The 518,402-nt window shown below is 32.2% G+C and overlaps 9 protein-coding genes across 12 annotated transcripts; 2 read left to right on the top strand and 7 right to left on the bottom strand.

Moving 5' to 3' along the window:
• Positions 1-50,701: 50,701 nt before the first annotated feature.
• Positions 50,702-56,294, bottom strand: LOC128988002 (astacin-like metalloprotease toxin 5). The gene is made up of 7 exons (XM_054409167.1): positions 56,208-56,294; positions 55,274-55,364; positions 54,440-54,607; positions 53,083-53,299; positions 51,963-52,081; positions 51,166-51,317; positions 50,702-50,957 (listed from the first exon to the last, which is right to left on the bottom strand). Exons 1-7 carry the CDS (start codon positions 56,211-56,213, stop codon positions 50,811-50,813), a joined length of 900 nt encoding a protein of 299 aa, XP_054265142.1. The 5' UTR covers positions 56,214-56,294; the 3' UTR covers positions 50,702-50,810.
• Positions 56,295-62,351: 6,057 nt separating this feature from the next.
• LOC128988003 (astacin-like metalloprotease toxin 5) lies at positions 62,352-99,747 on the bottom strand. 2 transcript variants are annotated; one of them, XM_054409169.1, is made up of 7 exons: positions 99,661-99,706; positions 67,341-67,431; positions 66,537-66,704; positions 65,649-65,865; positions 64,574-64,692; positions 62,808-62,959; positions 62,352-62,594 (listed from the first exon to the last, which is right to left on the bottom strand). In XM_054409169.1, exons 1-7 carry the CDS (start codon positions 99,664-99,666, stop codon positions 62,448-62,450), a joined length of 900 nt encoding a protein of 299 aa, XP_054265144.1. In that variant the 5' UTR covers positions 99,667-99,706; the 3' UTR covers positions 62,352-62,447. The 2 variants fall into 2 exon arrangements, with proteins under 2 accessions (XP_054265144.1, XP_054265143.1); XM_054409168.1 differs by lacking the exons at positions 62,352-62,594; positions 62,808-62,959; positions 64,574-64,692; ... (1 more) ...; positions 66,537-66,704; positions 67,341-67,431 and adding exons at positions 94,057-94,308; positions 94,520-94,671; positions 95,727-95,845; ... (1 more) ...; positions 97,698-97,865; positions 98,520-98,610 and having other exon boundaries at positions 99,661-99,747.
• On the bottom strand, positions 73,824-77,702 carry LOC128988004 (astacin-like metalloprotease toxin 5). Its single transcript, XM_054409170.1, has 5 exons — positions 77,541-77,702; positions 76,647-76,863; positions 75,571-75,689; positions 74,299-74,450; positions 73,824-74,085 (listed from the first exon to the last, which is right to left on the bottom strand). Exons 1-5 carry the CDS (start codon positions 77,656-77,658, stop codon positions 73,939-73,941), a joined length of 753 nt encoding a protein of 250 aa, XP_054265145.1. The 5' UTR covers positions 77,659-77,702; the 3' UTR covers positions 73,824-73,938.
• Positions 99,748-104,275: 4,528 nt separating the features above from the next.
• On the bottom strand, positions 104,276-115,536 carry LOC128987635 (astacin-like). Its single transcript, XM_054408587.1, has 7 exons — positions 115,487-115,536; positions 114,983-115,081; positions 114,274-114,408; positions 112,910-113,123; positions 112,201-112,319; positions 106,507-106,652; positions 104,276-105,028 (listed from the first exon to the last, which is right to left on the bottom strand). Exons 2-7 carry the CDS (start codon positions 115,068-115,070, stop codon positions 104,858-104,860), a joined length of 873 nt encoding a protein of 290 aa, XP_054264562.1. The 5' UTR covers positions 115,071-115,081; positions 115,487-115,536; the 3' UTR covers positions 104,276-104,857.
• A 4,115-nt stretch (positions 115,537-119,651) lies between these two features.
• LOC128986741 (something about silencing protein 10-like) lies at positions 119,652-133,806 on the top strand. Its single transcript, XM_054407248.1, has 11 exons — positions 119,652-119,861; positions 121,763-121,913; positions 124,269-124,461; positions 125,203-125,327; positions 125,793-125,946; positions 126,982-127,099; positions 127,858-128,002; positions 130,254-130,345; positions 131,541-131,680; positions 132,470-132,609; positions 133,684-133,806. The coding sequence occupies exons 1-11, from the start codon at positions 119,845-119,847 to the stop codon at positions 133,771-133,773; spliced, it is 1,365 nt and encodes a 454-aa protein (XP_054263223.1). The 5' UTR covers positions 119,652-119,844; the 3' UTR covers positions 133,774-133,806.
• A 1,819-nt stretch (positions 133,807-135,625) lies between these two features.
• Positions 135,626-415,329, bottom strand: LOC128988175 (gamma-aminobutyric acid type B receptor subunit 2-like). 2 transcript variants are annotated; one of them, XM_054409413.1, is made up of 19 exons: positions 415,275-415,329; positions 358,563-358,623; positions 315,370-315,424; positions 248,515-248,972; positions 166,709-166,852; positions 161,926-162,096; positions 158,819-158,923; positions 156,848-156,913; positions 155,743-155,931; positions 151,773-151,967; positions 150,576-150,636; positions 149,184-149,424; positions 148,140-148,275; positions 147,200-147,316; positions 146,473-146,634; positions 145,570-145,673; positions 144,216-144,494; positions 143,364-143,535; positions 135,626-136,056 (listed from the first exon to the last, which is right to left on the bottom strand). In XM_054409413.1, the coding sequence occupies exons 4-19, from the start codon at positions 248,938-248,940 to the stop codon at positions 135,943-135,945; spliced, it is 2,682 nt and encodes an 893-aa protein (XP_054265388.1). In that variant the 5' UTR covers positions 248,941-248,972; positions 315,370-315,424; positions 358,563-358,623; positions 415,275-415,329; the 3' UTR covers positions 135,626-135,942. The 2 variants fall into 2 exon arrangements, with proteins under 2 accessions (XP_054265388.1, XP_054265389.1); XM_054409414.1 differs by lacking the exons at positions 315,370-315,424; positions 415,275-415,329 and having other exon boundaries at positions 358,563-358,619.
• Positions 188,528-191,238, bottom strand: LOC128988176 (uncharacterized). Its single transcript, XM_054409415.1, has 3 exons — positions 190,565-191,238; positions 190,063-190,136; positions 188,528-189,008 (listed from the first exon to the last, which is right to left on the bottom strand). Exons 1-3 carry the CDS (start codon positions 191,082-191,084, stop codon positions 189,003-189,005), a joined length of 600 nt encoding a protein of 199 aa, XP_054265390.1. The 5' UTR covers positions 191,085-191,238; the 3' UTR covers positions 188,528-189,002.
• Positions 415,330-443,212: 27,883 nt separating the features above from the next.
• On the bottom strand, positions 443,213-490,742 carry LOC128985637 (uncharacterized). 2 transcript variants are annotated; one of them, XM_054405367.1, is made up of 6 exons: positions 490,552-490,742; positions 487,966-488,141; positions 485,277-485,495; positions 483,944-484,101; positions 447,417-448,140; positions 443,213-443,827 (listed from the first exon to the last, which is right to left on the bottom strand). In XM_054405367.1, the coding sequence occupies exons 1-6, from the start codon at positions 490,587-490,589 to the stop codon at positions 443,727-443,729; spliced, it is 1,416 nt and encodes a 471-aa protein (XP_054261342.1). In that variant the 5' UTR covers positions 490,590-490,742; the 3' UTR covers positions 443,213-443,726. The 2 variants fall into 2 exon arrangements, with proteins under 2 accessions (XP_054261342.1, XP_054261341.1); XM_054405366.1 differs by having other exon boundaries at positions 487,960-488,141; positions 490,552-490,741.
• A 6,313-nt stretch (positions 490,743-497,055) lies between these two features.
• LOC128985276 (uncharacterized) lies at positions 497,056-504,992 on the top strand. The gene is made up of 4 exons (XM_054404666.1): positions 497,056-498,407; positions 498,878-499,090; positions 500,182-500,309; positions 503,994-504,992. The coding sequence occupies exons 1-4, from the start codon at positions 497,056-497,058 to the stop codon at positions 504,866-504,868; spliced, it is 2,568 nt and encodes an 855-aa protein (XP_054260641.1). The 3' UTR covers positions 504,869-504,992.
• Positions 504,993-518,402: the final 13,410 nt, after the last annotated feature.

The raw sequence follows: 518,402 nt of genomic DNA, 5'->3' as shown, positions 1-518,402 counted from the left end.
GAATACATTTCCAAATTGGTATACGTTCTAAAAAATATAAATAGTAAAATTCAAATTTTTCTTGAACCTTAAACTATTAAATTAATGGAGTCATGGCATAATTATTCAAATAACGAGATTCCCATTAACGTATTATTTAATCCGTTGATTTATATGATGATTCAAATTGGTTCTCGATTTAATCTAAAAAAATAACTGATTAAGACAACTGATTTTTAGTTAAAAGAATCAGTGGACTATAATGTATCAAGTTTTTAAATAAACTCGTACCTCAATGCACGCATATATTATACGGTACGGATGGAGACTCGCAGATCGGAAATGTACGATTATTTCTTCCCCCAACCAACCTTCACGGACTGATATAATATTTACCTTCACCGCTTCCAGTATATTCCGATGTATATTGAAATGAATCAAGCTTGCCTGCATTAATATTGATGTCGTTTGCAAATACAGGATCGATAAGCAACTATCTTACTTCGCTTACCTTTCACCTCCATTATTACTTAATTGATAATTTGTGGTTTATAATAACCGTGGTGCTAAAACTACTTATTTTTTCCGCTTTGACTTAAATATATACAATACTAGGACAGTACCCGTTCTTCGTACGGCGTTGGCGTATTAGTATAAATGCTTAGCATAAGTATAAGTATACAAACAAAGTAAACAACAATGCATGTTTAAAGTACTCTATTGACTAAAATGCCTAATTTTTACCCTGGTGTGAATATTACAGTAAATATGGTCTCTAATTTGATTTTGCAGTTACAATATTTCATGTGTTTAATATTGTCACAATAAGTAAGTAAACGAAAAAAATTTATGATATTTTTGATGGTTTGGTTCTAAAATGTAGTCAAATAGCTCCAAAATATAAATTAACATATTTCATACTTTAAATATATTTTAAACGTGCATACAATATGCTAATAACATTATAACAATTTAAATTCATTTATTGAAGCAAATCAAACAAGATTCCTAAGAAAGTGCAATCTTACTTCAATCTCCGTTATCCCTAGTGAGTTGGTCATGTTTTATGTACAACAAACACATACAAATGAGACCCGGGCACCCGACTGGTAAATAATAACTAGTAATCCACTTTGCTGCTCTGATTCAGACAGTTTTTGTGCAATCCAACTGCTATAGTTCATAAGAGAGTTTGTGATAAGAATATTGGTTTTTATTATTGTTGATTAGACATGCGTTGTATAATGACTACATTATTATTTAAAAGTTTGGGTTTTAAGCCTAGATCTAAAGTGTTAAACTAAGGAAAAAACGGCAACTCTTTTGAAATTAAATTGCTCCATTGTTTTTTGTAGTAAGAGTAGGTGTTATTTGTGACTGAACTTTTATTGAAATGTTAAGGTCAACAACTGCATCTTAGACCTAATAAATCGTCGATACATCTTAGAAACGGTAACCTTTTTTGATTTCTTATTTTAACAGCTTTTTTATTGAGGAAAGCTAGTTGTATTTGACAATTAGTAGCAGCACTCTTCTTGTATTTGAATGTTGGGTCCTACATTTTAGAACTTAGGTGGCCCTTAAATCTAAAATGATTAGACAAGCTAAAAAATGTAACTACAATACTTAATGTGATGTGACTATGTAAATTATCGTGAATCACAATAAGTGAATGAAATACAAAATGTAATATCCCTTTAATATAAATAATTTAAGAAACCTTATAGGGGGAAGGGGCTTTATAAAGACCCTGCATACCGTGATATGTAGCAGCTAGTAAGTTATAAAAGGGTAAGAAAAAAATACATTTTAAGGTGTGGCAACTCTTAGAATTTTATGTAATCAGGAAGGAATAGGGTAAAAGGGAATGCAAACTATTTGGATAGTGAAGTTTTCTGACAATGTTTTATCATATAATGAAAAATCTCAAAAATTACTGTCACATAACTAGTTACATTTTTCTATTGTGATCTTTTAAAATGTTTTAAATTATCACAGAAATTTACTTCTTACCCCAATGCGAGACCTAAAAAGCTTTAGTGGATGTACGTAACTTGAATAATTTATTACTTGAATTTGCATTTGCTTCATGGATTCTAGTTTAGGAATGGTTCAGCTGCACAAAACAGAGGTTTTTTTATTCCTTTATAAAAAAAATTAATATCAAAATTATTGGATACAAGTTATCACTTTTTAAGAGACTGTATGTCTGGATGTAGATTCCACCACGAGGTAGTAGCCTTAAATTTCTTTATAGAGTTTCTAGAAGTCAAACAGGTGTTTTGATAGTTTTCTAAAGAACGTAATTTTTAAATATTTTGTTAAGAGATTAGTGGCCTCTTTTAACCATGCATTTGCCCGACCACATAGACTACAGATCTGTGCGTGGAACGTATCCAGCAAACCAAGGGGTGAGCCGGTACAGTACAAAGGTGAACTGTACTGATAAAATGTTTGGGGCAATGACCAGGATCCTACGACATCGCTGCCTTGGGCTTAAAGTCCCTGACGCTACTAACTGAGCCACCGAATCACCTCTATATTATTTTAGGGACAATCAGAACACACTGGTAACCCGGCATTTATAAAATTGAGTTCTTGAATCAGCATGACCTGGGAAAAGGAGCTTTTGTTGGAAGATAAGTAGTTATACACCTATATAGTGTGTAAATTTATAAACAGTAAACTAGTATGTATCATTACTTAAATTTGTTTAAAACCTTGACAAACTCGTGTGTCTTTAAAACTCGCTTACGTTATGAAATTTTTTTAGTCAATTTGTTAGACCTTTTTGTTAGATTTTATCATTAACTCATTGCCAAATATAAAAAAAAATGTAATTTAATGGCATCTGGGTCCAAACGATCCGTGTGGAATTGAACCAACGACCTTAAGATTTGAAGGCAAGCACAATAACCACTTGGCTACCCAGACAATCTTGTCTCCCTAATGAAACAAATCGGGAAACTAGGGCTATCTACAATCATTTACAAATGGTTTGTATCCAAATAATTGTCCGTGTGATTTTCTCAAACTTATATTGCTTTAAACATGACTTTTTTGAGGGAAAGAAGTTACTTTCCTTTTTACGTATGTGGTAGTGTTTGAAGTATTTGCATAAGAGCGAGGACAAATTATAAGTATTGACGAATTTCTACGCACAGCACAACCTTAAGATATAAAAGAAAGTCACGTCTGAATATATACTCAACGACCGCAGTGCATTGGCAACGTATCAATATGTATTGTGTATTCTTCGGGTTAAACATCAATGCATGTCTTCATTATTTGACAGGATGAAATCGGAAAATCGGAAACGCAAAAACGATTTACATTATCACAGATAAAAATGGGAGTTTGGTTTTAAATTTAAATTTTTTTTATATAAGAAGGATCACAACATTGCAGACTGACCACTTGGAGCTCCTGTGTGCCACAGAATATAAAATGGGTTGGAAGTATCCTTTTTCTTTTATATTTTTTGTAAAAGGTCATTTTGTAAATAGTGTTCAGTATCATCGTTCATTTTGTATGATTTATGTCTTCTTTTGGCATTAAATTCTTTTAGTATATCCAGAAACAGAAACTGTTCTCAGGCCTTACATAGAAATATATTTGTTATAGTATTTCTCGCAATATAAACCTGACTTAACGTAGCCTACGATTTCATCCAGGACCAACCGTAATGTGGCGTCTCTTCAGCACATATCGGAACACGATGTGCTAGGGCACAATGTAATACTAGTGATCTTTATCTCACACCACTACATCGTTAAAACGTGTTAATGTTTTCTTTGCGTTCCTTTTCATCTAACTTAACATCATCCAAAGTAATAGCGTTTATTTATTCATTGGAATTTAATTTAATGTTATAGCAATTTTACAGTATGTATTAATTTATTATTTTGATCCAATGCAAAAAAGATAAAAGAGAACATTTAGTTGGCACTTGGATAGAGTATAACATTGTATAATATTTAGTTGCGTATAACTAGTTATATAGTTTATGAACCAATAGGATATCTTGTTTATTAATCACTGGAATTTATCCGTGGAAAAAACATTTTCCAAGTTATAAATGAAATGACAAATTCTTTATTTATTCAGGCAAAGTTAGGCCCACATGGGCGTTAAGTACACTTAACCTGAATGCGTGGATACTATTTTGAATATATCAAAAGTAACTTAAAAACTTAAGTAACCATCAAACCGTTTGTTTACTTGGATAAATATTTATGAACAATCTATGATCAGGACTTTTGAGGATCCCGATTTATGCTATATAACGGAAATTGTTTTAAGATATACCTGTGTGGTTATGAGTATTTCCCTAATTACTAAGTTTTTTATTAAAATATTTGTTATTATGAAAAGTATATATTTTTAGTAGGCCTAAAGCAAACAATTTAAATTTGTGTTGAAATATAATATAGATACAGTATTAGTAAACATTTATTAAGGATTCGTCCATTGTAGTTATATTTTAGATATTACACCCGTTAAAAGAGCTAGTAATGTAATAATTTTTATGAATTTAAAGCCTAATTGTGAATAACTTGACCTTATTATGTAGATAATAGCAAGCCTATATTTTCTGTTTGTGGTCAAAATCCCCTTATCTAAACCCTTGCAATCAACATAAAAGGGTGATATTTTACATAATTCACACAACAAAGCCCTGATCTATCTGATTAACAGCGCGCGGTGTTAACAGGTGATAAGGGGTGATATTTACACCATTGTCCTTCTACTACAATGGATTACTCTAGAGTCCTATGGCATGTTCACAAAATGTTGGTGGTTTGAGAAGAAGTTGCCCCACTACTATTTTGCCTCATGTTTATGTTGCATCTGATTACCGTATGGCTAACTTCAGCTGTTGTGTAATTGTGTGAAAAATATGGTAAAGGGAAGTAAATAGATTTCCACCCCTAAATCCAACTATGTTTTTTGAATGGATTATAGGATACTGCAATTTGCTACTGTGTCGTTATCTTGAAAATTTAAACGTAATTTCTATTAAAATTATTGATTGATTTTGGTATAACAATCAAACAGGTTAGGATTTCTTTAGCATTTTTGTAGTAAATTATATTAAGAAACGAAACATGTCTTCCATCTGATAAATAAGCCACATTTTTTTAAGATGGGTGGACCTATGTGATAGCAAAACCTTATGTAAGCTTTTGAAACGGAAAGAAACTTATTTTTAAGCACAAAAATGCATTTGTAATAACCTAAAAATATTCCAAATGAAAAGTAACATCTTAACTATATAATTTTAAATATAAACTTCAGTTCTCCTTCAACTCTTCATTCTCTTGGTTTTTTTTAAATATTATTAGCATTTTACTTGGTAATTTATTCTTAGAACTACATGGATATGTGGTGTATGTTTAGGCCAGAATGAAACTTAAAGTGGTCCGTAATTTTAAAAATATAATTTGTTTCTACAATTTTTCTAAATAGATAAATTTAAGTTTTTTTTACGCACCATACACATATTTTTTACCAATTGAGAACAGCTTTCTAATACTGTACGTAGTTTGACGTGAATATTTCCTGTTATAAAATTAGCTTATCATTATTAAACTTTTTATTAGATATGGCAAAGAACCGAAAGAAACGGTCAAACCTTATTTTTCTATTTTATGCAAGAAACTATTCAAATGACCAGTGTCTTCGAGGGAATTAAAGATCAACACAGCTTGGCTATTCTTGATGGGTTCATCTATATGGTAATAAGTCATTTTACTGAACCAACCTCTTCAATGTACCTCCTTTAAGTACCATTGCTAGAGTATAGAAAACCATTTTCACTATAGGATTTTAATTTAAAAATATAAAATGTTATGACAACCCGTTATTTTATGTGGAAATTAATTACTCATTAGATAATATCATTTTTTTCATTTATCTAACTATTGCACTCTGTAGTGTACGTTTCTAGAAACAAACTACACATGAGAAAATGTTACCTGTTGTGTTGCGTATGTTATTATACAGTATTTTCCGTCAACACATTAAAATGATACGGGGAAATTTTTATTGTATGGGCCTTTATGGTCATTTTGAGTTTGAAAATCTTATAAAGTTAAGAGCATATGATAGAAATCTTAAAACACCTACTTGTTTATTTGCTCAAATACACCTGTTAAATTATTACAGCAATATTAAATTATTGACTGTATTAACTACAGTTTAAAATAGTACATACTGACACAAAATAATATATAAAACTTATATGCTAAGTAAATTAATGTTTACAAATTATTTTTTTTTTTTTATGTGACTATCGAGGATTTACAAAATAAAAAACGCAGTCTTCTGTATTAGAAAAATAGTTCAGTTATTAAACTAATACTTTCCCAAACCCATGCGATTGGCTGTAATTTCCCTTCAAAAGTTGCAAGTAACATTTAGTCTTAAGGGTTTTCCACTCAACACCTCATAATTCAAACGAAACATTGTAATATCAATCAAAAGAGTCAGTTTGTAGTTAGTTCTCTTGTCTCATGTCGACCTATGTCACTGTGGCTGACATCGCATAAATGGGGCCATGTTTATTGTTTATTTGCATTAAGTTTCTTCCTGTATACAAAAATTCCAATAACCTCTTTTAAAAGTAGGTTATAACACTGTATAGCAAACAGCAAGACACAGTTTTTGTGAATTGCGTAATCCCTTGCAGAATGTTATACAGCTTAAGATTAAATGAAGATTAAATAGATTTGGTAGTTATTGTATTACGTATGTTATACATTTTTTTGATGAAATGTTTACTAAGCTGTCGCTTTCTAACGTATGATGAGCCAAAGTTGATATTTAAGTTACACTAGCCAATTACTATTACACTAGGCAGGTTTGTAAGAGGGCAATGGAACAGACCAATATGGAAGATACCATATGTACAGTACAGTTCATAATTTAAATTTAAATCATTAAGTATCAATCAATCAAGTCATAAAACTTATGGAACAGTAGCACACCAAACAAAATACCAAACAAGTATTGAGATGCTATTAACATTTTAGCACAAGTTAACATTTATTGACTAAGGTCAATATGTAAATAATATGTAAATTTCTAACAACCTAACCTAGCAGATAATTCTTTGCCACGAGATGTCTATGAGGAAAATTATTAATATTGTACATTCCAGGCATTGCAAAGTGTCTTTTTTGTTGAAAACATAAAATAAAATATATTATTATCAATACTTCTAAAAAAAATTATTTAGTTAAGAATGGCCATTAAAAGTCATTAAAAATAGCCCCATATGACTTTAACAATTAAAGAGACAGTTGGACAACACAGGAATGCAATATCCTGTTGGCTACCTTGGTCAGTAATTGACTCACTTTATTGACGTTGTTTACAAAACTCTGTAATAGTGTTAGCCCCAACAGTTGTTTACAGCGAATTCAGTGTTTAAATGTCAAGCTAAAAAATGAGGGCCTATAAAAAAAAATCAAGCGTGGCAAATTTTCAATGCGGTCTATTTCACTCAAACGTCATAAAAATTGGTTTTTTGGATATTTTAAATTTTGTACTAAACATAACTTAAGTTCTGAATTGATTCCTGTTACTTTTACTTTCCTTTTTCCAAAAGCTGAACTAACAGAGAATGAAAATATACTGGATACAGGTCGTTCAGAGGTTAATTATATAATGGTGTGATTACTCAATTATTTATACTAATTTAATCAATAAACTTCCAACAAACAAATAAAATCATGAAAGGCGATTCTTTAGTCAATCAAGGATTTATTTTATCTGTAGATTTTGGGTTGGAAATGGTTTTCGGTTACGGGATGTGCGTTGTATCAACAAAAGATCTATTATACAAAAATAAATAAATAGCATATTTGAGTGTAAAAGTATTGACAACTATGAAACCAATCAAAACTAACACAACTAACCTGTGTTACTACAAAGTGTATAGCACTAAAGTGACTCAGACGCCAACTTAGATAGTCTTGATATCAATTTGGTGCTAAAATTAACCACCAAATGCAGTGGTATACTCAAACCACTTGTTGTTACCATCTACAGGTGTGCGATGCATACTCCTTAATTTACCTCGTGTTATATACACATTATACTTTTATTATCTATGCATGACTTATCTTAGGATTCTTGGAGAAAAGATATCAAAAATGTATTTAGGTTAGGTTAGGTTAGATATTTATAAATTGATGACGTCACAAGCATTATTTAATTTTTTTTACATTTAGACGGACAGCTTGGTAATGTCAGTACTGTCCAAGTATATTCAGACAATGAATGCAATATATTTTATTACTAGTGCATTAAAAATATTACTGATGTTATTTTATTAGGTTCTTGATAAGCTTAATAATTTTATTAGTACTATATTACGATCGAAAATAATTTTTTATAGCATGTTTTCATTATAATCATGAAAAGATGCGTTACTTGGTACGATGTTTTTTTTCCTGCGATACCAAGATACATAAAAGAGTAAATAATGTAATTATCAGCAAATAATTCAATAAAAATATGATAAAATAAAGTCATATTGTCATTGCTCCAAGATGTTGATCGCCGGTTGTCTGGAGCAGTGTTATTTTGCAAAATTAAGATTTATTTAACATATTAAAAATTCATTTAATCCTAATAGCTTTTCGTAGTTCCAATTTATTTTTCTCTAGTAATTAAGGCCGAAAACATTAATAACGACATTGGATGGTATCACATTAAGTAATATTTATTTAGAAAATTTGATGTAGTTCAAAAATAGTGAAAATAGGATTAGTTCTTTATATTACATTAATTTTGGATTAAACTCAATTTTCATGTATACACGAGTAAATGAATTTAAAAACAAATTTTCCAACTACATAACTCCTAAATAGATAAGATCAAAAGTTGAGTAGGTACTAACCTTATAAAGATATGCTGGTTCATATATATATTTCAATGACACGGATCCATTGTCCATGTATATTCAAAAAAATTAGTTAACTAGTTTGTATCTAGTTCTCTCTTTTTTACTTAACCCTATCCAAAAATTAATGCAGCCTTTTTACTACAAATTGAAGTAATGTTGTGAGGCCAGGAGCCCGGAAACATTTTTGGAATAAGTAGAGGGATTGGCTAAAATAATTTACAATATCACATAGTTACCAAAATCATTAAAATCCACTCCATTTTAGAACCATGTTTACAATCATGTAAGTATTTGTTAATATTGTTTATTATTCCAACAGGAAAGTTTGTTTACGTACGTGTTAGTATAATTTATCGACCAATACATGTGTTGACGTCTAATTGTTTCAACCTCAAACACTAACTACATGCTCAAGCTCAGCTATTCAAGTCGCCACCTTAGTTAACATCCCTAACTGAGTTAGCTCTGATGAGATCTCCCTCAAGCATGAGTCTGGAGTACAATCAAGGTAGCTTACAGAGGTCATATTTTAACTTGATTTCTAAACTAAATCGTCACAGTATTAACTGTGAATATTAACAAAGTGCATGATGGCATAATTTCTACTATTGTGCATTTTGAGGGTAAATATTTTTATCAACATTACAAATTGAAGTTATTTATATTAGGTGTTACTTACGATGCAAGGAATTGATTTTTTACTTAACAATAATTTGTATGATTAAAATAAATATATATTGACAGATACATGCTGTGTAGCGAAGAGTAAAATCAAGTATTACAATGTTATTACCTTATTTTTCCAAGTAAGGTTAGAATTCAATTTAAGTAAACCACGAAAATCCATTAAGAATTAATCAGTTTCTCCATCAATGAAGTTTTGTTGGCAACTCTGCTGCAGACAGGTCGCGACCAAACATCTTGTACTTAGCGTCTGAGTTGTTTAACACATCAAATTATAAACACAACCACATACTTCCAATATAAAAATAGTCATTATACAATTTAAAGAATGTTAAACAGCTTTTGCCTTTTTTCTTTTAATAAAAAAAAGATAAATGATCACTTATAACATATTGATACGATTCAACGGTTAATATAGGAACGAATACTTTTCCACTTTATCTACGCGTTTTCCGTTAAATTTTACTGGACAATAAATAGTTATAAGCAAAAAATGTTGAAAACATGATTTGATTTCATTCAAATCAGCTTCAAACACAGTCATAAAGTCTCTAAGATATAACAAATAAATGTTTTACTATATGTAAAATATAGACTTGTCGAAAACTGTAAGCTGTCTCTTTATTAAAACATAACTGTTGAAGCCCTGGGAGCTGAGATTGAAATCGCCACTTAAAAACACATCATATTTGACTAATATAGAGGTAAAAGTTATTATTACAGTTTGTAGGATTGATATTGAATCTGTTAAATTATACTAAGGTCTTTGAAAAATAAAACTAAACTTACAATACTTAAAATTACCATTTCTTTAATCACAATCAATAATATTGCATTATAATTGGCAAGAAAATGAACCTGTTTGTTATTTTAAGTCAAGTTTAAAATATTTAATAAATTCATTTAATATAGCTTAACTTGTCATATGAAAATTATGAGCAAAATTGCATACATAATATGCAAAACCTTCGCATTTATTATTTGAAGAAGGATTAGGAAACTAGTTGTCAGTAGTTGTGACAAAGGTGCTTTACAGAAGGAATTAGCTTGAATAAAAACGGTTTACTGCTTTCAGGAATACCTCTTAAATAACAAAAACTCAAGCTCAGATTCTTGATCTGATTCACCCCATAAACCTTTTATTGCTGTTGTTTCAGTGTTAAAATACAGCCACATGGACGGGTGCTCTTACAGAATCCAAAATCAAGAATACCGAATGATGTCATATAAGTATTTAATTTTTAAGGGAAGTTGACATAATTATTTTTTTGTTTTTATTCTGACATTGACTAAATGTTTAACAACCGCACAAGTAATCTTTTATAACTTACATACAGTTTTCCATTAGGGTTTCGATGCCTATTACTAATGTTTCACATTTCGTTCGTGGGACTAAGTTACAAAGTTACAGTGTATGATTGTATTGGTATATGTTGTCTATTGGGTCAATGTTTTCTATTGATCAATCATAATTAGTGTTAATCGAACACATCTATTATTATATTTGTTTTGTTATAAAAGGGTTTTAAACATAGTACCTTTTAATTGAATATTATAATTTTAGTTCCTCAAAAATGTTCAAACGGTATCAATTGAACATGCAGTTGTTTATGATAGCTTTGCTTAGGACTTATCAGTGTTTTTTTATTATTTTGTTTAGAATAACACGAGCGCATTGCAGTGTGCTGGACTCTAGGGTAATCCATTGTAGTAGAAGGACAATGGTGTAAATATCACCCTCTTATCACCTGTTAACACCGCGCGCTGCTAATCTGATGGGTCAGGGCTTTGTTGTCGGTGAATTATGTAAAATATTGCACTTTTATGTTTATTGCGTGGCTTTAGATTGATCGGAAGATTAAGACTGTGAAATATTTCGAGTGAATGCGGTAAAGGTAACTGTTATTTATTTTATTTATCTATTGTTCTAAGGTAATTTTACCTAAGAATTGTGGGCGATTTAAATGCTAGTATACATAAATATTAGAAGTACTGGTTTGAATAGAACTTAATTAGGGCCTACATTAAATATTTTCTAAAATGCCATTTTTAGTTTAGGAAAGACGGTTTTTATTTATGTGAGATACGACATAAATATGCTCCCTCCAAACCCAAGCAAAAAAATTAATACCTTTTTCCAATGATTTTGGTTTTTCTTTTTTATATTTCTATAAAGTTGGAAAAATGTTTCAAAACTAAGAGATTGATTACGAAACTTGATTTCTGTTGGTTGTCGTCAATTTATTTATACATATGGCATAGTTTATACTATACTACAAAATTTAATAAGCATAGTTTAGATTTCAGGTCACCCATTTCGTCTTAGCCATGATAGGGATACAAATTGCTTTCGGGTTTGTTACAGATAATATTCAATATATACAGATAGTATAGAATGCCACTCTCAGTATACGCTAAATAACATTAGTACAATGGACATTAAGATATTCTCAAAAAAAGAAGAAAAGTGTTGGCAATATTTTTTATTGTATGGTTTAATTAATTTGTACTATAAATCGCAATTAGTTTAGGAGACATATTGTTATTTTTACGACGTGTAAAAACTCGTAAATGAGTGGTGCCCTATTAATATTTATGTGATTCTGTCTATTCAAATTCAACGAGAGTTTTGGACCGATTAAAGTAAATATTTTATCAGTCGGAGGGAAAGAAGAAGAAATAATCTCATAGCGGTGAGCCAGCCCACCAGCCGCGGGCGTGGTTATGTTATATGAATCTCTGAGCCAGCCAGGAATGTAAATTCAATAATTAACATAAACCAACTAAGTTTATAGAAATTTCTCTTATCAATCCTTTATTTTTAACTTGTGTCTTTACAAGTTGTTACTACCTCGTTGCTACTAGTTGTTTTATTTAAGTGTCCAAACGTTAATATTGTAATCTAAGTGCATGCGGCTATCATTCAAGTTTACCTTTTATTTGATAATATTCTAATAGAATGTCTGTTGGTTAAAACTGCATCAAGGGTGATAGTAAGCCTTAATTTAGCGAACTGAGCTATTCACTTTTCTTAAACGAAATTAAAGAAAGTTAAAATATTCACGCAAATGCATTGATGCGTTTATGCATGAATGCATTGATTTGGCATAATATATGCATTTAAAACTAGGAACTCGTCTATGAAAAGAGAGCCCAATTGAAAAAGTTGTTTAAATGTTCTAGGCATTAGAAGTTGAATTTAGTAAATGTTTTCTTATGATTTTTCTATGAAATTAGTCTCTAAAAGCTCTTAATCCACAAGTTAACGATAATACGGTTATTATGAGTGAGTCTAGAGGATATATATCCATTATATAATTTGTAATAATTCATATGCTAAACATGAAGCGAAGGTAAAATATTCACTAACTCCCAGTCAAGTACCTCTACTTAAGTAATATTGCAGCGTAACAACCCTAGACATCATACAAAACGTTTCTAGAAAATAGTGTTAGACCACCAAATATCTGTCCATTTTTAATGCATGGAAATATTCTCTTTTTATAAGCATATTTCTATACTTTTCAAAAAGTCAAGTACATATGGCAAATCTTGCCACGACCAAATCTAAAATGTTTAGCTGCTGTTGGTAAACTATTAATTCGTTTTTTTTCCTTTTCTGCTACCATTATCAACAAAACAACACGTTATGTTTGAGGCTATTAACGAGATTTTTACACGGTCTGTAAGATAACCATTCTTATTCATGAAATTTAGAATATATTTTTAATATGCTTTGTCATAGTATTCAGAATATGTTGAACTTAAAATTCAACTATTAAAAATTGTTTACATATCATACTTTGATGTTTACAGTATAATGCCTCCCCTTTACAGCTCTTTGCACGGTTTACTCTAACATATATTTGCACTATATGTCAAGATGTCTCCTAACATCGTTATAAGAATCTTTTACTTTTACTGACGAAGACAATTTACGAACTGTCAATAAATATAAAGGTGGTATCTTATGTACCCAAGGTAATGCAACGGACCTTATAATTCGTCCTGGAAGGTTGGGAAAGGTCCGAAGAAGATCTAATTATGGAGACCCGTCATGTTTGAAAAGGTGTTTAGCATTGTGGATTGTTACTGGAATTTACACTTACACAGGTATTTTTTACGACCTGTGGTCTTTACTAATATTCTTTACGCATATTTTTTTTCATTTAATAAGTTTGTTTGAATGTATGGATGTAATAATGTCAATAAATGATTTTAATTTTACTTAAACTGAAATAATAACGCAAAGCAAAGTCAACTTACGTTGATAGTTATTGTTTCCTGGCAGTTGATCATATTCTAAATAAAAAGTGAATTTAACTTGCTTTCAACCAACATACAAATTGGTATGGTCAGAATTAAATCTATAAATAAATTCAGTCCCGACTTAAATTTTTACAAAAATATTTCAATCTCTAAATCATGAGAACAAACAATACCTAATCTTGTTTCAGGGATACTTCAAGTTCATACAGTGATTGTGTTATGATATAAATATTTCATATAAAAGATTCCTCACCGGAACTTAAGGTGACTATGATGGAAGCGACAGCCAAATATATCCGGGAAAACGTTTCCTTTCTAAATCACATGGATATATGTTTAGTTACGGTGTATCGGTTTTTTACTTTACTATCGAGGCAATCAAACCACTAGATCTTAAAAATGATGTTCTTTTAAAGGTTTACATGATTTGCGTTTAAATAATACTGTGGTTATCAAATACTTCAATGGCTCAAATAAGAACATAACGCACAATGAATTTATTGCATTTTTATTTGTATTTGTATTTATTGTAATTTTTTTCTCTACATCTTAACATGCAAAGAGTTATTATCAGCCTTTTCGTCGTTTAGCAATGGGGATATGTTGAAATACCTCATTATTTACTGTAATACTGTTTGGTAAAAAAATCCTGTCCCTAAACATTTCCTATACTAAGCTTACACATAATAAATGTATTTATTTGGTTACGGAAATATCGGACAAATAAAATTCTTATAACAAATTCAAATCTACTTTATATTTGGAGTTTTGCTCTCTTCTGCCTCACACAGACATTATTAAGAATAAAATAATCATTTGTTTATCTAATCATTGTCAAATCTGTATGAGTATGACTTTAACGCAATTGTATAACTAGGTTTTGACACCATTTGCATTTAAACTTCATTATTTTAGAATTAAAAAGCACGGTTTGTTTCTGTCACATGTGCTTTTTAATCTCTAACATCTGTCAAATCATTACGCGTTGGCAAAATTTGAACTCACGTCCCATTGCAAAATTTCCGTTATAAATAATGCACTAACCGTGCCATGAGGGGTGCAGAAACGAGACGTTACTATTTAAAGACAAATATATTTGATTAATAATGTACTTTTTTGAAACCGTTGCCAGCTAAACTAGCATGTCTGGATAGTTGCTTAGTATGGTAAGAGATAAATCTTTACCACGCCCTTTAACTTTTGTAGGCTAATGTAAACACTATGTGTAATACAACTAGTTGCAGCTAATCAATTAAGTGCCAACTACCTCTAGCCTGATAACCAATGACTTGTCATCATGTAACGTCAAGTACACACAGGGCGAGGTGCTGTCGTATGTTGCCCATTGTTACAGACTAGTTCTGCTCATTGTCTTAATGGTGTCAAAGGATAGGTTAATCTTACATAATAGATTCGGTTTGAACATGATTTGCGCTATTCACAGTTATTGAGCTACTTAAAATAAAAGTTGTGAAGCCAAATGCCTCAATTGATCTTGATTAAGACTGTAATCCTTTGATTTACGTGAAAAGCACGCAGATATGTTTTTCATGAGAAACTCCATTAAATAAAAATGTATCACATAGGCTTACAATGTGACACATTTTACATGAATGTTTCATAATAAACACCTTAATAGATTTCGTCAATTAATAAGTGATCAAAAGGTGTTATCAGTAGGGGTCAACATAGCACTTTGTACCTCTACCCGTGTATATATATCATATTTCTTTGTACGGTGGGTTTTTTTATTCTCTCTACTACCACAGAAAACATACTACTATAACTATAATAGTATGTTTTCTGTGCTAATACTCGTTATCGTTCATCTGCTCCTGGATCTCAGATTTTTTTTAAAACAAACTGAACTACTAGGACCATCTGTATGATCTTCCTAGAATATACTTTACACGCATTCGCAATAACTATCGGTTTCATTTAATTTTCTACGCCCTTTTTTACCTGTCATTTAGTACTTGATTGATTCTTAGTCATTTGCAATGAGCCTATCAGTTAAATCAGGTAAGAAGAAACATTACCAAATGAAACAATGTTGATTTATTATTATATCTAAGGTACAAGAATAAAGTCCAATGATATTTTTGTTGTAGCTCATTGTTCAATTTGTAGCTGACTCACTTAGGGGAAAATGTTAGTTATTCTGTAATAACTAAAATAATTAAACATTATTGTATACGGAAATACTTAGTAGTATATGGAGATCAGAATCCTATTCAGGACTACTGTTGTTTTAAAAGAACTATTGCAACGGATACAATGACTCACGAAAATTACAACAGACAATATTTGTTACAATATGCGTGCGACCTTGATTAAAACTGAAGCATGTTTCTACCTATTTTTGTTTTTAATTTTAGGTGTTACCTGCATAAGAATCATACCAATTGTAAAACAAATAGTTATAGTGCCATAAATTAAAATGTTGGTCAACTATGGCATAGGTTGAAAATAATGGAATGGAACGAAGCCGGTGTAATTAAGTTGACTAATGAGGTACCCAGTGCCAACCACACTTTTCTCTTTTGAATTCCCTAAATGCTCTGTTTTAAACTAATAAGAACACAGTTACGACTTTCTGACTAATCGAGATATGATACGATGGATGTACATTAAAATCAACCATTTTTTATGTATTATTAATATTTACCAGTAATTAACAAGACTTAACGAAGCCATTGAGAGTTAATAGAAATATTATCTCGCACATTTTATGATCAATACAAGAATTTTTACTACAAATAAAAGGCACGATTCTTTAGGCATAAATATTGGTTTTTATACCCAATGACAGCTCATGTAAGTTTTAACATCAAACTTAGAATATATGTTTTCAAATTACCTAATTGGTGACCTAGCAAGTGTTGGGTGTAAAGGTCAATGATAGTCGACTAGTTTAGAAACTCATCTGCTTGGTTTTGTCTTTAGAATCGTATTAGGTAAATTAACATGTTGACTGGCTCCATAAATTTAAAGGGTAATACGTAAAAAAAAATTTAAACCAATAATTTGCGTTTTGATACACTTTACTGAGTTTAGTGAGAGGAGCACACTGGTCTAGTGGTATACCGTAGGGCTTCGGTGCTCATGGTAACGGGTTCAAACCCCGCTAATCACCAATGGATTTTATCCATGTGATAATGCTGCGACCCACTTGTACTAGCCTGAAGTAATGTGTAAAGCAGTTCCGGGCTAGAACTAGCGTCCTAGGATGTAAAGGTGGGACTTTAAAAAACTAAAAGTACTTTAGTGAATTAATTTCTCTGCAAACTGAGCCTCTCTATTCCCCAGAGATGCTTCAGTAACACAATCATTCAACAATCTAATAATCAGATCAAGGACTGTAACTGTAACGTTAACTGCTTTTTGAATCGTTACAGCTTTTTTTAGTATGGACACAAAATTAAGGGTCAAGTGTTTAATCCGATTAGCTGTATTTGCCTACATTAATTCTATGTTATTAACAACGTATTTTGGTGATTGTTTTTTTTTGGTTGTCAGAAAGTAATGAATTAAGTAGTGAAAATACATATTATATACTTTTGCAATACGTTATTTTTTGGAGAATTTCGAACGTAAGTCGTTATTCAGTTTTAAATTATATCTGAGGTGATGCATTTTGTCTTTGACAAAGGAGTAAATATTCAATGGTTTGTCACTGTATGGGTTTAAAAGATATTGCTACATATTTATGAATAGTAAAATTGTAAAGCTATAATTTAACCACATTCCAATTTAATAATAAACATGTTGATGAATAAGCACGCATAGTTTAGACCTTTTATATTTATTGTTTTAACTGTTGTTTGTTCACTTATTTTATACAAATTTAGACATAACAGCCCAAGTTGTAAAAAAATAAGTATTACACGACGTGAGTCTGAAACTGACAAGACTGGAAAATAGATGGAAAGATTGCTCTTTCATTCACAAAAGATACCTTGCGTCGTCCAAATAAAGATGTTCCATTGTTTAAAATGTAGCGTTTATTTACTTTCTGTCAAATGACAAATGAACAATGTTTTCTTATTTTCTACGCGCATTGCTGTAACATGAAGTACCGAGGCAGGAAATGGGTTTTGTTATTATAATTGAAAATACTAAGGAGATGAGATCGAATTATATTTGGTGATTCCATTTAATAAGTACATTTCAATGAATTATAGGTAAATATATTTTTTTAGCTTCATCTACTTTCCCAAAACAAACACTTAAAGTTGAAGTAGAATGCATTGTTGTTAAACCGTGGTTCTGTTATATATTCTACAATTACAAATGTGTGTATTAAAAATGTTTTGTAGTTTATTATTTTAATTGTTTAAGCTATTATTTTTTAACCCACTACTCCAAAAGTTTTCTTATTTTATAAATGTGCATGAAAAGTAAGGGATTATCCAATCCAGTAAATCTTTGCGTCAGCAGTGGAATAAATATTTGTAAAGCACGCATTATTAAATCACCCGGTCCCGCTTCAATATTTATATATTGTACTGTTTGTTATACTTGCAAGACGGGATCTTGTAAAATAAATACTCTTTTGTAACTGTTACATTATTACTGTCTTCTACTACTACATGAAGATTATTTCTTATGAAGATTATTTACTAGTTTAGGATTATGGAGCAAATCAGTGCGTCACATATAACAAACATGAAAAAGTAAACAATAGTATGTAGGCTACTATGTACTGAACAATGTACTATTCAAAGTAATTTTTAAACCTTATCGAAGGTATAGCGTGCATGGAAGTACAGTAGTATTATTACTGCAAAATATTAAATCAAGTGGTTTTAAACAGTAACAAAAATACTTGAGGTTTTTTCTACTTTTTACAAAAAATCCCAATGGATTTACTTAGAGTTAAAGAAATAAGGGGAACGATCTCTCTATTTATTACCGTAACTTTACCACTTTTATCCAAATAACTTTTATAGGCTTGGAAATTGTACTTTCTTACAGGTAAGTATCGTTAAATTATAAAGTAATTATTTTAGATAATCCGACGAATAAGATTATATTTTTGAAACACAGCAAAAATTGCAAAACATTGGCTACACTAATTGTTTTGCAATAAATAATAATGGTTACAATACAGTACGCTTACTCGTTTGTAGAAATATTAGCGCAAAAGGTATCTTATAATTAGTTCATTGGCGTTTTAATCTAAATACCTTATGAATTTTTACACAACTTTATTCCTCTTTGGCTTTTGAAATTATTGTTAAACATTTGTTTATAATCAGTGACCTAAAGGAAATTAACATCGCTTTATAAAACCGAATTATCACTTCAAACTTATTGATTGAAGGCTTTTAAATATTCATTTGGTTTTAATCTGTTCTGAACACCCTGGCATGCAGAATTTCTGCTAAGACGCTGCCAATCAGCTACAGATACTACCACAGCGCCACAGGCATGCAGCGGGAATTTAATCAACTGCTCAACAATGTGTTTGTTATTGTGTTATATGTGGTTAGCCTTAGCGAACTTGTGTTATTGAAAATAATTTTAAGTAAAGTATTTATATTAGATCTATTGACCAATATACTAACCATGCATTAACTTTATTTTAAAACTCAAAAGTTGTGCTGAAGAATACTACACATTACAATGAAATATGAATGCAAATACGTTAATTTCTAAGACAAGCTCTTACTATATCCACGTACCCTTATATCATTTTTGAACGGTTGAGTATTGATTTCAGCATCGTAATTAATTCGAACTAACATACAGATACAAATTAATTGCTGCTTATTATAATTTCTTCACCAGTTTCTCAAAAAGAGCACCACAAAAATTAAGTTATTCCCACAAGGTTTTTGTAAAAAAAACATATCGGCTGGCAAGATGTTGTTATTATCGGGAGAGAACTGGCATAAAGATGCATAGGAATTGCCATTTTAAACTATCTTCTCATTCTCAAATGTTTGGGATTGGGTTTCTTAAAATACATCTCCAGGAGATTGTTTCTACATTTTATATCTGCTAAAAAGTTTTATTACAACTTATTGTTGTGATACTAAAGTTTGGTTTCTTATTTTTGATGTTTGCAGAGTAGGATTTTTATATTCCCCATGTTACACTTTGAATACATGAACAGTTTTCTCAGTAATTTTGGAATGTTGAGCATAAATGGTTGTCAAATAAAATACTGTACCAAAATTATTGCAAAGTAATTGGATTGTGTTGTGCCATATTCAAATTTCCAGTCTTTATAAAGACAGTAATGGGTTTGGGACATTTTAAGGAGAAAAATGCATGAACCTTAAATACGCTCTAGAAAATTCAAGGTTAAGAACAGTAAATATATAATGAAACAAAACAGCCTAGTAACTGCAACATAGCTGTTCCTTGTGGCTTGCTAACAGAACTAACATTCCGAGGTTGTTGGAAGAATTTCGCGTGTCAGTGTTCCATGTTCTGGTAATCCATATTCATGTCATAATGAGTTTCAAGCGAGGGGAGTATCAGCATTGTCTGATTTATAAACTGCAGACAACTTGTTGCAATTATTTCAGTTTGTTGGCAACCTGGTTGAAGGAGGCTGGAAACTTCTTTATCGAGTAATTGAAAGCAACTTTTTAGCATACGTCATTTCAGTACCTGTGTCTAATTAACATCAGGAGCACTAACAATCAACAATGATTACTAAATTTGCTTTTTTGATCAATCTCTAATAATTCTGAACCAAATAAAATATAACAAAGTTTTTCAACATATTATGTTTAAGAGAACATCTTAATGTTGTAATTTTTTTAGTTTAACATTAACAAGGTTATTCTTATGATTGTTTTGCTATATTCATGCATCCAAAAAAATATGTATGATAATTTTTTGTATCTAGAGTTTCTTCTTTATTTATGATATTATTTTTTTATATGTATAAGCAAGAGCTCCATACATATACCTACTGTAGGTTAGGGGATAATGGTTTCACGGAGAGATTTTGCATATAGGTGCAAATCACAACTAGTTTGAAAAAAAAATTACAATTTACCTAATTTACTTACACTTCTTGAGTAAATAACATTCTAATAGTTTTATCATTAAAGCAGGTTTCATAAATATTTACATCAATTAATTCAAATGCAATGCATCCATAACTTTTACCATCAACTCGGTAAATAGTTTCGGTATAGTATAGATTCGGCTCCTATACCTACTTTATTAGCTTACTTTTCAGTTTATAGCTTAAATTAAAATAATTAACAATATTTAAAACGTAGTTAAATAAATACTGATACAATTTTGGAAGGATTTATTCTATGAGCAAGAATATGCATCACAAACACTTGGTCAGAATAAATTAATTCATAGTTATGTTATAATTTGATATTTTAACCCAATCCTTTCTGAGGAAGCTGATTCTCTTCACCATATTGTTCAACACATGTTGTTGTTGTATAAGGCTGATTGTGATCTACTACAGGATTAATCACCTCATTGTTGGACTGATTACCAATGTTTGTCCAGACTAGGGGTGGTCACATAACAAACAATGGGTGATCAATACACATCCTTTTGTGAAATTACAAATATATTTTTTTATTTTTCTAAAGATTAAGTTATAATTTTTTAGTTACATACTACAGAACAGTTACGTTTTTGGCAAAAGAAATGTTTAATTTTTTTGCTATAAAATATAACATTAGTATTAATGGATTTCCTTTTTATTTTTCTACTTTTTCATTATACGTATCAGCAACTGTTGATTCAACACATATTTAATTATTAAATTAATTATTTAAAATATGAATGATTACTTTTGTGTAGCTTGTAAAATGTCTGCATGGATATTAAATTTAACCCGTATTAATATATATTAGATAACAAGCCGTAGTTACAAATTCATTTCAAGTGTTTCCGCGTCTGGTTTGGCACTTGAATTACTTAATTTATTCCATAAAAGTTGCTGGTCTTACTAACCTCAGAACCATTTTGAATATCACTCCAGCTGCGAATAAATTAAGGTACATCCAATAACTCTTCAGTGGAAATTAAAATCTAACTTGAAACCGGTGTAAGTTTACGCTTGGAACATGATTAATTTTAGTATCAAATAATTCGTGTAAATGTCTCTCGGTTTAAATCAAGCAACATAAATATAAGATCTTATCTTAAATCATTAGGAGTAAATTAAAATTTAATTCGATACTGTTCATGTTTAAGTTTGACGTACGACGTTTGATCCAAACAACCTCTTATAATCTTATTTTAAATAGTCTGACGTTATATTTCTATTTTCTATTCATATCAATAGCTATTTTTGTGACAACAGTTATATTTTTGTTATGTAACTGTAATTTAACCAAATGGTATGACTAGTAAAAACAACTTGCTCATTAAATCAAGTTACAACAAATTATTGTACAATCTATAAGTTACAACAATCATCAATAAGTTTTTTTTAATCTTTATTAAGTTAATATTTATTTTTGTATACATTTTTTATATTGTTTGTTTAAAATCTCTTTCAAATTGTCTAAACTATTGGAAGGGAGTGGTCCAAACCCTAGTCTTGTTACTATCTAACGTCGACCTTTTTGTAAGATAGTATCATAAATTCAAAGCCCAATGACAAATGGCATCTACGTCTGGAAAATTCTCGAAGGTCTCGCTTGGATTCGAACCAGTGACCTTCAGATTTGAAGGCGAGTCCTATAACCACTCGGCTACCTAGTAAAATGTTTCTTCCTGTATTTTATTTTATTTCTTGTTGGTGACAAGGTAGTTTTAACCTTTTATTTGATTAAAAAGCGTATCTTCTTCACGAATTACCTATATTTTTTACTCGTGTAAAAAGGTCATCTTAGCAGATTTATTTATCTTCCTTATAAGATCGGCGTGATAATTATTCTTGAAAGGTTGTTTGAAAATTATTTTATTTACTTAAAGAACAAATTTACACCAGTGAAAGTAAAATAATGATGAGTAATAAATAAAGAGGTGTTTCAAAAGCTGAGTTATTTAAAGGCTGATGTAAAGCGATCACTTTATCAAGTTAACCGCTGAGATTTAACATACAAATTGACTCTTTATCATTCTTGCTATGTTGGCGTTGCTTTTAACATGAATAAATATATTTTAATGAAGCACAGGAGTAACTTTTTTACCTTGATCTGTTACATAGTATTTTTTTGAACGTTGTAACATAACATGTACAACTTGTTTTAGGTCTCATTGGAAAATGGTTACTAAACAGTCGCTTTATTGATTATAGGAATATAGTTAAAACGCTTTTTGTTCTTACAAAATTACAGATTTTGTAAGATATTTAGGATATTCAAGATATTGTAAGATATTCAAACATCATATCAATTTTAATAAAATAAAATTTTCAATCAATAACTCAATGATATACCATGTTTTTGTGTATTTCTTTTTCCTTTTTTTACATGCTTATTTTTTTGTATTATTTTTTTTATATTCATTGTAATCATGTATGAAACATTGTTTTACAACGTTGTTGTATCACTATTCTTTGGTCGAATTTTTATTTTATAATGTTTAAAATAATGATAAATTTTAATCGCCCTGTGTATTTAAACGGAATTATCATCTTTTTCAAAGCATTGGATGTATCTCATAATTGTTTTCCTTTGCATATTGTCAAAACGGATTAAATATAAAAAATGTAAATCTTATAGTTTTATTATGATGCTATAACAGATCTTAACGACTTTATTCTAGATCTATTTGATGGAGCGTTATACTTCAATTAGGTTATTTTTCAACTGTATATGTACTACACCATGTTTAACACAATTTTAAAATAATGACGTTCACTACTTCCAGCTATATGTCAGTATAAATGTCAGTATAATTTAGCCACCAACCCCTGCAGTACGGTCAGCCACACAACAGGTCGTTCAGATCGTTATCTCATGTTAGCTGTGGAGATATCCTGTCAATGAACTTTTCACATCGGTTTTATCACCAACTAAGCATTTTAAAATGGCAAAAAATGATTAAGGTATTCTTGTTCAAATTTAGATAACATTAAATACACCCCAAGCATTCTCAAACATGTATATATTATTCAAATAGTTTTAATATAGATCTAACAGTTTAAACTGTATATTTAAACTCTTATTATTTATGGACTTTCACAGCATCTACTGTTTCAATGTCAAATTCCTGATTTTAACAAATTTCAAGAACATATTTTCTATAATATATTTACCTACTACCGTTTTTTCAAGTAGCCTTTTCAGTTCAGTTTTTAGAATTGAAAATATTCACGAGCATTGTTGATTTACTTAACAACACGGGTATATAGTAACGAATCAATAATGTTCAAGGATTGAGAGAGAAGGAGTAAAAGTGTAATGCTTCGAACGTCAACTAATCAGCTGTTTAGACCAATTTATATGTTGAGTGGTGCAATTATTGTTTGGTACAATGTTTCGTTGCATCACTGTCAGTGGCAATGAGAGGTTATAAACGAAAACATAACCTTTCTTAGAAGTTATTCTATTTTAGGATGCTCGTACCTTAAATTTTTACTCGTGTCGTTAACACTATCTTTACGCGGTCGTTTCGTAAACTACTAGTTAAAACTTAGTTGTAATGCGAGATTTAAAATTACCTTATGTAACATACATTCTGGCCTTATCTGGAACATTTAGACTCCTAAAGACAAGTGTAAAAATGCAATAGTACTATTAGAAAATTATATAATAATAATAGGTATAAGCACATTTTTGTAAAAATAATTAAATAAAATTAATTACCAAGTATGATTTTGATTTAAAAACGCAGGAGAACCGATGGTAAATGTATGAAATACTATAATCAGTAACATGAATATATATAACATATTTTACCAAATGCAGAAAACAGTACTATAATAGCAACAATAAAAGCTGAAAAACATTTTTCATAAATTAGAAACAAAGATTATTTTTACACTAGCGCATTGCAGTGTGCTGGACTCTAGGGTAATCCATTGTAGGAGAAGGACAATGGTGTAAATATCACCCCTTATCACATGTTAACACCGCGCGCTGTTAATCTGATGGATCAGGGCTTTGTTGTCGGTAAATTATGTAAAATATTTAAATTTAACTCTAACTCTAAACCTAATGACTACAACAATTCTAGAATGGCCCTTACAAATAAAGTTGAATCTAATTTTCCAAGTAACAAAATATTAATTTTAAAATATCATTGCATGATTGAAAAACAATGTCCAAAGTTCACAGGTGGTGCAATTACGAGTTCTATGAATAACAATGGGCTCATTCATTTATAAGCATTATTTTTCATGATAGCATGACATTTAAAGTATATACAGCGTTGTATTCCATCATATGTTACGTATGTAAAGTAATATGCCAGTAACTCATACCAGCCGCTGCCCGGAAATATCACTTGCACACTAAATGGCTCTCTAATGTCTTCAGTAGGTACTACAAAAGAATTTATGACGATATACGCTACAGAATATATGGAGCAATATCTTGAAGTTATACTAATGCCAAAGATACGTTTTATAAGTTACTGTAGATTAGGACAAATACGTTATGCATATTTTATAGTGGAGAATTATAAAAAGATCACAAACTGCTACACTATAGCTAAGGGCCACTTAATTTAAAAACAGTTTATTTGACATTTAAATTAAAGATTATCACTTCTTGATTAACACATAACGTTATAACGCAAAATATTTTAGACGATAAAATACAAATTTTATCGTATACATATTTAATCTATTTGTTAGCTCTCGTAAAATTTACGAGTGGTAATCTAGGGTGGTAATCATGTACATTAGTTATGTAAAGGAACCAATGTATCTAAACTTTGCATTGCAACAGAGTGGAAAACGATTATTCGATTTCATCTGTTTACGTTTGGTAATAGTGTATTTTACCTTCATAATGAGGCTTTTACTTCCAGTGTAATTTTTCCCTGTTGTTGATCTATTTACCATCTTTAGACCAACAAAAAGATTCTAAAAGAACAATGTTTAACATTGAATCTACTACGCTTTTCAAACGTAACCACTTCATTAAAATTGTTTATATATTTATTTTCATTGTAACGCAAAAAGCAAAATCAGTTGAACTTTAATACTTTCTGTATTAAGCTTGGTCATCCTCTACTCTTAAGAGTGTCGGTAAAGAACAAAGCTTTGAGAACTATGTAAGGTATTCATTAAATAAGGATATGTATACCATTCACCTTTACCAGAATTGTGTATAAATCTGTTCCTGAAAAATAATACAATATTTCATTTATACTTCTATAGATTATAAATTTGACCTACTTGTTAGCGAATTTCCCTATAGGGAAGTAGCTATTACCGTAGGTCTCATGGTAAGACTTAGGCCCGGGACCTATTTACTTTTTCATTTTGATGTCCCCAGAGGCCAAAAACACCATTCGTTAAAATTTATATATATATATATATATAGGTATATATATAGATTTATATATATATATATGTGTCCGTGAACACGATAACTTGAGTAATTTTTATCCGATTTTGATGAAATTTGGTTTGAAGGTGTAAGGCGGGATAAACTTGAATGAGTTCGCGATCCAGCATGATAGGACTATGGGAACAGGGTTTTATGGGGGGTTTTATGGGGTAAAAATTGGTTTTTTTCATTTTTGACCCTCAAAACACAAAATTTCCCAATTTTTCTCTAAACCTTCTTAAAGAGCTTAAAAAAAACAAACAATTCAGTATGTCAAAGTGTTTTTGTACGGTTATTGGTTACGGAGAAAACTAAAAAAATGGTAAATTTAAAAGTCCCATGTTATTCTTATGGAGAATATTGTAAAATGTTGTAGTTTGCTTGTTTATGGATATATTTTGATCAAACTTGGCAAATTTTTTTATTTTATAGTAAGCTATCAATATTTTACTAAAAACACACTTTATTAGTTTCCTTGTAGCAGCAACTCGTTAAACCTAATGTTATTTAAATAAATCAATTGAAAATCAATTCAGCCAAATGGAAATTCGCTTAGACGGCAGGTTTGCTGCGGCGGGGGTATTTTTATTATTGTTGTTGTTTGGGGTATGATAATAGGCTACGAGTGGATATTTGTCATAACTTAACGAAATTTGAGATTAATACTTAATTGTAACCACCCATTCCTCTTCAGCGTCATCTGCAGGCGTCGACCATTGCTTTGCCATGATTGGTTTATTTCTTTCGATAAATTATGTATCCAGAGTTTTTTTTGTAAATTAATTGTTTTAATGTTAAAAAAGATGAAGAAATAGTATTTAAACAACTTAACATTTATTTTCAGGTTGCGCATCATTTTTGCCTAGCTAGTATATGAACGAAGCTTTTAAACAATAGTGGAAAACTTTTGATATAAGATCCATATTATTATTAAAAAACCCCTATTATAAAGTTGTACTACGAGCTCAAAGACATAATAGCTTATCTTATCACTCTTGACGCCATTTGGATTTATTACAGATTAAAGAAACGATGGCTATAAAATGACTTAAAACTCTTCTTTTCATCATTGATGACGTTAGTTAACTAAAAATACCATGGAACAAGTACTTACACTAATTAGTAATTAATGAGGCAGGCTTTCCTGTCATTCTTGTCAACAGTCTTTCAAACTAAAACCAATCAATCAACTTCATCTTGGATTCTGAAGTCTTTAGAAATATACCTCTATAATTTTGTCATGCTGGGCGTATGAATAAGTAGAATCTAGTTTAATCAGTCGAAAATCAACTGCTATACGTAAGTAAAAATTCTTCGAAACGATGAGTAACATCTTAGTTTTTGGAAACTATGAATTATTTGAAGCATATAAACCAAATTTTAAAAGACAGATGACGATTTTTTGCTAAATAATTACATTATATAAAGTACTCTCCTAATTGGAAAAAAGAGTATGTTGTCAGGAAAGGAAAAGGTGAGAGTATTTAGTCCATTAACTAAAAAGCCTGAGAGTATCTAGGCTCAGCGATACACCTGTGTGCTTCAGATCTCTCCCATAGTAACATTAAAAGCTACATGGTAAAAAGGTTTTTTCAGGAACGTTACAATAGTGTTTCAATGTAATAAACAATTTAAAATGTATTGTGTGAAAGTTAGAATTTCTGAATAAATCATTCTTATATACTAACTGGATAAGAAAATATCCATTTAATATAAATTAAATTTGTATAGAATTGTACAGTCAATTTATTTTTATAGTAAGTTATAAAATATCTTTTATACACAAAAAATATTTAGTCGTATTTGCTAAATCGTCAATCACAATTCTATTTCCTTTTGATTACATAACCGTTTTTGTATCCTTTACCTTATGCTGTTCTTCTTCTTGAATATTTTAATCTAAAAACTTATCGCCCAAAATTTGCAAAACTTTATAAAAGTTGTGCCATATACCATCTAGTATGAACAGAAAATAATAAATATCACATTTTTGTCAAATAAGTTTTGTCAGATCGTCAGGCGAAACCTCATTATGCGCTTTCCACACTCGTTATTTCCTTTAAATGTTTGAAGAGTACAAGTAAATTAACTTACTGGTATCCTAATTATTAACAAATGAAAGAAACAACTCAATAGTTCATAAAGCCAAAATTAACGAATTTATTTTTAAAGGGTTTGTCTCAAGATATATCAATTAAGATTTCTATCCAACTCGTGCCTCAATGCACGTTTATATATGCATGGCCCGGTACGTATGTTAGCTTGCAGATCGGAAATGTACGATTATTTCTCCCCCCCCCCATTTACCTTTACGGACTGATATAATATTTACCTTCACCGCTTCCAGTATATTCCGATGTATATTGAAATGAATCAAGCTTGCTTGCATTAATATTGATGTCGTTCGCAAATACAAGTAGGAAATTGTCATTGAAACGTAACTTTTTGTTGATAAGTTTTTAATTGAATCGAGTTTTTTTATATAGCCTATTGATGATTTTATAAGAATTTTAGTGATATGTTTTTATAATTAGTTAAAGTTATTTATGTGTTAAATATAATTAATCAACAATACTAACTCTTGCAATTTCTGCTTTACTTTCAGGCAAAATTAAGTTGATACAATGTCAAAAAAAAAAACAAATAAAAATTTACTCTTGGTGCAATAAGACCAGTAGTAAAAATGTGTGCAGTTAAAAAAAAAATAATATAACAAATAGATATTTAGTATCTAATGTATTTGTAAAACCTTTGGGAATCAATATACTGTTTCTTGCGTATGACAACTTTTTATATATTATTATCACCTTGCTCTTGCTGGAATATCTTGTTACATACGTTGTACAACCTGCAGCTGACGTGCTGATTGCTGATGTATTATCAGTAAGCTGATACATGTCTCTGATGCCATTGTCACTAGTGTTGTGTTTGACTATCAGAACATATGTCTAGATATGAACAATACCTTGTATACATCACAACATGAGTCACATATCTTGTTACATACGTTGTACAACCTGCAGCTGACGTGCTGATTGCTGATGTATTATCAGTAAGCTGATACATGTCTCTGATGCCATTGTCACTAGTGTTGTGTTTGACTATCAGAACATATGTCTAGATATAAACAATACCTTGTATACAACACAACATGAGTCACATATCTTGTTACATACGTTGTACAACCTGCAGCTGACGTGCTGATTGCTGATGTATTATCAGTAAGCTGATACATGTCTCTGATGCCATTGTCACTAGTGTTGTGTTTGACTATCAGAACATATGTCTAGATATAAACAATACCTTGTAAACATCACAACATGAGTCACATATCTTGTTACTTACGTTGTACAACCTGCAGCTGACTTGCTGATTGCTGAGGTATTATCAGTAAGCTGATACATGTCTCTGATGCCATTGTCACTAGTGTTGTGTTTGACTATCAGAACATATGTCTAGATATGAACAATACCTTGTATACATCACAACATGAGTCACATATCTTGTTACTTACGTTGTACAACATGCAGCTGACTTGCTGATAGCTGAGGTATTATCAGTAAGCTGATACATGTCTCTGATGCCATTGTCACTAGTGTTGTGTTTGACTATCAAATCATATGTCTAGATATAAACAATACCTTGTAAACATCACAACATGAGTCACATATCTTGTTACTTACGTTGTACAACCTACAGCTGACTTGCTGATAGCTGAGGTCTTATCAGTAAGCTGATACATGTCTCTGATGTCATTGTCACTAGTGCTGTGTTTGACTATCAGAACATATGTCTAGCTATGAACAATACCTTGCATACAACACAACATGAGTCACATATCTTGTTACTTACGTTGTACAACCTGCAGCTGACTTGCTGATAGCTGAGGTATTATCAGTAAGCTGATACATGTCTCTGATGTCATTGTCACTAGTGCTGTGTTTGACTATCAGAACATATGTCTAGATATGAACAATACCTTGTATACATCACAACATGAGTCACATATCTTGTTACTTACGTTGTACAACCTGCAGCTGACTTGCTGATAGCTGAGGTATTATCAGTAAGCTGATACATGTCTCTGATGTCATTGTCACTAGTGCTGCGGTTGACTATCAGAACATATGTCTAGATATGAACAATACCTTGTAAACATCACAACATGAGTCACATATCTTGTTACTTACGTTGTACAACCTGCAGCTGACTTGCTGATAGCTGAGGTATTATCAGTAAGCTGATACATGTCTCTGATGTCATTGTCACTAGTGCTGTGTTTGACTATCAGAACATATGTCTAGATATGAACAATACCTTGTATACATCACAACATGAGTCACATATCTTGTTACTTACGTTGTACAACCTGCAGCTGACTTGCTGATAGCTGAGGTATTATCAGTAAGCTGACGCATGTATCTGATGCCATCGTCACTAGTGCTGTCTTTGACTATTGGTACATATGTCTAGATATAAACAATACCTTGTATACATCACAACATGAGTCACATATCTTGTTACTTACGTCGTACAACCTGCAGCTGAATTGCTGATAGCTGATGTATTATCAGTAAGCTGATACATGTCTCTGATGCCATTGTCACTAGTGCTGCGGTTGACTATCAGAACATATGTCTAGATATGAACAATACCTTGTAAACATCACAACATGAGTCACATATCTTGTTACTTACGTTGTACAACCTACAGCTGACTTGCTGATAGCTGAGGTCTTATCAGTAAGCTGATACATGTCTCTGATGCCATTGTCACTAGTGTTGTGTTTGACTATCAGAACATATGTCTAGATATGAACAATACCTTGTATACATCACAACATGAGTCACATATCTTGTTACTTACGTTGTACAACCTGCAGCTGACGTGCTGATAGCTGAGGTATTATCAGTAAGCTGATACATGTCTCTGATGTCATTGTCACTAGTGCTGCGGTTGACTATCAGAACATATGTCTAGATATAAACAATACCTTGTATACATCACAACATGAGTCACATATCTTGTTACTTACGTTGTACAACCTGCAGCTGACTTGCTGATAGCTGAGGTATTATCAGTAAGCTGATACATGTCTCTGATGTCATTGTCACTAGTGCTGCGGTTGACTATCAGAACATATGTCTAGATATAAACAATACCTTGTATACATCACAACATGAGTCACATATCTTGTTACTTACGTTGTACAACCTGCAGCTGACTTGCTGATAGCTGAGGTATTATCAGTAAGCTGATACATGTCTCTGATGTCATTGTCACTAGTGCTGCGGTTGACTATCAGAACATATGTCTAGATATAAACAATACCTTGTATACATCACAACATGAGTCACATATCTTGTTACTTACGTTGTACAACCTGCAGCTGACTTGCTGATTGCTGAGGTATTATCAGTAAGCTGATACATGTCTCTGATGTCATTGTCACTAGTGCTGCGGTTGACTATCAGAACATATGTCTAGATATAAACAATACCTTGTATACATCACAACATGAGTCACATATCTTGTTACTTACGTTGTACAACCTACAGCTGACTTGCTGATAGCTGAGGTATTATCAGTAAGCTGATACATGTCTCTGATGTCATTGTCACTAGTGCTGTGTTTGACTATCAGAACATATGTCTAGATATAAACAATACCTTGTATACATCACAACATGAGTCACATATCTTGTTACTTACGTTGTACAACCTGCAGCTGACTTGCTGATAGCTGAGGTATTATCAGTAAGCTGATACATGTCTCTGATGTCATTGTCACTAGTGCTGTGTTTGACTATCAGAACATATGTCTAGATATGAACAATACCTTGTATACATCACAACATGAGTCACATATCTTGTTACTTACGTTGTACAACCTGCAGCTGACTTGCTGATAGCTGAGGTATTATCAGTAAGCTGATACATGTCTCTGATGTCATTGTCACTAGTGCTGTGTTTGACTATCGGTACATATGTCTAGATATAGTGGAATCATTTTAGTGTTGAACCCCAACAAAATTGCAACACAAGCATTTTTTTTTTAATGATAGCTAAGAGTGCCCTTAATAAGCCCTCAAAAATCGCCATGAATCGTACCTTGGCAACATGCCCTAAAATTCAAAATGGCCGCCAAGATGGCTGCCAAATTATATATTTTGGCATATATCTCGAGAACGGTTAGTTTGATCAAAAACGTTAAGTTAGCAAATATGTAGCTCTTTTCATGCCGATCAGTTTTTATATGCATTTTGTCTGTCAGACGTATGGTATGGCCGCAATTTGAAGAGCCGTACTTCATTATAATCTGCCTTTTTAAAAAAATTTAGAATTTTCATTTTTTGATGACTTAATGATAGAAAATACAAATTGTACCTCGAAATAATTTTAAAGTTGTTTGCCATGTGGTTTCCTACTTATTTTCTAGTTTTTACACAGTCGCTTTTTTTCCTTTAGTGCTACAGAGTCGCTGACAGCTTCTTATTTTACTTATCTATTGGCGTAATATTACAACAAATTACAACTTGCTATTCAGAAGTGACAAACTACTTTCAGATCATGTTTATAACATTTAAAAAATTAGATCCTCACTTGGGAAGATTTAGCTAAATCTCTATTAGCTCTGCACGCCTATACAGGGTGCGACACTACTTCAAGGATTTTTCACATCGGAAAACTATCTGTATTCAACAGAACTTTAGAAGACGAGTATTTTCAGGGTCTGCTGTCATCTTTCAGCTCACAAAATCTGAGTCCAGATCAAGTTGAAGAAATCGGTCTGAAACTAATGGTTAGTCTGTTCAATGGGAATAAGAACGAATCAATTAACATGTAGATACAAAAGTATTTTGTCAAAATTAAAAAAAAGCTAAAAGCTTTGTAAAGTTTCAGCAACTTCCTTCAACAGAGTCAGCAGTAAAGTTTCACAGTCTGCGTGCCTATTTCCAAATTCAAATATGGAAATGGGCAGAAGATAGTATGATAACTACTGGGGATGGACTTTGCAGGACAACATGTAAGTGCCCCAAACGATGGATTTGCCAGCAGCACCAGAGACATTGTTAAAAATGATTAGATGCAATTGCAAGACTCCTTGTAATTCAATGAGATGTGTGTGTAAAAAAATGGATTCAACTGCACTATTTCCTGTGGTCATTGTTTAGAAAACAATAGTGAAAACAGTCTCCAGTTTTCATTGGACGAAGAAAAAGACGATGAGATTAGTATTTTTGAAAATGTTGACTAAACTTTTAAATCATTTGGCCAAATTATGTTAACACTATGGTAAAACTACGTTTATATGTTCATGTTGTACATATTGTATATAGGGATCTTTTTATTTTGTAGTATTGAATAAAATTGTATGATTTAAATAACATATATTTTTTTATTACATATCCATATCCTGGCTTCTTACTTATCCCTTAAAATGGGAGATTATTTAAATCATGCAAAAAAAATTGTTCATAATCATAAAATCCCAAGTAAAACTGAAAATAAGTAGGAAACCACATGGCAAACAACTTTTAAATTATTTTGACGTACAATTTGTATTTTCTAACATTAAGTCATAAAAAAATGAAAATTTTTAATTTTTTTGAAAAAGGCAGATTTTAATGAAGTACGGCTCTTCAAATTGCGGCCATACCATACGTCTGACAGACAAAATGCTTATATAAAAACTGGTTGGCATTAAAAGAGCTACATATTTGCTCAAATAACGTTTTTGATAAAACTAACCGTTCTCGAGATATATGCCAAAATATATATTTTGGCATCCTTCTTGGCGGTCATTTTGAATTTTTGGGCTTGTTGCCAAGGTACGATTGATGGCGATTTTTGAGGGGTTGTTAAAGACACTCATAGCTATCATTACCAAAAAAATTGCTTGTGTTGCAATTTTGTTGGGGTTAGGTCAAATTTTCTCATAAAATGATTCCACTAATATGAACAATTCCTTGTTTACAACACAACATGAGTCACATCTTGTTACCTATCCATTTAGTGTCAATAGCGGATTGTTGAACCGTGTAACTGTCTTTGACTGTAATGTATTTGTTATGCAAATTATTTATATATATATATATATATTAGTTACACTATAGCTATCATTTTAGGTATATCTTTCCCCGCTCTTTTAAAATTTTACGTTTTTATGTCTTAGGTGACTTTAGTATTTATTTTTTATTTTTTCATTGATCCGTTTTTAACTACATTAAATATCTTGAATAATCAACTAGAAAATATGTTAAGCTCTATTTGGTCTGTTGTGAAAACAAAATAAATTCCTTTCTGAAATTTAGCCCATTTATATTACAACAAAACCAAGTGGAAACGAGTAACAACTTCCACTTGACCAATAGTTTAATTAATAAGAAAAATAAAATGTATGATTTCTCAACCTTAATATTTTAAAAATTCATTAAACTTATAATACTGTACATTTAAAATTACTGTTAGGCTAAACATTCTACACGCTTAATCTTTTGAAATCATACAGTCACAATGCTGCAAGATTATGGATTATATGTTTGTTCAATTGTAAGTATATATCCAACGCACTTTTGTAGTAAGTGCATCATTCCACTTCAATCTCCGTTATCCCTAGCGAGTTGTTGGTCATGTTTTATGTACAACAAACACATACAAATGAGACCCGGGCACCCGACTGGTAAATAATAACTAGTAATCCACTTTGCTGCTCTGATTTAGACAGTTTCCTAGGTTTTCCAAATGTTATACCTTTGAATACATAATTTTGTTGATTGCTCCATTCATTTAGTTTCATACCACAAATCTCCTCAAGAAATGTTACAATCAATTAGCCAACTAAACATAAAAACACTGATTGGTTTCTTTGTAATTCGTACAACAGAGAAAAGAAAAAAACATGTTAAAACAATAAAAATTATTGGTTTCTGATTCGATCAAAAGAAGTATCTTGATGGTTCTAAGCTGGTCCAATTAAAGTTTTGAAAACCGTGATTTATTATATTAGGATTGATACATTTTTAGTGCGTAGAAACGACAATACAATGCATTTAACTTCACTCTACACCCCATCTCGATTGGCAGCAACAATTAATTTAAAACACCAATATCATGTGAAGATAGATTGTACCTGAAATAAAATCGAATAAATAAGCTTCCGATTAGGCTACATGCCTATCACAATGAGGAAATTAGTGTATAATTTATCAAAAAGGGTATGATTTCTATAAATCAATTTGTATGGGTGTTGTAGTTATAAAACACATCAGGTCATTTATTTGTAAAAACATCATCTGCCTTCGACTTTTTATTGTATGAATATCTAAATGTTGCTAAACTTAAGTCAGTTAGAGTATGGATTTGTGAAGAAATGTTTTAATAACAGATTGTTTTATTTTATATACTATTTACACACACTTAAACATCTAAGGCAAGCCTTTGAATTTCCAAAACACTGAAGGTCATATAAAACGTGATGGTTAATTATGAGCTCTTGTAATAAATTTCTAGAGTAAAGTATTGCTTTAGGTGTTAAAATGTGTATTTTAAATACTTTTAACTCTTATTTTGCGTACCAACCCAAAGTGGCAAGCAAAGGTGGCTTTTGGTTCCTAATCTAGTAAAAGGCACTTAAAGAAATTATATTACTACTAGCTGTGTACCCGTTCTACGCACGGGGATCTTATAATATTCAGTTGAAACCTTCTTATATAACGAACAGCAGTTGGTTTGCATATTTTAAGATATGCTGGCCAAACTATTATACATAGCTTCATTTTATGTTGTTTTTTGTTGTTCCGGATCGGTATGACAATCAATAAAAGGTTAAATTACCTCTGTGTCTGCCGGTCGATCCTATAACGGTAGGCTTACTTTTATTTTTACTATCTGATCTCGTTTGCATGGCTCAATCACGTCCTGGTTGAAGTTCGTTCGCTACGCTCACTCACCTGTATGTTGGAGCTCGTTCGCTGCGCTCACTTTCCTTCAGGTTAGCTCGTTCGCTACGCTCACTTGCCTTCAGGTTAGCTCGTTCGCTACGCTCACTCGCCTCCAGGTTGCAAATTGGCTGTTGTCATAAATGTAAAAGAAATAATAGTGCTAGTGCTGCACCCTGTTGGTAATCCTTGTAACTTTAATGCTATTGAACATCACAGAACAGAACCAACTTGTTTAATTGAAACAGCTGTTAAGATTCAATAATTTCATTTCTCATAAGGTTAACATGGGCTTCCAGAAATTCCACGTCAAAAATCGACAAAAACTTGATTTTCAAGGGTTTACTGTTAAATATCTAACTGTCTCATATTCGATGAAATACGTCTAAAACCATCTCATATATGTATAGTATTTGGAAAATAAGTTTCAGGCGGGACAGTGCTATAGTTATTGAGGAGTAGTTGTAATAAAGTGCGTATTTTAGCGTTACCAAGAGTTAAAATTCATTTCCATTCTAGCTCCTGAGCTGTTGTATTCAATATAATAAATAGGTTACATACCTTATAAATCCGACAAACAGCTCATTTAAATTGAAGGTCGTTTACATGTTTCGGCTTGTATCGGCCATTGTCAAAACATCGCAGTTGGATGGTGAAATCCTTGTCATTGTTTTCTACTAAAAGTACATACACAAACACATACACACGGACGGGACGAACACATTACGAAAAACGAATAATACTTTAAATAGGCCTATTGAATACACGGGCAGGACGCACGCACACCGTTGTCAAGGTCAGGATGCAGACTGGACTAGTTGTGTCGGTGTTGTCTTATCAGCTGATGTGGACTGCTGACCAATGGGCGTCGAACTCTGCCTTTGTTTTAATATGCTATTGAAAATGTGATGGGATTTGAATTTAAGTTTTTCGTTCAGAATTACGCTCTCAAAATTGTTGTTCTCATTAACCTGTGCCTTATAAATTTCGACATTTCTTATAAATTTTTTTAAACAATTCAACCAGATGTGGTGATAAATTTGACAAATGTGGGGTATATAAATTAACTTGTGCCAGTTGTCCTAGCACGTATACTGGGCAGACAGGTAGAGATTTCAATACTAGATACAAGGAGCATAGACCAGATCCTCGTAATACAAAACAAAAATCATCGTTTGCTCAGCATTTGGTCGATAAAAACCATGATATGAAGGATATTAGTAAAGGCCTTGAAATCCTACATGTTTGCCAAAAGGGAAGCAGACTTAACACTCTCGAAGAATTCGAAATTTATAAGGCACAGGTTAATGAGAACAACAATTTTGAGAGCGTAATTCTGAACGAAAAACTTAAATTCAAATCCCATCACATTTTCAATAGCATATTAAAACAAAGGCAGAGTTCGACGCCCATTGGTCAGCAGTCCACATCAGCTGATAAGACAACACCGACACAACTAGTCCAGTCTGCATCCTGACCTTGACAACGGTGTGCGTGCGTCCTGCCCGTGTATTCAATAGGCCTATTTAAAGTATTATTCGTTTTTCGTAATGTGTTCGTCCCGTCCGTGTGTATGTGTTTGTGTATGTACTTTTAGTAGAAAACAATGACAAGGATTTCACCATCCAACTGCGATGTTTTGACAATGGCCGATACAAGCCGAAACATGTAAACGACCTTCAATTTAAATGAGCTGTTTGTCGGATTTATAAGGTATGTAACCTATTTATTATATTGTTACCAAGAGAATGACAGATAGACAGACAGACAGACAGACAGACAGACAGACAGAAATTGAGATAAGGTTTGATTCGGTTTCTCTGACCTATGAAATGTAAAAATAACCAAAAAGTTCATTATTCTAAGCAATGTACAGACAAAACTCTAATTTTATTTATATAGATTTGAGTCATGACTAAGCTCTTTTGATACCAAAAAGTAATTTTTTATGTACCTGGTATACAAATTTGAAAAGGAAAAATACAAAATGTTCTATCAATCTTTTTCCTTATAGAGTATGAAGCTCAGAGGAAATCGAAGATCAACAAGGCACAATGAGCTACTGATCAAGCCATCTATATGTTAATAAGACATTTTACTGCACTGATGACTTCGCCTTATAATAACACCCTTAAATTAAATCATTGTGTATGGTTTGAATTCCAATTAAATCAAAACCACCTTTTTATACTTAAATCAATGCGATTTCATGATGCTGTCGTGATAACTTTACCTTTAGTGAATACTTTACCTTAGCTTCATAATTTACGAGTATTACTGTATGCATTCAATTACTAAACTAAATATTGCGGCCATTCAAGGTATTCACTAAATCCAGAAAAGAAAAGTAAATACAACTCCCTTATGAATACCCTTGATCTATTTTCTGATCTATCTTTTGATCACTTTTGTAGGTCTGATTTTCGAAAGATTGATGCCCAATCACTAACGAGAGAGTGTGTAATAGCAGCTAAATATAGGAGTGAAACTGAAGAAACTGAAATTTAACGGTCTTAGCTATAAAAATAAAAATCTGTAACACTTTTGACATACATTTTAAAAGTTATTGACAATTTTACTTTGACTTCATTATCAATTATATAGATTCTGTACACTTTATAATACAAACGTTACTATTTTGTATTCACTCTTAAAAACCTACTTAACGAACAATGAAATATACACAAAAAAAAAAAATATACAATGAAAATATAAAACAAAATAAACAATATAAAATGAAATATACAAAGCCGTAGTGTTCAGAAAAGTCTTAATAGATGAATGTCACTTGAATAATTTATTTCCCGAATTTGTATACACTCGGTCTTAAAAATCTGTCGAACAAAAATTCTAATTTGGATAATGTTTAAATCTGTTGAAGTAAATTGAATCTTATTTTCAAGTTTCCTTACATCCCGACAAAAATTGAGATTTTGGTAAAAAAAAATTAAAATAATACGCTCTATGTTAAGTTGTCTAACAACACAAAATAAGATGGTTCCAAAACAAATCCTAACATATAATCAGAAATCATCAACCATTATAAAAAATAAATATTTTGAATAACACTATTATAATACATATTCTATAGTATATAATATCTTATACATCTGTAAATAGCAACTAAAATAAACATTATATTATAATAATTAACATTTTACAGTTCATGTAAATGTTGTGTTCCTGTAAACATAACAAAAATATTTAACCTTGCATTTTAAAATGTACATTTTTTTACTTAAGTGCAAAGGCAAGATCGTGACCTCATCTCTCGTCGGAAATAACGTTCGTGTACAATCTTTACTTGGCATTTAAACATATTTAAGACACTGTCATTTACTGGGAAGATGTTAAAAACGGGTTATGGCAGTAATAACATTTTGTAGCAGAGTAGCCAATAGCAAAGCTTAAGATGGTTTCCTGGATTTTAAATTAGACTACAGTGATATTTTAAGGACACGTACTCACTATAAGGTGTTTTTTTTTCAAGAATCGATTTATTTTAAAATGAATAATATGTCAGCTTTAACACAATTGTTGGACAGCTTGTAACATATGCTGGTTCTTTAAACAGGATGATTTATGAACGCCTAATTATCAATGACAGCTGTGTCCAGTGTTAAATCATCGATCAGATTTAGACTTTCCTCAGGAACGAACTAGTGACCCTCTGATGACTAGACGAACAGTTTATCCACTCATATACCCAGCTATACCCGTAGGCTGTGGGGTGAGGGGGTTGACCGGCAACCCCGTAAAGAGTAAATAGTTCAAACAATTAGCCTTAGAAGAATAGCATTTCATACTCCTGTTGTCGGGTCTATAAAAAAGGTGCAGAAGCCAATTTTAAAGTAATTTTGGCGTTCCTAATCAACGGCTAAATTTTCATTTGGATTTGTTTTCATTGGATTATGGGCTATTATTAACTTTTTCATCAGATTAATTTCACATCACAATAAGTAGTTGTTACGTTGAATTCCTACTTTAAGAGCCTTCAAAATTAAAATATAAATACGGAAGTCACGTACGAATTTATATTTTATATCAGGGCCCGTATCGGCGTAAAAATTTGTATTTATTGCACTGATATGCCAGATATTAAATCAATCTGCACCGTGCAGCTTTATTTATCGCATTATAAAGTACATTCATAAAGCCTCAAAGAAGTGAACCCAAGCAGTTAAAGGTTTTAATCGTTTATTCACTGTAATTAAAGTTTCATAATACATTTTAAGGCAGAAAACTCCTACGAACGGTTACAATCAGTAAGAGTACTGATCTAACGTCAATCCTAGTGTATTTTTCTCAAGTAAACAAAGAAGAAAGATAAACAACATGTTTGCCCGACAAACACCACCAAGTAAATAAAACGGAGAGACACAACCTCAATACGGTACTGTGCTGCGATACTTACAGTTTTGTGCTGAATTTGTTTGGTTGTCTTATAAGATTTTTGTCTTTCATTGAACTTTTTTTCCTGCACGGATTTTAGATAAATAGATGTGTTAACAAAGTTCTTTTTCGTCTTAACTGATTATCAAAATGAATCCAATCCGGAGCCTAATGTCCTAGGATATAAGAAGTACAATCAAATTATCCATTTACAATAGTTATCTATTTCAGTCCATAAAAAGTAAAAAGATGTCTAAAATAAAGAGCATGTTTTGTGCTTGATTAATGTTCTAGTATATTGAGCCAAATTTTTTATATTACAGGTATTGTTGTTAAATTGTTTTCATTGGTGTGCTTTGAAAATACTACTGAATGATATCTGGGCTAAGCAAGCAGGTTTGAAAAATGATTGTCGGATTACACAAAACGTTCTGGCCTAACTTTATTGCTTTAGCTGCAAGTAAATAATTGAGTTAGTGCCTTGTGTCCCAAGGTCTTCAAATTCATTTTTCATTTTAAACACAAGTCCAAAACAAAAAATATCGTTTTATTCAAACATGGATACACAAAGTAATTAATTTTATCATAACTTATATTAATGAAAGGTTACAATCTTACAATAGGGATATACAAAGATAAGATTTTAAAACTCCTTATAAATTATTTCCTCATAAAATGAACAACAATACGTTGTTTTGCTACCTGTCTAATGCAATGCTTGTTGCAAACTTTTCTGTCGAAGAAGAAAGTCATTTTTATGGTTTTCATGATTAACCTTCATCAGATTTTAATTAAGCCATAACTTTGTAACTATTTTATTTTTCACTCGTGTTATGTTCGGTGTATTCTTATTCCGTGGAACTCATTTAAACCTTGAAGAAGTACTCAATAATATTAATACTGTAGTTTGAATTTAGTTTGAGCTTAGTCACATAGCATCTTGTAACTTTTTAGTACTTTCTTGTAACAATAAATTGTAAATGACTAAAAAGTTCAGTAGCAAGCTACAATGGTAGAAATCTAGTTCTCCGCCATAGAAAATAGCGTAATTTAATAGTCAACATTTTCTACCTCATCCAGTACGTTTCAATCTAAATATATAAAAGGCAAAGCCCTCACTGACTGACTCACTCACTCACTCACTCACTCATCACTAATTTTCCCACTTCCCATTTACCTAGGAGGCTGAAATTTGGTACACTGATTCTTTGGGCATTAAATAGGAAAACTAAGTAGTTTTTATTCTGATCGGGCTTTGGGGCTCCGCCCAAGTGGACCTAGAGTTTCCCATGTTAACCTTATGATTTCTCATATTTAAAAGGAATTAATGAATCTTAACAGCTGTTTAACAAGTTGGTTCTGTTCTATGATGTTCAATAGCATTAAGTTACAAGGATTACCAACAGGGTGCAGCACTATTTTTTTTAATTTATGAAAACATCTAATTTGCAACCTGAAGGCAAGTAAGCGCAGCGAACGAGCTCCGACCTAAAGGTGAGTGAGCGTAGCGAACGAACTTCAACCAGGACGTGATTGAGCCATGCGAATACTTATGAAGTTAAACGGGGCAAAGCCCGCGGGTACAGCTAGTACCATATAAACGTCATTGTCCAACTTATCAAGACAGTGCATAAGGAGAACTTACGCCAGACTCCATTCAAGCCCATGTTTTCTATTAACACCAAAGATGTAAATTTTGAAATATGTAAAAACCTATTCCATCCAATAGTATAAGTTTTAATTAAGAGGTTGTTTTTTAAATCCCAGTTTGAATGTTCATTTAGTTTCACTATTATTCAGAATTTCTGAAACTGCACAATTAACATGTATTTTTATCCAGTTAACTGTAATATTGTTGCATATCTCTGGCCCAAATCAGTACATGATGCACTAGAGAGCCATTGTCGTTGTAACACAACAAGCTGTGATCTTCATCTACCCTATATATGAAGTAATGCTGTTTTAGAACGTTTCATAGAGTAAAGGTCTGATCTTGATATTTCATGAGTATAGCGTATTTTGTAAGTTATGGAGACCATTTAATTTGAGAATTATTTTGAAATCCCACCCTTCTATTTATATTGTTGGTTTTGCATTTGAGTAAGAAAACTGTATTAGGCTACCAATCTAATATATAAAATTCTCGTGTCACAGTGTTTGTCTGCAAACTCCTCCGGAACGACTTCACCGATCGTTATGAAATTTGGTGTGTAAATTCTGTAGGTATGCGAATCGGACGTAAACTATTTCCCGTTTCGAAATTCTTAAAAGGGCTCCGCCCCAATGGCTCTGGAGTTTCCCATGTTAACCTTATGAGAAATGGAATTAATGAATCTTAACAGCTGTTTCAATTAAACAAATTGGTTCTGTTCTATGATGTTCAATAGCATTAAAGTTACAAGGATTACCAACAGGGTGCAGCACTATTATTTCTTTTACATTTATGACAACAGCTAATTTGCAACCAAAAGGTGAGTGAGCGTAGCGAACGAACTTCAACCTGGAGGCGAGTGAGCGTAGCGAACGAGCTAACCTGGAGGCGAGTTAGCGTAGCGAACGAGCTCCAACCTAAAGGCAAGTGAGCGCAGCGAACGAGCTCCAACCCAAAGGTGAGTGAGCGTAGCGAACGAACTTCAACCAGGACGTGATTGAGCGATGCGAACGAGATCATCTTGAAAATTAATCGTAACGGTACTTTCTTTCCATCGGTCTGTCTTAGGGGAAACCTATAACTTAGGCGATACGAAGTTCGCCGGGTCAGCTAGTATATATATAAAAAAAATATATGCTGCTTCATCCTGAAAAATATAGATAATCTGTTTCGCACAGGAAATAGAGTGTTTAGCATTTACCATTTGCAATTAGCTTGGTAGCAGGTCTGTATTTTAATTTAATTTATCCTCCTAAACATTCCAAAGACTTGAGCCAAAACATTGATTAAGAAAGGGTAGAATACTAATGAGTATCGCATATATTTGATACATTTTAAATCTGGTCGCTACATAATAAATAAACCTAAAACTGCATACAATAACTCAATAGATCGTTAATATAACTATAACAATATATCATCAATGTATTAACAGGTACTAACGGGCCACAAACAATTTGCACAAACCTCAACACAAACGCGTCTAGGCTAGTCGAACATCTCCATCAGGGTTGCTTCAGTTATTCCTTATTAAAGTGATAAAAAAACTTTGTATTTACAACAGTATTGTGTATATTTAAACTTTTATAACTTTGTCTATACCAACACACTACATGTGTTTGTATCTTGATTGGTACGGCTACAAACACTAACTACATGTTCTAGCTTACTTATTCAAGTCACCACCTTAGTTAACATCCCTAACTGAGTTAACTCTGATGAGATCTCCCTCCAGATGTCTTGTATTGTGTGGCTCATGTATAATTTACCTCTTTTATCCGTCGTTTATTGATTGACCATTTTTTTGCCAATTATACAAGGTGTATTAAGATAAATTTACAATAAAATTTTTAATTAGTAATAGACGGTAAAAGATGGTATTAGTGGTACATTCAAAATGTATTTTTTTGTTAAGGCAAAAATACGCTGCATAATCCTTCTGGGAAAGTTTGGGTTTAGCATTTTCAGAATAACACAGATTAAATATTGTATAATTAAACCCTAATTCTAAACAGAGATATACTTACACTGCAAAAAACTGTTCGATGGATCTCAAATAAAAAAGTAAACTTACAAAGTTGTATCCACTACTCTACAGACCATTTTATTAAATAAAATGTATCTGAGAATAAATTGTATAATTAAAAATAAAATAAATTAATAAATAAATAAAATAAATTGTAAAATAAATTGTATCTGAGAACTCGCCAATTTAATTGTATGTATGAACTTGTACACAATCATAATTCCTAAATAACTGTTAACCCAAACAACATAACAGTAACATAATAAATTCGAATTTCCAATCATTTTTTTAATGACTATGAAAGGAAAATGGACCAGTGTTTGCCAGGGTTTAACACTAGCGCATTGCAGTGTGCTGGACTCTAGGGTAATCCATTGTAGGAGAAGGACAATGGTGTAAATATCACCCCCTTATCACCTGTTAACACCACGCGCTGTTAATCGCTGTTAATCTGATGGATCAGGGCTTTGTTGTCGATAACCTGTTTAACTATCACAATTTTATTTACAGCATTTGGTAGCCCTAATTCCTACCGTATCTGACGCTCCTTTTTTGTAGAAAATTTACCTGAATTCAAACAATATTTCTGAATCGAGTAGGTATTGCATCCATGCTAAATGAGTGTACAGTTAAATAAATATATGTTTTCGAAATTGTAGACAAAATATATAAAAAAATGGAGGAGAAATTGCAAATTTTGGGATTAATTATATAAATCAGTAATGTTTTCAGTATTATTGAAAACAAACAACTATTTCGATTGCTTAAATGGAATATTTATTTTTGAACTTTGGTTGCTATATTGCATTATTCTCGGACTCGCAAAGACTTTTCAGTGTTTAGAGCATAAACTATTAAGTCCCAATAATATTTTTACTATGCTTGGTTACAAATAAGTCAAATATTTTAAGATTGGCCAACGGAGTACGAACAACTCAGATTCAAAAGCAAATCTCTACATTTTACTTCACTTAACGTATAAAGTTCACAAAAAATCCAGGATCGGATGTTTTCCGTACCGTTGTTATAATGCAACAACGTCTTATACGTAGCTACTGTCACTGAAAATGTACTTCTTGAAGCTGGTTAATATTTTTCTTTTAATGCCTTATGTTCTATAAGGAGTCAGAACGAAATCTTTAATGAGAGCATAGGTCGAATAGTAAATTAACGTAACAGTTATACCCGATTAGAAAAGGTTTCTCTTAGTGAAAAGGTTGGGGTTAAATCTTCAAACTTGAGCATTAGACTTCTCTCGTGAAATATATATGTACTCCCCGTTTTCTTCTTATTTATAGACGACCAATTATATAAAACCTGCTCATTAGGGTCAAACAACCCCCCTATTCTCAATAGTTTCTAGAACCTAAGTTTTGAATCAACTCATTAGCCTGCTTAAACTAAACTCAATCAAAACCACTGATGACAAAACTTTGTTTAGCAACGAATCGATTAGCAATTGATTTCACGTTATATTAACTAATTTTAACTTCTGAGATTTTAAATTCTTATCAATACCTTTAAAACAAGAATATTATAAACAGTACTATAGATTTGTTGAGTTGTATGATCAATAACACATTACGATAAAGAATATCCTAAGTGCTAATTTATATCTTAATGAAGTTTGAGATTAACAGGTAGTTGTAACCGCCCCTTCAATGTTAGTGTCGTCTGCAGACTATGGCGTGTGCTGAGCCAAAATTGGTTTATTACTTTAGATTTGTAAAATACGAGGATTCTTTTAAAACTATTACGCAGTTTTCTTTAATCCAAAGAAAGACTTAAACTAAAAGACTAATAAGACTTAATAAAATTGTATGGAAACATAATAAATGTAGAAGAATTTTTTTTTTTTGACATCTAGGTTTAAAATCTTTTTCAAATTGCATAGTAAGCTACATTCGTGATAAAGAAAAACGTGTTTAAAATTAAAAATGAATGTAACAACTATTTGCTAGGTTTTGTAAAAGAAAACGTATTTTATTTAATCTAGGGCATTAGTTTCCTTGCATGACAATAGTTTTGAAGGTTTGTGTTCTTTTCGTTATATAAAATAAGTCGACCTCATACACACAAGAAATAAGGATAAGCAATTTGCAGACAATTGTTTAGCCAATTGATATGATATTCCCCTTTTCTTGGTGGGTATAATTCATATTGATAGTCGTAAGGATTCAATTGTAAGATTTTGCAAGGGTACTTCTCTATGAGTTATTCAATAAATTACCTTTAATAAATATTGATGGACACAAAAAGAAACTAGAACTTATAAGTCTTAAGCTTAAGATAAATCATAGCTTAACTTGTTAAGGCAAATCAGGCTAGAAGTAAATAGGGATCAAATTGTGATCCAGAATGGTTATGCTAAAAATAAACATATAAAACATAACATAGAACATTAGTAAGGTATATTTTGACGAACGTAGATGCGATTAAAAAGTAGTTGATTATATCTTATATTTATATAAATACTATAAATAATTCTGCTAAAACTCAATATAACTATGATTTAAATAACTATAATTTCAGACTTTAGACAAACCCAAGTATCTATACTACCAGGTAGTGCATTATCATTCTCATACACTTGTTTTCTTTGCATATCTCACACAGATGTTGTTTACCGGAAGTCAGGATATTCCCTCGACATGCAACCAATCAGAGGCACTTCCGCTCTCCCTCCCTGCAGTAAAATATTCAGCCAATACAAATTTTATAGGATTTGCACGACAAAAATAACTACGTGAGCTTTAAGAAAATCCTAGGATATCAAAGTCTTTTAGAACATTAAATTTCAAATCAAAATAACTAGATTACAGACGAATTTACATATAGCCTTAGAAGAATATTTTAAGATCTGCTTTACTGGCTAAACTAAACAATATAAGTTAGTTTTTTACTACGAATGAAAAATCTATTAATAGAAATAGCAATAGTGATGTGGAACGAACGTTTAAAACTGTTGCACCTATGGAATTATGTTTCTTCGTTTAAATGCTGGCAAAATGTGTTTGTCCTTCGACTACACGGAAATGATCACATTGCCATATTTGTAAACATAACGCAAACAAGTTCATTGCAGCTCTAGATCCCGCTTGCTAATCAGCTAATATCACAGAGTTGTTGCCTCTACGCCAATCACAGTTGCGGGTGTGGAACCTCGATAAGAAGACCTTCGATAACAAGTCATCCTTGATAACAAGTGTCATTTTCAAATACCCTTGAATTTATTTTACCCTAAATCACATGTTATTGCAAACCTCAATAAGAAGTCAACCTTGGTAACAAGTCTCGTTTAATAATCCTCATGAGAGTCTTGTTACCAAGGATGACTTGTTATCGAAGGTCTTTTTATCGAGGTTCCAAATCTTATAGACTGCTTTTAAAACACCTTAATTTAGTAAACATTTTATTAGTGTTTAAAGATTGTTATTATATTATTTCTCACAACATAATTAAAAATTCATTTGTAACCACATTCAATATGTTTCAGTATTTTCTCCCAAGTTTGCACTTAGACATTCTGTCACTAAACAACTGATAATCAAAATGCCACTTTGCGCGAGACTCAATTTCCTGGATTTCGCAACTTCCGCTGTAGAAACTTTGTTTCCTGATAAAGCTTTCATTCTTGTTCTTTCACTTTTAGGAAAAGGGTTGGAAAAATGTAATGGGTATTTATACCATTACTATATTGTATCAGCTGGAACGATGTTCGTAGGAGGTGTTTTACCCTTTATTAAGTCTGGAATAATTAATTGCATGGTTTTATAAAGAAGTGGATACAAATGACGTCAAAAACTTATAAATTAACAAAATATGTAAACAATTCAAGAAAATGTTGTAACAAAAATTTTATCATTCAGTTATTTTTTAAGGCTACCTCTAAAACCGAAGTGATTTTTCTGTAAACACTCTATTTAAAGATAGTATTGATTCAATTGTCAACCTCTAGGAACAAAATATATAGAATGTTACATTGTTTATAACAAATAGAGGAATACCTTATTTTAGCTTACCAAGTTAATCATGGCAAACTAGGTTCCTCAATAGTAAAAAAATACATATGAATAAAAAAAATTATTTTGCTTATGTTTGTATAATAAAAAAAAAACATTGTTCCGGAACGTTAACGTTGAACAGTATATTGATTTGAACGCCGTGAATATTAAAGCTATTTAACTTTAACAGTCACAAGAATTGTTTGGTGTTTAATTACATGTGAATTAAAACGTTAGGCTTTAATTTAATGTATATTAACAATGACACAGTAATGTTCTCTGACACGGCAAGCATAGTAACAAGACTAGTTACAAAGAAAACTGGCTGAATCAGAGCAGCAAAGTGGATTACTAGTTACTATTTACCAGTCGGATTCCCGGGTCTCATTTGTATGTGTTTGTTGTACATAAAACATGACCAACAACTCACTAGGGATAACGGAGATTGAAGTGGAACGATGCATTATCTGTTGCGTTATTTCTTGCTATATTTATTGTAAATAAAATATTTCAATAATCTAAGAAAAATGTACGACTAAATAAAAGTTACATGGAGGTGTTATTTTTCTGGATCACTGTATATATGATAGATAAATTTTGTAACATCTTCCTAGTCGTGTGAGTCTTTTGTTGTAAAAAATATATGGCTTCCTGAATACATTCCTTTGCTTTTTTAATAGGGCATGAAAGACGAGGAGCAGATGACAAGCCAAATGGCATGACTAAAGGTTTTGACAAAAAGATTCAAAAATAGTAAATTCCTCAATAGAGGAGTAGTATACATATATGATTGTGCATATAGGTGTGTGGGTGTGTCCATGAAAACGATAACTCGGGTATCAGTTTTGGCCCGATATCGATGTTTTGTATGAAGGGGCAGGGCGATATATAGGCTTGAAGGAGTTTAACAAACAGAAAGATCGGGTCATTGAAAAGGGTGTTATGGGGTTTGCAGTTTTTAATATTTGTTATTTTCAAATGTTTACCCTTAAAAAGTCCAACCCGATTTTCATTACAGCCAAAATCTGACGTTTTCGTGTAGGGCTCTGAAAAATTATAATTGTACCAATTAAATCTATGCTTTTACAGTTGGACTAAAGATTACGGGGAAAATTCCCAAACTGTAGGCAAACATTTTAAAATCTCATTTTATTTTTATGGGAAACAATAAACTATCGTAGTTTGTGTTTTTATCAAATTTGACAAATTTATTAATTTTATACTATACTATTACGTGTCGTAAAAACACTCCCTTCCTTCCCAGCAGCAAACATTAGTACTTAAATGTTATATTACTCATGTTTTATTTAATTGGAAAATAAATATGACAAGTAAGGAACATTTTTAGTAAAATACAATCAAACAAAAATAATCTTTCTTAGGCTGTAAGTTTTCTGCAGTTTTATTTATTTATAACCAATTGAAAACTATTACTTTACCTATTATTTCAGAACTGATAAAGGTGTTTTCTCAATATATGGTTTAAGCAAATGATGCTTATCGTAGTTTTTATTCGATACTCCCCAGAGAATTGAATTTCAACAATCTTCAGCCAAGTCTTGAACACCTAATCTAAATGCTAATAACTATTTTTACTGTCACCTTAAGTCATTAATCTCGTCTGAAATGACTTGGGTTTAAAGAAAACATAATATATTAAACCCTTTTTAAAGACTTTATTTTAAGTATAAACTTGCTTTTTAGTATCACAAATAATGTAATATTATTATTAACATTGCTTTTTCAGAAACATAATTTATTGTTAAAATAAGTTTCCTACCAAATTCAAATGTTATTTAGTATAAGTGGATGAACATATTCTACAATAACCAATAAAACACTATAGGTTATGTTTTAATCAGGAATATTTTTGGTATAATTCACAAACTAGCCTCCATTCACGTAAAAAAATCGTACAAAAATTTCTTTATTTTTCATAAAGGTTATATATTTAAAGCATGGGTTCCATTTCTGTTTAAACTTTAATTTTGAATTGGAATTTTTAATTTTTTCTTTCTTGTGTCCACGCCATTTTTCAATGAAGTAAATTGAAACACATTTAGGAAGGCTAAGCCTATTACAGTTTCTTTGCGTGTGCCCAAATCAAACCTAGGAAGATTTATAAACGGGAAAGTAGTAATCTTATGGAATCGAACCCGTCCCTCCTGCACCGCAACACAAAACCACGTCAAACCCACGAGCACATCAAAATAAAAGGTGAATTCGCCCGTAACGTAGTAAATTTGTTGCCAACACGATTGGACTGTTGAATTTTTGTTAAAAGCAATTTGTATGAAAACAATACAATATACTGTATTTACTTAATCATATGACGATTAGTATACTATGAATCATCTTCAAATAGTTCAGGGATTGGATAAACAAAATTACCTTCATAAAGTTCCGTAGTTTTTAATTTTCAACAAACTTGATGTAAAATTCCAATAATTAATTACATACAACTGAGTCTCCGAATGGTGCCTGTCCATCTAACGTGTTTTAATGTCATTGTAAGGCATACAGTCTGCTAAAACTACCATCTGCATTTACCGCTGTTGCTGATTTGCAATACATAAGCTCCACCTTAAGCTTGTCAATTCTACTTAGACTTCCTCTAATAATATCGTATCCTGGGAGTTCTTTATGTTGATTCTGAAACGAAAACTCATTTTTACTATTACTAGCAGCATCACTTCTTGACTTAAAAGTACGTGATATATTTGAATAAACATTTTCTATTGCAACTCATATTAAAACACAAAATCTAACGTAAGTCATTTTCTTCTCTACATTTTAAAGAAATGACATTAGAATATTTTACTTGAAGTCATTCGAACAATTATAAACTAGATAAACTCACCTTAGACACCATTGTTGGACCAACAGGGAATCCATTCTCGTTTTGTTTTGCAAACGCAATCGAAGAATAGTGCATAATGCTGTCATAGTCATATCCAAGGCCAAAGTCTGTGTGATCCACGAACCTTTTCTTCTCAAAGTTATGAGTTTGGTCTGAAAAATTCGTGTTTATGGATTATCCCTGGTTATGCACAAATGCTTAAAATAATGTTTAATAATCAAATTAACTTAGCGAAAGTCAAACATAGCTTTAAAGAAACTGGTAATGTTAACAACTAACTTATTTGCTATGTGAGGTTGCTATAAAACATTTTTCCTACCACTGCATGGAAATGATTACGTTGCCAGACCTGGAAACAATACGCAAAATATCTCATTCTCGTTAAATCAGCTGAGTTCACCTTTAGATTTTCTATAAAATACTAACATCCGGTAAGCAAGTAACATATCCTTGAAAACAAAATATAGCCTGAAAGACATTAAAAAAAAAACTTAGAAGTTAATCTATGTTATCAGTAAATAGTGTGTAGGACAAATGCTGTGTGTATTTCGAGCACTGTCATTGCCGCTCTTGAAATGTATAGCCGCACTTAGCTAAAAAAACATCGTGCCTTTACAGTTCTCTAGCAATGACGTACTTTGCACTCTTAATACACAAATTGATATTCAAACTTCGAGGAGTTTGCTTTTGGGGTGAGCGCTAATGCCACTTGCACCGGACCACTGATTTTTTTACTAAAAGCAAATTGCAAATGTAGGTGACAAACGAATCATATATTGGCATTTTTAAATACCAACTTGGAATGATGTTAGACCACACAATCTCCACATAGTTGTCCCTGTTGTGGGCTGCATGTTGATGAGCCATACCCAATGTGTGACCAAGTTCGTGAAGGATAGTTCCCATGTACAAGCAGCTAGAAACAAACCACATAAGTTGGGGAGTGAAAATAGTTTTCTTATTATGACCAAAGAATATTCCCACCACGAGCAAAGCTTGGTCCCCAGGTACTGTAACTATTAAACATGCATAACGCAGTCTTTCATCTCCTGCATTGCCTTTGTGGTGAATAGTTCGACCGAGGATTTCTAAATCCAAAATCTATAAAAAGAGTTAAAAATACTCTTATTAATTAAAATTGTTCTTTCAAAGACTTTTTTTTATTAAAGCAATAAAGAAGCATTTTCATTTCATTTCATTTCATTTCAATATAGACCCGTTGTTCGTTATGTTCGTTGAGGAATAGTCTAATTCTTTGTGAAATTTTCGTTAAATAAATATAAATCAAAACTAATTCAAATTTACTTCGTCTGCAATCCACAAATTAAAGCTAAGACGTGACGGTTTGGTACAATATTAACTGTTTCTTGAACTTACAAAACGATCTAGGATTTTAAAAATATATTTTCCATCGTACTGCAAGCTTTTCACTTGTTGAACCAAACTATAATCGCAAACGATAGTACATCATTCTAAAACATAATGCCAATTCATTTTCCAGAGCCATTTATTATACTAAGTAAGTTTAATAAATTTGCAGATATTTCTACTCATTCATACATAAATATTTGATCTAAGCATATTTAAATCGATTTCAAACATAAACACTTAGTAAAATCATAAACATATTTTAGTGGAAATGTAAGAGGTAAGTTTAAGGCTGGCAACACACTGCAGCTGTCGAGGCGAGGCGAGACATTTTGACTAGGTGTCTTGATCGACAGTGAATGGCCACTTTCGGACCACCATAGCCTACACTGCGAAAGACAAGACAAGAAGGTATTATGACTAGAACGTGATTGGACTGTGAAACCGCACCAAAATCTTGATACCTTGACTTGCCTCACCTTCTGCTGTGTGTTGCCGCCGCCCGGCCTGAGGATTTTAATTTCACAAAATATTTATAGCAATTCTTACTTCTGCCCCAAACTGAGGCGTTGTTCTCCACCAGCGGGTCCAATGTGAGACCAGCATTCATTATCGGGACCCTTGAATATATACACGTAATCGCTGAACTGTCCTTCATTTATAGGCACAAACTTTATCTGGCAAGATCCATCGTTGATATGGCGTGGAGACAGAATTCCTTCCCATGTCGCCATGGCATTTAAAATCAATACGTGCTCTAGTTCAGCTGAGGAAAAATTAAGGACAATTTTATTTAATCCTGGATATGTAATAGCTATTTACCTTACAAGTGTAGTAAGAGCGTTTTTACATCACACAGGTGAATGTTGTGCAACGAGCGGAAGCGAGTTGCATAATTTACCTAAGTGATGTAAACACGCTCTTGCGTAACGTGTAACGCACAAGATTTTACCTCACCCGACAATATACAGGAGGTTACGAACAATATTTTTCATTATCCATTTCACTCATCTTCTAACAGTAACGTTCACTTACAAACAAAAGCTAGGTAAGGAAAATTCTTCAAAACATAACAATAAAATTCAAGCGCACAGCTGATTTCTAGCGTTGAACGTTGTTGGCTCCATAGAGGTATATTTTTTCTGTTAAGCACTCAATGTTATTTAAATGGGTTTCATTACCTCACCGAGTGAGTTTTTTTCAACTTTACATCACTCGAGAAGTAAAGAAGTTGTGTACATCACGCTTGGGATAGGGAAGTTTAACATGGCGGGTTAGGTAAATATTTTTATTAGTTATGACAATGGCAAACAATTTGGTGTTATTCTAAACAAAAATGTACAGTGAATGTGGAGAGAGATTAATCAGATGGTTTTGTTACAGAATAAGTTCACCTGTTTATTTTTTTTATTTATTTCAATGATCAAGGACAGATGGGTAAAATATTTAAAAATCGAAACGCTACTGATTTTTTTCTTAACGATTAAAACTATACTAGGCAAACACTACGACCAAGCCACTGAGTTTGAGTTGAAATTGGCTTAATCTGCAATATCATGTAAAATAATTTATAGTGATTCTAAATTTCATAGTAATTAAAATATGATTCTACGATATGATTCATGAAACAATGACAAATTACGAAATACCGTTCTTACTTATATTGCCAATACAGCCTAAAAGTAGTAAATCCTACATAAAACTGGTGTATAAAATGAGCGGTTACTAAAAAACGAAGTTTACTACATTACAAATTAAAATCTGTCCAATCAGCTGATATACATATCTCTTAACCATGGTGGCAAAACTTCATCAGCGTAGAAATATTTTATTTCAAATTAGCTTTCAGTGTAATTATTTGAAATACTATCGAAGAAGCCTACTTCAAAATTATTAGAATACTTACTAAATCCTTCTTCTATAAAGTAAGGAATTATTCCATTTGGCCATAGTCCATCCCTTAAAACGTTACGACCTTTGATTCCTTCGCTTAGCTTTATGTCCCCTTGGTACTGTCCACTCATTTCCCAAGGATTTCCAAGGTTTCTTGTAATTGTTCTCCCTGCATTATAAACTATAACAAAAATGATTATACAATAATCAGGAGTTTAATCGATGGACTTGTTATTACTATGCTATGTTGTTATTTTAGGGCACATACAAAGTATTGAACAATCTCAGATAGATTGTTTCAAAGTTATTATTTCTCGTGTACACTATTTTGAGCTCTGGTGTCTACTATTATTTGTCAATAAATTACTCTGTGGAGGTGGTTTTGAGGTTCAGTAGAGCCACTAAATTGCATTGATATTGTTGATTTTTTAACAAACTACCAACAATTACCACTCTGCCTTTTGTAATGGTAAACACTCACGCTTAGACACATATGGACGAAAATCTCCAACTACAGCTATTTTAGAGTAAAAATATAAGAAATCTAACATGTTTATAGGAAGGAACCAGAAAAATATTTTACACAGCATTGACGTATAACCACAGAATTGAATCCATGTACCTGAATATTTCTCATCTTATGTAATTTAAAAGAGAGTTTCATTATTTTTTTATAATCAATTTCTTTAATTTATCCCCCTATGTATTGATTTGTGCTTTGCTAACCACTATTGAAATTCAACACAAGTGGTTTTTTTTTTCTTTTTTTTTACTATAAACTTAATTTTGTCCCATAATAGTTCACGGAAGCCAAGTGTTTGGATTTTTTACTTATTTCTATACTCACGATCAGATGAATGGTCCGTTAGTTCGGTTGGTTTGCTGACTACTCCAACTATAAATAAATTGAGGTGGAGCAGAAGAATCGACTTGACCAGCTAAAATCATTGGATAAAGATATCACCGTATATAATGTTATCACACTATTCTTATATTTTTATTGTTTAGCTATATGTTCGGGTTTTAAAAGTTTTGAACTTAAAATAAACTAACTTAGTTTTTTAAGATCCAATTATAATTTCCATCCGATTTCCATGGGCACCTAAAACTGTCATTTAGTGTCTAATCAACTAATAAAAGAAAATACAGCACAGGTAAAAATCAGCAATGTTAACAAAATACAAAAATAATACAACTTTATAAGACACATTCAGCGTCCTAAATGAATAAGTATAGCAAGGGTTTGAAATAGAGATCACACTCGGTATAAGGCTAAAGAGAAAAATACCTTTAAACAATCAACAATTTGTATTTAAAATATGGTAAAACATTTGAAAACAATGAGAATCGTTTATAACTGTGTACACTATAAAAAAAATTAAATGAATATACAATACTGTAACAACTAAGGAAAATGACACAGGATATTTTTGATTTATTAGGAAAATGCCAGAAACACAAAAAAAAGAATTAATAAATTTAAAGCAACAAATCAAACTTGATCAAATAAACATATAGGAAAAACGTCAATCAAGGCAGATTTTATTATTTATATTTTTTTGTACATCTTTATGTGTAAGATTTTTAAAAACGATACAAACTGAGGAATAATTGTATATAATGTTGTGTACAATGTTTTTTTTTAATTTCTTAGTTTTTAAGCAATAGTTCAATTTTTTCCATTATTAATGAACATATCAAGGCTATTTCATTATAAAAACCAGAATATTAATGAGAATTGAAATTAAACCGCAACTAAATTAAAATAAGATATTACTTACTTCCATGTTGTGAAATTAGTAGTGTAAATATTAAGCCTAAAATTGTCTAAGATGTAAAATTAAGTACTCTACAGTTTAAATGATTCGTTTCATATATCTACGCACCATTAAGAGTAAAAGAACCAATGCAATGGAAGCTTTGAAGAACACAAAAACTTATATCTTCATTGTTAATAGACTGTAAACAAACATAATGCTTCTACACCCAGTAGCTTTACAATAAAACTTAATGATAAATAACGTATCAAACGATTTCCATCTTAAAAAACAGTCTTAGTTTTATTTTCAAAGTTTATTCCCTATTAATTATTATTATGAGCAGTGTTGTTGGTTTTATTTAATAGTATTCAATTATGGCTTTAAAAAATAACATAATGCTTTCTTATAAGCATTAAAACACAATTATTAATATTCATAGCTAGATTTAAGGTGTAAGCCTAAAATATTTAACAAGCAAAGAAAATGCATTAGGTATTTATTATTTTAAGAGGCAAATGAGGAAAATTAATAATGCTTGGATATTTTTCCAAACTTACGTTATAGGTGTCGATAAAAATAAAATGATTTCGGGCATTAAATTTATGATACTATAGGTTTTGACACCTGTTATTAGATACAATACAAGCTATGGTATTTTACACTTATTAATAATATAGATACCGGTATTTGTTAATATTAATTTCAATATTAATTTAAAACAAACATATTAAAAAATTGTTTTGTGTGTTAGCTTGGTACTTGTCTTTCATGCCAGTTTTAGGTAAATTATTTAATTATTCATTTTTGAGCCTCTTATAAATAAAAAAAATCATTCACATGAATGATAAAATAATATTTGTATTTAAAAAAATTTCCATTCTAAATAACAGGAATCTTGAAGCAATCCTTTGTGGGATGGATCTGAATCCTGCTTAAATTTATATCCATCGAAGATGTACCTTGGCTTAAATCCGTGTACTCTGTATATTATTGATAAGGAAGCAATTTTCAGTATTTCTCTGGCTGTCGCTTCCATCATAGTCACTTCCAGTTCCGGAGAGAAATCTTCTCCATGAAATATTCATTCTAACGCGATCACTGTATGGATCTCGAAGTATCTCTGCTACAAGCAAATATGTAAACCAAAGTAATGGAAAATTGTTCCACGTTTGTTTAAACAACGTACATAATTTATTATTACAATAATTCTTTTGTTAACTTATCAACTTTTTAAAAGTTAACAATATTTAATAGCCACTCAATATGGGAACTTATGATAAACAACAAAACTAATATAGTTGATGGCCAAGAAAATCTCTCTTTTCACAATGGCTGTAAAAAATGAGTTACGACGAATAAATGAACAGTTTATAACCAAGACGGTAATCTTTAATTACGTTTCGAACAAAAATTTCCAGTATTGTAATATGCAAATAATTTCAACTACAGCGAAGAATACGTCAATAGTTATTTGTGTAACTAGTGGTGAAAGTGGCACTTTGCTGCACACGAGAGCAATGTTTACGCACGAGCCGCAGGCGAGTGCGGAATGATCTCGAGTGCAGCAAAGGCCTTTTTCACTCGTGTTACACATTATATTTTTCCTACAGTCACTATAAAGCATATAAATAATTAGTCTTTCAAACACTATACGACACGTTTTAAGGTTCAGCTGGCAACACAAATGGTGCCTTAGAGAAAGTAGTACCCGCGGTCCGTATCACTCCGCTAGTTTTCCTCGGCAAGAAATGTGCTCCGCGTTTTGAGAATATAGTTCCGTATGTTTTTGTAATTTGAAGTGGTTTCCGCGCCTAAAAAAATGCTTTAAAGGTATTTTCTTGTTTATTAAGATCGTAGGAATGTTTTAAAAACGTTTAAAAGAAAAGTCCAGAAAGTTCAGAAATACCGAAACTATAGGCCTAAACACGAAATGACAGGGTAAATCGTAGTTATAATAGTCAATCAGCTGCTCATAGTATTATTATCTTTAAGTGTTGCCAACCTATTTCCAAGCGTACACGGATTACGTGCATAATAGAACCACGCTGTTTTGTGTTGTTTCGTTGGAATCCTGATGAGCGGCAAAGTATAAACCGTACGGCAAAGTATAAATATGCAGCAATTAGCAGCTTTCTGTACTATAAACAGTACAAGGAAGCCAACTTTGTCGGGTGACTGTAGGAAAAATGCATTTCATTCACAATATTATGCATTACATAAAGACAGTAGGTACTCGAGTCGACCGACGATATTTCCCTAGAACGTTTTGTATGATTTACAAGGTTGTTATGCTGCAATATTACTGAAGTAGGGGTACTTGACTGGGAGTCAGTGAATACTTTACCTTAGCTTCATCCGTGGAAGATTTATGTGGGCTTCATCACACAAAGTAAACGTAATTTTAAGACAATATATTTAATAACTTACGTAGCTGAATAACTGAACTAGTAAGTAAAGCATTCACCAGTTAAATCCCAACTTTCTTATGTATATTTTGTATTTATTATATTTCTATGCATACCATTAGCAAGTGAGTGCTTCATAAGTTTCATACGTTTATAAGGCCCTAGTGTAGTTAGTTCTAGGACCGCATTACAGACTGCAGCACTTGTCTACAACGGTTTTCAGCATAAACAGTTGTAAGTGAGTATTCCATATTTTCACTTTGTATAGTAACAAAACAAAGTATTTACATTTGCTAGCACTATAATCTGATTATATACTGAAATCACAACATTATTTCTCGTAAAAGGCTAGTTAAATTACAAATCTACATCATACTCCTATACCGTAAGGTTCATATACTGTAATAGAGTAAACCCAACGAATTATCGCTTCTGCATGAATATAAATATAATGTTTATAAGCAAATTTGAAGCTTTCAATACCAAATTATATTTTAAACAAAATACTGTGTAAGCAAATCTAACAAAATTTTGATGGCTATACTGTTACGTAATAATCCATATTATGGAAACTAATTTGTTGGATTTTTTTATTCAGAAAATCGACTCTTAAATATGGATTTTTATAGGCATAAATGGGTATTATTTTTTTTATCTTATCCTGTAAGTGTGCCTTTTGCGTTGTTTTGGATCATATATCATGAAAAATCTTCATCCTACAGGCTTTTAACATTTCAGAGATTGTGCTGAATTCTGTTGTCAATAATCTGAACTTTTAAAGTTTACATTTGTTTACATAAAAATATATGGCCATGATACAATTTTGTTTACATCCATACGAAAATGGGAATATTGTTACAGTTAGTGATGTTTTATTGAATTCAAGTAAAATATTGTAATGTCATTTGTTTAAAATGTAATGGAGAAAATTACTTCTGTTAGTTTTGTGTTTTCATAGTATGTGTTATTAGTATTTGTAATTTGTTTACGATGCCTTGAAGATATCGCACACGCAATGAAAATAATAGGGATATGATGAGAAATAATCTATTTCGCCCGTACCAACTGCCCTTAGTCATGGACAATTAAGCAAAAGCCCCTCTGTTTGAGCTTGAACTAATGAATGAGGTATGCAGTGTTTGTGATTCTCTATATTTTATACGTCTTCACTTGTTTATGCATGGTTTAATATGTATTGCAAAAATTAATTACGTAATTATTAATTGAGCTATGTTCAGAGTTTGCTTAGAACAATTACAATTCGGTTATCATGTAAAAAATGGTTTATTATCAACTTAACTCAGAGTAAAAGAAAATGGTAAAATAATTCAAATATATCACAGATGGTCACGCTGGTTGCTAGTAGATTTATAAGTCTATCATTGCGATTTCAAAAAGACGTTCTCGAATTTCCCTCACTTAAACATGCATTACCTATTCCATTACCACTTCATATTCAGTAATAGCGATGCTCGTTTAGATTCAATCGTCACTTAAATGCATTTAAAACAGTTTAAAATGTGTCAATATTTATAATTTTAAGTTGGTGAGATTTCTTTTAATGTGTTATAATTTAATTCAACTTTATTAGGTACTAGCTGTAACCCGCGGGCTTTGCCCCGTTTAACTTCTTAATTTTCAAGATGATCTCGTTCGCTACGCTCACTCACCTTTAGGTTGGAGCTCGTTCGCTGCGCTCACTTGCCTTCAGGTTAGCTCGTTCGCTACGCTCACTTGCCTTCAGGTTAGCTCGTTCACTACGCTAACTCACCTCCAGGTTGAAGTTCGTTCCCTATGCTCACTCACCTTTTGGTTGCAAATTAGCTGTTGTCATAAATGTAAAAGAAATAATAGTGCTGCACCCTGTTGGTAATCCTTGTAACTTTAATGCTATTGAACATCATAAAACAGAACCAACTTGTTTAATTGAAACAGCTGTTAAGATTTATTAATTCTCATACACTTGTTTTCTTTGCATATCTCACACAGATGCTGTTTACCGGAAGTCAGGATATTCCCTCGACATGCAACCAATCACAGGCACTTCCGCTCTCCCTCCCTGCAGTAAAATATTCAGCCAAATACAAATTTTATAGGATTTGAACGACAAAAATAACTACATAAGCTTAAAGAACATCCTAGGATATCAAAGTATTTTTGGGTATTAAATAACAAATCAAAATGACTATGATTACAGATGAGTTTACATATAGCCTAAGAAGAGTATTTTAGATCTGCTGATAAAGGTGTTTTCTCAATATAGGGTTTAGACAAATTATGCTATCGTAGTTTTTATTCGACACTCAACAATCTTCAGCCAAGTCTTGAACACCTAATCTAAATGCTAATAACTATTTTTACTGTCACCTTAAGTCATTAATCTCATCTGAAATGACTTGCGTTTAAAGAAAACATAATATATTAAACCTTTCTTAACTTTAAGTATAAACTCGCTTGTTAGTATCACACATGTAATATTAATATTGCTTTTTCAGAAACATTATTCATTGTTAAAATAAGTTTCCTACCAAATTTAAATGTTTTTTAGTATAAGTGGGTAATCATATACAATAACCAATAAAACACTATAGTTAATGCTTTAATCAGGAATATTTTCGGTATAATTCACAACCTTATATCCTCCATTTACAATAGGCATAATAATAACTCGGACATTTTCTTTATTTTTCGTAAAAGTTATATACAGGGTTAGTAAAAAGTGTGGAGACCCCCTGTTATTTTTTTAACGGCCCATACTAGAAAAACTAAACTCGGCACACCTTTATGGCATGTTATGAAGTAATTTTTAAGCATAACCATGGTGTACATACCCAAAATGGGGGATTTTGGGGGAAACTCAAAAGTTTCAAATAGAAAGACCCATCGAGTGACCCCTCATTTTGAAGATCCTGGTAAAAGAAAACCAACAACGCAAACTAGAGGTCTCTATCTTAATCCAGTAAAACATGGCAGCCAATTGAAATTCTCAGAAGTTAAATTTAACTTACAGCTTTCCAAGTCTGAAAGCTGATTGAAATCTCAAGAAATCAGAAATAGCTTGCAATTTTATATTCAATTGGCTGCCATATTTTACTGTGTTAAGGTAGAGACCTTTAGTTTTCGATGTTAGTTTTCTTATACCAGGACCTTCAAAATGAGGGGTCACACGACGGGTCTTATCATTTAAAATCTTTGAGTTTTTCCCAAAATCCCCCACTTTAGGTTTGGAAACCAAGTGGCTATCAGGCTTAAAAATTACTTCATAACATGCCAAAAAGGTGGGCCGAGTTTAGTTTTTCTGGTATGAGCTGTTAAAACAATAACAGGGGGTCTCCACACTTTTAACCAACCCTGTATAAAGCATGGGTTCCATTTCTAATTGAAATTGGATTTTATATTTTTTTGCTTGTGTCTAAGCCATTTTTCAATGAAGTAAATTGAAACACATTTTAGGAAGGAGGTCCAAGCCTATTACAGTTTCTCTGCGTGTGTCCAAATCAAACCTAGGAAGATTATAATCGGGAAAGTAGTAATCTTATGGAATCAAACCCGTTCCTCCTACATAGTAAATACATAGTCCCTTAACGTAGTAAATTTGTTACCTACGCGATTGGACTGAAATTTTGTTAAAAGCAATTTGTATAAAAACTCTAATAATATACTATCTTTACTTAATTATATTACGATAAGTATATAAATAATCTTCAAATAGATCAGGGATTAGATAAAGAAATTCCTTCATAGGGTTTCGTAGTTTTTTTTTTTAATTTTCAACAAGCTCGATGTATAATGTCTATAATTAATTACATAAAACTGAGTTTCTGAATGTTTATAGTCCATCTCACATGTTTGAATTTCATTGTAACGCATACCGCCTACTAAAACTGCCATCTGCATTTACCCTTGTTGCTGCTTTGCAATACATAAGCTCCGCTTTAAGCTTGTCAATTCTACTTAGACTTCCTCTATTTCTATCGTATTCTGGAAGTTCTTTTTGTTGATCCTGAAACGAAAAATCATATTTACTATTACTAGCAGCTAGCGGCACTTCGTCACGTCCGTGATATATTTGAATTAAATAACAATTTTCTATTGGAACTCCTATTAAAAGACAAAATCTAACGTAACTAATTTTCTTCTTTACATTTTATAGAAATAACATTAGAGTATTTTACTTGAAGTCACTCAAAGAATTTTATTAGCTAGATGAACTCACCTTAGACACCATTGTTGGACCAACAGGGAATCCATTCTCGTTACGTTTTGCAAAGGCAACCGAAGAATAGTGCATAATGCTGTCATAGTCATATCCAAGGCCAAAGTCTGTGTGATCCACGAACCTTTTCTTCTCAAAGTTATGAGTTAGGTCTGAAACATTCTTATTTATGGATTGTCCCTGGTTATGCACAAAACACTCAAAATAATTTTTAATAATCAAATAAACGAAAGTCAAAAATATCCTTAAAGAAACTCGTAAGGTTATTAACTAACTTATGTTCTATGTGAGGTTATTGTAAAACATTTTTCACCACACTATGATGTTTTTGGCTGTATTACATACGTTATTTGGTGGCTGAAAGTTACGTTTTGCTGGCCATGCCAGCTGTCATCGTGATTTGGGGACCGAGCAGGTTTTTACAGGCCGGGGCCGCAAAATCAGCTGTCCGCTTACTTACTTAAAACATAATGCATTTTAAATACACAATCAAAATCCATAGCATTGCAATATAATTGTGTTATTGTCACCGTTGCCTAGCAACTATTTATTTTTATTTTTGCTGATTCCTCAAATTATTTCTTCACATAACCTTAAAGTTGTAGTTGTGATGACTATCAGTGTGCATTATTATAGTGGTGAATAGTGGTAATAGTGTAAAGTGTGGTGAAAAATAGCGTTCGTACCACGGACCGAAATGGTTTTGCAGCCCTCGATCGATTTAAGTTCTCGACTTCGTCTCGAACTTAAAAACTATCTCGAGCCGGCAAAACCTCATTTTCGGCCCTAGGTACGAAATATACTATTCCACTACACTAGGGTGTTTTTAGCTGTATTACATACGTTAATTGGTGGCTGAATGTTACGTTTTGCTGGCCATGCCAGCTGTTATTGTCATTTGGGGACCAAGCAGGTTTTTACATCGGCCGCAAAATCAGATGACCGTTTACTTTCTTAAAACATGAATGCATATTAAATACACAATCAGTACCCATAGCATTGCAATAGAATTGTTCTATTGTCACCGCTGTCTAGCAACTATTTATTATTATTTTTGCTGATTCCTCAAATTATTTCTCCACATAACCTTAAAATTGTAGTTGTTTTGACTATCAGTGCGCATTATTATGGTGGTGAATAGTGGTAATAGGGTACAGTGTGGTGAAAAATAGCGTTCGTACCAACAACCTATCCCGACTTCGTCTCGAACTTAAAAACTATCTTGAGCCGGCAAAACCTTATTTTCGGCCCTAGGTACGGAATATAATATTTCCAACCACTGCATGTAAATAATTGCGTTGCTACACCTGAAAACAACACGCAAAATATCTCATATTCCTTCTCACTAAATCAGCTGATTTCACCTTTGGTTTTTCTATAAAAAAACTACCATCTGGTAATCAAGTAGCATACCCTCGAAAACAAACATAGCCTGAAATACATTTTGAATGGAACTTAAAAGTTCTATGTGTTAAGATAAGTTAATTGTGTGTAGGAAAAATGTTGTTTGTATTTCGAGCATTGTCATTGCCAATGTTGAAAGTGGCCGCACTTAGCTAAAGCGTCTCGCCTTTACAGTTCTCCAGCAGCAATGACGTACTTTTCGCTCTTAGTACGCAAAATTGCTATTTCCTTTTGGAATGAGCACTTATAAGAGCCATAGACCACTTAAACCGGATCACTGATTATTTTACTAAAACCATAAAAAATGTGCATGAAGACAAATGAATCATGAATTATGAATATTGGAATTTTTAAATACCAACTTGGAATGACGTTAGACCACACAATCTCCACATAGTCGTCCCTGTTGTGGGCTGCATGTTGATGAGCCATGCCCAATGTGTGACCAAGTTCGTGAAGGATAGTTCTCATGTACAAGCAGCTAGAAACAAACCACATTAGTTGGGGAATGAAAATATATTTATTATTATGACCAAAGACGAGCACGCACGCCGAGCAAAGCTCGGTCCCAGGTACTGTAACTACATGCATAACGCAGTTCTATATCTTCTGCATTACATTTGTAGTGAATAATTTGACTGAGGATTTCTAAATCCAAAATATCTAGAAAAAGAGTTGAAAAGACTCGTGTAAGTAAAAAGTGCTTTTTCAAAGACTTTTTGTTTATTAAAGCGGAATCTATGAGTACACAACATAGACCCATTGTTTGGTATTGGTACAATATTAACTGTTTATTGAACTTACAAAACGATCTAGGGTTTTAAAAATATATTTCTCATCGTACTGCAAGCTTTTCACTTGTTAAACCAAACATATTGAATCGCGAACGATAATACATCATCGCAAAACATAATGTCAATTCATTTCCCAGAGCCATTTATTATACTAAGCAATTTTAATAAATTTGCAGATATTTCGTCTCATTCAAAAACAAATATTTAATTTAAGCATATTTAAATCGTTTTTCAAACATGAAAACTTAATAAAACCATAAAAATACTTTAGGGGAATGTAAGAGGTAAGTTTAAGTCCGGCCACACACTGCAGCAGTCGAGGCGAGGCGAGAAATTTTTACTAAAGGTGTCTTGAGCGACAGTATAAACACATGGGCACAGACAATATAATACTTTAATGAGTTAATGGTTAATGTTTTATGGTTTAATTTTTAATGGTTTATTCCATTGTCTGTGCACATGGGTGCTTACGGAGCACCATAGCTTTCACTGCGAAAGACGAGGCAAGGCATTATGACTAAAGAACCTGACTGGACTGATCACCCGCACCAAAATCTTGGTACCTTGCCTCGCCTTCTGCTGTGTGTTGCCGCCGCCCGGCCTGAGGATTTTAATTTCACAAAATATTTATAGCTATTCTTACTTCTGCCCCAAACTGAGGCGTTGTTCTCCACCAGCGGGTCCAATGTAAGACCAGCATTCATCATCGGGACCCTTGAATATATACACGTAATCGCTGAACTGTCCTTCATTTATAGGCACAAACTTTATCTGGCAAGATCCATCGTTGATATGGCGTGGTGACAGAATTCCTTCCCATGTCGCCATGGCATTTAAAATCAATACGCGCTCTTGTTCAGCTGAGGAAAAATTAAGGACATTTTTATTTTATCCTAGATAGTTAGATATTTTGATTAGTCCCTTATGGCAATGGTAAATAATTTGGTGTTATTCTAAACAAAAATGTACAGTGAATGTGGAGAGAGATTAATCAGATGGTTTTGTTACAAAATAAGTTCACCTGTTTATTCTTTTTATTTATTTCAATGATCAAGGACAGATGGGTAAAATATTTAAAAATCGAAACGCTACTGATTTTTTTCTTAACGATTAAAACTATACTAGGAAAACACTACGACCAAGCCACTGAGTTTGAGTCGAAATTGGCTTAATCTGCAATATGATTTAAAATAATTTATAGTGATTCTAAATTTCATAGTAATTAAAATATGATTCTACGATATGATTCACGAAACAATGACAAATTACGAAATACCGTTCTTACTTATGTTGCCAATACAGCCTAAAAGTAGTAAATCCTACATAAAACTGGTGTATAAAATGAGCGGTTACTAAAAAACGAAGTTTACTACATTACAAATTAATATCTGTCCAATCAGCTGATATACATATCTCTTAACCATGGTGGCAAAACTTCATCAGAGTAGAAATATTTTATTTCAAATTAGCTTTAATTGTAATTATTCTAAATACTATCGGAGATATGTTTCAAAGTTATTATAATACTTACTAAATCCTTCTTCAATATAGTAAGGGATTATTCCATTTGGCCATAGTCCATCCCTTAAAACGTTACGACCTTTGATTCCTTCGCTTAGCTTTATGTCCCCTTGGTACTGTCCACTCATTTCCCAAGGATTTCCAAGGTTTCTTGTAATTGTTCTCCCTGCATTGTAAACTACAACAAAAATGATTAAACAATAATCAGGAGTTTTGTTATTTTAGAGCACATACAAAGTATTGAACAATCTCAGATAGATAGTTTCAAAGGTTATTATTTCTCATGTATACTATTTTGAGCTTTGCTGTATTGGTCTACTATTATTTGTCAATGTACTCTGTGGAGGTGGTTTTGAGGTTCAGTAGAGCCACTAAATTGCATTGATATTGTTGATTTTTTAACAAACTACCAACAATTACCACTCTGCCTTTTGTAATGGTAAACATTCACGCTTAGACACATATGGACGAAAATCTCCAACTACAGCTATTTTAGAGTAAAAATATAAGAAATCTAACATGTTTGTAGGAAGAAACCAGAAAAATATTTTACACAGCATTGACGTATAACCACAGAATTTAATCCATGTACCTGAATATTTCTCATCTTATGCAATTTAAAAGAGAGTTTCATTATTTTTTTATAATCAATTTCTTTAATTTATCCCCCTATGTATTGATTTGTGCTTTGCTAACCACTATTGAAATGCAACAAACACAAGTGTTGTTTTTTTTTTTACTATCAACTTAATTTTGTCCCATAATAGTTCACGGAAGCCAAGTGTTTGGATTTTTTTGTTATTTGTATACTCACGATCAGATGGATGGTCCGTTAGTTCGGTTGGTTTGCTGACTACTTCAACTATAAATAAACTGAGGTGGAGCAGAAGAATCGACTTGACCAGCTAAAATCATCGGATGAATATATTACTGTATATCATGCTATCACACGTTCTTGTATTTTTGTTGTTTAGCTGTATGTTCGGGTTTTAAAAGTTTTGAGCTTAAAATAAACTAACTTAAGTTTTTTAAGATCCAATTATAATTTCCATCCAATTTTCACGGATACCTAATAACTGTCATATGGTGACTAATTAACTAATGCAAAAGTAAATAGAGGTAAAAATCAGCCATGTTAACAAAATAAAAAATAAGATAACTTTAAAAGACACATTCAGTGTCCCAAATGAATAAGTATAACAAAGGTTTGGAATATAGATCACACTTGGTATAAGCTTTAAGGGTAAAGAGAAAAATACCTTTAAACAATCAACAATTTGTATTTAAAATATGGTAAAACATTTGAAAACAATGAGAATCGTTTATAACTGTGTACACTATTAAAAAATTTAAATGAATATACAATACTGTAACAACTAAGGAAAATGACACAGGATATTTTTGATTTATTAGGAAAATGCCAGAAACACAAAAAAAAGAATTAATAAATTTAAAGCAACAAATCAAACTTGATAAAATAAACATATAGGAAAAACGTCAATCAAGGCAGATTTTATTATTTATATTTTTTTGTACATCTTTATGTGTAAGATTTTTAAAAACGATACAAACTGAGGAATAATTGTATATAATGTTGTGTATAATGTTTTTTTTGTAATTTCTTAGTTTTTAAGCAATAGTTCAATTTTTTCCATTATTAATGAACATATCAAGGCTATTTCATTATAAAAACCAGAATATTAATGAGAATTGAAATTAAACCGCAACTAAATTAAAATAATATATTACTTACTTCCATGTTGTGAAATTAGTAGTGTAAATATTAAGCCTAAAATTGTCTAAGATGTAAAATTAAGTACTCTACAGTTTAAATGATTCGTTTCATATATCCACGCACCATTAAGAGTAAAAGAACCAATGCAATAGAAGCTTTGAAGAACACAAAAACTTATATCTTCATTGTTAATAGACTGTAAACAAACATAATGCTTCTACACCCAGTAGCTTTACAATAAAACTTAATGATAAAAACATTTAAAAGAATTTCCATCCTAATAAGCGTCTTCATTTTATATTCCAAGTCCCTTCACTAATAAAACATGTTAATTTGTAGCATAAGCAGTGATGTTTGTTTTATTCAATAGTATTCAATTATGGCTTTAAAAAATAACACAATGCTTTCTTATAAGCACCAAAACACAATTATTAATATTCATAGCTAGATTTAAGGTGTAAGCCTAAAAGATTTAATAGGCAAAGAAAATGCATTAGGTATTTATTATTTTAAGAAGCAAATGAAGAAAATTATTAAGCTTGGATATTTTTTTCCATCTTACGTTATAGGTGTCGATAAAATGAAAATTATTTTGGGCATTAAATTTATTATACTCTAGTCCGTTTTGACACCTGTTATTAGATACAATATAAGCTATGGTTTTTTATCTCTTCTTAATAATATATATATACAGTTTTTTTTATTATTTCAAAATTAGTCTAAATCATCTATATTTTGAAATAACTGTTCCCTGTGTTTGCTCAGTAAATGTTTTTTTATGGCAGCTTTATGTAAAAAAATGTACTATTCATTTTTAAGCCTCATCATATTAATAAATACCTTTACACACAACACTGGAAATATGAGTACCTCAGAGGTGATGATATGCATGTAATTAAGACATTTCCAATTCTAAACAACAGGAATCTTGAAGCAATCCTTTGTAGGATAAATCTGAATCCTGCTTGAATTTATATCCATCGAAGATGTACCTTGGCTTAAATCCGTGTACTCTGTATATTATTGATAAGGAAGCAATTTTCCGTATTTCTCTGGCTGTCGCTTCCATCATAGTCACTTCCAGTTCCGGAGAGAAATCTTCTAGATGAAATATTCATTCTAACGCGATCACTGTATGGATCTCGAAGTATCTCTGCTACAAGCAAATATGTAAACCAATGTAAATGGAAAATTGTTCCACGTTTGTTTAAACAACGAACATAATTTATTATTACAATAATAAATTTTTTTTTACTTTTCACCTTTTTTAAAAGTTAACAATATTTAATAGCTACTCAATATGGGAACTTATGATAAACAACAAAACTACATATAGTTGACGGCCAAGAAAATCTCTCTTTTCATAATGGCTGTAAAAATGAGTTACGACGAATAAATCAACAGTTTATAACCAAGACGGTAATCTTTAATTACGCTTCGAACAAAAAGTTCCAGTATTGTAATATTGTAGTGTTGTAAATTAATTTGCAAATAATTTAAACTACAGCCAAGAATATGTCGAAATGCATTTAGTTCGTAATATTTTACATTACATAAAGACAGTAGGTACTTGAGTCGACCGACGATATTTCCCAGGAACGTTTTGTATGATTTACTGGGTTGTTATGCTGCAATATTACTGAAGTAGAGGTACTTGACTGGGAGTTAGTGAATACTTTACCTTAGCTTCATCCGCGGAGGATTTATATGGGTTTCATCAAACAAAGTAAACGTCATTTTAAGACAATCATTCATTTAGTTACGTAGGTGAATAACTGAACTAGTAAATAAGGCATCCACCAGTCAAATCCCAACTTTTTATGTATATTTTGTATTAATTATATTTTAAGCGTGTCATTAGTAGGTGAGAGCCTCATAAGTTTCATACGTTTATAAGGCTCTAGTGTAGTTAGTTCTAGGACCGCATCACAGACTGCAGCACTTGTCTACAACGGTTTTCAGCATAAACAGTTGTAAGTGATTAACTTGTTATTTTCACTTTGTTTAGTAATAAAATAAAGTATTTACATTTGCTAGCACTATAATCTGATTATATACTGGAATCACAACATTATTTCTCGTAAAAGGGTAGTTAAATTTCAAATCTACTTCATACTCATAGGATCATACATCATACCATAAGTGGATCATACCGTAAGAGTCATTTACTGTAATAGAGTAAACTCAACGAGTCATTGCTTCTGCATGAATACAAGTATAATTTTATAAGCTGTTTATAAACAAATTTGAAGCTTACAATACAAAATTATATTTTAAATAAAATAATGTGTATGCAAATCTAAACTGCTACGAATAATCTATATTCTAGAAAATATTTTTTGGATTTTCTTATTCAGAAAATTGAACCCTGAATATTGATTTTTATAGGCATAAATGGGTACAGTATTATTTTTGATATCTTATCCTGTAATTGTGCCTTTTGCGTTGGTTTGGATCATATACCATGAAAGAACTTCATCCTACAGGCTTTTAAGATTTCAGAGATTGTGCTGAATTATGTTGTCAATAATCCGAACTTTTTCAAGTTTACATTTTGTTTACATAAAAATAGATGGCCATGATACAGCTTTGCTTACATCCATACGAAAATGGGATTATTGTTACAGTTAGTGATTTATTTTTTTTACTGAATTCAAGTAAAATATTGTAATGTTATTTATTTAAAATGTAATGGAGAAAATTACTTACGTTAGTTTTGTGTTTTCATAGTATGTGTTATTAGTATTTGTAATTTGTTTAAGATGCCTTGAAGATATCGCACACGCAATGAAAATAATAGGGATATGATGAGAAATAATCTATTTCGCCCTTACCAACTGCCCTTAGTCATGCACAATTAAGCAAAAGCCCCTCTGTTTGAGCTTGAACTAATGAATGAGGTATGCAGTGTTTGTGATTATCTATATTTTATACGTCTTCACTTGTTTATGCATGGTTTAATATGTATTGCAAAAATTAATTACGTAATTATTAATTGAGCTATGTTCAGGGTTTGCTTAGAACAATTACAATTCGGTTATCATGTAAAAAATGGTTTATTATCAACTTAACTCAGAGTAAAAGAAAATGGTAAAATAATTCAAATATATCACAGATGGTCACGCTGGTTGCTAGTAGATTTAAAAGTCTATCATTGCGATTTCAAAAAGACGTTCTCGAATTTCCTTCACTTAAACATGCATTACCTATTCCATTACCACTTCATATTCAGTAATAGCGATGCTCGTTTGGATTCAATCGTCACTTAAATGCATTTAAAACAGTTTAAAATGTGTCAATATTTATAATTTTAAGTTGGTGAGATTTCTTTTAATGTGTTATAATTTAATTCAACTTTATTAGGTACTAGCTGTAACCCGCGGGCTTTGCCCCGTTTAACTTCTTAATTTTCAAGATGATCTCGTTCGCTACGCTCACTCACATTTAGGTTGGAGCTCGTTCGCTGCGCTCACTTGCCTTCAGGTTAGCTCGTTCGCTGCGCTCACTTGCCTTCAGGTTAGCTCGTTCGCTACGCTCACTTGCCTTCAGGTTAGCTCGTTCACTACGCTAACTCACCTCCAGGTTGAAGTTCGTTCCCTATGCTCACTCACCTTTTGGTTGCAAATTAGCTGTTGTCATAAATGTAAAAGAAATAATAGTGCTGCACCCTGTTGGTAATCCTTGTAACTTTAATGCTATTGAACATCATAAAACAGAACCAACTTGTTTAATTGAAACAGCTGTTAAGATTTATTAATTCTCATACACTTCTTTTCTTTGCATATCTCACACAGATGCTGTTTACCGGAAGTCAGGATATTCCCTCGACATGCAACCAATCACAGACACTTCCGCTCTCCCTCCCTGCAGTAAAATATTCAGCCAATACAAATTTTATAGGATTTGAACGACAAAAATAACTACATAAGCTTAAAGAACATCCTAGGATATCAAAGTATTTTAGGGTATTAAATAACAAATCAAAATAACTATGATTACAGATGAGTTTACATATAGCCTAAGAAGAGTATTTTAGATCTGCTGATAAAGGTGTTTTCTCAATTTAGGGTTTAAGCAAATGATGCTATCGTAGTTTTTATTCGACACTCACTAGGGAATTGAATATCAACAATCTTCAGCCAAGTCTTGAACACCTAATCTAAATGCTAATAACTATTTTTACTGTCACCTTAAGTCATTAATCTCATCTGAAATGACTTGCGTTTAAAGAAAACATAATATATTAAACCTTTCTTAACTTTAAGTATAAACTCGCTTGTTAGTATCACACATGTAATATTAATATTGCTTTTTCAGAAACATTATTCATTGTTAAAATAAGTTTCCTACCAAATTTAAATGTTTTTAGTATAAGTGGGTAATCATATACAATAACCAATAAAACACTATAGTTAATGTTTTAATCAGGAATATTTTCGGTATAATTCACAACCTTATATCCTCCATTTACAATAGGCATAATAATAACTCGGACATTTTCTTTATTTTTCGTAAAAGTTATATACAGGGTTAGTAAAAAGTGTGGAGACCCCCTGTTATTTTTTTAACGGCCCATACTAGAAAAACTAAACTCGGCACACCTTTATGGCATGTTATGAAGTAATTTTTAAGCATAACCATGGTGTACATACCCAAAATGGGGGATTTTGGGGGAAACTCAAAAGTTTCAAATAGAAAGACCCATCGAGTGACCCCTCATTTTGAAGATCCTGGTAAAAGAAAACCAACAACGCAAACTAGAGGTCTCTATCTTAATCCAGTAAAACATGGCAGCCAATTGAAATTCTCAGAAGTTAAATTTAACTTACAGCTTTCCAAGTCTGAAAGCTGATTGAAATCTCAAGAAATCAGAAATAGCTTGCAATTTTATATTCAATTGGCTGCCATATTTTACTGTGTTAAGGTAGAGACCTTTAGTTTTCGATGTTAGTTTTCTTATACCAGGACCTTCAAAATGAGGGGTCACACGATGGGTCTTATCATTTAAAATCTTTGAGTTTTTCCCAAAATCCCCCACTTTGGGTTTGGAAACCAAGTGGCTATCAGGCTTAAAAATTACTTCATAACATGCCAAAAAGGTGGGCCGAGTTTAGTTTTTCTGGTATGAGCTGTTAAAACAATAACAGGGGGTCTCCACACTTTTAACCAACCCTGTATAAAGCATGGGTTCCATTTCTAATTGAAATTGGATTTTATATTTTTTTGCTTGTGTCTAAGCCATTTTTCAATGAAGTAAATTGAAACACATTTTAGGAAGGAGGTCCAAGCCTATTACAGTTTCTCTGCGTGTGTCCAAATCAAACCTAGGAAGATTATAATCGGGAAAGTAGTAATCTTATGGAATCAAACCCGTTCCTCCTAAATAGTAAATACATAGTCCCTTAACGTAGTAAATTTGTTACCTACACGATTGGACTGAAATTTTGTTAAAAGCAATTTGTATAAAAACTCTAATAATATACTATCTTTACTTAATTATATTACGATAAGTATATAAATAATCTTCAAATAGATCAGGGATTAGATAAAGAAATTCCTTCATAGGGTTTCGTAGTGTTTTTTTTTTATTTTCAACAAGCTCGATGTATAATGTCTATAATCAATTACATACAACTTAGTTTCTGAATGTTTACTGTCCATCTCACGTGTTTGAATTTCATTGTAACGCATACCGCCGACTAAAACTGCCATCTGCATTTACCCTTGTTGCTGCTTTGCAATACATAAGCTCCGCCTTAAGCTTGTCAATTCTACTTAGACTTCCTCTATTTCTAACGTATTCTGGAAGTTCTTTTTGTTGATCCTGAAACGAAAAATCATATTTACTATTACTAGCAGCTAGCGGCACTTCGTCACGTCCGTGATATATTTGAATTAAATAACAATTTTCTATTGGAACTCCTATTAAATCACAAAATCTAACGTAACTAATTTTCTTCTTTACATTTTATAGATATAACATTAGAATATTTTACTTGAAGTCACTCATAGAATTTTATTAGCTAGATGAACTCACCTTAGACACCATTGTTGGACCAACAGGGAATCCATTCTCGTTACGTTTTGCAAAGGCAACCGAAGAATAGTGCATAATGCTGTCATAGTCATATCCAAGGCCAAAGTCTGTGTGATCCACGAACCTTTTCTTCTCAAAGTTATGTGTTAGGTCTGAAAAATTCGATTTTATGGATTGTCCCTGGTTGTGCACAAATGCTTAAAATAATGTTTAATAATCAAATTAACCTAACGAAAGTCAAACATATCTTTAAAGAAACTCGTAAGGTTATTAACTAACTTATGTTCTATGTGAGGTTATTGTAAAACATTTTCCACTACACTATGGTGTTTTTAGCTGTATTACATACGTTAATTGGTGGCTGAATGTTACGTTTTGCTGGCCATGCCAGCTGTTATTGTCATTTGGGGACCAAGCAGGTTTTTACATCGGCCGCAAAATCAGATGACCGTTTAATTTCTTAAAACATGAATGCATATTAAATACACAATCAGTATCCATAGCATTGCAATAGAATTGTTCTATTGTCACCGCTGTCTAGCAACTATTTATTATTATTTTTGCTGATTCCTCAAATTATTTCTCCACATAACCTTAAAGTTGTAGTTGTTTTGACTATCAGTGCGCATTATTATGGTGGTGAATAGTGGTAATAGGGTACAGTGTGGTGAAAAATAGCGTTCGTACCAACAACCTATCCCGACTTCGTCTCGAACTTAAAAACTATCTCGAGCCGGCAAAACCTTATTTTCGGCCCTAGGTACGAAATATAATATTTCCAACCACTGCATGTAAATAATTGCGTTGCTACACCTGAAAACAACACGCAAAATATCTCATATTCCTTCTCACTAAATCAGCTGATTTCACCTTTGGTTTTTCTATAAAAAAACTACCATCTGGTAATCAAGTAACATACCCTCGAAAACAAACATAGCCTGAAATACATTTTGAATGGAACTTAAGAGTTCTATGTGTTAAGATAAGTTAATTGTGTGTAGGAAAAATGTTGTTTGTATTTCGAGCATTGTTATTGCCAATGTTGAAAGTGGCCGCACTTAGCTAAAGCGTCTCGCCTTTACAGTTCTCCAGCAGCAATGACGTACTTTTCGCTCTTAGTACGCAAAATTGCTATTTCCTTTTGGAATGAGCACTTATAAGAGCCATAGACCACTTAAACCGGATCACTGATTATTTTACTAAAACCATAAAAAATGTGCATGAAGACAAATGAATCATGAATTATGAATATTGGAATTTTTAAATACCAACTTGGAATGACGTTAGACCACACAATCTCCACATAGTCGTCCCTGTTGTGGGCTGCATGTTGATGAGCCATGCCCAATGTGTGACCAAGTTCGTGAAGGATAGTTCTCATGTACAAGCAGCTAGAAACAAACCACATTAGTTGGGGAATGAAAATATATTTATTATTATGACCAAAGACGAGCACGCACGCCGAGCAAAGCTCGGTCCCAGGTACTGTAACTACATGCATAACGCAGTTCTATATCTTCTGCATTACATTTGTAGTGAATAATTTGACTGAGGATTTCTAAATCCAAAATATCTAGAAAAAGAGTTGAAAAGACTCGTGTAAGTAAAAAGTGCTTTTTCAAAGACTTTTTGTTTATTAAAGCGGAATCTATGAGTACACAACATAGTCCCATTGTTTGTTACTGGTACAATATTAACTGTTTATTGAACTTACAAAACGATCTAGGGTTTTAAAAATATATTTCTCATCGTACTGCAAGCTTTTCACTTGTTAAACCAAACATATCGAATCGCGAACGATAATACATCATCGTAAAACATAATGTCAATTCATTTCCCAGAGCCATTTATTATACTAAGCAATTTTAATAAATTTGCAGATATTTCGTCTCATTCAAAAACAAATATTTAATTTAAGCATATTTAAATCGTTTTTCAAACATGAAAACTTAATAAAACCATAAAAATACTTTAGGGGAAATGTAAGAGGTAAGTTTAAGTCCGGCCACACACTGCAGCAGTCGAGGCGAGGCGAGAAATTTTTACTAAAGGTGTCTTGAGCGACAGTATAAACACATGGGCACAGACAATATAATACTTTAATGAGTTAATGGTTAATGTTTTATGGTTTAATTTTTAATGGTTTATTCCATTGTCTGTGCACATGGGTGCTTACGGAGCACCATAGCCTACACTGCGAAAGACGAGGCAAGGCATTATGACTAAAGAACCTGACTGGACTGATCACCCGCACCAAAATCTTGGTACCTTGCCTCGCCTTCTGCTGTGTGTTGCCGCCGCCCGGCCTGAGGATTTTAATTTCACAAAATATTTATAGCTATTCTTACTTCTGCCCCAAACTGAGGCGTTGTTCTCCCCCACTGGGTCCAATGTAAGACCAGCATTCATCATCGGGACCCTTGAAAATATACACGTAATCGCTGAACTGTCCTTCATTTATAGGCACAAACTTTATCTGGCAAGATCCATCGTTGATATGGCGTGGTGACAGAATTCCTTCCCATGTCGCCATGGCATTTAAAATCAATGCGTGCTCTAGTTCAGCTGAGAAAAGATTAAGGACATTTTTATTTTATCCTAGATAGTTAGATATTTTGATTAGTCTCTTATGACAATGGCAAATAATGTTGTCTTATCCTAAACAAAAATGTACGGTGAATGTGGAGAGAGATTAATCAGATGGTTTTGTTACAGAATAAGTTCACCTGTTTTACCAAGATATATTTTTTTATTTCAATGATCAAGGATAGATGGGTAAAATTTTAAAACATCGAAACGCTACTGATTGTTTTCTTAACGATTAAAATTATACTAGGCAAACCCTATGACCAAGCCACTGAGTTTGAGTCGAAATTGGCTTAATCTGCAATATGATTTAAAATAATTTATAGTGATTCTAAATTTCATAGTAATTAAAATATGATTCTACGATATGATTCATGAAACAATGACAAATTACGAAATACCGTTCTTACTTATATTGCCAATACAGCCTAAAAGTAGTAAATCCTACATAAAACTGGTGTATAAAATGAGCGGTTACTAAAAAACGAAGTTTACTACATTACAAATTAATATCTGTCCAGTCAGCTGATAGACATATCACTTAACCATGGTGACAAAACTTCATCAGGGTAGAAATATTTTATTTCAAATTAGCTTTAATTGTAATTATTCTAAATACTATCGGAGATATGTTTCAAAGTTATTATAATACTTACTAAATCCTTCTTCAATATAGTAAGGGATTATTCCATTTGGCCATAGTCCATCCCTTAAAACGTTACGACCTTTGATTCCTTCGCTTAGCTTTATGTCCCCTTGGTACTGTCCACTCATTTCCCAAGGATTTCCAAGGTTTCTTGTAATTGTTCTCCCTGCATTATAAACTACAACGAAAATTATTAAACAATAATCAGGAGTTTTGTTATTTTAGAGCACATACAAAGTATTGAACAATCTCAGATAGATACCCTAGTAGCACAAATATATATTAAATACATATGAATAAATATATTAAAAATTTATTTTATATATCTCAAGTGTGTATTAATGTCAATTTTATATAATATTTAAAATATATTAAATATATAAAAAATATGTTTTTGAATCTATTAAATATTAAAAAAATATGTTCTAATAATATATTTTAGTGAATAATATTTCAATAAAAAATGTATTTAATATCACTTTCAAACATCCCATGGGGCCTAAACATAAAAACCCATAATAATTAAGATTTAGTATGAAAAGCACGATTATCAGTTGTGTAAATTGATTAAATAGTTCAAAAAAACAAATTTTGAAAAAAACATTGGATAAAATTTTTTCAGCTCGGACGGGTCTTGAACCGGGGTCCTTCTCCTTATGAGCCTCTTACCTTACCTCTGAGCTATTTGTGACTGTTGATAACAATAGTTTTCAAATTATGAAAGAGTGGCCGTCAGTTGCAATGGTTACAATACTTGAAATATTTTTGATACCGGTACTACAGTATAATATGATTCTATTAATCTGTTTTGGCATCAAGTAGTTGAGTTAAATAGTGCTGTAGTGAATAGTGAGTAGTCTCCATGAATACAAATACAGTAAACTACAAAAACTAATTTAAATACTATGACAAATATTATGTAATTTATGGCATATGTAAATCTAATAATCTTTTTTAGAACGTAATATGCAACCATAATTAGTTTCTTAAAAGGTCGCCAGTCACTAGCACCCTTTTCTAGCCAATTATTCGAGATTTCTATGATCACATTCATTGTCACATATTGCAATTAAAAAAATAAAACCCATCAACGCTTTTTTCGTTTGACCCACATTTAGCTGTCGAACATGTATACCTCCTCTTAAATATATGCGTAATCTTTTCTTTACGTGCATGATAGAGTGACAACAAAAATGATTAAACAATAATCAGGAGTTTTGTTATTTTAGAGCACATACAAAGTATTGAACAATCTCAGATAGATAGTTTCAAAGGTTATTATTTCTCATGTATACTATTTTGAGCTTTGCTGTATTGGTCTACTATTATTTGTCAATGTACTCTGTGGAGGTGGTTTTGAGGTTCAGTAGAGCCACTAAATTGCATTGATATTGTTGATTTTTTAACAAACTACCAACAATTACCACTCTGCCTTTTGTAATGGTAAACATTCACGCTTAGACACATATGGACGAAAATCTCCAACTACAGCTATTTTAGAGTAAAAATATAAGAAATCTAACATGTTTGTAGGAAGAAACCAGAAAATATGTTACACAGCATTGAAGTATAACCACAGAATTTAATCCATGTACCTTCATATTTCTCGTCTAATGCAATTGAAAAAAAGAGAGTTTCATTATTTTTTTATAATCAATTTAATTAATTATCCCCCTATGTATCGATATTTTTGTGCTTTGCTAACCACTATTGAAATTCAACACAAGTGTTTTTTTTCTCTTTTTTTTACTATAAACTTAATTTTGTCCCATAATAGTTTACGGAAGCCAAGTGTTTGGATTTTTTACTTATTTCTATACTCACAATCAGATGAATGGTCCGTTAGTTCGGTTGGTTTGCTGACTACTCCAACTATAAATAAATTGAGGTGGAGCAGAAGAATCGACTTGACCAGCTAAAATCATTGGATAAAGATATCACCGTATATAATGTTATCACACTATTCTTATATTTTTATTGTTTAGCTATATGTTCGGGTTTTAAAAGTTTTGAACTTAAAATAAACTAACTTAGTTTTTTAAGATCCAATTATAATTTCCATCCGATTTCCATGGGCACCTAAAAACTGTCATTTAGTGTCTAATCAACTAATAAAAGAAAATACAGCACAGGTAAAAATCAGCAATGTTAACAAAATACAAAAATAATACAACTTTATAAGACACATTCAGCGTCCTAAATGAATAAGTATAGCAAGGGTTTGAAATAGAGATCACACTCGGTATAAGGCTAAAGAGAAAAATACCTTTAAACAATCAATGATTTGAATTTAAAATATTATAGAACATTTGAAAACAATGAGAATAAACTATAATAACTGTGTACACTAATAAAAAATTAAAATCTATTACTGTAACAACTAAGGAAAATGACACGGGATATTTTTTATTTATTAGGAAAGAGCCAGAAACACAGAAAAAGAATTACAAAAGTTAAAGCAACAAATCAAAGTTGATAAAATAGGAAAACCGTCAATTAAGGTTATTGAGCAGATTTTATTAATAATATTTTTTTTATATCTTTATTTGTAAGATTTAAAAAAACAATACAAACTTAGGAATAGTTGTATATTATAATCTTGTGTATCGTGTTATTTTTTTATTTTGTAGTATTTTATTCATTTCTAAACATTAGTTTTAAGTTTTTTTCCATTATTAATGAACATATCAAGGCTATTTCATTATAAAAACCAGAATCCTAATGAGAATTTAAATTAAACCGCAACTAAATTAAAATTAGATATTACTTACTTCCATGTTGTGAAATTAGTAGTATAAATATTAGGCTTAAAATTGTCTACCATGTAAAATTAGGTACTCTACAGTTTAAATGATTCGTTTTATATATCTACGCACCATTAAGAGTAAAAGAACCAATGCAATGTAAGCCTTGAAGAACACAAAAACTTATATCTTCATTGTTAATAGACTGTAAACAAACATAATGCTACTTCACCCAGTAGCTTTACAATAAAACGTAATGATAAAAGACGTTTCAAACAATTTCCATCTTAAAAAAACAGTCTTCGTTTAATTTTGAAAGTTCATTCCCGAATAAAACATTTTAATTATATTATGAGCAGTGTTGTTTGTTTTATTTAATAGTTTTCAATTATAGCGTTAAAAATTACATAAGGCTTTCTTATAAGCATCAAAACACAATTTAATATTCGTAGCTAGATTCAAGTTGTAAGCCAGTGTGTAGATTTAATAGGCAAAGAAAATGCATTACATATTTATTATTTTAATTGAGGCAAATGAAGAAAATTTTAAGCTTGGATATTTTTTCCAAACTTACGTTATAGGTGTCGATAAAATGAAAATTATTTCGGGCATTAAATTTATGATACTCTAGTAGGTTTTGACCCCTGTTATTAGATACAATACAAGTTATAGTTTTTTTTTTATCTCTTCTTCATAATATATATATATATATATATATATATATATATATATACTGTTTTTTAAATATTAATTTTAAAATTAGTCTAAATCATCTATATTTTGAAATAACTGTTCCCTGTGTTTGCTTAGTAAATGTTTTTTTATGGCAGCTTTATGTAAAAAAGTTTTACTATTCATTTTTAAGCCTCGTCATGTTAATAAATACCTTTACACACAGCACTGGAAATATGGGTACCTCAGAGGGTATGATATGTATGTATTTAAGACATTTCCGATTCTAAACAACAGGAATCTTGAAGCAATCCTTTGTGGGATGAATCTGAACCCTGCTTAAATTTATATCCATCGAAGATGTGTTGCCACCTTATTTTCAAACACGTAACACGTAAACACGTAATACGTGCCTAATAAAAGTAAACTGTTTTGTGTTGTTTGGTTGGAAAACTGGAATGCGGCAAAGAAAAGAGTGCGGTAAAAATAAAAAGAGTGCGGCAAAAGTAAGTAAATGCAAGCAAGTAAATTAGCAACTTTCTGTGCTATAATCAGTGCAAGGAAACCCACTTTTTTAGATGACTGTAGGAAAAGTTAATTTTCTCTTATTTTTTTACTGAAATCATAAAACAAACCATAGTACTAGTACTAAGTTTCAAGTTCCAAAGGTTTCATATGTTTTGATAAGTAGTATTAAACTGTTAAAATGACGAGCTGCTGTACCAGTGTACTATCGGTACACTGTATTTTTCAATGGAAAGTATCGGGGAATATCACTGCTCTAAGTAATTTTATATAGTACTAGCTGTGTACCCGTTCTACGCACGGGGATCTTATAGTAATCAGTTGAAACCTTCTTATTATAAAGAACAGCAGTTGGTTTGCATATTTTCAGATATGCTGGCCAAACTATTTATTATACATAACTTCATTTTATATTGTTTGTTGTTCCGGATCGGTATGACAATCAATAAAAGGCTAAATTACCTGTGTCCGCTGGTCGATCCGCTGTGCCGAGTCTCGACTGAAAACGCTCATTTAAAAAATGTAAGTTTCCCAGCAATATACAACACTGATTCAAGGTTTATTTCCCGGTTATCAAAACTCAAGAACAATTTTATACACAAAGAATCTCTATTTTCATTTACTGTTATTGCACTTGCGATTAATTAAATCCGTTATGTAAGGAAAAACGTTTTTAATCTTAATTGGTTTGGATTTGCTTTCAAAACGTGGTCGGAAATGGTTGCGGTATTTGTAAACAACATTCAATGTAAACATATCAGTGACAGCTAGAAGAAATAATCTTGATTTGAACAGCTGTTCGTTATTTCATAGAAGAATATGTATTAAACATTGGGAGAAGACTTTGCAAAAATCGCACAAAATTGGGTTTTTAAACGTCCGTCATTTTATTTACAAAGTGGTGACGCCATATTTTAATGGCTAAAGACAATCTCGCCAATCCAGTGAATACATTAAAATGATTTGGAACTTGATAGGTACTCTCGTTTTTCAGGAGTAGGCCGCGTAAAATGGCTCTTGGGTCGTAACAGACAGGTAGACAGACAGAAATTTAGATGAGACTTGTTTCGGTTTCTCTAATGTATAAAACGTAAAAATAACCTAAAAGTTTATGATTCTGAGCAATGTACAGACAAAACTCTAATTTTATTTATATAGAAGTAGTTCAAATCATTCGGTATACCTGAAAAAATACTTTATTAAAGTTTTAAAATAATTTTTCAGCTGTTCCTATGAATTTCTCTAATATTTAAATTAATTGATATTTAATCACAGCTGGTCCTTCTTTTTATTTTGATTTGTTTTGATTTTAATCCCATGTTATTTAAATGGGCCAAAATTGCACTTTGAGGGCTTGCCAAGGGTTTATTGGTCAACGCACCGACTTGAGACCCTCAAAAGGCACATCTACACGCTAAGGGCTTTCAAACAACATAAAAAACATTAAAATTGAGCCAGTGGTTTGGGCTGTAGGTCCGTCAACGTTCAAGGAGAAGAAGGAGACCACGGAAAATTTATGAATTTTCAAACTAGTTTTTCTTGGCTCAAACACAACCGTTTTTTAATTTTTTTTTTATTTTGTTAAGAATGATTGCCCCTATCTAGTAGATGAACAATTATTTTAATAGCTTTTGTTTCTTCAGAGCTATAGACAAGTAAAAAAGCCACTTTGTCACGTCATGTATATATACACTGCAGCAGCTGTGTACCGTTGGGGGACTTGGCGGGGCGGAACACTGCCGCGTTCCTTAATAATAATAGGTTAAATACCTTATTTACGTCTTCAATCCAAAGTAGTCTCATATGATTACTATAGTTTCGGGGCTAACAGCTCCATTGTCAAATCTTCTTGTATTGTTAAATTACTGTGAATAGCATTGGTCATAGTTGAAGATCACATGTAGACATACACTCACACACGAAACATTAATACAAGTAACATTAAAAATTAGTATTTTGGTCGGCCTAAACAAAAATTATTAGCGTAGTAGTTGTACGGACCGGTACACTCGTTGAATAGCGTAGAGTGTACCGGTCCGTACAACCACTAATCGTTACGCTAAAATCTACGCTAAAAGTTACAAAACCATTTGTTATTGTTTCTTCATAATATTGCCAAACGGCTTAATCATTTTCAAAATAAACTTATCACACACTTTTATAGAAATTTCTATATTTCGGCATTAGCCTTCTTCAGGAAAAAACAGAAAAAAACATTTGTTATTTATTTCAACAAAAAATCTTGTTTAAATACCAAAAATTGAACTAAAAAACCATGTTTTACTTCATGGAATGTACTTATGTTTTCGACATTATGATATGATGACAGGTCGACGTGGTACACGGTTTAATTAGTATAATTATTATCTCGTTTTGTTACTGAAACTTTACAAGTAGAGTAGAGTTGATAAAAAGTTAAGTTAATCATATCTAAAATTTCATATAAACACACTTTTATTTGTTTAAGTCTATAGTAATGTGTACACAAATTAATTTTGGCTGAAATTTCATTCGTGCGGCACGGGTGGCCACGTCAGAGCAAAAGTGTTTTAAATCAATAGATTACAACTAATTACTACATAATTCCATTACTAATCAAGTTCGGGTTCACTAGTTTGCAATAAAATATTACCAGTTTCAATAACTACCCTATACTCTTATGTATGCAATGTTCGCTTGTATGTATGCACCAGCTGTAGCCCGTCGGCTTCGCGCGGCACACTGTTAGGTATGCTTAATACTTTATAATTTTAATATAATTATTCATTTTTTAGGTCTAATACAATAAACCAGCTGAAGTCGAGACTTCGCTACAGAACTTCTCACTCTCACAGGAACAACTTACATAATGTATTTACCAAAAATACTCTACCCGTTCTATATCCTTTCACTTTATAATAATACCCTTGAACCAAGTTTGGCAATGGTACAGTTGGTTTTCTTATAACTTTATTTAATTGTATTGGAAAAAAATCATCAGCCCTTATGATCTGCTGGTAGTTTGGATAAGTACGCAGGCTTGCTTACATATCCATGTATTAGCTTTTATTGAAAGCTATCACCATTTTACCCTGTTATTACAACAAAAGACGTGTGTTTATAACAAACCATCCACAGTATACTAGTAAATTACAATACAGTATACAGTACGAAGGGAAAACATCGGTTATTATGGAGCAAAGATTATACTGAAGATTACTTGGCCCTTTTTACAGTTTGGATGATTATTTTGCAGAACACAATTGTAATGGTAAAATTGTTATCTAGTTCTTACTTAGTCCCTAGTCAACTGTTACCTAGTCTTTCAAACACTTTGTTTAAGTACCTCACTTTTGTTTCTGAATATAGTTCTGTGTTTTTCAAATGATTTTAGCTTTTATTTTCTTGTTGTCTTTGTTATATTTAAGTTTAGTGAAGATAGTTTGGAAAATAAAGCTTTGATTTGATTTGATTTGATTCCATGTTATAGACCATGTTATACTATCTAGAATCTATGGCTCTTCTTGGCACCTTTTTTTTGTTAACGAGGTCTATTGTAACATCTGTTATTTAATGACCAATAAAGATTTAAGATTTAAGATTTAAGATATCGGGGAAAATAGTTCCAATCAAATACTGATTATTTTACTTGGATCTCTTCTACCAAAACGTAATTCCTGAAGTACTGAGGCAATTGTTAGCAAACTTTGGTTTAGCAGAGAAATAAATATTTAATAGTGCTATTTTTTATGTAATTCAGAATTCAAACAAACATGTTTAATTAGTTGTTTTAATTTAAAACTCTCAAACTGTCAAAATATTTTCGGCATTTTCAACGAACCAACATTGTCTCCTCCGCATAGTGGCCCCTTTGCAAAGCGCGGCCACAATTGGTGTCATTTTAAAGGTAGTATTTTAGTGAAAATTCGTCCAGGTAAATGGAAATTCGCTATGTCTGAAGATTTGCTGCAAGGGTTTAATGAGTTTTGATACTAGTTCAGTCAATCACCGCTAATGTAGCTACCGTTGAGGCTCGTGATAGTTCACCTAGTCTCCGCTAGATGTCTCTTAAACCGAAAATACTCAATCAACGGTAACTTATATAATACTAATGTTTTTTTAATTGTTTAAACTGTGTAAAAAATAGAAACAAAATTAGTTTAAGAAAATATTTAATAAACTATACGTTTAAAATAGTCTTATTTTCAATCTAAAGCTGTACTATATGACAATAATACATTTTTTACCGGTTGACACTCGCAGTGATTTGTTAGTATCTCTTACAAGACTACCCTTACCTGAATACACATCGCTAATTTTGTAAAGTTTTAGTCTAATTTGATTCTTTTAAAAGCCGAGAGTTGTGTCTCTTACCTGAGACCGACGATTGGCTTATAACGTAAATAGCTTGTACTAGAGATGGGAATTATCGTTCACTTGGTGGAGTCGTTCACTCCGGAGTTATTGAGTTGTAATTGGTGTCATTTTAAAGGTAGTATTTTAGTGAAAATTCGTCCAGGTAAATGGAAATTCGCTATGTCTGAAGATTTGCTGCAAGGGTTTAATGAGTTTTGATACTAGTTCAGTCAATCACCGCTAATGTAGCTACCGTTGAGGCTCGTGATAGTTCACCTAGTCTCCGCTAGATGTCTCTTAAACCGAAAATACTCAATCAACGGTAACTTATATAATACTAATGTTTTTTTAATTGTTTACACTGTGTAAAAAATAGAAACAAAATTAGTTTAAGAAAATATTTAATAAACTATACGTTTAAAATAGTCTTATTTTCAATCTAAAGCTGTACTATATGACAATAATACATTTTTTACCGGTTGACACTCGCAGTGATTTGTTAGTATCTCTTACAAGACTACCCTTACCTGAATACACATCGCTAATTTTGTAAAGTTTTAGTCTAATTTGATTCTTTTAAAAGCCGAGAGTTGTGTCTCTTACCTGAGACCGACGATTGGCTTATAACGTAAATAGCTTGTACTAGAGATGGGAATTATCGTTCACTTGGTGGAGTCGTTCACTCCGGAGTTATTGAGTTGTCGGAACTAGTTCCGCGGAGGAGTTCCAACTCCGTTTAGAAGAGCGCTGAACACCGGACTTTCGGAGTGAGGAGCGCTTCCATTCCGACTCACTCACCCATCACTCACCAACCATTTTGGTTCAGAGCTCATAGTTCCAGTCCATCGTTCCTCTTCGCATCACCTCTGGATGATAGTTCCATTGAACAAGCGGAACGAATAATGATTAAGCTAGGTTAGGATAGGACCATAGTTAGTGGAGTGAGGAATGACAAAACAGTAGGGCAGTGAGTGAGTCGTTCCAGTCGTATTCTTGTGATGTTTGGTGTTCCGCTGCTCCCCTCTCATTAGTCGATTACTGTTCATTATAGCCTACATTCATTTTAAACAGATTTTCAAAAATTTTAAATATTTACTATCAGAGTACCCGTCCTTCGTACGGGGTTGGCATATAAGTATCAAATGCTTATAGCAGTTATGAGTGAGGAGATGGTTTAAGAAATTTCGGTTCTTTTTGAAGTTCGTTCGCTACGCTCACTCACCTTTAGGTTGGAGCTCGTTCGCTGCGCTCACTTTCCTTCAGGTTAGCTCGTTCGCTACGCTCACTTGCCTTCAGGTTAGCTCGTTCGCTACGCTCACTCGCCTCCAGGTTGAAGTTCGTTCGCTACGCTCACTCACCTTTTGCTGTTGTCATAAATGTAAAAGAAATAATAGTGCTAGTGCTGCACCCTGTTGGTAATCCTTGTAACTTTTAATGCTATTGAACATCATAGAACATAACCAACTTGTTTAATTGAAACAGCTGTTAAGATTCATTAATTCCATTTCTCATAAGGTTAACATGGGAAACTCCAGAGCCACTGGGGCGGAGCCCCGAAGGATTTTTTGGGATAAAAATATGCCTATATGTTAATCGGGAATGTGAGCTATCATCATGCCAAATTTCAGCCCGATCCGACCAGTAGTTTTTGAGATTAGCTCATACAAACACACACACAGACACCACCTCTTCTTTATAATAGTATAGAAGACTAGCAGAGTACCCGTCCTTCGTACGGGGTTGGCATATAAGTATCAAATGCTTATAGCAGTTATGAGTGAGGACATGGTTTAAGAAATTTCGGTTCTTTTTGAAGTTCGTTCGCTACGCTCACTCACCTTTAGGTTGGAGCTCGTTCGCTGCGCTCACTTTCCTTCAGGTTAGCTCGTTCGCTACGCTCACTTGCCTTCAGGTTAGCTCGTTCGCTACGCTCACTCGCCTCCAGGTTGAAGTTCGTTCGCTACGCTCACTCACCTTTTGCTGTTGTCATAAATGTAAAAGAAATAATAGTGCTAGTGCTGCACCCTGTTGGTAATCCTTGTAACTTTTAATGCTATTGAACATCATAGAACATAACCAACTTGTTTAATTGAAACAGCTGTTAAGATTCATTAATTCCATTTCTCATAAGGTTAACATGGGAAACTCCAGAGCCACTGGGGCGGAGCCCCGAAGGATTTTTGGGATAAAAATATGCCTATATGTTAATCGGGAATGTGAGCTATCATCATGCCAAATTTCAGCCCGATCCGACCAGTAGTTTTTGAGATTAGCTCATACAAACACACACACAGACACCACCTCTTCTTTATAATAGTATAGAATAGATAGATAGATAGATAGATTTACTACAACAACCTCTAATTTATTACATAATGTATCTTAACCAATGACGGTCTCTTGACTATCTTTAGTTCCGAGAGGAACTAACTCCGATCCAAGAGCCGGAGTTGGACTTGTCGTTCCGGAGTCGGAGTAGTTCTTTCGGAGTAGTTCGTTCCGGAGTTACTCACCTCTAGCTTGTACCCGTCTGCAGACTATGGCGTGTGCTGAGCCAAAATTGGTTTATTACTTTAGGAGTTGTGAAATGCAAGAATTCTTTTAAAACCATTTATTAGTTTCGTTTAATCCAAAGCAAGACTTAAAAAAAATCAGTAAAGTTACATTATATGAATATATAATAAACGTCAAAGAATAGTGTAAAACTTGTTGTGCTTGATATCTGAGTTTAAAATCTTACACAAAATGCATTGCAAGTTATATTTCTGAAAAAAAAAACGCGTTTAAAATTAAAAATGAATATAACAACAATTTGCTAGGCTTTGTGAAATGAAACTATATTTTATTTAATCCATGCCATTAGCTTCCTTCCATGATAATAGTTTTTAAGGTTTATGTTCTTTTCGTTATATAAAATAAGTCAAACTCATACCCACAAGATATAAGGATATGCAATTGCAGACAATTGTTTTGCCAATCGATATGATGTTTCCCTTTTGTTGGCAGGTTTAATTATTATTATTAATCAGGTTTTAATTTTAACATTTTGCAAGGGTAACTTGTCTATGAGTCAGTCAATAACTTACTTTTGATGTATTGATGGACACAAAAAGAAACTAGAACTTATAAGTCTTAAGATAAATCATAACTTAATTTGTTAAGGTAAATCAGGCTAGAAGTAAATAGAAATCAAATTGTGATTTCACGTTAAAGACAAATAAAGAGTGCGGTTGTGAATTAAAAATACAATTAGGCTATTATAATATAAAAATCCAGAATGGTTATGCTAAAAATAAACATATAAAAACATAAAACATAGAACATTAGTAAGGTATATTTTGACGAACGTAGGTGTGATTAAAAAGTAGTTGATTATATCTTATATTTATATCAATACTATAAATAATTCTGCTAAAACTCAATATAAATATAACTCAAATAACCATAACTAGACTTTAGACTTTAGACAAACCCAAGTTTCTATACTACCAGGTAGTGCATTATCATTCTCATACACTTGTTTTCTTTGCATATCTCACACAGATGTTGTTTACCGGAAGTCAGGATATTCCCTCGACATGCAACCAATCACAGGCACTTCCGCTCTCCCTCCCTGCAGTAAAATATTCAGCCAATACAAATTTTATAGGATTTGAACGACAAAAATAACTACATAAGCTTAAAGAACATCCTAGGATATCAAAGTATTTTAGGGTATTAAATAACAAATCAAAATAACTATGATTACAGATGAGTTTACATATAGCCTAAGAAGAGTATTTTAAGATCTGCTTCACTAGCTAAATTAAACAATATTAGTTTATCTTAGTCTGTAGGTTTTCTGCAGTTGGTGTACTTTTTATTTATTTATAACCAATTAAAAACTATTACTTTACCTATTTTTCAGAACTGATAAAGGTGTTTTCTCAATATACGGTTTAAGCAAATGATGCTATCGTAGTTCTTATTCGACACTCACTAGGGAATTGAATATCAACAATCTTCAGCCAAGTCTTGAACACCTAATCTAAATGCTAATAACTATTTTTACTGTCACCTTAAGTCATTAATCTCATCTGAAACGACTTGCGTTTAAAGAAAACATAATATATTAAACCTTTCTTAACTTTAAGTATAAACTCGCTTGTTATTATCACACATGTAATATTAATATTGCTTTTTCAGAAATATTATTCATTGTTAAAATAAGTTTCCTACCAAATTTAAATGTTTTTTAGTATAAGTGGGTAATCATATACAATAACCAATAAAACACTATAGTTAATGTTTTAATCAGGAATATTTTCATTATAATTCACAACCTTATATCCTCCATTTACAATAGGCATAATAATAACTCGGACATCAATTTTCTTTATTTTTCGTAAAAGTTATATACAGGGTTAGTAAAAAGTGTGGAGACCCCCTGTTATTTTTTTAACGGCCCATACTAGAAAAACTAAACTCGGCACACCTTTATGGCATGTTATGAAGTAATTTTTAAGCATAACCGCCACTTGGTGTACATACCCAAAATGGGGGATTTTGGGGGAAACTCAAAAGTTTCAAATAGAAAGACCCATCGAGTGACCCCTCATTTTGAAGATCCTGGTAAAAGAAAACCAACAACGCAAACTAGAGGTCTCTATCTTAATCCAGTAAAAAATGGCAGCCAATTGAAATTCTCAGAAGTTAAATTTAACTTATAGCTTTCCAAGTCTGAAAGCTGATTGAAATCTCAAGAAATCAGAAATAGCTTGCAATTTTATATTCAATTGGCTGCCATATTTTACTGTGTTAAGGTAGAGACCTTTAGTTTTCGATGTTAGTTTTCTTATAGCAGGACCTTCAAAATGAGGGGTCACACGATGGGTCTTATCATTTAAAATCTTTGAGTTTCTCCCAAAATCCCCCATTTTGGGTTTGGAAACCAAGTGGCTATCAGGCTTAAAAATTACTTGATAACATGCCAAAAAGGTGGGCCGAGTTTAGTTTTTCTGGTATGAGCTGTTAAAACAATAACAGGGGGTCTCCACACTTTTTACCAACCCTGTATAAAGCATGGGTTCCATTTCTGTTTAAAATTGGAATTGGATTTTATATTTTTTCGCTTGTGTCTAAGCCATTTTTCAATGAAGTAAATTGAAACACATTTTAGGAACGAGGTCTAAGCCTATTACAGTTTCTGTGCGTGTGCCCAAATCAAACCTAGGAAGATTATAATCGGGAAAGTAGTAATCTTATGGAATCAAACCCGTTCCTCCTACATAGTAAATACATAGTCCCTTAACGTAGTAAATTTGTTACCTACACGATTGGACTGAAATTTTGTTAAAAGCAATTTGTATAAAAACTCTAATAATATTTTCATTTTATCAAAATGAAGTTGTCAGCCAGCCAGGCAAAAGTTGTTTACAAATATAAGAACTTGAAATTGAAAGTTTTGAAGACCGTACAAAACATAAAGTTTAACACTAAATGTGTACAAAACAACGTTATACCTAAGTACATCTCTGTGAAAATCAAAAACAACTCATTTGCAGCAAAAAAGGCAAAATCAATAGCAGAACAGTCTTGGTTAAAACATAAAATAAAACAGCAACACTGCAAAAAGTCTATGTTAAACAAACTGCTGCTTAAATCTCACGTTGAGATGCTTAACATTATCCATCCCGCACAACTCAATAATGTTTTGTTTACAATAGAATCACAAATTGGCAGAGATATCCTAAGCAAAAAGAAAGTTTTGAACAATAAACTAGAAACCCTTTTAAATAAAAAACATGACTTTGATCTTAATAAGGTTAGCCATAAGTTTTACCCAAGGACAATGAACCTTACTGACATAGTTTTTGATCTTGATGAGATGAATTTGCTAAACAAAGGCCTCAAGTATAATTTGCCTCAAAAATGCATGAAAGGACTATTTTCAGAAATTATCAATGCCGACGCAGCAATTCAAAGTCTCAGTGATGTAAACGATCAGAATACAGTCAGAGTAATGGTAAATAACAAACTGAAAAAAGAAGTAAAAAATCCTAAGAAACTCAAATATAGTTACTTATATAAAAAAGAGAGCCTAATCCTAAAAAATATCCAAACGAAGATAGCAGATAACAACCTTATCATTACAAAAGCAGACAAAGGTAATACTCTAGTGATAATGAACCAAGCAGAATACAATAACAAAGTTTTGAATTTTATTGATAGCAATCTAATCAACCAACTACCACAGGACCCGACAGCTAAATACACCAAAGAGTTAAATAAGGCATTATCCAACAGTAAGCTTTTGTTAACTGACAGGGAGATCAGAGAGTTTAAACCAATAAATCCCCAAGCTCCCCGCCTAAAAAGCCTACCAAAGCTACACAAAGAAGGCAACCCAATTAGACCCCTGGTTAATTACATGCCCGCTCCAGCTTACAAATTAGCCAAAAAACTAGAATGCATCGTCAAAACACATGTAGTTCTAGAAAACAGCCACAGCCTGAAAAATAGTTTAGATCTAATCAATAAAATAAGAACCATCAAATTGAACCCAAGATATACGTTAGCTTCATTAGATATAAGTAGCCTATACACCAACGTTCCTGTCAGTGAAACACTAGAAATCCTACAAGACAATTTAAAAAATAAATCCAATTTAAACATAGAAGAAATCAATGAACTAATGTTATTACTAAGAACCGTATTAAACCAAAATTATTTCCAGTTTGACAATAGATATTACTCTCAAAATGAAGGACTTGCGATGGGGTCACCCCTATCAAGCATCCTTGCAGAAATTTTTCTAAACCACATTGAAAATAAACATTTGTGGAAAAATGACAAAAATAAGTACAAAAGCAAAATAATTTTTTACTACAGATATGTGGATGACATTGTGACCTTGTACGATGGCAATAACAGGCAATTTCAACTTTTCAGCAACTACATGAACAGCTTTCATCCTAAACTAGGTTTCACCACTGAATTAGAAGCTAACAACAAACTTAATTTTTTAGATTTTTTTATTAATGAAAAACGAAGAAAATATTTCATTCAACATATACAGGAAGCCTACAGAAAACAGACACAACCATCCATGAAACCTCCCACCACCCCCTAGCACATAAATTAGCAGCTTACAATAGTTTGGTACATAGATTACTATCAGTACCACTTAGTACCGCAAACTTCGAGAATGAGAGAAATGTCATCAAATATATAGCTGTCAATAATGGATTTAATCCTAACATCATCGACACATTAATCAGCAGGCATAGAAAGAAAATTAGTAAAGAGACTACAGATCCAAGGCCTCAATTAAAAACAGAATTCGTCTCAGTTGAATACGGAGAAAAAATCACCCAAACTTTGAAAAATGAATTTAAAAAACACGGAAAAACTGTAGCGTTTAGAACATCTAATAAAGTCCAAAATCTCCTCAAACCTAGAGCCCAACAAAATTTTAAAAACCTGAGTGATAAATCCGGAGTATACAAAATAACATGCAGTGACTGTAATAAATTCTATATTGGACAGACTGGCAGACCATTTATTAAGAGGTTTAAAGAACACCTTCCCAAAAATAGTTTAACACAACAATCCAATTTTGCCGAACACCTAATTGACAGCAATCACAGTTATTCCAGCCTGAATGAAAATTTAAAACCTTTACACATTTGTAGAAAAAGTCGAGTAATGACATCACTAGAGCAATATGAAATTTATAGAGCATCTAAAACAACCCCCCACAACCTCCTGAATGATAAAAGTACACTACAATACAAAATATTATTCGAAGCATTGTTAAAGTTGAATGAAACGCCACCTGTAGCTACAAAGGACAGAGACAGGACAAAGGTCAACTCTGCAAGTAACGTCTGACCCCAGTCGAGACTCGACACACGACCGACGCGCGTCTACATGTCCGTAATAGCTCAATAAAAGTAGGCCTACCGTGTTTTATGTTTTATTCGTAATGTATCTAAGTGTAATATCGTTCGTGTACGTGTTTCAAAACTTCAAGACGCACCCAATGGGGAAGAACAAGGACTTATATTAGGACTGATGATGGCAGTTTATTCTGCCGAAATGCATATCCTGTAATAGGACACAGCACAAGGATCGACTGGCGGACACAGGTAATTTAACCTTTTATTGTATCTAATAATATACTATCTTTACTTAATTATATTACGATAAGTATATAAATAATCTTCAAATAGATCAGGGATTAGATAAAGAAATTCCTTCATAGGGTTTCGTAGTTTTTTTTTTATTTTCAACAAGCTCGATGTATAATGTCTATAATCAATTACATACAACTTAGTTTCTGAATGTTTACTGTCCATCTCACGTGTTTGAATTTCATTGTAACGCATACCGCCTACTAAAACTGCCATCTGCATTTACCCTTGTTGCTGCTTTGCAATACATAAGCTCCGCCTTAAGCTTGTCAATTCTACTTAGACTTCCTCTATTTATATCGTATTCTGGAAGTTCTTTTTGTTGATCCTGAAACGAAAAATCATATTTACTATTACTAGCAGCTAGCGGCACTTCGTCACGTCCGTGATATATTTGAATTAAATAACAATTTTCTATTGGAACTCCTATTAAATCACAAAATCTAACGTAAGTCATTTTCTTCTTTACATTTTATAGAAATAACATTAGAGTATTTTACTTGAAGTCATTCGAACAATTATTGACTAGATAAACTCACCTTAGACACCATTGTTGGACCAACAGGGAATCCATTCTCGTTACGTTTTGCAAAGGCAACCGAAGAATAGTGCATAATGCTGTCATAGTCATATCCAAGGCCAAAGTCTGTGTGATCCACGAACCTTTTCTTCTCAAAGTTATGTGTTAGGTCTGAAAAATTCGTTTTTATGGATTGTCCCTGGTTGTGCACAAATGCTTAAAATAATGTTTAATAATCAAATTAACCTAACGAAAGTCAAACATATCTTTAAAGAAACTCGTAAGGTTATTAACTAACTTATGTTCTATGTGAGGTTATTGTAAAACATTTTCCACTACACTATGGTGTTTTTAGCTGTATTACATACGTTAATTGGTGGCTGAATGTTACGTTTTGCTGGCCATGCCAGCTGTTATTGTCATTTGGGGACCAAGCAGGTTTTTACATCGGCCGCAAAATCAGATGACCGTTTAATTTCTTAAAACATGAATGCATATTAAATACACAATCAGTATCCATAGCATTGCAATAGAATTGTTCTATTGTCACCGCTGTCTAGCAACTATTTATTATTATTTTTGCTGATTCCTCAAATTATTTCTCCACATAACCTTAAAGTTGTAGTTGTTTTGACTATCAGTGCGCATTATTATGGTGGTGAATAGTGGTAATAGGGTACAGTGTGGTGAAAAATAGCGTTCCAACCACTGCATTAATAATATTTAATATTTCCAACCACTGCATGTAAATAATTGCGTTGCTACACCTGAAAACAACACGCAAAATATCTCATATTCCTTCTCACTAAATCAGCTGATTTCACCTTTGGTTTTTCTATAAAAAAACTACCATCTGGTAATCAAGTAACATACCCTCGAAAACAAACATAGCCTGAAATACATTTTGAATGGAACTTAAAAGTTCTATGTGTTAAGATAAGTTAATTGTGTGAAGGAAAAATGTTGTTTGTATTTCGAGCATTGTCATTGCCAATGTTGAAAGTGGCCTCACTTAGCTAAAGCGTCTCGCCCTTACAGTTCTCCAGCAGCAATGACGTACTTTTCGCTCTTAGTACGCAAAATTGCTATTTCCTTTTGGAATGAGCACTTATAAGAGCCATAGACCACTTAAACCGGATCACTGATTATTTTACTAAAACCATAAACAATGTTCATGAAGACAAATGAATCATGAATTATGAATATTGGAATTTTAAAATACCAACTTGGATTGATGTTAGACCACACAATCTCCACATAGTCGTCCCTGTTGTGGGCTGCATGTTGATGAGCCATACCCAATGTGTGACCAAGTTCGTGAAGGATAGTTCTCATGTACAAGCAACTAGAAACAAACCACATTAGTTGGGGAATGAAAATATATTTATTATTATGACCAAAGACGAGCACGCACGCCGAGCAAAGCTCGGTCCCAGGTGCTGTAACTATGTAACATGCATAACGCAGTTCTATATCTTCTGCATTACATTTGTAGTGAATAATTTTACTGAGGATTTCTAAATCCAAAATATCTAGAAAAAGAGTTGAAAAGACTAGTGTTAGTAAAAACTGCTTTTTGAAAGACCTTTTGTTTATTAAAGCGGAATCTATGAGTACACAACATAGACCCATTGTTTGGTATTGGTACAATATTAACTGTTTATTGAACTTACAAAACGATCTAGGGTTTTAAAAATATATTTCTCATCGTACTGCAAGCTTTTCACTTGTTAAACCAAACATATTGAATCGCGAACGATAATACATCATCGTAAAACATAATGTCAATTCATTTCCCAGAGCCATTTATTATACTAAGCAATTTTAATAAATTTGCAGATATTTCGTCTCATTCAAAAACAAATATTTAATTTAAGCATATTTAAATCGTTTTCAAAAATAGATCTTAGTAAAATCATAAAAATACTTTAGTGGAGATGTAAGTGGTAAGTTTAAGGCCGGTTACACATTACATCAGTCGAGGTGAGGCGAGGCATTTTGACTAAAGTTGTCTTGAGCGACAGTATAAACAAATGGGCACAGACAATATAATACTTTAATGAGTTAATGGTTAATGTTTTATGGTTTAATGTTTAATGGTTTATTCCATTGTCTTGCACATGGGTGCTTACGTAGCACCATAGCCTTCACTGCGAAAGACGAGGCAAGGCATCATGACTAAAGAACCTGACTAGACTGAGCACCCGTACCAAAATCTTGGTACCTTGACTTGCCTCACCTTCTGCTGTGTGTGGCCGGCCTGAGGATTTTAATTTCACAAAATATTTATAGCTATTCTTACTTCTGCCCCAAACTGAGGCGTTGTTCTCCACCACTGTGTCCAATGTAAGACCAGCATTCATCATCGGGACCCTTGAATATATACACGTAATCGCTGACCTGTCCTTCATTTACATGCACAAACTTTATCTGGCAAGATCCATCGTTGATATGGCGTGGTGACAGAATTCCTTCCCATGTCGCCATGGCATTTAAAATCAATACGCGCTCTTGTTCAGCTGAGGAAAAATGAAGGACATTTTTATTTTATCCTAGATAGTTAGATATTTTGATTAGTCTCTTATGACAATGGCAAATAATTTGGTGTTATTCTAAACAAAAATCTACAGTGAATGTGGAGAGAGATTAATCAGATGGTTTTGTTAAAGAATAAGTTCACCTGTTTTACCAAGATATATTTTTTTATTTCAATGATCAAGGACAGATGGGTAAAATTTTAAAACATCGAAACGCTACTGATTGTTTTCTTAACGATTAATATTATACCAGGCAAACCCTATGACCAAGACACTGAGTTTGAGTCGAAATTGGCTTAATCTGCAATATGATTTAAAATAATATATAGTGATACTAAATTTCATGGTTATTTTCAAAATATGATTTTACGATATGATTCACGAAAAAATGACAAATTACGAAATACCGTTCTTACTTATGTTGCCAATACAGCCTCAATGTAGTAAATCCTACCTAAAACTGGTGTATAAACTGAACAGTTACTAAAGAACGAAGTTTACAGCATTACAAATTAATCTGTACAATCAGTTGATAGACATATCTCTTAACCATGGTGGCAAAACTTCATCAGGGTAGAAATATTTTATTTCAAATTAGCTTTAATTGTAATTATTCTAAATACTATCGGAGATATGTTTCAAAGTTATTATAATACTTACTAAATCCTTCTTCAATATAGTAAGGGATTATTCCATTTGGCCATAGTCCATCCCTTAAAACGTTACGACCTTTGATTCCTTCGCTTAGCTTTATGTCCCCTTGGTACTGTCCACTCATTTCCCAAGGATTTCCAAGGTTTCTTGTAATTGTTCTCCCTGCATTATAAACTATAACAAAAATTATTAAACAATAATCAGGAGTTTTGTTATTTTAGAGCACATACAAAGTATTGAACAATCTCAGATAGATAGTTTCAAAGGTTATTATTTCTCATGTATACTATTTTGAGCTTTGCTGTATTGGTCTACTATTATTTTTCAATTATCTGTGGTGGTGGTTTTGAGGCTCAGTAGAGCCACTAAATTGCATTGATATTGTTGATTTTTTAACAAACTACAAAAAATTACCGCACTGCCTTTTGTAATGGTAAACACTCACGCTTAGACAAATATGAACGAAAATCTCCAACTACAGCTATTTAATAAAATAAAAATAAGAATAAAAATTTAAAATTTGAAATTTAACATATTATAAGATAGAAACCAAGAGATAGATGTGACACAGCATTGAAGTATATTTACAGAACCCAATGTATCTCACTTAAAGTTTCTCGTATTTTCTTAATTAAAACGACAATTTCCTTGTTTTTTTCATGATCAATTTAATTAAGTTATTCGCCCTCTGTCACTTTATCTCAAAATATGTTTGCTTTGTCAATTACTATTGAAAATCAACCCACGTGTCCTTAGACCAGACTCATTTTTCTTTCATAACAATTCATGGAAGCCGAGAGTAGATTTTTTACTTTTTTCTATACTCACGATCAGATGGATGGTCTGTTAGTTTGGTTGGTTTGCTGACTACTCCAACTATAAATAAGCTGAGGTGGAGCAGAAGAATCGACTTGACCAGCTAAAATCATTGGATAAAGATATCACCGTAATGTTATCACACTATTCTTACATTTTTATTGTTTAGCTATTTGTTCGGGTTTTAAAAGTTTTGAGCTTAAAATAAACTAACTTAAGTTTTTTATGATCCAATTATAATTTCCATCCGATTTCCATGGGCACCGAATAACCGTCATTTAGTGTCTAATAACCAATGCAAAAGTAAATACAGGTAAAAATCAGCCATGTTAACAAAATACAAAAAAATACAACTTTAAGAGACACATTGAGGGTCCCAAATGAATTAGTAGGCCTATAGTAAAGGGTAAAATAGAGATCACACTTCGTATAAGCTTTAAGGGTAAAGAGAATAATACCTTTAAACAATCCACAATTTGTATTTAACATATGGTAAAACGTTTGAAAACAATGAGAATAAATAACAATAACTGTGTACACTAATAAAAAATGAAAATGGATTACTGTAACAACTATGGAAAATGACACAAGATATTTTTGATTTATTAGGAAAGAGCCAGAAACACAGAAAAATAAATAAAAAGTTTAAAGCAATAAATCAAAGTTGATAAAATGAACGGTTATATCAAAACCGTCAACCAAGGTTAATAAGAAGATTTTATTAATAATATTTTTTTTATATCTTTATTTGTAAGATAAAAAAAAAACAATACAAACTTAGGAATAGTTATATATTAAAATCTTGTGTATAATTTAAGTATAATTTTAAGTATAATTTTTAAGTGTTTAATTTTAAGTTAAGTTTTAATTTTAAATATTTTATATATGGATCTGTAATTTTGACAATGCACCTATTCTAAATGTAATGACATGTATGGAATGTTTTGTGCAAATAAAGTATGTCTATGTCTATGTCTATGTCTATAATGTTATTTTTTTATTTTGTAGTATTTTATTCGTTTCTAAACATTAGTTTTAAGTTTTTTTTTTTTCATTATTAATGAACATATCAAGGCTATTTCATTATAAAAACCAGAATATTAATGAGAATTGAAATTGAATCGAGACTAAATTAAAATAAGATATTACTTACTTCCATGTTGTGAAATTAGAAGTATAAATGTTAAGCATAAATTGTCTACGATGTAAAATTAGGTACTCTACAGTTTAAATGATTCGTTTTATATATCTACGCACCATTAAGAGTAAAGGAACCAATGCAATGTAAGCCTTGAAGAACACAAAAACTTATATCTTCATTGTTAATAGACTGTAAACAAACATAATGCTCTTCACTCAGTAGCTTTACAATAAAACTTAACGATAAAAACGTTTCAAACAATTTCCATCTTAAAAAACAGTCTTCGTTTTATTTTCAAAGTTTATTCCCTAATAAAACATTTGAATTATTATTATGAGCAGTGTTGTTTGTTTTATTTAATAGTATTCAATTATGGCTTTAAAAAATAACATAAGGCTTTCTTATAAGCATCAAAACACAATTATTAATATTCTTAGCGATTCAAGGTGTAAGCCTACAAGATTCAATAGACAAAAAAATGCATTTGGTATTCATTATTATGTTAAGGGGCAAATGAAGAAAATTATTAAGCTTGGATATTTTTTCCAAACGTTATAGGTGTCAATAAAATTAAAATGATTTCGAACAATCAATTTATAATACTCTAGTAGGTTTTGACACCTGTTATTAGATACAATACAAGCTATGGTTTTTTATCTCTTCTAATGATATATATATACCGTTTTTTTTAAATATTAATTTCAAAATTAGTCTAAATCATCTATATTTTGAAATAACTGTTCCCTGTATTTGCTTAGTAAATGTTTTTTTATGGGAGCTTTATTTAAAAAATTAATAAGAACATTTACACACAAAATATGGATACCTCAGAGGTGATGATATGCATGTAATTAAGACATTTCCAAATCTAAACAACAGGAATCTTGAAGCAATCCTTTGTGGGATGAATCTGAACGCTGCTTAAATTCACATCCATCGAAGATGTACCTTGGCTTAAATCCGTGTACTCTGTATATTATTGATAAGGAAGCAATTTTCAGTATTTCTCTGGCTGTCGCTTCCATCATAGTCACTTCCAGTTCCGGAGAGAAATCTTCTCCATGAAATATTCATTCTAACGCGATCACTGTATGGATCTCGAAGTATCTCTGCTACGAGCAAATATGTAAACCAATGTAAATGGAAAATTGGTAAGAATTTTCCACGTTCGTTTAACAACGTACATAATTTATTATTACAATAATAATTCTTTTTTTACTTTTCGCCTTTTTAAGAGTAAATATTTATTTATTAGCCACTCAATATGAGAACTTATGATAAACAACAAAACTACATTAAGTTGACAGCCAAGAAAATCTCTCTTTTCATAATGGCTGTAAAAAATAAGTTACGACGAATAAATCAACAGTTTATAACCAAGACGGTAATCTTTAATTACGCTACGAACAAAAAGTCCCAGTATTGTAATATGCAAATAATTTCAACTACAGCCAAGAATACGTCAAAATTCGTTTCATTCACAATATTATGCATTACATAAAGACAGTAGGTACTTGAGTCGACCGACGATATTTCCCTAGAACGTTTTGTATGATTTACAGGGTTGTTATGCTGCAATATTACTGAAGTAGAGGTACTTGACCGGGAGTTAGTGAATACTTTACCTTCGCTTCATCCGCGGAAGATTTATATGGGTTTCATCACACAAAGTAAACGTAATTTTAAGACAATATATTTAATAACTTACGTAGCTGAATAACTGAACTAGTAAGTAAACCATCCAGCAGTGAAATCCCAACTTTTTTATGTATATTTAGTATTTAATATATTTTAAGGGTGCGATTAGTAGGTGAGTGCCTCATAAGTTTCATACGTTCATAAGACCCTATCGTAGTAGTTCTAGGACCACAACTCAGACTGCAGCACTAGTCTACAACGGTTTTCAGCATAAACAGTTGTAAGTGAGTATCTTGTTATTTTCACTCTGTTTAGTAATAAAATAAAGTATTTATAGTTGCTAGCAATATAATCTGATTACAATCACTGATTACTGGAATCACAACATTATTTCTCGTCAAGGGTACATCATACTCCTATTCCGTAAGGATCATATACAGTAATAGAGTAAATCCAATGAATTATCGCTTCTGCATGAATATAAATATAATGTTTATAAGCAAATTTGAAGCTTACAGTACCAAATTATATTTTAAACAAAATACTGTGTAAGCAAATCTAACAAAGTGTTGATGGCTATACTGTTACGTAAGAATCTATGTTATAGAAAAGAATTTGTTGGATTTTTTGTATTCAGAAAATTGACCCCTAAATATTAATTATTTTAGGCATATTGGGTAGTATTTTTAAGCTCTTATCCTGTGTGCTTTTTGCGGGTTTGGATGATATATCATTAATCCTTTCGTCCTACAGGCTTTTAAAATTTCAGAGATTTTGCGGAATTCTGTTGTCAATCTGAACTTTTTCAAGTTTACATTTGTTTACATAAAAATAGATGGCCATGATAAAATTTTGTTTACATCCATACTAAAATAAGGGTTTTTGTCACGGTGATGATTTAGTGAATTCAAGTAAAATATTGTAATGTTATTTGTTTAAAATGTAAGGAAGAAAATTAATTACTTATGTTAGTTTTCGTGTTTTCATAGTATGTGTTATTAGTATTTGTAATTTTTTAAGATGCCTATAAGAAATCGCCCACGCAATGAAAATAATGGGGATATGATGATAAATAATCTATTTCGTCCTTATCACCTGTCCTTAGTCCTGTACAAAGCAAAAGCCCCTCTTTTTTAGCTTGGACTAATAAATAAAGTATGTAGTGTTTGTGATTCTCTATATTTTACACGTGTTCACTTTGTTATGCATGGTTTCATATATGAAACCGTGCATAGAGCCATAAGCCACAGAGCCACAGAGCCATAACTCTGAACATAACTTAATTAGTAATTACTTAAATAGTTTTTTTTCAATAGTATACTATTGAAAAACACTAATTAAGTAATTACTAATCAAGTTATGTTCAGAGTTTACTTAGTACAATTACAAGTCGATTATCACGTAAAAAATAGTTTATTGTCAACTTAACTAAGAGCAAAAATATATTGTAAAATAATTCAAATATATCACAGATTTTGAAGTCACGAAGTCACGGTGGTTGCTAGATTGAAAAGTCTATCGTTGCGATTTCAAAAAGACGTTCTCAAATTTCCTTCACTTAAACATGCATTACCCATTCCATTACCACTTCATATTCAGTAATAGCGATGCTCATTTTGATTTAATCGTCACTTGAATTCATTTAAAACAGCTTAAAATGTGTCAATATTCCTAGTTGGTGATATTTCCTTTAGCGTGTTTTAATTTAATTCAACTTTATTAGGTAAAAGAACCAGTGGTTTTGACCAATTAACTAATATCAATTAACAACCAATTAAAGTTAAACATCTAAATTAATGTAAATACAAATACACTTAAAATATATGAAAATATATCCGTTTTGTTATCAGTAATGCGTTATTCATTATTAACCAATAGTTAACTGACACTTTTTGTATTTGGTTTGCACTACCTTTTTGCAATATATTTTTACTCTGAGTAAAAGATTATGTTTATTTGTTATTAAAAAATATGGTTTATGGTTGGTTTTACCTGAAAATGCACGTTGTTTAGTGCAACTTTGAGAAGGAACTAAATTCTCGCAGGTGCACCTTCGGGCTAAGCTACTCTCCTTAGTTTTCGTTAATGGACTAAATACTCTCACTTTTTACCTGAAGACACAGTTAATATCAACTGCGATAGCACTTACGGGAACGTAATTATTTGATAAACAATAATAATTACTTTTACTGCCGTGGATGTGTTTTAACCCTTCGTAATTTATTTGTAGCTTATTTTTTCTCCTTCATGTTTTATGAATTTGTTAAAAATATACAGTTTTAAAAGGTTTAGTGTCAAACAATAATAAGTCGAAAGTACATTGAAACGTATGTTTGGTCAAATTTCATCAATATATTTCATCGTTTGAATAATTTGCTGCTAACAGGGTTACTTTGCTAATAGGATTTGTATATGGTCAATGTTTTAATTACTTTTTTACTTATTTGTGTAAAATGTAATACACTAGCGAAGCAAAAAAGGGGTAGTAGTATTCCCTACTCTAAAAAGATTCTTTATTAACCTAATTCTGCTCTTGTAATCGGCAGATTAAAAATAAAGCTACTTAAAATGTTAACGTTTAGGAGTTGGCTAGTGTAATTAATTATTTGATTATACCTTATACTCAAAAATATAGTCACGTTCTTTATATCAGATAATTTAATCGTAAAATATTTCCTCGTATCATATGCATGTGGACTATTTAGTGTGGCTAACAAGTACTGTAGTTGTAATTGGTTTATGTTAGAGGTAATTAAAAAGCGATTCTCTTAATAGGTAAAATGTGTTTTTATTACTAAGTTCATTGCTCACATTGCTACGGTAGTCGGTCGCAGACATGATTTTTCTCAACAGTATCACAGAAAACGTACAGTAGTACGTTTTCTGTGACAGTATCTACGTGATCATGACAATTGTCGAAAACTTTGTTGTAGTTACAAATATTTAGAGCTGGGGTAAAATAAAAGGAAAATAAACCACTAAATGGAGTATATATTTATCTTACCCTTTTAGAGACAAGCCACAACAATAAGGAAATTGCATCATCAGGTATGAATATTTCACAAAACCAAACACTGATTCCCTTCCGCTTTTATTATTTTTCCTACAGTTACCTAACAATGTACACGTTCTCTCACTGATTTGAGAAAGCAAAGTGGCCAATTCGCTCATCAGTGAGACAATGTTAACATTGTCTCACTCTGATTACTTTGTCTCATTTCAGATTTGCAACGTGAAGGCATGAAATAGTGAGAGCGTAATATGCAGACAAGTTATTAGGCTATGCGCGCGAAATACGTTGGCTGCACTGGCTGTAAATCAGCTGATCAGCTGTTGTACTGTTGTATTATTAAATTTCATATTAAAAGTTAATTTCTGAGTAAAAATATGTTACGTTTCTTTACCAATTTATTAGTTTTATGGTATCTGTAGGAAAAATATAATGTGCAACTCGAGTGCAAAGTGCAATTTCCTCACTCGAGAAACCATTCCTCACTCGAGTGACTCAACAGATCACTTTTCTCACTAGTTGCACAAATAACTATTCTCGTGTTATCGCAATACACACCTATTATGCATAAATCATATTAGTTTCCTTCGGTTTTCTAAGCTTTACGCCGTTGTATCTAAGAATGTATCCAGGATAGACTACTTGCGTGTGTGTCGGGCAATACATTAGTTCCAGTTTGATTTTGTCTCGGTAGCTCAGCTTCTCGTTTCTGACAAGTGTAATGGAAGGGTCCTGAAAAACAACAGAATTTAAATAACCATTTAAAATTACTGTATTAGGATAGCGTAAGGAGTGCGCAAAGTGGCACAATTGCACAATGACCTCGAGTAGATCACAAATAATCACATATAAATGATACATATAAAAATGATTACTGTATGATTAAAAATTATTAAGGTTTATGTGTTATTTGTGGGTTTACTCTACCCACAAAATAATACATTGCAATTGTCTCACAACTACCAATAATGTATAGCGAACACCTTCTGGTAGGTTTTAGCTTTCTTAGTTGCTCAATAGGATAATAGTTCATGTTTTTAAAAAAATGAAGGGTGCCTAATCAAACTTATATATTTTCAGAATATTAATTTTTACAGCAAAAATATTATATTTCATAACTAAAGTCTTAAGTGACTCTTTTCAACCCGAGCTCAAGTTTTACGATTGAGTCGAAGGCGAGGTTAGAAAATGAGCGAGGGTTGAAAGACACTTTTTGCCCGTGTGATGAACTATATTTCGTTAAAACATTTATATTACTGTACCTCTCTTTCTTGTCCAGTACAAATTTTGCAATCATTTTAAAAATAACTTTCCAATGAGCTAGAGACTTGAAACTTAAAAAATAGGTCACAAATGGATGACAATGCAATATTATATCATTTTATTTTTATATTGCCCTTGGGCTTCCAAAATTTTCATGTCTACATTTCGGAAAAAAATTAAATATATTAATTGAAGTCAGCTGTAAATACTAATTTGAAAGTTGGTTCAAAGAGCAGAGGTTAAGCGGTACATGTTCTGCTCCTGAGACTTTCTAAAGTTTTAATGATTATGAGAATAGCAACAACATGTGATTACAGTAAAAAAAGTTTTGGTTATATATTTACAAGCCATATAAAATAGATTCAATATAATTACACGTTAAAAAACTAAATAGCAGTAAATAGTTTTTAATAAAAAAAACTGTTTAAAATACCACGTTTATAAACAAACTAAAAAGTAGAAAATAATTTATAAATATGTGGAGACTAAATACTTGTAAGATTTAAAACGAAAAATGTGGGGCGTCTTTCAAACACTGTACACCACGTTTTTAGGTTAGGCTAAATCCAAACATTGAACGAAATGGTAAACGCTGCACCAGCTGGTCGTAGTCGTAGTATCGTTAAAAGTTTCCAAAATATATTTTCAAGTTTACACGTATTACGTGACGCTGTTTTGTGTTGTTTGGTTGGATTACTAACTGGAGTGCGGCAAAAGTAAATAAGTTTAAAGCAGAGTATGCGCCTGAAAAATAATTAGTTGTTTTAAAATATTAAATTGAAAAATGCCGTAAACAATCTTAATGATTTTGTAAATTTTAATAATACCAGCAAAGAAATTAGTTAAGTATAGATTAAAAATTCCCAGTTAGAGCGAAGTATGGTTTATGGTTTGTGGTCCAAAAACAGAACCAACTATTTCGCTCTGTTTTCAATAACCATACTTACACGTGCAGTCATGGTAGTCACGAATGCCCATTTTCCACTGGGCATTTCTCCCAATGCATGGCTATCGTAGTGCATGATGCTTTTGTAATCATATTCAAGTCCAAAGTCCCTGTAGCCATGATTAATAGTGTAGTCTTTTAAGGTCTCTGTAAGATAATTAAGAAGTTAAATAAATACGTTCAAAACTACTAGTAATCGGCAGGTCAACAAATAAGTCAGTACTGAAAATTCGTGTGCTCGACTTGTTTGTATGGCAGTCAATAGCAAAAGCATGTCTTAACAGATATTTAAAAATAGTTGTTAGATAATTACATTACGTATTTAGACATAACTAGACCAAATAACAACTATAATTTTTAAAAGTTAAATATTTAAAATATTGAGTTAATTTTAACAAACTTCAGGGGCTGATAGTACTAAACAAACTAAACAACTTTCATTGATGTCAGCTGTTATCGAAAATAGTTACTTTCGTTAAGGAGTGATAAAAAGTAATTTTTACCCCATAAAACCCCTATAAGCCCCCGTTCCCATAGTCCGATCATGCTGGTTCGCAAAAGAATAAACGTAGGTTTACACATAAGAACCAAATTCCATCAAAATCAGATCATTTTTGCTCGAGTTATCACGCCAACGGACACACACATATACACACACACATATATATACATATATATTAATATATACATATATATATATAAATATATATATATATATATATACTATTTGAATATGTAAAATAGAATAATAAGGCTGCTATATATAAATCAAGATTAAACACCAATAAACTTAGTACCCAAGTGAAAATTATTTATTTAAATATTAGCTGACAATAGTTTCGGCTCTAAGGCCATTTTCAAAGTCACAAAAATGGTCACACTTTGAAAATGGCCTTAGAGCCAAAACTATAGTCAGTAAATATTTTAATACATAATTTTTACTTTGGTACTCAGTTTATTGATGTTTAATCTTCATCTATACTATTATACAAAAATCGAATGGTGTCTGTCTGTATGTGTATTACTATAATGTGAAAACTACTGACCTGACTGAGTTTAAACTTTAAACAAGTATAGCTACCATACCAAGGATGGTCATAGGACTATTCATACTTCGATACTGACCGTGGGCTTTGCTCCTTCGGCTTTAAAATTTCTGAAGTGAGGATTTTAAAAGTAAATATTGATTGGTATCCATGGCTGCAAGGAGAAAATTAACAATGTTTACATTAATTTGCCCTGGAATTTCGATGTAAACAAGAAGAACTGTCAAATTGCTTATTCCACAATTTCAGAGAGCTGATCCAATGTAATTAAATATAATATTTTTCACAACTATGTGGTTTATTTAATCTAAAACTTTATCAATCTAAATTGTTTCGACCTATGTCTATATGAACTGTTTTGTTCAGATTGATGAGTACTACCTGTCTCTGAAGTTTGTGACAGCCCTTTGAGAACACCCTGTTAGGCATTATAAAAAAATTAAAACTGTTTTATCTTAAACATTCTAAACATTTTTCGAAACAAACTTGGTAAGTTTGGCTAAAATATGACCAGCCGTTATTGAGTGATAGTGTTAGAGAGTTTGCATTGCCGATCCCAAAGGTTTTTCCACCATGATAAGCCTTAGTATTAATTTAGAGATTATCTGTGGTTATCTGCAGTTTAAATCCAAAGTTTACTGTATCATGTGCATTAAAAAATCACTCATCAGTTATAGAAAAATAACCATACCATTGGATATACAGGGTGTTTGGTACTCAGTGTGAAAAAAAATTTTTGGTGTAAGTACAAAGTAAATATTAGCTTCCCAAAGAATTATTTTATGTTTTTAAAAGATGACTATGTTTTTAAACTTAATAGCCTACAGCTATTTCTCAATTACCTGTAAATGGATTTGAGTAGACAATGTCATTTTCGTGTTCTACATTAAATTTTGAATAAGAATAATACAAAATGACAGAGGATCAGTTGTAAAAACTCCATCGTAAATAGATTCAAAGACAAAAATTAAGATGTTTGGTAAAAATTCAAAAAACATTGGTCAATTGCATTTGCTCACACCCTGTATACAAGAAAGTGTCATTGTCTACTCAAATCCATTTACAGGTAATTGAGAAATAGCTGTATTAAGTTTAAAAACATAGTTATTTTTGAAAAACATAAAATAATTCTTTGGGAAGCTAATTTTTAGACTTGGGACATTTTATATGCATCATCATACTGCATTTACTTTGTACTTACACCAAAAACTTTTTTTCACACTGAGTACCAAACACCCTGTATATGATACACCGGTAGTGGTATACAGTGTATTATTTATGTACATCTTGTGTTCTCATAATAAGTTGATGACCTTTATAATTGTTTATTAATATCAGGATAACACTATCTATTTGTATAGTAATACATGATCCTGATAAGCTTCGCTTATTAAACCATTATAATCACTGACTTATAATCACTATCAATTATGGAGGAGATAATTAATTTAATCTAAGGTTTCCTAATTCCTTTAATATCTTAGGTGTTATCATTCAGAGCAATGAATATAAATAAAACGTACTTAGACTTAAGAGTGTAATGTTTTATAACGTATGTGTACAGGTTTTTTTAGACGACTACGTCGTGCTAAGTATTTGAATTCAAAGAAGCGATAATCAAGCAAAATATCTTCTTATCTCATTATAGGTTGACAACCCTACTTTATCGTATTTCTTTTTTCGCCATTTTACAATCAACAGGTTTTAAATGACATAAACATCCTACTGTTTGTGATGTGAAGTAAAAACAAAAGAAATGACAAAGTACTAAGTAACTAGTGGCTTGTAGGGACATAAGTCCCTAAAAAGCTCAAATGTAAAACAACTTTTTGCAATACCGGTATTTAAACAAACTCAGAATAACATTATCTATGTGTCAGAATAGGCATCCCTACACCATATCTTTTGTGTAAAAACCAGTTTGTTGTTCTTCTTTGTTTGCTTTTGTTGATGTCATTTTCAATAAATAATTTGAATCACTCCAGTGGTTTAACATGAAAAGGTAGCAAACATATCATTGTTTGTGAATAAATACTGGTTTACTAAGGTAGCTTTGGTCTTGTGGTTAATGAGGATAAATAAAAGCTTCCCTGTTTGGAATTTTAAAAATTCATTGGAGGTTCGCCTTCAGATGAATTGAAGACGCCTGCAATTTCATCTGCAGTAGGCTTATTATACCTACGACGATCCATATTTATCCTGTCTACAAACCTAAGTTCTAATTCACTGTCACCTTGTACAACCATTTCTTCCGAAGCTCTTTTGTAAATTTGGGCAAATGGATTTTCTAATAGAATTTCAGCTAGTTTTGACAATATTTCAGGTTTTAAGTCACTATTTTCTCAACGCCTTTGACGAATTTCTGTTGCTGTTGATGTGTCAATAATGTACAATTGGCCATACACGGGGTCTTCATCATGTTGAGGCAGCAAATCTGAGATTGAATGATAAATCTGTCCTTGAATTTTGAAACAGTATGGTCCTTTTCCTGGAATATCTTTCTTACTGGCTGAAAAATAAGCAAAAGCCATCGCACTGTTGCATTGTCGAATGAATTTATACAGTTGTGGGCTCTCTTCAAACAAACTTTTAAGTTCTACATTAGTTTTTGACTGAGGAAGGTTAATAAGTCCGTTATGGCAACATGTCATAAAATGCTTATTCGTTAGTTCTTCTCTAAAATGAAGAGCACTACATTGAATGCACTCTTGGTCCAGTAATCCTGCATCATGAATATTTACATTTCTCTCGTCTACCATGGGTCTCCTAAAAAGGGGTTGTAACATATCTTGATTAAGTTCGTCATTATCTACTCTTGCTCTCCTACGCGCACTGTCATTCCTATGAACAGTTCCCCGCCTTTGTGGTATTCCCCTGGCGTTCATATTAATCACAGTACTTATAATGAAAAGAATATATATCCAGCAGCCTACATACCAAAACATCTTGAATCCCTGGTGATTTTATAAAAGTATGATCGAATATGACTATTCTACGTTGTATATTCACTGCACTAAAAAGATTTACTTACGAAGGAATGCAAATGCACCATTTTAGAACCAATAACATTTATAGGTTATTTTAGTTCTATATATTCACACAACCTTAACCTTAAAATGTGTAGAAATATAAAGAAAACAACATCATTTAAAATAAACTTGAACATATGATTTAAAAATAAAAACAAAACAGAAGTTAGATTTAATTTAGACTCTTTGATTATTTATACAGAATATTTATTCTATGTCGTTTATTCCTTTAACACGACAATAACGTAAAAGCATGAAAAAATGAAACTTGAGTATATGATTTAAATATAAACAAAGAATGCAGACGTTTTTCCGACTAATCTTCAATATTTCAGTTTTATTATAGTATACATTTCATAGTTGACTGGCTAAAAGCATAGACAAAAAGAATTGTAAACCAAATGCGTGTATTGATCACTGTTTTCAAATCTGTGGCACAGCTGTTTTAATTTCAAATTAAACCCCATGTTGTTTTAATGGGAAAAGTTTTATTCTGTTGCGAATTTATGGTAAAAAAATAAGAAAAATGAATAGTTTTCCCTCAAAATTCACGTCAAGACCTTTAAAATAAGACCCCTCCCATCCTTCTACGGCCATCCAGTCGCTCACAATTTCTTTACAAAAATTTGACTTACGGAATTATATATATAGACTAGCTGACCCGGCGAACTTCGTATCGCCTAAGTTATAGGTTTCCCCTAAGACAGACCGATGGAAAGAAAGTACCGTTACGTTTAATTTTCAAGATGATCTCGTTCGCATCGCTCAATCACGTCCTGGTTGAAGTTCGTTCGCTACGCTCACTCACCTTTAGGTTGGAGCTCGTTCGCTGCGCTCACTTGCCTTCGGTTAGCTCGTTCGCTACGCTAACTCGCCTCCAGGTTGAAGTTCGTTCGCTACGCTCACTCACCTTTGGGTTGGAGCTCGTTCGCTACGCTCACTCACCTTTAGGTTGGAGCTCGTTCGCTGCGCTCACTTGCCTTCAGGTTAGCTCGTTCGCTACGCTAACTCGCCTCCAGGTTGAAGTTCGTTCGCTACGCTCACTCACCTTTTGGTTGCAAATTAGCTGTTGTCATAAATGTAAAAGAAATAATAGTGCTGCACCCTGTTGGTAATCCTTGTAACTTTAATGCTATTGAACATCATAGAACAGAACCAACTTGTTTAATTGAAACAGCTGTTAAGATTCATTAATTCCATTTCTCATAAGGTTAACATGGGAAACTCCAGAGCCACTGGGGCGGAGCCCTTTTAAGAATTTCGAAACGGGAAATAGTTTACGTCCGATTCGCATACCTACAGAATTTACACACCAAATTTCATAACGATCGGTGAAGTCGTTCCGGAGGAGTTTGCAGACAAACACTGTGACACGAGAATTTTATATATTAGATTACTGGAATTTCATGTAGTAAATATTTAATCCCTAATCCATTTTTCTATTTCCTTATAAGTGTAATCCAAACAAACAGCCAGACTATTATTTTGTTTTAGTTTTAACGCATCATAATTGATATTTTACAAGGGTATTCTTTCGCTTTATGTATCAGTCATTTTCAACTGTAAACTTCCAACATGCCAAACATGATAATAAAGATATTAATTATTTCTATGACGAACCTTTTTTAATGTTTTCCCAGTGCACCTTAACGTAATTGTCTCTAAAAGGTGCTTGATGTTCGTGGACCATTCCAAGAGTATGGCATAGTTCATGAATAACGTTACCCGTGTCTATACATCTGAAATATAAATACATTAAATGCATGATGTCACATCACTTTTGGCTAACATCCATTCACAAATTTTCAAAGTCTTCACAGGACAAATTTAATCTCTCTGTTGTTAGTGTTCGCTAAACTAAAGAGCTTTTAAGATTACAGTTCACAAATATATTTTATGTAATGGAATAAACCAGAATAGGTTCCAAAACAGGTGCTTGACTAAAATTATGATTGTGGTTTGAAAGAACTATTTAGTTTCATAACTATTTAGGGGCAAGTGTTATTTTTTTTCTTTTAGGAGGTCAGTAGCTTGTTGATGGTTGGAAACTGGACCCAGCTATTGATCATTGGCATTCTAAATTTATGGTCCATTAGGAAACATTAACAGCTCAACTTAGCACCTAACAAATATGCACAGATCACCTATCACCTCATTTAATGCTACACTTATCCTGAACTAGTTTTAAAATATGAATGCCAGGTCTGTTTCTGTATCATGAATGTGATTGTGAATAGTGCATTTCGTCAAAGGTTCTTCATGACATTAGTGCAGAGTGTAGTAGTAAGCTACAGTGATGTTAGTTCTGCAATTATTAATCTTTACTTACCCTTCTCCAAGGCTGAGGACCTGTTTTCCTGTTACGTATCCCATATTAGAAAAACATTTTCCAGGACCATTGTTGAATATCTCTACATAGTCCTTGTGGTAACTTTTTTTTGGCACAAACTTTATTTGGCACCATCTGTCTGATATCTTGCGAGATAATAGTACATCCTCAATTATTCTCATCGCACCCAAAATTATTTTCTTGTCTGATATACCTTGATAAATACAGGAAGTGTATACTGATAAACGCTTTAAATATAAAATCTACCCTTTCAAACTTATGAACTGGCTAGCTAAAGGTAGTGAGGTAATAAAGATATATTTTTTTAGGGTTTAAAATTAAATTATGTTAGGCATATATACACCAATCCCATATACGCTTATTTTCATTGAATGTTATTTTAACGCACTAACTATAGCTTTCACGTCCTGTAAATCATGCATATTTATTCATCAAAACTGTGCTGTTATCGTATTTCATATTATCATATTTCATGTTATTTATTATCATTTCATATTTGTTAATATTTAATTATTGATCGCACTATAATCTATTTCACTTAAGTCACATTTAATTTTTATCAATCTCAAATCAACTCTCTTGTGTTTGCCGTGCATGTAATAAATAAATAAATAAATAAATATACATTGAACATGATGTGTCGATAAAAAGATTCTTTCACAATACAGTAGAGGTACTTCTTATACAATTCCATCTTATATTCAGTAAGGCTACTTCTTATACAATTATACTGTGTTCTAACAGTGTTGAAATAACCTACATATGCAATATTGCGCAAACCTGTTTTTTTCATAATTTTATAAACAAGATATCACAAGTTTGAGTAGGCATTTTCAAAGATCTAGTAAGTACTGGAACAATAGTTTAATCTATGCCCTTGTTTTCTAAAGCGAGTAGCGTAAATTGTTAGTTGGGGCGTCACCGATAGACACAGACAGGAATCGAGATAAAACTCAACTACCTTAGGAAAAGAATAACACAATTCTTCATTCTACGCAATCCAAAGATAAAGTAAAATACACCACTCACTCACTCAATTATTGAATCATCATTTATTCTCCAACTACCAGACTAGCTAGAGTGATGAAATTAGGTATACTGACTCTTTAGACATTAAATCGGAACACGAAGTTGTTTTTATTCTTGTCTGACTTTCGGGCTCCACCCCAGTGGCTTTGGAGTTTCCCAGCGGGTTCTTAATACTCAATGGTAGTAATAAACACAAAATTATATCGGGTGAGGCCGACGGGTAACAGCAAGTCCACATATAAAACTGTATTTTATGGTAGAGTGTTTAGCTTTAAGCTTAATTGAGAAAAATTTAAAAAATATATATTACTTACTGAAGTTTGCTTTTTCATTAAAAGTGTACGGCACCACTCCTAAAGGCCACAGTTTATACTCGTGTTCATAATATTTGTAGTCATTGATTCGGTTTCCTATGTTTAGATAACTCATCTGTGATTCGCCAAACTGGTCTAAAACAAACAACTTAACTGAAATAACGTTAATAAAATGGAAACAAGGAAACTTATATAATTCTACGTATACTAGTGTATAATTATATAATATGTTCATACTATACTACTTATACGTAAACTATAATTATTGAAATGTAAAATTCAGAATGTGTGTTTTAAAAAATGCAATGGATCACAAAAAGAAATTGTATTCCTAAACTACATGGTATATTAGGTGAGGTCAATACTTCAGTATGATAATATTTTTGTTGGGCATCACTCACCTTATTGAAGTCACGAGAACGTAGTCCTTGTCATGTCACAATCATACACAGTTCATTGCACATAAAAATATACAAAAATAAAAATAAATCCAAATTTAAAATATCATCTGGTGTTGAGAACTTTTGTCTGATATTTTAAATTTGGATTTATTTTTATTTTTATTTTTGTATATTTTTATGTGCAATGAACTGTGTATGATTGTGACATGACAAGGACTACGTTCTCGTGACTTCAATAAGGTGAGTGATGCCCAACAAAAATATTATCATACTGAAAAAAAGAAATTGTATCAAGAAGCTTAGCTTACCTATTTCATTCATTGTGTTCTGCTGTAGCTCTGACTGAGACAGCGCCACAATCAACAGAAAATACAGAAAGTGCCATAATGTCGCCATTCTAGACAAGGCTAGAAATTACACATTTTATTTGAATGATACATGTAATATGTTATACACTGCTTCAACATATTTAATAAAGTTTATATACCAAAACAACCAACACACTCTAACTGAGAAGAGAACCATACAAGAAATGTTTACAGTCCGTATACAATCCTGGGGATTAAAAAAATAAATTAAAGTAAATATTGATACATTTTAAAAACATCTCAATTGGACGTTAGGATTTCCTATGATCTGAATAGTTAGTCAAAACGTTTTTTTTAAATTTTACAGTTTCATTAATTAGGAACAAGTTTGATAAAATCAGGAAGATTTCGTTAGATATTTATCAAATAAACATGCATTTTAGGAATGTATGATTGCATAGAAAGCTAAATTATTAATTGTCAAAACAGAACAAACTTTCTTACCTGAGCTTGAAAGTCCAAAAGAACTGCCTTAATTGGACCCGCTATTTTATACCTTTTTAAAAATAGTTCAGCGAACTATTTATTTTAGTACCATAAGGCTGTGAACTGTTTCCAAAAACATATTAGCTATACTTAAAACAATTTTAACTGCACTGATAGTAACTTAACATAAACAATGTGTGCATAATCCCGGTCCTAATCGGCACGATCGTAAAACGTGGTGTATATCTTGAAACAAGAAACCGATTATACAGGAAGCTAACAAATGTGTAACCCAGGTAAAATTATCGCGAAAATATAGAACTGATCTAGAAGAATTGTTGAACAAATTAAAGACTCATGTGTGGCACCTGAAAACAATGACGAAGGTAAAAGATACATATTCCATCTCACAATAATGTCAGCAATTGATATAAAAATCACGTTGTGAAGCTGATTTTGCTTTAAAAGTTATTTCTCTTCTGAACCACTTCTATCTGTTCCTTTCTCTCAAGATATGAATACATTAATCACTTGATAAATTTATATCAGATCAAAAATATAAATACACTTACAAAAAGGTACCATGAAAGCTATATTATTTATCATAATTGTAAAGATACACATGGGTAAGTCGGAAAAACATTTGTAGAAAGCGTTAATACTGTATAAACGTCCGTGAACGCGATACTTGAGTATTTTTTGTCCGATTTTGATTACATTTGATGTAAAGGTGTAAGGCGGGATATACCTGAATGAGTTTGCAAACCACCACGATCAGACCATGGAAACGGCGTTTTACGGGGGGTTTTATGGGGTAAAAAGTGTTTTTTTTTTTTATTTTTGGCCCTCAACACACAAAATTTCTCAATTTCTCTTTAGATATTTTTAAAGATCTTAAAAAACAAAAAATATAGTATATAAAAGTGTTTTTGTACGGTTATTAGTGACAAAAAAAAATTAAATTTAAAATTCTCATGTTATTTTTATAAGGGATATTACGGAAAGTCGATAAAAGATACGTCTTATAACACTTAAAACATATATTTACGCTTATACTGTTACTCACAAGACGGTAAATATACATAAAAGATGGTAAGTGCTCGACCATCTTTTTACCATCTTTTACCACTTACCATCTTTTTTGTATATTTACCGTCTTGTGAGTAACTGTAAAAGCGTTAATTTATTTTTTAAGTGTTATAAGACGTATCTTTTATTTACTTTCTGTAAATTTAATAACACATACGATGCTGATCAAGAAGTTATTTAACAGTTATGTTACTGTTAAGGGATATTGTAAAATGTTGTAGTTTTTGCTTGTTGATATATTTTGATCAAACTTGGCAAATTTATTTATTTTATACTATGCTATTAATATTTTACCAAAAACACACTTTCCTAGTTTCCTTGTAGCAGCAAACCTAGGTACTTCAAGGTAATCAATTAACCTAATGTTATTTAAATAGATTTAATGAAAATTCAATTCAGACAAATAGAAATTCGTTTTGTCGGCAGGTTTGCTGTGGCGGGGGTATTTTCTTATTTCTGTGGGATTTGAAATATGTAAGAGGAATGTATACATCCATAAAGATTCACAATCTAGCTGCCTGAACCGGTTTGGCAAATTTACAACAATCCACGGCCACCTTTCCAGGAATTGGTAAAGTCTCAAGTTCTGTAGTGCTGTTTAGAGACACAAATGCTGTTTTATGGTAAAATTATCGGATTTAAAATGCATATCGCCATATCTTAGGTCTATATTCGAATGGAATAAATAGGTGGTCACGTTGCATTTGTTTATAAGGTGATCTTCCCCATTAAAACTGCCAGAATTTTTGTCTATGCGTGTAAACTAGATGTTCTGAATTATTCCGTTTTAGTTGACAACTCGATTCCCGTACGTAGGACGGGCCACCAGCTCGTGTTATTTAAATAGATTTAATTGAAAATCCAACCAGGTAAATTAGCTTAGTTTGTAGGTTTACTGCGTCGAGGGTATTTATGACATACTATGGCTCCACAGCTCGGTTTGACCGGGATACTTTTCACTTATCAGTTTCGCGAGTTTCCGTATCACTTCACATGTTCCCCGTAGTCCTCGTGTGTCAGAGTGGGTGTGATAGCGCTTATCACTTATCAGGCAGGACAAAACAACGCGGGTGTTATCAAAAAACTAACACAATACGCAGTTGCCTTACCGGAACTGATAACACGGTATCCTGTCCACTTATATGGCGGGAAAATTCTCCGTCCTTAAAAGACAGAACAACGAAATACCCTATCACAATAAATTATCATCTTTACCACAGCTAAACTAGTCATTAATTTAAATTTAAAGTTTTAAATATAAATATGCTAAAAGGGTAAATAAATATAAATAAAATAAAACATAAATATAGTGTTTTAAAGCAAAACAATATAAATTGGAAATTGATTTCTGTGCATTGAAAATGGGGTAAATATTTGGCATAGCCACGTAACCAAGCTTTCGCATTCTTAAATAAATGGTATCAGCAATCTGACAAACATACTTTCTCCCATTAGCTTGTCATCAACCTTTTTCACGGGCAAGTGATAAGCGTTACTATAAGTATGATATATATAGAAAATCACAAAAGTTACATACCGTAGTTTTTACAGAAATGGGAGATTGTGCTATTTTGTTTAGAATTATATGGATCACAACAGACAAATTTCAATCAGAATCTGGTTTTTTAATCCATTTTTCTGTTTTTAATGGGTTTTATGGGAAAATAGCTTAACCCTTTCGTTCTCATTTTAGGGCTCTGCCCCACGCCCTAGGGGGTTAATTTATAATGCAGATCATTAAGCCTGCCAGTATTTCAACTTCAAATTATAGACAAATAATAAAAAATAATAAAATTCCCCAAAAATATTCATTAATTTTTTAAGCTGCAATGTGATACGGTTATGAAACGGCCGCATCAACAGTTAAAGGTGGCCGTGAACCATCTCGTTGTTTTTTTATACCTATGTGACCAGGCACTCAGTGGAGTAGAAACTACAGTGTACCCAGCATTTCGGTGGCTTTGTACTCTCATAAACTTGGTAGATCCTTTATTTTTTTAACAATATCATCGCTTGACTATGTTTTTTATTGCCTCATTAGCTGATTGAGAGTCAGAAAATATGATTACGTTATTGTTTTGCAATGTATCTCTCTCTCTCTCTCTCTCTAGACTATACAGGTTAGGTTTTATATCAATATCTAAAAAGAGGAACTATGTATGTATGTATGTATACATGAATGTAGTATATATTTTTGTACCTTATGGACTCCGAAACCGTTCGACAGATTGTAATGAAACTTCTCAGGCATTATTAACCATTATTCAAGGATGGTTTGTGTGAATTTTTGTGCAGATCCGTCAAAAGGGCTCCGCCCCAGAGGGTTTTAAGTGGGCCAATGTCAGACTTTTGAACTACAATGTTTACAAATAAATATAACTAGCTGTTACTCGAAAACTGTTTTGTAGGTTTGAATAATCACAACATTCTGTATTAGTCATGATTTTAAATAGTGCCACAATGTTTCTACAGAGTGCAGCACAGAAAAATAATTTATTTTTAAATAAGTAATTTTTTAAAATACTAATGCGAAACTTAAATCCACCGAAGCTGTGCAACGTTACCAGACTGGACGATAAAAAATGACACCAAAAGTCCAAAATTGACTGAATCAAAAAGTATCAGTGGTAAGTTTAAAGGAGAAATAGTCTTAATCCCAAGAATACTGATGATTTCATCCGAATTACCCTCTGCATTTTAAAGCAACTACAATTTCCTTTGTGTCTTTCTTTCCCATTATAATTAATTCATGACTATCGTCGGTTTAAATTTAGAAAATGCATGCTTTTCACACGGACAGCTGTATGTTGCGTCCTCACGTGGTAGTTACTACCTACTGTAGGTACGCCTAAAAACTTATATATTTATACACCTAATGAAAAAAACAAAACAAAAATTGTTTATATACTAGCAATTAAGTAAAATCATTGAGTATTGACATTAAATAATTACAGTATTAAGTTTGTATTTGTGGCTCGTTAGGATTAGAAGCTGCATGATAAGGAATAACGCCAACCAAGGGGGCTGACACTGATGAGTGACGTTGCTCTTTCTTATCCTTCTCTTCTTCTGTAAACAAACATATGGTGGTAGAGTAGGTTAGGTTTAGGATTAGGTTATGTTTGATTCTTCCTTTAAATTGTCTGTTTGTTTCTTCTTGGCCTGTATTTATTTTAATTGACGATTGAGTTTTGAGTCTTGTGCTTATGCTCTTGGTACATACACTTACCGTTCAGACCGATTTATTTTTGTGTAAGCACTGTAATTTTTGAAGGACACTTATAAATATGGTTAAACAATCGAGGTGAGAACTGGAGGGGTATCAATACGTATTATAGGCCTATGCTATAGGCTAGAATAAGTTAGGCTAGTTTAGCGTTACCGGTACTTCAGATCTTGTTCTAAGATTTTTGTTAGTAATATTTGGGGGTACACTTCCATACCTGTTGGCACAAACAACCGAATGAAAATATCGATCAATAGCCTATATCAAATTATTCGATAGCCTATATCGTTTGGTTAACTAACTAACCAAACAATATATCGGGGTACAGTTTCTTAACTGGGCTACGCTGATATCCATGGAAACTATCGAATTGAAAATATTGATTAATAATCGATATTTTTAAATACGGTATATCTATTATAAAATTTAACTAGGCCTATCATAACCTATCCTAACCAACAAAACTTGCTGATGGTGAAAAAATCGCATGAAAGTTTACTAATCGAATCGATAGTTTCAATCGATATTAGCATAGCCCAGTTAAGAAACTGTACCCATATATCAAATTAGGCTAAACAATCGAATGAACAGTAGGCCTACCTATTACTCATTTGGTTGTGAATGCCAACAGATATGGAAGTGTACCCATATTTGGCAAAGCTGAGCCATGATTATTCAAATTTACTCACAAATTAGGCCTAGTTATGAGATCGATGATCTTATTTCCTAACTTTCAGTAAAATTAGCCTAGGCCTAATTAGATAAATACTAGCGCTCCTGATGCTCGAATTCGAGCAATTGCTAAGTATTACAGGCATTATTTCAAAACTAATAACAGTCATAATTTCCGATGACTTAATAAAAGTCTACTCAAAGATAATGTTATCAATCACTCCACTCCAGCTAGGCCTATTGAAACTAAAAACTTACTCACTCTGAAAACGAACGTTCCTGTGTGTATAATGAACAGCTGTTATTATAATATAAATTATTCATCTGTGTAAGTAGGCTTAACAAAATCTTTCCTTCATAAGAAATAACTTACATTGGGATTTTGATGGCCTGTGGGGCAAAGCCCGAGGACTTTTATTGCAAGAATTGTTGAAAGGGGGATGTCTATACAAAAAATACTTAATTATTACCAGTACACCTCGTTTGTAAAAATCTGTCCATTATTAACGGAGGAGTAGTGTTTCGTAGAAATTGCCTTCACATATTAGGCTAAAGGTAGGCCTATAGACCTATAGGTAAGGATACCTATTCCTATTATTTGATGACGTCATCCTATCAGGTTTATGTAACTAGCCTACTATGTTATGCATCATGAAACTCACTTAAAAGCCCGATTTCTTAGCTGCCGAATAACTTAACTTACCGCTACGATTTTACGCTGCGGTGTTTGGCACTGACTCAATACATAGGATTGGGTGCGCAATAACATAGTTTTCCTAGCTGCCCAATTACGCAGCGGACTGTGGGGCAAGCAACTGCTCCAAATCAGTCAGTCCCACACTCCGCAGCAACATAGACACTCTTGTGAATTCATCTGTTGTTAGGATTCTTGTGTCTGTCTGTGGAGTTTGTCGTTACCGGTATCGTAGTTATTTGTATTCCACACTTATGTTCAGTCCAAACAATATCTGAGGTGGAAACAATTTATTGAGCTTAATGTTAATTAATTGTTCCGTATAGCCTACTATGGTAGCTACAGTGAAAATATAGGCTAATTTTACTATTATTTAAGGTACGGTAGGCCTACTATACCTTTACGTCCACAATTCAATATAGTATGGTCAAATCCACTTCATGTTTCGCCTATACATAGGCATTGTCAAGTGGTCCTTCAAGAATGTTTCGTTCAATGTAGACTCGTCAAGAACATTCAAATAAAAATACACATAAAAGATGACACATTGCACGATAAAACATTTAAAACAATATATATTTTATTGTAACTAATCATTCCCTATTACTTTTAGAAAGAAGAAACAAGATGCAGATTTAGACCTTGAAATTAATGAATATGAACCCTCTGAGTCGGATGATGAATATAATGACACTGAGAGGTTAATGTTAAAACAGGCTGCTAAAAGACGATCTAAACAAGCTGACGACAGTGATGAATCAGAGGTGAGTAACCCATGGTATTTCGTGAGTTTGTAAATTTTAAATCTTTTAGGGCCGGTTTCGGAGCTCGGGACTAACGCTATTCCTGGACTAAAATCCAGTTCAAACCAGTTTTTATTCTAGGACTAAAAAATCGGGTTTCGGAGCTCCAGGATTACGCTAGTCGACGACTAAGTCTATTCCGAGAGTTACATAGTCCCTGAATTACTCTCATGGGTTTCGGAGTCACAGGCTACTTAATCATCGAATTAAATGTTATTCGATCGGGTTTCGGAGCCAAATATATAGCCTAATCCACAACTGGGCAACAAAGACTAACTCGAGGAATAAATATGAGCAATTTTTAGTCCAGGTGGAGGGCAGGATTAAGGGGCGGACTAACTTAACTTTTGGCGTAAGTACTCAATTTGTGAAGTTTTATCTATATAAATGTCAAATTCTTAATCAACATAAAATTTACTGGCAATTTCATTCCTCTTGATATTTTTCCTTAAAATTTTATTTTTCTCTTAAGTAGGCCTATGCAAAATCATCTTTGAATGAAACCCGTTTATCTACAATTTATGCTCAAGACTATAATAGGCCAAACGGTCCCTAAAATTAATATTATAAGGTACTAAACGTAGATTTTAAAATAATAATATAACGAAGACAGAAAGAAAAACTTAACTGTATGAAAAAAATAATATAGGGCCTATCAAATCTAAATACGTATTTAATACGCGGTACATAATGTTACATATGGTTACATCCATTTAAATGGTCCATTTTAACGAGTTTTTGGGGACGTTGGTTTAACCGTTATTCGGACTGGCCTCGGCACTGAGGAGTCCGGATAGTAGTGTAATGCAGTATTTTACTAAGGAATACTTTTAACCAAAATTAACAGCATGCCTAACGAAAAAAGACTTCTGTATTAGTATTATTTTCAATTGAAACTCATATCTAGCATAATAATTTGGAATTCGGTTAAATAACAAATATTTCAGCCGTGAGCTAACTCGGATAACCTGGAGTCTCAGATAACCGGAGCTCAGATGATTGGAAGTTAACTGAAGTTGCTTGGACACCTACTTAATCTCTACTACATATTGTACTTCCAGATGAATTGTTAAAATACAAAACAATCAGAGAACACAAATACATTCTAAGCAGATAAATTATAACTATGCCTACTCTTAGAGCGTTAAACCAACAAATTGTTGTAGGCCCTAATAATGATAATTTTTTACGGTTGATTTGCATTCAAAGAATAATAAAATATTTCCCTTTATTTTTTGATTATCATACAGTAGGCTATTCATTTCAAAATAATTGTAAGACCTTAAATAGACAATTATTGGGGTTTGCATTAGGATTACAAAAAAAGTCGCAACCAATCTCTAATATCTCAAATGCCTACAGTTTTTAGATTCTCATAAAAAAATAACTTGGACAAAGTAAAGGCATAGGCTAACACATTTGACACCTTATTCTTCAATCGGGAAGTTTTTTTTATCAAACTTAACAGCAATAAATAAACCTTCAGGTTTTTTTTGTAAATGATGGTTCACATAACTGGGTTTTTTATTTCGGCATACGTTTTTGAACACGATAACTTCTTTTAGTTACCATCTTCAGTGAAACTCAAGGAATCATTATCCCAACTGATAAGTGATTAGAACCAGACTAGAGAGTAGACACTAATGTAGCTATGAGCGCTGACCGTGAACAACTTTGGCAGGTATCGTCTTAAATTCGTCTGTCCGCTGCCCCTACCACCACTCAAAAACTAAAATTCCCCGTGATTCCTACCTTAGTCCTAGAATAAGTAGTCCAGAAGTTGGCGAATAAAGTTAGTCGTCGAATAGACTAGTCTGCGGACTAGGGAGTTAGTTCGCGAGCTCTGAAACCCAATTTTTTATTCGATGACTAACTTTATTCACTGATTAAGTAACTCCAGGATTACGTATTCCCGAGCTCGGAAACCCGCCCTTATTCAATAAAAAATGGTTAGGTTTATTGATTAACTTACTATGCGGTCATCGTGGCCCACAGAAAACATGAAGGCTTAGTTAATGACGCACTTAGATTAAGTGTTGGTGTTCTACCAAAAACTCATTGCAGGCCCTAAGTTAGACCGATAGATTTTTTACTTGTTTTGTTGTTTGATTTTACTTGTGATTTTAAACGACCTGAGTGTCAAAATGTACAGTAAAAAAAAATATTGGACTTCTGATTATTATATTAGAATTACCATTTAGGCCTTCTCCTTAATCATAAAAACAATGTAAACCCCTCTTCACTCTAAGAACTCTTATGTGGTAAAGGTGTTCTAACGCTACTTCTATATAACATTGTTGTGTTTATTTCCTACAGGAAGAGGTTCTTGGTGTTCATGAGTCAGAAGATGAAGATGAAGATGATGTGGACGTGGGAGAGCCGCTGGGTGAAGAGATGGACAGTGATATCGAAGGCAAAGACGATGATGACCATCTACCTGACTCCAAGGCGTGGGGCAGCAAGAAGAAGAGTTATTACAACACCGACTATGTAGATCAGGACTATGGAGGTAGTATATAGAATTCTACACAGTGTTCTAGGAATGTAAAGCTAACTTATACATTTTGTGGCCTATATGTATAATTTCCATGATATTATGATTACAGTTTAAAATATGTAGGCTAATACGGTAATACAAATTAGGCTAGGCAAATATAATAACATTTTATCATGCTCGCGTATTGGTGCTATTTGCACATTTTGTGCACCGCCCTGCTGTCTCAAGTCATTGAAAACCACTGTTGGTTCACCTACAAAGTAAACAAATTGTGTTAGTCGTAAATAAACTCTTAAAATTACTAGAGATGAAATATTACCAAAATATAAATTTTGCATTTACAAAATGCCTTAAAGTAGGTATTGTAATTTTTTAATCAAATAAAATCAAATCAAAGCTTTATTTACCAATTGCATATAGAATAGTCAATGAAAGGTAGGCTGATATGTTGGTTAAACATTTGTCTTAAGAGTTCAATGGATGTACAAGTTAAAAGCAATAGAAGCAATGTTGAGCCATTGCATAAGACTTTTATGTTATAACTTAAATGTTAATCTCATATTGTATAGTTTTTTGGCCTAGCTTCAACAGGTTCATCGTGGTAGTTAGTAGTAATAAAACAAAACACAAATTATCCATGTCAAATGAAGCACACGGGTTTAACAGATAGTAGGTAGGAACGTATAAAGCAATAAAAAAAATAAAAATGTAGGCCCCTAAATACTTACCATCAAGTTGTCAATGCCTTTGTAGGATTTTCAAAAGCTGAAGAAGAGGAAGCTGCTTTATTAGAAGAACAAGAAGCACGAGCCATTCAGAATCGTCTGATTGCTGAGTTGGATGAAGCTGACGTTTCTCTTGGGATATTACCAGCAAAGGTGAGTTTGATTACAACACACACCACTTTTAAGTTTAGTAAATCAATGAAAATAATATTAAATGAAACAACACATATAGGCTAATATTTTGCCTTCATCGACTATTGTTTTAAGAAGTTATGGGACTGATTTGAAAATCAGTCAGTTCATCCTCTTTCACCGATATTTGTGGCTAATGTAAACATATATTGTTCAAATTTTTTTTTCTAAAATGTAAATATATGGTATTCTTGCTTGCTTTATTGATTAGTTCATCGATTGATAGATTGCTAAGATTGCAGATAGATAGCTAAACAACATTTAGATGAATTCCATTGAGCGAAACTGCATTCTGACCATACAATACTAATGATTTTCCCTCAAACAAGGCTTGTTCCAGCTACTACTACTTATGAGTCTACCTTTTGGGTTTGGGAATTAATTTAATCGAAATTGTTCATTTTGTAACTAAAAATTTTTTTGTAGAATTCTGAGGTAAACAAAAAAGGTGCAAGTTTTGAAGATGACGACTTCAGTGAGATAATAAAAACAGATGTAAGCAAGTTGAGCAAGAGAGAAAAGTTGGCACTTCTAGAAAAAGAGTCTCCAGAATTTTCAGGACTAGTATCTGATTTTAAAGGTAAGTGTTGGTTAACAGAACAAACATCAGTGATTTAAAAAAATAACTCATAGAGTCTATGGGCTCAAGAGATAGTTACACTTTCTCCCCCTCCCTCGGGCATTTTTCTTTTCTGTGCACCCCTAACAAACCCAAAAAACCTCTCAGGCTCAGACCTATTACTAAAGCGGGCCTGGATGTTTGATAAATGTGTGAAATAATTGTGGAACTATAAATATTATATACTTCTTGATATTTAGAAGTAGGCCTATCTCCTTAATGTGGTTGTATGTTATTTCCATAAAATTTTGAAACTATCCTATAGAATTTCCCAGATATTTGTCCTATTGAAACAAAATCCCTTGTAAGATTTATCTAAGAGAATAGAGATATAGAGAATAGATGTATTTTTTTTAGTGAGTCGGTGGCTCAGTCGGTAGCGTCGCGGACTTCGGGCCCAAGGCAGTAGTGTCGTGGGTTCGGATCCTGGTCACTGCCGATAACATTTTATCAGTACAGTTCACCTTTGTACTGTACCGGCTCACTCCTTGCTTTGCTGTAAATGATCCACGCACGGGCGCTTAGTCTATGTGGACGGGCAAATGCAAGGTTAAAAGAGGCCGCCAACCTCTTTAAAAAAAAAAGAGCATTTAATTTTATTTGAATGTTCTTATACATACCTACGTTAACAACCTTATTCACTGATGAAGTAAATAAGAAAAACTATGAAACAAGTTTTAAAGCTAATAGGCCTATTAGGAATACTATTTGGTGTTGTATTTAACGATTAATATTTTGCAACTCAAGACAGGTATGCTAGTGAATTTATTGGTGTAAATGTATTTTTTTCTTTGATTTGAGTTACCTAATTTAGTTTCCATGCACACTTACTATTAACATTAAGTTAGTTTTATTTTTTTTTAAAGTAAGTTGTGCCCTGAAATTTCGAATCTGGAACCTGTAAAACCTGGAACTGTCCTTGAATTGGGTTTTAATGGCTTGCTGGACTCTCTGAAAGGATAAGTGACTATATAATTATGTGAATATACATTTCAGAAAGAATGACTTATGCCAAAGACAATCTAGAGCCAATTTTGAATATGGTGGACTCAGGAGAAATTCCCCAATGTCAGGCAGTCAAGTTTATATCAACAAAGTACCACCTCATTCTGAAGTAAGTGGGTATACCAACTACTACTATTTAGAATTAGTACATTAGTAGTTTGTTGACTAATTCGATGTAATTTTTAAAAACCTTTCCCTTTTGTTAACTCTATGTACCCTGTATTTTACTTTACTTAAATACTTTAAATTGAAATGGCGACCAAATGACCATACAAAGGTAATTTTCAACAAAGTATGAATGGAGATGAGTGTAGGATGAGTGACGCGATCTTGTAGCCTACTTATTCCTTAGACAGGACTGTTAATCAATAGCCCATACAGCTAACTATTAACAGTTTAATAGTGGAATCCAAACCACATATTGGCCTCGTAATTTACAAATTGGTCTAATTATCAGGATGGTACTGCGGATAGTCATAGTACTCACGAGTGCGGATGTTAATTCACACCAGGGAGTATCGCATCCACAGATCATGCCTATGAATATCCACAATTCTTATTTATTTACAACTAAGTATAACGATAATAAATTTTTTTTGAGTAACTGGTATCAACAAGTATGGTATTTACTAAGTACCTGTGAAGTGTGTGAAGTTACTAAGTATCTGTGAAAAGAGTGTATTGATTACTTTTCATAACTGTAGGTAGTTTCTTCTGGTAATTTTTCCCTGGTGTTACTTTGTTTCCTATGGCTTACCTTCTAGTGAATATATTGTTACAATCAACTTGTTATTTACAGTTATTTCTATTTCACTATAATTTTGTTTCATATTCTTGTGAACGTACTGTAATAACCTATAATTACAGTTACTGCACGAATATTGCATTTTATCTGCTGCTGAAAAGCAAGAGATCCCGGGTGAAAACTCATCCTGTGATCAAAAGATTGGTCCAGTTTCGTAAACTTCTAGATGAAATGGACCCAATAGATGAGGAAATAATACAGCCTCAGGTATGTCAGTCTTCAATTTTTTTCAATTTATTTATAAATTAGTTAGGTCATGGCTAAAGAAATTTTTACCGATCCAGTGAATACATTAAAATGATTTGGATCTTGATAGGTACTATCATTTGTCATGGAGGGGTTTTCAGTTGAGAAAATCAGGTAATGCCAGGGTAAAAAGGAGTTCTCCACAGAGGAAGGTTTTTACAAGGACCAACAACAAACCGTGGCCAGGAAACTCGGTGGTGTTAGTAGTAAAGGGTGCGGTAGAAAGAACTCCTCTATTAGGAAAGCTAATAAAAACAAAACCAAGTAGGCCTACAAGATATGACATTTTTATTGCTATTAACCAAAAACACACATTATGCCATTTAAAAAAATATAAAATTATAGTCCTGCTTTAAATAAAATGTCGTTTTAATAATCGATAATGTAAAATTATCGTGTTTTAAATAAAATGACATTTAAATGGCGGCCTCCAGTGTTAACACATTGGTTCAAACGTTCCCGGTAGTTGTCCATTACCTTTCGGGTCATGTCGGGTGAGATGGCTGCAACTTCATGCCTTATTCTTTCCTTGAAGGCTTCCAAACTTTGAGGGCGATGTTCGTATATCTTAGACTTTAGATAGCGTTGAGTGGCTATAGGCGATCCGCCATTTTGAATGAACTGCTCCACCACAAACGCGCGATGCTGCCCTGACCAAGCCGTACACTGAAACGGCACGTACGCATCTATTCAAGGACACAACCCCCACCACTCTACCTCACCGCTGCTCGCTACCGCTAGCCTTAGAAATCGGGGAGTTCTGTCTGCCGCACCCTTTATTAAAACACCTGGTGTTGGAAGTATTGAAACACCTCGTCACACTTTTATTTAACTGTTACCAAAAATTGTTATACATAAAAATTATTATAATAGATCCAATATAATTCACTCATTGCCATGAGGTTTTATGGTTTGATGACTTTGAGACAAACTTACAATCGAAAAATTGTATCATAGTCGTAGAAGGATAAGGTGTTATAAGAATATAAAACAGTTAAGGGAGCATAAAATATCTTTAAATTCATCCAATACATCTTTTCAAAACACATATTAGTTGATCGTGGATTGCAGCGCACTTGTAATGGAGTTGAGTTGAATTTTACCATCCCCGTGTTGTTCTGGCTGCCACAACACGTCCAATGGTGGAAGGACGCCCCGGATGTTTTTTAAGCTATCTCAGGTCTTCTGTTAGTTGAAGAATGCTCAAGGTGTTTAGGCTGCTTAGATAATTGGTTGAGGGGAGGACGCCCGGGGTGTTTTTAGGCTTCTCAGGTCATTTGTTAAGGGAAGGTGCTTTTCAAAACAGTCAAAACAGCTGCTTTTTACTGTTATCAAAAGTGAAAACAAAATTGGCAGTTGTTATGAGAGGTTATATTTACATGTCAATTATTTTTGTTTTGTAAATTAGTTTTCTTTTTCAATGTTGCAAATTGACAAAAGATTTAGTTCATCACACGGGTAAAAAGTGCTTTTCAGCCCTCACTAATTTTCCTTGAAACCCCATTGGAAGTTTTAGCTTGGATTGAAGAAAAGTCACTTTTAACATTTATCTACACCCTAGTGATGAAATATACTACAGTAGACTCCTTCTTATCCGGACACCTTTTAACCGGACAATTTTTATCAGCATATTGGTTTAAGCGGACTAGATCGGCAGGAAGTGGGCGGAACTGAAACGACTGTTCTCGTGGGAATGATTTGAGGCCAGTGACCACATGTCGAAATACAATGTTCTCCTAAATTTAAGTGAAATACGCTCATGTATTTAAATGGTCTGTTTTAACGAGTTTTTGGGGACGTCGGTTTAACCGGAAAACCAGTTATCCGGACTTGCCTCGGTCCCGAGGAGTCGGGATATGAGGGAGTCTACTGTGTTAACTATTACCTACTCTTTTACAGAATTGTTCACATTACCTTTTTTCTTTCTGAGTTAGGGTGCATTTGAATCTAAGGTAATCGAAGTAACCAAAGTGGTAGCCAGGGCTGGAGCTGTTTGTGGTGCTAGCTCCGCAACAGGAGCTATTGGAGCGGCTCTACTACCTAAGCTACTAAAGCACACCTCTAACTACCACAATAAACACGGCTAACTTTTGACTCACACCTGAAGGATGTTTTCTATTGCCCCTTCAACCATTCCTTCTACTGCTACTTGTTTATTAACTTGAGTAGTGAAATAAATAAAAAAAATAACTTTATTCCTTTGTTTTCTCAGGTTAAAGAAATACTCAAAATCAAAAGAAAAGGAAAGGAGTTGAACATCATCCATTCCCCGGTCCAACCTCCTCCTGTTATTACAGGGAACAGGTAATACATGTGATCATTGTTGATTGTTTAATAGTTTTGTGATTTTACAACTAGGCCTACTGACTATAACATGTCTTAAAACTCTTAACCCTTTCAGTGCTATGCAACGATATATCGTTGTTTTTATTTTATCTCTAAGGGATTAACAATTAATTAATTTAATTATCTATGAGGAATTAACACCCTGTAAAGCCCCGTTTCCATTGTCGAATCATGCTGGTTCGTGAACTTATTCAAGTTTATTCCGCATTACACCTTTAATCCAAATTTAAGGTTGCCCAGTATAACCCAGTACCGGCCCAGTATAACCTAGTACTGGCCCAGGATAACCCAGTACCGGTCCAGTATAACCCCGTACCGGCCCAGTATACCCACAGAAAACATACTACTATAACCCAGAATGCCAACCGCATGGTCATAAGTCATAAGTCATAAGTCATAAGTTCTTTATTCCAAAAATAACAAAAAAATGGTAAAAAGCATTAAGTGTTTTGAGAGAGCTTTGCCTGTCAATTTGTAGGCAGCGCCACCAGCGTTGCTATGCTGAGTGCATGGCAACGCTGGTGGCACTACCTACCAATTGACAGGCAAAGCTCTCTCAAAACACTTAATGCTTTTTACCATGCGGTTGGCATTCTGGGTTATAGTAGTATGTTTTCTGTGGTATAACCCAGTACCAGCCCAGTATAACCCAGTACCGGCCCAGTATAACCCAGTACCGGCCCAGTATAACCCAGTACCGGCCCAGAATATCCCAGTACTGGCCCAGTATAACCCAGTACCGGCCCAGTATAACCCAGTACCGGCCCAGAATATCCCAGTACTGGCCCAGGATAACCCAGTACTGGCCCAGTTACAGTTCGGATTGGGCGAATCTTTTAGGTAAGTGGTTGTTAGTGTAGGCCTATCCTATGAACATGCAGGTCACTAATAGCCATTTTGCTACCTTTTGTTAAAATTACCTTCCTCTCTATATCCCTTGGAGATTTTAAAAAACAACGATATATTGGTATGAAAAGGTTTAAAAGTCTTCCATGATTTTTCCCCATGTAAAAGCAGTCCCACATCATAATATTATTTAATTTCATTCATTTCCAAGACTAGTAATAAAATGTTTTTACTACATTCATCTACTTTGTGAAAAACACATAATTTGAGAATATCACTACCACTACATTATTAAATAACATTTTAGGGCGGAGAGGAGAAGAAAACTTCAACTTCTCAAGGAAGAGGAGGATAGTAGAAACGCTAAAAAACCTAAAATTGAAAGTTTTGAAGACATTCAGCTTCATGAAAACGAGCCAGAGAGTGAAGAAGAAGAAGAAGGAGATGGTATGTATCTCTTATTGTACAATCATTATGATGTTCTATGGAGAAATATAGCAGTAAATGTTTTGAATATTTTAGGTTACCTATCTGAATTACCTAACTATCTAAGATAAATTTTTTCAACATTGATATATTATGTGTATGTACATGTTGATGTTTTTTCTCAGCTTGGAGCCAAGGAAAATAAGTTAGGCCATAAACTCATTTTGAGAAATACTTGTGTTTCATGTAAAAATTTAAATCTAAAATATACAAAAAGAAGATCTACCCTTCACAAACAAAAATCCACGGGCCTAACCAATTAGGTCCAACTTTTCTTATACTGATTAGTAATCAGTGATTACTAGGTCATCTTGATTCATAGTCGGACACTTAGGCAATATAAACAATACAATCTATTGTCCACATTTAGGTGTAAGTTATCTCTTTGAACATATTTAACATTTTGTAATTAACATTCCAAAAATGTATGTGCAGACTTATTTAGTAAGTTAAAGAGTTCCCTGGTACACAATAATAGGCCTACGTGGTGTTGATTCAGCCATATTTCTCTGATGGTAGACCATACATGAATGTCCAATGTCTGTTTGAGCGCTCATCCAACTTTTGGTACAACAAATCGCTAAGTCTGATTAAAGTAATTGTCTGTGAAGTCAACTAAATGTTTGTGTACAGGTGGTTGTACTAATGAATTAGAAAAGTTGATCAATTACAAAATAAACAGTCATGGTCATAAATAAAACTGTGAAACAAAACTCATAGAATAATACTTAATTGGCATTACCATTTTAGAAGACACCGAGAAAAGAGGAATCACCTATGAAATTGCTAAGAACAAAGGTCTCACTCCAAAGCGAAAGAAAGAAAACAGGAATCCACGTGTCAAAAATAAAAATAAATTCCGCAAAGCAACAGTTAGAAGGAAGGGTCAAGTAAGAATGATTGATTTATTAAACTAGCATTATTATTGTGGCATTATAATCTAAAACAACTTTATGTGATCAAATTTATGTTTCCTTGTTTATACATTAATTTTGATTAATTAGTTCTTAGTTCAGTTAGTTCTTAAAGTAAACTCAGATTCCTTTCTTTTGCCCCTGGTAGTTCAGGTGTATTTGTAAAAACAATAAAAATAAAAATATACAGTGGAACCTTGATAAGAAGACCCTAGATATCAAGTCACCCTTGATAAAGATGGTCATTTTCAAATCCCCTTAGATTTATTTTACTCCTAATCACATTTTATGACAAACCTCAATAAAATTCAACCTTGATAAAAAGTCTTATTTTACAATCCCCATGAGAGTCTTGTAATCATGGTTCTACTGTATTGTGAAACCGAAATCAAAATCGATCACCACATACCATCTTTTTTGTATATTTACCGTCTTGTGAGTAACAGTATAAGCGTAAATATATGTTTTAAGTGTTATAAGACGTATCTTGTATTCACTTTCCGTAAACAATTATAAAAACATAAATATACTAAGGGGAAGCCAAGTGGCAGATTAATAATTTGTTTAGAGCGTGGTGTTAGAGTTCAGCTAGTTTAGTAGTTTACCAAAAAAATATAGAGTATAAGATTATAAAAGTAAAAAATAAAGTATAAAAGCCTATGAGGACATAACTCTGACAGAGATTTCTTATTTTTGTCTTAGTAGGCTTATAGAACTTCTTTAGAGTCAGAGTCGGCTGATGGGGAATTTCAGTTAACGTTAAAAATTTTATAATCCTTGTTAAACAACTTCCCGTAACACTATAACACAGTGCATTGTCATACAGTTGCTAAGGAAATAATTTATATATTTGAAAGTGTTGAAACACAGCCTTAATAAAGTATGTGAAATCATGAGTTTCTGTGATCAGCGCATCATTTGCCCCTCTCCTGTCGTTCATCTGCATAAAATGTTATGAGCTTCCATTATATTAGAGATCAAGTTGAGAAGCATCGAATACGCTAATTTATTAATATGAAAGATTGTTTAATTAAATTGGTATTTTTTTAGGTCCGTGGAGTCTACAAAGAGATCAAGCGCTACGATGGAGAACCTTTTGGTATCAAGGCGAGCGTCAGCAAGAGCGTAAAGTTGAAGTAGTAAGTTTCAATAAATGGTTGATTTGGTGTAAAATCTAGTTTTTGGTCTGCCTCTTACAATCCATACTAAAGTATACAGTCTATAAAATATGAAACAACTGTTGGTAGTATTTCTTTTAAAATAATGTATTTGAAGAATCATTCTATAGATTTTGCTAACACTTCAAGTTCATTTCATTTTCTTTTTCATGATCTAGTAATGTAATCAATCGACCTTTCAGTTTTGTACAATTAACTTCTTTAAAGGGTTAATTTATGTTTGTAAACTTCTCTTTTTTGTGAGATGTGGGAAATATGATAAATATAGTTAATTACTCACTAAATAAACCATGAAGTCCAAATAGCTTAAATTTTGGTATATTTTTTAAGACAGAAACCATTAGTAACACACTTGACATTATTTTTTCCTCGTTAACATTCAACAACAGATTTTGATTGGTACAGCAGGATTTTGTGAAACTAATCCTGTCTGGTTTTTGAGCTGTCATTTGACTCTAATAACATGTATGTGAAAATCAAGATGCTTCAATGGTAACAAAACTTTTCTCCTAGGGATAGGCCTTACCAGCCTATTATATTCAAGTCAGGTGTGATATTTGAATAGGATTAAGTTTTATCAAACAGCAGCGCATCATGGTCACTTAATGCACGGGACAAGACTTGCTTATTACTCAGATGCAGAAAAGTCTGTTGCAATATTGTCTAAACATGCTTAATACCGTTGTGTGTATGGTTACATTTTTACAGTAGAGATTAAGAGATTTAGGCATAATAAAGTCTAAAACAGGCTCTCAAAATCTGACACATTACAGTTAAAGTCACCTCCAACTATTAACATACGTTTGATCCTCTATTTACTATGGACCAATATAATTTGTTCAAGGGTGTATTCAATAAAAGTACATATGATCTCCATCAGGAAATGACAACAAGAAGAATAATGTTCCTTTTAACATTAAGTTAACAAACTCATGATGTAATTCTGGGAAGAAGTTGTTTTTAAAAGTATGGGTGTAACATCATAACAAGTTTATTTTTAAAAGGACAGTGGTACCACCTGTATGCGATTGCTCCTACAGAAAGCAGTTACAAATTTACATCTGGTTATTTTCTTAAAATCAATAAAGGTCAATTCACACACATTAGTTATGGCAGTCACAGTAAAAAAGTCTAAAAGATTTTCTATTGCGCTATCTACACTCAACCGGCGTAGGTCTATCTAGTCGCTCTGCTGGCGTCCGTCATCAATTTCAGATTTCTTTCCCCCTATATTTTCGGATTGTTTGAACACCTGACGTACGTTTTTGAGATTTAGGAAAAAAGGATTTTTGTTATTTATGATTGTGTCTATCTATATTTTTAGTACTGTTTGTAACAATGAACAAGATGGACGATAAATACTATTTTGATAGAAAATTGTGTTAAAAAAAATTAATTCTCGACAGTAACATGACTGTAAATACAGTGACCGAAGACTGACTGAAATCAACTGTCGGACAGTTGAACCATCTGAAATAAGTAATCCAAGTTTTTTTTATTTTTATTTTTATCTACAATATTATACCAGAAAGATTTAAGAAGAATGTTTAGTCAGGGGATCAATCAGTCAACAAGTCGACTGGTCCCATAAAAGAGACACTTTGCTAAGGAAAGTAAGAAAGGTACACTTGTGGTGCCTTGTCTCTTGCGTTCAAATCTTTGATGATCAACCTAGTGGACAAGACAAGTTGTATTTGGTGGACAAAAAGGTGGCAACATGAAACAGATCCTTGCATGGTAAAGAGTAACATTTATTTTCAAAAATACAATTGTGAAAAATGTATTGTAAATTTTTGTGAACATTGGATATCCACTGTAAACCTATCTTACATTACAACTTATAAATACATCTAAGGGTCATCCAAAAGTAATGAAAAACTGAGTACAAATTTGAAACAGTTTTGTATGATATACAAAACCAGTATTACATTCCAGGGATTTAGATTTTAATTTTCACTATAATATTTAAAAGATTAAGAATTTTTTTTCTATTTAAGTTTTTTTTCCGATAATGTGTATCAATATAGAAAATTTACATACCTCAAAAGCTAGACATCTTCATTATGTTATTTGATTCCAGATATATTTCACATTAGGCGTTCCTTTAGATAAAAGTATATTTACAAGATAGCTACTGGCAAATTTTAAAACTACCAAGTGATGAGATGGACAATCTTCTGTGGGTGGGAGGGGGTTTGGGCCACTGTGTCCTGTTGTTTGATGTTGGAAACACTGTGCTAGTGGCCTGTAATAGAAAAAATATCTGCTTGTAGATAAATTATTTTGTTAAAAAAACTATGCTACCCTATAACCTATAAAGCAGTAGTGACTGGTGATCATAGGTGGTAGGCGGGCTCTGCATATTTTAACATAAAGGAAAATCTACAATTAATCACATTTGTCAAAGAATTGAAATAATTTAAAGTTTGTATTTGTAATACAAACACAAATACAATACATGTTCCCCACGGGCTTCACCCCGTTTGACTAAATCAGTATTAATAAAACTATTGATTGGTTAAGTTAAGCTGAAATAAACAAAACAGAATACAGAAATACAAACAAATAACCACACCTTATTATAAAGGTAATACATTGAAAGAATAATATACAAATAAGTACAGCTGAGGTATTTTTAACATTAGGTAGGCTATATGGACAGTTCCCTTTGAAAGTAATTACGACCTTAAAAGGGCAATTAATGAAATAATGGATAGTTTTGCGCAAAGTTTCTTGTATACAAACATTTTAAGTATATGGTTTATGGGGGTGTTACTTGTAGTTTTCTCAAAAGTTCATGGGTACTTTGGGATTTATATATGGATTTGTAGATCAGTACGACATTTCATTATTTTTGGATTTATATGTGGATTGTTTTCAAGGCTGCTTTTGTATTTAACTTAATAAAAATGACTGCAAATGAGTCTGTCCTGAAAATAACACTAACAAAATAATGGTTATAGGCTATTCTATAAAATATCTAAGGTAATAAGGAATAGAAAGCCATTCCTCAGCGCTGTTCTGTTGTTCTGCCATAAGACTGCATGTATAAGGATTGGGTCATTTGGGTCGACCACGTCCTCCTTGCTATGCAAGCAACGATCAAAAATAAGTCATTACTGGATTGAATTATCTAACTACTTGATATATTTATATTGTTTTAAGTACTGTCTAAAATAATTTAACTGCTTAATAAAAAAAATTAATTTATGTAGGGGGTGTGGCGCTCGAGAGTCCCTCAGGGCTAGCCGCCACTGCTATAAAGTATTTGCAGAATCCGCAGTTCCTTCATGATAAAATTTAAGAAATGGAGTAATTATCAGTGATAATTTAATTTTGTAACCACTCTGTTTTTGCCCTGTAATAGAGGAAAATTTTATCAGAGCTTGTTGATAATTTGATGTTGAAACCACTCTGTTGGTGCCCTGTAATAGATAAAAGCAGAGGAGATAGTAGACTGTTTGATGTTGGAACACTGTTCTAGTGACCTGTAATAGAGAAAAATATCAGAGCTTGTTAATGGTTTGACGTTGGAAACATTGTTGAGGCCCTGTAATATAGAAAAGTGGAAGAGATAGTATAGTGTTTGATGTTCGAAACACTGTTCTAGGGACCTTTAATGGAGAAAATCATAAGAGGTTATTGGCTGTTTGACGTTACAGGTTACAGGTTGTATTACAGAGCCCTGTAATAGAGAAAACTAAGTGGTTGACTTATTTATTTTGTTAACACTGTGTTAGTTGTCTGTATTGGAAAAATTTGATGTTATTAAGGGTTTGATGTTGTGGCCAGTAATAGAGAACAGCATCAGAGCTAGTTGACTTTTTGATGCTGGAAACACTGTAACAAGAGAAAAACTTAAGCAAGTTTGTGTTTTATGAGCATATGGATTTTAGTAGTGCAGGGTACCTGACTTGTTATAGTGCATAAATGTAAGAAATTGTGTCTAACTTTCCTCCTAAATTGTACAATTTGGCAATTGGAAAACTTTATAGATTTATAATCAAGCTGTTCATGGTCCTTAATATTGATTTGAATGATATAAAAGTTCCTGTGTAACAGAAGCCTTGTTCCCTACAGTCAAAGTGGGCTTCCTTGCACTGATTGTAATACAGAAAGCTGCTAATTGCTGCATTTACTTACTTTGCCGCATACTTATTACTTTATCACAGTTTTTTTTTTTTGCACACCAGTATTCCAGCCTAACAACACAAACCAGTGTGCTTTTATTATGCATGTAATCCATGTACACTTGGAGATTGATTGGCAACACTTTAAGATATTAGGACTACAATCAGCTGGTCCTTAAAAAAACTTTCTTAGGTACTAATCCATATGGTATCTCTAGGAGTTTTTTTCAGTTTTTTGGAAATTTGGATTTTTAATGCTATTTTCCCATAAGATACAAGGGAAAAGTCAAATTTTCTCAATAACGTCCTGAACGATTTTGATAGAAATTTAGCATGCTATAATCCTTCTAATTCTAGACAAAACAGTACAACTCCCATTCCGGTTAAAATTACGGTAAAAATATTTCTGTAACTTACGTTATTTTCCCATTAAAAATCCCATAAATCAGATTTTTGAAAAAACCGGTTTTGATTGAAATTTGTTATGGTCTTCATAATTCTAAACAAAACAGTGCAATCACCCATTGCTTTAAAACTAAAGATATTGTAATATTTCCCCATAAAAACCCACGAAAAACTGAAATATGGATTACAAAAGCTAGTTCTGATATGGTTATAATTCAACAAAATAGTGCAACCCCCCATTAGTGTACAAATTACGATTCAAAAGCTTTTGTGATTTCACCTATAAATATCATAGTTAGTTACTCTCATCGCTTACTCATGATAAAGGTTGTTGACAAGCTAATGAGAGAAAGTAAGTGTACATATTGCTGGTACTATTCATTTTATAATACTTTTATTCATAAGGAAAAACATAGAGCAGATGAATATATCATGGTAAAAGCAAAGGCATACTTACTATCATTTGTCTTTTGTTACTCTTGATTGCATTATTTATAATTTGAACTGTTTATAACCAAAATTTCCAAAATAAAAATAAAAATACAGGGTGTAAGGTTTACATACAATAACTTCCATGAAAATAAATTGCATTTTTTTAGTAGATGACAGTTTAACAAGAACCAATGTAAGTAACATCACAATATAGGATTTCGTTTTAAAAACCCTTTACAATTTGGCAACTCCTTATTACAATAAGTTTAAGTTTAAGAAAACAACACAACTCTTAGTACGGTAACATTCAATTTCTAAAGTGATCTATGTTTTTAAGATATTCACATTTATATTTTTCAAACATTTATATTGCTCAATGAGTAAAAAAGTCATTTATAATCTTACTAAGGGCTAGACAGTCTCATTTATTTGGCACAAACTACTCATTAGGTTTTAGGAATGTTAAGCCAACCTGTGTATACTTTTGTACTCAAACTAAGAAACTGACAAGGAATTCATACTAGATTTGGAGTGCAATCAATGACAGTTTAAAATTGTTCGTAAAAGTTCTTTTGGTGTATGGACACATTTTGGGGGGTGGAGAAGCTCTTAACTTTTAGAAGCTTTAATCGTTTGAAAATGATTCTATGGAAAAGTTTTTAGTTAAATGTTTTTACCTGTAACTGGGCTAAAATTATTAATATAGCTTAGCTTTGTTAGTGTTTTTTTTTTTATTTCAAGATTTTACTAAATTTTTGGTGGTTGTTAATCCAAACAATGCCTTAACAACTAGAATTTGTATTGGATAAAATTTAAACTAAAGTGGTATTTGGTTGCAATATAAAGTTTATAGTTTTTTTTAGTTTTATAATAGTTAATTATATACTTTTACTAAAAAACTTGTTGATGTGATACATCATCAACATGTTACACCATCATAAATATTGAGAAGTTTTTAAATAACCAACATCTTAAAATGTACTCAAGATGTGCGTAGATTGATTTACTGATTTAATTCCTAACTATGCCTATAACGTTTAATATTCTATTTGCTCATCACACAAAAGTTCAATAACTTACTACAATTAGATGATTGTCATCTTGTTATCAAATAGTTTGTCAAGAGTAGGCTATTAAAATTTGTAATACCTAAAATTTGACATGTGTTAGCACAATTTATTTTTGATTTTTCACAACTCGATAGTATTATTACCATCTATTCGTAAGATAAACATACTCTACAAATATTTGCCAAAGGCAGTAACACAATAAGGTTTTATAAAAAATACATCTTGTAACAAAAATAAAACTTCACAATGTCAATGAAAACATTTTCTAAAATATATTATTAGGAAGAGGCCTGTGCTTCTGATGAAACATGAGGGTTTGATCGAGAAATATCCTCCATATTACTACTCGCGTCTTCCAACGACCGACACTTTGTGCGCCGGGAAGACTCAAAGTTCTTCGGTTGGATTTGGTTTTTAGAAAAACTGGAGTCTATCTTGAACCTGTCTTCTAAAGCGTCCAAACTGCAAGTAGGCACTATCCTGTGAGGAAACCTCGGCGACCCCCTGACTTTCAGTACAGGTTGTGAATTTTGGTGCGTAATCGAAAACGACACCCTGTGAGATAAAGATTGCGACGACCTAGCGTGGGTTTGTGGAGAATCCTCGTCACTGTCGTCTTTAAACATCCTACTTATCCTTCTGGACACCTCGTCATCGTCTCGTTTGATACAGTATCTACTCGTGTTGGAAGAGTCTAGGCTACCGGAGCGACTTTTGTTGCTAGGCACCAGACCGGCTATGTAGCCCATGTGGGTTTTCAATGCCGCTGCTATCCCCCCTGTACCTGTTCCCCCGTAGGACACTGAAGATGTTTTCCTACTAGAGGTTCCTCGAGGTCCTAACATGTTCAAGAGTTTCCCGAACACAGTAAGTTTTCCCGAGTCTTCCTCTAGCTGAGGTGAGGAAGGACCAGCCTCCTCTAGTCTCGGCTCGGAGCTGAAGGTGACTCCGTGAGCCAGTACGCAATGTTCAGCGCTTGGCCAGCTTGCTCTGGGGATGACAGGTGGCAGCACTGATAACAGCAACATCGGCAGCGTCCCACTCACTGAGGTCGGAGGCAGAGGACCGCGTGGTAACGGCAGATCCTCCTGGAAAGTTTGTGTTTGTTAGTGTTACAAGTATTTATGTTTAAACTTAAATTTCATCAAATATTGAATTGTATTAATTGTTTGGAACATTTTTTGGTACTGTTTACACTAAGTAATAAATGAAAAAGTACATATTAATTTCAAAGTAAAGTTATGTGGTAGCCTATTGAAAGCATGGAGCTACTAAACATTGGCCGTCAACATTGACGATGAATTAACTCACAGAAATTCATCAAAATAATGTTGTTTCTCGTCAAAAGATATAAATAAAATTCCAATGTTTAGTCATTCCAACATTAATGACTAATGAACACCTCAACACAAAAAAACAACGTGTGTTGGAGAGAAAATCCAACTTATCACAATTTTTAAAGATGTTTCATATGCCAAAAACTTCTTTTAGTCATTTTACAAACAATTCATCCGTAGTAAAACTCACAACTATCCATTCTATTATAAACTTGTCGTAAAAAAATCAGTATCATTCCTCATGCTGCAAAAAAAATTATGTTTAAAAATTAAACACCAACGATACACTACAAATACTGACATAACCCAAGCTTTCATGCAACATTCCACAAGTAAGGTTGTGTAAGACAAATGAGTCATTCTACTAATCACAGGAAATGAACGTTAAAGGAAAATTATGAAAGAGCGCAAACCTCGTGCTTGGTGCAAGTGACGTTCTTTGTGTTGAAGAAGTGACAATTAGTCTTTGCAGTGATAATGTGTGGTTGTAAAGTGAAACAATATCTTTAAGATAATTTTACTATGATCCAAGAATGTTGTTTTATGAGTGATCTCTTTATTATATAAATGTTAAGAAATGAGACCACACATTCTGTCATTTATGCCTTAAAGCTTAAAAACTAGCTGCTTTGGCGATTGAAAAGTCAAAGTAGATTTACTAGATGTTTATAGTTTGTTTGAACAGACATTTATTTTGCTAATAAACTATTTTATGACTATTTTATTATCTATGTCAAGGTGTTTTGCTCTTTTGGTAAGGTTACTTCACTAGTTATTACTTTGCTTATGAGTTTTTCTCATGAATTAAACTTTGAGTTCATTATTGTGTGTAGTTGTTAATACCCGAGCCTCATTTTATATTTTATCACAGTTTTGGAAATTTAAATTTTAGTTTTTATTTCAAAAATATAGATTTTTTTCATTTAAATCTTTTATAAATTAATCTCAATTAATTATAGTTTTGCTGTTTCTAAACTAAATGTGCAACAAAAATCCTCCATCTTTTCAATATTCTAGTCTAAAAAAATTGTATTCACACTCTTTCCACCTCATTCAAGTAACACAGACCTTACTTACTTTGTTGTGTTGTGTGCTTCGTGTGTGTGGTGTTTGTCTTCTCGACATCCGCAACGTTTAAACTTACAAAATATGAATGTAGGGTGCCAATGCACAGCAGAGATAAAAATATAGCATTAAAGCATATTAAAAAGCAAGTTATATGCAAATAATAAAAACTTTACACATTCGTTCTATTATAATTGAAAAAATATGCTTAATAAGAAGAAAAATAAAACACAAAGATTACCCTTAAAGCTCAGCTCTGAAGCAAAAGGCAGCGGAACAACATGATAGTACAATACAGCCAACATGTACATGGCAAAACATTAACATGCATATTACATTTAATTGATCATAACGCACTATGATTATACATTTAAAAATATGTTTTGCGGTGTTGAGCTCAGTTTATGTCTACATCCACCATAATTAATGAGAAAATTAAATAAACTAATGAATGGTTTTAATTTGTTAGTAAACAACTATCAACAACTTTGAGTAGCTAGAACTTAACCACTGATCCCATTCGAAAGCACTTTTTCTGGGTAATATTTTGAGATAAAAATGTTGATAAAATTATCAAATTTTAAAAGAAAATAGATTGACAACCTATTTTATCCTTGCGTTTGTTCGGCCACATGGGCTTCAATCCCTTATTCTTCAAATGTATCAAACAAAGCCAAGGGTGAGACATGTAAAAATGTTGTTAGTTGCGCTACCAAATGATCAACCTACTCATCTAACGCGACTTATCTTACAGTCGGAATTAACTATGCTAGTCTTCCAACTCTTCAATTCAAATTCTTGAAATCTCGTTTGCGAAACTTGAAAATTTTTACATTTTGGAAAGTTACTTTGTAAATCTTTTGTTGTGTAAGTGAAAGAAGAATGGTGTGTCATACTTGTTCTTGTGTCTTAAATTTTCATCAGCCAACTGTGTGATAGGACTTTCTTGAATTTAAATTAAGTGAATTAATATTTTATGTGTTGGAAAACATATTTAAAACTTTCAACCCAAACACGAGTATAAGTTTTCTCCTTAGTAAAGTATTCCACAAGTCTGTTAACACATGTATACTCTGAACTTTTGAACAGTATGATAACTTTATCATAGTTTACCTTGCGTGAGACGACTGATGAGTGAGAGCTAGATGCAGCCAGTGAAGTATCGCTGGTCAAGGCCTTCTCCAGTTTGGCAATCTCGTTGTCGAGAACTGTTAACTCTCTCCGGTACACTCTGTTCTGTACTTCCACACGGTAGTAGACCTCTCGTCTGTCGTCTATGAGGAATCTGAGGGTGGAACGAAACATGAACATGTGGAAGAGTGATTGGCATTGGTTTTAGATGTTATCATTTTACATTTTTTATTTTTATTATGTTATATTATACAGAATATAGCGGTAGTAATACGATGATCAATGGTCTATACAAATTTGCTTTTGTACTCCTTTTTTTACGGTTAATAAGAAGAACACTCACAGAATAAAGAAAGGTGTGGAGTGTTTTTATGGTGATTGTTGACTGCAACAAGCAAATAATCTAAGTTTTAGAACCGATTCCAAAATATTTTATGAAAATATAAATATTCCAAACAAAGTATCTAGGGACCAGAGGCCTCCGGGTTCAGCATTATTACTTCAATAAAATCTATTATTAATTGGTGGGATTTGAATCCATGACCTCATGGACCAAAATTACACACTCTACCACTAGACCAGATCACTCTCCACCAAATAGATACCCTACTAGTAAACAATAGTCATAAAAAACTAATTAAGTACTTGGGAAAACTATTTAGAAAGAGTAATTAATTCAATTTGCTTTTTGCATTTCCCATTCACTGTTCTTTAACAAACTGATAGAAATCAATCATAAATTTAAAATTCAGATGAGAAAAATTATCGTTTAAAACATTTTTACCATTTCAACCTAGAATCAAATCAATTTTCATTCATAAACCTAATAACTACCTCCTGGTGTTGCACTCTATCTTCAGCCCCATGCTGTGGGTGACAGGGTCGACGGTGGCGTCCCTGTGGTGTAGAATGGCGTGTATCTTGGGTAGGAACAGGAGACACAGCGAGGTTGTCGTGGAGGCGAGGATCAGGAGAGTGATGGTAACAAAGGCGAGAGTCGCTCTCTCAGAGATAAGGTTGGCCAACACAACCACCAGCGCCGACGTGATCACAACACTGTACACGCTTAGACCGATGTACTGCGAGTCATTGAGCGCTGGGATCTTGACATGCCTGGGAACATAAAGTTGTCTTAGTAGTGCCACAGGGAAGTAAGAAACAGAGGATACATTCAATGGTCCACTTAGGTAAGTGGTGTGTAGCCTGTAGCGCAGGTCGCTGGTGTCCAGAGAAAATCTTTTCGTCGTCAAAACAGGTGGAACAGCGATACTTAATAAAATGTTGCAAAAAACTGGGTGATACCCTAGCATAAATGATTCTTAAGATTCAGCAAGCCTTCGGAGAAGATGTAACACAGACAAAAGAGCGGTACAACTGATTCAAAGATTGCCGCACTTCGGTGGACCGTGAATCTTGTTCTTGGAGACCAACAGCAAGTCGAAACAATGAAGTTATCTATCCAGTTCGAGTTGTAGTGATGGACCTGTTACTGTTACTGTGAACTAGCTACAGGAAGTTGCCATCAGAGTATTGGTTCAGTTCATTTCATTTTTAACAGAAGATTAGGCTGTGTGCAGAGTCGCTGCAAAATTTTTCCCAAAGCACTTGACTGATGGACAAAAGGAATTGGCTTGAAGTTGCTCAAGACATGATGGAATGTATTCAGAATGACCCAAACTTTCTAAAAACAATTATAACTTGTGAGTTTTGATGAGTCATGGGTGTACGGGTATGATCTTGAAACTACGGCGCAGTCTTCTCAGTGGAAACAATCGAAGCAAAATCAAAGCCATGCTGCATGTTTGTTTTTACTGTAATGGAGTAGTCTAGAGTATGCATTCCTAAGGGACAAAACATTACTCAAGAGTACTAGCTACTTAGAAGATGTACTCCACTTTGTAGAAGATGTACTTCTACATGTGCGATGCAGTGCGTCTCAAGCGTCCCAATTAATGGGCCACGATGAACTTTCAAATTTCAAATTCATGTTTCATGCTTATTTTTGAGCCTATTTTAATTTATAAAGAGATTCTGAACATCTACAGGAAAATAGCTTTCATTTTGTACCAACCGTGAGTAATTTGTTCCAGTTCCAGTTGTATGGCCAGGCTAGCTGTCATAAGTTTTGCAAAAGTTTTTTATATATAAGATAATCTAAACTCAAACTTTTAACTTTTCTGAATCTTACCTTGTCTCCCAAGCCATATAGACTCCCACTATCAACAGTAGACCCTTGTAAGCGTACAGAGCTCCGAGCCAGCTGTGAGTGAACTGCGACCCGCATACTTCGACCTGTAGAGAACATGTTACTGGAGAGAACATATTTACCTAGCTTGCTACAGTTTTATCATAGTCATTGGGGTAAAATAAGATGAGGATCACTTTAGGTGTTTCGTTTAAGATTTTAAGAAGCCAAACAAACTGGCTAAGGGCACAGAAAACGTACTACTATAACCCAGAATGCCAACCGCATGGTAAAAAGCTTTAAGTGTTTTGAGAGAGCTTTGCCTGTCAATCCGTAGGCAGCGCCACCAGCGTTGCTATGCTATTGCATGGCAACACTGGTGGCGCTGCCTACGGATTGACAGGCAAAGCTCTCTCAAACCGCTTAATGCTTTTTACCATGCGGTTGGCATTCTGGGTTATAGTAGTACGTTTTCTGTGCTAAGGACAATAAGGAACAAATGTACAAAAGGGTTCCAGAGAGTTTCTGGGCACCCTGTATATTTTTAAATTTAGTAGGACTTGAATTACTGATAAATATGAAGAAAAGGAATAATTATTATAAGCAATTAATTGCATTTCTTGGACTCCTCAAGTAACAAATATGATAAAATAAACTGTTCAACCAGTCCACGATTTCTTGTTCTAAACAAAATTTTTCAATAGTCTATTTCAGCCCAAACCCAAATATGGCAAAAGTATCTCCAGGAGCTGTGGAATACCTGACAAACCTCTTAGATAAACCAAATCCTTTCTCAACATGACAAGTTTAGTTCTGCCAAACATTTTACGAAACAGTGTATTCAATACCCGGTTGCACACATTTAGAGTACCATAATTTAGTTTGTTGTTGGTGGTAACACTGTACCTGAGGTTGGTAGACGACGCTGCGGTCTATGGAGCTGATCTCCAGGGTGAGATTTCTAAGTTGTCTTTGCATTGGGTCTACAGCGACCCACAATGTGACTATCAGTCCGTCTATTACGAGCAGAACACATATCAGGGAGATCAGCTGGGTGTCTTGAAGGAGCTGTCAAGCATATAAAACAATCAGCGTTTTTTGTTAAAGAGGTTTCGAGGTTTGACGGCCCAATTTATCCTTGCATTGCCCGTCCACATAGACCTGTTTGTGAAACTTATCCAGCAAAGTATGACAAAGCAAATTAGGATGAGGATGTATTGGAATTGCCACTATTGTTACTATTTCCAACTACAGTACCTCAAAATAAAGAAATGAAGCATCTTTAGCATAAGATTACTTGATATTGGATCCTCAGGAATGAGCTGTCTTATAGTGTTTTGTGCTCTTTTTAAGTAACCATTTGAATAGTTATTTGATTTAATAACTTTAAGAATAGGATCCTATAGTTCTAAGAAGAAGAAGAAAATCGTATGGTAGGTATGGATTCATAATATGATACCTATAGTTGTTTCACCCTTTTTTGGAACTGACTGAGAATGATAAAATAGCAAAAAAGTTTTGTTCTTTAACACTTTGCCAAAAAACTTAAGGTAAAGAACAGGATTAATTTCTTTACTTGTTTGGGCAACAGTACACATAATTGCGTGATTATAAAATAATGTATTAAACTCACCTTATTTTTCACCACTCCACTAGCACTCCTAGTAAATATTCTATGTACTCTATAGGTTTTGGTAAACATTGATCCGAAGGCCAAAGAAAACCCAGCAGACAGTAGGTACACCCTTGCCTAAAACAAAACATCATTAAAATTGATATGTTTTGACAGTAAACAAAACCTCTTGATTCTCTCCTTCTGTCTCTGTGTGTTAAGTTATACCTATTATCTTGAGTGAGTTTTTTCATTTGACATTTATAATGCAAAATGTCTTTATATGAAAATTGTATTAGGTAAGGGTTTGATAAATCTTTTAAATACTTAATTAAGGTAAAAGTAACTACTGGAGTTGTATGGTACATTACAGACAAGAGGCAATTTGTCATGCAGCTGTAGAACAAAGTTTCAGATCATCAATCATATTGTCAATAATAAGTGTTAAAAATAAATAAATACCGTATGCAGATATCACTGGCATCACTAGCGTTTTATTTTTTTTTTTCAATTTTAACAGTTATTTTTATATAGGTAACAAAATAACTCCTTATCTGAACAAATGACATTACTAACCGTAGCAAAATTAGGGATGTCTCGATACCTCGATATCTCGATACTTGAACATTGTGAACACAATCAGAAAATTACCGTTATTGCCGTGGTACCAAATTTTTGGGAGCGTCAAATTTACAAAAATATTTATACTTAATAATTTTAATAAGGTAGCTTATTAAAAAAACATAACAATGCCCAAATTTCTGTCATAATTTGAATCTCCGTATAGTGTTAAAACTACTTTTTACCTATGTAAATTCCAAAAATGTTTCTTGGAGGGGGGTCAGCAAAGCTGAAGGTTGCCAGGGGGGTAATCATCCTAAACAGAAGCCTGGATAGTTTGACTAATAATAACTAAAAACAAAATTTTGTAAATGTTTCGTTTGAGTAAAAATGTGATTACCGTGCAGACAGTAGGGAAGGCAGCTTTGGTAGGCAGTGTGTTATGATCAAGACCCAGCAGAATAACAGCCATGTATACCAGGATGGAACCAACAACTGCCATGTTGTTGAGCCTGGGACTGGACAGCTTTATGTACCTGCAATTAAAAATACATATGGACCTTCTCATGGATAACATGAATTTATTAATAAAGTCTGGGTCTTCCTAGGCCCAGAATGCAGGGAGCTGTGTTCTGAGAAGCAATTTAAATGGTTGTACGCTCTGCTTCTAGTAAAACGGTACCAATGACCTAAGACAAGTGGAGAGCGGACTTCACACTCCATGATCCCCTTCTGCCCACAGAAAGGGTTTTCGTGGGGTAACAAAACAAAAACCCAACAAAAAAAACAAGCTGGATAGCTTAAGAAAACAATATTTGCATGCTAATAATATTTTATGACATAAGTTAATAACGTTTGTCGAAAGTCAGGTTTTCATGGTAGTACGTTAAATTAGATGTGGTATTTTGTGAATGAGGTGAAAATTGATAGGGCAGGATTTTTTTAGTCATTGACAATAAATTAATTAATTTGTCACTATAACAAAAAGAACAATTTTATAAGAATTTAACTTATTTATATAAACATTTTTTTTTACCTGAACATGAGGGGTTTTTAATACAATTCTGTTATTTTTAATTTACAACAATAATTTATCTGTTTAACCTTAGAAAGAAGAGGTAAAAAGCTGCAGGTTTACTGTACCCGCAATATACTCTTGTCAAAAGAAAAACAAAGTATGAATGGCAAATGAGTGCAGAAAAAAGTACACCTTGTACTTGGTAAAGTATACACTTGCACATATTTCTCACTGACTACGGCCCGCTTCTTTGTGTAAAAACATTGTTTAAGATTTTATTTTATTTTCTACCTTAACATCTCTTACAATTTCTTACACCAGTCAAAAGTGCCAAAAAATTGAGGGGCTTAAATTCCTTTCCCTTAAAAGCCTTTGCAATAGAAATGCCACTAGCATAGACACTAACAAGGAAACAAACATCATTACTTGAGCCTGCGGAAGTACAGGTTGAAAGCGAGGAAGCCACAGGCCAGTGTTATGCCTACGGAAGCTAGGGATGTGACTATTAGGAAGGCTGCAGGTTGGATGGTGACCACCCGCAGTTTGAACACCCGCTTGGCGATGGGAACATGGTCACCCTGCCAAGCTATCCTGACACAACCGGCACAGTGGAAGTCTAGTATGGGGGTGGACGGGTCGTACAACGCTACTCGCACCACCTTCCCGTCTGGAACATAGTGAAGTGGCATGAAGTAAAACACCTAGTACAAATTATAATGAATGTACATTTTGGTAGGTCCACGTTATTTAACAAAAAGTGAATCAGTCATATTACAAACAATTTTGTATTAAAAGCCTTTATAGCCAAGGAGTACTGAAAAATAAAACGTAATGCAATATGCCAATATATCTCCTAAATTATAGTATGATTCTAAAGAATGTAGACCAAAACGTATTTTAAAACAAGAACCATCTTGAAACGGGGAATCCCAGTGACATCAAGGTGACTTAGAAGTTGCGTGCTCCCGAAGTTATATCTCATAGCAGAAATTGGCTCCAATTAAACCAATAAGATAAAATATATCGTATTCTCAACCTCTTTTCCGTTATCAGGGATTTTCTGATATATTTTATCTAATTGGTTTTTAATTGGGGCCAATTTCTGATAAGAGTTAACCTCAGGTTCAAGAATGCGGCGCGCGACTTCTGCGTCATCTTGATGTCCCTGGAATCCCCTGCTTCAAGGAACTTTTAGTTACTACTAACCATCCTTCAGGATTGTCAAACGTCTCTGTTTTATCATAATTTTCAAATTACTCTAAATAATTCTGTATTTACAGTCAGAAACCGCGTCTCAAAAGGTTCTTCCGTTACAAAATGGCGGCTGTCCTAAGTTCTTATTTAATATACCTGCAAATCAAGTAGCTCATAGACTAATATCATTCAATCTTCAAAACAAATTTAACCGGGTTTCAGATTTCCCGGCTAATGTTGACTATGAGTATTTACCAATACTAAGGCCTGTGAGTGCAGGTATATTCCACAAGAACTTTGGACAGCCGCCGTTTTGAACGTCAATGAACTCCACTTGACTAGACCTTTAAAATGATGTGCATATCAACCTATGCTTACTTTAAAGATTATGTACCTACTCCTCATGGGCCGTCCCCTGGTGAAGGTCAAAAAATGGTAATGCTTGCAAAAAGTAGTTTTCATACAAACAAGTTGATGTGAAAGGTTTGAATTTTCTAACGAATTTAGTTCAAAAGATATGAAGCCGTTTCCAGACTTTTTTGTCACCCTGTATAATTATATTTTATAGTATTTTATTTAGATTTAAGAGCAGTTTTTTTTTTCAATTAATTTTGTTAGATGTACCTTGAACTCTATGGAATGCTGATACGCCAACTCTATCTGCTCCATAAAACGAAACTGGACCCTGAAAAATAAATAATAGACTGAACAAAATATTTTCAATTTATGCACATCTACATTTATTTTAACAAAACCCGTTTTAGTGATGTAATAGAGGTTCAGAATCTATTTTTTTGTCCGTGCAACAAAATTAATGAATATTGAATTAAATGAAAATGAAACCTACATTACTGTTTCTCATTAGCACATTACATTTACAATTCCAGACATTCTCAATGCAGAACTTTATAGTTATTGTCATGTGTATAATTGAAAATGCACACTATGATGTAATAACAGGATTTAATTACTATGTTATGTGCTTAGTGAGTGCTTTATGGTATAGACACATAAACTTAATACCAGTAATTTATCTGCATATCATAAAGGTATAAGCTAAAAATGTTCAAAAACGTATTAAAGTTTCCCCATAAACAACTATGTCAATTGTTGTTTTATCATTATCAATTTGTTATTGAAATGTATACATAGGCCTAGCAATAATTTGGAAGTTGCCATACTCAGGTTTTTAAAAGGAAGAATACACAAAACAGAATAGAATACACAGTTCTTTACATCTATTGAATAAAATAGTTCAGTCATCTTAGAAACAAAATTTAATTAAACTCCTTAGTTTAATCGAATTCAAACTCGAGAAAGGGGTTTAAAGGGTTAAATTCCCTAATGTTAAGTGAAACTAATATTGATAAATTCCTTAATATTTATTTAAACTCTTAATTGTAAGTGGTACATATTTTTAGAACTTTTATATATGTGTTTAAAGCTTTCAATCTGTTAATTGTCAGTTATACGAGTATACACCTACTAATAATTATATATTTATTTAATTATGTTATTTTTTCCAACAAATAATTGTTGACGTTTATTTTATTAATTTGACAAATTGCCAGTTAACGATAAAGCAAATTAATTTGAACGTAACATAGTTTTTGTTATGTTAATACAGTAAAAAAAATAATAAAATAACCGCTGGAAATTACAGCTAGTGATAAATCTATTTTCCACAATATCTACAAAGTTCAATATATTCATTTTTTAAATTTCAAATCCATACGATACCTAATGTTCAAATTTTGTTTCATTTCGCATTTTTCATACAAGATTTCAAACAAGGTCACAGAAATGTCGGAATGTTCTCACCGATATGCCAGAAAAGCTGAGGTTGGCCATGGCGTTGAACAGCCTCAAAGCCATGTGTTTCTCTGAGTAATCAAACATGGAGAGATTGAGGTGTGAGTTCCTCAAAGCCAAAGCAATGGCCCATACAGCATCATAGGTCTGGTGGACAAAGTTACTGTGGGGAGCTGGTAGTGATGATAGGAACCTCTCATTTCTCTGTAACAAAGAGAGTAGGGTAGCTTATAATACGTTAGTCTGTGAGTACTTGGAAACATTAAAGTTAATATGTAATCTACCTTACCATGAAAACTTTTTCGTTAGTCAGTAAAAGAAAAGTTCGTTGTAGGACTATATTTATCTTCTTGATAAAATACCATTTCATTCGCTGATAAATTTAAGTGACAAAACACATTTAATGAATGCAAAAAATCTTCACCAAGATGTAATAAAGAATATTTTCCTCATATATAATAGTTTAGTACATCGTATTGTAAAGCTAAGAAAAATCATTATAATCAAGAGTCCATTTTGCTTATATTTTCGTTCTGGTCTTTTACAATCGCTTCAAGGATTGAAGGGGGTGTAAAATGACGGATTTATGAATATTTGTTTTTAATTGTGCAACATATTCTCATATTGTTTGTATTTATTTATATTATTTATATGCTAAGAGGTCATTTAACTATATTACTTTCCCTTCCTATGGAGAAAGTATTGTTTTCGTTAATTTTTATAAGATGAGTTTTGGGAGAGAATCCGTACCTACCCCTGAATACAAAAATGTGTTGGGATATATTTGGATGATCTGGATGGACATCGACGAGATTTGGTATCTGGGTACTTATTCATGGAACTCATATGCGTTTTTTCAGTTTTTAAAATTTTGATTTCTAATGGTGATCTCTAAGGTAAAATAAATAAAAAAACATAAAAATTTGAAATTTACAAAATCAGCTCAGATGATTTTGATTAAAGTTTTGTATATTATGATACTTTTTTTTAAACGAAATGGTACAGTCACTAAAGCTGTAAAAGTTTATTAAGGTTCAAAGGCTTTTTGCAATTTTTATGATTTTGCCTACAAAATATCTAGTTTTTTTAGGTTATTGACAAGGTAATGGGCGTCTATTAACTAAGTTTTGTTAAGATTAAAAATCATACTAGAAATTAAATCTATGGCATTTTAAATTCATTGGGAATAAAAAAGATATTTAAACATTTATTTGACAGTAGATTAATAGATTATGACAAGGGGCGTGGCTGGTTTAGTGATTTCAGTGCATAGCTTTATGACCTCAAGGTTTGGGTTCGAACCCTGCCAATTACCAATGGCTTTTTTGTGTGATAGTACCTAGACTCGGTGGTTAGGAACCCACATTTCGTTTTAGTCAATTATCCATCCACAAAACTAAAGGAGAAGTCTTTTAGGTGAGGAGAACAATCTCTGTAATTGAGAACTCTCTCTGAAAGACACACAATAAAACATTATACTTACTATTTATTTACTGCAACATTGGCTCAAAGAACACAGTAGCTTTTTCACCTATGTATTTTAAAATTAAATACATTTGCATGAAAAATAAATATTTGGTTAAAATATAAATTATTGTATTTTTAACCCTGGAGAAAAATACTCATTCCGTCAAAACAATAATTTGTAAAATTAACAGGCTCTGCAAGAAATAATGTATTCTTTATTTTAGGTCACAGTGCAGTGTATTCCTATGCATTCAGATGTTTGAATGTTTTTGCTACAGCCCCAGTGATGACAGAAGTGCTTCAACATTGGTTTGTATATGAATTATTCATAACAGCATTGACATGTTCCAACATATGGTACAAGGGATTGTGTTTGATGTTCGTCATGTATAAAATGGTGTACACGTATCACACAATTTATATACAACACTCAACAATTTCAAAATAAATTTGTATATGATATTTTACTTATTTGGTTTTGTATCGGCCTATGTGGTTTAAAGAATGATTATATTGAATATTTTTTGTCACCCATTATGAACCATTATTGTTTTAGTCCTATGTTGATGAATTGGAAACTGTTATAGATTTTATAACAATCAATTGTTGATATTACCAGTACAGCATTTTATAGTGAGTAAAATATTTGTTTTGGAACAAACAGAACATTTTGAATTGACTCGAAGTAAAAATAGTAATTTATATTGTTTATAGCTGTTAGAAGCAAATATACAAAGTTGTTCTTAAATTAAAGTCTCCATCCAGCAAAGTAAGCTGGTTCAAATCTGAGAACAACGACAAGTTCTTGTAGGTATTAGTTATATATTGTACGTATATCTGGAAAAATGCAGTTCTGAATTTAATACAATTTTAGCTGAATACAATCAATAGAACTGGATTGCTACTAGATGTAGGTAAACATATTTAAAATAATAAATGCTGTTTACTTCAAAGGTTCCTATAAAAATATCTATAATATTATTTAATTAACCAAATAATTACTAAACTATAATTGTTTTGAAAAAACTAGGGACAATTTGATAAAAAATTTAAAATGTTAATTTGACCAAGAGACACTATATTATTCTAAAAAATCGGTGAACAATTTTCTTTGGAAAATATTTAACAAAAAAGTGACAGAACTATTTTTTCGCAATAAGTTTTCATTTTACAAAACTTTGAGCAAATAGAGTTCGGAAATAATCATTGACATTAATTTACCGGTCGGTCCTGCAAGTACACATGTCATTTATATGGGCCAATTGTGGCCAATTATTTATTAAAATAGAACAGAGTCAAATGAGCCACTCAAAGAGCTCATTAATTGTCTACTAAGTCTAATTTAATCAATTCATATGTCTACACTTTAATATAAAGATGTAATATTTGTGTATGTATCTAGGGATCAGTCCAGTATAGATTGTGTTGCACGCACAGCGAACAAATGACACAAAAATGCCTTCATGATCGACGAGTGCACATTCCTGATCGACGATCAATCAGGCTCATGACGTCACGGGCGCCACCTGTGGATGAATGACGGATGTGCGAGTCAGTTCCGTCATCAATTTGGTTTGACAAGCCGTGCATTAGGCCAGTGAAGGAGAAAAACTGTGGATGTTTTACGGCTAAGATATTATATTTAATCGTGTTTTTATAGTTCATTTAAAATTCTGGAAAATAATGACTGTATTTGTGTTTAGCTACTGTATAAGTTTGACTGCTACGTTGGTTTAATTTGTTTGCAATTTCTTGAGGTTGGTTTTTATATGATTGTAAAGTTGGTTGATAAGAATGGTTGGTTCAATGGTTTGGCGTCCCAACGAAGGCAATTTCATCTTAAAGGAAAAATTAAGACCTAATTTAAAAGTGGGAAAATTTAAACTGACATAATAAATAACTATAGCAAACGTACCTCAGAGTCAAAAACTAAAATCCAAGTTATAGGACGTAGCATAGATTAGACTGCTTATGAATAGAGAGTTGTGCCTTAATATGAATGAAAGAAAAATCCAGTATATCAATACTTTCTAGCTCTTCTGTATTCTGTCTTACTTCACTCGCTAGAAATTAGAATTGTGGTAATTGTTTTTTTAGTTGACACTACATTTTCTCATAACACTGTTCTAATTGTAACCATCATTTCTTAAAAATTCAAGTAAGATACCAAGCCTACAGGGTTTTGGCATACGTATTGATCTACCGGATATTATTTGCATAGCATACTCTCATTGATACATCTAGCAAATCAATTTTTGTCACCCATTAATTTAAAGTACAGTACCTATAGTGTTTGTATTTTGAACATTCCATTCAATAAAATTCAACTGTTCCATTGAAATGAAAAAAATTGCCTTGAATATTTTGAATTTGAGATAAAACAAAGATTTTACTACTTTAAATTCTTGGTATTTTATCCTATGAATATTGCAAGTCTTAAAATGCTGAATAGTTTTGAAGAGACTGTATTCAACCACTCTGAACCAGTTCAACAGCGCTATGCTTGACTCACCAGTCCAGAGACAGAAGGCTTGTTGCCTACGATGGTGTTGTGGCTGGACACGATGATGAGACCCTCCACAGCCGCGGCCATGTTTCTAGCTGGACACATAGTCTGGTTACGCCACCACTGCTGTCCACTATCTGTGTCTCCATGCAGCATCCACACATAGTCCGCTCCGAACATGCCAAGTCTGTAGGCCTGACAACACGTGGTTAAGGTGTATTAAGCAAATACCAATTTTATTCAAGATTTAATTAATCTTTTAGTGCGTACGTAAGCTCGGTACCCATTTGATTAGGGACGTGGCAGTCAAAAACGCCAAGGCACTCCTTGCTTTGCTTGGCATCTCTTTGAACATACCTAAGGCCCATGTGGAATGGTAAGGATACGGACCACAAACTTCCTAAAAATATAATTTTGTCAATTCCCGTTAAATTAAATGACATACTAATTTAAAATTTTTTCAGAAACAAATCCTGAGTTTTCTTTGCTAAATGCAGTTCTTCAATGGAATATACCAATACATGACACCTATATTTTAGTTTCCCATGTGTATATATATTTTAGTGGTGATCACGCCCAGAGTATTATACATCGATGATCACGCCAGGAGCATTTAGAATATATAAATCATAAATGATTTTAAGGCAAAGTGGCTGAATATATGTGGATATTCCGGGAAATGAATACTTCTCCGACAAGTATTTTATGCCGCTGATGTGCTGGATCTGGATATGTATATTTGTTTCCTTATCAAACCTTTAACAACACCTTCTACTTTTCAGAAATCCTTTGATATCGAAAGAAGTGCCTGATGATGATCAGTAACAATATTGGTAATAATTTGTGATCCATTTACCATATATTGAAATCTAAAGGTTATTTAGGCCAGTTTTATACTGAATTTACCGATAAATTAAATCTTGGTATTGTATTAAATCTTTATTTACATTAAAACGCACATTAGGTACATCACGTTGTTCCTTAAAAGAACATTATTAACTAAATTACATAAAAAATTAATTAAATTAATGAATAAATTCATTTATTATTATGACTAAAATAAAATCAAACTATATCAAGTTATTATAGTAGCAGGCTTTGAAATACTCACCTCACAAAATATTTTCGGAGCAACTCTATGGGAAAAACTTCCGATTATTATTCTTGTATCGAGTTCCTGGGAAAATATTTACATTATGACATCTGCACTTGCATCGTTGGAAAAAATAGAGTATCAGTAATATACAGATAGAAAGTGATTTATTTATTACTAAAAAGATTGTTTGTGGCTAAGCAATACAAACTTCTCAAAGTTAAGAAACTTTGAAGAAAATTGTTCTTCATCGTTTCGTCTACAGTTTCGTAAGAATGGATATTGTTTAACCACAAACAAAGTTTATAATTTGAATCGCATCTACGTTGTTCGCATTTCGCCTTTTCTTTTCCCCTAGATATCGCACTTCAGGACTAAACAAAAGTAGCCCAACATGTAATTTATTCTTATTCACTAAAACCACGTATTTATTTCTACAAGAAATATTTTGATCGAGACAAATATTTGATTGGTACTGTTAGCTTGAATGCTGTTAAACAGTGTCTTCATAAGGCCTTTGTAGGGAAATTTATGGCTTTGATTGTTTGTCTTATGGTGTACTTCATTTTGTGTGTCTTATCTCAAAAAAGCGTTTTCATACAGATAGGTAAAAACTCAATTGGTTGATTGACACTATTGGTAATTAGAACTTGTGTTGAGTGTTATGGATCCTAGATAAAACTTTATACTATATTTTCAAAAAAAAATGTTTCACAGAATTTTTATTTGTACAATAATGACTGTACACTAGCGGAATCCTTAAATTAGCTTTCCCGACTTCATTTTTTTTTTTTATAGTGAGGTTTTTTTATTCATTACCGATAATTGCAGTATTACTATCACTACCCTGTAGACGTTACTAAATGACCACTCTACCTCTACATACAAGTGATTGTATGAAATGAAAGTTGACAACATATTGCTAATGACATCAAATTAATTTACCTTTGTCCAATTTAATAAATTTCTTAAAGGTTGAAAAAATCTAACAACTAAAACTTTTCAAAAAGAGCATGGCACTTGTGTACAGTTATATTGCGTATTCGTTTATTCCAGCATCAGTGAAAACTATGGGACCAGCTAAAGCTTGAAATTGGCCAAGTTGTACTTGAGTGTTTAATTCAGTTGAGCGTTCAAGAGTGAATAACGAACCTATGAACGTTGTAGTTAAGATACAATCTCAACTCTCAACTTAATTATTGCAGTCTCTAATTATCTTCCCGTCTCTGTGAGTAAATGAACGTTTATTTATGTAACTTGTAGATTAGCGTGTGTTTCAACGCCAATTATGCTACAATTTAGGTTTAGGGAAAAATGTTTAATTACAATATCTAATCAATTTAAATTATCGTAGGTCGTATTTATGTTAGAAACTTAATTAGAGTACATTGCTATTTTGTTAACTAATAAAATCTTGCTATATAAAATATTTTTATATTTAAGATTTCTTTACGTAAAACGATTGAAAGTGTCATTACTCAATATGGAATGAATACCACTTAAACCCCTAAAATATTCAAAACATGACAAACTCAGTTCTACAATAATATATTGCATGCATCCATCCGACATTATGTCATTTGTATACTCACGGATATTAGAACAGATAACGGTATGGACCATAAACATTAACAAATGACCCCATTGGCTTGAATATACGGTAGTCTTGTATAAACACATAAACAGTAATAACAATAAAAAATGATTTGGAAGTTTTTGACAGTTTCATTTGCATATTAATATTAACGATTTTTTTCTATGTTTTCTAGTATTCTTTCTCTCTCTAGTCAAGTGTTTTGTTCTTTCGGCATATAACGTATTTTAAAATCAGGTTAACCATTTAAAAAATATGCATGCAATTTATTATGTGTTGATGTTTGTTGGAAAATGTGTTTTACACCTATTTAATTCAAACCGTAGGAGGTTATGACAAACCCTTGTAGCGTTAGTGGGTTTTAAAAGTTTAATTGTACGTATTGTTTACGTTACCTTAAGTAGGTTTAGCTGTTCCTTGAAGTCAGTCTCAGCAAATGTAATGGTTGCCCTGCAAGTGATGTTGGCCTGCTCTAGCTGGGTTACCAAGTCGTTCACAGCCTGAAAACAAATAAATTGTTTAATACTTCATCATGAATAAAATCCAGAACTAACTTTAAAAGCGTACAAGGCAATAGTTGTATAAGTTTCATTTGCCATCGCCAGAATCAGAGCAAACTCAAATAAACTTTATGTTTTTTTATGACAAATTTTGGCAACATCACCACGAAAATACAATTTCGTTTACATATATTGGGTAGTCACACTAGGGACTAATTCCATTTATTTTATTTTGTCACATATTTACATCCTAGGCCGCTGGGTTCTAGTCCAGATATGTTTTACGCGTAGGCCTACTTCAGTCTAGACCTAGGGTTTTTTTTGCCCTGGGACGCTAGGCACGAGCCCGGAATTGTTTGTCACATTACTTCAGGCTTTGGACCCGGGACCTCGGGCTACAAAGGTATGGTGTATACTTCTATGATCTAAACTATGACTGAACAGTAAGATTATATTTAAAATATACACACCACATTTTGTGTGATAGTAGATCAAAAGCAATAGCCCCACAAGTTTGGGTAATTTGGACTTAATTAGTGGTTACAATTTCATCAACTGAATCTGAGTGCAATTCAGTCACAGAGGTCCAAAGTGGGCGTTTAGTCTAAAACCACTGACATTTTAAACTGAGTAACACACTTCATAACCAACTATTATAACCAATTATAACCAACCTATTATAACCAATCCCAGATAACCCTGCTAGTTTTGAGGTAATTTTACACGAAATGTAATTGGTATGACTATGTTATATAACTGTATTTTTGACAATTCGTTTTAACTAGCTTTTAAAAGTAAAGACTTTAATAATTTGTAATGTATGCTTGGGTTGCTCTTAAATATTAAATCGTTAATGAATTACTAAAATAGTTCTAAAATATTTTTACTTTACAGTACACATGGTGGAAAGATAATTTGAATTGTGACACTATGGAGGTTGTGACTTTAAAAACTAAAACTAAAACGTCAAGTTCAAATCTTATCGGACGAAACAGTAACATAAATAAACAGTTTCAATGTATCATACCAAATAACTCTGACAAATAGAACCGTGGCCGCTCACAGGGAAAAAACAAACTCAGTGGGTGTGTTCGTCAAATCATCATATTTCTGATGTGCGTTTGTTTTCATTGGCAAACGCTATTCGGTTTCTGTGTACGCTAGTATTGTTCTATTTGACAAATAAAATATTACTTTGTGCCAAAATTACATTTCGTGCATTCAGTAATCACATTACCTATAACATTATAGCACTGAATGCATACTATTTATTGAATGCAATAAAGTAAATGATTCGAACACATTCTAGTACATAAAACTTTGTTCAGTATCTGATTAAATAATACTTTGAAGTTATTATTCACACTTGTATGTAAAAATATATGATTTGTCAGAGCTAATGGCTTTAACAAGAATTATGTCATTTCAAGTTCTGCATGTGTGCGTGTGTCTTTGCGCGTTCTTTGCGTGTGCATGTGTCTCGTGTTTTAAGAAAGTAATTCAAGAGCCAACAAAGTTTACAGTGACAAAATGAATGACTAGTACGTATATTTTTTAATTTATTAACAACAGCTTTTTGATTAATCTCATTGCTTCCTGACAATTAACACTTTATAATTGGAGCATTGAAAAATTTCATAAAAAGGAACATAGTATGATCGCCCCAAAATATCACATAGAGACAAGGTTTTCACTCTTCTGGATCGTTACCCGTGTTATGTTGAATATTCTGAAAGCGTATCTTTCGGCTTCACCTTTCAAACTTTTAACTGTTCACTCCGTAAACGACCGATTTTCAAGACTTTCTTTGGTATTTTTTGTCATTTTATCATACCCATGCATCGTTTCATTTTAATGGGATTCAGAATTAATTATAAAAGTCGTATTTTTGATAACCTGATGCCCAAAATATTAGATAAGGGGGAAACAGTTCTTTTTCGCAAGCTCGGTAACAATTAAAATAAATACATTATGTATTAGCTGAACTAAATTTTAATATTTGTTGGCTGGAACTTTTTTGAAAATATTATATCCAAGGGGGCTGACGCCTTTTAAGCGTTGGTTGGGATGTCAAATTATGAAGGTAAAAATGATTAAAAGGGTGTAAATTGAATTAAGTGTTCGGGATTTAATAAAGTTGAAACTGGTGATCTTCAAAGTACGAGGAAATAAAATGTTAAAACCCCTATATGTATCTCGGGCCTTGAGAGAGCAGGTCTTGTTTAAAAAAGTTTGTGTAGAAACAGGTTATATCATGTAGTATAAAATCACATGGGGTAAGATTTAGGGGTTTGTTTGCCAGTGTAAGTTGGCTACATATTTTATTTAAGTTGGCTACAGTGGTTTACAAAACAGTCGTTTGTAAATTAAATGCGTCTTATCCTCTATTTTGTCCAGGCCATTGGAATCAAGCTGATAATATCGAAGGTACGAAAAATGCAGTCCATTGATTTCGTAACATGGTTCTCATATTTTCAAAAAAAAAATCCAGTGACAATTTTTTGTATGGTGAGGACTTTGTTGTCCCTTTTCCGACCTAAAGTCCACCTACACAAAGAAAATTAAAGGTCTCCTAGGTAGGCAAAAAAGAACAAATAAACTTTACACTACTATCTTAACACTGCTATGGTTTTAGTCGTGGCTGAAGTGCAGAGAAATCTCTCATTACCTGAGGAACCGATTCAGTTTTGAATTCTAAGGTATAAATATTTCTTAAAATGGACCGGGATCACTGTGTCAAAGAATCATCACATTGCCTGAACATATTGGTTAAATCCGATATTTGAACCTGAACAAAGAACAGAAGTTTCCCGTTCAAACCCAACCATTACACCAGCTGCGATTTAAGTCAGCCTAGCCACTGACCAATCTTCATAGTAAGAAAGAACTGCTAGTAATATTCACCTGACATTGTTGACAATCACTATGACAACCACGAAAGTCTACAAATTATGTTTGTTGACAAAGACAATGATGATTTGTGTGGTGGAGACGTTACATACCAAAGTGTAGTCGTCCTCATTTTGACTCAGAGCTGTGACAGTCTCCCATCTGAACCTGGTGAGGAAGGCTAGCCTCGCTGGGTTGTGGGACGAGTCTGGAGCTGCTGTGCGGTAGAACAGGGGAAACTCCCGACGATCACTTAGAGCGGGGGATAGGGAGCCGAACGACACCTGTAATATGTAGAAATACATGATAATTGTCACGTCAAAGCAAAAAATTTACATGAAATTCATACTGTTGAATAGCTGAGTGTGTATAATGTTCCTAGTGGTATTGTAAGGTCACCGGTTCGGCCCTAAAAAGTAAAAAGATTTGTTGTTGTTTTTAACTGGCCCCAGCTGTCCTTGGTCATTGTTTTTTTATTTTTTATTGTCCTGTCTGAATAAACAAATACGGTCACTAACAGATGTCTGATTCATTCCAAACTGGTTTTCACATTAAAATAAACATTCTGGTGTCGGTGTCACACAAATAAAATGTATTCAATAGTCTACAGACACATCAGTCATTGGTCATTGCACTTTTAATTATTGATTCTAGCTGAAGTGCCTGCTGATCTTCAACCGCTAAAAAACTACAAAATACATCTCATCCTTCCCAAACTCACATTGATATTATTGATCGAAAAAAACACATCCAAGAAATGGCTAAAATGTATTTTCAAAAAAGCATCACTGTATCAGATATAGTCTACAATCACTCCATAACTCACTACAAAATTAACATTGACGCCTATCCAGTTATTGTACTTCTTTATACGTGCACTCAGTTTTTTATATTGACGAAAAAGTTATTTGTAATTTGTATTTAAATGTTTATCAAAAAATATATGAAACAGCTATTGCAAATTTGTTGACACACGACATTCCTATTTCAGTTACAATGATAAAGTGTTAATTAATTTTTTGAGTATGAGGGGTTTATTGATCTGTTAAATGTTATAAGCTGTGTTAATCTCTTATCGGGGTATATCTGTTAACTTTATTAGTTGATAAAAGTACAATTCCTTACTTATACCAATATTATTCCTTCATTAGGTGAGTAATGGAAATGGACGAGTTCTAAACTAGTACCTTAAACAGTGGCAAAGTGTAAACTATCACCTTAAAAACTAGAGACGAAATAATGTAGCTTTTCTGCACTGTAGAAGGGGTAACCTTTTGACAGAGCTATTGTAGAAGACACACGTCCAAATCGGTATAACACACATCAAACTTGTTACATATTTTAAAAGTGTAAATATCTGCTGATTAATATAACAGGTTACTTTATACCACATGGTGCAAATACTTTAGACCATGCATAACAGCTGTATGATTGTAGCAGTGAAAACACTGAACGTCCACAGAGCAAACTTAGTCGCAGCGATCTGGTTCTGTTTATTTTACTCTGTGTGTTTAGCGACAGAGAGAACAATGTGTGGGTTTAACTAACCGTAATATGAACAAATGGTAAAATGTAATAGTTATGAAATTTTAGTAGCTTAACTCGTGCTTTTCTACGGGATATGAGCTTAAAAACTTAAGCGTTTGAAAACTGTGACAAAAACATAAGTATTACCAATAATGAAAAAAAAAACATTCCGTAGAAAATGGCAAAACATATTTGAAATATATTTATCATCGATGCATATACAGGGAGGAAAAATGTCTTGGGACTTTAAAATATTCCAAAAAAGTTGTAAAAAAGCAACAAAACATGGCACAAAGTCACTGACCATTAAAATTATTTTAACACATTATTCAGTGATACGCTACCATTTCAAGGGGAAGGCCCGCTAGCGATTTAGAAGGAAGTCTTTAATGTAAGCAAAGGACGATATGCATAACAAATTAAAGTTCTTTACTAGTAAAATACAATGCCACAAATGTGAACCGTAAACGGACAACCGAGTCGAAAATGGTAGCCGTTAAACGATTTCTTGAATCCCAATTTGAATTTTTGATCGGCAGTCATTTTTTACTCAATTGTCCTTTCAATTTGTATCTCAATTGCCTTTCTTGGTTATATAAGTTGATGTGATGGGTTGACGAGGCTACGAAGGAATGAAGAAGAATGGAAACAGACCCGAGCAGGCCTAGAACTGGCAGAAGACAGAGGATCCTGGAGGCCAAAGACCGCCTAGGTTTCAATAGCTACAGGAGTAAGAATAATTAGGTAAGTAAGAATAAGACATTAACCTTCCTGGTTGTATTTAAAACTATTTCCATTCGTTTTACGGCAATTGAATGCATAGTTCGGTTTGTAAAAGAAACAGAGATATTTAATTTGTAACAAATTGTTTACCAGTAAATAGATAAATAAATGTGTTAATTGAAGATTAGTGGATTTCAATTATATTTTTAATTCCTACATACTATCATAGTCCTCAAAAGTTCTAATAAACCTATGCATTGCAAATTTGTAATAGGTTTCCAGTATAGTTATAAATTTTGAAATACAAACAGAATTTACCGTTAATTAGAATTCAATACCGGTTACTTCCATTAATTAGGGGAAATCTCTTTAATCGCAAAACAATTTCGTTCAATTGTGCAACCTGCATAACACTGTGTTTATAAACATGTATTTTATAATCGGAGTGGAGATTATTGAGATATCAACTAATTAGTATTAGGGATGGGAACACATGGTATAATTATTGACTAACAACAGAATCCTGGCAAGAACATACATTTGTTTTGGTTCTATTAACTTTACCACACTGTTGTTACAAGGCTATAATTTAGACAAGAGAAACAAAATTGTTTCCCTCGTGTGTTGCTATATTGTCAGAGTGCCACATACATTTTGATGTTCAATGTATGCTACAGGGTGTTCCCTAACTCTCTACTGACCTTTTAAAATATCATTTCAGGACTAAAGACGAACTAAAATATCAACAACTCAAAAACTACCCATACAGCCGCAAGTTGTTTATCAACAGAACTATTTTTATTTTATTACGTTGTCCTTTAGTGAATTCCAATAAAAAAAATTATGTTTTATTTAGATAATTTTATTTTACAATAAAGATTTATGTTCCAAATTTCAATTCACTACAAAACGCATGGTTTTCTAAAAAAAATTCTAATCAGTTAATTTTTGGGTTTTTGAAATATTTCACTTGATTTTTTTGTTCATCCTGGAATACAGGACACCTTTATATTAAATTTTAATATAAAATAAATTATTATAATTGCATTTTCAATGCATTCAACACAAACCCAGTTTTTGCTAAGGTTAACTAAGAGGTTTATTTACTGCGTATTATTGGTCACTAACTTATCACCATATATGGTAAAATAACTTTTGATATTGAAAACGAAACCCTTTAAGCTTGTTTGGTCGTGTATTCATATCTGATAATTTTTAAATGCAGAGTAAATTTATATCAATACTTTTTCAACTAAAATTTTCAGGGTGTGACTTACTGTCTAGTCGTAAAAACGGAGATTGTTTTATAAGGAATAGCGATAAAAAGAAATCGAACTTTTCATATACTCGACATAACATTCTATAGAATACATAGAATACATAGAATAACATTCTATAGTCTTTACTAAATATGGCTTAAACAATTTACTGTGACTGATAATACAGATCGAATATGAATATTAAGATATATATTCACTCAATGTGGACGAACTGCGATCAGTTTTTTTTATAACTCAGGATTTTATAGAGGTGAGCGTAATTAAAAAATCTCCATGACAAAGTAGCTCTACTATATTTAATTCCAAACCAACTTCATTTTTGGAGCATTAAAAAAAGAGTTCTGCTGGAAACAGTTGCAGTATGCATAGTTTCAAAGTTTCTAGAGATTAAATAGTTCATTAGCATAGTTTATAAAGTCTCTTAGCAAACTCTAGTCATTAGGACACTGACAAACAAGAAACTTGTTACAATTTCTGCTTTGGTCACAAAATGTTCACCTAACAGCAGTGTATATTAGCAACATGAATTTTCTTGTGGTAGCAAATTAAAAATGTCTATTTCTAATACTTGAAAATGTATGTCACTACTGCTCTAAACTGTAGTTTTAAGCCAACTGATAATATTACTTCAGATTAAAGCTCTGTTTATAGAACTATAATGATTTATTGTTTACTCAAGTGGAGATTAATAAAAAATTACGTATTAAATGAAAAATAAATACATCTTGCAGCAGCAGTATTTATCTTATAAAATTGTGTTTTCATCCTGATTTATGGGAATTAAATTTGTAAATCCTTGTCTTCATATTATGTTTGAAATAATTATTGCTGGTCTAAAATTATTCGGTTGATTGAAAAGCCCTCTGGAATATGTTATAAGCTACAACAAGTCACTTATTTAAAATAACCTTTTGAAAACTGAATTTGCTGTTCCCAAAAAGTTTCCTTTGTCGTACATTTCTTTTGAAATATATGGGCTAATGATTTATTTTTTGGTCAATTTTTTACTTTATGTACTTAGATGTTTGAGTGAGGTTAGTTTTATAAATGAGCATTTCCCTCTAATTTGTATACAAATTTACATTTTGAAATTGAGTACGTAAATAAAAATACACATTCGAGTTACGTAATTAGAAAATAACAAACTTTAAATATTAGAGTAGAAATTATTCTCTATTAGGATTGGAAAAAGCAGTCTTGAAATCCATTTTCATTCCTCCTACCTTTTTCTGAGCTACCACTGAACCAGATTTTGTGTGGTGGGTGGGAAGGGGGAGGGTTGTTCTCCACACTGCCAAAGGCTAAGCCGTCATAAGTTTAACAAAAAACAAAACTTCCTTTGAATAAGATTTTTAGATAAGCTCACCTGTACCATGTTCCAGTAAGGTGTTATCTTTGCCAGACTCTCAGTGACCTGTGAACATCCTGAACCCAGCAGGAAGGGCATGCGTGTGTGAGTGTGTGTGTAGAGAGCGTGGAAGTACGTGTCCACTCCAACCCCAGGATCACACTGAAACATAGCAAGTACTTGAAAACATAAAAAATAAAAACAAACTTAGAATTTTGGCAGATAAAAATGTATTCTAAACAGCTGATATTTTATAGTGCTCGTCTAGATGGTTGCTGGTTCAGTCATAAAAGAAAATTGTTATGTTAAACTTAACCTTAATGAGTAGTTATTTTCATATGATCCATGCCCCCTGTATATCAATGTGGGTTGATTTCTTCTGAGGCATTTTTTACACCACAAATGAAAGAGTAATTCATCTGACAAATATAGACTCTGACAGTACAACAGTTTTAGTAGTGGATTTTACAAATATGAGTACCATTTTCAATACGATTGTAAGTGCATCAATGTAAAATAGTAGGTAAATCCATCCACATAGATAGTTTAAACGGATAAATCAATGATGAACTGCCCTATATGCCTTATTAGCTAGAATATATCACAATAGTGTTCACAAAAGGTTTTGTAATAATTTTAAACGTATACAGAGTGTTCCAGAATTCTCGTCGGATACTTAAGGGTATTGTGTCTAGATTTTTCGTAAGCTAAAAATTATAATAACAAAAAAAGTTGTAGAGGTTGTCTCTTTGTCTTTATGTGTAAAAAAAATACAAGTATGTTAAAATAGCTTTGAAACTTGTATGTGTTAAGTTCTAGTTAACAATCAGCATACGTGGATTTATATCAACACTCTAACATTACTACCCTACAGTGTCTGACATGAATTCTGAAATATTCTGTACATTAGGGATCGAAAATATTTTACTAAATACATTTATTTTAAACTGGATATCGTAGTAATGCAATTTATACCACGATTAGAATATGAATTACACTTTGATGATGAGACTTTCAACAACTAAACAATTGAAAGGCGTTTTTATTTCCCATAACACCCTTTCACCCTTTACCAATCTAATTAATTTGGAACCGCAGTTTTACACGCCCTATGCCATATTGAATATTTTAACCTGGAACAAAAGACTGTTCCAAGTCCAATCACGTTCAACCTTTGTAAACTCTTTTGGAAATCCCGATAGCCTGAGCTTTTCTCATTGAAACTTTTGCAATAAAACTTACTCGTGAATGTATGTGATAAAATGTGTGTATTATGTATGTATTTTAGTTATTCTTACATTTCGCAATTAGGCTTTTTTGCCCCGATTTTAATTGTTGACAGAAAGATTTCATTAAATATAAACACCAAAATTCAAAATATCTAAAAATCTGAAGAAACTGTTAAATATACACAAAAAAGTATTTGATTCCATAGATAATGTATTGGAATCAAGCAGGAATTGCTTGAATCTTGTTCAGAAAAATTATTACCTTAATCACTTTGTGTTAAGTTCCTCAAAAAGATAAATTATTACTCAACGAAGGTGTGAAGCATGAGAGTTGTAAATGCCATAAACCGTGATTATGACATCCGACAACGTTTGTTTTGAGAGAGGATTATCACGTTTCCGCTTCACGAAACACCTCTGTTTCCGACGAGATACGATTGTCACTACAAATCCGTCTGGAACCATCGCAAAAAAATTCTAAGACCTACTCAACTTTCCACAATGAAAAACGCTACAAGTAAAATATATTTGACCGTGAAGTTTCCATTGCAATTAAGTAGGATAAATAGTAAATATTTCTATAAAAATATGCTACTGTTAGACTTTAGTATCGATATGATGTTAAAGCCAAGAATAATTACAAGGATATATCCAGGATATAGCCAAGGATATAGCTATATCGATATGGTATATCCAAGGATTAACTGTAGTTTGGATCCAAAATCAACATTGTAAAAAAAATTGAATATTTAAAGCTATATCAAGGAATATTTTACGACACACGACATTATATATTTATTAATGATAAAAATACCTGAGAAAATGAAATAATCATAAATAGAATAAAGTACTTATTTATTTTATAGTGACAAATAAATGTTAAAATACCCCCGCCACAGCAAACCTGCCGTCTAAGCGAATTTCCATTTGGCTGAATTGATTTTCAATCGATCTATTTAGATAATATTAGGTTTAACGAGTACCTAGGTTTGCTGCTACAAGGAAACTAATAAAGTGTGTATTTTAAGTAAAATAATTATTGCTTAGTAGAAAATGAATATATTTGCCAAGTTTTATCAAAAGATATCCATAAACAAGCAAACTACAACATTTTACAATATTCTCCATAAAAATAACATGGGAATTTTAAATTTACATTTTTTTAGTTTTCTCCGTAACCAATAACCGTACAAAAACACTTTGATATACTGAATTGTTTGTTTTTTTAAGCTCTTTAAGAAGGTTTAGAGAAAAATTGGGAAATTTTGTGTTTTCAGGGTCAAAAGTGAGAAAAACCAATTTTTACCCCATAAAACCCTGTTCCCATGGTCCGATCATGCTGGATCGCGAACTCATTCAAGTTAATCCCGCCTTACACCTTCAAACCAAATTTCATCAAAATCGGATAAAAATTACTCAAGTTATCGTGTTCACGGACACATATATATATAATAGTATATATACATATATAGTAGCCCTAAAAATGCAAGAAAATAATAAATATATATATATATATATACATATATAAACATTTTTACGAATGGTGTTTTTGGCCTCTGGGGACATCAAAATGAAAAAGTAAATCGGTCCCGGGCCTAAGTCTTACCATGAGACCTACGGTAATAGCTACTTCCCTATAGGGAAATTCGCTAATAAACTGAAATTTTATTTCAAGGAGTAGTTTTCCAGATAAATCGTTTTGTGTTCCACAAATAACTATATTAATCTCTTCTTACAAATAAAATAAGCTAAATAAAAAATATATATCGACGGGTACTATTCAGAAAAATAAGCACGAGTGGTATTTTATTTATGGCTGTGAAGAATCTTTAATATTCAACATGATTAATCAGAGTAACTTAAATATAGCTTCTGAAGTATCCAGCTGCAGGGTGAGTTAGATAGGTAGTTAATTGTCAATTAATAAAATGTGTTTATGTCACGTTATATAAAAAACCCTCAAGCTTTCCCCGTGCTGTACACCAGAATATAAACCAGTAATTAAGAAATGAATTCATTAAAGCTGCTGTAAAAATATAATTTTAATTATTTCTTTTAACGATCAAACAACGTATGAAGTTTTAACATTACTGTATCCTGCATTAGCGTAAAATCTTCAACAATTTAAAAATCCAATCAAATAACAGTGGATTACACATCTTGAATTATTTTACCTAGGAGTCTAATTAATGTCAAAGACCCAACTCAGAATTTTGAAAGATCCGAAGATAAAGTTTTATATCGTGCTAAAATAGTCAATATAAGTCTTGAGAGCCTTGGCGTTCTTTGCATTAAATGTCACCGAAGTTAGTCCACCAGTATTTACACAATGAAAAATACATTTGTTACATTGTGTGATATAAATAGTATAAATATATAAGTATAGTAAAACAGTTTCCGATAGTTTTACAACGAATTTGCTCAGCTATGCAATATGTTGTTATACTAAAGTAAAAATCTGTTTGATATTTATCTGGCTATTACATTGGGAACTCGTCCTAAAACGTTTAATATACTTGATCTAAAAACTATATATATATACATTTACATCTATTAGCTACCTATATTTTGGTTGGAAAAGTTCCACCTCACAGGTTAACAAAGTTCAGAAACGCCAAGAAGATGAGGCAACATCAATCTTTGTTATCGAACACCGTTTTAAAAGTCAAACAAGAGAATATTTAAAATAATGCAAAGGAAGTTGTATGAACGTTTCAGTTTACAACAATAACCACTTGTAAAATTTTACATGTATGTAGTAATTGACAATCCATAAACATAAACTGTTTTCACAGAAAAATATATATAGAGGTATAAAAAGAGTATATATATATATATATATATATATATATATGCCTTTTATTGTATGAAATATTGTTACATAATGTATATTCAATGCTTAGTTTAAGAAATAAAATTGGAAAGTAGATAATACTTACTTTAAAACATTCTAAAATGTTTGATCAATAGGTACAGACATACACCATACACTTGTCTTGTAAAATTGTATGGAAAACTAAATTCTGGTACCGACCTGGATTTTTTTATCACAAACAACACAATTTAAAAAGACGATAATAAATATTGAACAAAATCTTCACTTTGTATAGTAGCAAATGTATATAAGCCTGGTCACTTGTACACAAAAGTATAATGTTTGTTGCATGCAACAACAAAAGAAGTTGCAAATCTTTAAACAACTATAATGTTTATATTTTTATAATAGACATAATTTAAATGAATCAACAAATTATACTTTAATTAAAAAAGAATATACAGGGTGTCCGGCCATAAGTGTTAAATAAAATTTTGCATCAAACTACATTGTAATGGAGACATAATGACGCACATTTGAGGTTCCCAACCTCAACCGTTAGGGAATAACAAATGAATTAAGGTTTTCCAAAAATTATTGTAGTTGTTATGAAAAAGGTTATATTACTCTGTTAAAAATGCACTAATTGTTAATTTAAATGTCATTTTCAGAATCCTCACAAAATTTTAAATAGATATAACACATAATCGTTGGGGTACGGAAAAATATCCTACTTAAATTTCTTCGTTAAACAATTATTTTTAATATCGACGAAAATTTAAATAACATTCAGCAATTTATTTCTCGGTTACCGAGTTCCACTGAGTTTAACAAATATTACTAAAATCTTCCTTATTTAAAGGGCTTTACAATGGTGTAATATAGTTTTTACCAAGTTTCAAATTTCCCAATGTAATTCAATCATTGTTGTAAAAAAACATGGTAGGGCAAAGAAAAGCTATTGTGAAGAATAATACATTTAAGTGCAGGCAACGAATAATTTGTATTTTTTCCTCGCATGCAACGTTTTTTTATAACTATTAAGTTAAGTAAAGAAACATATCGTTGTAAAATGTGTTTGTGATAAAGGTACGGTTATCGTATATTTTTCATATTTCAGATAAGATTTCAATTAACTCGCGGAAGTTCGGTTGTGGCTATACCAAAACTACCCGAAATGGATTGGGCGTGGTCGACGTGGAGGAAGTGTGACATGGCCTCCTCGATCTCCAGATTTGAGCACGATAGATTTTTTTGTTTGGGGTTACATGAAAGGTCTAGTTTACTCAACTGTTGTAAACTCTGAAATTGAGTTACGGGAGAGTATCTTTGAGGCTGCTGGGAAAGTAAGGAAAAAATTGACGTATGAGGTCACAGTTGGCGCAATTCACAAGCGAGCTAGAGCCTGCTTGCGGGAAAACGGAGGGCACCAAACTGTGATTCCACCTTAATAAAAGTTGTGCTTCGGACAAAGTATGTCATTGATTTGATTGTGATAGTGTATTTTAACTAATGTATTGTGTTTTTTTTATTTTCTAAAGTCTAAACAAACACTCTTTAGTTTGATGGAAGTGTAGTCTGGTCAATTATAAATTACACAAACCCTCATCATCAATGGTCAGCTCATAAAATAGTAAGTAAAATTCATTATTTTTTACAATATCTGTTTTAGTTTAACCGTGTTTTTTCACAATAGTGCGTAAAATTCACCATAGATTTGACATTAGATAAATGTAGTCATACATCATTGTAAAGCCCTTTAAATAAGGAAGTTTTTAGTAATATTTGTTTAGCTCAGCGGAACTCGGTAACCGAGAAATAATTTGCTAAATGTTATTTAAATTTACGTCAATATAAAAAATAATTGTTTAACGAAGAAATGTAAATAGAATATTTTTCCGTACCCCAACGATTATGTGTTATATCTATTTAAAATTTTGTGAGGATTCTGAAAATGACATTTAAATTAACAATTAGTGCATTTTTAACAGAGTAATATAACCTTTTTCATAACAACTACAATAATTTTTGGAAAACCTTAATTCATTTGTTATTCCCTAACGGTTGAGGTTGGGAACCTCAAATGTGCGTCATTATGTCGCCATTACCATGTAGTTTGATGCAACATTTTATTTAACACTTATGACCGGACACCCTGTATATTAAAAATTAATTTCTTCGCCATTTATTCTTGAGAGAAACGAAAAATGGTTATATTACGTGGTACTTGAATATTTAATTTTTCATAATATCTACATGTAGATTAAGTTTATTGAACACCCTATTTAAACTACTGTGTATTTCTAAAAATACATTCCGATTATTTATTCTGTACGACAACTTATTCAAATCTTGCGTGAAGTAAATACATTTTACGAAAAACATTTAACTTATTTTATATCAAGAAATATAAAGAGCTTTAAAATATTTTGAAAAATCGTGTATTTTTGAAGTGTCTTGTATTCACACGTAGAAAAAATATACTCTTTAAATATTTTAAGTACCGTATCTTTAGGTAAATAATATAATCCATACTAAAACTGTACAGTCAGAATTTAAATGAAGAGACTATTTCAGGAAATTTCATCCTTGATTAAGAAAAACAATGTTTCGCAACAAAATGTATTCGTTACTTTCCTTATAATTAGTTTTTTTTATTCATTCCGGTATGTTTTTTCCTTCGTGATGGCATTATTAATATTTTTCTTAGGCTGTCGGTTACTCATCACTAAAATAAATTAATCACAATTTACTAAAAAATGTCGAGGTATATTTCAAGTTTACATCAAAACTCATCTTCAGCCTCTAGTAACAACATATCAAGTAAATAAACTATGATTTATAATGTTTGTTTATAAATTTGGTATTTATCTGATATCTGACCAGAGTGAAGCCCAAGAACAAAGATCAAGACACAAAAAATATAGTTTATAAAATACCCTGTGAATGTGGAAGAAGTTATTACGGGCAAACATCACGACCTATGGAGAAAAGACTAAAAGAACACCAGAAGAGCATTAGTAATCATTTGGAGAGTTATTCCAAACTAAGTGAACATGTTTTCTCTGAAGAACATAGAATACATTGGTCTGAATCAACTATGATCTACCAGGAAGCAGACTGGAAATTAAGAAATCTTAAAGAAGCTGCTTGCATGGCGGTTGATAAAAGAAGCATATCCTAACCTAGTGCTACAATCAGCCCTATGTTTATACCTTTAATTCGAGAAGAGGTTGAGAACAAAATTAAAATTGGAAAAACAATAATAAATTAACTGTGACATCTACATAATATATACATATAAAAATCTTTTCCTACTAACTTAATTTTAAAATAATTCAAACAAATGTTAATTAATTTATAAACAAACATTATAAATCATAGTTTATTTACATGTATATATATGTTATATATATATGTTGTTACTAGAGGCTGAAGATGAGTTTTGATGTAAACTTGAAATATACCTCGACATTTTTTAGTAAATTGTGATTAATTTATTTTAGTGATGAGTAACCGACAACCTAAGAATAACATTAGTTTTTTTTATCACAATGGAAAATAAGAAATAATAATGTTCTAAAATAATACATATACCAACTCCAAAAATTATATTTAAACAAGAATATGAATGTACAAGTTTGCATAGGGTAAAATTACAGAATTTAGTTGGATAAAATATAAGGATAATGCATTTAGTGAGTCGGTGGCTCAGTCGGTAGCGTCGCGGACTTCGGGCCCAAGGCAGTAGTGTCGTGGGTTCGGATCCTGGTCACTGCCGATAACATTTTATCAGTACAGGTCACCTTTGTACTGTACCGGCTCACTCCTTGCTTTGCTGTAAACGATCCACGCACGGGCGCTTAGTCTATGTGGACGGGCAAATGCAAGGTTAAAAGAGGCCGCCAACCTCTTTAAAAAAAAAAAAAAAAAAAATTATTTACTAAACAAAAATGCGCTGAGTTCGTCAAAGGAAGTATCTGTCTCGTTTCTCCTTTATCTTCAACATGTGGCAGGGATATGTTGACATTCTCTATGCATAATTTTCTTTGCCGTACTGCTTGTGATAAGATTTGTATTCATGTGATATTTCGTTATATTGTGGTCTAAGCAAAAACTATGTAAGACTGGAACTTAGTTGTTGATAAATTATTTTGGATGGCGTAAGTGTGAACATTCTATGAACTGTATCTCTTATATTAATGTTCACTTGAAAAAAATTCATATCATTTATATACAAAAACTAAAGGAAAGGTAGGTTATAGATTAAGGGAAGTTTAATTTTATTCCCCTAATTGTTTACAGTAAAAAATATGGAGTTAAAGCAATCGTAATGTAAAATTCTAAGAAAAATCATTTAATACATTATTAAAAAAAAATGTTCTTGTATATTGCTCTGGGCTAGGTGTTTTACTTGGATATATAATAAGTATAAATTCAAGAAGTATAAATTGACTTCAAACCAATTTATTTGGTCAATATTAACTATTTATATCCATATTTATATTAACTATTTATTAACTATTTATATTAATATAACAATATTAAAGCCATTATTTTATGTTTTTATTTTTATTTTATGATAAATATTTTGTTTGAATACTCGTTTATAAATAAATAATATTATTGTCATGTTTTCCAGTGTGCTCCATGTAATTTGGTTAATTGCTTATATTACCAGCAAATTGAATTTCGAAGTAATAATCAAATTGGGTTTAGCTACTTGAGAATACTATATTTCCTCAACTACTTATTCGTCTGTGATATACAAATATATACAAAGTGTATACCTTGAGTTGTTTGTATCTAAGGGTGGGTCACGTTTCCCTTGAAGCGAGGACTGCCATAATCACCCCCTTTGGGAACTCGGGATTGAAACAGATCCGGTCAAAGAGAGGGGGTACTTTGTTGGTCTCAATATCAGCTAAAAGTTATAACTATAAATCTTGCATCGGTTATGAACGAGTTAATTTAACATCTTATCGATAATTTTATATATTTCTATTAAGAATTGTATTTTATTAGCTTAGGGTTAGTCACACTGATAGTTAAATTAATGTTTTGGTGGGATAACTCTTTTAAAATGCTGGTTTAAATGCACATTAAGTCTATGAAAATTGTATAAACATACCACAAGTGAAAATTGTGAAATGCCACTTGAAACAATTAATTGTCACTTAAATTTAATGCTTATTTTAAAGTAAAAGAAAGTGAAGTATGGCTGTTCGTAATACAGTTGAATTAGCCGGCTTATCACCACACAAGAGAATTGTAATTGTAAATGTATGCAGATTCGCCTACCCACCACTCTATGCTCTTTTGTATGCATAATCAGGTTTTATAGCTCGTAATGTAGTTAGGAATACATAGCATATATTATCTGTGGTGGTTTTCGCATTCCGATCACAAAATGTATAATTGGGCTAGCACGTAAACGTTTTGTATTTAATTTTTAAGTATATGATTCAGTATCTATAAAGTTTCATTAATTACCTCATTTAAGTAATTAATCTCTTGTATAACATTTTATAACAACTATTCACCATCTAGTGAACCAGCTTATCGGTATATAACATTTCCTTTAGATTGTTCTTAGTTTTTTTTTATAAAAAATAATTATTATATATTTTTAACTAAAGTATTACAAACGAAATAACGAGTCATAAAATATTACAACTGTGAGTCAATACCTAAATATTTTATTAAATATCTTACATATATTTTAGTCAATATATATATAAAATTTATTTCATCAAAGCATAAATAGCTATAAATAAATAAATAGCTTATTCGTTCTATATATTACATAAGCCACATCACATTTGAAGTTATTAATGATAATAAGTTTTGTTCCAAAACCCAATCAACCTAATACAATTTATAATCAATGAAATATAGAAGGTGCGTATTATAACATAGCTGTAATACTTGTCAAATCTTAATTAATATGTTTCAAACCGAAACTACGCACTCCTTTTGTCGTCAAATAACACCAAATAAATAGCTTCTAAACTTGTGTAAACCTGTTTCACAAGTTTCCTTTGGTTTTTCCACACGAATCAACTTTCTTAATAAAAGTGCTATTCGTTTTTCTTGAGGTTTTTTTTCTGAAACTAATATAACATGTTCTGTGAGGCTTAAAACCATATTAGATCTAAACTAAATTATATGTGTGATAGCTGAATAGTTTATATTTTATTTTCGATTAATAGATAGTACACTATGGATTAACCAACGTGAGGCCAATTTTTCATTACTCTGTTTCTATTATCAACACATATGTTAACACAAATGTTCTATATATGTTCTATTTATGCTTATATAATAATTATTACTGGGTATATAGCAAGATTTCGTTGATTTTAAAATAGATTTTAACAGCTTGTAAGGCAGAACATGACTACGAAAATTGTTTGGGGTTTTCCCAAGGTAAAATATGTTTTTATTTTATTTCTATGTTAAAAGTCCTTGGAGGCAGGTAACCATCTTGGATTAATTTCAAACAGCTGCTGAAGAGTATTAGAGTTATTAAAGAGTATAAGGAGATAGAGGGGAAGTGATTTAAATCTAGGGCACTGTGAGATTAGACTTTTTTGTAGTAGTTTTGTAATCGTTTACAAAGGGAGTCCTTCTCAGCTGACGGTAATTTTGGGATTTTCCCACCTTAACAGCAATGTTAATTTCAATTAGTCGCTGAAGGGTTATTTACCATATCAAAATATTTGTTTAATACCAGAGGGATTGTAATTGAAATATCTAGGGCACTGTGGGATTAGAAGTTATCTCTGTAGTTTTGTTAATGTTTTATGAGCTAGAACAACTAAATCCTAAGGACTCTTAAGGAATTGAAAAACAAATTCTGTCTCTTTTCCTCTTATGTTAATACAAAACTGACATTTGAAAGTATTGTTGTACAAACATCTATTTGATTTAAGTATTACTTAAGTGAATCTTATTGAAGATAAGTCAAGAAAATCCACCTCTACTTAATTTTGGTCTGCATCTTTAAAAAGCAACAAAGAAAATACTACAGTCGGCACCACGTAAGTTTGCAGTTGAGGGAGGAGCCTATTTACCATATGGTTTTGAATGAGCCAATGAGAACCGTGCGGTGTTGCCAAATCTCTAATAATCTCCAAATCTCCAATGGTGTTACCAGCTGATTTGAAAATATTGCTTAGTACATTTTAATTAGTGTTGTCAACGAACGATGTGGCAACGTCGCACTAGCCTTGTCTTGTGATGGGCTGCCACCAACTGCAAACTTACGTGGTCCCGACTATAACTATAAAGTATCTTTATAGTAAGTTTTAAGTTTAAAATAATGTAATTATAGTATTACTTCAATACGACAAATTATTCTTGCAGTTGGCAAGTACTGAGGAGCTCATTAAAGGTACAAATCATAGACACATACGATATAAAAGTAATCAATGTTTGACGTATCATGTGTGGTGTGATCTTGAATCAGAGCCTTGAATAGACGTAATCAACCTTCCAGTGATTGATACAGTATCTTTGAGTACCTCCGGAGTATATTTGAAGGTACATTACTCATTGGATGCATGGAACCAAACATCTTAAAATATCTCCAACGTACGTTTTGAGAATGTATTTAATTTTATACTTGGATATCTTCAATATAAATACTTGGAAACTACTACCTTGAGGTGTTCATATTTTCATTTATATCATTGAATTCATCTAATGTGCAGTATATTTTGCTATACATCTAGAATTATAAGCTAAACTACTTCTATTTTATATTCTTACCAATACTGTACCGTATTTTGATACTTTAGGCGTATACACTTGGATACTTTGATTATAATGTATAATCGATACATTATACATAGTTAATTATTTCCATAATACTATACCGTACATAAAATAATATTTATTTAACAGTAAAATTACCTAATGAAACAACCATTTTGTCAAAGTAATGTCCAACATTTTATCTCGAAACAAATAACGTCCAAAAATATTAGCTCTGTTTCATATGTTTGCCATTATTTAATCATATTTTCTAATGGACTTTAACAAAACATACCATACTATGATTTATTAAAGAGCTGCTCTCAAAAATTGAATAATGAAATTTATTAAAACTACAGCATCGCTGTGTAAAGTAAAAATACAAAGAAAGGAGATATGTTTGGTAAGGAAGGCACATTACTACAAAGTCACAGAACAAAGCAAGAATGTTTAATGTGGTCAGACGCGGGCAGTTTGGTCTGGAATTGTATTCAAAAGGGAGTGTAGCATTTACCATTTAGTAGTTTCGTTATAACTACTATCAGTATGTTTATTAAGATAATATTGTTGCTAGGAATCAAAATGTTTATTTTTCGTGATAAAAAACTAATAAAATGAATACAGGATGTGTTTAACGTGGATCCCGAATTAAAAGTACTGTGAGACACATTGACTAAAAACCTCATATTTGTGTATCCCTGTATTCTTGACTTCATTGCCGATCAGCTGTTATCCGTCGTTGCATAGTTATCTATTAGATTTAGTGTTATTATGGAATGTTTTGTAAATAAGACACAACATGTGTTTCTCCAATCTCGAAGAGTTAAAATAATCCGTCCAATAATTGCATTTATTCCAAGAAAGGATTAATATAAAATTTCTAGGAGTGATTCCAGTACCTAATGACCTATTATAGAAGAATGCAAATTTAAGGAAACCCTAAATAACTAGGTATAAGTGAAAATCAAATTAGGCAAATGGAAACTCGCTTCTGCTTGTTTACTGTGACAGGGGGATTTTTTTAAATTGGATTCGGTTTCCTTAAATCTTTTTCACTTCGCAGAATATGAAATTGGGTCTGTATAAGCTCTTATATTTCGTAGTCTTTTATTTTTAAATGATATCCAAGCCTCTGCCATATTCATCGTTTATTCCTTAAAGTCATAATCTTAAAGCGTTGAGGTATATAGGGAAGGAATTATCAATATACAATTTATATTTTAAAAATTAAGATTCAATAATTGTTTCCAGTAACTTGTTTAGTTTTTTATATTTTTCGATTACTATAAGAAAAATTATACAGTATAAACTGTTTATAGATTGTCTTACTATTTACATATTACATAAGCCAATATAACTAGGGTTAAAAAATTTAAGAAAGTGTATTAAATTTCACTAGTTTCGTCATGAAGTGAAGTCAGTATTTATACATTTATATTAAGTAAATCAGGAAACTTTCTCAAGGACCTTGAGACCAAGCAGTTGCTATTTATAACACCAATCTTGAGATGTAAGGCCTGTGTCAGCATTTTTGAAGCCCTCTTTTGCTTGAGGGCGCGTGGTCTCACTTTGGGCTTAAAATCTTGACCAATTAAAAATATGTATAAAATATCAGGACATCAGCATTTTATTGATACAGGAAATTAAAAGATATTTTACCAACCTAATTACAAGTAAAGGATTAGTTTAGATTAGATTGAGATACAATTTTGTAGATCTGTTGGTGACCAGAACTAGCTGAATTATTAAAAGTCTTTCATAAAAAATATCATAGTCAAATATAGACAACGGTATTCAAACTTTTCTTAGGGTGGTATAAGATTATTCTTACCTTATGGAATTACTATATACTATAACCTCTAAAACCACCTAGCTCTTTATGTTTATATGAATATATAATTTGTTAAATTTTATAAGGTCAAGGCAATTTATGTACTTATTTATTTACCAATGGAATGTACTTAAAGTTTTATTGGAAAATATATATGAAGTGGGAAATAAAGTACGTGGATTATAATTATTACTAAGTCTCAGTAAAAAATGTATTATTTTGAATTATATAGTTTTATAAGACCCTGAGTCTCCTTAAAACCTTAAAGAGTAGCAAAAGCTAAGTTGAACTTGATAAAATATTTACATTTTCACAATTACTTAAAAGTAAAATTCTACGGAATGAAAGCTATAAAATAAAAGAATAAACTAATTTAATAGAGTGATTTCAATATAATAGTTGATTTTGTAATTATCATCAATTGCTGTTCAAGAAGTATATAACATTATAAATGTTACGAAAAAAATAGAATCGGAAACGTGCATGAAAACTTGCACTGTCGAACAAATTTAAATCAATAAACATTCATTAATTTGATTTTTAATAAAAAAAGTTTTATATTTTTAAAATATGTTATATTTCCTTTTAAGTTAGAACCAATCTGTAAAAGAAAGTGACGATCATAACATTTTGTTTCAATATCATATCCAATTATTAGTTTTAGTTTTGATTCAACTAATATTTTCCTTATAGTAAAAATAATATTTATTAGCTCTTGAGTTTATGAAAGCGGAATACATAATACAAAAATATAAGGAGCACATTCAATATTCGTTACCGTCAAAAGATTTCTTTTGTATTCTGCCAGCCTGCTGATGGTAATAAATCGTCTTATTCCTTAATATATGTTTCTACACAATTTTCAATACAAAACTGTTTACACAGTTGGATACTTTTACTCTATAAGAGTATTTTTCAGAGTACTTAACGATAATGTAAACGTTTGTGAAAATAAATCAAAATATCATGTTAAATAAAAATTCTTAGATAGCGTAAAAAGGCCTGACAAGTACCCCTTACCTATTAATATCTTTCTTTGGACGATTATAAATCTTGATTATCCTGTTATTTTGTTATTTGTTTATTTGGTTGTTAATTGTTTTTGTTATTTGTTTTTTTTTATTATCCTGGCATTTTTCTCTTGGATAGGTAAAGTAAAAAAATGACATGGGCAATTAACCAACTATAAACAGAGTAGAAAAGTTTACATGTAATCAAAAATACACAATCATTCTTGTTATATGTTTCTTTGCTTAATATAAATAAGCGGAGAAAATGTATAGCCTATGCTTAAAAGTTTGTTTAAATTACAGTTAGCATTTGGGTACCACAAAAAATTACCAGTTTTTTAATGATATTTTAATCACTTTTATCAAAATTGCGGCAAATAATAACAATTTTTCAAACGTCCATATATATAATGAATCAAATATGACTTTAGTTTACATAGGGTTTATTATTAAGTGTTCATTCAAGCATATGAAAATACGTTTTAGCTTGTCTCTTCTTTATTGATTTGATATTCCTAATCTTCCTTTTTGATCTTTCCATTATTAATTCTTAATTTATTTAATTTACAATAAAACTGCAAACTATACGTGCGTACTTAAAACTAACATGACATTCCACGGTCATTAGCTTCATAATTTATTAAATTCCGAGTCGTCTCTAAAATCATTGCATGCTACCAATAAGTGATATCCAAAAGTAGATAATCGTTATAAAAAGTCTATCAAAAGAATTCTCAAGCTAGCAATAATAGTCTTACTTATAAACTTACTCATTGTTGGTATGTATGAAAGCTTGTCTAAAAAGGTGGGAATTTAAAAATAAGTCATTCATAAAATATTTACCATGCTTGGAGATAATTTTTGATTTTATCTGGTGACGATAAATTATCACAATCTGCTCTCACGTAATGAGCCCCAACTAACCTCCAGTTTACATAATGAATTCAGTAATTTATGTTGAATCTCTTTTGCTTCTCGTCCTATTCTCTTACTTTTAGCACCAACACAAATTTTATAGCCTAAGCTGATACAGGTAGTCTTCATAATCGTAATACATATGTTTAAACAGGTCACATATTCTAAAGTTTTAAAATGGTATTTATTCTTATTAGTTTATTGAAATTAGGATGTTCATGGCTAAGTAAGACCAAAAAAAGAACAACAGGTTTGCAAACAAGTGTATGCCAATTATATATTTTAAATGAGGCTCTGCTATCAATTTGTTCACTCCTTTTATCATACTTTTCATACTCATGAGTTACCTGGGTTCTTCCTGTGGATAGCTATGAACTATATATAAACTCTAGCTATTATGGGACACTTAAAATTCAAATGCAAACCTATCCATGGTATAAAATAATATAACTAATTACTGTGACGTTGCTGTAAATTATATTTGCTAGTAATTATCTTTTCTTAATTATTTTTCACTATTTAAATTTTGAAACACAATTTTTTTTCATTTAAAAAATGTTCAAGTAAGGTTACGTTTGTAGGTTATGGTGTAAAGCCAAGTATGATTTGCTAGAGTATACCGTAGTGAATTGAGAAATTCTACATATCATGTAAATGCTCGGGGCTGCTCTTTGATACCCCAATATTCACCCTCAGATTGAATACCACTGACGAGCTTCTCATCCCAGCCACGAGAATTACATTCCATCTTATCTTATTTCAAATTTATACTTAAATTTTATTTGCATACCTTTATAATAGTTAGCTAAAATTTACAGTTAGAAGTTAAAAACTAAATGAAATTCGTAATCATAACCTTTTATGGTTTAATTGTGAAAATTTTGTAGCCTTTAATGATCAAAGTATTTGTATATATCGTTTCTTAACAACAAATGTGTTAATTAATAAGACAAATAGCTTAGACCCTTGTTTCATTTTTTTATTTAATAATTGACTATAGCATAAGAAAATACCGAAACGTTTGATTTAACTCTATGATTGTTTTGTGATAAAAAAAAACACAAATAAGCCTACAACGATTTCTTAACAGGTTTTTTGATAAATATTAATGTCCACTAACAAAAAAGTTAATTTTTTGTTTCTTAAAATATCTACAGTATTTACACTTCATAGATGACATGAAAAATATTTGTAAATAATAACAATTGTAATGCGTGTTTTGAAATTGGGTTGATAATGCTACTGGAAATCTTCTTCAGCCCGAATATTTCAATTCGTGATTATCAATCATTATTATAAAGATAAGACTTTTAAATTACAGTTTCAAACCATTTGATGTCATATTAGCTTTTTTGTATTATGTCTAATAAAACATCTATTAGTGAAATAGTCTAATACAAATCTAAAGCAAGAGAATATAATGAGAAACTGATTCGGAACTTGTGGAAAATCCTAGATTAATTCTAGTAGATATTTAAGGTATGTTGAAGTATTACTGGAACAAAACCTACAATGCATATGACTTTTTCATGCACAATATTCCCTGGTTAATGCCACTGGACAATTAATTAGTTCTACCCTGCCTGGTCTAACGGTTTTATTTTATAATGGTTAGCAGTACAAAATTGATATACGGTATATTAAACTTTGTTAATTAATAAATGTATACATACGTTATGAGTGTAAACAGACAACCAGTCAAATAAAAGTCCAGTTATATTAGTAAATTCTTGGAATTACAAGCTCCAAATCGTCCGTTGTAGCTCTCGGTTTTTTAATTAACGCTGAGAATTCAAGTGAGGAAAATGCAAGATTAATTTAGAAAAATTAAGGTTTGAATGCAAAGAAACTTTTAGGGTTACGAACTATTGCAGGCTTTATGTAAAGTATTGATTTGGAAGAAGCCATTCAATTTTTTAACGAGTTCAAGAGTGAACGAATTGGTTCATACTTCAGTATAGTGTAAAAAATAAAATTATGGTTGCAAGGCTTAAAACATTTTTTTTTCATTATATAAAACATTTTGATAAGCACCTCTAGGTTTTAATTGTATTTTGCAGATGGTCAATAACTCTTTCATTATACTCAAAGGTAAACCAACCATGCTTAAACTAGGCATGCACTAGTTTTATTTAAATTGTCTTGGAATTCGTGTCCAACTTTGGTACAGTAATGACTCTATCCATCCCGACTAAGTCAACAACACTATTTATCCCGATTAAGTATATGGCTGATATAGTATTCATTCTTACAGAAGTGTGTTAATTATAAACTTATCTTAACGAATTAGCACTCACAAAATGGCTATATTAAACGCTTTATTTAAATGATTCTTGGCTGAGTATGCAATCTTGAATCTTGAAATATTTCTAAATAAAAAAAAAACACAATTAAATATATATTTTTTTAATATTTGAAAATATCTTTAATCCCAACAAAATATCCGTACAAAATCACCATGTAACACTATTAATATATTTATTAGATTTTAAATTAATAAAGTTGTAATCAAAATTACTCTAATTTTGTACTATATGCTATCACTCATTATTGTAGACAGAACATACTCGTAGGAATATTATTCTAATAGCACACTCCTATACTCATTAAAATCATGTTTAAACCTGCATTTAAGCATAATATGCTAGAACGACCAATAATTATTCCAACGATACCTTTAAACAATGGCAAATATGTTCTAATTGTAGCGTAATGACATTTCGTTTACTAAAATACTCGTACCTCAAATGAACAATTCACCAGGGACCAATTACTCAGAATCCTCTTTGGCTGAGGGATAGATAGAGTGATATTATATCATTTGTGTGTGAATATAGAAGCATGATATGACGTTTATTGACGTGATGGGTGAAACATGGGATTTCATCTATCTATAATATTGTTGGTGATACGAATGTAATTTTAATTCGACTTCCGTCAAGATTATGTAGTATTGGTATTCAAACAACTTTCAATATCGTGAATATATTAGTTTTAAAATTATTATTATTAATTTTTCCTGTGTGACCTGTATGATTACAACAAAAGTATCAAGAGAATACGCAAAGTAAATCCTAACAAAGGAGAAAACATCTCAACATCAGTTTACTCAAACGTCACTAACATGAAATAGGATTTAGACTCGGCCATAAAATGTTAAATTTTTAAACTTTAAGAGCTTTAACTTAGATTTCTAATGCAGATTTTTTTTTTTACACTCGAAGTTTTTAAGGGACAGCAAACCAAGCCTTCCCAATAATAATTATAAATATGATAGGGATCGAATTAGTCCCTGTCGTATAAAAGTCCACACAGTCCACTAAGCCAATACGTTAACCAACCCGTTTGGTTTATACACTATTCAGTGGTTAAGGTTTTAGCGAATTTCCCATATAGGGAATAAGCTATTATCGTAGTACTCATGGTAAGACCTGGACGCGGGACCGATTTTTTTTCGTTTTGAGGTCCCTAGAGGCCAAAAACACCATCCGTTCAAATTCATATATATATATATATATATACATATATATATTTATATATATATACATATATATATTTATATATATATATATATTTATATATGTGTCCGTCAGCACGATAAATCAAGCAAAAATGATCCGATTTTGATGAAATTTGGTACAAACGTGTAAACCTACGTTTATTTGAACGAGTTCGCGATCCAGCATGATCGGACCATGGGAACGGGGGTTTACAAGGGGTTTTATGGGGTAAAAATAGGTTTTTCCCATTTTTGACCCAAAAAACATAAAATTTAGCAATTTCTTTCCAAACCATTTTGTAGAGCTTAAAAAAACAAATAATTTAGTATATTGAAGCGTTATTATGCGCCTAATAGTTACGGAGAAAATTCCAAAAAATTGTAAATTTAAAATTCCCATGTTATTCTTATGGAGAATAAGTAAACTGTTGTAGTTTGCTTGTTTATTAACATATTTTGATCAAATTTGGAAAATGTTTTTATTTCTTTCTAACTATTACATTTTACAAAAAATAAACAGTTTTACCCTCCCTGATGCAGCAAACCTAGTACTTGTTAAACTAATTTTATTTAGATCGGGAATAAATGTTATATTTTTAAGTAGACACTTCAGTGTAAATCCAATCAGCCGAATGGAAATTCGCTTAGTCTGCAGGTTTGCTGCGGCGGGGGTATTATGTAATTATGAAGTATTAAACTATAAACTGCAATTCTATTTAACGCTCAAACAATTAATTCATGTTCGTACAATATTATTTGCAGAAAGTTAGGACTAGGGTCGAGATAATTTTCTTGGTTTTATAATGCTTTGCTCTGAGGCAGGGAAGGAACAAATTGCAGTGTTGCGATTATTATTTCAGTCTATTCTACTGGAATAACCAATTTATAATTTACTTAAATTATTTAAAGAAAGACAATCGGGTTGTTCCAACTACAGTTTATTAAAATTGAAATTCAAAACAGAGAAAGGAATATGAAAATAAATGTATGAGTCAAGTGTTGTCTGTCATTGTTGTCATTAAAACTGAAAATATGTTACGTAGTGACGAGTTTTTAACTATTAAGGAAATTTTTTAAATATCACAATCAGAATTAAATTTTGCTATCAAATCACTGTCAAACTATCATTCAGAGCTATTTCCTTCAATCGTCGAGCCAAGGTATTAAAAACAATTAAAAAAACACACAAAAAGTAGATAAGAATACAAATTCTCAAACTAAATGGTAAGTATAAAAGAAAATGCACCTTTTGACCAAACCGTAAAGATAACCGATCAAACTAAATATTTCATTTTAAAAACATCTTACATTCCTCTATGCAGTTTTCAATCATAAATTAGATGTACACTCGTTTATAAATAAATGAAAATGCGGTCTTCTAAAATGTTTCTTTTGGTGTCACATAATCTTTCACACCCTATTCTTATACATTTACATGATTTTACTTAGCAAACGCAAGTCATGGGAGTATTTCGGAAAACTATAAAAATACATTTCCAACTTCAACTCGGAACCCTCAAATTTCAATATTGATATAAGGCAGCATTTTCAATATCGACGGCAATATACCGTTTTACAACTTCCAAGGATGGTGTTTTATGTTGTAAGTATATACGTGTTATAAACTTCGGCTGTCAAATGAACTACTTTCCGATGTCCATGTGTTACTTCTATTTTAGATGGAAAATCTAACAACGCCTTTTATACAATAAAATTTAACGTGTAGACATTAAATACGTGTATATAGATTGAATTAGTTTTCAATTATGTTGACTGTTTTCCTAAAGTTCATTCATTGGATATTACAATGGATATTGTATTCAATGCCAGATTTCATAACTAATTGAACCTTATGTTGTTAACAGAGGCTGACAATGGGTTTAGAAATAAACTCGAAATATACCTACACATTTTCTTTTTAAATTGTGTATACATTTATTTATATGATAAGTAGCCAACAAATCAAGATAAACATAATTGAACCTTGTAAATGTAACGCGTTGTTTTCCACTGAAAGTTATTATAAAATAACCTATTATGCATAACAACATGTGTGATTATTGTTAGTAAATTGATTTTCTCGCGTAGCATTAACACACTTTTAAGGAGAATAGAGACATTTTACTCACTAAATACCACAAAGGAACGCAGGTGCCGTTGTCAGATCAGTTTGAATATTATTTATTTACTGAAGTAGAAATAACCACCTGATAATAACTTTTGGTCAACTCAAACCCATACGATTAGTTGCTAAAGATACTGTATATTACTCAATTAGGTACTGAATATCAATAAGCACTTCATTCCATGCAACATAAATCTATATTAATTTTATGAAGGAGGACTATAGAATTCTACTCGAAGGAATCGACGAATAAAAGTCGTAAATATCGTACGCGATACATTTTCTGAAAACTTGTGATCCCTTCTAATGAAACATGTGGATGAATTACATGATATAAGGACATAGAGGGCAAATCCATTAAAACCCTTTGAGGACCAAGCAGTGTTAAAATTTTAAAAAACAATATTTTTCTCTTTTTTTGTAATTATCTAAGGTTGTTTAAAGGAAAAAATTTTTTTTTGAATTTTTTTCTCATTTACATATATACTTTTTATACACGGTACTTTAAAGTACCGTCAGCCCTTTATGGCATGATCGTAGTTTTCCTACCTGGTTCCAACAGATATATCACTATATCACTATTTTAAGACAATGGATATAATTACAGACCTCAATGGCAAAAATTTTACTTTTGTGGATTGTTATAGGCCTAATAATAAAATAAGAACACTTTACCAAGATAATATTTAATTACAGATCATAAAAAAATCTTGAATGTCTCACAAAGCGAAAGTAAACCAAATTCTAAAAGTGAGATTAAATTAAATTTATCATTGGTAGAGTCTTTCCCTGGTTATGTTATTCTAGCAATACTTCGTGGAACTTAGCAAAACAGTTCTTTTTTTCGTTCACACAAAGAAACGCTTTGCAGTGGCTGCACTTGCTGTAAGGGCGAGATTGAACTTGCTGTTTAGCGCAGACCTCACATCTTCCCCTCCTTGTGTCAAATGTCACCCAGTGGATCCCTTTGTTGGTTAACCTTACATCACTAGGCACTGAATAATCTCTTGATTTCCTCTTCTTCAAAATAGGGCTTGGTGTGGCACTTGATGAGTTCAGATCAAAAGACCTCTTTCTCTGCTTCGGATTTTGCATAGAAATCAGTCCATTTGCCACTATTCTTCTACAATCTAGAACTGGCATCTTTCCATTTATCTGACAATTTACAACATAGGCATTGACAAAGGCAATGTCTAATATACCCCAGAATAGCCTATGCCACCACTTTTTGGATTTTCTGTCGACATTGTATAGGGCTCGGTATCGATCTGCTAGGTCTACCCCTCCCATGTACTTATTATAATCTTTAACTACGGGAGGACAACTCACTGTAATTTTTGATCCATCTTTTTGGGTTCTTAAGACACTACTGTGTTCTGTTCCATGGTAATTTGATATCAACCAGACAGATTTATTGTCCTCCCACTTGAAAACACCCACATCAGTGTCCGAGTAGCGATAATCCCACTGTCCCCTCTCAAGACAAGAGTTCATGTTATTGGGGATACCTGCCCTGTCGTTACGAATCGTTGCACAAGCTAAGGTGTTCTCCTCTTTTAACCTTATCATCAAAGGAATCGAGGCAAAAAAGTTGTCAAAAACAACAATTCGATTTGTTCCCCATATTTCCTTTGTTAATGACAGAACGACTCTCTCACCCAAACCGCTTCCACGATATTCTGCCTCTATGGCTTCATTTTTACCTTGATACACTTGAAATTTCATAGTATAACCATGCTGGTCAGCAAGGCACCAAAGTTTGTACCCCCTTTTGATAGGTTTCATGGGATTATACTGTTTCAAAGTACTACGACCTTTGAAAATAATCATAGATTCATCTACGCTCACCTCTCTCGTCCCTTTATAAACTTCCTTGAACTTTTGATTCAGCTTATCAATAAGAGGCCTTAGCTTGTGTAATTTGTCAGGATTATCTTTAGAAATTTTACTATTGTCGTTCACATGAAGATATGCTAATATTTCCATGAACCGCCCTCTTGTCATGGCTCCTGCAACAGGCTTGACATGTAAGTCATCAGCAGTATTCCAGTAGTGTTTTATGGAAGGTAACTGGTGATAACCCATGAGAAAGTTTATGCCAATAAACACCAGGAGTTCATTTTCTTTTAAATTTAGTGTTTTACAATTTTGAGTCGCAAATAGATTTGACTGATAAGTTATGTGGCTTACCAATTCCTGGTCAACAAACTCACGAAACACATCAGTAGGCGTTTTGCATTGTTCGAAGTGTCCTTCCATTAGACCTGAAAACAAACAAAAACATTAGACATTTGTACAGTCGGTACAACTAGTAGGTACAACTAACTAACTCTTAGCATCGGGTTAGCTAACAAAAGTGCTGAAAAGTATTAAAAAATTGAATTGTTCTGACAGAATGAAAATTGTTGCCTAGCAACTGATTATAGGCCTAAGTTAATTGTTGGATTTATTAATTTGTTTACATAACTGAGTAGCCAAAAAAATAGTTTTTGCTAGTACATTTTATTATGTTAGTGATAAACTGCAAGATATATAAAAATAAATAACTTAGGCTTACATAAATGAAAATTGTTGCTCAACAACTGCTAAGTATGGTTTGTGTTTGAAAACTGATTTTGAAGGATACATAAGCTAAAAAAAGTTAGATATAATATAAAGAAAATAGCCTATAAGTGTTATTTTTTATGCTTACCTTCACTTTCGTCATAGTGTGGAATAGTTGTAGGCATGTCCTTCTTTTTCCATTTATAATCCGGGGCGTCTTTCTTTTTCTTCGCATTGGAGTCTTCATTTTTGTGTGGTTTGCCACCTTTAGACTTTTGGTTTGCTTTAGTCTTATTAGGTTTAGTCACTTTAGGTTTGGTTGTTGTCTTCTTAGCTTCACGCCTGCCTTTTCCAGAGGTTGCGTTTTTTTTCAAATTGCCTTTTCCGGATTTGTTATTAGTTGCACTAGTTTCATTACACCTACTATTGTTAGTTTCGATAGTTTCATTAGCCTCGGTACAATTGTCAGTAGGCCTACCTGTTTCATTAACTTCCAAAGTTTGATTAGCTTCCAAAGTTTCATTAGACTCTTTGTTATTATCGTCAGAACCTGGTGTCTCATTTTCTATGTTTAGAATACCTTCATTAAATATGTTATCAAAATTATTATCTGTATCTTTGCTACAGCAGGCTACAGGTTCTACAAACTCATGTTGTTTATCTACCATCTCATTGGAAATGATTGGTAGGCCTAGGCCAATTGGACTCAGGTCTTCTACCAATTCTTCATCGCTATAACATGTATTACCGGGCCTAAATGAAACAGAGGCCTCTGTTAACTGCAGATCATTCTTATTACGAGTAGGAACTACATTTCTTACAGATATTTCTCTTCCTGTATCCAAATAGTCAGTTTGTTCTAACCTAACTTCATCATCATTATCTTCACAGTCACTTACATCTGAGCTGGCACTAATGTCTGGTAGATCTTCAAAAAGACACTCATCTATTTCTATTTCATTTAATGTCCTATCCATAGTGATGAATAACAACTTTAAACATTATAAAACTGCACCACAACAAACTAAACACCTTCACTTTCAAACAACAACACCAAGGCACTAACAGCTAGCAGACTAAAGCTCTTTGTTTATAACACTCATCAGCTGATTAGCGTCTGGCCATAGAGGACCGACGAGACTTTAAAGTACCAAAGCATTTTTAGGCCATATTTATTTATTCCTGCGATGTAATATAAAAATAAAAATAAAATAATTAATTTAAGACAATATACAACCCATTTAATAAAATATATGGACAGATGGGGGACTAGAACTTGTCTTAAAAAAATTTTGAAATTGCACAACATGAATTGCCTATTACAATCATGCACCGGCCCAGTAGGTGCTGCTTTCTGGTGGGGTTTGTTGAAACTAGGAGTAGATTTAGTGATTTACAGTACAGACTATGGTACTCAGAAGTACCTCCAGGCCTCTACGTGCAGATAACACTATTGTTACCTTTAATATAAGCATATAAATATGCTGGTACTAGTAAGTACCGTCGGTCCTCAAAGGGTTTTAAAATAGATAAACGGGGTGGCCAACATAAGTGTGTAGTGGTCAAATATGAATCAAATGAATAAATAACAAAAGTTTGAAGATGATTGACTTAAATCACAGCATAATTAATAAATTAGTGATGTCATCAAAGAAAGATCTCTTCTTACACGCAGTACTCTGTTAGGGGAAGCTGCAGTATGTAAACATACTATTTTATACTTGTTTTTGCCAAATAAAAGAATTACATGCAAATGTTATGTTTGTATTCAAACTAGAATATTTGAACATATTAGAAAAAGAAAACTATATAGCATATATGTCATTAGTGTAAATTTTTTAATCTTCCTACAGTAGTTAATTTCTTTAAAATGTTTCACACTTAAAATAGAGTCATTAAAAATTTCTATGGATGATATCTACGAGTAAGATTGTTCTAAATTCTCAATTAGTACATAATTGTATCCTGAAAAATGTAGCAACGGTATAATTTTGCATACAGAACAATCTGGTAACCAAAATCATACAAGAAATAAGCTTAAAAATATATCATCAAAATCATTCGATATTTAAAATGAAAACATATTTTTGAAACAATTTATTGAGACGATTTTTTTATTTGAAACTCCTGTACCAAATTTCTAAATACACTTAAAAAATAAGTCGACAACGTTCAACGTACCCTCAGTACAATGTTATACGCTTTTATCATCGTTTCTTTGCGATGGTCTGGACAGTTTAAAGGGCCCTGCAGTCAATGCTTGATAGATGGTCCTCAAAGGCAAAGAGGAAAATCGAAACGATTTATATTTCCTTAAAAAATTCGTGTTTTTGGATTTTATTTTAACTTATGATTTAAAAGAAAATACCGAGCCTTTTTGTCATAATACCCATGACATAGAGTAGTTGTGTTGCTTTTTGAAATTTATTAAAACTCTAAAAATTGTATCTTGATTATAAGTGAAAAATACTCTATGATTTGATTGCGAGTGTCATATTATCATTTCCAAATCAACACAATATCCATACTGGTAGTAATATTTTTTTTGAAAGAATTGACAATATTTTTTTCAATAGATTGTTTGGGTGGAATGTAACTTGATTCATATGTATTAGCATTTTGCCAGAACAAATCTGTACTTAGTTATTAACATTTTTTAACCACACTCTAAATAATTTAAATAAGAAATATATCTTCAATCGATATTAATATTATATAAATATTAATAGAAATCAACTATTTAGGTACCAACGAAATTTAAAAAGTCTACAATTATAAACCCAGAAAGTGTAAGTGGTGAGACGAAGAATTTATTGAAACACAAAAAATACAAAACCTGTAATAGAAAGTGTAAGAAACTGGGTTTTAAATAGTAAATATTACATATCGTCTGCAAATGTCAGTTTTATATCTCCCAACGGAACCATCTTAGTGCACGAGGGTACGTGGCTGGGTTCAGTTGTCAAATAAACTAGTTACTGATGTCCCTTCATGTATAATACGACTCTGTGACTGAATTTCATATCACTTTGGTCAATAAACCATTTAAAAAGCCTAATACGGACTCTAATATATAGTTTCTGCTGTAAAATTTCAATAGTACACGCTTAATATTCCGTACTTTTACGTTGCTATATTACAAATGTGATTCTATAGACAGTTGTAAAAGGTCATAGAGGTTTGTATGTAAAACTATTTTAAGTAGAGTTCAACTTTTTCGTATACAAGTTGTTTTTCCATTGGTTTAATAATTACTAAAATTGATCATCTTTGAGGTTAGTTAGCATTATAAGCCTATTGATTTAGGCACAAGCCTTATCAAAAAGCTGGATTTTATATCAGTTCATAGCTCGTAGATATTTATTTTCACTGTAAAAGTCTTCACATTTCACGAGTAATTGCCAATTTACAGTAATTATATCAAAGTGGTGGCCTTGCACCAGCGCAGTGGCCAAACAGTATGCAATTAAGGACGCAGTCCACATATATCCTCTTGCCGGTTCGGATCTGAATATGATATACACGATTGTTTGGACTCGAAAGCAAAAAAAATCTTTAAAATACATAAGCGATTTTATAAATCCTAACAATATAAGTGTAAACATTTTGCAAAAAAAAATTCTTGTTTAACGGCATTTTAATACTTACGTTTATTGTATTTAAGAACTTATTAATTTACTCAAAACAGAATGACACTCCCCTCAATTTAGGAACTATAATGGTTCAAAAGTCATAGTTACGTATGAGTACAACTATTACAAGAACAAAAATAAATATTAATAAATAGTTTATTATGTAAAAATATAACAGAAGAGATTTGTGTAAAAGCACCATTAAATGTAGTTAGAGTGTTTTACAGATATAGATCTTCATGTAGCATAAGGTCACAACTGTCTTTTTGTCGTCTGAAGTCAATAGCGATTACCTGCTTAAAGCCTGCTGCTGATGGCCTATTGTCTGGCATACAATGGGGTTCTACTAATAGCAAAAGAGTTTAGGGTTATAAGTACTAGGCATACTCTATATCACTGGGTAGAATAAAGTATGACGTTTTATTTTTTCACCTTTGTTAAGTGATGGGAATGATGGCAATGATGGGAATCTCATTTAAAGTAACAATGATTGTTTAAGTTTTTAAATGACTTAACACAAAAGATATTGTAAGGATAATATACACAAAACATAATTTGGATAGTATATATACGTCTATAGATAATTAAACGTAATTAAGACTAATTGTTTGGCAAGGAATAGTTTAAGCTTACTTAATTAGCACTAATTATTCACTTCTTTCTCCTGACCTGGCTAATATTGGCAAAGCAATATGTATCTGTAAGATACGAAAAAGTAACTCAAGTTTTACCACGACTATTATGTGTTTATTTGTAGTTTTTATATTATAAAGAAAACAAAGAACCCAAGAAAGAAAACAAAAGAATTTTAGTTATTTTAAATCTAAACCATTGATAAGTTAAACATAAATTATACATTAAGTATTCAATATCAGAAATACTTACCTTACCTAAGCCTAGAGATGTATTTAAAATAAAAAAATCTTTTTACTGTAGGAATTGCCCATCTCATGTTTGTATGTTAAGAACATAAAAAATATTAGGTTAAAGTAAAAATGTTTTCTTTAAAGATTAGAAGCTATATTGTGTGGATAAAATATAAAAGTTTAAGGAAAGCGTTTGGTATCTGGCTACGTTTACCGGCAACATATTCCTTTCCTTTTCTACTCCAACCTGCTGATGGCTATAAATCACCTCACTGCCCTATATGAATTTAATATTAGATAATATTTCCATAGCAAAATGATCAACAAAGCAAAACGTAATATTGTATAAAGATTCAAAATTACAGCTATAAATAAAATCTTTTTACAAGTAAAAATAAGGTTGGATTTTAATTGCATTTTTTAAAACGAACTATGTAAAAGTGAAACATGTAAGTGAATGTAAAGATCTTAGAGACCTTAGCATTGTACACAATGTGTAATGTTTTCAAACACAACCTTAGCAGAATGCCTTCCTCAGGAAGTTTAGAGATTACATTAGCCCTTAGAACAATGTAGATACAAATATAGGTTCTAACTTTTTATTTATGACACACTGCCATACTTTTTGAATACTTTACTTCGTGTGACATGTTTATGCAATATTATGCCTCAAATGTAATTATATAACCTATGAGGCATTTATGTATTAAAATTTGGATTTTATTACCAAAATTTAAAAAAAAATCTTTTTTATATAAATAGAATGTCACCCAAAACACCAGTTACACTTTAAGACCCCTTAATTATTTTTTCCTTTTCCATATTTTTTTTAACAAAAGTAGGCTAACTTATACTTTTTTTACAGAAACTGTCAAAGCTATGTTTGTTGATAACCAAAGAAGTAAACAAATGGCAATAAAAAATCTATACCAAAAATAAAATTAAAAAGAAATAAAAATCCATACCAATCCATTTGGATTTAAATTTTTTTTCCTTGAAACGTTTTTGTCTTTACGGTAGATCAAGGCATACCACGAAGAGATATAAACATAAAATGGCTTTCTATATTTTATAAGATGGAATGTAATTCTCGTGGCTGGGATGAGAAGCTCAGTGGTATTCAATCCGTGGGTGAATATTGGGGTATCAAAGAGCAGCCCCGAGCATTTACATAATATGTAGAATCTCGCAATTCAATTCCTCGTGAACCTAGTTGAGCCACATCTTACCTATGATTAAAATATATTTTACGTTACCTTACGTCATGAAAAAAAAAAATGATTTGGAAATTTAATTTACGTAGCAATACTTGTTTAACCATTGTCCAAACAAACTTTAATACTTACTTCATAATTTTTACTAAATAGCGAGCATACGGAGGTAGGTACTTAAGCCAAGTATGAATGGAGATGAGTGTAGGATGAGTGGCGTGATCATGTAGTCTTGTTAGTGACTAAGGCCGACATGTTCCTTAGACAGGACTGTTAAGTAATAGCCCGTACAGGCAATAGCAACTATGGTACTTACAGTTTATAGTGGATTTCAAATCACATTTGGCCTTGTAATTTTTCGAATTGGTCTAATTATCAGGATAGTATTGTGGATATTCGTACTACTCACTAGTGCAGACGTTAATAATAAAATTTAATACGTTAAAAGTAAAACGGTTAGTGTGATTTTTAGCTATCTTAAACCGAGTTATGTAAAATTTAAAGATACATCTGGATAAATTTATAATCGTTTGCATGATATTAATTTTATATCCAAGTACATACGGCCCTCATATTGGTTAACATGTTACGGAAACTATTGGAGAAAAAACTTTAGGAAATTAATTGTTAAACCTTTTGCAACTTAACATTTAAAATTTAAGATAAGAATAACAATCATTTTAAGGTTTAAGTATAAAAAATACTTTTTATAGAAATCTCTAAAAAGTTGGATGTTGAAAAGTGAAAAAGTGAAAAAGTTATATATTTTGTCCGAGTTTCTGTTAGACTCACACAACCCAATAAGTTTAATAAAACAGTTTTCTACGTAATTATTATTAAGTTTCACAAGCGTTTATACAACCTATACAACAAGACACATTTTTGTATGCCGTCACAACCAGAAGAGATTGTGTAGAGCGTCTATTTAGGATGGAGAGTGCTTCACTTTTGCTGACGAAGTTTGATTGGCACTGCCTTTGAGTCGACTTGTCTTGAATTGTAAATTCTAAACACCAAACTTGAAAAATATTCTGACACCTTAGAGTACGAAGATCATTCCTTGATTTGTTTTATGAAAGGATAATTTCAATAACGCTACACGTTTGTGGTTTCAAATGGTTTTTTACCTGCGGAACCATACTTTCAGAATTATAGGGTTTACAAACATCTGTTATACCCAATGTTAAGTTTTTACCACTTTTTATTAAATTTTCAAATTCATAATAACATAATAAACTTTCACCAACTGTACACTTTGAAACATTTACAGAATTATCCTAAGAGTCTTATTAGTTATAACGATGATTGAAGTCGTTTGTATGAAGGCCTATTTTAAATTTAAATAAATTTAAAATGGATTTGACTTAACGAATTTAATAATGAAAAGTCTATTAATAAACCGATTTCTTTCCTCAATAATCATTTGTTGTTCAATTTTAATTACTCAATGCTGCAAAAATAAAAATTGTTTTTAGCCAATTAAATAAAAAATAAAAATTTTATGAAGTATTTTAAATTTCTTTTACTGAAAAGCTCCAAATCGTCCGCAGTAACTCTTGGCTTTTAATTAACGCTGGGAATTCAAGTGAGGAAAATGCACGATTCATTGCGAGAAATTCAACTCTGCAAGACAGGGAATTTGTATGCTAATTTGGAAAACTTAGTAGGTCAAAACACAACATTTGAAGCCTATAATAATGTATAAGGATAAGTCATGCTTCAAAATAACTAAAAAAAAAACTCTTAGTAGTTTCATATAGGTAAGAGTTACTGTTACATATAGATAAGTTATTGCAAGATTCCGGAAATCGTTCATTTTTATAATTTCAAGATTACTGTCCAATGTTAAAAATACCCCCTGCATTAAAATAAAAAAATCACAGAGTCAATAATATAAATTTTAAACATCCCTGAGTCATAATTGCCACAAAAATCACTAATATACAAGTTGTATATACTTTAATGAATAGTTTCAAAAATAAATTAGCGTTAAATATATTAAACTAATATTTTCTTATGAAAACAAATATTTGAGTACAGCCACTATTATCAATTACATTATTGCTTGTGATAAGATTTGTATTCATGTGATATTTCGTTATATGGTGGTCTAAGCAAAAACTATGTAAGGCTGGAACTTAGTTGTTAACAAATTATTTTGGATGGCGTAAGTGTGAAAATTCCATGAACTGTGTCTCTTATATCAATGTTCGCAAGAAAAAAAATATATCATTAATCTAAATAAACACTAAAGGAAAGGTAGGTTATAGATTAAGAGATGTTTAATTTTATCCCTCTAAATGTTTAAAGTAAAAAAATATGTATAGTTACAGCAATCGTAATTGTAAAATTATAAAAAAATCCTTTTGTACATTATCAAAACTAGTTGTTACCCACGGGCTTCACCCCGTTTGACTTCATAAGTATTAATAAAACTATTGATTGGTTAGGTTAAGCTGAAATAAACAAAACATACTTACAGCTGAGGTATTTTTAACATTAGGTATATGGAAAACTCCCTTTGGAAAGCAATTACGACCTTATAGGGCAATTTAAGAAATAATGGATAATTTTGCGCAAGGTTTCTCGTCATGACGAACATTTTAAGTATGGTTTATGGGGGTGTGACTTGTAGTTTCCTCAAAAGTTCATGGGTACTTTTGGCTTTATATATAGATCATTGGTCTTGTATATTGCTCAGGGATTAGTCTTTTTACTTCGATGTAATAATGTAATTAGGCAGAGATTGACTTCAAAACCAATTTATTTGGTCAATTTTAACGATTGATTACAATATTAAATCCATTGTTTTATGTTTTTTTTTCAATGTTTTATTATAAATATTTGTTTGTATATTCGCTAATAAGTTAATACGATTATTGTTATGTTTATTTATTTAAAAGTACTGTGAGACACATTGACAAAAAACCTCATATTTTTGTATCCCTTTTTTCTTTACTCCATTGCCAATCAGCTGTTATCCGTTTCTGCATATAGATATCTATGAGATTTAGTGTTATTGGGAATGTTGTGTAAATAAGACACAACATGGCGTTTCCCCAATCTCGAAGAGTTAGAATAATCCGTTGATTCATTGCATTTATGCCAAGAAAGGCTTGAAATTAAATCCAAGTGGTGTGATTCCAGTATCTAGGAAAACCTAACTCTCTAGATTTTGGTGAAATTCAAATCAACCAAATGGAATCCGCTTAATCTGCTAGTTTGCTGTGACAGGGGTATTTTTTTACTTGGATTCGGTTTCCTTAAATTTTACATGTCAATAATACTACAAATTTAAGAAACCCGAATCCACGTTTATTACGCAGAATATGAAATTGATTGTGTATAAGCTCTTATATTTCGTAGTCTATTATTTTTTAATGATATTCATGCCTCTGCCATATTTATAGTTTATTCCTTAAATGATAATCTAAAGGTGTTGAGGTACATAGGGAAGGAATTATCAATATACAAATTATATTTTAATAATGAATATCCAAGAATTGTTTCCAGAAACTTGTTTTGTTTTTTATCTGTTTTGTTTGATTACTATAAAAAGCTATACAAATTTATAGATTGTCTTACTATTTACATATTACACCACTATAACCAGGGTTAACAAATTATTAGAAAGGTTATTAAATTTCACTAGTTTCGTCATAAAGTAAAGTCAATATTTATACATTTAGATTAAGTAAATCAGGAAACTTTCTCGAGGACCTTGAGACCAAGCAGTTGCTATTTATAACACCAATCTTGAGATGTAAGGCCTGTGTCATCATCTTTGAAGCCCTCTTTTGCTTGAGGGCGCGTGGTCTCACTTTGGGCTTAAAATTTTGACTAATTAAAAATATGTATAAAATATCAGGACATCAGCATTTTATTGATACAGGAAATTAAAAGATATTTTACCAACCTAATTACAAGTAAAGGATTAGTTTAGATTAGATTGAGATACAATTTTGTAGATCTGTTGGTGACCAGAACTAGCTGAATTATTAAAAGTCTTTCATAAAAAATATCATAGTCAAATATAGACAACGGTATTCAAACTTTTCTTAGGGTGGTATAAGATTATTCTTACCTTATGGAATTACTATATACTATAACCTCTAAAACCACCTAGCTCTTTATGTTTATATGAATATATAATTTGTTAAATTTTATAAGGTCAAGGCAATTTATGTACTTATTTATTTACCAATGGAATGTACTTAAAGTTTTATTGGAAAATATATATGAAGTGGGAAATAAAGTACGTGGATTATAATTATTACTAAGTCTCAGTAAAAAATGTATTATTTTGAATTATATAGTTTTATAAGACCCTGAGTCTCCTTAAAACCTTAAAGAGTAGCAAAAGCTAAGTTGAACTTGATAAAATATTTACATTTTCACAATTACTTAAAAGTAAAATTCTACGGAATGAAAGCTATAAAATAAAAGAATAAACTAATTTAATAGAGTGATTTCAATATAATAGTTGATTTTGTAATTATCATCAATTGCTGTTCAAGAAGTATATAACATTATAAATGTTACGAAAAAAATAGAATCGGAAACGTGCATGAAAACTTGCACTGTCGAACAAATTTAAATCAATAAACATTCATTAATTTGATTTTTAATAAAAAAAGTTTTATATTTTTAAAATATGTTATATTTCCTTTTAAGTTAGAACCAATCTGTAAAAGAAAGTGACGATCATAACATTTTGTTTCAATATCAGATCCAATTATTAGTTTTAGTTTTGATTCAACTAATATTTTCCTTATAGTAAAAATAATATTTATTAGCTCTTGAGTTTATGAAAGCGGAATACATAATACAAAAATATAAGGAGCACATTCAATATTCGTTACCGTCAAAAGATTTCTTTTGTATTCTGCCAGCCTGCTGATGGTAATAAATCGTCTTATTCCTTAATATATGTTTCTACACAATTTTCAATACAAAACTGTTTACACAGTTGGATACTTTTACTCTATAAGAGTATTTTTCAGAGTACTTAACGATAATGTAAACGTTTGTGAAAATAAATCAAAATATCATGTTAAATAAAAATTCTTAGATAGCGTAAAAAGGCCTGACAAGTACCCCTTACCTATTAATATCTTTCTTTGGACGATTATAAATCTTGATTATCCTGTTATTTTGTTATTTGTTTATTTGGTTGTTAATTGTTTTTGTTATTTGTTTTTTTTTATTATCCTGGCATTTTTCTCTTGGATAGGTAAAGTAAAAAAATGACATGGGCAATTAACCAACTATAAACAGAGTAGAAAAGTTTACATGTAATCAAAAATACACAATCATTCTTGTTATATGTTTCTTTGCTTAATATAAATAAGCGGAGAAAATGTATAGCCTATGCTTAAAAGTTTGTTTAAATTACAGTTAGCATTTGGGTACCACAAAAAATTACCAGTTTTTTAATGATATTTTAATCACTTTTATCAAAATTGCGGCAAATAATAACAATTTTTCAAACGTCCATATATATAATGAATCAAATATGACTTTAGTTTACATAGGGTTTATTATTAAGTGTTCATTCAAGCATATGAAAATACGTTTTAGCTTGTCTCTTCTTTATTGATTTGATATTCCTAATCTTCCTTTTTGATCTTTCCATTATTAATTCTTAATTTATTTAATTTACAATAAAACTGCAAACTATACGTGCGTACTTAAAACTAACATGACATTCCACGGTCATTAGCTTCATAATTTATTAAATTCCGAGTCGTCTCTAAAATCATTGCATGCTACCAATAAGTGATATCCAAAACTAGATAATCGTTATAAAAAGTCTATCAAAAGAATTCTCAAGCTAGCAATAATAGTCTTACTTATAAACTTACTCATTGTTGGTATGTATGAAAGCTTGTCTAAAAAGGTGGGAATTTAAAAATAAGTCATTCATAAAATATTTACCATGCTTGGAGATAATTTTTGATTTTATCTGGTGACGATAAATTATCACAATCTGCTCTCACGTAATGAGCCCCAACTAACCTCCAGTTTACATAATGAATTCAGTAATTTATGTTGAATCTCTTTTGCTTCTCGTCCTATTCTCTTACTTTTAGCACCAACACAAATTTTATAGCCTAAGCTGATACAGGTAGTCTTCATAATCGTAATACATATGTTTAAACAGGTCACATATTCTAAAGTTTTAAAATGGTATTTATTCTTATTAGTTTATTGAAATTAGGATGTTCATGGCTAAGTAAGACCAAAAAAAGAACAACAGGTTTGCAAACAAGTGTATGCCAATTATATATTTTAAATGAGGCTCTGCTATCAATTTGTTCACTCCTTTTATCATACTTTTCATACTCATGAGTTACCTGGGTTCTTCCTGTGGATAGCTATGAACTATATATAAACTCTAGCTATTATGGGACACTTAAAATTCAAATGCAAACCTATCCATGGTATAAAATAATATAACTAATTACTGTGACGTTGCTGTAAATTATATTTGCTAGTAATTATCTTTTCTTAATTATTTTTCACTATTTAAATTTTGAAACACAATTTTTTTTCATTTAAAAAATGTTCAAGTAAGGTTACGTTTGTAGGTTATGGTGTAAAGCCAAGTATGATTTGCTAGAGTATACCGTAGTGAATTGAGAAATTCTACATATCATGTAAATGCTCGGGGCTGCTCTTTGATACCCCAATATTCACCCTCAGATTGAATACCACTGACGAGCTTCTCATCCCAGCCACGAGAATTACATTCCATCTTATCTTATTTCAAATTTATACTTAAATTTTATTTGCATACCTTTATAATAGTTAGCTAAAATTTACAGTTAGAAGTTAAAAACTAAATGAAATTCGTAATCATAACCTTTTATGGTTTAATTGTGAAAATTTTGTAGCCTTTAATGATCAAAGTATTTGTATATATCGTTTCTTAACAACAAATGTGTTAATTAATAAGACAAATAGCTTAGACCCTTGTTTCATTTTTTTATTTAATAATTGACTATAGCATAAGAAAATACCGAAACGTTTGATTTAACTCTATGATTGTTTTGTGATAAAAAAAAACACAAATAAGCCTACAACGATTTCTTAACAGGTTTTTTGATAAATATTAATGTCCACTAACAAAAAAGTTAATTTTTTGTTTCTTAAAATATCTACAGTATTTACACTTCATAGATGACATGAAAAATATTTGTAAATAATAACAATTGTAATGCGTGTTTTGAAATTGGGTTGATAATGCTACTGGAAATCTTCTTCAGCCCGAATATTTCAATTCGTGATTATCAATCATTATTATAAAGATAAGACTTTTAAATTACAGTTTCAAACCATTTGATGTCATATTAGCTTTTTTGTATTATGTCTAATAAAACATCTATTAGTGAAATAGTCTAATACAAATCTAAAGCAAGAGAATATAATGAGAAACTGATTCGGAACTTGTGGAAAATCCTAGATTAATTCTAGTAGATATTTAAGGTATGTTGAAGTATTACTGGAACAAAACCTACAATGCATATGACTTTTTCATGCACAATATTCCCTGGTTAATGCCACTGGACAATTAATTAGTTCTACCCTGCCTGGTCTAACGGTTTTATTTTATAATGGTTAGCAGTACAAAATTGATATACGGTATATTAAACTTTGTTAATTAATAAATGTATACATACGTTATGAGTGTAAACAGACAACCAGTCAAATAAAAGTCCAGTTATATTAGTAAATTCTTGGAATTACAAGCTCCAAATCGTCCGTTGTAGCTCTCGGTTTTTTAATTAACGCTGAGAATTCAAGTGAGGAAAATGCAAGATTAATTTAGAAAAATTAAGGTTTGAATGCAAAGAAACTTTTAGGGTTACGAACTATTGCAGGCTTTATGTAAAGTATTGATTTGGAAGAAGCCATTCAATTTTTTAACGAGTTCAAGAGTGAACGAATTGGTTCATACTTCAGTATAGTGTAAAAAATAAAATTATGGTTGCAAGGCTTAAAACATTTTTTTTTCATTATATAAAACATTTTGATAAGCACCTCTAGGTTTTAATTGTATTTTGCAGATGGTCAATAACTCTTTCATTATACTCAAAGGTAAACCAACCATGCTTAAACTAGGCATGCACTAGTTTTATTTAAATTGTCTTGGAATTCGTGTCCAACTTTGGTACAGTAATGACTCTATCCATCCCGACTAAGTCAACAACACTATTTATCCCGATTAAGTATATGGCTGATATAGTATTCATTCTTACAGAAGTGTGTTAATTATAAACTTATCTTAACGAATTAGCACTCACAAAATGGCTATATTAAACGCTTTATTTAAATGATTCTTGGCTGAGTATGCAATCTTGAATCTTGAAATATTTCTAAATAAAAAAAAAACACAATTAAATATATATTTTTTTAATATTTGAAAATATCTTTAATCCCAACAAAATATCCGTACAAAATCACCATGTAACACTATTAATATATTTATTAGATTTTAAATTAATAAAGTTGTAATCAAAATTACTCTAATTTTGTACTATATGCTATCACTCATTATTGTAGACAGAACATACTCGTAGGAATATTATTCTAATAGCACACTCCTATACTCATTAAAATCATGTTTAAACCTGCATTTAAGCATAATATGCTAGAACGACCAATAATTATTCCAACGATACCTTTAAACAATGGCAAATATGTTCTAATTGTAGCGTAATGACATTTCGTTTACTAAAATACTCGTACCTCAAATGAACAATTCACCAGGGACCAATTACTCAGAATCCTCTTTGGCTGAGGGATAGATAGAGTGATATTATATCATTTGTGTGTGAATATAGAAGCATGATATGACGTTTATTGACGTGATGGGTGAAACATGGGATTTCATCTATCTATAATATTGTTGGTGATACGAATGTAATTTTAATTCGACTTCCGTCAAGATTATGTAGTATTGGTATTCAAACAACTTTCAATATCGTGAATATATTAGTTTTAAAATTATTATTATTAATTTTTCCTGTGTGACCTGTATGATTACAACAAAAGTATCAAGAGAATACGCAAAGTAAATCCTAACAAAGGAGAAAACATCTCAACATCAGTTTACTCAAACGTCACTAACATGAAATAGGATTTAGACTCGGCCATAAAATGTTAAATTTTTAAACTTTAAGAGCTTTAACTTAGATTTCTAATGCAGATTTTTTTTTTTACACTCGAAGTTTTTAAGGGACAGCAAACCAAGCCTTCCCAATAATAATTATAAATATGATAGGGATCGAATTAGTCCCTGTCGTATAAAAGTCCACACAGTCCACTAAGCCAATACGTTAACCAACCCGTTTGGTTTATACACTATTCAGTGGTTAAGGTTTTAGCGAATTTCCCATATAGGGAATAAGCTATTATCGTAGTACTCATGGTAAGACCTGGACGCGGGACCGATTTTTTTTCGTTTTGAGGTCCCTAGAGGCCAAAAACACCATCCGTTCAAATTCATATATATATATATATATATACATATATATATTTATATATATATACATATATATATTTATATATATATATATATTTATATATGTGTCCGTCAGCACGATAAATCAAGCAAAAATGATCCGATTTTGATGAAATTTGGTACAAACGTGTAAACCTACGTTTATTTGAACGAGTTCGCGATCCAGCATGATCGGACCATGGGAACGGGGGTTTACAAGGGGTTTTATGGGGTAAAAATAGGTTTTTCCCATTTTTGACCCAAAAAACATAAAATTTAGCAATTTCTTTCCAAACCATTTTGTAGAGCTTAAAAAAACAAATAATTTAGTATATTGAAGCGTTATTATGCGCCTAATAGTTACGGAGAAAATTCCAAAAAATTGTAAATTTAAAATTCCCATGTTATTCTTATGGAGAATAAGTAAACTGTTGTAGTTTGCTTGTTTATTAACATATTTTGATCAAATTTGGAAAATGTTTTTATTTCTTTCTAACTATTACATTTTACAAAAAATAAACAGTTTTACCCTCCCTGATGCAGCAAACCTAGTACTTGTTAAACTAATTTTATTTAGATCGGGAATAAATGTTATATTTTTAAGTAGACACTTCAGTGTAAATCCAATCAGCCGAATGGAAATTCGCTTAGTCTGCAGGTTTGCTGCGGCGGGGGTATTATGTAATTATGAAGTATTAAACTATAAACTGCAATTCTATTTAACGCTCAAACAATTAATTCATGTTCGTACAATATTATTTGCAGAAAGTTAGGACTAGGGTCGAGATAATTTTCTTGGTTTTATAATGCTTTGCTCTGAGGCAGGGAAGGAACAAATTGCAGTGTTGCGATTATTATTTCAGTCTATTCTACTGGAATAACCAATTTATAATTTACTTAAATTATTTAAAGAAAGACAATCGGGTTGTTCCAACTACAGTTTATTAAAATTGAAATTCAAAACAGAGAAAGGAATATGAAAATAAATGTATGAGTCAAGTGTTGTCTGTCATTGTTGTCATTAAAACTGAAAATATGTTACGTAGTGACGAGTTTTTAACTATTAAGGAAATTTTTTAAATATCACAATCAGAATTAAATTTTGCTATCAAATCACTGTCAAACTATCATTCAGAGCTATTTCCTTCAATCGTCGAGCCAAGGTATTAAAAACAATTAAAAAAACACACAAAAAGTAGATAAGAATACAAATTCTCAAACTAAATGGTAAGTATAAAAGAAAATGCACCTTTTGACCAAACCGTAAAGATAACCGATCAAACTAAATATTTCATTTTAAAAACATCTTACATTCCTCTATGCAGTTTTCAATCATAAATTAGATGTACACTCGTTTATAAATAAATGAAAATGCGGTCTTCTAAAATGTTTCTTTTGGTGTCACATAATCTTTCACACCCTATTCTTATACATTTACATGATTTTACTTAGCAAACGCAAGTCATGGGAGTATTTCGGAAAACTATAAAAATACATTTCCAACTTCAACTCGGAACCCTCAAATTTCAATATTGATATAAGGCAGCATTTTCAATATCGACGGCAATATACCGTTTTACAACTTCCAAGGATGGTGTTTTATGTTGTAAGTATATACGTGTTATAAACTTCGGCTGTCAAATGAACTACTTTCCGATGTCCATGTGTTACTTCTATTTTAGATGGAAAATCTAACAACGCCTTTTATACAATAAAATTTAACGTGTAGACATTAAATACGTGTATATAGATTGAATTAGTTTTCAATTATGTTGACTGTTTTCCTAAAGTTCATTCATTGGATATTACAATGGATATTGTATTCAATGCCAGATTTCATAACTAATTGAACCTTATGTTGTTAACAGAGGCTGACAATGGGTTTAGAAATAAACTCGAAATATACCTACACATTTTCTTTTTAAATTGTGTATACATTTATTTATATGATAAGTAGCCAACAAATCAAGATAAACATAATTGAACCTTGTAAATGTAACGCGTTGTTTTCCACTGAAAGTTATTATAAAATAACCTATTATGCATAACAACATGTGTGATTATTGTTAGTAAATTGATTTTCTCGCGTAGCATTAACACACTTTTAAGGAGAATAGAGACATTTTACTCACTAAATACCACAAAGGAACGCAGGTGCCGTTGTCAGATCAGTTTGAATATTATTTATTTACTGAAGTAGAAATAACCACCTGATAATAACTTTTGGTCAACTCAAACCCATACGATTAGTTGCTAAAGATACTGTATATTACTCAATTAGGTACTGAATATCAATAAGCACTTCATTCCATGCAACATAAATCTATATTAATTTTATGAAGGAGGACTATAGAATTCTACTCGAAGGAATCGACGAATAAAAGTCGTAAATATCGTACGCGATACATTTTCTGAAAACTTGTGATCCCTTCTAATGAAACATGTGGATGAATTACATGATATAAGGACATAGAGGGCAAATCCATTAAAACCCTTTGAGGACCAAGCAGTGTTAAAATTTTAAAAAACAATATTTTTCTCTTTTTTTGTAATTATCTAAGGTTGTTTAAAGGAAAAAATTTTTTTTTGAATTTTTTTCTCATTTACATATATACTTTTTATACACGGTACTTTAAAGTACCGTCAGCCCTTTATGGCATGATCGTAGTTTTCCTACCTGGTTCCAACAGATATATCACTATATCACTATTTTAAGACAATGGATATAATTACAGACCTCAATGGCAAAAATTTTACTTTTGTGGATTGTTATAGGCCTAATAATAAAATAAGAACACTTTACCAAGATAATATTTAATTACAGATCATAAAAAAATCTTGAATGTCTCACAAAGCGAAAGTAAACCAAATTCTAAAAGTGAGATTAAATTAAATTTATCATTGGTAGAGTCTTTCCCTGGTTATGTTATTCTAGCAATACTTCGTGGAACTTAGCAAAACAGTTCTTTTTTTCGTTCACACAAAGAAACGCTTTGCAGTGGCTGCACTTGCTGTAAGGGCGAGATTGAACTTGCTGTTTAGCGCAGACCTCACATCTTCCCCTCCTTGTGTCAAATGTCACCCAGTGGATCCCTTTGTTGGTTAACCTTACATCACTAGGCACTGAATAATCTCTTGATTTCCTCTTCTTCAAAATAGGGCTTGGTGTGGCACTTGATGAGTTCAGATCAAAAGACCTCTTTCTCTGCTTCGGATTTTGCATAGAAATCAGTCCATTTGCCACTATTCTTCTACAATCTAGAACTGGCATCTTTCCATTTATCTGACAATTTACAACATAGGCATTGACAAAGGCAATGTCTAATATACCCCAGAATAGCCTATGCCACCACTTTTTGGATTTTCTGTCGACATTGTATAGGGCTCGGTATCGATCTGCTAGGTCTACCCCTCCCATGTACTTATTATAATCTTTAACTACGGGAGGACAACTCACTGTAATTTTTGATCCATCTTTTTGGGTTCTTAAGACACTACTGTGTTCTGTTCCATGGTAATTTGATATCAACCAGACAGATTTATTGTCCTCCCACTTGAAAACACCCACATCAGTGTCCGAGTAGCGATAATCCCACTGTCCCCTCTCAAGACAAGAGTTCATGTTATTGGGGATACCTGCCCTGTCGTTACGAATCGTTGCACAAGCTAAGGTGTTCTCCTCTTTTAACCTTATCATCAAAGGAATCGAGGCAAAAAAGTTGTCAAAAACAACAATTCGATTTGTTCCCCATATTTCCTTTGTTAATGACAGAACGACTCTCTCACCCAAACCGCTTCCACGATATTCTGCCTCTATGGCTTCATTTTTACCTTGATACACTTGAAATTTCATAGTATAACCATGCTGGTCAGCAAGGCACCAAAGTTTGTACCCCCTTTTGATAGGTTTCATGGGATTATACTGTTTCAAAGTACTACGACCTTTGAAAATAATCATAGATTCATCTACGCTCACCTCTCTCGTCCCTTTATAAACTTCCTTGAACTTTTGATTCAGCTTATCAATAAGAGGCCTTAGCTTGTGTAATTTGTCAGGATTATCTTTAGAAATTTTACTATTGTCGTTCACATGAAGATATGCTAATATTTCCATGAACCGCCCTCTTGTCATGGCTCCTGCAACAGGCTTGACATGTAAGTCATCAGCAGTATTCCAGTAGTGTTTTATGGAAGGTAACTGGTGATAACCCATGAGAAAGTTTATGCCAATAAACACCAGGAGTTCATTTTCTTTTAAATTTAGTGTTTTACAATTTTGAGTCGCAAATAGATTTGACTGATAAGTTATGTGGCTTACCAATTCCTGGTCAACAAACTCACGAAACACATCAGTAGGCGTTTTGCATTGTTCGAAGTGTCCTTCCATTAGACCTGAAAACAAACAAAAACATTAGACATTTGTACAGTCGGTACAACTAGTAGGTACAACTAACTAACTCTTAGCATCGGGTTAGCTAACAAAAGTGCTGAAAAGTATTAAAAAATTGAATTGTTCTGACAGAATGAAAATTGTTGCCTAGCAACTGATTATAGGCCTAAGTTAATTGTTGGATTTATTAATTTGTTTACATAACTGAGTAGCCAAAAAAATAGTTTTTGCTAGTACATTTTATTATGTTAGTGATAAACTGCAAGATATATAAAAATAAATAACTTAGGCTTACATAAATGAAAATTGTTGCTCAACAACTGCTAAGTATGGTTTGTGTTTGAAAACTGATTTTGAAGGATACATAAGCTAAAAAAAGTTAGATATAATATAAAGAAAATAGCCTATAAGTGTTATTTTTTATGCTTACCTTCACTTTCGTCATAGTGTGGAATAGTTGTAGGCATGTCCTTCTTTTTCCATTTATAATCCGGGGCGTCTTTCTTTTTCTTCGCATTGGAGTCTTCATTTTTGTGTGGTTTGCCACCTTTAGACTTTTGGTTTGCTTTAGTCTTATTAGGTTTAGTCACTTTAGGTTTGGTTGTTGTCTTCTTAGCTTCACGCCTGCCTTTTCCAGAGGTTGCGTTTTTTTTCAAATTGCCTTTTCCGGATTTGTTATTAGTTGCACTAGTTTCATTACACCTACTATTGTTAGTTTCGATAGTTTCATTAGCCTCGGTACAATTGTCAGTAGGCCTACCTGTTTCATTAACTTCCAAAGTTTGATTAGCTTCCAAAGTTTCATTAGACTCTTTGTTATTATCGTCAGAACCTGGTGTCTCATTTTCTATGTTTAGAATACCTTCATTAAATATGTTATCAAAATTATTATCTGTATCTTTGCTACAGCAGGCTACAGGTTCTACAAACTCATGTTGTTTATCTACCATCTCATTGGAAATGATTGGTAGGCCTAGGCCAATTGGACTCAGGTCTTCTACCAATTCTTCATCGCTATAACATGTATTACCGGGCCTAAATGAAACAGAGGCCTCTGTTAACTGCAGATCATTCTTATTACGAGTAGGAACTACATTTCTTACAGATATTTCTCTTCCTGTATCCAAATAGTCAGTTTGTTCTAACCTAACTTCATCATCATTATCTTCACAGTCACTTACATCTGAGCTGGCACTAATGTCTGGTAGATCTTCAAAAAGACACTCATCTATTTCTATTTCATTTAATGTCCTATCCATAGTGATGAATAACAACTTTAAACATTATAAAACTGCACCACAACAAACTAAACACCTTCACTTTCAAACAACAACACCAAGGCACTAACAGCTAGCAGACTAAAGCTCTTTGTTTATAACACTCATCAGCTGATTAGCGTCTGGCCATAGAGGACCGACGAGACTTTAAAGTACCAAAGCATTTTTAGGCCATATTTATTTATTCCTGCGATGTAATATAAAAATAAAAATAAAATAATTAATTTAAGACAATATACAACCCATTTAATAAAATATATGGACAGATGGGGGACTAGAACTTGTCTTAAAAAAATTTTGAAATTGCACAACATGAATTGCCTATTACAATCATGCACCGGCCCAGTAGGTGCTGCTTTCTGGTGGGGTTTGTTGAAACTAGGAGTAGATTTAGTGATTTACAGTACAGACTATGGTACTCAGAAGTACCTCCAGGCCTCTACGTGCAGATAACACTATTGTTACCTTTAATATAAGCATATAAATATGCTGGTACTAGTAAGTACCGTCGGTCCTCAAAGGGTTTTAAAATAGATAAACGGGGTGGCCAACATAAGTGTGTAGTGGTCAAATATGAATCAAATGAATAAATAACAAAAGTTTGAAGATGATTGACTTAAATCACAGCATAATTAATAAATTAGTGATGTCATCAAAGAAAGATCTCTTCTTACACGCAGTACTCTGTTAGGGGAAGCTGCAGTATGTAAACATACTATTTTATACTTGTTTTTGCCAAATAAAAGAATTACATGCAAATGTTATGTTTGTATTCAAACTAGAATATTTGAACATATTAGAAAAAGAAAACTATATAGCATATATGTCATTAGTGTAAATTTTTTAATCTTCCTACAGTAGTTAATTTCTTTAAAATGTTTCACACTTAAAATAGAGTCATTAAAAATTTCTATGGATGATATCTACGAGTAAGATTGTTCTAAATTCTCAATTAGTACATAATTGTATCCTGAAAAATGTAGCAACGGTATAATTTTGCATACAGAACAATCTGGTAACCAAAATCATACAAGAAATAAGCTTAAAAATATATCATCAAAATCATTCGATATTTAAAATGAAAACATATTTTTGAAACAATTTATTGAGACGATTTTTTTATTTGAAACTCCTGTACCAAATTTCTAAATACACTTAAAAAATAAGTCGACAACGTTCAACGTACCCTCAGTACAATGTTATACGCTTTTATCATCGTTTCTTTGCGATGGTCTGGACAGTTTAAAGGGCCCTGCAGTCAATGCTTGATAGATGGTCCTCAAAGGCAAAGAGGAAAATCGAAACGATTTATATTTCCTTAAAAAATTCGTGTTTTTGGATTTTATTTTAACTTATGATTTAAAAGAAAATACCGAGCCTTTTTGTCATAATACCCATGACATAGAGTAGTTGTGTTGCTTTTTGAAATTTATTAAAACTCTAAAAATTGTATCTTGATTATAAGTGAAAAATAATCTATGATTTGATTGCGAGTGTCATATTATCATTTCCAAATCAACACAATATCCATACTGGTAGTAATATTTTTTTTGAAAGAATTGACAATATTTTTTTCAATAGATTGTTTGGGTGGAATGTAACTTGATTCATATGTATTAGCATTTTGCCAGAACAAATCTGTACTTAGTTATTAACATTTTTTAACCACACTCTAAATAATTTAAATAAGAAATATATCTTCAATCGATATTAATATTATATAAATATTAATAGAAATCAACTATTTAGGTACCAACGAAATTTAAAAAGTCTACAATTATAAACCCAGAAAGTGTAAGTGGTGAGACGAAGAATTTATTGAAACACAAAAAATACAAAACCTGTAATAGAAAGTGTAAGAAACTGGGTTTTAAATAGTAAATATTACATATCGTCTGCAAATGTCAGTTTTATATCTCCCAACGGAACCATCTTAGTGCACGAGGGTACGTGGCTGGGTTCAGTTGTCAAATAAACTAGTTACTGATGTCCCTTCATGTATAATACGACTCTGTGACTGAATTTCATATCACTTTGGTCAATAAACCATTTAAAAAGCCTAATACGGACTCTAATATATAGTTTCTGCTGTAAAATTTCAATAGTACACGCTTAATATTCCGTACTTTTACGTTGCTATATTACAAATGTGATTCTATAGACAGTTGTAAAAGGTCATAGAGGTTTGTATGTAAAACTATTTTAAGTAGAGTTCAACTTTTTCGTATACAAGTTGTTTTTCCATTGGTTTAATAATTACTAAAATTGATCATCTTTGAGGTTAGTTAGCATTATAAGCCTATTGATTTAGGCACAAGCCTTATCAAAAAGCTGGATTTTATATCAGTTCATAGCTCGTAGATATTTATTTTCACTGTAAAAGTCTTCACATTTCACGAGTAATTGCCAATTTACAGTAATTATATCAAAGTGGTGGCCTTGCACCAGCGCAGTGGCCAAACAGTATGCAATTAAGGACGCAGTCCACATATATCCTCTTGCCGGTTCGGATCTGAATATGATATACACGATTGTTTGGACTCGAAAGCAAAAAAAATCTTTAAAATACATAAGCGATTTTATAAATCCTAACAATATAAGTGTAAACATTTTGCAAAAAAAAATTCTTGTTTAACGGCATTTTAATACTTACGTTTATTGTATTTAAGAACTTATTAATTTACTCAAAACAGAATGACACTCCCCTCAATTTAGGAACTATAATGGTTCAAAAGTCATAGTTACGTATGAGTACAACTATTACAAGAACAAAAATAAATATTAATAAATAGTTTATTATGTAAAAATATAACAGAAGAGATTTGTGTAAAAGCACCATTAAATGTAGTTAGAGTGTTTTACAGATATAGATCTTCATGTAGCATAAGGTCACAACTGTCTTTTTGTCGTCTGAAGTCAATAGCGATTACCTGCTTAAAGCCTGCTGCTGATGGCCTATTGTCTGGCATACAATGGGGTTCTACTAATAGCAAAAGAGTTTAGGGTTATAAGTACTAGGCATACTCTATATCACTGGGTAGAATAAAGTATGACGTTTTATTTTTTCACCTTTGTTAAGTGATGGGAATGATGGCAATGATGGGAATCTCATTTAAAGTAACAATGATTGTTTAAGTTTTTAAATGACTTAACACAAAAGATATTGTAAGGATAATATACACAAAACATAATTTGGATAGTATATATACGTCTATAGATAATTAAACGTAATTAAGACTAATTGTTTGGCAAGGAATAGTTTAAGCTTACTTAATTAGCACTAATTATTCACTTCTTTCTCCTGACCTGGCTAATATTGGCAAAGCAATATGTATCTGTAAGATACGAAAAAGTAACTCAAGTTTTACCACGACTATTATGTGTTTATTTGTAGTTTTTATATTATAAAGAAAACAAAGAACCCAAGAAAGAAAACAAAAGAATTTTAGTTATTTTAAATCTAAACCATTGATAAGTTAAACATAAATTATACATTAAGTATTCAATATCAGAAATACTTACCTTACCTAAGCCTAGAGATGTATTTAAAATAAAAAAATCTTTTTACTGTAGGAATTGCCCATCTCATGTTTGTATGTTAAGAACATAAAAAATATTAGGTTAAAGTAAAAATGTTTTCTTTAAAGATTAGAAGCTATATTGTGTGGATAAAATATAAAAGTTTAAGGAAAGCGTTTGGTATCTGGCTACGTTTACCGGCAACATATTCCTTTCCTTTTCTACTCCAACCTGCTGATGGCTATAAATCACCTCACTGCCCTATATGAATTTAATATTAGATAATATTTCCATAGCAAAATGATCAACAAAGCAAAACGTAATATTGTATAAAGATTCAAAATTACAGCTATAAATAAAATCTTTTTACAAGTAAAAATAAGGTTGGATTTTAATTGCATTTTTTAAAACGAACTATGTAAAAGTGAAACATGTAAGTGAATGTAAAGATCTTAGAGACCTTAGCATTGTACACAATGTGTAATGTTTTCAAACACAACCTTAGCAGAATGCCTTCCTCAGGAAGTTTAGAGATTACATTAGCCCTTAGAACAATGTAGATACAAATATAGGTTCTAACTTTTTATTTATGACACACTGCCATACTTTTTGAATACTTTACTTCGTGTGACATGTTTATGCAATATTATGCCTCAAATGTAATTATATAACCTATGAGGCATTTATGTATTAAAATTTGGATTTTATTACCAAAATTTAAAAAAAAATCTTTTTTATATAAATAGAATGTCACCCAAAACACCAGTTACACTTTAAGACCCCTTAATTATTTTTTCCTTTTCCATATTTTTTTTAACAAAAGTAGGCTAACTTATACTTTTTTTACAGAAACTGTCAAAGCTATGTTTGTTGATAACCAAAGAAGTAAACAAATGGCAATAAAAAATCTATACCAAAAATAAAATTAAAAAGAAATAAAAATCCATACCAATCCATTTGGATTTAAATTTTTTTTCCTTGAAACGTTTTTGTCTTTACGGTAGATCAAGGCATACCACGAAGAGATATAAACATAAAATGGCTTTCTATATTTTATAAGATGGAATGTAATTCTCGTGGCTGGGATGAGAAGCTCAGTGGTATTCAATCCGTGGGTGAATATTGGGGTATCAAAGAGCAGCCCCGAGCATTTACATAATATGTAGAATCTCGCAATTCAATTCCTCGTGAACCTAGTTGAGCCACATCTTACCTATGATTAAAATATATTTTACGTTACCTTACGTCATGAAAAAAAAAAATGATTTGGAAATTTAATTTACGTAGCAATACTTGTTTAACCATTGTCCAAACAAACTTTAATACTTACTTCATAATTTTTACTAAATAGCGAGCATACGGAGGTAGGTACTTAAGCCAAGTATGAATGGAGATGAGTGTAGGATGAGTGGCGTGATCATGTAGTCTTGTTAGTGACTAAGGCCGACATGTTCCTTAGACAGGACTGTTAAGTAATAGCCCGTACAGGCAATAGCAACTATGGTACTTACAGTTTATAGTGGATTTCAAATCACATTTGGCCTTGTAATTTTTCGAATTGGTCTAATTATCAGGATAGTATTGTGGATATTCGTACTACTCACTAGTGCAGACGTTAATAATAAAATTTAATACGTTAAAAGTAAAACGGTTAGTGTGATTTTTAGCTATCTTAAACCGAGTTATGTAAAATTTAAAGATACATCTGGATAAATTTATAATCGTTTGCATGATATTAATTTTATATCCAAGTACATACGGCCCTCATATTGGTTAACATGTTACGGAAACTATTGGAGAAAAAACTTTAGGAAATTAATTGTTAAACCTTTTGCAACTTAACATTTAAAATTTAAGATAAGAATAACAATCATTTTAAGGTTTAAGTATAAAAAATACTTTTTATAGAAATCTCTAAAAAGTTGGATGTTGAAAAGTGAAAAAGTGAAAAAGTTATATATTTTGTCCGAGTTTCTGTTAGACTCACACAACCCAATAAGTTTAATAAAACAGTTTTCTACGTAATTATTATTAAGTTTCACAAGCGTTTATACAACCTATACAACAAGACACATTTTTGTATGCCGTCACAACCAGAAGAGATTGTGTAGAGCGTCTATTTAGGATGGAGAGTGCTTCACTTTTGCTGACGAAGTTTGATTGGCACTGCCTTTGAGTCGACTTGTCTTGAATTGTAAATTCTAAACACCAAACTTGAAAAATATTCTGACACCTTAGAGTACGAAGATCATTCCTTGATTTGTTTTATGAAAGGATAATTTCAATAACGCTACACGTTTGTGGTTTCAAATGGTTTTTTACCTGCGGAACCATACTTTCAGAATTATAGGGTTTACAAACATCTGTTATACCCAATGTTAAGTTTTTACCACTTTTTATTAAATTTTCAAATTCATAATAACATAATAAACTTTCACCAACTGTACACTTTGAAACATTTACAGAATTATCCTAAGAGTCTTATTAGTTATAACGATGATTGAAGTCGTTTGTATGAAGGCCTATTTTAAATTTAAATAAATTTAAAATGGATTTGACTTAACGAATTTAATAATGAAAAGTCTATTAATAAACCGATTTCTTTCCTCAATAATCATTTGTTGTTCAATTTTAATTACTCAATGCTGCAAAAATAAAAATTGTTTTTAGCCAATTAAATAAAAAATAAAAATTTTATGAAGTATTTTAAATTTCTTTTACTGAAAAGCTCCAAATCGTCCGCAGTAACTCTTGGCTTTTAATTAACGCTGGGAATTCAAGTGAGGAAAATGCACGATTCATTGCGAGAAATTCAACTCTGCAAGACAGGGAATTTGTATGCTAATTTGGAAAACTTAGTAGGTCAAAACACAACATTTGAAGCCTATAATAATGTATAAGGATAAGTCATGCTTCAAAATAACTAAAAAAAAAACTCTTAGTAGTTTCATATAGGTAAGAGTTACTGTTACATATAGATAAGTTATTGCAAGATTCCGGAAATCGTTCATTTTTATAATTTCAAGATTACTGTCCAATGTTAAAAATACCCCCTGCATTAAAATAAAAAAATCACAGAGTCAATAATATAAATTTTAAACATCCCTGAGTCATAATTGCCACAAAAATCACTAATATACAAGTTGTATATACTTTAATGAATAGTTTCAAAAATAAATTAGCGTTAAATATATTAAACTAATATTTTCTTATGAAAACAAATATTTGAGTACAGCCACTATTATCAATTACATTATTGCTTGTGATAAGATTTGTATTCATGTGATATTTCGTTATATGGTGGTCTAAGCAAAAACTATGTAAGGCTGGAACTTAGTTGTTAACAAATTATTTTGGATGGCGTAAGTGTGAAAATTCCATGAACTGTGTCTCTTATATCAATGTTCGCAAGAAAAAAAATATATCATTAATCTAAATAAACACTAAAGGAAAGGTAGGTTATAGATTAAGAGATGTTTAATTTTATCCCTCTAAATGTTTAAAGTAAAAAAATATGTATAGTTACAGCAATCGTAATTGTAAAATTATAAAAAAATCCTTTTGTACATTATCAAAACTAGTTGTTACCCACGGGCTTCACCCCGTTTGACTTCATAAGTATTAATAAAACTATTGATTGGTTAGGTTAAGCTGAAATAAACAAAACATACTTACAGCTGAGGTATTTTTAACATTAGGTATATGGAAAACTCCCTTTGGAAAGCAATTACGACCTTATAGGGCAATTTAAGAAATAATGGATAATTTTGCGCAAGGTTTCTCGTCATGACGAACATTTTAAGTATGGTTTATGGGGGTGTGACTTGTAGTTTCCTCAAAAGTTCATGGGTACTTTTGGCTTTATATATAGATCATTGGTCTTGTATATTGCTCAGGGATTAGTCTTTTTACTTCGATGTAATAATGTAATTAGGCAGAGATTGACTTCAAAACCAATTTATTTGGTCAATTTTAACGATTGATTACAATATTAAATCCATTGTTTTATGTTTTTTTTTCAATGTTTTATTATAAATATTTGTTTGTATATTCGCTAATAAGTTAATACGATTATTGTTATGTTTATTTATTTAAAAGTACTGTGAGACACATTGACAAAAAACCTCATATTTTTGTATCCCTTTTTTCTTTACTCCATTGCCAATCAGCTGTTATCCGTTTCTGCATATAGATATCTATGAGATTTAGTGTTATTGGGAATGTTGTGTAAATAAGACACAACATGGCGTTTCCCCAATCTCGAAGAGTTAGAATAATCCGTTGATTCATTGCATTTATGCCAAGAAAGGCTTGAAATTAAATCCAAGTGGTGTGATTCCAGTATCTAGGAAAACCTAACTCTCTAGATTTTGGTGAAATTCAAATCAACCAAATGGAATCCGCTTAATCTGCTAGTTTGCTGTGACAGGGGTATTTTTTTACTTGGATTCGGTTTCCTTAAATTTTACATGTCAATAATACTACAAATTTAAGAAACCCGAATCCACGTTTATTACGCAGAATATGAAATTGATTGTGTATAAGCTCTTATATTTCGTAGTCTATTATTTTTTAATGATATTCATGCCTCTGCCATATTTATAGTTTATTCCTTAAATGATAATCTAAAGGTGTTGAGGTACATAGGGAAGGAATTATCAATATACAAATTATATTTTAATAATGAATATCCAAGAATTGTTTCCAGAAACTTGTTTTGTTTTTTATCTGTTTTGTTTGATTACTATAAAAAGCTATACAAATTTATAGATTGTCTTACTATTTACATATTACACCACTATAACCAGGGTTAACAAATTATTAGAAAGGTTATTAAATTTCACTAGTTTCGTCATAAAGTAAAGTCAATATTTATACATTTAGATTAAGTAAATCAGGAAACTTTCTCGAGGACCTTGAGACCAAGCAGTTGCTATTTATAACACCAATCTTGAGCTGTAAGGCCTGTGTCATCATCTTTGAAGCCCTCTTTTGCTTGAGGGCGCGTGGTCTCACTTTGGGCTTAAAATTTTGACTAATTAAAAATATGTATAAAATATCAGGACATCAGCATTTTATTGAGACAGGAACTCAAAGATATTTTTACCAACCTAATTACAAGTAAAGGATTAGTTTAGATTAGATTGAGATACAATTTTGTTGATCTGTTGCTGACCGGAACTGGCTGAATTATTTAAATTCTTTTATAAAAATCCCGTAGTCAAAGATAGACAACTATATTCAATCTTTTCTTAGGGTGGTCTTAAGATTATTCTTACCTTATGGAATTACTATATACTATAACCTCTAAAACCACCTTGCTCTTTATGTTCATATGAATATATGATATGTTATATTTTATAAGGTCTAGGCGATTTATGTACTTATTTATTTACCAATGGAAAGAAAATAATTATGTTTACTTAAAGTGTTATCGGAAAAAATATATGAAGTAAGAAAAAAATGTAGTTGATTATATTTTAACTAAGTCTATAACTATAACTATAACTATAACATTTATTATTTTTAATTATATAGTTTTATAAGACCCTGAATCTCCTTAAAACCTCAAAGACTAGAAAAAGCTAAGTTGAACTTGATAAAATATTTACATGTTTTATCACTGGAAGGTAAAATTCTACGGAATGAAAGCTATCAAATAAAAATATTAAAACAGTTTAATAGAGTGATTTCAATATAGTAGTTTATTTATTATTTAACCATCAATTATGGTTCAACAAGTATATAACATATAAATTTAATGAAAAATAATTAGAAGGGGAGATATGAAACCATGTACTGTAAAAAAAACTTAAATCAACAAACATCTAATCATTTGATTATTTAATAAACAAAAATAAAAGTTTTATATTTTTAAAATTTGCTATCTTCCTTTTTAAGTTAGAATCAATATCTTGTTTCAATATCAGATTAAATTATTAGTTTTAGTTTTGATTCAACTAATATTTGCCTTGTGGTAAAAATAATATTTCTTAGCTCTTGAGTTGATGAAAGGGGAATACATAATACAAAAATACAAGGAGCACATTTAATATTCGTTACCGTCAAAAGATTCCTTTTATGTTCTGCCAGCCTGCTCATGGTAATAAATCGTCTTATTCCTTAATAAATGTTTCTACACAATTTTCAATACAAAACTGTTTACACAGTTGGATACTTTTACTCTATAAGAGTATTTTTCAGAGTACTTAACGATAATGTAAACGTTTGTGAAAATAAATCAAAATATCATGTTAAATAAAAATTCTTAGATAGCGTAAAAAGGCCTGACAAGTACCCCTTACCTATTAATATCTTTCTTTGGACGATTATAAATCTTGATTATCCTGTTATTTTGTTATTTGTTTATTTGGTTGTTAATTGTTTTTGTTATTTGTTTATTTGGTTGTTAATTGTTTTTGTTATTTGTTTTTTTTATTATCCTGGCATTTTGCTCTTGGATAGGTAAAGTAAAAAAATGACATGGGCAATTAACCAACTATAAACAGAGTAGAAAAGTTTACATGTAATCAACAATACACAATCATTCTTGTTATGTGTTTCTTTGCTTAATACAAATAAGTGTAGAAAATGTATAGCCTATGCTTAAAAGTTTGTTTAAATTACAGTTAGCATTTGGGTACCACAAAAAATTACCAGTTTTTTAATGATATTTTAATCATTTTTATAAAAATTGCGGCAAATAATAAAAATGGTTCAAATGTCTATGTATATAATGAATAAAACACGACTTTATTTTACATAGGATTTATTACTAAGTGTTAATTCAAGCATATGAAAATACGTTTTAGCTCGTCTCTTCTTTATTGATTTGATATTCCTAATCTTCCTTTTTGATCTTTCCATTATTAATTCTTAATTGATTTAATTTACAATAATACCCCCGCCGCAGCAAACCTGCCGTCTAAGCGAATTTCCATTTGGCCGAATTGATTTTCAATTGATCTATTTAAATAACATTAGGTTTAACGAGTACCTAGGTTTGCTGCTTCAAGGAAACTAATAAAGTATTGTGTTTTTAGTAAAATATTGATAGCTTACTATAAAATAAATAAATTTGCCAAGTTTGATCAAAATATATCCATAAACAAGCAAACTACAACATTTTACAATATTCTCCATAAGAATAACATGGGAATTTTAAATTTACCATTTTTTTAGTTTTCTTCGTAACCAATAACCGTACAAAAACACTTTGATATACTGAATTGTTTGTTTTTTTAAGCTCTTTAAGAAGGTTTAGAGAAAAATTGGGAAATTTTGTGTTTTGAGGGTAAGAAGTGAGAAAAACCAATTTTTACTCCAAAAAACCCCCCATAAAACCCTGTTCCCATGGTCCGATCATGCTGGATCGCGAACTCATTCAAGTTTATCCCGCCTTACACCTTCAAACCAAATTTCATCAAAATCGGATAAAAATTACTCAAGTTATCGTGTTCACGGACACATATATATATATATAAATCTATATATATATATATATATATATATATAAATCTACATATAAATATATACATATATAAAAATTTGAACGAATGGTGTTTTTGGCCTCTGGGGACATTAAAATGAAAAAGTAAATCGGTCCCGGGCCTAAGTCTTACTATGAGACCTACGGTAATAGCTACTTCCCTATAGGGAAATTCGCTAAAAACTGCAAACTATACGTGTGTACTTAAAACTAACTAGACATTCCAGGCCCATTAGCTTTCTAATTTGTTAAATTCATAATCGTCTCTAAAAGCATTGTATGCTACCAACCAGTGATCTGTAAATAGACGATCGTTATAAACAGTTTATCAAAAGAATTCTCTAGCTAGCAAAAATAGTCATTACTATAAACTTACTCATTGTTGGTATATACAGGGTGTATATAAAGTCCCAGACGGGCTTAATATTTTCTAAACGACAACAGATAAATCAATAAGATTTAGTACATCAACACCACACCTAAAAATCAACTTTTTAAGGAACTATCAATTTTCTGTTATATCATGTGGACGTCCCGCAAGGAGTCAGAAGGAAATCTTAAATAGAAGTATAGGTTGACATGCACATCAAATTGAAGACCTTTACTAGTAGATTACAATGCCGTAAATTCAAGCTCAAAAGAACGCCTGAGTAAAAAATGGCAGCCGTTCAAAGATTTATTGAACCTGCCATTTTAAATCTTTGAACGACTGCCATTTTTTACTCAGGCGTTCTTTTGAGCTTGAATTTACGGCATTGTAATCTACTAGTGAAGACCTTTAATTTAATGTGCATATCGACATATGCTTACGTTAACAATTTTCTTCCGATTCCTAGGGCTGTTTCCCCTGAGGAGTAAGCGTAATAGCAATGCAAATTAAATTAATCGTTGAACAACTGTCATTATCGGCTCGGTTGTCCAGTTGAGTTCAAATTTGCGACATTATATTGTGCTAGTAAAGACCTTTAATTTGATGTACATGCCAACCTATGCTTCTATTTAAGATTTCCTTCTGACTCCTTGCGGGACGTCCCCATGATATGACAGAAAATTGATAGTTCCTTGAAAAAGTAGATTTTTAGGTGTGGTGTTGATGTACCAAATCTTATTGATTTATCTGTTGTCGTTTGGAAAATATTAAGCCCGTGTGGGTTTTCATATACACCCTGTATAGAAAGCTTGTCAATAAAACACACTGTTTTGGGGAGTTTTAAAAATAAGTGATTCAACAAATATTTACCATGCTTGGGGATAATTTTGGATTTTATCTGGTGACGATAAATTATCACAATCTGCTCTCACGTAATGAGCCCCAACTAACCTCCAGTTTACATAATGAATTCAGTAATTTATGTTGAATCTCTTTTGCTTCTCGTCCTATTCTCTTACTTTTAGCACCAACACAAATGTTATAGCCTAAGCTGATACAGGTAGTCTTCATAATCGTAATACATATGTTTAAACAGGTCACATATTCTAAAGTTTTAAAATGGTATTTTTTCTTATTAGTTTATTGAAATTAGGATGTTCATGGCTAAGTAAGACCAAAAAAAGAACAACAGGTTTGCAAACAAGTGTATGCCAATTATATATTTTAAATGAGGCTCTGCTATCAATTTGTTCACTCCTTTTATCATACTTTTCATACTCATGAGTTACCTGGGTTCTTCCTGTGGATAGCTATGAACTATATATAAACTCTAGCTATTATGGGACACTTAAAATTCAAATGCAAACCTATCCATGGTATAAAATAATATAACTAATTACTGTGACGTTGCTGTAAATTATATTTGCTAGTAATTATCTTTTCTTAATTATTTTTCACTATTTAAATTTTGAAACACAATTTTTTTCATTTAAAAAATGTTCAAGTAAGGTTACGTTTGTAGGTTATGGTGTAAAGCCAAGTATGATTTGCTAGAGTATACCGTAGTGAATTGAGAAATTCTACATATCATGTAAATGCCCGGGGCTGCTCTTTGATACCCCAATATTCACCCTCAGATTGAATACCACTGACGAGCTTCTCATCCCAGCCACGAGAATTACATTCCATCTTATCTTATTTCAAATTTATACTTAAATTTTATTTGCATACCTTTATAATAGTTAGCAAAAATTTACAGTAATAAGTTAAAAACGAAGTAAAATTCTTAATCATCACCTTTTATGGTTTGATTGTGAAAATTTGTTTGCCTTTAATAATCAAAGTATTTGTATATATCGTTTCTTAACAAGAAATGTGATATAAATTAAGAAGAAACATAGCTTAGACCCTTGCTTTATAATTTTTTTTTATATAAGAATTGACTATAGCATAAGAAAATACCGAAACGTTTGATTGGACTCTATGTTTTTTTTGTGATTTTACAAAAACATAAATAAGCCTAAAAAGGTGTCATTTTAATAAATATATATGTCGCAAACAAAAAGGACACAATTTATCCTTCAATTGTTGATATTTTTGTCATACATTTGATAGATTACATGAATAATATTTCTATAGAAACACATTAGGCATGCTTATATTTTATGAAAATTTTGTTGTTAATATTGCTGGAAATGTTCTTCAAATTTAAAGAAATTATAAGCAAAAAGATACAACTATTTAAATTACAGTTTCAAACCATTTGATGTCGTATTGGCCTTTTGTATTCTGTCTAATAAAAATCAATTTGTAGTCCCAAAGCAAGAGAATATAATGACAAATTGATTCGGAACTTGTGGATCTTTTAGGTATATTTAAATATTTTTGACCAGCTCGATGTTCACTCCTTCTTTAATATGACAGCTTCTAGAGAATATTAAGGAATACCAATTCAAGGATCTTAGGACGTTTAATTGTTAGGACGATATTATAATAGTATACAAACTGAACTCATATGCTTAGTTTGTTTCACGATATAGTATTTGGTCAGTTGATACTGTATACTATTCCGTTAAAAATATACATCGGTATGAAAATATCTATTTATTTTTCACTCCATTAGCAATATAGAACACAACCTAAAATTCATATAACTTTTTCAAAGACAATATTCCCTGGTTAATACCACTGGACTATTAATTAATTCTACCCTGTCTGGTCTATTTGTTTTATTTTATAATGGTTAGCAGTACAAAATTGATATAAGGCCTATTAAATTTAGGTAATTAACAAATGTATACGTACGTTATGAGCGTAAACAGAGAAAAAACCAAATAAAAGTCCAGTTATATTAGTAAATTCTTGGAATTACAAGCTCCAAATCGTCCGTTGTAGCTCTCGGTTTTAATTAACGCTGGGAGTTCAAGTGAGAAAAATGCAAGATTAATTTAGAAAAATTAAGGTTTGAAGGCAAAGAAACTTTTAGGGTTACGAACTATTGCAGGCTTAATGTATAGTATTGATTTGGAAGAAGCCATTCAATTTTTTAACGAGTTCAAGAGTGAACGAATTGGTTCATACTTCAGTATAGTGTAAAAAATAAAATTATGGTTGCAAGGCTTAAAACATTTTTTTTTTCATTATATAAAACATTTTGATAAGCACCTCTAGGTTTTAATTGTATTTTGCAGATGGTCAATAACTCTTTCATTATACTCAAAGGTAAACCAACCATGCTTAAACTAGGCATGCACTAGTTTTATTTAAATTGTCTTGGAATTCGTGTCCAACTTTGGTACAGTAATGACTCTATCCATCCCGACTAAGTCAACAACACTATTTATCCCGATTAAGTATATGGGTGATATAGTATTCATTCTTACAGAAGTGTGTTAATTATAAACTTATCTTAACGAATTAGCACTCACAAAATGGCTATATTAAACGCTTTATTTAAATGATTCTTGGCTGAGTATGCAATCTTGAATCTTGAAATATTTCTAAATTAAAAAAAAACACAATTAAATATATATTTTTTTAATATTTGAAAATATCTTTAATCCCAACAAAATATCCGTACAAAATCACCATGTAACACTATTAATATATTTATTAGATTTTATATGAATAAAGTTGTAATCAAAATTACTCTAATTTTGTACTATATGCTATCACTCATTATTGTAGACAGAACATACTCGTAGGAATATTATTCTAATAGCACACTCCTATACTTGTTAAAATCATGTTGAAACCTGCATTTAAGCGTACTATGCTAGGTTAACTACCAATAATTATTCTAACGATGCCTTAAACAATTGCAAATATGTTCTAATTGTAGCGTAATTACTTTTCGTTTACCAAAATACTCGTACCTCAAATTAAAAATTCACCAGGGACCAACTATTCAGAATCTTCGTTGGCTAAGGGATAGATAGAGTGATAATATATCATTTGCGTGTGAATATAGATGCATGAAATGACGTATATTTACATGATAGGGTGAAACATGGGATTTCATCTATCAGTTGAATATTTAATACGTTAGGTTTAACTTTAGGACTACTATTGAATGGATTTAATTCGACTTTCGTCAAGTGTACGTAGTTTAGAATACAGTGTTGGTATTTAACCAACTCTCAATCTCTTAAATATACAATTATTATTATTAATTTTTCCTGTGTGACCTGTATGATTACAACAAAAGTATCAAGAGAATACGCAAAGTAAATCCTAACAAAGGAGAAAACATGTCAACATCAGTTTACTCAAACGTCACTAACATTAAATAGGATTTAGACTCGGCCATAAAATGTTAAATTTTTAAACTTTAAGAGCTTTAACTTAGATTTCTAATGCAGATTTTTTTTTTTACACTCGAAGTTTTTAAGGGACAGCAAACCAAGCCTTCCCAATAATAATTATAAATATGATAGGGATCGAATTAGTCCCTGTCGTATAAAGGTCCACACAGTCCACTAAGCCAATACGTTAACCAACCCGTTTGGTTTATACACTATTCAGTGGTTAAGGTTTTAGCGAATTTCCCATATAGGGAATAAGCTATTACCGTAGTACTCATGATAAGACCTGGACGCGGGACCGATTTTTTTTCGTTTTGAGGTCCCTAGAGGCCAAAAACACCATCCGTTCAAATTCATATATATATATATATGTATATATATATATATATAATTATATATATATATATATTTATATATGTGTCCGTCAGCACGATAACTCAAGCAAAAATGATCCGATTTTGATGAAATTTGGTACAAACGTGTAAACCTACGTTTATTTGAACGAGTTCGCCATCCAGCATGATCGGACCATGGGAACGGGGGTTTACAGGGGTTTTATGGGGTAAAAATAGGTTTTTCCCATTTTTGACCCAAAAAACATAAAATTTAGCAATTTCTTTCCAAACCATTTTGTAGAGCTTAAAAAAACAAATAATTTAGTGTATTGAAGCGTTATTATGCGCCTAATAGTTACGGAGAAAATTCCAAAAAATTGTAAATTTAAAATTCCCATGTTATTCTTATGGAGAATAAGTAAACTGTTGTAGTTTGCTTGTTTATTAACATATTTTGATCAAATTTGGAAAATGTTTTTATTTCTTTCTAACTATTACATTTTACAAAAAATAAACAGTTTTACCCTCCCTGATGCAGCAAACCTAGTACTTGTTAAACTAATTTTATTTAGATCGGGAATAAATGTTATATTTTTAAGTAGACACTTCAGTGTAAATCCAATCAGTCGAATGGAAATTCGCTTAGTCTGCAGGTTTGCTGCGGTGGGGGTATTATGTAATAAATTATGAAGTATTAAACTATAAACTGCAATCCTATTTAACGCTCAAACAATTAATTCATGTTCGTACAATATTATTTGCAGAAAGTTAGGACTAGGGTCGAGAGAAATTTCTAGGTTTTATAAAGCTTTGTTCTGAAGCAGGGAAAGAACAAATTGCAGTGATGCGATTATTATTTCAGCCTATTCTACTGGAATAACCAATTTATTATTTACACAAATTATTTAAAGAAAGCCATTTGGGTAGTTCCAAGTACACAGTTTATTAAAATTGAAATTCCAATCAGAAAAAGGTATATGTAAATAAATGTATGAGTCAAGTGTTGTCTGTCATTGTTGTCATTAAAACTGAAAATATGTTACGTAGTGACGAGTTTTTAACTAATAAGGATATTTTGTAAATATCACCATCAGAATAAAATTTTACTATCAAATCACTATCAAACTATCATTCAGAGCCATATCCTTCAAACGTCGAGCCAAAGTATTATAAACGATTAAAAAAACATACAAAAATACAAATTTTCAAATTAAGTGGTAGGTATAAAAGGAATGCACATTTTTCCAAACCGTAAAGAAAGCCAATAAAAATAAATATTTAATTTTTAAGGCATCTTACATTCATCTATGCAGTTTTTTTATCATAAATTTGATATACACTCGTTTGTAAATAAATTAAAATATGGCCTCCTCAAATATTTCTGTTCCTGTCATATAATCCTTCACACTCTATTCTTATACATTTATGTACATGATTTTACTTAGGAAACACAAGTCATGGGAGTTCGGAAAACTATAAAAATACATTTTAAACTTCAACTCGGAACCCTCAAATTTAATATTGATATAAGGCAGCATTTTCAATATCGACGGCAATATACCGTTTTACAACTTCCAAGGATGGTGTTTTATGTTGTAAGTATATACGTGTTATAAACTTCGGCTGTCAAATGAACTACTTTCCGATTCGTGTCCATGTGTTACTTCTATTTTAGATGGAAAATCTAACAACGCCTTTTATACAATAAAATTTAACGTGTAGACATTAAATACGTGTATATAGATTGAATTAGTTTTCAATTATGTTGACTGTTTTCCTAAAGTTCATTCATTGGATATTACAATGGATATTGTATTCAATACCAGATTTCATAACTAATTGAACCTTATGTTGTTAACAGAGGCTGACAATGGGTTTAGAAATAAACTCGAAATATACCTACACATTTTCTTTTTAAATTGTGTATACATTTATTTATATGATAAGTAGCCAACAAATCAAGATAAACATAATTGAACCTTGTAAATGTAACGCGTTGTTTTCCACTGAAAGTTATTATAAAATAACCTGTTATGCATAACAACATGTGTGATTATTGTTAGTAAATTGATTTTCTCGCGTAGCATTAACACACTTTTAAGGAGAATAGAGACATTTTACTCACTAAATACCACAAAGGAACGCAGGTGCCGTTGTCATAGAATTCTACTCGAAGGAATCGACGAATAAAAGTCGTAAATATCGTACGCGATACATTTTCTGAACACTTGTGATCACTTCTAATGAAACATGTGGATGAATTACATGATACAAGGACATATAGGTCAAATCCTTTAAAATAGGTAAACGGCGTGGCCAAATCGATGCGAATCAAATTAATAAACAACATAAGTTTGAAGAAGATTGACTTAGATGACAGCATAATTAATAAATTAGTGATGTCATCAAGAAAGATCACTTCTGACACGCAGCACTCTGTAGGGGAAGCTGCAGTATGTAAACATATTATTTTATACTTGTTTTGACAAATAAAAGAGTTAAACGCAAGTGTTATTTTTGTATTCAAACTACAATAGTTGAGCATATTAAAAAAAGAAAACTATATAGCATTAGTGTAACTTTTCAAATCTTCCTACAGTAGTTAATTTCTTTAAAATGTTTCACACTTAAAATAGAGTCATTAAAATTTTTTATACATAATATCTACGAGTTAGATTGTTCTAAATTCTCAATTAGTACGTAATTTTATCTTAATCAAATGTAGCAACGGTATACATTTGCCTCTAGAAAAATATGTTAACCAAAATCATACAAGAACTAAGTTTAAAAAACTATCATGCAAAATCATTCGATATTTAAAATGAAGACATATTTTTGAACAAATTTATTGAGACGATTTTTTACTTTCTCCCCCTATACCATAGTATATGGAGAAAGTATTGTTTTCGTCAAAATTTTCGAGTTTGAGTTTTGAGTGGATATATTCGTTTTGGGTCCCCCTGGACCCAAAAAAGTGGTTTTCGAAGTGATGTCTGTGTGTGTGTGTCTGTGTGTGTGTCTGTGTGTCTGGATGTTTACAGAGCTAGAGACTACACCTGTGGTCCGATTTCGATGAAATTTGGTATGTAGGTTCCAATCCATGGTATCTCCAGGCGTTTTTTTCATTTTTTTGAAATTTTGATTTTTAATGGGGATTTTCCCATAAAAACCCATAAAAATCCGGAAAAATCGGATTTTCTCAAAAATGGTTCGAACGATTTTTATAAAAATTTAGTATGTTGTAGCCCTTTAAATTCTGAATAAAATGGTACAAACCCTATATCTGTAAAAATTACGGTTCAAAAGTTATGGTCAAATATGTTATTTTCCCATAAAAACCCCATAAAATAACAAAAAATAGGATTTTAGAAAAAAATCTGGTTTTGATTTAACATAGTATGTTATAGTCCTTACAGTTTTGATAGTTTTTCTTTTAATTTTTTAGAAATTTTCATTTTAAATGGGGATTTTCCCATAAAACCCCATAAAATAACGGAAAAATGGGATTTTCCCACAAATGGCCCGAACGATTTTGATAGAAATTTAGCATGTGATAGTCCTTTATATTCTGAACAAAATGGTACAAATCCCATTTTTGTAAAAATTACGGCTCAATTTATGTCATTTTCCCATAAAACCCCCATAAAATAACAGAAAAATTGGATTTTCCCAAAAATGGTCTGAACGATTTTGATAAATATTTAGCATGTTATAGTCCTTTAAATTCTGAACAAAATTGTAGAAATCCCATTTCCCTATACTTACTCTCATCGCTTACACATGATAAAGGTTGTTGACAAACTTATGGGAGAAAGTTTATGTCAGAATGCTGATACCGTTTATTTATTTTAAAATCCTGTACCAAATTTCTAAATACACTTAAAAAATAAGTCGAAAACGTTCAATGTACCCTCAGCACAATGTTGTAGCTTTTATCATCGTTTCTTTGCGATGGTCTGGACAGTTTAAAGGGCCCTGCAGTCAATGCTTGATAGATGGTCCTCAGAGGCAAAGATGAAAATCGAAACGATTTATATTTCCTTAGGAGGTTCGTGTTTTAGGATTATATTTTAATTTATGATTTAAAATAAAATACCGAGCTTTTTTGTCATACAAAATCCATGACATAGAGTATCTGTGTTGTCGTTTTAAATTGATTAAAACTCTTAAACATATACTAATCTTGGTTATAAGTTAAAAAAATATTCTATGTTTTGATTGAGAGTGTCATAATATCATTTCTAAATCAACACAATATCCATACTGGTAGTAATATTTGTTTAAAGAGTTAGTAATATTTTTTTCCAATAGACTGTTTGAGGAGAATTAATCTTGATTGATATGTATTAGCATTTTGCCAGAACAAATCTGTACTTAGTTATTAAAATTTTTTAACCACACTCTAAATTATTTAAATACTAAATATATGTTCGATCGATAAAATATTAAAATAAATCAACTAATTAGGTACCAACAAAATTTAAAAAGTTTAAATTTATAAACCCAGAAAGTGTAAGTGGTAGGACGAAGAATTTATTGAAACACAAAATATAAAACCTGTAATAGAAAGTGTAAGAAACTGGTTTTTAAATAGTAAATGTTATTACATTAAGTCTGCAAATGTCAAATTTATATCTCCCAACGGAACCATCTTAGTGCACGAGGGTACGTGGTTGGGTTCGGTTGTCAAATAAACTAGTTACTCATGTCCCATCATGTATAATACGACTCTGCAACTAAATTTCATATCACTTTGCTCAATAAACCATTTAAATAGCTTAATACGTACGCTAATATATTATAATTCCGAGTTTTTATTTAATTTGTATTTTATGTAATTATGGTGGAATAAATCATTATTTCATTATTTCATATAGTTTCTGCTGTAAAATTTCAATAGTACACGCTTAAGATTCCGTACTTTTACGTTGCTATATTGAAAAGGTGATTCTATAAAAAGTTGTAGGAATCAATGGAGGTAAAACGTCATTTTACTTAGTTTGCAAAACTATTTTAAGTAGGGTTCTACTTTTTCGTATAAAAGTGGTTTCTCAATTTGGCACACCTATAATGATTTAGGCCCAAGCCTTATCAAAAAGCTAGAGCAGTTTTATATCAGTTCATAGCTAATAGCTATTTATTTTCACTGTAAAAGTCTTCCAACATTTCATGAGTGCCAATTGCACTGTAATTATATCAAAGTGGAGGCCTTGCACCAGCGCAGTGGCCAAACAGTATGCAATTAAGGACGCAGTACACATCTTTCCTGTTTCCGGTTCGGATCTGAATATGATGTTTGGAATTGAAGGAAATACATTCTTACAATTACCTGAGCCATTTTAATAATCATAACAATATTAGTATAAACATTTTATATGAGAAAGTGCCTGTTTAACCGCATTTTAGTACCTACATTTATTGTATTTAAGAACTTATTAATTTACTCAAAACAGAATGACTTTCCCCTCAATTTCGGAACTATAATGGTTTAAAAGTCATAGTTACGTATGAGTGCAAATATTACGTGATAAGAAAAAAATATACATATTTATAAATAGTTTATTATGTAAAAATATAACAGAAAAGAGTTGTGTAAAAGCACCATTAAACGTAGTTAGAGTGTTTTACAGATATAGATCTTCATTTAGCATGAGGTCACAACTGTCTTTTTGTCGTCTGAAGTCAATAGCGATTACCTGCTTAAAGCCTGCTGCTGATGGCCTATTGTCTCACATACAATGGAACTCTACTAATAGCAAAAGAGTTTAGGGTTATAAGTACTAGGCATACTCTATATCACTGAGTAGAAAAAAGGATGACGTTTTTTCACCTTTGTTACTCAATGATGGTAATCTCATTTAAAGTAAAAATGATTGTTGAAGTTTTGTAATTAACTAAAAAAATTTACTAAAACTAAAAAGAAGTTTAGCTAGCCTACGAGACAAAGGACTGACGATAACGTTTCGACGTAGAAATCTAAGTCTCCACTATAAAAATAAATTGGACCGTAAGGTAAGCCCAACGATATAAACAACTTAGTAGTTATTTACATCGTTGGGTAAACCTTCGATTTAATTAAAAAGAAAAGATAGTGAAAGAATAGCATACATTAAAACATAATTTGGATAGTATATATACGTCTTAGATAATTAAAAGTAATTAAGACTAATTGTTTGGCAAGGAATAGTTTAAGCTTACTTAATTAGCACTAATTATTCACTTCTTTCCTAACCTGGCTAATAATGCAAAGCAATATGTATCTGTAAGACACGAAATTATTACACTATAATATAGTAACTTAAGTTTTACCACGACTTTTCATGTACATTTGTAGTTTTTATATCAGGAAAAAAAAGAATGTGGTTTTGTCAGTTTACAATCTTAACCATTAATAAGGTAAACCTCAATTATCCATTAAGTATTCAATATAAGAAATACTTATCTTACCTAAGCCTAGAGATGTATTTAAAATTTTTTTTTTTTCTGTAGAAATTGCCCATCTCATGTTTGTATGTTAAGAACATGAAAAATAGTAGGTTAAAGTAGAATTTTTTTTCTTTAAAGATTAGAAGCTATATTGTTTGGATAATATATAAAAGTTGAAGGAAAGCGTTTGGTATCTGGCTACGTTTACTGTCAACATATTCCTTTTATACTCCAGCCTGCTGATGGCTATAAATCACCTTACTGCCCTATATGAATTTAATATTAGATAATATTTCCATGGCAAAATGCTCAACAAAGCAAAACGTAATATTGTATAAAGATTTAAAATTACAGCTCCAAATAACATTTTTTTTACAAGTAAAAATAAGGTTGGATTTTAATTGCATTTTTTTAACCTAACTATGGGAAACAAGTGAATATAAAGATCTTAGAGACCTTAGCATTGTACACATAGTGTAATGTTTCCAAACACTACTTTAGCAGAATCCCTTCCTCAGGAAGTTTAGAGACTAAATTAGCCCTTACAACAATGTAGATACAAATATAGGTTCTAACTTTTTATTTATGACACACTGCCATACTTTTTGAATACTTGACTTCGTATGTTATGTTTTATGCAACATTATGCCTCTAATTTGTTTATATGAAAGCCAATGAGGCATGTATTTATGTATTAAAATTTAGATTGTATTACTAAAATTTAAAAAAAATATCCTACCTATATAAATGGTGAAATGTCAAAATACCCAAAATACGGGTTACACTTTAAGATCCCTTTATTATTTTTTCCTTTATTTAATTTTTTTACAAAAGTAACTAATGCTTTTTTTACAGAAACTGTCAAAGCTATGTTTGTTGATAACCAAAGAAGTAAAAAAATGGCAATCTATACAAAATATCTGGATTTGATATTTTTTCCTTTAAACTTTTACGTCCTTATGGTGGATCAGGGTATACCACGAATCATGAAATAGCCCTCCATATTTTATAAGATGGAATGTAATTCTCGTGGCTGGGATGAGAAGCTCGGTGGTATTCAATCTGCGGGCGAATATTGGGGTATCAAAGAGCAGCCCCGAGCATTTACATGATATGTAGAATTTCGCAATTCAATTCCTCGCGAACCTAGTTGAGCCACATCTTACCTATGATTAAAATATATTTTAAGTTACCTTACGTCATGAAAAAAAAAACGAATTGAAAATTGAATTTACGTAGCAATACTTTTTTAACCATTGTCCAAACAAACGTTAATACTCACTTTATAATTTTCACTAAATAGCAAGCATACGGAGGTAGGTATTTAAGCCAAGTATGAATGTTGATGAGTGTAGGATGAGTGGCGTGATCATGTAGTCTTGTTAGCAACTAAGGCCGACATTTTCCTTAGACAGGAATGTTAAGTAATAGCATTGACTTTATATCTACTAAAGTCAATAGTACTAGCCCGTACAGGCAATAGACAATAAGGGACCGACAGTTTATAGTGGAATCCAAATCAAATCTTTGCCTTGTAATTTTTTCGAAAAGGTCTAATTATCAGGATAGTCATAGTACTCCCTATTGCGGACGTTAATAATAATATGTAATACATTAAACACGGTCAGTGTGATTTTTTAGGTATGTTAAGCCATGTTATCTTAAGCTATGATAAATTTAAAGATACATCTGGATAAATTTATAATTGTTTGCATGAGATTAATTTTATATCCAAGTTCATACAGCCCTCATTTTGATTGACATGTTTCGTAAAACCATTTGAAAAAAAAAAAAACTATAGAAAATTAATTGTGAAACCCTTTGGAACAAAAAATTTTAAAGTCAGGATAAGAATAACTATCAATTTAAGGTTTGAGTATACCAATAAAGTTTATTGCAATCTCTAAAAAAAGTTGGATGAAAGCTACCCACGAACATTAGATGTTTTGTCCGAGTTTCTTTAATATTTTATGTTAGATTCACTCAACACAACAAGTTAAATAAAACAGTTTTCTACGTAATTGTTACTTGGTTTCACAAGCGTTTATACAACCTATACAACAAGACACATTTTTGTATGCCGTCACAACCAGAAGAGATGGTAGAGCGTCTATTTAGGATGGAGAGTGCTTCACTTTTGCTGACGAAGTTTGATTGGCACTGCCTTTGAGTCGACTTGTCTTGAATTGTAAATTCTAAACACCAAACTTGAAAAATATTCTGACACCTTAGAGTACGAAGATCATTCCTTGATTTGTTTTATGAAAGGATAATTTCAATAACGCTACACGTTTGTGGTTTCAAATGGTTTTTTACCTGCAGAACTATGCTTTCAGAATTATAGTGGTGGGAATTATAATGGTGTTTCTAAACATCTGCTATACCCAATGTTAAGTTTTTACCAATTCAATTTTCAAATTAATAATAACATAATAAACTGCCACCAACTGTACACTTTGAAACATTTACAGAATTATCCTAAGAGTCTGCTTAGTAGTTATAACGATGATTGAAGTAGTTTGTATGAAGGGTTTTTTTTTCAATTTAAAGAAATTTAAAATGGATTCGACTTAACGAGTTTAATACTCAAAAGTCTATTAAGAAACCGATTCCCTTCCTCAATAGTCATCCGTTGATCTATTTTAATTACTCAATGCTGCAAAAATAAAAATTGTTTTTAACCAATTAAATCAAAAATAAAAATTTTATGAAATATTTTAAATTTCTTTTACTGAAAAGCTCCAAATCGTCCGCAGTAACTCTTGGCTTTTAATTAACGCTGGGAATTCAAGTGAGGAAAATGCACGATTCATTGCGAGAAATTCAACTCTGCAAGACAGGGAATTTGTATGCTAATTTTGAAAACTTAGTAGGTCAAAACACAACATGTGAAGCATGTAATAATGTATAAGGATAAGTCATGCTTCAAAATAACTAAAAAAAAAAAATTCTTAGTAGTTACATATAGATAAGAGTTACTGTTACATATAGATAAGTTATTGCAAGATTCCGGAAATCGTTCATTTTTATAATTTCAAGATTACTCGCCAATGTTAAAAATACCCCTTGCATGAAATCGATAAATCATAGAGTCGATCTACATTCTTAACATCCATGAGTCGTATAATTACCACAAAAATCACTAATATACTAATTGTATATACTTTAATGGATAGTTTCTAAAATAAATTAGCGTTAAATATATTAAACTAATATTTTTTATGAAAACAATTATTTGAGTACAGCCACTATTATCAATTACATTGAATTATGTTACAAACATGAAAAGTGGTCCAAGTGCGTTTGTTTATGGAAATACCATAAATGAAAATTACTCCTAGACTGATTATGTCGATACCTCGTTGGAAGGGATCGAGATGGGTTATTAAATCTACGTGTGAAAAATTTCCCAGTGCGATTAAATAATAAAAATAAGCTGTAGCGTCAAAGCATTTACTATACTGTGTTATTTAGTCAATGGCTTTGCACAGAGTTACTGGGTATTTACAATCATTTTAACACCTTACTCTACAGAATAATGTGTTAAATAGATTGCAATGTCAGAAGAAAGTCTTAATTATAAGCAATGTTCAAATACCTTCATTCCTATGGTCACCATTTTAGAATGAAGTGTTAAAGGTATGTATATCAAATTAAAGGTCTTTGTTAGTAAAACGGTGCCACAAACCCAACCTTAAACGGACAACCGAGTCAAAAATGACAGCTCAAAGATTCCTTCAATTCGTAATGCTACTATTATTAATTAAAATTAATATAATTAAATTTATATATTTTAACATTTAACTTATAGGTTGTACAGTAAACTTATGTTGTTTTTCATAGTCGTCATGTGAGAAAAATAAATATTAGACTAATATAATTTCGACATCGAAAGCAAAAGGCAGATTTACAACTTCGAAGGGTGGTGATTTATGCTGTACGAATACCTGCAGTAAACTTCAATGAAAAATAATCTACTTTCTGTTGTCCATCCATCTGTTGGAAACGGATTTTTCGGCACTCAACATTTGTATAAAAAACAGGTACTATGTCAATAACTAAAAAAGTCCCTTAAACTTAACAATTTTAGGACATGATTGCTTTTAACATAGTTTTTGCTATGTCAGAATTGATTTAAAACTACCTGATATTGCTAGAAAAAGTGAAAGCATACAGTAATGCCAAACAATTACACAGCGAAAGCAGTCACTAATAGTTGATTAAGAAGTAAAAAAATTATAGCACTTAAAAAAATAAAACCCTTCTCGTTTTTATTTAGCATCTGTGTGGCGGAATCTAAGCAACAAATTAACACAACATTTGGAGTAATAACACAATAAAAAGCCGGTCCTGTACCATATCAGTCAAGGTGTTATTTATTTATTGGAGCAGAAATTATGGCCTGAAATAATCTTGTTTACATCAAACCTATGTTATTGCCACTGGATACATTATGGGTTGTGTGTTGCATGTTCACAACGATCTAAGGCTTATTATCATTTCAGAAAGTACAAAATATTATATTCTTAAAATTGATACACTTACCAACCAACTATTAAAATCACTTATCATGTAACAAAAATTTTGAATGAATAATTCATTGCACAAAGTATTAGAAGTATGGAAAAAAAATAATATTGGAGTTTAAAGATTGGAAGAACTGTTATTGAAATATAAACTGCTTCTGTTTTTTTCTAAATAATGAATCTCTAAATTCAATCGAATATTTTTGAGACTTATTTATGTATCATTCTATTTTATTTACTGTTAAAATCCTTAACGTTTTTATGGTCCCTGATGAAAATAGTTGTTTTCACATCAATCCTATGTATTGAATAAAAATATTCTGTGTATATAGGATGGCATGAGAAATTTAAAGCCGCAAGGGTTAGTTTGCTATAGTTTCAGTTCATTAAACTTACTCTGTAACAAGCATTTATCCGGAACGACAACAGATTTATATTTGACAGCCCAATTTCCCTCCCATATAACTGGAATAACAATATTTGGACTTCGCTCCATGGATTATCTTGCGGGCAATTATTGGTTTTATCTTAGCCAAATTAATATTTTTGTTAGTTTTAGAGATTATATGTATTACAAACTTTTAGATGGAATCCGTTGAAATATTCAATTTAACAGTTTCGTGGGTTCACATTAATTAGGAGTTCAAAATTCGTAAATACAATTTAACAATAAAGTATTAATAGTAGTTATAATTTAGGTAAAATAAAAAGCACGTTTTAAATGCATTTACTACCTAGCTTATTGTTAATCATTTTATGTAATTGAACACCTTATAAAAGCAGAGAGAAACACATTCAAACTTGAGTAAATTGTTAATTTGATCAAAAGCTAGTTAGACTTTAATTTAATAAATTATTCTCTAGAATGCAAAAATGTCATATTATTTGTGCTGGTGTAGGTTAAAAGTAAATATTTGCCACTTTTAATTTGAGTTTATGGTTTAAATTCTCATTTACTTTTGTTGGTAAGTTACCATTTATAAAAGTTTTCACACAATTGTGTATGGTTAAATGAATAATAAAGCCAACTAAAACGCACTTATAATCCGTGGAAACAACAATATGAAAATAATGGTAAAAGCCTTGATAAGGGTGGATAAAGTGCATGTTAGTTTAAATTTGATAATGTACAAACGCTAAATTGAACCATATACTCTGGATTGTGGTCCTTTTGCAGGACTGTTTCTAGCCAGGCAGGGCATTTTAATTTATATGTAGTACGAGAGGATACATAAAATATTTAGTCCGTAAGTAAAATATTTAATTGTACAAATGATGAATATATAAATTTATACCCCCGTATTTATGGTAATAATATGTACATAATACTACACAGAAACAGGTCCTTCCCCATGCGTATTGATAGGCTGGAAAGTTGTCTTTTGCCGTGCCTACACACACACACACGTAAAAGTAACGTATTGTACTTTTACGGTACCTAGTCAGCTGATGAAATAAAAAGCTAATTGCAGCGGCCTATTTTATTTTCTGAAACATACAAATGTTATAACTTATGTTATGTCTTAAATAAATTATTTTACGAGTTTAAAATGTACTACTTTTTCTGTGTAGTATGATGTAGAGTATCGTTAGTTACTCGCCCGGCAAGCTTTACCGTACTCGCATGGTAAAACCGCACTTACCGGGCTAGTAGCGTAATGTACTATTTACTAAGACAGTCGAGAAATATATTATTATTAAGGAATTAATCCGTCGGCTTACTGTGGTAGTCACGTGACATATCGTACAGGGTTGGCACCACTGCGTGGTAGTCACGTGACGTATCGTACATGGTTGGCACCACTGCGTGGTAGTCACGTGACGTGTCGTACATGGTTGGCACTACTGCGTGGTAGTCACGTGACGTATCGTGCAGGGTTGGCACTACTGTGGTAGTCACGTGACGTATCGTACAGGGTTGGCACTACTGCGTGGTAGTCACGTGACGTGTCGTACAGGGTTGGCACTACTGCGTGGTAGTCACGTGACGTATCGTACAGGGTTGGCACTACTGCGTGGTAGTCACGTGACGTATCGTACAGGGTTGGCACCACTGCGCGGTAGTCACGTGACGTATCGTACAGGGTTGGCACCACTGCGCGGTAGTCACGAGACGTATCGTCCAGGGTTTGCACCACTGCGCGGTAGTCACGTGACGTATCGTACAGGGTTGGCACTACTGCGTGGTAGTCACGAGACGTATCGTACAGGGTTGGCACTACTGCGTGGTAGTCACGTGACGTATCGTACAGGGTTGGCACCACTGCGCGGTAGTCACGTGACGTATCGTACAGGGTTGGCACCACTGCGCGGTAGTCACGAGACGTGTCGTACAGGGTTGGCACCACTGCGTGGTAGTCACGTGACGTGTCGTACAGGGTTGGCACCACTGCGTGGTAGTCACGTGACGTATCGTACAGGGTTGGCACTACTGCGTGGTAGTCACGTGACGTATCGTACAGGGTTGGCACCACTGCGCGGTAGTCACGTGACGTATCGTACAGGGTTGGCACCACTGCGTGGTAGTCACGAGACGTATCGTCCAGGGTTTGCACCACTGCGTGGCCAACAAAAGTGTGTAACTCAACGTACAAAAGTGACTCAATTGCAGGAAAATGAATAGCTTGGTGACGTCATTATAAGTAAGAGCCCTACAGACACGCAGCGCTTGGGTAGTGGAGGCGGAACTGTGTAGAACTATTCCATCCCTGTGTAAGATTTGTCTAAGCTTGGGTATGCCTGCTACTGTAAATCTTACAATGTTTCATGCTAATAAAATTTTTTGTCTGTAGATCTAAGACTTTACGTCAGCTAATTCCTATTGATGTACTATTTAATTAGCTTTTATTATTACTTTGTATAACTTGACAGAATTTTTAAATTAAACTATACTATAAAACAAAGGTAAGAGACCTAATATTGTTTACGTTGTTTTGTAGAAACTGATTTACGTAAAGTTTTATATAAAAACATTGACTAGTCAAAGATAAAATACAACAATTAAAATAAAAGTAAATTAGATAAAATAGAAATACAGGTTGAACTTAAATAAATAACATTTAATGTCTTGATACATTTTGGTTTATGCAATTTTTCTTATGAATGATAGTATTTAAAAATTTATCAGGTTAGGTACTTACCTGTTAAAGGGAACATTCATTATTATCGATGGTTTTTTTTCTCTCGATATATCGATATTAACAAATTGAAACATATCAGCTGACAACTACGATAAATATTATTCAGTATCAACAAACAATAATAAAATGAAACTGTTCTAAAAAAAATAACCTAACATAACTAACCAAACTTGCTGTAACATTTAAAAATTCCGTGTTTAACTTGCCTTTTCTGTTATCAAACGGTTAGCTTAGAACAGTTTCATTTCTTAATCCATATAATAGACTGTTTTAGCCTAAACAAGATCAGTTAGCTAGTTTGCTGTCAATTTGTAATGGATCGGAAAACAAAAATATCAATATATCGAAAAAATCATCGATAATAATGAATGTTCCCTTTAACAGGAAAGTACCGAAAATCCTGTGGCTTACAACCAAAAACAAATGACATTCTCAGGTAATTCGTCAAACAAGTATTATAATTATTATCTTAAAACACGAACAATAAATACACAACTCGTTAAAAGGTATAGGCAAAAAAAAAATTATATAAATACATTTACACAGTTTTACGATTTTGATATTTCACTTACGTATATTCGAAATTAAAATGATGTAAAAATATTTTTATAACATAGTGTATAATTTATAATTAATACAGTTTTAACGAATTTTGAAAAAAAAAATGCTTATTGCTTTGTTTAGACTTAAAACATGCAGTCTTAATGTTAACATTTTAATTACTAAATATTAATCGTCTTCTTGCACAATGTTTTATTAATGTTATCATAACTTTTAAGCAATACATATCTCTCCAGCTCCGAAATTTAGATAAGGAAGAAATGATATTTGGTTATGGATGTAACTCCGTCACAGACCACTAACAATAATATTGTAGAAGAGAGAGAATTGGATTGTCAAATAAATCGGTTTTATCACAAATAAACTCTATGATAATTATTGCAGCAAAATATGACAACACATCTGTCAGAGATCATCCGATTACGAAACTAACTAACCAATACTGACCGAAATTTAATGATTATCGATTTACCGTTTTATCGATGCTGATTCAACGTGTAAGCCTTGAAACGAAAGAAACCTGATATTTAATGTAGAACTCATAAAACGAGTTAGAAGCCCTGTTTTAACAGTTAAACATTGCTTCATATCGCTATCGAATGACAGTTTTACAGCTCACAAAGGAACCATTTTATTACTTGGAAGTACGTGGATGCCACTGTTGTCAAATAAACTATTTTCTGATATCCATATATTCTTCGTTATGCTTCTCATCACGAAATTTACGTTTCCTTTTAAATAAAGATTTATATTTATTTACGAACATGTATATCGCTTAAAAAACAGTGTGCATGATGTAAGATGGATGTAAGTTACCTTTTAGGGCTTCTACCAATTTAAATTAGTTTAATAGTTTACAAATAAGTTAAATATATATTTGTATAGGCCTATACTTGTAAAGTGTTAGCGAATTTCCCTATAGGGAAGGAAGTAGCCATAACCGTTGGTGACACGGTAAGACCTGGAGCCAGGACCGAAATACTTTTTCATTTTGATGTCCCTAGAGGTTAAAAACACTATTCATTCAAATTTGCATATATTTAGGCCTATATATATACGTTTATGAACGCGATAGCTTGAGTAATTGTTTTCCGATTTTTATGGCTTTTTTAAGGTGTAAGTGGGGGGGGGGGGGGTAAACGTGAATGTGTTTGCAAACCAGCATAGTTTGCAGTTCGGACCATGGGAACAGGGTTTTACGGAGGGTTTTATGGGGTAAAAATTGGTTTTTCTCATTTGTGACCCTCAAAACATAAAATTTCCCAATTCATCTCCATACCAATTTAAAGAGCTTAAAAAAAAAATATTGAGTATACCAAAATGTTTTCGTACGGTAATTGGTTATGAGGATTATGAAAAAATGCAAATTTGAAATTCCTATGTTATTCTTATGGAGAATATTGTAAAATGTTGTAGTTTGCTTGTTTATGGAAATATTTTTTATACAGGTGTGCTGCGGCGGGGGTATTTATTATAATTTAGATTAATAAGTTACAAAAACCTAAGCAATGTTCTAAGAGTTTTAATTTCTATAATGGTAAATGATTAAATAAATATACGATTGAAACAAACCATAAATGCTAATTTTACTGAATTTCCAGACATTAAAACCGTATAAAACTGGTTTGATTTTTTTTTCAGAAATGAAGCTTCAACATAGCTTCAGGTCACAGATGTCTTTTTGTCGCTGACGTTGATACCGTAGCTATTATCTGCTTAAAACCTGCCGTTGATGGTCTATTGTCCAACCAACAATGGGTTTCACTATTAGCAACAGTTTTATGGCTTTACGTTTATTTTGTCATTTTAATTCCATACTAAATAATGATTATTAATGTTAATTAAAAGTGTTTACTAATTTTTTTATACATTTTTAACAGGTTTTATTAATATTTAGATTTATCTGTTTGTTTTATAATAAAATATAGTAGACCTACGGCGATATATGTACAGTTATTAATAATTGTGATAGCATAAAATGTATTTTGTCAAGTGTAGTTAAAATAGTCTCTTAATGAGTGTTAATTAATGCTTGACTGAAACTCACTGATTGCCCGGAAACCAATTACTTGGATTTAACCTGAATGATGACGGTTATTAACTGACTCTAGAACCACAAACACACAAAGTTGTGACGATTTGAATTTCAAATATTACTGTTTTGTATTTGAGCCTTTTTCATAAGATATATAACAATCTAATATTTATATAGATTAATGAAAGGGTGTAATTTTTTGTACAAGCATACACTAATGTCAATCCAAACACGTCTATCTAGTTAATATAAATTATCAAAAAATATATATGGCTAATACTCAAATCATAAAGCTATAATGTAAAGCTAATAACAAAATCTCAAATTACTCAAAGCCGCCTATTATTTAACGAATAATCATAAAATTGGCATGGTGGTATTAGCTCAATAAGTAGTTTTATCTGATTATCACAATTATCACATGGTAGGATACCACTAAATCATTTTTGATGCACTTTTTAAAGAAATAGTTTTTATGGTAAATTCTTACTTGTATAAGTTGGTGCAAAGTTTTACTGTGATTACTAATTCGATAAGACGAGTAAAACCTAAAAAACATAATTGTTTTATTTCAATATTATATTTTTAGGGTAAAATATTTACACTAAAAGTGATTCTACTATTGAACGGCAATTTATAATTATTAATACCGTGTCAATAAACATTCAAAATGCAATGTTAAAAGTTGTTCGTCCTAGTACGTTTATTTTTATCCAGTAAATTATAACAGTAACTTGATGGTGATATTCCAGATTATAACAAATTCGTCGTATGTTTATATTCTAAATGAGTTCTCGGATTTCCTTTCTTTATTGACAAGGTATGTTACAAACTTTTAACTATTACGACCGACAGTGTAATAATAGATAAAACTACCTAATAAAGATACATTTTCTTTTAGGTTTTGTATCTACTATGTTTTACAAAAAACTCGATTGAGAAATCCCAAAATCTCGATAATGTACAATTTATTGTAAATGCTTATTAAGCATTATCTTATTAGAGTATTATTATTCAATATCAAAAGATAGTATTATTTACAACTATTTTTGAAGACGGAAGCAAACACTTGCTGCTCCACCTCTAGTATTTATTTTTTTATACTTTTACTTAAAATAGCGACCGAATGAATGTATGTATTTTAAGCCAACTATGAATAGAGATGAGTGTAGGATGAGTGGCGCGATCTTGTCGACTTGTTACTGACGAAGGCCGACATATTCCTTAGACACAGCTGTTCACAATTCGTGATCTCCTAGTGGCTGGATCTTTACTCAGGTAGCGCTTCTAATGATTTAGTCGATACAAAGAGGCTCGGAACTCATTAATTCCAGATTGAGGTTAGCCAGAAAAGAGATATTTCCCGTCGAAACCTCAAACTCTCATTATTCGAATCCGTTAGACAATGATAACACATTTCATACATTTTGAATCAGTAGTGAATATTTTTTTATTATTCGATCACCATCATTACGAGTTTTTCTTAACTGATCAGTTACTATAAATGTCTCGTCTTCATGTTTGTGTCGTGTTTAAATTTCTTTATTATTTTCGTGTAAAGTATATGACGCTCTTCGTATGAAGAAAGAAAACTGTCCTTGTGCAGCCTGATGATGGTGTCACACAGACACCGAAACTAGTTGTGCTAACAACAACATTGGATTGCTTAATATCAGGTATTTAAACCTTTTCTAATATTATTTGGCAATCCGGAGGCTAACACCTACAACACCTACGTTTTATTGTTTTTTCAAGGACGTAATAAAATAATAGTGTTATTTATATACATTATTTTATTGATATACATTAACGAATTTTTCCATAAATGGCAGTGAAGAAAAGATAGCATCATGTCAAACATTTTTAGTTTCACCTAAATATTTGTAAAAAATAAAAAATGAAAGTTTAAATTAACATTTGGTTTTTAGGAACGATAGCTGGTGCGTCCATAAACTGTCATCTTCATTAAAAATACCACAATTGTTCCGTCCATATTAATTATATTAAATTTATGTGAAATTAATTATATTGTAACTATGGTAAATCTTTTATCAGAGGAGTTTTTTTTCATTTCTTTGAAAATGCCTTCTGTTAAATAGACCTACATTCTTCTCCCCTGGGTAAATGAACTTTCAGGACAAAGGGGCCTTAAAATCTTCAGAAAACTGCATTGTAATGAATAAGTTTCCACCATGTAAATAAATATCAATGGTTATACCATTGCAGGTGAAGCCGCGGGAACAAACAAGTTTCATATAGTCACGTGTTATATTGCCAGCTGTTCACCATTGTACAGTATTACAAAACTTACGGTCTTCGGTTCAAAAATATTTTTAAAAATCTGAAAGTTGTGACATGAAAAAATGTGACTTTTGACATAAAGTTTCTATGACGCCTCTACAAAAAAAAAGTATTTTCCTCGTACATAAACATTGAGTAACAACAATTAAACAATTAACCTCAAACAATGAAGTTAATTGAATAATACCCCGAAGGGTTGTCGCCGTTCATTAAATTCATTTCAGCCTGATCACTTTTGCGGCAACAGATAATTAGTTGGTAAACAACATGCTTAGAGGCTTATAATGGTTTTCTAGCTGATTTGTGTTACATCAGTTAGTTATACGTTTAAATAATATATGTGTTAACCACGTAGATATAACGCAGTACATTCATAGATGATTATCCTATTTTGATATTTATGTACACGTTTGATTCATAAAATTATAAATGACAAGCTCTAAATGATATGGTTTACTAATGGTGTAATTGTTGATATTAACCTGAATAAGGGGACAGGGGACAGCAAAATCTGTGTTAGGACCTAAAATATGCTCCACTAGTTGAAGTTGTTCGAAATGGTATTTTTCAATTTGTGGTAGAGTCTCCTTTAATATTGGGTTTAAGGTTTAAAGTAAATAAAAATTATACATGTCTTCAATTTAAAATCAAAGACTTTTAATTTCCATCAAGGAAGCTTTTGACATACGGTATTTACAATAGACCGTGCAGTTGTACACGCTAAACATTTTGAAACGTGTAAAAAATTGAAAATACTACGACTTTTTTTAAACTTTTTCTTTCCCGTTGGACATCATGTTTTCCTGAGATTCAAGAATAATTAATTAAATCAAAACAGATAACTTTTTTGGGGTTCATGGTACGATTCCGGATATTTACCTAATTATATTGCACTGTAGTACTCGTACAGTTCGTAAAGAGTTAAAATACTTAACCAAGTGAACTTAAACTCTTGGTAACTACGACTGTTTTACATAAATGTATTTATGGCTAGTTATTTACTGTAAATAAATTAAAACAAATAAGGTTTTACGGTTGTATTTTCAATCTCGAATTGGCCAGAACCCATATTCTGTGCATATTGACCGAACGACCGTTGCGGGGTTGAACAGCGGTTTTGTTTGGTTTCTGCGCGTCGTTTATTTAAACAGATGGAATAATAGATATTACGTTATGGATACTGTATATTATATACCTTTAAACTCAAATATAATAAATCGCAATGAGGGTCAGTATATGAATTGGCAATAGCATTAGGGCACTATCGTTATTTATATAGACTTTACTATAATCAAAATTTTTATTTACGTAATTTGTTCTCGTAATTTTGTTTATGGAAATGATATTTGTTATTTTGTAATGATTCAATGGTATTTTCCCCATAAAAAAATAGAAGGAGCATTCATATATGTACTGTATGAGTAAAAATTCAGATTTTCACTTTTAAAACGATGACAACATGGCAGAACCTTAGACCTTTTGCCAATTATACATGAACAACTAGAAACCACTAATATATCTAGGCGAATTATGTGATTAGTTGTCTTGCATGCAACGTAATTTTCTTATTAACGTTTAATCTAAACTTGACTTGATTAAAAAGCTACTGGCGTAGAAAAAAATATATATATCTATTAGACAAATGTTTTGGATTACGGTCGAGGCTCTGTAAAATTTTTTTATACTTTTAAGGTAAACCGAATAAGTGTGAGTAATATTAAGTTCACACCATTATCTTAGATCGTTCAAAAAATCTTAGAATTGTGTCATTTATAAAAAAAAATTAGCATGCCGTCCACATTTCACAGCAGTATACTGAAAAAGGTGTATGAACTTTAAACTTTATATTAAACTATTAATGAATAATATAATTCAATATGGCTAAAATTTGTTTACCTTCATTTGATTACTGTACCTATTTAAGCTCACGTTGCATGTTGCTCATGAAGCATTTCCCATTTTCAGATGTAGAGTTATCTGATAATTTCTCTTTTAGTTGAGTCAGTAATAAGACAAAATATAGGCTTGTTAGTATACCTTACTTACTTGGAAACTATATAATACTAGTTTATCCACCACGACATTCAACCTCACTGCTTTAACGGATAGGCTGACTGGGTGTGGGTTGATTTAATGGTAATTTACTTCATACAAGTTTCATATCTTAAAAACTTGAACATCAACTGTAAATACAAAGATGAATTTTCCTACCTTAGTATCGTTGGTGAGCATTTTGAGCTGATAGTCCCCCAGAATCTTCCTCTGGTTGATATGTTTGATGGCCAGCAGCGCAGCGGCCAGCTCGCTCCGCCCCTCTGGCCTGTCGACTCCCCCCACCGTAAGCTCAAACAACCCCAGGATCGTGACGACTCTCGCATGGGACCGGTGGAGGTCGCTTCTCACTCGGTAAAACGGCAACGCTCCTACCCCATCACTCTGCCACTCGGCATACGTCCGTGTAGTCGAACAATTCGTGCACTCAGTATTGTTCAGAAACTCAAACTCCGGATCAGTGGTCTTCGCGGGGGCCATGGTCGAGAACTTGGGTAGGGGGAGCGCGAGGGAGAGGGGGGGACGGATGTCGGCCGAGATACTTCTGAGGAGAAGAAGAAGTGTGACCAGCTGCAATGTCTGCATAACCAGGCTCAACTGGACATCCTCGTCACCCCCTGGAACATGACAAGACATCTTATGCAGAAGGAAGTATAGATAGCATCCAAGTAATAGTGAGTGTAATATTTCGATTTTTTACCTGAACACACGTTATGATTTCATTGGGATAAGGTCAAGTTTGAAAATGATGACTATTTTTTATTGAGTAGATTTAGTTTGTGTTAACAAATGTTATGTCCTTTGTTTAAAGTTCATTGTTGGTGATGGTGAGTTAATGTTGTTAAAAGAATTATTGCGGACATTTTCCATCACGATGGTAAAAAACAATACACAACGTCTCGGGATCTGGAATCAGATCCCGTCCTCAGGTGAAAAAACTTAACTAACACATTACAACTAACAATACACAAACGCCCAACCTAAGTTGGAATACACTACAGAGCGTGGCAGTAAAAAAAAATGACTGCTACGCTCTGTAGTGTATTGTTAGTTGTAATGTGTTTGTTAAGTCTTTTCACCTGAGGACGGGATAAGATTCCAGATTCCAAAACGTTGTGTATATTTTTTACCATCGTGACGGAAAATGTCCGCAATAATTCTTTGAACAATTGTTATGTGTTAAACTGCCAAGTATTGGTGACAAAATAACACTAGTTTAAGTTCCGTACCCTCATAGGTAGGGAATGACAAGACAAATTGCGATTTTTTAAAATACTTGTATACTATTGGAAATTCAATGAGGATTTTGAAAATGACAATTAATTCTAAATAAACACAATGTTAAGTGCCCTTGTGACCATTTTTAAAATTGATTTATGTCAGCAAATACAAATATTTTGATATAGTCGTAATTTGTCTGCTATTCCCTACCTGTGAGGTTATTGAACTCCAAACTGGTGTCATTTTGTCATCAATACTTAGTGGCTTAACACATAAAAAAACCTAGTAAGAAAATCTACCCTTTCTTATTATTTTAAATTAAGTTGTTTTTCTAGACCTAAATAAAGGTAGTAGATAACGGTAGTTTGGTAATTTTTTGGAAAGGAAATGAATGTGAATTTTATTGTTATAAAATAAAGAATCTTTGGTCCACACTTTTTTAGGGGTTTGATTTCAAATGCACCATTTGGTGACACAATATGTGTGGAATGGGTAAACAAATGTTAAACATTTTCTTTTTGCTTTTAGCCGCTTATAATGCATATCGAGCTGCAATGTGTAAACAAACTGATACGATAAAATAAATAATCCCGATGGCTGCTGTTGTTCAATCAAGCGCTATTGTAATAGAGAGGCTAAGTTGGAAATTCTTTACTAAAATGAGCTGCGTGATTATATTTCATGTTATAAAATTGTATTAGTTAACATTGCATATACAGTATATTCGGTGTAACTTAAACCATCAGAACTCTGAATACAAACTGTACATATCAAAGAGTCCGTTTGTCTTCTTCATAACATTTGATCCACTCAATTATTTTTATATTTATTTTAAGAAAGGAAATTTTGAGTTTGTGACTCAAATTAGTAGTAAAAGCTTAAAAACCCATTTCTCCCATATTGTATACAAAAGTTTAAGTTCAATTTCTGAATATTATATTTTATCCACAAGCAAAACAACATCTCTATATCTAACGGATACAAGATACATAATTTATCGCACACACCATCAGCGAATGATCTAATGGTGGGTAAAGATCATAAGGTTTGGAGTAAACAACATTATTCTTAACAGGTAGCAATTTTTCAAACAGTAAATATTTAACCTCCGAAATAATGTAATGGAGGTACGGATTAGATCCTTGTGGTATCAACTTAATATATTGTAGATACATTATGTTAGCATTATATAGATTTTGCAAAGGTGTTGGTGTGACTTATTTCTCTCAGATCTAGATTTCTTTACAGAATAAAACTGAGAGAATTAGATCTCGACCTTCATCGATTTTCTAAATATTTTGTGGACTCGATTCAAAATATTTAGGATTGTATTTCCAAACCACCATGTGATGATAAATTGTAATTTTTATAAAGTAGAATTTTAAAATTTCTTCAGCTTTTTTAAGCTTAGATTGAATCAATAGAGTACAGCAAAAGTTTTCACATGATTGATAAATGAAACCTCTAGCTTAAAGTTTGGATAAAGATTTGTCGTGCTTCTTTTTCCGACTTTATTGAATTCAAAGTTTGTTCAGAGACAAAGTCAAACACACAAAGTGAAACCAAATACTGTATCGTGTTTGAACTGGACCATATATAATGCCATTATATATGGCTATATAGCTCTATTTTTGAGATTTAAAAATGCAATTTAAACTATATTTATTGTTTTCTGGTTACATTATTTAAAAGTAAATGTAAACTAGACGTATTGATAGTAGGGACATTTTTTTGTTATTCCTCAGGTAGGTATACTTATGTACTTTTCCTACCACTACATGGAAATGATCACATTGTCACATTTGTAAACAGTATGCAAAATTGCGCATTGTCGCTCTAGGGTGGGGATGGATCATTCCCACTTGCTAAATCAGCTGATTTAACAGTTGGTGTTTCTACAGCAATCACAACTACGGCTCCGGTACGTAAACAACCAGTAAGCAAATGAAATAACCTAAGAAAAGCTAACGCTAATAAAAACTAAATGAAGATCTATGTCTTATGATAGGTTAATTGCTTTGGTGGAAAAATGTTGTGTGTATTACGATCACAAATATTTTATTGCCGTTCTCGCAATGTATTGCACACTCAGCTGTGAGTGTGCGGACATTTACAGTTCTCGGGCGGCAATTGCGTAGGTCCTACTTTGCGGCCTTACACAAATTATGAAGGCTATTAAGGCCACATTCATTCAGCAAATCATTTTCAACAAAAAAAATTAAGTAATGAGTATTTTTGCATTTAGGCTAAGAATAAGTTTTTTTTGCATATGACGTTTAAACTCCCAGAGGGGAGGTAACTGCCCGGTGTCAGACCCGGCACTTCAGGTAGGCCACAGTTATGGACGACTGGTAAGCGCCAGCCCCTTAGGGGGAGCCTCCAGTGACATTCCCTCCATTCAGGGTGGGGGGGGTGTTTAGCTCTCAGTGACGCCGTTAATTCCGCCTCTCCTCATCTACCTGTAACTGTGGTTGTGACTTGAGTTCTTCGGGCTCGTCCTACCGGTTGTGTTCGACTGACATTTTGTGAGGCATATCCTCGACTTTGGAAGTAGCCTCGTCCTGGGAGGTGAAAAACCTAGCCCCCAAAGGGGAGGTAACTGCTCGGTGTTGGTATCGGCATTTTCAAGTAGGCCACAGACATGGACGACTGGGCATTGGGTCCCAGTGACATTCCTTTATCCAGGATGGAGGGGTGTTTAGCTCTAGGAGAGATGGAAGTGCATCATATTCTCTAACCTACCTGTGTCTGTGGTTCTTTGGGCTTCGGCCTGCTTGTTGTGTGCGACCAGCATTCAGTGTGGCAAATCCTCGACTTTGGAAGTAGCCTTTCCTGGAGGTGAAAACGGGCAAGTACCCGTAGCTCACGGGGACACTCAAGGGCAACGTAACTTTCCGCAGTGTGAGGGTAACGGTTTGTAGGCACTTATGCAAACCAATCCCTGTCTCTGAGCACGGACGGTATGGTTATCTTGAGTGTGGGGGGTTCTTCCCGGAACCTCAATTGAGTCAAGGGTGTCGCCACCTCTGGTGGATAGGTTCATCCGGGTGGGTCCCACTTCTATACCTGCCTCCTTTTGGGAAACCCTGATGGCCTGGCAGTGATGTTGGGTCTGACGGGCGAACGAAGTAGATCGGGTGCTGGGTCCGAGCCCGCCAGGGGTATCTGGGGATCTATCGCTCTGGTTATCTCTGGTTTCCCAGCAACTGGGTAAGGCCTCGATCGGGTAGTGGTGTAAATGGGAGGTTGGGGTTCCCCCGTCAGCGTGCTGACGGTCCCCTTCCTTCTGGCTATGATGGCGGGTTCTGCCTGTCAGGGATTAGATAGGTCCCGAGTGTTGCTTGCACTAAATGCGTCGGGGCGCTCCATTATGGTCCTCTAGGGCTTGTACCCTGGGGAACCCAGGTGGAGTGACGCTTAAACAAGCAGCCGGAATCCCTGGTTAGGATTGAGGGGCAACCCTCTTTCCGAAGGGTCTGCTTCGGCAGCCGGCGAGCCTGATGACCTTAAGTCATCCGCCCATGATGTGCTAAAGGTTGATGCGTAAGCTTCGGCCTACATCATGGGGCCCGGGTAAGTCTCACGATAGGTACCGGGTACGCAGTCAGGGGGCTTCGGCTCTCATGACAAAGAAATAATAATAATAATAATAATAAATAATATGACGTTTAAGCTAGAATCGTACTTGTATTCACCAAAACTGATTTAAATTTACCCATTGGATGCGCAAAATAGTTGTGATCGTTTTGAAATGTGTTGTACATATACGAAACATACTATACATAACAACCTAAAGCATTTTAGATTAAATTTGGAGTACATTTTCAATCTAATGTATTACTGGGGCGTGTATACTTGATACTGCATGTTCAGAGATACATGCTATGAACATGGGGGATAATAAAGCCAGAATAAAAACACTTTATATCCCATGCTTTGTGAGAAAATAGAAGAAGAGGAATTACTTAAACTATTGCAAACTATTGGAATGTAAAATTGTATAAGGCCAAACGTAAACGTTGTGAGATTCTAGAATGTCAATGCTATTCATGTTTGATATACAGACGTGTGGATCTGAAACACATGTTTGCAATGACAAAGGAAAACTCTTTGTTTCACAGAATAAAATTCGGATAATAACTTATTCCAGTTATTATTAGAGCACAGAGCACATATGGATAAAATGTTTAGTTAATGACCCTTAAATTTTAATAAAACAATTTAAGTTACTAGTAATTAAATGGCAATTTTAATTAATGTGAGTATTTCAATCTTACCAAAGTTACCAATCCAGAAAAGCTATAAAAATACAACTATCCAGGGTAGAAATAACCCGAAATTGTTAACAAAACGTAAAATGGAAGCATGAAATAGTCTTCATAATAAATAATTAAACCATAAACACATAAAAATAAAGTTAACTCTTTTACTTCAATTTACATCTAGCAAATGGTAGGGTCTACTCTTGGGCAATAAACAGATTAAGTGAGGTGGAAAAACTGTGACAATGGAAGATCACAATTGAATTGTCCTCCAAGAACAATGAAATTCACGGTCATCCCATCCTCTGGGATTGATGGTAATACCCTTTATACCTCCACATTATATCGTTTCCCTTTTTATTTTAAATGGACCTTTGTATGAATAAAAAAATTTCGAAGCAGTTTTCTTATTATAGTTTTGTTCCATGCCATGGGGCCATTAAAAAAATGCACCTACTTTTATCATGTAGATGTAATATTTTAAAATAATATAATGTGTAAAATACATTAATGATTTAGAACAATTAATAAAAATAAAAAAATGAAAAGAGTGTAGTCAAAGAACTATCTCATACCGTTATAATTTAACTGACGCGAACATTGTTAAACAAAATAATGTACATTTTACATTATTGATTTTTTTGTAATGTCATTTATAATAATTTTACACATTCAATCCATAAATGTTTATATTAATATGGTTATATAATATCCTAAGGATATTAAACTAAATGTTTCATAGTTAAATGTATCTTTAAAATATTTGTTGTATGATATGAGTATACTATCAAATAAAATATTAAACGTAAGGGACGCATATGCAGACATGTATGAGCCCTAATAGTGCGGCGTGGGTCACTTTAGTGATATATCAGGGAAAGCCCTCGTTTTAGATTTTCACCATTTCCATACAACACTCAACATGAAAAGTGTTTCAAAAGTGAATATTTTATACTTTTATCTAGGAGCTATGTGAGCAAAATGATTAATTAATCACATTGTATCGCATGTAGTTATTGACCAATGACTGATGTGTAGTTCCTACACATGGCCAGTTCTCAAGATACAAGATACAAGTAGACGGTCAGCAATCCCGTCACTCCAATAACATGCAAGCTAATTTCCTGCGGATCCTTGACAAACAACAGACCCAAGATTGACGTTTGTGCTGCGTTTTCAGTTTGATTCCTCCTGGACCATAATTTTACTTCCGTGTAGGCTTATAAATGATATGTTTTTAAACATTTTCTGTACGTAATAATAAAAATGTTATGAATATATACAAATCTTGTAAACAATTTAAGTTGATTAAATATACAGGTTGTCCCAGACCGGCTTCTATTTAGGTCCAATATGAAAGCAAATAGAAACCTAATTGCAACTGGAACCCCCTATTTTGACCCCAAGGTTTCAACTAAATTATTTTCAAACCCAAAAAAGCACTCCAAAGGGCAGATTTTGGGGGTAGGTGGTTTTTGGGGAAATTTTCTAATGTAAAAGGGGGTCGTGTTGTACATCATTTTAAAGGTATTTGAGTCCTGAGTATTTTAGTGAAAAGTTTATTTTCATTCCTATTTACAGGGTGTTCAAAAACGTACAAAAATAAACATTTGAACTACTTTTCACTGCAAAGAGGTGGAATTTCGTGGGGGTTAACATTTGTATACCAATTTACTTGCTAAATGTGCTTTTTTGGATTTGAAAATAATTTAGCTGGGACATCCTGTATATTTTGAAAATATAGTTTTATTAAAACGATATGCTTGAATAAATTTTTGAAGTAATATCATCCCAAATGTTTTAAAAGCAAAAAATGTGCATTTTGTAGCTATACGCACCCAATAACCAAAATGAACAAGAATGAAATGAATGAAAATGAACCAATGAATTTTGGACCCCATAGTCCAAAATGAACAAGTTTAACAAGTTTTACATTGCAGCGTTAATCGGTAATTTATATTGTATTATAGATTTACTAAAGAATTAAATTAGTTCATAGTCAACGTACTGAAGTATGAACCATTTGAAGTGATCCAACGTCAAAGCCATGTTTAAAAACGTTGTTTGGTTGACAAACACATTCTAACACGTGCATTGGTTTAGTCTGCACATTATGAGCCAGCTGTGCTCACATTTTGAAGGTTACTGAACAGATTGCACTTGCTTGTGTTTCTTTTAAGTTTTACAAATAATTCAATGATTTAAAACAAAAATAATAATGTTTAAAGATATTCAAATAATCAATCAGTAACTTTTTATGTATTATTTTTCATACAAATCAATGTAATTGTAGTAAACGGTAGGAATAACATAAACATAATATGTTGTCTTGTTTATGGGAGGATTAAGTACAGATTTATAGAAAAAAGGTTTATTATTGTGTTGAATGTCATTAGAGGTTTCCGTCAGAAACGATAAATCCTGATTTCGTTTTCTTTGGGGGTTCTAAATACACAATATACACATTATTAAAATATTACTTAATTTTTTTGTACAGAGTAATAGTTAAAATTATGTGCACTATGCAACAGCGTTGCTGTAAGTCACTTTTCCACATTTGTGTTATTTAATTTAATTAGTTTATTTTGTTTACTACCATTGTTGGTTGTTTTTTACTAAATTAATGTTCGATTTTCTTAATACACGAACTTTAAAACTCCAGATATTTATTTCAGTTGATTAAAGGGTTTCGTAGTTTATAGTACAGTACTTAATAGTCACAATATTTTAAAATGCTACAAAAATCTTAAACTGCTAGATGTCCCAGCTTATTGATTTAGAAAAAAAATCACTAACATCTTCAGATGAATGTGGCTCTTACATACTCTATTATAAATAGTTCATCCTCGTATTTTTCGGATATCAGTTTTTTTTGTGTTAGTTAAAAAATTGTGAGCCTGCTCCTGTATTCTATAGCCCCGGTTAAACCAAAAGAGCTATCCTGTAAAGCAGTATAAACTTAAGAACATTTGCTAACAAATGCGTTTTTTTGTTGTTTGTATTTCTCTAAAAGTTAAACCAATACTTTTCAGTTTTTTATTTTTTTTTATGTCATAGTACGCTAAGCAAGTGCCTGGAATTGTTTTTCACATTAGTTCAGGCTAGACCTAGTAGTTGCGGCATTATCACATTGATAAAATCCATTTGTGATTTGGTGGGATTTGAACCCGGGACCTCTGGAACCGAAGCCCCACGCTCATGCTCTTGAGGTCCCGGGTTCAAATCCCACCAAATCACCATTGGACTTTATCTATGTGATAATGTGAAAAACAATTCTGGGCTCGTCCAGTATTGCGACACAGCGTTAAGAAGTACACCGAACTAGTATGGTAAGATATAACTAATAAGCTAATAATATATCGCCCAGCAAACCAACCCCGTTTTAATTGAACATATGATACAATAAAGAAAAAACGCTTAAAACGATAATTTTGTTTTCCACTGGGTACTTTCCTGTTAAAGGGAACATTCATTATTATCGATGATTTATTTTCGATATATCGATATTTTTGTTTTCCATCCGATATATTGATAGTAACAAATTGAAACATATCAGCTGACAAGTACGATATAGGATACAGTAAATAAATATTGTTCCGTATCAACAAACAATGTAAAAAAATATTATATTGAAATGAAACTGTTCTAAACTAACCTAACCAACCAAACTTGCTGTAACAATTCAAAATTCCGTTTGATAGCCTATTCCCCATAATGCTTCTTCTGTTACCAAATGGAATATTGAAACGGTAACTTAGCCTATACAGCAAGTTTGGTTAGTTATGTTTGGTTAGTTTAGAATAGTTTCATGTCCTAATCCAATATATAGGCTATTATTTTTGCCTAAACAAGGTTGGTACTTAATTTGTAATTTAAATGCGTATGAAGTAAATAAAACCAAATATCGTGAAGCACCAATCGTGAAGTAAAACAAAAATATCGATATATCGAAAATAAATCATCGATAATAATGAATGTTCCCTTTAACAGGAAAGTACCTTCCACTGTATTTTTCTTGGATTTGAGAAAGTTTTTTAAACTTCCTAAATACAAAAATAGAATTTTTAATTTTTCCCAGATTATGTTGAGTGCTACGCATGCCAGTAAAATGTTATCATTAGGTTGTATGAATTGTTTTAAATATAGCCTACATTGTTCTTCGAACTCAATTAACTTTTGCTTTGGTGTGAATTATAATGCTTACTTTGACACTTAACATATATTTACATAGTAACAACATTCGAAGAGATGTGAAAATAGATAAAACGATACAATTGCAAAGTGCTTTTGAAAACATGAAACAATGTATTCATGCATATTGATCAGTAAATAATAATTTGCAGCAAAGTTTTAATAGTCAATGGTTGTTCTTATAGTGCAAAGGAAGACACTGGAATAACTTGTTAATGATACTCTAGCCAGAGGTTGAAGTTATAATGAATCTTCGTTTGTAGGACTTTACCCCATAGTGGAAGATACCATTACTTCCATTATTACCATTACTTCGTCTTGTACTCCATGTATTTAGAACGGTTATTGGACGTAGAACACTAACAGAACGTAACGGGATTATTAATAACCATATTGTTTGAACAATGATTTAACTTTGAGTTGTTATCCAATAACATGTGTACAGATGTTTATGTAGAGAACACGTAAGGTTAACATAGTGATTTAAACCAGGTTAAGCCTCTTAGTTTAAAATTATTACAAGATTAGCAATATATTTGATGTTAAATATGAATGGATACATTCAATACCTATCAAATTTATTCCAGCATAATTTGTTGAAATTAGCTTTTCATCACGAACATGTTTCGCTGTATTTAAAACATCCTGTCCTTGTCCAGAGAATAAGAAAAGAAACATTTTAATTCGTCTTATGTTTATTAAAGTTTCATAAGAAAAATATGGTTTGCAATTTATGAGCATTATAAACGTATGTCTAACATTATAAAACGTTACTTTTGATTCATATCGCATTCCACAACACACAAAGATGATCAAGTTAATTGAAATCGTCAATATACGTGATTCAATTAATTTGATATAACGGACGATTACTTAAAATTAAACATTAGAAATGACAAAATAAATGTTACACACAAATCATCTTCTTTCTTTCTTTAATTAAATACAACACACTAAAACTATTATATGTTTTTACCAAAACAATTGAAAAACATGTAAATGTTTATTCATATATATGAGGAAACAGATTTTTGGCAAACAAATAGGGAAATATCTATTGACGGGTTTTCTTTATGAATGATTAATCATCGAACGTCAATCATACGTTAAACATATTACCACTTTACCTAAGATTAAATTTAAAAGAACTTATATTTGGCACTCATTAAACAAATTAAATAAACTATATAAAGTCCGGGCCTCATGACTCGTTAAATTATATGTAACAATCTTCAAGGAGAATAAATATAAATAATGTTAGGATTCAATAAAGTTTGATGCTGACAGGTAGACTATCCGCATCCCTTAAAACGAGACCATAATTGGTTTTAAATTTTTGCAGCCACAATGCTGTTATTTAGTTTACTTTGGGCCAAGGTAGATTAGTTAAAACCCCAATAATCGAAATGCACACAGTAAATTAGGCTTTATTCTATGAAGGTAGCAAGTATGGGTATTATTTTTCCGGATTATATACACATGTTATACATGTGGTCATTTCTCACAACACATGTAGACCATCAGGGATTACGTCACGAAAATAAGGCGCAAGCTTATAAATCCTCGACAAATAGAGACCCAAGATGCTCTGGCTGCGATTTCAGCTTATTTCTTCATGGTTCTTATCCTATTAATTTAATAAAATATACTGGATGTATTCAAATAATTTCTGTTAATTTTTTGTATACAAGGTGATAAAGTTAATAAGTAAAAAAAATTAAAGTAAGCATATCACCTCAAAATGTCTAATACATCGCAAAACCGCCAAAATAGTGTATTTATGTTGATTATAAATGGCATAATTTATTTACGTTAAGTTTTATAGTATAACAACATGTCTTAAATATGGCAATCTGTCATGTTCAATTTTTTCTTGATCTGGCTCCCTCAGGTACATAACTAATGGATTTCAGATACTTTTAAACACGTTATCTGGTGTTGTAGGGCTCACCTTTGGCTGTGATTCCACATATATTATCAAAAATAAATCTCTGCGTAGATAAAAACTGGCTTTGTGTTAGAAATATCCATTATTTTATCATTTTGTGATTTTCTAAAAGTTAATGAATGGTTAAATTTCAAACAGTTAATTTTTTCATAAAAAAACAAACGAAACGATGTATAATCTTAGTGTGTTATTTTTATTTCTTATTTATGTATCTTTATAAAGTGATTGTGTGTGTGTGTGTTACGTAATAACGTAGTGATACATATCACATATTTTATTTATGTATTTACTAAAAACACTGTTGTATTCCTTTAACACATACGCTACTTTTATAATCTGTTAACAAAATACGAAGAGTGAATTTATTTTTGAATTAACGTTAAATTATTATTTTTTTTGCCAAAAGAATGCTACTGTACCTTGTAAAAAAATTACTACAGGCTTTAAAATAGAGCTATCTAGAAATTAAAGTAGACCTTATGAGTTTACAATCGCAATGTGCGTTCATTGGTAGCCTTACAGGTTATTAAAGATTTACAACATGATTCTCCCATCTACTGTACTGGTAAGAATTTTGGTATAAACAGTCTATGAACAAGACAGATAATCTATAAAAAAACTAGTAAATAAGTTATAGATATAAAAATCTAATGTTTGATTGACTTACATGTTGTAATATTATTTAAAATTCATATGTAATTTGCATTAGTTTACGCATGTTCCAAAACAAAATTATATATGTCGATATATGTTTCCAATTCCAAACAAACATATATCTAAGTAATATGTAGTAGATAAAATTATGTTCAAGCTGCAAAAACAAAACCAATCAACAATAACAATAACAATCCAACCAGAGTAACCTGCAGAACAATAACTTATTGGTTTAATCTCTATCCCTGGTCATTACATAGGTAATGTTTTCCATAAATATTCCAACGTCAAATTCTATGCGCTGGTTATAATTGAATGTTCTAAGCACAAGGTGATTGTGCTTGCTACGTTTTCAGATTATAATTTTTCTGCATTCTTTGCGTTCTATTCATCATATCGCCAATATATTATATAATACTTCTATAACTGTACATGAATATTTCAAAGGTTTGATTTGCATTAGATAAATATTTATAAACTAATTTATTGTTTTACGAAATGTTTAATTTCAAGAAGTATTAAAATACTGTCCGCCTAAGATTTTCAGTAACTTTTAATTTCACAAATATAAATTGTAAGAACTAAAAATCATTCACAAATTTATGAGTGGTAATTTTTTCTTAGTCCCCATCAAGCATGAAGTAGGACTTCGTCCCATCTCTCATATTTTGGTGATATTTCTAACCTGAAGCCCTGTGTTGATTTCCCCTGACAGACCCAACTTGAAACCCCAATTTCATTTTATAGTACCAATATTTTATCAAAAACGATTCTATTATCCCTATTCTCTTATGATATGATATATGTTTCAGTTTCAAAAACCCCTAATAGACTACCCAATTATAAATAAATCCTGCGCTCTAGGACTCAGTGCAACTCTAAGTCACTTCGTTATTATTTTGTTGTCAATAGTTCTGAAAGTTTAAAAGCTTTGTAGAATCTACCTTATTCTGAATAAGTTTAGATTTATTTTTAAGGATTAAGTAAAATATCTATAATGCTTTTAAAAGAATCTGAATAAACGAACATATAGAGAAAAATTGGGCTTTGGTATAAACAAAACCACTGTACTTTGACATTGTAAAAGCAACTATTTTATAAAGGCTAACGGCGTTTGCTTTGAAAGATACGACTACTACTCGGGGGGTCTCTTTACCAGTAGAAATATTTTCATATTGCTCTTTGTACTTAGAAATGACGATGACAGAAATACTTGTAATCTTGTCTGATAGTTTTGTTATTTTTATTTATCTCAGAAAGGTAATCCCATTTGAAACTTAAAGTAGATTTCACCCACGACATCATAGAACTTACTACAAAACATTATACTGAATGTACAAAGTATATGCCTATGTATCTAAATTCCACTTTTCATATCCTTAATATAATTGTATATTGGCATTTTTAAGAGGGAAAACTGTTTAAGAGGGAAAACCCGAAGAAAAGTGAGTTTAATGGATACTTTCTCTGGTGAAAGAATTAAGGTTTAAATGATAGGTGTAATATTACCATCATAACTCACGTTTATAACATTTGTAAATGTTTGATAATACCAACAAACTGCATTCATGTTATGGTAAACGATAGTTTAAAATATGCATCGTTCCTCGAACTCAATTTTATTTCACTATTGTAACTGTTACGGTGAAGTAATTCAAAGAGAAGTGAAAATTTGTATAAATATATGAAAATTGCTTGAAACTGTTCATTCGTCTATGCAGTTGTATAAACAATAATTTAAAAACGAAGCTTAAATATTCGATTGATTTTACCAGTAGAAACAGAATTACATTAGTTAAAAAGATACTTTACCATGTGAACTTAAAATGTGGGTTTTTACATTAACATAATTTTGAGATAAACAATAAACTGAAAATATTAAATATTCCATGTGGAAGGACGTTTCATGTCTAATGACTTTAAACGTTCGCTTTTAGCCTAACATGTATGTTATTTCCTTATAGAAAAATATACCAAGTGATGTATGTATTTAAATACACTATAAAATACCATATGTCATGGTTGAATACCTGGTCAAACACGTAGGGAAATAAGTTATATTTCACACGTCTGGGACTTGTTGCAGGCTTTCCTCCAACGTGCTAACTTTCTTTTTCTCTTAAAACATTTTTGTTCAAAAGTGTTTCGTTCTCTTCTAAAATATTTGCTGAACAGATTTTAATATTTAAATCTTGGCGTTAGGTTTCAACAAAAAAAAATTTATATTGAATAGTTATGAATTATTATTTACAAACATAAACATTGTTATTGTTACTCACCTTGATTTCGTATATTATGTAAGGGTATAACAAGTTTTGTACGAAACAACTCAGGAATAAAGAAACTGAGTATTGGAGATGTAATAGTAAAATGCTGCTTTCGGGGTGATTACTCCTAATACAAACGTGTATTGATAAAAACATTTTTACAAGTATATTTTACCTAAATGATGCTACAAATACGATGATCAGGTTTAATATTGATGATATAAAACCTCTGAAGTGATCTTTACGAACTATTCCTAAGCCTTAATGTTAAGAATAACAATACCATTGGTTTTACAGTAACCCTCAATTAATTTCGTAATCCAACATGATAAAACCGAGCCATAAGGCTTCTTCTACTTCATGAATAATTCAAAAGAAGAGATTTCAATTATAATTTAGTTTTAGGAAAATCATAACTCAAATAATATTTGCAAAAATAAGAAATGTGAAGGAAACCAGAAAAAACTTTTAATTTTGAGCAAACCTGCCTAAGACACTCACATCATATATTTTTCAAACAAACCTCCAAGTAATATTAAAATAAAAACAGTAATTTGAAAGAAATATCTCGCATGGAGTTGTACTTATTCATATTAAAGAGCTCAAACCGTAGTTAGGGTATAAAGGCGTAGATTTATAAAAAGGTTGGTCGAGTTTGTGATGAATGCAAAGGAATGTAATTTAGAATGTTGAGCCAAACCGACAAGTTGGGAGCGTCTGTCTCTCGTGTGGGACAAATGGTTGTGGTTATTTGAACATTCGACTATTGCGGCAAGGAAAGAATGTAGTGAACTTTAAATAATTTAAATAAGATTACGAATACACGTAAATAAATTGTTTGAATCAAAGATATAAGTTATAGCACTGTCATTCCATTGTTGACACTAATTTATGGATTTATACTATCCAAACAGGCATCGAAAATGTGAATATCGGTTAACATTCATTTATTTTTTGTCTCAAAACGTTGCTTTCATTTAAACGACTTAATATTTTATCGTGTTTTCTTTTCGGCGCACTTTTATTCATCAAAACGAGTTCCATGCGCTTTCGGTTTTTAAATGTCTAAAGGTAACATCTGATTTGTGAAGTATATTTTGAGCCGAAGTTATCAATGTTGAAATTTTAAATTGACACGTTGTTCACTTGTGTGCAGTTGATGGAACTCTAGTTTGTGGTATCATATTATAAATCGATACGGATTTAATTTTCTCGAAGTGTTTTTACCAGTACGAAAATTCCTAAGTTAAATACGTACAAAATCTTTTGTTAGACTATTCTAGTTGCGTTATCACAGCTACTATAATCTGTCCTCTCCTGGGAAGACCTCTGACATTTTACCTCTGTGACGTAAGTAGTTAGCTGCTCATGGGCTGAACGCTGATCTCGATTACTTTTCATTCACGATTTCATATTGGGAGTGTATAAAAACCCCTTATCTCATACGTAATTCACTGTTAAAAACCGGAAAGATTTTGTTTCTGTAGATCGAGTGTATCATAACTGAACCCAATGATAAATAATCAGTCCACTGAGCATAAGGTGAATCATAAAGTTCTAAATTTAATAATTTTAACCAGTTTAAAGAACTGTTCGGTTAATTTACCTTTTATTTTGTAGGCTGCCATGTGTTCTTGAAGTCCAGTAAAACGTTTTACCTCATAATAAATGTATCATAGATGACATGTGGTTGGTAAATAAAAATACAGTTTTAGCTGTTTGTGTTGTTAAAAAACAAAACCCGAACCGTAAATTAAACAGCAGAAATTTCATAGCTTCCATTGTAATTATTGTACACTAAAGGTTTCTTAGTTACTCTAGTTACCTTAGTGAGATAATTAGCATAACTTGTTAAAGTTTAACAAATAATAACATTCTTAATTCATAACGAACCATCTACATGTTGCTTGATAAAACTGTAGTAAAATAGTATTCGCTCAAATCCTTAGCATTTACCAAGATATCTTAGAGCTTAAACCATTTTCAGACTATTTTTAAGTTGTATATTCCTCTTTGATGGTATTTGACTTTTAAATACACGCGGACGAGAAAATAGTTTTAATATTCTTCCTGCCTTACCTCTTTATGAGTTTGCTTTTCCATCAAGTCGTGTTAGTTTTTTTAAATTTGGTTTAGAATATTAGTGCACTTAAAAATGAAATGAAAAAAAATAATTGAGGTTAAATTTTGAAATAAACATAGAAAAGAGTTTTTGATTAAAAATGTTATTTGTCTTTTTGACTTGACTTGCATTATTGAGTTTGACGTATGTCCACGAATAAATTAAAAAACACCAGACACGCTATTACAACATTTAAATAATATAATTATATTTTAAGAAACGTGTTTTCATAGTTTCTCCCTAAACAGGATTGGAGTTTTTATTATATTCAAGTTTAAAGATAATAATACTATGAGCAGCTGATTGACTATTATAACTACGATTTAACCTGTCATTTCGTGTTTATAGTTTATGTTCTCTTTTAGGTATTTCTGAACTTTCTGGACTTTTCTTTTAAACGTTTTTAAAACATTCCTAAGATCTTAATAAACAAGAAAATGCCTCTAAAGCATTTTTTTAGGCACGGAAACCACTGAAAATTACAAAAATATACGGAACTATTTTCTCAAGTCGTGGAGCACTTTGCTTGCCGAGGAAAATATAGCGGAGTGATACGGACCGGGGACTACTTTCTCTAGGGCACCTATTTGTGTTACCAGTTGAACCTAAAAACGTATTGTATAGTGTTTGAAAGACTAATTATTTATATGCTTTATAGTGACTGTAGGAAAAATATAATGTGTAACACGAGTGCAAAAGGCCTTTGCTCCACTCGAGATCATTCCGCACTCGCCTGCGGCTCGTGCGTTACGTTGCTCTCGTTTGCAGCAAAGTGCCACTTTGCTCACTAGTTACACAAATAACTATATCCTACAGAAATATCTCAAAACCAGAATAAAAAAGCCGTGCTGTTTTTTTTATATTTAAATATATTGATATACACTAAGCTTTTACGACCAAGTTCATTAATTTATTGATATGATGTTTTTGTTGTACCTCCATATGGTACACCTTTTTGAATTAAATTAAGGGGAAATGTGAATAGAATACGTTTAATTTTAAATTTCAAGCCAAGCGTTTTATTTGGGATGGGTAGTTTTATATTATTCGTTTGGTAAACATTTAACATTTTATGGCATGTTCGTTCTCACGTGTACAAATCTGAAGTATATAATATTAATCTCTCTTCAGTAAACGAGTTTATGTATTAATAAATTCCCTAAACTAAAATAACAATAATTTTGGTACGGCATAGTTAAAACCAAACTTAAAGTGGTTGTTTTAACAGTTTAGATTTCAGTCTATTTTAAACTTTTTAATTTAATAGTAAAAGCAGCCTACATTAAAGAAAACTTAAGCATTATACAGTATATTATCGTATTATAAATTAAGGTAACTTTTCCAGACTTAATGTTTATATTGGTATTTTAAAGTTTTTACACAAAAATCTACAGCTATAATCAATCGGAAAAATAATTTGTGTATACAGTATTTAGGTTGTAAACCGCTCTATTACTGCCAGTTAGCTTTCTGAACATTAGCCTTGCTTATAATAAAGTATCGGAATACCTTAGAAACTTTAAATGGCCAACTTAGGTAGCACATTGTGGCCAGCTGTTGGCCGTAATAGTAGTTATAAATCGCTTTCTGGGTAAAATACAACGCTGCCAAGGTCATACGTGCATTATATCCTTTGAGCATTATTTAGCGTTTCCAAACGCCAAATGAAGGTCAAACAAAAAATATTTAAACAATAGCCAACATAAAATCATACAAAATTTGAATTCATTACTATACATTCGAATTTAGTCATATCATGTTTTACCATCTTCCAAATTAGTATGGGATAAAATGTACATTTAATAAAACTCAAGAATATATTTGCATTTTGAATTATGCTATTGTCTTTTAACTATAACTATTATATTATACTAGTATGATGAAACCCTGTATATATTTGTACACCTATGTAAGGCATGTTTTAAAAATAATATAACTTATCTAATGCAACTTGTTTTGTTACAATTCTGGCTAAATAAATTATTTGATTTGATTTGATTTGATTAAAGGGTAAAACAGCTCTTATGCTATATTATTTTGAGTGTTAAGTGATATACTTTAAACAAAACTGTACACAACTAATTACTATGTGAACCTTTTGTTTGTTTTGATAGGCCTATATTTGTTGGTTTTTACGAATGAAAAAAAAAATTACTGCTCTTAGAATTATGTTTTTTAATTGAGCTTAGTAAATGGAGTTATAAATTATTGTTACATATATTACTTTAATAACTTGTTACTAAATTAAGTAATTATTTTGTCTAGAAATAATGTATACTTAATGTTGTCAAAGAGAAGATTACTTGTTGTGTTCATGTCATCAACATTTACCTTATCTGAATTATATTGACGTAAATCATCAGCTTGATAAACAGCAAAAAAACCACGGATGAAGAAGAAATTAATGTAAAACATGCGATTCCATTTCATTTCGTAGTTATGAACGCGTTCTACAAGAATATTAAATAACGTAAAAAGAATATAACAACGTAACTATAAATATATAATTCTATACTTTTAGATAGCTGAAACTCTAAAAATGTGCTGGTATAAGAGTCATAATCGTTAATCGGGAACGGGACGACCGTGTTGTCATTGTTCTCGGAGGAAAATCCAATTGTGGGATTCTATTGTCACAGTTTTTCCACTTCAACGAACCTCTTTATTGCCCAAGGGCGCAAAACTGTAGTATATTTCATGCCTAATGGTTTTGAGCCAAATATTTGCATGATGATATACCGAAATAGAGTTTGGATCTCCTAAGAAAAGGTAGGAAACGGTTGTCATCATGTGTCAATGAATTTAACAATATTTCCTGCTCATAGATGGTCTTATTTCTTAGTTCTTTTAAAAATAACATATATGTTATTGAAATGCGCTAACTCTAATATCACTAGTACTATTTGACACGAGTTAGTTTAAATCATATACATAAAAATGAACCTACGGTATTTCTGAACTTTCTTGACTTTTCTTTTAAACGTTTTTAAAACATTCCTATGATCTTAATAAACAAGAAAATGCCTTTAAAGCATTTTTTTAGGCACGGAAACCACTGAAAATTACAAAAATATATGGAACTATTTTCTCAAGTCGTGGAGCACATTGCTTGCCGAGGAAAATATAGCGGAGTGATACGGACCGGGTACTACTTTCTCTAGGGCACCTATTTGTGTTGCCAGTTGAACCTAAAAACGTATTGTATAGCGTTTGAAATACTAATTATTTATATGCATTATAGTGACTGTAGGAAAAATATAATGTGTAACACGAGTGCAAAAGGCCTTTGCTCCACTCGAGATCATTCCGCACTTGCCTGCGGCTCGTGCGTAAACGTTGCTCTCGTGTGCAGCAAAGTGCCACTTTGCTCACTAGTTACACAAATAACTATATCTTACAGAAATATCTCAAAACCAGAATAAAAAAGTCGTGCTGTTTTTTTTTTATATTTAAATATATTGATATACACTAAGCTTTTACGACCAACTTCATTAATTTATTGATATGATGTTTTTGTTGTACCTCCATATGGTACACCTTTTTGAATAAAATTAAGGGGAAATGTGAATAGAATACGTTAAATTTTAAATTTTGAGCCAAGCATTTTATTTGGGATGGGTAGTTTTATATTATTCGGTTGGTAAACATTTAACATTTTATGGCATGTACGTTCTCACGTGTACAAATCTGAAGTATATAATATTAATCTCTCTTCAGTAAACGAGTTTATGTATTAATAAATTCCATAAACTAAAATAACAATAATTTTGGTATGGCATAGTTAAAACTAAACTTAAAGTGGTTGTTTTAACAGTTTAGATTTCAGTCTATTTTAAACTTTTTAATTTAATAGTAAAAGCAGCCTACATAAAAAAATACCCCCGTCGCAGCAAACCTGCATACTAAGCGAATTTCCATTCACCAGGCTCGATTTCTACTAAAATATTCCCTATAAATTTTCAGATTTATTTCCTATTTAAATAACATTAATTTTAGTGAGTAGTTAGGTTTGCTGCTACGGGAAAGATGTTGAGGTGTGTTTTTTCAATTGAAATATTGATAGCTTAGTATGAAATAAGCCAAATTTGATTGAAATATATCCATAAACAAGCAAACTAGAACAGTTTATTTATTCTCCATAAGAATAACATGGGAATTTTAAATTTACAATTTCTTAAATTTTCTCCGTATTTAATGAACATTCAAAAAAACTTCAATATACTAAATTATTTGTTTTTTTAAGCTCTTCAAAATGGTCTAGAGAGAAATTTAGAAATTTAAAGTTTTTAGGGTCAAAAATGAGAAAAACCCATTTTTACCCCATAAAACCCCCCATAAACCCCTGATCCCATGGTCCCATTATGCTGGTTTGCGAACTCGTTCGAATAAATGTAGGTTTACACGTTTGTACCAAATTTCATCAAAATCGGATCAATTTTGCTCGAGTTATCGCGCTAACGGACATATATATATATATATATATAAATATATATATGAATTTGAACGGATGGTGTTTTTGGCCTCTGGGGACATCAAAATGAAAAAGTAAATCGGTCCCGGGTCTAGGTCTTACCGTGCCACCTACGGTAATAGCTACTTCCCTATTGGGAAATTCGCTAAAACTTAAGCATTATATATGATCGTATTATAAATTAAGGTAACTTTTCCAGACTTAATCTTTATATTGGTATTTTAAAGTTTTTACACAAAAACCTACAGCTATAATCAATCGGAAAAGTAATTTGTGTATACAGTATTTAGGTTGTAAACCGCTCTATTAATGCCCGTTAGCTTTCTGAACATTAGCCTTGCTTATAATAAAGTATCGGAATACCTTAGAAACTTTAAATGGCCAACTTAGGTAGCACATTGTGGCCAGCTGTTGGCCGTAATAGTAGTTATAAATCGCTTGCTGGGTAAAATACAACGCTGCTAAGGTCATACGTGCATTATATGCTTTGGGAATTATTTAGCGTTTCCAAACGTCAAATGAAGGTTAAACAAAAAATATTAAAACAATAGCCAACATAAAACATACAAAATGTAAATTCATTATTATACATTCGAATTTAGTCATTTCATGTTTTACCATCTTCCAAATTAGTATGGGATAAAATGTTTATTTAATAAAACTCAAGAATATATTTGCATTTTGAATTATGCTATTGTCTTTTAACTATAACTATTATATTATACTAGTATGATACCCTGTATATATTTGTACACCTATGTAAGGCATGTTTTAAAAATAATATAACTTATCTAATGCAACTTGTTTTGTTACAATTCTGGCTAAATAAATTTTATTTGATTTGATTAAAGGGTAAAACAGTTCTTATGCTATATTATTTTGAGTGTTAAGTGATATACTGTAAAAAAAACTGTACACAACTAATTACCATGTGAACCTTTTGTTTGTTTTGATAGGCCTATATTTGATGGTTTTTACGAATAAAAAAAAATATTAAAAAAGCTGCTCCTAGAATTATGTTTTTTTAATTGAGCTTAATAAATGGAGTTATAAATTATTGTTACATATATTACTTAAAAAACTTGTTCCTAAATTAAGTAATTATTTTGTCTAGATATAATGAATACTTTATTCAGTTGTCAAAGAGAAGAACACTTGTTGTGTTCATCTCATCAACATTTAACTTATCTGAATTATATTGACGTAAATCACCAGCTTAATAAACAACAAAAAAAAAACGGATGAAGAAGAAATTAATGTAAAACATGCGATTCCATCTCATCGCGTAGTTATGAACGCGTTCTACAAGAATATTAAATAACGTAAAAAGAATATAACAACGTAACTATAAATATATAATTCTATACTTTTAGATAGCTGAAACTCTAAAAGACTCTGTAATGTGCTGGTATAAGAGTCATAATCGTTAATCGTGAACGGGACGACCGTGTTTTCATTGTTCTCGGAGGAAAATCCAATTGTGAGATTCTATTGTCACAGTTTTTCCACTTCAACGAACCTCTTTATTGCCCAAGTGCGCAAATCTGTAGTATATTTCATGCCTAATGGTTTTGAGCCAAATATTTGCATGATGATATACCAAAATAGAGTTTGGATCTCGTAAGAATAGGTAGGAAACAGTTGTCATAATGTGTCAATGAATTTAACAATATTTCCTGCTCATAGCTGGTCTTATTTCTTACTTCTTTTAAAAATAACATATATGTTATTGAAATGCGGTAACTCTAATATCACTAGTACTATTTGATACGAGTTAGTTTAAATCATATAATAATATTAAAACAACAAAAAATTTGTAAGCTGATGTGAAAATCAAATACCTTTGCGCAGCAACCTGCAGACCAAGTGAATTCCAATTTGACTGATTGGATCTTAACTAAAATATTTCCATTCACCATATGAATAGCGTTAGATTTAACGAGCATGTATACTTCGGTTTGATGCTAGGGAAAGGTAATACATGTTTTTTGTACAAAGTTTAATAATAGTACTTTTTCCTGGGGACATCAAAATGAAAAAGTAAATCGGCCTGTCCCTTACTATGCCGTGTATTTACATTCGATGACAAAATAAATAGTTGTAGTTGAAACAACATAATAAACCCTAGAATAGTTTTCAAAAAAAGGGTGCATTTTTGATACTTGATACTTCACCTGAAATGTCTGAAATAGTAATACTTCATCAACTCACATGACACAACAATGATTTCTACTCCTGAGTAAATTAAACACCAACTACTAACGCAAAACTAACAAATTTTGTAAAAGAAGCCCATAAGCTGATCAAGAACAAAGACAAATTATTATCATGTAAACAATTAAAACAAGTCTTATTTCAGTAGGTTAATTGTAAAATATTGTTTTAACATCTAGAGCAATAATTCAATCTAAAAAATAGAAAGTTCTTACTCATAACGACCTTCATTCTTAAGTTCTTTGAATATGTGAACGCTGACAATGTTGTTGACTTTTAAAGTAAGAACAACTTTTTCTGGCGAGAATTCTCTAGTAATCCGTGTCACTTGGCCGTTTGTCACATCCTTCTGCACTTGAACTAACTTGTTTCCCTCAACAGTAATAACAGTTCGAACGTGGCGACCGTCTGGTGTAGTTTGTGAAAACTGTTCATTTAACCTGAACGGATAACTACGATGACTTAAAAACCTCAACCACCGAGGCAGATTCCCCACTAAGTACGAATTCATTTTGTACACTCCGTTGTCTTCAGAAACTCGGAAAACTGACTTGTTGAAAGTTCTTGTGACTGCTATCTTCCAATCGGGGATTCCTAATTCTCTCATGAGTCTTTCAAAATTGTTATCACTCGATTCTGTAATGTATGGCCTGTTCAGGTACGGACCTAAAGGTATTGGATGTGTTTCTTGCTGTTGCTCAAACGCTTTCTTTGGCCATGTAAAATCTAGATCCAATGGACCTTCTAGGGATAACATTTCCTTTCTTCCTTCCTCATGTTGTAGATTGGCTACAGAAGTCGTAATGAAAATGGTGGTTATAAAAACGAGTAAATTCACTTTGCACATTCTGTGATAAACCTTACACTATCCTACTCGGGACCACAGCCACAACTTACTGTTACATGCAAAATTATGGATAATTATATTTAATTGTCACAGGTGTGGCTGCCACATGTTTAGGTGACACATTTCTACCATCAACTAAACAGCACTAGTAGGTTTAGCGTCTAGTTCATGTTGGTGACACTGTGCACTAGTTTTGGAGAAATTATGTTACGACTATTATAGGGTTAATTTTAAGATTTGCGCTTTACTGTTTGGTTATTATAAATAGGGAACGAGTAATTGTGGTGTGAAGGTGTGAAGCCCTAAAATAAATGTCCTTTGTGTACCTTGCTTCCATTGTCTTACATTCTTAACTCCTCCTCTGTCAAATTGTCATAGGTACCGGTACATATTCAATTTTAAACCTTATTGTGCTTTCTGAATTTCAGTACAAAATAACGTTAGGCATAGGCTACATAACTTACAGTTTTGTCCGCTTTCTTTACCAACAAATATTATCTTAAATATATATTTACGCCAATGTTAAAAACATAACTTAAATAGGTACTTCCTTATCGTTTTAGAGAAGATGCCTGTACAGTTTTGGTGAAAGTAACTGTTTGGGTGCAGTGAACACGATTAAAAATCCTTCTGACTCCTGACGAAATAGCTGTCCAGTATAGTTGGCTGGGGAGGAAGGATATTTTTTTTCTTTTGCAATCTACATGAAGTCAGCTAACTTGCGTAAAATACTGCGAATTTCTCCATAGGGAATAAGATATTACCGTAGGTGGCACGAAAAGGCCTAGACCAGGGATCAATTTACTTTTTTATTGGGTTGTCCCCAGTTGCCATAGTCTATTGTTCTTCGAATTTTTATATACCCTATCCATGGTAGTATTAAGAATTCATATCTTTTGCTTTGTATGTGTGTGTGTCCGTAACTAGAGTAATTTTTATCCAATTTTGATGAAATTTGGTATGAATGTCTCAAGATATATAGACTTGAATGAGTTTTGAACCAGAAAGGTCAGGTCATGGGAACGGGTAGTTATAGCGATTATAAGTTCTTGTTCGAGATGGTAAAGTAAAATTTAAATTAAATTTACTCTAACATGTCGATTAAAATTCAAATTTAAAATAAAAGGACCTAGGCTATGCTACGTTTGATTGTTGAGCAAAAATCAGAACGGTGTAGACCAAGATTACCTGCACCACTAGTAAATATTAATGTAAATAACTCTGATAACAAAAAATACATTTAGGCTGACGAATAATCTGTATCATCGTCGTGGTGGCCACGTCTTTTAGTTCTGGGCAAAAATTAATCTGTGTGCTACATGGGCAACCGCTACAACAATACCTGTTATTTTGTTAAATGTATTTTTGGGGTAAATTGTGTATAGTTACAGTTTTATTTTAATATTTATGACAAAGCTAATTGTGGATGCCTGAAGATATCTGATGTGTTGACAAAAACGCATAGCAAATCAGCAGTGAATAGGATTGTCAGAAGGTATTCATTAGTTTTTATTGATATTTATTTGAATTAAAAATAATGTGACTTAGCTAATGCAACTTGTTTTGTTAAATTTTTGGCTAAATAAATGATTTGATTTGATTTTATTTGATTTGACGTTCCATTAGTAGTAAATGAATGCCGTACCACTAGGCAAACTTTCAACTTTTGAGTTAAGATATTGCTACAAATGGCTGCCAAAAACCCGTTTAGTATTTAATAGCGTTGATGACTTAATTCACACTGTAATGAATGGTTTAGCCTAATTTTTGTTCTGGTGACTTGGCAATATAAAGATTTCAAAATCTTTTTGATTGGTCATTTTTTGAGCGGAGCGAGCGAAGCGAGCGAAGCTCTTATACGTCGACTTTTATGCATTTGGTAATACGCAAACTCCTCCTAGACGGCTGAATCAATGGTTTTCAAATTTTGCATGGTGATAAAGACCATATCGGTGAGTGCCAACATCTATATGGCGTTAAAAAAGTCTCTCAGGAATCCGCCCCACTGGGTCTCAAAGTTTCAATGTAATCCTCATGGAAGCAGTATTTGACACATAAACAAAGACATATGATCAGCTGTTGACTTTTGAATGCAGTAGATAAATAAATAGCTGTTAGCATTATTCCACAAATATTATAACATAAACGGTGTTATGGATCATAAATATAATCAAATGACGACACGAGCTTGAGGTCCGTGACGTAGGAAGTGGTGATGGAAGTAGTAAAGGTGAGCAGTCTGGAGTGTGGAAACTGTTTAAGACGATGAGATTTAGGTAGGTATCTGCATTCCTAAAATTCTATAGGAAGGGAGGAAACAGGTCCGCGACGTAGGAAGTGGTGAAGGAAGTAGTCAAGGCGAGCTGTCCGGAGTGTGGGAACTGTTTATGACAATTAGATTAAGGTATCTGCATCCTAAAATTCTATTGGAAGGGAAGGAAACAGGTCCGCGACGTAGGAAGTGGTGAAGGAAGTAGTAAAGGCGAGCTGTTCGGGGTATGGGATCTGTTTATGACCATTAGATTAAGGGTTTTGCAATCCTAAAATGCTATGGGAAGGGAGGAAAACAGGTCCGCGACGTAGGAAGTGGTGAAGGAAATAGTCAATGCGAGCTGTCTGGAGTGTGGAAACTGTTTATGACCATTAGATTATGGTATCTACAATCCTAAAATGCTACGGGACGGGAGGAAAACAGGTCCGCGATGTACGAAGTGGTGAAGGAAGTAGTCAAGGTGAGCTGTCCGGAGTGTGGGAACTGTTTATGACAATTAGATTAAGGTATCTGCAATCCTAAAATGCTATTGGAAGGGAAGGAAACAGGTCCGCGACTTAGGAAGTGGTGAAGGAAGTAGTAAAGGCGAGCTGTTTGGGGTATGGGATCTGTTTATGACCATTAGATTAAGGTATTTGCAATCCTAAAATGCTATGGGAAGGGAGGAAAACAGGTCCGCGATGTAGGAAGTGGTGAATGAAATAGTCAGGGCAGGTCTGGAGTGTGGAAACTGTTTATGACTATTAGATTATGATATCAAAATTCCTAAAATCTTTTGGGACGGGAGGAAAACAGGTCCGCAATGTACGAAGTGGTGAAGGAAGTAGTCAAGGCGAGCTGTCCGGAGTGTGGGATCTGTTTATGACCAATAGATTAAGGTATTTGCATTCTAATAATGCTAAGGGAAGGAAGGTAAACAGGTCCTTGACGTAGGAAGTGATGAAGGAAGCAGTAAAGGCGAGTTTTTCGGAGTGTGGGAACTGTTTAAGACGATTAGATTAAGGTATCTTGGTATCTACAATCTTAAAATTCTATGGGAAGAGAGGGGAACAGGTCTGCGACGTGAGAAGAGGTGAAGGTAGTAGTAAGGTGAGCAGTGTGGAGTTTGGGAACTGGAAACCGTTTGTAGCAGTTAGATTAATGTATCTGCAATGCTGAAATGCTATGAGAAGGGATGGAAGCATGGCCACGACGTAGAAAATGGTTAAAGAAGTAGTAAAGGCTAGCAGTGCGGAATGTGGGCAATGTTTGTGGCAATTAGATTAACGTATCTAATATACTAAAATGCTATGGAAAGTGATGAAAACAGGTCCACGATGTAGGAAGTGGCTTAGGAAGTAGTAAAGTATGAACATATTGTGAGAACCGTCTGTGGCAGTTAAATTAATGTATCTTCAATCCTAAAATGCTATGAGAAGGGAAGGAAACAGGCCCCACGACGTAGGATGTAGTGAAGGAAGTAGTAAAAGCTGGCAGTGCAGAGCGAGGGAACCGTTTGGGCAGTTAGATAAATGTATATAATACTTGAATGCTATGAGAAGGGATGGAAACAGGTCTATGACGTAGGAAATGGTGAAGGAAGTAGTAAGGCTTGCAGTGCAGAGTGTGGGAAGTGTATTTGGCAATTATATTAATGCTATGGGAAGAGAGGGAAACAGGTCCACGACGTAGTACAAGAAGTAGTAAGGCGAAGGAAGTAGTAAGGTGAAGGAAGTAGTAAAGGTGAGCAGTGTTGAGTGTGGGAATGGATTAATGTATCTGCAATGCTAAAATGCTATGGGAAGAGACTGTAGACTGTAGGTTAAAATGATTATGAAGCACGAATCGTTACATATTTCGATACGTATTCAATAGTTTACAATAGAAATTTACAACTGAGTTGACAACAGCTGAGTTTTACTCCATAGAAGCTAAAAACGAATTTTATTCCCTTAAGAGTAAAAATGCTACTAGACCCGCAAAGCATGCACCAATGACGACTGTTTTTACTGCAGTATGACAAAAACAATATAATATGAACCCTTGATGACTCCGCTCAATTTTGTGGATGTCTCTGCGAACGCCACCTAGTTATTTTATCGGTGTATACCTTTACAAGATTTAATCTGTGAACGTTTTCGAGAGGAGGGCCCCCACCAACAGGAAACGAGGTGGTTCTGCGTTGTGCTGCAGTGAAAAATTATATCTCACAAAAAATTTCACAATCACCAAAAAAAATCCAACCCTAATAGGCCTAGTTAAACACTAATTATTGAAAACAAACGTAAACTTATTCTTAAACCAACATAAGTTATTTAGCTTGGTTTAATTTTAAAGATGTAATTTTTCATATTCAGCAAATTCCTGCTAAACCGAAATCATGGGGACAGAACTGTCATGTACCGTGTCTATAACTAATCTTCCGAATAGTCACGGTTTGGGTTTTTTTATTGAAACACAATTGTTTGTTTTATGAATCAAAGTAAGTAGTTACTATAGGCCCTAACTGTGCAATCTTAGTCACATATTGAACTTAGCTACCTTTGTTACTATTTTACTGATAAAAGTTTAGAAATTTGTCTCTAGAAAATGTTTTCTGCCTATATCATGACATTCTTATGTCTGTGTAAAGGTCAACATGTTGTCCTACATGACACCGATCATAGTAAGTGTTACTTAAGAGCTTCATCTTATCTTGCTGACTATCTTAGGGTGAGTAAGACAATAAGTAAGTGATGTCTGACGAGATTTGACTGCATCATTAGTCACCACCACCATGCCAAAATCATTAGACATCACTATACAAAAGAACACTCAACAAACGTAGTGGTAATTGGGCCAACTAGACATCACTATGTTACCTAGTGATATCATATCACTAAGTTACCTAATGATTCCATATCACTACGTACGTAGTGATGTCTAGTTGGCCCAATTACCACTACGTATCTTTTAATGATTCTCTAATGTTTTTTCACTAGGGTTATTCCTTAGTTCTTATCAAAATAACATCTATCTCATTGAAATGCGGTAACTCTAATATCACTAGTACTATCTGATACGAGTTAGTTTAAATCATATGCTATAATAACATTAAACAATAAAAACTTAGTAAGCTGATGTGAAAAGCAAATACCTGTGCGCAGCAACCTGTAGACCAAATGAATTCCAATTTGCCTGATTGGATCTTAACTAAAATATTTCCATAAAGTAATATATATTCACCATTTAAATTACATTAGATTTAACGAGCATGTATACTTGGGTTTTATGTCAGGGGAAGGCAATAAATTTGTTTTATACAATGTTAAAAAATTTTAGCGAATAGTATTTTTTTGTTTCTGGGGACATTAAAATGACAAAGTAAATCGGCCTGGGTCTTTCAATGCCATGTAATTACATTCGATAACAAAATATATAGTTGTAGTTGAAACAACATAAATAAACCCCAGACTATTTTTCTAAATACTTTTTAATAAAGTGCATTATTGATACTTGATACTTCACCTGGTATGTCTGAAATAGCAATACTTAATCAACTCACATGACACAACACTTTTTTCTACACATGAGTAAAATAAACCTTATTGAGAACAAAAACTATCATATTTTGTAAAAGGAGCCCAAAAGCTGATCAGGAACAAAGACAAATTATTATCGTTTCAACGATGAAAAGAGTCTTATTTCAGTAGGACTTTCTTGTAAAATATTGTTTTCGACATCTAGGGAAATATTTCAATTTAAAAAAATTGAAAGTTCTTACTCATCACAAAATTCAGTCTTTAATTCTTTAAATATGTGAACGCTGACAATGTTGTTGACTTTTAAAGTAAGAACAACTTTTTCCGGCGAGAATTCTCTAGTAATCCGTGTCACTTGGCCGTTTGTCACATCCTTCTGCACTTGAACTAACTTGTTTCCCTCAACAGTAATAACAGTTCGAACGTGGCGACCGTCTGGTGTAGTTTGTGAAAACTGTTCATTTAACCTGAACGGATAACTGCGATAATCTAAAAACCTCAACCACAGAGGCAGTTTCCCCACTAAGGACGAATTCATTTTGTACACTCCGTTGTCTTTAGACACATAGAAAACTGACTTGTTGAAATATCTTGTGACTACTATCTTCCATTCGGGGATTCCTAATTCTCTCATGACTCTTTCAAAATTGTTATCACTCGACTCTGTAATGTATGGCCTGTTCAGGTACGGACCTAAAGGTATTGAATGTGTTTCTTGCTGTTGCTCAAACTGAAACTCTTGCTTTCGCCATGTAAAATCTTGATCCAAGGGACCTTCTAGGGATAACATTTCCTTTCTTCCTTCCTCATGTTGTAGATCGGCTACTGAATTCGTAATGTAAATGGTGGTTAGAACAACAAGTAAATTCACTTTGCACATTCTGTGATAAACCCTACACTATCCTATTCGGATCCACAGCCACAACTAACTGTTACATGCAAAATTATAGATAATTATATTTAATTGTCACAGGTGTGGCTGCCACACGTTTAGGTGACATTTCTACCAACAACTAAACAGCACTAGTAGGTTTAGCGTCTAGTTATTGTTGGTTACACTGTGCACTAGTGTCGATGATTTTTTTTTCTTTTTTTAAGGTTAATTTTATGATTTACGCTTTATTGTTTGGTTATATAGCTAGGGAACGAGTAATTGTTAAGGAGTTTTAATTTGCCATACGAGCTTTTAAATAGCTGGAATAACAAGAAACAAAAATGTAAACAAAAACTTAATGTGAGCACTACTGGACGGAACTAACAATAAAATTGTCTTCAGCTGATCCATAATTATGAACAATATACTAAGTGAGTATGGTTCATCTATGCTTCCGAGCTATGACTGTATGATTTAATCCATAAAAACAACTACTTTTAGTAATAGTACTCACCTTCTTAAGGTCTCTTAAGAAGGTCTCTTAAGGATCTTAAGGTCTCTGGTTTTATCCAGAGCTATAAGACATAATTTAAATTGTAAAATTTTTAACAATGCATGTGTGACTTCCAAATGTTTTTCAAAATTTTCTAGTTTAGTAGTTTGATCCTTGAATGAAGGTCCTCATCCTTGGTAATAGCACTCGCCTTAGACATCTTCAGCTCAGATAGTAATATTTTTGTTAAAACTTAATAGTCCAGGCAAATTAGATCAAATACAGGGTGTGCTCCCCAAAAAAATCGTCTAAAGCTGGAAAGTGTTTTAATACCTTTTAAGGGTCCCAAATAAGAGTCCTGTGAGTTTGCGACGGATTCTGACGTCTGCTTAAGTTTTGGGAGTCGAAAAACTATGAAAACTTTGCACTTTTTTCAGTTTTTCGCTTATAATTCCTAAATAACGAATCCTACGGAAAATGATGTTCAAAGGTTTCTTTTAGGGCATTAAATTTTGCGTCAATTGGTGTTAAATACGTCAAAATCAGCCGAGCCGTTTAGTCGCAGTAGCTTTCTAAAGTTGGGTCATTTTCATCAACATGGCCAAAAAGTTGATTATTTGACCAGTTTTCGGCTTACAACTAATCGACGCTTGCTATACAAAAATGCACCTGTAGTTAGTTTGGAAAACACAACATGTTGCGTAATATGTTTTTTTTTTACTAATCAATAATGGTAATTGATTGCTATCAGCTTTGTATGATCGCCATTTAATTGAAAAAAATATAAAAGTTAAAGCTGGAAAATTTTACTAAAACTAATATTTAATATTAATATTTTTTTCAATGAAATGGCGACCATACAAAGTAGATAGCAATCAATTACCATTATTGATTAGTAAAAAAAAAAACATATTACGCAGAATGTTGTGTTTTCCAAACTAACTACAGGTGCATTTTTGTATAGCAAGCGTCGATTAGTTGTAAGCCGAAAACTGGTCAAATAATCAACTTTTTGAAAAAAGTGCAAAATTTTCATAGTTTTTCGACTCCCAAAACTTAAGCAGACGTCAGAATCCGTCGCAAACTCACAGGACTCTTATTTGGGACCCCCAAAAGGTATTAAAACACTTTCCAGCTTTAGACGATTTTTTTGGGGAGCATATGTCTAATTTGCCTGGGCTATAAGTGTTGCCAACCTAATTCCAAGCGTACACGGATTACGTTCATAATAGAACTACGCTGTTTAGTGTTGTTTCGTTGGAATTCTGATGTGCGCCAAAGTATAAACCGTACGACAAAGTATAAATATTCAGCAATTAGCAGCTTTCTGTACTGTAAACAGTACAAGGAAGCCAACTTTGTCGGGTGACTGTAGGAAAACATATTTTTTTAAACATATATTCTAATATGATAGGCCTAGCTTTAATACCTCTGACAGTTCCACAAATCAGTTTAATTTCAATTTTCTCATTTCCACCACCATCGAGTATTGCCTACGGCTTCGTCTCATCTCTCTTATTCGACATAATACCAACCTGGACGCCCCAAGCTGATTTTCCTGGATAGCTTTCACCTCAAAATACCAATTTTATTTATATAAAACCGTATACATGACTCAATACATTATTAATATGATCACTTATGATAATTTTCGATCATGTGTAACAGCGTAAACTATAGCAAATAATTTAAGGGGAGATTGGAACTAAAATAGTATAACTATAGAGTTTTCTTATTTACTTGCCTTTATTTATAATTTACTATAAATACCTTTGTTTATTTATTTACTTAATGCACACATGAACAAGAATATACAAAGTAAGTGTGGTTGGCAATATATCTTAAAAAAAGACCCTTAGAAATTTCATCAAAATATTATTTTTTGGTTTGTGTAACTTATTTTCGAGGAGACATAACATGTACCCTTTACAATATCTTATTCAAAGCATATCACGAGAAGCTATTGAGTATCTAGAAGAAAAAAATAGACGGGTAGGCAGTAAAAATGTAAAGCTGGAAAACAATAATAAGAATCACAATTGAATACAAATCTAAGAACAATAAAATAACAGATTTCTTTTACCCGCATGGGTTTTTTTTTTTTAACTATCAAATTATACGGAACTATTTTGCTCTAACTTATAAAGACACCAACGTCTTATCAATCTCATTTTTCTTTAATTTTTCCCGTCAATTTAGCGTGGGTTGTGTCGATAGTCATATTTACAACGATTGACTGGATGACGACGTACGCTTTGACACTCTTACATTGCCCACAAGTTGGTCAATGGCATGGTAAATTGTCAGTCCAGTTTATTTTACACTATTTAAGTTCATACAATAATAACATGGGTGTAAAGATGTTCACACATTTTCATAGAATATCGCAAGTTAATCTTTACAGTTTTTTTTTTTTTTTTTTTTGGATGGAGCCTCAACTATTTTATAGTGCATTGGGTTTGTTATGTTAGTTTAGGTTATTAGCTTAGTGTATAAAAACCAGGAAAAGCTTTGGAAATTCCCTTTTCATTGCTTGAAAAAGGGGTATAAAAATAATAAATTGGCGAGTTTTTAGTTGTGTGTTGATAGCAAAATACACAAGTTTACAGCTTTACTCTTTGTAAATTTAACCTAGTATAACATTTTGTCAACTTAAATTACGCCAAACTAAACTAACTTAATATAACCTTCGCAGTATAATGTAAAAAGGGGTTGGTTCTCATCCTGGAGAGGCTAAAAGTGTCTTTCCATGTTTCTTTCCAAAATAAAAGGACGTTTTGTATCAACATTATTTAAATTACTACTTTTATTTAACTTTCAATTTGGTGTATTTTTTGTTTCCTTGATTTATTGCTAGGTTTCAATTAAGGAATACACAAATATTTTCTGGATAAACATTGCGTTTGTAACCTTTTGACTAGTAGAAATTAAATGAATATTTTTGGAAACTATTATTGAATAATTAATATCGTGTTGCTAGGTTTAACAACTATGCGTTTAGTTAAATAAATGAAATAATTAACCTGTATTTATGTTTAATTTGCACAACAGTTTAAACCGCTCAAGATACAAGCTTACAAAGCTACGTTATTAAAACTTTCAACTGTAAATGGTTAGTTAGAAGTTGAATTAATGGGTGTTACTTTTAAATTCTCGAATCTAGTTCTGGAGGAAAATATAATAGCCCATTACAACGACGCTGGACTTGTAACTAAGTAATTTGAACGCATATAAACTGTTAAAAGAAACTTGTTGTTGCTATAATTATTATTTATATTAAACGGCACACGGAAGATTTTACAGGTGCCGTTTGACGTCACGAACTGCTGACGTCACTTTGAGGGAACACCATTACCGCAACGATATGGTTTAGAGCCATCGGCCTCGGTGGTGTAGTAGATAGCGTGTCGGGCTGATAATCTGAATGTACCGGATTCGAATCTCGTTGGTAGCAATAACTTTTTTTCAAAAATGTTTTTCGTATTAGCAAGTTTGGTTGGTGTGGTTAGGTTATGACAGTTTAATTTTATAATTAAAAAACATAAAATTGAATTTTAGGCATTTCTAATTGTATTTTATTAACAAAACTATTTTTTAGATTAGTAAACCTTCATTCGATTTTTCCATTAACAGCACGTTTGGTTAGTTTGGTTAGGTTATGACAGTTTAACTTAATAATAGAAAAACTATAAAATTGTCTGTTTCTTCAGACGCAGCAGTTAGTGACGTCAAACGGCACCTGAGAAATCTTCCGTGTGCCCCACCGAAGAAAGCCATTAAATTTTATAAGTTTTAAATTTAGCAAGGTTATGTTTACATATTTGATAGTGTTGATAATTAAACAACGTTCACAATGCAAAACAGCAGTGACAATATCAACCTACAAACAATAATTCACCGCTGTAATCTCTATCCCTAGACATTCCACAGTTAATGGTTAGCATAGATATTCAACCGGAACATTGCATTATCCATATCGTCGTGGATCATGCTTTATAAATTATCAAAGTAGACGTTAAATTAAAGCTTATAGTTGGTACGAGTTTAATTAGTCTTGGTCCAGCAATGTTACTTCCATGGGGTAATAAAGTTATAATTAATATATTTAATTCTATAAAATTGCGTGAAACATCCTCAACAACACTTGAAACATGCTTATACTATATAGTTTACGATCATAGACACCATCGAACGTTCAATGCGTATTACAGTATTTTGTTTACTAGAATACGGTTTTGCTAGTATTTAGAGTTTTATATACTATAGATTTGTCATTATCAGGGACATTATGTTTTTATTTTTTCTAAATAAATGGAATTGCGACTATTGTTTCTCAAATTATCTCCAAAACTATAGACTACTTTCAATGTGGCATTGGTGTTTAAATCACTATTATATACACACTACTGCTTCGGCTCCTCTCATGTATTTTCATTAAATATCAAAAACAGAGTCACGTTTTGATTTCCCTTGACAGATTTCAAGTCGGAACTTTAATTATATTTTACAATTCCCAAATGTTATGAAATTTATGTAACATAGTAGTGGTATTTATCAACACTCAAAACCCTCAAATACATTGTCCTAGCGAATATATAAATCGTTTCCTACCCGTAGGAAACACTTATATTATTAATTTGTTTTGAGAAAACCTCTACCTATCATATAGTTGTTGCTAAGTTAAAAGAGACTGTTGAAAAATGCAAGGTCAGCATTATCAGTCTATCTGTCGACTTTTGCCGGGTGATCGCAGTATCTAGTTTAGATTTTCCTTTATTAAACAATGCATATTTGTATTAAGAAGGAGATTCATTTAAACAATAAAATATTCGAATATTGGTTGGAAAAAATGTATTGATGAACTTATTGTAACAGTTATTTACGTATATTTTGATACATGCAAACAGATATTCTAACTAGAACAGTCCTGCAACATAATTATACGTGTTGATGTTTGGGGTTGAAAGCTTAAAATGTCGTTAGTTTTATTTTATTTTACTGATTCCATAGTCTAAATGTTGATTTTGAACTGAGCATTCTGGAGAATATTACCGTAGAGACTTTTTAAGGTCTATTAATTTTTAACAGTCAATTACTGACGTCAAACATCTTTTGAATAATCCTTTTATTTTAGTTACATATTACAAGTAATGAATTCGTACTTTATTTTGTTGTCTCAAATTGAATTTCTTTTTCGTATGTTATTCCAGAAATAAACTTAAACAAATACAACATATCAATAATTTTCATTTAATTTTCTATATTATAAACCACGCGAAAAAGCTTTAACTATTTTATGTTTTGAATAATATACATTACATCTAGAGATATAGTTGTTATCTTTATAGGTCGAGGGACGAGAGTTATATTGTATTACATCATTAATATACCGAGTAATCAAGCGATTCAAGACAACGTTCGGCATAATAATCTCGATTAATAAATTAACAATCCATTTTGGGGGTTTGGAAAACTAATCGTCGTTCCAATATTAATCATAGCGCTCTTGTTCAACCATGTCAAGATCTTTACTATATCAAGGGTATAAAATTGTGACCCAAGCTCTTTAATACTGTATCAAGGCTATTGCTAAGTCATTTGATCATAATGAGTAGAACCATAAAAGTTAAACAATAAATATTTTGACCATTTATTGCATAATTTAAGATAATGTCTTAAAAATTCAATCTTATTCATATCTTGTGACTCTCCAACGTACTTTGATAAATATATGTAGAATAAGTCTTGATATAAGTACGTGAATAACGTGTTTGATTAGTTATACTCCACACAACAGTCTTAAAGTTTCACACCTAAAGATTTTGAAGGAGAATTTCAGCTAAACATTGACCTTTGGCTAAGCTGACAAACCGATGATTTGCTGTAGAAAATTGAAAAAAATTTGAAAACACACAGCAACATTAAACATTTATATCGACGATGTTAGTATAAGGTTGATAATTCCTATACAGGTAATATTATAAAGCCACTACTGATTAAAAATTATTGCCATATTATATTTGATAGTTATAAATTACATACTCTGATCGCACTTAAGGAGTTTAAACGTGAATAAACTAGACAAAACGGTGCATAATAAAGTACCATTTAACAGCTATAGATGCATAATATAATAACGCAACCACAATAATAATTACATTTTCAACTGTTCTACTTGTAAATATATCAAGCTACAGTGAATAACTTGATAACGAGACTCTAGACGGCCAAGGTATAATGATTGTGGGGTTGTAAGACTTTAACCACTAATGAAACAGCTACTACTTCGTCTTGCAATCTCAACTATTCGGAATAGTTTATGTGTTTTGTTAACTATAAATAAATAAACAAATAAAATTCTAATAATGATGTATAATAAAAATTAAAAATCCAATAAAATAATAAAATAATTGATTCGATTTAAATTCAATTACTTACACGAGAAGAGGAAATTTTAAATGAGTTTCCTGGTTTGTAAAGCTTTTCCGGGGGTTTAGTAGATGTTGTATGAATGGTTCAAGTTATATATGTTTCAAATTTTTCTAAACGTTACCTTGCCCAAGTTTTTGATTAATGTGAAGGGACGTAATTTACATTGTTGGTTCAAACCGACACCACAAGTTGCCAGACTACGTCTGGCATGTGGGACAAATGACTAGTAATTTTGTATTTGACAATTGTGGTAATGCACCAAAGTATACACCAAAAAGGGGTTTTCATGTAGGGATAAGGAACTATCAAAGTAATAATTAATTTTATGTTCAAATAAAAATGGGAGACATTATCTAAATTCAAACTATCCTTTGAGGTATTTTATTTGTAGTTATTTATTGTCTGGAAGGTTTGTTTAGCTAAGATTATAATTAGGCTGGATACTTTAATGGAAAATTCCGCAGTAATAAATTTATGAAAATGAACTAACTATTAAAAATAATGAACACTAAACAAAGAATAAATTTCGAATGATATAGTTGAAAATGATAATTGGATCCATGGTACATAAGTATTTAAGACTTTAATTTTAGTTTTACAAAATATTCGTCCTTATTTTGAATCCCGCGTTTTGTTTGGTATTTATATTATTGCTTAAGAACAACTCCTATAGATTTACCATGAAATATGTCTTTTAAAATTAATTTACTAAAGAAAATATTTATTTTTAAATATGATGGGAAAATGTTTAGTAGTGATACATTATACATTATTGGTGTTTGGTACGCTACATTATACGTTTGATTACGTCACCATAAAACATCATGCAATCTTATCATTTAATAAACTTTGACCTCAGCTTATATTAGTGCCACGTCATCATCATCTGCCTCAAATTAGTGTAATTTTTTTGTATTAGTGTGTATGAATTACCATACATAATAAGGGTTTTATTTTACTTTGGAATTTAACATTGGAATTATTTGTACCTGCACAATAAATACTATAATATAGTATTTATTGTGCAGGTAAAATATTATTATATTAGAAATTAATTCTTACAGTCTTGATGATGTGCACCCGTAACAATATCGTAGAAGATGGTATTTTGTAAAATCATTGATGTGGTTAGTTTGGCCATTTCTGTCAATATTGAAAATGATTAATACATAATAGATGTATCACCGTTCTATCAACCTTCAATTATTTTATTACATTCAAGTGAATTATATATTAAACGGTTCTGAGAGAAAATGTAGTTTTTTTTATCTTTTCAGTATTATTTCAGGACGAGTTACATTTGCTCTTAATTGGAAGTTAACTGTCAAATAAAGAGACACTACCTTAAGCTCTCAAGGTGCTTGACGTGAACGTGACGAGAAAATCGTTCAGACATTTTCCTGACTTGTCACTTTATGCTCTTGCTTTTCCATCACCGTGAGGTTGCTTCTTAAATATGATTTGTATCTGAAGAACTAAGAAAACACCTTGATGGTAGGGGTTTTACTCTAACAAAGGAAATAAGTTTAAATTGCAAATACGTTATTTTAACATAAGACTGACCGTGAAATAATTAATGCAAGGAACAATTAAGAAAAAATAATCAATAATTTAAAAGACTTCTACAATGTTGTTGGTAAGTTTTTTTGAATGCTTTATTTATCACTAAGTTTGTATGAAAACGAAAAATATATCGATCAAGTTATCAAGAGATTTTGAAACATAAACTCAAGGTCCACTACAAATTGTTAACCAAATCACCCTTTAATTTATACTAGTTATACTTTAATTATGAAACTAATACTGTAAATAGATACTAACACATCCAGTAAATGTATGTAGTAATCTTTATGATTTTAGTCAAGATATCTGTGAAAAAGTAAATAATTATATAGATATAATTAAGATTAATTAGATCAAGAAGACATGGGTATTTCGAAACAAATATATATTTTGAAATGTTGTTTAAACTGTTATGGATTATTGTATTGAGGTCTACTAGTTAAAAATTGTTTTATGAATATTCGTGGCCAGGCTGCACATTAATTACAGGGCATTATGGTAAATCATTAAATATATTTACCTTCGTCCATCAGCTCATAGTAGTATTTACAATGTTACGGCCGTTTCAACATCTTCGTGCCATCATCAGACGTTCAGCCTTAGTGGCACCGTTATTATACAAAAACACAAACTTTCACACGCAACGTACACATACACAAACATAAACGGGGGGTTTAAACTAAACAGGCCTGTTGAATACACATATCAGCACATACCAGCACGAAGATGCTGAAACGGCCGTAGCATTGTAAATAGTACTATGAGCTGATTGACGAAGGTAACTCTATTTTGATTTAGTCACCAGATCAGCTCAGGGGCTAAAAAATATGGATTTTAATTATGGTAAACTTCGTTTCCTAAAAAAATACTGACTGTTTATAAATAGCTTAACATAGTAAAAGAATGATAGTATTTCTAAAATTACGTTTCTAATTTATTTGGCTGTCAAACAATGGTAACCGGGTTTTGTAACTTCGTAGGTAAATTTTTCTACAAGAATCTTTTCAAATATTCGCACACCAAGAAAACAATGTAAAATTTATTAGTTAATATAGCGGAAGAATTGAAATTACCTACCGTATGTTAACTGTACAATTTATAATCCATCCATGTTATTTTATGTATTATTCCCTATGTTGCTACATGACGAGGAACTGTATAATCCACGTAGACATCAGGGATTACATGGTTCCAATATAACAACAGCTTACACGCTGCTGATCCTCGACAAAATAGTCACCCAAGATTAGGTCGGTTCAGGCTGTCCTCTATTTTGGATTTGACTTAATTTTTGTCTTATTTTATGAACGATATATTTCTAAACCTGCATTATAGATTATGGAAACTAAAGATAATTAGCATTTGAAGTATTACAAGTGAAAATAAAACTCTTCTAGAAATAGGTTCAGTATTAATTTACCAAAAATTTTAATTGTATGTGTACAGCACTTTAAATATGTAATGTACCGTACTTGTTGGTTTAAAGTAACAGGTCAAATCATCTAGGTTCGTTGTTTGCAATGTATTAATTACTGAATCGAATTCACTTTGGATAGTGTTAATTTTTAAATGTGAATGCTATTATACATAAAACAATCAATAATTTCTTCTCCAATAGATTAATTAGCATTGTAACAGTGAAAATAAAGGGAAGGAGTTGAACACGATTGTAGTCCTCCAACATCAGAGGAGTTTGCATACGTTTTGTAGTTGACAAACACAAACATTAAAACTCTTCCATTGTCCATTGTTAGTCAAAGCTTGGCTTATTTAGTGACTATTATTGGTTAGTGGTTTTTGCATTACATAACCAATACAAAAATTAGACACGATGTTTCTACATTTTGTTAATTAGCTGTGTGCATTTGCTGCATAGGTGGGTATCCTTTGTCGTTAAAATAAAACAATACTACAATAATAACTGTTTATTTTTTGAGGCCTCTCTCCCAACACTACATTACCCGTACGACTAAATATATTTCATCTTTATCAGAAAAAGATTTGACAAACAAGAAGACAATGCCTTAAGCTCTTAGGTGCTTGACGCAAATATAACGAGAAAATCGTTTAGATATTTTGCCAATTTGTCACTTTATGAATTTGTTTATCCATAAAATACAATGAGTCTTAAGTTTTAAATACTACGTTAGCATATCACATAGGAAAAAATAGTTACATATATTTAAAAATATGAGAAAAACTCCAACACAGATTTCTCGTTGCAAAAGTACATTTCATAAATATAAACAACGGCAGTTCGATACATTAACTTAAGGCCAATAATAGAACGGAAGAAAAACATAGAGTAGTGAAAAGATATTACAATGCCGTTCATGTACAACTTTCTTTTATATAAATAATCATTAGGTTTTTCAATTAGTAAGTATCTACGATAGAATCATACATAAAACACACTAGAGCTATATTATATTACACTTAACTCCCTCCTAAAATTAATGAAAGTCAATTTAAACTTGGAAATAACTTGAGTTGTTTAATCTCCTTGGTATCATTTATCATTGTGCCCAGAAACGTGAAGAAAATTAAACGGGGAATTGTTTAATATTACACTTCGTTCTGACTCATTTAATAATTTAGATTAAATAGTAATGGATAAATTTCCTACGTTTTAAAGTTTTATCAGTTTTATTTACTTACTTACTTACTGGAGTGGCCACTGGTACCCTGAGGTACTTGGCCTCGCCCACACACTGCCTCCAGATGTCTCTGTCTTTGCTGTCATTTTCACTCCTTCCCAGTCTTCTTACATCTTTTTGTACTTGATCCTTCCATCTAAGTTTGGGACGGCCTCGTGGTCTCCTGCCTTCGGGGTTTCTATCAAGTACATTTCTCGTAGTGGAGTCTTCCTCTCTTCTCGAAATATGACCAAACCATCTCAATCTTCTGCTCTTGACTTCCGCTATGAAGTCAGAGTCTTTATAGCGCTCTCTAATCTCGATGTTGTGTCTCATTCCCCATATTCCATCTTCGAGCGTCGGGCCATATATTTTCCTGAGAACCTTGTTTTCAAATGTTATAATTTTCTTTTCTATTTTTTTGCTCATTGCCCATGTTTCTGAGCCATACAGTAAAACCGGTCTTATTATTGTTTTATAAGTACGTAATTTGGTGTTGTGGGATAATAATTTTGACCTTAACAATCTATTGCATGCATGGAGGGACCTGTTAGCCGAATTTAACCTGTTTATTACTTCCAATTCTTCATTATTGTTGTCTGATAATAGGACTCCTAGATACTGAAAACTATTTACTTTCTGAAAAGAGTGGCTCTCTATCTGTAAGATATCATCATCATCTTCATCATTTTCTTCTGTACCATCCCATCTTCCGCACTTCATGAATTTTGTTTTACTGTCATTAATTTGAAAGCCAAATTTTCCTGTTTCTTATATTAATATTCTAATATTCTATTATATTATTCTATTATATTATATTATATATTATATTATTATTCTATTATTCTAATATTCTATTATAATATTAATATTCTAAGTTTTATTTACCGTAGGTAAAATATTATTTTTATGTAAAATATATTGAGTAACAAATTATAAAATTGTTTTGTATGAGTTGTTCACCAAAGGTAAAGAGATATAGGAAAATTACTAACAATGTTAACTGAATTAAAAAATATCTTGTTTTAATATATATGATAAAAGAAATCAAGGAAATATACATATTAACGACGTTTTAACACAAAGTGCATCTCCTTTTTAAATTGTCTTCGTATGAGTATATTTATGTTACACTATTCAAATGATCATTGCGATAAATTGTGTAACATAAATGATCCAATTTGGTTACATTAAACTTAAGTCCTTCTAAATTGTTATGGTGTTTGACTTGGTCACTTAGAGTTTATATAATACTAAGTGATGAATTATGGAAACCAATCGCATATTCTTATTGCTCTATCTATTTCGTCTAGTCAGGTGTTTTACTTAATCCGATTTCTAAAGTAAATGAACGCTTCCAATAGTTCGATTCAATATCCAATAGCACTTCCGTTTTCTTGACTCCCTAGGGACCAGCTGTATTTGTTCCAACCTTTTTGTAAATGGAATAAATATAGATTATACACAAAATATCATTGAAACAGTTAGAGGTATCGTGAAATGTGATTTTAAAATTTAGTCTCATACATAGCTCCATTATCATTAAAGAATTATGGGTAATTGAATAAAATATTATTTAATATCATATATGCATAATTTGTTAGTTTGTGTGGTTCAGTACTTTTATTTAATAAAGTTAACACATAGATCTATGAACTACGTATTAATATAGTTAGCCTTGTAAATCATACAATTTATGCTACCGAAACATAAACAAAAAAATTTTTAGCAATATTTAATTTAGTAGTAAAATAAAATTACATTACATCAAATTTGGTATTATTTTAATAGTTTTGTTGCATTTGTAAGCTATGCTTGAATTTTAAACCCTAAAACTGGACTCTACCATTACCAGAACTTTTTAACTAAGAGAACGCAGAATGAGATGACTGAACTCTTTGAGTATTTTTCTTAAACAGTCTGTGGATATTTCTGTTGTAGTGTGACGTTTCAAAAGCATTAATTGTGTCGATCGTGTTTTTTATTTATATGTTACATATTTGATATATGCTAGAATGTATATGATATTTAATTAAGGGCGCGGTCTGTGAGGGTTAGGTCGTGTAATTTATGTCATATATTTCAACTATATCATATTATATTCATAGATATTAAGTCTCTAATTGGTCTTAGTCATGATAAACATCCCTCTAAAGTTCATTCAAAAACAATTCGTACAAAGTAAGGATGGACTTTTCAGTATAAATAATGTGACGAAATGTGACGAGTGACGACGTTCATCCCAGGAGGTAAACTTCTTTAGCTGAATCAGCGTCAAAAGGTACATCTTCAACATCTTCAAGGTATTTTTCTACGTGTTATGTTGTGCTTAGGAACGTCCTTGGGATATAAGTAAGTACACTTCAAAGAATATTAAATATACAACATTTTCTTCAAAATACGTTAGAAGACAACCCTGTAATATTACATAGAAAACCCATTACTTATTAGCTGGAACAATCGGAAACGTTTAAGCGGATGTTATAATGTTACAAATCTATTTTATTTTTAAATAGTGTATGAATTTAAGGGTTATATGTTTCATAAGAGTTGAATAGTGTATACAAATTTTAAGTGAATCTATTATTTCGTATAATCAAAATTGTTTGTAAACACTCCGGCAATCGATGTAATTAAGAAGCAGGTTCACATACAACTTGATATTACATATATCTAAAATGCAAAAGATGTTACTCAATATTGGTATTAGGTCAATAATTAAAAACATTTTAATCTTCATATTAAAACAGAATGATGTAATTAGAATTAGGAATTAAAGAGTATCATTAACATTTCCTTTAACTACTAAATAAAAAATGTATGTCATACTTTGTTTAGTTCAATTAATTTATTGTAATATCAATGCAGGCATTGAACAGTGTTAAATCATAAAATTTTCAAAGATATGGCTAAATAATAAAATTTAAAAAATAACAAAAATAAAAAAACTGAAGTATTACTCTACTATTTCAGTTACTAAGAGTGGGCTTCAACTACTTCGTGTGAGTTTATTCTATGTATAGCTTACCAAATAGAATTGTCAAGAATAGAACAATTCTTACTGTAGTAAGAATATTTTTTGATCTAGAATCAGAAACTCTATTGCTGTTAGCGTCGTTTAAGATTACAAGGATATCATGTTACCTTTGATACTATCCTATAAATAATCTACAAAGTATTTTGATTAAAGCAAATATGTTTAAGTGAGACGTTCTAAATTTATATTTTCTCTACGTGTTTTTTTTTTTTTCAGTGATTCCTGTATAGTGTACCCCAATGCTAAATCTTATCCTCGACCTTTAAACTAGGTGGAAAATATAGAACTGGTACATGAAGATACTGACGTAGAACAATTTAAACACACGCCTATTGCGAACTTGTTTTCCTTGCATTTATAAACTTCCTTTCTTGTCATAACATTCTCTTCTTCTCTTTTATATTTGAGATTATAGTTATAAGGAATATAATTTGTCATGGGATTCGGTGACTCATTTCTGAATTGTCTTTGACGAAAACAGGGATTAATGAAATAACCCCTCTAACTTTCACCTTTTGCTAAGTCTTTTCTAACATAATAAATTATAAACTAATTTTACATTGTAAGATAATTACAAAACATTTTAGATAGTTTAATTTACATTTATTGGTTAATATATGCAATAAAATTCTATATACACTTTATAAAGTTTAACAACATAGGTGTGGTGGTTCAAAAATTCCAAACAACAAATAAAAATGCTAAGCCTATATTTTTTTCAGACTTACTTTAGTTTGTTACAGTTTACAAAAAAATACCGTATTTTCTCATATCCAAGAATGCAAATAGTATTCAATCAGGCATATAATTTCATTACAGTTTTTTTGTGAAATGCACAGTGAAGGGCTGGAATAAAAATTAGTTTTTAAAATGTACTGTAAAACACAGATTGTTTAAATTAATCAAATTTACTTTTATTCGCTCACCTTATAATCTTACTTTAATGAAATATAATCCAGCCAGACGTTTAGTAGTTTAGATAAGTAAATAAATACGTTAGAAAAAATTTTTAAAATATACTTTATTATTAATATGTGTTATTGTTGTAAAGGTACAGTAAAATAATGCTAATATTTTAAGTTTAATGTAATAACCTTGATATTCTGCGGGCATGGAACTTTGAGGTTCAGAAAAAAATGTATACAATAGTTGTTCGAATTTGTATGACAATTGCATTGATACAAAAATGTATAAAACGCAAAATAATTTTGATTAACATTTTAAGTTATTTAAAAATAACTTTACAAACTTTTTATTAACTTTAAATAAATTAAGGAGTAGATATTATAAGGCAAGTTTTTGTCTTCAAAAGTATGGGAGTTTCTTTACTCTAATTACCCACTATTTAACTTGAAAGTCTTATCATAATAAAGTTTCGATTATTAAAAGTTATAATTAAAACTGAACAACACTTTTGTTGAATAGTTTTCAAACAGATTATAAAAGTATTGTATATATTTTTAAGGGTAAACACTTAAAGGATATCGTGGTTATCGTGGATGATTAAAGCTTTGAATTCTCTTATATCTACAATTTTAACTCCTAACTTTCTTCCATTCATAAAATCGTTTTATATACATAAATTCCTCTTTTCTAAGAGTTAATGAATGTATTTAAATATTATTTATTAATATCATTAATTATTTAAGTCAAATATGAGCTTTACAAACATTACCTATGAATGATTTTTTAAATTCAAGTCATTAAACCTCTAACAATGATTTACGAAATCTAAGTTTACAAATGGAGTTGTGCAGCTTATATGATTTTGTATACAGCATTTTTAAATCCCACTTTTGTAATAATTATGGTTAATGTTATATACACTATTAGTTCGTATTTGTGTGTATTTACTTGAAATCTTTAAATAAACAATTCTGTAAACAATGAAATACTATCAATAGTACACAATTGAAACAAAAGTATTTAGTACCTATTTCCTTAAATTTAATTTGCTTTTCCAAACAAAAAGTCATTTTAAAATATAAAACATAATATTCAGATAATTTAGTTGTATGTAAACATATTATTTTCTGAAAAATCGTAGGATGAATAAAGATTTATTTAAAAATAATTACGTACACAGTTTCTTTTATGGTGCTCGGGTGCTATTCATAATTACATAAATATATACGAAAGCTTTTGGGTGGATTTAAATTGGGATAAAGACTTACAAAATTAATACTTAATCAATATGACATTTAAATTATAAATATTTCGGAATGTTTATTTTCCTAATCATAACAACTGGGTACAATAATATAATATTACTGTTTTCGTAAAAAATATTCATACCTCACAACCATAAAGTGTTCTAAAAACCATCGTGAGTTCTAAAAGCCAATGGTTGTCTTTTGAAACCATACAGATATTTTAATTATAGTGGTTAAGTTTTAATTATTATGTAGCTGTATGAATATTAAATAAAAATATAAATATTTGCTATATAAATAAACCTTAAAAGGTATTTTGGCCATCATTCTGCTTTCTACAACTTAGACGAAGTACGACAATTTTTCTTTACGGCACCTCCTCATTAACAACCGGACTTAGAAGCTCATTGAAATAACTCCAGTAATTAGGCCACACCATGCTTACTTTCTGTTCAGTCACATTTTAAATTGTATATTTAATAATTTACGGCTTAGAGTACATCATAAACATGCCTAAATATAGAGACTAAAGGTAAGTCAATATTAATGACAAACATAAATAAACAAGTCTACAAATAAGTAGTTGGGATATAAGTCGACAATGACAACCATCCAAATATTTAAATCATTGAGATTACGTTTTAACGATGAAAAACAAACAAATTGAATCACCGACCATGTTTATTGTTTCAAATAAACAACAAATATGAAATAAAATCATATTTAACGTGGACTGGGAAAAAAGTATACAGCCAAAACATCTTACCAAATTAACGCAGTCTAAATTTTACTTTAAAGTTTATATTAGTGAACGTATACATGGTATGTTTTGCAGCGATTAGTAGAAATATTTTCTAGCACAACTAATAAGTTAGATAAATGATTTATAATAAATATATCGTAGTGCTGTCCAGCCTTCATCTGCAGAAATGTTGTTTCTAATATTGCAGTTAGTCAATCTGTTGAACAACTCGTGCGGGGACAATCCTAATAGAGTTTCCGCAACTTTACAGAATTATATACAACAAAACATAAAATATTGTGCTTTTCAGCACAATATACTTGAACCAGTATTATATTTCTGAGAAAACATTTATCATGAAAATCTGTTTTTTAATTATGACTACAATAGTTTTGGTAGGTTTGTATACTGATGGAGGAGAAAAAAGTCCTTGGTTCACAAGCTACGACTACAACGTAAGTATTCATTGGCAGTGAGTATCATTTAGTTTGAATGTGAGAATATCTAAGACCGGAATAATGCAGCTTTGTAATTTATTGTAAGCTTAGTTTCTTATACAAAACTAAAGTAAACAACAGTATACAAATTTTGAATTTCCAAAAAAAGTATTGTTTTAATATTTAAAATATATATAAATGGTTCAAGATCTTTACATTTCTCCTAGAATTCGAAAAAAAATCTTTTAAAATGTACTTAATCCCTAACTGCATGGAACTAATTATAGCTGGAATTTAAGATTTTCATTAGAATTTTACTGTAGTATCCAAAACATAGTCTCATAATATCTGGGAATGGGTTTGTTCTATAATATGTTTAATATATGTATATAACACTAGCTAGAGTATTATTCCAGATAATCTAACACATACGACACTTCCTATATTTGATATGGGTCTAGTCAACTAACTGTGATGTATGGGCTAAATAACCGGATTGTCACTCCGAGTTACTTTAGTCAACTGAATAAATTAAAAGATTTGGTAAGTGAAATTAGTTTAAGAACATTCGAAATTGGCTATTTCATAAGACGAACGAATAAGGAGTTATTGTTAAATATGCACCTTTAAAACTTTATAAGTTCATTTATAAGGATTATTAAAAAGAAACCAAATAAATTCGTGTTAAGTATCATATGGGAATACAGCGTCAATCTAGGATGGGTTGGAGAGGTTTGTGCATATCATTAACCAAATTGTGCTGAGACGCCTTCCACTTAGGGTAATTGCCCTCTACAATTATCATTATGTCTAATGCCAGAGCATTAGATACATCACGTGAGTCGTCAGTCATTGGGGAAAACGCAAACAACCGGTGAAAAGCAACGTTTTATTGATATATTATTTAAATCAGGTTGAAAGCCCAAGTTTAAAGTTGATTATGTTATTGGTCAAGCACCTCTTAGAAAATAATTATCAAATGAAAAACTTTATATTATTTGATTTTAAAACTTATTTACTCTTTATTAAGGAACAACACCTATATTTGCAAAACCTTGTGCACTCAGTAAAATTTACTGATAAAAAAATAAAACAGTAAAATTTTATGAATAGTGCTTTATGTCTATAGCTATTTCCTTCGTCCATATACTTTCAATATTGCTTTCTAAAAGAAATTTTACTAGCGATTTGCCTTCTCAGAAAGTAGTTTTCTTTGCTTTATAAACTGTAAATCTCTGTTTAAAATATCACACTTCTAGTCGATTTTAACCTCAGGTTTCAAAGGCAATACATCATATACATTTTAATATTCAGTGTCAGGATGAAAAAAACCTCTTTAAAAATTTACTGATAATTTCATATCATGTAATTAACAAAGGCTGCAACTTTTTAAAGTACATATAATATACAGTATTTAAGTTTTTACATATAGGCTAATACAGGGTTATTACAAATGATGTTCCTGATTTTGATTATAAATATTACTGGGTTAATTTGTTTCAAGACTATTTTAGTTGGTACCATTGGAAAGAAAAACTCATAAAGTTTCATTTACATTGGTTTGGGTGCATATCAGCTGTTTGTCAAGTCAATTGTTGTAAGTGTTGTGTAATGGTTGAATTTGAAGGCAGGAAAGCTTTTTGCCAGTTGGAATATTAGATTGACCAATCTGTTATGAGTGTGCAACGACACTTTAGAACCAGGTTTAACGATTATCCTCCTAGTAACCACTATATTGGCAAGTGACACTTGAAATTTAAGAGAAATGACTGCATTTGAATGTTACTTGTAGTAGGGCTGAACTTAATGTGCTGCCTGACATATGGAACGAGCTCGGTGGTCCGAATAATGACACACCCCTGAACTGGCCTACAAGATCTCTGGACATCACCCCCTGTATTTTTTTCTTGTGGAGATACATCGAAGATAAGGCGTACACGCCACCATTATCAGGTAGCATACTTGAGATCCAGCAACGGATTACCAATGCTATCGAAACAATAGATCAAGACACACTTTTCAAAGTCTAGCAAGAGCTTGACTACATTATTGACATCCGTCGTACCACAAGGGGTTTCCGTATCGAGCATTTACAGTTCTGTGTATATGTGTCGAAACTTTTTGAGTGTTTCAAAAGTTGTAACCATTTTATTTCTTTGTATAACAAATAAAACTATATTTTATGTATGTTTGAAATCATGAACATCATTTGTAATAACCCTGTATAATTAGCTTGCTATTGAGTTGCAGCGCATGCAGGAAGCGGTCAAGTATCACTAAATCTGTCATATCTCAGTTAATACTTGTCCAATCTTAAAATATAAGATGTTAATCGATTTGCAATTAAATTGCCTTAAAAAGTTATCTTTGTAAGATTTTTTAACATCAACGGGTTTTGAGTTATTTTAGTAACAAAACTGTAAATGACCACCAATTTGTTTTATGAATTTGAAAACGGTCATAATTTTTTGGTAGCCTTGTCTAGTTGTTATAAATGTTTGTTCAAATTTGTACGGAATTCAAAATTTGCACAAAAATTTATTAACCATTCTTTAGAAAAATTTGTGAAAATACTAAATGGTGCTGTGTGAGTAACTAAGGACTTCCAGACAGTTTAAATGTGATATTTAGATATGTGTTTTACTCAGGAACAATGCCCTAAAATTTTCGTAGAGTTCATGGACACCCTGTATATTATTACGGTATGTGCACTAATCACAATCCAATCAATTAACGATAAATGATTTGTCATGTGGAGATTGCCTGTGCCGGAAGCTGTGCAATATTGGAAGCTGTAAGCTACATTGCTTGATTGTGCGACACATTAATTTACTGGTAGTTATAGGATCTTGTAGTTATACAGGTTGTTTTATTCGCAACAAGCTTTAAGATGATTTCAAAATTTAATTTAGTAAATTTAAGGTTAGAAAATAGTTTTCAATTGTTCAAAAATGTATGAACATAATTTACGTAGTAATACCTGCAATTTTACGATTATTTTTCATTATATGGGGACCTATTTCTTATTCTATCTATTTGAACTTGGCATCGTTTGATAGGGAATTAAAAATGCTAAATCAAATTAAACTTGACATTTTTTCATAAAATCAGCAACTTTTGAATAATTTTAATTATAAATATTTAAATTAAAATATAAATACCTAGTTTCATAAAGATCAGTTGAAAATATTAAAAGATTAAAATTTGTAAGAAATACAAAACGGCAGATATCTGGTTGACAAAGTTATTTTGGAAAAAATATTACACTTGATTTTCTCTTTATTTTAAAACATGAAATTATGTCCCCTCAATTTTTGAACGCCCTGTATAACAACTAAAATTCTTGATATATCAACTATTTTTATTCGATCTTGTTCAACTTCGTTAGTTTAATTGGACATTTTAATTGCAAAATAAAATAGTCATTAACATGTTATTATTAAATCAGATATTCTTTTGTAATTTTAATTTAATCCATTGAGATCGCCGCCATTTTTCATTTTAGAATTTTGGAAATAAGTATTTTTTTTTTCTAACTGGAATCTCTTATACTTTAACATACTGCACATACCATGTTTTACAAAGTTTGGTCATGGAATTCTAAAAATAAAAAAGTTAATGTAAAAAATGCAAAATAGCGGATATCTGGCTTACGAAGTGATTTTGGAAAACGTTTTAACCCAAGGAATTACCCCGTAGATTATTTCCTGACGTTATTTTAACACCCTTTATAAGATGGGTGGTTGTTTATAAACATTGTAAATTGTTATTGTTGAGTATGTTAATACTTTTTTTGAGAATAAAATGTTATGCAAAGAAAACATAATTCAAGGTTATCAGATGCTGTTGAACACATTGCATGCAAACTGCCGTAGTTATTCAGCATAATGTATGGCTGAGGCGTGTTTACCTGCTAAAACATGTTTGGAGATACATGTTGTAGAACATTGGGATGTAGGCCAGATGTAATCATTCAATAAACAGCTGTAATAGTAGATTTTGTACCTGGGATCAAAAATGAGGTTTTGCCGGCTCGAGATAGTTTTTTTTAAAACGATCGAGAGCTGCAAAACCATTTCGGTCCGTGGTATGAACGCTATTTTTCAACACACTATACCCTATTACCACTATTCACCATAATAATAAAGTATCTAATAGTCAACACAACTACAACTTTAAGGTTATGTGAAGAAATAATTTGAGAAATAAGCAAAAATGATAATAAATAGTTGCTAGGCAGCGAAAACAATTCGATTGCAATGCTATGGATACTGATTGTGAATTTAATATGCATTCATGTTTTAAGTCAGTAAGCGGGCAGCTGATTTTGCGGCCCTAGGGATGTAAAAAGCTGCTCGGTCCCCAATTGACTATGACAGCTGGTATGGCCAGCAAAACGTAACTTTCAGCCACTAATTAAAGTTTGTAAAACAGCTAAGAACATAATAGTATGGCGAAAATATTGTTTATTAATAACATCACAAAACTATTATCTAACCAAACATATCAAACAAATTTTTAAGAAACATCTTAAAGCCGATCACATGACATTACATAAAAGAATCTTTATTTGGTCCTATAAATAATTACTTGAAGATTGTTGTGTAGGACAATCAAGCAATGTAGCTTGCAGCTTCCAATATTGCACAGCTTCCGGCAAGTCAACGTCAGCCAATCTCCACATGTCAAATCATTTATCGCCAATTGATTGGATTTTGATTAGTGCACTTAACGTAATTATATGTATCATAAGCATTAGTGCTACTACTTACTGTGTAGATATATTATATATACTAATGCTTGAGTATCCTTTATAATGTTATACTGTATATTGTCCATTATGTTTTTTTTACAAGAGTTAATCATTTTACTCTTATAAGGAACTAAAAGGTTACAAAATAACAACAAATTGTACCCAGTATAAGATTTAGTGGACAGTATAAGACATTTGTTAAAGGATGATACAAATTCAGATGGTAGTTTGATAGGTTCCGTATGAAATAAAAGCTGTCTTGTACATCAATTATATGAAATGAAATAATGCAATAATGAGTTTATTCCTTCAAAACAAATAAATACAAAATAATACATTCACTTGGAACTACGTTGCCACATTATCCAGTAATCGTGGCAAACGTAAAACAAAAAAATAAACAATTATATTTACAACTTAGTGAATAATACCCCCACCGCAGCAAACATGAGGACTAAGCGAATTTCAACTTGTCTGGTTAAATTTTTACTAAAATATTTCCATAAATAAACATGTTTATTCCCAATTTAAATAACATTAGAATTAACGAGTGCTTAGGTTTGCTGCTACGGGGAAGGTAAAAAGTGTTTTTGAACATACGTCAACACTCTAGGATGAAATAAATAAATTTGCCAAATTTTATCAATATATAAACTACAACAGTTTTATTTTCTCCGTAAGAATAACATGGGAATTTTGAATTACACTATCTTTGAATTTTCTCCGTGACCGTTAGGCATACAACAGTGCTTCAATATACTAAATTAATTCATTTTTTAAGCTCTACCAAACAGTTTAAAAATAAATTCCAAATTTTTTTATTAAAGGTCAAAAATGGGAAAATCCCATTTTTACATCAGTTGTAGCAGGGTTAAAAAAATAACATACTTACGTAGTAATGAATAAATAAATTATTTAGCAAATAAATAAACAATTAAATGTAATACTGGCGGATTCCTTCCTATCTTGCTAAAGGTTGGAGAATTTCTTGACACAAGTAGAGTCATCGGGGATTACGTCATTCCAATAACACGAGCGAGCTTATACGCTGCTAATCCTCCACAAATAGAGACCCGATATTAGTATTTGGGCCGTCAGCTCCTTTTAGTTCAAAATCTAATTTGAACTCAATTTTATTCCGATCATCTATTTTCTTTTGTACTATATCATTTAATAAAATATCAAATTAATTTTCATTCAATTTGATTCGAGAGTTTGTGTTCTATTTCTTATACAAGAATATTATTCACACATCTTGCTTGAACAAACTCTATTTTCAAACTAAACTAATGTTTACAAAAACATCTGACAACAAACATATTTAAACACATGATAAAAGAACAGACTTAATACAACATCCCGCTTCAAGATGTCCACATCTTTATGAACCTCAGTACCGCCTCGGTTTCTTAATGGACCTTCCGTAACGGGTTACTGTGCCAGCTCCTGGACGATCACGTGAGTTGCATGGACGATTAAGGACCATGGATGAACAGTTTGAAAGAATTCCATCTCCTCCGTAGTACGGTGCAGGAACTAAGAACTTCCTGTTTCGGCGAATAGTTCTCTTGTCAGTTTCCACAAGGTAGGAACGTGGTTCGTTCAATTTCCTGACTACCTTACCGTGTCGACGTAGATCTGTGATCCATACCATGCTTCCAACTTCTAATTCACTTAAACCACTCGCTCCATGTCGTTTATCAAATTGTATCTTGTACTTATTCTGGTACTTATTCTCCCTCTCAAGAAAATTCTTATTTTCCACAGGATTTCCAACCAAAGTAGATGGAAGATTGTCTCTTAATTTCCTTCCAAACATAAGTTCAGATGGGGAAAAGCCGGTTTCAAGAGGTGAGGTCCGGTAAGAAAGTAGGGCAAGTTCAAATTTATCCTTGTTTTTCTTCATTAGCCCTTTTGCTACTTTCACAGCTGCTTCAGCTGCCCCATTTCCCTGATGGTGGTGGGGACTACTTCTGAATGTGGAGAACCCCCACTCCTTTGCAAACAATTTAAATTCACTTGAGTCAATATGGTGAAATTGTGTCCCACTATCTGAATAAACACGTTGAGGAATTCCAAAACGTGAAAATGTGGTTTTGCAAACCCGAATCACATCTGAAGCCCTCATTCGATGTATTTCCTCGACTTCAAAGTATCTTGAGTAGTGATCCACGATAACCATATACCACTTGTCTTCGTGTTTGAACAAGTCAACAGACACATTTTGCCACGGGTAATCCGGGACAGTTCTCGGAATCAATGGTTCACTGTGATTAGTTGAGTTCTGAATACACACTGGACACGATTTGATTTTCCTTTCTATTTCTTGAGAAATTCCAGGCCACCACATGGTTCCCAAAGCACGTTTCCTTGTTTTTGTGATTCCCAAGTGTCCACTGTGAAGCCTCTCGAGCATTTCCGCTCGTAGTTCTTGAGGTATTATCATCCGAGTTCCTCGAAGCAATAGCCCATCAATACAACTTAACTCGTCTTTCACATTAAAGTACTCTTGAATCTCATTACGTAAACTTGATTTTACAGGCCATTCGTCTAACATTTGTAACTTAAGTTGTGCACAGATTAGATCTCTCATTTGTGAGTGAAGTACCTTTGTCACATTTTCATCTGTAGTGTTTATACTAATCAGACTGATTTCGTGGACGAAGGCTTCCACTTCTTCGGTCAATTCGCCATCTTCGTCAGCCGGAATAGTACCACCAATGGTAGTTTGCGCAAAAAGGGAGGTGGGGTTAGGATCTGCGTAGACCTATCCAAACTCAACAACAGTGTGAAACGTCGGTTTTATCCTATCCCAAAGATCGAACTTTCATTGGCCGAGATCGCGGGAGCCAAGTACTTCAGCAAGATCGATGCGAATTCCGGGTTCTGGCAACTGAACCTTGCAGAGGAGTCACAAGATTACACAACATTTATCACCCCTTTTGGGAGGTATAAATTCCGTAAGTTACCTTTTGGAATTACGTCCGCTCCTGAAGAGTTTCAGCGCCGCATGTCAAAAGCTTTAGAAGGGGCAAAGAACTGTTTAGTGCACATTGACGACTGTCTGATATGGGGAAGAACGAAAGAAGAACACGACGAGTGTCTTAGGGCCGTTCTAGAGAGAGTGCAAGCTAATGGAATCACCTTGAATAAGCAGAAGTCGGAGTTCTGCAAGAAGACTGTGACATTTCTGGGGTTTGTGCTGTCTAAGGACGGAATCAAGCCTGATCCAAGCAAGGTACAAGCGATTGTGGACTTACCAGCTCCAAGAAACGCTAATGAAGTACAAAGATTCATGGGCATGATCACTTTTCTGGCAAAATTTATTCCGAACCGCAGTGAGATTTTGGAGCCAATTACGAGCTTGTTAAAGACTAAAAACGATTTCCTTTGGGGACCAACTCAAGAAAACGCTTTTGTCACAGTAAAACAGATTTTATCATCAGAGCCATGTTTGACTGTTTTCGATCCGCAAAAACCCTCGATTCTTTCTTGCGATGCTTCAAAAAAAAGGTCTTGAAGCGGTTTTACTTCAAGTTGAAGGAGAAAACAAGAAACCTGTGGCATATATATCTCGGACTCTAACGCCTGCTGAAGAAAACTATAGTAACATTGAGAGAGAAGCGCTTGCGTGCACATGGGCAAGTGACCGTTTGAAATGTTTCCTGATGGGTAAAATGTACACAATTGAGACCGACCACAAACCGCTTGTCTCAATTTTCAAAACACAAAATTTGGACGAGCTCTCACCGAGGCTACAGCGGTTCCGAATGCGTATGATGAGATACGATTATCGCATGACCTGGACCCCAGGAAAAGACCTTGCCATAGCAGATCTACTATCAAGAAGTCCTATATTAATCGCCTTCTCCAGAGTCAATTGAGAGTCCAGCTGGAGTCTATCACTTAGAGCCTCATCTTTCATACCAATAATGAGGACCAGAAGCACCATCTCATCGTTCAGTTCACCCCATGCACACGTTTTTGCAAGACCATTCAAATCTGTTATGCATTTTTCAGATGGATCACTCCCTTGCTTGTGTCTCAGAAATTTTGTTCTCTCATAAATGATATTTCGTCTTGGCACAAAGTATGCATCAAAAGGCCCGAAGAGCCTCGTCATAAGTATTCGGTTTTGGTGAAAACGAATCGAAAATATCTTCACTCCTACTACCCATTGTAAACAAAAGTACATCGATTTGCCGAGCGTCGGAAGTGCTATCTAGACCGCACCCCCGTCTGTACCTTTGAAAGCGATTCCTCCAGGAATGCCACTCATTCGGAGTAAAAGAGAAGGTATCTGGAGTTGGTAACGTCAGATTTATCATAGGAGTAGGAGTACACATTACTGCATTATTTTCTCGGTTTGTCTGTCCCAATGCAAAACCTAGTGACTCACCTTCAGTCTTTCTAGAATCCCTTTCTGACATGTAGTTGAATTCACTTTGAGCATCCTCCTCATTGTCCTCATACCTTTGCCTACGAGTATTTCGTTTTTTTCTGCCCTTACTTGACATCATGCGTGGTTTTAGACTTTGTTCGATAAAAAATCCACTAAGCTGCCACCATGTTCTATTTCTTATACAAGAATATTATTCACACATCTTGCTTGAACAAACTCTATTTTCAAACTAAACTAATGTTTACAAAAACATCTGACAACAAACATATTTAAACACATGATAAAAGAACAGACTTAATACAACAGTTTGGGATTTTTAAATCCCCTGAACTGTAATTGTAGGACAAACTATTTTAACCTAATAATTTTAAACAGCAGAACATATTCATTTGAAAAAAAATTCTTCTATAGATTTATCTTTAGTTAAGAGTTTAAAGACATAAGAACTATGTGTTTAATCCTAACTAATATCATGATGTGAAGTTTTCATTATTTTAGGATATTTATTTAACAGAGTCACAATATTGCAAAACGCAGAATAATAAGGAGCAATACGTTAGTTTTATTAAGGAACTGACTAATATCAGCTGTTTCATTAGCCAGGACCATTAGATTGAATCCCAAATTGAAGCCCAATGATCAAGGATGGCTGTGGGTCCAGTTACGTACCATCAAAAAGCTTTTCCAAGGATTGAACCGATGACCTTATGATTACTAGGCGAGCACTATAACCACTAAGCTACTTAGCTAAGAAATTTTGTTTGTATGGTAACATCAATAACATTTACTATGAACCACATTATGTAGCCCTCCCTGACTTCTTACTCTGAATTAATTACGACAAATTAGTATGATTTATTATTTATATCAACTTCTGACAACTTAAATTAGTACCAATAAATATTGAGATGGAAAGTTTCGATTGCCTAAAAATACAAATGAAGATTCGATGGTCTATAGCTCAATTATTTTGTAACTAAAATTTCTAAACAACTAACAGGTATGAAGAAATATTATTTTTAAACTTATAAATTGGGTTCAGCTACAAAACACCAGCAACTCTGTTTCGTTTCTACATCAGTTAGCTGATTGGTTAACACAATAATCTCACTCATGGCTCACGAACATATGTTAATTAGAGAGAATAATTCGTTTATAATAATGTAGTTAAGGGAAGGAGGCACTGATTAGAAGTGTGCGATATTGTCATTAAGTACTTTATTGTTGTATACTACTCAATCAGTATGAAAAAAGGCTTTATAGTGTATAATTTTGTACTAAATACTAAAGTCATCCGACCTAAACATTGTTTCTTTGAGTTGGATTTCCCACAGTGGTTTCATGAGGTAGTGATGGGTCAGTGATACCAACATTCATCCTTTTTACAGCTTGATCAACTGTAGGATTGATACTGTTCAAGTAACAAAACTTTTTTTAACTTATGAAAACACGAAATAATTGATTGAAGATTATTCGATTAAGTATTTTAAAGTGATATAGGAATTATACATTGACGATATCCTTTCCGTGTCTTATTTGAAAATTCCATTTGCAAAAATGTCAATTAATATTCTAAGCCAAGCAGATGTTTCAAAGGAGGCCAAACTTTAGTGGCATGTCTATTTCATTAAATTTTAACACATGAAGTACTGTCCGAGTATTAACTTATGAACTCCGAAACTACATTTGTATTTATCACTTAAAGAATTAATTATACAACGGGTCAAACACAACAAAAAGAGTTATTCTGCTGAAATTTAAATGGAATACACCCAAGGTTTTGGATGGATCGTAGATATGGTTTGTGTTTTGGAACTACTCCAAAATCAAGCATTAAGAGGAGGTTCATATCTGAATCAAGCAAATATGAAAGAATTCTATTTAAATTTAGACTTTCAGAGAATCTTGGATTTATTTAGTTTTACAGCTATTTGTTTTTAGTCATAATATATACCTTAAATTATTACTTAACCAAAACACAATATTTATTATGAAAATTTTAGCTTTTTAAAATTGAAGGAATCCAAAAGCTGCCACGAGAAGCTGTCAAAAGGATGAATGTTGGTTTCACTAACTTATCACTACCTCATGAAACCACTGTGTGAAATGCAACTCAAAGAAACAATGTTTTTTTCTCTTTTTTCTTCACAAATGATGAGTCAGTATCAGTATAACGATGTGTGGTTATATTGCTGACTGCTCAAACCAGAACGGTATCTTTATTGTATTATTTTTCCCAATGATACGTGTTGTATGAAAAATAATGCAAATCTAACAAATATGGATTTTTTACAGCCACACAATTATTATGAATAGTAAAATGTATTTCTCATGAATTAGCACAAATTTTATTTTAAAGGGTTATTATTGGTTTCACGTTCCTCAGTAAAATGGTACTGAAGCTCAAATCTAATAAAATCCCAAATCTCATCTTATCAATAAGTCAAATCAAAGAGATAACGTTTCCTTTGCCATTTAAACTGCTTTTTTTTAAACTGCTCAATGACGTCAAGGTAAACTAATTAAACCCCCTTTCACATACGATGATTGAATAAGGTTGCTTAGGATTAACCTGACAAAAGGGATTGTCACATTAAAAACTGTATCATTAAAAACACAACTATTTTATCCTTACTTATCCTTTATCCTTTATGTTCTTGTTCAACAGTAAAACAATGTTAGTTATAAACTAATAGTTTATAAATTTATGATATGCAAATTACAATAAATTGCAATAAACGCAAATGGGTTAACTGCAAATTAACCCATATAATTCCATCAATAAAATGTAAATAAGAGTATAAAAAATAATTGAGTAAGATTTATTATGTCTTTACAAAATTGATGTAGTCCTTCATTAAACTGGTAAATAATTTCTTGTCATGACACACATTTAAATGCATAATAAGTAATTAAATAGCTTACGTAAGCAATCCATAAATTGCTGTGGAGTACACGTTTCAACCATCAGGTCATCCTCAGCTCCACTGTCACTAGGTTGAATTTGTTTCTATGTTGCTTTGTAGCAACAGCGTCGATATATTAAATAAATAGTCCAAACACATTTTACATTCATCACACATACACGACACGTACGAAACGTTTAGATAACGAAATACTATGATTATAACACCGTGCGCACGGCTGGACGGGCTCAGGTTTGCCTACTAACCTTGAACCTGACCAGCTTCTGCCTAATTCTACCCAATTTTACAACTAAAAATCGCAATATTTAAGCTATTTCTTATTCGATCTTTTTGAACTTGGTATCGTTTAATAGGGAATTAAAAATTATAAATAAAAGTGTGGTTGGCATTTTTTCATAACATTAACTGTTTTTGAGCAATTTAAGTTAATAAATTCAAATGACCGCCATCTTTTAATTTTAAATTGAATCAAGATTAATTTTTTTTCTAACATTGGTCTTTTCTTCCTTAACCTATATAAATTTTTTTTTTTTTAGATCGGTTAAAAAAATTCAAATATAAAGATTTTCATATTAAAATACAAAATGACGGATATCTGGTTAACGACACGATTTTGGAAAAATATTATTCTTGATGTTCTCTTTATTTTGACCCAATGAATCACTACGTAAAATATGTCCCCACCTATTTTGAACACCGTGTATAATGCAAATCTACTTCGATGCAATGCAAACTATAAAAAAAATGTAAATGAAAAATGTAAAGATGTAAATTGTATCAGGATTTAAGAAATATTATACTTAGGTTACACAATGCTGTTTGTTGGCGGATTATTTTCTATGTTGATGTTGCAACATGTTGACGGATTTGACAACACATCAGATGGTCAGTAGGGATTACATCACTCGAATAACTCGGAAGCCTATATGCTGCTGATCTTCGACCAAATAGAGACGCTAGACTAATATTTGGGTTTACATTTCCATTTCAGTGTAAAATCTAACTTCTGTCTGATTTTATTGTCATAATCTATTTTCTCACGTACTTTACAGTCTACAAAAATAAATAAAATTAATTTGCATTTAAATTCAATCAAGTAAATGTGATTTTGAAATTATGAGTAAAACTAAAATTTAAACAATGAAAATTAGCTTGCTTTAGCGTTAGTTACTAGGTAGTAAAAAGTAAACTAAAGAGGAAAAATTATTAAATTAACTTTTTCCCATTAAAATAATAATTCTACTCAAGTTGTCATCCTGAAAATTCAACTTTTAGTGTAAAAGTTGTTGTTTAGTGTGTTTGTGTGTACCTATGTGGGCAACGATTATAAGTGTACAAACATGTTTATACAAACCATAAAATAATACATTATTACAACTCTAAAGTACCTTTGCCACAGTAGTAAAATATAAGTATTAATTTGTGTTTCATCATGTACTATAGATTTGTAATAATAAATATTAACAGTTTTTTTTTTTTTTTTTTTTTTTATATAGAGGCAAGCAATGAGGTGCAACCATTTGTGATTCTCACCAACATCAAGGCCACAGCCAACATTGCCCGGTTGACAAACACAAACATTTGAACACAACCATTGTCAACTTTAGGTCCGAACTTGGCTTAGTGGACTAACCATCATGATTAGTCTTGTTTAGGCCATAAACTATAGCAGTTGTGTCTGTAAAAGTTATTTTACGCGTTTATTTTATTTGCATTTTATTTTAAGAGATTACCTTAATAGTTTGAAGGACTTGATTAAAATTTAAAGTATATATAACCAGTTTAAGTTTTGTGAAAGATGCAATAAACAGTAAATATGACCTTTTTACAAGTTAATTTTATTTGAGTTGTAGTTAGAGATATACCCTTGGTGGTTTGAAGGATTTGACGTTCACACTCGATTTAAAATCAAGATTGTGTTAAAAAAGATTTAAATATCTAACGGAAATTTATGGGTAGAAAACCAAAATTGTTGTCCTAGTTCTTATATTAACATTCGATTAAACATTTTGAATTAAAAATACCAAATAGTTTTTTTTTTACTAAAGATATAATAAATACATAGAATACCTTTTCTTTTGTTTAGTTTTGTATGGGACTAGCACTATCTTAGATAATCTTGGATGTTTCACATTGATTAAAGATATTACAGCATGGTGTCGTTATCTCGTACAAGACAAGCTATACTCCCTCGAAAGAACCTTTGACCTTATACTATGTGACGTCATGGCCCTCTTCACTACAACTTAATGCTATCACAGTTCCCTTTCATTAATGTTCCTGGATCGTAAATTTTTAACATCTTTGCAATCATATCATCATTAATTAATTTGTTTTTATGTAAAATGTTATAAAGAGACTGACATGAGAATAATTTGCCATTATAGACAGAATATATATTATTTTCCTTTCTGTTCTCTAAAAATTTATGACATCATAAACAGAAAAAAACTACTAATATAAACAGTACGAAAGAAGACACAAAATTCAAACAAAACAGTTTTATACAATTGTGAGAGTTTGTAAATGGTATCACCTATTAATTGTCTTTGACTTTTTCGTATGCTCTAATACCTCTTTAATACTTTAAGACAAGCTGTGAAATAAACTGGGATGAATTATTGGTAATTTACATAAAACCCCTATTGCCTCTTTCATTCCGATAAGAGCAGGGTGTTTTACTTTATGAGATATGTCTTTGAAAGTAAAAAAACCGTACACGTATTCCCTTAGAGTGTCTGATAAAAATTTAATTTGTTCGGTTCCCTGGAGAAAATGTCAATTTTGTTGAAACGTATCCAACAGTATATATATAATTTATTTTCTATAGTTATTGAAACAGTTCAAGATTACGTAAAACCTCTGTATTCAGCCTTGAAGAAAGGTCAATTATAATTTAATATTCATGGTTAAATTAAAAATATAAAGTAAACATAAACTACTTTAACTATCTTTGGCAGTAAATACAAAAATCCAAGAGACAATGCGATTACAACAGTCATCATTTTATTTAAATCATCTTGTTGTAGATATCACACATTATTATTAAAATTACTATTGTGCATAAATGTCAAAAGAGGGACGTACAAAAAAATGCTTATTGAAAACTACTTTTATAAACAACTGAAAACATATAATAGTAATATTTTTGTACCAAAACTATAATTCATTTTAAAAATCCAGCATCGAACATAGTAATTGTAATAAAATGCTCCTTTAGTCTTTAACTATAAGTAGAAAATAAACGGTATCAGCATTCTGACACATACTTTCTCCCATAAGTTTGTCAACAACCTTTATCATGTGTAAGTGGTGAGAGTAAATATACGCAAATGGGATTTGTACAATTTTGTTCAGAATTTAAAGGACTATAACATGCTAAATTTTATCAAAATCGCTCGGGCCATTTTTGCGAAAATCCAATTTTTCTGTTATTTTATGGGGGTTTTATGGGAAAATGACATAATTTACAATAACTTTTGAACCGTAATTTTTACAGAAATGGGATTTGTACCATTTTGTTCAGAATATAAATGACTATAACATACTAAATGTTTATCAAAATCATTCGGGCCATTTTTGGGAAAATCATATTTTTCCGTAATTTTATGGGGTTTTATGGAAAAATCCCCATTAAAAAAGAATTTCCAAAAAAAAATTAAAAAAAAAACTTTCAAAACTGTAAGGACTATAACATACTATGTTAAATCAAAACCGGATCTTTTTCTAAAATTCAATTTTTCGTTATTTTTAGGGGGTTTTATGGGAAAATAACATATTTGACTTTTGAACCGTAATTTTTACAGATATGGGATTCGTACCATTTTATTCAGAATTTAAAGGGCTACAACATACTAAATTTTATCAAAATCGTTCGGGCCATTTTTGATAAAATCCGATTTTTCCGGTTTTTTATGGGTTTTTATGGGAAAATCCCCATTAAAAATAAAAATTTCAAAAAAATGAAAAAAAACGCCTGGAGATACCATGGATTAGAACCTACATACCAAATTTTATCGAAATCGGACCACAGGTGTGGTCTGTAGCTCTGTACACATCCAGACACACAGACACACACACACACACACACACACACACAGACATCACTTCGAAAACCACTTTTTTGGGTCCAGGGGGACCCAAAACGAATATATCCACTCAAAACTCAAACTCGAAAATTTTGACGAAAACATTACTTTCTCCATATACTATGGTATAGGGGGAGAAAGTAATAAAATGAACTAATTATGTATGTTTTAAACCAACTGGAAAAATAATACTGTTTATAGTGAGTAAACTTGTTGATTAGTCTACATAGAAGGTGGTCTAAAAAAATGTCACCATACTGGTCAACGACATGGTGGAAGGAAAAAACATAGGTGTGCCATTCATTGCCGTCATTTGCTGACGTCACCCAGCTCGCAAACAAAAAAAGCACCTGATTGTATTGTCATATACGGATACATTTGTTTTGATTGGATTGTGATTGTTTTTATATATTTTTCTAAAAAATGGTGGTGTTTTCAATCTGGGTGACGTTACAATATGACGGGAAAAGCATACCTATAGGGGGAGAAAGTAAAAGTTCCAAAACGTCAAGGCAACCACTAACTAATTTTAGTTTAATCATCTTGTTGTTGATGTCACACATAAAGTAAAAGATATTAAATATATATCCGTAATCATAAAGCTACCTTTACCAGAGGTGCCCCTTTGTGAAAAGAAGACAACACAGTGTGAGAGAACTGAAACATAACAGTGATCTATTTTTAACTCTCTGTGAACATTTCTCTTTTCTGTTTTGACGTTTTAATGAATACATTACTCGTATCGATCTTATAAAAGACGAAGTTGATTGTTGACAAATTAGCTCAACTTTTATACTCTTTCTAGTAAGAGCATCAATGGCTACATATTTTCGGTTAAGAAGAAATTAAGTGATGATCGCATTTATTAAATCAACGTGTCAACCTAGTCAAGGTAAACAAAATTTGCTCGAATATTCCCCTTGGAAATACCACCTAAAAAACACAATAAAAAAGGACTTGTCATTATAAAGAATTCGACGAAGTGTTTATATTCGTCCCAGGAGTCGAACTTCTTTGACTAAATCCGCTTCAAAAGGCAAGACAATTTAATTAAATTGTTTTATATGACTTTTTTCAAGTATAATTCTATTTACACTTGTCTTGAATTGTAATAAATGATTTTATACTTAAACTATTGATAGCTTTATGAAATTTCATAATAAAAAATAAAAAAACTAAAATGCTAATAAATGTTCTGTAAGATAGAGCATGGAAATGATTTATAATGAGTTTTGACTGCATCTCCTTCTCTATATCGAAATAAAATTGAAATCATTCAAGGAGCTTTAAGTTTAATAACGTTGTAAGTATACAGTTTTATTGTACGGCTAAATATTTGTTCTATTCTTTGTCAAATAAAATACATAATTCTCTTACATCAGGTAAAATGTACTATAGTTTTTGTTTTAATAATTAAACTCAACAAAAAGTCAATGAAAGATTACGGGTAAATTTAAAATCTAACAAATTGTTTATAGAAAAATATATCTCTAAAGTAATTCATTGTCATTTTACCTTCACCAACAATCAAGTGCAAACATTACCTTTTGAAATATCAAACACCTGTTATTTAAACAACAGATAATTGATTTCAAAAATTTAATGAACTACCGTCCAAGATGCAGGTAGTTTTCGAGTATTGACTGTCAATAATCAACAAATTGAAATGTATTATATTTTAGTAAAGTGCGATGAAACAAAAGCAAACTATTTTCAGTGTAAGATTAGACGATTGTTCTGGCTCAACAGTATTTGTGACCTTTAGCATAACATAATGGAGAATACAAAACTTGTTCTCAAAGTTACTAGCTCAGTACAAGACAGTTCTAGATATCTTTCGCAATCTCGTTTTCTTGAATGCATAAGTCTCACATAAAATTTTTATCATTAAGTAGTTATTTTTAAATAAAATAATATGATTCAAAACGGTAATTTTATAGATTTATATTTTAAACATACAGGTTCTAAATAGAAATGTGATGCATCTGTAAATAGAAAGATTTTGATTTTTTTTATTGAAAGTGAATAGTTTTGTCGATGAATATACTGTAAATTTATAACTCAGGCAATAATGTTTATGATAGTTTATTAACGTTTAAATACTAAGAACACTAGATCTAAATAATAATTTACGTTATGGTACCTAAAGAAATGTGTCAAATTATTGGATCAGAAGCGTGCAAAAGTAATGCTAAGCTAAAGATTTTGAATAATTTGAATTTCTAAAGATGCTTTATTGGAACACAATCTTCATTAAATATTGTAAAAATTCCCAAATCCAAGACTATAACCTACACTTCTGAAGAAATAATGTTACCAATATTACTTTAAAATATGTGAACTACTATTCTACTGTTCCTATTTATTGAGATTTTATGTTTTTATTTTGTTTACTGTACACATGCCAACGAACACTTTTATATGTTATGTGAATTTTTATTAAAATCAAAGTAAGTTTTAGTATCAATATGTAGCTCGCAGATAATATGTAAGTAAACTAAAACTCACCATTTCAGAATATTTATTCAAACTTGTTCCTTGATAGTTTCAGAGGCATAGTCATCTGTAAAACATAAAAAGATTTATGATGGATTTAAATAAAAAAAATCCAAAGACATCCAAACTAGGTGCAATAGCAAAAATAATTATTCATAGTTTTATACATTTACTATTGATCAAGGATATAATAACACGATTTTATATAATGAAAAACGTTGAGTAATATTATGCTCGTTATATTTAGTATGTTCAGGAGATAAATTGTACCGATTTGTTTACTATCTCCAGTAATTAATAGTGCAGCAAGGCATCCTCCAACAATTTCCCTCCAACGGATTGCTCATACAAACTAACCTTCGAAATTTTATTAAAACAACTCCAATAATTTAGTCACACCACGCTTCTGCGTAACGACTGGCATTTTAAACAGAACGGACACCTATTATACATTCCTGAGTAAATCTTAAAAACCTGATTATCATTGATGATCAATAAGTATCAATTTACTAACACCCTTCATTGTTTTATAAACTTAAACACAAAATTTTATGCACAATTTATAGTGAGATTTGTAGAAGATATTAATACTATTATTTAAATTTATTTTATAGTAAACCCTAGTAAACCCCCTCCCTTGCAGGAGTGTAGTATAAGAGCTTCGCTCGTTTCGCGTCGCTCTCCTTAACAACTGTTATAAAATATCATTTGGAACTTTTTAAAACTGTTTCTGCCACAAAACACCAGAAACTCTGTTTCGTTGCTACATCCGTCAGTTGTTTGGTTAACACAATAATCTCATACATGTCTTACACACATATGTTAATTAGAGAGAACAATCGGTTTATGATAATGTAGTTAGGTGAAGAAGGCACTGATAAGAAGTGTACGCCATTGTTGTTAAGTACTTTTAGTAATCTTTATGACTCCGTATGATAAAATGATCACAGTGTGCATATTGTACACTTAATATAGTACTCGGTGCTAATCGGGTGTAGTATTGCTAATGTTTATGAAGTATTTTTTTTTACGTTATACTGGAATTTGCGTTATGAGTGCCTTTAGACAAATTCGATTCAGTTTTTTTCTTAAACGATGCAATGTTGATGATTATTAATAAATACAGGATAGTCTAGCCATATTTAAATTATGAATTGCATTTGTAATTGTTGAGATAAATATTCTAAATCAAATAGATGGTCTAATGAGGTTCGGCCCAGTGGGACGTCAATTTTATTAAATTTTAACAAACAAAATGCTCCTTAAGTATTATTTAAAAGTATGACTGCGCCATAATCACACAACAAAATTATTCTATGGGTTTTATCTAAAGAATGATATATTCTACAATTATGTTTTGTATTACTCCTAAACACATTTAAATTTAAATAATATAAGCTAGCTAGTGGATAATATTAATGAAGACAAGAAAGCCTCATAGAATAACGTGAGGATTCGCCCTGGCTTATAGGATTACCTGAGCTCCTGGCAGCTTCCTAAATTAGTTACAGCTTCTGTTATAATAACAGAGACGCTTATGACATTCTTATCACATTGACTTGATTAAAAGAATATATTGGATTTAAGATGGATACGACACTTACGAACATGGATTTATCGTTTTTGTAATTCCATGCATAAATAAGCAATTTATTCTTTGGCATTTAGTATGAACTAAACATTTAAAATATGATCCCAGACATTTTTCTACTAAAATAATACAATATTGCATAAGGGATATAAAACAAAGAACTACTGGTACAAACTTCAACATTTTAAGTTGTAGAATCACTTCATTGTAATTGAAAAGCAGCTTTGTTAACGACAAGCATTATATGAGGACTTAAATGAAAGTAAATAACTGACACATAGATTTTTTTTAACTATTACATGTACCTAAAATGATAACGGTAAAATGATGTGTATTTTACTTTAAACATAACATTTTTAACTAACGCATCATCTTCTTCGTCAATTCCGATTATATCAAAACAACCCTAACAATTTACACATGATCAGCTTTTGCCAATGGACATTAATTTTTACGGAATAATTTTTAACATAGAAAAATTAAATTACATCTTACATTATCAAGACTAACTTTTTGAACCACCAAAATATAATTGGAACCCATTTATATTTCCATTACCTTAAAAATTACATTGTATTAGGAAAGGGCATTCAAGTTAGATATCTTTTTATGAGCTCTTGCAACGTGATTAAAATAAATAAAATATAGAACCTAAATATGGATTTGTCCTCTACATTTATTTTTTTCTAATGTTTTTAATAGATCTTGGACCATTTATTCATATTATTCATACCGATTGTAATTATACCACGGACCCGATGGACGTAAGGTTACCTCACGAAGCGTGTGATTCTGCCTGAACACATTATTGGTTACTTGTTAGATACGGTTGATTTATTGTAATACAATGTTTAAAGAAGTGTATAATATGGCTAATTGGCTAATTGTGCACTCGATAATTATACCAAATTTAATTTCAGGTCAGCGAATTTAAAATTTTCAATATATTGTTTGGATAATAAAACCGAGCTTATTATTATTTGTCAATAACAATTAAATCATAAATACCCCGCCACAGCAAACCTGCATACAAAGCGAATTTCCATTTGCCTGATTGAATTTTCAGTTGAATATATTTAAATATCGTAAGGTTTAATAACCTAGGTTTGTTCCTACGGGTTAAGTAATAAAGTGTGTTTTGAAATAAAAAAATAATAGTTTAGTACAAAATAAATAAACTTTCTAGGTATTTAAACTTGCATAATACAACAGTTTACATATTTTCCATAAGAATAACGTGGGAATTTTTAATTTTTGATTTTTCTCCGAAACCTCAAGAAAAATAACAAGGTAAGAATAAAAATCTTCAATATACTAAATTATTAGATTTTTAATCTCTTTAAAATTGTTTAAAGATAAATTGGAATTTTTATGTTTAGAGGGTCACAATTGAGAAACCCCAATTTTTAACCAAAACCCCTACCAAAAACTTCATTTCCACGGTCCGATCGTGCATCCCGCCCTACACCTTCAATCCAAATTTTATCACATACAAATTTAAACGAATAGTGTGCTTCTAGGGACATGAAAATAAAAATGTTTATCGGTCCCAGGTCAAGGTCTTTTTGTGCCACATACGGTAGTTATCTTAGGGAAATTCGCTAATACTAAGATTTACAAAAAAACATCTTCGAATAAGACCTTGAGTTAATGACATGTAGAATAAAATATACAACAGCGAGAGATCGACAATAGTTAAATTCAGGATTATTCCGTAGAAAAGATTAAAAAGATTAGATGGATCTCAGATGTGGTTTGTGTTTTGGAACTACTCCAAACCCAAAAATAAAAGGGGACTCATATCTGGCAAGAGCAAATACGAAAGGTTTTCATGTAAATCTAGACTTACAGCAAACTATTGTTCTATTTAGTTTATGCGGAGATTTATTTGTACGCATAATAGAAACGTATTACTTAAAGAAAACACAATGTTTAACTGTTTTCTTAATGCTTTAACTTGAAATGATGACCATACGACAGTAGATTGCCAAGTATGAACGGGTATGAGTGTAGGATGAGTGTTGCGTTCTTGTAGTCCTGTTACTGACTAAGGCCGACATGTCCCTTAGACAGGACTGTTAATTAATAGCACAAACAGCTAATAGCAACTAAGGGACCAATAGTTTAGTGGAATACGAACAACATTTTTGCTTTGTAATTTACGAATTGGTCTAATCATACGGATAGCACTACTATAGTCATAGCTCTAGTGCGGACGTTAATCCACACCAGGGAGTATCGCATCCACATATCATGCCTATAAAATAATATCCACAATAGGTACCTCCTGGTAGCTGGATTACAGAACGACGCCACGGTTGAAATTACTGTACTCAGAATACATTTATGGAGTTTATTTAAGAAAAGTCGGCTTTACAATAATTTTTCTGTGATTTGGAGATAAATATTCTCATACACTACCAAAAGTGTTTTCATTTTGAAAATTTCTTAAACAAGTATACCGATAGCTATACTAAAGAAAACTGTACTACAAATTGGTTGGTTGTACAAGTTGGTGAGTTGGTGGCTCAGTTTGTAGCGTCACGGACTTCGGGCCAAGGCAGCGATGTCGTGGTTAAGATCCTACCACTGCCACTAAGATTTATCATTGACTTTATATAAAGTCAATGGTTCCACGCACAGATCTGTAGTCTATGTGGACGGGCAAATGCAAGGATAAAAAGGTCGCCAACCTCTTAAAAAAAAATCTTTATTTGGCAAAATGTGCCCTTGCAGGTTTCATGTAGTAATAATTTTTGCTTTTACTATTTTAAAACCATGTAAATCAGTATTTGTATAAAATATTGGCACTAGTTAGTACTATTAGTACGTTGAATTATTACTAAACAAGAAACATATTTTTGTGATTTTCAAATTTCCTCTGGCATCATCTTGTTTCTGCGATTGCACTTAGTCAATTTGTTGAACCACTCGTGCAGAGACAATCGTAATAGAGTTTCCGCCATCTTTATAGGTTTATTATATACAACATAAGGTTTTGCTTGACACAATAAAGGATTTATTTTTTCATCCGCTAATTATTTCATCTATTGATGCCTAAATTAATATTACAACTTAACTAAACAATCAGTAATAGAAGTAGTACCCTCTTTTTAGTCATATGAACGACAAAGTATGATATCAATGTATCAAAACTTTAGTAATGGTAGTTAACATTTTGATTTTACAATACTTTAGAACATGTGTTATTAACTTACGATCGAATTTTGTCAATATTTTATCCAAAACTTCATTGATATATCATGTAATTGGTTGTTTATTGAAAAAAATTAATTAGACCGTTTTCAAGATGTATGAAAAGTATTTAATCGGTTATTACAAACTGTATTAAAGTCCAGTGCTTATGTTGGTCCTGCATATACAAATAGCTACAGTGCTGCCACATACCGGATTACATGACGTAGCAGACCGTCTAATACACATGTGATATTTGACATAGGTCTACACAACTATGACGTATGATGTATGACGTAAACAACTGAATCTGTCACTCTTCTGCCAATCTTCTTAGTGGACTGTCCATAGGTCCGTTGCTATGGTTATGACTAAATGATATTTCGTAACATAAATCACAATAAGTAAGATTAGGAAAATAAATAAAGCACATAACTAACATTGTTTTTTTTTTTACAAAATCTTTACTTTTGTAAAGAAATCATAAAGAAACTATGTTAATTTTACATTTTTAATTATTTCTTACAACTTCATAATTACATTTGTGAAGGAAGAGGTCTTAAACATAAATTTTTAATATTTAAAAGTTATCAGATAAATAACTTACTTGAGGAACATACTATAAGTATCTAAGGTACGAGTATTAGTTTGTATCACAACGTCAATCTAGCATTGATTGTAGAGGTTTGTGCTCAAATCACAATCAAATCAATTAATCAAATTATACTGAGACCCCTTTCACTTAGGGTAATTGCCCACTAAAACTAGATCATTAGGGACATTGTGTGCCATAATAGTAATTTCTGTAATTCAGAGATGCTGATGCAACTAGTACTGTATTTTTGATGAGTAATAAAATACGTTTACTGGCAATATCTGGGTTAGATTTTACTTTTCAAAGATAACGTAAAATTAAGTCAAACCAACTATGTTTTCTACAACAGGCTTCGAGCATTCAGTGTAAGATAAATTATTAAACAATTTAATTACAGCTAATAAAATACGGTTACCAATTACCAAAACCAATTACAAATCAAACAGCAAAAACGATTGTAAAGTTTTTTTTTCAAATTTTTTCAGACAGTGTAGCCTATTTTATACCTGTTAAACCTCTGTCATTTTCAAACTTTTAAATAATAACTAGGATATTTTAGGGTATAATTCATTGTCTTTTTTTTAAATTTAACTTTTGAAAATACCCCAAAATTAACCGATTTTTAGTTTAAATTATAGAATCACAACAAAACTATGTCACAAATTCAATATTAATTTTTGTACATGTTGTCTTATTATATTGCTATTTATTTACCCTTGCCATACACATTTCTTTAGAGCATAACAAAATTTAAAATTGTTACAATTTTAAAAATATTTTTAAGAAAGTATGTTAACTGTAATTTATTAAAATGCAATGAATAAAAACGCTTAGCTAAGAAAAAGAAATATATTTACCTATAAAAGAAAACTTATATAGTCGGCAAAAAATTTGAAAAGGATTGTCTCGCTAGATGGCGAAGATCTAGTCTAGATCTAGACAATAGACATCTAGCATTGATCAGCGAATGTCTAGACGCAAACACCCGCCAGTTTCGTCGTTAAAGCTAGTCATGTGTGTTGTCTGTATTAAACGTGATCTATGTTTTGTATAACTTTTACGACCTTCAAAAGAAGCGACTATCCTTAGAAAAACCTGAAGATGGCTCAATCGTGAGCCGGAACTAGTTGTAACGCAACAAGTTTGTTTTATCAACAATACAGGTTAACCAATTTAATTAAAATAATTTGTTGTTGGCATGACAAACTCATTACTAATGTAAGATACCACGCAATTTAGTGTGAAACGCAATTCAAAGGAACAATGTTTTATTTTTATTTTCTCTTCACAAATGATGAGTCAGTATCAATTTAACGATGTGTGGTTATATTGCTGACTGCACAATCCATGAAACGATCGTTATGTATACAAAATACGTGACGTGTTTCAAATAACGCAGTTGTAACAATCGCAAATTTTTTTCGTGACTGGATTTTTAAAATGTTAAAGGATGTATTTTTTAAACACTCAGCGAAGTAGCTTGAAACATTTGTTGTGCTTGCCATTAGGAGTTCTCATGGGTTTTATATTTCTTGGTATCATAGTTATTAAACAATAAACTCACAATAATGATATTCTACATGTCCCTTTGCAATCCAAACCGCCTTCCTCATTACAATGACGACAAAGTTAACCAATTAAATCACCTTTCACTTTGGATGATTTGCTAAGATTGGTTAGGATTAACTTGACAAAAAGGATTATCCGATTAGAAATATTATACTTAATAAAAAAAAACACTATTAAAAGATATTTAGCCTTACATACAAACGCAATAAAACCTTTTAGCTTAACAAAAATAAGTATGATCACATTTTCACCGATAAGAAAGGTGTATGGAATTTATTATTTTTGATTACATGACTATATGACTTATGAGCATTGTTGGAAAATCATTTAATAATGTAATCGGAAAAAAATGTGAATTTATAGAACTGGTTTCGTTTGTAGGCTATGTTCAAAACAAATCTAGCTTGATGCTCTAGAAGGTAACATGTTAAAATGAAGTATATTTCTTTGGTTTGCGTGATTTTGAATTTTATTAGATAAAAAAAAAATTGTCGATAATAGATATTATTTGTATTTGTATTGTGATAAAATACACATATTTATGTTAGTTTTATTTTAATGTCCCTAGTAATTCACACAAAACAAACTAAAAACTAAAACAAAACTACTTTAGCATTGCTACTTCCTCTTTACGTGAAAGCAAATGTTAGTTTTACCATACTTAGTACTAAGTTTTCTTCTACGATTCAGTTTAAATACAAATCAAAACTCCGGTAGTTTGATTTCCCTTGGCAAACCCCAAGCCTTCCCGAACCTAAATCTCCCAATGTAATACATTTGTAGAAAAGGGATAAACTATTCCCTACAGAGAGTGATAGGCTCTTAAAAAAACCAAAGAGTATATTTTTTTATTAGTATAAGTTAAATGGTGTTACAAGTAATTTTGTTGTGTTAAGATGAATTAGTTTTACATAGTTTGAATAATCAACAACCCTAAAAACATGTTTAACCTCGATATACTTAACCTTAAAAGTTTCATGCCAACATATATTAAGCTAAATACATTTTCCTATGTTTTCTCGGGACTAGTTAACCTTTTACCGATGTATTTTTAAGGCCAGGTTTACTGTGCATACAATCTGTTTGCCAATTCACCATTCTTGACTAGGACGGCGCCTATTCATAAGTTTTATAACCCAACATTGTTTTTTTATCTGTGATAAAATTAGCCCATTTAATAACCTGTACACATCCTCCAGTCCAGTCTTTTTTACGAATTCAAAGTTTTTAATACCACATGTCTATTTGTTTGATCACTCATTTTCTACATTTACAAAATAAAACTAATATTTTTTATTATTTATTCAACTTATAATTAGTTCATATAATCAATTACTATATTAAGATTATACATTGGTATGGTTTCAAACATATCTTCCCACTAAACTTTAATTATTTTAAAATTGGACTCAAAACGTCACACTCTGTAAACATTAAGAAGAAAAGAATAATACGAAGACAAAATCAAATGATTTCTTATGATTTACTTACGCTACAAAAGATGTTAAGAATAAAGTTGATAAATCAATACTTGATTAAAGGTTCTATCTAAACATGACAATGTAATTGACACTGTAGTGATTAGACTTCCAGTCTAGACGGCTTACGGTTAATCTTGTTTTGTAAACAGTAAACCTATCTTACAGTAGCACAATACATTCTGATGAAGTAAACCGTAAACCTATCTTACAGTAGCACAATACATTCTGATGAAGTAAACAGTAAACCTACCTTGCAGTAGCACAATACATTCTGATGTAGTAAACAGGTAGGGGAAAAAATCAACAAATGTTTTTTAAACACAACTTTACTTATAGATTTTTTTTTAAATTCTTAATAATAATTTTAATTTAAATAGTAATGTATTAATACAACATTATTATTAATAATAATAACGTAAATTTTCAAACATTTAATAAATACGTTTATTAAAGAGGTTCCTAAAATAGTTTACTATGATGTTGGAGATTAATGGTTGAATTTGTTATCATAATCCGACAGGTATATTCACATCTTTGATTTCAAAATATATTTCTACAACAATTTTGTCAATGTATGTATTTAAAAGGTGTCATACCCAAATCCACAAGTAAGATATTGTTCACTGTAGTATTGCGAACAAGATTATATTTAAAGCGTTAAATTAAAATCTTGTTATGTAGGTAGTATTGACTTTATTGTATTTGAAAGTGAGAATGAGAAAATATGAAGTGATTCAATATTTAGTCACCTCTCCTTTCAACTTATTTAGAACTTTAAAGAGCTTACCAAGTTATTGGCATCTAGTTCAAACTTAAAAAATTGATAGATTATAATTAACAGGTGCCTAGACTAGAGTTATCAGTTTAATTCTATCACAGACGTATGAGTTAGTATTCATACAAGCTATTAGGTGTGTTCTGACAGTTTGTAAATACTCAATAGCACTAGATAATTAATAAGTTTACCAGCGGTCACATTTATTGAATTATCTCATTCCTTTATACAAGTTGAATCAAGACTCTTGTATAAATCTTAAAACGTATATCAGATGTATATTAATATTGTAATTATTGAAATATTTTGCACAAATATTTGTATGGAGTTAAACTTTAAAGTGTTATTATTAATGTTATTATTAATTGTTATTAATTACCATACAAAAAATATTTAAATAATTTTAAAAGTTGCATTATCTTCACATGATGGGACCAATTCCCTGTCAATCGCGAAAGTAATTTCCGTGATCTGTAGTAAAGTGCTGCACTTAGCACTTACCCTCAGAAAGAATAATGCGTTGTTTGACTTCACTTTTGACCTTAGAAGAAATTGATTTTGAAATTAAGTTTTTCTGCCAATAGCTTTGCTAATTTATTTTTAGACCTGTTTGGGATTTTATCGAAACATTCTTAACACTCTGAATATCCTTAAATCCTCTTGTTACTTTTTTTGTAATATGCAATTATTATCTGGGAGTAATCTTATTAGGAATTGTTTACTAAAAACAATTTTTAGATATATATCCTTCAATTTTTCTGTGATTTAAAATTAGTTTAACATGCTAAACATTAAGCTTATAAAGTTTTAAGAATTGGGGTAAAGGTATTTTTAAAACGTATAAAGACATGTCTATAAATGAGCTAAACCTTTAGCATGTTTAAGATTTGTAAACTCAATAAAATAGTTTGGTTTTTAGGCCTATTACTCCTAGGTAAAATCTATAACTCTGGATATAATTACTATAGTCTTACTATGCCTAAAACATGTAAACTTTTCTTCTAATTTTTAAAATCCTGAATTATTTTGAAAATTATCCTTTGCCAAAAAATTAAATATTGTGCCTCGTTGAACACTCTAAGGATTTCGAAAAACCTTTACTTTCATTGTCTAATGAACTAGAGTGCCACTATGTAACTGTAATGACAACATTACGAAGACTAGAAAAATTTGAAACTATATAATGTCGTCAGTGATTATACAAAACTGGAAAATCAAAGCTGTCTATATGTTGTCTTTTAATCAGTAATTTTCTTTTCAGATTCTCAATTATTCATCAACAATCACCACAATATACACACCATTCAAAAAATTTTAAAATAATAATACGTTTGATCTATGAGTTATTTACAAATATTAAATATTTGTTAATAAGCAATGAATATTATATATATCAATTTATTGTCTGGAGAGCCAAGCGGTTGTAGTGTTTGCCTTACATACGGAGGTCACACTGGTTCGATACAAGTGAAATCATTACTGGATCGAGATGACAATTGTCATTGGGCCATCAATTAATGATTTTATCCAACAGGAAGATCCACTTTAGGCAGTAAAAAGACCCGGTAGGATCGCCTCCTTACAAAAACCGTAAAAAATTCCAATGGCATTGATGCAGGCAATAAAAAAAATTGTATTCCACGTCAATTATATTGGAAACAAGAGAATTGTATAATTTGTACATTTTATAGTATATGTATTATACTTTGAGGAAAAAATGTGAATACATTTCATATTAGATTATTACCAAACGATTTTACAGTAAAATAACAGAACATAAGAAATATGTTTTTCCATAAATATTAAAATATTTTAGCTGCTAATATATGGTTATTATTAATTTATATACAGGGTGTTTGTGAACTCTATCGAAAAAATTCACAGGATTGTTCCTTGGGTTAATACAAGAATATTTTACATTATAAACATGGGTCGCCGGAGCTTCGTTTTCCGGCTGTCTGTCTGTATGTGTTTTTTATAAATAACCTTATAACTCTAGTTTGAATTGAGGTACAAACTTGAAATTTGACACATTTGTAAATGTCAATGTAATACATAAGCATGCAAAATTGCATTTCGTTGACTATAGCCGTTTCAAAATGGCGGCCATCTAAAATCTTTGACCTCAAATTACATGAAAACCACTAGAGTTACAAAAGAAACACAAGAATAACAAAATTTAGGAAATTTAATGCCTAATCAAATGACACCTTAATTTCTTTACTGGCTTTTAATTGTTAATATTTATTTTTTAAATAATCTGATCCTTTCTAAATTGTTACAACAAAGTAAAACAGCTGGTTTGCCCTAACAACAACAGCTGAGTTATTAATTTTTTAAATGATTGTCACTAACTATTAAGAATTTTTATGTTTTATTGGTTGAAATATTCTAATGTAACAAGAATGTGTATTTTATAATCAACAAGTTTTTTTTCCTAGCAATAAAATTATCATTAATAATCATTTAAAAAATTAATAACTCAGCTGTTGTTGTTAGGGAAAACCAGCTGTCTTACTTTGTTGTAACAATTTAGAAAGGATCAGATTATTTAAAAAATAAATATTAACAATTAAAAGCCAGTAAAGAAATTATTAATTATTTAAAAAGTTAATATCTCAGCTGTTTGTTGTCCGATCCTTAAGATCTAGGTGTCATTTGATTAGGCATTAAATTTCCTAAATTTTGTTATTCCTGTGTTTCTTTTGTAACTCTAGTGGTTTTCATGTAATTTGAGGTCAAAGATTTTAGATGGCCGCCATTTTGAAACGGCTATAGTCAACGAAATGAAATTTTGCATGCTTGTGTATTACATTGACATTTACAAATGTGTCAAATTTCAAGTTTGTACCTCAAATTCAAACTAGAGTTATAAGGTTATTTATAAAAAAACACATACAGACAGACAGCCGGAAAACGAGGCTCCGGCGACCCATGTTTATAATGTAAAATATTCTTGTATTAACCCAAGGAACAATCCTGTAAATTTTTTCGAGAGAGTTCACAAACACCCTGTATATTACCTGCTATTTTAGGAGTTACGTGAAGTTAAAATGCACTAATCAAAATCCAATCAATTAACGGTAAATGATTTGACATGTGGAGATTGCCTGGCGTTGACTTGCCGGAAGCTGTACAATATTGGAAGCTGCAAGCTGCATCACTTGATTGTGCGACACATTAATTTACTGGTAGTTATTTATAGGATCATGTAGTTATAGGGGTCGTCATAGTAAATTAATCATACGATTCGCCCAAGGTAGTATGTAAACGCAATTAAAGTAAACATTGTTTTGGAAACTGATGTGTTTTATTGTGTCTATGCCAGTGGCATTTTAAATTAAAGTTAAGTTAGTTCAAACGCTTTTAAGGGAAAGCTGTCCAAAAACATTCAAATTGGTCAAGCTGTACCGGGAATAGAGCCCGTTCCTCTCGCACTGAAGTCTGATTTTGTAAAGTTCTTAAAATGTTCTAAAACTTTTTCTATAAGTTTTTCTGATACATATAATCAATAAAACGATATTGAAAAAAAAAAGAAAAAAAACTGTCCACATCAGGGAGTATCGTATCCACAGTGCATGCCTATAAATATCCAAAATTCTTGACCTCCTAGTACCTGGATTACAGGACGTCGCCACCGTCCCAGTCATAAATGATAAATTCAACGGACATTTATTATGGCCTAAGGTAAATCGATAACATGTCATAACTGAGAATATATAAAAAATAAAATTTGTAAGTAATACTAGATGATCAGTAGATTTAACAGTTAGATCTATCTGACGGAGGGGTAAAAGACAGTTTTGAAGATATCAAGCGAATCTTTAATTTTTAGGCTCCTAGATATAAAAAGGAGTAAATATTTTTTGTAATATTGATAAGTGTTCTAGATTTTCAAATAATTTGATACCTAATATTAATAAATTGTCAAAAGATAATATTACCTCAAATCCTTGGCATTTACCAAGATATTTTAGAGCTTAAAACATTTTCAGACTATTTTTAAGTTGTATATTCCTCTTTGATGGTATTTGACTTTTAAATACACGCGGACGAGAAAATAGTTTTAATATTCTTCCTGCCTTACTTCATTGTGAGCTTGCTTTTTCATCAAGTCGAGTTAGCTTTTCAAATTTGGTTTTGAATATTAGTGCACTTAAAAATGAAATGAAAAAAAAAAATAATTGAGGTTAAATTTTGAAATAAACATTGAAAAGAGTTTTTTGATGAAAACTAATATTTGTCTTTTTGACTTGACTTGTATTATTGAGTTTGACGTATGTCCACGAATAAAGGAAAAAACACCAGACACGCTATTACAACATTTAAATAATAAAAATTGTATTTTAATAAACGTGTTTTCATAGTTTCTCGCTAAACGGGGTTGGAATTTTTTATATATTCAAGTTTAAATTTTAACAAAAATATTACTATCTGAGCTGAAGATGTCTGAAAATAGTCTAATTCCAGCGTTGGTAAAATATATTTGTTATTTGCGGGATTTGAATCCAGAACCTCAGGGACCAAAGCATCGATATATAACTAGTATATATCGATGGACCGAAGTTCAGCGCTCTACAATTAGACCAGCTCACTCTCCGGGATGGGACTGTGGGAATGAGATACACAGATTTTCTTCTTCCCGGTACAAACCCTTTTGTTACTATTTGACGTCGATCTTTGGTTAAAAAAATTGTAAAAATAAAATAAAATTAGTAATTGCTAGCTTAATGACAAATAAAGCGTATCAGAGGCCAAGCTCGATGCTGCTCTTTATAAAGCCAGCAACTTCAACATTTGAAGGCGAGTGCTATTACCAAGGATGAGGACCTTTATTCAAGGATCAAACTACTAAACTAGAAAATTTTGAAAAACATTTGGAAGTCACACATGTGATTGTTAAACATTTTACAATTTAAATCTATACTTATTTAATTCGCAAGCAGGTTTTTTGTGACAATTACTCCTCCGAAACTACTGAGCCGATTGACATGTTCTTGGTGTCATTGGAAAGAGCGTAACGTGAAGTTGTGCAGGAAACTTTCTTTTTAGGAAAATAATTAGAGGGTAAGGCCCTGGGGTCCTTTAAAGTTTCGTATTTCTCCATCAGATTAACATAGAAAACAAATATTGTTATGAAACTCCAACTGTTGTCAGAAATTAATATTGAGAAGAAGAACTGAATTAACACTGTGCTGCATATCTAAGTGATCATTGAAAGAGCCGAATTGCAAACTATGGAAACATAGATAAGTCACAGAACACCACCAAGGAGAATAAATAGAAAAAATGTGTTTTTTTTTTTAATTTATAATCCTTATTATGGACAACCTAATGCGGCTATTTGTAAAAAACACTAAAAAACAAGATCAGGTTTTGAAAATTGATAAGATATTTACAAGAAATGTTGATTATATCGATCTGTTATATAGGTACATCTTAAGTATTCCATAATCTTTGAGTCGAATATTTTAAAGTCATCAAACGCTCTGTCTGTTATTCGTTTTAAAACAAAGCCTGTATTACTTAGCAATTGCTCGATTTCGAGCAACAGGGACACTAGTTGTGTATTATAGCTCTGGATAAAACCAGAGACCTTAAGATCTGAAGGTGAGTACTATTACTAAAAGTAGTTGTTTTTGTGGATTAAAGCATACAATCATTCAATCATAGCTCGGAAGCATAGATCAACCATACTTCCTTCTTAGTATATTGTTCATAATTATGGATCAGCTGAAGAATTTTTTTTGTTAATTCCCTTCAGTAGTGCTCACATTAAGTTTTTGTTTACATTTTTGTTTCTTGTTATTCCAGCTATTTAAAAGCTTGTATAGCAAAATAAAACTAAACAATTACTCGTTTTCTAGCTATATAACCAAATAGTAAAGCGCAAATCATAAAATTAACCTAAAAAAAGAAACAAAATTTCATCGACACTAGTGCACAGTGTCACCAACATTAACTAGACGCTAAAACTACTAGTGCTGTTTAGTTGATGGTAGAAATGTCACCTAAACATGTGGCCGCCACACCTGTGAAAATTGACTATAATTGTGCATGTATCAGTTAGTTGTGGCTGTGGTCCCGAATAGGATAGTGTAAGGTTTATCAAAGAATGTGCAAAGTGAATTTACTCGTTTTTCTAACCACCATTTTCATTACGAATTCAGTAGCCGATCTACAACATGGGGAAGGAAGGAAGGAAATGTTATCCCTAAAAGGTCCCTTGGATCAAGATTTTACATGGCGAAAGGAAGAGTTTCAGCTTGAGCGACAGCAAGAAACACATTCAATACCTTTAGGTCCGTACCTAAACAGGCCATACATTACAGAATCGAGTGATAACAATTTTGAAAGACTCATGAGGGAATTAGGAATCCCCGATTGGAAGATAGCAGTCACAAGAACTTTCAACAAGTCAGTTTTCCGAGTTTCTGAAGACAACGGAGTGTACAAAATGAATTCGTACTTAGTTGGGAATCTGCCTCGGTGGTTGAGGTTTTTAAGTCATCGCAGCTATCCGTTCAGGTTAAATGAACAGTTTTCACAAACTACACCAGACGGTCGCCACGTTCGAACTGTTATTACTGTTGAGGGAAACAAGTTAGTTCAAGTGCAGAAGGATGTGACAAACGGCCAAGTAACACGGATTACTAGAGAATTCTCGCCGGAAAAAGTTGTTCTTACTTTAAAAGTCAACAACATTGTCAGCGTTCACATATTCAAAGAATTAAAGAATGAAGGTCGTTATGAGTAAGAACTTTCTATTTTTTAGATTGAATTATTGCTCTAGATGTTAAAAAAATATTTTACAATAAACCTACTGAAATAAGACGTGTTTTGGTTTCATCGTAGAAATAATAAAAAATAGTCTTCGAACCTGATCACTTTTTGGGCCTCTTTTACAAAATTTGATAGTTTGTGTTCTTAATGGTGTTTAATTTACTCATGTGTAGAAATCAGTGTTGTGTCATGTGAGTTGATGAAGTATTGCTATTTCAGACATTTCAGGTGAAGTATCAAGTATCAGAAATACACTTTATTAAATTTTCTTTTGAAAACTATTCTGAGTTTGTTCTGTTTCAACTACAACTATTTATTTTGTTATCGAATGTAAATACACGGCATTGAAAGGTCCGTTCCGATTTACTTTGTCATTTTGATGTCCCCCAGAAACAAAAAAATACTATTCTTAAACTTTGTACAAAATACATTTATTACCTTTCCCTATCATCAAACCAAAGTATACATGCTCGTTAAATCTAATGCTATTTAAAAGGTGAATGGAAACATTTTAGTTAAGATCCAATCAGGCAAATTGGAATTCATTTGGTCTGCAGGTTGCTGCGCAAAGGTATTTGATTTTCACATCAGCTTACTAATTTTTTGTTGTTTTTATATTATTATATGATTTAAACTAACTAGTATCAAATAGTACTAAGGGTATTAGAGTTACCGCATGTCAATAAGAAATAAGTAATTTTGAATTGAATTAAGGAATAAGACCAGCCCTCAGCAGGAAATATTGTTAAATTCATTGGCACATTATGACAACCGTTTCCTACCTATTCTTACAGGATCCAAAGTCTATTTCGGTATATCATCATGCAAATATTTGGCCCAAAACCATTAGGCATGAAATATACTACAGATTTGCGCACTTGGGCAATAAAGAGGTTCGTTGAAGTGGAAAAACTGTGACAATAGAATCCCACAATTGGATTTTCCTCCGAGAACAATGACAACACGGTCGTCCCGTTCCCGATTAACGATTATGACTCTTATACCAGCACATTACAGAGTTTCAACTATCTAAAAATATAGACTTAGATATTTATAGTTACGTTTTTATATTCTTTTTATATTATTTAATATTCTTGTGGAAAGTGTTCATTACTACGCAATGAGATGGAATCGAATGTTTTACATTCATTTCTTCTTCATCCGTGGTTTTTTTGCTGTTTATTAAGCTGATGAATTACGTCAATATAATTCAGATAAGTAAATGTTAATAACAGGAACACAACAAGTGTTCTTCTCTTTGACAACTGAGTAAAGTATACATAATTTCTAGACAAAATAATTACTTAATTTAGTAACAAGTTATTTAAGTAATATATGTAACAACAATGTATAACTCCATTTATTAAGCTCAATTAAAAACATAATTCTAGTAGCAGTTTTTTTAATATTTTTTTTTTCATTCGTAAAAACCAACAAATATAGGCCTATCAAAATAAACAAAAGGTTCACATGGTAATTAGTTGTGTACAGTTTTGTTTACAGTATATCACTTAACACTCAAAATAATATAGCATAAGAACTGTTTTACCCTTTAATAAAATAAAATAAAATCAAATCAAATAATTTATTTAGCCATAATTGTAACAAAACAAGTTGCATTAGATAAGTTATATTATTTTTAAAACACGCCTTACATAGGTGTACAAATATATACAGGGTTTCATCATACTAGTATAATATAATAGTTATAGTTAAAAGACAATAGCATAATTAAAAAAGCAAATATATTATTGAGTTTTATTAAATGTACATTTTATCCCATAATAATTTGGAAGATGGTAAAACATGATATGACTAAATTCGAATGTATAATAATGAATTTACATTTTGTATGTTTTTATGTTGGCTATTGTTTATATATCTTTTGTTTAACCTTCATTTGACGTTTGGAAACGCTAAATAATGCTCAAAGGATATAATGCACGTATGACCTTGCCAACGTTGTGTTTTACCCAGAAAGCGATTTATAACTACTATTACGGCCAACAGCTGGCCACAATGTGCTACCTAAGTTGGCTATTTAAAGTTTCTAAGGTATTCCGATACTTTATTATAAGCAAAGCTAATGTTATAAGAACGCTAAAGGCAGTAATAGAGCGGTTTACAACCTAAATACTGTATACACAATAGTTATTTGTGTAACTAGTTACACATTATATTTTCCCTACAGTCACTATAAAGCATATAAATAATTAGTCTTTCAAACACTATACAACACGTTTTTAGGTTCAGCTGGCAACACAAATAGGTGCCCTAGAGAAAGTAGTCCCCGGTCCGTATCACTCCGCTATATTTTCCTCGGCAAGCAATGTGCTCCGCGACTTGAGAAAACAGTTCCGTATGTTTTTGTAATTTTCAGTGGTTTCCGTGCCTAAAAAAATGCTTTAAAGGCATTTTCTTGTTTATTAAGATCGTAGGAATGTTTTAAAAACGTTTAAAAAAAAATTCCAGAAAGTTCAGAAATACCGAAAAGAGAACATAAACTATAAACACGAAATGACAGGTTAAATCGTAGTTATAATAGTCAATCAGCTGCTCATAGTATTATTATCTTTAAGTGTTGCCAACCTAATTCCAAGCGTACACGGATTACGTTCATAATAGAACCACGATGTTTAGTGTTGTTTCGTTGGAATTCTGATGTGCGCCAAAGTATAAACCGTACGACAAAGTATAAATATGCAGCGATTGGCAGCTTTCTGTACTATAAACAGTACAAGGAAGCCAACTTTGTCGGGTGACTGTAGGAAAACATATTTTTTTAAACATATATTCTAATTACATTATAAGTATAACATCTGCGTTATGATAGGCCTAGCTTTAATACCTCTGACAGTTCTCACAATTCAGTTTAATTTCAATTTTCTCATTTCCACCACCATCGAGTATTGCCTACGGCTTCGTCTCATCTCTCTTATTCGACATAATATCAACCTGGACGCCCCAAGCTGATTTTCCTGGATAGCTTTCACCTCAAAATACCAATTTTATTTATATAAAACCGTATACATGACTCAATACATTATTAATATGATCACTTATGATAATTTTCGATCATGTGTAACAGCGTAAACTATAGCAAATAATTTAAGGGGAGATTGGAACTAAAATAGTATAACTATAGAGTTTTCTTATTTACTTACCTTTATTTATAATTTACTATAAATACCTTTGTTTATTTAATTACTTAATGCACATATGAACAAGAATATACAAAGTAAGTGTAGTTGGCAATATATCTTAAAAATAAGACCCTTAGAAATTTCATCAAAATATTATTTTTTGGTTTGTGTAACTTCTTTTCGAGGAGCCATAACACGTACCCTTTACAATATCTTATTCAAAGCATATCACGAGAAGCTATTGAGTATCTAGAAGAAAAAAATAGACGGGTAGGCAGTAAAAATGTAAAGCTGGAAAACTACAACAATAATAAGAATCACGATTGAATACAAGAACAATGAAATAACTGTTTTCTTTTACCAGGATGGTGCGCGTGTTTTTTTTTTTTTACTGTAAAATTATACGGAACTCTTTTGCTCTAACTTATAAAGACACCAACGTCTTATCAATCTAATTTTTCTTTAATTTTTCCCGTCAATTTAGCGTGGGTTGTGTCGATAATCTTAGCGTCAGAGTCATATTTACAACGATTGACTGGATGACGACGTACGCTTTAACACTCTTACATTGCCTACAAGTTGGTCAATGGCATGGTAAATTGTCAGTCCAGTTTATTTTACACTATTTAAGTTCATACAATAATAACATGGGTGTAAAGATGTTCACACATTGTCACTGAATATTGCAAGTTAATCTTTACAGTTTTTTTTTTCTAATGGAGCCTCAACTATTTTATAGTGCATTGGGTTTGTTATGTTAGTTTAGGTTATTAGCTTAGTGTATAAAAACCAGGAAAAGCCTTGAAAATTCCCTTTTCATTGCTTGAAAAAGGGGTATAAATATAATAAATTGGCGAATTTTTAGTTGTGTGTTGATAGAAAAATACACAAGTTTACAGCCTTACTCTTTGTAAATTTAACCTAATATCAAATTATGTAAAATTAGATACATCCAAACTAAACTAATTCAAATTAACTTTTACAGTATAATGTAAAAGGGGTTGGCTCTCGTCCTGGAGAGGCTCAAAGTGTCTTTTCATGTTTCTTTCCAAAATAAAGGGACGTTTTGTATAAAAAATATTCAAACGAATACTTGTTATTTAACTTTCAATTGGAGTAAATTTTTGTTTCTTTGATTTATTGCTAGGGTTGAATTAAGGAAAACTCAAATATTTTCTGGCTAAACATTGCATTTATAACTTTTTGACTAATAGAAAATATATGTTTATTTTAGCAAACTATTGCATTATTGAATAATTAATATCGTGTTGTTATAACAACTGTAGCGTTTAGTTTAATCAATGACATACTTAACCTGTATTTATGTTTAAATTGCACGAAAATATTAAACCGCTCGAGATACAAGCTCACAAAGTTACGTTATTAAAACTTTCAACTGTAAATGGTTAGTTAGAAGTTAAATTAATGGTTGTTAGTTTTAAATTCTCGAATCAAGTTCTGGAGAAAAATATAATAGGCCATTATAACGACGCCGGACTTGTAACTTAGTAATTTGAGCGCATATTACTGTTAGAATAAACTTTAAGTTAATACCATGATAAATATTAATATTATTTATTGCGTCAAGCGAAGAAAGCCTTTAAATTTTATAAGTTTTTAAATTTCGTAAGGTTATGTTTACATGTTTGATAGTGGTGATAATTAAACAACGGACACAATGCAAAACAGCAGTGACAATATCAACCTACAAACAATAATTCACCGCTGTAATCTCTATCCCTAGACATTCCACAGTTAATGGTTAGCATAGATATTCAACCGGAACGTTCCATTATTCATATCGTTGTGGATCATGCTTTATAATTTATCAAAGTAGACGTTACATGATTAGAGCTTATAATTGGTACGAGTTTAGTCTTAGGCTATGAATGTTACTCCTATGGTGTAATAAGGATATGCACAATATTTTTTACTATATAAAATTACATGCTTATACTATTTATATATATATACAATATATATATATATATATATATATGCACTATTTTTAAAGTTTGCGATTAAAGACGCCATCAAACGTTCAGTGCGTATTACAATATTTTGTTTACTAGAATACGGTTTTGCTATTATTTAGAGTTTGATATACTATAGATTAGTTAACATCAGAGACATTATGTTTTTATTTTTTCTAAATAAATGGAATTACGACTATTGTTTCTCAAATTATCTCCAAAACTATAGACAACTTTCAATGTGGCATTGGTGTTTAAATCACTATTACATAAAAACCACTTCGGCTCCTCTCATGTATTTTTATTAGATACCAAAAACAAAGTCACATTTTGATTTCCCTTGACAGATCTCAAGTCGGAACCTTAATTATATTTTACAATTCCCAAATGTTATGAAATTTATGTAACATAGTAGTGGTATTTATCAACACTCAAAACCCTCAAATACATTGTCCTAGCGAAAATATCAATCGTTTCCTACTCTTAGGAAACACTTATCTTATTAATTTGTTATGAGAAAACCTCTACCTAATATATAGTTGTTGCTAAGTTAAAAGAGACTGTTGAAAAATGCAAGGTCAGCATTATCAGTCTATCTGTCGACTTTTGCCAGGTAATGGTATTATCTGGTTTAGATTTTCCTTTGTTAGGCAATGCATATTTGTATTAAGCAGGAATTTCATTTAAACGATAAAATATTCGAATATTGGTTGGAAAAAATGTATTGATGAACTTATTGTAGAAGTTATGTACGTACGTATATTTTAATATATGCAGACAGATATTCTAACTAGAACAGTCCTGCAACATAATTATACGTGTTGATGTTTGGTGTTGAAAGCTTAAAATGTCGTTAGTTTTATTTTATTTTACTGATTCCATAGTCTAAATGTTGATTTTGAACTGAGCATTCTGGAGAATATTACCGTAGAGAATTTTTAAGGACTATTCATTTTTAACAGTCAATTACTGACGTCAAACATCTTTTTAATAATCTTTTTATTTTAGTTACATATCACAAGTAATGAATTCGTGCTTTATTTTGTTGTCTCAAATTGTATTTCTTTTTCGTAGGTTATTCCAGAAATAAACCTAAATAAAACATATCAATAATTTTCAATATTTTAAACGACGCGACAAACCTTTAACTAATTTATGTTTTGAATAATATACATTAGGTACATCTTGAGATATGTTGTTATCTTTATAGGTCGATGGACGATAGTTCTATTGTATTACATGATTAATATACCGAGTAATCCCAAAGAGATTCAAGACAACGTTCGGCATAAATAATCTCGATAAATAAATTAACAATCCGTGTTGGGCGTTTGGAAAACTAATCGTCGTTCCAATATTAATCATAGCGCTCTTGTTTAACCGTATCAAGACCTTTACTATATCAAGGGTACAAAATAGTGATCCAAGCTCTTTAATACTGTATCAAGGCTAAGTCATTTGATCATAATGAGTAGCTCCATAAAAGTTCAACAATAAATATTTTGACCGTTTATTGCATAGTTTAAAATAATATCTTAAAAAAAATCTCAATCTAATTCATATCTTATGACCCTCCAACGTACTTTGATAAATATATGTAGAATAAGTCTTGATATAAGTAAGTGAATAACGTGTTTGATTAGTTATACTCCACACAAAACAGTCTTAAAGTTTCACACCTAAAGATTTTTAAGGAGAATTTCAGCTAAACATTGGCCTTTAGCTAAACTGACAAACTGATAAACTGATAATTTTGCTGTAGCAAATTGAAAAAAAAAAAAAAATGGAGAACGCACAACAACATTATACATTTATATCGACGATGTTAGTATAAGGTTGATAATTCCTAGACAGGTAATACTATAAAGCCACTACTCATTAAAAATTATCGCTATATTATATTAGATAGTTATAAATTACATACTCTGATCCCACTCAATGCATTTGAACGTGAATAAACTAGACAAAACGGTGCATAATATAAATTACTATTTAACAGCTATACAGGCATAAAATAATAATGCAACCACAATAATAATTACATTTTCAACTGTTCTACTTGTAAATATAGCAGGCTACAGTGAATAACTTGATAACGATACTCTAGAGGGCCAAGGTATAATGATTGTGGGGTTGTAAGACTTTAACCCCTAATGAAACAGCTATTACTTCGTCTTGCAATCGCAACTATTCGGAACAGTTTATGTGTTTTGTTAACTATAAATAAATAGGAAAAATTCTAGTAATGATCCGGAATAAAATTTAAAATGCAATAAAATGATAAAATAATTAATTTGATTTAAATTCAATTACTTATACGAGAAGAGGAAATTTAAAATGAGTTTCCTGGTTTGTAAAGCTTTTCCGGGGGTTTAGTAGATGTTGTATAAATGGTTCAAGTTATATATTTTTCAGATTTTTCTAAAGAGAACATTGCCCAAGTTTTTGATTAATGTGAAGGGACGTAATTTACATTGTTGGTTCAAACCAACATCACAAGTTGCCAGACTACGTCTGGCATGTGGGACAAATGACTAGTAATTTTTTATACACCAAAAAGGGGTTTTCATGTGGAGATAAGGAATTATCAAGTAATAATTAATTTTATGTTGAAGTAAAAAAGGGTGACATTAACAAAATTTAAACTATCCTTTGAGATATTTTATTTGTAGTTATTTAAATTGTCTGGAAGGTGTGTTTGGCTAACATTATAATTAGGCTGGATACTTTGATGGAAAATTCCGCAGTAATAAATTTATGAACACGAACTAACAAAAAAACAGTAAACAAAGAATTAATTTCGAAAATGATAATTGGATCCATGGTACATAAGTATTTAAGACTTTAATTTTAGTTTTACAAAATATTCGTCCTTATTTTGAATCCCGCGTTTTGTTTGGTATTTATATTATTGCTTAAGTACTCCTATAGTTTTACCATTAAATATTTCCTTTAAAAATAGTTTACTAATGAAAATATGTATTTTTAAATATGATGAAAAATATGTTTAGTAGTGGTACATTATACATTATTGGCGTTTGATACGTTACATTATACGTTTGATTACGTCACCATAAAACATCATGCTATCTTCTCATGGAATTAACTTTGACCTCAGATTATATTAGTGCCACGTCATCATCATATGCCTCAAATTAGTGTTACAATTTTTTTTTATTAGTGTGTATAAATTACCATACACAATAAGGGTTTTATTTTACTTTGGAATTTAACATTGGAATTATTTGTACCTGCACAATAAACACTATATTATTTTAGTAATTAATTCTTACAGTCTTGATGATGTGCACCCGTAACAATAGAAGATGGTATTTTGTAAAATCACAGATGTGGTTAATTTGGCCATTTATGTCACTATTGAAAATAATTAATCCATAATAGATGTATCAACGTTCTATCAACCTTGAATTGTTTTATTATATTCAAGTGAATTATTTATTAAACAGTTCTGTGAGAAAATGTAGTTCGTTTTATCTTTTCAGTATTATTTCAGGACGAGTTACATTTGCTCTTAATTGGAAGTTAACTGTCAAATAAAGAGACACTACCTTAAGCTCTCAAGGTGCTTGACGTGAACGTGACGAGAAAATCGTTCAGACATTTTCCTGACTTGTCACTTTATGCACTTGCTTTTCCATCACCATGAGGTTGCTTCTTAAATATGATTTGTATCCTTGCTGAACTTATAGGAAGGAAATGTGATTTGTGTCTGAAGAACTAAGAAAACACCTTGATGGTAGGGGTTTTTCATCTAACAATGAAATAAGGTTAAATTGCAAATACGTTATTTTAACATAAGACTGACTGTGAAATAATTAATGCAAAGAACAATTTTTAAAAAATCATCAATAATTTAAAAGACTGCTACAATGTTGTTGCTAAGTTGTTTTGAAAGCTTTATTTATCATGAAGTTTTATAAAAAAAAAAAAATAAATCGATCAAGTTATCAAGAGATTTTAAAACATACACTCAAAGTATACTACAAATTTTTAACAAAATCTAACTGTAATTTATAGTAGTTATAATTCAATGATTCAACTAATGCTGTATATAGATATTAAAACATTCCGGAAATTTATGACGTAATTTTTTTTTTATTCTCAGTAAAGATATACCGGTACAAAAAAATTAAATAACTATATAATAGATTTAATACAGATTAGTGATATAAAAAAGACATATTGACCTTTCAAAACAAATATATATTTTTAAATGGTGTTTAAACTGTTATGGATTATTTTATTGACTTCTACTAGTTAATAATTTGTGTATGATTATTCGTGGCCAGGTTACACATTAATTACAGGGCATTGTGGTCATCTTCGTTTCGTAAAAAAAATAGGATATTACTGTATGTTTATAAATAGCTTAAGAAATTAAAAGAATTGTATCATTTATAAAATTGCATTGCTAATTTATTTGGCTGTCAAAGTATTGTAAAACCGCGCTTATAACTTCGTAGTTGAATTTCTACAAGAATCTTTTCAATCAAATATTCGCACACCAAGAAAACAATGTAAAATTTATTAGTTAATATAGCAGAAGAATTAAAATTTCCTACCGTATATTAACTGTACAATTTATAATCCATCCATGTTATTTTGTGTATTATTCCCTATGTTGCTTCATGATGAGGATCTGTATAATCCACGTAGACATCAGGGATAACATGGTTCCAATAAAATGACAGCTTACACGCTGCTGATCCTCGACGAAATAGTCACCCAAGATTAGTTCGGTTCTGTCCTCTATTTTGGATTTGACTTAATTTTTGTCTTATTTTATGAACGATAAATTTCTAAACCTGCTTTATAGATTATGGGAACTAAAAATAATTAGCATTTGAAGTATTACAAGGGAAAATAAAACTCTTCTAGAAATAGGTTCAGTATTAATTTACCAAAAATTTTAATTGTATGTGTACAACACTTTAAATATGTAATGTACCGTACTTGTTGGTTTCGAGTAACAGGTCAAATCATCAAGGTTCGTTGTTTGCAATGTATGAATTACTGAATCGAATTCACTTTGGATACTGTTAATTTTTAAATGTGAATGAAATTATACACAAACCAATCAATAATTTCTTCTCCAATAGATTAGCATAGTAACAGTGAAAATAAAGGGAAGGAGTTGAACACGATTGTAGTCCTCCAACATCAGAGGCGTTTGCATACGTTTTGTGGTTGACAAACACAAACATTAAAACACTTCCATTGTCCATTGTTGGTCAAAGCTTAACTTATTTTGTCGCTGTTATTGGTTAGTTCTGTTTGCATTACATAACCAATACAAAAATTTGACAGGATGTTTCTACATTGTATTAATAAGCTGTGTGCATTTGCTGCATTGGTGAAAATCCTTTGTCGCTAAAAAAACAATACTACAATAATAACTGTTTATTCTTTGTAGCCTATCTCCCAACACTACATTAGCCGTACGACTAAATCGACATATTTATCTTTATCAGAAAAATATTTGACAAACAAGGAGACAATTCCTTAAGCTCTTAAGTGCTTGACGCAAATATGACGAGAAAATCGTTCATATATTTTCCCAAATTGTCTCTTTATGAACTTGTTTATCTATAAAATACAATGAGTCTTAAGTTTTAAATACTACGTTCGCATATCACATAGGAAAAAATAGTTACATATATTTAAATTTAAAAGAAAAATTCCAACACAGATTTCTTGTTGCAAATGTACATTTCATAATATAAACAACGGCATTAACTAAAGGCTAATAATAGAACGGAAGATAAACATAGAGTAGTGAAAAGATATTTCAATGCCGTACATTTACAACTTTATTTTATATAAATAATCATTAGGTTGTTCAATTAGTAAGTATCTACGATAGAATCATTCACGAAACACACTAGAGTTATTTTATATTACACTAAACTCCCTCCTACGATTAATGAAAGTCAATTTAAACTTGAAAATAACTTGAGTTGTTTAATCTTCTTGGTATCATTTATCATTGTGCCCAGAAACGTGTAGAAAATTAAACGGGGAATTGTTTAATATTACACTTGATTTGAAGTCTGACTCATAACTTAGATTAAATAGTAATGGATAAATTTTCTACATTTTAAAGTTTTATCCGTTTTATTTACCGTAGGTAAAATATTATTTTTATGTAAAATATATTGCGTAACAAATTATAAAATTGTTTTGTATGAGTTGTTCACCAAAGGTAAAGAGATGTCCAGCTATATAGAAAAAGTACTAACAATGTTAACTGAATTAAACAATATCTTGTTTTAATATATATGATCAACGAAATCAAGGAAATATACATATTAACGACGTTTTAACACAAAGTGGATCTCATTTTTAAATTGTCTTCGTATGAGTATGTTTATGTTATACAATTCAAAGGATCATTGCGATAAATTGTGTAACATAAATGATCCAATTTGGTTACATTAAACTTATGTCCTTCCAAATTGTCATGATGTTTGACTTGGTCACTTAGAGTTTATATAATACTAAGTGATGCATTATGAAAACCAATCACATATTCTTATTGCTCTTTCTATTTCGTCCAGTCAGGTGTTTTACTTAATCCGATTGGTATTTCTAAAGTAAATGAACGCTTCCAATAGTTCGATTCAATATCCAATAGCACTTCCGTTTGCCTGGCTCCCTAAGGATCAGCTGTATTTGTTCCAACCTTTTTGGAAATAGAATAAATATAGATTATATACAAAATATCATTGAAACAGTTAGAGGTATCGTGAACTGTGATTTTAAAATTTAGCCTTACACAAATCTTGATTGTCATTAAAGATTTATGGGTGATTAAATAACATTTTATTTAATGTCATATATGCACAATTTTTGAGTTTATGTGGTTCAGTACTTTCATTTAATAAAGTTAACACATAGATCTATGAACTACGTAATAATATAGTTATCCTTGTAAAACATACAATTTATACTACCAAAACATAAATTAAAAAACGGTTTAAAAAAAACATTTAGTAAAAAAATATCGAATTTGGTATTATTAGAATGTTTTTGTTTGCATTTGTAAGCTATGCTTAAATTTTAAACCCTAAAACTAGACCCTACCTTTACCGGAACTTTTTAAACCATAAGAACGCAGAATTAGATGACTGATCGGTGGATATTCTTCTTCAACGATCTGTGGATATTTCCGTTCTAGTGTGATGTTTCAATTAAAGCATTACATATTGATTATTTTATAAGTTGGATTTTTGGGATAAGTTCATACTTGTATGATTTTTCATCAAGGGCACGGTTTGTGAGGGTTAGGTCGTGTGATTTATGTCATATATATTTCAACAATATCATATTATATTTATTGTATATTGAATCCCTAACTGGTTTTATTCATGATAAATATTTACCTCTTAAGTTCATTAAAAAACAATTCGTACAAGGTAATGATGGACTTTTCAGTATAAATAATGTGACGAACTGTGGCGAGTGACGACGTTCATCCCTGGAGGTAAACTTCTCTAGCTGAATCAGCTTCAAAAGGTAATACAGCATCTTCAACGTATTTTCCTACGTGTTATGTTGTGCTTAGGAACGGGATATAAGTAAGTACACTTCAAAGAATATTAAATATACTACATTTTCTTCAAAATACGTTGGAAGACAAACCTGTAATATTACCTAGAAAACGAATCCCTTTTTAGCTGGAACAATCGGAAACGTTTGTTAGTAGGGGATGGTATAATGTTACAACACACATTTTATGTTTAAATAGTGTATGAATTTAAGGGTAACATGTTTTATTAGAGTTGATTGTGTATACAACTTTTAAGTGAAATTAATATTTCGTATAATCAAAACTGTTTGCAAATAACCCAGAAATCGGTGTTATTAAGAAGCAGTTTCACAAAAAACTTGATTTTATATATAAAATGTAAAAGATGCTACTCAATATTGGCAATATGTCAATAATAAAAAATATTTTAATGTTTATGTAAACCCGAAATACTGAAATTAGAACCAGGAATTAAAAAGTAACATTTGTAATTGACTTCAACTACCAAATGAAAATTATTGTCATACTTTGTTTAATTCAATTAATCTATTGTAATATCAATGCAGGCATTGAACAGTGTTAAATCATATAATTCTTAAAGGTATGGCTAAATAATAAAAGTAAAAAAAATAACATAAATAAAAAAACTGAAGAATTATTCTACTATTTCAGATATTGTATAGAGTGAGCTTCAATCACTTTGTCTAAGTTTATTCTATATAGTAAGAATAATTTTTTGATATTGAATTAGAACCTCTTTTTCAAAGATTACAAGGGTTTCATGTTACCTTTGATACTATCCCATAAATAATCCACAACGTATTATTATGAAAGCAAATATGTTTAAGTAAGTCATTTTTTTTCAAGTCAAGTTTTTTTTTTTTTTTTTTTTTTTTTTTTTTTTTTAGTGATTCTTCTTTTATAGTGTACCCCAATGTTAAATCTTTTCCTAGGCCTTTAAGCTAGACGGAGAATATAGAACTTGTATATGAAGATACTGACGCAGGACAACTTAAACACGCGCCTATTGCGAACTTGTTTTCCTTGAAATTATAAACTTCCCTTCTTGTCATATAACATTCTCTTCTTCTGTTTTATAATTGAGATTATAGTTATAAGGAATATAATTTGCCATGAGATTTGGTGACTCATTTCTGAATGGTCTTGACGAAAACAGGGATCAATGAAATAGCCCCTCCAACTTTAACCTTTGGCCAAGTCTTTTCTTACATAATATATTATAAACTAATTTTACATTGTAATATAATTAAAAAACATTTTAGATGGTTTAATTTACATTTATTGGTTAGTATATGCAATACAATTCCACATACACTTTATAGAGTTTAACAACATAAGTGTGGTGGTTCCAAAAGTTTCAAACAACAAATAAAATGCTAGGCCTATTATTTTTCATTACAGTTACCTTAGTTGTTCCAGTTTACAAAAAAATATCGTATTTTCTCATATCTAAGAATGCAAATAGAATTCAATCAGGCATATAATTTCATTATAGTTTTTTGTAAAACGTACAGTGGAGGGCTGGAATAAAAATTAGTTTTTAAAATGTACTGTAAAACATTGATTATTAAAATATTAAATTCACTTTTATTTTCTCACCTTAATATAATCTTACTTTAATAAAATATAATCCAGCCAGACGTTTAGTGGTTCAGACAAGTAAATAAATACGTTAGAAAAATTGTTAAAATATACTTACCCACTAATAAACTAGAAAGTCTTATAACAAGTATAATCAATTTTTTTAAAGTAAAAGTTATTAATACAACTTAACAACACTCTTGACGAAATGTTTAAACAGACTATACAAGTATTGTATATATTTTTAAGCGTATACACATAAAAGAGATCGTGAGTGCAAGTAATGCATTATCGTGGACGATTAGAGCTTTGAATTCTCTTGTACCTACAATTTTAACTCCTAACTTTCTTCCATTCATAAAATCGTTTTATATACAGAAATCCCTCTTTTCTAAGAGTTAATGAATGTATTTAAATATTCTTTATTAATATCATTAATTATTTGAGTCAAATATGAGCTTTACAAACAGTAACTATAAAAGATTTAAAATATGCGAATGATAATACCTGTAAAAATTATTTACGAAATTAAATGTATTAATACAAATACTCTATGCAGTTTTGCATATAATATACTTTAGAATCCCACTATTGTAATAATTATGGGTAATGTTATACGCTATTCGTTCCTATCAATGTGTATTTATTTAAAAGGTTTAAATAAACAATTCTGTAGACAAGCAAATATTATCAATGGTATAATTGAAACAAATGTATTTACTACCTATTCCTTTAAATTTAATTTATTTTTCCAAACAAAGAGTCATTTTAATATATAAACATAATATTCAGATAATTTAGTTTTATGTAAACATATAATTTTCTGAAAAATCTTAGGATGAGTAAAGATTTAATTACGTACACAGTTTCTTTTATGGTGCTAGGGTGCTATTCATAATTACATGAATATATACGAAAGCTATTATGTAGATTTAAATTGGGATAAAAACTTAAAAAAGTAATACTTAATCGATATGACCATTAAATTAGAAATATTTCGGATAGTTTATTTTCCTAATTCAACAACTGGGTTTAATAAAACTGTTTTCGTAGAAAATATTCATACCTCACAACCATAAAGTCTTTTAAAAACCATCGTGAGTTCTAAAAACCAATGGTCATCTTTAAAAACCATACAGATATTTTAATTATAGTGGTTAAGTTTTAATTATTATGTAGCTAAATAAATATTAAATAAAAATATAAATATTTGATATATATATAAACCTGAAAAGGTATTTTGACCATCATTCTGCTTTCTACAACTTAGACGAAGTACGACAATTTTTCTTTACGGCACCTCCTCATTAACAACCGGACTTGGAAGCTCATTGAAATAACTCCAGTAATTAGGCCACAGCACGTTTACTTTACTGTTCGTTCACATTTGAAATTGTATATTTTAAAATTTATGGCTTGAATATAGAGACTACAGGTAAGCCAATATTAATGACAAACATAAATAAACAAGTCTACAAATAAGTAGTTGGGAAATAAGTCGACAATTAGAACCATCCAAATATTTTAATCATTAAAATACCGTTTTAACATTGGAACACAAACAAATTAAATCACCGACCATGTTTATTATTTCGAGTCATGGACGAATATGAAATAAAATCATACTTAACATGGACTGGGATTGATTAAAAGTTCACAGCTAAAACCTGTTACCAAATAAACACAGTCTAAATTTTACTTTAAAGTTTATATTAGAGAACGTATACATGGTATATTTTGCAGCGATTAGTATAAATATTTTCTAGCACAACTAATAAGTTAGATAAATGATTTATAATAAATAGATTGTAGTGCTGTCCAGCCTTCATCTGCAGAAATGTTGTTTCTACAATTGCAGTTAGTCAATCTGTTGAACTACTCGTGCGGGGACAATCCTAATAGAGTTTCCGCAACTTTACAGAATTATATACAACAGAACATAAAATATTGTGCTTTTCAGCACAATATACTTGAACCAGTATTATATTTCTGAGAAAACATTTATCATGAAAATGTGTTTTTAAATTATGACTACAATAATTTTAGTAGGTTTTATACTGTTGGAGTAGAAAAAGTTGATTGTTTCACAAGCTATAACACAACGTAAGTATTCATTAGCAGTGATTATCATTTAGTTTGAATGTGAGAATATCTAAGATCGGAATAATGCAGCTTTGTAATTTATTATAAGCTTAGTTTCTTATACAACACTTTGGAATTTCGAAAAATACTCGTTTTTCTAATATTTAAAATAAATATGAATAGGTTCAAGATCTCTACATTTCTCCTAGAATTTGAAAAAAAAATCTTTTAAAATTTACTTCATCCCTAACTGCATGGAACTAATTACAGCTGGTATTTAAGATTTTTATTAGAATTTTACTGTAGTATCCAAAACATAGTCTCATGATATCTGGGGGTGGGTTTGTTATATAATATGTTTAATATTTGTATATAACACTAGCTAGAGTATTATTCCAGATAATCTGACTTATAAGACACTTCCTATATTTGATATGGGTCTAGTCAACTAACTGTAATGTATGGACTTAACAACTGGATTGCCTCCTTAGATGCTTTAGTGTGAACTGTCTAAGGTCAATAAGGTTTAGTAAGTGAACTTAGCTTAATAACGTTCGAAATATTTATATTGGCTATTTCGTAAGACGAACCAATAAGAAGTTATCGTTAAATATACGCCTTTAAAACGTCATAAGTTCATTTATAAGGATTATTAAAAAGAAACCAAATAAATTCATGTTAAGTATCATATGGGAATACAGCGTCAATCAAGGATGGGTTGGAGAGGTTTGTGCATATCATTAACCAAATTGTGCTGAGACGCCTTCCACTTAGGGTAATTGCCCTCTACAATTATCATTATGTCTAATGCCAGAGCATTAGATACATCATGTGACACATCAGTCATGATGTGTATTATATATTATCTTTTAAATTATCTTTCACATATATTTAGTTTTAATATGGCTGATATCTCAATTTAAGGTTGATTATGTTATTGGCCAAAAACCTATAACACATTTCAATACCACTAAGAAATAAGTATCAAATAATATATTTTGTTTTATTTGATTCCGAAACTTACTCACTCTTTACTAAGGAACAACACTTATATTCCCAAAACCTTGTGCACTCAGAAAATTTACTGATGAAACAATAAAAACAATAAAACTTAATGAACAATGCTTTATGTCTATTACTATTTACTTTCAATATTGCTTTCCAAAAGAAATTTTTGTAGCGATTAGCTTTCTCAGAAAGTAGCTTTCTTTGCTTTATAAACTGTAAATATCAGTTTAAGATATCAAACTTCTAGTCGATTTTTAACACAGGTTTCAAAGGCAATACTCGTACATCATCTACATTTTAATATTCAGTGTCAGGTTGAAAAAAAAACTCTTTTAAAATTTTCAGATAATTTCATATAATGTAGAGGGTGCAACTTACTAAAGTATATAATATATACAGTATTTAAGTTTTTACATACCGCATAATATAATTAGAATGCTATTGAGTTGCAGCGCATGCTGGAAGTGGTCACGTATCACTAAATCTGTCATATCTCAGTTAATACTTGTCCAATCTTAAAATATAAGATGTCAATCAATTTTCAATTAAATTGCCTTAAAAAATTAGCCTTGTAAGATTTTTTTACATCAACGGGTTTTGAGTTATTTAAATAACAAAACTGTAAATGGCTACCAATTTGTTTAATGAATTTGAAAACTGTCATAATTTTTTGGTAGCCTTGTCTAGTTGTTATAAATGTTTGTTCAAATTTTCAACTCCCAACGTACGGAATTCAAAATTTGCACAAACATTTATTTACCATTCTTTAGAAAAAAATAAGTGAAAAAACTAACTGTGTGGGTAACTAAGGACTTCCGGACAATTTAAATATGATATTTAGATGCGTTTCTCTTTATTTTGATACACAAAATTATGTCCCCACCTTTTTTGAACGCCCTGTATAACATCTAAAATTCTTGATACAGTATATCAACTATTTTTATTCGATCTTTTTGAACTTGGTTAGTTTAATAGGAAATTTTATATGCAAAATAAAAGCGTCATTAACATGTTTTTATTAAACCAGATATTCTTTTGCAATTTAAATTTAATCTATTAAAATGGCTGCCATTTTTCATTTTGGAATTGGGTCTATAAGTATTTTTTTTTACATGAATCTCCTCTCTATAACATACTGCACATACCATGTTTCATAAAGTTCGGTAAAAGAATTCCAAAAAATAAAACATGGTAATGTAAAAAAATTAAAATAGCGGATATCTGGCTTACAAAGTGATTTTGGAAAACGTGTTATACTTTTTTTCTCCTTTTAACCCAAGGAATCACAACGTAGATTATTTCGTCACGTTTTTTGAACACCCTTTATAAGATGGGTGGTTATTTATAAACATTGTAAATTGTTATTGTTGAGTATGTTAATACTTTTTAGAGAATAAAATGTTATGCAAATAAAACACATTTTAAGGTTATCAGATGCTGTTGAACACATTGCATGCAAACTGCCGTAGTTATTCAGCCTAATGTATGGCTGAGGCGTGTTTACCTGCTAAAACATGTTTAGAGATACATGTTGTAGAACATTGGGAGGTAGCCCAGATGTAATCATACAATAATCAGCTGTTTAATATGAAAATATGGTTTATAAAAATAACATCACACGTTATGTATAAAACTATTATCTAACCAAACATATAACAAATTATAAAAAACATCTTCAAGCTGATCGCATGACATTATATAAAACCACCTCCTGCTAAAGGTGGAACGGTGGAAGAATTTCATGACACAAGTAGATGATCATCAGGGATTACGTCATTCCAATAACACGAGCGAGCTTATACGCCGCTAATCCTCCACAAATAGAGACCCGATATTAGTTTTTGGGCCGTCAGCTCCTTTTAGTTCAAAATCTAATTTAAACTCAATATAATTTTGATCATCTATTTTCTTTTGTACTTTATCATATCAATAATATATAAAATTAATTTGCATTCAATTTGATTCAAGAGTTTGGGATTTTTAAATCCCCTGAACTGTAATTGTAGGACAAACTATTTTAACGTAATAGTTGTAAACAGCAGAACATATTCATTTGAAAAAAATCTTCTATAGATTTATCTTTAGTTAAGAGTCTAAAGATATAAAAACTATGTGTTTAATCGTAAATAATATCATGATGTGAAGTGTTCATTATTTTAAGATATTTATTTAACAGAGACACAATATTACAAAACGCAAAATAATAAGGAACAATACGTTAGTTTTCTTAAGTAACTCACTAATGTCAGCTGTTTCATTAGCCAGGACAATTTGATTGAATCCCAAATTGAAGCCCAATGATCAAGGATGGCTGTGGATCCAGATACTAACCATCAAACAGTTTTTCCCAGGATCAAACCGATGACCTTATGATTACTAGGCGAGCACTATAACCACTAAGCTACTTAGCTAAGAAATATTGATTATATTGTAACATCAATAACATTTACTATGAACCACTTTATGTAGCCCTCCCTGACTTCTTATTCTAAATTACGACAAATTAGTTTGATTTATTATTTATATCAACTTCTGACAACTTAAAATAGTACCTATAAATATTGAGATAGAAAGTTTCGATTGCCTAAAAATACAAATGAAGTTTCGATGGTCTATAGCTCAGTTATTCTGTAACTAAAATTTCTAAACAACTATCAGGTATGAAGAAATAGTATTTTTTAACTTATAAATTGGGTTCAGCCACAACACACCAGCAACTCTTTTGAATTGCTACATCCGTCAGCTGATAAGTTAAAACAATAATCTCACTCATGTCTCACGTACATATGTCATTTAGAGAGAATAATTCTTTTATAATAATGTAGTTAGGAGAAGGAGGCACTGATTAGAAGTGTGCGATATTGTCATTATGTACTTTATTGTTGTATACTACTCAATCAGTATGAAAAAAGGCTTTATAGTGTATAATTTTGTACTCAATACTAAAGTAATCCGACCTAAACATTGTTTCTTTGAGTTGGATTTCACACATTAGTTTTGTGAGGTAGGGATGAGTCAGTGATACCAACATTCATCCTTTTGAGAGCTTGATCAACTCTAGGATTGATAATATTGAAGTAACAAAACTTTTTTTTAACTTATGAAAGCACAAAATAATTGACTGAAGATTATTCGATTAAGTATTTTTAAGTTATATAGGGACTATACATTATTTGAAAATTACATTTGCAAACATTTAAATTAACATTCTAAGCAAAGAAGATGTTCCAAAGGAGGCCAAACTTTAGTGGAATGTCTATTTCATTAAATTTTCACACATGAAGTACTGCCCGAGTATTAACTTATGGAAACAATATTTGTATTTATCACTTAAAGAATCAATTATACAACGGGTCAAACACAACAAAAAGAGTTATTCTGATGAAATTTAAATGGAATACACCCAAGGTTTTGGATGGATCTTAGATATGGTTTGTGTTTTGGAACCACTCCAAAATCAAGCATAAAAAGGAGGTTCATATCTGAAACGAGCAAATAAGAAAGAATTCTATTTAAATTTAGACTTTCAGAGAATCTTGGTTTTATTTAGTTTTACAGCTATTTGTTTTTAGTCATAATATATACATTAAATTATTACTTAACCAAAACACAATATTTATTATCAAAATTTTAGCTTTTTAAAATTGAAGGAATCCAAAAGCTGCCACGAGAAGCTGTCAAAAGGATGAATGTTGGTTTCACTAACTTATCACTACCTCATGAAACCACTGTGTGAAATGCAACTCAAAGAAACAATGTTTTTTTCTCTTTTTTCTTCACAAATGATGAGTCAGTATCAGTATAACGATGTGTGGTTATATTGCTGACTGCTCAAACCAGAACGGTATCTTTATTGTATTCCCAATGATACGTGTTGTATGACAAATAATGCAGATCTAACAAATATGGATTTTTAACAGCCTTACAATTGTTATTAATATTAAAATTTATTTTTCATGAATTAGCATATATTTTATTTATAAAGGGTTATTATTGGTTTCACGTTCCTCGGTAAAATGGTACTGAAGCTCAAATCTAATAAAATCCCAAATCTCATCTTATCACTAAGTCAAATCAATGAGATAACGTTTCCTTTGCCATTTAAACTGCTTTTCACAACACAATGACGTCAAGGTAAACTAATTAATCCCCCTTTCACATACGATGATTGAATAAGGTTGCTTAGGATTAACCTGACAAAAGGGATAGTCACATTAAAAACTGTAAATTAAAAACACAACTATTTTATCCTTACTGTTAACGTTTAAGTTAAATAAGTAATAGGGTAAGAGTAATTAAAGGTTTGACCTATACATGAGACTGTGGTTATGATGTTTTCATATTTTTGTTCAACAGTAAAATAATGTTAGTTACAAACTAATAGTTTATAAATTTATGATATGCAAATTAAAATAAATTGCAATAAACGCAAATGGGTTTATTGCAAATTAACGCATATAATTCCATCAATAAAATGTAAATCAGAGTATAAAAAATAATTGAGTAAGATTTATTATGTCTTTACAAAATTGATGTAGTCCTTCATTAAACTGGTAAATAATTTCTTGTCATGACACACATTTAAATGCATAATAAGTAATTAAATAGCTTACGTAAGCAATCCATAAATTGCTGTGGAGTACACGTTTCAACCATCAGGTCATCCTCAGCTCCACTGTCACTAGGTTGAATTTGTTTCTATGTTGCTTTGTAGCAACAGCGTCGATATATTAAATAAATAGTCCAAACACATTTTACATTCATCACACATACACGACACGTACGAAACGTTTAGATAACGAAATACTATGATTATAACACCGTGCGCACGGCTGGACGGGCTCAGGTTTGCCTACTAACCTTGAACCTGACCAGCTTCTGCCTAATTCTAACCAATTTTACAACTAAAAATCGCAATATTTAAGTTATTTCTTATTCGATCTTTTTGAACTTGGTATCGTTTAATAGGGAATTAAAAATTATAAAAATTATAACATTAACTGTTTTTGAGCAATTTAAGTTAATAAATTCAAATGACCGCCATCTTTTAATTTTAAATTGAATCAAGATTAATTTTTTTTCTAACATTGGTCTTTTCTTCCTTAACCTATATAAAATTTTTTTTTTAGATCGGTTAAAAAAATTCAAATATAAAGATTTTCATATTAAAATACAAAATGACGGATATCTGGTTAACGACACGATTTTGGAAAAATATTATTCTTGATGTTCTCTTTATTTTGACCCAATGAATCACTACGTAAAATATGTCCCCACCTATTTTGAACACCGTGTATAATGCAAATCTACTTCGATGCAATGCAAACTATAAAAAAAATGTAAATGAAAAATGTAAAGATGTAAATTGTATCAGGATTTAAGAAATATTATACTTAAGTTTAAGTTACACAATGCTGTTTGTTGGCGGATTATTTTCTATGTTGATGTTGCAACATGTTGACGGATTTAACAACACATCAGATGGTCAGTAGGGATTACATCACTCGAATAACTCGGAAGCCTATATGCTGCTGATCCTCGACCAAATATAGACGCTAGACTAATATTTGGGTTTACATCTCCATTTCAGTGTAAAATCTAACTTCTGCCAGATTTTATTGCCATAATCTATTTTCTCACGTACTCTACAGTCTACAAAAATAAATAAAGTTAATTTGCATTTAAATTCAATCAAGTTAATGTGATTTTGAAATTGTGAGTAAAACTAAAATTTAAACAATGAAAATTAGCTTGTTTTAGTGTTAGATTAAATGTTCTTGAACTGGAACACATACTAGGTAGTAACTACTATACTTACAGAAAAAGATTATTAATTTTTTTTACTTTAAATTAATAATTCTACTCAAGTTACCATCATGCAGATTCATCTTTTACTGTACTTATGTGAGCAAAGATTATAAGTGTATAAAAATGTTTATACAAACCAAAACATAATGTATTATTAAAACTCCGAAATACCTTTGGTACCTTAGTAACATAAGTATTAGTTTGTGTTTCATCATATACTATATAGAATTTCAAAAATAAAGATAAACAGTTTTTTTTTTAATATCGAGGCTAGCAATGAGGTGTAACCATTTGTGATTCTCACCAACATCAAGGCCACAGCCAACATTGCCCGGATGACAAACACAAACATTTGAACACAACCATTGTCAACTTTAGGTCCGAACTTGGCTTAGTGGACTAACCATCATGATTAGTCTTGTTTAGGCCATAAACTATAGCAGTTGTGTCTGTAAAAGTTATTTTACGCGTTTATTTTATTTGCATTTTATTTTGAGAGATTACCTTAATAGTTTGAAGGACTTGATTAAAATTTAAAGTATATATAACCAGTTTAAGTTTTGTGAAAGATGCAATAAACAGTAAATATGACCTTTTTACAAGTTAATTTTATTTGAGTTGTAGTTAGAGATATACCATTGGTGGTTTGAAGGATTTGACGAGTGTGAAACCTTGATTTAAAATCAAGATTGTGTTAAAAAAGATTTAAATATCTAACGGAAATTTATGGGTAGAAAACCAAAATTGTTGTCCTAGTTCTTATATTAACATTCGACTAAACATTTTCAGTAAAAAATGCGAATTAGTTTTTTTTTAGGATAAAATAAATACATAAAATACCTTATCTTTTGTTTAGTTTTGTATGGGACTAGGACTATCTCAGATAATCTTGGATGTTTCACATTGATTACGATATTACAGCATGGTGTCCTTATCTCGTACAAGACAAGCTATAATCCCTCGAAAGAACCTTTGACCTTATACTATGTGACGTCATGGCCCTCTTCCCTTCAACTTAATGCTATCACAGTTCCCTTTCATTAATGTTCTTGGATCGTAAAGTTTTAATATCTTTTTAATCATATCATCATTAATTAACTAGTTTTTATGTAAAATTTTATAAAGAGACTGACATGAGAATAATTTGCCATTATAGACACAGAATATATATTATTTTGCTTTCTATTCTCTAAAAATTTATGACATCATAAACAGAAAAAAACTACTAATATAAACAGTACGAAAGAAGACACAAAAATCAAATAAAAAAGTTTTATACAATTGTGAGAGTTTGTAAATGGTATCACCTATTAATTGTCTTTGACTTTTTCGTATGCTCTAATACTTCTTTAATACTTTAAGACAAGCTGTGAAATAAACTGGGATGAATTATTGGTAATTTACATAAAACCCACATTGCCCCTTTCATTCCGATAAGAGCAGGGTGTTTTACTTTATCAGATATGTCTTTGAAAGTAAAAACACCGTACACGTATTCCCTTAGAGTGTCTGATACAAATTAAATTTGTTCGGTTCCTTAGAGAAAACGTCTATTTGGTTGAAACGTATCTAACGGGAGGATCTAACAGTATATATATAATTTATTTTCTATAGTTATTGAAACAGTTCAAGATTACGTAAAACCTCTGTATTTAGCCTTGAAGAAAGATCAATTATAATGTAATATTAATGGTTAAATTAAAAAGGTAAAGTGAACATAAAATACTTTAACTATCTTTGACAATAAATAAAAAAATCCAAGAGACAATGTGATTACAACAGTAATCATTTTAGCTAAATCATCTTGTTGTAGATATCACACATTATTATTAAAATTACTATTCTACATTAATGTCAAAAGGGGGACGTACAAAAAAATGCTTATTGAAAACTTCTTTTATAAACAACTGACAACATCTAATAGTAATATTTTTGAACCAAAACTATAATTAATTTAAAAAATCCAGCATCGAACATAGTAATTGTAATAAAATGCTCCTTTAGTCTTTAACTATAAGTAGAAAAAGTACCGAAAAGTCAATGCAACCACTAATTAATTTAGTTTAATCATCTTGTTGTTGATGTCACTTATAAATTCAAAGGTATTAAATATATATCCGTAATCATAAAGCTACCTTTACCAGGGATGTCCCTTTGTGAAAAGAAGACAACACTGTGCGAGAGAACTAAAACATAACAGTGATCTATTTTTAACTCTCTGTGAACATTTCTCTGTTCTGTTTTGACGTTTTAATGAATACATTACTTGTATCGATCGTATGAGTTTGATTGCTAACGTATAAATTAAACTGTTATACTCCTTCTAGTACGCGCATCAATAGCTGGATAATGCTGTCAAAAGGAAATTAAGTCATGTTTGCATGCATTAAATCAACGTGTCAACCTAGTCAAGGTAAACAAATTTTGCTCGAATATTCCTTCGGAAATATTACGTAACAAACACAATAAAAAAGGACCTGTCAGTATAAAGAATTCGACGAAGTGTTTACATTCGTCCCAGGAGGTGAACTTCTTTGACTAAATCATCTACAAAAGGCAAGAAAATTTTATTGAATAATTTATATGACTTTTTCAGGTTTGGTTTTATTTAAACCTTTCTTGAGTGGTAATCAATAATTTTATATTTGATATATTGATAGCTTTTAAGAATTTTGTTATTATACAATAAATAGCACAATTGACAACTAGAATTCTTACAATAAATGTTCTGTAAGATAGAGAGTGGAAAAGATTTATAATGAGTTTTGACTTCATCTCCTTCTCTATTATCGAAATAAAATTGAAATCATTCAAGGAGCTTTAAGTTTTATAACGTTGTAGGTATACAGTTTTATTGTACGGCTAAATATATGTTATATTCTTTATCAAATAAAATATATAATTCTCTTACATAAAATGTACTATAATTTTTGTTTTAATAATTTAATCTCAATAAAAAGTAAATGAAAGATTACGGGTAAATTTAACATCTAACAAATTGTTTATAGAAAAATATATCTCTAAAGTAATTCATTGTCATTTTACCTTCACCAACAATCAAGTGCAAACATTTACTTTTGAAATATCAAACACCTGTTATTTAAACAAAAGATAATTTATTTCAAACATTTAATGAACTACCGTCCAAGATGCAGGTAGTTTTCGAGTATTGACTGTCAATAATCAACCAATTTAAAGGTATTATATTTTAGTCAAGTGTGAAACAAAAGAAAACTATTTCCAGTGTAAGATTAGACGATTGTTCTGGCTCAACAGTATTCGTGACCTTTAGCATAACATAATGGAGAATACAAAACTTGTTCTCAAAGTTACTGGCTCAGTACAAGACAGTTCTAGATATCTTTCGCAAGCTCGTTTTATTGAATATATAAATCTCACATTATATTTTTATCTTTTAGTAGTTATATTAAAATTTATAAAACTTGATTTTAATCAGTATTTTTATAATTTTTTTTTTATAAACATAAAGGTTATAGAAAGAAATCTAAAGCATCTGAAAGTAGAAAGATTTTCATTTGTATTTTTGTAAATTGAAAGTCAATAGTTTTTTCGATGAATATACTGTAAATTTATAGCCCAACTCAGGCAATAATGTATGTGATAGTTTATTAACGTTTACTAAGAACACTAGATCTAAATAATAATTTACGTTATGGTACCTAAAGAAATGTGAAAGAAAGCATACAGAAGTGATGCTAAGTTAATACTTTAGAATAATATGAATATCTCAAGATGGTTAATTTGAATATAATCTTCCAGAAATATTGTAGTAAATTCCCAAATCCAAGAACCCACTTGTCCAAAGATACTTCTAAAGTAATATTGGTAACATTACTATGTTACCAATATTACTTTAAATAATGTGAACTACTACTATTCCTATTTATTGAGGGTTTATGTTTTTATTTTTTTCGTGTACACATGCCAACGAACACTTTTTATATGTCATACAAATTTGTGATAAAAATAATATTATGTTTTAGAATCAATATGTAGCTCACAGCTAACGTGTATATAAACTAAAACTCACCATTTCAGAATATTTAGTGAAACTGCTTTCTTGAGAGTTTCAGAAAGTGAGGCAACGTCATCTGGAAACATAAAAAATCTTTTAGATGGATTAAAATCTAAAAATACAAAGACATCCAAACTAGGTGCAATTTCTAAAATGATTATGCATAGATTTATAACTTTACTGTTAATAAAATATTTTATATTTCACAGTGACATGATTTTATAAAACGGATAACGTTGAGTAACATTATGCTCGTTATATTTGGTATGTTCAATAGATAAATTATACAGATTTAGTAACCCCCCCCCCCTCGCAGGAATGTTGTATAAGAGCTTCGCTCTCCTCAACAACTGTTGTGAAATATCATTTGAAACTTTTAAAAACCGTTTCTGCCACAACACACCAGAAACTCTGTTTCGTTGCTACATCCGTCAGCTGATTGGTTAACACAATAATCTCACTCATGTCTCACGTACATATGTCAATTAGAGAGAATAATTCGTTTATAATAATGTAGTTAGGAGAAGGAGGCACTGATTAGAAATGTACGACATTGTTGTTAATTACTTTTAGTAATCTTTATGACTCCGTATAATAAAATGATCACAGTGTGCATATTGTACAATTAATATAGTACTCGGTGCTATACGGGTGTAGTATGTAGTATTGCTAATGTTAATGAAGTATTTTTTTTTACTTTATAGTGGGAAATGCGTTATGAGTGCCTTTAGGAAATTCGATTCAGTTTTTTTTTAAACGATGCAATGTTGATGATTATTAATAAATACAGGATAGTCTAGCCATATTTAAATTATGAATTGCGTTTGCAATTGTTGAGATAAATATTCTAAATCAAATAGATGGTCTAATGAGGGTCCGCCTAGTGTGACGTCAGTTTCATTAAATATTAACAAACAAAATGCTCCTTAAGTATTATTTAAAAGTATGACTGCGCCATAATCACACAACGATAGTATTGTATGGGTTTTATCTCAAGAAAATTATATATTCTACAATTATGTTTTGTATTACTCCTAAACACATTTAAATTTGAAAAATATAAGCTAGCTAGTTGATAATATTAATGAAGACAAGAAAGCCTCATAGAATAACGTGAGGATTCGCCCTGGCTTATGGGATTACCTGAGCTCCTGGCAGCTTCCTAAATTAGTTACAGCTTCTGTTATAGTAACAGAGACGCTTATGACATTCTTATCACATTGACTTGATTAAAAGAATATATTAGATTTAGCCTAAGATGGATACGACACTTACGAACATGGATTTATTGTGTTTGTAATTCCAGGGACAAATAAGCAATTTATTCTTTGGCATTTAGTATGCACTAAACATTTAAAATATGATCCCAAACATTTTTCTACTAAAATAATACGATATTGCGTAAGGGATATAAAACAAAGAACTGCTGGTACACATTTTAAAATTTTAAATTGTAGAATCCATTTATTGTAATTGAAAGACGACTTTGTTAACGCCAAGCATTGAAGCATTATCTGTTTACTTAACTGAAAGTACATAACTGACACATAGATTGTTTTACTGCTACATTTCTATATTACTAAAGTACACTTTAAACATAACATTATACTCTAACAAATCGACTTCATCAATTCTGATTATATCAAAACAACCCTAACTATTTACACATGATCAGCTGTTGCCAATGGACATTACATTTTTACAAGAATAATTTTAACATATAAAAAATAAAATTACATCTTACATTATCAAGACCTAACCTTCTTTTAAGTTTAAGTTTAATTTTTAATTTTGATGTGTTTTTGAACCACCAAAATAGGCCTATAATTGGGAATCCATTTCTATTTCAATGACCTTAAAGAGGACGTTGCATTAGGAAAGGGCGTTCAAGTTAGATACAATTTTATAAGCTCTAGCAACACTAATATAAATAAATTAAATACCGATTTTTCCTCTAAATTGATTTGTTTCTAACGTTTTTAATAGATTTTAGACATTTGACTCATACCACTTGTTAATAAACCACGGACCCGATGGATGTAAGGTTAGCTCACGAGGTGTGCGATGCTGCCTGAACACATTATTGGTTACTTGTTAGAAGGGGTTGATTTATTGTAATACAATGTTTAAAGAAGTGTATAGTATGGCTTATTGGCTAATTGTGCACTCGATAAGTATCCCAAATTTTATTTCAGGTCAACGATTTTAAAATTTGCAATATATTGTTTAGATAATAAAACAGAGCTTATTATTATTTGTCACAACAATTAAATCATAAATACCCCACCGCAGGAAACCTGCAGACAAATTGAATTTCCATTTGCTTGATTGGATTTTCAGTTGAATATATTTAAATAACGTAAAGTTTAATAACCTTGGGTTGTAGCTACGGGGAAAGTAATAAGGTGTGATTAAAAAAAAGTATTAATAGTTTAGTACAAAATAAATAAGTTTTCTAGGTATTTAAACTTGCATAATACAACAGTTTACATATTTCCCATAATAATAAGATAGGAATTTTAAATTTATAACTTTTAAGTTTTCTCCTAAACCAATAATAATTAAAAACACTTCAATATACTCGATTATTAGTCTTTTAAGCTCTTTAAAAAATTTTATAGAGAAATTGGGAGTTTTTTTGTTTTGAGGGTCAGAAATAAGTAACCCCAATTTTAACACAAAACCCCTACTGGAAAACTCGTTGTCACAGTCCGATCATGCTGGTTCGCGAACTCATTTAAGTTTATCCCGCCCTACACCTTCAATCCAAATTTTATCACATACAAATTTAAACGAATAGTGTGCTTTAGGGACATGAAATAAAAAAGTTTATCGGTCCCGGGTCTAGGTCTTCCCGTGCCACATACGATTCTTACCTTTAGGGAAATTGGCTAAAACTACGATTTACAAAAAAAATATCTTTGAATGAGACCTTGAGTTAATGACATTTAGAATAAAACATGCAACAGTGAGATCTCGACAATAGTTAAATTCAGGATTATTCCGTAGAAAAGATTGAAAAGATTAGATGGATCTCAGATGTGGTTTGTGATTTGGAACTACTCCAACACCAAGCATAAAAGAGGACTCATAACTGGCAAGAGGAAAAACGAGAAATTTTCATATAAGTCTAGACAGAGCAAAGGTTTGTTCTATTCAGTTTATGCGAAGATTTACTCGTACGCATAATAGAAACGTATTACTTAAAGCAATCACAATGTTTGGTTGTTTACTTAATACCTTTACTTGAAATGATGACCGTACGAAGGTAGGCATTGCCAAGTATGAACGGGGATGAGTATTGCGATCTTGTAGTCCTGTTACTGACTAAGGCCGACACGTTCCTTAGACAGGACTGTTAATTAATAGCCCATACAGCCAATGACAACTAAAGGACTAATAGCTTATTGTGAAATGTGAACTACAATTTGGCTTTTAATTTACAAAATTGTCTAATTATCAGGTGTACTGTGGATAGTCGTAGTACTCACTAGTGCGGACGGTAATCCGGACCGGGGAGAATCGCATCCAGAGTGCATGCCTTATATCCACAAGTCGTAACCTCCAAGTAGCTGGTTTACAGGGTTACGCCGCGGTTGAAGTCAATTTATGAACAGTGATTTAAAGAAAATACTAAAATTGTTGTGATTTGGAGAAAAATATTCTTATACACTACCAAAAGTGTTTTCATTTTGAAAATTTCTTAAACAAGTATACCGTCAACTATACTAAAGAAAACTGTACTACGAATACTTTTTTATTTGGTGAAATGTGCCCTTTCGGATAAGTAGTTGTAGAAATATTTTTTTTATTTTTTTTATTTTAAAACCTTGTAAATTAATATTTGTATAAACTATTGACACTAGCTAGTACTGTTGGTACGTTGAATTATTACCTAACTAAGAAACATATTTTTTTGATTTTCAAATTTCCACTGACATCATCTTGTTTCTGCGATTGCACTTAGTCAATTTGTAAAACCACTCGTGCAGAGACAATTCTAATTGAGTTTCCGCCATCTTTATAGGTTTATTATATACAACATAAGGTTTTGCTTGACATAATAAAATATTTATTTTTTCACCCGCTTAATATTTGATCTATATGATTCCTAAATTAATATTACAATTTAACTAAACAATCACTAATATAAGTAGTACCCTCTTTTTAGTCATATGAACGACAAAGTAAGATATAAATGCTTTAGTAATGGTAGTGAACATTTCGATTTTACAATACTTTAGAACGTGTGTTTAACTTACGATTGATTTTTGTCAATATTTTATTTATAACTTTATTGATATATCATGTAATTGGTTGTTAATAAAAAAAAATAAATAATATCGTTTTCAAGATGTATGATAAGTAGTTAATCGATGATTGCACACTGTATTATTGGATATATTGTTTAGTAAAATACAGTTCTTATGTTGGCCCTGCATATTGAAATAGAAGCTGTGCTGCCACATATCGGCTTACGTGATCATAGATAAAAGGAGTAAACAATCTACTCCTTTTATCTATGCCATGACGTAGCAGACCGTCTAATAGACATGCGATATTTGACATGGGTCCACACAACTATGACGTATGATGTATGACGTAAACAACTTAAACTGTCACTCCCAATCTTCTTAGTGGGCTGTCCATAGGTCCATTGCTATGGTTATGAATAAATGATATTTCGTAACATAAATCACAATAAGTAAGATTAGGAAAATAAATAAAGCACATAGCTAACATTGTTAGTTTTTACAATATTTTTACTTTTGTAAAGAAATCATAAAGAAACTATGTTAATTTTACATTTTTAATTATTTCTTACAACTTCATAATTATATTTGTGAAGGAAAAGGTCTTAAACATAGCCATTTAAAAGGGTGGACCAAAAAAACAGGGACAATTTTAAAATGTTATTACTCAGCTGTTATAAAGGCTGGAGAGTTCATTGATGCGGCAAAAGAAAGTTTATTTGATGCCATTTAGTGTATAGTTACAATGGATCATCAATGGTTACCGCAACATCGTGCCTTTGTCATAGAGACATTTTTGTAAGAATAATTTGACTTTCATTTCTACTCAACGTCAATTTCGTTTTCACTTCAACATTGGCCGTAATGGTGCAACCCCAAACCGAAAAACTATTCAAAGTTGGGTAAGTAATTTCCAGAATTCGGCTTCTGCACTCAAAGTCAAACCTAGTCGGATACCTCGGACTGTTCGAACGCCGGAAAACATTGAAATGGTTCGCGCGAGTGGGCTGCGTCGAGCGTCCAAAGCCAACCATTTGCAAAACATTGCATTGACATTTAAATTTGCATAGGTTTAATTTTGAGTACAAAAGCCATGTTTAGGACATTGTTTACCCATCTTTGAGTGGTTTATTCGGTTTGGGGTTGCACCATTACGGCCAAAGTTGAAGTGAACACGAAATTGACGTCGAGTAGAAATGAAAGTCAAATTATTCTTCAAAAAAGTCTCTATGACAAACGCACGATGTTGCGGCAACCATTGATGATCCATTGTAACTATACACTAAATGGCATCAAATAAACTTTCTTTTGCCGTATCAATGAACTCTCCAGCCTTTATAATAGCTGAGTAATAACATTTTTAAATTGTACCTGTTTTTTTTGGCCCACCCCGTATTTAATAGTTGTCAGAAAAATATGTTAATTGCGGAACATACTATTAAGGTTTAAGTATTGGTTTGTATCACAACGTCAATCTAGCAATTATTGTAGGGGTTTGTGCTCAAATCACAATCAAATCAATTAATCAAATTATACTGAGACCCCTTCCACTTAGGGTAATTGCCCACTAAAACTAGATCATTAGAGACATCGTGTGACATAATAGTAATTAAATGTAATACAAAGAAATTGCAGAAATTTTATTTTATTTTAATATTTTTTTAAAAGTAATAAAACACGTTTGATGGTAATATCTGGGTTAGATTTTTACTGTTTAAATGAAATCCCAAATATTTTCCATTATAAAATACTTAGTCTAACATAATCTTTTTAGATCAAGTTTTGAAATAAAACCAACTTCGTTTTCTCAAACAGACCTCGAGAATTTAGTGCATGGTAAATGATTTATCTTTTTTTTACAGCTAATACATTACGGTTACGTTTTTAAAACCATTTACAAGTCATACAGCAAAAACGATTGTACAGTTATTTTCTAACTTTGTTCAGACAGTTTTTTTTATACCAGTTACACTGATATTATTGTCAATCTTTTACAGCGTCTTTGGAACCTAACTTGTGAAAATACTCCAAAATTAACTCTCTAATTCAACCAATTTTGTAGGTTAAAATATAACATTACAGCAAAAATATTAAGATATGTAACAAACTCAATATTAATTTTTGTACATGCTATCTAATTATATTACTATGTATTTACCCTTGCCTTAAAAATGTTTTTAGAGCATGACAAAGTTTTAAATTTTTAACAATTTTAAAAATGTTTTTTAAAAAGTAGGTTAGCTGTAATTTATTAAAATGCAATGAATAAAAACGATTAGCTATGAAAAAAAATATTTACCTATATAAGAGGAAACCTATATAGTCGGCAAAAAAATTAAAAAGGATTGTCTTGCTAGATGGCGAAGATTTCGCAAGAAGTCTAGATTTAGTCATCTAGCATCGATCAACGAATGTCTAGACGCAAACTCCCGCCAGTTTCGTCGTTAAAGCTAGGCCTAGTCATGTGTGTTGTCTGTATGTGATCCATGTTTTGTAGAACTTGTACGACCTTCAAAAGAAGCGACTATATCCTTATAGAAACCTGAAGATGACTCAATAGTGAGCCGAAACTAGTTGTAACGCAACAATTTTGTTCATCAACAATACAGGCTAACCACTTTAATTAAAATAATTGTTGTTGGCATGACAAACTCATTACTAATGTAAGATACCACGCAATTTAGTGTGAAACGCAGTTCAAAGGAACAATGTTTTATTTTTATTTTCTCTTCACAAATGATGAGTCAGTATCAATTTAACGATGTGTGGTTATATTGCTGACTGCACAATCCAGAAGACGATCGTTATGTATGCAAAAAACGTGACTAGTTTCAAATAACGCAGTTGTAACAATCACAGTTTTTTTTTTTTTTTTTTTTTTTTTTTTTTTTTTTTTTTTTTTTGTGACAGGAGTTATCAATAGAAATAGTTTTTTGTGCATTTAGTGTGCGATGTGTCACTTTGTACTCGCGTTACACATTATATTTTACCTACTGTGAAATATTTATAAGGCATATAAACGATTAGTCTTCCAAACAACTCGTTTTGAACGAAATGGCATTGCACTCTGATTGTCGTCATAGTATCTTTAAATAATGCCAACATATTTCCAAACGTATACGTATTACGTGCCTAATAAAACTGTTACACGTATTACCCGCACTGTCTGGTAACCGTAGGAAAATAAATATTTAACACTGAAAATTATCGTTACGCTTGTCATAAAGAGTTGCCATAGGTTTTATCTTTCTTGGTATCATAGTTATTAAACAATAAATTCATAATAATGATATTCTACATGTCTCTTTGCAATCCAAACCGCCTTCCTCATTACAATGACGACAAAGTTAACCAATTAAATCACCTTTAACTTCGGATGATTAGCTAAGTTCGGTTAGGATGAACTTGACGTAAAGGATTATTCGATTAGAAATCATATACTTAAATTAAAAAATCACAATTAAAAGTATCTAGGCGCAATAAAACCTGTTAGCTTAACAAAATAAGTACGATCACATTTTAACTGATAAGAAAGGTGCATGGGATTTATTATATTTGATTACATGACCATTTGACTTATGCGCATTATTGAAAAATAGTTTAATAATGTAATCGAAAAAAATGTGTATTTATAGAACTGGTTTTGTTGGTAAAATTGGGCTATGTTCAAAACAACTCTGGCTTGATTCTCAAGGAGGTAACATGTTAAAATCAAGTATATTTCTTTGGTTTGCGTGATTTTTAACTTTGTCTGATTTAAAAAAATAACTTTGTCGATAATAGATATTATTTGTATTTGTATTGTGATAAAATACACATATTTATGTTAGTTTTATTTTAATGTCCCTAGTAATTCACACAAAACAAACTTAAAATAAAAAAAAAATACTTAAACAATACCACATCCTCTTTACGAGAATGTAAAATGTTAGTTTTACAAATACTTAGTACTAAGTTTTCATCTACGATTCAGTTTAAATACAAATCAAAACTCCGGTAGTTTGATTTCCCTTGGCAAACCCCAAGCCTTCCCGAACCTAAATCTCCCAATGTAATACATTTGTGTAAAAGGGATAAACTATTCCCTACAGAGAGTGATAGGCTCTTTAAAAGTAAAACCAAAGAGTATATTTTTTATTAGTATAAGTTAAATGGTGTTACAAGTAATTTTTTTGGGTACTTAGGTATTATACGGAGGCCACTCTTATACAGCGCACTGCAGCGGTTATGTTAGGTTGAGTTATCATAAATAAAAAGGTATGACTCATCTGGTATCGTTCGATTAATAACAAAACGAGGAAAGTCCTACAAACATATTTATGATAACCCAACCTAACATAACCACCTCAACGCACTGTAAAATAAGTGGCCTCCGTATAATACTTAAGTACCTTTTTTTGTGTTAGGATGAATTAGTTTTATATAGTTTGAATAATCAACAACCAAAAAAACATGTTTAACCTCGAAATTTTTAACCTTAAAAGTTCCATGCCAACATATCTTAAGCCAAATACATAAATTTATGTCTTCTTTGTACTAAGTAACATAATACCGATTTATTTTTTGGGCTGGGTTTACTGTGCATTCAATCTGTTTTCCAATTCGCCATTCTAGAATAGGACGGCGCCTATTCATAAGTTTTACAATTCAACATTGTTTTTAAAAAGTCAGTGATAAAATCAGCCCATTTAAAAACCTAAATGGGGTAAATGGGGTGGGGGAATGGGGTGTGACATATCCTCCAGTCCAGTTTTTTTTTTAGAATTTAAAGTTTTTAATACCACAAATCTATATGTTCAATCACTCATTCTATACATTTACAAAATAAAACTAATATTTTTGATTATTTATTTAACTTATGATTAATTCATATTATCAATTACTATTAAAGATTAAACATTGGTATGGTATCAAACGTAACTTCCCAATAAACCTAAATTATTTTAAAACTGGACTCAAAACGTCACACTCTGTAAACATTAAGAAGAAAAGAATAATACGAAAATAAAATAAAATAATTTCTTGTGAGTTACTTTCGATTCAAAAGATGTTAAGAATAATTTGATAAATCAATACTTGATTAAAGTTTCTATCTAAACATGACAATGTAATTGACACTGTAGTGATTAGACTTCCAGTCTAGACGGCTCACGGTTAATCTTGTTTTGTAAACAGTAAACCTATCTTACAGTAGCACAATACATTCTGATGAAGTAAAAAGGTAAGAGAAACAAAATCAACAAATGTTTGTAGAACACAAATTTACACTTCTATCGTTTAAATATCCATAATACTAATTTTAATTTAAATAGTAATGTATTAATACAACATTATTATTAATAATAATAATGTAAATTTTCAAATATTTAAGAAATCATTTATTAAAGAGGTTCCTAAAATAGTTTACTATGATGTTGGAGATTAATGGTTAAAATTGTAATCATAATCCGACAGGTATATTCAAATGTTTGATGCTAAAATATATTCCTACAACAATTTTGGCAATGTATGTATTTAAAAGGAATCATACCCAAATCCACAAGTAAGAAATTGTTCGCTGTAAAGTAGTAAAAAAGATGATATTTTAAGTCGTGACTTAAATCTTGTTATATAGGTAATATAAAATTTATTGTATTTGAAAGTGAATATTAGAAAATATGAAGTTATTCAATATTTTGTCACCTCTCCTTCTTTAGAACTTTAAAGAGCTCACCAAGTTATTGGTATCTAGTTCAAACTGAAAAAAAAATTAGATCATAATTAACAGATGCATAAAGTTATCACTTTAGTTCTATCACAGGAGTGTGCGTAAGTATATTCATACAAGCAATTGTGTGTGTTCTGACAGTTTGTAAATACTCAATACCACTAGATAATTAATAAGTGTACTCACGGTCACATTTATTGAAGTTCTTTTTTACAAGTTGAATCCAGACTCTTGCATAAATCTCAGAAGGTATGTCAGATGTATATTAATATTGTAAATATTTAAATATTTTACACAAATATTTGTATGGGGTAATACTTTCATTAAAATAATTTTAAATAATTTTAAACGTTGCATTATCTTCACATGGTGGGGCCAATTCTCTGTCAATCGTGAAAGTAATTTCCGTGATCTGTAGTAAAGTACTGCACTTAGCGTTTACCGTCAGAAAGAATAATGCGATGTTTGACTTCACTTCTGACCTTAGAAGAAATTGATTTTGAAATTAAGTTTTTCTGCCAATAGCTTTGCTATTTTATTTTAAGACCTGTTTGGGATTTTATCGAAACATTCTTAACACTCTGAATATTTTCGAATCCTTTGGTTACTTATTTTTTTTAGTAATGTGCAATTATTATCTGAGATTAATCGTATATGGAATTGTTTACTAAAACCATTTTTAGATTTATTTCCCTAATTTTTTTACTAATAAAAAGTATTTTAACATGCTAAATATAAACATATAAGTTATAAAAATGAAAATTTTAAAACGTATACATGCATTTCTATAAAAGAGCTCATATTAATATGTTCGAGATTTGTTTACCTCACTATAATAACTAGATTATTATCACTATAGTTAAATCTATTAATATGGATATTTTTACTATATTCTTAAATGATTAACACCTCAAAACTGTTTTACTCTTATTTTTTTGAAAGAATTAGAATTTTCAGCTTTGTTAAAAAATAAGTATTGTGTTTACTTGAACACGCTCAGGATTTCAAAAAAACTTTTTCTCCCATATTATAATTAACTAGTGCCACTATGTAACTATAACCTATAAATTGCGAAGGCGAAAACAGTAGATTATGTATAAAACTTTGTCAGCGATTAAACAAAACTGGAAGAACAAAGCTGTCTGTATGTTATTGTCTTTTAATTAATAATTTCCTTTTCAGGTTCTCAATTATTCATCAACGTAAAATCTACAACATACACATCATTCAAAAGTTTTAAAAATTAACTTCGTTAATCTTGGTCATTTGGTCATTAACCTTTTCACTCTTCAGCAAAACAATTAAAAATTTTAATACGTTTGATTGGTCTATGAGTTATTTATAAATATAATTATTGTTAATAAACAATGAATATTATATAATTCAATTTATTGTCTGGAGAGCCAAGCGGTTGTAGTGTTCGCCTTCGATACTTAGGTCACTGGTTCGATCCAAGTGAAATCATTACTGGATCGAGATGCCAGTTGTCATTGGACCATCCATCAATTAATGATTATATCCAACAGGAAGTTCCACTTTAGGCAGTAAAAAGACCCGATAGGATCGTCCCCTTACAAAAACCGTAAAAAATGCCAATGGCATTGATGCACGCAATAAAAAAAAACTTTATTCCACGTCAATTATATTGGCAACAGTGAAGTTGTATAATATGTACATTTTATTCTATATGTATTATACTTTGAGTAAAAAATGTGAATACATTTTATATTAGATTATTACCAAACGATTTTACAGTAAAATAACAGAACATACGAAATATGTTTTCTCAGAAATATTAAAATATTGTAGCTGCTAATATATGGTTATAATGATTTATATATAATACCTACTATTTTAGAAATGCACTAATCACAATCCAATCAATTGGCGATAAATGATTTGTCATGTGGAGATTGGCTGACGTTGACTTGCCGGAAGCTGTGCAATATTGGAAGCTGCAAGCTACATTGCTTGATTGTGCACAACATTAATTTACTGGTAGTTATTTATAGGATCATTTAGTTATGTTGTTATAATAAAGTCATCATACGTTTAGCCCAAGGTAGTATATAAACGAAATTAAAGTAAAAATTGTTTTTAAAACTGATGTGTTTTTTTGTTTCTACGCCAGTGGCATTTTAAAATTAAAGTTAAGTTAGTTCAAACGCTTTTAAGAGAAAGCTGTCTAAAAACATTTAATTTGATCAAGGTGTACCGGGAATTGAGCCCGTTCCTCTCGCACGGAAGTCTGATTTTGTAAAGTTCTTAAAACGTTCTACAACTTTTTCCATAAGTTGTTTCTAGTAGATATAATTAATAAAATAATATTAACAATAATAACACAAAAACAGTCCACACCAGGGAGTATCGTATCCACAGCGCATGCGTCTAAATATCCACAATTCTTGACCTCCTAGTAGCTGGATTACAGGACGTCGCCACCGTCCCAGTCATAAATGATAAATTCAACGGACATTTATTATGGCTTATGGTAACTCGATAATATGTCATAACTGAGAATATATCAAAAATGAAATTCGCAATAATACCTTTGGTATATGATCTCTAATTTATGTGATTGAAATGATATCTACATTATTTTCAAAATACATGTTAATATTTGTAGATGATCAGTAGATTTAGCAGTTAGATGTATCTGACGGAGGGGTAAAAGACAGTTTTGAAGATATCAAGCGAATCTTTCATTTTTAGGCTCCTAGATATAAAAAGGAGTGAATATTTTTTGTAATATTGATAAGTGTTCTAGATTTTCAAATGATTTGATACCTAATATTAATAAATTGTCAAAAAAGAGCTTAAAACACTGTTCTTCGCTTAGATTTACTGGTTTAAAGGGATTACCGTCACCGCTGTCAGGGTCTACTGGTTACAGCTTGTGTTATAACACTGACAATTATGTCAGAATTTAGATAATTTCCTCTTATAACACAAGAACAACAAGAGTTAGAAGTTTTATAGTTTAATTATTTAAAATTTTTTTTTTGGGATCAAAAGATTGTCATTATATTTTAATGGTAAGTGGTACTGATTATTAAAATATATCAAACTAAAATAACATGGTCTATTCATATATTAAAGAAGTCAAGCAAAAAAGAATAAAATGTATAAATAGAAAAGCTAAATATAGTAAAATGTTAAAAACCTAACGGATGCGATAATAAAAATGATTTTAGCACCTTTGGTGTTTATAATGGACTATTAATCTACAACAGGAGATTGTAAGCTTAAGAATACATTCAATTTAATTTCAAAATTATATAAGTGAAAGATGTCCAAATGAAAGATTGATTAAGAACGGTATGATACTAAATCTCTACTTGATTTGTTATTTATTTATGATTTAATAAACATGTGCTGTACACACTAACCATTTAAACAATTAGGAAACATTATCTTTATTTGCGATATTTCCTAAAAAGAACCTGTTATTGTTTGCTACTACTCTAATGTTTCTTAGATATCTCACCTAATTGACCTAAAATGTTACCAAAACATCCTACCTATATTCTTACTTGACTCGTTACCTAAGTAACAACGGTGGTCAACAAACATAATCGAATTGTCTAACAATAGTGAAAGAACCAATAGCTGCATTGTCCTAAAACATTAAACAGTTTCATTTAAACGTATTAACTATAAAACTTAATCAAATTGAAACATAAATAAAAACACAAGAATATGTTCTTATTTATGTTATATTCTTTAAATAATATTTCACGTTGAATTTTTTTTTATATAATTATAAGTAATGACATAATGTTTATAGCATTGTTTATAGTTATGTTAACGTGGGTTTTTAACATGTTATATTATTTAATTGGACTTTTTCAACGTGTCTTGTGTTTTAAACTAACGTTTCTGGAGGTTGATAAACTCCTTCCGTTATCAAGTGATAATACATTAAACTACATTAAACTAAATTGACCCTCAAAAGGTGGCCAGGTCACAAAAACTTCTTGCTGAAAAAGAACAACTATTTACAGCATTGTTGTATATATGTTACCAACAACATATATACTTCATACTACTGAGCATACTACATATATAACATATATACTGAGTTTGTTGTACTATTTACAACATTGTTGTATATATGTTGTAAAAAGTTGTTTTTTTTTAGCAAGACGTTTTACCAATAATAATGTTAATTTATTTAGTTCATATGCAACAAAACTCCACTTCCGACAGCTTTAAAGGCCCGCAGATTATAGCTAACACCCTTCGTAAATGTTAATCAGCTCTTTCATTATGAATAAGTACTGTATTACTGCAGAAGCCGTTATCAACGAAAGCATCTTAATTAATTCTTAAGACCTCATTGCTACATATATTCCGTTAATATTACATTTTTACAATGTTTCAAAAATGACAACGGAGTTTTATTAAACAATGTGTCATAGATTGTTTTAAGAGTTTGTTATGGATTGTTTGTACCTAATAAATTGTTATTATTCATTGGTTTTATAGATAGATAGTTTTCATAGATTATTTGATTCATAGATTTATTTTATGTATAGTTTATACAGATTAGAGATAAGAGGTGTTTTGTAAAGCAGAATTGTTCTATTATTTCTGATAAACGATTACTCAATAAAGATTTATTATTACGACTGCTTTACTGTATTACGAAGATTTATTACGATTGTTTATTTATTATTGATAAATTAATTTATGACCTAGAACATTTTCAGGCATCATGGTGTTTTTAAAATTCGTGTTAGTTTCTTCTTGTAATTAGCAATGCTGTTCATCGCTCATTTAAACACATTTAACCGTGAAGAAAGTTGGCTAAGTCAAATATTATTTGCTAAAGGACGAAATTCTTTAGGCTTTCTCTCTTTTCCATCCTGTGTATAGCGAGATTTACAGTATTAGTAAGGGTTTGAACGCTGCAAACCCATTATCTATTTTTACATTGCAATAACCTCTTTGCGGTGTGATTAAAAAGTCTGACATTCTAAATAAATAAACCTATCAATGATATAAATTGATTAAAAAACTACAATTTTGTATAAATACACCAAATCTAAGGGAGGTATAAGCTATCTTATACACTGATTGCTATTTCTCGAGTTTCTAACCAAACTAAGGGTATTTGGCATACTTTATAGTTCTAAGGAACATAAATGGACTACTGGTGTACTATAAACTTGAGCAGACCTAAGGGCTTCATTATACAAGCTGACAAACGCTCATGTTCTCAATCAGTTATTTAGTTAGAACTTCTGCAAAAACGAGTTTTTCGGTGAAAAATCTTAAATGAAAGCATGAGTTGTTATGCATATAATGTTAAAGGTATTGATGAGAGAAACACAACGATATAATAAAAATGAAAAATGAATGACCAGGAAAAAAGTTGGGGCTATTCAAAGTTTTGATATGTGGTATAATTTTAATTACACATAGTAACTTGTCAACCGTTGTTTCTACTGTACAATTTTAGATTTTTTACCAACTCCTGAAGGGCCGTCCCCCAGAGGAGATGAAAAATCAACTGTAGCATAAACAAGTAGTTCTTTATACCCGTAAACAGTTTTCAGAGTTGAACGTGTAATACATGGAACATGTAGAAATAAATTAAATTTAGAATAAGGCTCATTTAACATGCAGCATATCAAAACTTTGAACAGCCAGCTACAAACAGCTTCTTTCAGAATCATCCATTTTTCATTTTTATTATGTCGTTGTGTTTGTCCCATCAAGACCATTAAAATTATATGTATTACCCATTCTTACATTCAAGATTTTTCACCGATTCCTGACGGGCCTTCCCCCCAAGGAGGAGAAAAATCAGCCATGTTCGAAAAAACTAGTTTTTATATCCATAAACAATTTGCAAAGTTTCAATTTTGTAAGTGGAACCTGAAAAAAAAAAGATATTGGGGTGTTACGGGACTTTTTGCCACCCCTGTATAACAAATAAAGTTCTTAAAGAGCTAGCGTTTCTGTAACGTAGAGGTTAATTAATAACATACTCAACCTGCTAATACTGCAGTGCTAAATTTCTTCTCTTCTAACTATCGGTATAATCATATTAAAGTATTTTTTTTGGAAAACGGATTTTATATCAGTATATCTATAAATCATTAATATTGAAATGCGTTTAAAGTTTTCGTTACAATATGCTTAAGCAGTTTCTTTAAATTCAAATCATACTAGGGGTAAGCATTCTCTACAATTTTAACCTTATTGCTAATATAGAAAAACTAATTCAAAAAAGTTTACTAGTAAAGATAATATGTATTTTTTAGTGCTGAAGATTTAAAAAATAAAAAAATGTGCAGTTAGAGCAGTAATAAAAGGTTATAAAATTTATTGCGCTAATAATAACGTTTAAAGCTATTGAAGAATAAAGTCATTATGTGAATACCGTACTGTATTCGCTTTTACATTTCAAACTCCTCTTTGTGGTGAGATGATGTGTTTGACCTTTGAAGATTAAATGGTAATGATAAAACTGACGAGGGTTGAATTGAGACTTTGAGAGTTCGTAGGTTTCTCAAATGGTTACATGCATTTCAAGCGGGGAATTTTACTGATATGTATTTAAAGTCATATAAAATGTATTTGTTTGCTGTGTGTTGTGTTACGTGTGTTTTAAACTTGACTAAACTGAAAATTTTGAGTGTGTTTTTCCACCTAAGTAATTTATTTAAAATAATAAAAATGGTAGAATGCTTTGACTTATGCTAAAAAAAAGGATTTGCCAAATTTGTCAATAAAATCAATCTCAGTATCAAATATAATCTGAATAAATTGTAAGTAAGTTTTAGTCGTAAAATAAATTAATCAAACCATCATCTGGTAATGGAATTTATGGTTTTATCTATTTTGTTCAAGATTTCACTATCAAGTAATAAGTAATTGGTTTGTCGTTAATTAAATTAAGACCACTGATAGAATTGGGACAGAAGCAAAAAATGTCTGATGATAAATAAAACTTAAAAGCACATTCATAACCGTCATAATTACAGTTTGTTCTCAAATGCACAAACTAAAAATATTTTAATGAACTCGAAGATATCAAAGTTAATCATTGAAACAAATAAGTGTACCATAAAACAAATTACTCTACGCTTAGCACCAGAAATGTCCAAAATAACCTAGGGTTTAAAGATGATTCAGTCTTCCCCTAAACATTTTTCACTCTATATTTTTCCCAGAAGCACCCTCACAGCGTTATTGAATGAATTATTTCTGCCTTTGTTGGATTATAAACCTACAAAAGGGCTGGAACACCGCTGTGCGCCTCGAAGAACATTCATTTGCTCCTTAAACAAAGAATTCCAAAGACAAGATTTTATGATATCTCTTTCTCAAGTTTTAGTAGTGTAAAATAAATACCCCTGGGAGTTTATGAATATTCAATATAATAGAAAAACTACTTGATTTGTACCATGCCTTTAGTATATTATTTAATAATAATACATTTTTACATTTACGAACATAAGTATGATTCAATATAGATCCTTCCTACTATAAAATATTAGGTGTAAAAAAATTATATTTTAGACAAATCTCTCGAGTTGTGATAGCTCATCTGAGGTGTTGTAGGGATTCTTTCATTGTTCATCAACTTATATTAATTAGCATTTTACTCTGATTCAAAAACTAATATAACGTGTTTGCCAATGTATAATAATGGTAAGATCTGATTGTAATGTATGGAGGTGGTATTTTAGTACAAGTTTGTCTGATATTTACGTTGCGTTTGTAGATCACTGCCCAGTTCAATAACATGCCTATTTATATGGAAATACAAATGTTCACACGCGCAATTATATTTCATGTGAAGCATATTTCAGCATATATTCAGTAAAACCACTCTTGCAGTCTAACAACTCTTCCCGGTAAGTCAAGAAGTCATGCCGTGATCTGTAGCAAAGTGTTGCACTTAGCACTTACCATTACAAAGGATAATGCGCTGTTTGATGTTATTGTTACCCTATATGCGTTGCCCATCGTATTAAACTTAGTGAATATGAAACCTGAAAGTACAAACAATACTCCAAAAAACATGTGTAATAATATATTTATAATTATACTGTTGACTCACATGACGGTAAATACATGTAAAAGATAGTAAGACATTCACCTATTGGTCTGATGATGATTGGAGTGTCCAATCAAATTCGATCATCACTTACCATCGTTTATATGTATTTACCGTCCTGTGACTCGACGGTATAAGTGTAAATATAATATTACAAGTGTTATTTGACGTACTTTTTGTAACTTTACGTAATTTAATAACACTCACGATCTTGATCGAGAAGATATTTTTCGAAGTAAAACAACACCGAAAAAAGATAAATTTTGTCTTTAAACTAAGTAGTTTATAATATATTGGAGGGCGTTTTGGCTTTGTTTCTCACAAACATAAAATGGTTACTTAACTGCTTGTGGTATGATATTTTAATTTATTTAATAATAATATAAAATTTATCGTCTCAGGAAGATGTGATAATAATAGTTTTGTAATTAAATAATAATTCTGAAGTTTATCTATTATGGGAGTAATATGAGCAATTAAGACTTATTTCAATGACATAATTTTGATTCTTAAATTGCCTTTATTTTTGTGGTGTAAGTTATAATATAATTTCCCCATGTTTGCAATATAATGTAGCCTTATAGTAAAAATAAAAGAAGAATATAAGGTATCTCCGCATCACAATATTTTATATTAATTTAACTACGGTTGTCTATGACTCTACCATTCGTATTTTATAGCATATTCAATAAAAATAGTACATTATTTTTAACAGTTTTCATTTTAAAGAAGTTGTTTTGTAGACAATATAAGATTCTTTGATAATCGTGCGTTGAACCTAATGAATCAATCCCGAACTCAATAATAATGGCTATGATGGTTTCACACCATCATCATTATGCATAATACCAGCCAGCATACAATTTTTGTCAATCAACCAAATCCGTCCAGTAAATATTTATGCATGAGAAGTGTGGCAATAATCTATCTCAGTACTAAATATATTTGCTTTTACCACCAAACCGTTTTTACTGACAGTGTACTTTAAATAAACAATATAGACTACCCAGGCTTAATTGCCAAATAATTGAGGTTATAAGTTAAAATAGTAGATAGGCTTTTTAGGTTATTGAAATAAAGAACTAGGTTTGTTCTACTATAACAAACCAGCTGATGGAGACGCGTCAGTCAAAATGTATACAAGACATGTGTCTTCATAAACTATCATGACGTTAACAACAGAAACTGTCATTCAAAGTCTATCTAGTCCATGCATCAGTTTATATGTCCAACTATGCATGATAGTACACTTTCTGAATAACGTGGTATACTCTTGATAAAAACTAATGCTCTGACACCTAAAGGATTCCGACAAACTGATTAAATAATATTTAATTGAATAGCCCTCTCCTGTAAAAAGAATGGTAATCTAGCAAAGTTTAGTGTTATGCATATGATTAATTGATTTGTACTGTAATTGATAAATGGATAAGTGCAAAGGGGGTTTTAATTTTACCGTAAAATGTAAAATGAAGATGTTTTACTATCTCAGAGCAGTGCGATGGATTCAACTTTTATTTCCATCCAGACAAAGGAGACGTGAAAATATTATCCTTCCTCCTCTTAGAATTATGATTTTTCTCTGGCTGTGAAACAATATTTTTGAAATATATCTTGACTTATTAAATATCTAACGATTCATTAATATCGTTAATCGGTAGCTTGGATTAATGGTGAAGAATGCAATGATTTAATGAGGCTGTAATTAATTAGTGCTTTTGTAATGTTAATAATGTTTTCCGAAAATAGCCTACAATCTGAATATTCTTAATAATTTATATGACAATGACATTAACAATTCAGAATTTAAAAGCATTTAAAAATATCACATATTATATATCTTTATGAATTCCGCGTTTATGATCAACTGTTTTTTTTGTTTATCAGTATATTTATAGAGGTTGGTTTTGCACAAATAGGCCTATACAATCAGACTATGAAATTACATTACTTTCTGTATATTTTTTTTATTTTTTTAATATTAACTATTTTTTCACGTCCCATATAAAAAAAAAAAACTTGTAAGATGTAAGTAAATTTGTTATTGAGTTAAATAATACTTTTATAATAAAGTTGTTGATCAGCTCTGTTCAAAAATGTTCTGTTTTCTACTATTTCAAAGGCACAGGTAACCACTACCTACTTTGGTGGAGATTAAGCAGCTCATTCATTATTAATAAGCATTGGTTGGGAAGCTTCTATCGCTGCAATCATCTTAATTAGGTTTATAAACTAACCTTATTACCTACAAAATCTTCTGAGATTTAACAATTTTTCTGAAGACAATGTTTGAAATAAATTTTAAAGTTGAACTGAAGATTTGCGTCGAAGATATTTTATTATAAGGCAAGGGTTAGAAGGACATTTGAAATTATACATTTAACTCTACTTATGGATACAAATTATTCTTTTCTTCATTATTCGTTTGAAGGTTTAACTTGAAGAGGTGTGGCTGTTGACGCTTTAACAATACGGATTTTTCACTGAATTGTTTACATGTTTTTAGACTAAACGTTTTATTTACCAGACACCCAAATGGTTTTCAATTTGTTGTAATAGTTCTTTTGCTTGAAAAGCGAAATAATTAATTAAAATTCAAATCAATTTTACTTAAATAGGAAATAGGATTCTGAAACCATTGAAGGTAATACCAAAAACCAATATATGAAAATAAACTTTTACAAAATTATTTTTTTTTTTTACATACCTCAGTCGAATATAGTTTATCAAAGTAGTTTAAAACATTGTAAACTTTCTTTTAATACAAATTATAATTTGATTAACTATTACCTAATACGCTGTAACGGCCATTACTATACAAGATCAGTTGGTTATATTCGCCGGTAAGTAGTACGTATTAGCTTAGAGTAAACTCTGAGGCAATAGTATGACGTAGTGATAATAATATTTACCTAAACTACAAAACAAATAACACTTGTACTGTAATAATATATTATTTTCAATTACTAATGATTCATTCGCCTTCCGGGTCTGATGATGATTGGAATTATGTAGGTTAAGGATGCCTCTATATCTATCCTTTGTTAGTAAAAATATAGATTAGATGTGAAATATTGCAAAAACTGTTTTATATATAACTAAGAAAAGTAAAAATTATTACCCCTTTACACAATAGTAAACCTAACAATTTGTTTATTCTAATACTGATTATGGAACTTGTTTTGAAGCATTCGACCATTGACCAACAATTGCTTAGGTACCTTATTTTAACATTCTTTGTTGCAATGATAAAATAAAACTTCTTTTGCAAAGAATTCTACGATTCTTATGAGGAAGAATAATATTAATTTGTTTACCCAGCAATATATATTTTTCTTACCTGTAGTTTCAATAAGTTATAATATACAGTGTGTAAATTAAGTATTGAAACAAATCTGTATTTTTAAAACCGAAATAAATAGAAATATTCTGTTTGTGGCAATAATTGTTAACAAAGGTTCCACAATTTTTTACATCCAAAATATTTTATTACCCCCCTAACTGGGTAGGGGGTAGGGGGTGACTTATTTTTTTTTCAAATAGCAACCCCTATTAAGTGACCCCACTCATTTTAAAGAACTTGTCAAAAGAAACACAATGACGCAAATCCGACGTGAATATCTCACCCCTAGCCAAAATGGCAGGTATTCCAAAATGGGTGCATTTTTACAAAAATTAAATTTTGGAATACCCGCTATTTAGGCTAGGGGTGAGATATTTACCTCGGGTTTGCGTCATTGTTTTTCTTTTAACAAACACTTCAAAATGAGGGGTCACTCAATAGGGGTTTCCGTTTAAAAAAAATAAGTCACCCACTACCCACTACCCTGTTACGGGGGTTGAAAAATATTTGTTATGTACAAATTTCGGAACCTTTGTTAACAATTATTACAACAAACAAAATATTTCTATCTATTTCGGTTTTAAAAATACAGATTTCTTTCCATTATTTGTGAAATTGGTGCTTTTTCACATACAGTAAATCAAATTTTGGAATATCTGCCATTTTGGCTAGTGGTGAGATATTCACCTTGGATTTGCGTCATTCTGTTTCTTTTGACAAATCCTTTAAAATGATCACTCAATAGGGGTTGCTATTTGAAAAAAATGATTCACCCCCTACCCCCTTCCATGTTAGGGGGGTAAAAAAATATTTTGGATGTAACAAATTGCGGAACCTTTGTTAACAATTATTGCCACAAACAGAATGTTTCTATCTATTTTGGTTTTAAAAATACAGATTTGTTTCAATACTTAATTTACACACTGTATAATGTACGCACTGAAATCAAAAACACTTACCTACTGATAAATAAACACATTACATGCATATTTTAACTATGTTACCCAGGTTGAAGCATCACAGAACTGCTTCCTAATTCAAGCAATAATGCTCTGCATTGTAATAACTAACCATTAGCTTTAATAAGGTGATATAATTAATAATCAGGGGACAAAAAGCAGAACAACACAACATAATTAAACTTCAACTTTAATAACTCGTCATTATAAGCCTTGATGGATTGCTTGGTAATGACTGATATTATGTTTAAATCGTCGTACTTTAATTTAGGTAACTATTCTTCACTTAGTCAGCCACAAAAAATTTGGATGGCAAAATGAAATCATTGTATTAATGGTCTTCTCTTGACTCCCATTATGACTTTTTATTCTTAATAGTAATTATAGGAAACATTACTACTTTCCTAGGATAATTTTAGTATACATTAGTCTAAACTAAGTACTGTAGTAAAATGGGTATACTTATTTATTTTCGTTGCATGCATATTTCTAATAGAATGGCGATAAATACCGGAAAACAGTTGTGTTACTTTTGAAGTTAGTTCTGGAAACCCTTTTTCATTACTTGTTTACAAAATTTATATATTAATTCCGGATTTGGGTGTTGTGTGTGTGATTCAGAAAAGGAACTGTTGGTAAACATCTAAAAGTACGTAATTCAGCTATCCTAAACCTAATTTTAATCACTAATTTCGTTAGGAAATGGGTAAAAAATTATGGATACAAAATATGAATGAGACTATTTGCACCAACTCTATACTAAATCAATCCAAAACTGTTAATTGATACTAACCGTTATTTAGAAAATTGAAAGTAATAGTTAATAATGTAAATCACAGGCTGGTTACCTTGCTCAAAGATATGTGTTTATAATATTCAACAATATGTAACACTATCTGGTTACGCTTAAACTAACCAGTATTATATAACACAAGGGGTTTACATTAGCCAGGAAGGTGTGGAGTGATAATTCACCCCCTCCAAGAGCTCTTCACACCTTCTTGAGCCAAAAACCTGCTGAGCCTGTGCTACGTCGGCCCTGCTAAATCACCGGCTTTGAAAAATTAAAATTAAATTCATAATAAATTGTAAGAAACATATTTAATACTAGCTGTTGTACCCGTGCTTTGCAACGGGAAGAGGACACAAAATAGATACATTTTAATCTTTACATCTGTTGCATATAATAGTTACACATCCGCCAACGCTTTTAGAAACGAAATTCAACTTTTATGGCCTTAATAGAAACGTTTAAGTTATGACTTTAAATCTGGTAAGTAGTGGGTACCACCATTTCATCTCCCTTAATTACGTATCTTATTTTTATTTATTATTGACATTTTAAATTTCAATTTTGAAGTTATTACTAATTATTAAATTTAAATGAACATTTTTTTATAATTTCACTCTTCTTTATATTAAATCACAAATCCTTCCATCTTCAGTATCTTCACTTACAATAAATCATTAGCAAAACTAAGTCAGCTGTTATAAACTTTAGAAATATTTCTGTGCCTTACCAATACAGTTTTTTGTTATATTAAAGAAACTATATCTATAGGTACTATAAAAAATTTTAAACAAATAATTTAGCATTAAAGACAATACAGTTTTTTTTTTTGAAATATTAAAGAAACTATATCTATAGGTAGTATAAACAATTTTAAACAAATAATTTAGCATTAAAGACAGTAGACAAAACTAATATGATTATAAAAACATCAAGGACTAAAAAATGTAACAGAAAATACAGTATATGTTTCACTGCATCTCTGATTCTACTCTACAAAAATATCAACAAACAACTTAATATACAAACCAGTTTTTTTAATCAGTTCCATCGTCCATTGCCTTTACATATTGCACACTTACCATTAAGTTAACATAGTAACAGATATTTCATTGATTTTAGAAACAAAGGAACACAGTGTACTGCTTAGTTGTATGATATTTTCCTTGGTTTAATTTAATCAGTGGAGTGGCAAAACACAAATAATAAATTTATCAAATAAAGTAAATGTGAACTGAAAGCTATGTTAAGATAAAATAAGAGTTTTTTGTATTACCATTTGATAATTAATTATAGTTACACATATACAACAGATTTAAAAAAAAAAAAAAAATCAACGACGTACAATTTAGTTATTGATGATATTCTTTAGTTTAATTTAATCATAGGTTTAGCAAAACACAATAACTTAATTTACCATATATATATATAAAAAACCATGTGATGTGCAAGTTATGTTAAGTTAATCTAACACATGTTAAGCAGTTAGAATTTATTTAAAGTAGCCTCCAAATTCATATAAAAACATCTATACATTGTAATTTTCATACTGTTTCCATTAAATCATATAAATAATATTATTTTCATAACTTAGACGCTTTAAAAAAAATCCAAAGCAGAGCCGGAGTTGATACCAGGAGTTGATACAGCAACGGTTATAGTATCTTTTTTTATATAATCATAGTTTTAGAATAAATAATCCATGATAAAAGGTTAGATTAAAATAAACCTACCTCATAGTTATGGAAAATATTATATTTAATTTCTTTGTATCAGCTGTCTGAAGTTGTGAAATATGCAGGTTAGCAGTTCTTATTGTTTACATTTAAATGTCAAAGCAAATGTAAACAAACATTGTTAGTGTTCTCATCACAGCCATGGAGACCAATCAATATTTACTTTTAAAATCTTCACATCAGAACTTTTAAAGCAAAAGGGGCAAAGCCTACGGTCAGTATCGAAATGTGAATATTCCTATAATGGTCCTTGGTACGGTAACTATATTTTTGTAAAATTTTAGCCCAGTTGGTTCAGTAGTTTTTGCACCTATTAGTAATACACATACAGACACCATTAGATTTTTATATAATAGTATAGATTGTTTTGTGCATATTATGACGTTAATATTAATGGTTTGAATACATATGACTATTGTTAGAAAATAACTATGAATGTTTCATTCGATCTAATGTACATTAGATTTGTGATTTTTTAGTTTTTAATATGTTTTCTAAAACATGTTGATTTTAACTATTTGGGCCACAGCTGTTTTTGTAACCTAGTTGGAAAGTATTGATTTTCTCCACTGTAGACTAAGTTTCTAGTGATAACGATTACGTTTTATGTTGTTTCTAGGATACTCAAAATAAAAAGATACGCTTGGAGTTTTAATATGACTTGGTCTTCATGTTGCTTGGATGGATATCCAATAAAATTAAAGTATCATTTGAAAGGAGGGTGTGTTGCTAGCCTAGTGGTTAGCGTCTCGGACTTCGGTGCGGGAAGGATCAATCCCCGGCACATCCACAAAACTTTAATGGGTTTGGACCGCTTTCCCTTAATAGTGTTTGACTTCATTAAAAAAATGCCACTGGCGTATGTACGAGAAAAAAAAAAGGAAAACTTATTTTTCTGAAAAGAAAACTGTATAGGAATAATTTGCATGAGATCGTGCACTAATCGTGGCACTAGAAAATTCACTCCACTAACTATATAATCAATATCTCTCTAAATATATACAAATATTTGGAACACGAAGTTATAGTAAAGGCCTGAGGGTTATTTCAGTATGTGAGAAGCTTGGAATTTTAACAGCAATACAGAACTTACTGGGAACTTCGTAGCGTTAAACAACTACATAATTGTTTTTTTGAGAACTAAAATGTAGCATGCAGTTAAAGCAATCTAATACCCTCCACTATGCTATCTAATTGAGTAATTTTAGCATGCTTCACAGTCATTATAGTAGTCACCCATGAAGAGACATGCAAAGCAATAAACAACTAGTGTATTTCCATGATGTGAATAACGCAAAGTCGTTGACTACTTTTACATTTCAATCTTGTCTTTGAGGTGAGCTTAGGAATGCCTGATTTTTGACAAGATGAAACGGTAATGATAAATCTGACAAGGGTTTAATTGTGATTTGATAAGAGGCAGTGAATAGCTTTAAGAAAAACTAGCTTTAGGTAAATAAGCTATGTTAACATAGTAAACAGTTTTCAAGATTTAACTAGTTGGTTAATGTATTGCGTTAGTGTGGCTAATTATCATTCCTTTCGTAACCAACCGAATCGTTCCCGTTTTAAGGAGTAAATATTTGGAATTTCATAATCTTAATATTTGCCAATAAGTTGCGCAAACATAGACCGATCCTAATTTAACCAAAATTACCAAATATTTATTATATTACAAAATTATTATTGATAGCAATTTTCCTAATATGATACTAATGAAAACCTTTGTTTTATTTACAACAAGAAGCATACAACTAGTGGACAGCAATTTGAAACGCCTGCATAAAGAGCAAATAACCCAAGAACTATTTCAGATCAGGTTGGGTAAAATAGCAATGTTGATGAGTTTGCATTATAATTAGGTTGTAAAGTTTAAATAAGGTCGGTGGCCAATAGCACCTTAATATTGCATTGCTTTGATTTAGCTAGAAAATTGATAATAATTATAATCCTAGGATTTAATTATTTTACAATCAGCTAATACTTTAACTGAGGTTTTTGACTAAATTGCACATTTAATAAAACTCACTTAATAAAATAATTGGTTTTCCTCAAAATTTTAACTGCATATGTTCGCTTAATATGAAACTTAAGATAAAACAAACTTTTGGAAACATTTAAAGCCAATACACAGCTAATGGCTACAATGTACCCTCGAGAAACATAAGTATAACAATGGTATACAAGTTTACTCATAAAAGCTTATTAGTTATAGTTGGAATGGCTTATCCTCTTTGCATCGACCACATCTGGGTCAAAATGGTTCCCGTAATATTTACTAGATCTTAGTTAAGTGTTTAAATATTTTATATTCCATATAACAAGTTAAAAAGACTTTAAGCTATTCAATCCTTTGCATGTTTAATGCATGAAAACTATATTATAACTTTTATAGATGAACTTTTACTATTTTATACAATAAATTCATAGAACTTAATTCAAGATCCGTCTAAATTACGTAGATCCTTGGTCTTCTTAAAATAGAACCATAAGGTCACTCTGGGTCCAAATACATGAGCTGTAGTATCCAAACATAATACGTAATGCATAAGTACATATGAGTAGCATAGAAACGAAATAAATATGAAACCTTTTGATTAACTCGCATTTATATTTATCAAAGAGGAAATAATAATAAATAGAAATGTGATTTTTTTTATAACTTATTTGTTCCTGAAAACATTTTCTTTTTTTAAACTGATTTCATATTTAATTTTTATTTAAAGTCTAAGTGTACTAATGTAGTTAAAGGCCAACCGATTGTTTTAATCAAAATATTGAGAAAATGATAATATTAAACATCTTATGCATATATGCCAACTTACTTGATATTGTTATGGTTGTTCTTAAGAATATTATAGTAATCAGACCATCGACTGAGTTGTTTCTAAGCAGGTCATATAATTACAAAACGAAGATTTTTGTGGAGACTGAGAAAGTGGGAAAGCCTCATCAATATTGTTTTTAAACACTTACAGATTAACGTGGGCTTCAAATGACTGGCTTTTCACATAGCTAAATGACCCTATTAACTAACAAGATTAGAATAATCGAAAGGTAACCAGTTAATATTGCTTTGTAAATCAAATTAGTTACCTTCAGGGGTAACGTCACTAATTGATTTTGACTTTTCAAAGCTGATGACATGACAGTTTCAACGGGTCAAGTGTTGATTTGAAGAGTTCTTAGAGGGGCGATCATACTTCACACCTTCCTGACTAATGTAACCGGATTTTGTTACATATTACTGGCTAATATTACCAGAAATTATCGCATATTACTGACTAATGTAACCAGAAATTATTGAATATTACTGGTTAATGTGACCAGAAATTATTGCATATAACTGACTAGTTTCACAAGAAATTATCGCATTTTACTAACTAATTTAACCAAAAATTATTGAATATTACTGGTTAATGTGACCAGAAATTGTTGCATGTTACTGGCTAATGTAACCAGAAATTATTGCATGTTACTGGCTAATGTAACCAGAATGTATCTCATATTACTGACTAATTTAACCAGAAATTATCGCATATTACTGACTAATGTAACCAGAAATTATTGAATATTACCGGATAATGTAACCAGAAATTATTGCATATTACTGGCTAATGTAACCAGAAATTTTTGCATGTTACTGGCTAATGTAACCAGAAAGTATCTCATATTACTGACTAATGTAACCAGAAATTATTGAATATTACCGGATAATGTAACCAGATATTATTGCATATTACTGGCTAATGTAACCAGAAATTATTGCATATTACTGGCTAATGTAAGCAAAAGTTATTGCATATTGCTGGCTAATGTTTCCAGAAATTATTGCATAGGCCTATTACTGGCTTATGTAATTGGAAATTATTAAATATTTCTGGATAATGTAACAAGAAATTATTGTATTTTACTGGCTTATGGAACCGGGTTTTTACTGGTATTGCGCAATAACTAAATTACGTTTAGATATGTTTTATGACATCTAAATTAAGATCACTCTGTTGTATACTGTAATTAATTCAGGAAATTAATAGTGCTGTTTACAATTTGCTGACAAAAAAGTTTCAAGAGAAACACATCAATCTAATGAACTCATTCTTCTTTCAAATGTTAGTTCTTGTTGCGTAAATTATGTTAATTTTAAAAGAATGATAGTCATAACTAAGCAAGCGTTGCATCAAGTTTGATAATGAAGAGTTCTCAAAGCTTTTGTTTCGTTCAAATTTTTTGATACCTCAATATTCCATCTTACGGAAAAAGTAATAACTTATCTGCAGAACGTTACCATTGAATTCTGCAAAATATTTTATTAGGAGTATCAAGAAATGTTTGGCAGAAAAGGTTTGTGTTTTATTGTATGTTGCTACAGACGTTATGAGCTGCTTAAATTGTGCCCAAATAGGTAAGGAAAATGTTTAATTCTGAGAAGGTGATCATTCTTTTACGTCTTCTTTTTCTGAATCTTAATGAAAAAGTTGAATAACCACACAAGCAAAGCTACAAAAGGATTAAAACTACCTTTTTGACAACGAATCGCAAAATATTATTCTTAAGTATAGACACTTAAGTTTAAAAGCTGTTGTCAGAAAAAATGTCTTCATAACACACTCATATCCTATAACATATATTTTCTATTGCTTGTAGTTCATATATTTAAACAAAAACTTATACTTTGGATTAATAATTATTAGCTTCATAGAAGCAAAAAAATATTTTATTTCTAAATATTATATTATTTTGATACTCAGTACTATTACAGAACATACAAAAAGAATATATGCTTATTTAAAATTTCGAGTTACATAAAAGAATTATTGCGAGTAACAATTATTCAACAACAAAACTGTTCAGTCAAACACAAATTGTAAAACCCTGATGTGAAGAATAGCCTTGTATTTATTAAGTTATATAGTTAATTGAATAAAAGGAAAATTTGCTAAAAGTGAGAAGTAAAAGAGAATTTGTAGACATGAATTGCGTGATTTTAAATACATGTAACATTTTGAAGTGCATAACCACTCTTCGATGTTTTTTTTCAGTTCAACCTTCATATTTTAAAATGAAAACATGTTATTTTAAGCTCCTTCCAAGGTGTGCTATTTTATAACAATTAACCATGCACTTAATAAACATGGTTTATAACTATAATTAAGATAATTTTAACGATAAAAGCTCAACCAGAATTGCTTATCAATAATTAATGAGGTGCTTAATCTCTGCCAAAGTAGGTAGTTTCAGCCGGATTATTTTCCTTCAAAGGAGAATTACGGATTCAGTTGCTTTGTAGAATTTAGGTAATCAACAATTAACCAATAATAACAGCGTGTATGGCTCATGTTAGTCCAGATTCAGTATAGGCAAACGTAAAAATAAAAAAGGTTAACAACACTGTAATTTAAGTTTTAAGTTTTAGTGTAGAATATTAAGGTCCTTTAAACATATCTTATATGAAACTAAGATTCGCTTTAACCTAAGAATCCACCAATGAACCTAATGGCTCGTTTTTTAGATAAAGCCTCCAAATTATCTTTTATTTATAATTTATAATTTTAGTTGATTTATTGTTTTTTTCTTTCATATTCTATAGGAAATAACCAAAAGTAGTACGTAATGTTTGAAACCTTTGCAATGAGGGTCTCATGAAACTTTCTAATCCAAGAACATGATTTATCTGTATACTAAAATAGATTACGTATTTTATAATTCAAGATTTCGTTTGATAAATTCGTATGGCAAGATAAAGTCCTAAGAAAATTCCGAGTTGAGAAAGGATAATTTTTAAATGTCTCCTTTGTGTATGTGAAAATAAAACCGTCGTGTCTGACTATTGCAGTACTCTGAAATTGCAGAACACAATATCTCATATATTTTACTACGAAAAAGGTCTTTTTGGATTTTAAAAATTCTAGTTCCTTCAAATCTTAAATTATTGTATTTTGTGGAGTGTTGTAACCAAGCAAAATGAAAGGTAGCCCATTGAAGTTTATTTCTTGAACTTCAGGAATAGACTACTCTATTTATATTTTAAAAAAGTCATAATATTACACATTTATTGGTGGGATGAAATTATAGTGTCTTCAATTAGAATTTATATTACGATTTATTAAAACCGCTTTCTCTATCCCCAGCTATGTTCGGTAACATTATTTCTATATTTAACTACTAAATGATAAAAAGATCTTTTAACAATTGTAAAACCTTAGGATATGTTATAACTAGATTTTACTAGTTCCATGACAATAGATTTACACTATAAAAAAATAATCTCCCGTGAAGAGGTATTATAAACTCACAACCAAATTAAAACTAATTTAGTTTCCCTCCAAACATTACAAATAAATTAGAGGGACAACAGCTCATAGATACATTCTTAAATTAGGTTTACAAATCGACTGTAGACACTAACATAAAAAAACCAGCCGGTTACGTTAGCCAGTTACTTGTACGACAAGCTGGTTTTACATAAGTTCGATATTAACACAAAGTATCAGCCTCTTATAGTTCAGCCTCTTTAAGAGCTCTTCAAGTTTAAACTTGAAAGAAAGCCTGCTGAGATATGATACGTTGACGCTATTATTTCACCAGATGTGTAAAGTTAAAATTGCTCTACCGATGAAAAAAAAAGTTAAAACTATGTTCTGAAGCGCGTTAGTAGTATAATTTATCTACAAAATGTTTAAACAAATGTGTATTATTGTTTTATCAAAAACCGTACTGACTGTTAAATTTACTTTATGTTGTATATATAGATTATGATTGTTTAACGATATCTTTTGAAGTGCAGCTGCACTTTGTGGTAACGAGAATCCATCATTCTAAAGACTTTGTTTTAGAATCAATATCCCTGATCAGAAACAATACATCTCTGATTATTCGATGAAACTGTAACCCAATGATTTGGAACCCATCTTTAGCTATATCCAATGTGATATACAGTATTATAATACTCTACTATTGTTTTCTTTATTTAATTTTGTTCAACAGTTGGTGAATTTTTCAATGTTATTAGTAGGGATTAACACTTAAGTTTAGCCTAAGTGCGGAGTTATACTAATATTTTTTTAGTTACAACGTTACATTTTTACATTTTTTAGGCACAAAAAGAAAGTCTTTATCAAGGATTCTACGTTTATATTCTTATTACTACATCTTTGATCAATATAAATATTAAATAAGAGTTAAAATAATTAAAAATAAATAAATCGTTGCTAAGACACTTAAATGTAGACAACTAATAGATTGGAACCAGAGTGGCCCTTAAGGCTGCACTTTAAGTTGACCAAGTGTCAATGTTATTTACATAGATATTGCACTTAAGGATAAACTGTATGACAAGTTTGTCTTTTAGAGTTCTTAATGATTAAATCATGGTTTCATAAAGTCGGCTTCATCGGTTAAAGACGATTAAACATTAACCTAACTACTCACTACCCCAGATGAAGTCGATGCAACAACAGTAAACCTTAGCTAACTTCAGCAGCCATGGGTTGTTAAGTGAAAACTTGTATATAGCTATTCTTACCGTTTCTAGAGATAGTACAGTCAAGCTATTACGGTATAAGGTTCAAATATTTTTAAGTATCATCAATTTATTTCACAATTTCAGAAAATATTATGTTAAAACACATTAAACCCAATCAATATCAATTTGCAAGGAAGGTGGTAAAATTAGCTTACGTAACTTACGTTTACAGTACACTAACTGAATATGACTCAAAGATTTCTACATGGCATAGGTATCAATGTGTTCAAAACTAATGAATATAGAATATAAGTTAAAATGTATCGTAAAAACTGTGAGACCCTTAAATTAAAGGATACAATTGGCACGAGGCAGAGTATGAGTAATGTTTTTAAAGCGATTATTGTGGGTTTGAATATATACGTCTTCATAATTTATAATATAGATGTTTGAAAACATTTACACAATAAGAGCAATTACTACCATCTGCATTAAATAATTCAACTACCACCAACTTACTCAACAACCTCAAAATCCTTAAAAGTATGATCGAAAGTAAACAAAATTTCAGCAATTACCCTTGTTTTTCTATGACCCTTAAAATATTTTTCAGCTTTTTTATTGTTTAAAACCAGACCCAGCTATTTATCATCATTGGGCTTTAAATAAATGGTCCTGGTTAATGAAACGGCTCATCTTAGTCAGAGAAAATCAACGCAGATTCTCACTCCATTCTAAACAAATCCTTTACTTTTATGTGGCATAAAATACGCACCTAGGTGGCGTCACCATCTGAATAAATAATCTTTAGATCCATAATAATTATTAAATTAGGCTTCGCTGTACAGTAAGAGACCTGCAAAGCAATAAAACCTGAAAGTATAACGTCATGACGTGAATACCGCAAATTCTGTATTCACTTTTACATTTCAAACTTCTCTTTGTGGTGAGATTAGGTACGTCTGACCTTTGACTGAAGATTAAATGGTAATGATAAAAATGACGAGTGTCTAAGTGTAAATTTATGAGAGGTAGTCAGTTTCAACGCTTAACGACCATCATTATACGGTTTAATATGAGCTGGTTTTCTATTTCAAAGTGGTTAAGAATTTTTTTTTGATTATATAAGACTTGTTTTGTTTTTGTTTTTTATAGTAAAAAGGTACATTATAATCCCATGCAGTTTCACACTTCTCTTTTTTTATTACGTAATATTAACAATTACTTTTTCTTATGTTTAATTACGACATTTTTATATGACTGTTTTTCTTAATTGTCTGCCACTGTCAAAAGTATTTAAAAATAACACGGCTAGTAACATGTAGAATTAATAGGTTAAAAAGCATACACTTGGGGAAACACAACTGAAGACTTCTATGTGAGATCCTAGATGTTGAAAAAAAAATTAAGGTAAAGGCAAGCTTATGGTAGATAAACTCGTGTAGAAATAAGGGTTAAGTCATACAGTTTTATCACTTTTTGTTGGGTGAGGACAACAATAGATCATTTTTTTTTTTTTTTTTTTTAGGGAGAGGTGGGAAAATGCATTTATGCACACAGGTTGCTAGCCTGTAGTGTGGGACTCCAACGGGCTTAAGGCCCAGAGACTACCCACTAAAAACCTCCTCTACTCTTCGGACACTAGCCTGGGAACACTTGTCGCACTTCATCAGAACTAGGCCGAGTTTGCCTACGCCCGAGGGGCTTACGCCGTGTCTAGCCGTTTATTTCTTATCAAATCTAGACTATGTTCCGATCTAGATCATTCTTTTTAGCTTGAAGGACATTCCGGACAAAGTGCGACCAGCAGTCCCAGTTGTCCTCACCCTTCAGCAAGGTCTCACAGATCGATTCAATCGACAGCACCCCAAGATGTTGAATGGCCTCCTGGCGAAGCATATCCCATTGTGGACAGTGGAAAAAAGTGTGTTCCGCGTCGTCGGGAATGCATGGGCAGTAAATGCAGTCAGGTGAATTCGTTTTGGCCATCAAGTGCAGGTACGACTGAAAATAGCCGTGACCTGACAAGAACTGCGTGAGGTAATAGTCAACCTCACCGTGCCGCCGTTCTACCCACGGTTGGACCTGCCTGATGAGTCTGGCAGTCCAACGTCCTCGAGTCTCCCTTTCCCAGCTTTCTTGCCACATCTGAAAAGTGCGGGAGCGCTCTTCTGTTCTTGCAGCGTCCTTTCCAATGTAGCCTTGTCTCTGGTAGATTGCCTTCCTCTCCGCTGCCAAGAGTTTGACTGGGATAACTCCAGCGATCACCAAAACGGCCGGTTCGGACACCGTACGGTACGCGGAAGCGACCCTGAGTGCCGCCTGACGCTGCACTCGTGCGAGCCTCAACCTATACGCCTCCTTGTTAAGCGCGTCTGCCCACACCTCAGAGCCGTAGAGAAGCACGGACTGGACTGCAGACATCAGTAGTCTTCTACGGCTGGACCGGGGACCACCGACATTGGCCATAAGCCTACTAAGAGCAGCAACACTCCTAGCAGCCTTGTCCGCCGTACGGAAGATCTGGTCCCTCCAGCTCAGCTTGTTGTCCACCATGACACCAAGGTACTTGGCGGTTCGCGTGGTTTGGACAACTACGTTCCCAACTCGTAGCGGAACGATGGTTTCAATCCGTTTTTTCGTGAGGATGACGATCTCTGTCTTGCTCAGAGCGAGTGTCAGACCATGATCAGTCATCCAGGCGTTTACAACGCGCATGACTTGGTTCAGTTTCAGTTGGGCTAGCTCAACGTTGCGTGCAGCAATGAGGGCTGCGACGTCATCGGCGTACCCAACTAAAACGGTCTCCTCTGGCATCTCAGATCTCAGAAGGCTGTCGTAGGCAGCGTTCCACAAATCTGGGCCGAGTATCGAACCTTGCGCGGCACCGGAAGTAACATCCATCGTCCGCGAACCATCTTTAGTTTCGTAATTAAGAGTTCTGCAGCGCAGGTAGTCCTCGATCAGCCTCAACAGATATGCTGGTACGCGGAAGCTATTCCTCAACGCGCTCAACATATCGACCCATCTCGCCGAGTTAAAAGCATTCTTGACATCTAGCGTAACAAGAAGCACGATACGGCGAGAGTAATGATTGAAGCTCTCGGCACGCTCTACCGCTCTGTGTACCTCGGATATCGCGTCGATTGTTGACCGACCCTTTCTGAAGCCGTACTGACGAGGAGACAAATCTCCGGCAGCTTCCACGGCAGACGTCAGGCGGCAGCGGATCAGTTTCTCGAAGAGTTTTCCGGCCACATCCAACATACAGAGGGGTCTATAAGACGACGGCATATTCGGGTCACCTTTCCCCTTGCTGATTAGCACAAGCCTAGCCCTTTTCCAAGGAGTTGGGAAAACCCCTTCGCACAGGCATGTGTTGTACATTCTCAGCAGTAAGAGGGGGTTAACTGAGAATACCTTCTTGAGAGCCTCACTGGGAATACCATCAGGACCAGGTGCCTTTCTATTTTTCAGGGAGAGGACAGATGATTCCAGCTCTTTAATGCTAAAGAGTGGAATGTCCCCTACCTCGCCATAGTCGAAAAAAGGCCGCCGAGGATGAGACGGGAAAAGGGCGGTGACGATCCTGTCCATGGTGGTGCCCTCCATGACGGAAGGTGGTGATCGGGCGCCGAGTTTCTGGGTTACAACCTTGTAGCCCAGTCCCCAAGGATCAGAGTCAACATCCTCCTGAAGCCTCCTCCAACAGCTAACCTTGCTCCCGATGATAGCCCGACGAAGAGCTTTCTTCGCAGCCCTATAAGCCGCTGACTTAGCCTCGAAATCCGGGAATCTTCTGGCCCTCATAGCGGCACGTCTGGCTTTCAGACAAGCTTTCCGAAGGTTCGAGATCTCTAAAGTCCACCAGTACACAGCTTGCTTATCGCGACGGCGTCCCCTGCGTGGCATGGCCTGGTCACAAGCCGAGACAATCAGTTCCATCGTGGACGTTACCAATGCCTCGGCGTCAACAGGTGCAGCAGAATTCACCAGCGCTCCCCGTGAGATTACGTCAGTGAACTTCTCAACATCCAGCTTGTCCGTATTCCATCGGCGTGGTCCAGATCGTGATACAGGCGCCTGATTATGATGTTCATCCAGTATATCAAAAACGATGTACTGATGATCACTTGCCGTGAGGTCTTCGATGACTCTCCAGTTGGAGATCCGTGCTAGTAGTGATTCCGACGAGAAGGAGATATCGGGGATCGTACCTCTCATGCCGGGGCGCCGGAAAGTAGGCGTGTCGCCCTCGTTTAAGACGACAAGTCCGGCCCTGGCGGCAAAGTCCAGGATGTATTTCCCCCGGGAGTTTGTAGAGGTCATACCCCACTCCACAGCCCTCGCATTAAAATCACCAGCAACAACGACATGCCCAACGGTACCCCGTACACTGTCTTCTAAGCGGTCAATCTTCAGACGGAATTCCCGAATTGGCTCGTTGGGGGTAAGGTAGACACTAAAAAACGTGACGTCCCTACACCTGACCCAAACGAAGCCTCGGCCGCGTCCGTGATCTCGCACTGGTGCTTCCGTGCTGTTTCGAACCCAACAAGCGGCAGTACCAAGAGAATCTGGGAACCAGAAGTGTGGGTCCCTGTCACGGTACTGCTCGCTGATCAGAAGGGTGTCCGCACCGATCTCTTGGGCCAGCTGATCTAAGAGGGAGTCAGCCGTTCTGGACCTCTCAAGGTTACCCTGGAGAATCCTCACTTCCCAGACCTAGCCTTCTCAAGGTCGAGTGCAGCCTTGAAAACACTGCATCGCCCAGCCCCTGGAATGTGACCTAATGAGGCGTCCTTTTGGCCTTTCTCTGCGCAGAGAAAACAACGCTCTGCTGCGGTACAGTTCTTCCTGTTGTGGCCCGAGCCGCCACACCTGAAACAATTCTTGGATAGGTCGGGTCCTTTACAGTTTCGGGAAGAGTGACCAAACCCGAGGCAGCGAAAGCATCGCGGTACAACCACCCTCCGTCTGAGCCTGCAATTGACCCATCCAATTCTCAGGTGTGTGAGATTAAGCAGCTTGCTGGCATCTTGGTTTCGCATTTCAGCGATAGCTATGCGTTGCTCGCTGCGGTTGGGCCGCGTAAGCCATACTTTAAGGGAGTCGGCATTTTGGATATCAGGGATGGCCTTGTTGATAGCCTCCCTGACTTCAGCCTCAGTCGAAAGACCGTCAAGGTCCCGGATCTCCACCGAGGTCCTAGGCTCGAGTTCCCGAACAGTACCGTGGTCCCCCAGAGCCTCTCTGACCTTTGCAGCAAAAGCCACTCGGTCACCAGATTTCCCCAGCTCGAGGAGAACTTTCCCATTCTGGGTACACCTGATTGACTTAACAATCGTATCCGTCTCCTCTGGCTTGGCCTTAGACTTGAGTCGACCCAAGACTTCAGCAAAAGAGCGCCCCCCTAAGGGGTTGATCAGGATTGCCTCAGCCCTGGGCTTTCTCGGCCTGGGTTTCTTTGAAACAGGGGGGGCCTTTCCACGAACCTCCCTCGCCGGAGCAGGATCAGCAATCTTTCGATCTCTTGCTGCAGGTTCTTTGTTAGAGACAGCCTCCATTCGTCTCAATTTCCTCTTTTCTTTGCGGGAAAGCCTCTTCTCCCAGTTACCCACATTTGATGGTGCCACAGCAGAGTTCATAGAGCTGCTTCCGTCAACCGTTGGGAGAGAGGCAAGCTCCCTGGTCTGCTGAGGGCGCTTCTTTAGAGCTGGAGTGTGCTCAGTAGGGGGTGTCATCTGGGTGGCCCTGTCCTCGACCTTCTGCTCAACATCTGACAGAGGCTGATTGGCCAATTCAGGAAGATCGGGGCTCTCCGCTGGTGAGCTCCTTGCCCGTTTCCTTTGATTCCCGCCCTTGTCGTTCAGTTTAGGGGCTAAAACTTGGTTCACAAGCTCCCGTTCATTAACTAAAGCCTGTCTCATCAAGCCTTTAATTTCGAGAACTCGGGCAACCCGATCCTTCACCTTTGGGAGACCGTCCTTGATTGACCGGTTTACGTTGGTCCGGAGCTTCAAGGTTCCCTCCATATTATTGATGAGGTCCATCATCTCTACCAGGAGGTCAGACTCCTCCTCATCAGCATCGTCGTATTGTTGACGGTAACGCTGAAGTTCAGGATCCGACCTCTGGGGGCTGATTTTCGGCGCTGTACTTTCCAGGAGGGTTCCCGTCAACGCCGGTTCAACGTCTACTTTTCCTTCTCCACTTGTCAAAGGAGATCTTAGTGGGGGGAACTCATTTGAGCCCTTAAAGGTTGCAGGTGGTGGAGTTGCCTTAACGTTGTTCGCTGGTGGCGACCTCTTGACCTTGGAGCTACGCCCAAAAGGGCTCCACTCCTTTTCCGACTTCGATTTTTGCTCATTTGAGCTGCTGTTAAATAATGTGTTGGGTGGGGGGTTTTGACAAGCCATACATGTGTTTACCAGCGCATCGTGCGGCAAGAGACGGCCCGGATTTAGTCAGGAGCGGGTATACCCTCGGGGACAATCCCCTACCCCAGTTCCCCGGGGCCCGACCTCCGTTTGCCCAGCACCGGATACCTGACGTGCCGGGGGTCACCTGTTGCAATGCAGAGCCCGACCTCTGCATCCATGCCGCACTTCCTGACCAAGGACCGAAGTGGCTGGCTCCTCACGACACACTGGGAATGCCCATCGGCAGTGCAGAGCACACATCAGCCCCTGCAACACAACAGGGGCACTCCCAGGGACTCCCAGTGAGGACGTCAGTCACCCTTTTAGTCGCCTCTTACGACAAGCCCGGGAGGGCTGCGATCCTATTCTAACCCCGAAACCGCAGGGGGCAACAATAGATCATAGCTTTAACTGACCTTGTAGTGAATTTTTGTTGGTTCGTAGATGTATTGTAACATTTAAGTAAATAAATTACCGTAGGTAATAGACAGCACAATATATGAGATTAACCAAAATGTTTTTTTTTTTACTACTAAACCTTCTATCTGGGGTTTTATGACAAATATTTACAAATATAATAATGCTTCCGTAATAACATTACGAACAAGGCCAAAAGTTTCAGTGCTACAAAAATACCGTTTGACTGTCTAAAAATGCCTCACATATACAAAGTACCCCTTGCAGCTTTATTGAATGGATTATTTTTTCTTTGTCTGATTATAAATGTTCAAAGGCGTTGGGGCAACCAATGTGCGCTTCAAAGAAACATTCGTTCTCTGCTTAAACAAAGAATTGCAAAGAGGTTTTTTTTCTTTAGCTCTCTATTGTTGCATGTCTATGGTGTTTATACATTTGTTGTGTTTTATCAATTTAGATGTTCATATTTGTATAATTTATACTTTATATACTTTATTTATAATTTATATGTTGACATTTGTATAATTCTGTCAAAAACGTGAAGTTTCACGCGGAGTGATTCTTGACACAGTGTTTGACGGATGTATATATTTATTTATTATATATATATAAATAATAATTTTGATTAAATTATTTATTTGTCGTATAAGTACGACACTTAAAATGTATAAAATAAAATATATAAAATAGCAAATTATTTTGTATAATTATTTGAATTATGCAAGTAAATCCAAAGTATGTTTTAACGTCTAAGGGATTTTTGGTCTTTAGGTGACATGAGTATTTCGCATAATCCTATCTAAGAGGAACTGAGTAACTGTACCACAATCGGCTTTGTATCATTCTGACTGAGCCAGTGAGAATGTAACAGTGGCTAAGCTAGACACACGTCAAGTCTAGAGCAGAATGTTCAAAACAGTAAATAATATAGCATTGCTGAATGATTAAGTGACATTGTTATAATTACTTGTAAAGAAGGTAATATCGCCTTGAGTTTTACTTTCTTCTCCTATATAACGCCTTTGGAGAAAGTATTGTTTTCGAAAAGATTTTTGAGGAGTAGGTTTGGGAGGATATATCAGTTTTGGGTCCCCCTGAATTCAAATACAGTAAGTAGTTTTCGAAGTATTGTCTGTTTGCGTATGTCTGTCTGTCTAGTACGTGAGTGGATGTGTACAGAGCTACATACATCGCTGTTGTCCAATTTTGATGAAATTTAGTATGTGGGTACGAATCAATGTTGTGGCCAGAGCGTTTCGTTTCCATTATTCTTTAATTTAGATATTTAGGTTTGATTTTTTTCACAAAAAACTCTTAAAATAACAAAAAAATATAAGTGCCTCAAAGTGATCTTAACTGAAATGTATATGTTCTATAGTTATTATAACTATTTAAAATCGGTACATCCACCATCGCTGTAAAAATTATGGTTCAAAAGCTATATGCAACTTTTGTGATGTTCCCTATAAAACATCATAGTTAGAGAGTAGATGGTTGTAGATTGAATCATTACATTTCTTTGCATTAACAAAGTTTTTATATTTTATGCTGGAAATAATGGTAGAATAGTTGGAACGACGAAACATTACTTTCCAAATAGTTTGAAACATATATGTTCAGGAATGAATTACCAAATAATTCACTGACACAAGAAAGAAAGATTATGAAGCAGACAGATTTTAATTCAGAACCAGTTAGTTGAAGAAAGAACCTAAAATCAGAACGCCGCGCCGGTAATATAGCTTTTGAAGGATTGATTATGAATTAAATCGCAATTTTCTCATTCCTTTTGTTAAAATTGACGTCAAATAAATCAAAAGTGTTCTTAGTTGTACCATGGTTGTGCCAATAATATTAAATGGACTGTTATTAACACAATTCCTGTAATTGGGCTGTAGCTATAACTCTATTATACAGGGTTATTACAAATGATGTTCCTGATTTTGATTTCATTTCATTTCATTTCAATATCTTTATTCAACAATTGTACATTGTACATCGAATAGTGTCAGATTCCTAACCTAGTAAATAAAGTTATAAGCTAAAATTACAATTTATATAATACTAAGAAACTAAAAATAAAATCAGGTTAATTGGGGAAACACCTCTTTAATGGAGTAGGGAGCGATTTCTATGAGATAATTTTTTAATTTGTTTTTAAATTTGATTGTGTTGCCAATGGGTTTTAAATGATTTGGAAGAAACCGTAAAAATCTTCTTCCGGCACAGGTGGGCTTTTTATTTGAAAATAAAAGATGGTTGCGACTATTTTCTCTTAGGGCTTTTCCTCTTGTATTGTAGCATAATTGTGCGTTATCTGATATACTTTCTTTCGCTAAGAGAGCAGTTTCAAAAATGTATTGGGCAAACACAGTTAATATTTTAAAATTTTTGAAATGAATTTTAACACATTCATCATTTTTTAGTCCCATCATTGTTCTTAATGCCCTTTGCTGTAATTTTAAGATTCGATTAAGATTTTTCTTAGTTGTAGCTCCATATAAAGATATACCGTATGAAATGTGGCTATGGACAAGAGAATGATATATTGTTTTCATAGTATTGATATTACATAGATATGACATCTTTTTCAAAGCTAATATCCCTGAATTTATCTTTGAGCAAACATGATCGACGTGGTCCTGCCAGGATAGATGTTTATCAACTTTTAAACCTAAAAAATCTATTTTTTCAACTTGTTTGATTTCATCGGAATCCAAAATAATCAACGGTTCTATTTTGTTTTTACATTGCTTAGTTGAAAATGATATAAAATTAGTTTTACTTTTGTTTATTTTGAGATTGTTGGATAGTAAGTAATTTTTAATATTTGCAAGTTCTATAAAGGTATCTATTTCGATATGTTCTACTGTTTTTCCTGTAATTTTTAAGTTAATGTCATCAGCATATAAACACATATTTCCACAAGGTACACACGACAGAACATTTGGAATCTTATCAATGTAGCAAAGGAATAAAACAGGGCCTAGTATTGAACCCTGAGGGACACCAAAGTGATTAAGTTTTATTTCTGATCTGTTTTTTACCAGCCAATTATTTTTATTAGACATGATTTCAACGTATTGCTTTCTTTCCGATAAATATGATTTGAACCACGCCAAAATGTGACCTCTTACTCCCATATCTTCTAGTTTGAGTATTAGAGTTTGGTGACATACCCTATCAAAAGCCTTCGTAAGGTCCATTGATATTCCTATAACATTTTCGTGGCTATAAATTGAATTTATTATACTCTCAAAAAAACTTGAAGCAGCTGTAATTGTTGATCTGCCTGAGCGAAAACCATGTTGGCCACTAAATAGAAGGTTGTTATTTTCTATAAAAGACACTAGCCTAATTTTCATTGCCTTTTCAAATAATTTTGAAATAACTGGCAAAAGTGATATTGGTCGATAGTTTTCTACGCACTGAGGGTCCCCCTTTTTGAAAATAGGCACAACCTTAGCAACTTTTAATAATTTGGGAAAATGACCGGATATAAAAGATGAATTAATTAAATGAGTAAAAATTGGAACTAGTTCTTGTTTTGTATATTTTATTACTTTAACGGGAATTTCGTCGTGCCCACGTGAAGGTTTGTTACTTAAAGAGTTTATCAGTTTTTCTACTTCCTCACATGAAACAGGTTCACATCGAAATAATGTTTTAGATTTGACACAATTTGTTAGTACTGGCTGGTGATTATCTAACAACTTATTACAGTTTACAGAACCATTCTTTCCAGATAAACTTACAAAGTAGTCATTTAGTACATTAGATATTGCCCTGGGATCTGCAATAGTTGTTCCTTTGTACGCAATGGTCATGTCATTCACTAAGTTATTTTCTTTGTTACCTACTTCTTTATTTATAATTTTCCAGGTTGTTTTCATAACATTATCCGAGTTATTTATTTTTTTATCGTAGTGTAATCTTTTAGTTTTGTTTGCCGATTTTTTAAAAGTCTTCATTTTTGTTTTACAGAGGTTAGACAAGTTTTCGTCTTTTAATAATCTAGCTAATTTTGATGATTCCACGATTTCGTTGAATTCCTCCTTTAATGAATAAGTATACCACTCTTTACTGTTAGTTTTTTTCTTTATTACTTGTTTTGGAAATGCTGTGATAAAATGTGATTTGAAAATTTTATAAAATGTTTCGTATTTTTGTTCACAGTTTGCATTAAAAACTTCAAACCAGGACTCGTTTTGTAATGATATTTTGAAATTAATTAGATTTTCATCAGATAGGTTATAGTCTAAATACTTCAGTGACTCGTTTTTCCATGTTTTTTTGGTTAATTTATCAAGGGTCAAAATTTGAGCATCATGATCAGATAGATATGTAACCAGTCCCTCTATTTTTAGATTAGATTTGGGAATATTTGTCAAAAAGTTGTCTATTGCAGATTCCGAGGGCCCTACTACCCTTGTGGGAAAATCAACCAGATATTGCATTCCATGTCTAACTAGAACGGAGTTTAGATCCGTGGCATTCCTATCATTTCCTAATGTGTTAATATTTATGTCACCAGCCACTATAACATATTTATTCCTAGCTAGTACAATATCTAATAGCTTACTTAGCCTGTCTAAAAAAATTGGAACTTTAGAAATTGGTGATCTGTAAACTGCAACCAACAAGAATGATTCAGTATCGGACTTAAAACAAACCATGCTGCTCTCAAACTGTTTGTCTTCATGTAAGGATAACACTTCAGGAATAACAACTGGACTCCACTTCACAGCTCCACGCGCAAAGATGGCAACACCACCTCCCGTCGTGGTGGTGCGGCAGTAATGAGAAAGTAATTTAAATTTATTTACATGCAATCTGGATATCTCATTTTGATTTAATTTATGCTCTGTTAAAACTACTATATCGGGGTTACTTTCGTTTAAAATAATTTCTAGTGGTTCGATGCGGCTTGCTAAATGTTGAATGTTCTGATGGAATATTTTTATTTTATTGTTATTTTTATTGATAAAAATGTTTTTGGGCGGCGTTATTTTTTTTCCGTCCCTAGCACGAGCGGGGAGTTTAAAGTGGAGTCCCGTGTGTTATTATCGGATGGAAATACTACAATAGGGCTTGCACTCCCCACTTCACTGATAGAGACTTTTTCACTGATCCCTCCCCCACTGTATTCTTCTGCAGACTCCTCAGGGCTGGCAGACGCTTGTTCGACATCCTGTACTGTTGTGGATGCAGGTAGTGGCGATGGTGATGCCTGTGGTTGTGACTTCTCCTGCCCTGCTGTGATGTTGGTGGTAGGTGGTGTTGAGATGTTGTACCTCCTTAGCTCCTCAGCAATATCCTTTCGTAGCTGATTCACAAACTCATTGTGTTTTAGTCCTCTTCTGAGATGTCTGGTAGCTCGCTCATCATCCACAATAACTTTGACTGAGACTTTTGCGCTGCGGTGAAACTGAACAATATGTTTCGCAAACACGCTTGTAGGAATCTGGTCACGTATGCATCCCAGGGGAGAACAAATCAGTTCCTGCAGGTTCTTACTTTTGAAATCTGTTATGAGCTGATTATGTGCCTCCGCATAGTCTGATATACTAGGTTTTTCGCAGTATCTATTTTTAGTTATAAGACTATAAACAAGTGCCCCATTCGGAGTGTTTTGTAAAGCCAAAGCTTTGCTCACACATTGCGCTTTTGTTGGTCTACCAAACCTATTGCGGAAGATGACTGCCACTCCTTGGCTCATCTGTCTTTGGTCTCCAAAATCACCCGATATACAGTGGGCGAAAGCAACAGACGACTTGTTTTGCTTTTCCGAAATAACGCTGTCCCCATTGACGCTGCCCATTGATTATAAATATTACTGGATTAATTTGTTTCAAGACTATTTTACTTGGTACCATGAGAAAGAAAAACTCATAAAGTTTCATTTACATTGGATTGGGTGCATATCAGCTGTTTGTCAAGTCAATTGTTGTAAGTGTTGTGTAATAGCTTAATTTGAAGGCAGGAAAGCTTTTTGCCAGTTGGAATATTACATTAACCAATCTGTTATTAGTGTGCAACGACACTTTAAGAACCAGGTTTAATGATGATCCTCCTAGTAAAAACTATATTGGCAAGTGACACTTGAAATTTAAGAGAAATGGCTGCATTTGAATGTTACTTGTAGTAGGGCTGAACTTAACAATGTGCTGCCTGAGAGATGGAACGAGCTCGGTGGTCCGAATAATGACACACCCCTGAACTAGCCTACAAGATCTCCGGACATCACCCCCTGTATTTTTTTCTTGTGGGGATACATCTAAGATAAGGCGTACACACCACCATTATTAGATTTCATACTTCAAATCCAGCAATGGATTACCAATGCTATCGAAACAATAAATAGATCAAGACACACTTTTCAAAGTCTAGCAAGAGCTTGACTACATTATTGACATCTGTCGTACCACAAGGGGTTCCCGTATCGAGCATTTACAGTTCTGTGTATCATGTCAAAACTTTTTGAGTTTTTCAAAAGTCGTAACCATTTTATTTCTATGTATAACAAATAAAACTATATTTTATGTATATTTGAAATCATGAACATCATTTGTACTAACCCTGTATAATCTATTACATTTCCTAGCAGTGACACATTACCTACAGGTTTGTGTCAACTATTGCGATATGTTATCACGTCTAAAAAACTTATCACTTTTGACCCTACTGCAAAACCCCCGGTATACACAGACTCCCAGTAAATCACGAAGTCACTGCCCCGATCTGTAGCAAAGTGTTGCACTTAGCACTTACCGTTTCAAAGAGTAATGCGTTGTTTAACCTTTACCCATGCTTTACCTTCAACCGTTTGTAACTAACTGTGTATTTTAAGCCCATAGTTTTCATCGTATACAATAAATGTCTGTATTTGAGTCTTGAAGGAATAATTTTTCATTTGTACATTTACTTATTTATGATTTCGTTTTGTTTCAGATAGATTTAAGTGTTTAATAAATTAGTGAAAAATGAAGACAATTCTACTCTATGTTACAAAGTAATATGTAGTAAGTTACAATAAACATTTTTAAACTTAAATTAATATATCCATAGAAAACTTTGTATTTCCAATACAATCGCGTGCCTAAAAGCTAACTCTTGATTATTGTGTTTCTTTATTCATTCATCCATCAAATATATTCCGAAACCATTGAAAATAAACGATTTCATAATATAATTATACACTCTTTTTTGCTATGGAAAGATGTTGTATTTGAGCACTATACTAAATCTAACAGTGTATCATCCAAACATAATGTATAATTTATAAGATAATTTTAGAAATAAGATATATTTAACTATATATAAACTATTATCTATTATCTATCATCTATAATCTATCATCCATTATCAATAATCTATCATCTATCGTCTATCGTCTGTCGTATATCGTCTATAGTCTATAGTCTAAAGCCTATAGTCTATAGTCTGTAGTTTATGGTCTATATTCTATCGTCTATAGTCTATTGACTAAAGTCTGAAGTATATAGCCTATAGTCTGAAGTATGTAGCCTATAGTCTATAGTCTATAGTCTGTAGTCAAAACTCTAATGTCTATAGTCTATATTCTGTAGTCTATAGTCTATAGTCTATAGTCTATCATCTACCATCTATAGTCTATAGTCCATCTATAGTCAATAGTCTATAGTCTATCAATAGTTTATAGTCTATCAATAGTCTATAGTCTATCTATAGTCTATAGTCTATAGTCTACATTCTATAGTCTATAGTCTATAGTCCACCTATAGTCTATAGTCTATAGACTATCATCTACCATCTATAGTCTATAGACTATCATCTACCATCTATAGTCTATAGTCTATAGACCACCTATAGTCTATAGTCTATAGTCCATCTATAGTCCATCTATAGTCTATAGTCTATAGTCTATAGTCTAAAGTCTATAGTCTATAGTCTAAAGTCTATAGTCTATAGTCTATAGTCCATCTATATAGTCTATAGTCCATCTATAGTCCATCTATAGTCTATAGTCTATAGTCTATAGTCTAAAGTCTATAGTCTATAGTCTAAAGTCTATAGTCTATAGTCTATAGTCCATCTATAGTCTATAGTCTATAGTCCACCTATAGTCTATAGTCTATAGTCCATCTATAGTCCATCTATAGTCTATAGTCTATAGTCTATAGTCTAAAGTCTATAGTCTATAGTCTAAAGTCTATAGTCTATAGTCTATAGTCTATAGTCTATAGTCTACAGTCTATAGTCCATAGTCCGTCTATAGTATATAGTCTATAGTCTATAGTATGTAGTCGATAGTCTAATGTCTATAGTGTAAAGTCTTTAGTCTAAAGTCTATAGTCTATAGTCTATAGTCCATCAATAGTCTATAGTCTATAGTCCATCAATAGTCTATAGTCCATAGTCCATAGTCTGTAGTCTATAGTCTATAGTCTAAAGTCTATAGTCTACAGTCTATAGTCCATAGTCCTTCTATAGTATATAGTCTATAGTCTACGGTCTATAGTCTATAGTATATCTATAGTCTATAGTCCATCTTTAGTCTATTGTCTATAGTCCATCTATATTCTATAGTCTATTGTCCATCAATAGTCTATAGTCTAAAGTATATCGTCTACAGTCTGTTGTCTTTAGTCCATCTATAGTCAATAGTCTATAGTCTATAGTCTATAGTCTATAGTATATAGTCTAAAGTCTATAGTCTATAGTCTATAGTCTATAGTCTATAGTCTATAGTCTATAGTCTATAGTCTATAGTCTATAGTCTATAGTCTATAGTCTATAGTCTATTGTCTATTGTCTATAGTCTATAGTCTATAGTCTATAGTCTACAGTCTATAGTCTACAGTCCATATTCTATCGTCTATAGTCTATAATCTAGAGTCCATAGTCTATAGTCTATAGTCTATAGTCTATAGTCTATAGTCTACAGTCTTTAGTCTATTGTGGTTTAAATAGTCTATAGTCTATCGTCTATTGTCCAACGGTTTTTGTCCATCATGTACTAGTCTCTTGTCTATAGTCCATAGTCTATCGTTTATAGTCTACAGTCTATCGTGTATAGTCTATAGTCTATGGTCTATTAGTTTATCGTCTCAGTATATCCTTTATCTATAGTCTACAGTATAGTCTATAGTCTATCTGAGCTTGAGTTTTTTTCCCATTTGAATGGTTTACAATTTGAATTTGTATAATCTATGCATTAATCCATAGATTTAGTTTTCAATATACAATTTATTATTTATTATCCACTATCTATTATCAATAATCTTATAGCTTATTACCTAATATAATCTATATATAAAAATATCATTATGGTTTTATTTTTGTTATACAATCAGGTCAATGCAATGAGAAAAAAAGTATAATCTAATTTATTTAAATACAATTATTACAAGTTTGTCACTGCAGTTTATTACAAACACACTATAATATCTTCATTGTTATGTATGATCCCAAACATCATTCAAAACAATGCCTGTGACATTTGTATTTAACGTCTTGATAACGTTTACGCTGGAGTTACGTTTATGCTGACGATCAAATATTTACCGTGACGTCTTTAATGTAATTACTTTAGAGACAGATCTCTCCCGTCTCACAACAGTCAATGGCAATTCTGACTAAAATATTATTTTACACGTACGGAAATAAATGGAAATACGTCTGACAACACTTTAAACGTGAAAGGTGTAATAGAACACATGAAAGTGTATTAAAAATCTACTAGTTTAGCATTAGAAAAATTGGGAAAAAATGTTTCTTGCGAACGTACGTTTCTTAGACGCTTACACTGTAGTCCCAACGCATTTATATATTGTTTATAATTATGTTAAATGTGTTTTAAATATATTAAAAAGTTCATTTTTGTTTATTTTTAATAGTAATTTTATTGAAAAGTAGTGGCATAGTTTTTTTTATAACTAGCATTAAAGACCTAATTTTAATTTAAAATTAAGAAATACAATTTCCGTTTTATCTTAATAGAAGACGACTCATAAAATGACTTTTGGCAAAACAAATTTATGTTTAAAAGTCACCCTGAATCTAAATGATTCGATTATAAAATATTAAAATTGTAATTTTATATTGAGTTTATAAGGTTTTCAACATACGTTATTATATAGTTAATTAGACTATATAATATATATTTACACCACCCGTAATTCGACCCAAAGTGCAAAACACAACGCTTTTAGTGAAAAGTTTCATTGCGATTGCTCCATAGAAGTAAAATAGTTGTTTCTCTGCAAGAGAAAATAAAATTTTTACCCTTCAAGAGTTTTAAAAGCGTTGAACCTTAGCTAAAATAAGTAGAGTTGTGGAGGAAAGTTTGTAGCGTTTTGTGTATTTGTAGTTCGTTACACAGCTGAGGTACCTAATCTATCTTTCACTATATCGACAACAATAAACCTGTATATAATCTGTTGTATATATACTAAGGTGGCAACAAAAGTGATTGATTTTTATCATCGCATAAACATTTTACGTTAACATTCAACTTGTTATGCACTTGAAGTCTATTATAAATAGTCAACTAAGATTGAGGAATAGGTCAGACACACCCTTGACTTTGAACACTACAACACGTCCCAGCCATATGGGCCAGATGTTTTCGCTCAAAGAGAACTTAGTGAGTAGCTATTCCAATTTAGTTTTTATTTAGATTTTATACTTTGACACGTTGATAGGGACGTATATAGGGGATATATAGTATTCTGTATGACGCAATATAGCTCTTTCAGTATGATTAGGGAACGGGACGCCCTACTCTATGAGAAAGAAAACTGCATTTGCCCTTAGCACCCGCCATTCGTTAAATACTGTATATAATGTATTTACTCATTGCTATTTCACTCAATTAAAACATTTTTATCCAACAAAATAGGAAAATTTAAAACTTTTGTTTTTTCTAATATTTCAACAACGAAATAGCCTACGCTGTGGTGCCCAGTTCAAAATACGAGTATGACTTAATCGTTTCGTCTAAGTTTGTATTTTAGTTTTCTATCATGAGCATATTTCACTAATAATTAAATATTATGTTGGAGATGGGTAAACGTACTCGTTTGAGCAAATTTGGTTCGTCTAGTACGTTTATTATTGTTTATTACCGTATCTTTATTATTGTCTGGGGTGCGAGCTGGTCTAGTTGTAAAGCTCGGGGCTTCGGAGACCAAGTTCCTGTGTTCAAATCCTACTAATCACCAATGAATTTTATCTATGTGATAATGCTGCAACCCTCTGTATCTAGCCTGAAGTAATGCGTTAAACAGTTCTGGGCAAGATCCTAGCGCAATAGAATGTGAATGTGGGACATAAAACTATCTAAAACTTAACTGTAATAGTTTTCCAAACAGCTAATTTATCAAAGTGCATTTCTTAACTGAGAATCGAGGAAAACAAGGCAATTACGTAACCTTCTTGTCAGTCTACTTGAGTAGCCCCGCCCTGAACAATATAACTCTTACATGTCCGAGGGCTAAATCGATGAACTTATCCTGCAGTGGGAAAATCCCCTGTGGAAATCGTCCATCTAATGTTTTCCAAGTTGTATGTGGTTATTTACATAAATTGCATTCTTTATATATATATATTTTAATGGCCCATTTTATGGTACTTAACACAAGTTTATCAATTTAAGTATGCTATAAAACGTGAAACTCCAGTACAACTTAATTTTTAAATCGATACTTTGCTTTAATATTATTGTTCTTTTTTACTTTTATCGACATTTTTCTTTTTTTGAAGAGGAAATAATTTTGTGGCCTGGTTTAAAGGTGGAAATTATGACCTCTGATTTGAAAGAACAGCTCTTTGTAGCTCAAGTCTCACGTTTTGTAATATACATTAATAAATGCTAACTATAACAAATAAAACAATACGGTAATGGATCATGTAATACGCTTTAATTAATAACCCATACCATTCAATATGGAGAGTAACAGATGAATTGAAAACGTTTCACTCGTATCACATCCAATAACAAATATTATATATCATTAGGTAATCACCAGCTAACTTTGTTACTGTCTTTTATACAAAATGGTTTAGTTCTGCATGGATAAATAAACTGAACTGAATAATTTATACAAGGTGGAACATTCTGTTTCAGAGTAATAAAACCTTCCAGCCATGAAAACCTTTGAAGTCTGAACACTCGTGAAACTTATAAGTAGTTACACTCAAAACTTAAGATAAACTTAAAGTAGGCGATTAATGTTCAGTTGTTATGGGTAAACTCTCATCCTTGATGTGCAGAATGATAACCTTAGTAAATGATCAACGCAGTGAGTGGGTTTCAAATATTTATTTGGTTTGATACTTTACAGCTAATAATCTTTCAATCTATTTGTATCCAACAATTAAAACTACCGAAAAATCTTTTGGCTAAAGACTAAGTCTATATTATTATATAAAAATCTAAGAGTGTCTGTCTTGGTGTGTTTGTGTGTGTTACTCAAACACGTAAAAACTAATAAACAGGGCTAAAATTTTACAAAAATACATAAACTATCCCAAGGATCTGTATAGGAATTTTGGTACTGATTTTGGGCTTTGCCTCCTTGGCATTTAAAGCTTGGAGTTAAGGATTTTAAAAGTAACTATTAATTGGACACTATGGCTGCAATGAGAACACTCTGTTTACATTTGCTATGACATCTCAATATAAACAGTTCTGTAATAGTATATTTCGTACCTAGGGCCGAAACTGAGGTCATTTTTGGTCCGTGATACGAACACTATTTTTCACCACACTACGACTATTCACAATAATAATTAATGCACTGATTATTGACTAATAGTCAACGCAACTTTAAAATTATGTGAAGAAGTAATTACAGGAATCAGCAAAAATAATAATAAACTGTTGCTAGGCAACGAAGAAAATATAACAATTCTATTGCAATTGCTATGGTTACTGTTTGTGTATGGAAGTGGGCAGCTGATTTTGCGACCCTAGGGATGTATAAACCTGCCTGGTCCCCAAATGATGATGACAGCTGGCATGGCCAGCAAAACGTAACTTTCAGCCTCTAATTAACGTATGTAAAACAGCTAATAGCATCATAGTGTGGCGAAAAATTGATTTTGTTTTCCAATACCACACAGCTGGCTTGAGAAAATGAAATATATTATTCAGCAACACCATTTAGCAGGGTTTATTTAATTTAAGACAATTATTGACATTAATTAAGGAAACAAGCTAGATTCTATAGTTTTTGTTTGTAATAATCTAGGCTCTGTCTCTGAATTTTTTGAAATTATCATTACGCAAATTGTTGTATCAATAGATATTTGCATGTTAGCAAAATTAAAAAATTGCATATTTTTATAATTTTGATATTTTTTGTTTACGATTGTAGAGTATAGGCCTACATGTTTTTTCTTCCAAAGAAAGAATTTTATAGAAATATTTTTACGAATTCTAGGTTATAAGGTACTTTACTTTTAGACTACCTATTTCATAAATCCTAAGGGTTCTTACTCAGCGATAGCTGCTATGTTTTCAATAGCATAACCGCAATGCACGTTACACTTATACGCTAACCCCATAGGAAAGACGAGTACTTTGGTAGTAATTAATGGAATTTTGCAATGTATCAATTCATAAGTTCCTACCCTAGAAAAATATAAGTGTGGTATTCAGGAAAGTACTTACGTGATCCATTGCTAGAGGAAAACATCAGGTACGTTAATGGGTTGTTTGACTTTACTCTGACTCCGTTAAGTGTTTGTAGTCTTAAAAGGCCCATTAAGTGAAAATCCAACGACCTTTCGTAGGATAAATGTCAAACAATGTCTCAAAGTGGTATCGCTTCAAAAAATGTGAAGAACTTATTTACACTTTAAGTAGACTCAAGTTATCTTATATCAAAAGTACACATGTACTTTATGTCCTGGATCGTTGGACTTTCAATAGGTCTTGCCTGATGAAACAGCTGATCTTAGTCAGTAAAAATCTACATAAGGCATCACACTCCATTCTACACTCATACTCATATTTGGGTTAAAATACACACCTAGGTGGAGTCCCCATCTCAAATGAATATACATACCAGACTAACACTGTGGGTGAGGATTGATATCAACTTTAGTGCCAAATGAGTGTATGAGTTTTCTAAACGGCTTTTTTTTCTAAATATACACTATTAAGATAGTGATTTACTTTATGTAGGTACTGTAGTATGTGAATAGTAAAAGTCTGGATGTAAATAATGTAAATTAAAGAATGGATTTAGATGACTCGTACATAATTGATAATAAAAATTTGCTATCCTTAGAACCTTGAAGGTAATTTGTGTAGTGACCATAAATAAATATAAATGACGTTCCCATATTTTTTCCTAGTTTTGACCTATGTGACTTTTATATCGTTCTATTTTAACATATTATAGTTATAGCTATTTTATTTTTTCCATCATTTAGATTCACAAATCGTGATGCTGTGACCATCACGTGATGTGTGACATTTACGTTGAAAATCATTAGGAGATAAAATTGTTTAAAGAAGTGTGCTTGTGAGTTTATGGAATATCATGGTTTGAATATTTGTTATATGCTCTATTAAAATCCACCTGAAATCTTCAACCGAAACATTTGGTATTTTTTTGACGTTGGTGGACTTTACATGGTAAGTTTTCCTCGCCAAGAGAAAATACTAAAGAGACTCTGTCTAAAATCCGTTGTCAAGAATGTACTTTGTGTGTGTTTACTTTGCTAAATCGCCCAAAGATTCTTTCGTCGAGAAGAAAACTTTTTGCTGCAGGGAAATGGAAATATAAGCTATTCAAATCCTTAAAAGACGCAAACATATGTGGAATAAATAAGAAATGGGGGATTATTTAGTATGCCCCATGCTTTCATTTTTATAATCTTATACGTAAAAATACTTTAATTCGTTTAATCTTTATTGTTACCTTTTTTACAACGTACAACACAATAATACAGTCCACACAAGAAACTGCAATCACCAAGATAATTAATACCCATTAATAACTATCTTAGGCTAGAACCGATGTCGGTAGATTTATAACACTTTCCAAAGTTCTTCTAAGACTCGCTCAATATATTTTACTACCTTATCAAACTCTGTCCCATACGTGCAGAGAATGACCAACCAATCAGAACAAATCAAAGAAATTGCAGATCCCTAAAAATTATAATTTAATATTCGATGGAATTTTTTTATTCGTTATATCTTAAATGGGAAGGACTTGTCAATATTTTTATGTCCTTAAGATCAATACATACATCTACTTGTACGAAGTTGTATTATTTGTTAATTATTTAATAACAAATTCAGACGACAATAATAATTATTAGGAAGTAAAATTTGTGTAGAAGTCCTGCTATTATTTCCTTTGTACAAAACTGAAGATGTCTTTAGGCTGAACATACTAGAGTAACTAAGAACAGTTAGGGGGATAGACTTTGTTAAATATATTGAGAAAAACACTGAAATTAATTAAGAGCAAATTAATTGAGCAAAGCTTTTATGTATTTCCAATAAGAAGACAACCTATAAAAGACTAACAATAACCAACAACCTCATGTTTTAATATTCCAAAAGCCCAAATGTGTGTTAGAGCCAGACCAAAGGCAAAAATATTTATATTATTTTGTTGTATAGTCAAGCAACTAATGTATTAGGTTCAGGACTGTATTTGACTTGCAATGTAGGAGCCAGAAATCCTTGTAATCTTAAATAATTAAATTCTGTCATACTCTCACACAACAGTGAGGATTAATACATTGGTTTTATTACATTTAAATTATTATTTTTCACCGTCGAACAAACCCAATATTTTAATTATTCAATATTACTAAACCTTACAATTTGTCAAACTAAAAATATTGCATGTTAAATGCAAAACTATGTAAACATTATAAATAATAATTAAAAGATAAATATACAAAAGTATCATTTACTATAATCCATTTAAGTGATTGAGTGGTTTAAGTTTTCAAACAGTTTTATAGACCATTCACAGGATATAAAAGTAAACATTGCTATACAAATAAACATAATTATAGTTTTGTGTGGCTAAACAATCTGTATATATAATAATGTTAGAATATACAGAAGACTACAAAAAACTGCATTTTATGTTTCGCAAAACCCTCGGTTTTATATGTCTCGCAGCAGTCGGTAGCTTGTAATCAAATTAACGATGAAACATAGTTTTTGACAGCAGTGGGCCGAAAAAGCTCACTCCTTTACGGCGCATTTTCTACTCGAAACAACGGTGGAATTATTTTACACCTTTTACACTTTTTGATATAACGTTAAACCTTTTTATTTAGCTCTTAAATATTTTTGTGGAGTATTAGAAAATATCTAGTGGCTGTGAAAAACAAATAAATAAAATAAACTGTACTGACATAAATAGGTGTGTTAAAATTACATTTGGATGTGTAAATATTATGGTTTTTTAAAGTACCGATATACATGTATAAAATAACGGTATACAAAATATTAAGTAGAGAATTGTAATGAACATGAAGAATAATAGTAACAATCATTTAAATTAAATACATTTATGTGTATTGTATTAATATTACTTAATACAGAAATTTACAATAATTTAGATATACATCGATCTATACTATATGTATAATTGGTTTAAATATTTCTCCAATTAGTATAGTATTAGTAGTAGTTAGTATTGTTTAGTAGGCCAATATAAATAAATTGTATGAGTTTAACCGATAGTCATAACATTGTAACATACACCACCATATTTTGAATAGAAAGGTATACAATACATAAGTAAAAAGTTTCGTTTTAAATTTACAAGTTTGTAGTTATATTAATTTAGGTTACTGTATTATACAGTTTTCGAGTAAAAAATTAAAAAGCAAAAAAGATTTAAGAACTAGTAGCATACATTTTGGTAGCATACATAAAAGCTTAAGCAATATTAGGCGAAATATGGGTTTTTAACGTTATCTAGTAATATAATTGTTGAAACATGTTTCATTATTTCATTACGGAAGTGATTTTTGCAAGCCCTAATTGATCTTCAGGGAAATCTTGTTATCTTTAGCAATCTCTGTCTAATAAATTCTCATTAGGGTGAAGTTTGCGAGATTTTATAATCTCTTTACTTACTTCTATCCTTCAAGCTAAACTTCCGTTTAGTTCTTAGATTCAGTCATTTTATATTATACTTTTCAAATAAATAACCCGAGCAAATGCAAGTCGTAATTTTGGAAAATAAATAATAAATAAATAAATGCTAGTTATACTTTACAATTCGTTAATTACATTAGACAAAAATAAAAATAGGATTACGACAAAAATATATTAAATAATAAAGCGAAAATCATTAGTTTGTGTAACTTATCATTGTATTGAATTATAATTTGAAAGAAGAAACACCATAATAGCATTTTCACCCTAAGATGAGATTTCAAAATATATTTTTTATGTTAATATCAATCAAGATTTTATGGGCAGTTAACTGAATGATTTTCTAACACTAATATTATTTACAAATTATTAACATTTTTCAAAAAGACATTGAAATAAAAAAATAGTCATATCTCTTTTTGTTTCTTACTTGTAATTTTCGGCCTTAAGATGTCACATATTCCATAAAGTGTCGTCGTTCCGTGCTCACCCGCGGTTACGCTTACACTGAGAAATAGAGGGGTAGGTCACCTCTTCCCCCCCTTATGTACCCCCTTCAAACCAACCCCATTGTTGTACCCAGCTCAGCCCGGGGAAGTATTGTTGCACGTTTCCACTTTCCAGTAATATCATTCAAAACTTGTATTTAATTTCGAGTTAAAAATGTCCTCGAAAATAAATCAGCCGTCTAAATTATTGGAATAACACCGGGGATACATTTTTTGTCCGTAATTACTTGTAATCATGTAATTTTTTGTATTATGTTTACCGTCCCTGACAATATTCGTGGTTTTTTAGGTTTTTTTTCTGACGACAAGAAGTGAGACGGTAATTTCTTAAAAGAAAAATTGTTCTTGGAAAATCGTCTGAAAATATAATAGTGAGATATGTCCTGTGTTTTGAAGTTACATTTTTTTAGGGTATTGTAATTTTTCTAGAAACTTAACACCAGAAAAACTCAGTTTCGTGTAGGCCTATTTGTAGGAACGATCAGACTTCCAAATTATTCAAAACTATACACGAGCAGATGGTATTGAACAACATTATTCATCAACAATTAAAAACTATCTGAAAACTACAGCAAAATGTTATATCGTTTTTAATCCATTGTTGGTAAACAACAATTACAATACAATGAAATTCACAGATCAAAAATGAATCTTTGATTTCACAATTTAGTCAAAAATATAAGATATATTACTATTAATTTTTTCATCAGTGTGTTTGCATATGTTTCGTCGCATATAAAAACATAGTATTATTTAAAAAAAATTAATGCATCAATTGTACTTAGTACTCTGTACTGAAATCAAGAATTTCACTAATTCATTCATCTACTCCTATGATTCTAGCTGTACATAGGCCAGAGTAGATTGTATAACCCGTACAAAATTTTTCCTTTATGATTATCCATAGTCTGTCGATGAAAAAAAGGAAATAAACATACTAAGTGTTCAGCACAACATTATAGGTTATGAAAATGTTCCCTTTTACAAAACCGGGCTACACAAACGGTGGTTTTACAGTTAAGAACTGTTATTTTACGACAACGCCATAATCCGGTGCGAGATTACTTGTTTCCTTAAAGTATTTACTTGAGTCATTAGCTAAAAGCTTTCTGGTTATGTTGGTCAGGAAGTTTATAGTCGTATGTTAAAGTTTTGGTCTTGAGAAACCAAGGTTATGGCGCAAAACTAACTTGAGAACCTTGGTTAGTTGGACAACATGAATTGTATTAATGTCTAGCTGTGCGTTTTCCTTATGAGATTTCTTTCATCTGATCATAAATAAATGTAATGTGAAAAAACACTTTTTATTACTATTATTATTGAAGGAGTTTAACGTCTCTAGAGGAACCAGGGTCTCAAGAACATATTACACTAAAACCGTACTTTCAGCAAAGAAAATTTACCAAATTTTGAACCTAAACAACATATTAGCCCCAGTCTTAATCAAACGTTAAAAACGTATGCACAGGCTAGTCTATACAACTCTCAAGTACTTTTTTTCACGACCATTATAAAGTAAAATTTTGTATCCTGAAATTGTAAGACTTATATGAGCCCAAAATATGAATTACATAGTTGGATGATGACTAGTATTATTAATTATTATGACTGACAACATCACAGGCTACAGCATCTCGAAAGTTTTCGTCAAAGGTACACCTTAACTACTATTATTTAAGCTGGTTTAGTATTGTTGCAATTATTTATCATGACATAATTATTATGTATAAGATTAATAATTAATTAAATCAGTAAATATTGTAGCTTTGTAATATCTTTTCATCCATTATAGCGTGAAGCCATTATACACAACTTTCTCAATCCAATTCAATTCAATTTTGGTTTTACAACGGACTTTAAATATGTAAAAATGATCGTAAGTAGAAAAACACTTCCTGAAGTACCATGGATAAAATAGTAACGTTTTATTAACATAATAATTTAAATTGCAAAATAAAAAAAAGTTAACTTTGAAATATAACACAAACATTTAAAAGAAACAACACGTACTCTGTGGGGTAATCAATTAAAATAATTTGCAACTGATCTTTTTTTTAATAAATATCCTATAGAATATGGTGGCTATCCAAAAATGAATTTTAACGTTTTAAGCTTCCACAATAGTAAACCCTGACCAAAATGTATCCCAATGGAGTTTTTACCAACAAAAGACGCTTTAATGGAACAATTCATGTAGTGAAACCAATAAAATGGAGATGTGCAAAAACCATCGGTATAACAAATTATACATTCTCTGCTGGAAATCTGTATTTTTATATTTTCTTTATTAGGCTATATCGTTTGTGGTTTAAATTAAATTAAATTAAATTTGGTTAGGTTAAATACGCTATATTAGGAATATCATATTTTTATCACTTGCGAACGGTAATCAATACAGCAATAAAGGGTTGCACGATTTAGTTTAGAATTATAAGGGCTATAAATACTAATTTTAATCAAAACAGTGTTTTTTGAAAATCTAATTTTAGGTTATTTTATGGGTTTTTATAGGGAAAATAACATAAGTTACAATAACCTTTGAACCATAATCTATACAACAATGGTAGTGGTAACATCTTGTTTAGAAATTAAAATACTATAAAATACTGAATTTTATCCAAGTCGTTCGGGCCATTTTCGAGAAAATTCGATAATTCAGTTATTTTATAGGTTTTATGAAAAAATTGCCGTTAAATAAAAAGTTCAAAAAAGTATAAAAAAAACGGCTGGAGAGACCATGGATTAGTACCTAAATACCAAATTACAAACGACAGGTGTAGTCCGTAGCTCTTTTTATTTAGCCTACACATACAGTTGTTTGTGTTAGTAAATAAATATACACATAGACATTTACATAGTACAGACATAGTACATAAATATACACATAGACAGACATCACTTCGAAAACTACTTTTTTGGGTTCAGGGTAACACGAAATAGATATTTCCACCAAAAATGATTTGAAAATTTAAACGAAAATTATGTTTCTGCACATAATTTGAATAAGAAGAAAATGTAAAAAGCAAGAAACCAGAAAGTGTAGGCGCTTGGACGTGTTCCTTGGTTTCACAAACCGTCCTACTACCAACTCAGCCACCAGCTCATTATTATTATTATTTTTTTTACGGAAAAAAGTTATAAGCATTTTAAGCGGTTGTCGTTTACCAACATTACAAGTGATTGAATTTGTAAATATCTCACAAACATTTTTTAACAAGAAATTCAATAATTTAACTGTGAAATCGGCTAAATTTATTTCAACGTGAAGATAATTATCGAAATTATCGGTCAACTACTGGCACGTAAACTCATAAATCAATAAAGAAGCTCAGGATTTATTAATTTAGCACCAGGTGTGCAGGGTATTTCCCACTGACAATGCACACAATTAATAGTGACAATCTTCCTACCAAGAGATTATTTTACTAAGTATATTAATTATGTTTCTGTTAACCAAGCAAATTCAATTATGTACGTCTAGAACATTAGGTGATGATAAATCTGTAACGGCAAAGGCAAAGGCTAACACATAGACCTAGGTTATCTTTAAGTTGTTTTTTATTTTTTTTTTTACATATTGTAAAAATTGTAAATATCTAAAGTGCTAAAATCTGATATAAACTTATATTTGTTGTAAAGTCTTAATATATTAAAATAAAATAAAACATTTATGTAAATATATGTGAGCAAAATGTGCTGTTTTAATTAACGAAAAACACTGACGTTTTTATACACTTTTTAAAATCACATTTTGGTTTTATTTATTGACCTTTTTAAAACAATTTTCTCCTATTGTTTGGCTCACGGTATTTCCGTTTTAAGTGTTTACAGTGTTGTTAGTATATTTAATACAGAGATTACAATATTAGGATATATTAAGTTATCTTTGCCAGTTAACAAATGCTTGAATGACTGAATAATCTATTTGTTTTTTTATCTAGTAGGAAGTAACGTCAAATTGAATTTCTTGGTTATATTTCTTTGCACACGTAACATCCTGTACAATTCACTAAAGATGTAAATATTTCCGTAACTGAGCACTCAATTGGTAGAAGTCTTCACAATTAACGATGTGCAATTTCCTGAAATATTTCCACCACATAACGCTTCGCTTGGAGGCTCCAATGTTCCCGTGATTGTATCCGACCAAAACATTCCCATACCTTTCACCAGCTTACACAAAGAAGGAATGCAAACAGTTTATCTCCGGTTTTGAGTATAGTTTAATTTCAATCGGTTTTCTATTCTGTCGGTTTTAATCCGTAATGAATCTACATAACTAATTGCATTTGCTCCAAACTAAATTTCACGCATTGCTTTATACGTGATCCTAGAGGTAACCATTTCAAAATAGTAATGAAGTGATACTTTTATAGTAATAGGATGTCTAATAAAATGTGTTATAACTAACTATTCCGTATTCTGTAAAAAAACACACACAATATTAAGTAAACACATATTATGGTGGTTATACGAATTGATAAACACAATTTTTGAACATTTCTTTTAGAAAAGTATATTGTGCCGAAGCATGAAGACATAGACATCTTTTTAAATATGTACTATCCTAGCCTTACAATTAAAAAATGTCAGAGTTGCGTTATAGCTACAGTTTACTCCACACCAATAAGTGCTTTTCTCATTTACGTTCACTTTCAAATGTATATAATCCCGATATGAAAATATCCAAATTAACTAATTTCTAATTAAACTCAGCTCGAGAGTTTACTTCACCGTAAAAATTAGGAACTAATCTGTTAAAAGGAGAAATGTTCAATGGAAATGAAAATGTTCAGTGGAGAAAAAAATGGTCAGTTAAATTTGATTAAGACCGACCTATAATTTCAGTCCGACATTGGAAATTCAAGATTTTATTAAAATAAGATCTTTCTGGGAGCTGCGTTTATTTGTTTTCTTAGTTTTTTTTTATTGTAAAAGTGTATTGTAACCATACATTTACATTTAAAATGTTAACTGATCTAATTAAATAATTACCATAATAGAACTAAAACGATTCAAAGAGACATTATCTTTCCAAGAACTCTTCTACAGGAAAGCTATCTCCAATAACCATGAGTTTAAACAGTTCTAATGTGTACAGAGAATCAAGCTCAAAACATAGCGGTATTTTATTGGACTTGTCAAGCTCCATTTATTGTAGACTTCTCTTACGCTGTGATAGTTACCAACTTTTGTTGGCTTAAAATTAAAAATCATAAAATCATAAAAATCATAAATTAATCAGGTCAATAGCATGGATGCGTCAAAACAGTTTATAATCGATAAAGAAATTATTATAGAACGAGCTTACATTGTCAGCTGTAGCAGACAAAAAATGTTATTGGTTGGTAACTTGTTAGCGATTTTCCCATACAAAGAATAATTGCCGTGACGTGGCCAGACCCGGTACCAATTTTATTTTTCGTATTGATGTTCCCAAGGACCCTGTTTTTTGCCTTTAAAATATAAAGCTTTCAAATTTATGTAAACCATTTTGAGGAGCTTGAAAAAACAAATAATTTAGTATATTAAAATTTATTTGTTCAATTATTAGTTACGGAGAAAATTCAAAAATTATTAAATTTAAAACTGGCAAAATGCAATTTAAATAGGGAGTAAATATGACACTGTTTAAGAGATATTTAAGTGAAAATCAGGCAAATTGAATTTCACTTAGACTGCAGGTTTGCTGTGGCGGGGGTATTTTTAACCTTGCATTTTCCAGTCTGCATTGAGCAGGAAGCGGACCCAAGACCTCTCACTGCAATGGATGCATATTCCGTATGCTACTGACTCGCCAAGGTAAGTAATTAGTTGATGTAAAATTATGTACCTTTTTTACGAAACGGTAGGTGAGTGAAGAATTTGTGGCAATACTCTGTAAATAATATCGAAAACATCTTAAATAGTTCGATTATCCTCTCTATAAAATGATAGGTTTCTCAAGCGTTTTATGCTTTGCTGTAAACCTCAGCAGGGCTAACTGACACATTCTTGGTTTTGCATACTTATAGCACCCTTTTAACTAAGTAGATCCTTCAGGTTAGTTAAAACTCTGTGCTGTCAAACCTTATCGGAGTTTTGTAATTTGTTGTGCTTTGTATAGTACTTTTTGGCAGGGCGTATAGTTTATTAGATTTTTTTTATTTGCTTGTTATTAGTATTGGTAAATAATATTCGGAATATTTTCCATTGGTTATGTAAGTATCATCATAAATAGTATATTGACAAATTTTATATCCCACCTACACATTCCAGGATAGTAGGTTCTAGCCCAGATCTATTTCATATAATATATTAGTATAATATATAGTATTTTTATTTTTAGGCTAGTCCCAAAAGGGTCGTGGCATTATCATATGGATACAATCTATTAGAGATTGGCGGAAATTTGAATCCGGGACCTCGGGCTCCGAAGCCACGCGCTTTACCACTAAGCTCACATCCTATTACATAACTAGTCTGGACAATTAAATAAACTGTTACGTACAAATTTAAATTTTAGAATTCATTGATCACTTTTGACAGATCACCTTATGAAATTTTCAGACTTTAATGTCAGTTCGCATCATATGTCGTACAAAAAACACTGGGGAAAATTTTGGAAGTTAAGTTTAATGTATTTTTTTATAGCCTGCATTTTTACAAAATTTGTACACTCTATAGGGTAAAATAGCAATAATTATTGCTATAGTCAATAATTTATGAAATACTCAACTCTGCATTAACAAATACCATGAATTTTCGTTATAAATCACTAAACCATGACTATATAAAATCATGACCAAAGTAATTAAAAAATGTATAGAATGTACTTGTGTTGTATGCACAATACATGCATACGACACAAGTGGTAATTATTTATCTTGTTAGTAAAGAGTATATCTTTGACGTAATTGGATTTAATGATGAAATTAACTATTTGTTTTAAAATATAGAATGTGTAGCAGTAGAAACTGCACTTAAGTTCACAATATTATGTTATAGGTTGTTCACTTATGTATCCAATGGTGTAAGTGTGAACAATAAATAAACTATAAGGCAAAATACAGAAGACTTTTAAATAATTACAAGAGGTTCTACCCGCAAATTCACGTGTGTACAGAAGCCCCCATTAAATTAATTTAATCAACTTCGACTTTATATTTCACTTAAAGGGCCCAAGCTTGCGAAAATGTCGTCTTAAAGGATGTTAAAAGCAGTGGAACCTTCATACCTTACGTCCTGAGGTGGCCGAGGTGGGTACGGTTGTACCTGAACTAGCCGCTCTCCTCCACGACGTCTGCAATACTTTAATACTTTTCAATGAAATTACAACCTGTTAAAGATCGGTGACAAACTCTTGGAACTAACAACATACACGGTTTGTTAATCTCATATTCATCGTGTTTCGATCATCTTTGATTAAAGTGGATGATTACCCACTTGTATCAAACAGCTAGAAAAAGCTTCACTGTCCACCATTGATCTCTAGAGATCGATGCTGTCCACTCACCGAACCTGTTTTAAGAACACAAAACTAAATAATAAAATAAGTAAACAAAAATCTAAACAAACAATAGTTATTTGTGCAACTAGTGAGAAAAGTGAGCAATTGACTCACTCGAGAGAAATCCTTACTCACGAGCCGTAGGCGAGTGAGGAATGGTTTCTCGAGTGAGGCAATTGTACTTTGAACTCGAGTTGCACATTATACTTTTCCTACAGTTACCATAAAACAAATAAATTGGTGAAGAAACATAACCTATTTTTACACAGAATTGAACTTTTAATATAACATTTAATGTGAAGTAACAAATACAACAGTACAACAGCTGACCAGCTGATTTACAACCAGTGCTGCCAACGTATTTCGCGCGCATACGACGTTGCCTGCATGTTACGCGCTCACTATTTCGTGCCTTCACGTTGCAAATCTGGAGTGAGACAAAGTAATTAGAGTGAGGCAATGTTAACATTGTCTCACTGATGAGCGAATTGGCCACTTTGCTTTCTCAAATCAGTGAGAGAACATGTACATTGTTAGGTAACTGTAGGAAAACTATATTGTCAATTGCATTTGCCAGCTGTTGTTCAATAAATTAATTGAATAACTTTAACTTCCAAAACATGCAAGGCGTAGCCCTTTGGAAATCAGCCTGTGGGGCAGAGCCCTTAGGGAGTTCGTCCATATCAATACTTTTCGGCAAATCTACACACTCTGAGCTTAATTTTGATATGCCATATGCCTATATTTTTACTTGATAAATGGCCTTAACCGTTTACATAAAATTTGATTGTATCACTTAAATAATATAATAGATTTCCTATACAATTTGCGGAGTCTTGGCATTTGAAAACCTTACAAGTTTAATTTTAGTTATACTTTCCTCGGATCAAGGATGAAGTAATTGTTTAATTATGAGGCTTCACTTTGCTTTATTACTGACTTTTTACAACATTTGAAGCATTTGAGAGCAGTTAGTGTCAGAAAACTTGGACGGAATTGAGCAATTATTCCAATTTAAATCGGAGTAATCATTTCTGTGATCTTAAGTGCAGTGATTACTCTTGGCCAGATTTTAATGGAATAAGTCGTAATGGTTAATTAGGAACTGTTTTAAGTAACTCATTAAAATCGTTGTGTTTTTTTAAAGCTGATTTAATGAATTATTTAATTGGAAATATAATGTACATGTAAATGGTTATTACAATAATTAGACAATATTCATATAAAACATTGCCAAACAAAAGTTTTAGAGGTTAAGTTTTAGTAAAATAAAATATTAGCTTTACAATTCCTTATAAATCACGAAAACATTCAAATACTTACAAACACAGTCTACTGTAATAATTTATTCTGAAATGTCGGCCATACTGTTGGTATGTTAAGCCAAGTATGAATGGAGATGAGTAGTGCGGACTTGTAGTTTTGTTAGTGGCTAACTCTGACATGTTCCTTAGACACTGGTGTTCGTTAACTAATACAGCCAATGGGACCTACAGTTTATAGTGGAATCCAAACCAAATTTTTTTAACGAATTGGTCAATTTATCAGGATAGTTCTGCGGATAGTCGTAGTACTCACTAGTGCGGACATTAAAAGTTGAAAGCGAATGGATTTTCTATAGGCCTAAATATAACATATTAGTCTGGACAAAAAAAAACAGTAAATAGCCAAGTAAAATAAAAATATATAAAATAAAACCAAAACACACTCGTTTTATAATCAACGAACCTAGTTACTTTTTGGAAGTTTAAAACAGCTGACTAAAACGTTAATAATGAAGGTTCCCATATTGACTAGGTACATTGAAACACCAGATCCGTAAAAACATGTGCTCAGAGATTTTTTCCAGAGTTTGATACTTCTGGGATGAATAATTCTTCGTTTCCAGCAGAAACTTTGACAGAGATAAAACATGCAGCGCTGTAACGGATAGCGCGAGCAAGACAGATAGACAACTGGTAAACTTACCTCTCCTTCTCACTGTTTACATCATATTCATAGACCACAGAACTGTATAACATATGTTAAAGGTTTGATATAAAAAAATATTTAATTCGGATGGTTTAAGTTAGTTGTTTTTTCCATACATATCTTTGGATCATTGTCGTACTATAGTCACGATTGCCATTTTACATTACACAGCACATGTATTACCCCTCATTATCTTGCACTCAAAAAGTGGATTAAAAGATATATCAATATATTATTCAAAGAAAATACCGCCGCTGCAGCAAACCTGCCAACTAAGCAAATTTCCAATAATCTGAATTGATTTACAATTAAATCTATTTCAATAATATTAGGCTTAACGAGTAACTAAAAAGGGAGTAAATGTTTACTGCTACAAGGAAACTAATAAAGTAGGCCTACGTTTTTTAGTAAACTATTAATTAGTTGGTATAAAATAAATAAATTGTCAAGTTTGGTCAAAATATATCCATAAACAAGCAAACTACAATATTTTACGATATTCTCCATTAAATAACACGGGAATTTAAAATAAAACAATTTTGTAATTGCCTCCTTTACCAATAAACGTACAAAAACACTTTGATTTACTAAATTATTTGTTTTTAAGCTCTTTAATAAGGTCTAGAGATAAATTAGTAGATATGGTATTTTGAGGGTCAAAAATGAGAAACCCCAATTTTTACTCCATAAAAGCCCCCCCCCCCCCCCCCGTAAAACACCGTTCCCATGGTCCGATCATGCTGGTTCGTGAACTCATCTTGCCTTTAAGGATATTTGAAAAAAATCTGACAAAAATTACTTAAGTTATCACGTTTACGGACATATATAAATTTAAACGAATGGTGTTTTTTGCCTCTGGGGATATCAAAATTAAAAAATAAATCGATCCTGGTAAATCGGTGTTACCAGGCCAACTACGGTAGTAGTAACTTCCCTATAAGAAAATTTTCTTAAAGTAAAAAAAGGAACATTCACAGTCAATAAACAACTTTATCAAATTTTTTTGATAAATCAAATTTGAACGATAAACTACTGGATCAAACAATAAATGCACTGGTTACAAAATCTCGAGTTCAACTACTAGGATTGTGCAATAAAAATTACCAAGCTAACGAAATTTAAAAAGCGAAAAGTATACAAATATACATTTTAATCTGTGTTGCTTGCTTTCGTCTCGTTCTATGGTAAGGTACCAGTTTGATTTCTGTCATTTCAACAACAACTAGAGAGATTAGAAGGTCCAGCAAATAATGTAAAAAAATACCAGGTGTGGAGGAATATATGGCATAAATATTAAAAAGTAATCAGTCATTGACTGGCAATTGTAATTATAATATTTAACAAAGAACAATGTAAGACAAGAACAATGTTTAGACCTCCTGGTTGTACAAATTGAAAATACAGGAACAACAATTTAAAAATGACACATGTAAAATTAAATCATTAAATTTGTCTTTCGTCCAGTACGGCCAATTAGTGGAACACTGATCCATCCTTAATGATATCTTATTAAAATAACTAAATAATTGGAAATTGAAAAAGACAAGTAAACGTGCTGCTATTCCAAACACAGCTAACCTATTGGTTGTACTGAATTCAATTTCATAACAAAGACGACTAAGTCAGTTTGACCTTTGAACCACGCACAGTTAGGTTGATTACGGAACATTGTCAGAAACGTGAAACAATCAAGGGGGATGAAATGTGAGACGCAATACAAAGGGGTTGAAATTCTGGCTCACATCAGGAGAGACTTTGACTTTGCCAAATGAAAATTCACTTTCACCAAGTATATTTTATAACATAAAACATAACTTTAGAACTTATCATACTTCACGATAAGGAGAGAAAATTGTTAAAATTTGTTTTTCTTGTTCACGATTTATTCATGGTTATTCAATTAACTAAAACAATATGTTGGATGGATGACTGGATGGGTATAGTACGCACATAAGCAGAAGGTTGTTGGTCCAATCCTGAAAAAAGTCAAGATATTTTAATTCATAAAAAATAACCCAGCTTTTCCTTCCTTTGACCTAGTTGTTAGAACTCGGTTTAAATAACAAGAAACTTTACAATATTAATTGATCAAACACTGATTCAATTATGATACATAACAAATACATTTAAACAATTAAAATTTTTCCTTAACAAAATTTGTGTCATTATTTAGATTCCCACATGTTATTCTCATTGTTCAAACAAATTAAATAAAAACATATGTTAACAACAAAACAAAGGTAAACAAATTGTGACTTCCAATGTTAATCAACATTGATTGTTTTATTTAAAATAACTCAATTTAAAACATGAGTATTGGTCATTTTTCAACAAATTATCTTGGGTAAAGAACCATAATAGTCTTATCTTAACACCAGTAACAAAACGATCTACATTTTTATCCAACATCACTAGTCGTCTAAAAATACGCACCTAGTACATCAGGGGTAATGCAAAGATGCTTCGTTTAAGTTGATAAAACTGTGAACGTTTTAACGTTTCCCTAAAATCTTGGCAAAAGTGCAAAAATACCTATGGGGAACAAAACCCCACAAACAATGTTCATGTTATCGGGCTAGGTTGGATTATGAATTCATTTATTTAAACAGGTCTTCCTGTTGAGTTAAAAATTTCATAAATTGGTACTGTTTGCGAGAATTGTCGAACATATACTAGCATGGTGATGGACATTTTTTTCCTCTAACGATTACAGATTAACGGTACCAATTACAGCACTTACCATTTCACTTCTTATTACCCTTGAAACTTACTAGTAAAAATTATATAATAACAATCTTATTCGTCAAAAGTCATACAGAACTTTTTCAAATATAGAGTACAAACACTGTACGTGAATAAACTCGAGAAATCTAAAAGCTTCAACTGGAAATTTTACACTCAATTGTCAGCGTTTTGAATAGTGGTGATTGAATTGAATCTTTCACTACACATTGGAGAATACTGAATAATATACACATGTATGCCAAAACTCTATTGATGTACCACTCTACAATTTATTCAAAAATGATTGTTTACAAGCAAGTCGTTTTTGTTAAACAATCAAAACTAACCATTATGATAGTTTCGAAAAAAACAATTACAATGTGTTATATTTTAAGGGTTTAGCAATCAATAGTTAGCGTTGGTTCGTTTTACACATTTCTTCCATTATGTTTGTCATCAGAGATAGCTTTTAAAAAATATATATACTTAGAAATTAATAAGGGGTTGTAAATCCAATAGCCATTTCAAATTATACAACTATATTTGCGTACATTGTTTACTGTAGTGCCACAGTGGGTAACAATGAACTATAGCAGGTTTGAACAGGGTGCAGCACAAAATCCGTCATAACTTTGGTGCAGGGCTTTGTGACTAGGTACAATCGTGTGTAAACACTAGAAACCCTTTGATTGGACATAATTTGGAGCTGGTATGTCTGCTTTGACCCAAACGCGTAAATGTATCAGTACAATAGAAAATGAGAGTTTTTACTTTTTAAGGGGAATTGGTGACATGTATAGTTTGTATACACAACTAAAATTAAATCAAGTTAAACATTATTTCCTCCAAACTCAATTGAGAAAGCAACTCGCTTTTGACAAAAATGGAACCACATGGAATATATAAGCATAAGAAATTGATAATATTTATACACCAAATATTCTATCAGTTTCCTAGAAATGTTTCATAGTATAATATAGTATAATAATATAGTATAATAATATAGTATAATATAGTATATATATTCTACGAAAACCCCTATAGTACAATGGTGTCTGATTGTAAAAAGTTTTTAATTGTGAACTACATTTGAAATTAAGGAATCAAACCAAAAGCATTAAATTTCATGTAGCAAAATATTCAATAAATTTTCTCGAAATGTCCTGATTTGAATGAGAATTCCAAGGCAAGTGAGACAGGCAGAGAGGGGAGTGAAACGGACTTATTGAGATAGATGGACAAGCCAGGCTTGGTGTGAGGGACGTTCAATCTTACTGTGATATGAATTGTAGGCATACAACGTGTCTTATAGTTGGCACTAAATAAAGTAGTAAAGTGTTCAATAATTAACTATCTACTTTTCAAAAATCTGATTAAATATCCACAATTTAAGTACGTGGGAAAGTTTATGAATTGCAAATGTTTTTTTTTTTCATTTACTATATGGGGTTTTCTATGGGTTTTCCCAATACTAAATGGAATACTTGGGGTGTCCAACGGAGTGGTTGCTTTTTTGAATCAATATATCAGACCAACTTGAAACTGGACATCTGCATAAACGCGCAGTAAAAAAACACGCTCGAATTCCACATGATTCCGACCATTTTAGAGCAAAATTACGGAACATAAAAATAATGGGGTCTTTGATGTCCTGGGTTCAAATCCCGCTAAGTCACCAATGGATTTTATATAAGTGACAATGCCGCTACCCCTAGGTCTAGCCTGAAGTTATGTGAAATAACAATTGCGGGCTCGTGCCTAGCGTCCTAGGACAAAAAGTGCAAATCTATTAAAATGCAAAATGTAAAGTCATTTATTATTTAAGTTCAGTTTAGTGGGCTGTGATATAAAGATTTATGTGAAACAACAAAATATTCAACCATAAGAATATAATGTCTATAACAGCTTGAATTGATGATTTCAATATGTGACATGCGTTAGGGCGATAACTTAGTTATTTTTTTCACTGCTGTATCGTCCCCCTATGTAAATTTGATCGAAGACAGCAGTTCCAGTACAAGAATATTATCATATCATTGTTCAAAATAATATGTGTCCATTAATATTTCTATTTTCTAAGACTAGACTAAAGATAGAACTAAACATTCCCTGTCTTATGTTAAATTTTTAGCCAGGCTTACTAGAATTAAAATGAACTAAATGATCACATTAGATTTGCAATTGGTTTAGTGCTGTATGGAATTGTTAATAAAAATAGCTTGAATTTAATTATTTTCACTGTTTAAATATTTTACAATAATCGTACACTAGTTTGAATGTCAATAAATAAGATTCAATAATATTTATACTATCGTTATGGAAATGTGCTGAAACTAAGCACTCTTTATCGTTTGCACTGTGATTTAACGTGATACTGCTAAGCAAAAGTGTTAACACTGAATATTACATAAGTGTAGGGGGCCTAAACGCTTTCCATTTCAAATTCAACTGGCCACTTTTATTTCCCGTGAGGTAAAACTTTAGAGAGCTTGGAAGAGCTTTACACGGAAAAATACTTCCCAAAGCATTCTTTAGAGATAGCTTTTATACATGTAGCATTGTGTTAAGTTTGTATTTTAACTAGTTTATTTATAATTCATTAGCTATTATTAATGGACTTAAATTAACAGTAGGATCTAATATATTAGGCTACTTGCAAATGCAAAAAGAATTGAAAAAATGTAAACGGTATTTTATACAACCTGTGGTTTGTAAAATACGAACGGAATTACAATTTCTATTGGAGATATAAAAAAAAACTTATAAACAACGCTATTTTGCTTAAACAAATTCTCACAGTTTTTGGTAACTGAAGAATAACTTATAGCAGTAAATCTTTAAAGGTCAAATGTTTGCCAAAATCCGGAACGTAATCGAGTTTTTAAGGGTGTGTACTTTATCCTCCGTCTTGCCTTATTTGCTTTCTGAGTTTGTCCATTCTTCATGGACTATTCATCCTTAGGCTGTTACATTAACTTAATAGCGTAAAGTAGATTTCTCAATGGAACTTGTAGAAATACAAGAGGATTATGGTGAGTCAAGTAAGTGTAGGGTATTTTTATACATACGGTCCTACATCAATTTATTTTATGTATTGATTTATATTTATTAAATATGTCATGCATGATATACAGAAAGTCGCGTAGGTAAACTGCCAAACTTAAAGAAATATGGTTATATAAAAAGACAGACAGAAATACGTTAAAATACCTAAAAATATATAATTCTGAGCAATGTACAGACAAAACTCTAATTTTATTTATATAGATAAATTCCTAATTCCATTCCACTAATTCACATGGTTAGTTATACAACAATGCATATCAGCTGATCGGCAATGATGTACAGTAATGAAAAAGGGATACCAACATAAAGCTTTGTTGTCATTCAAATGTGACTCACGCAGTACTTAATTAATTTGGGTTGCGTAAAAGACACCCTGTTTGACCCTCTAATCTATTACTAATACTAAATTGTTGTTAACTTAGCTACTTATTCATGGGACAAGTTATAAACTACACCTAGATTTACAGCCAATCACTGGCCATTGCACTGATATTCTTTCTGTGGATGTATACACACATACATACATATTTTTTATTTTTTACTTTAACTGAGTTACGCAACAATTTTGTAAATATAATTACCCCTGCCAACAGGTTTTACCATATTTTAGTTTAGTTAGTTTTTATACTGTCGTTCAAATACTTTTATACGAGTCTTAGGCAACTTTCTTATATTCTACGTATTAATATTGATTTGCATCAGCTTGTAGATTCCTGCTCAAATGTGAGCTTTAAGTTTTTCAAGGTTGGCTTATAACATATGGCACCACTAAAACATATAATTTCATACATCACATTAAAACGTAATAGTAGTTTACGCAACGATTGCGTTAAGTGAGTCTTTACGACACGAGTAGAAAATTTAAGGCACGAGCCTTGGCGAGTGCCTTAAAAACTTCTACGAGTGTCGTAAAGACTATTAACGCGAGTTGCGTACACTACTTTACCTACGACCGTTTTTTAATTACTATCAATACTTTAAAAAACGGTCGTAGGTAAAAATGTTTACCTACGACCGTTTTTTAAAGTAGCCATTTCAGTCCAGTTCTTAGAATTGAAAAGTTTCACTTTACAGCTGTTTACTTTCATATCCGCATAGTTTCATTTCATATCCGCATAGCTTTCTCATATCCACACAGGTAACGGACCAATGAGGTTCAAGTAGGCTATTGAGAGAAAAGAATTAAATGCTTCGAACGTCAACTAATCAGCTGATCAGCTGACCAATTTAATTGTTGATCCGACTTGTTCATGTTGATACTCGCGTATTCTTAATTAAGTTGGTGGAAGTCCAAAAATAAATTAAATATTTGCCGAATTGTACCTGATACAATATTATTTATGGTAAGAATGCTGCTAGCAATGTAATATTTAACGAAGTTTAACAAACACGTAATTACAGGAAATCAGCTGATTATACAACAAGTCGTTGCATCACTTTCAGTGGCAATGACAATACACGAAAACATAACCTCTCTAAAAAGTTATCATTAGTGATTGTTAGTAATTAAATCCAGATTGATAGTAATTAAAAAACGGTCGTAGGTAAAGTAGTGTACGCATATCGCGTTAATAGTCTTTACGACACTCGTAGAAGTTTTTAAGGCACTCGCCAAGGCTCGTGCCTTAAATTTTCTACTCGTGTCGTAAAGACTCAACGCAATCGTTGCGTAAACTACTATTTTGTACACATTTACAACCAGTTCAATAATATTTTATTTTGCTGTACCGGTACTGTAGCCCAACCAAAGTCTTGAGTTGGCAAGTATAAACTGATAATTTGTTTTACTTGGAGTACTGTATTTACCAATCCAGACTTGATCTACATAGTTACGAGTGTTTGCTAAGGGACTGGAGACGTCACCAAGGCGCTACTGAAACTTGTAACTCAAATCAAAGATAAACTTGTTGAATTAATCATCAAAAGTCTTTTGACTTAATTTACTATCGAGGTTGTGCATTTGTGATCATTCCGAACGCATGACACTTAACCCATATGTTGCAGTTTATTTCCTTTTTTTACACAAACTGCAATTATTTGGGTCTGCCTTAATTTGTTACCGGTTTTTTTTGTCAAAGGCGTATGCATTTTTTAATAGTTTAAAGTGAAATTTGAAACAAAAACGATGGTTTGAATTTTAACATGGAAATAGCCACTTAGTCAGAATACATAGAAAAAAATACTAAATAAATTAGGAGAGTAACAACGATTTTTACTACATTGTTTTAATTTAAATATTTATAACATTTTTTTTCCTCTCAAAATTAGACCTATGATATGATGAAACTAAGGTAACTGCTTTTGTACTTAGAAAAGCTGGAAGGATACAGTGCATTTTGGTATCCCATTTCGATTTTGAGGTCAGTAGATTTTTTAAGGTTTTAAAATGGGCTAAACTTTCTTTGATAGTTGGACTTCACTGAAAAGACTTGTCTAAAAACAAATGTATCAGAAAAAGGGTAATTCATTTAATTCAAGTTCTTTAACAAGCACAATAAATACAAAACTGCTATATTAGACTACAGTATATATATTGACTTGACAGGTTATATTGGCTGTCTTTGGACTGTCTTGTGAGACAAACATTGTATCAGTCAAATAGCTCCTGTATTATCATAAATAATCATTTCGACTTTGGAGGCAAAATTGTAATATAACAAACTGTAGGCCTTCAGATAAAAATTATTCCTGTTTAGTTTTTACTTTCTTCTGTTTTCAAATGAAAAGCTATAATAATCTTTTATATACCTCTTTAAAATATAGTTTGTTTCCCAAACTATTATTTATAGGTACAGTACATAAATTACTTTGTTTTTCATTCTGATACAGTATTTTTTTTCAATAACTGCACATTTACGGGTGGCGTCGTCCTGTAATCCAGCTACTAGGAGGTCACGAATTGTGGATATTTATAGGGATGCACTGTGGATGCGATGCTCACTGGTGTGGATTAACGTCCGCACTAGTGAGTACTACGACTATCCGCAGTACTATCCCGATAATTAGACCAATTCGTAAATTATAAGGAAAAATGTGGTTCGGATTCCACTATAAACTGTAGGTCCCTTAGTTGCCATTAGCTGTATGGGCTATTAATTAACAGCTGTGTCTAAGGAACATGTCGGCCTTAGTCACTAACAAGACTACAAGATCGCGCCACTCATCCTACACTCATCCTTCACTCATATTTGGGTTAAAATACGCACATAGTGGCGTCCCCATATTAAATAATTGATATAATTGATTGATAATAATTTTAAAAGGTCCTTTATTTAAAGACCATTTAAATTAAGAACTTTTATAAAACCTTGGTGACAGTGACTTTTTATTAACCGACTTCCCCACTACCAACAAAAGGAGGAGGTTCTCAATTTGTCTGTGGCGATGTTTTTTTTTTTTTTATGTATGTTCACCAATTTCTCTGTGATTCTTTTACCGATCAGTGTGGTTCCACCACCAAAATAACCAGGAGAGTTTCTATTTGGTACCTTATATATTATGTTTAAGTATAATATTAGTTTCGGTGAAAAATTCTGAAAACCTTAAATATTCAACATTTATTTTGTTTACATTTGTGCAGATTGTTTACATTTGTGCAGAGAAGGCAATAAATAATAATAACATTCCTACAGCTGTTAGTTGAAACCATTTAAATGAAGCTACAGACAGTTCTTCATGAAACAGTTGCTTCATATTGATTCTATTTCTTGCCATGGAGCCTAAATTAATTACATTGAGAAAAATGCTTTTTGTTTTGGTTACTGTTGTATTAAGTCTGTTCTTCTAGTCATATGATTTATTTGTGTTTAAATATCTTTTGTTGACAGATGATTTTTGTAAACATGTTTTTGTAAACATTGGTTTAGTTTTGAAATAGAGTTTGTTGAAACAAGATGTGTGTTTAATATTCTTGGATTAGAAATAGAACAGTTACTATAGAAAATGTATTTTAACGTTTGACCTGATTTGTGTATACAGTAATACTGTTTTTAGTATTAAATATTCTGACTTACAAAAACATATATGTTTCAGTGAATAGCTGTATGATATCGACAAATAAAGGTGTATTGTGAAAACCAAAGCATTCGTAAAACAGGTCTAAATATAAATTAAATGCAATTATTCCTTACACGACCTAAGAAGTGTGACAGTGCATAATCGTCAATTGTCTTAAAAGTGTTAAATATTTTAATTACTAAACATGCATTTGCAGATGTGGAATGTTTATTAATATTCTCTACCCAGTTACTATTATCATATCAGTACTATTATGCCTGCTTCGGAAAGTCCTAGGGGAAGATGATTTGCAATTTCGACTAGGCTATATCTTGATCAAACAAAACCCCCTACATGACTTACACCACTTTTAGCTGAACCAATCTTTCATATAATATTTTCCAAAGGTACTATACGTGTTAACGACCAATTTTCCACTTTTGAGAGATTGTTTAGTGCTGGTAGCTGAGGAATAACTTTCATATTGTTCCAAAAGGCTTGAGACGTTACTGTATTTCTTTTTATAATGTAGAAGTACACCGATTGCAGGAAACGATGATGTCTGACATTTCAATGTATCTAGAAAAGACAATTAGTTTTTCATCAGGCCTAATGTAATGGACAACTCTTTCTTTCTTAAGGAATATCTAAAAATGTTTATTTTCATAACCAATGATTATGTAACCTGAACAGGTACTCAAGCAGTTTTAAAATAATTATTGTTCTGTGGAACTTTTGATTGTTTCAAACAGTTTTGCTTATCAAAAAACCTCAAGTGATTGATATATAAAAAATTATACAGTCACTAAAAATCATGAAATAATTTCTTTTTGTAAAAAAATACAACCGACTTCAAACGCTCTAAAAAGAATGAAATAATTTCAATAAAGTAAACTTTTGTATTAGGCAAGCTCACGTATTTCAAGTCGGCGCGGCTCAAACTGCAATATGATTGAAATTAAATATTGTGTGTGTATTTTGAAAATCAATAAATTGTAGCTGGATAACATAAATATATAAAAAACATACTGAACTGTTTTGTTTATATATTAAAGGAAATATTTTCTTGTATTTTATGTTTACTTCAGAATAAATGCATTATGAAAATAACACACACAAATGTTCTATATGAATAGGAAAATAATTTAGTTTGATATTATGATAGGGAAAAGAAGCTAGTTTAGTATTAAAACGTTACTTTTCAAAGTTAGAAACATTTAAATGCGTTATAATCTTTTTAAAGATACTCGTTAATAACACTATAATGCCGAACACTTAACGCATAACTATGAAAAACACATGCAGATTAACACCTTTAGTTATAGATAGTCACCTGCAATATGGACACCCTCTTTCAATTTTGTATCAAAAATCATCATAGAGCCGCGCCGACTTAAAATACGTGAGCTTGCCTAATACAAAAGTTTACTTTATTGAAATTATTTCATTCTTTTTAGAGCGTTTGAAGTCGGTTGTATTTTTTTACAAAAAGAAATTATAAGGCTATTTATTTTTATAAAAATTGATAGTGGGTGGAAATAGTCATAATGATTGGGCCTATTATTTTGTGATTATCCGCTGTAGGCTGGGTTTGTGAACAAAATGTTGTCATGTTTTACTTTTACACTTGAGGACAGGATCAGATTCCAGTTTCTAAAACGTAAAAAAACTTCAATGATTGCAATGGAAAATTTCCGCAATCTTTTTTTAAATATTATAAAATTAATTTTTTTACCATAGTTGACCCAGTTATCTTGTATGATGTTATTTTTTTTTGTTATATTTGTTGGCAAAACAAACCATAAGACTATTAAGACTTACTTAAGATTAGTTGTAACCAAGTATAAACCTCGTCTTACTTAAAACTTAAAACCAACCAGTACTATTAAAATTAGTGATAAAATAAATCAAAGAATTTTGTGTAGCACAATGAAACACACAGAGATTCCATGGAGTAAGCCTGAGAGGTGGAGGGGGAAGTGCTTCTTTGTACTCTGTGGCGGGCTCGTTACAACTAGTGGCCGCAATTTCCACCTCTACCTCTCCAACAAATCTCTGAGGCATGTTTTAATTGAGCGTCCATACAATCCTCGACCATCTTCTGCTCCTCTCCAAATCCATTTAATCCGCTTTAATGGTCTCAATTGCTCTTGGTTTGCTTTATTATGTGGAGTGAATGTAAAGAATATCCTAGGTGAATGAAGAATGCATCGTTGATAATAAATGATAAAATAGTAAACAAGCAAAATCAAGGAGATTACAACCTTAAAAATAATATAATAAATTAAATTAAATATTAATTATTTATACAGGCAAAAGTTAGGGCCACATGGCCCTTTCTTACACTTAACCTGTCATAAATATAACACATATATTTTAACAATTACATTAATATACAACAAAAACAAAAATCTAAATCATGGATACAGAAACTTTAACAAAAGAAAATAACTTACATTTTAAACTGTAAAAAAATAATCTTCCTCTCTCTCACACACACACACCAAGCACATCTGTCAGTGACCAACCAATAACAAAAAAAATCTCAAAGTTCACAAGTAGACAAGTAGTAAAAATCCTACCAACTGTACCTATAAGCATAGATCTGTAGTTTATGCATAGATAGTATTAACTACATGAGTATAAATTTAAGGTACGAGTCTTTATTTACACGAATTGCACAACTAACTTTACCTACCCATTTTTAATTACCAACTATCACCAATACTCACAACTTCAAAGAGAGGTTATGTTTTTGTTTATAACCTCTCTTTAGTTGCACCACTCATTAACATTTAACAATTAAATAATACTTAACAACTGATTAGTTGGAGTTTGAAGCTAGTTTCAAAATGTGTGACAAAACGAAGACCTGTTCCGTGGATGACCCCTGAAATTAAAAGTTTGATGGCTCAACGTGATAGCTTATTTAGAAAGGCTAGAGCTCCAGCAATTTAGAACTAAAACAACAATATCGGAATCATCGTAATCGAGTTAAACAGCTTCTACGAAATTAAAAACTCAGATACATTCAGAAACTTTTTGAAAATCAAAAGCAACCATCAAATGTTTTATGGCGCAAGGTTAATAGTCTTGGGCTAGGGAAACAATTTGATTCTCAACCGGTACACATTCCTCTAAATGAGTTAAACATTTACTTTTCTTCTTGCAGTCAAAATACCAACCAGCATCAAGTTGACAGTTACTTAAATGAACTAGTTAACTCTCCAACCCCACACCTGAGATATCCTGAGTTTAATTTTAAACCAGTTATTCAGTCCGATGTTTTGATGGCTATCCGCAGAATCCGAAGCAATGCTGTCGGTTCTGATGGTATCCCTATTCGTTTTATCAAAGACATCCTCTATGCCATCCTTCCAACTATCACGTTCATTTTTAATGCATCTTTAAGGCACCATTCTTTTCCTTCTTCTTGGAAGTCTGCCATTATCCGTCCCCTAAAAAAGATCCCAGCCCCAACCTTGGTTGGGGATTTCAGGCCGATAAGTATTTTGCCCGCTCTATCTAAAGGCCTAGAAAGAATCGTTCACTGTCAAATCACTGAATTCATCACAGAAAACAACATTTTATCTGACTATCAATCTGGTTTTAGGACAGCACACTACAGAGACAGCACTCCTTCGAGGGACTGAAGACATAAAACTTGCTATGGAGCGTCGACAAGGAACGATTCTAACTCTATTTGATTTCTCTAAAGCATTTGACTGTGTTAATCATGACCTGCTGGTTCAGAATATTACGGGCCATAGGGTTTTCCCATAATTCTCTTAAATGGCTGAGATCTTATCTGTCAGATAGGCAGCAATGTGTGGTGTTTGGTGACACGAGATCAGACTGGGTGACTGTTACATGCGGTGTGCCTCAAGGGTCAATCCTTGGGCCTCTGCTCTTCGTACTGTACGTCAATGACATAAACTTGACCTTGGTCAACTGTAAACACCACATGTACGCTGACGACTTACAAATCTATGACCATTTTACTGCAAACAATGAAAACGACTGTGTCAGAAGGATCAATGAAGATGTCAACCGAATTGTTACTTGGACTGAGACTAAATCACGAAAAGACGAAACCGATTGTCATTAGCCATTCTCGACTTCAACCTTCAATTGACTTAGACTCCATAAATCCAATCACAGTTAATGGCAAAGCACTTCCATACTACCACAATGTCAAGAATCTTGGTATATCTTTCAACTCTTCACTTACTTGGGACATAGCAGTTACGGACACACGAAAAAAGGTTTTTGCCTCCATACATTCATTGAAAAGATTACAGAATTTTTTACCACAACACACTAAACTACATTTGATCAAATCACTTGTACTACCCCACTTCAGTTACTGCAACTCATTGATCAATGACTTGACTGCGACTCAGGCGGGTATGCTCCAGCGGTCACAGAATTATTGTTTGAGATTTGTCTATGGTCTGCGACGTATGGAGCATATCACTCCATACTACCTTGAGGCACACATCCTGAAATTAAATGATCAAAGATTCATTAAAATTTTGTCATTGGTTTTTTTCAATTTTGAAATCAGGCTCCCCAAAATATTTCAAATCCGATTTTAAATTTGTGTCTCAGGGTAGTTCACGAATGTCTCGTTATTCTTCGATCACATTGCGTATACCTCATCATGTGACCACAGCTTATGGCAGGGCTTTTGTTGTTACCGCTTGTCGTCTGTGGAACGGCCTACCCCTACACATTAAGACCCTTGAAAAACGTTCCCAGTTTGTGGCGGCACTGAAAAAGCTCTATTTTGAGAAGATGGTCTCGGCTGGCGTGTCCTAGGGTACTGTTACCTTGCGCGTTTGCTGATGCGTGTATGCGAGAGTGTATGAATGTGTTTTTCTATTTGTTATATTTTTATGTTTTTTTTTTAGATATGTAGGTACTTGAATTGTTAAATATTTTATGTTTAATTAGATTAAGTTATCCCTATGTCACATTATTTATGTTATATGTTTAATGTAAGGTTAAGTGTAAGAAAGGGCCATGTGGCTCTAACTTTGCCTGAAAAAATAAAGGATTTTTCATTTCATTTCAAGCACATCCGTCAGTGACCAACCAATAACAAAAAAATCTCAAAGTTCACAAGTAGTAAAAATCCTACCAACTGTACCTATAAGCATAGATCTGTAGTTTATGCATAGATAGTATTAACTACACGAGTAGAAATTTAAGGTACGAGTCTTTATTTACACGAATTGCACAACTAACTTTACCTAACCATTTTTAATTACCAACTATCACCAATACTCACAACTTCAAAGAGAGGTTATGTTTTTGTTTATAACCTCTCTTTAGTTGCACCACTCATTAACATTTAACAATTAAATAATACTTAACAACTGATTAGTTGGAGTTTGAAGCGTTAGTTTTACTTATTTTTTCTCAATCCTTAAACCTCATTGGTTTGCTACTCGTGTTGTTAAGTAAAACAACAATGCTGTTAAGTAAGCAAAGAATGATGTTAATTGAATCTTTTCAATTCTAGGAGCTGAACTGAAACAGCTAGTTAACAAAAAAACTGCCATCAGTAAAAATGTTAGCCTATAAATACAAAAGTTTTAAATTATAAGTAATATTCCTTCTAAACCAGGTAAAATCAATAAGCAAACACTTAAAAGTAAGGACATGCACCCCACATTTTACCACTGTAAAAACTAAAATGTTTTGATACAAGGTGTATTGAAATAACAATAATAAAATAAAAATACAAAATCTGATAGCCTCATTGCCAAACGCTATACTGTATTGCCATTGCCATTCGCCTGACATTTCTCCTTCATGTTCCAGCGAGTTTAACAGTGCTAGGATACTTGGTTCGGATACAGTCTTTGTGTACGCGTCATATCGTATTTGCCACTTGATATGAAATTATATGGTTAAGCAATGTTTCAATGAGAATTTTTTTTGAAGCCCAATAAGACACACAGTGGCTTATTCTACCTTACAACACGTGTATGGGGATCAATGTAAGTCACGTACACAAATTTTTGAGTGGTATAAGTGTTTTTAGGAAAGGAGAAAAGATATCAAAGGTGATTCACTCCCCAGACTTAAACAATTTTTTTTTTTAACAATGTAAAATAGTCAGCCTCTTCCGTCAAAATCGTCGTTTTTTTGTTGTTGTTGCCTGGACTGTAGGAATTGATTAAGAATCAGTTCAACATATAGGCCTAAAAGACAAATATTTCATCATAAAAAAATGTGTTCTAAAATGCAGTTAAAAATCGTCACACCTGAACAAAAGCACAGACAGGATAGAAATTTTATCTGAAACCTTTGAAACCATCAAGAAAGCCACCAAAACTCATTTTCAAGAGTTGTTGGCCTCCAGATTACATTTGAATATTTATAATGGTTTAAATACCTGCATTCAGTAATCCAAATTGCTGCTTGTGGCAACTACAGTTTCAGTTCACTAAGGAACCATCGCCACACAAGGCGTCGTTATTCACCACCGTACATGAAGGTCGTTATTTAATAAATAAGTACATAGAACGTACACACAAAAACGCACATAGATAGACGAACATTTAACATTAAAAAACAACCGAGTACTCGGGGACTCGAGACAGGTGACGCGACTGGGCGGAAGTTGTAGCTCAAACTGTAAATTTGGCAGGTTTGGAAAAGGTAAATTTGGCAAATCGTTAAAACAGACTGTACATTTTACAAAATAATCTTCCTGACCAAATCCAAGGAATCAGACACTGTTTAAAAGGCGAACAAAGAATTTTGATAAGTCTATTTTACATAAGTACAACAGTGAACTCCCTCTTATCCGGACTCCTCGGGACTGAAACCAGTCCGGATAACGGTTTTTCCGGTTAAACCGACGTCCCCAAAAACTCGTTAAAATAGACCATTTAAATGTGTATTTCACTTAAATTCAGGAGAGCATTGTATTTAGACACATGATCACTTGTCTCAAATCTTTCCCACGAGAACGGTTGTTTCAGTACTGACACTTCCTGGTGATCTAGTCCGGTTAAACCGATGTGCTGATGAAAATTGTCCGGTTAAAGAGATGTCATTTTCGCCAAGTGTAGTCCGGTTAAACCGATGTCCGGTTAAAAGGGGTCCGTATAAGAGGGATTCTACTGTACTCAGTTTGCCTTAAAGAATACAATTAGGAGCCAGAGCTACAAAGCAGAGTTTTCTCTACCTTTAGTGCAGACTTCAAAAGTCGTTTCCATTATGCAATTTATTATTATACGTTAGAGGTATATCGACTTCTTCTACAATAAACACAAAGTTTTACTCCGCAATCACTATTGCGCAGTACTCTCTGAGAAGGAGAACACTGTATGCAGCGGGAAGAGTGGGAAGCAGCAAACAGCTGTGTTCCAATACCTCGCCCTTGGCCTTACACCTGTTCGACGTTACCAGAGTTGTTTCACCACTGGTATGATTTTAGCATAAATCGAATTATTATCTTGATTATTTAGATTTTTCTATATCAAGAGGAAGTATAAAAAGAACACTTTATTTACTTAGATTAATAAGGTATATATTTATTCATTGCGCCAGTCTGATTGATGTGATACAAAAATTGGGTGGCCTAAGGCACGTTTAAGACATAACCCGTATTCTCATAGAACATGTTAGGCTTATGAAACAGAAAATAAAAATAAATCTATACTAGAGCTCGCCCTTTGTGTGGTCGAAAACTCTACCAAAAGTATGTGTTGTGCAAACTTCTCTATTTTCACCCTACGCTGTAAATAAAACATGTGGTTGGAATTTCTTCCTTTTGTTTTGATTTTCTGTGTACTAGCGTTTATATTTTGTTGTTATTTCATCACCAAAATGGCAACCCATAAGTAATATGTTTATTTTTTTACATTTTAAATTAATTTTTTGGGCTTAATTTTGAGCCTATTTAAATTTATAAAGGGATTCTGCACATCTACAGGCAAATATTGTTCTAACAGTATGCATAGGTTTTCCCTGCGATGCACAGGAGCTGATAAAAAAGGTTTTCAATAAACATGCTTGTCATAGAATTAGCCCCGTGTTAAATCTCCTTAAGAAAAGTTGAATATCCATTTTCGACCCAATTAACATAAATATTCTGTAAATAAAAACAAAACCTGCACATATAGGACCGATAACCTTTCTTTTAGTACAACCCGCAAGTAAATCGGTCCAGTAGTATGGTCAGGGTGGCTGTCATAAGTTAAAAGATTTGGCCACAAGTTAAATCTCCATAAAAAAGTTTTATTTTCATTTTTCTTACCCAATAAACAAAAATATTTTCAAAATACAAATAAAACCTGCACATGTAGGACCGATAACCTTTCTTTTGGTACAACCCGTGTCTAATTTGGTCCAGTAGTATGTTCAGACTAGCTGTCATAAGTTTTTTTAATATATAAGATGCAGCTGAAATAAATAGTCCCGCTGCAGCAAAATGCAGAGCAGACTAAGGAAATTTCCATTTACCTGGCTGGCTTTCAATCAAACATTCCCTTAAAATTTTACGGGCCAGCGGGTTACGTCATACTCAGGTCTTAGGAAACTTCTTTTTTAGAAGCCTTGGACTAGGCTGGAGGGTAATTTATAATAAACAAAATTGTTTCAATCGGTTTTAATAATATTTAACTTTTATCACATAGGCCTATATTGAATAGTTTTGCTCATAAATTTTACCCTATAGAAAATGTTTGAGCAACAATATGTTTTTGTAAACAAGTAATATTGTCTTTTTTCATAATCTATCGTGTACAAACGAGCTCAAATTTAAAAGAAGGTAGGTTAGAGACATAATATAGCAACAAAGTAATTACATACCGCCAGTATTTTGTAGTCTTATTGCCACCAAAAACGGTGAAAACCAATACTTTTTTTACCAAGATTCTATTTACAAACTTAAAAAATTGTATAAATAACTTTTTTTTTAAATATACTTATACTTTAAATATACTTAAAATAGGCTACATTTTACATTCTTTATACAGTTATTAAATATGACAAATTGGTTGTATCATTTTAACAATATAAATGTTTCATAAAAGTTGTCTGTAATTAAAAGTTCCATGCTATGAAACGCTGTTTCTGCAGTCAAGATGAATATCCACATTAGCTCTCAGTCTTGCAACACAGAGTCCAACCAATCATCTAACTCAGAATGTTGTTGGTCGGACGATCCTTGAGATAATGCTGCACTTCCTGGCTTCAAGGTAGGTCCTGTAACAGATGAAATTCACTATTTAGCAAACAGTTGTACAAGTTTACTATAATTTAAAATACTATAGCTCGGCCAACAACCTGGGCCAATCTGTCTCAACCTGTGGTACGCATACCACTACTAGAGCTTGTGCGTTTCCTGGTGAAGCCTGGGGGTAGGGTTGAAGCCCCTACAAAACCGGTTCTGAGCCACTCTACCTACCTACCCCCAGGCTTCACCAGGAAAAGCACGAGCTCTAGTAGTGGGAGGCTGAGAGTGAGATCACTGCTATGGTTCGCAGTGACAATCTAAGTATGTGTGTAGTTCAGGATTGTTTGGTGCTTTAGTTCACAGCAACTGTGTAAAATTCGTAAGATGTGAGATTAAGGGCATGCTATTGGTTTAGCATAGTAAACCTAACTGTCTTTAGTTTCTATTCATCAAATGAGCGTATAATATTGCAACAGGCTTGATCTTGAAAGAGAAAGCATGGAATATGGGAACGGTACTATGATTCTCCTTTCTCAAATGAGACTTATAAAACTCATAAAATGAGATTGAAGTAAAGGGATAATACTAGGCCCTACTTCAGCCACAGCTTTTTGTTACAGCTTTTTATTGATTGAAGGTGAATACCTACTATACTGAAAAAAACCAAAAAAAGACCAAGATATAATTTGATTTACTTGAAAAATAGTTATTTGTGCAACTAGTGAGAAAAGTGAGCAATTGACTCACTTGAGAGAAATCCTTCCTCACTCGCCTACGGCTCGTGAGGAATTATTTCTTGAGTGAGGCAATCATACTTTGAACTCGAGTTGCACATTATACTTTTCCTACAGTTACCATAAAACAAATAAATTGGTGAAGAAACATAACCTATTTTTACACAGAAGTGAACTTTTACAGGGTGTATACTATTTTATTAAAGTGAAATTCCAGGTTTTTTCCTGGTTTTTCAAAGTTTTTCCAGGTTCCCGCGTATCTGTTTGGTTCCACTTAAACTATAATCAATTTAAGACTTGCAGCTTAAGTATACAATATACACCAAATTTGTTTCAAGTCCAGTGAGCTAGTGTTGAAAAAATAATAATCCTTATTAAGTAATAATTTTCATTATCATCATTACTTAAGGCCACGGAAACATCGTCTCTCTCGATGGCAGCAAAATCCTGAATATTATCTTCATTCTTTATGAACACATTATCAACGGCGGCAAAATCCTGAATATTTCCTGCGGTCGTGTGGTCGCTTCCCACAGTGACGTAAAAGTAATCACAGTCTTACGTTATCATAGAAAAATCCTGGACATCTCCCGCGGTATGTATACATTATCGCCGTCTCTCGCGATCACGGAAACGTGATCATCGTCATCCGCGATCGCGGCAAAATAACGAAAATGTTCCGAGGCCGTGTAGACATCATTGACTCCCGCGGTCACGGGAACGTCATCGTTGTCGTCCGCGATCTCGGCAAAATCATGAAAATTTCCCGCGGCAGTGTAAACATCATCGTTGATCCCGCGGTCACGTAAACGTCATCGTCGTCGTCCGCGATCGCGGCAAAATCATGAACATCTGCGGCCGTGTGGACGTACTCACCGTCGTCTTTCGCGGTCACGGCAAATCACCAATATCTTCCCCGGCCGTGTAGACATCATCATTGCTTCCCGTAGTCACGGAAACGTCATCGTCGTCGTCGTCCGCGATCTCGTCAATATCATGAATATTTCCTGCGGCCGTGTAGACATCATCATCGTCGTCTTTCGCGGTCACGGCAAATCACGAAAATCTTCCGCGGCCGTGTAGACATCATCATTGCTACCCGCAGTCACGGAAACGTCTTCGTCGTCGTCCGCGATCTCGGCAAAATCATGAATAATTCCCGCGGCCGTGTCTACATCATCGTCGTCTCTCACGGTCACGGAAACGTCATCGTCGTCGTCCACGATCTCGGCAAAATCATGAGCATTTCACACGGCCGTGTAGAAATCATAATCTTCATCTTTCGCGGTCACGGCAAATCATGAAAATCTTCCGTGGCCGTGTAGACATCATCATTGACTCCAGCGGTTAGGGAAACGTAATCGTCAAAGAACGCGATCGCGGCAAAATCATGAATATTTACCGCAGCCATGTAAACATCATCGTCGTCTCCAGTAGTCACGGAAACGTCATCGTCCGCGATCTTGGTAAAACCATGATATTTTCCCGCGGCCGTGTCTACATCATCGTCGTCTCTCGCGGTCACGGAAACGTCATCGTCATCGTCCGCGATCTCGGTAAAATCATGATATTTTCCCGCGGCCGTGTCTACATCATCGTCGTCTCTCGCGGTCACGGAAACGTCATCGTCGTCGTCCACGATCTCGGCAAAATAATGAATATTTCCCGCGACAGTGTAAACATCATCGTTGATCTCGCGGTCACGGAAACGTCATCGTCGTTTCCCGCGGTCACAGAAACGTCATCGTCGTCGGCCGCAATCACGGCAAAATCATGAGAATATCACGCGGACGTGTATAAATCATCATCGTCGTCTTTCGCGGTCACGGCAAATCACGAAAATCTCCCGCGGCCGTGTAGATATCATCATTGCCTCTCGCAGTTATGGAAACGTCATCGCCGTCGTCCGCGATCTCAGCAAAATCATAAGCATCTGCGGCCGTGTAGACATAATCATCGTCGTCTCCCGCGGTCACGGAAACGTCAGCGCCGTCGTCCGCGATCTCAGCAAAATCATAAGCATCTGCGGCCGTGTAGACATAATCATCGTCGTCGTCCGCGATCTCGGCAAAATCATGAATATTTCCCGCGGCAGTGTATACATCATCGTTGATCCCGCGGTCACGTAAACGTCATCGTCGTCGGCCGCAATCGCGGCAAAATCATGAGCATTTCACGCGGCCGTGTAGAAATCATCATCATTTCGCGGTCACGGTAAATCATGAAAATCTTCCGAACCGTGTAGACATCATCATTGACTCCAGCGGTTAGGGAAACGTAATCGTCGAAGTACGCGATCGCGGCAAAATCATGAATATTTACCGCAGCCATGTAAACATGATCGTCGTCCCCAGTGGTCACGGAAACGTCATCGTCATCTCCCGCGGTCACGGAAACGTCATCGTCGTCGCCCGCAATCGCGGCAAGACGTATTTTATTACTACAATCTTCTACCAGGCCTAATTAAAAATCCCGGAATCGGTCCAAAAATCCCGGCTTTTTCCCGGTTTTTTCCAGGTCCCTTCAAATTCAAGGTTATTTCCCGGTTCTCCCGGTTGGTATACACCCTGTTTTAATATAACATTTAATGTGAAGTGACAAATACAATAGTACAACACAGCTGACCAGCTAATTTACAGCCAGTGCTGCCAACATATTTCGCGCGCATACGACGTTGCCTGCATGGTACACGCTCACTATTTCGTGCCTTCACGTTGCAAATCTGGAGTGAGACAAAGTAATTAGAGTGAGACAATGTTAACATTGTCTCACTGATGAGCGAATTGGCCACTTTGCTTTCTCAAATCAGTGAGAGAACATGTACATTGTTAGGTAACTGTAGGAAAAATGGACATTTACCTTATATGAAATGATCTTTACTTACCAACATTGGAGACAGGTTTCTTGTTTTCTGGGATTCCTGGTTTTTTTATAGACAACAAAAAGTCTAACTCGTCATCATCTTCAATCTTTAGAGTATTTTTAACATTGATAGTTTTATTTTCAGCATCATCCTTACTATTTGGTTCTCTTTTACTTTTCGTACGTTTCTCCTTGGGTTGATCTATTGTTATACTTTGTGGATTATTTTCTTTTGTTTCTTTTATTGATATAATATCATTTTTGCTAGAAGGAACTTCTGCTATAACATCACTTAAAATGTTATTTTTACAAGTCTGTTGAATATCATCTTGGAATTTATCTGGGAGATTACTTTTCTCTGTAGTTTCGTTCTCTTTAAACTTACACGATGAAGAAAACTCATTGCTAACATCAATCTTTGGCTCTTCCACTTTAACAATATTCAATGCAGCTATATCATTGTTAACAACTCTTTGGCTCTTGAAAGAATCCTGGTTATCAGTTAAAGTAGTTTCAGGCAATAAATCTGACTGTAAAATAATATTTGTTGATTTTAGACAGTTTTCTTTAGTATTTGACGTTTGTATATCATTATTTGCAGTAATTTGAGACTCTGATTTCTCACCATCAATTATCAGATTTGACAATGTTCTTGAAACTAAATCATTGGGATTTTCAACAGCATCTGGCTTGAATGTTTTTCTTGCCTGACTAGCGATGTTGTCAAAGTGTTTCAATTCGTCTTCCTAAAAAATATTGATTCTTTAATGTTAAAATTAAAAAAACAAAACCTACAATTACTCCAGACAATTTTTTTTTATTGTAGCCTACTGTAGTGGTTATCTAGTTCATCCAACAAAAGAAGTTTGTAAATGTCATTATTATAGTTTTGAAATAAGGATTTAAAATGTATGTCAATCAAAAAGATCTTTAAGGTCACATAAACTTCTTAAAAATACTGACTTAGCCTATAACTTAATAGAAATACTTTTACCTGAAATAACGACTAATCAAAAAAGCCTAAGAAGATTGAAAAAAAACCAGATCTTGTGACGGGCCTGAACTAGACAATATCGATTAAAAATAGTTACCAGTGTTTGGAACTACTTTTTGAGTGTGCAAGTAAATAAATAACATAAAAAAAATGTTATAAATCATTTTTAGTAACAGCCTGCCGCCTATGGAACTCCATACCTCTGCCCATCAAATCTATAGAAAACCGATCCCGACTGATGGTGGCGCTGAAAGAATATTACCTTGACCGGATGGCCGTGGCTTGGCGGGATGGCGTGCGTTAGGCCTAGATGCAGCAGAGGGTGTATGTGTGTGTGACTGGATGTTAGGGAAAATGAATAGATTTATGCTATTTTATTACTAGCTATGTTACAAACTTAATTGTATTTTTTGTTATTATTTTGTTGTTATTATTAGTTTTTTAGAGGTTAACTGTAAGAAAGGACCATGTGGTCCTAAGTTCGCCTCAATAAAGAAGCATTTTCATTTCATTTCATTTCATTTCAAGTGCGCATGAATACTAGGCTAAGGGCGTGGGAGTGGATAGTCGGTTTGTTGAGAGGGGGCTATGCAACAAGTAGGTAGGACGCATGCCGCGTGAATCCAGTCAGTGTTTAAACACGGTTTAACTCATTTGGTGTCTATTTAGAGTGTATAAAGATTGTGAGATTGTTTAACTGTGTCAATATACCGGGTGTCCGAAAAATAACTCCCTAGTTTTGATAAACGATTGTTTATTGTAGAGAATACATATTCTTATATCTAATACATGAAATTAAAGAGGGTTTACTCAAGTTTATTTTGACATTAGTACACCTCGATATGTGACCCATTTGTAGCTCTACAGATATCTAACCGGTATTCGATCTCTCTCCAAGTGTAAGTTAACATATCACGTGTCACTGATTCTACTGCAGCTACGATTCTTTGACGAAGATGGTCAATGTCACGTATCTTTTCTGAATAAACCAAGTTCTTAACGTAACCCCACAGGAAAATATTCAGTGGTGTTATGTCTGGGCTTCTTGGAGGCCACGCGATCGGGCCAGCTCTCCCCATCCATCTTGCCGGGAAACGAGCGTTTAAGGCCGAGCGCACATGTTTTTTGTAATGGGGCGGCGCACCGTCTTGCTGGAATATTACTAGTCCTTTTTCCGCCTCGATGTCATCCACCTGTGGAAACACGTACAGATCAAGCATTTCACAGTAGATATCGCCATTTATAGTGTTTTCACAAAAAATAAAAGGTCCAACAATTCGATCGTTCATTAAACCGCACCACACATTAACCTTAGGCGAGTCTCGTTGGTGTTGAACAATTTCTCGTGGCTTCTCAGACCCCCAAATTCGGCAGTTGTGGCGATTTACAACCCCCGTTAACATGGAACGTTGACTCATCAGTGAACAAAACATTGTTCAGGTAGTTTGGATTCTCATCAATTCTGTTGAGAATGTCCACAGCAAAATCTAACCTTAAGCGTTTATCATTTGGTTTTATTTTGTGGAACAGTTGGATTTTGTACGCATGTAATTTCAGTCTTTTACGTACCACGTCGTAGACAGTAGATCTTGGTAATCCCAATTGTAGACTACGACGCATTAGTGACGTCTTAGGGCTGAGTTGGCATGAGGCTCTGATTCTCTCTACATTCTCCGCTGAAACAGATGGCCTACCCGGTCGTTTTCCTTTTAAAACACTTCCCGTCTCCTTAAATTGTTTTAACCAACTGCGAATTGATTTCGGATCAGGTGCACTGCCACCATACTCACGTCTGAAGTTACGTTGCACAGTAGTAACAGATTTTGTTTCCACTAACCAAATTACGCACTGTGCTTTCTGCTGTGGAGTAGCCATTGCACTGACTGACAGTCAGACAGTCGAGTCTAGCGCTCGGCGCGGCGCGTGGTGGAACTACACGCTCAAGGTCAAACAGGTGTGCCAACCTTAATACCAACGTACGAAACTAAAACTTAAGAGCATACTCAACAGGCCCAAAGAATTATTTTTGTCCATTCTAACGAATACTGTCCTCAGAAATTTGATAAAACTAGGGAGTTATTTTTCGGACACCCGGTATAAGTTAATTTGATTCACGTGCGTCTTAATTAAAACTTCCTACGACACAACTACAAGGTTGACATCCACAAGGCGCTGCAGACCTGGTGACGCCGGAGCTGCAAACAGTAGACCACAGACACACGACAATCTGCTTTCAATGTGTAACCACCGCCGTCTTGAACATGGGGCTTAGTACCGTTTACCGCTCTTATTTCTATCTCTAAATCGTGTTATGTAATGTAATAAATAGCCCAGAAATATAATGGAAAACGATTTTATACTGAACAAATTATTGATACATCTTTTTTAACAATTACACCAAAACCAAAACCATAACATACAAAAGGTAAACAAGACAATTAATATTTGATCAGGTGATGATTGTAAAGACAAGATGAGAAATATTACTTCTCTAACATATATCACTTCTCAGTTGTTTAATCTTATGTTGTCCTTGTATTGTATCTCACATTTCTCAAGTAAACAAGATTCAAGTGTAAGATACGTGACATTGACCATCTTCGTCAAAGAATCGTAAGTAAGTATCTCAAGTGTTCATTCTCTTTCAAAGTAATTTATTAACTGCTCGAATTCAAGTGTATCTCCTGCAAACTAAACTTGGCCATGAAACCAGTTTTCCAGTGCGAGTTCCCGAAATAAACTTGGCGTTGCGTTCGTTCGAACCTCAAGAAAGAACAAGAGGAATAATCAAGAAAGAAAAGGGATTCAAGCTACAGCCAAGTGCCGAAATGAACTGTCCGATGAGGTTTTGAGACACACCCTCATTATACCCTTTCTGGAAAATTCTGCCGGTATATGTCTCATGTCCTTCATTAATGTTTTTCTCATTTCTCCTAACACCAGGGACTGGCCTATGAACATTCAAAAATATTTTCATAAAAAAAATTACATCTCATACGCTACAGTTGCTCTATTAGGCTTTTAGCTGATCAAGATATTGAAATTGAAAAATTAAAATATCTTAAATGATCCCTATAAATAGTGATGGCCATCAACTGTACAAGGACTTGCAATGTAAAATAGTAAAAATTTAAAAAGTCACAACCACATGGCATTGAAGTCATAGAACAAATTGGAGTCATTATTAGTCATTGAAGTTTTTATGTTTATGACATAAACCACGATTATAAGGTTGAATAACCTGTCAAATACACATAACGATCGGCAGGCCAGCGAGAGCCGGAAGGCCAAACTTGTCAGGGAAACTTGTGAAAGGAGGGTCCCCACACACGAAACGATTTGTCTGCCGGCCGGACTGAATCTTTGCCGCCTAGCGGCAAGTGTGCAGTCAGTTTACGTTTTGCAGCTGCTATGTGCAGTGCTGTAGTGTGACATGTGGTCTCAAATGGAGGAGGTGATGGCGTATGCTGCGATTTTAGCAGCACTGAAGAAAAATAAAAAGTGGAAGAGAGGGGGTTGTGGCATAAAGAGTGGCTTATCAGAACAGCACCAACCGATGTAAATTTATTGGAAGAATTTGGATTGTCACTGTCACTGAACAATACAAAACACTCGATATATGGCACACCATAAAGACTGAGCAGAAAATAAAGTTAGTTTATGTCAATGACCATGCCTAACCTAGATACGTTGGACCTTACGTAATACGCTATTTTCTGAGTGATTCAACTGTACTAGTACAAAATCCTAGCAAGTTAGAAGACGTGAAGAAAATTCATATAATTGACTTAAAGAAGAGTTAAGTAGTGAAGAGGACCAAAAGTAACCAATGTATTGATGGAAGAGGAAATATGAAAAATGGAATTAAATGGAAGACTACGTAGACTGAAGCTAAATTGGTCTTTATGAAATGTCTGTAAAGTAGAAGTTAGATTTGTTTAGTTGAAATATTAATTAGTTAAGGGATTTTAGCAAGCTAAGAGGGAATTTGAAATTTTGTAAATGAGTACTGTGGGAGTTGTTTTAGGTTCTTAAGAATTTTTCAAAGTTTTAAAGTGTTTTTAGTAAGAGAGTGTATAAATGTGTATGTATTGGTGAATGTGTGAGTATTTGTGGCAGCAAAAGGTAGTATGAATCTGTATGAATCTAAAATGGAGTCTGAACGGAGTGTATGAGTGGGATTTTTACTAAATGGACGCACAAGAACATTTTGATTAATTTTGCACTTGTAAACAGGGAAAATAACACAGAACACAAAACACTTCACACGAAACACACGAGGGAACATAAAAACAGGGAATATAACACACTGGGATAAATAAATTAAGGGAAAACTAAAGAAAAACACAGCACACGCAAACGACATAACTAAACTAAACTGGAGAAGTGAAAGTTTGTTTGTCTGGAGTTGATGTTGGGAGGGTCAGTGAACTGTGAGCGGATGTGAAGAGTTCAAATGAGAATTAAATAGGCTTGTTTAAGATCGCTTAAGTAATTGGGGGTTTTAAAGAAAGGTTTTATTTTAAGGTATAATTTTTGTAAATAGGATTGATAATATTTGAGTTGTCTTAGGAAAATGAAATGCTTCAAAATGAAAAATTGTGTAAATAGAAGTTGTTGTTTTGAGTAGAAGGTTCTGTAAGGTGCTGTAAGTAAGTGGAGGTTATTTGAACTAGGAGTTAGTGTTTGTAGAATTTGTTGATAGGTAGCGCTAGTTGAAATGTCAAACGGAGATAGGATTTTATGATTTGTTTTGAAAGGTTTGTTTATGTTCTTTTGTAGAGTTGTTGTTTTAAAATGAAATGTAAAATTAATTTTGAGAAAGAGTGTATAATTTTATTTATGTAATTTCAAGTTAAGGAGGGGAAATTCTGTACCGATGGTAGTTAGTATAATTTGAAATTAACAAAACAAAATCATATTATTTAACCATTGGCTAGGAAAGATTAAGAAAGAGTGTCCAGCAGTTTAAAAGATTTAGTTTGTAGGGTTGGTAGTGGTGATTGATAACCCATTTCAAGTTTTGTCAGTTAAGTTCACTGGAAAAATGGTCATCTAAAATGTGGTTGCTGTAGAAATTGTAAGTAGTTTTAATATTGTTTAGTAATAAGATTTTAGGAGATTTATTGTATATAGCCTTTGTAGAAATCATTTTTGGGAAAAGATGTAAAGTAAATAATAGTTTTCAAATCAATTTTTAATGCATTTTACAAGAAAAGATAACAAGTAAAGTTTATACAGACCTGTTGAGTTTTGTTCTAGGAGAAGCACATTTTCACAAGGAGTTGTAAGGATCTTAAATCCACTTTTAATTATTAGAATTTGTAGAGAATAGTTTTTATTGGGTTTGTGTGATGTTTTCAGACAGAAATCAACCACATTGATATTGAGATTGACTTTTTGTTCACCTTCTTATGATTGGTCCAGTAGCTTTTTGCACCACTTCTAGTTGCTTTGCATGGTATCTGCTAGTGCCAGTTCTGACCATTAAACCAGTGTCTCTGATTAAAGTAAGATCTTTCCACTATTTTATTATTTAGTACAAGATTTTGGGAGTAATAGGACCATAATTGATTTTATTTGGAAAGTGTATTTGGTGTAATTTGAGAACCATAAAATATATATGTATTTGCCCTACTTTGTCTTTTAATTTATCTCACTTCTACTACCAGCTTAAATTAGATTCATCCTAAATTAAAGTATACTACCTAATTGGCTACAAGGTAGGGGTATACAAGTGCGCCACTCTGCTAATGAATCATTTAAAATTAAAGGCTGGTAAAAGTGAGAAATATGTAGGCCTATATGTTAGAAGAACTACAGCAAACAAGTAGAGGCTGAAAATTTTCAACTAGTCAAAATACAATTTAAATTATCTAAACAAAGAAGAACTTCTGTACGAGATAAGAATAAGAGGGGAAGAAACGAGTGATAGTGATGTAGACTCTTTAAGAAAAACTTTAAGATCTTGTATTAACCAGAATACCGATTTAACAAATTTAAAAGGTTCATACACTTTATCTGGGGAAATAACTATAATTGGGGAAAAGTGTGAACAAATTGATTCTCTAATTGAACAGTGTAGGGAAAATGTGACTAAACTCAAAATAGCTAAAATCAAGGCAAAACTAGTGCATGTACAAAACCGGACTACTAATCTATTACAATGTAAGCTGGAACCAGATAAGAAAATTAGTTTAGACAAATTAAATCAGGAAATCTTAAATAGTTTTGAGCAATTTAAAACAATGCATACCTTCTCAGACCAGGAGATGGGGGATTTTGAAGAGGAGCTGAATAACTCTATAGTTGAGAATGAAATAATTGGGGAAAAATTAAATCAGTCTAAATCGGTAGTTCCACCAACTGAAAACTTCACTTCATCAACACCTCAAAATGTCGAAATTGATTGTTTTCAACAAAATGTTCCGAGTCAAGTCATAAATGATCAACCAAACTCATGTACAGTTGTAAATAGTAGCCTAAGTCCTAGTAGCCTTTTTACAAAGTTGTCAAACCCATTGGAAATTTATTTAAAAAAATTTCCTGTGTGTAATGGTTTAGAAACAAACACATTGTTGCAGTTTTTGAGAAACCTAGTTACTGTCCGAAATGAAACTTCTTTATCGGAGCAAGATTTGTATGAGATTCTACCAATTTATTCTACAGCACCATTAGTGAATAAAATATTAGAATTCAAGAGGGAATCAAAATCAATTGATTTGTTGCATGCTAATATAATCACCACATTTTTGCCAATCACCTTAAGGGAAAAGCTGAAACAAGATTTAATTTTTCGACCTCAAAAACACCTTGAACCTTTGTCTATGTATGTGCATGAAATAAAAATAAACCACCAGGTATTAAAGTGTGATTTAACTGAGAGTCAACTTGTTAGTTTTATTAAGAATGGAATTCATCCTGATTTGCGCAACAAACTAATATTTGAGAAGAACCCTGAAACATTTTTAGACTTAGATCATCTTTGTATAAGTTTAAATAATGTAACATACAATGATTACCTCAGAAATCAAGGTTTTCCAGTTAGTAACAGTAGTGTTAGGAAACCTTATCTATCAACTGATGATAAGCCTCGGATGGATAAACCTAACCCAGGAGTTCAACGACCTAAAAGTCACTACTCAAATCGTAACAATGAGAGGCCTGTTTGTTTTAAATGTCAAAGAGTAGGTCATATTGCTCGTAATTGTTACAGACCAGATCCAAAAAACTAGTTAAGCCAGGAAAAACACGTAGCCTAGACTACAAATCTGTTTTTCCGGACGGCAAGAAAGAATTCGGAAATAATAAACCTGTATATAGTTCTCATAGTCCCAATTTTAAATCTGAACTGAGAAGAGTTGTTAAGGATTTTAATAAAATAAATTCACCTGGATTAAAGAAAGTAAAAGCTAAAACTGTAACACATTTACCCTGTATTTCTGTGGATTTAGGAAACAAATTAAATGTGGGAGCTTTGTTAGACACTGGAGCTAGTCAAAACTTTATAAGCTTGGATTTATACAATAGATTATTGGGAAATAAATTAATTATGAGTGAAAATACTTGGCAGGGAACCATAGTAGCTGCAAACAATGAACCTTTGAACATAAATAAGCAATGTGAAATTTTGATTAAGATAAAATCATTTACCTGGAAACAAACATTTTTAGTGGTTGAGTTAAAATATTTTGACATGATTTTAGGATACCCTTTTATGTGTGCAAGCAAGTTAAACCTAAATATGGATCAACAAATGGGTTATTTTACATTTAAACCTGAAGATGAAATTAAGTTAATTCCAAGTACAAACCTGAGTGAATTAAGCTTAAGTAGTATTAAAGTAGGAGATGTTGAAATGTGTGAAGAAGCTGAGAAGTTAATTAAGAATTTTCCTACGGTATTTACAGATAAGATAGGATCAGCACTTGATTTGGAAATTGAGCTTAAAGTGACGGATGATAAACCTGTTAGTATCCGCCCTTATTTTTTAAGTCCACCCAAAGTAGAGAAGATGAAAGCTATAATTGATGACTGGATAAAACAAGATGTCGCGGAAGTTTCCACTAGTCCGTATAGCGCCCCTGCATTTTTAACTCAAGATGATAGACTTGTAATTAACTACTCTGAACTCAATAAGAAGTTAATCAATGTAGATTACCCACTAGGAGATATGCAGAATATGTATCAGCATCTAAAAGGAGCTAGATATTTTACAGTCATAGATTTAAACAAAGCATTTTTACAATGTCCAATCGCTTTAAAATCCAGAGACTTAACATCATTTAGTACAATTTTTGGTAAATTCCGTATGAAGAGAATTCCATTTGGATTGAAAATAGGCAGTAGTGTACTATCACATTATTTGGACAAAATGTTTAATGACATCAAATTTCAGTATATGATTAACTTTTGTGATGATATAGTTGTATATAGCCCTGATAAGAGAAACCATATTGAGCATGTTACAGAAGTGATTAAGAGATTAGCAAAACACGGACTTACAGTAAATCCACAAAAAGTCAAATTCTTTTGTAAGGAAATAAGTTTTTTAGGACATATTATTAAACAAGATAGCATCACAATAGATCCCGAGCGAACTAACTCATTAATGAAATTTCCTGCTCCAAAAACTGTGAGGCAAGTGCGACAGTTTATAGGAATGTGTGGTTATTGGTCTAGATATATTCCTAAATATGCTGAAATATGTTTACCTCTGTTTGCGCTGAAAAAGAAAGGTGTAAAATTTAAGTGGAATGAGGAGTGTCAAAATGCGTTTGAAACCTTAAAGAGTAAGATAGCAAATCCGCCTATACTACAAATGGCCGATTTTTCTAAAGAATTCGAATTGCATACCGACGCAAGCGACCTAGCAGCTGCTGGTGTTTTATTGCAAAGAAATGAGGAGGGGAATTTAATGCCTATTGCTTACTATTCGAAGAAATTCACACCTACTGAGATGCGTTATAGCACTTACGAAAAGGAAGCTTACAGTGTAATATTGTGTGTAGAGAAATGGCATCAATTCTTGGAAGTAAGAAGTTTTAAATTAGTTACTGATTGTCAAGGTCTTAGTTTCATGCTCAAATCTCGAAAAAGCCGTGGAAGATTGTCTAGATGGTTTGAAAGGTTGTTTAGTCTTCCATTCACAGTTGAACATGTAAAAGGTTCGGAGAATATAATAGCTGATGCGTTATCACGTATGTTTAGTGGAGAGAAAGAGAGTGAGACGGAAATTCACGAAACAAATCTGTTAAGCAATATCAACAATGAAGTCTATTTTTGTAATGTGTTAAATGAAATACCATTGGATCTTAAGGACATTAAAGTACATCAAGAGAGCGATGAAGAGTGTAAGAAAATCATTGAAAGCATCAAGAATAAGACTAATAATGAAAATTATACCCTGAAAAATGAAGTTTTATTGTTTAAAAAGAAGATTTATTTGCCCAAGAAACTGTTTAGTGTAATATTCGCATTCTATCACAACTCATTAATTGGTGGTCATATGGGAATTTTTAGGACTCAAAGTAAAGTAAATGAAAGTTTTCACCATCCTGAATTAAATGAATTCGTAAAAGGTAAAGTCCGTGAATGTAAGATCTGTCTGATGTCTAAGTCGGAACAACGTAAGTTTGAAGGTCGACTGATATCTGTTCCTGTAACTCAAGCTCTAAACACAGTGTTTATTGACCTAGCTGGACCATTTCCCCGATCAAATAAACTCAATCAGTACATTTTAATTGTGGTCGATGCATTTACCCGTTTTGTATGGTTGTACCCTCTGAAGGATTGCAAGACAAAATTCATCATAGAAAAATTGAAGATAATTTTTGATAGTTTCTCAGTACCCCGAATACTTGTGTCTGATAATGCCAGTTATTTTACATCCAAGGAATTTAAGAAATTCATGTTCAATAACTATGTGGAACACAGAAAGCTAGCTGCGTACAGAGCAAACGGAAATTTGTCGGAACGATATTTGAGGGAGACTAATAATGCTTTACGGAGTTTTTATGGTAATCAACATGATAAATGGGATTCAAATCTGGGACTGATTGCCACAAGTTTGAATACTGCTGTAAATAGTTCGACTAAATCAACTGCTTTTAATTTAATGTTTGTTCATCCTTGCAACAATGCACTGACAAACTTATGGAATGTTAATGACATTATTTCGGAGAAGTTAACTCCTGATCAAAGGAGGGAGAATTTGGAAAAAGCCATTAATAACGTCAGAAGGAGTATTGCCAGAAATCAAAGAAGGGAGAGATATAGCTATCCTCGGAGAAACCATCCATTTAAGTTGAATATGGAAGTATACATCAAGACACATTATCTAAGTAATGCAGCGAATAAATTCAGCAAGAAATTAGCACCTAGATACGTTGGACCTTACGTAATACGCTATTTTCTGAGTGATTCAACTGTACTAGTACAAAATCCTAGCAAGTTAGAAGACGTGAAGAAAATTCATATAATTGACTTAAAGAAGAGTTAAGTAGTGAAGAGGACCAAAAGTAACCAATGTATTGATGGAAGAGGAAATATGAAAAATGGAATTAAATGGAAGACTACGTAGACTGAAGCTAAATTGGTCTTTATGAAATGTCTGTAAAGTAGAAGTTAGATTTGTTTAGTTGAAATATTAATTAGTTAAGGGATTTTAGCAAGCTAAGAGGGAATTTGAAATTTTGTAAATGAGTACTGTGGGAGTTGTTTTAGGTTCTTAAGAATTTTTCAAAGTTTTAAAGTGTTTTTAGTAAGAGAGTGTATAAATGTGTATGTATTGGTGAATGTGTGAGTATTTGTGGCAGCAAAAGGTAGTATGAATCTGTATGAATCTAAAATGGAGTCAGTATGAGTGGGATTTTTACTAAATGGACGCACAAGAACATTTTGATTAATTTTGCACTTGTAAACAGGGAAAATAACACAGAACACAAAACACTTCACACGAAACACACGAGGGAACATAAAAACAGGGAATATAACACACTGGGATAAATAAATTAAGGGAAAACTAAAGAAAAACACAGCACACGCAAACGACATAACTAAACTAAACTGGAGAAGTGAAAGTTTGTTTGTCTGGAGTTGATGTTGGGAGGGTCAGTGAACTGTGAGCGGATGTGAAGAGTTCAAATGAGAATTAAATAGGCTTGTTTAAGATCGCTTAAGTAATTGGGGGTTTTAAAGAAAGGTTTTATTTTAAGGTATAATTTTTGTAAATAGGATTGATAATATTTGAGTTGTCTTAGGAAAATGAAATGCTTCAAAATGAAAAATTGTGTAAATAGAAGTTGTTGTTTTGAGTAGAAGGTTCTGTAAGGTGCTGTAAGTAAGTGGAGGTTATTTGAACTAGGAGTTAGTGTTTGTAGAATTTGTTGATAGGTAGCGCTAGTTGAAATGTCAAACGGAGATAGGATTTTATGATTTGTTTTGAAAGGTTTGTTTATGTTCTTTTGTAGAGTTGTTGTTTTAAAATGAAATGTAAAATTAATTTTGAGAAAGAGTGTATAATTTTATTTATGTAATTTCAAGTTAAGGAGGGGAAATTCTGTACCGATGGTAGTTAGTATAATTTGAAATTAACAAAACAAAATCATATTATTTAACCATTGGCTAGGAAAGATTAAGAAAGAGTGTCCAGCAGTTTAAAAGATTTAGTTTGTAGGGTTGGTAGTGGTGATTGATAACCCATTTCAAGTTTTGTCAGTTAAGTTCACTGGAAAAATGGTCATCTAAAATGTGGTTGCTGTAGAAATTGTAAGTAGTTTTAATATTGTTTAGTAATAAGATTTTAGGAGATTTATTGTATATAGCCTTTGTAGAAATCATTTTTGGGAAAAGATGTAAAGTAAATAATAGTTTTCAAATCAATTTTTAATGCATTTTACAAGAAAAGATAACAAGTAAAGTTTATACAGACCTGTTGAGTTTTGTTCTAGGAGAAGCACATTTTCACAAGGAGTTGTAAGGATCTTAAATCCACTTTTAATTATTAGAATTTGTAGAGAATAGTTTTTATTGGGTTTGTGTGATGTTTTCAGACAGAAATCAACCACATTGATATTGAGATTGACTTCTTGTTCACCTTCTTATGATTGGTCCAGTAGCTTTTTGCACCACTTCTAGTTGCTTTGCATGGTATCTGCTAGTGCCAGTTCTGACCATTAAACCAGTGTCTCTGATTAAAGTAAGATCTTTCCACTATTTTATTATTTAGTACAAGATTTTGGGAGTAATAGGACCATAATTGATTTTATTTGGAAAGTGTATTTGGTGTAATTTGAGAACCATAAAATATATATGTATTTGCCCTACTTTGTCTTTTAATTTATCTCACTTCTACTACCAGCTTAAATTAGATTCATCCTAAATTAAAGTATACTACCTAATTGGCTACAAGGTAGGGGTATACCTCAAAATGGAACCTAAATAAAAAATAATACTACTACTGTCATCCTTCCGGCGACACCATACACGACCTGATCAACCTGAAGGCAGGGGTTGGCCGGACGAGGACTGATGGGATTCCCATAAAAATTATGGGACCCCATGCACGTAACAATCAACCAGAAGGCAGGGATTGGCCGGACGAGGACTGGTGGGATTCCCATAAAAATTATGGGACCCCATGCACGTAACAATCGCCCGGCCGGCTAACTGGTTACGTGTATATCGGCGTGTTTATGACGACCTAACGGTGGTCATCTTGGCACAGTGAAAAAAACTCAAACTAAGAATAAACAATAACAATACAGATAAGCAAACACGTATTTCTGCTAAAAGCAACTTTATAATTATTTTCCACCATTGCAATTTACATACCATACTTGAAATAGGCCTAACGCAAAAAGAACAACAAACAGTGATTTCTGGCAGATTTTTTGGGCAAAAATTTATAATGTAAAACTTTCTGTATATTTCAGAGACTTTTCCCGGTCATCGTTTGACATACAATTCCCAATTTCTCCTGTTTCCAAATAAAGTGGACACCCTATTGTGTAAAAGATTCTATTTCAAAGACTAGTTCATAAGACTAGACTTTTGCATTACACCACAGAAAGCAACATCCAACCTACAGTTGTTGTTAGAATGCTTCAAGTTCTAAATTATCAAACAATTTTCTCATTACTGGTTAATATTACACAAATTCATATGTGTAATGCTAAAGCGATACAAACGACTCATTATAGCCTAGTTTTTTAACAATGAATGTTTGACAGCATCATTGCTATTTTTGGTAAAAACTTCTTTATAAGTTATTGTATTTATAAATATCTCACTCCTTGCTTTGCTGTAAACGATCCACGCACGGGCGCTTAGTCTATGTGGACGGGCAAATGCAAGGTTAAAAGAGGCCGCCAACCTCTTTAAAAAAAAAATAAATAAATAAAATAAAATAAATATTAGAATAATTGTGTTTGATGCACAATGAAAACGTTTTCAAAAGCAATAAATACAAAAGCACTAATACACATAAATACACATTTTAGAAGAAAACAACAAACTTTATTCACCATGGGAAATTAAATCCACAGATAAGCCCCAAGGTTCAAGATTGGGCCCAATTTTTTTCTTATTTACATTAATGATGATCATCGAAAAGAAAGAACTTATTCTTTTTGCAGATGACATTACTGCTTTGATAAAAAATAACAACATTACTGAAATGTTTTCTCCTCTGAAAGGTGTGGTAATGGAAATTGAAGAATGTTTTTTTATGGATTAAAACTTAATGTTGAAAAAACAAATAGGACTAAATTATTACATTTTCAACTAGATACAAAAATATGGAAAACTGTTCTATTCATTTAGTTAAAGCTCATACATTCATAGTGGTTTATGTAGATGACACAGTCAAAAGGGATTCACATTTAAAATATCTGCATACCAAAATTAGGCCGATATCATCTGTATTCGTTCATATAAGGGACTGTGTTTCTATTGAAACGCTTAAAATTTTATTATCATGCTTATGTGGGGTCTGTATTAGTATTTAGATATGGAATAATTTTATGGCGGTCAAGCTACTGGCATAACATCTTTATTTAGGTTACAGAAACGGTCACATTATCACCAACTCACATTCAAGCAGATCTTGTAAGAAACATCTTTTATAAAAATTGTGACATTAAAAGGATTGATATTCTAAAGTTATTAAATTACATACATTCGGTAAAAAATTAGCTACTAGAAACAACATATTAACCACAGGTATGAAACCCAAAATGAAAATATTTTTAAACTCCCCAGACACTGTTTGACCTTGTATGAAATAAGTCCATTATATGCTGGGTTGAGGTTGTACAATGATGGGCTTCCACCATGCTACAAGTCATTAAACAAAAAAAATTTAAAGAGACAGTAGATAATTTACTTAGGGACAAAGCTTTTTGCTTAATTGAAGATTATATATTTACACAACTTTAAATTAGAAAATTTTCATTTTTTATTTTGGTAGTGTAATTTTAAGTTTAGCTTAAATGTTTAATGTTTTGTGTATGGATTAATTTTGACAATGCACCTATTCTAAATGTTATGACATATATGACACGTTTTGTGCAAAGAACCTGCGATATGATATTGGATGAAATATTAGTTCGATATAGATATAGATATTCAATCGATATAAATATGGATTTTCTATTATGGGTCTTTTTACTTCTTCGCCGGAAGCCATTCACCATCCTCCTTCCATCCAGGGATGAGTGGATGTCGGGTGAAATTGAAATCCTCTTCCACAGGGGGACCATCAATTTTATTCCTATGGTTTAAAGGTAAGTGGGACAGGGGCTGCAATTCATGAAGTGCAGAATGTGGTGGACTTTGTCTTCCATGCTGAGACAACTGAGATCATGGAGTGTGCCAGGGAGAACCTGAGGATGGGCATAAGGGACATGAACATTTCATTTTCACAGGCAGCCAGGCTCTGTTCGAGGCGCTCGACTCCTGTGAGTTCAAGTCAAAGGTGGTCTGGGACTGCCTCACAGCAGTATGCACCCTAGGAAGGTGCAATATGGTAACATTGTTGGGTTCCTGACTCCCCTTACACTCAGTGATAGAAAGGAATGAGGTGGCTGACAAGTTGGCGAACAAGAGGCAAATATTGTCAGCCTCCGACTTTGTGGGACCACAGCCTTTCTGAGGAACTTCTCGTGGGTATGCATGTCAGCCAGTCATGTTATGGGCTCAGGAGTAACACAGGAAAAGATGGGTTAAGCTTCAACACCTTCGGTAAGCAAACTCAATCCCTTCTCCTTTTCCCAGACCTCCAATCTTCTTAGTCGCCTCTAATGCTTTACAATTAGACAGGAGGCAACTAAGACAGATCACAGGAATTATCAGGGCAATAGCTTCCTGAAATTTCACATACATTGCTTGATAATCCATAATGTAGACACTGCATGTAAAAATAAGGGCAGTCCGAGGAGACTGCAGACCATCTACTCTACGACTACACAGCTCCAAATGAGATTTTGGGAAACCACTCTTGGAACAATGATAAGGGTTAGACACCTACGTCAGGAAGAGGTCATAGATATGATACTGCAGTTCATCAAGCAACTCAGGTTTGACAGGCTCTGATGCACCAAGCGGGGAGCACAAAAAGTCCATCTGTTGCTATCGTGCACCAGGATAAGGTCTGCCAATTCAAGCAATCAATAACGGGGTCTTTAGAAGAGTACCAGACAACGGACCGTCAACCAATTTGAGAAGGTTGGTGGACAAACAAAATTTTGTTTTCGTTTTCATGTCAATACAAAATTGAAATAGAAAGGACATTGTTTTAATATACACTAACAACTTCCTCGTTTCAATAATATTTATATGATTAATCTATCTAGTGTAGCCCTGCTCATACATATTTGTGAAAAAATATTTTCAACCAGATAACTAATTTTTTTACAAATGTCCCTGTGTATTTTTAAAATCAGAATGTATATGTATTTTTTTACCATTTTGATATTGATCAAAACTATACTATTTTTTACAGTAAATGTTGGGTAACACATTTGACAAAAATTAAACAATTTACCAACATTTGACAATTTACCTGCCTGTGTGCAGAAGCACTCCTTAGGCGTTGTGATGTATTTTAATAAATAAATAACAAAAATCGAAAAGAAAATTTGTTACATTGTATATTTCAATCTAATTCTTCAGAACACTTAAATATTATAAATCTGATTATCCCAGTGGAGCTAAATAGTGAAGAGAAGTAGTACTTGTGTTTCCTGGCATCCGAAGTTCAGAGTAGTCCCAGTTTTATAAATCCAAATATCCGCGGTCACGTAATGTTTTGAATATCCAGCTATATATTTTCACTCTCACACAAATCCATACGATGTACAAAATAGAACACACAGGACACATTATGATAGGTGGGAGGTTTCTGTCTTCAATGTATTACTTGAATTTTAATATTAATACTTGAGGATTAATAGTAGAAATAGTAGTATTATTAAAGATTTTACCCAAAGATTTGCATCAATGTCTTCGTCTTGTGATTAAGAGGAAATGTTCATTTGAATTATTTGTACAAAACTATGGCAACTTCAAAAATAGAAAAATCTTTTATTGATATGAGGTTTAAAAATGTCAGGTTCTATTTTTCTATCCATACCGCAATAAATTTAGAAAGTATACTGTAATATTTTATAAGAACAAGATAAAATCTAGTGTATTCAATTTATTCTCCATTTCAATCACAACTCAATTATTATTGTTATTTACAAAATTAACAATCAGAACAAAACAAAAGTCTTTAACATCTGGAATGCAACCAACATTATAAAATCAAATGCTGCTTCTTGTACAATTAATATAAACATATATTACACTCGCCAACACTTAAAATTTGCTTGGCTCATAATACTTTAAAACTTTAAAATTTCTTCTGACTCTTTGGCTTCTCCAACTTTATAGATCCAATTTCTCCGGCTTGTGCACAGTCCTCTGTGATCTCTTCAAAACTGTAGATGGACTGTATTGTACACCCCGTGGTTTCCCAACATCAGACTTCAATCTAGGCAAATAAGGTGAAGCATCATGTCTTGATATTGATGGTGATGTAGACTCCTGAAGAATAGGCAAATCTCTATTGAATTCTTGTTGATGTGCCTCAATAGTCCTTCCAACTTCCTCTTTCCGCACAATGATTTCGTCCTCCTCTACCTCAGTTGGCCTAAGATGGTCTGCATGGCAAACTCTTGTTTTGCCAAGAACACTAACCAAATAAGTAACTGGACTTTTACACTGTAATATACGACCTGGAACCCAACTAACTTTCTCCTGTCTGACTGTTTTAACCAAAACCTTCTGATTTTCATTAAAAAATCTACACGCACCTCTATGCCTATCTGAGGCTCGTTTCTGCATTTCCTGCTTCTTCCTTGACTCGTCTAGTAGATTAGGTTTTAACATAGTCAATTTTGTTCGAGGTTTCCAACGTAAGAACAGTTCAGCCGGGCTCACACCGGTTACTGACGATGGAGTATTACGATATGCGAAAAGAAAGTTATCCAATTTATACTGCAGTGATGTCTGCTGAGATGATTTTTCACCCAAAACTTGCCTTAACAAACTTTTCTTAACTTCTTGAACAGAACGCTCGGCTGCTCCATTGGAGGCAGGGTGATATGGTGGAGAAAATGTTAGTTTTACACCATTTTTTTTTAAGAAACTCCCTGAATTCTAGACTGGTAAAAGACGTGCCGTTGTCACACACCAACTCCTCAGGTAAACCATAAGCAGAAAATAGTGTACGAAGTTTCTCGATGGTCTTCCCCGTGGAAATAGAACCCATTAAAAATACTTCCATCCACTTTGAAAAACTATCCACTACAATCAACATTTGCTGTCTGGTGGTTGGATCTTCAGCAAAATCGATATGAATTCGGCGCCATCTCTCTGAAGTTAACGGCCATTGCTGCAATGGAACTTTTGAAGCAGCATTTCTTGTACTTTGACAAATCAAACAAGATGACACAGCATCCTCAATTACTTTTTCGATCCCAGGCCACCACACGTGGCTGCGTGCCAACAATTTCATTCGAGTAATTCCAGGATGTTGTTCATGCAATATCTGGATGACTTTACCTTGCAATTTCTTAGGTATGACTACTCTACTGCCCCATAAAATGCAATTTTTATCCACTGACAATTCATCTTTCCTTCTCTGAAATGGAATTAACATTGGGTCTACAATTTCACGCCACCCATACAACACAAAATCCAAGGCCACACTAAAAAAACAGGCCGTAATGCTCGTCCAGCAGGACGTCACGATAGAAGACGGCAATGACGTAATTTTGCCGTTTGTGATCAGCTGCTTGTTTTAATCTTTCATTGGAAAATAAATAAATAAGTACTTATACGTCATAGCCGTCTTCTATCGTGACGTCATGCTTGGCGAGCATTACGGCCTGTTTTTTTAGTGTGGCCTTGACAAAATCCCGAACTTTAGACAACAGTGGGTCTTTATCAGTCAATTGTCCTATCTCTAAAGAAGTGATTGGAGAATTGTCACTCCCCGAATTGAAGAAGTTCATTTCTCTTACACAAGATTCCACATGAGATATATAATTTTCATCCAACTCCAAAGTTTCATTCTCGGGTAGTGGTAAGCGTGACAACGCATCAGCGTGAGGCAAACTGGAACCCTTCCGATATTTTACCTCAAAATTGTAGGCAGACAAAATCAGGGCCCATTGTTGTAGGCGAGCAGCAGCTAAACTAGGCACCCCTCGTTTCGATCCAAAAATAGCTGCTAGTGGCTGATGATCACTTTGTAAAATACAATTGGTACGCCCATAAATGTATTTATGGAATTTCTTCACTCCAAAGATCAGTGCCAATGCCTCCTTGTGGAGCTGTGAATAGTTCTTCTCACTGGCACTCAGTGTTTTTGATGCAAACGCTATAGGTCTTTCTTCTCCGTTTATGATATGGGACAAAATGGCAGAAACTCCTTTAGGACTAGCATCACAAGTGAGCACTAAAGGTTTCAAGACATCATAGTGTACTAAAACATCAGAACACAGAACCCAAGATTTACTTTCTTTGAATGTATGAGAACATTGCTCGGTCCATTTCCATGGAACATCTTTCTTTAACAGTTCATAAAAACAATGAATTTTAGCAGACAAGTTTTGAATAAATTTTCCATAATAGTTTATTAAACCAACATAAGCCCTTAGCTCGTCTTTACTAGTAGGTTCGGGAGCTTTTTGAATAGCTTCAACAATACCTTGTTGTGGACTGACTCCTGATGCTGAAATGACGTAGCCTAAATATTCCACTTCAGGCTGTAAGAACTTGCATTTACTCCCATTAACTTGTACTCCAAATTCCATAAGACGCTGTAACAATTTCTCCAATCTATAAAAGGCTTCCTCTCTTGTTGAGCCGCCAACCAAAACATCATCTAAATAGGCTACAGTACCTGGTAATCCGTTTATAATTTGATCAATCACAGCTTGAAATATAGCTGGAGCTGAAGAAAGTCCAAATGGCAGACGTCTTAGTCGAAATAGTCCCTTGTGAGTTGTTAACGTCAACAGAGGTTGTGAATCCTCCGCAACAGCTAATTGTTGATAAGCATTAGTGAGATCCACCACTGAAAAATATGTACAACCAGACAGAGAAGCAAATATATCCTCAGGTTGAGGTAATGGATAATGTTCCGTCTGTAACACCGGATTCAACGTTACTTTGAAGTCTGCGCACAATCGGACACCATTAGTCTTGGGCACTGTAACTAACGGAGTAGCCCATTCTGAACTAGAAACTCTGTACGCTATACCATCCTCAACCCACCGATCTAATTCTTGTTCTACTTTTTCCCTTAACGAGTAAGGCACAGGCCTAAATTTGCAAAACTTAGGAACAGCATTGTCCTTGAGAGTGACTTGAGCCTTAACACCTTTTATTTCTCCTGGCCCCCCTTGAAACACTGCATTGTATTTTTTCTTTAACGCCTCTACTTCAACCTCAAGTTTGCCATTAGGCAACACAACTTCACAATTAGATTGCTTCAATTCACATGTGGTAACATTCACTGTAGACTTAGATTTAGTACCAGTAGTATCATACGATCTTGAAAATACAGCATGCCAATCCAACTTTAATTTTGCTAACCAGTTCCTTCCAAGCAAAATAGGCTGGTCTTTACGACAAACTTTAACAATTAATAGTGGTAACACTAGGTTCTGGTTTTTATATAAAACTCTAACCTCAGCTTGACCTAGAACAGGCACGTCACCACCTGTGTAAGTTCGCAATTTCATAGAAACAGGCTTTAATTCAATATGAGAAAAATGTTCATTAAAAACGTCTGAAGGACAAATTGATACAGCTGACCCGCTGTCAATTTCCATCTCCACCAGAACCTTCTCTATAGTTAGCCTTACCTTGTGTGTAATGCTGCCATACCTGTGTTTAATCCAAAGTTGTACAAACACACATTATTTGAAACTTCATTGCAGCTTGAGCTAAGCTCATTTCAATTTCAATTTCAATTTTCAATTTCTTTATTCATTGAGAAGTATACATAATACAGCATTTGAATAGTGTCAAAGATAACAATTATTAAAATATAAAATACAGATTAAAAATAAATCTTAAATTAAAAAATACATCTCCCCATACAGATGCCTTCTTCTAGTATTCTTGAGGGAGGTGGAAAAATTCTTCTTGAGAATAAATTGCCATGTTTATTAAGAAATTTTTTAGTTTTGTTTTAAACTTTTTTGGATCTTTTTCATTTCTAATTCCTCCGGGGATATGTTTAAAAAAACTTTTACCAGCAAATGATGGCTTTTTTTCATAAAACTTTAATCTGTGCCTATTTTGCAAAATCTGATTTTTTTTTCTCGTTTCATATCGGTGAACCGGTAGATTGGATACATCGGATGAGGTTTTATTTTTAAAAATTAAAATTGAATCATAAATATACTGCCCATAAACAGTTAGTATGTTTAGCTGTTTAAAGTGCTCTTTTACCGAGACATCAGAATTTAGTCTGAGCATTACTCTCACTGCTCTTTTTTGATGTTTTAATATTTTATCTAGATTGATTTGAGTTGTTGCTCCATATAGACAGATACCAAAGGAAATATGTGAATGGATATATGCAAAGTAAATGTTTTTCAAAGTTTTGACATCACAGTACACAGACATTTTTGAAAGGGCAAAAATTCCAGAGTTGATTTTTGAAACTATTTTTTTTGTATGATCATTCCAATTCAAATTTTGATCTATTGTTAGACCCAAAAAGTTTGTGCTGGTCTTTTGCTCAATAAGTTGCGAGTCATACATTATTATTGGGTGATTGGAATTTTTATTTTGTGGTGTTTTAAATGTGATAAAATTAGTTTTTTTGTTATTTAATTTTAGGTTTTGGCACACCAGATAACTGCCCAAATTTCCAAGTTCTAGAAAAGCAGAAATTTCCGTTTGTTCCAGTGTAGGAGAGGAAATAATTAAATTAGCATCGTCAGCATACAGGCACAATTCACTTCTAGGTCTACATACTAGGACACTGCTTATGTCCTTTAAATAGCACAAAAATAGTGTGATGGTAGGACGACTTTAATTTTTGGGAAAGAATGAAATTTAACAATAAACTTAAAAATTCATATTGTAAATGATTTTCAATCAATCAAACAATTGTAGAAGTATCAGTTACAGCAGTTGGTTGTGTAAAGTAGATTGCTGAGTGTAAGCAGTTTTGTGCTGCTTCTTGCATTCAGTAGGTTCAATACCCAACAAATTGCTGATTATGGCCTTACCCTCTCTCTTTGCAGCCAAATTGAAAGTACCATCGGTGGTAGACCTTTTACCAATAGTTCACTCTTCCTTAGGAACCAGCGCCGGCTGGCCAAGGTAAGGCCGTTATACTCTTTTAATATTTTTTGGACTTAGAGCACAGATAGATTTGAAATACTAATAAAGACACTTAATACTTGTCATATTATATTCATACTTTTAATAACACAGAGTTATTTGAAACAACATATATAAATTTACCAATTTCTATTGCCTCTTTGGTTGAATAGTTATTTTGAGAATAATAACATAACCATTATTTTTGATTGAAAATCATATTTTGTCATTTAGTATTTGCCATTCATTGTTCTTGATATAATATCTATATTCTATTTTTTCCCTTTATCTCTGTAATTATTGAAACTACTTGTGTTGAGAATATAATATAGAATTTTGTATAATCGAATCTCGAGTACTTTTCTTTGTGCTCACTGCCAAGCGAGCTCACCCCCCACAATACACTATAACTAAAATATAATTAAAAAGAAGTAACACAATAAAACTAACCGTTACAACTGGTCGGGGCTGCCAGGATTGAGTTTTTACTCAATAATTAATTGTTTGATTTATTGTTAACTGTACTTATGACTTTATTTATTATTGGAACTAATTAATCAGATTATATAAAAAAAAAGAAAACTTGTTGAATTGTAATTAGATAGATTGTGTTTAAATAGAACAGTTTTTGTATTTGGAACCTATCTGTGTAACAGGGATTTATAGGAATTAATTAGACCTATGTTTAAGATTGTTTTAGGTGGATGAATAGAGATTTATTTATATATGTTTAGGTAGTATGTGTGTACCAATTAGATGGATAAGATTTCATTCAGTGAATTAAGGTCGTTAAATAAAGAAGGAGTGATAGAGATATATAAAAAATTAGATATTCCAGTTCCACCTGAGGCTGATTTAGAATATCTTAGGTCTTATCTAAGGCTAGTTAAAATTAATTTAGATAAGGGTGAACCCTTTACTCAGAGTGCTCCGAGACAATTAGATAGTCCTTATGAAGAAGTAACTATATACAAAAACCAAGACATTATCGCACATGAATTCATTAAAAACTATTCTACTGAGAACATTTATGAGGAAGTAGCTGAACCAGCTACTTATGCGGATATAGGTTTAACAGTACAGCGAGCCTATCAACCGTGTCCGGGAAACGTAGTTATGGCAGAGAAAATACCGTGTTTTACCCCCCAGACATTTGGCGGTAAGCCGACTGAAAATGTAAAAAGCTTTTTGGCGCATTATGAGCGAGTTTCACTAGCTAACGCTTGGAATGATGAACGGAAATTACAATTGTTAAGTTTTTACCTAAGCGACACGGCGCAATTGGTTTATGAGAACCTTGAACGTGAACATGGGGAGAATTTAACATGGGCCGTAGCTAAGCAACACCTTTTGAATACCTTTGCGTTAGAGGCGAACACCGAACTTTTGGAAATGCAGTTAAACACCCGAGTTCAGATGCTAGGGGAGAGTACTGTTCAGTACATGTCAGACATTATTCGGCTGTGCTCTCTGATAGATAATAAAATGTCAGAGTCAAGAGTTTGTGGTCACATCTTAAAGGGGTTAAACCCTGCAATTCTTCAACAGATTGCCATGTGGGACAACTCTACTAGGGATAAGTTATTTGCTAACGTGACAAAGTATGAGACCTCTGCCTTACTTTTGCGCCACAGGCTAGGTGTAGAGTTGCCCGCGACACAAACACATAAACCTGTAGATGAACTTAATTCAAAAATAGATTTTCTGACAAAAACAGTTAACCAGTTGAAATTAGATAATAATCGTTCTCGTGGTAGATCACATTCTAGAAGTTCAGACTACAACAGGGAGTTTTCAAGAGATAGGGATAGTGGTAGTTATCAACGAGACTATCCTAGAAGGGACCGCAGCTCATCATACGGACGGAATTATGACAGGACCGACCGTCGACCTCGCTCTAGGGATCGGTATAGAAGTCGGTACGATTCACGTGATGCTACTCCTAACCGAGTTAGATTTCTTGACATGAATCGTGATTCTAAATTTAAAAATTCAAATTTCCGTGACTCAAAAGATGAGAAGAGAAGTTTCTCTCCACATCCTAAAAGATCTAACGGAACAAAACCTTCACAACCTTGCAGACATTGCGGAAAAATGCATTGGTCTCAAGATTGCTGGTACAAGTCAAAAAACTAGAAAAGCCAAAGAGTTATAATCTTAACTCTGGTGGCGAAAATTCTCGGAATTTTGAGATTAACACAATGAATTTAAATGTTCCTACGTATTACCCTAGTGAGGAAACTCAAAAGTTTTATCAAAATAGTGTAATAGAGTTTTTCAAAAATGCACATCATAGCATTGAGTCATCAGAACCACAAGTTTCACTTGAAACACATTTGTGCGACGCGGCCAAAGTAATTGAACACCGGACTCGCGTCAGCAAACTTGACAGTTCAAGTGTTAATGTCTTACCATTACAGTCACACATGTCATTTCCCTATGAAAGCAGAATTGTAACTAATATGACCACTAAAGATTGCTCACCTTTAAGCACGAAAGGAATCGTAGAATCAAAGGAAATTAACATATTGCTCGATTCAGGTGCTAATGTTTCGTGTGTTAATAGTGAACTTTTAATACATAAGCAATGGGAAAAAACTAATGTGAATCTAACTTCAGCGAGTAGAACTCCTTTAATTGTCCTCGGGAAAACTACTTTAACATTTCACATAGCCTCAATAGAATTCACTCAAGAAGTGTATGTAATTAAAAACCTGAATTGTTCAATGATCTTGGGAAATGATTATCTTAAACATTATGGGGTGGTTATAAATTACCAAGACGGTACCATAACTTTATCACGTGCTGGGGACAAAACCCAAATCCCCATGCAGGTTAACAAAGTAGGTAAAACTCCCATAGCTCAAAATGATCCAATACCAAGTACTAGTGGAAAGACTTTGCCCTCGGATAAATTGAACGTTAGGGCAATGTCTTTAAAAACAAAACCTCCATGTAGTATACAGGACATGTCAAACGGGATTTCCCCCCAAAATTCAGCAGCAGGAATAAACGCTAGTTTAGGGGAGATCTTGGACCTAGCTGGAAACAAAATTGATATCAATCCCAAGTTGCCACCGGCACAGTGGGAAGCGGCAAAGAGTCTTTTGTTTGATTATAGGGATGTTTTTGCAAAAGATGATACTGATTTAGGGACCGCAAAAATGCCTCCTTACAAAATTACACTTAAAACAGATGAACCTATTTCTTTGCCACCATTCAAGTTGGGACCTCGAGAACGTGATGAGTTAGACAGGCAGATTGACGCACTAGAAGCTGCCGGTGTAGTGGAAAAATGTCAATCACCATTTAGCGCACCAACCTTTCTCGTTAAGAAACCAGGTGGAAAATCTCGTGTTGTTCACTGTTATAAAAAGATAAATGAAAATATAGTAAGCGACAAATTTCCATTACCTAGAATTGACACAATTTTAGATACTTTAGAATCAGCTAAATTCTATAGTCAAATGGACATAACACAAGCATTCTTTCAACAGCCAATAGCTCCAGAATGCCGGGATTATACGGCGTTTATCACACACAAGGGGTTGTATCGATACACACGTTTGCCACAAGGTATGAAAACCAGTCCAAATGCCTTTCAAAGATCAATGAATGCTGTTTTTGCAGGTTTGCTATACCATGGTGTTGTTTTGTATCTAGACGATTTAGTAAGCTATGGCGATGATTTTGCCTCACAACTATTAAACCTTGAAGAAACTCTTAAGCGACTCCGTGATGCGGGCCTGAAAATTAAAACGTCAAAGTGTCATTTCTTTTACCAAAACATAAAGTTCCTTGGCTTTGAAGTTCAACCAGATGGTATTCACCCGTCTAAGGACAATGTTGAAGCTTTACTTAATTTTCCCACCCCCAAAACAGTAAAGGATGTGCGTAGTTTCTTGGGTATGGCATCTTACTATAGGAAGTTTGTCCCTAGTTATTTTAATGTTGCCCATCCTCTCACTCAGTTGACAAAAAAGGAACAGGTGGGTACCAAGTTGATATGGGAAAGTCCACAGGAAGAAGCCTTTCAATCCTTGAAAAAGGCTTTGGCAAACCCTCCCCTTTTGGCACACTTTAGGGATAATCTTGAGACGGTAGTGATGTCTGATGCTTCCAAAGTAGGTGTTGGTGGAGTTCTCAGTCAGTTCCAAGAAGATGGTACACTGCGGCCAGTTGCATATGTCAGCAGGACACTTAGGAACGTTGAATCTCGTTGGTCAGTTTCCGAACTTGAGCTACTCAGTGTTGTTTACACAGTTAACCATTTCAGACCGATGTTGCTGGGGAGACACTTCACAATCTTCAACGATCATGCCTGTTTGCAGTACTACAAGAACATCAAGAACTTAAGCTCAAGGTTAAATCGATTAGCTCTTAAACTGATTGATTACGAGTTCACTATCAAACACAGGCCGGGGACAGCGATGCGTGTTCCTGATGCTCTAAGCAGGTATCCTGTTGGCGATGGAGTGGACGATGACGTGGTAGCAGAGGAGCTGCGTATCAATTTTATCTCCCAAATAAACATTCACAAGTTACAGCTTGAGGATAGGTACCTCAGCGAGATTCGGACTGCATTATTGGATCCAGATTCTGCATCACAGAGGATGCGGAGATCAGCGAGAAAATACATACTCCAGGAGGACATTTTATACTACAAAGACTATAGCCAGCGTTCAACTAAACTGTTGCTAGCTGTTCCAAATCAGATTGTTAATGATATCCTTACAGCTTACCATGATAGCCTGACAGCAGGAGCACACTCCGGTATAGCTAAGACATTTCAGAAAATTGTCGTGAGGTATCATTGGCCTAACATGGCTAGAGACATTAGGGCTTACGTACGATCATGTAACGCGTGTCAATTACGCAAGAGTGACAATCGAGGTCAGGCCGGAAAACTGCAACCAATTGAACTTACGGGTACTACGCCGTTTTTAAAGTGTCAAATTGACTATGTAGGGCCCCTTCCTAAATCAAATGGTAAGCAATACATCCTAGTTGCCATGGATATGACTACACGTTATGCTGTGGCTAAAGCTACTGCCAATGCTGATGCAAAAACGACAGCGAGGTTTATCACGGAAACTTTGATTCCCCGATTCGGTTGTGTAAAAGAAATTCAGTCAGACCGCGGGACTCATTTCACTTCACAGGTCTTAAAGCAGATTTATGACGCTTTGGGCATATATCATCACACAAGTACTGCATACCATCCTCAATCTCAAGGCCTAACTGAGAGGTACAATGGTACTTTGTTAAATATGCTCCACTTCTATGCTAATGACAGTCATACAGATTGGAGCAAGTATGTTGAGATGGTAACATTTGTGTACAATGCAAGTGTTCAGGAGTCAACTACTTACTCTCCATTTTTCTTACTACACGGCTACAATCCTGTTTTCCCAGCTGACCTCGCTATTCTGCCTCGTGTACCAGATCACGATGTTTTAGATTCGGTTACAAAAATCCAAGAAATCCGGAAAACTATTCCTCTTTTGCTTAAAAAGGCTCAAGACAAGCAGAAGAGACATTATGATAAGACTCATCACAACCGTGAGTTTAAACCAGGCGATAAGGTTCTGATTTCAGCACCTTTTACAGCTAAGCAAGGAACACGTAAACTGGCCTCATCCTTCAAAGGTCCATTTGAAGTAACGCGAAAGGTTTCTGACCTGTGTTATGAAGTGGCGTTGCTAAAGGGTGGACAATGGACTAAAGACGTAATTAACATTAGTCGGCTGAAACCTTATCATGACAGAGCATAAGCTGCTAATCACAAGACAAGTTAGATTATGTTGTATAGTAAATAGAGTGCTTGTATATAGTATAGCTTAAGTTAAAACGATTGAACAGTATGATAATTTTCCCCCAAATTTCTTTTATATATATATATTGTTGCTCAGAAGTCTACATACTGTAATGCTGAAGTGTCGCTCGTTCAATCCTAGTATTCTGAACTAAGTAGGGGTATTCAGAATTGAATGAGAAAGGCTCTCGTATAGCACCCTAGGAATGGTAAGCAGAAGGCTTATTCGTCAGGAAACATACCTGAGCAACATACCTTTAATCCCATTACTAGCATTAATTAGATTAGTTTTAGCTGTTGTAAATAAATGAATTGTGTAACTGTAGTGTATAGCTTGTATAAATATATAATTTCCATTTTGTGTTAAAGTAAAAAAAAAAAAAAAAGAAAACTTCATGGTAATTTTTAATGTAGTCACGTTAATATAAATTGTATAGTACATGCTGTGTTTTAATATAACAACAGATTCTGTTAACTTAATGAACTTATTTTATTGAAAATATAAAAAGAAATTTGAACTGTGAAATCAAAGCAAAAAGAATAATGATAATTTAGTATATTTGTTTTTTTTTTAAGTTTGTTCAAGATATAGATTACAATTTGTGTATATGGTTTTGTTAGTTGTAAGGGCATTGTATAAATATGTATATGATAATTGATATTTTTTTTTTGTCAGAATATAAAGCATTTTGTTTTAAAACGACGTTAAGAATGTTTTTATTTTATAATACTTTCTTTAGTTCAAAAGGTGGAACTGGGTTGTTACATTTCAGTTGTGGGATACTTGTTGGGGTAGTTATATTGAAAGTATATGTTAGATTTTAAACTTTATTCTAGATATAAGATGTCATAATAGTTCATTCATTTTTGTAAATCTTAAAGAGGCAACAGATTATTTTTTCTCCCTTTTAAACAATACAAAAACGGCCTTACCTATTTTTTTTGTAATACCTGATTTCTCACGATAAAATTAATTCAGAAAATTGTTATATATATAGTACACTAATTCAGTTGTATTCTCTGTTGCATGCAAATACCACCGTAATTTTGTACATTACGTAATTTTGTACATTGTAATTTTGTCATACCCTTGAGGCACTCCATATTTTATTATTTTAATTTCTGAGGCAGTTTGAATAATTTTATTATTTTTTAATTGAGTAATTTCAACATATTGTGTTCTATTACTCAGATAGGAATTAAACCATTGCAATGCATTTTTAGTTATTCCAAGCAATTTCAATTTATTCAATAATATTGGATGTTTTACACTATCAAAAGCTTTAGATAGATCCATGGATAAGCCAATTGTTGTTTCACCTCTATCAACCGATTCAATAACTGACTCTAAAAATGATACTGCTGCAGTGACTACCGACCTTCCAGGCCTAAAACCATGCTGGTAATCATCAAGTAAGTTAAACTTTTCAAGATAATCACTCAACTGATTGTAAACAATTTTTTCATAAATTTTGGAAACAGTTGGAAGAAGTGAAATGGGTCTGTAGTTTATTACATCTGTCTCATCGTCTTTTTTATGCAGAGGGATAATTTTTGCCTTTTTTAATTGATCTGGAAACAAACCAGAAATGAAGGAAGAGTTTATCAGGTGAGCCAAAACTTTACTGATATTATGACCTACTTTCTTAAGTAAATTAATAGGTACATCATCATGGCCGCTAGACTTTTTGTTCTTTAGCGATTTCAATATGTTTTCCACCTCCTTCTCACAAACACTCTTAAAACTAAACTTAGGTTTCAGAAAGACATCTTGTTGAAAACTGGATGGGATTTCATGTGTTACATTTGAATCCCATTGGCTGTTATTAGAATCTAGATCTTCCACCACATTTAAAAAATATTCATTGAAGATATTTGAAATTAATATGGGATCCTCAACAAGATGCGTGCCTCTTAACAGTTTTATTTTATTAAGGTGTTTTTGTTTTTTATTTCCAACTTCCGAGTTAATAATGTCCCATACAGTTTTTTGGATATTAGAAGAATTATTAATTTTTTTTGCAAAATAGTTAGATTTGGTTTGATTCAATATTTTCTTAAAGTCTTTTACTTCTGTTTTGAAAATATCCTTGTATTCATGTTTTTTGTTGTTTCTGATTTCCTTGCTGATTTCTATGAGTCTGTGACGTTTGATTTTTATTTCTTCTGTAAGCCAATTATTTTTTTTATTTTTTTTTGTTATTAAAGTTTTTTGGAAAAGCCAATTCAAAGTAATAACTAAATGTTTTTTGGAAGATGTCAAATTTATTTTCTACAGGAGCTAAATAAACATCAAGCCATTTTTCATCTTTTATAAGTTTAACAAAATATTCTATGTTTTCACAAGAAAACTTACGAATTTCTTGCTTAATAAATGGCGGATTGTAATGCTTTTCTAAGTTGGGAATTTTAATTTTTAAGATTTGCCCGTCATGATCTGATAAACATGTTATTATGCCTGTAATCGTCATATCACAAGATTTTGATGCATTTACAAGAAAGTTGTCAATGGCTGTTTTTGTGTTATTTGTTACTCTAGTTGGAAAATTGACCATATATTTCATGTCATGGCTTTTCAATAGGTCTTTCAGTAAATTATGTTTATAATCATCTTTAATAACATCAATGTTTAGATCTCCTCCTATTATAACATTGGTATACTTTTTTTTAAAACAATCAATCACAGTACTTAATCTGTCTAAAAAAGTTTTTATATTTGAATTTGGAGATCGATAAATGCCTATTACTAACAATTTAAAATTACCTTTGATAAAACAAGAGGCACACAGCTCAAACTGCTTTTCCTCCAAATACTTATCCCTAAAGGGAGATTAGGGATAAGTATTAGGGGGTACTAGGGATAAGTATTTAGGGATAAGTATTAGCATTGACATCATCTTTGGAGATTTGATGGACTCTATTAGCACCTGACTTGTCCTTCCTTCCAAATTTTGCAACTTTACTTTGGTTTCGGCAAGCTTTTAGTAGATGCCCAACCATGTTGCACCCATTGCACTTATAATTTGCATATGGACATTCATTGGCCTTATGTTCAACTGAACAACATCTGTAACACTTAAATTTAGCATTAATATTAGTCATACCAGCACCAATAGCTGAATTGAAATGACTACCAGTCTGCCTATTTTGATTCACATGTGAAGAATTGGGCTTGGAATTTAAATGACAAATTTCCTGTTTTGGATTGAACAAACTTGTCTGTTTTTCAGCCTGCTCTAATCTGTGTGCCAAACTATAAGCTTCATCAAATTCTTGATCCTCAGACAATAATTTTTGCCTTATGACCTTATTACTTATTCCTGAAATAAGCTTGTCTCTAAGAGCCTCTTTTAAGAATGTGCCAAATTTACATGAACTAGCTAAATGTTTAATCGCTACAACAAACTCTGAAATACTCTCACTAGGTTTTTGCACACGAGAATAAAAATTGTATCTCTCAGCTACCACCAATTTCTTTGGAGAAAAATAGTTCTCAAGCACTTTAACTAACTCTTCATAACTTTTGCTATCTACAGCTGCAGGTGAAACTAAATCAGACAAAATTGTTAAAACTTTTGGGCCTACAACAGTTATTAAAACAGAAACTTTAGTATCGTCATCAATCTCATTAGCTTTGAAATAATGCTTAAGCCTCATTGCATATGATTCAATGGACTCATCTTGTGGGTTAAATTCACCAATCTTACCTATCCCTAACATCTTAGTCTTTAAGTTTACCTCCTTTTTTTTTTGAAGTTTAGATTTATCTTCTTCAGAATCTGGTATATAAAAAAAAAACTTTACTTTTACTAGACTTACTATCACTCGGAACGAGGTCCGTTTAATTTGACTGCGCCATTGTAATATTTTATAAGAACAAGATAAAATCTAGTGTATTCAATTTATTCTCCATTTCAATCACAACTCAATTATTATTGTTATTTACAAAATTAACAATCAGAACAAAACAAAAGTCTTTAACATCTGGAATGCAACCAACATTATAAAATCAAATGCTGCTTCTTGTACAATTAATATAAACATATATTACATATACATTTATTTATTTTCCTTCTCTGGACAGACAAATTTGTGCTACAGATTTTTCATAAATAATTTTGGAGATAAAATACTCCGAATTTAGGGGGCAGAATCCCGAATTTATACCCTTATGACCCTAGGAGGCAGAAGCCCCCCGAGAGGACCTGCCCCTTAGGGGGAGTGGGCCATTTCCAAAATCCTCGACATTCTTAGTTAATGAATGAGTCCAGAGTTTAGTCTACGATCTTCAACTGGACCACTCACTAACTAGGGGATGATAGCTTAGAATGATTTAATTGTATGATAAACTTAGTAAAATCCTTTACAGTGTGCTGCTGAGGTGTTTAGGTTTGGTTGGATTAGTTCAGTTTAGTAAAAAAAAAACTCAAGAAAAAAGAATATAAGTTAGTACGAATACAAATTGAAGTCTTTATAAATGTATCTTTTTAACAAATTACACTATAGCCTATAATAAAGTTTAGTTTTATAATATTTTCCTTGTTTCATGTTTATAGTCTAGAACTGTGCTGAACTGAATTAAAAACTACGGGGCTAGATAGAATATATATTTATATATCTATTCATGTTCTATAGCAGGGGTATCCAACCTACGGCCCGTGGGCCCCATTGAGCCCTCAAAGGCCTACTGGGAAATAATTATTTTATATAGGCCCTACTTGTTATCGTCAAAGTTGCGGCAACACCCGAAAGTATATGTTGCGGTCTCAGTGATAACGTGATGGTCTCCTGAGATCGTGACTGCACCGTGAACATCTCTTGTAGCCTATCAGTAAAACTTCTGTGGTGATCTTCAAAGATCGAGATTTATTTATATGATGTTAAAAGAGAACCAAGGGAACGCCATCAATAAATCTAGAGGTATTGCCTATAGGTGATCATTGTAGTCCTTGGCCCATTCCAAATTCAAGTACAATTCTCGGTGCCCAGGTTGGACGAATACCCAGATCTTTTTAAATATGTGTCCTAAGGACCACAACATCAAACTTTAACCCTGATTTGAATGACCTTAAAGGGCAAATACAAAATCCTCCCTTAAATTGCAAAAATGTCAGCTTTACACTCCTTGTAAACTCATTTTCAATATTCTTAACGTCCTTACAATGAAATGTTCATCAAGTAAACTTGGTAGTATATCAAAAATATTTGCTGTTGTGTTCTCCTGTGTTTTCATAAGTCCTACCTCAGAATAATAATACATCTGAGGTCCTACTTAAAAACTTAGGAAAAAAACTAATATCATGGTAATTAATTATACTGTAACATTAATTTATATTAACTTTATTATGAATTCGAATGACACACACAGTTTATATACCCATTAATAATTATGTGAGGAAGGTAATTATTCTGTTTGGTCACAGTACCCTTTGCACAAAAACGTACAGAATTTTAGTTAGTCAAAAGGTTATATAGCAACAAAAAATTTGGCTACCTTTCTACACTGGAAATGTTGCCTTTCCTCCAAAAATTATTTAATGTGGCTCTTGAGTAAAAAGAAAAAGGGTAGGAGACCCCTGTTCTATAGTCCCAAACTAACCTAAACCTATCCAAACCACCGCAGCACAATGTGAAAACAGTGTGTGATCAGTATTTTTGAAAAACATACAATCGACATTAATATCTCGGGAGTGTTGCTGAAGGTCTAAGTCCCGGGAAGGTCTAATTAGACCTTCGACACACATTTTGCAGTTTGTACTTGTTGCTGAGGGTATAATCTGGCAGTATAACGAAGGTCTAAGTCTCGGAAGGTCTAAGAGTACAGTCAATGCAAAAAGCTCATCCACTGATACTGTTTTAGACCTTGCGGGATTAGACCTTGGGCACACAATGTATATTTTCAAAATAAATGTTTATAAAATGAGAGTTGCTGAAGGTCTAATTCCCGGAAGGTCTAAGATTCGAGTCCCGGAAGGTCTAAGATTCGAGTGCCGGAAGGTCTAAGATTCGAGTCCCGGAAGGTCTAAGATTCGAGTCCTGGAAGGTCTAAGATTCGAGTGCCGGAAGGTCTAAGATTCGAGTCCCGGAAGGTCTAAGATTCGAGTCCCGGAAGGTCTAAGGTGCGGGCGGGCATTGCGTCGCCAGAGATGAAGGCTATACAGACAGGCAATAACGCAACAACTTTTAGAGTTGCAATATTCTTAGTGATAGTTTTAATAACTCTCACGTCTATTTTTTTGCTAGCTCGTTATTACAAGTACGATGGAGATATAAAAAATCTTCATTTATATTATATCATTAACTATTGGGTACTTTAATTTTTGTTACTGGCATAGTTGCTGGGCCATAACAGTTGCTATAGCTCAGAATAAATCATTACATCAGTTTAAATTGGTAATAAAAAACCATCTTGCAATCGGCAGAAATAAGTTAAATAAGTTCGGCAGAAATAAGTTAATGTTGGTGTTAAAATAACATTGTTAGTTTCCTTGGTGTTCAGGATTCTGTTTTGATTATTTCAGCTTAACTAAGCCAATAAATAGTTTCATCCATTGACTTTATACCACATATATAGTCAATGTTTAATCTTACTAATATTATAAATCTAAAAGTTTGTGAATTTTTTCGTGCGTGCGTATAAGGCTGGTTCCAAGGCGATGTGATTTTCCACCGTGGGTCCGAGGTCCCCGCTGGTTTCGAGGTCCTGGTGCAGGACCTTGGATCCAAATACAACCGAAAACGTGTTCCGATGCCAGAGAATAATTTTAATATCAATATTAAGTGATTTTGAGTGAGACCTTGGAACCTTAATGGAAAGTTTAAAACTTCTTCACGGAATTTCCGATAGGAACGTAGCGATAGTTTTTACTTGTACACAGTGTGACATGTGACATAAAATGACATTCTCCGCGAAAACCGATGTCCGTGTCCGTTTCCCTCACATATAATGTATACACTATACACCCTCTGATACACCCTTCAACTGGAAACAGAGGCTGTTAATGTGTGACGGACGATTACTGAAGTACTGAAGTTCAAGTTAGGGAGAATTAACCAGCAAGAGCTTCGGACTGCTCACTCTAAAAATTTCTTTTTGGAGTGAATAAATCATCTCGATAATTACGACTCTAAAAGTTGTTGCGTTATTGCCTGCTAGTATAGCCTTCATCTATGGCGACGCAATGCCCGCCCGCATCTTAGACCTTCCGGGACTCAAATCTTAGACCTTCCGGGACTCGAATCTTAGACCTTCCGGGAATAGAACCTTAGACCTTCCGGGACTCAAATCTTAGACATTCTGGGACTCGAATCTTAAACCTTCCGGGAATCGAATCTTAGACCTTCCGGGATTCAAATCTTAGACCTTCCGGGACTCGAATCTTAGACCTTCCGGGAATTAGACCTTCAGCAACTCTCATTTTATAAACATTTATTTAAAAAATATTCATTGTGTGCCCAAGGTCTAATCCGGCAAGGTCTAAAACAGTATCAGTGGATGGTTTTTTTGCATTGACTGTACTCTTAGACCTTCCGAGACTTAGACCTTCGACATACTACCAGATTAGACCCTCAGCAACAAGTACAAACTGCAAAATGTGTGTCGAAGGTCTAATTAGACCTTCCGGGAATTAGACCTTCAACAACTGATACAATATCTAGTGAAAACTATATCGGGTACGATATAAATATCAAACTCAAATTTCATCCGATAATATCTTGTACCGGTAGGTTCTCTGCAGAACTGAACCCGGAGAATTTAGTCTACACTGCCAATGAAATCCAAAAAATATAGACTAGCTTATAGAAAGTTCCAAGTCACCTAAAATAAAGTTGTTGTTTCACTTACAGTAAACATATGTTTCGGAAGCCTTAGTTGTTCATAGAGAGGTATACATTGAAGACTGTGACTAAGCTGCTTCATATTGAGAGCGAAGTAGCCACCAAGCTGTTCATTAGAAGCAGACGACCACTCTCGTTCATCCTTCAGCTGCAAGTGCCCCCCTTCTGGGAAAAGAGCCTAATTTTATCAACAAAATTAGATTAAGGAGAAATAGCACAAGGGTCTAGGTTTGAAGGATTTCACTGATTTCAGAGATCTGAATCTGGTGACGGATATATCCGCCTAAGTCTTTGAAGATACAGGACGGGTGGCGGATACATCCGCTTATGGTTTTTGATTTTCAGGACGGGAAGCGGATATATCCTTCTCTTCAGACAGACTGGCAGGTTCTTGAGCAGTAACCAGACATTTCACGGTAACAAGGCACCACATTCCTTCTCATTCCATGACTGCGCTCTCTCCCCCACTCCCACCTCTCTCCTGCGCCTACCTTTTTTCCGTGCACCATCAAACCTCTCCAAGGTTTCGCGCTCAACACTACGTTATCTTTATTTATTGTTTACATATTGTTTTTTATTTATTGCCTAACATTGTCATGGTCATATCTTCAAAGACGGGTGGCGGATATATCCGCATAATTAAAAACGAGTAAAACATTATTTTGACAGTATGAAGTGTTCCATCGTTTTTATTTTATATATACTTGTATAACAAAACACAAATATCTTTATTTATTGTTATCTTTATTTATTGTTTACATTTTGTTTTTTATTTATTGCCTAACATTGTCATGGTCATATCTTCAAAGACGGGTGGCGGATATATCCGCATAATTAAAAACGAGTAAAACATTATTTTGACAGTATGAAGTGTTCCATCGTTTTTATTTTATATATACTTGTATAACAAAACACAAATAAGGAAAATTAATTTTAATTTTTTCCTATAATTTTTTTCTTATTCTATGTCACGATTTCACAGGTCCGGGAAGGGTTAATGTTAATAGTCGCCAATAGGGGATAGGCGGGACCAGAGTTTAATTTGGGATGGGGTGTTGAGGCAATTGTTATTTTTTTAATTTCTAAAATTTCTAGGAAAATTTATGAAGTTATATGATAAAAGAAAAATCAAAACCTAACAAAATGATATAGGCCTATAGGAGTTCTAACTTATTTCTTATTTGGTAACTACGTCAAATCCTTAAGCTGTATAATGGCTGATATAAAGACACAACAAGTAACAAGTTAAATTTTATTTAAACTATCCATGCAAGAACTAATCACAGATTTTGTAGGGAAAGTATAAAATAGCTAAATAGGATATAATATTTCATACTTACTTGAAGACGGCACTTGAATCAGAGCTGAGAAATCTGCTGGCCCTTCTTCTTCCTCCTTGCCGTCATCTTCTGGTCCTTGTGGAGCAGAGTATCGATGCCAGTTGCTGGAGATGTTTCGTTTTGCAAACTTCTTGGTTAGTTTTGCAATCTCTTCTGTTTCTCTCTTCAAGTTGCTGAAGTCAATAGTAACGTTTTCTTTCTCTGCTGGCACCTTACCATCTGAAATTTGTGCACAGTATGAAGCTACTGGTAATGGTCAAACAGGGTTGATCATGCTGCGGATTAACTATGCTCCAGATTAACCAGGATCGCATAAAACCAAAATACAAAAAATATAAAAATATAATTAATAGGTGGCCCATTATCTCAAGGACAAACTATAGAGCTGATGTTGTTTACTTCTCCGATCACCGATGATTCAGAGATCAGGCCACAACCGATGAGTTGATAAGTTTATTTATTTATTTTTTTTTTTTTTTACGGCAAAATCGCCATTTGTACTATCAATTACATGCATAACAATTTGTGGATCAATACTATTAACATGCTGTAAGTTACATCTTGTATGTTTTAATTTGTGTTACTTACTACTAGGCCTACACAAAGGCTCTCCAATATTGTTTCATTTGTAAATAGAAGTTGTGAAATGAAAGTTTAAGGGTATCAATACTGCATTTGATATATGTTCAATTATTATCTAGTACTTGAGTTTAACCATACATTGTGTTAGTTACTTCACAAGCATTTTAGGTTGTAGTGGTTAAAATTGGGGGTGTGTTTGGGTTAGTACCCAATTGTGGGAAACTGTAGGACATATAGAGAATGATGGAGGGAACATTGGGCTAATGCTGATGTGTTGAGAATTTCAATATCTGGACCAAATTTAAGCGTGCTCAATCTGCTACCAATAATTTTGTTTAAATAGAAGATTACTGGGGACCAGAAAGATGGAGATCTTTTACCCAAACAAGAATACTCTTGACTTTGATTTATGTTAATTAAACCAATTTACTTCAACTATCCTAATGCTTAATCGGGTGCTACAATAAATGATTTAGAGAATATCATTTGGAATTGAAGTAACTGAATCGGAGATCTAGGATTCAACTTAGAAAATTGTGGAGATCATTCTGGGGAAATGTGGTTATTTTCATGATGAGGCCAGCTTGATGCCAAGGGCACCGAAACTTCCAATTACTAATTTCTACATTTCTGGTATTGGGGTTACCCTTGTAGGTTCCCCCCTAAATTGGCTAACTTAGCCGGACATCTTAATAAAATAACACTAATATGACTATATAACTATTCATAAAACTACCGAGGATCGGAGACAGAAGCCAGGTAGCCTAATATAAACCTTATTAGTGCTAATTTTAACGATCCAGAGGCCAACCATCATGAAATATGACTATATAACTTAAATACAGAACCTATACATAGCTGCCCAAAGGAGATCTTGATTTCGATGTAGACAGGTTGGTGACGGTAGGTGAAGTAGAACCAGTGATGGTGAAGGAGGTGGAGGGAAGAGTTTCCTCAGTCGCGGCAAATTGCGAGTTATACATGCAGCCCGGCTTCACAAACTGGTGTAGCCTACACTACCTATATAAAATAGCGTGCCGCCATGTGTCACAGTTAGAATTGCATTATCCTTATTCACTTAGCCACTCATTATCGTGGATAATTGAGAGTTTACTGTAGCTTTCTTACAGAACCGAGGGTGAAAGAGGCCAACAACCATGACAATCTGTTTACGTTTTCAGATCCAATCTGCGCCCTCTGAAGTGTTCCAAAAATTGCCAAACCAGATGTCAGATGTTAGAAGAGTGATTATTTGTCAAACCCCAGTACACTGAAATATATATTACAGCCGCCAAAAAGAAGGGATTTGTCAGGATTAAAAAAAAAAAAAAAAATACCGGTAGTGTTTTGAATCATATAAGATTGTAATCAATGGATGCAAGAACTTGGTTACCGGTACAAAATTCTACTTACTATTGCACTAAATCCAAAAACTAACAGCTTAGAGAGGCTGAAACTCTTGACAAATAGGATTACTAATGCTATGAATTTCCCCGAGGTAAATTGTCAGCTGCCCATAAACAGAATACTTTACAGCACTAATAGGGTTAGCTTCAACATTTTGTTAGGTTGAATGAATGAATGAATGAATGAATGAATAAATGAATGAATAAATGAATGAATGAATGAATGAATGAATGAATTATCTCTTTATTCCAACAAATCATTTACAAAATATGTACACAAATATTTAAAGGGAAAAAAAACATAAGTCAATTTAAAAGAATAAAATAAAATAAACATTTACATTACATCTATGTTTAAAAAAAAGCGTACATATGTTAATAAGGAATAAGCTGACATGGGCAGCGAGCCTGTGCGTCGACTGTAGTTGCGTCCAAACATAACATTGTTTATCCAATGCAATAAATAAATAAATGACAGGAAATATGATGAGGTGAAAATATGATGTAGATGGAGATACAAGAAAAAAAAAATTGTGAGATGAATGGCTATGTGAAAAAAGTTTGGTGGCATAACTAAGTTTAATAAAAATAAATGAACGGTTAGTCAAGAGGATGGTTGTGCTACAAACTAACAGAGCGGGCTGTGTATTTAGGCATTCTATCCCCAAAACAAAATGATAAAATAAAATACATACCTGTACCTGTGAAAGGGGCTACAGTCACTACGTTATTGGTTGGAGGGGCTACTACTTCATTCCGTTGACGTCTATTACTCCTCTGAGGTTGTGGGTCAGTAACACTACCAGCAGTAGCAACAGAACTGACTGACTCACTCGGCTCTTCCTGACGTTTTCTCCTGTCTCTCTGATTTTTCCCCCTAGGTAAACAAAATTTGAATGAGTGATGAGATAAGCCTAAGTTACTACAATGTTGATTTTGGTCTACATTTGGGACGGGTGATACAGCAACCTTAGGTGTGAAAAAGAGAATGTGAAGTGTTTCTCACTATGCTGCACTAAGGTAGGCTATTAGCCGTTATAATAGGATAGGGTAGAATAAGGTATAGGACCGTTATAATAAAGATGTTTTTTTAAAAGGTTGTGTGTAGATTGCCTTGGATAAAATAAACGGAGCAATTCAGTTTTGTTGAGGTTGAGATTTAATAAATTGGAGTCAAACCACTGCTTTATTATGTTACTTTTTTTTTAAGAGGTTGGCGGCCTCTATTAACCTTGCATTTGCCCGTCCACATAGACTACAAATCTGTGCGTGGTACGTATCCAGCAAAGCAAGGGGTGAGCCGGTACAGTACAAAGGTGAACTGTACTGATAAAAGTTAGTGGCAGTGACCAGGATCCGAACCCACGACACTACTGCCTTGGGCCCAAAGTCCGCGACGCTACCGACTGAGCCACTGACTCACATCAATATGTACTTGCTTCAATGAATTATTTTAATTCCAATTCCTCGGAAGTTGAGCCAGACAGGGCCAAAGATGTGTCATCCGCAAAAAGACAGATTTCTCCAGCCTCAAAACTTGAAGGTAGTTCATTGATATAAATCAGAAACAGCACATGTCTCCAAGGACAGATCCCTGGGGAAACCCACAAGTGATTTAAATGTCCCGAGAGGAGACAAAGGTTGAAGGAAGGAAAAACACATTCACTTACATAAGAGACGCACACTATGCCGTCGTAAAATATCGCCCGTTTATTATGTTTGAAACGGACAAGTTTATTGAATGTGTCCATGATCAACCTGCACGTTGGGGTAATAAGGTAGGCCTATTCAGATAAGAATAAGAGAAACATTTTCAGGTGGAGAAACGATATTATAGAAGTGACTGGGTTGGAGATTGAAATAATAGTGAAGGATGATAGAATAAGTAGGCCTACCGTAACATGCCTATAAATATCCACAATTCTTTTAATAAAAAAATCCCAGGCCTTTGTGATTGGTCAACTGGTGTGAGAAGTTAGCCTCCTTACTAGATTTAAAACCTAAGCCCTAGTCTGGTGTGATTGTAGCAGCACTGGTCACGTTCAATAGACTGGCATGGTTGCTCTGTTGGCTAAGGCCGCGTTTACACCAAAGTTAACAACAAAAAATGACAACCAAAAGAGTATACAACCAAAAGTTTACAACTAAAAGTTTACAATTAAATGTTGCTCCTCGCACTAATTTAGAGCAACTAGGCTAGTGGAAAATTTGTTGCCAAAGAATTGGCACAAAATGAGTCAGTACAGATAGGGCCTACACAGTAGTGTCAAGGATGTCGTCAGACAAAGAAGGCGCAATCTATAGGCTACCGCGGCTGCTTGTGTCATTATAGCCAGCCACTATACAAGAAGTCTGTGACGATATTGGGTGAGACCCTCTTTGATGGCTAGGGATAGGTACAGTGGCAGTGACATCCGGCTGATCTCCGAGAAGATGACGTCGATCCGTTGAGTGGTGAGCTGAGGTGCAACGGGAGCTTAAAAAAACTTCCTGAGAATGTATTGATTTCGAATAGGCCTATTTAATTTCCATGACTGGACATGACATCTATCATCGGGTGGGGGGTTCATTTCTCCACAAGCTGCTTGCGCAAAGCGTGTAGCAACTAGTCTTCCAATTTTTGTTGTAACTTAAAACTTTCTTTACCGACTCTCCGTGGGAAACCAAAATTTAGCGGAAAACTTGCCTCTCCGCTAGTTGACGGCAGAGTAATTGGCTGCATTTTGTAGAAAAAGCAACAAGTTTCCGCAACTAGTGGAAAACCTGTGTCAACTTTGGTGTAAACGCGGATTAAGGTTAAGAAACGACGAGTGTCGATTGTAAGGTTATTGTTGAGGTCTTTCTACATTCGCAGGTGAATCCCGTAAGTTACATGTACAATCCATAACCTAGCCCTTACTTAATAATAGCCTACGTGGCTTTACCCTAGTCAGTCTGGAGGGCCCAATAAAATGGTGTTCGGCTTGGATTACTGAGTTAATAAGGATTGAACCCGACACCTTTATTCTGGTTGAATATGGACATATTGTGTTGAAAAACATAGGCCCTCAGTTTTAAGTTAGGCTACCTTACGATAAGTCATAAAAGGACATAGGCCTACTTTTGCCTAGCTTAGCCCAGGCTACAAAGAATTTTGCATGGTCAAAGCTTTGGGCTGGGAACAGGCCTAGTCCTGTTCCTAAAAATTTAGTTAAAATTATAAGCATTTTAATACAGCCTAGATCTAGTCTAAAAATTCCTTAGGCCTAGGCCTAACTTAGCCTAGTTCAAAATTGTTTATGACCTACCTTTGTTTTTTTCCTGAACTAACGGCAGTTTCATCCATTATGGTTCAAGATTTAGTCTAATTTATCTTGTCATGTGCCAAAGAGCCAACATCCAATATCATATTCGTTAATAGTGTCGGTTCTGTTTACAAAAAGCTCTAACCCTTAAGTTATACCAGACCAGTTAGAGAGAGGTTAGAGGTTAGAGGAACTAAAAAAGTAAAGATAAAGATCAAGTTCCAGTTCCCCAGTCCGTATCAGCTGACAGCTGTTACCTCTAGCTCTGTTTTTTTAACATTACACTACACACTTTGTTTATAGTTAGTTGTCGGTTGGACACAACTTATAAAGCATAAAGCTGTCTGGTGAAATCTAGCAGAAAGCACAGCGGAGCTTCATTTCCTTATCCAGATCCTACGGAGGCGTTGGTTATAGCATTGAATGTTATAAGAAGCAAGTATCTGACCATCGATGCATCTTCCGACAAAATATAATTTACGGGATTTGTAATCAATGGATTCACCATGTTTTGTAAAAAGTATCCCCATACTACGCAAATATTTGTCTAATTTGATTTAATTTTTTTTTTTTTTAATACCTTAGGTACCAATATTTATTTCCTAGCATTAGATTTAACGATAATTATTTAGGCTTACTACTACCGGGAAGATAGGGAAGGCTAGAAAATATGTACTGTCTACAACTGCTAGAGTACTAGGTTTACAATGCAACTGTCTGATTATTAATGATTATTATTATTATTGCTTGCAATATTGAGCGGAGCTAGCATTAAACCAATAGTACTGTACTTTTATATAAAGTCCATTTGCTACATATCTGTTTCTCGTAAATGAGATTAAATACTTGCAGTTTCAGTTTCCAATGTCAATATGGTTTACAATGCAGTTGTCATCTGCTTGAAATATTGGGAGGAGTTATGATTGATGATTATGCAAGGAACGGTAAGAATCTCAAGGTTTTTGAAAGTTTCCTAACAAGATTCCCCAAAGCTCAGTCCCACCATACACCTCAAAGCTTTCTGTTAAAGGACTAGAATTTTATTTATGTTTGTTTTAGTAGTGTGTATCCCTATATTTACTTTTGGTCAAAGTTGATTCAACTGCATTACAAAATATTTAGTCCTAAATAAAGTTAGGGTCATTTCAAGGATCATTCAATTGTTACGTACTTTCTGTTTCAGATTAGCTAGATTGACCTTAGAAACTGAAGAAGTTTTTAAAACTATATATTGGCCATTGTATTCTTGTTTATGAAATCTTCTTTTTTATATAAGCTAAGGAGAAGTATCCTAAGGAGATAATCCTAAGGAGGAAATCCTAAGGATGGGGTATCCAAAGGAGGTTATCGTTAAGGAGGGATACCCTTAAGAAGGACAACCTTAAGGAGAGATACCCTTAAGAAGGGCATTCCTTAAGGACAGGTATCCTTAAGGAGGGTTATCCTTAATAAGAGATATCCTTAATAAGGGATATCCTTAAGGAGGGGCATCCTTAAGTAGGGGTATCCTTAATGATTTCATTCTTAAGGAGGGAATCCTTAAGGAGGGCATCCTAAAGGAAGGTGTCCTTGAGGAGGGCATCATTAAGCAGGAGTATCCTACAGGAGGTACTCCTTAATAAGGGGTACCCTTAAGGAGAATTTCCAAAGGAGAGGTATCCAAAGGAGGACCTTAAGGAGGGATTCTCTTAAGGAGGGATACTCTTAAGGAGGTCATCCTTAAGGAGAGGTATCCTTAAGGAGGGTATCAAATGGAGGGGTACCCGAATCTTAAGGATGCCCTCCTTAGGATATCCTACTTAAGAATACCCATCTTTAAGGATACATCTATAAAGGATACCGCTCCTTAGGATATTCTCCTTAGGATACCCTCTTTAGGATACCTCTCCTTAGCTTTTATAAAATAGAAGAGTACAGAAACAAGAATAAGATGGCTCATAAACTTTTAAAGTCTACTTCAGTTTCTAAGGTCAATCTAGCTAATCTGAAACTGAAATATTACGTATTGATTGAATGATCCCTGAAATAACCCAAACTTACTTTTGACTTAATATTTTTAATGCAGTGGAAAACAACTTTGGCCAAAAGTGTGTAGTTTTCTAAAACTGATTTAAAAGGAAATTACAAATCTATAGTTAGGTTTATTATGGTGTCCTAAGTAAAAAGAATTAAAATTGGTGCTGTGCCGTTCAGTAGTTAGGGTAATACGGTACTTAACTTCAAAATTGTTTTAAAACGTTTTGACCCACCCTGTAAATACGGTTAAAGATAACTGACTTTTTCTTGCACCAAATTGATCGGGTTATTAGACCTTTAATTTGATGTATTACACAACCTTAAGGAGGATATCCTTAATTAGGGGTATCCTTAAGGAGGGGTATCCTTAAGGAGAGTATCTTTAAGGAGGGTATCCTTAAGGAGAGTATCTTTAAGGAGGATATCCTTAAGGAGAGTATCTTTAAGGAGGGTATCCTTAAGGAGAGGTATCCTTAAGGAGGTTATCATTAAGGAGGGGTATCCTTAAGGAGGTCATCATTAAGGAGGGGTACCCCTAAGGAGGATACCCTTAGGGAGGATACCCTTAGGGAGGGGTATCCTTAATTAGGGGTATCCTTAAGGAATGTATTCTAAATGTGGGATATCCTTGAGGAGGTCATCCTTAAGGAGAGGTATCCTTAAGGAGGTCATCGTTAAGAAGGGGTATACTTAAGGAGATCATACTTAAGGAGGGGTATCCTTAATTAGGGCTATCCTTAAGGAGAGATATCCTTAAGGAGTGTACCCTTAAAGAGGGGTATCCTTAAGGAGGGCTTGAGGAGGGTAACATATCGCATGCACTAAAACCTGTCAAGATCTATTATATACTAGGGGAAACCCGTCGAAATCGACGGTTACTTTCAAAGTTTACGTTAATTCATCTAACTGCGATGAATTGGGTGAAATATACATATTTTGAGCATTTAACATTGTTCAAAGAGTAATAAGTGTAAAAACAATAACAATATTGCGTTAGTTGCCAAATTTGGTTGTTCATTCAATGATTAAAATATTTCCTATCCTGTACGTCATCGGAGTTATTATTAGTATGTTATATGGTATCTCTTCCTTTGGTAGAACCTTTAAATAGTATTTAAATCGTATTGGTGGATCTTGTAGTTAAACACTTCCGCGACTTCATCATTTTTTGAGAAAAAATATATGTTTGTTGAGAAGACACGTTCTAACTTCAAAGGGAGGTATATCCGTTACAGTGTAAGTTTGATTTTCCTTCGTCACGTCGCGTCAGTTCATATCGTACTTCTGCGCCAATGAATGAACCCTCTAGCATAGTTTTGAGAAATTGACTATGGGGTTACTGATAAAGCTGGAATTCCTTGACATGGGGGATGTCAGTTAGTTGTCTCGGCCTTATCAAAAACATAAAGTTGTCAATATAATCTCTCTACGGAATGTTAGGTGTCGTGGAATACATGAAGTAAAGTTGGCTTTTATTCTTGAACTGTTAGGGGCCTCCTAGTTCATATGATCTTGGCGGCTTCATTGGCAATAAATAATGCAAATGACATAGCAATGAGACATTTCCAAAAAGCAAAAATACTGTAAAATGGCTGTTACGTATATATTGACGTTTACATATTGTTAATCAACGTATATGATAAATACTTTAATAAGTTTTTTTTATGGCGACCATTCATAGTAGGTAAGCCAAGTATGAATGGAGATGAGTGTAGAATGAGTGGCGCGATCTTGAAGTCTTGTTAGTGACTAAGGCCGACATTCCTTAGATACAGCTGTTAATTAATAGCCCATACAGCGAATGGCAACCAAGGGACCTACAGTTTATAGTTGAATTGGAACCAATTTTTTTTTTTTTGCATTGGTATTTATGAATTGGTATAATTATCAGGATAGCACTGCGGGTAGTCGTAGTACTCACTCGTGCGGACGTTAATCCACACCAGGGAGTATCGCATCCACAGTGCATTCCTATAAATATCCACAATTCGTGACCTCCTAGTAGCTGGATTACAGGACGACGCCACCCGTCCCAGTCAAAGGATTATGTGATCTAATTTAAAAGGAATATGACCTTTCTGTCATGACAGTAGTTGCTTAAATAGTATTTTCTCTTTGTACCATATTTTACAGCCAAAATGTCGTGTTATTTTCAATAATGTTACTAATTCAGTGTGCCAAAGTCCGTATTATAGGCAGGGGCAAATAATTTGTCAAGATAGGTACCATTTGAGGCAATGTTTCTAAGTTTGGATTTTATTAGCCACAATAAGAGCAGATATTTCTACATAAATATTTGATATTTTGTAGAATAATATGATAAAATGTAGGCAAAAGTGGCGAAAAAGGCACACACCAACCCGTACAATAGATATAAGATAGTTCAATAAGAAACAATTTAAGAATTGCTGTGATAAAAGGATTTTCCACTGATTTCGTAATGGAACGTTATATTGCAAAACATGGCATGATAAAGAAGAAAATCAATTTTATAATCAGAAAATAACATTGCAAATACTTATTTGGTAGAATTCAACTCCCAATAAATATGTGTTGTTTGAAATACAATTTAAAAATGAACAGCTGTTTCATTAAATAGTATTATTCTCATGGCCAAAATGTAAACAACTCTGTCGAGGGATCTTTAAAGGCTTCTGGGGCAGAGTCCTAAGGGATTTTGCTTAGTTTTTCTTTTGATAACTCATCTACAGACCAAGACCTTTCTTTGGACACCTCTACCAAGTTTCTACGCCCAACCGTTCTCTCAAATTAGTGGGGACAAAGTTTCCAATCAAATATTTAGATTCCCCCATGTTAATCTTATGGGAGAAACTCCAACTTTGATGGCCTGTGGGGCAAAACCCGAGGATTTTTACTACATGAATTGGTGAAAGGGGGCGTCTACACAAAAAATACTTTATTTTGACACGTCGTTTGTAAAAATCCGTCCATTATTAACGGAGGAGTAGTGTTTTGTAGAAATCGCCTTCACGTATTATATATAAGGATAATCCAATGGATATATGTTTGTTTGTTTGTTTGTCCTTTATGGACTCCGAAACCGCTCGATAGATTGTAATGAAACTTTCAGGCATTATTAAGCACCAAGCATGGTAAGCACCATGGCATGGTGGCATTCAAGGATGGTTTTGAATGAGCATTTGACATAAAACCACATTAGGACAGGACGACGTCTGTCGGGCCAGCTAGTAAAATGTATTAAATACAGGTAACATAAAATTTCGTCATGATAGAATTTAGGGTAATTTTAAGTATCACTAGTTACAGATAAAAAGCTAGGAGACAAAATAAATCACTCTAAAAGGTTTATAAGCACACCAAATAAACGGTCTTTATTAGTAAAAATATAATGCCACAAATTCAAACTTAAACAACCGGACAACCGAGTAGAAATCTCGGAAATTTGAATATTTCTGGAACTATGGGGATGCAAGTAGTCAGAAGAACATCTTAAATATAAAAATATGGACCTAAATACAAAAATGTAGAAAAAATAAAAAATAAAAATTACTACAGCTAAAAAATAAAAGTATATTTTTTCAAAAATCCTTCCTAGTGTTTAATATATGCATACAAGTAACTTATTTCAAATATATTAAAAAATATTCTATATAAAGGTTTTCCACCAACAAGAAAAACAAAATTATTTTTTGCTTAGCTAGTGCAGAATAGCTATTAATACTAAATATGCAATTTGCTCTAAAGTTATTCTCATTGCTAAATTGAGCATCTTTCTTTCTACTCTAATTGATTATGTTATCAACAGAAATAAAATGTGCTGTGTATTTCCTAAAATTAAAAATATGCAAACCATACTTACCCTACCAATCTTACTAGAAAGTGTTTTTCACGATAAAAGATAAAGTTGTTCACATTTTTAATTCTTCACTTACACTCATACCAGTAAAAATTAACACTATGAGCTACTAGCTGGGAATTTAGAATGTGTGACCAAAGAAATACTGATATGATCATCACCAGTGGAAGATAAACGACGTATCAGTCATACATCCATCATTAAAGAGATAAGCCTGTCTGGTTTAAATACTTATCCATTAATTTTCAAGTTGATTTCCAACTAATTATAGATTGTTCAGTGTTAGTTTTTTTTTTTTTACTTGTACCTTGTATTTAGAAAGAAAGTATTGTGTTTATGTAAAATATCAGTATTTTAAAGGGAATTCTTACTAATTGTAAGCTAGCTTTTACATATGTCAAACATGTGAGAGACAATTTAAATCGGTTCACTGTGGAGTTTTAAATATTGAATTATTATTGATAGAAATTTTAGGCAGCCATCGTATAAATAGAATGTATGAAGATATGGAAACAGTTTGAAATAATCACACCAAAATTTTCAATTTTATATCTGAATACATAAAACGGTTGTTTAATCAACTTAATACAGTGCTACTGGTAGCTCTATTTGTACTTTTTCGTAACAAGTTCTAGGATCCTAACACAATAAAAATGGATGACACTGAAAAAAGTCCAAACCAAAAATTGATAGATGACATTGAATACACCAAAAACCTTTTAAAGGAGCAAAGAAAACTTGAAAGAGAGTCAGAAAGTTCCAAGTCTTGGCTACCAGACAAGTTTGACAACTCTAAACATAACCAGGGTGGAAGGTATTGGAATAAAAGGTATAAAACTCCATGGGAGGCTGGAGAAAGAAACTATGGAAATGAACGCTCAAGGAGAAAAAGCCCAAATTATAATAATTTCAGAAAGAATGATTTCAGACATCCGAATGATTTTTATGATGAGAACCGAGAAAATAAAAGACCTTACAAAGACTACGAAAACAAAACTTCTTATGGAGATGACGATAACAGACAGTTTCGTAAATCATGGAAAACTAATTCATATCAATCTAACAACTGGAAGTGGAATGACGGTAACAGGAATACGAGGTATAACGAGAATACACATTTTAATAGAAATTATACGAAATCAGATAGTTACGATAAATTTCCTAGAAGGTCTAGGGAAAACAGAGGAAGATCATATGATAAGTCATCATTTTCTAAGCATAGGGTAAAACAATGGGACCATGATAGTGAATCTGATTTTGAAGGGGCAGAATCTCAACATGATGGTTTGGAAGAGTACGAAGACAAAGAACATGCTAGAGACAAAAATAATGTTAGGTCAAACAATGACATTGAAGAAAACAAAAAAGAACCCGGTGAAACCCGTGAACAAGGAAATGAAAAAACTCAACAAGATGACAAGCTTGATAAGTTTCAAAGTTACGGAGAACCAGGTGATGAAAATAATGTAAAAAATGGGACGGTTGGGGACAGTACCCCCTCTGATAACACAGGAAGTAAAAAGCAAGTAAAATGGAAATTAGATAATGAACACGAAGAAGAACAATTTAGTGAAAATGGTGAAATTCCAAATGAGAAAACACAAGTGGAAAGAACACATACAAAGTTTGAAAATCGAAAACAAAAATTTAAATCCCAGGCCGCTAATGACATTTCGAAATGGGATAGAAGTGGTGATGATGAATTAGATGAAAATGAATTCAGAGGTAAAAGACAGTTCAAACAAAGATGGAATGATTCTAAAGAAAACCGTCCAAGCTGGAAATGGAGAGAAAGAGATCAGATTTCCCCCGGCAACCGCTATTCAAACTATAATGACAGAAGAGATTGGAAATCGAATAAATACAGAGATGAGTCAGATTTTGGTACAAATAAGGATCGAAGAGTTAAAAACTACGATCAAAAATCTCAGTACAGATCTGGATACTCAAAACTTGACGAAAATATATACAAAAACAGAGATGACATAAATCCTCGTAAAACTAGGTAAGAACAAAAAAAAACTTATTCTAAAGGGTCCTGAGTAGGGGTTTAAATTGTAAGGGAAAATATCAAGGTGAGCCATAATCACAATATTTGTGATTTTAATAATTTGTATGATACCCATTTAAAATATTAATATTATTTTTGTTATTGCTGAACATTTAATGCCAGTTATCAATTTTATTAAACCAATGTTAAAATTATTATTCAAAAGAGTGATACATAAACATAACTTTCCATTAAAAATAATTTCCACAATGCCTTCTTAAAAACCCTGCTCAGCCATAAAATAATTTAAGAAACAATAGAACATTAATTTGCACAGTATAAAATCTTTACAAAATACCAAACTAAACCATCTATTCAGTTTATAGGTAATAACCACAAACCTTTTTGAATAGTTTGGTAACACGTCACACGTACACTTTAAAAAGATAATTAAATCAATTAAATTAATGTTGTGTTTTATTCAGGCCAAGGCCAATGTCAATGGTTAAAAGACAGGAATGGAAAGCTCCTAGCACAAAATGGGGGAGTGGCGCACCATTAAAGCTTCCTGTGAAGTATATCTTCTGTCTGCCAACCTATAGAAATCGGTGTTTCAATCTGAAACAATGCACCAGAGAGCTGCTCTATCTGCATGAAAGACACACATGTACTAAAACCTGTCCAGATATTAAATACAGGTAACATAACATTTCGTCATGATAGAATTTAGTATAATATTAAGTATCAAACTTGAACAAAAATCTGAAATACCGGTGTGTTTGTTAAACACTCCTTTAAAAACGGAGGTTATATTAGTGAATAATTTTCAAAAAGTAGTTTAGTGGATTCCTGTATACAAATTTGATAGATTTATTTAGACCCTAAAGTAGGCATAGAATTGCATGAAGCTTATGGACATGGCTGACATAGTCCATGAACAGAGGGTGGTGCTTTTAATTACCTAAATGTAAAATACAGTAACATCTTAATCAAGCCAAATTCTAAGAATATTCTATTGTCAATTTAGCATATTTTATGCCACATACGCTATCAAGGGTAGTACATTTGTCATTAAAAAAAGAGGTGATTTTTCTTTTAATACTACGTACTATAGTACACACTATATACTAATACAGTACTATAATAGTGTACTTACTGCACCACGTGAACTCTATAAACTGGTTGGCCACAGCTGGGAAAAATGACATGTCTACTTTGGTATCCAAATACCTTGAGTTAAGCTTCTTGCTCTTTCTTAAACAAAATAAACTCCACTAAAACTAAAATACATAAATTTAGTGGTGTCTTTAATTTTTAGAATATTTTCGCAATTTAGTCCCATTACCAGTGATATTGGCTAATTATAAAATTCTCCTGGTAAAACTCAGGCAAGTATCTTTCAAGTAATAAACTAACGTTGCGTTATATTTAGAATAATACAAGATTCGTAGCTATTCTTGTGATAAATATTCTTTAAAAGTTAAAAATAGGCTTTACCTTCGTCACTGCAGCTCAAATTCTTGTTGGTGTAACTATGTAACTATTTGAGCTGCAGTGACGAAGGTAAAGCCTATTTTTAGTTATTATACAGCTCAGGGGCTAAAACATGGATTTTAACTTAAAAAGTTGTTTTTGGATCTTCGTTTTTTCCTCAACTCATCTACAGTTATTAATGGTGATGAACATATTTCAGTCGTTAACATGTTAAGACTTGGCCATACATTAAGTGATAAAATTTATGAATTAATCTACTTTTTTTCTGTACAGTAAATTATTTAATGTCCACCAGTTTCTTCATTGGAAACAACGGAACGGTGTATGAGTGCAGAGGGTGGGGAACTAGGCCAGGACTGCCAAAGCAGTACGAAAAAATAAACAAATCCAGTTTGTTCATCGCTTTTGCAGGGAAATACAATGGTAAGCATATTTTGCCAATACAAATTCCATCCCATTTAGTAATTATAATATAATATTACACTTCACAATTCATTATTGTAATAATGTGCACGATTATTAGAGTTCATGTCAATGATTGACATTGTTTATAAGAACGAAAATACAGAATATTTACAATAAGTATGAGGCAATTTTAATGATTTCTCGAGGATTGCGATTCAATTATAGAAAATAATTTAATTTTATAAAATGGGAATCATCTTCAAAAACTACACGAGCCTTTAAATTGGTAATCACTGTAACTAATTAAAAAAGTTACTGTTTAAATTCACTTATAAAAATAGGTATTTACCAATCAATTCATTGTTTTCTGTAACACAAAATAGTAGTTTACTCAACGATCGCAAGAGTTTTTACCACAAAATTAGAAAATTGAGAACTTCTACGAGTGTCGTAAAGTCTATTTACTTGAGTTGCGTTCACTGTCTTACCTACGACCGTTTTTTTATTACTAACAATCACTACTTGATAACTTCTAAGAAAGGTTCTATTTTCGTTTATAACTTCTCATTGTATAACTTCTCATTGCCACTGATAGTGGACGTAACGATTTATTACATTGGTCTTAACAGCTGATAAGTTGACATTAAAAATATTACAATTTTACATATTTTCTCTCAATCCTTGAACCACATTGGTCCATTAATAGTGCTGTAAAATAAACAAATTAATGCGTTAAGGTAAGCAAACAATGAGCTAGGCCTAAAGTGAATTACTATTCAATTCTAAGAACGGAATTGACAAGGGCCAGTTTAAAAAGCGGTTGAAAGTAAAATTATTTTACAGCTGTTTTTTTTACTTGCCTTTTAAATGCAGTTCTTAGAATTGAAAATATTCACTTAATAGTATTGTTTACTTACTTTACCCAGCCCGCCATGTTAAACTTCCCTATCCCAAGCGTGATGCAAGCAACGTCTTTAATTCACGAGTGAAGTAAAGTTTCAAAAACTTATTCAGTGAAGTAATGATACCCATTTAAATAACACGAGGTGTTAGCCCGTCCTACGTACGGGAATTCAGTAGTCAGTTAAAACCGTGTACAATTCAGATCGGCTAGTTTACACATATAAAGACAAAGTTTCTTGCAGTTTTAATGTGAAAAATCATCTTGTAAACAAATGTTGTGTGACCAAATATGTTTTTATTCCATCATAGGCCTATACGATATGCATTTAAAATCCGATAATTTTACAATAAAACAGCAATTCTGCAATTTTACGATGTGAAAAGCGTTGAAGTGAGATTTGCAGCCGATTCGCACAGACGCGCACTGATTATACTGTAAGTAGCCTACAGTAGAGAGAGTAATAGTCAATTGAGAAGTTTATAGACCTAGTCAACGATACCACCTTCCATAGCATACCTGCCTCTTCCATAATTATTATCACCACAATACAACTACTATACACAATTTCCAGTAGGTCTGAATAGAAACAACCTAAAATAAAACGATAATATCCAATAAAATTTCACTGCATTCATTGCTAAATAAATAAGCGTAAACAAAGAAAAGTAAAAACAATAACAGTTTGTTTTGAAACAGCTGGTTCAAATAACATTAATTTGAAAAAAAGAACTGGTCACATGTAGCAGGAATATAAAAAGTAAACACGCTAGTAAAGCTAATGACGTAATTTTCAATGTTTATTATCCATGCCGTTATGAGTTCTATCCTTGATAATTACCCACCCTCATTGAATAAATGTACATCGTAATTTCCCATATTAGTTAATTTAAACTAATATTCATGGTTGAAATAAAAGTGATATTTTCACGTTTGGGGGCGCTGATATAGGCGCCCCCAAACGTAACCACAACTGAACACGATTTCATAAAAGGATGGTTTGTCTAATCGCAGTATCCTAGGTCAATGTTGACGTTGTGTTCAATCTATGCCATCCATCTGTTTATCTTTGTATAAAACCCGGCTGAGGTTTTGGTGGTAATTTAAAATCGTGATTCCTGATTATTCTTGATCTTCTTTATATGACATCAATATTTCCGGGCCTAATCCAAACAAAGTTAAAGCAGACAAACATTAATTGTAAACAAAAAGAAGAATTAAAACATGTAAACATTGTTATTTTTCTAATCTTTCCTTGAAAAGTGTAGCAGTAAAATAATTTGCATTTATCCTTTTTTTATTAAGACTCGTGTACAGAGCCTCGATTTGTACTGTGGTTTAATTAATTTTGGTCAAAACTGTGGTTTAAACTGTGGTATAATTATCTCTACTAATCTTACTTATTTCCTATAATCAATGACAAAATAAGAGTAAATAAAATAACCTCATAGTTCCATAGTTTATATTTAACCAGCTGTTAGTTAAAACAAATTATATTGCTCTAAAACAAATCGAAGATTACAAAGATTGCTTTAAAAAATAATTTGAACATCCTAGTATTTTACTATGTGTGATTTAATTAATCTGTCATCCTCTTACAGAAGAATTGAACGTATCAATGATTAGCATTACACATAGTATAAATAAGTCAACCCTAAGTATGTCTTTACATTTTTATCCAAATGCTGAATTTGTGACACAAAAGCTGAATGTTTACAGCTGTTATGTTAAGCAAATTATTTTATGCCAAAAGCTAGTTTAGAATCTTAGCGTCGGCTGCTAGACTTTTTAAAAATTAAAACTTAATTTCTAAAAAACTGGGACCCTAAACTAAAATTATGGCTTCGACATTCCCTAGTTTTCAAAATTATCTTTCTTTCAACACAAAAATCATGAAAATCCGTCGAGTGGTTGATTCAGAATCGTGAAATAAAAAACACTGTTTCGTTTTATTATTATAGTGCTCAACTTAAAAAATATACCTCTATGGAGCCAACGACGTTCAGTGCTAGAAATCAGCTGTGCACTTGTCAAGAATCAATTTTCCTAACCTAGCTTTTGTTTATAAAAGAACGTTACTGTTAGACGATGAGTGAAATGGGTAATGCAAAATATTGTACATAACCCCCTGTATATTGTCGGGTCAGGTAAAAAATCTCGTACGTCCCACGATACGCATGAGCGTGTTTACATCACTTAGGTAAATTATGCAACTTGCTTCCGCTCGTTGCACAACATTCACCTGCGTGATGTAAAAACGCTCTTACTACACTTGGAAGGTAAATAGCCATTGTTAACACATTGTTAACACATAACAGCATTGTTGTTTTACTTTACAACACGAGTGACGGACCAATGAGGTTCAAGGGTTGAGAGAAAAGAAGTAAATTGTAGTACATTAAACGTCAACTTATCAGCTGTTAAGGACAATTTAATTGATTATACAATGAGTGAGGGGTTGGACAATGAATCGTTGCATCACAATCAGTGGCAATGAGAGGTTATAAACGAAAACATAACATCTCTTAGACGTCATGAGTAGTGATTAGGAGTAATTAAAAAACAGCCGTAGATAAACTAGTGTGCACAACTCGTGTAATTAGCTTTTAAGACAATCGTAGAAATTTTAAAGGCATTGGCCAAGGCTCATATAGATACCTTAAAAATGTTTTACTCGCGTCTTAAAGATTGTCTTTACGAGATCGATGCGTAAACTAGTATTACAATGCACAAGCCTTATCAACAAACATGTCAATATTATCATCATTTCATTAACTAACTCAATGAATCCTTTTCTTTAGAGTACAACATCCCAGACAAGATGATAAATGCAAGAGATTACGTGGTTGAGTACGGCCTCAGGCATGCACTGATAGACAAGAACTATGTCATACGAAGTGCTGTAGATCGCGCAAACATGTCCAGCTCGGAACTCGACGAAGGTCAGCGAAGTGATGACTATAGTGAGGAAGGACACGGCCAATGGGATGAGCGAAGAGATAGAATGAGTCATGACAGAAGAGACAGACGAAGTGACGAGCTAAGAGATGAACGAAGAGATGAGCGAAGAGATGGGCGAAGAGATGAACGAAGAGATGAGCGAAGATATGAGCGAAGAGATGAACGAAGAGATGAACGAAGAGATAGACGAAGAGATGAACGAAGAGATGAACGAAGAGATGAGAAAAGGGACGAGCGCAGTGATGTAAAGGATAAGCGAAAAGATAGCCATAAAGAAGAGCAAATATATAGTCAAAAGGAAAAGCACGATGAAGGGAAGAATGAAAAAGGAAATGACCTCATAGATACTCAAGATGAACAATCTGAGGGTGACAGTCACGGAAATGAGGATCAAAATGATCACGATGATCAAAAACACGATATTGATAAACGAGATGATAGTGAACGAGATAATGGGGACAAATATGATTGGGAAAAAGATGATGACTGGGAAAAAGATGATGATGGTCATCATGATGATGATGATGATAATTATCAAGATAATAAAGAAGGGGAAATCAGTGAAAACTCCGCAGGGTCAAGCTGGGCCGATGGTTTTAACAGTATTTCAACAATCTCCGGTAGCTCTGTGAAATCATTTGAATCCTACAGTTCCTCATGGGATGTAAGTTCAGGTGAACTCACTGATGGAGTCAAGATGGAGGAGATCAAGTAGAACACTTTCCAAGACTACAAGTAAAATAAATCACTATTGTATGCGTTAGATATTTTTATTCAACTAAGACTATCATAGCCTTAAGCTACTGTTTTTTCTATGGTGAAATCTTGTGAAAAATAAATGAAAAGCTTTTGATGAATAAAATAGAACTAAAGTTTGTTATGCGTTCTGTTGTTATCAGATTATTTATTAGCTGTAGTATTATGAAGAAATGCTTGTATCATAATGATGATTTCACATCTTCTGAAAGTAATTCTGTAATAGATATTACTGGAAAAATCATTATAAATTATAATTTTCTAAGAGTTCTCTGCCTTGTACATGGTTATGAGATAAAACAACACAATAATTGATGAACGAGTAGTACGCAGCACTTTTTGAAACGCCATACAAAATTACTTCAAAAAATAAATTGTTTTAAAATTGTAATAAAGTAGCTTGAATTTCTTCCAACTTAAAAGTTTAGTTTTTGTTGTGCTTAACGAAAAGTGCTTAAATAACGATAGGAGATAAGATGATACTATTTTACAAGGTCAATCATTGTAAAGGGAAGGTTCCTTTTAATTATCTTGAGGATTAAATTGACACTCCAGACATGTCTAGATATAATTCATCTCGGTTGGTTCAAACTAAGACCAAACCGTAAAATATCGATTAATATTAGACGAATATGTTCTTTAATAACTATTACTGAAACTATGTGTGTTCCTACATTTGTCTTAAACAAACTGTTTTGAAACATACCTTCACATTGACTACCATATTCTTAAAATGTATTTGGTCGTCACCAATTTATAAATAATAGTTGAGAATAAAAAATAAGTCACTTATAATCAATATTCTTAATACTAATTACTTAAGACCCATATACATATTTAAACTATACAAAATTTGGACAAATAAACCCTATGATTGCAATGAAAAATATATAATATATATAATATAGTACATTTTTCAATATATGGATTTTGTTTAAGCTACTTTGTTTAACATGTGCTATTCCTACTACAAAATACAACGATACATTTGCAGACAGATATAGATGGAGAGGGAAAGAGTACATAAACTACCAAAGAAAACAGTTTGTTAAAGTGACTTTCCAAATACAACTTCTTGAGCCGGCAAATGTTTCAGTACCTGCCTTGTCAATAGTTTATACATTCAGGTGAGGCAACAGAGAAACGACTTTTATCTCTTTGTTTCACATTACAACAAATCTATTTTTCATGATGGAAGTAGTTTTGTTACCTGACTGTTTGTATTCATATTCTTCGTAAAATTGAGAGTTTTGTTTTAGTTTTTTGTGTTCGTCCAGTTAACAAACATAATGTCATAGACATATTTGACCAGAACTCAGAACGAACGTTCAAAGAATCCGATCCACAAAAGTATTTTCAATTTTTAACAACCTAATTTGTTTCGTGATGATTCTTAAGCAGGATTTACACTAATTCCGGAAAATACTTTTAACGGGTTAAATCTCAATTTCAAACTTTGCCCAATTATGCTTAATGTGTATTTCCGTGCTTATACAAATGATGCATTTCAACCATAAGGTAAGGTTTACATTTGGGGTAACTTACAAACACCATATTTTAATTGAAAATGTGTATTTAGTTCCTGGTTATTGTGTCAGAAGTTGATCTTTTCCTAAGCTAAAAAAATTAGCTTATTTAGTTTTATTTTTTTTAGCTTATTTCGTGATATTTGTATATGTATAAATTACATTGGATGTAAAACTCGATTAAGGCTGATTCTAATTCGATTTGGCTTATAAAGTGAGATATTGTTTATTCTATTAGTATATTTTTTTAAATCGAAATCGCTGAGTATATTCCTAAATATTTATTTGTTGTTTGTTATTGGTTTTGAATAGGCATGTTCCAATGTGTTTTTGTTCAGAAAATAAATTGCTGTTATACAAAACAATTCGGAAATTAGCGTGAACGTACAGAATTCAACTGTGGGGAACATCAAGCATTTCAAAATACATATAATCCAAAAATGTCAATCAAAAGTTTTAAGATTCATCCTGCAAGCACCTTGGTATGTCAATGATAAAATTCTTCACAAGTACAGTAGAATTCCAATAGTTGAAGAGGAATAACAAATTTAGTGTAAAATACCTAAACAAATTGAAAGTCATTCTTATCACCTGGCTTTAAACCTCTTGGACAATAGTACCAACCGCTACATACAGACTGAAAAGAACTTAACTCATGTTTTAGACCACAACTCACGCTTTGTTTAAATAATTTCATTATTGTTATTTTTCCTTGAATATTTTAAAGATAGGTCTGTCAATGGATAGAGACTAACTAAAGTTCTATGAATTGTTCTTATATTTGCTAAATTTTCAAAAAAGCTGAACATATTGTAAATAAAATTTTGATAAAAGAATGCGTTGTTATACTTCATAAGCTGTAAATTGTTACTTGATGTAGAATATTGAAATGTTGACATTATAATAGGACTGATGGGTTAAATATTGATTTTCATTTTGTATCCTTCGATTAATTAACTACCCTTCACACTTGCTTGCCATTGGTTTCTTTGTTAAATACTGGCTTCACCAAGCAACATGAAACAAGGCCTTGTCAAGAGTTTTGGGAATATTTACTCCATCCTATTTTGAATTTGAGCAATGTTAGAAAAGTTTTAATCCTCCCCCCTCCCAACTCTGCCAAGACATTAAGAATATAAATTACTGTAGAATACATTACTACGGGCTAGTTAGGCTTAACTACGTTCACAAATAGGTTTACCTTATTATGATACATTATGTCTTGAAACCAATATTTATAAGCTAGGTAACTGTTTTGGTTTTAGTTACAATAGGCTTATTCTTAGGAGCTATTTCATCATTCCGTAAAGCTTGATTTCATCGAATAAATTTATGTTTTTGCCTAGAATTGTTTTTGTTAACCTTGTTAATAGATAAATAATATTTGGTTTTGAACGTTGCTAAAATATTTTAATGCAATATGTGACCAATAATACTAAACATATATCACCAATGATCAATTATAATGTATAAAGTATAATGTTTTCAGACTTGGAGAACCGATGTTTCTTTTTTGCCTTCTTGAAGTAAAAATTGAAAAAAAAATTTCAGGACCAAAAACTAGTTCTGGGCAATATTAAAATCCTTTCAAAGGAAACAATAAACAATATTGATTCCGAGACAGCATCAGTTTTTAAAAAGAAAGTTTTAAAGAAGTAAATTGCAGCTCACAACTTTTCACAACTTCTAGAAGTTCCTTATCTTGGGATGTTTCTTTAGTGAAACAGACCAACTTGAGGTTTCTTTCTCAGGGTTGATTTATGTTTGCGGAACCAATTGTTAATCTTAAGTAGAGGAAAAAATATTTTGGAAGGCGTTGGTACAAATACATTAAAATTAATTTTCATCAATTTTTGTGTTTAGTTATTGAATTTAAACAGAAAAACATTAGGCTTACTGAATTTGTATGTAAAATAATACTACTCTTAATCGATTATTTAATAACGAGCCATGTTTTTGTAAACGAAATATAAAAAGTAAAGCCTTATTATACTAGTAAACCGTGTGTGTTTATAACAAATCTTCCACTTAAATTTACATTTAAGTAATTGTACAATATAAAAATAATATTCCAACATGATAATATATAAATAAAACAAATAATTCCCCATTACAATCCCCAGTCATAGTTTAAAGCAGCGAACGTCCGATATTTAAATGTTCTTAGTATCCTAAATACCAAATAATTTTGTTAATAATATACATATAACTGTAGAGTGTTTAAAAGTTTAAAAATATTTTTTTTTGGGAAAATATTCATAAACTATTATACATATCATTGTAAAAAAAGAAATGCCTAGACAAAGTAATTGTTGGAAGGATGTTTAACATTACAAAATTACTAATTTTAGTTAGGAACTCAATCTACACGTATTTTAGGGGAAATTATAATGTAATCTTCAAATTAGGTATCATGCTGCATTTGCGTTTCTTTGTGTTAAGAAAACCTTTTTATAGTTATTTTGATATTCATCGTCAAGGTAAGAAAAAAAAACACAAAAAATATAATTAAATGACTATATATTTAATTGAAATCTATGGGATATCTCAAAATTAAAACGTTTTGAGTGCCAAATAGTATGCACTTAATAACTCATCTACATATCTACATAGTGTAAAATAATTTCATGAAAATCGGAATTAAAAAAGGTTTTTAAATTTCAGGAATAATTGTTTAAATCTGTTTAAAGACTTAAAATTAAATATAGAGTAAGGTTATACGTTTCATCTCCCCAAGCTTTACACAACTTTTATGTAAGTTGAAAACCTACGATGTAATTTACTTTAAAAATAAATTTTCAGGCCCAATACTAAAATACCCCCGCCGCAGCAAACCTGCAGACTAAGCGAATTTCCATTTCCCTGAATGGATTTACACTAAAATGTCTCCTTAAAATTATCACATTTATTCCCTATTTAAATAGAATCAGTTTGAAACATACTTAGGTTTGCTGCAACAGGGAGGGTAAAAGTGTTTTTTATGTAAAATGTTAATAGTTAGTAAGAAATAAAAACGTTTTCCAAATTTGGGCAAAATATGTTTATAAACAAGCAAACTACAACAGTTTACTTATTATCCATAAGAATAACATGGGAATTTTAAATTTACAATTTTTTGGAATTTTCTCCGTAACCATTAGGCGCATTATAACGCTTCAATATACTAAATTATTTGTTTTTTTAAGCTCTACAAAATAGTTTCAAAAGAAATTGCAAAATTTTATGTTTTTTGGGTCAAAAATGGGAAAAACCCATTTTTACCCCATAAAAGCCCCCATAAACCCCCGTTCCCATGGTCCGATCATGCTGGTTCGCGAACTCGTTCGAATAAACGTAGGTTTACACGTTTGTACCAAATTTCATCAAAATCGGATCATTTTTGCTCGAGTTATCGCGCTAACGGACATATATATATATATATACTAGCTGACCCGGCGAACTTCGTATCGCCTAAGTTTTAGGTTTCCCCTAAGACAGACCGATGGAAAGAAAGTACCGTTACGTTTAATTTTCAAGATGATCTCGTTCGCATCGCTCAATCACGTCCTGGTTGAAGTTCGTTCGCTACGCTCACTCACCTTTGGGTTGGAGCTCGTTCGCTACGCTCACTCACCTTTAGGTTGGAGCTCGTTCGCTGCGCTCACTTGCCTTCAGGTTAGCTCGTTCGCTACGCTAACTCGCCTCCAGGTTGAAGTTCGTTCGCTACGCTCACTCACCTTTTGGTTGCAAATTAGCTGTTGTCATAAATGTAAAAGAAATAATAGTGCTGCACCCTGTTGGTAATCCTTGTAACTTTAATGCTATTGAACATCATAGAACAGAACCAACTTGTTTAATTGAAACAGCTTCATTAATTCAATTTCTCATAAGGTTAACATGGGAAACTCCAGAGCCACTGGGGCGGAGCCCTTTTAAGAATTTCGAAACGGGAAATAGTTTACGTCCGATTCGCATACCTACAGAATTTACACACCAAATTTCATAACGATCGGTGAAGTCGTTCCGGAGGAGTTTGCAGACAAACACTGTGACACGAGAATTTTATATATTAGATATGAATTTGAACGGATGGTGTTTTTGACCTCTAGGGACCTCAAAACGAAAAAAAAATCGGTCCCGGGTCCAGGTCTTACCGTGAGTACTACGGTAATAGCTTATTCCCTATATGGGAAATTCGCTAAAAGATAGTTGTTTAATGTCTGTTTGAAATGAAACGTATCAATCATAAACATTTGGAAGGAGCGAAACATTTCCTAGAGGATCTCCGCTTGAAGGAAGATGTTTTGCTCGATAGCAGATAAAACTTTTGCTATTTCCTTCCGATCGAACATTAAGTTTTTCATAGATGCTGGCCAACAAATTAAAACCTTTCTTTTGTATGGAAGCCAAGTTCGTATATCAATCGATATGCAATGTAACTGTGTTAAGGTATCAAATCATTTGTGAAAAACAAGTAAAGTAAACCACTGGGTATAAAGGTCTTGAAAGTAATGAATATAACATACTTAATTTGTATGGTTAGTAAATTAAAAGTGATGTACGCGACTTATATAGTGTTAACTACACGAGTAGAACATTTTAGGTACGAGCCTTGGCGTGTGTCTTAAAACTTCTACGAGCGCCGTTAACACCATTTACGCGAGTTGCGTACACTACTTTACCTACGACAGTGTTTCAATTACTAAAAATCACTTATCATTAACTTCTAAGAAAGGTTATGTTTTAGTTTATAACCTCTCATTGCCACTGCCAGTGATGCAACGAAACATTATACCAAACAATAATTGCACCACTCAACAATTAAATTGATATGAACAGCTGATAAGTTGAAGTTCGAATTATTACAATTTTACTTCTACTCTCTCAATCCTTGGACCTCATTGGTCCGTCACCTTTTGATATGAGTAAAACTATGCTGTCATGAAAGTAAACAATGCTGCTATAAGATACCTTTCAATTCTAAGAACTGAACCAAAACGGCTACTTAGAAAAACTATCGTAGGTAAACTCCTTTTCTTTACTACATGAAAAGAATAATACCTTGCTAGTTTATAGTAATGACAAAACTGAACAGTCGTTAATATTGTCATATAGCATCTAATTGTAGGATGCTATTGTTATATTGTAAAGGGTGTTAACTTTTTTACAAATTTAGAACTAAGAAAATGTAGTGCTGGTCGCAGTGCTCACCTCGCCATCAGATGTCGCCGATCCGATCCAGAGGAAATTGGACTCAGCTGTTCTAGAACATTTGGTTTGTAAAACATCGTCTATGCTAATGAAACAGCTGATTGTAGTCACTTTCAAAGCTATACAAATAAATACATCCAATAATACTCATATTATTTATACAGGGTGTTGAAAATGTCTGGAACCAACATTATATCTCGTGAGTGGTTAAAGAAAAACAACTGATATTTTGTGTACGGATATATTATGGTTTTTACCTATCTTTTAGTGCCTTATGAAAATTTTTACCACTTATAGGGAACGTCCTGTGGAGGATGCAGTAAAAAGTTATAATGGAAGCCTATGGTAAATGATACATCATTTTAAAGGCCATTCTTTTCTGAGTAAGGAGCCACAAGTTTTATCTCAAAAGGACCACCCTAGCAAAAATGGCGACTGTTTGAAATTTAAAAAACCACTTGTAGGGAACGGAATTTTTAAATTTCAAACAGTCGCCATTTTCGCTAGGGTGGTCCTTTTGAGATGAAATTTGTGGCTCCTTACTCATAAAAAAATTGCCTTTAAAATGATGTATCATTTACCATAGGCTTCAATGAAAACCTTTTACTGCATCCTCCACAGAACGTTCCCTATAAGTGGTTATTTAAATTTCAAACAGTCGTCATTTTTGCTAGGGTGGTCCTTTTGAGATGAAACTTGTGGCTCCTTACTCAGAAAAAAATTGCCTTTAAAATGATGTATCATTTACCATAGGCTTCCATTTAAACTTATTACTGCATCCTCCACAGGACCTTCCCTATAAGTGGTAAAAATTTTCATAAGGCACCAAAAGATAGGTAAAACCACACATCCGTACACAAAATATCAGTTGTTTTTCTTTAACCACTCACCAGATATAATGTTGGTTCCAGACATTTTCAACACCCTGTATATTCCTTATCATACTAATAATATAAATGTGAAACTTTGTGTGTTTGTTTGTTTATTTGTTTGTTTGTTTGTTTGTTTGAAGTTCAATCACGCATTAACTACTAGTCGGATTGTGTTGAAACTTGGTATGATGATAGCTCATATTTCCAATTAACATACAGACATATTGTTACCTCAAAAATCCTTTCGGGCTCCGCCTCAGCGGCTCTAGAGTTTCCCATGTTAACCTTATGAGTATTCACATTTAAAAGGAATTAAATAATTTTGCCAGCTGTTTCAACTACACAATTTGTTTATGTGATATTCAATAGCATCAAAAGGGTTTACGGTTTACCAACGGGGTGCAGCACCATTACATCTTTATACTTACATTTATGACAACAGCTAATTTGAACCAAGCAGCAACAAAAACCTGAGTGCGAGAACGTTACTTCTTTCTATTGTTTAGGTGAAGTGGTAGAACATTATGGCTATGGTATATATTCTATAAACTATAGTATACCGTAGATTATAGTAAACCAATTTTTTTCAAAACATGTCCTATCTCATTGCAAATGCAAAGCACGAATATTTAACTACAATAAGCATTGTATACCAACCCCGTACGAAGGACGGGTACTCAGCTAGTTCCTTATATATGCATACTCATATTATAAAATGTGCCTTAGAAGTCTCCTTATGTTCTACTTTTGTCAGTAAAACGCCTCTTTGCTTATAACATATGCGATAACGTTCATAATAGACTTTTCATAAAAACAGATTTCAGACAAATTAATTCTGGTACAAAATATATTGAATGTCAAAGGCAAAATGACGTCCTCTAATCCCTCCGCTGTTCACAGATGTTGTTGACATATCGCAGCTTGACAGACTAAAACGAAGTTTATCAATAAAAGACTAAATGTCGTGTCAGTGTTGGATTTATTTTTCTTTTCACAGAATTATTCGTTTGCGAGTTCCTTAAATTGAATTTTGCACTCTTTTGCTTTTAGCAAATGCATTTATTGGTTCAATTCTTTTTCAATAATGATTAACGTGAAAAATTGAAGTTTTTTTTTGAAAACCAAAGCATGACAAAATATTAAATTATAATAATTTGATTTTGTATTTAGGATTAGAAAAATTGTTATGTAACTAAAATAATTCCTTTGTTTGTATCTTTTTATATAAATACATCCATTCAGATACTCAGACTGTTTTTCTTAAAGAGACTAAGGAATATTAGTGGGAATGAATATACATTATTTACCACACCACAGAAATGTTTAAGTCTTAAAAAATGTATTTTTAATTTAACTAACTACACATACCTGCAAAGATGTTATATATAACTTATATTGATAGTGTTTCGTAATATATTGTACATTATTTGAAGTTCTTGTGCCTAATAGCGTAACTTATTTGCACTTTTCAGAAGAAGAAGTACCTACAAAGCATTATTTAAAAACCCTAAAGGTATAGTTTAACTATATGTTTAATGTTAATTGTTTTGCGATAATTGACTCAAATGCAATTTTACAAAACTCTAGCTTTTTAATAAACCGTATTGAATAGCTTCGTTTTTATAATTTGTTTCGTTTGATCATGTTGAGCGTATTCCTTTATTCCTAGGAAAAGGAGAACTGGAGTAATAAAAGTTGACGGTAATAAGGACATCGTATGTTTTTATACTCATTTTCTGATAGGTAATTACTTATATTAGCATATATTTGTTCAATATATGGTAGAGCATGAGACAGCTTACATATGTCTTTGTAACATTGAAAATAGTATAGTTTACACTATTGCTTAAAACGCTCAGTTTATGTATTCAAACACTATACATTGACGACCCTCGCAGATATATGTGGGGAATATTTCGGTAATTTTAACGATATGTTGTTTTTATTTTTCTCAGTAAACAACACATTTATATATGAAGATCTCTGATACTTTTCAGCCACTTCATGTTTAAAACATATGTGTTTCATACGGAAGGAATTTGCCATCTTGCATTATTCATGATGTATTTTTGTCTCCTTTAAATCTTCGCGCGGAACTCAAAACAGCTGACGGAAACAGAATCTATGAGGAATGTAACATATTCTTGACAAACAAAAGATTGTAGAGATACTATTTCGATGTATAATAACATCAATAGTTTGATCATGAGCTTATTTTATTAACTTTTTGACATGCAACCTGTAGAGTATTATAGTCCGTTCAAAAGATGTATATAAAGTTTATATACAAATTTGAAAGAAATAATTTTTTGACCTCTGAAGACATACAAATGAAAAAGGAAATAAGTATGGGCTGGGCATTTCGTTTACCATTCCTATGAATACGGTAACGGATTATTCTATTATTGAAAGTCCGCTAACAACTATTTCTGTGAAATAATTACAAAATTGAGTTCAAAATTATAGTTGTTATTAGACTGTGATACGAATACTAAAAAGATAGTCCGTATACTAAACGGTTAAATCTTAAAGTTACAATCTTTTATTCCGTACAAAATCCTGTGTAGCGTAAAATAGTCTAAATATGTCATTGAAACACCATTCTTAGCAATTATCATTTTCATCTAAGCAACGCTAGCTCTTATGAGACAAATAAAAAAGAGAAACGTTATAACACCCAAGACAATATCATGATTGTCTCTTTACGTTCTCGCCTTATTTTTATGGTATTACACAATTTATTTCTGACCGTAAAATTCCCCTGAGCACGTAGAAAACCCATTCTCTAACCATCGTTTTTCCTTGGTACTGTAATAAAAAAAATGTGCTTTTAATTATGAATTCAAATAAGCTATTAAATTTTAAAGTAGTTAGAGTTCACTCAATAAAAAAAGACGATTATTATTGTATCATTAAACAGCCAATACACTAGTCTCAGTATAGTAACATAGTTTTTATATTCAAATTAGCATTGAGTATACACCTACGTGTATATATATATTACCATTTTCATTTTAGATGTGAAGTTGGGTTTTATTAGTGTATTTATACGTTGAAAAATTACAAAGAATTTTATTTTCAGTAATCAGTTTACCAATAAACGTTCAGATTTTTTGACTATGTTTTACCATTTTATTGGTGACAATTGCATTAGCTATTATATTAACTTGAACCAGCTGCGAGTTTACCTTTGCCACTTGTATTAGTAAGTTTAAATTTTATTACAAGAAAGTATCCCTTTTTTAGCTATTTAAAAACAAATTTTGTAAATGATGTTTTTTTCATGATTTATTAAGATTAGGTAGTTAAGTAAAACTCTATGTAACATAAATATTACAGACATTACATTTACCTCTTCACAATATCTTTTTACTTTGAAGATTTTTTTGTATTTTCATAGTTTCAAACAGCAAAACATGAAATTCATACTACAATATACACACAATATACAATATACACTTTTTTTAGAATACTACTAAAGTATGATGGAATCAAAATCAAAAATGACTAATGCTTCGGTAATGTTATGTAAAATTCAAAGGTGCACCATTATTAATATGATTTGTTGAAAACAATATGCTGTGTGGGGAAGTGAATAAGCTTCATATTATACAGATTGATGTATACTAAAGCACAAATAGTATTTTTTGCCAAGCATTTTCTGCAAAAGTGACAAGGAGAAACTAAATGTTTGGTTGGAAGGAAATAGCAAAAGTTTTGTCAGATATCTAGCCAAAAATTTTCCGTAGAACGGAGATCCTTTCAGGAAATGATTTCTTCCCTCACTACTTTAACGATTGACTCTTCTTAAAACCATTAAATAAATTCGACCAATTGTGTGAGATTTGTAAATTCATATTTCAAGACTAACTATAAAATTAATACATTTAAATATACCCCTTTATTAGTCAGTGTATTTGTGATTCGTGATTCAACTGAAAACTCAATTTTTCCAACAACAGTTATTAGGTAACTAATGCGGGATCGTGCGTAAGCATTTCTCTTCTGTTCAGCAAAGACAATTTGCACTCGTGTTAGAAATTATATCTTTCCTACAGTTACTATAAAGCATAGAAATAATTAGTCTTTCAAACACTTAACAACACGTTTTAGGTTAGGTTAAATCCAAGCGTTGAACTAAATGGGAAACGCTTCACCAGCTGATCGTAGTCGTAATATCTTAAGTGTTGCCAACCTATTTAAGTCATAAGTCATAAGTCGTTTATTCAGCAAAATTAACATAAAATGCATTAGCTACGTCAACAAAACAAAATAAAATACAATATTTACATAACAAAAAAACTCTCTTGTATAAATTAAAACTGTCAACTATGCTACTATATTTACCCCACCAGTTCTAGGGCAAAGAAATTCACGAACGCTGCAGAAGGCATTATCCAGCAAAAAAAATTCTTTAGTTTTTTCTGAAATCTATTTAAATCCTGTTCGGTCTTTAAGGAAGGAGGAAGGTTATTGAAAAGCTTGACGGCATTGTATTGAAAGTTTTTTTGGAAGAAGGAAGTTGAGTGCTTAGGAATTGCAAGGTCGGAAGAATTACGAAGTGGATATCTATTGTTGATCTGTGAACAAAAAGAAGATATATTTTTTCTGGTGAAGGAAGGATAGTGTTTCAAAAATGTATATGGATGGGAAGGTTAGAATTCGGAATTTTTGGAAAATGTCTTTGCAGGATTGTCGTTTAGGTAGGGAAAATATGATGCGGATGGCTTTCAATTGTTGTCGGAAAAGAAACTTCGTCTTTTCACTTTCACTACCCCAGACAGGGACAGCATAGGATAAATATGGATATACAAGACCATAATAAGCAGACATGAGGACTTCTGAATTTACTGTTTGGCTAAGCATACGTAGCATGGAAATACCAACTGATATTTTTGTTGTGACATGTTTGATATGTTTGTGGTAGTTAAGATTTTCATCAAGGACCACACCAAGGAACTTAACCTCTTGACAGGGATGGATCTCATTTTCACCCAACAGTAAGCTAAATGTTCCTTGTTTTTTGTTTGTTTGATGATTTGAAATGCTAAATTGGAGAAGTTGGGTTTTTTTTGCATTTAGGACAAGATGATTATCCTCACACCATTGGAGCAGGCTATTAGATTCAAGAAAAATCGATTGCTCAAGTGTTTCTGTGGAATGACTGGATACAGTCATACAGATTTCCAAGCGTACACGGATTACGTGCATAATAAAAGCATGCTGTTTTGTGTTGTTTGGTTAGAATACTGGTGTGTGGGAAAAAAAAAACTGTGTGTGGCAAAAGTAAGTAAATGCATCAGTTAGCAGCTTTCTGTACTATACAGAAACCCCACTGGAAAAAAAAAAAACTAAAAAAACAAAAAAAAAAACCAAGGGGCTTTGTGTATTTAAAAACTACCTTGTAAGTATTCCTGAATACAACGGTTTCTAGGCTTCTGGGTCGTCCGTTGTACAATGCAGATCCGAAAAAAGATTTTTTTCTTCTAGGATATTTTCTTAATGCGAACCCTTCAAAGACTGTCTTACGCTCGTTCCGGACTGAAGGCCTCTCGCCAAGGAATTCTCATGATTAGTCAGGGCTGAAATGTAAAATATCACTTCAAATGTAGGTTTTGCATTCAAGCTAATGGTAAATATCTGATGCACTGTTTTGATGTTTTTTTTAAATCTTAGTATCAACCTACTAAGCGAACATGTATACAAATCATGTTTTACTTACACTACGACTTAAAATTGCACATTTTCAACGAATATATCACAGTTACAATAAAAAAAATATTTTAAAATATGAAACCTATACAAAAAGAAAAGCATTTATCGAGTTGGAATAAATCCGTTTGTTTGAAACCCCTCAGGGATTTCGTCATAAAGTTTGAAATGGAACCCTTTGACGTTTAGCCCG

This window comes from Macrosteles quadrilineatus, unplaced genomic scaffold, assembly GCF_028750875.1.
Source record: "Macrosteles quadrilineatus isolate MER2022 unplaced genomic scaffold, UCM_ALF_1.0 Scaffold_2__2_contigs__length_208266976, whole genome shotgun sequence".
Classification (NCBI taxonomy): Eukaryota; Metazoa; Arthropoda; class Insecta; order Hemiptera; family Cicadellidae; genus Macrosteles; species Macrosteles quadrilineatus.
This window is presented reverse-complemented; position numbering and strand designations above follow the sequence as displayed.

Excerpts from the sequence above, each read along its gene's own strand:
- LOC128988002 (XM_054409167.1), bottom strand. Across the intron at positions 54,608-55,273 it reads AACGGACCATTCATCTGATC|TTTATAATGCAGGGAGAACA; the intron begins GTGAGTATAGAA and ends TTTTTGTTATAG. Across the intron at positions 50,958-51,165 it reads GTCCAACAATGGTGTCTAAG|AATCAACATAAAGAACTCCC; the intron begins GTGAGTTTATCT and ends TTTTCGTTTCAG.
- LOC128988004 (XM_054409170.1), bottom strand. The coding sequence starts at position 77,658 with ATGAGTGGACAGTACCAAGGGGACATAAAGCTAAGCGAAGGAATCAAA. Across the intron at positions 76,864-77,540 it reads CTATATTGAAGAAGGATTTA|CTGAACTAGAGCACGCATTG; the intron begins GTAAGTATTATA and ends ATCTTTTCTCAG. Across the intron at positions 75,690-76,646 it reads CGCCTCAGTTTGGGGCAGAA|CTGCTTGTACATGAGAACTA; the intron begins GTAAGAATAGCT and ends GTTTGTTTCTAG.
- LOC128988003 (XM_054409168.1), bottom strand. Across the intron at positions 94,672-95,726 it reads GTGGTCTAACATCAATCCAA|ACCTAACACATAACTTTGAG; the intron begins GTTGGTATTTTA and ends CGAATTTTTCAG. Across the intron at positions 94,309-94,519 it reads GTCCAACAATGGTGTCTAAG|GATCAACAAAAAGAACTTCC; the intron begins GTGAGTTTATCT and ends TTTTCGTTTCAG.
- LOC128987635 (XM_054408587.1), bottom strand. The coding sequence starts at position 115,070 with ATGGCGACATTATGGCACTTTCTGTATTTTCTGTTGATTGTGGCGCTG. Across the intron at positions 113,124-114,273 it reads TAATGAAAAAGCAAACTTCA|GTATATCAGACAAGAAAATA; the intron begins GTAAGTAATATA and ends GTATTTATCAAG. Across the intron at positions 112,320-112,909 it reads GTCCTCAGCCTTGGAGAAGG|ATGTATAGACACGGGTAACG; the intron begins GTAAGTAAAGAT and ends TTTATATTTCAG.
- LOC128986741 (XM_054407248.1), top strand. Across the intron at positions 125,328-125,792 it reads TTGGGATATTACCAGCAAAG|AATTCTGAGGTAAACAAAAA; the intron begins GTGAGTTTGATT and ends ATTTTTTTGTAG. Across the intron at positions 131,681-132,469 it reads AGAAGAAGAAGAAGGAGATG|AAGACACCGAGAAAAGAGGA; the intron begins GTATGTATCTCT and ends TTACCATTTTAG.
- LOC128988176 (XM_054409415.1), bottom strand. The coding sequence starts at position 191,084 with ATGGTAGATAAACAACATGAGTTTGTAGAACCTGTAGCCTGCTGTAGC. Across the intron at positions 190,137-190,564 it reads ACACTATGACGAAAGTGAAG|GTCTAATGGAAGGACACTTC; the intron begins GTAAGCATAAAA and ends GTTTGTTTTCAG.
- LOC128988175 (XM_054409413.1), bottom strand. The coding sequence starts at position 248,940 with ATGCAGACATTGCAGCTGGTCACACTTCTTCTTCTCCTCAGAAGTATC. Across the intron at positions 149,425-150,575 it reads AGCATTCCATAGAGTTCAAG|ACGGGAAGGTGGTGCGAGTA; the intron begins GTACATCTAACA and ends ACTATGTTCCAG. Across the intron at positions 143,536-144,215 it reads ATAGAGTGCAACACCAGGAG|ATTCCTCATAGACGACAGAC; the intron begins GTAGTTATTAGG and ends TTCCACCCTCAG.
- LOC128985637 (XM_054405366.1), bottom strand. The coding sequence starts at position 490,589 with ATGGATGAAACTGCCGTTAGTTCAGGAAAAAAACAAAG. Across the intron at positions 488,142-490,551 it reads AGTTCAGGAAAAAAACAAAG|GGGGAAAAATCAGAGAGACA; the intron begins GTAGGTCATAAA and ends TTGTTTACCTAG. Across the intron at positions 443,828-447,416 it reads GAAACCTGTCTCCAATGTTG|GACCTACCTTGAAGCCAGGA; the intron begins GTAAGTAAAGAT and ends CATCTGTTACAG.
- LOC128985276 (XM_054404666.1), top strand. The coding sequence starts at position 497,056 with ATGGATGACACTGAAAAAAGTCCAAACCAAAAATTGATAGATGACATT. Across the intron at positions 498,408-498,877 it reads ATAAATCCTCGTAAAACTAG|GCCAAGGCCAATGTCAATGG; the intron begins GTAAGAACAAAA and ends TGTTTTATTCAG. Across the intron at positions 500,310-503,993 it reads TTTTGCAGGGAAATACAATG|AGTACAACATCCCAGACAAG; the intron begins GTAAGCATATTT and ends CCTTTTCTTTAG.